Genomic DNA, 473,661 nt, shown 5'->3' on the forward strand with positions numbered 1-473,661 from the left:
CGTGTTCTGAATGAGCAGGACAGCACATTCCACTTTAATCTGGGGGATTTATTCAGGGGGGGAAATCTGTGTGGAAGCAGCCCTAGAAGGAATGCCACATCACCACTCACTCTTAGGGCCAAGCTAGAAGTGATGAATGACACTTGAACGGCAAGTGAACAGACTCACGTGTATTCCTCCCTGTTCACTTGCGCTCCACTTGTGCTCCACTTGATCAGAGAGACCCCCCTATCCTGCCACAGCGGGGGAGAGTCTCGCAAATTGGGCAAGAACCAATAGACTTTGCAGGGATTGTACCACTGGAAAGGGGGAAAGCGTTTTTAATGACTCCCGCGCAGTTCGTGGACGACCAAGTAGTTCCCTCAATTACTCAGGTTCCGGTAGTAGCAACAGGAATCAGCAACAGTATCATACCACCTTCCCCCCCTAGTGACTGCACCAAATATACCCTCCCGGGGAGTAGGGATGGGCCCATATGGGAGAGCACAATCGTTGTCCATTCCTGCGATCATGGGCAGTGCAGGAGCGCCAACTACCACAATGGGGATGGGAGTGCCAACGAACTTACCGAGTCAAACTCCCCTACCAGTACCAATGATTTCCACTTCACCACCCCAGGGGGGAGTGAGGACCCAACAAGGGGGGGGGCCAGTCAAGAGGGGCCCCACAGCCTTTGACCATACCTCCGAGTGTGAGCAGTGCAGGGGTGCCAAGTGCCGCAGCAGGGATGAGAGTGTCAAGGAGTCTACCAGTTCAAGTTCAAACAAGCACAGGGGCATTGGTTGCCGTCAGAGGGATGAGCATATTCCAACCAGGCAAACCACAAGAACCCCCATCATTGTCCAAGGAGTACAAATAGGACACCTGCAAGTGGGGGGGGGTCCTCAAATGAACGTCCCTCAAGGAGTACAAGTAGGACACCTGCAAGTGGGGGGTCCCCCAGTGAATTTCCCTCAGGGACCCCCAAGAATCCAAGCACAAGCCTTTCAACCACAGTGTGGACGGATACTGCAGGCTGCTCCAATGGGCTATGGAGCAAATGGAGCCTACCAGGTACCTTACATGGCGCCGGGACACGTTCAACCACCCCCCTTCAGAGCGGCCCCGATCCACCAGGCGGTGGGGTACCAGGGAGCAGGAGCTCTTGCAGCGGGATTGCCGCAAGGGTGGTTTAAATTGGAAGCCACATTTGATGGGAACCCCAGGGACCTCGGATTTTTTATAGTACAAGCCATGGAGTTTTTCCAAGATTGGGGACATTTGTTTCCTTTGGAACACAGTCGGGTGAGTCACCTGGGATCTCGAATGGAAGAGACAGCAGCCAAGTGATATGTGACCCTGCATAACATGGGAGCACCTGAGCTGCATGACTTAAATGCTTTTGTATATGTGCTCAAAGCCCAATTTGATGACCCACTGGAAGGGGAGAGAGCTAGAGCAAAGCTCAGAACCATCAGACAGGGGTCCAGAACTGTCAGAGAATACGCTGCCAAATTTTGACAACTAGCCACCAAAGTACAGGGCTACCATGAGGAAGTAAAAATTGAACTTTTCCGAAATGGATTAAATGCTGACTTGCTAGATAAAGCATTAATGCAGGATGACCCACAAACCCTGTTAAGGTTGGATCCAGTTGGCATGTGAGGTCAAAAATAGAACTCAAGTAGTAAAACTTGTTAGAAGGCAGCAGCACGCTAGGAGGCTAGGAGACCGACTGCTGCAGACAGAGGCCGTACTGCGCTGGGTCCAAAAGCTCTTATCTCCATGACTGGGAGAGAAGCATGATGGAGACAAGGACTATGCCTCAACTGTGGGGGCATGGGACATTTTGCAGCACAATGCCCCGTAGGGCCAGTGCAGGGGGGAAAGAGCCAAAGCGTACCCAAATCCACAGGCCCTCCTAAACTGCCGGGTCGGAAACTGGGCCCAAAACGGTTTCGATGCCGAGAAGATTCCCGAAAATACTGAGACACCCACACCAAACGAAGTGGAGGAGGATTTCACCCCACTGGCAGGAAATGAGACAGACCTGCCGTAAAAAGGTCCTGACAGCAGGTCTCTAAGGAACCCAAACCACAAAAGGTGAAAGAGGGGCCATACTGTTTATGACCGTGATATTACTAAATCTGAAAAAAGGAACTCATGTGCGGGTGCAAGCCTTTAATAGATTCTGGATGTTCCTGGAACTTAATATCGCCAGCCTTAGTTAATGGACTGGGCTTGGAACTAATAGAACTCAAAGACCCTATAGTATTTGAACAAATGAACGGGTCTAATATGCACCCTGCACCCTACAAAACTGCACCTACCCCTATGGGCATGGGAGATCATTAGGAGAATCGAACATATACAGTTAGTGATGTAGCCAAATACCCCATGGTACTGGGAAGTCGTTGGCTATGAGACCATGACCCATACATCAAATGGTCCACCGGAATGGTGGTCTTTAAGAGAGATCATTGTGCAAAACATGTATGGATTAAATTCTGAGGCAGGGAGGCACCCTCCCCATTAGCGACTGTGTTATTAACCACAGAAGAAGAAGAAGAAGAAGAAGAAGAAGAAGCCATTCCCTCCGAATACCGAGATTTAAAACAAGTGTTTGATGAAAAAGAAGCTGATGAGCTACCCCCTCATAGGGGCACGGACTGTGCTATTGAACTCATTCTAGGGGAAAAGTTACCTAAGGGAAAGTTGTACTTGATGAGCCCAGCCGAAAGAAAAGAACGAAGAGAGTTCATTGATAAAAACCTGGAATGGGGATTCATCTGCTCTGCTAGCTCTGCCCATGCGGTGCCTGTGTTATTTCGCAAAAAGAAAGATGGGGGGCTGAGATTGCGTACTGATTACCGAGGAATAAATGCTGTATCCATGTCAAATGCATACCCCCTTCCCTTAATTAGAGACTTGCTCAGTGTGGTGGCGCAAGGTAAAATTTTTTCGAAACTGGACTTAAAAGATGCTTACTTCCAAGTGAGGATAAGGGAGTGGGGTGAGTGGAAAACCGCATTCAACACCCCCTTAGGGCAGTTCGAGTACCTCGTCACTCCTTTTGGCCTACAGGGGGTGCCAGGTGTGTTTATTAACTTAATCAATGAAGTACTACATGAGTACCTGTACAAAGGTGTTGTTGTTTACCTAGATGACGTGCTGATTTATTCTGCTGATAAAGAATCCCATGTGGAATTGGTCAGGAAGGTGCTGACCGCTTTAAGGAAACACAAGCTGCCAGTGAAATTGTCTAAGTGTGAGTTCCATAAAGAGGAACTGGATATTTTGGGGTACCGAGACTCTCACCAAGGACTAAAAAATGAACCCGGCAAAAATCCAAGCCATGGTGGGGTGGGAGGCCCCCAAAACAAGGAGACAATTGCAGTCGTTTCTAGGGTTTGTTGACTTTTACAGACCCTTCATAAAGAACTTTGCTCAAATTGCCCTCCCCTTAACAGACTTGTTAAAAACGAAGGGGAAGGGGCTGCAAGGGGAAAAGCCTAGTGCCAAATTAAACTGGACAGCTGAATGCCAAGAGGCTTTTGAGAACCTCAAAAAACTGTTCACTTCTGAACCAGTGCTACAGCATCCAGATGAGAACCGGAAATTTATAGTCCAAGTATATGTGAGCAACACCGCAGAGGGAGGGGTGCTCTTACAACTCAATGACGCGGGGGAACTGCACCCCTGCGCATACATTTCCAAAAAATTCTCTGAGACTGAACGCAATTGGAGCCTATGGGAGAAATAATCTTTTGCAGAGAAATTATCACTGCAATTATCACCTGGCAGCATTGGCTAGAAGGGGCTAAGGTACTTTTTGAAGTATGGACTGATCACAAAAACTTAGAGGCCCTACGCACCCCCCGCAGACTGAATGCCAAACAATCAAGGTGGGCGGAATTCTTCTCTAAATTTATCTTCACATAGAAGTACCTCCCTGGGCGGTCGAATTTCTTAGCAGACGCCCTTTCACGCATGCCCCAACATGACAGCCAGAGGGAGGAGATAATTGATACAGTTTTCTCACCAGCTCAGTTGGGAGGAGCGGTGACGACAACACGTAGCCAAGCCGCAAAAACGCAAAGCAGCACAAAACCTGATCTCTCAGAACGGGGGGAGAGAGTAAAAGCGGAAACTGAAAAGGAGGGGGAAAATGTGCCCAAAGCTGAACTGAAACAGGAGAGGGATGGCCACTGGTACAAGGGGAGCAAACTTTACATCCCAACCAGCTTAAGAAAAGAAATCTTGCACCAATGCCAAGGTGCAAAAACCGCAGGACATTTTGGATATCTTAAAACCCTACACTTAGTACAAAGACAAGTTTGGTGGCCAGTAATGAGAAAATGTGTGTCTCAATACATATCATCCTGCCCAGTATATATAATGGGAAAATCATGGAAGGGGAAACCCCCTGGACTTTTACAACCATTGGAAACCCCTCCTAGACCATGGGCTGTGATTTCAATGGACTTTATTACTGATCTTCCCCCCTCAAAAGGACACCCAGTCATTTTAGTAGTGGTGGATCTCTTTTCAAAACAGCCTCATTTTATTCCTTGTACTGCATTTCCTACAGCTAAGAAGCTAGCCAGCCTCTTCCTGAAGCACATAGTAAAACCACACTCGTTTCCTAATAAGGTAATATCCGACTGAGGTCCACAATTCGCTGCCAACTTCTGGCGGGAGCTCCTTAAACTTGCAGGGATCGAACAAGGAATTACCTCCGCCTATCATCCTGAAAGCGACGGACAATCCGAATGCACGAATCAAGTGCTTGAAAAGTTTCTAAGATGCTACGTTTACTATCAACAAGATGATTGGTTTGATTTTCTTGATTTTGCCGAATATGCTTATAACAAGTCAGGGGTGGCTCAACAGGAGCCACCCCGTTTAAAGTAGTACATGGATATGAAGGAAATGCCTTGCCTTTCTCTGCAACCCCTAACTCCTCACAGGTGGGAGACCTAGAGGAATGGTGGACTAATTTAACTTCCCAATGGGAAATCATCCAAAAGACTTTGGACAAAGCAAAAGAGGACTACAAAAAAATTGTATTGTACAAAAAAATTGCTGACAAAAAAAAGCTCACAGCAATGGGAGCTGAAACCAGGAGATTTTGTATACATCTCCACCAAAAACATAAAAGGGGAGCAACCTAGCAAAAAACTGGGACGGAGATATCTAGGCCCTTTTCCTGTAAAGAAGTTAATCAATGATGTGATTGTAGAAATTGAACTCCCAAAGAATTTGAAACAAATTCACCCAGTGTTCCACTTCAGTCTTCCAAAAAAGGCTCCCCCACCTGATTGGTGGCATCCAGAAAGGGGACCCCCACATCCCATGCTGGTGGATGGACATATTCACTATGAAGTGGAGGAAATCCTAGACTCTAAAATTAAACACAACAAACTTTTCTACCTAGTCAGGTGGAAAGACTTTGATGAATCTTACCGAGAATGGGTGATTTCAAACTTCCATAAATGTTATCCTGACAGACCTGGCCCTTGAGGAAAGGGGCCATCTTTAGGGAGGCAGAATGTCATGTCAGCCCCATCCTTGCCAATTTTAATGATATTTTTGTTCTGAACCAATGTATCCCGCTGTAACTCGATGTCATTTTACCAATGCCATAACTATTTCTTTCACAGGCTTTCACAGGTGTTTATCTAACGAACTGCAACAGCTTCTAGTGTTTCTGACCTTGTATGCTACTCCCTCTCAGACTTTGCTATGTCTTGCTTTCTAGTGACTCAACTTGATATTACAAATATGTGAAATGTTCTCACACAAGAAAAGCGCCAAAATCTTGTTTATGATTGGGAGGGGGGAAAAGAGCAGACTTGAATGTTAAAAGAGAGGTCTCTCTCACATGATGTCATTCCTGTCAACTTTTACACTTGCTGCTTAGATGCTTACCTTGCTTCTGAGTAGTTCTATGGACATATATATGGAAATGATCTAATTTCTGAATAAAAACCATTTAACCAAGAACCTGTGTCTTGCTGCAATGGTCCAGGGCTCTGTCTACCGTATCCTGTCATCCATAGCCTGACACATCCTTACAATCTTCAACAAAACAGCATAATATTGCATGTTGCTTTTTTTTTTTTGCTTAAATCAAGCAGTGTGCAGTAGTCTACAGCAGCATTTTTCAGAACGGGAATTCATATATAACCCTGACTCACAGCAGGGGTCCCAAATTGTTATTATTATACTACATCTCTCTTTCTGTTTTTCTCTTTGGCTGGAGATTGGCAATAGCTTTTCAGAGGACCAACAATAGTCCGACAGAGAAGCATTGTTGCTCAAAAATGGGTACTCCCATCTCACTATCACCTTCTTAGAACTTCATCACATTTCAAAAATCTGCTTGAGCAGTTATAACAGCATGTCACAGCGATCGCCTGCATTAAAAAAGTGCCGAATAGCTAAGGCAAAAGGATCTCTATAGCTGATCTTCAGAGAGCAAATCTGAGCTGGAAGCTTCTATCTGGCTCTGGAAGAGAAATGTATGTACCTATGTTATAGTATGGAGGGGGGGAGGGGGATAATTCATGTTGTAGTTCACAGGTGGAGCCAGGAATTAAGGTAAAGGTAGTCCCCTGTGCAAGCACCGTGTCATTACTGACCCATGGGGGGACGTCACATCACAACATTTTCTTGGCAGACTTTTTGTTATGGGGTGGTTTGCCATTGCCTTCCCCAGTCATCTACACTTTACCCCCAGGAAACTGGGTACTCATTTTACCAACCTTGGAAGGATGGAAGGCTGAGTCAACCTTGAGCCGGTTACTTGAACCCAACTTCCACCAGGATTGAACTCAGGTCATGGGTAAATATTTGCTTTCTGTTTCTCTCAGGGCTAAGTAGACAATTCTGCGTCCCTGAGTCCACCGTGGAGAAATGGTACCAATACTGAGCCTTGATTTTTACTTTTAAAAATGCTGCAGGGATCCGATCCTGCTGGGGACTGAGGCACAGGGGATATGGTGCTACTCCCCCGGTGACATTTTCAGGAGTCAAAATGATAATAACAACATTCGATTTATATACTGCCCTTCAGGACAACTTAATGCCCACTCAGAGCGGTTTACAAAGTACGTCATTATTATCCTCAGGACAATCACCCTGTGAGGTGGTTGGGGCTGAGAGAGCTGTGACTGACCCAAGGTCACCTAGCTGGCTTCAAGCGGAAGAGTGGGAAAACAAACCTGGCTCTCCAGATTAGAGTCCTGCTGCTCTTAACCACTACACTAAACAGGTTATCAAGTTGATGTTAATGTCAAGGCTGTAAAATGATGCCATGTCCCTGTGGTGAACTTGGAGCAGTTGTAACAGCATGTCACTGTCTAGTTTAGCCCTTAATTGAGCCTGAGAAGAGTGAGAGAAGGCATAGATTGAGAAATCTCTGTGAGCAAGTTATTCTGATAAAGTTGGAAGTTTGCTTGAAGAGAGTCTATAAAGAGGGAGAGAATATACTTTGAAACAACCTACTCTGCTCTGGCCTATTGGTGCAGAGCAGCTTCCTCAGATGGCCTCCCTGCCATTCCCCTCTTTTGACTGGAGCCTGCTGGTGGTGAACAGGCTAAATCCTCACCTGAAATCAGCAGGCTCACTCTGAACACAGTGGGACAATGTGTGTCTTTCACCAGCCTTCTTTCTCCTTCCTCTTCTTCCCTAGAAGGAAGAAAGAAAATGATGGCACTGTATCATTCATGCAACCCATAATCAGGGTCGCAGGTTATGGGTCAGGTTATGACCCATTTTTTGGTCGTGACTAACCAGCTGATAGAATTAAATCCTTACCATTGTCCTGAAAGCCACTTCACTCACAGGCTCTTCAATACAAACAAGAAATGCTTGTTAGTATTCAGACAACCACATGTCTCTGTGGCGAGCATTCCATATTTTTTTCCTATTAAAGATAAATCTCTTCACACAAGATCAGCATGCCATTTCTTAGCATCAACACTTAACATGTTTGACAAAAGACTACCAGGAAGGAGATTATCTTACTATATAAAAGAGTAAGCGTGCTCTAGACAACTCACTTCCTACCCTGGTGCGCCACCAGAGGGCGGTGCCATGGAGGGAAACCCAGGCAAGGAAGCCTGACCCTCCAGAGAACGTGCGGTGGTGGGAAGCCCAGGACAGGATCAGGAGGGGATCAAGTGGCAATGCCTGCCCCCCTTCTTCATCCAGCTGGGATCAGGAGTGGAGCAGATGGCAATGCCCACCCCCTTCACCCAGCTGGGATCAGGAGTGGAGCAGGTGGCAATGCCCGCCCCCCCCATCTTCACCCAGGTGGAATGAGGCAAGGAGCAGGAGGCAAATGTGCCCCCCTTCACCCAGCTGGTATCTGACGCGAAGCAAGTGGCGATGCCCGCCCCCCCTTCAACCCGCCAGAATCAGGCACAGAGCAGGTGGCAATGCAAAACCACCTTCACCTACTCCCTACCCTGGTACGCCTCCAGAGGGTGCTGCTGTGGAGGGAAACACAGACGAGGCAGCCAGATCTCCAGAGAGTGTGCCACAGAGGGAAGCCCAGGCTGGGATCAGATGTGGAGCAGGCGGCAATGCCTGCCCCCCCCCACCTTCACTCAGCTGGGATCAGGAGTGGAGCAGATGGCAATACGGCTCTCCACCTTCACCCAGCTGGGATCAGGAGCGGAGCAGATGGCAATGCCTGCCTTTCACCTTCACCCAGCTGGGATCAGGAGTGGAGCAGGTGGCAATGCCCACTCCCCAAATACACCCTACTGGGATTAGGAGCAGAGAGGGGGCAATGTCAGCCCGCTGCCTTCACCCAGCTGGGATCAGGAGCAGAGCAGGTGGAAATGTCCGCCCCCTCGTTCACCCAGCTGGGATCAAAAGTGGAACAGGTGGCAATGCCTGCTCCCCCTTCACCCAGCCAGGATCAGGCGCAAAGCAGGCAGCAATGCTTACCCCTATTCACCTGGCCAGAATCAGGCACGGAGGAGGTGGCAATGCCCCCCCTCCACCTTCATCTGGCCAGGATCAGTGACAGAGGAGGACGAAATGCCCACCTACCTGCCCTCCTCTTTCTAGAACCCGTTATATTTTTCCCCACAATGGGCGCTAGTTGCTTATAATCAGACAGCCTATATCATGGTTGGTCTGTTTGCCCTTTAAGAGGAAGTCAGTGGAGAAAGGAAGGGAGCAGTTGCTGAAGCCAGGACGGGAACAGTAATAATAAGCAAGACAAATATCTTGAAGGTGACAACCAAATAATCATTAAGTTAGCTCAAATCCATGTGAAATTCAGTATCTCACCCCCATTACCGCTTCACCTTCACTTGACCCCTTCAGATTGCCAGGTCAAATGCTACGGTGACCACAGAAGCTGGAAAATTTACTACTTTGACACAGAATGTATTTGCTCCAATTATGCGTCCCGTTTCTCCCCAGCTGAGACTCAAAGCAGCTTATATTGTTCTCCTGTCTTCCATTTTATCCTCACAACAACCCTGTGAGGTAGGTGAGGCTAAGAGGGTGCAACTGGCCCAATGTCAGCCAGCAAACGTCCACAGCAGAGTGGGCATTGAGGGTGATGAGCTCCAGGCTGAGAGATTCCTGGAGATCACAGGAGTGCAGCCTGGAGAGGGAGGAGATTGGGACCTCTGTAGGATATAATGCCACAGAGTCCACCCTCCAAACCAGCCATTTCCTCCAAGAGAACTGATGTCTGTGGCCTGGAGAGCAGTTGTAATTCTGGGAGATCTCCAGCTACCACCTGGAGACTGGCAACCCTATGTGGATTTGAACCTGGTTCTCCCAGATCCTAATCAGTCAGTTTAGCCACTATACCAGAAAAATGCAAATGTAACAACCATTTAGTATTATTAACTTCATTTACACCCCACCTTTCTCCTAGCTTAGAACATTATCCTCTTCTGCATTTTATCCTCACAATAACCCGGTGAGGTAAATTAGGCTGAGAATGTCTGAGCGGCCCAAGGTCACTCAGTAAGCATTGACGGCAGAATGGGCATTTGAACCTGTCTCCCACATTCTAGACTGACACTCTAACCATTATGCAACATTGGCTCTGTATTTACTGTATTCTCTGGGTCTAGTTATGGAAACCTTATGCCCCCCCAGCTTCCTAGTCCATGGCTGAAAAATATTTCCTCAGAGCTTTTTTCTTTCTCATTTAATTTCCCCTTTCCTCAGCTTTATGTAGATTATTCACTACCCGCAAGACAGGCGTCTTTCTTTCTTGTTAGGCTTCTTTGCCTCTGGGGGTTCAGTATCTCACATTCCCCATTTTATGGGGGCTCTCCTCCGTCAATTTTCCAATCCACGCCACTCATTTTATTTGAATATATAACCTGTATGACGTTATAGCCAAACTAACCCCTTTCTTAGCATCAGTACTTTTTTTTTTTTTGCTGAAAGCTTTGATCTTCTGAGGTAGTGGAATGCTTGTGAACATTCCATGCCAACATAAGTCCAGTCAGTCACACCAGAAGCTTCACAGGGACTGTAGATAAAAGGACTGGTACTGGTGTAACTTCATGGTTTTATAGTGTTAAAAAGAGGGGTTAGTCTTCTCCAGTAGGCAGAATGATGCTGTTACTGAAGCAGAACTTGCAATGTCACAGAAGACTTGCAAATTGTCATGTTTTTACAATTTATTATATATATATATATTTATTATACATTTAGTAAGATTTAAGGACTGAGGTTGGAATCCACACGTCTCAAGTTTTCCGCTTTCCCCCCACCCATTATTCGCTTCTCAGAGGGCTGTTCACATACTCTTACCTCAATCCCGCCATTCTCTGCGTCTTTCGTGTTGCGCCTCAGACGAATTTGTCATGTGTTCAAACGCTTCTCTTGCACGGTTCTCACCGTGGATGTGGACAAATAGAAGCGTTTCACAAGGAGACCGCCCTCTTCAAACCACCCCGCTTCCGTGTTTGGAGCACCATCCGTGTCCGTGTCCGGAACACCATCCCTCTTTGCCATGCAATTATCAAGCTTTTCCACTCTCTCTGCAGCATGCCTGCCTGCCTGCCCGCCCTTTCCCTTTATTTTTTTTAAAAAGGGGACTTTCCCAGCATTGTTGCACAATCCCGGCCATAAATCTTAATCGGGGTGCTCCAAAATCCCTGCAGAGACATCAAGGGGTGGCGTCATTTCCATTTCCATGTCATTTTTAAGATGCCGAACAGTCGGAAATATCGGTGGCTGTTAAAATTAATTTTTTTAACTGTTGAAATTACCATTATAGCGGAAATCCGTCATTCTAACATTATATTCAAGCGTCAAATAATTAGTCTGCCCGTTTGGAGAGTCTGGATCACCCCCACCTTAAATATCAGTTCAAATTAGCCCACCAGAATAATGGTCCAATGGATTTCAAAGAAGAAGGCATAGAATAACATTAACCAATCACAGGCATCATAGGGGTGTGGCCACGCCATGGCAATTTAGCAAAAAAACGCTATAGCAGAAATCTGATGAAAAAATGAAAAAAAATTAACGTGATGTTGTCATCGGCGACATTGGATCTAAACCCGCCCCGTATTGCGCGATTCTACCAGGGATGTGGATGAAGTATAGCGCGAGGCAGAGGCAGTAAGAGAAGGGTTGTGGATACAGACTGGGACATTGCGGGATAGAATCCAGCATGATTAATGCACATGAAAAGCAGAAGGTAGGGAAGTGCGGATTAGGCCCAGGTTCAGACATGGTTAGTACTTGGACGGGAGACCACTAAGAAAGACAAGGGTTGCTACATGGAGGAAGGCAATGGCAAACTACCTCTGCTTATCTCTTGTTGCATGATCCTATGGTGGGTTGCCAACCTCCTGGTGGTAGCTGGAGATCACCCAGAATTACAACTGATCTCCAGGCCACAGAGATCAGTACCCTCAGAGCAAATGGCTTCTTTGGAAGGTGGACTCTATGGCATTATACCCTACTGAAATTCCTTGCCTTTCCAACTATGCCATCCCCAGGCTCTCCCCTCAAAATCTCCAGGAATTTCCCAACTCAGAGCTGGCAAACCTGTCCTAGAGTCACCACGAGTTGTTTCCAACTTGATAGCAGGGCCTTCGGCTAGTCACACACTCTCAACCTAACCTAATAGGGTTGTTGTTAGGGTTGCCAGGTCCCAGTATGCTCCTCATGTGTGTGGTCACTTCCAGGAAGTGATGTCATTGCACTGGCACCAGGAGCATGTCTGGGAGCCCATTCCATGGCTTTTCCCTTCTGCTAGCCAGGTAAGCTGTGGTGAGGGGCAAAAGGTGGGAGCGAGGGATCCCCTGCCCCTACCAGGGGAATGGGATCCCTAGTTATTGTGAGAATAAAATGGAGAAGGAAAGAATATTATAAGCAACTGTGGATCCCCGCTGAAGAGAAAAGAGGGTATAAATGAAGTTAATTATAATAACAAAATTATTATATTTACATTTTCTTACACTAATTACAGCATCTCAGACCTAACATCTGTACTGAACATTTGTGAATATGTATATTTATTCAAATGTAATTACCTGGCAATAATTAGCAATCTTTAATCAACTAAATATTTTGTAATTGATTGACAGGCATAAATCTGTGTGAGTATGAGTAGTGAGTGCGGTCTGAATTTCCCACCTCAGATAACAAAATATCTTGGATTGGCTCCATGGTACCCATGTTACAGAATGTTGCTCTGACAGCAGGGAAAGGCTGTCTAAACACACACACACACACACACACACACACACACACACACACACAGGGCTTTTTTTCAGCTGGAATGCAGGGGAATGGAGTTCCGGAACCTTTTGAAAATGGTCACATGGCTGGTGGCCACGCCCCCTGATCTCCAGAAGAGGGGAGTTGAGATTGCCCTCCACGCCGCTGAGCGGCGCGGAGGGCAATCTCAACTCCCCTCTCTCTGGAGATCAGGGGGCAGGGCCACCAGCCATGTGACCATTTTCTCCGCGGGCAACCCACTGAGTTCCACCACCTCTTTCCCTAGAAAAAAAGCCCTGCGCGCGCGCGCACACACACACACACACACACCCGCGGGAGCTTTTTGACAATGGAATAATTCTTCCATTATGCATGAGACTGGCAGTGCTTGCTTATAAATCTGTAACATTCCAGCTAGCAATTCAAATAGATGCCTTTTTATAGCTTCAATTTTAGATAAATGCTTTTAAACTTTTTTGATTCTCATTTTTCTCGGGTGATTCAAATTCTTTGTAGCTGAACAGGAACTAGCTCCGATTCTTGAATGCCTGCTTTGGCCTCTGTTGGGTTAGTCATCTCACCAGCAGTCTCCTTAGAGGGGTTCCAGCAGTGAAATCCTTATTCTCTGGAGAAATTGTGGTTGACAAAGAAAAATGTGCATTGGTGGTCTGATGAAACTCTTTCCTCTCTCTGCTGCCCCCAAGATCACTACAAGAGCAGGTAGTTCCTCAATGGAACTGGGGTGGGAGGCAGTAAAGAAACTACAATTACTTTCAGTAAATGGGAGAACTCTAGCAAATGAGGAGATCCTTGATAAATGAGCCTTTTCGAAAGCAGCGCAGCTGTCCAAACTGCTGGTATTTGCTCTGAAACAATAGCCTCCTCTCTGTTTGTGATTTTTCAGTTTTAAAGTGTCTCCTGTCATAGGCCCATTAACACTGTAGGCTCACTTTCCATGTTGGGGGGGCAGGCTCCATACAGCCTTTTTATTCAGGAACACAGCACCATCAGACAATTCTTATCAACTGAGCATTTTATACACTTTGCCTCTGTGATCCCTCAGATAGTTATAACTAAACGTTAAGGATAGTATCCTACTATATAAAAAGTGAAGCATATTCAAGACAACTCACTTCCTACCCTGGTGGGCCTCCAGAGGGCACTGCTGTGGAGGGAAGCCCAGATGAAGCAGCCAGACCTCCAGAGAGTGTGCCACGGTGGGAAGCCCAGGCTGGGAGCAGGCGAGGAGCAGGCAGCAATGCCCCTGCTGTCACCCAGCTGAGATCAGGAGCAGAGAGAGGCAATGCCCGCCCCCCACCGTAACCCAGCTGTGATCAAGAGCAGAGCATGTGGCAATCCCCGCCCCACACCTTCACACAGCTGAGATTGGGAGCAGAGAGAGGCAATGCCCACCCTCACCTTCTCCCAGCTGTGATCAGGAGTGCAGCAGGTGGCAATCCCCCCCCCCGCCTTCACCCAGCTGAGATCGGGAGCAGAGAGAGGCAATGCCCACCTCCTGCCTTCTCCCAGCTGGGATCAGGAGCAACAACAACCAAAGGGAACATAGCACAAATAAATACTGCACTATTCAATAACAAACAAATTCATCTATATTGTTATTAATTTAAGGTGCAAAGTGCATGATTACAATCATAAGTACAACAATCATAAGTACATCATACAGATACGTCAGTTGCTATCATTGGACCATACAAATTCCAGACAGTAAATATCAAATATCAAACACAAATAGTCCGACTGGTACAGTCCTCAATACATAAGTTATTTCTGTGTGTAGACCATCCTCCAAGTAGAAGGGAACTGCAAGTCGTTATTCAAGAGCAGCCTACGGGTTTACGCCAGCAAAATGTCCATCCCCGTTTCACGAGCAACGCTTCTTCACGGGCATATATCTGCAGCAAAGTAATATTTCATATTCTCAATTATATCCCTAGTGTACACATTCTATGGGACAATAAACATCATACTCACTGGTCACACCACACTTAGATCATGATACCAGTGGTAGTGGTCCAACGGGACAATGCCGCGCCGCCCATTAATCAGCATAAGCTTATAAATCCAGGCTCTTAAAGGTACAGTAACCCAGCATACAAATGCAATGGTGAGAACAAAGTGCAAAGTAATAGCTACATAGATTACTCTTAAAGAAAACAGGAGAGATCCATCTCATGATTCAAACCATCAGGTATCATACTCCTGAACTTGTAAATATATTCCATTTCAAGTTGCAACAGCTTGCGTGTGCAGTCCACGTGAGGTATAGGTTCCACTACATGCAACACGGACACCCTCATATCTCTAGCCTGGTGACGTTTTTCCACAAAGTGGGCCACTAACGGGGCCTCCAAAATTTCAGATTTAATCCGTGAAAGATGTTCCTGGACTATAGACTGGACTACAGACTGGAATATAGAAATAACAATTTATGTATTGAGGACTGTACCAGTTGGACTATTGGTGTTTGATATTTGATATTTACTGTCTGGAATTTGTATGGTCCAATGATAGCAACCGACGTATCTGTATGATGTACTTATGATTGTTGTACTTATGATTGTAATCATGCACTTTGCACTCTGCACCTTAAATTAATAACAATATAGATGAATTTGTCTGTTATTGAATAGTGCAGTATTTATTTGTGCTATCTTCCCTTTGGTTGTTGCTGCTCTTTGAGTGGGAGGAGACGCCCCTGGATTAGTAGGGATGAGGAGCAAAGCAGATGCCAATACCCGTCCCCCATCTTCACCCAGCTGAGATCAGGCGCAGAGCAGGTGGCAATGCCTGCCCACCCTTTACACAGCTGAGATCAGGCACAGAGCAGGTGGCAATGCCAACCCTCCTACTCCACCCAGCTGGGATCAGGAGTGGAGTAGGTGGCACTGCCCTCCCCCCTGCCATCACCCATGTGGGATCAGGAACGAAGAAGGTGGCAATACCCATTTCCTCTTCATCCAGCTCAAATCAGGAGCAAAGTAGGTGGCAATGCCCGCCCCCCCACCTTCACCCAGTTGGTATCAGGAGTAGAGCAGCTGACAATGCCCACCCCCTTTCACCCAGATGGGATCAGGAGTGCAGCAGGAGGCAATGCCTGCTCCCTGCTTCATCCAGCCGAGATCAGGAGCAGTACAGAGCAATAGAGGGGGAATGTCATGGAGAGTGCAGAACAAAGGAGAGATCAGGGGATCTCCCATGGCAAAGACTTACAGTGCTTCTAAGCCGTTAAAGTGCACCATGCAAAACCAATTGGTACTCAATAATTATATATTTAAATATAAAGTGCAAGGTGCACAGTGTTCAATAAATAACAATACAGAATTAATTATCAAATAACAGTATACAGTTCACAGCCATCAATAATTGCACATTCAATAATTTACAACGACAGCTCATAACAATTTACACAGATCATGTGGTTGGGTGGCACTCACCTACTGCCTGGCCAAAAGTGCTAATGATGTTAGATAAGAGACTTGGTGTCCTAAGATAAGTCCTTTATATCTTAATAGAATTCTCATGATGAAATAATACGTTCCCGCCATCTAGGAGACCGAGAAGGACAACCAAGTCAAGGAGGAGGACCAAAGCCAATGAGAATCGCTCAACAGGGGACTAGCTGTTCTCCTGTTTCGACAAGCTTTTTCAAGAGCGTTCAAAGACAGCAATATTCTCTGTCTCTGATTGGTCAAAAATAGCACCTTCAGCAGTAAACAACCATAATAGGTACCCAGATACACAATCTGTCCTCCTCCTCGACTTGGTTGTCCTTCTATATTCTCCCGCCCGGGAGCCCTCAGCCTCCGAGATGGCAAGGCTACACCTATAAAGGAAGAAGAAGGGACATATTATTTCATCATGAGAATTCTATTATGATATAAAGGACTTATCTTAAGACACCAAGTCTCTTATCTAATATCATTAGAACTTTCAGCCAGGCAGTAGAAGAGTACTACCCGACCACATGATCGGGTAGTATTGTTATTTGTATTGTTATTTATTGAACACTGCGCACCTTGCACTTTATATTTAAATATACGGTTATTGAGTACCATTTGGTTTTGCATGGTGCACTTTAATGGCGTAGAAGCACTGTAAGTCTTTGCCACAGGAGATCCCCTGATCTTTCCTTTGTTCCGAGATCAGGAGCAGAGCAGGTGGCAATGCCTGCCTCCCTTCACCTAGCTGGGATCAGGTACGAAGCAGGTGTCAATGCCAGCCCCAACTTCACCCAGCTGGGATCAGGCGTGGAGTAGGTGGCAATGCCTGCCCCCGCTTTCACCCAGCTGGGATCAGGAGAAAAGAGAGGGCAATGCTCGCCCCCTGACTTCAGCCAGCTAGAATCCGGAGTTAATGCCCGACCCCTGCCTTCAGCCTGCTGGGATCAGGAGTTGAGCAGGTAGCAATGCCCATTCACTCTTCACCCAGCTTGGATCAGGAGCAAAGCAGGTAGCAATGCCCACTCCCACTTCACCCAGCCAAGATCAGGAGCAGAATAGGTGGCAATACCCACACCCCGCCTTCAGCCAGGTGGAATCAGGAGTGGAGCAGGTGGCAATGCCCACCCCCATCTTCACACAGCTGGAATAAGGCATGGAAGAGGTGGCAATGTCCGTCTCCTGCCTTCACCCCGCTGGTATCAGGAGTTGAGCAAGTGGCAATGCCCGCCTCCCTTCACCTAGCCAGGATCAGGTGCAAAGCAGGCAGCAATGCCAGCCCCAATTTCACCCAGCTGGGATCAGGCGCGGAGTAGGTGGCAATGCCTGCCCCTGAGCCTTCACCCATCTGTGATCCAGAGCAGAGCAGGTGGCAATGCCCCCCTGCCTTCACCCACTTGTGTTGTAAGTTTTTATCAACCTTGGAGACTCCCACTTGAAAAGCTGTTCTCTTTAATGCAGAGGAAAAAGAGGTGAGGTGCAGCCAAAAAGATGAGAGGAGGAAGCTCAACTAGATATGGGGAGCTCCTCCCACTGAAAGCAATAGATTGATTCCAATGTAGCTTTCTCTTTTTATAGGTGAATTGCTGAAGAGGAGGGGGGCCCTGAGGAGCCCCCTGGCCCTACAAGTTAAGGTTGTTATCTGCCAAGTCTGCTTGCGGGGAGGACGGAATACAAATATGATATTAAATAAATAAATAAACAAGTTCCCAGTTCGATCTCTCAGCTTGTTTCATAACACACCACCACACCTCACCTCTTTTTCCTCTGCATCTAAGAGAACAGCTTTTCAAGTGGGAGTCTCCAAGGTTGATAAAAACTTACAACACAAGACATTTGGAATTTGACACTGAGAGACTCTTAAGGGACTCAGAGCAGAACTACAAGTGACAAAAGGTACAGGTTGGACACTTGTCAGCTTCCCTCAAGTTTTGATGGGAAATGTAGGCCGCTTGGCGGAATGTTGGACAAGTGACAGTTGAAAAGGCCATTGGACAGCAGGCGGAGAGCCAAGCTGCAAGACCAGGACGCCTACATTTCCCATCAAAACTTGAGGGAAGCAGACAAGTGTCCAATCTGTGCCTTTTGTCACTTGTAGTTCCGTTCTTAGTCCTTGTCTTGTAATCCTTCTCTGCATTGATTGGCAATAATGATTTTTGTATAATAATTTATTCATTGTACTAGCAAGATATTTTGCATTGAGCACTTCAAATAAGTTGTCACATTAACTATAATACTTTAATAGAATCAACTGAATTATTATATTGTGTTTACTCTTTTCCTCCCAAGTATTGTTGTTCTTCGTCCCACCTTGAGGTTGGCAACTCTAGAGTCTTTAAGCCCCTCCTGGGCTTTTATTTTGCTACAACAGACTAACGGGGCTACATCCCCTCTACGATTACTGTACTTGGATCATGCACTTGGGAGCAAGCAGCGAGGAGAAAGCCTTGCCCGTAGAAACACAGATACTACACGCCAAGGAAACGTGCGCTTAGCAGAGCTTTGTCCTGAACGTGCCAGTGTTAAATGCGCGTGGAATTGGTTTGTATGGAGAGGCAACGGCCCATAATGCGATTTGCTGTCTTGGACCGGCATTGGGAGGCTGCGAGGTGCGCCTCCCCTTGGACCTTGGCCGGGTCCCACAGCGCATGAGGACCCAAGGAGACAGTAACCTTGGCAACCTCTGCCTTCCATTTCGAAAAAGGGCAATTCTCCGGGCTGGGAAGCCGCCAGGGAGCGGCGCGGTGCCCTTCTCTAAGATGGCCGCCGACGTACTCGCCTCTTCCTCCTCCTCGCGGCGTAGTTTAGGGCGCCATCTTAACTCCGGGCAGGCGGGCTGCTGAGCTGTCCTTGCAAAGGCGGGTGTGGCCTCGAGAGAAGGAGCGGAGGCTGAGGAGGGACGCGAGTCTCTGAGGTAAAAAGGGGACCTCTCAAGGGGGCCGCGGGGAAGTGGCGTCGGGCTGCCCTTCGGTCGATCTCCCCCTTGTAGGGGCTGTGTGTGAGGGGAAGCTTTGGCTGAGGAGAATAAAAGGGGGCACATGGAAGGGGATGAGGAGGACCGGCTTTTGGGGCCTGGTTCTCACCCAGGTGGCTCACGAGGGAATTCTCTTCGCCTTTCCTGTCCGTAGAAAACTAGCATGTCAGGGGACAGGCTAGGACTCCTCTCAGCCCCGGCTCCCTAGCTCTGCTGTGGGGATAAGAACCACACTAAATGGGGTACTAACTTTGTCTAGAAGAGCCTAATATAATATTATAATATAATATAAAGTACACTGTTATTATGATTCCCTCTGACCTGCTAGATTTCTATGTTTGGGGGGGGCGTTAATCCTCTGAGGAGGAATATTCATTCATAGGAACCCTTTCCCTTCTCCCTAACAGCACTCAGAAATAGTACAACCTCAGACAGGTTAACTTTCGCAGTAAGAACTAGTGCTGTGCACTGGTTGGAGATCTGAGTTCAAATCTCAGCTTGCCGTGAAACGCCATTCTCTTGCGGTTGCACCTACCTCACAGGGTTGTTGTGAGGCTACAGCGTGAAGAACCATATCTGTTCCTGAAAGAAAGAATGGGATAAAAATAGGCTGGTTAATAAAGGGCATGAAAGGATAAGCTGTTTTGGCTGCTCTGATCCAACAGCATACAGTAAATTAGGAGCTGCTGTAGCACAGTGGTTAAGTGGTTTGGCTGTGAATCAGCATTGTGTTGGTTCAAATCCCATTACTGCCATGAGCTCAGTAGGGGGCCTTGGGTAAGCCACTCTTCTCAGCCCCAACTCCCCAGCTGTATTGTGGGGATAATAATAGCACTAACTTGTTCACAGCTCTGGGTGAGGCACTAATTTGTCTAGAAGAGCGGGATATAAGCAGTTATTATTATTAGACACAAGCTGCGCAGCAAAAGCTTGCTGATAAATAAACTAGGCCTTGGGGCTGATATTGGGAGAAGTCTTCACCCACCCCTCCCCATTTCATAATAACTTAGTTATCTTATCTGTCATAGGTTCAGAGCAGACTCAAAGATGCCCCCTCCCCCCCTTTTTTTTAACCGCACAATGCTTAAATAGCTTTTGAGATTCTCTGGCATTTTGCTAGCCTAGATGATAGTTTTTTTAAAAGAAAGTATTTGTCAGATAGAAGAGGAGGACTGCCTAGAGACATGCTAATGGACTATAAATATAAGAAAGAAAGAGACCTTCATGTTCAGTGGCAGTGTACCTGTAATAACAGATGTTGAGGACAGACAGCAGAGAAGACCAGCTGCCTTCTTGCCCTGCTTGCTGGTTTCTTATTAGGGTCTGGCTGGCTACTGTTGAAAATGGGATAATCTTTGGTCTGATCCAGCAAAGTAGTTGTGATGTAAAGCCAAGTCTCCCCATACATTGTCCAATCTGATCTTTGCTAACTCTGCAGTAAAAAGGGCTAGAGACTTTTTAAAACTTTGAATCAGAACATTGGTATAAGAGACCTTAATAACATTATGGTGATCTAGCAATTCCTAATTTTTTTTTAAAAAGCCCTCTGGTGTGTGTGTGTGTGTGTGCGGCAGCAGAGGGAGCTGAGGCAGGGAAAATGGTGCCAACATGAGTGGGACCTGCAAACATGCACCCCAGCCCTCCCACACATCATCCAAGGCTGCTTTGAACTGCAGTCTTTCCAAAACAATCATACCAAACCAGGTTAGAGAAAGATCACAATAAAGTAAAGGAAAACACAGAAGCCGGGGAATAACATTATGTGGATGCTTTCCACATGTGGCTGTAAGCAAAGTTAGAGCCAGACATCTGTGTAGAAACAGCCAGAGAGACAACATGAAACTGGGAAGCATCTGTTTTGCCTGCAACAAACAAATTTATTTTTATTTGTTTTTCTTACAAATGGAAGTCCTGGGTAAACAGCTAATGTAACCTTAATCAAAATTTAATAGAGCTGGCGGAGATGAGATTCAATTTATTTGTGAGCTGGATTTGGCATTCGTGTGCTGTAAGTTACACAGAATCACAGAGTTGGAAGGGGCCATACAGACCTTCTAGTCCAACCCCCTGCCCAATGCAGGATGAGCCTAAAACATCCCTGACAAATATTCATCCAGCCTCTTCTTGAAAACTGCCAGTGAAGGGGAGCTCACCACCTCCCTAGGCAGCTGATTCCACCTTTGAACTACTCTGACCGTGAAAAAGTTCTTTGTAATATCCAGCCGGTACCTTTCTGCCTGTAATTTAAGCCTGTTGCTTCGGGTCCTACCCTCTGCTGCCAACTGGAACAGCTCCCTGCCCTCCTCCAAATGATAGCCTTTCAAATATTTAAAGAGAGCAATCATGTCCCCCCCTCAATCTCCTCTTCTCCAAACTAAACATTCCCAAGCCCCTCAGCCTTTCCTCGTAGGGCTCAGTCTCCAGACCCCTGATCATTCTCGTCGCTCTCTTCTACACCCTCTCAATTTTGTCCACATCCTTTTTGAAGTGAGGCCTCCAGAACTACACACAGTGCTCCAGATGCGGCCTGACCAAGGCAGTATAGAGAGGCAGAGGAGTTAGCCGTGTTAGTCTGTAGTAGCAAAAACAAAAAGAGTCCAGTAGCACCTTTAAGACTAACCAACTTTATTGTAGCATAAGCTTTCGAGAATCACAGTTCTGACGAAGAGAACTGTGAGTATAGAGAGGGACTACGGCCTCCTGCGATTTCGATGCAATGGCCCTTTTGATATAACCCAAGACTGAGTTTGCCTTTTTTTTTGCCACCGCATCGCACTGACTGACTGCTCATATTTAGTTCACAGTCCACTCGTACTCCATGATCTCTTTTGCATACACTACTACCCAGAAGTGTATCCCCCATCCTATATTTGTGCTTCACATTTTTGTGGCCCAGATGTAATACTGTGCACTTATCTGTGTTGAATTGCATCCTGTTCAGAACCGCTCACTTCTCCAGAGTATTCAGGTCTTGTTGAATTTTCACTCTATCTTCTTGGGTGTTTGCCACTCCTCCCAATTTGGTATCGTCAGCAAATTTAATGAGTAGCCTGTTTACCCCTTCATCCAGATCATTGATAAAAATATTGAAAAGTACTGAGCCCAAAACCGAGCCCTGTGGCACCCCACTGGACAGCTCCCTCCAATCTGATGAAACTCCATTGACCACCACTCTTTGGGTGTGGTCCTCTAACCAGTTCCCTATCCACTGAACTGTCCTATAGTCCAGTCCACAGTTTTCCAGTTTACCCATTAGAATGTCATGGGGGACCTTATCAAAATCTTTACTGAAATCTAGGTAAATCACATTGACAGAGTTCCCACGATCCAGTAAGCTCATCACTCAATCAAAGAAGGAAACCAGGTTGGTCTGACAAGATCTGTTGGGACAAAACCATGCTGACTTCCCCAGATCACTAAGCAGTCCTTCAGATGCTTACAGATCAATCCCTTTAAAACCTGCTCTAATATCTTCCCAGCAACAGAAGTCAGACTGACCGGCCTGTAGTTTCCCAGGTCATCCTTCCTCCCTTTCTTAAAGATTGGGATAACATTCGCTCTTCTCCAGTCTTGTGGTACATCCCCAGTCCTCTAGGAGGCCTTGAAGATGATGGACAGGGGTTCTGCAAGTTCTCTAGAAAGTTCTTTCAGCACTCTTGGGTGCACCCCACCTGGCCCAGGGGATTTGTATTCATCCAGTGCAGCCAGATGCCTCTCCACAACCTCTCTGTCAATGTCAACTAGCCACTCAGGTGTCCTGTCACATTTTCTACTTTCTCTAGATGTGCCTGAGTTCTTCAGGGAGAAAACGGAGGCAAAAAAGTCATTAAGCTTGTCTGCTTTTTCTGTCCTTCATCAGAGTTTCTCCATCTACTCCCAACAGCGGTCCAATTGCCTCTTTTACCTTGCGTTTGCTTCTCACATATCTAGAAGTTTGTCTTATTGTAGCGAGCCCTCCTGGCCAGACTCAGCTCCCACTGAGCTTTGGCCTCTCTGATGGCTGATCTGCAGTACCTAGTAACCCTCATATACTCCTCTTTAGAGGTCTGTCCTTCTCTCCATTTCCTGAACATTTCCTTTTTCTCGCTTAGCTTATGCTGGAGTTCTCTGTTCATCCACATTGGTTTCTTGGAGACTTTACCATGTTTCCGTCTTGCTGGGATAGTGAGGGCTTGAGCTTGCAAAAGCTCATGTTTGAGAAGGGCCCACCCTTCACTTGCTCCTTTCCCTTCCAGCACACTCCCCCACAGAATGACTCTCATCAAGCCTCTGAATTCATCGAAGTTGGCCCTACGAAAATCTAACCTATGAGTCTGGCTACGAACTTCCTTGGCCCCCCACAGCAACTGGAATTCAAAGAGGACATGGTCACTTCCCCCAAAGGTCTCCACCTTAGCAGGACCTCACCTTCGGGGGATCTTAATCTTAGGCTAATGTACAAGATCCCACTGATTTATAAGCTTCTGTAATTTAAGCACTCTGCTTATTGATAAGAGCTAATATATTTTTAAATTCCGTCTTTAGACTTCCTGTTGCTAAGGCATGTTCCTCATGAACTCTTCCTTTTTCCTCAGGCATTGTAAAAATGCAGTACTGTAAGGGAGATGCTAAAATGTAGTTCATTGTCTTAGGTTTATTTTAGAAACTGAAAATAAGAGAGGCAAGTGTTTGATTGAAAAGTTTATTCTAGCAGGATAAAAAACTATTATGTTTTCAGTATTTTTCTGGCTGAAAATAAGCTTCAGAGGTAATGAGATCCATTACCATTTCAAAATAAAGAAAGATAATTCATTTGAGCACCTTCCTTGGAAGGATTGTTTTTGTTGGATACATATTCAGACTAAGGTACTCATTGTAATTCCAGGATATTGGATCACAGAAACTTTCTAAATGAGATAAAATGGGACATTATTCTACTAACTTTTCAGTCAAGTGTTAACTTGGAGCTTGCCTATCATCTTTTGATTTCCATTTTTAGTGCTCTCCACGTTTAACTGTGCTTATTTTTATAGCTAAAGCTTTGGTCACATCATGAGAAGACAAGATTCTCTGGAAAAGTCAATAATGCTAGGAAAAGTGGAAGGCAGTAGGAAAAGAGGAAGACCCAAAATGAGATGGCTTGATTCAATAAAAGAAGCCACATCCTCCAGTTTGCAGGATCTGAGCAAGTCTATTAATGTTAAGACATTCTGAAGGTCTTTCCTTCATAGGGTTGCCTTAGGTCGGAAGTGACTTGACAGCACGTAACACACACACATTTTTATAGGAAGTGGTGTGGACCTGATACTTAGGATTTAGGCCTTTTATTGTTCTTATTACATTTGAGAACCCAGAGTAGCTTGCATGTGGTTTGTAGGTGACTTCCATCTAGGTGAAGCTAGGGGCAGAACCACTTAACTTATAGATGAACTCAGGGCTTTTTTTCTGGGAAAAGAGGTGGTGGAACTCAGTCAGTTGCCCTCGGAGAAAATGGTCACATGGCTGGTGGCCCCGCCCCCTGATCTCCAGACAGAGGGGAGTTGAGATTGCCCTCCGCGCCACTCAGCGGTGTGGAGGGCCATCTAAACTCCCCTCTGTCTGGAGATCAGGGGGCGGGGCCACCAGCCATGTGACCATTTTCAAGAGGTTCCGGAACTCCGTTCCACTGAGTTCCTGCTGAAAAAAAGCCCTGGATGAACTATATAGAACATTATCTGAAACCACTTCATGTCAAGCCTCCCAAGGCGTCTGAATGTACTTGCAGCTTCCGAGTGCAATAGGGGGGAAATGAACTAGAACGGCTGCTGTAGGTTTGGGTCTTGATGATCCAAGTATTCATGCTCATGAGCACGTTTGTCATCTTCCCCTGCAGGAACGTTGGGCTTTTATGGCGACTTACCTGGAGTTCATTCAGCAAAATGAAGAGCGGGACGGAGTGCGATTCAGCTGGAATGTGTGGCCGTCCAGCAGACTGGAGGCCACAAGAATGGTGGTCCCATTGGCTTGTCTGCTGACTCCTTTGAAAGAACGTTTAGACCTGCCTCCTGTCCAGTATGAGCCAGTCCTCTGCAGTAGGCCAACTTGCAAAACTGTGCTTAATCCACTTTGGTATGAGTCTCTTTAATTTCCTATTTTTAGAGGAAAAGGGAGAACAATGAGGTTTTATTTTTGACTGGAGTCCTGTTTTGTTGGTGACTGTGATGTGACAAAAGGGCTTTTTACTCAAGTGGGAGGGCCGTATTGTAGGGATGGGGTCTCAGATGCTTCACTAACAAGTTGAGGATCATAGACTTCATCACCATTTTTGCCTTATATATTATCTGCTGCTTTAAATATGTTCAACCAGCGCTCCATGTTGTCTAATGTTAGTCCTAGAATTGGTTATGTTTTGCCTCAATATTTTCTACTATGTCTTGGATCCTTGCTAATGCTATGTCTTTAAACTTCTATATGTTTACCTTATGGTATTGTATTGAAATGTACTTACTTGATACTGATTGTATTAACCTCATACTGTGTAATCCACCTTGAGTCTCAGTGAGAAAGGTGGATTATAAATGACGTAAATAAAGAAGATTGTCAATTAAGTTTTGTTGATTAAAACATATGTTCTAATCCTCAATGCCTTTTAAAAATGCCCAAGTATTCCTACTGGGATAGCTTGTGTAATAGGTGAATGTTGAAGTATGTCCTGCTAGTACAACTAGAGTGACTGAAGAAGGGAAAGTCTGAAACAAAGGGAATGTTCAGGCAATTCCAGAGGGATAGCTGTGTTTGTCTGTTTGCAGCAAAACTAAACAGGAATCAATCAATCAGTCAATTAAAGGTTTATTACGGTCACAAGACCAGCCAAGTAAAGTACAGATAAAAAGAGCAGTTTTTAAATACTTAAAACAGGAATCTAGTTTATACATTTTTATTCCAGAACTAGCAACAAAGCCCATTGTGGGGAAAAATGCAACGGGCTCTAGACAGGGGAGGGTGGGTAGATGGGCATTTCATCCTCCCCTATCACTGATCCTGGCCAGATGAAAGCAGGAGAAGCGGGCATTGCCACCTGCTACACTCCTGATCCCGGCTGGATGAAGGGCGACAGGCATTGCCACCTGCTCCTGAACAGGGCCGGGTGAAAGGGGGGTGGGCATTGCCGCCTGCTCCGTGCCTGGTTCTGATCAGGTGAATAGGGACAGGCATTGCTGCCTGCTTCGCTCCTGATACTGGGTGGGTGAATGGGGGGGGGGCATGACATTTCCACTGGCTCCACTCCAGATCCAAGCTGGGTGAAGATGGAGGGCGGGCATTGCTACCTGCTCCGCTCCTGATCCCAGCTGGGTGAAGGCAGCGTGCTGACATTGTCCCCTCTCTGCTCCTAATCCCAGTAGGGTGTATTTGGGAGTGGGCATTGCCACCTGCTCCACTCCTGATCCCAGCTGGGTGAAAGCAAAGGGCAGGCATTGCCATCTGCTCTGCTTCTGATCCCAGCTGGGTGAAGGCGGCGGGCTGGCATTGCCCCCTCTCTGCTCCTGATCCCAGCTGGGTGAAGTAGGGGAGCAGGCATTGCCACCTGCTCCACTCTTGATCCCAACTGGGTGAAAGCAGGGGGCAGGCATTGCCGCCTGCTCTACACCTGATCCTGGCCTGGGCTTCCCGCTGTGGCACGTTCTCTGGAGGTCTGGCTGCCTCATCTGTGTTTCCCTCCACAGCAGCGCCCTCTGAAGGTGCACCAGGGTAGGAAGTGAGTAGATGAAGTTGGTGCTGCATTGCCACCTGCTCTGCGCCTGATTCTGGCGGGTTGAAGAGGGGGCAGGCATTGCTACCTGCTCTGCGCCAGATCCCGGCTCGGTGAAGGGGGGCATGCATTGCCACCTGCTCCACTCCTGATCCCAGCTGGGTGAAGGGGGGGCATTGTCACCCGCTCCACTCCTGATCCCAGCTGGGTCATGGTGGGGGGTGAGCATTGCCACCCACTCTGCTCTTGATCCCAGCTGAGTGAAGGGGGTTGGGCATTGCCACCTGCTCCGCTCCTGATCCCAGCTAGATAAAGAAGGGGGGCAGGCATTGCCACTCGCTCCCCTCCTGATCCTGTCCTGGACTTCCCGTCACTGCACGTTCTCTGGTGGGTCAGGCTGCCTCACCTGGGCTTCCCTCTGCGGCACCGCCCTCTGGTGGCGCACCAGGGCACGAAATGAGTCATCTAGAACATCGTTACTCTTTTATATAGTAAGATAAATGTTTGTGGACTAAGGACCCATCTGAAGAAGTGAGCTCTAGGTCAGAAAGGAAACTGGAGTCAAATGTAGTTAGTCATGAAGGTGCCATTAGACTCTTGCTTAGTTCAAGTCAGTAAGCCATGCAGTGGGCAGTAGAAGGGTCAAAATCTCGAAATCTGTTTTTAATATTAGTTCCTTGAGATTTGTGCCATTGTGTTACAGTCAACTCCAGATTGCAAAGTGAGTTGAGGTATGAAACTGAGCTGTAGGCCTTGAGCGATTTGCTATGTCTCACAGGGCTACTGTGAGGATCAATGCGATAAGAATTTTAAAAAAGAATTAAAAATAAAAAGGGGAGAGGTTTAGTCATAATTGCTGCAAAGGTCAGATATCAGATGGTTGGTCAGCCTTTCTACTAACCCAGAGAGTCTCTGTTGTCAGAATTAAGTTTCAGCTTGTTTACCCTCATCCAGCCCATTACTGATTTCAAGCACTGATTCAGAATATCAACAGCATTCATGCATATCCATGATTATGTGTCTATGGCTAAACTAACTTCTTATATGCATAACAGACCAACAATGGAATTTCTAGAAAAATGGAGAGATTTTTTTATTATGTTGTTGGAAATTAAGAAAAATCAAGAATAATGTGAACAGAAATTAATTATAACTTTAAGATTTCAAAAATGCAGAATATAGAATGTTAAGTATAATATTTTGGGTATAAGTAATTTAGGAGAGGGAGAAGAGTAGTATTTTGTAATTTAGTTGTGCTGTTATATATGTCTCGTTTATGCCTTTTTTGTTCTAGCCCAAATCTACTGCTTTGTATACTCTCAGAGCTTTTTTATGCACTCTATTGTCTTTTTCTTTTTAAATAAAATTCTAATTTTTCTAAAAAGAACATCAACAGCATTGTTGGAATTAGATGGGAAGGAATAGTAAAGCTGGGCATCATCTGCATGTTGGTGTCGCCACAGTCCAAACTTCTTAATGACTTCTTCCAGCAACTTCATGTAAATGTAAAATCAAGCCCTGTGGGGTTCTGTAGATCGGTAGCCAAGGAGCAGAAGAAGAATCCCCCAGTACTACCCTCTGAGACCAGTCACCCAGATAGGACTTGAACCGCTATAGCGCAGTGCCTCTGAGTCCCAGAGCCAAGAGGCTACTCAGAAGCATGCCATGGTTGATGGTATCGAAGCCGCTGAAAGATCCAGCAGAACTAGCAGGGCCATTCTTCCCCTCTCTGGTTCTCAGTAGAGGTCGTTGACTAAGGGGATCAGTGCAGTCTCTGTTCCAAATCCTGACCTGAAGCCAGATTTCAACAGATCCAGATCCCCTGCAGCCTAACGCAATGTAATCAAGCTATATGACTATTAGTCACAATTAAAGTGGACTTTTATGGAGCAGTAGCAAAAGTAGTAATTTTCTGTAATAATATGAAGCAGTCTGTCCATGCCGTAAACTTCAGTTGAAAATATCTCTCTAATAATGGAGCACTATGACTTCTTTCCTAAAAATGCAGCCTTTGACATTTCCAAATTTGAGCTTGGGCGCTTTTGTATGTTCCTTTTTTACAGTCAAGTTGATTATCGCGGCAAGCTTTGGGCCTGTAACTTCTGCTTTCAGAGAAACCAGGTGGGTGTGAAAAACGTATGGAAGGTAGAACTTGCTTTAGTTTTTTTTCCCTTTTGGTGCTGAACTGATATCAATAACGCTCTTTGATGCGTCACTGTGGTCTGCTGTGCTTGGTTAAATTTGTTTCATGTCTGGTAATAGGAAAAGGTAAGACATTTTTGAGTTGCCATAGATATTTGCCGTGATTTTCATTGTCATTATGGAGCAGGTATGTTATTTTAGGCTGCCTTTATTGATGAGAAGACTGGCTCAGTTCTAAGCCTCATGCCAGACTAGGGGTTGCACAGAGTTTGAGCTTCTAATCGTACAATAGATAGACAATATTTTAAAGCTACTAGTGGTTTTCTGTTTTCCATCTGCTCAGTGCTCCAGTCTCTATGGCCTCTGGGTGCCGAGTAATGGTAGCAATTGTGGTCTGTAAATTCAGACCTCATGCCAGCTAGAGTTGGAACTAATCATGCAAACCGTGCTTTCTGATTCTGGTTTGCTGGTTGATTGCAAACCATCATTTAGGAGTCGTGCCAGACCAAAGCGGGACTTCCTTATTCTTGGGTCCATGTGATATCCAAACTGAACCGACACGTGTGTTGGCAGAGCCTATAGCATGGCTTTCAGTTTAGTCATAAATATGTATGTTAAAATTGTAGTTAGGCACCATCATTAATGGATTGAAACTTGTTCCTGCTTTGTATTAAAACAACATCGTTTGCCAGAATTGACTTGATTGAGGATTAATGTCATTTTTCCATTTTGTGTGTTCTAATCCTTGGTATGTTTCTATAGTTTCCTCCAGCATATGCAGGCATATCTGAAACAAATCAACCAGCAGAACTTATGCCACAGTTTTCTACAATCGAGTACATAGTCCAGGTAACCGTTCTGTACCATATATGAAATCTACCATACATTTAATCCATGTGCTGTGTTTCTTACCATGATTTTCTTGACAATCTATGCCACATTCAAGCATTACAAATAACCTTTGTTCATCATAGGCATGAGGTGGGAACATGAGCAGGTGTTGTCCTGCACATGTTCCCCTCTCCCTCCTCTTCTCTCCCTCGTTCGCCTCCTCTTATGCACAGAGTATGATAGAATGCTTCCTAATTTGTGAAGTGCTGAATCAATCTCCAATTTACTATGATATCCGAATGCTGTCTGGGCAGGTTGAAGCTTGTCTCCTTCTCACAAACTGGGATTCTGAATCTCAGAAGTTGAGAATAAGAACATAAGAAGAGCCTGCTGGATTAGACCAGTGGTCCATCTAGGCCAGTATAGGTTTCACACAGCAGCCACCCAGTTGCTATGAAAGGCCAGACAAACAGGGCATAGAGGCTGAGGCCCTCCTCTGCTGTTGCTCTGGTATTCATAGTTTTGCTGCCTCTGTAGTCACCATGGCTAGTAGCCACTGATGAACCTCTCCTCCACCATGCATTTGGCTAGTCCCCTTTTAAAACTATGACACTGAATTCCTTCCCTCCTTTCTATGGCAGTGAATTCTATAATTTAAGTACTCATTAAATAAAAAGCTATTTCCTTTTGTCCGTCTTAAACCTATTTCCCGGCAAGGTCACTGGGGGGCCTTGAGTTTTAATATTATGGAGAGGGTGAAAAAGCTCCCTCTGTCTAGTTTCTCCATCCCATGAATAATTTTTATAAACTTCTGCCATGTTTTCCTTAGCTGTCTTTTTTTTCTAGACTGAAAAGTCCTAGATCTTTCCTCATAGGAAAGGTGCTTCGTCTTGGTTGCCTTCCTTTGTACTTTTCCAACTCTGCAATATCCCTTTTGAGATACAGAGACCAAAACAGCACACTATATTCCACATGAGGCCATGCTATAGCTTTACAATATTGGCTGTTGTGGTCACAGTCTCTTTGCTAACGAATCTTTGCATGGATTTTGCTTTTTTCACCACTTTGGCAAGGTGGGTTGTTATTTCAGCAATCTTTCTACTACAGCCTCAAGATCTCTTTCAATATCAGTCATTTCAGACCCCCTCAGCATATATCTTCACAGCATATGTCAAGATTTTTTGTTCCAGTCTGCATCACCTTACACTTACCCATGTTGCACTTGATTCGCTACGCCGTTGCCCACTCACTCAATTCAAAGAGATCCTCCTGTAGCTCTTCATAGTCTGCCTTTGTTTTCACCATCCTGAATCATTTGATATCATCTACAAACTTGGCTACTACAGTGCTCAGCTCCCATTCCAAATCCTTTATCAACAAATTAAATAGCTCCAGTCCCAATACCAATCCTTGTGGGATCTCACTGCTGACTTCTCTCCATGTCCATTTATTTCTGCTCTCTGCTTCATGCCATTCAGCCAGTTTTTAATCCATGAGAGGACCTGTCCTCTTATCCCATGATTGCTAAGCTTACTGAGGAGTCTTTGGAGAGGTAGCTTGTCAGAAGCCTTTTGGAAGTCCAAATATAGGCTGTCTGCTGGATCACTCATGTCCACATGCTTGTTAATCTGCTCAAAGAACTGCAGGAGATTGGTGAGGTAGGCCTTCCCTTTGCAGAAGCCCTGTTAATTTTTGGCAGACTTTGTTCCTCTGTGTGCTTAATAATTCTCTCTTTAAATAATAGTTTCTAATAATTTACCCAGAACAGATGTTAGGCTAACTGGCCTGTAATTTCCTAGACCCTGACTAGACCCCTTTTTAAAAATTGGAGTGACATCTACTCTTTTCCAGTCCTCTGGTACAGAGGCCAAATTTAGTAACAAGTTACATATACTTGTTAGTAGATCAGCAGTTTCATATTTGAGTTCTTTAAGAACCCTCAGGAGTATGCTATCTGGATCTGTAGACTTACTGGCTTTTGATTTGCCTAGTAATTCTAGACCTTCATGTTTTATCACCTTCGTTTGACTCAGTTTTGCAGACATGCTTCCTAAAAACAGTGGCATGTGCGCGTGCCCCACACTTTCCACAATGAAAACGGATACAGAGAATTTCAGTTTCTCTGCCATCTCCGCATCTTCCTTAAGCAATCTTTTTATTCCTTTGTCATTCCCGTTTTTGGGGAGGAAGCAACCCCCAATTTGTCCAAATGCTTCCATTCAGTGGTCATAGCAACTTGGAATTTGATTCAAGGTTTCCAAATCAGAAGCCTTCAAGATGCGCTCGAAGGTCTTTTATTGCAGTTTCTTTCCTATGATAAATATCTTTTCCTTCCCTTCCCTTTGAAGCGTGGACCTCGGACGCCACTGATCTTTCTTTATGTGGTGGATACATGTTTGGAAGAGGAGGACTTGCAGGCGCTGAAGGAGTCATTGCAGATGTCTCTGAGTTTACTGCCTCCAGATGCCTTGGTGGGGTTGATCACGTTTGGCAGGATGGTCCAGGTTCATGAACTGAGCTGCGAAGGGATCTCCAAGAGCTATGTGTTCAGAGGCACAAAGGATCTCACAGCAAAGCAAATACAGGTGTTTTTTTTCTTTTTGAACTGCTTTCTCAAAACAGCTTAACCTGGCCTTTTGGTTGTCTTTCTCCCCCTCCAGAATTATTTTTAATGTGCCTTTTTTCTGGGCTTTCTCAGTGTTGATGTCTCTCTTGATTGGCAGGATATGTTGGGCCTCACAAGGCCTGCTGCACCTGTTCAGCAAGGGAGACCTTTTCAGCCTCACGAGCAGCCTCTCGTATCCAGCAGGTATGTCACTCTGCAGGGCACAATGTGGCTGCAAGGCCGCCTTTAATGTACTTGCATGCAGCTTCTCAAAATCCAAGTTGTATGGATTTTGCAAAGGGGAAATTTTAATGTCGTTATTTGTTTTTAAAAGGTGACCGCTTCCTTCATGTATATTTAGGAGTTCCATTTAAGTGACATTTATTATGATCAAAATAGCTCTCCTACAGATTCTCTCGTTTTTCAGTTCAAAATGGTAAATGTCCAGAATCCTGTAATCCTGTTAATAAACTAGAAGTAAGAATTGAACAATTGGGGATTCACTTTGAATTATATAATGCATGAATTCTACTACCTCATTCCTATTATTGCACATCTCCATTTCCCAATTAATTATGTGTCTTGCTCTCATGGTAATAACAACAACAGCAACAACAACATTCGATTTATATACCGCCCTTCAGGACAACTTAATGCCCACTCAGAGCGGTTTACAAAGTATGTTATCATTATCCCCACAACAAAACACCCTATGAGGTGGGTGGGGCTGAGAGAGCTCCAGAGAACTGTGAGTAGCCCAAGGTCACCCAGCTGGCTTCAAGTGGAGGAGTGGGGAATCAAATCCAGCTCTCCAGATTAGAGTCCTGCGCTTTTAACCACTACACCAAACATGGTACATACTAAAATAATAGAATTCTCTTGGGGTCTTCCATTAACTAACTGATTATGGTATGAGCCATAGGCTAAAACCTTCCTCAGCCAATGTGCAAAGTGTATTTGGGTGACATGTGCTTTTTGTGTTTCGCATTGTTGAAGTTGCTTTGGTTTTACTTCTACTTAATGTGGCCCGTGCTAGCCCAATCTCATCAGATCTTGGAAGCTAAGCTGGGTCAGCCCTGCTTAATACTTGGCTGGGAGACCACCAAGGAACTCTAGGGTAACTACATAGAGGCAGGTAATGGGAAACCACCTCTGATTGTCTCTTGCTTTAAAAATCCTGTAGGGTCTCTCCTTAGAGAGAGCCAGTTTGGTGTAGTGTTTAAGAGCGTGGGACTCTAATCTGGAGAACCGGGTTTGATTCCCCATTCCTCCACTTGAAGCCAGCTGGGTGACCTTGGGTCAGTCACAGCCTCTCGAAGATCTCTCAGCCCCACCCACCTCACAGTGTGTTTGTTGTTGTGGGGATAATAATAACTTACTTTGTAAACCGCTCTGAGTGGGTGTTAAGTTGTCCTGAAGGACAGTATATAAATTGAATGTTATTATTATCAATGTTATTATTAGCGTCTTGACCGCATTTTACCTACATACAGACTTGAAAACTTTTGAGCAGTGACATTGTCCATTATCTGTGTATTTATTTACATAGACAGCGATGTAAGCAACCTGAGAATTTTATGCATTAAGTTGATTCTTTAAAATGTAAAAGGCTAAATTGCATACTTTTCTTTTGAATTCCTGTAGATTTCTTCAGCCTGTTCACAAGATTGACATGAACTTGACCGATCTCCTAGGGGAACTGCAAAGGGATCCCTGGCCAGTCACTCAGGGAAAGAGGCCCCTGCGATCCACTGGAGTAGCTTTGTCAATCGCTGTTGGGCTGTTGGAGGTATTTTTGTTACTGATAATGGCCACGTTCAGACATCACCACAGACAGACATAAACATAGTGTTTTGTGATTCTTGTACAGTCACCTCCCTTCTCCTCTTGCATGAAGGGTTCTATTGAAGGCTTCCTCTTCTGGGAAGCCCTGAATCAAATGCCAATTTGCTGTAGCATTTGAATGCAGGTCCCCTGTTCCCCACATACACACATACACACACACACAAACTGAACATCAGTCCCTGTTTAAAGACCTAATGAGTGGAGGGGTGGGGTCAGCAGCTCCAGTTCACCCAGACACCTACATTTGAGTATGATAAATTGAAGTTCAGTCCAAGGCTTCTCATACCTAGAAGCCTTCAGTCACAGGCTATGCATCGAGGAAGAGAGAAGGAAGTGTGTGAGCATGACAACAAACTGTATTCATGCCTGTCATGGACAAACCTCTCTTTGTCATGATGTCTGAATGCAGCCAATTTTAAATTGCAATGGGAATTAAATAATACTTTGGCAAATGTGCTCAGTATCTGAAAGAGGTATATTTTGATCAGTCCTGCATATCATAAAGCCTATCTTGTTTTGCATGAATAAATATTGTGCAGAATCCCCTAAACGTTAATTGTTGGGGAGATGAGATGTGCTAATTTTAAAGTAATCATGAATTATACATTGAAATTCTGCTTATCACACGTTCTTCACCATTAGAGACTAGGGTTGGTGGGCAATTGTTAAGCAGACAACAATTCTTACTTCTCCTCATTCAAGAGATGCACTTTGTGTGTTGTTTGTGTGCGTGTACTCTACCGGCCAGGTTATGCTGGCTCCTCCTTTCCTAATAAAGTGCCAAAATAAGGGGATAGAGATTGTCCACAGATGTTGATGTTCATCTGCCCCTAATGCTTATCAGGACTTTATCCACTTCCCCACCCTCTTCTCCCCCACACCAGGGAACATTTCCAAATACTGGGGCCAGAATAATGTTGTTCACAGGAGGTCCACCAACTCAAGGGCCAGGCATGGTGGTAGGAGATGAGCTGAAAACTCCCATCCGTTCATGGCATGACATAGAGAAAGACAACGCACGGTTTATGAAGAAGGCGATGAAGGTAGGGACTCTCTGGCATGCACATGCAGTCTTTCTGGGTGAAGGTAAGGAGTTTTTCTTGCATAGTCAGCTAAGCATTCTCTGGTTCCAAGCCAGTGTAGAGTAGCAAATCAAACTTGCACATGAACATACACGCACACGAGGCAACTTGTAAATATTGTGTGCACGTCCCTTTTGGATATGAGCTACATGGTTGTCCTTGAAACCATGTAGTATGAATTGTTTTTTGGGTCTCTGGCTTCCTACAAGTGTAAGGTCGTTCATGACTGATGAAGATTGGTGTGGGGACATTTGTTTTTTGAAGTTACAACATATCACATACCGTCTATTAGTCTTTGCTTATGACTGATGAAGATTTACACATTGAAACAGGAATGTAGCCGGCATCCTGTCTTTGTTGTATGTCCTTTGTAGCTTGTCACTTCTTCATTGTACATGTTCTATGGCAGTAATTTTGTTGTTGCTTGTCAATTCCTCATTGTATATATCTTTTTATAAATGTATAAATATGTCATTGTGCTATTTTGTATTACAGGCATATTCCTTTTCTGACCTCTGATACTCAGTACCTCCTTTTTTTCTGTTACTGCTTGTTCTCATGTGGTGCCTTCACTCCTCCGTGTGGGGTTTCATGTCTTGGACCTCTCTGCCTGAGGTTCTCTGTGCAGCTTTTTCGACTTAAGCTTTTTTGATTGCTATCCTGTATTTGTGGAAAGACCTCCCTGAACCGGTCGTGAGGATTCCTGCCCCCCTGGCTAGAGCCCTGGGAGCCACTTGAGGGTGGGCAAAAAGGCAGTGCTTTCTGGTTGCCATGCTGTTTCTGTTATTTTCATATGCTTTTAATATATTTGACGTTCATTGCATTTGTAATTCTCTGGTTCTTGTCTGCCTTGGGTCCTGCCATGAACATATGAAGCTGCCTTACACTGAATCACATCTTTGGTCCATCAAATTCAGTCTTGTCTACTCAGACCGGCAGTGGCTCTCCAGGGTCTCAGGCAGAGGTCTTCCAAGTCGCCTACTACCTGATCCTTTTAATTGGAGATGCCGGGGATTGAACCTGGGACCTTCTGCATGCCAACCAAATGCTCTTATCACTGAGCCATAGACCCTTTATCAGGGGAAAGGCACATTTATAAATGTTCTAAATACTTGACTACAGAGAGAGGGAAAGGGCAGCTGTAAAGTGTATATTAAGGCATTTGGGCAGCTGCTGACCAGGTTGCTGTTGCTGCCACCGGTGATGCAGGTTTTCTGGGAAAATTTCCTGATTCAAATTTAAATGACAAATTTAAATAATGTCAGCAAAATATAAATAACATTAGAAAAAGACAGCAAATACGCCGTGCGCAAGCCAGGATCATGTACATGCACTGTCTTATGCTTCAAAGCCCACATTTAGCCCATCTAACATGGATTTGTAGCACAATAGCCCTGACAACAATAGCTAAATAGACTATATTTACATATGTGGGATGAAAGAATGTAACAATGGAAAAAATTTTCACCCCGCATCACTGACTTTTGCCCCCTTGCTTTCTGGCCTCAGAGTTCCTCTTTCTGGAAGCCCTTGCAGCCAACCAGTCTTACTCTCTTTATGCCTGTGAAAGATGCATTGAGGGAAGGCATGAAAATGATGGAGAAGGGGCAGAATTCAGGCCTGTGGAGCAGGCAATGGGTGATCATCCCTTATAGTGTCATTTGCAGTGTTGCTCTGTGGATGTGACAGTGGCATGACCCTTTCTGGTTCCTGCCCGTGCCCTATAAAGCGTGGATGGGGGAAGGGGAATTTAAGTGCAGCATAGACAGCTAGCTGGAGGGAGCTGAAAGTTTTTTCTCTTCCCAGGCTTCTTCCAGAAGCTGATTCTTTAAAGAATCATCTTTCTCCCAGCAGGGCTTCAAGTGCAGATGAGTCTGGCTCAAAGAAAAATGGCTAAGAAAAAGCAAAATAGTAAAGAGTCCAGTAGCACCTTTAAGACTAACCAACTTTATTGAGGCATAAGTTTTTGATGCAGAGGAGTTAGCCGTGTTAGTCTGTAGTAGCAAAATCAGTTTCTTCTTGCCCTCCATGCATCTGACAAAGAGAACTGTGATTCTTGAAAGCTTACGCTACAATAAAGTTGGTTAGTCTTAAAGGTGCTACTGGACTTTTTTTGATAAGTTTTTGAGAATCACAGTTCTTTTAGAAAAAGCAGTTTCAGGAGGCAAAGTATGGCCAAGTGGGGCTCGGCTCTAAAGGTTTGACTGTGCTTCTTGTCAAACCCCCCCCCCCCCCGTTGCACACACACACTTTATAGGGATTCAGTGATGGACCTAGTCTGCCGCCGGGGTGTCTGCATTGAGAAACCAGAGGAGATGAGTCCAACTTAATCTGATTTCTGTAAAGGAAATAAGTGTCTGTGCACTAGGCAGACATGGGTCGTCTGGCTGGGCAAAGTCATAAGCTCCTAAGCTATGTCATGGGGGCTTTAGTTCATGGTTTAATAAATCATCTGGCTGTTTCTACTAGAAAGGATGAAACACACCAGGGTGAAAACTAGCTGAAAGATGCTGTTTTGGAAATATGTCATGCTTAGCCTTTAGAGGGCAGCTAGATGGGTTGAAGGTGGATTTATGAGTAGTATAAGAAAGGAGTCGGCATGTTGAACGCCAATGATTGAAAAGAGCTAGTGCACACACAATACTTGCATCTTATTAACATCTTATTAACAGCTGCTTTAAAAAAATCAAGTCAATCTCAATAACACGTATTCCCTCCCTGACAATTGGAAGTCAGTTTAAGAAGAACCCTGGTTAACCTTAACCCCCAGTTAGCACTGTTGCTGGTGAACTCTTTAACCATAGCTTGGGAGGAGGACACTTACATTTCCAAGACTTGTTCCCAAATTGTTAACCGTGGTTAACAGAAGAGCAGCATTCTAGTTCTCTTTTTACTTGGTAGCTTACTCAGAATTTTCATATTAAAGAAATAGATGTTTTTCCCTATTCACATGAGATGTGGAAGCTTTGCTTAAAAATTAAACCCAACATTTGCCACACCCATATCATTTCCACATACATTTATTTATTTTATTTTAATTAATTTATTTTATCGTATTTGTATTCCGCCCTCCCTGCGAGCAGGCTCAGGGCAGACAACAGCATTAAGAACATTTAAAACATTCCATATAAAACATTTAAAAGCATCATACAAAAATATAAAAAATAGCAGCATATGACAGACTCTTGAAGTTTAAATTTTTGTTATAAGATCAACACCCACTGAAATGGGTCTACACAGTTATGCATCTTATGGCATGGCTCCTTCTGTACTGAAAGACTTTTCTAAATGTGGTATTTAAATCCAGAGATATACAGGAAATTATCTGTCAGTTCCTGGCAGGCAGATCCCTCAGCCCCTCTGCAGTGAACACACATTGATTCCAGTAGAAAAGCTTTATTAGGATCTTTACAGTTCAGGTCTGAACTCCATCACAGAGCTTGGTAGAAGTGACAAGGCAAAGCAGATAAGCATTGTTATACTTGATTTTCCCGCTCTCAAACAACTGTTAGGCTATATTGTCGCAGGCTTTCATGGCCGGAGAATGATGGTTGTTGTGGATTTTCCGGGCTGTATAGCCGTGGTCTTGGCATTGTAGTTCCTGACATTTTGCCAGCAGCTGTGGCTGGCATCTACAGAGGTGTAGCACCAAAAGACAGAGATCTCTCAGTGTCACAGTGTGACACTGAGGGACACTGAGACACAGTGTGACACTGAGGGACACTGGGACACTGTGACACTGAGAGATCTCTGTCTTTTGGTGCTACACCTCTGAAGATGCCAGTCACAGCTGCTGGCGAAATGTCAGGAACTACAATGCCAAGACCACGGCTATACAGCCCGGAAAATCCACAACAACCAACTGTTATGGTTTTGGCGCGCAACTCTACACAGGTCCTGTGAGAACCCTTTTTAGTTACGGCTAAACGGTGAGTACACAATAATAGGTTCCCAGCATCTGGGCAAAGTAGCAGGCATCTGGAGTCTCCAAGGTCATCTCCAGCTTGGAGATGCATAGTTCTGTGAGCTAACATGAGAGGCCCCCTCTAGTTAGAAGGCCTGGAGAAATGACATAATATGGAAAGAACGTGGCTAAGGAGAGAATACCTCAGGTTAGCATTCAACATATTAAACATTCAATATACAGTGGCATCAGTGACATGACAACCAAACAATCATGGCATGGCTGTACACAGACATGACATTATCCGGCTGGTTAGTTCAAACCTGTATTTGAAATTCATGTCTTTGCCTTTGCTAATCCCCAACCTGCTTTGGCCTCATTCGCCTACAGTCTTCCAGCCTCCAAAGTCTGTCCTCTCCTTGATGCTAATAGCCCTTCCTGTCTCTAGACCCTGGGCAAGATCTTTTCATCAGCTTCTCTTTGTCTTTGCCCCCAGTCTCCTCTGTCATCCCTCTTTTCCTTAAGACTCTCAGTCCTTCACTGATCATTTCCTCAGGTCACTAATTTTTAGCCTGCGGTCTACTTTTGTGTCTCTTGGTCCTTTTCTCATTTAGTTTCCCAGTCTTGTGCCACCTGGTTTGCTCAGCACACTTTTCTACAAACACCAAATAACTTTTCTATGCTAAGGGCTAAGCTAAATGTGAAGGCATTTTGTGGCCACTATGGGGATGCCACCTTGGGCCTGCAGCACAGTGTCCCTTTTCAGCTGCCGAAACAGCTGTGCGCAGGGGCTCTGTGGCACTTGCTAAGGCACTGCAGGGGGATCGAGCACCTCAGCAGTGGTGCTGCAACCCCAGTCAGAATCAGACACGGCATTTTTAAAACACCTAAAAATGGCGAAGGCATCCCCATGGCGGCCACAAAGACACCGTCACATTTACTTTGGCCCTGAGTGACATTTATTCTCCCATTGCATTTTTCTTACTGGCCTCAGCTGCCTGTTGTCTTTGCTCCTTGGCTTTTACCTTCCCCTGTCACGTACATGTGTTAGTGCCTGTCCTGCCTCCTTCCCAGGGAGGCAGGACAGGTCCCAGGGAACCCAGTGGCCAATGGGCCACTGGGCTCCCTGGGACCTTTTCCAGCCTGGATTCCCAATTCTGAGCATTTTACCTGACCAATTCCTGACACACCTCCTACCACCTGCCCCTTCCCGTGGCAATATTCTTACAGGCACTCATTGTGCACTCTGCCTGTACCCGATCAAGCACATTAATCCTGAAAAACTGGAATGTTGTGGATATTCTGTAACAGCATAGCTCATTTACTAAGTACAAGGAAGCTCTTGGGTGGACAGTCTTTAGACTTGTCAACATTATGGCTTCTTCCTGTGTTTCTACAGCATTATGAGGCGTTGGCTAACCGGACAGCTGCCAATGGACACTGCATCGATATTTATGCCTGTGCTCTTGATCAGACAGGCCTTCTGGAGATGAAATGTTGTGCAAATCTAACTGGGTATGTTCTTTGTCATTAACAGAATAGTTTGTCCCTCTGTGATTTTCTTGATGGAGGAGGGATTAGTGGACTGCCTAGCATGCAACATTTAAGCTGTGTCCACCACCAGCCTGTTTCTTCCCATAACTAGGAAGGGTAGGTTTTCAGTGCATATATGGGAGGGAGAGTGAAATCTTTACTTAACAGTCATAATATTGGGTATATAGGTCTCTTCTCTTTGTCATGCTCTAACGTATTGGTCTTTGGCCTCTCCAGACCCAGGACCCACTCTGAACCCCCAGGCAGCAGCATAGGACCCAATGATCTGTAAACTCCTCACAATCACATGATGGGAAGAGGGAGAGCATGAATTCTGACTTCCATGGTCTGAAGACCAGAACTGTGGGGACAGGGAACTCTAGCTGAGCACCAGGTGGTTTATCATTGTGAGGGGCAGTCCCAGGATCAGAGCCATGGAAAAATCTATTCCGCTGCTGTGTTATTTAGCCTCATTCTCCTCTTGCTCTTCTGTGTACATGCAAAGAGGATGCTCATGTTCTTTACACATGCACACTAGCAGTACTTCCAATCAGCAGTGCAGAAAATAGAATAGGAGGCTTCAATAAGTGCTTGCCATACATCTGAGGGTCCTGGCCTGTGGGTTGAAAATTGCTGCTATACTATGCAATCCTAAACAGAGTTAAACAATCGAACTTTGATAAACTTAGAAGGGTGTAACTCTGCTTAGGATTGCTCTGCTAATGTAAGAAAGGCCACACTCTAATACGTGCTTCCTGGGGAAGAAGCCCCCATTGGATTGGGTAGGATTTGCTTCCTAGTCAGCCTGCATAAGTTTGGGCAGTTAAAGCTTGGTTCTCTGTGGTATCTGTTAGTTCCTACAGAACACGGAAAACAGGCTAGAGTTGGCAAGGCCATTGGAAGCCGCACTTTCCTCTCCCAAGAGGTTGGAGCAGGTCCAGCTCCCAGCATTCTGCTGTCCCTTAACCTCTTCTCTTAGGAAGGAGTTGTATGAGAGAAAGTGAGGTGTTACCAGGGTAGGCAAGGACTGCTTGAAAAGCAGCCTTCCACTTGCTATCGGGGAGACCTGACCTTCACTGCGAAGGGACTGTGTTCCGTATATCTTGCAATGTATTGGTGTGCATCTCCTTTGTCTCTCTCTCCCCTACCCCTGGTCAAAATGACAGGCATCATGCCCATCCATTAATGTTCCTGTCCTTTGTTTAAATGAGAAATGCCTTCACAGACTGTTCTTCTCTTCTGTGGAGCTGGCTCATTGCTTAACGAAGAGATTTTTCAGTCTCTGTAAAGCTTCCAGTGAGAGGGGAATGAGAAAGATCTTTCAGGTAGCAGCATCAGTCCAAAGCAAAATCCAAAACCGATAGTTGCATAGCACCAAAAGAACAAAACATAGCTTTCAAATCCTCCAGAACTCTTTGGCTGGATGTTAAATAACAAAAAGGTGGATGGGAGAAAGTAAAAGGCTGTGATCTGAAGGCCATATCTGTAAGCATTCTATGTGGAAATCTGAGCTGGTATGCCCATTTAAAATAGCACTGATGTCAGATGGCACCATTGGTCTTCTGGGAAGCAGCAGCAAAAAATTGGAAGGATCCTATTGGGGGAAAAAAACCCAGCTAGTGATCAAATGTGTCCGTATCCCCCGAAACACACATCCCTTGCATTTTGTAACTTACTCTCCTTCACTGTGATACTTCCTTTTCTCAGAGGTCACATGGTGATGGGGGACTCCTTCAACACCTCTCTCTTCAAGCAGACATTCCAGCGAGTATTTAGCAAAGATCTCAGTGGGGAATTCAGAATGGCTTTTGGAGCCACTGTAGAAGTGAAGGTGAGTCTGACTGGTACCTGCCGTTTTCAAAGAGGGATACAGTGTCAGGTACAGAACTACCTACCACTGTATCCTCTTTTCCTGAAGAGAATTAATATATATCCTACTGTTTGTAACTGCCAACATCAGAGTGTTTGCTATTAAATCAAGATCCCTTCCTTTTTCACCCAAGAAGTAATTCTTGGAAGTACTCTGTTTCGAGAGAGCTTTACACTTTGTTCATTAAATCTCAATTTTACGCAGACTGGATCTAATCTTTGGAGCTCACAGTCCTGAAATGAGTAGTGTCTGGAATTGGAAGGTTTCTGCCTGTCTGTCATTGGGGTGACTGCTAAGAACATGAAGGGCTCCAGTACAATACAGCTTTTTGCTTTTTTGACTGATGGAAACTTTTCTTTGTGTTAGACCTCTAGAGAACTGAAGATTGCTGGAGCGATTGGACCATGTGTATCCCTGAATGCCAAAGGGCCATGCGTTTCAGAAAATGTAAGGGAGTTTTGTTTTGTTTGTTTGTTTGTAAGTACAGCAAGTTGAGATTTATGTATTAGAACATTCCACCAGTAGGACAGGAACACAAAATGCGGTCGTAAATGAAGAAGCCTGGTGAGCCTCAGAGTTTAACTGTTCATTCTCCTTTGGGAGATCATGTGCAAGTTCACCAATAAAGTAAGGAATCCTAGGTACAAGGCCTGTATTCTTGGCATGCCATTGTTTTCACGTGCAGCATGGTAGGTTCTACTGAGAATTAATGGGAGTTTGACGTTATGGAATAAGAAGGCAGAAGGAGGATTTGGTTTCTTAAGTGTGCAACAATCTTTAAAGTTAATGGTGCAATCCTAAGAGGAATTACTCCAGTCTAAGCCCATTGAAAACAACTCTGTTTAAGATTGCGCTGTACTTTTATAGAAAGATGCGAGTTTTGCATGCATATACCAAGTGCTGTCCAGAGAGCGAGGTTTTTTCTTGTAAGGTTGTACTTCTACTTCATCTTGGGCTGCCTACCTGGTTAGAGGCTGCTATAGTTGCCAGTATTTGCTTCAGTTTCTTAACTTTTCAATCTTTCACTGGCATATGAATTTGCACAAACAAAAGCTGAGATGTGGACCATATCCTGCAGCTGTAATGCAATGGGCTTAACTAGTTAAGCTTTTGGAATAAAACTTGGATGCCTTTGGACTCTGTCATAGGAAATTGGAATTGGTGGAACGTCCCAATGGAAAATTTGTAGCCTTGATCCTACTACGACTCTTGCCATTTATTTTGAAGTAGTAAATCAGGTGAGTGTGCCTCCTTTCTATGCCTGTAAAGTTTGTTATACATGCTACGTAGCCATGCACATCACTTATCAAAAGATTATAGCTACTTTTTACAAGTAGAAAATGCAAACTTTACTCTTCTTAGATGCATCATTATGTTCTTTAGCATGTACTCCCTTCCCTGCTGGTCTTACTGTTTCTGATAACATATTTATGCTAACCCAATTCCATCTAGTTTTGATTATTCTGGCTCTGCACAATAGTATTTGTCTTTTTTAGTTGTTCCAAGAAGTCTGTTTGTTGACTCTTAACCTCCAGTGTAACACACTGTTTTTACTTTTTCTTATGTAACTTTGCATGACAATTTCACCCTGACTTTTGAGATGTAATCTCTGTCTTAAAGCAACCTTCTACCTATCTTTTCAGCACAATGCTCCAATTCCTCAGGGCGGCAGAGGCGCTGTTCAGTTTGTCACACACTATCAGCATTCCAGCACACAGAGGCGTATTCGGGTGACTACAGTGGCTAGAAAGTGAGAACAACCTGTGAAAACTGTGGGCTTTACACTTGTGCTGTAACTACTGCCTTGCTCTTCCATGGTGTGAGTGCAGGCATGGGCAGAAGCTTTTGTGTGCCTCTTTAAGTAGCTTTTCACCTCCCCAAATACTAGTTTATACTAATTCTTCCTCCATCCCCATTAGCTGGGCAGATGCACAGAGTCAACTGCAGCACATAGAAGCTGCCTTTGACCAGGAAGCGGCTGCAGTCTTGATGGCCCGACTAGGTGTCTACAGAGCTGAATCAGAGGAGGGGCCAGATGTTCTGCGATGGCTGGACAGGCAGCTCATCAGACTCGTGAGTATAATTGCTCTGTAGGCTAGCATTGTTACTGGCTCAAGCAAACCTTTAAGCTGATAGATCAACCAGTTGTCTACCCGTCCCGGTGTATTCTAAATCTGTAGAACCTATCTGAACTTGCTTAAGAATGTAAGCTTTCAATTTGGGGTTTTCTTATTTAATCTGAGTGAAATTCAGTACAAAATTTGAACAGCCCAGTTCGTCTCAGTGGGCTAAATCTGAACATTTTAGATAGAAAACTTTAACAAAGCATTAAGATCTAATTAAGTTACATAAGTCTGTGTTTGTATTCATCCCAATGCATGATTTTTCAAGTGTGTAAGGGAAGACAGTCCTATCTTTACAGGCTGTCAGTGCAAAAACGTAACATCTTAAACTGCAAAGTGAGTAGAAAAGAGCAAGAATCCAGTAGCACCTCTAAGTCTAACAAAATTTGTGGTAGGGTATGAGCTTTTGTGAGCCACAGCTCTCTTCTTCAGATACCACAGATTTTGTTAGTCTTAGAGGTGCTACTGGACTCTTGCTCTTTTCAACTGCTACAGACAGACTAACACAACCACCCATCTTCGGCAAAGTGAATGTCTTGCAAAATGGAATTGACTGGTTCCTGAAAGAGAGGGGCCACTATGTTCACGTTCAGGAGTTAGGGCTTATGTTGAATCATTTGCTTCTCTTCCTTTATGACAACAAATCATGATTTGGTGGTTTAGAGGGCTCCTATGAGAGAGGAGTCACAGCCGTAATACGGCTTGTTAATTGAGACACCATGGCAGTCCATAGTTGACAAAACCAGGTCAAACCATGGTTGCTAATTCTGATTGCAAACTAGGTTGTCATTTCAGACAGCACACTAGGTTTTCACAACAGTGCTGTGGTCTGATACTTGAACTGAGCATTCTGTTCTTGACAAATGCCTGACAGGTTTGTAAAGCTTGTCTAGAAAATCATGATGCATCCCAAATACAAATTTGAAATAAATAAATATGTTGTTTTTAATGAACATGAATTTTTAATTGTCTTTTAATTGTATTTTTAATATGTTGTTATCCGCCCTGAGCCTGCTTGCGGGGAGGGTGGAATACAAATTTGAAATAAATAAATAAACCCTAAATGTAATGCAACTGATTGTGAAAAACATTCCGGAGATCTTGGAAGCAATTTTCCCCTTGGTAATTTTGAAACCACATCCTGTATTACATATATCCAGTTTATCTGACAAAGTCTCTTCTCTTCTGCAATGAATATACATTTTAACTTCTGCTGCAGGTGATTTAATTATCTTCCTTGTTGTTCGTATTATATAAAAACTTAAGGAATTACTGAGATTTACACATTGCTTCAACAGTGTCAGAAGTTTGGACAGTACAACAAAGATGACCCCAATTCATTCCGACTGTCTGATTCGTTCTCTCTGTACCCTCAGGTAAGGTGATGGTTTTTCAGCAGCTTTTGGAGAGTTTGTGCAGCAACGGAGCCGCTTCTGTGACTCTCAGACGGACGCTTGCCACAGTGCAGCTTTCTGTGTTGTCGTTTGTTGTATGCCTTTCTCCTTGAATTGTGCATTTGTCACCAAGAGAAATGCCCACACAGGAAGAGGAGGGGGAAAGGTGTGGCGGGCACAATCGTTTTGATTAGGGTGTCAGTGACTGGGGTTTATAGTGAGACCGCTCTGCTGTTTGTTCTGCTTTCTGTGTAGTTCATGTTCCATCTGCGACGGTCTCCGTTCCTTCAAGTGTTCAATAACAGCCCAGACGAATCTTCCTTTTATCGCCACCACTTTGCCAGGCAGGACCTGACCCAGTCCCTCATCATGATCCAGCCAATACTCTATTCCTATTCATTCCATGGACCGCCTGAGGTGAGGCCCTCCTCTTTCAAAGACGCATTTTTGGAAACGTGGGTATTGTCCCTCGGAAGGGTGCTGGGAAAGAGAGTAGGCAACTCAGGTTCTAGAAAATGTTAGATTCGTAGTCAGTGGTACTGCGATGCATGCACCCTCCCCAAATCTGCACCTCAGCCAAACTTTGCCAAACAATGATTTCTTGAAATTTGATTGAAGGGAAGGGGGTTGTACCTTCAATTGTTTCAATAATATAAAAATCTAAGATGTAGACATTTAGCAAATAGTTTGTTTAATATGGGGGGAGTCGGGGGGCGTTTGCTGGCTCAGATTCTGATTTTTTTCTGTAACTTTCTATAGAATCATAGAATCAGAATCATAGGGTTGGAAGGGACCTACCTCTCCTCCCCCCTCCATATACATAGACGCATGATGAATAATAATAATAACTGCGCTTATATACCACTCTTCTAGACATGTGACATTTGGGGAGGTTTTTGCTTGAGAGGAACATCCAGCATTCCAAAACTGCTATGAATATATGACAGTTCAAGGCAGCATTTAAAAAACATTTTGGATCATTATTTGGATCATTATTTACCTTCGGGTAGGGCCTCAGTGGGTTTTTTTGGAGGGGGATTATGATTAACAACGTAATTTCCCACATAGTTTTGTGATTGTTTCTAAGGAGAGCTGCTCTGCCCCATACCCATTTGCTTGATAAGGCAGTCTGCTGTACGAGGGGTTAATGCTTCCACTTCTGCCTTCCCCAGCCTGTACTCTTGGACAGCAGCAGCATTCTTGCTGACAGGATACTGCTGATGGATACCTTCTTCCAGATTGTCATTTACCTTGGCGAGGTAATGTGCAAATAGCTGAATTCTGCCTGTGTTGTGTGAATGTGCGTGGAGCCCTTTGAAAAACCTTGCCTGGCATAGTTATGTATTTTAATCTCTCGGCTCCTAATTATAAGAGCTGGAAGGGGAAAGAACTTAATAATGATACACATGCCTATCGGGGTCTGTCCCCATGCTCTGAAGATTGTTGTCGTCCAAATTTTGGAAGCTTATGAGCTGGGAGAAAAGGCATTTAGCACAGGAAAGATCTGTGAGGAGAGCCACAGATCTCTGGTCCAGATGAATTGGCTAAGCTTTAATATTTGAGTATAGATGAACATCCCCACATTCCAATTCCCACGTCTGGGTCAGCAGTACTCCTGATTACATTGTCTCTTATATTTGTAGGTGATACAGATATTCTTTACTCTCCTGTCCAGTTTCAGGAAAGCTCCACTCCATGCATACTCCAAGGTGTTTTAAGGAGTGGCCCTTTTATGTATTGAAGTTCACATGGAAAGGGAGAAATACATGGTGAATTTCAGGTGTTTGAAGGTATTCAAGAACTGAAAGCTTGAGGCTTTGTGCTCTGAACCTCTGAAAGGTTCCTCCCCAGGGATACTTGCTAGGGGCATCTGGCTTCCCCCAGTCTCCTGTTTGTTAAATGGCCCATGTCTCATCTTTTTAAGCCACCTGAGGTTCTACTACTAACTATTCATGTATTAAAAATGTGCTGAGTATTGATTGATTTTTTCCCCATCCCTCTCTATAAGACTATTGCCCAGTGGCGCAAAGCTGGCTATCAAGATATGCCTGAATACGAAAACTTCAAGCATTTACTACAGGCTCCTTTAGACGATGCCCAGGAAATCCTGCAGACAAGGTTCCCAATGCCACGTTACGTTAACACGGAGCATGGGAGCAGTCAGGTAAACGCTACCTCTTTGCACGGAAACTTGTCTAAAGAAATGTCGGCATAGATGAGCAGCAGTGCTAGATCAAAACAGTGGTCATCTAGTTCAGCACCCTGCTCACACAGTGGCCCCCAGAGGCTCTACTAGCAGGACATGGAAGCTAGCCCCCCTCCCCAGCCCTGGTATTTAGAGGTCCCATTTAGTCATTGTAGCTCTCAGCTATCCAACTCGTAACTCCTCCTCCTCCAATGGAAGGTCCACTTGAGATGGGGGATGGCTTCAAACTTTGCTGAGCGGAAGGGCTGGATCTGCCCCACTGGTTGCCATTTGACAGTTGTTCTGGAGGAGTTCCTTTTTATTTGTATCATGCTGTTTCTCCAAGCACCTTGGAAAAGATTTGCGTAGGACTTGTCCTTAAGCCTCCTAGCTGAGCAGGGATTTGACCCATATTTCCCACTTCTAGATCAGAGCCACTATGGCACACAGAGTTACTCCAGTCTCTCTTCATTATAGCTCTCTTCATTTTTATGTAATATCAGTCTTCCATATTCATGTCAGTCTGTCTTAGAATTTTAGGCTCCCCACCTTAATTACAGTTCTCTAAATAGCAGCAAGAGATTCTCTTAGGGCAGTGGTGTTCTGTTGGCTTTCTCACTGGGATATATTGAAGATTTCACGTGCAGCATGGTAGGTTCTGCTGAGAATTAATGGGAGTTTGAAGTTATGGAATAAGAAGAAGGCAGTAAGGAGGATTTGGTTTCTTAAGTGTGCAACAATCTTTAAAGTTAATGGTGCAATCCTAAGCAGAATTACTCCAGTCTAAGCCCATTGAAAACAATGGTCTTAGACTCGAGTAACTCTGTTTAAGATTGCGCTGTACATTTATAGAAAGATGCGAGTTTTGCATGCATATACCAAGTGCTGTCCAGAGAGCGAGGCTTTTTCTTGTAAGGTTGTACTTCTACTTCATCTTGGGCTGCCTACATGGTTAGAGGCTGCTATAGTTGCCAGTATTTGCTTCAGTTTCTTAACTTTTCAGTCTTTCACTGCAGGGTGGCAAACAGCATAATTACTATAAAGACCAGCAATGTTGTAATGGTTTACTTAAGTTTTTAATGCTTTATTAACTTCTTGCCTTGGGACCTTTAAACCAGCTCTTCCTTCAGGAGGGCTCTGGTCACGACCAACGTTCATTTTATTTCCACTCAATCAGCACTTCAGGTGTTCTCACCTTTACCCAGGCTTTTACCTTGAGAACACCTTCCCTTTTGTGTGTGTGTGACCTGTATATTGCTGCCTTCTTGACTCCCTCAAAAGGGTTTTGCTGCCACCAAAGGCTTTCGCCTTAAGACTTCCAGCTTAACTGATACTATAGAAAGGCTTGTTTATAGATGGCAATTCAACAGAATGATCAGCGTGTGAGGGTAGTTGTGAGGAAAAAAGGAATTGCCCTTACTTAAAAATAGAATTATTTACAAGAGCGTAAGTGTGATAGTTGCAGAGTTTTGATAAGCATATCCATTTCAGAATAGTTCTTAAGCTTGGTGGTTTCAAAAATAATTATATCTTCTGAAAGGTATATTTACAGACTCAATCACATAGAATAATTTTCCACACAGGTCTTCACTAACAGACTAAACTCTCATCTCATCCACACAGACATAGATTCATCCAGGCCTTCCCATACAGCTTGCTTGGCCTAGACAGAATAAGCTCTCAAATATTACATAGACTGACCCAACTCACACACAGTTTGCCTGACAGACAGAATTTCTCACAGCTTCACACAGACAGCTCAGTTTCCACACAGTTCATTCTGACTGATTCAGAATGAACATTTTTCTCTCAGTTCTCTAAGAACTGCAGTTCTCCCATCCCCTATGGTTCAGCTACCATCCAATCAGATCACATTTCATTCACCTGTCCACCCTCCCTCCTTCTTTCCTCAGAGGCCTGCATTTAAACTCACAGCAACAAATATTAGAAACCCACCCGCCCCCGCATTAGCAAGCAGGAATAGAATCCAGATTTAAAACATTATATGCAACACATTAAAAATACGTTTAAAATTTCCTACACAAGCAGCAGATCAACACATTTGTAGCTGAATAAAAATCTGTTGGGCATATTCAAACTCAGATGGCTTCCCTTCCCAGCTGTGACAACAGCAAGGGTTGTGCTACCTGCTAAATGTGAAATGTAGACTGGTTTGGCAGGCCTCTTTTTTTGGGGAGAGAATTGCATAATAATTCACACCAAGCCTTGACTCTCTTACTCAACCTTCCCCATAAGATTTCCCAGTACAGTTGGTTTTTACAAATCTGTTGGAAATGTCAATGCATGGACGCAACATTTTATCATATGTGGTGCACATGTAAGAAAGCGTGAAAATATTGGATAAAGATATATGAAGAGATGCAGAAGATTTTTAAGCTCAGGTTTGAGGTAAATCCAAAAAACATGCTATTAAACATTACAAAAGAACAGGGAGACTCCATTACATGGTGACAGCTTTGACTCTAGTTCTTAGGCAAAAATTAAGATTAATTAAGGTAACTCAGTGCAAAGATAAAACACAGGGAAATGAGTAATTAAAATAGTTGAAATCAAAGTTTGGGTATAAGTAACCAAGGAGAGGGGAGGAGAGGTATTATATAATTAAGTTGTGTTGTTATATATTCTGATTGTATTTCTCTCTGTTTAATCTGATTTCAAATATAGTGCTTGTTTTAAGTTCTTTATGCACTTTTTGTTCTATCTTTTCTTTTTAAATAAAATGTCATATACTAAAATAAAATAAACTTGACATTGCCTGTTCTAGTATTTCTAAAGTGCTTTTTCATTTTTGTTTATACAGGCACGGTTTCTCTTGTCTAAAGTGAACCCTTCTCAGACTCATAACAACCTCTATGCATGGGGACAAGTAAGTGATTACTAATATTATTAATTAGTCAATGAACTAATTAACTTCATTCATACCCTGCCGTTCTCCCATCTCCCAAAGCAGCTTGCATTGTTCTTTTCTCCTCCATTTTACCATCACAAACCTGTGAAGCAGATTAGTCTGACAGTATGTGACTGGCACAGGTTCACCTAGTGGGCTTCCATGGCAGAGTGTGGATTTGAACCTGGTTCTCACATATCCTAATTGTACACTCTGACCACTGCAACACACTGGCTCTTTGATTAAGGATTGTATTCTTTCACTGTGCATGTGAAAGATTAATGAATTAATTTGTAATTTTAAGAGACACAGAAATATGGGTGAAAATGTGTCACTTGTTCTTTTACGCAGGAGGTTTGCAGTTTGCCCACTGAGAAACAGTTAGATAAGAGACTAGAATAAAAATCGTAGTATTGGCCAAAGGCAGAGTTAAATTTTCTAGTCCTCCATCTAACATGTAACAGGGTTTTAGCTTTTCGTACAAGCACTTTCTGTTTGGGTCTTGGTGTTTAAACTGTTAATTTCTTATTTCAGGAATCTGGTGCCCCAATCCTAACGGATGATGTTAGTCTGCAGGTATTTATGGACCACTTAAAGAAGCTGGCTGTGTCAAGTGCATCCTAATTTTGACTTGCCAAGGAAGTCTAAAAAATCAGTGAACTACTAGAATCATGCTTTTCACCAATCACATTCTGCCATGAAGCTGTTAACATTCCTTCCCTTTGTTTAAATCAAGTTTTTTAATGATTACTTATAACAAAGATGCAAGCGGAATTTTGTATTTTAGACTTAACTTATTGACGCAACCATTGTTAGTGCTCTGCCAGTTCTATTTTTTCCCCTTCATATAATTATTCCAAGACCAGGATTTATATCAAAATGCCCTGTGGAATAATTTGTCTTTCTGTACTTCTACTTAAAAAAATAAATCGAAGAACAGTGTTAATGTTTAGTGATATCACCAGTGTGATTGTGCACTCGTGTGTGATCTGCATTCAAGTTGCCAGCCTTTATTGTTGGCTTTGGATAGATGCAATGAAATTATAAGCATGAGTACATTAAAGCAGACTCGACTGAAATGTAAACTGTTCATGGGAAGCAATCCCAATGTCTCCAAATCATTGTCTGAGATATATTGCTTCTCTGAGCTGTTCAGTAAGCGGTAAAGTTTAGAGCAATGCACATTAATCTGGATGGGAGACTGCTTTTCAGAAAATGGGAATGTTATTGCTCTGCCTTGAGAATCAGTTAAAAGTTTATTTCAATCACAGCAACCTTCTGTACCAACTGAAGCTTCTGAGCTGACTGAAGAGAGACCTATGTAAAGAACATGACAGTAAGTCTAGTCTTGATGTTACTGTAGCACAAATCCAGGTGGCCAGATCTGCCGTGCTGAAGTAGCCCATCTTCTGGGCTAGACTGAGTTAGAAGAAGGCATTTTTTGTAGCTGCATTCACTTGGTTCTCAGCAGTCTTGGATCCAGTATAACTCCTGGCCTCTGAACCGACTCTGCCAGGGTCAACTGTACCCCATCAAAAGTGGGGGGTACAATGTCCTTCAAAGCCGCCGCCTTTTCTACCATCATCATCTTCTCTGCGTTCAGTTTGCTTTCAGCCATTTGACCAGAGTTTGTCAGTGACTTAAAACATCTACTGCATTGTATGCGTAAGGCAATTTAGTTACATGACAGGGGTCCATTTTATTTTATTTATGTCATTTATAGTCCACTTTTCGCACTCAAGGTGGATTACACAGTATGAGATTAGTACAATCAGTATCAAGTACATTTCAATACAGTATCAAGGACATTTCCATAAACAATGTATTAGCAAGAATCCAATACAGAGCAGAAAAAATACTGAAGCAGGACATAATAGATTCTAAGACTAACATTAGACAACATGGAGCACTGGTGGTACATAGGAGTACGTATATAAAGCAACAGATAATATGTAAGGCAATAATAGTGATGAAGTCTGTGGTCCCTAACTCATTAGCAAAGCATCTGAGACCCCATCCCTACAATACAGCCCTCCCATTTGAGTAAAAAGCCTTTTTGAATAGGGTTTGAATAGGTTATAGGGTTTCCTACATGGGGAGTGAAACAGGCCTAGTAGGAAGAAAGGGGGAGGAGAAAAAGTGTAAAAATATTCTGTATTAAAAACAAAACAGCTGTCCATGCAGCTTACTGGCTTAGCATTGTGAAGCCTCAATTACAACAAGGAAGAAAGGCCGTGGCTCACTGGAAGAGCCTCTGCTTTGCCCCAGATTCAATCCTCAGAATCTTCACGCAGTAGGTGATGTGAAAGACCTCCACCAGACTCCGGAGAACCACTGCCAGTCTGTGTACACTGTATTGGATGGGAGTGCAGGCCTTGATGGACCAATGGTCTGATTCAGTATAAGGCAGCTCATGTAGGTTCAAGGAGAAGACTGAGAATGTGCTCATAGGAAATCCTAAAATGTTCCCCCTTGGCTGTATTTCGGGACATCTTAGCATGTTAAATATGTGTGTGTGTTACGTTCCGTAAAGTTGCCTTCGACCTATGGCAGTCCTATAAATGAAAGACCTCCCAAATGTCCGGTCATTAACAGACTTGCTCAGATCCTGCAAACTGGAAGACATGGATTCTTTTATTGAGTCCAGCCATCTCATTTTCCTCTTTTTCTACTGCCTTCCACTTTTCCTAGCATTATTGACTTTTTCAAAGAATCTTGTCTTATCATGATGTGATCAAAGTACAATAGCCTCAGTTTTGTCATTTTAACTTCTAGGAAGAATTCAGGCTTGATTTGATTCAGTACCCACTTATTTGTCTTCTTGGCCATCCGTGGTATCCGCAAAACTCTCCTCCAGCACCACATTTCAAATGAAATCAATTTTCTTAGCACAGAACACTAAAAGTGTATTCTTGCCAGTGTAGGCTTTATGCTTGCTTTATGCTTAAGCTTTTGTGAAGGTGATCCAAACAAGTCCTGGTAGAAGCAGCTTTTCTGTTCTCTGCTCTTCTGTGCTAAAATATGTTTTATTACAATCCACATTCACTTGCAAGATCATTAGTGGGAAAGTCAGGAACTTACTCCCCCACCCCACCCCAGCACATGGGCGCACGCACGCACACACACTGTAAGAAAGTGATCTTTAAGCAGCATTCTTGATTATAGTTTTAGGCAGTTCATGGCAAGAAATGCATCAATGGCCAACCACGTGTCTAACAGACCTTTTTGGTCTGTCATTACCAGACATGCAATTTAGTAGTCCATCTTGTGTCAAGCAAAAGCTAGATCTTACATGTCTGGTTCGTACTCCACACAAAATGAGTGTCCTAGATTCCTCTGTGACATGCATGTGAAAAACGTTATTTGAAGGTAAAAAGGTGTTTAAAAAGTTGTGAGATATGGGTAAAGGGAAGAAATAGTTATTATTGCCATTTGGATTACTTGTCTCTGGTATCAAAAACATCTTGCGTGAAGAACAACTGAGCATCTCCTGTCCCCTCTGCAGCACTCAAGAAAAAAGTTTAACAAATGTTATTCCTGATGTCAATCAGGTGGCAAGTATGACAGGCCTCTTTTGCCTTTTGAAATTTACAATTGAGCATGTTATGTGTTCATAAAAATTTTTTTAATAAAAGCCAGTTTGGTGTGGTTAAGAGCACAGGACTCTAATCTGGAGAACCGGATTTGATTCCCCACTCCTCCACTTGAAGCCAGCTGGGTGACCTTGGGTCAGTCACAGCTTCTAGGAGCTCTCAGCCCCACCCACCTCACGTTTTGTTGTGGGGATAGTAATGGCATCCTTTATAAACCACTCTGAGTGGGTGTTAAGTCATCCTGAAGGCCGGTATATAAATCGAATGTTGTTATGATTCATTGGGAAGGGCAGTGGTGGTGCCCTGGCTATGGCACAACCTATGTACAGATGCGTAAGTCTCCTTTAGCTGACAAAAACTTCTTTCATGGCCACCTGGAAGCTTGTTGTGTTACATCTCGCCCTTTCTCCCTGGAACTCAAGGCACCGCATGTGGTTCTCCTCGCCTCAATTTTATCTTCACAACAGCTTTGTGAGATAGGATAGACTGAAAAAGGAGGAATGGCCAAGACCACCAAGCAAATTATATGGAAAGTGAGGATGTGAAGTTGGGTCTTCCAAAGCCTAGTCTAACCAACGCTAACTACACTGTCTACGGTGTTATGATTCCCGCCACTCTTTATTGGTCTGTTTCAATTATTGTTAATGCTATTGTAGGGCTGCCAACCCCCAGGTGGGTTTCAGACATCTCTGGGAATTAAAACTGATCTCTAGAGACAGAAATAGTTCCCTGAAGAAAATGATTACTTGGTCAGGTGGACTCTGTTGCATTATAACATAACATTCACTTCAATTTATATACCGCTTTTAAGGACAATTTAACGCCCACTCAGAGCCTTTACAAAATATGCTATTATCCCCACAACAAAACACCCTGTGAGGTGGATGAGGCTGAGAGAGCTCTGAGAGAGCTGTGACTGGCCCGAGGTCACCCAGTTGGCTTCAAGCGGAGGAGAGGGGAATCAAACCCGGCTTTCCAGATTAGAGTCCCGTCGTTCTTAACCACTACACAAAACTGCCATATTCCCCCTTCTCAAAACTCGACCCCCCGAAATTTCCCAAGAATCTCTTAACCAGGCGTTTGGTAACCTTTAAATGGAAATTTATAATTTCATACATCCTTTGCCTACATTTTTTTCATTTTGTTGCTTGAGAAATTCATTTTTTAAATGCGTTCTTCATAGTCTGCCTTTTGCGCTGAGACTTGGTGTAAGTCACTGGGACGCCCCATAAACAAAGCCATCGGGTTTCGAGACCGTTAAATTTGAAAACAAACCGATCGGATAATAGTCAAAGCGAAGCTGGAGCGGAGCACGCGCCGCCTCCCATCCACGCCTCCTTATCACGCATGTCCCGTGCGGCTTACGCCTCGCCTCTTCCCTTTCCTGCCGCCGAAGACGCCCAGCGATTGGTCGCGAGGCTGGGGAAGCCAGCCAATAAGGGAGGAGGCTTCTCTTTCTGCGCCTGCGCGGTCTGCCCCAAGCGCGGCCTGAAGGGCTCCGAGCGCGGTCGCTGGAAGGGCAGGATGAGCGCGGCGGTGACTTGGTACAGGCGGAGCGGCCTGCTCTACGCGGTGGGCGGGTGGTCCGCCTTCGGAGGCGTCCTCTACTGGTTCAGTTCCTATCCCGCGAAGAGCGACGAGCAGTTGCCCCCGAGGAGCCCCCCGCCAGGTGGGTTGGCGGCCCTCAGAGGTGGGCCCCCGGGCGCCTCGCCGCCTGGCTCGGTCAGGGCCCTGCCGCCCGTTCGTGCGCCGGTGCCCTTGAGCATGTGCAGAGTGCCTCTTTTCTATGCTGCCCCCAGACCACACCTTATTTTTTTAATTTTATTTATTTTAATTGTAATTCCAATTTAATTATTTTAATTTTTTTCCTTGAAGAGGAACTTGTTCCAGGTACAGCGCCTCATTTTTTTTCAGGTGCCCTGGAAATCATTCTTTAGTCTTAAGTTGTAAAAACCAGAGTCCATTAGTCCCTATAAGACTAACAAAATTTGTGGTAGAATATGAGCTTTCGTGAGCCACAGTAGCTGAAGTGAGCTGTGGCTCAGGAAAGCTCAAACCCTACCACAAATTTTGTTAGTCTTATAGGGACTAATGGACTCCTGCTCTTTTCTGCTGCTACAGACAGAGTAACACGGCAACTCATCTTGTAAAAACAAGATTTTTTTTTTTTAAAGGGCTTAACAAGACTCAAATGGTAAGACAGTGTGCACGGAGCCTTTTTCCATTTGGCAAGAAAGAAAAGCTGGAAGGGCAGAGAAGCCACAGGGGAGCAAGGGAAGCTTACCTGGCTTTCTGTTGGGCTGAATCACAATATAGCCAGTTTGGTGTAGTGGTTAAGAGCGTGGGACTCTAATCTGGAGAGCCGGGTTTGATTCCCTGCTCCTCCACTTGAAGCCAGCTGGGTGACCTTGGGCCAGTCACAGCTCTCTGGAGCTCTCTCAGCTCCACCCACCTCACAGGGTGTTTTGTTGTGGGGTAATAATAGCATACTTTGTAAATCGCTTTGAGTGGGCATTAAGTTGTCCTGAAGGGCAGTACATAAATCGAATGTTGTTGTTGTTGTTATTATTATTATATATAATGGTTCTCATTATATCCAGTTGGTCTTCAGAGAGCTCCCACTGTTTTCAGTGGGCATTCTTGTCATTCATTTTACTACATCTTGTGGAAAGATCTAATAGAATCTATAATTTGGACGATACTGTCCTTGAGAAATAGGCTTTCTTGAACTGATTTCCAAGTACAGCTGCTGGGCAACAGTTGCTTAGAGACCAAAATTCAGAAGGTATTGATCTCTGTCTTGATAAAGAAACAGAAAGCTTTTACTATAAAGGAGATAAGGAAATCTTGACTTGTTAACTTTCTGACTGTTGCACAACTTTGCCAGGCACAGAGTCTGGGTTTTGTTTTTTGAAGAGGGGAGCAGCAGGCTGAAGTTTTTTGTTCCCCAACATCTTTCAAGCTGCACAGAATTTCTGCATGCTGCTGTTTGGAATTATATACTCTTTGTAACCAATGTAATGACTTTTTGTACAAAGTACATTTTCTGTCCATGGCTGAAGGAATTATAACTTTGGAAGTACATGTGTATTGGTTTTCACACATGCAAGATTATCTTTTTAAAAGGCTTGCATTTGTATGCTGCCAGATCTGCTTAATAAGGGTCTGCTGTTTGTTCAGTGGTGTACAGTATCGTAAATATTTCTTTTAAATGATTGATGATGATGATGATGGGGAAGAATGATTGCAGTTGTATTTAAATCCAGCTCCTGTGGGCTGGAATGTTTACTTAACTGGAATGTTTAACTTCATTTTTATATTTAGGCAATGAAATGTGTTCTGTCACAACCGTTTCTGAAGATGGACTGAAAAAGATCACCACGTATTATTCACCGGACAGAAGCTGTTCTGCAGACGTAATAATGGTTTACAAACCCAATTTTGTGCCATATACAACTCGCTTGTATAATTATGTGCAATCATTTTTTGACAACAGTAGTGGCAAAGAAAAATAAACTGTTCTGGGAGTAGGAACTCTAATGCTTCTAAAAGTCAGCATCAAGATGCCTTCTCAAATCCAGCTTATTGTACTATGCTGTACAAAGTTCACATCTACAGTAACAGATCTCGGAAAATTCTAAAAACCATCAGCTCATAAAAGTCCATGACTTTCCTAAACTGCCGTGCTGAGAATGGTGATAGGCTCAAATTCTTGTTCTATTAAAACCTGATTTGTCTTGGGTGACATTTCTCTGTAGTTGGGAGACTGCTTGAAATGTTCTGATTGTATACAGTAAAGCAGTGGTCCCCAGTGTGGTGTCTGCCTGTGTGTTTTCTGGCGCCTACTTGTTTGTACTCTCAACCAAAGAGTCAGTCCAAGTTTTCCTCCATTTCAGTGGAATAGGAGGTGATTCAGAAGAGCCCAGGGAACAGCTTTTTTTTTCTGCAGGGAGCACCTCTTGAGAATCAGCTGCTCCACCATAGGAGGATGCTTGGATTGAAACTTTTCATTTTGTGGAAGCCCCCTCCATAGGAGCTGTTTTTCTATGGCACCTCTTGCCTGTTCTCAAATTTCCAAAAGGTTTAACAAGATTGAGGATTGCTGTATAGTCTTTCTGGATTCTGTGACTTGGACTGCAGATGTTTGTCTTCATGCTGACCCATTTATCGTACTCATCTCATTAGACACTCTGTTTTGAGTTACTGTAAGGAAGGAGAAAGCGTCATTCCTTTTCTGTCTTCTATGCTTTTACTATGTTGAAACCTGGTTAAAGTTCATGATGCTTTACAGTTTTGCTAAGTGAAAGTTTTAGACCATAGGCGCAATGACTTCAGGCATGGACAAAACTCAAGCTACACAACTCCTTTTTAGATGTGCTTGGATTTTGTTCTGTGTGCTCTCCACAGTTTATTTTTAACAAAATCTCATGTGTATATAGGCATTCTTTGCAGACACCTTTATATTGATCATAGAATTGTTAAAACAATAGAATTGCGTTTTATTGTTAAAACAATAAAAAAAATAACAGGAGATCAGTTCTTAAAAACTTGCTGCAACTGATCTAATCACATTCTGGGTAGTCTGTGCAGAGCACTCCCCCGTGATCATAATGGTGGCAGAGATGTGAGAGATTCTGTATGGTATGTGGATCCCAACCGTGAAGGGCTTTAAAGGTCAAAACCTTGAATTGAGCCTGGAAATAAAGTCTGTGTAAGTCAAGTGGATATGCTTCTGCCTTCCCACTCCATTTATGAGTTGGGTTGCAGTATTCTGTACCAGCTACCATTTAGGAGAGGTTACAGTGGTAGTTACCCAATTTTTGGGGGGGGGGGGGGGTCCTTGTGAGTTGCAGGAATTAGCATGCAAGGAGAGGAGGTAACTAGCAAGATCTTCACCAATGTATACCATGATTGTTCCCTTAGAGGACTCTGAATAACCAGGCAGGTGTGAACCAGAAAAGGATTTTATTAATGATTTCAAGGCATGGATCCTCACAGATCATCTGCATTTTTACTTGGGATCACCCCAAACTCACTATACAATCCCATATTATGCCCATAGCCACAGTTTGCAGCAAAAAATCATGCCTCCGCTGCTTCATGGCATTCCCACAATACAAAAGCATGGTTCAAAAGTACATCCTCATGGATCCTCTGGATTTTTATATGGGTCCACCAAAAACTCGCCTGGCAATTCCATATCCATTGCCACACGTTGCACCAAAAAAATCACACCCCACATTGTGGCACCATCACGGTGCAAAAATGTGTCTTCAAGGCACGGATCCTCACCAATCCTCTGGATTTTTACATGAGGTTACCCAAAACTCACCATACAATCCCATATCATGTCTATAGCCATAGACCGAACCACAAAAATCACGAACCCACTGCTTCATGGTTCCGCCACAGCACAAAAACGTGGTTCCAAGCCCGGAAAATCCACAACAACCAACGGATCCAACAGTTTGTGTTGAGGACTGTGTGAGGACCAGTTGGGATCACTGCCAACTTGGTTCCATGGAAGATGTATGAAGCAAGTGGAGGGCCACTTGATAGGAAAACACACGGGAGGGAGAAATCGGCCTGCAGGACCCCTGAACACCTTATAATCTATTGGCAGAAAAGTTATATGGGCAAATTCTAAGGCTGCCAGGAGATTTTGTAAAATGGAGTTACAACTGACGTCCAGACTACCGCGATCACTTCCCCAGGAGGAAATGTCAGCTTTGGGGGCTGGGTTCCATGGCATTCTACCCCACTGACGTCCCTCCCCTCCTCATATCCTGTCTTCCCACGGCTTCAACCTCAAATCTCCAGGAATTTCTCATAGAATCATGGGGTTGGAAGGGATATCTAGAGTCATCTAGTCCAACCCCCTGCACGGTGCAGGACATTCACAAACCCCCCCCCCCCCAACAACTGCCCCAGTGACCCCTGGTCAATGCCCAGAAGATGGCAAAATGCCTCCAGGATCCCTAGCCAAAGTGGCCTGTGGAAAATTGTTACCTGAACCCAAAGAAGGGCCATGAGAACTAAGCACTGATGTAACCCTTTGTGCCCTCCCCCTCACAATCTGCCCAAGTTCACAGAATCAGCATTGCTGTCATATGGCCATCTAGCCTCTGCTTAAAAACCTTCAAAGACGGAAAGCCACCTCCTGAGGAAGCCTGTTCCACTGAGGGACTGCTCTAACTGTCTAATGTTTAGCTGAAAACTCTTGATTTGATTTCAAGACATTGGTTCTGGTCCTACCTTCTGGGGCAGTGGAAAACAACTCTATGCCATCCTCTATATGGCAGCCCTTAAAGTACATGAAGATGGTTATATCACCTCTCGGTTGTCTCTTTTCCAGGATAAACATACCAAGCTCCTTCAGCCTTTCCTCAGAGGACTTGGTCTCCAGAACCCTCACCATCTTCGTTGCCCTCCTCTGGACATGTTCCAGCTTGTCTGTGTCATTCTTAAATTGTGGTGCCCAAAACTGAACATAACACTCTAGGAGAGGTTTAGAGTAGAGCGATAACATCACTTCTTGTGATCTGGACACTATGCTGCTGTTGATACAACCCAAAACTGCATTTGCCTCTTTAGCTACCACATCACACTGCTGACTCAATGTTCAGTGTATGGTCTACTAGGACCCCAGATCCTTTTTGCACATACTACTACCAAGCCAAGTCTCCCCCATCCTATAATTATGCATTTGATTTTTCGTTCCTAAATGCAGAACTTCGCATTTATCTCTGCTGAAATTCATTTTATTTGTTATAGCTCAGTTTTCCAGCCTGTCAAGGTCATCCTGTATCCTTACTCTGTCTTCAACTGTATTTGCCTCCCCTCCCAATTTAGTATCATCTGCAAATGTAATAAGCATTCCCTCTATTCCTTCATCCAAATCATTTGTAAAAATGTTGAACAGAACAGGTACCAGGACTGATCCCTCATCCCAGAGTGGGCAACCCTACCTATTCCTTGGTAACAACAGTCACAGGGCACATTGCCTGGAGTTGAGTGCTGGAAGCCATTTGCGATTGGGACCACACCATGCACATAAGGAGAGTGCCCCCCCCCCTATTTTCCTGACCTGAAAAACTCCCGGCAATTGCTATTTGCCCTGCCAGGGAAACTTGCTTTTAACCCATCAGCATTCAGTGGGGCAGTTATCAGACCTCCAGGGCCATTTCAGCTCAACAAAATGCACAAAGGTTGTGATCCAAACTGGTCCCACACACATGAAATTGAGTTCCAAGCATAGAACTGCAAGTGCATAGCGGAACCAAGTCCTCGGGATAGCCTCCTGTCTGCTGCAGGGACTTTGGCCACGTGTCAGCTCTAAGAGGCCCACAATCCAATCCTGCCATCTGTGAGTTGGGAAATTCCTGGAGATGTGGGGTGAAGCCTGGGGGGGGATGGCTTGGTTAATTTAAGGCTACCGTGGTTCCCCCCCCCCTTTCTTCCCAATTAGATGTCTAAGAAGTCGTCCAGTAAAATTTTTGTCTTCTCTTCCTTTCACATATTGGTCAGTTTGTTTCTGGCCTGAGAATGGGAAGACATCTGAATTCCATTGTAGGTGTTTACAGGTTTGGAGTTCGATGTTTACGGATTTAGAAGTGTATATATTAGATGACCAATTATGATTCCAATGATCCCTTAATAGTTTTCCCACAGTCCTAATGAGAACCTTTTTGCTTGAAAGCAGTATGTTTCTCATGGGCATGGAGTCGCTAAACAAATTATGTGGAGATCAAAAGAGTTATCAGGCAGAAAAAAACCCGTCCCACACAGTTCACAAACTTAGGGAATGGAAGGGGCTGCCTCAGCACCGAGATCTTTTCATCGGTGTAGTGAAGTGGTTAGTGTTGGGCAAAGATCCGGGAGACTCTAGTTTGGATCCCCACTGGGCCAAGGTTGCTGGGTGACCTCGGAATAGTCAAACGCTTTCTGCCTAACCTACCTTGCAGGGCTGCTGTTGTTAGGATAAAATGAACGGGAGACAGCAATCTAGTAAACTCTTTTGACACCTCATTGGGGACAGAAAACAGGGCATGAATGAATGAAACCATCTTATTCCCACCAGCCATAACATTATAACAGCTTGTTGTTTTAAGAATCATAATATTTTAATTTTTTTGGAGGTCCTAAGAGGTGACAGCCCTGACCTGGGTAGCCCAGGTGAGCCTGATCTCATCAAGATCTTAGAAGCTAAGCAGGGTCAGCCTTGGTTAGTAATTGAATGGGAGACCTCTAATGAAGACCAGGGTTGCAGAGGCAGGCAATGGCAAACCACCTCTGTTAGTCTCTTGCCCCATCAGGGGTTGCAATAAGTCAGCTATGATTTGAGAGCACGCTACCACAAGAGGTGACAAATCTTGGAAAGTTCATCAACTTCACTTTCCCTGGGAAATATGGGGTTTAACATATAAAATCCACCCATTACACAGCCAAAAGCCCATAAATCAATAGGGCTGCTATATGAAGAAGTCAGAGTTGACATATGGAGACACATGTCTCCGCTAGTAACAAAGCCCGTTGTCGGGGAAAAATACAATGCATTCTAGAAAGGGCAGGGCAGGCGGGCCAAGCATTTCCCTGTCCCCAGCGCCATGATGGGGGGGCAGACACCATGGTGGGTAGCTGTGACTGGCAGCAGCCCATTCTGGCCCCATTGGGGAAGGATCGGGCTGCCACAGGCAGGAAGCACTACCGGGCGGGTGGGGGGGAGGCTCTAGAAGCCCTGGAGGGCTCCTGTGCCAAGCAGCAGGCCTTTCCGGCCTTGTTGGCACCAGATCGGGCAGCTGCAGGCAGGGAGTGCCGGGGGGGGGGGGTGTCAGAATATAAACTCACTTGCACATGTGTAAAGGCTGTTGTGCCCTTTAACATAGAGCATAGGGTGAGTCAGCAATTTCTCTGACAGTTCACACCTGATCAATTAAGCTGGGATTGCGGCAAGATTGCATCAGCCGTGTGCTGGTTGGCTGACTCCAACTCACCCTATAGGCTAGTGGACACTTAAAAGTCCAGCCAAAGGTTTGTGCATTGCTGATCTGCTCAGCTTGATGCCTGGTGCAAACCTTTGTCGCTCAGAACAATCTTGGATAACTCTGGTAACTGACCTAAGGACTGGACTCTGGTTTTGCTCTCTCTGTATGTATGCTGAGCACTTTTGCACCTGTAATATATGGACTTGTAAAATACACCATCTGCACTTCATCACAACATCCTGGCTCCAGTGTTTTTGTTGTTGGGCAAAGCGGGTCACTTGGCAGCACTAATTACAGACGGTTATTCCGTCAGGGTTATGGGCCCAGCACGCTTCCGCTGCGCCAGTGTACCTGCCGCCTGCAACTGAACCTGTTGGTTTGCTGGAGCGTCGTCTGGATCGTTGTGTGGCAGCTCAAGGGTTGGAACAGACGCTGACTGGTTACAAGCCGGTGCCTGGACCCGTTAAGGCAGCTGTGAGTGTGGTGAGTGCGTGGGAGTCCTGCAGAGTGCAAGATAACAACCATGGCACAAATGGCTCTCATGCCGGCTGAAAGGCTGGGAGCCGATAACTATTTTACGTGGGCAGTATGGCTGGAACATTATCTAAAAAGGGAAGGGCTGTGGACTGCTGTAAGCAACCCTCCCGCTGCTCCCACACCTGCAGATCAGACTAACATTGAAAAAGCCCTGGCCACCATCGTTTTGAGTGTGGATAAGACTCAGCTTGTCCATGTGATGGGTGCTGCTTCTGCCAAAGCTGCATGGGACGCTTTGAGAAGGCTTCATGTGAGGCAAGGAGCGGGCTCACTCATTACTCTGACAAGAAGGCTTTACCGGTGCTATCTACAGCCGGGGGAGTCGATGTCTTTTCACTTGACTCGGATGGAGGGCTTTTTCCAACAGCTGGCTCAGAGAGGAAAAATCCTGCCTGAACAGGACAAAGTCTTCGCCCTGCTCAGCTCTCTGGATGCCAGGTTTGATAGCCTCATTACAGCCTTGGAGGCAAGAGACGTGGACAGTTTAACGATGGGTCTCGTCTCTGGGTTGCTGCTTGAGGAGGAATCAAGGCAGCAAGAAGCGAAAACTGCTATGACCTTAAAGAGCTCTGCAATCAACAAACAATGCGGAGGAGTGTCCCAGCACCTGCCGGAGATAGCTTCCAGCGAGGAAACTGCACTGCGTGTCCGTCATTGTTTTGCCTGTGGCTCTACACAGCATCTAAAGAATGCCTGCCCATCCAGCCGGAGGAAGAAAAAGCAGCAGAAGTCAGCAGGAGTCGCAAGCAGTGGTGTGACCCAGCGTACTCAAACAGCATTGGTGTCTGCTGGACCCTCTGTGTCTGGTGGGAGTATCTGGCTAGTCGATTCGGGTGCTACACAATCTTTTTGTTGTGAGCGTGACTTGTTGGTCACTGAAACAGAGCCCAGGCTCAGCCATGTCTCCCTTGCAGACGGCAAAGCTGCTTCAACGGTCTGTCAAGGGGAGATTTGTTTTCCTGCATTGAAGCACTCCCTGGAGGGGGTGCTTTGTGTCCCATCCCTGCAAAATAACTTACTCTCTGTGGCTGACCTTGACAAAGCAGGCTTTGCTGTTTGCTTTGCTAACGGAGAGTGTGCAATTTCCAGGGACGGAGTGGAGCTGCTGTCTGGACCACGAACTAACAATGTTTACATGGTTAAGAACTCTCCTACCATTAGCCATGTGAGTAACCGCCCTTACCACGATGGGTGTATACACTTTCTCCATCGCAGGTTTGGGCATGCTTCTTTTGGGGCTTTGGAGAAAACTTTGGGACTGCTAGGGGTAAAGGTGAAGCCTTGCAATGCTTTCCTAGACTGCAATATCTGCAAGGAAGTAAAAAGCAAGGCAGCCCCAGTAGCCAAACACAGCCAGAGGCAGTCAGCCAAGCCTCTTCAGCTGGTTCATATGGATGTGGCTGGCCCCTTTCCTCAAAGTGTGTCTAAGAACCAATATGTGCTTGTAATAGTGGATGACTGTACAAGGTTTTGTTGGGTGTATCCCATGAAACATAAATCAGAGGTTTTTAGTACACTCAAGTACTGGATGAGCAGAGTTCAGAGACAGCTGGACACTGCTGTGGTATCTATCCAGTCAGATAGGGGGGGCGAGTTCTGTTCAAACCAATTAAAGGCATGGTTGCAAAAGCAAGGGGTTGAACAGAGGCTTGCCAACACTATGTCTCCTCAGGAGAATGGTGTGGCTGAGAGGTGGATACAAACTCTCAAAACTAAAATGGAAGCCCTTTTGGCTGATAGCGGTCTGAAGAAACACTTCTGGGCTGAAGCTATGAAGGTTGCCTGCTATTTGGCCAACAGGACTTGGACTTCTTCAATACAGGACATTCCATATCATGCCCTGTATAAGAAGTACCCTAACATAAATCACCTCAGGGTCTTTGGGAGCAAAGCCTTTGTAAACGTCCCTTTGGGTAAGAGACGGACCCTGTCCAAGAAAGCCAGGGAGCTGGTTTTTCTTGGCTATCAGTCAGGTTCAAAAGCCTACAGGTTCCTGGGTGATAGAAATGAGGTGATCTTCAGCCGGTCCGCGGGGTTTAAGGAAAATTCTCGCTGGGAGAGGCTAGGTGATAGCAACCACTCACAATTGCTATTGCCTCTGGCCCCTCCACAGCAGGAGGAGAACGTCATCACTCCAAAAACTCCCAGCCCGAAGAAACGGCATGCTGTGAAGCAAGAGGAGGGTGAGTCGGCTGTCAGCCGATCTCCCCCTCCTGCAGAAACAAACAGTTCCTCTCCCTCCTCCAGCCCTGCTCAAATGCAGGCTGTGCCGAGGAGGTCACAGAGGGAAAACAAAGGTGTGCCGCCAGACCGGCTGGGCTATTCACAGGCCATAAATTATGTTTACACCTCTGAGCCAGAGGATTTTTGGCAGGTTCAACAACTGCCACAAAAAGAGCAAGAGGGCTGGAAGGCTGCTATGCAAGAAGAATACCAGTCCCTCATTACCCACAAGGTTGTGTCACCAAGGTGGCTACCCAAGGGTGAAAAGGTAATTGGGTGCCGGTGGATTTTCAAAAAGAAACCACTGGAGGATGGTTCTGTCAAATACAAAGCAAGACTGGTCGCTAGGGGATTCTCACAAGTAAATCAGATACACTATGACCAAGTCTTTTCCCCAACAGTAAAAACCGAGACTTTCAGAACTGCATTGGCTGTAGCAGGTTTCAAAGGGTGGAAAGCTTTCCACTTTGATGTAAAAACTGCCTACCTCAATGCAGATCTTGAAGACAGTCTATACCTGGATCAAATTCCAGGTTTCCCCATGGGAGAAAAAGGTATGCATTTAAAACTGCACAAGGCTTTGTATGGGCTGAAACAGAGTGCCCGGCAATGGAACCAATGCCTGGATCAGGCACTAAAAGCTCTGGGTTTCAAGCAGAGCAACGCTGACTCATGTCTGTATACCTTACAAAGGGCAGGTAAATGGGTGCATTTACTGGTTTATGTAGATGATCTATGTCTCATAACAGAGCATGAGAAGCACCTAACATGGTTCCAGTGCAAGCTGCAGGAAAGGTTCCAACTAAAGTACCTGGGCCCCTTAAGACACTACCTAGGGGTGGAAGTGACCAGGCACTCAAATGGAACCTATGTTTTGTCCCAAGAGGGAAAAATCCTGCAGCTCCTGGACAAATTTGGCATGGCAGAAGCCAAGCCAGTTAACACTCCCATAATTACAAATAGCTGTGATGAAGAAGGTGAGCTTTTTCCTCACACAACATTATATCAATCATTGGTGGGATCTCTCCTATATCTGTCCTCCTGGGTTCGGCCTGACATCGCTTATGCTGTACACCGTCTTTGCCAGAGGAATGCCAGTCCCAGGCAATCTGACTGGGTGGCAGCCAAGCGAGTCTTGAGGTTTCTCAAGGGCACTAGCAACAGGAAACTAACTCTGGCAGCCAGCCATACAAACCTGTTCGCTTTTTCAGACTCCAGTTGGGGGGACAGGGAGCAAAGGAAATCCACCACTGGTATAGCTATTTATTTGGGTGGTGCCCTGGTTCAGTGGAAGGCAGTAAAACAAACGTTTATATCCCTAAGTTCCGCAGAAGCAGAATTTGGTGCTTTAAGTTCCTGTGTCACAGAAGTGGAGTGGTTTACTTCGCTATGCCATGATTTTGGTATAGCCCAAAACAAGGTCATTATACACTGTGACAACACGGCTGCTATTCAGTTAGCTAGGGAGCAGAACTTTAAAAGTCGCTCCAAGCACATAGGGATCAGGTGTCAAAACGTAAAAGCAGCTGTTGAAAAAGGGTTGGTGGACCTGCAATACAGCAACACTGAACAAAACATAGCTGACATGTTTACCAAAGGGTTGGATGTGATAAAACATAACATATTCACTGAACGGTTGTTTGATGGTGTAAATATGTAAGGTCAGCTGTGTATAATATATATAAATGATATGTGACATGTGGCAAGGAGTTTAGCAGGAGTGTCAGAATATAAACTCACTTGCACATGTGTAAAGGCTGTTGTGCCCTTTAACATAGAGCATAGGGTGAGTCAGCAATTTCTCTGACAGTTCACACCTGATCAATTAAGCTGGGATTGCGGCAAGATTGCATCAGCCGTGTGCTGGTTGGCTGACTCCAACTCACCCTATAGGCTAGTGGACACTTAAAAGTCCAGCCAAAGGTTTGTGCATTGCTGATCTGCTCAGCTTGATGCCTGGTGCAAACCTTTGTCGCTCAGAACAATCTTGGATAACTCTGGTAACTGACCTAAGGACTGGACTCTGGTTTTGCTCTCTCTGTATGTATGCTGAGCACTTTTGCACCTGTAATATATGGACTTGTAAAATACACCATCTGCACTTCATCACAACATCCTGGCTCCAGTGTTTTTGTTGTTGGGCAAAGCGGGTCACTTGGCAGCACTAATTACAGACGGTTATTCCGTCAGGGGGCAGCGCCAGGTGCCCTTGTGGTCCCCTACTTCCAGCAGCAGCCTGTTCCAGCCCCATTGGGAATTAGAATGGACAGCTGCCCAGGCTGCTGCAGGCAGTGAGCGCTGCTGTGGAGGGGGGAGGTGCCAGGTGCCTTGATGGATAACTATGTCCAGCACTGGCCTGTTCTGGTCTACTGGGCCTGTAAAAGTATGGGAGATAGACTTGGTGTCCAGGAGTATGGAGGTCAGGTCTACTGGCCCAGCAAAGGAATGGGAAATAGACCTGGCCTCTGTGAGGCCAGAGGCCAGGTCTACCAGCCTGGGAAGGTTATGGGCAGTAGACATAGCTTCTGGCAGTACGGATACCAGGTCTACCCAACTAGCAGTGCTATGGTGGGTGGACCTGGCCTCCAGACCCACAGAGGCCAGGTCTACTGCACCAGCCAAGGAAGGGGAGGTAGATGTGATCTACTGGCCCAGCAAAGGGATGAGACACCTGTCCTCCCTTTGCTGAAGGGGGGCAGAATCTGGCTGCCTGAGCAGTAGGACTGATGGGGGGAAAGGAGGGTACCTGGCACGCTCATGTGCCTGGCGGCCGCCTGACTCAGCCACATTGGGCTGGCTGAACAGCGGGGAGTGATGCTGGGGTGGGAGAGAGGCGGGGCAGATGACAGGCTGGCGCCCTTCCCAATCCTAACTACGAAGGGAAGAGAAGTGCGCCCGTCCATCCTGCAGCCTGGCTGGCAGCTTGAGAAGTGGACGGGTTCTTCCTTGCTGCTGATCCCAGGGGTGAACAGAAGGGAAGCACCCACCCATTCTGCAGCCCGGCCGGCAGCTTGACAGGCAGGCGAGCTTTCCCCCACCGCCGATCCCAGCACAGAAGGAAAGCACCTGCTCGTCCTGCAGCCTGGCTGGCCCGATTCAGGCTGGCAGCTCGACAGGCGGGCCCTTTCCTTCCCCAGCCTATCAGGGCGGCAAAGGGAAGGGAGGCAAGCAGTCCTTCCCTCAGGGGCGCAAACTGTGCCTGCGCCACATAAAAGGGTGAGTCGTCTCGAACACGTTTACCCTTTTATGTAGTAAGATATGTCATGACATGTGGAGGGCTGCTATATGAAGAAGTTAGAGTTGATGAGACCCCTGGTGGGGTTTCAAAAGGCACATGATGGTCATGTTTAAAATGCTTACCACCTCATAGATACATAATTGGTATATGGAGGTCTACTCCTTAATTCCCTTACCTGTCCAAAATTGGCTAGTTTTTACAAGCTGAGTCCCCTTGCAGAGAATGTTTCAGTTTTCAAATTTCGAAGAAAAAAACCTGTCAATATATGTACAGTTGAGGGGAAATTGATTTTTTAAAAAAATCTGATTACTGTACCAAGAGCTACAGGGAATAAGGCTGAATGGCTAAAATATTGGGCTGGTAATCGGAACTCGGGGGGGGGGGAGTTTGTATATTTGTATTTTAATGAATGTGGAAATGGTTCTTGTTCAAGGATTTTTAGACCCCTTTTCATAAAATCTTGTGAGCATACATTCAAAGCCAACAAGCCACAGTGCGTGTAGTCACGTAAGACCGATCTTGTTCTAGTGTCACAATTCTTCCTCTGAGAAATCCTGCAGGTCAGATAAGTCTCTAGTGGGTGAAAAGGGTCACTGAGCAAAGTATAAACATTTTCTTGTTTTGGTAATTATCATTAAAGATAAGTAAAATGTTAAACTTAAATGCATTCCTTCCCAGGAAACATATCATCTTACTATATAATTGAGTAAGCGTGTTTCAGACAACTCACTTTATACCCTGGTGTACCACCAGAGGGTGCTGCCGCAGCAGAAAGCCCAGGTAACTCACCATATCCCTCCAGAAAAAATGCCATGGAGGGAAGCCCAGGCGGAGGAGCGGAGCAGGTGACAATGCCCACGTCCTGCCTTAACACAGCCCGTAATAGGAGTAGAGCCAGTAACAGGAGTGGAGCAGGTGGCACTGCCAACCCCCGCCTTAAACCAGCTGATATTAGGAGCAGAGAAAGTCACAATGCCAACCCCCACTTTAACCCAGGTAGTATTAGAAGCGGAGCAGGTGGCAATGCCCGCCTCCCTTCAGCCAGCTGGGATAAGCAGCAGAGTAGGTGGCAATGCCCACCCCTACCTTAACCCAGCTGGTATTAGGAGAGAAGATGGTGGCATGCCCACCCCATCTTATCACAGCTGGCATTAGGAGCAGAGCAGGTGGCAATGCCCACCGCCACCTTAACACAGCTGGTATTAGGAGCAGAAGAGGTGTCAATGCCCACCCCCACCTTGAATCAGGTAGTATTAATAACGGAGAAGGTGGCAATGCCCGCCCCTCTTAAGCCAGCTGGGATCAGGAGCGCAACAGGTGGTAATGGCCACCCCTGCCTTAACCCAGCTGGAATTAGGAGCAAAGTAGGTGGCAATGTCCACTTCCACTTTAGCCCAGGTGGTATTAGGAGTGGAGAAGGTGGCAATGCCCGTCTCTCTTAAGCCAGCTGGGATCAGGAGCAGAACAGGAGGTAATGCCCACCCCCACCTTGACCCAGGTGGTATTAGGAGCAGAGCAGCTGGCAATGCCCGTCCCTCTTAAGCCAGCTGGGATCAGGAGAGGAGCAGGTGACAATGCCCACCCCCTGCCTTAACCCAGCTGGTATTAGGAGCAGAGGAGGTGACAATGCCCACCCCACCTTAATTCAGGTGGTATTAGGAGCAGAGAAGTTGGCAATGCCCCCCCCCCCTTAATCCAGCTGGGATCAGGAGAGGCAACAAATAGAAGAGGGAAAAAAACAATCCACAGGGAATACTATACTAGTCTACAAAATTACAAAAATGTATTCAGAGTGCAAAGGCTACAAAATTTCATCACTGTGTTCAAATAAATACTCTTAATACAATTTCCAGGCACATACATGAACAATACAATACTTTTCACATAATCATATAGGGCACATTGCAGGATCAGGAGAGGAGCAGGTGGCAATGCACACACACACCAGGCTTAATTCCGCTGGTATTAGGAGCAGAGCAGGTGGCAATGCACACACACACACCTTAACTCAGCTGGTATTAGGAGTGGAGCAGGTGGCGATGCCTACCCCCACCTTAACCTAGCTGGTATTAGGAGCAAAGCAGGTGGAAAGGCCCACCCCCTCTTATCATAACTGGCATTAGGGGGCAATGCCAGCCCCACTTCAGCCAGCTGAGATCAGGAGCAGAGCAGGTGGCAATGCCCACCTCCTTCACCCAGCTGTGATCAGGAGCGGAGCAGGACGCAATTCCCTTCTTCCCTTCACCCAGCCGGGACAAGAAGTGGAGCAGGTGGCAATTCCCGCCCCCTTCAACCTACTGGAATAAGGCACTGAGCAGGTGGCAATGCCTACCCCATCTTCACCCTGTTGGAATCAAGTGCCAAGTAGGCAGCAATCTCCGCACCCCCCTTCAACCTGCTGGAATCAGGAGCAGAGAAGGTGACAATGGCCACAGCCCCTTCAGTCAGTTGGAATCAGGCGAGGAGCAGAAGGTAGTGCTTGCTCCTCCCTTCACCCAGCAGGGAGCAAGTGGCAATGCCTACCCCCCTTCACCCAGCTAAGGCTTGGGGCAGGCAGCAATGCCCCTTCACCCAACCGTAATCATGCGCAGAGCAGAAGACAATGCTGGTTTCCCCTTCACCCAGCAGGGATCAGGAGTGGAGCAGGTGGCAATGCCTGCCCCCCTTTCCCCTGCCTGTATCAGACATGCAAAGCCCACCTCCCCTTCATGTTGCTGAGATCAGGTGTGGAGCAGGTGGCAATGCCCACCCCCCTCCTGCCCGGGATCAGTGATGGAGAAAGAGGGAATGCCTTCCCGCTCTCCCCTTTCTAGAGCCTGTTGTATTTTTTCCCACAACAGGCTTTATTTCTACTCAGATCTCCAGACAGAGGGGAGTTGAGATTGCCCTCTGCTCCGCATGGCACGGAGGGCAATCTGAACTTCTCTCTGTCTGGAGATCAGGGGGCAGGGCCACCAGCCATGTGACCATTTTCAAGAGGTTCCGGAACTCCGTTCCACCATGTTCTAGCTGAAAAAAAGCCCTGGTAGTAGCCAAGTGGCCCTGATCTGTGGATAATTAAATCCAGAGACTAGAGCCATGAACAGACAAGACAGATCTTCCTACACACTTGAAAAGTGCTCAGGTTTGCAGAAAAATCTGAACCTAAAAGAAAAAAAAATCATTTGGTGGTTTACAAAACCCAAAATGATAAAAGGAGTGCCTGTAGCTTTAACCACACGCCCTCAGTGGCCCAAATCAACTACTAGACAACTTGATACAATGCAACTTGCACAACACATTCAGGCCTGGTTGCTTGCTACCTTTCAACAGCAGCCACCCCATGTAAGGCAGTGTAGTATAGCGGTTAAAGTTTCAGAAAAAGCGCTGGAGATTCAGGTTCAAATCACCACTCTGCTGTAGAAACTCTCTGACTGATCCAGTCACACACTCTCAGCCTAACCCACCTCTCAGGGTTGTTGTGAGGATAATATGAAGGCAAGGAGAATAATGCAAGTTGCTTTGGGTTCCCATTGTGGAGACAGGCAAATTATAAATGAAGTAAGTAATGAACATAAATGAAGATGGGAGGCAGATGAAAGGCAAGTTTTTAGTGAGTTTAAAAGAGAGAAGAATATAGGTCAAAGGTGAGCATAGGCTAGCAGAAACGGAAAGATTAAATAGTGTGGGAAAGGGGATACGGGGGAAAGTAAAGCAAACACACCCCACAAATTCTTGCAGGTTTGCTACGAAACAACTGGGTACAGCCCAGCTGGCATCACACAACTGGGCAAAGGGGAGAGGCTGCGGGTGGGAGAGGGGGAGACAAAGGGGGATGAGAAGGAAACAGGAAAGGGGGAAACGCTAAATCAGTGGGCATGGAACAGAAGAAGATAGGGTGGGGGAGGGGAAAATGAGATTCTCCCCCTTCCTGCAAATCATTGTAGTTCCCCCACTTGTGAGGGGATATTTAGAATGGTAACAATGGAGAAAAACCCGTCTCTGAGAATGGAGATAATGGAAGATTCTCAGTGCAACAGCTCTATAAGGATAGAGTCAGTGTACAGAGAAGAACTGTGTATGTGAACCACTGCTTTTTATCCTTGCTCCGTAAGAACCGTGCGTACTCTTTTTATTAAAATTTCTTCTATTCTGAATGCCCATAGCCTGATCTCTGTACCCACACCACACCTGCTTTGGTCTCACTTTCCAACAAGCAGTAAAGGGCAGCAGTCAAGCTAGCCATCCCTAAAAGCGATGGATTGCCCCCATGCTAACTGATACCAGCAAGCGGGAGACATGACAACATGGCAGAGCCTTGAAATGGCAATGATGTAAACAGCGCTAGAAGCAGGGTTGCTGTGAGGCCCCTGGGGTAAGAGCCCTGTCCCCCGAGGCGGTGGGGAGACATCTTTTCTGCATGTGGTCAGAGATAAGGCACTATACCAGATCTGCGAAGCTTGCACTTTAGTTGTGTGGTCCTTGTACATTGTCAGCTCCTGAAATCAACAACCACACTATGGCCCAGCCTGCGTGTGATGCCTCTCCTACACTTGGATGCATCTAGCTGTTAGGGCTGCTTTATCCATCTGGGTCCTTCTCCCAAGTCCTTAAACTCCTGTCCCCGCTGCTGCACCCTTCCCTCAGGGTTAAGCCAGGGAGTAACCCATCTGTCTGGGTCCATTGTGCCAAGTTTCTCTGGACTGTCCTTGTGGCTGAGGAGCACCACTCCCTGGGTCTTCAAGAGCTGTGGTCTGCAAAGCCCACCCCCCTCGCCCGTCCCAGCACCTATTTCCCCAGCAAGCCTTTCCTCTCAAGGAGGCCTTTACCCCAGAGGAGTCCTTTCTGCACAGGGGTCGTTTTAGGTGGTATTATATTGGGCTGCAGTAGAACAGCAGGATTTGAGTCCTGGGGCACCATAAGATCTTGTTGGCCTCTAAGATGCCCCTGGGCTCAAATCCTGCTTTTCTCCACAGGGAGCTAGTCTCCGCGGGCCCTCCTTCTGGCTGCTCCTCCCTTCTGTTGCCACCCCCTGAGTCTCTCCGCGCAGGAGCCCTCGCCGGGCAAAAAACGGAAACCCGCCGCCGCCTCCGGGGAAAGCGGCCGGCCTGGCAGTCCCACTTCCGCCCATCGTAGGCCGCAGCTCCCGACCGGCTTCAGCATAGGGAGATGACTTCCGGGTCATTCCCCAGAGCCGGAAGCTCTCTTTCTGCTTCCGGGAGTTGTCGCTCGCCGCCGCCGTGGTCCCCGGCTGCCTTGCCGGCATCATGAAGGCCATCATCCAGCGCGTCACCCGCGCCAGCGTGACAGGTGCGCGGGCCGCTTTTGCTCCCTGCTTCGCTCGGCTGCGGCCTGGCTGGGCTCTCCGGGCCGGCGTGGAGTGGGCTGGGCTGGGCTGGGCTGGGCTGCTGGCGGAGGACCAAGGAAGGCCCTGCGTGGCGAGCGCCCTGCGTGTGATGTGCCGTCAAGTCGCCTCCGACCTATTGCGACCCTAGGAATGAAAGACCTCCAAAACGTCCTATTATTAACAGACTTGCTCAGAGCCTGCAAATTGGAGGACGTGGCTTCCTTTATTGAGTCCAGCCATCTCATTTTAGGTCTTCCTCTTTTCCTACTGCCTTCCACTTTTCCCAGCATTATTGACTTTTTCAGAGAGTCTTGTCTTCTCACGATGTGACCAAAGTACAATAGCCTCAGTTTTGTCATTTTACCTTCTAGGGAGAATTCAGGCTTGATTTGATCTGGTAGCCACTTGTCTTTTTGGCTGTCCATGGTATCCGCAAAACTCTCCTCCAGCACCACATTTCAAATGACTCCATTCTCTTCCTGTCAGTTTTCTTCACTGTCCAATTTTCACATCCATACATAGCAACGAGGAATACCATACTTTAGATTATCTTGATCTTGTTTCCCAGAGAGACATCTTTATCTTTAAGGATCTTCTCTAGCTCCCTCACAGCTGTTCTTCCAAGTCCCAATCTTCTGATTTCTTCATTGCAGTCTCCCTTTTGGTTGATGATTGAGCCAAGGAATAGAAAATCTTGAACAATTTCAATTTCCTCATTGTCAGCTTTAAAATTGAGTAATTCCTCGGTAGTCATTACTTTTGTCTTCTTGATGTTCAGCTGTAATCCTGCTTTGGCGCTTTCTCCTTTAACCTTCCTCAGTAATTTCAGGTCTTCCGTATTTTGTGCTGGTATCATGGTATCATTTGCATATCTCAAATTGTTAACATTCCTTCCACCAATTATTATTCCAGTTTCTTCTAGATCTACTCCAACTTCCCTTGTGATATGCTCTGCATAGAGGTTGAACAGGAAGGGAGATAATATGCATTCTTGTTTGACACCTTTGCCAAATGGAAAGCATTCTGTTTCCTCATATTCTGTCCTAACAGTAACCTAGTCTCTTGTCCAGAGTACAGATTGCACATCAAAACAATCAGATGTTGTGGCACCCCCATTTCTTTTAACTCTATCCATAGCTTTTCATGATCCACACAATCAAAAGCTATGCTGTACTCTATAAAAACATGCTGATTTTCTTCTGAAATTCTCTGGTATATTCTATTAGCCATTGTAAATTTGCAATGTGATCTCTCGTGTGTCTTCCTTTTCTGAATTCAGCTTCAACATCTAGTTTTTTTTCTCCCCAAGTCTTCAAAATTTCCAGACATGTTACATTTTTTGTAAGAAGCGGGTGAATTAAATAATAACTGCTGTAACAGATAAAACACCAAGGTTGTACTATCAGGGACCCTTTGCTTGGCCTCTCAGCATGTACAGTGATTTCTGAAGGGGAAGGGAAGTTTAGTGTGGATGCAGAATCCCATGTCATGTCCTCTTGTTCAGGCAATATTTCCTGCCTTTTTGTCAATGTTTGTTGATCTATAACTGGGCAAATGGTGAGTGCCTGGCTGCATTGTTTTTGTTCAGCAAATATAGTACATAGGCAGCTCTAAAGGTGTTTGTTTTTTCTGTTGCGTAATTTGTGTCTGTATCATGATGTGCATTACTTTGTCTTGGAATGGGGCTGCCACCAGAAAGGTGCAGGCTTTGCCCTAGGGAAGTAGCAGAGAACCTTGCTCCTTCCCCTGCACCCCAAGAGTAAGGATTCATGAACTGATGTCTATGAGTTAGCAATACTGGTGTGGGGAGTAGATTTAATGAAGAAGATTTCATGTGCCTTTACTATTGCTATGCATTATTATTCTCAGGAGCTAGTATAGTATTTGTAATGCAACTTGCAAGAGAATGAGACTTGAAGCAAAATGACCAAAGCAGAATGTATGTTATGTATGCTAGTCACTGTGAAGATTCAGACCAGCCACTGTGAAGCTTGCTATAAGGTAGTTACATCTTCACCTGTACTCACTATTAGCTAGACACTGCCTATAGGTTGATACAGAAACTTCTTAGTAAAGCTGTTCTTGCCAAATGTAGCAATAGAAGGATGGGAAAGAAAATGTGTTACTGGAAGAAGGAAGCTTGCTATGAGTTAATCAGATTAGCAGTACCTTTCAGGGCTCAGAAGAAGCTCCAGAGCAAGGGGAATGGGTGCTAAATGCAACTGCAAGCACATTCCTCAGGAAGGGAGAATGCTCCCTTCCCACGGAACCCAGAGACACAATCCCTGCCTGTAGCATACAAGGTTGCCAAAAGCGACATTGGGGCGTCCTTGGTAAAATGTTACATGGGCCAGAGAAATGGATATAATGAAAAGCCTGTGAAAGAGATGTGTGGGAAAGGAAGAGAGATGTTCCTTCTGGAGATAAAACAAGCACTGATAAGCAATGGCAGTCGGGAAATATTGTAATTATGCTGTTGACCAAAGTATTTTCTTCCACTAAGAATACGCCTGGACTATTGTATCATTAGAGGTGGTAGCCCACTTGAGCCAAGGGGGACCACAGTAATATTTGAGCCAACAGAACAACAAGTATTGTAATTAATCAAAAGGTATAAAATGCTTTGCACAGCTATTGTAGCTTTGATGAGCTACACAAGGGAACCCTTTACTCTCTGTGTAATCTCTGCTCCTCCACGTTTAATAAACGTTGTAGACTTGCTTCATTCACAGGACTCTGCATCTGTCTCTTGTTTATGATTGGCTGAGGGACATTCAAACCACAGATTGTGTGGAACACTGGCAAATTTTCAGATTCAGTTATCTTTCTATCATGCTGTGGAAATGAGCAAAATCTGTTTCAAAATGGCTATTTCTTGAGACATGTATAAAAATTATACATGTGTATTCGTTTTTTAAATATGGGCTAACTTGTAAAGGATTTCATGTGTTTTGATCAGAATCAAATTGATGCTCAGCGGCCAAACTAATTTGTATTGGTTAAAATCTGTTACATAATGTTTTGAACAGTGCATTCCTAAACAGAAATACCCAGTCTAAGCCCATTGATTTATGTGGGCTTAGACTGGAATGACTCTGTTTAGGATTGCACTAGAAATCATCCTGTGTTAGTAAGCTGCTTAAGGGAAAGTCTGGAGATACTACTCACTTTGGCTGCCAGATTAATTCAATAAAGGTACAGGCTCCTGTTCGTTAAATAGATAGTGTAGGAGAAGAATGCAGGCAGGTGCAGTATAGCATTGTGGGAGAACCTTTGCCTGCAGATTGGCTTCCTTCTGTGCAGCTGTTAAATGATAGGAATACAGGAGTGCTTTACTGTATTTGACAGCACATGACATTCAGAGGGTCTGCTACAAACTGACCTGAGATGAAAGCAGAAAGTCACTTCAAAGAGCAAGTATGCACTTATCCTTTGGTGAAGAGACTGGCTCCTCTGTGTAATATTCCAAGACATTTTTTAAAAGAAGGTTATTGGAAAATACTCTTTTTTCCAGAAATAGGAGTATCCATAGGTATAAATTAAGAAAGACCCTTTTAAAACTCTGTACTCAACTGGGACTGCATCTTACTAGGGTTTTGCCTGTGACACAAAAGAAATTCTGCAAGTTTTAACGTCTTTCTAAAAAAAATTCCTTCTACAGTTGGTGGGGAACAAATAAGCTCCATTGGACGAGGCATTTGTGTACTACTCGGTCTCTCTGTGGAGGACACTCAGAAGGAGCTTGAACATATGTAAGTCAGGACAAAGCATTAAACTTTTGTTCCATGTTCATGTTAATTTAACAATTGTGTTAACTTTCCAGCTGTGGTGGTTGAATGACCAAAATGTGAATCTTTCAGGAACAATAGCTCCACTTATTAGATATCCTGTTTCCTATTTTCTGATTGTGTGTTTTCCCCATTTCTATGCAGAACTGCGTGAGTCCTTTTATTTCCATGCCTTTTTCTTTTGCGCGTAGGGTTCGAAAGATATTAAACCTCCGTGTGTTTGAAGATGAAAGTGGGAAGCACTGGTCTAAAAGCGTGATGGACAAGCAGTATGAGGTGCTGTGTGTCAGCCAGTTCACTCTCCAGTGTATTCTGAAAGGGAATAAGCCCGACTATCACATGGCGATGCCAACGGACCAAGCAGAAACTTTCTACAACAGCTTCCTGGAACAGCTTCGCAAAACGTACAAGCCAGAGCTCATTAAAGGTAATGCAAAATTCAAGTAGCCAAGGTAAATGAGGACGGTTTTCTCAAGGAGGGTTCTTCGCATGCCATAAAAGCAGACAACCTTTGGGGATTACTTGTTTCAGTTTGTAGCCACCTATCAATCGATGTAGCAGGTAGATCTTTGTTTCCTCAAGTAGGGAGAAACCAATCAGCGGTTTCAGAGCAAAATACGCAACTGTATTGTTCCATTTAAAAAAGCTTTCTTGGGGGCATTAAAACACCACTGTATTTAACGGGAAAGCAGGTGGCTCGTGTCAGGCATAAATGCAGGGAACCCTATTCCATGTACAAAGAAGGGGTGGGGCAATGCCTTTATAAATTAATAATAAGAGAAGCCTCCATTAGCCTGAGCGTGCTCCAGAAGGCACCTAATGTTGAGAGTGCTCAGTGGGGGATGAAGAAAATGGAGGAAGCAAACAAACTGGTCTGCTCGAGCCCCAGAGAGTTCATAGAATCCTGGATGGGAATATTTGGATGGGTATGGTGGGGGAACTGTTTTTCTCTTCTCCCTTCCTCTGCAGTTTCACACTGGCTTTCTGCTTGTTTCTCCTAATAACCAACTTGAGAGTCTGGTGCTTATAAAGGCAGCAAAATAGGGTCTCCCACTGTCAAGGTGTAGGGGTCTTCCCCAGAATGCAGAGATATGCTCGTCTGTAAATTTAAAAAAGAAGACCCCAAAACAGGACAATAAATGCGGAGCAGATGGGTTCCAGGGCCTTTCACAACATAGTATATTATGCTTATTTGAAGTCCATTAGACCTGGAAAGTGCTTCCTTCTATCTTGGCCTTTGGCCCCGTACCGCCTTCAGGTGCCCTTGTGAAAAGGAGTTCGGTGCAGATGAAGCGAAGCACAGTCTGCTGCTTTGTACTGTTGTCTAAGTTTCAGCTATAGGCTTGGAATTCTCTGAGTATCCCTCCTGCAGGAAAATGAGCATCCAAATTAATCTGATCCAGAGGGGTTGCCCATGTTGGTCTGTAGTAGTAAAATAGTAAAGAGTCCAGTAGCACCTTTAAGACTAACCAGCTTTATTGTAGCATAAGCTTTCGAGAACCACAGATCTATTTGTCAGATGCATCTGAAGAAAAGAGTTGTGGTTCTCGAAAGCTTATGCTACAATAAAGTTGCTTAGTCTTAAAGGTGCTACTGGACTCTTTACCAGATTAATCTGCTTACTAAATCAAGTGCTGAAACATGTATAAGCCGTAGTATAATGTGGTTTGACTATCTAACATTGTACTATCCTGCCCTCCTTCCTCCAGTTTTACTTTTATTTACTACATTTCCCAAGTGTCCTTAGTATCTAGACTCTATACCTGTTTCCCTAAGGCAGTTCACAAATACAGTTTAATACAAAATGATATAAAATCAGTAATCATTAAAACAATATAACTCCCCCCGCCCCCCAGCAGCACCAACATGTAGTACAGATCATTATAACAACATCTCAGTCTGAACTGAAACCTGTCCAAGTCCTCAAGCATGTTGGTCACTCTTGACTTTTTGGGGATGGCAGAAAAGGTCCTCCATCTAGTCCCAGCTAACAAAATTTCAGGTAAAAGCGGAAAGCCTCTTTGGCAAATCTCAGGGCAGAGAGACATACATGGTTTTCCCTTCCTCAGATTGAAGTCTAGGGGTTACAGGCCTTTAATGTCAATTACAATATCTATATATGGCAGAAGTATAAATCCATATCCACATTCCTGTACATCTTCTGGAGCCAGGAGACCAGAATCTGATGTGGCTAAAAGAAGCAAGAATTCCTTTCTTAGAAAGTTCTAAGGGGTAGGGGAGAGAAAGCACTGTCTTTTTGTTCTTCTGTGTTGGGAAGGGAAGGGTAGCTGTGTGGTTGGTGAAACATGGCCTTAGGAGGGGACTGAGTTCTGCCAGGAAACAAAGATACTTGAAGATTATTTCTTCTGCCTGTTAAATTACCATCAAAGGAATGTGTTTAGAACTGGATTCTTGTTTTATTCATTGTTTGTTCAGTGCCTGTTAGATTTTCATAGCAAAGCAGATCCAGATGACAGTGAGAATAATTTTGCTTGCGAAATGGATCCTTCCTGCCTCCTCTGCAGTCCCCTGTGCCATCCAAAAAAGTTGAGGCAGGGACAGAGAGAAGCTGGGGAGCCTCTGCCTGGTTTGCCCCAACATTCAGGATAAATTGAAATAGGTAGCCAGGGAAATGCCTGTTGTCTGTTATTTGCAGAAGAGTCTTTAAAGTGTCATGAGCTAAATAATTGAAATCTTACTACATAAAAGGGTGTGTTCGAGACGACTCTCCCTTTTATGGGGCGCAGGCGCAGTTTGCACACCAGAGGGAAGGACTGCCTGCCTCCCTTCCCTTCACCACCCTGATAGGCCAGGGAAGGAAAAGACCCGCCTGTCAAACCGCCAGCCTTAATTGGGCCAACCAGGCTGCAGGACGGGCGGGTGCCTCCCTTCCGTACTGGGATCGGTGGCGGGAAGAGTTCGCCTGCCTGTCAAGCTTGTAATCAGTTTTTTAAAATGATTTCCCCCTCATCTGTACTTATATTGACAGGTTTTTTCATCGCAGTTTGAAACCTGAAAACGTTCTCTACAGGGGGACTCAGTTTGCAAAAATAGCAGATTTTGGACAGGCAAAAGTATTAAGGAGTAGATCTCCATATACTGATTATATATCTATGAGGTGATAAGCATTTTAAATACGACCATCGTAGGCCTTTTGAAACCCCACCAGGGGTCTCGATATGTCAACTCTTTCTTCCATTAGCAGCCCTCTGTATGTCATGGCATATCTTACTACACAAAAGTGTAAGCGTGTTCAAGATGACTCACCCTTTCATGCGGTGCAGGCACAGTTTGTGCACTTCCCTTCGCCGCCCTGATAGGCTGGAGAAGGAAAGGGCCTGCCTGTCAAGCTGCCAGCCCGAATCGGGCCACCCAGGCTGCAGGACAGGTGGGCGCTTCCCTTCTGTGCTGGGATCGGCAGCGGGGAAAAGCCTGCCTGCCTGTCAAGCTGCCGGTCGGGTTGCAGGACGGGCAGGCGCTTCCCTTCCCTTTGCCCCTGGGATTGGCGACGGGAGAGAACCCGCTCGTTTGTCAAGCCGCTGGCTGGGCTGCAAGATAGGCAGGCACTTCCCTTCCATTTGCCTCCCCGGAGCAGCAGCAGCGATGAACCGACCCGCCTGTCAAGCCACCGCCCCAGCTGCAGGATGCACACTTCCCTTTGCACAGGATGCACACTTTGCTGCAGGATGCACACTTCCCTTTGCAGCTAGGATTGGGAAGGGCAACAGCCGGTCATCTGCCCCTGCCTCCTTCTCACCCCCCCCCCTCCCGACATCACTCCCTGCCACTCAGCCAGCCCAATTTGGTTCCAATGTGGCTGAGTTGGGTAGCTGCCAGGTGCATGGGCACTCCAGGCATCCTTCTTCCCCTCATCACTCCCGCCATTCATCTGGCCTGATTCTTCCCACCCCCAGGGAAGGGAAGCCAGGTGTCCCATTCCTTTGCTGTATCTGTAGACTTGGACTCCATTCCCTCAGAGACCAGGTCCTATTCCTTGGTTGGTGCGCTAGACCTGGCCTCTGTCTGAACCCATGGAGACCAGGTCTACCCACCATGGCTCTGCCAGCTTGGTAGACCTGGCCTTTGTACTACTGGAGGCCATGTCTACTGCTCATAGCCTTGCCAGGCTGGTAGACCTGGCCTCTGGACCTGTGGAGCCCAGGTCTACATCCTTTTCCTTTGCTGGGCCAATAGACCTAGCCTCCATACTCCTAGAGGCCTGACCTACCATTTCCCAGATACCAGGTCTACCTCCCATACATTTACAGGACTGGTAGACTTGGCCTCTGTTACCTCAGAGGCCAGAATGGGCCAGTGTTGGGTGCAGGTGCCCACCAGGCTGCCTGGCACCTTCCCCCCCAGCAGTGCTCACCACCTGCAGCAGTCCATTCTGACCCAAACAGGGCTGGAACAAGCTGCTGCCAGAAGCAGGGGACTACAAGGGCACCTGGCACTGCCCCCCCGGAGGCACTCTTCCGCCTGCAGCTGTCCGATCCGGCTCCAGTGGGTCCGGAACATCCCGCTGCTGGACACAGAAGCCCTCCAGGGTGCCTGGCGCCTCCCTCCCCTGGCAGTGTTTCCTGCCTGTGGCGGCCCAATCCCTCCTCAGTGGGGCCAGAATGGGCTGCTGCCAGTCACGGGTGCCCACCATGGCACCTGCCCCCCCCCCCCCATCACAGCACTGGGGACGGGGCAATGCCTGGCCTGCTCTGTCTAGAGCCGGTTGTATTTTTTCTCCACAACGGGCTATGTTACTAGTATAAATATAATATAACTAACAGTCCACACATATTTAAATTTATATTATAATCAACCAGTGTCCAAAATCTAGTATGTAAACTTTTTTTATCGTATCTCAGTAATTCAAAGAGAAAAATTCTAAACACTCTAGTATCTGTTGTTGCACTTCACTGTAAGAGTTACAATAATTCCAGTAATTTAGCAAACGGGTACCAGACATGTAGAAACTTGGAGGCTGACCATGACTTTCATGTCCAAACATATTTATAAGCTGTAATCTTATTCATAGTCCACACACACCAAACTTTATTTAAGCATTGCCTCAAAGATGGAGTAGATTGCTGTTTCCCCTTCTAAGGACAGCCTGACTACAATATCCAAATGATGTAAGAGGTTTCTCTGATTCTTCCTCATTCAGTCAGGGTGGAAAATGGTTTCTTTTTGTCGTGAGCAGGGGAATAAGATGAGAGAGGTAAGCTCATGAAGGTCTCATAACTTTGGACTTGAGCCAGCTAGGTAAATTTCCTGTCCCTCTGGTAGAAGAGAGGGTCTTGCAGGACTATTTTATTGCAACACATAGTTTGGTCTTAGCTAGAAAACCCACTCGTCCTTTTACTACGTTATATGTGCAGTCTGCCATTAAAAGGGCATCACTTAGCCCCCAGCAGTGTGCCGTGAGTCTCTTTAGAATCAACATGTCAAACCCACACAATGATGTGTACTTAAATAATCGGTTTAAACTTATTGCCATATGGCAGCCCTAAAAACAGGGCAGTCTGAAGCAATAAAAATAGCAAAAAGCAATTCTTATCTTGCTGTAGTGTAAAGAAATAAAATAACTAGAGAAGGATTGACATGTTGATTGGCAGCCCAAAGATATGGTCCTATCTTACCGTCTTTTGAAATGGATTGCACCTGATAATGCTTAAATCCATTTCTAAAATGTTAGACTCTTGTCAGCTGTGTCAAGGGTTTCAGTACAGCCCAATTTCCTTGTTGCAGATAATAATTTCTTTGAAAGACGGGTAATTTTTTTTTTACAAATTTTAAAATGCAAAGTCTCTTCAAAACAGTCACATAATATGGTATATATAATGCCTGAAAAACTGCTGAACCAAAATGACTTCTTTTTAGGGGGTGGGATGGGGGGGGTTGCATTAAGAGCCAGTCTCTCAAATCCAAATTCCTGATCTTTCTCAATTAAATAAAGTTGATTCTCCAAGATGTTTGCAAAGCCATGAGAAATCTTTATTCTTAGTTTCTAAAGTTTGTCACACTCATAGTTATGGCGAAAGTATCCAAAACTAACCAGAGGCTGTGAGAAAACAGCCTTTCTAAAACAAGAAACAAGGTAAACTAAAAGATCTCCCTGAATAAGGAAGCATCCCCCCTTTCTTCTTTATAGATGGCAAATTTGGTGCACACATGCAGGTACATATCCAAAATGATGGGCCTGTCACCATAGAACTGGAGTCTCCTACAGCCCCTATTGATTCTAAGCAGGTAAGATGTATCTTCTTTTTCCTGGCGTGTACAGAGATTGCTGATAAATAAATAGTGGGGCTGAAGTTTGTTTAACTTCTGCAAATGTAAGCCAATGGGTGCTATTATCTCTGGCTTCCTGAAATACAGTTTCTAAGGCATGTTCCCATTTTTTTCGTCAAAGACTCAGTGCAGAATGCTGTGATTGTACATGAAGGAACTCTCAATCCAAATTTCCTAAGTATTCAGCGTTGAGGGAACAGGCACAGAGAGACAGAGATGAATACCCTGTGAGCTGCGATGTATGGTCCATAAGGGCCAGAGAGTTTATGAATTCACACTCTCCGAAGGAGGAATGGGGGGTACCTATTCTAGTGACATTCTCATCAAATTTAAAGATACAAGGCTGAATCGAATTGAAGCACAAGTGGAGCTTTGTTTTCAGAATGGGATTTTCCCACCTCCCTCTGCTCCCCAAAATGCTTCCCCCTCTCTGGATAGTGCTGAGCAGATTGTAGGGTCTGCATTAGGGGTGGGGAATCAGCAAAAATCGCTACACTTTGTCAGTCGCAATGCATTTACAGTAGCAGAAATACTCTGTAGGCTCCAACCTTCAGCTCCAAATTATCCATATTTATATCCCAGTAGGGAAACACGACTGTATGCAGTGATATAAAGGCATGTTTCTCTTTTAAAACACGTATCTCGTGGGTTGTCATCTTAAACAAACAATGCCTTTGTCCTAGGAGGATTGGCTATCACAGTGAACAACCCAGGCAAAAGGCCCATGGTTATAGAACGTGGGTACAGATCATGCGTCACTGAAGCTTTTGCATGTTCATCATGACACCATATTACCTGGAAGTTTCGTCTCTAAAAATAAGCGAGGGGCCATGGCTCAGCATTTGCTCTGCTGCACTCAGACTCAATTCTCAACACTTGTAGAGAAAAGAATTGTGCAATATAGATATAGAGGTCTTTTCACATCTTGGAGAGCTGCTTCTGGTCACAGTACTGACCGGGATGGACCGGTGGTCTGACTGACTGTAAAGGGATTCCGTGTATGTGCTCGTAGAATCACAGAGTTGGAAGGGGCCATACAGACCTTCTAGCCCAACCTCCTGCCCAGGGCAGGATCAGCCTAAAGCATCCCTGACGAATATTCATCCGGCCTCTTCTTGAAAACTGCCAGTGAAGGGGAGCTCACCACCTCCCTAGGCAGCTGATTCCACCTTTGAACTACTCTGACCGTGAAAAAGTTCTTCCTAATATCCAGCCGGTACCTTTGTGCCTGTAATTTAAGCCCGTTGCTTCGCGTCCTATCCTCTGCTGCCAACTGGAACAGCTCTTTGCCCTCCTCCAAATGACAGCCTTTCAAATATTCAAAGAGAGCAATCATGTCCCCCCTCAACCTCCTCTTCTCCAAACTAAACATTCCCAAGGCCCTCAGCCTTTCCTCGTAGGGCTCAGTCTCCAGACCCCTGATCATCCTCATCGCACTCCTCTGGACCCTCTCGATTTTGTCCACATCCTTTTTGAAGTGAGGCCTCCAGAACTGCACACAATACTCCAGGTGTGGCCTGACCAAGGCAGTATAGAGAGGGGCTATGACCTCCTGCGATTTCGATGCTATGGCCCCTTTGATGCAACCCAGGATTGAATTGGCCTTTTTTGCCACCGCATCACACTGACTGCTCATATTTAGTTTACAATCCGCTCTTACCCCAGGATCCCTTTCACATATACTACTGCCCAGAAGTGTATCCCCCATCCAGTATTTGTGCTTCCCATTTTTGTGGCCCAGATGTAATACTGTGCACTTGTCTTTGTTGAATTGCATCCTATTCACAGCTGCCCACTTCTCCAGAGTATTCAGGTCTTGTTGAATTTTAATTCTATCTTCTTGGTGTTTGCCACTCCTCCCAATTTGGTATCGTCAGCAAATTTAACGAGTAGCCCGTTTACCCCTTCATCCAGATCACTGATAAAAATATTGAAAAGTACCAAGCCCAAAACTGGAACAGATTCTCAGAGCTGTTTTTCTCTTGTCACTTCTGCTGAGTCCAGAGCACTTTGCTTTCAGTTAAGCTACCCTTGGTGTTGATCATATGCCAAAGGTAGCTTAACTGAAAGTTAAGTATGGCACAAGCCGAGACCTGCAAGAATCTCAGAGTGGAGAGAGAATCCTGCGTACTCCAGCTAGTATCCTCCTCCTCTTCCCTCCGTTTGCTTTTTTGTTCCCTCTCCCCCTTGTTTCATTGATGCTCTTTTCCTCCTGGTTTGCTTGGGTCATTCTTCCTTTGCCACTTTACTCATTTGCTTGGCTGTTCACTCGTTGCTTCCTTCTTCCTCACCTCTCTTTTCCTCACGGGCTGACCTGCTGCATCTCTCCTGTTCGCTCGCGGCATCTGCTGCCATCTTGGTTTTCCTCCTCTGCCTCCCTCACGACACCTTCTTGTTCCCCTTCTCCTGGTGGCCACATGCAAGAATGCTTGTGAAGTGGCTTGGCAGCCAGTATCAGGGTTTTCCTGGTTTTGTTGAAACGTTAGGGTTTTAAAATAACTTGTTCACTTTTTTCCTTAGATTTTTCTGCAGACTTAGAATTCCCCCAGGTTTGTTGAAAAATCCCCCGTCTGTACACGGTAACATTGTGCAGATGTTTTAATCCACGTTCTGGGGCCATGTTCAGAATGAGATCTCTTAATTAATCTTGTCACATACTACAGGGAAAAGCTGAGAATTTATTTTAACGTATCTGATTATTTTAAAAACTTCAATTTATTAGCCAGCAAAATCGCAAGTAGAAACAGCTTGGCCTGAAATCAAAATGCCAAACACTTCAGTAGTCACGAGGGGCCCCAAGGGCTCTTCCTGCATTACTTGGGTTCAGATAAAGACCTGTGTTTGAGCTATAGGTTGTATCCTCAAGTGACATTTTCTAAGCCCTAGTTAGGACTGTTGCTTCACTCCAGCAGGCAACTGTAACTAGATAGATTAGTGCTTGCCTGAATGAAAACGAAACCAAACAAGCAGCTTTAAATCCTCATTCTTCAGTATGTTCGGAAGCTCAAACCATGTTCTTGTATGATGTCTGAATTGCCCTTCTGTGGGGGGGTTTAAAGTCATAGAAGACCTCCCTGACAACTTGTCATCTTTATGTTCAGACATAAATGCTATCTTTATGTTCAGACGTCAGAATACTTGCTAAATCCTCTTGATCAGTAATGTTTTTTGTCCCTATCTTGTGGTGAATCAGCGCATGATCAATGGGTACTGATAAGATTATTACCCAGAAGTAGCTGCATTTCTGGCAGCAGTGAAGACCTGCGTGGATTTTCTGAGGACAAATATTGCTGTTTGCTGTAACAGCAAACAGCGACTGTAATCCTGTTGTGTCTTCATTGCTGTTGCCCCATTTTATTTGTTGATATTATAAGTTATGACCACTGGTTGAAACTAAGGAGCCGGCATTTAGTCCTTGGCAAAGTATTTGATATTTTTCTGTGTGAGCCTGTGTACAAAATCCACTGGATAGATTAGAATGGGAACTGCATGAAAGGAAAAAGGTGGGGGAAGGCTTCTTTGGACTGAAAGATCAAGCCGGTAAACTGACAGGTTACTCTGAAGCTGTTTAATAAAAACCTGCCTGCTACATAACGGATGCCTCTGCTGCCTGTTGTTCATAATTATTCCAGTGGTGAACTATAAAGGTTTCAGAAATTGGTGACATTCCTGGCTGTTCCTGTGGCCTCAACTCAGAACCAAACTATGAGTCATGTAGTCAGTAGGGTTGCCAGGCCCCCTCAACCTCCCGGGGGGGGGTTGGGGCCTGGCATTTACCTTCACGGGTGGGGGGGGGTGCATGTGCAAAGCTCCTGCAAGTGCGAAGTGATGTTATCATGTGGCCCTGGGAGCACACCCGTGCTCCGCAGGAGCCCGGATTGGAGACATTGCGGAGCGCAGAAGTTCTCCTGGCCTCCACCGCGGCCCAAAATGTGCCCGTTTCGGCCCAGATTGGGCTCATTTCATGCCCATTTTGGTGCGGATCGGGCCCATTTTGAGCCACTGCGAAATAGGCCCGATCCAGGGGGAAACAGGCCCATTTCAGGCTGCTGCAGAGCGCAGGAGCGCTCCCGCCCTCCGCAGTGGCTCAAAATGGGCCAGAAATGAGCCCGATCTGGGCCAAAATGGGCGCTTTTTGGGCTGCTATAGAGGGCAGGAGTGCTCCACTCCACAGTGGCCCCAACCCAGGCCTGATCCAGGCCAAAACGGGCCCAATCCAGGCAGCTGCAGTGCATGGGAGCGCACAGCACCGCAGAGGAGCACGCATGGAAAGTGCGCTCCCCCCCGCTGGCCAGGTAAGCGGGAGGGGGGGCGGGGGATCCCCTGCCCCCGGCGGGGATCTGGCATCCCTAGTAGCCAGTGTTGCAAGGTACCTTACGTATTCTCCAGGTCATGATTCTGCAAATATTTCTGGAAAGGTGATGATTGAGCATCTCGTGCTTTTTCAAATGAAATATTTGTTCCAATAAAAGATCTGAGCGATTCGGGTGACGCTAGGTGTCAGTCAAGTTCCATTACATTCAGTCTTTCACTTTTGCCGGTCTTTCCCCATCAACTCTGGTTGTATCAACATCAAAGCACCTTTGCCTCTGTTCGGGTTTTTTTGTCCCATTTTTATTCATTCCTCATATTCTGTGCTGCTCTTTGAATATTTGTAATGCATGTGTACAGAGAGGAACTATGTGGTGAAAGAGCTCCGATGAAAGACGATTCTGTGGTGCAGGCATTTACGTGCAAGGAAGTTGACTCAATTTGCTTATTATTATTATTATTTTATTTTATTTAATGTATAGTCCGCTGTGCCTGCAAGCAGGCTCAGAGTGGATTCAGAACATATAAATACATATATTAAAAACACACGATAAAATATTGCTAATAATCACATAAACTGCACTAAAATACTGGACCAAAGCATCTGAGGCATTTGCATTGCACCCCACATCTCAAAACATCCTCCAGGTATACGGGGCAGGGTGGCTAGGGTTGACTAGGTGCAGCTCGGGGGTGTATCTCCCCTCGCTGTGAGGGGCCGGTTGGGCGATTCGTCTGTCTCAACCACCGCAATCCTGGTGGAACATCTCCGTCTTACAAGCCTGGCGAAACGATAGCAGATCTTGCTGTGGAGGCCCAGTCTTGCTCAGATCGAGCCTCCACGGACAGAGAGTTCCACCAGGTAGGTGCCGGGACCGAAAAAGCCCTGGCCCTGGTTGTAGTGGCACGTGGTCACTCTTAAGGATAGCTAGGGGACTGTTTTTTGGCCACGTCTTATGAAAGAGAACTGTTGTAGCCGTTGAGAAGCATGAACGATTTGCTTAATTTTTAAAGAGACTTCCACCTTGCCCTTTGGCACAACATATCCCCAGAGCATCTTACAATGTCTAAAACATCAGTACAAAAGACAACAAAAGTAGTAAGAATAATGGGGAGGAATAATTACTTACCAAGTCTCCACTTCAGATCTCAGCTTAGGTGTGGCCTTGCCCGGGTGAAGTTGTGCATGCTGCTGTTTCTATAATACGAGGCTAAAGATACTTGCAGAATGGGTTTGAAACACTTAGGGAAAGTCACTGCGTACCCTGGGACCCCCGTGTGGTGTTTGCCAGTGTGTTTCCTGATGTCCACTTGCTTCTTCCTCAAGGCAGGCAAAGAGCCAAGCTTGGCTTTCCTCCATTTTAGAGGAGTGGGTGGTGCTTCAGAAGACCCCAGGGGACCTTTGTGTCTTGTAGGGACTCTCATGAGGAAGAAATATTTTGTGGAAGCTTGAAGTATTTTAAGACTGGACTCAGCCTCCGTGGCAGCTGTTTGGTTGTGGTGCCCACGACAAATTCGCAAAATTCCAGACATAACCGTAGGTTCAACAGGGGTGTGTGTGTGTGTGTAGTGCCCTCAAGTCAAAGTTGACTTGTGGCAACTGCTGGTAGGGTTTTCATGGCAAGAGACGATCAGAGGTGGTTTGCCATTGCCTGCCTCTGCAACCCTGGTCTTCACTAGAGGTCTCACTTGGAACTTCTTATATGCAGAGTGGTCTCTTGGGAGTGTGCTGTGGGTCTCAATCTGTCCAGAATCCCCCTGTTTTCCGGTTCTGGTTTTGGGCAAGCTGAAGTCACCGAAACTTCCATTGTCATGGCAGACTCAGGTTACAGCGAATTAGGAAGTGCAGAAGAAAACGAACATTGGCGCGCGAGAGCGCAAGCCTGTAGCACACTCTCAAGGGGGCCAGGCTGTTACTTCTGAACTGTCTCGCTGAGGTTGGAAGCAGAGCTGCTAGGAACTTGGATCTGATGTATTCGGTGGGATTTATTTCCAAGAAAACATGCCACAAATTGTGTTGTAACTTAGTATGAGGACAAAACCCCCAAATGGAGCCCTTCTGGAAACCTTACACAGCATGAGGCAAAAATTTATTATTTTATTTTATTTTATTTTATTTATACCCTGCCCTCCCCACAAATGGTCTCAGGGTGGCTAACAACATTCATAAAATACATTAAAAATCACAAAACCATAAAATCAGTAATAATCTTAACAAGTCATTATAAGAGTCCAGGTGCAGGCTATTTAGACAAATATTTGGGAGTCCGTATATGGACATAACAGATGGCCAAGGGCAGCCCCAGAAAAAGTGGCGGTCTTAGATGGAAGAAGGAGGACACCCGCTGGCACTAAAGAGCCAGGCTACAAGTGACAAATGACACAGGTTGGACACTTGTCAGCTTCCCTCAAGTTTTGATGGGAAATGTAGGCGTCCTGGTTTTACAGCTTGGGTCTCCGACTTCTGTCCAATGAACTTTTCAACTGTCACTTGTCCAATATTCCACCAAGCTGCCTACATTTGCCATCAAAACTTGAGGGAAGCTGACAAGTGTCCAACTAGTGTCATTCGTCACTTGTAGCTTGGCCGTCAGCCAAAGGCCCGGTGGAACATCTCCGTTTTACAGGCCCTGCGGAACTGTAACAGGTCCCGCAGGGCCCGGATCTCCAGCAGGAGAGTGTTCCACCAGGCCGGGGCCAGGGCAGAAAAAGCCCTGGCCCTGGTTGAGGCCAGACGGATGTCCTTCGGGCCGGGGACCACCAGGAGTTGCTTGTCTGCAGAGTGCAACACCCTGCAGGGTACATAATGGAAGAGGCGGTCCCGCAGGTATGCAGGTCCCAGACCGTGAAGGGCTTTAAACACCAAGGTTAACACCTTGAACCGGATCCGGAACTCCACTGGGAACCAGTGCAGCTGGCACAGCACAGGATGAATGTGCGCTCGGATTGGCGTGCCGATAAGGACGCATGCCACTGGCATTCTGAACCAGCTGTAACTTCTGGGTCAGGCCCAAGGGCAGCCCAGCGTAGAGTGAATTGCAGTAGTCTAGCCTGGAGGTGACTGTTGCATGGATTACTGTGGCCAGGTCCCGGGGCGAAAGATAGGGCTCCAGGCCTGTCGAAGGTGAAAAAAGGCAGACCTGGCAACAGTTGCGACCTGGGCCTCCATTGAAAGTGTGGCATCCAAGGTCACACCTGTTCCGTGCATTGAAGTATGTTGTAGGACTGATCCTTTGACAGCCAAGTTGCTTTGGTGGGATTATATTTCTATTTTTTGGCTTTATTTGAATCATCATTGAGAGGAAGGCCATGGGAGACATATGGGTCAAGTTCAGACAAAAAGCTGCCCCGGGGGGCAGAGAGGGGTCTTGTTAAGGAAGGGGGGGGCATGGCTCAGTAGCAGAGCATCTGCTTGGCATGCAGCAAGTTCAGTCCTCGGCATCTCCAGTGAAAAGGATCATGCAGCAGGGGATGTGATAGACCTCTGCTTGAGAGCCACTGCCGTTCTTGATCGACAGTACTGTTCTTAATGGACGAGTGGTCTGATTCAGTCTAAGGCAGCTTCATGTGTGTTCATGTGTCATAGCCAGTTTGGTGTAGTGGTTAAGAGCAGCAGGACTCTAATCTGGAGAACCGGGTTTGATTCCCCACTCCTCCGCTTGAAGCCAGCTGAGCGGCCTTGGGTCAGTCACAGCTCTCTCAGGACTCTCTCAGCCCTACCCACCTCACAGGGTGTTTGTTGTGGGGATAATAATGACACACTTTGTAAACCGCTGTCAGTGGGCATTATATTGTCCTGAAGGGTGGTATATAAATTGAATGTTGTTGTTATTGTTATAGCACCCACACCAATCAAGTAGGGCCAGTTCCTTTATTTTTCAGTCTAAAATCCAAAGTGCAGCCCATGTTGGCCCCTATCCATTTATGTGGGCTGACCTTGGTAGTAGTATAACCAGCGCAGACATTAGAACATAGGAAGAGTCCTGCCGGATTGCACCAGCGGTCCACCTGGTTCAGCATCTCGTCTCACGCACTGGCCATCCGATAGCTCTAGAGGGCGAGCAACGGGGCGTGGAGGCCACCCACGGCCCTCCCCTGATGCTGCCTTCTGGCCCTGCTGTTCGGAGGTTTGCTGCTTATGAGGTTGTGATGTCACTGAATGCAACAGAAGCAAATGAGGAAGGCTTCTCGTGCGTGGACTAGACCTCCCTTGGCTGCTTTCATCCGTGTGTCGGTGCTTTCTGGGTGAATATGAAGTAACTTTCCACCACTGTTAACTCTTTCATATCCACTGTCTGTCCAATCACTGCCTGTCTCTTAGCAGTGGCTGCTGCAGCAAATATTCTACCTTTGAAGGCTTCCTTTCTCCTTGCAGGGGAGAAAATCTTTTACCTTTGAAGGTTTCCTTTCTCCTTACCGGGAAGAAAACTGATTTTTTTTTTAACGTGTACAGAAAATAACCCTTTCCTGTGGCACAGATGCTGTCAGGGTCTCTATATGATGAATTGTTGGATCCTGACGAATAGTTCATGAAGCCTTCTGAGTATAATGACCCTCCAGCTCTGCTTTGATTGCTGTTGCTATGAGAACACAAATAGCTGAGCCATTCTCCACAACAACATTTCAAACTTTGGTGCACACTTTATTACAACTCAGCACATAATTCGTCTCTGCCCCCATAAGCCCTGATTTGAAAATAATTGAAAATCTTCATGTTTCTTCCAGTGGGTTGAATCTCTGAACAGAATCCAAAGGATTGATAGAGGCCCTCATGGAGAGGTAGAAAAAAACCCTCTCTGAGGACTGCTTGTACTAGAAAATGTACCATACTCTTTTAATAGTCCAACTCGAAAAAGAATATTATGTTTAATTTTTAATGTCCAGTCTGTAATAGAAGTCATGAATTGATCCCTTTTGTTCAGTGAGTGTCCATAAAGAAATCAATTATCTGCTATTTTAGGCCTGTCTTTTGGAAGTGAATGCTCTGGCATGGGAGAGAAGGGAGAACGGTTATGGTGTCTTGTTGTCCTGTGAAGAGCTGTGCACCCTTGTATGACTAAACCTAAAGCAGTAATATAATTTTAATGATGCATGCACACTGCCCGTTAGCTGTGTTCCATAGAGATTAAAAGTTTGGATTACTCCCCTTACATTTACTAGTTGACAGAGGATCTCGATTAGAGCGAAATATTAAGGTTAACGCTTGCTACTTTGTCCTAGCATCCTTAGTTTCCTGCCATGGCACCTGGAATGGGTTTTTCTTCCAAGAACAAAGAGGGGCAAAGCTTTGGGTATAATTAGTGTTTCCTTGGTTCACTAGCATCGGTGCTAACTGATCTTTTTACAGCAGGTACTCCCAAGGTTTTTTAGGATTACAAGACTGTGTAGCAATTGTGCAATTCCAAGAGGCTCTAGCAGAAGGATGTGATGTCAGCACCACTCATTCTTCTTGTTTATCATGCATTGGTAGGCCCATATTCCTTCAAAATGTGGATTTCTGTCAATGATGGTGGTCTGGAAGGTTTGAGCTTGAAAAAAGATTGCTGGGAAATGGTGTATATATCAACAGGATTGTGAAGAGAAGCAGAATGATCGTGGTGGTGGTCGATAAACATGTGGTGGATCGGTAGCTGTCTTGGGGCAGCCTTGTAGAATGTTAGATTGATAATGGAAAGCACTCTAGAACATAATTTGGACCTTGATTACTGCAACTTCATAGAAATTTAGTAGGAATGGTGATTCTGTTCAGCAGGGATGATGAGGTTTGGTTGATCTCATTGGATTGGGTTTTTTTTCTAGGAAACAAAGTGATTTAGTAAAAGTCTCCCTAGCTTAGTGGTAGAGCATATACTTGGATAATACTCCTAACATCTCTGTTCCTGAAATGCTTTCCTGAGATGTCAGGGAGACGCAGCAGTTTGTTCTTCAGGACAGAAGGGAAGGCCTCTGCCTCAGGGCCTTGGAGAGCAGCAGTCAATCAATAGGTAATATTGGCCCGGATTGACTTTGCAAGGGCAGCTTTATTTCAGTCCCTAACATCTCCAGGTGAAAATATTTCAGGGCCTCTGTGAGATAATGTAAAGTCGCTGCCTGCTGGGGAAGACGGGTGCCGTAACAGTGGATGGCATCGTCACATGTTCTGTGGAACGCCAGTCTCTTGGGCTAATATCTCAGGCTAAGAGGGTTCACGCCTGAAGTCACGTGGGGACATTTGGGTTCTAGAACTCTTTCAAGAGTCCCCTGCACATCTACTCTGTTGACATTTAGATTGATAATGGATTGAGTAGTTTTGTCCTTTCCTGTCCCCTATCATAGATCTTTCTGGTTTACAAAGGATTGAACACCCTCTTGGGAAAGTGTCCTTAAGCAATTCAGAAACTGTCTTCTATCTGTAATTTGTGCTAACACATCAAACACACGTGGTGGCCTGCTTTTTGATGGGTATGACATTTTACACAACAAGGATGCTTCAGTCCCGTGAACAGTTCTATGAAGAGAGTACAGAAGATACTAAGTACGGAAAAGGGGAACTCCACCTATTTGAAAATGAAGTACTTGTGTCCAAGCCGTTCTCTTCTATGGGCTGGTTTTCTTCTACAGGGAGGAGATTGCCAGAGATCAGTTCCCCTGGAGAGAGTAGCTGCTAAGGTATCGCATCTCCCCAAACTCCACCTTCCCTGAGCTTTATCCCTAAATCTCCAGGAATTTCCAAACCTGGAGTTGGCAACTGTACCTCATGCTCATTGTCCATTTGAAGGAAGCATGAGAAAGCGCGCTGCTTAATAAAAGCTGCCCCTCATTGTGCAAAGGAAAGGCCATTTTGATTTTCTTCTGCACTGCGGGAAAGTCCACAAACCTGGTTGGAGAGTGCTGCATTGGTTGAAAGCAAAATCCCGCAAATAGAAGCCACTTCGTGTGTCTTTTTTTAGGATCAGCCAAAATAACACAACACATCGTGCAAGTTTTCAAGTTTTCCGGAGCTCTTTATCAGGCTGGATGTTGAAAACAAAAAGCAGGTGCGTCTTTCAGGACACGGTATAAAGGCCTTTTTACCTGTATCTTGAAGGATGACTTCATTGGGGGACAAGATATGGCTAGGTTGCATCAGATTGCTCCCCAGCATGCTGGGAAGAAGAAACAAAAAACCCAGAAGTATATAATTGTGAAATAAAACCAGTAGAAGGGTTCTAGTCTTATAATTATTCTTGATGAATTAGTTTTCTGTGTTCAAGGAGTCTCTGATGTGGGAGAAAATTCAGATCTGTGATTGTCACAACCCTTGATCCAGGCCTTTCTCTTGTTATGGTACTTTATGTCTTTTTACCACTAACAAGTTCCTCAGGATGAAGAACTGTGTACCTCCTCACCACCCACACCCTTCCCGTAGTTATTTAATACCAGGTTCACTGTCCACTTTAAGAGAGAGAGAGTCTCTCTACACGAGACCTCTTACACAAGGATACTCAAGTGTAGGGAGATGCAATGTTGGCCAGGAAGCATAGTTTAAAAAGACAGAGCCAAAGGCTCTGTCAATTTCACTTCTCTACAGGAGGGTAGTTTAAAAGGACAGAGCATGCAGAGATCACTCCTCAGAGGGTTTGTTAATTTCATCTTTGCCTCCCCAAGGGAAGGTGAAATTGACAGAGCCTTTGGGGAGGGGAAGATGAAATAAACTGAGGAGCGATCTCTGTGACTATTTTAAACTAGCTTTCCTGGCTAACACTGCCTCTCCCTATACTTGAGCATCTTCATGTAAGAGTTCTTGTGTAGAGAGACTCTAAGGTGAAGTGATTTGTTTGACTGAATGTGTCTGCTTTGATGCACACATAGGATTCTGTAATCCTGAACCAGAGAGCACATCAACTGTAATTTTTCCCTGGATCATACAGAGAGTGTAGAGGGAGGATCACTTGGTAAACAGATATAACAAATCAAACAAATGTATTCAGATGGTAAGCGTGACTTGTAATTCCTTCCTATGTCAGCTGGCTGGTTAACACTGTGCAGGAGCAGAGAGGTGCATATAATTAAGAATTACAGTGTTTATTCCTTCAGCAGCTTTTTAACATAAGTAAATGGACAGTTTAGCACTTTTCACTGTTTTTATATGAAACAGCACATTAAAGCTGATGAAAGGAGCTCTGACTCTCGGAAGCGAATATCCTGGAAATCTTTTTTAAAAAAAAAACAAGAAGAAGAATCTGTAATACTCCTAGATGTATCTGGTGGTGACCCATTTTTAGGGTTTTTTTGAAGGGTGAATCCAGCACCAGTGGAATTTTAAACATTTTGTATTTAACATTATATTCTATCTCACAATATTTGGTATTTAAATAGTTTCACTATTTAGCTTAACTGTTAGTCTGTTTTGATATTATTTGTACATTATAAATGTAATAGATTGTATAAATGTAATAATATGTAATATAAAAAAATTAATTCATGCAGAAGGAACACAGCAATAACAGCATAATAAAAATTATATTTTAAAAAAGAGAAAATTAGTAATTTCTATGGCCTGGTTATATAAATGATATTAATTATAAGTAAGAGAATATATAAGCTTCAGAATAAATTTTTCCCAACATCATCACTGAAATACATCTGAATAAGATATTTGAAAACCTATCTCTGAAGCTCGTCACAAAGTGAAACTCCAGACACTACACCAAACTCCTATTAGTTTGATGTAGTTGTTAAGAGTGCGGGACTCTAATCGGGAGAACCAGGCTTGATTCCCCACTTGAAGCCAGCAGGGTGACCTTAGGTCAGTCACAGCTTCTCGGAGCTCTCTCAGCCCCACCCACCTCACAGGGTGTTTGTTGTGAGGATAATAATGACATACTTTGTAAACCGCTCTGAGTGGAGTTAAGTTGTCCTGAAGGGCAGTATATAAATCGAATGTTGTTGTTGATGTATTTAATAAATTCGTCCAATCATATAAAAAGGAGAGGGAAAAATCCACAGAAATAAGAATGGTATTGAGGAGAGAAAGAGAATTCCATAACATAATTATATAAATCAACAATTATTGTAGGTAACAGAATGTATAAGCTCAAAGTATATCTTCGCCTCAATTTCCATTTGTGTTCCTTTTCCTCGTACCTTCTTCTAAGGCCTTTAAGGTGCTCCCCCTGACCCAGATCTAGCACCCTAACCGTGCCTGACACAGTCAATAACTATAGTCCCTGCAGGACTCCTTGCCTAGTCCAAGATACCTCCAATCCTTCCTGTCAGTTGGCTGTTGACAGTTAAACTGCTCCACTTCAGAGTTCCATTTGCCTTTTGAATATGATTGGTCTGCTCTGACAAGGGTGTCACAGAGATACGATTTCGATCATCTGTACTCTATTTATACATATGTATTTTGGTGAACGTTGCATGACCTTTAATGCATTTCATTAGCAGGGTGTGGGAAAATTCAGATGTTCTTTATCCCTGACAACTAATTAAAAATAGTTGGAAAAACAGTAGATAAAGTATTCTTAATTATTAGAAAAGCCAGGCAGTCCAATCCTAAGACCACGCTTGGCGTCCACGCTCGCATGTCAGCGGAAAAGCAGCACTGCTCCACTGCTCCCAGTGGACTTTCTCTGGAGAGCCACGCCGGTGCCCAAGCACAGCAAGGCAAGGCACAGCTGCTCCCAGGAGCATTCGCCCACCGTTCCCCTGACAGTCCCTCCCACAACAGCCAATGGCTGCACCACTCTCCTGACAGGCACGCGAGGGATGAGCAGCTATCCCCGCTGCCCACCATCACCCCCCCCCCCGGTCACGGAGCAGGCATCCTGGGGGGGGGGACAGAGGTAACTCAGAAAGTGCGGACAGGGCACCCACCCTCTTGCCCATCCAACCCCCATTTCCAATAAGGACCAGGCCGGTTGCTGAAGCACCATGCGCCTGCAAATCCCCCTCTTCTGCTGAGGGAGTCTGAACAGATCCCCCAGATGAATAGCTGGTGCTCCCTCCCAGTGGCTGCGTCAAGAGCTGTTTTCTGGGCAACTGTCTTCGTGGCAGGCAGGTGCTGCCATCACACACACCCTCCCCCGCAAACCTCACCAACAGAGGCTGGCATTCAGGAGGGTTCTGGTAGGGGGACAGCTGGTACAAATCAGCGAGCCAGGATAGCCGCCACCCCAGCTCCTTCTTACCTGTCAGTGCTCCCTTGCCCCTTCCCGTGCTGGGACCCTTTTTATTGCCTGCATATGTTCATTATTAATTGGACTTATTTGAATATGCATTTATATTCTTGTATCTTGCTTAATTTAAAAGATTTGGGTTTATTTTAATAAAGAATAAGGATTTAAACTCTAGGGAAGTCTCTATGTAACTAGATGGGAAAGAGCTAAACAAGAAGAACCCACATAAATAATTTGTAACGAGAAGTGGGGTTCTTTAAAGAGAGAGCTTTGTTGTCAAACTTTATCTGCGTCTGTCCAGAATTTGGAAAGTAAATTTCCATGCTGGGCAGTTCAGAAGCTCTGATGGATAAATCAGCCTGTTTCAAGGGATCACCCAGGATGGAACCTTCTGTCCATCATAGTGATTCATACCTTACACTCTCTGGTGTGCTGTAGTCTTGGGAGTTATTTCTGATTATGCAGCATGGGCTGAACCCTGGGAATTCCTTTTGGTAACGCCACCTTCATCTGGGACGAGAATCCTCGCTGCAGCCGAACGCGGTGCTTCTGCCATTGGCAGAACAGATTCCTCAGATCGACTGTAGGGCAAGATAAGCTCAGGCAAAGAAAAGGGCCAGGCTGTCTCTACCCTCCCTAATCCTCTGCATTGTGTTGTGTTCCCAAATCCTGCCACTCTGCACATTTGCCTCAAAACAGATCCAACTATGTCTCATTGCCTCCCATTACATCCTTATTTGCTTTTTCTGTGTTGTTGTGATTAACCCTCTTCTGTAGGATATGGGCTCACTTACGTTTTTTTTTTCCTTCACAGAGTTTGATGTTGTTGTTCAACGTGCATCACAACTGATGTATTCACATTCTTGATTACCGAGGCCTGCTGTAACATAGTTAGAAAATGTAGTTTCCAAAATAATCTTTTATACAGCAGTGATAAAAACCCATTAACCACACGCAGGGCTTTTTTTTCAGGGGGAACGCGGGGGAACGGAGTTCCGGCACCTCTTGAAAATGGTCACATGGCTGGTGGCCCCGCCCCCTGATCTCCAGACAGAGGGGAGCTGAGATTGCCCTCCGCGCCGCCGAGCGGCGCGGAGGGCAATCTCAACTCCCCTCTGTCTGGAGATCAGGGGGCGGGGCCACCAGCCATGTGACCATTTTCTCCGAGGGCAACCCACTGAGTTCCACCACCTCTTTCCCCAGAAAAAAAGCCCTGACCACATGATACCTTTTATCAAGACCAACTAAAATGATGTAAAACAGTGTGAAGGCTTTGGAATGATCCAAAACACTTCATCAGGCTGGATATCTTGGGAAGGGGGGAGTTATCTCATGCCATAATCTTAAGGCCTCATCTTCCCAACATCCTGTGTGATATGCCATGCAGGTATGCAGATTTGAAACGGTGGTGTTGCCAGGCTGCGTCCTTGGCTATCCGGGAAGTAATAGTAAAAACTGGAAGCGTCCTGCTGAAAGTACGAACACCAGCTGTGTGTTTTCTCTTTGCCTCCACCGAAGTTGGCGTAGTGACGCTTGGCAGACTGTGGCATGATTGAGGAGGTGAGGGAGGTCCCCACCATCTGTAGCTGTTCTCAGTTGCCAGCTCTGTAACCTGAATGTAGAAGCAGGAAGTAACATGTCTGCAAAATTAGAAGGATGTAGATGGGAAATATGGGAAGTGTATATATTGTGTATTATGTGCTGTCAGGTCACTTCTGACTTACAGCAACCCTTATGAATTAATAGCCTCCAAAACGCCCTATTATTTATAGCCTTGCTCAGGTCTTGCAAACTGAAGTCTGTGGCTTGTTTTATTGAGTCGAGCTGTCTCATTTTGGGTCTTCTCTTTTCCTACTGCCTTCAACTTTTCTTAGCATTATTGTCTTTCCCAGTGAATCTTCTCATGACGTGGCCAAAATACAATAGCCTCAGTTTAGTCATTTTATTTGCTAGGGAGAATTCAGGCTTGATTTGATCTAGGACCCCCTTATTTATCTTTTTGACAGTCCGTGTGTATATTTAATTCAGTTAAAATGTGTGCCATTAAGACAGGGTGTGGAGGGTTAAAATAAATAAGCCATATTTGCTTATGATTGTTATGATCTTCACTTTCTTTAGGGTGGATTTTGCTTTAATCTTTCCCTTCACACCCTCTGGGTAGTTAGCTGCCACCAGGAATATTAAATTCCAATATATTTTATTTAAGTTTTCCCTTTGGTATCGTATTTATGCGTCAGGCTCCTTCGTGGTTCTATGTGGCCCTGAGGATAGGAATGGGAGATAACAATGACTGCTACTCTGGGATATAACAAAACAAAACAAAAGTTTATTTTTTAAGAAGCGTATTGGTTACATAAAAGTCGTTCTTAGTTCTTCTAGTTGCTTCACCCAAACTCATTCACACAGATCTCTTGTAAGGCTTCACACGCAGTTAGCCTCTTTTTCTTGGCTCTATATTTCTCTCACAGAGAACTCCTCAGGCAGCACACAGCTAGCCTGCTTTCTTTTCACTCTCAATCCTTTCTCTCTCAGGCGCACACACAGTTTGCCTGCTTTGAATAGAGTGAATATATAGTCTCACAGACACACTCAGTTCAGGCTTCCCCTCAGGCTGCCTTTCCCTCACAAATACATGCACACACTCAGGCTGCACACAGCTCGCCTCTCTGGCCCTGACTGAACCTTTTTCTCTCTCTCAATAACTGAAAACTGCCTTCACTCCGCCCACTCTCTGTCATCAACCAATCATATCACTCACTCATCTCTCTCTTTCACCCCCCCCCCCACTCTTCACCTATCTCACCAAACATCTAAAGACGCATGCACCCATTTCTTGAAATCATTACAATGATCCTTAAAAATGTCGAGATAACAAGTGGTTTACGGAAGTATAGAGATTTCTTTCCCTTTATACTGTGTCATATTGGCAGTCTTAAGGCACAGCATTGCCAAAGCTAAGCACTCCTAACTTCCGTTGATTTCCATGGGAGCATTAAGCGTGGGCTTAAATCATTTACACATACCCCAGCAGGGATTTCCAGTGATTGATTTTTAGCTGGGGGCTGCTTTTCTTTTCTTTCTGCCTTTATTGTTAGGAGTATTCCTAAAGCTGCATGCAGTTTTGTTCCTTAAAATGAATGCAAACATTACTTAAAAAGGGGTTGCACATTTATGTTTTCTGGGAAAGGTGTGGCTTTGATGACACTCCAAGCATTAGTGGTGGTGTGAGATTCACAGCCGAAGAAAAGGCAGGCACGTAATTTGAAGGGCACAGAGGCCTGTGTGTGTGTTTGTGTTTGAGATAAAGCTGTCTGAGTATAATCATCAGCTGAAGATGTTTTGGGCAGTGCCTCTTCAGCCCTATTTCAGCTTCGCATTAGCATCCAGGATCTTGCTGTTGCTGTTGTACCTCTTCTGCATTCCTTTGTGAAACCGTTCTTTTCTCTCTTTCTTTGCAAACAGCTGGCAAAACTCGAGAAACAACAACAGAGGAAAGAGAAGACCAGGGTGAAGGTGCCCTCTGAATCTAGCAGAGAGAGGAATGTTCCTAGAAGTAAAAATGATCCCAGCGCCAGCAGTGGAGCAGAGGGGGACGTGTCTTCAGAAAGAGAACCTTAACTTGATCACAAACAGGGTTAGGTATGGACTCCTGGCCAGGGCTTTTTTTTCTGGGAAAAGAGGTGGTGGAACTCAGGACCGCGCAACGACATCACTTTGGGTCAGCTGGAACAAGGGGGGAGTTTTTTAAAGTTTAAATCGCCCTCGGAGAAAATGGTCACATGGCTGGTGGCCCTGCCCCCTGATCTCCAGACAGAGGGGAGTTTAGATTGCCCTCCGCGCCGCTCAGCGGCGCGGAGGGCAAACTAAACTCCCCTCTGTCTGGAGATCAGGGGGCGGGGCCACCGGCCATGTGACCATTTAAAAAAAAAATTTATTAAAGTATTTATATATAACAATAAAACATTTATAGCTTTCCAACAATACAAAATACCAACTCTCTCTTAATACAGAGATAACATGTTTATAAGAGAGTTCTGTCTTTTACAAAAACGTAAAATAATAATATTACCAGTAAAATAAAAGCATAATCGTCATAATAGAGTTCCACTAAAGAAGCTCACCAGAACCCCCACATTTCCATGTCAACAATATCATGATATTTTAACTTTGTTAATAAAAGTTTGTTTTTGGATAAAAATTCTAAGAAAGGTTCCCATTTAACGTAGAAGTTTGAAGTACCTGATGGGTTAGCCATGTGACCATTTTCAAGAGGTGCCGGAACTCCATTCCACCACGTTCCAGCTGAAAAAAATGCCCTGCTCCTGGCATTCAAGCCAATGGCTCGCACGTCAGTGCATGCTTCAGTACAGGGCAAAGAAAAAATTACAAATTTGTGCCTTTCTAGCCCTTTCCTTCCCTTGCCTACTGCTAAATCCTTCCCCTTTTCTCACGGTGGCAAAAGGGAGACTTGTGACCGACTGCTGTATTGCGAACCACTCTCTGTAGAGCACCGTGTGCCTATGGGAATTCTTGCAAGGAATGCTGGAAGAAGCGGACCTTGAGTTGATCTATTCTTTTGCATGAGTGCCTGTTCAGGATCACTTAACACAAATTAAGTATGCCGAGGACATCGAGATATCTGGAGTGCGTCCTCTTGTGAATTTAAAATATGCCGGTGGACCACTGGAATGTTTGGGGTGGGGGACAGGCATGCAAGATGGATGTTAACTAATACACACACACACACACCCCAGTTGGACTTGGCTATGACTGTCTCCCACTGGCCTCTCCTGCCGTCTCTTCTCTTTAGTTGATTTGCTATCCCTCTGCCAGATTATTTCCGGAGCAGTGAACCCCTCTTGTTCTCCCTGTCTCATTCAGGCTTCTGCCCCTTGCTGTGGGAAGCTCTCTACAGCCAACTGTTTCCCTGCTCTCCTTGTACCCACCTTGACTCAACGTTCAGTCGTTTCTTGCTCCCTGCCATGCCAATTCCTTGCTCTGCCTCTTCTCTCTCTAAAGACCAGGCTTTTTCTCCCCTGAACCACCCTGGGCTTGCCTCCCCAGCCACTGGACTCTCTTACATCCTGAGAGATGTGATGGAGTGGAGCTCCGCCTTTCTAAATTCTTGACAGAGGTGGGAGGTCCAGTCTGTGCACAAGACAGTCATCTCTCCTCCTCAATTAGTTTTTTTCCACCTCTAGACCAGTGAGTCTTAATTGAGGACATGTACCCCTCCCCCCAGGGTGCAACCTGCACATTGGGAGGCACTTTCAGAACTTTTTGATTTTAGCAGTCTCTGTCCGCCACTGGAGAAGAGTTGTTTTATGCTTTGTTTTATAGTATAATGTTTTTATGCTGCTTATTCCATTCCAGGGACCAAATCCTAGATATTTTTCCCCAGACCCTTTGCAACGTGGGTCAAGTGGTAATGCCCCCTCCCCGGGGGCATCCCACCCTTGGTACTCATAGCTCAAGAGGCATTTGATTAGCCCTTCAGCTTTCCCAGGGATGTCAAGGCACGCAGCATTCTGGCAAAAACCTAAACTGACTTGGATATGTGGTAAGCCTTGAGTGGAAGTCCTTCGGGTAGAGTTTTTGTGACGGTTTTGTTGTCAATAAATGTGGGTGTCATATGGCAACTCCGGCAATGTAGTGGCTGAAGGGTGGGGCCTGTGAGCCACCGGGTGTCCAGCTTGAATCTTGCCTCTGCCTTGATGTTACCAGGTAGCCCTACGCAGGGCAATGGCCTTGCATAATAGCCTCGCTTAGATGGTCGTAAGGTCAACAGACTTGATCCCCCCCCCCCTGCAGCAGAATGAGATTGTAGAGTCTCAGGGCGGCCGATCGGAATGTACCACTTCAGATGGCAGGTGGAGAAGAATCCCATTTTGAATCCGCTCCCATGTAAAAAAACCTCTGTAGATTGAAGTTTTATCATAGAAAGGTTCTAGCGTTGTTCATCACATGCTGTACTCGTTTTCCACTCACAAAGAATTGTTAACAGAGGGGATCTTTGAAAAATAATCATTCTTCCCCTGCAGTTTGAAGTGCCACAGTCCCTTTCTCTGCCGCTTCTGCAGTGCCTCCTTCCTGCTAAATATCTAGATCAGGCCCAAGAGCAGCTCGGTTCAGATGATCCTCCAAACAAAATGACTTGGAGACGCGGAAATGAGCAGCGTGTCCCCTCCCCCCCCCTTTCCATGCTGTTCCTCTTTCGGGTTTTTGTTCCTTGTTTGTACTGGTGCCCCAGATGTGCCAACTGTGGTTCTCGCTGGCCTTCAGAAACCTTGGGGCAGGGTCCCATAGATCTGTTTTGCAAATAATGGCGCTTTGCTCCAGCATAAGGAGCCTTCTGCTGCCCCGGGAGCCTCTTGTGCCCAGGGAAGGCTGTTAGTGCTGCAAGGAAGCGCCTCCATTAGTGGAACAGAACAATGGAGTTCAACATGTGGCTTCCATTGGGAGCCAACGACAAGCAGGCAACTGAAAAGGAAGCTGTGTATGAGGGGGGAGGGGGGAGCAGTGAGGCCCCCCCACCCCTCATTGTCATTCACAGTTGGGGGAGCTGTTTAAGCTGACCCCAAAGCATGCAAAATGCATGTATGTAAAGGCTTGGCTGCTGTTAAAAATATTATTGCCTGGCTCAGGAATAACGAGTGCTGTTTCTAACACTTGATTCTCATGACCAGAAATCCGCGCTGGCGCATGGCAAAGTTAGCAGACTTGGTAACGGGTCACTTTATAAATGGAGTTGTCCTCTGACTGCTCCATTGGGTTGCTGGATCGATACCGTTTCAGCAGTTGGTGCTGTCTGAAAGAGGAGGCAGGCGCGGAGAACGATTCCCCCTTTATTTTGTGGTCAGAAATATTGATCTGGCCATGGGGTGGCGCAATTGGGCAGCCCCTCATCTCTGTGTTGAACTGGCTGGTTGGGCAGAGGGACTATTTTTGGTTCTCTAGGGGGCGAAGCTGCTTTCTCCAAATGACTCACTGAACATTTTGTACAATTTTCCCAACTGAGTTCAACGATGGTTTCATACAGTTCTGTAAGGAAGTCATTCAATCAAGCTGCTTTCCAGGCTTTCATTTTGAAAATTGCTTTGACTCTCTTACCTCCTGCAAGGAAGGTATTTAAGACTCACATGCTGGGCAGCCATAATTTTTCCAACGGATTCGTTTTCAAGTTGTCCAGTAGAAGCTTTGGAACAAAGGCAGGGAAAGGGGGGGAAAGCAGGCACTCAGAAGACTGGCAAAGAGAAACTGCAAAATACAGATTCTCTTTTAAAACTGAGGTGTTCTTAAAGAGATGCTAATTCCTTACCAAAAAAAGTGGTTCTGAAGATCATACATTTAGTTCTTTTTTTTTTTTTACAATCAGGGATTTGAAGTCTTTTCCAAGTTTTGCTCTAACAGCAGAGTGCCAGTGTGGTACCTAAACAGAAGAGTTTTTCCCAATGCATAATTTACTTCTGGAACTTGTTGCCGTGGAGTGATTAACCACTGGATTAGATGGCTTCAAAAGACTGCTGGCCATGTGGCTATTAGCAACGATAGCTAAATGGAACCTCCAGATTTAGGGGCACTGTACCTTTAAATACCAGTTGCTGAGGTCTGTAGGAGGGGAAGATGGCTTTCACTTCTGGCTTGGGGCCTCCTGGAGACATTTCCTAGGTTGCTGCTTGAAAGGTGATGCTGGATTTGAAGGGCTCTTTGTGTGTTCTGAACCCTCATTGATAGCATTTCAGTCTTGTCCCCCAAAATTAGCATTGTGACTGAGAATGTGCAGTAGGTGTGGTTTAGTATTTTAAGGGCCTGAAAATCTAAACAATGAAAAAGTTAAGGTATGGACACCTTCTGGGCTCTACTTTGTTTTGTGGCACTGGAGAGGACTGAAGAAAACTTACTTTCTTAAAACACTTCTGTTGGGCTTCCCTCCCAAAAAAGGCCTTTGGCAGCTTTCTTTTTGAAATACTTGATATCTGCAATAGTATTCAAGATCACTTCTGTTCTCTTCCCCTCAGTGCCTTTCCCATTGACCAGCTTGGTTCCGCTTTTTGTGAAAATGAAACCTTCCTCTGTTTCTTTGGGGGGGTTTAAGGGATCTGCCCTGTGCGTCACGAGTGGCTGTACTTCGGTCTGCAGCAGCCTTTTAGTCAACGACTGATTATTGGCTCCACCTCCTCCCCAGACCCTGGACCTCCAGAGATCTTAATCCAGGTGAAAATTACCTGTGTGAAGTTGGCAGGCAGTTGGCTTGGTGAGCATTGCCTGTAAAATGGGAGACCTTCCACACCCACAGGAGATGTTTTCTGCTCACAGCTGGAGTCTGTTTTTATACCTTGGGCTAGGGCATTGGATGAGAAAAGTGAAACCAATTTTCATTGGAGTAGTTGTGTTAGTTTATTGCATCAAAAATGAAAAGGCACCTGAAATATTTGACAGATTCGGGGGAGCAATAAGCTTTTGTGAGTGGCCTGCTTCATCACATGCCTGCAGGCCAATCACGTCCTCCTGCTTGGGCCCAGGGGCATCACAGAAACTGCAGTTGAATCTACTTAGCACAATACTGGATGCATTTTTCTGCTAGTGCCGGTGTGTCTCCAGGCCGGTGTCCGTTCACCAGTGCAGAGCTAATAACTCAGACTGGACCTTTTCCTTTTCCCATAAAAATAGGTCAGCGTGGGAGAGTTTGGATAATCTCATCTGCTGTGCGTGTGTGTGAATTGTGCCTGCTGGCTCCACCCACTGAGAGTATCTGCCCTGCCCAGGGCTTTTTTTCAGACGGAACGCGGTGGAACGGAGTTCCGGAACCTCTTGAAAATGGTCACATGGCCGGTGGCCCTGCCCCCTGATCTCCAGACAGAGGGGAGTTGAGATTGCCCTCCGCGCTGCTCAGCGGTATGGAGGGCAATCTAAACTCCCCTCTGTCTGGAGATCAGGGGGCGGGGCCACCAGCCATGTGACCATTTTCTCTAAAGGCAACCCACTGAGTTCCACCACCTCTTTCCCCAAAAAAAAGCCCTGGTCCTGCCTACTGGTCTGCTAAATATAGACGTGAGCATCACGGTTGACTGGTGCCTGCATGTAAAACCTCCAGTGCACATAGCCCCAAGTTGTTATCTAGCATGGAACCAGGAAATGAGCCATCTGATTCAGGACTCAGCAGGGTTTTTTTTTTGGCAAACGTGACTCCACATGTACATATATGTGGCGTGCTTGTTGAAGTCAAGAAGACCGCCACTTTCCCGATATTTTACAAACTGTGCAAAACTGAATTATTCAGAAGGGCATTTTTAGCAAGGTAGTAGGGCCATGTAGATGACTGGGGAAGGCAATGGCAAACCACCCCGTTAAAAGCCTGCCAAGAAAACGTCGTGATGTGACGTCCCCCCTGGGTCAGTGATGACTCGGTGCTTGCTCAGGGGACCACCTTTACCTTTAATAGGGCCATTAGAATGGTTTAGATGCTTTATCGAAGGGAAAGGGACTGGGGACTATACAACTGTGTATAGTACACACTGTCTGTTGCTGTATGTATTACCCTATTTCTGCATCATTTAATGTGCCGTGATGATACTGAAGGCTTTGTTTCAGCTTTGTTCCAGATTTTTCCTTGATTTTAGTTTCCGCAATCCGAATCCTGTTGCTCAACTCTGCTCAGCTTTTTGAATGCCCCATCCTACGGGCTGCATTGACCGACACTCTGTAATCCACCTTAAGGCTCAGCCAGAAAGGCGAGCTATCAATAAATGCATCTGGCTACAGAGGCGTTCCTGCTGGGGGCAGTGAAGGTTTTCCAGGGCCACAAGCGCAGTCTGTAGCGCCAGGCCCAAGCAGAAGGTCCGGGAAGCATCTCCACGGGCCTGGAATCGGAGGCTCCTCCTCATCCAGCAGCCTTCCTGGACAGGGGGAGTTCATCGAAAGATGGGGACTCTGCCTCGTGTTGGTGCTTCTTTCCATCAGAGCAGGAACTGAGCAGCCGCCCCTCGGAGGGACTCTGTTTTTCCTGATCTGCTTTTAGGAGCTGAGAAAAGCAGAATTCAGATTTTTAAAGCGGGGGCTGGGAAACAAGTGCAGAACAATCGCAGCAATTTTTGTGGTTGTGGGGGATAAACTTTCCAAGGTAGACTCTGAAGTGCAGTGGCCGCAGCCAGCTTCTCTGTGTCCGACGGGCTGCTTTTAGGTGCAGAGTACCTAAAATGGACCCCTTACTGCCTCTGCCCCACTTCCCTCCTCCAGCCTCCCACAAGTCTTCCCCTCCCTTCCTCCTGCCTCTCCTGATGAGATGACTAGTCAGCTGTCCTCATCAGTGCTTTCCATCTGCTCCCTTGAGCCTTTTCCCTCCTGACTCCAGCTGCCAGATTCCCTGCCTTAACATGCTCCCCTCTTCTGGCTTCTTCCCCACTGAGTTCAAACACGCCGTTGCTTCTCCCACTGTATAAAAAGAACCGTCTCCTTCATCCATCCTTGCCTTCAAAGTCTTGTTTCTTCCCTTTGCCCTCCCTTCTGGCTTCTGCTGCTCTCTCCTGATGCCTTGCTTTTCTCCGTTCCAGCTCCACTCTCCATCCCCCACCATCTGGCTTCCTCATTCCACTGCTGCTAAAATCCCCCTTCCTAAAGTTGCAGAGAATTTTCTCGTCAAAAGGTTTCTACGTTTGTCCTCTTCCTCCGTGACTTCTCTGAGGCAGCAGGCCTCCCTTTTCTGCTGGGCTTGCTCTGTTGTTTAGGTTTCCAGGAACTCCCTGCTTCTCTGGTTCCACTTCCGTAGGTCAGCTCACTCATTTGTCCCCCTGCAAATGAAAGAGACTGTCCCTTTGCCTTCTCCTTCTTATTTGGCCCTGTTCTTGGTCTCCTGCTATTCAATCTCTCCCTGAAGAAAAAGATGGTACAAAGAAAGTTGGAAGGGCACTCTAGAACTGTGATTGCCAAAATGTGGGCCACATGTCATTGTGCCGTGAAAAATTAAGCATCCATTTGGAAACCTCCCGTGTTCTTTGGAGTGGGCAGGCCCCTTGCTGCATTGATCTCTTCCTTCCTCCTTTCTCCATAACATCCATGGCTGTACCCTAAAAGACACAGCAGGATTCCCTGACGACAGTCTACCTGTCGCTGACAGGCATGGGGGAATCCTAGGAGCGTCACAGTTCCCTCGGAAAACACAGTGTGATCCCTGGCTGACTAAGCGAAGAGTAAATCTTAGGCTGCCAGTAGGAAACATAACCTGAGCTACTGCACACAGCTTTGCCCCTTGCGCTGGGAAGTGACCAAGAAAATATACGCCTGCTTTTTTAAGTATAAAAAGGAGATGGTGCCTCCAGCCTGAATCCTGGAGAAAACAATGCGTGACGTGGGAAGTCCTGGGCTCGATCGTTCTTGATAAATAGGAGGTTATTTCTAAAGGTTAGCCAAGTTTTAAACTGGCATTCAAACGAGGCTATTCCTATGGAATTTTTAAAAGTACTTTCCGCTGTGACAGTTGAAATCAATAAGGATCTAAAATTATACTGTCTTTGGGAAAGGCAGACTTCTAGGTCATGCAGTTCCAGGTCGCGTGATTATTCTTTCCCCCTGTTTTGACAGGTAAAAGCTCCATAACAAGCTGCTGGTGACCTTCAGTACTCATTAGAGGATGACACCCGATTCCTATTCAGAAATATTTGAGGCAGAAAGCAAGAGAGAAACTGGAAGTTAAGGATCCGCATCATGCTGTCTTCGCAACCAACGGAATGTGGCCCGTGTCCTTTGCTAACGTATTTAAAAGTGGAGTTGGTAAATCACATTTTTCTGTTTCTTGGGGTCAATACTCACCTTGCTGCGGCGGTCAGTTCTGCAGGGTTGCTCCCCACATCAATGGGGAGGAACTGCACCCTCCACCCACACCACTCAGTCCCTTAAACACGCTCGTCCAAGTCGGTATCTGTTCCACCCCCTTCCCACACCTCAAGCATAACAGTCTTCCTGCTGAGCTGAGAGAGGGATGGGAACCTGCTTATGTCTCACCTTCCCTTGGAGCGGCTGTCAGTGCCTCAGGCATACCAAGGCGCCTGCGTCAGGTCACCTGTAGAGACAATCCCCTTCCCGGGTCCGAGGGCCAGAGGATTCTGGGACTCAGCTGTTGTCAGAGATACTTCATGCACCTTAGAAGTGCAGCGCGACCCAGATGAACGCCAGTCTTCCTTCTGATTTCGGAGTTGGGAAAGGGGGCGGGGGATTGTCCCAGAACCTCATGCTGATCTTTGGAGTCCCTTCTGAGTGCCTCAGAAAATCACTGTGACCTCAGAAATGGTGCACCACCCCTCGCTCCCCATTGGGGTTTCTGGCACACATGGATTCTGACTGGTAAGAAGGCCGTACAGAATTTGTGGATCCCTCATTTCTGGTTACAGATGTGATTGGGGTGGCAGGGACTTGACGTGGTGGGTTTTGGAAACCATGCCACAGCCATTTTTACGTAACAGCGAATCTTTTAGTTTCAGCCAGGCCCTACATTATTGTGGTGCCAAGGAAGGTGCTGCAGTCTGACTGCTCCACACCACCATGATAACGTAAGAAACCCCAGGCCCTGTGAGAAGAGCCATGTTTTAGATCCTCCCAGCATGTTGGAGGAACCCCCCCCCTCCCAGCCCCTCCCAGCACATGGGAGAGGAACCGTAGCCGAGGCATAGTGCTCCCCGCGTTGCCCGGATGATGCGTCAGCCCCCCAGCTGACAGTCCGTGATAGGAAGATACTGACTGGTAGTTTTTCTGTGCAGGTTGGAGCAGCTCTGGTACTACGGATCAGGCGATCCATTTTGATAAACTCGACTTTTCCCCTTGTGCTTTCACTTAAGCAAACTTTTATGTGTGCACATTGACTCTGTATTTTGTGTGTGCGTGTGTCTGGCTGTACAATTTTTATGGAAAATACATGGGCAAGGCGCATCTGCCAGTTATTTATTCTGTGAACTGTATGTAATTTGTGTGTGTGTGTGTCTTTTAAACTTTTTCAAGAAGGGGAAGAACTTTATTAATAAAGTGTTGCCACCTGAATCTCTCTTGTGTTGGATTTCTATAGGTGTTCCAGCAAATTCAGTCGTTTTTTTCATTGCTGACAATGTGAGATACCAGAATTACATAGAGAAAAGCATTGCAGTCAGCCTCCTCTCAAAGGAAGCTTTTTTTGCTTCATCTGTTCCGTGAGATCTGCCCAGCCTTGTCACAACATGTTGACCATTGGTAGTCAGTGTTTGATGTATGCAGGCGTGTGTCACATAGCCCTTTCGAGAGGCTGTTCCTCTTTAGAAGGGGCTGTTGAGCCACAATCGGGCCATAATCTGGCCCTGAGAGGCCACAAAAGCCACTGTTTCTCTTGCCTTGTGCATCTGCTGGCTTTTTTTGTCTAAGCTGGCAAAGCCAGTCTGGTCATTCCAAGTAGGCATGGTGTAAAGAGGGTAGCAGTTTGCAGGTCACTGTTGCTGGTTGGCAAGCTGAGGCATTTCAGCCCCTGCCAAAGAAGGAAAATGAGGTCTCCAGCTGCTTGGCTGATATCCTGAGAAAAGAATGGTAATTTTAAATTCCTTTCTGGTCACATGCAAAGATATGATACGGGACTTGAGTTTATGCTTTGCAAATGCTAAGTGTGAATTCTGTTCTTAAATGCTCTTGGAACCCAGTCTTCACTCCGGCTCATACTCAAGGGGCACGTCCAACACTTTTCATTGGCGTGCACCTGAAAAACAGAGCGCAGTCGAGACAAATGTGTTTGGAAACACGAGTCTCTGATATGCTTCCACCAGAGAGCCCGGACCCGCTTGCCGTTCCCTCTGGAATGTACACTTGGTGGCAAATGGGAGTGGGTGTGGTTGTCACATTTTAGACTGGATCATACTGATCTGTTCTTGTGGCAGCGTTTTCCTCCAGCAAACATAGCCTTTCCCCAAGACAAGTCTCTTGCATCAGAAGTCTTCCTACGCTACAGGAAGGTGCCTTTGCTAGATCCACTCCAGTGTGTGGAACTTTGCCTGTGTTACAAGCTTCTCCCTGCAAACTCCTCCTTACGCAAGGATCTGTATCCTGTCACTGATGGCAACTTGTGCTCCCTTTAATACCATGGGGGAACAGCCGGAGAGATGCATTGTGGAGAAGACACCAACAAGGAGATGCCGTCCACCCTGTTGCTGTGACCTGCTTGACATTTTGCAAACTTAGTTTTATACACAGTGGGGCCCATCACTTTCCTTGCGTCATCTACAAGGTTGTGAAATAATACTCTGTTGGAAATTCAAAAAAAATGTACAAACCAGAAGACTTTCCCCCCCTAGAATGGTCCTCCCCCTTGGGCTTCACTTTGAAAGCAAAAAGGTAAAGAATCCAGTAGCACCTTTAAGACTAACCAACTTTATAGTAGCATAAGCGTTCAAGAACCACAGCTCTCTTCATCAGATGCTACTGGACTCTTTACCATTTTGCAACTACAGACTTAACACGGCTAACTCCTCTGGATTTTGAAAGCAGTGCTTTAAATGATTCTCATATTATGTGGAGGGAGATGGAGATTTCAAACCTGGTCCTTGGAAATCTATCCCTTCCCCGGTCCATTCATTTGGACTAATTTTCACACCTTTATGGGTGCTGGTCTGGTTTGAAATTCACCAATGGAGTTACAGCATGCAACTTAATCAAAACTTGATGCTGACTGGCTGCTCCATCTGAGTTCACAATGTGGCCACCCAACAATGACTCACACTTCATTTGGGCAGAGTCATTGGTGCTTGTGATACCAGATCACTGCCAGAGAGATAAGGAGCCACTGGAACACGCACACATCTATTGTGTTTGTAATGAAAGAAATCAGAAGCCTGAAGTCTGAGTAGCTAATGGTCATCCCCTCCATCTAAGATCAAACATGTGGAAGGAAATAAAGAAAAAATGTCTTCCTGCTAAGATGAAAGCAGCAGAGGAAACGGCTGCCTCTGAATTCTACGTGGCTCTCACGGTGGCTGCTAAAAATTCTCCAGAAAATGCCCCTGGGCTTCAAAGTGAGATGGTGTTTGAAGAAATCGGCCGCCGCATCAGAGAAGTTGGCATTCAGCTTGTGAAAAATGTGAGTGCCATCTTTCAGTGGGACATCATGAGTGGAGAATTGATGGTGGCCCAGTGGACTCTGGATCTGAAGACTGGCTCTGGCGAGGTCTACCGAGGACCTTCCCGCCAGTCTGCCAACGCAGTGTTCACCCTCTCCGAGCACGACTTCATGGAGCTTGTTCTGGGCAAGGTCAAGCCACAGCGGGCTTTCTTGGTGGGCAAGATAAAGGTGAAAGGCGATATTCTGCTCGGTCATAGACTGCAGACAGTTCTCAAAGACTACATCAAATTATGAGAGGCTCAGCGGCAAGGAAGCAGAAGGGTCCCCTTATTCTGTTTAGTCAAGATGCTGGTCAGAGAGGAGAGTGAAAATATATAGTAGATTTGGAAACGTTGACAGTTTTGATTGCGCATTTAAGGTCAAGCTATTATAAATATATGTCTTGTTGACTGAGAACCCCTATCTGTTTTACTAGCTGCATCGAAGCATTGCCCAACCACCCATGTGACTGCTTAGGGCATCACTGTGAAGGTAGCCCCAAGGTACCCCAGAAGCTCAGTTTGGTCCCAGCCCTGGGCTAGGCAGGAGGTGACCGACTGGCCTCCCCCTCTTGGGCTTGCGCCCCTGTCAGCTGTGCCCAAGCCGAAGTCTGACACTAGTGCTGGCTTGGGAAGGGGGACACCCTGTGCTCGGCTTGGGCCAACAAAATGCCTTGCGTCTTGGTCAGGGCCCTCTGTCAAGCAGTCCTGTATATTCTGTTGCGCACGTTCGCATTAATTGTGAATTATCTGTTATATGTATATTTCATTGTACATGTTCATATCAATTGTGCATCATCTTTTACTCTATTGCAAATCAATCTGGTCATTTCACGTTTGAATATGTTATTGTTTTACAATAACAATATTGTTATTGGGTTATTGTTTTACTCATTCCTGCCTTTTGTGCATTTTTAATGGCTCTTGTCCAGCCTTAAGTTGTTGTTTTTTTAAATATAGCTGCATATTAACCTCCGGGAAATGCAGAAAGGGAATGGCAGGTGAGGGTTGCAGAATTTAAATCAAGGTGTGTCTTTTGCAGAAAGCTAATACACGGGGAAACACTCTGTTCAGCAGAGACGAATTTACCAGCATGTGAAACGTTGCTCCTTCCGTATAATGGAGATCTAGAGCTGATCATCTCCTAGAATAGCAAAGTAGATTTAACATTGGCAAGAAGAGTTTGAAGGCATGAGAATAAAAGCCAGAGAGCATATCCCTAATGGGATGTGTGTGTGTGTGTGTTAAGCCATATATGGTGCTTCCTTCTAAACAATAGGAAAACTATCTTCAATTGCTTACATAAAGCTTTTCTCGGAGGCAGGTGACTATCTCTCGTGATGCTTAGTAGTAGAATCCCGGTGAAGAATACACGTATGTAGGATCAGTTCAAAGGGCACAGGTTTGTATTGTTACACTAATTGTCCCTTTATAATGCATGGAAGTCCCAGTCCTTCCTTAGTCTCAATTTCTATGTATGCTAAAGGGGCAAACAGAAAAGAATAGGCACATTTCCTTCCAAACAGGTATGGAATGTCTATTTTATAACAGACCAGCTTGAAAAGCCAGTGTCTGTTTTTTATGACACTTTATGAAATGGGTCTGGGCTATTGTTATCCTGGCATAGTAACATTAGCTTCTCCCTCTAGAGTTATTTATTTACTTCCTTCATTTATATCCTGCTTTTCTTCCCAATGGACATCTGAAAGCAGCTTACGTTATTCTCTTCTCCATTTTATCCTCACAATGACCCTGTAAGGTAGGTTAGGCTGAGAGGAGCACGTGAGACTGACCCAAGGTTCCCTAACAAGCATCCATGGCAGAGTGAGAATTTGAACCTCGGTCTCCCAGATCCTGTTCTGACACTCTAACCATTATACTGCACTGGCTGCAGAGTGTTGCCAACTGAGCAGGAGAAACAGCCTTTAATAGTAGTTTGTTCTGCAGCAATCAGCGAGCGAAGCTTTTCATGCCTGGGAAACAAACACTCTCACCTACTTTCTACTCATTAAGCTTCTGCTTATCACACAACCCACACTACCACAAATGGAGAACCGTTTGGCGGAGGTCCGCTGGGTGGAGGAAAAGCCAGCGAGATCCTTCATGGGCCTCTCTCATTCTGCAGGCTGTGCAAAAGGGAAGGTCAGAGGAGCAGGGAGGGAGAGAGAGGCAGTCAAGCACAGGCAGGGCGAGAAAGCGTTTTATGGTGTTCTACAGTAGCCTGGATTTGAGTAGCCTGGTGTTTAGTGGCACCTGGATTCTTTTCATGTTATCTGATTTATATGATTATGAGGGTTTTTAAAAATATTTTAATTGTATATTCTTGTTGGAAGCCATCCTGAGCCTGCTTGCGGGAAGAGCAGGATATAAGCCAGAAGAAAAATAATAAAGTGGGGAATTTGATGTAATAATAGGAACCTGTGCTGCGAAGTTGACTTCATCAGACTCCGTGCAGATCATGGCCATAAGCACCAGAAAGGGGAGTCCTGAGCATTTTAACCTTAACTTTCCATTTATTTTATTTATTTATTTGTTTATTTGTGACTTTTATTCCGCCCTCCCCGCATTTCCAGCAGGCTCAGGGCGGATTACAAATACATAAAGGTTAAAATATATAAAACAGTTACTGTAAATTAACAATACTAAAACATCCAAATTTACACAGTTAAAATACAAGTAAAAATATAAACATCAGAACAGCAGCACAGAATTCCACTGATCAGATTTGAATCAACTTCAGAGCATCTTTGCAGTAAAAGAGTTTTTAAAACGGGTATTGGTGGTGGGGAGGGCCCAATCCATCATCAACCGGCCAGGGGGGCTCCGCCTAGCACCGCCCATATGCCTGGCAGAACAGCTTCATCTTGCAGGCCCAGCGAAAAGACAACAAATCTTGCCAGGCCTTGGTCTCTTCCGACAGAGCGTTCCACCAGGCTGGGGCCAGGACCGAGAAGGCCCTGGCCCTAGTCGATGCCAAGTGGGCCAGCCAGGTGGGCCTCCCTGGGGCCAGGGACCTTTAACAGATGCTTCTCACTAGAACGGAGGGTCCTCTGGGGTTCATATGGGGAGAGGCGGTCCCGCAGATATGCTGGTCCCAGTCCACGTAGGGCTTTATAGGTTAATACCAAAACCTTGAACCTGACTGCTTACTATTTTTACCAGTCCAATTGTATTCCCTTCAACAGTTGGTACAGTTTTTCTCACCTCATTCCCCTGCAGTTGAAAACCTCATCTGCTCGACGGGGGTTATTAAAGGCACAGGATGATGAGCAGCAAAAGGAAGATATTTCTAATTTCTGATCGAAACGGAATGATCAGTGGACACACCGACAAGCCGGCACAACCAAATGGGAATGGCAAGCAGAGGGACCTGAATGCAACTTGGAGCTCTGCACAGAAGAGTCTTGTGGCAGAAGCTTTTGCAAGCTACAGCCCAGTTTGTTAGTTGAGTGATCGTATTGATACAAAGACAAAAATGTAACACACACACAAACACACTCCAGGCTGCCTTGTTTTTCTCTCTGCACCCATGTCTATCTCCCAGCTGAAGGTAACCACCCATCAGATGAAGGGCCTCTAAGCCACAAAATATTTTTTATGCCACTGTGCGCTTAATTAAAGAACTTTGGGCTGCAGAAGTTTGATTCAAAATGTGATGTTGGAGTAACCAAGACTTCTGACTCTGGGAAAGAGCATTTAAACCAATGCAAAATCAAATTTTGCACACTGTCTGTTATTTTCCTACTTTGTCGCACTCCCCCCTCCCCCGGCCAAAGGCACCAGCTGGTGTCCTTGGCTTCTGATTCTTTGTGTGATTCAAAGCTAATAATATTTCATAGAAAAGGCAAACACCACTAGTTAAGCATTTCTAGTTCTATTATTGCAAGCAGCCGTGGAGATTTTCAGGAGAAAGTGGCATGGGGGGGGGGGCTGTTCCTTTAAATGCAGCATTTGGACATATGGTGCACCCAAACGGGAAGGCTTATTAATATCAGACAGGCAACTGAACAGTTTTCAAAAAGAGAAAGAAGAACCCTGCAACCATAAACAAAGGAAAGTGGTGAATGAAGAGAAGAGGAGGCCTCGTGGTCCTGAAGTGGATCCGTCCCCCAGTCTCTGCAGGCACGGCTGGTCTCCAGCCGAGTGACTACTGGGAGGGGCATAATGAGAAGGGGGTCAGTGCAGGGCAGGGATGCCCTAATTCCTTCTCTGAGATGGCCACCCCCTAGAGTCTCTTCAAGGGGCACCATTCTTGCTCTTCTCTGCATCTGGTCACCCCCAGTCCTCCTAGCCCGTGCTCTTGGCAGGCTCTGCACATTATGAAGTCAGAAAGCTGATCATAATGGAACATTCTGTTAATTCCAGAACAACTTCAAAGAGTTCTAGGAGAGGCCCTTGGGCCTAGTGACTGGGAGTGGAGACGATCCCAGGGTCACTCACCAGTTAAAAAGGAGGAGGGCTGGGAAGACGTCGGAGGCCCTGCCGAACTGCTAGAGGGACCAGTGGTCTTGTTCAGTATGAGGCACTCTCTTGAACAGATTGGTAGAGTATCCAGACATCAGAACCTAATAATTATGGGTGACTTCAACTTCCCTGATGTGTGCTGGGAGACAGGCTCAGCAAAGCGACAAGACTCACACAACTTCCTGACCTGCCTGGCTGATAACTTCCTTTTTCAAATGGTGGAGGAAGCTACAAGAGGCTCGGCCATACTAGACTTAGTATTAACCAACAGGGAAGAATTGGTAGATGGGGTGAAGGTGGTGGGGACCTTAGGGGGAAGTGACCATGTCCTCCAGTTGCTGTGGGGAGGGCCCAAGGAAATTTGTAGCCAGACTCGTACATTAGATTTTTGTAGGGCCAAATTCAATGAACTCAGAGGCTTGATGAGAGTCATTCTGTGGGGGAGTGTGCTGGAAGGGAAAGGAGCAAGTGAAGGGTGGGCCCTTCTCAAACATGAGCTTTTGCAAGCTCAGGCCCTCACTATTCCAGCAAGACGGAAACATGGTAAGGGCTCCAAGAAACTGATGTGGATGATGAACAGAGAGCTCCAGAATAAGCTAAGGGAGAAAAAGGAAATGTTCAGGAAATGGAGAGGACAGACCTCTGAAGAGGAATATATGAGGGTTACTAGGTACTGCAGATCAGCCATCAGAGAAGCCAAAGCTCAGTATGAGCTGGGTCTGGCCAGTGGGGCTCGCTACAATAAGTAAAACTTCTACAGATATGTGAGAAGCAAATATAAGGTAAAAGAGGCAATTGGACCGCTGTTGGTAGTGGAAGGAGAAACTCAGATGCAGGACAGAGAAAAAGCTGACAGGCTTAATGACTTTTTTTGCCTCTGTTTTCTCCCTGAAGAACTTGAGCCCATCTAGAGATGGTAGTAGACACGACAGGACACCTGGGGGGCTAATTGACATTGACAGAGAGGTTGTGGAGAGGCACCTGGCTGCACTAGACGAATACAAATCCCCTAGGCCGGATGTTATGCACCCAAGAATGCTTAAAGAACTTTCTAGAGAACTTGCAGAACCCCTGTCTATCATCTTCAAGGCCTCCTGGAGGTCTGGGGATGTGCCACAAGATTGGAGAAGAGCAAATGTAATCCCAATCTTTAAGAAAGGGAAGAAGAATGACCCGGGAGACTACAGGCCAGTCAGTCTGACTTCTGTTGCTGGGAAGATATTAGAGCAGATTTTAAAGGGATCGATCTGTAAGCATCTGAAGGACCGCTTAGTGATCCAGGGAAGTTAACATGATTTTGTCCCCAACAGATCTTGTCAGACCAACCTGATTTCCTTCTTTGATCAAGTGACGAGCTTACTGGATCGTGGGAACTCTGTCAATGTGATTTACCTGCATTTCAGCAAAGCTTTTGATAAGGTCCCCCGTGACATTCTAATGCAGACTGGACTATAGGACAGTTCGGTGGATAGGGAACTGGCTAGAGGACCGCACCCAAAGAGTGGTGGTCAATGGTGTTTCATCAGATTGGAGGGAGGTGTCCAGTGGGGTGTCACAGGGCTCGGTTTTGGGCCCAGTACTTTTCAATATTTTTATCAATGATCTGGATGAAGGAGTGGAAGGGCTGCTCATTAAATTTGCTGATGATACCAAATTGGGAGGGGTAGCAAACACCCAAGAAGATAGAATTAAAATTCAACAAGACCTGAATACTCTGGAGAAGAGGGAGGTTGTGAACAGAATGCAATTCAACATAGATAAGCGGACAGTATTACATCTGGGCCATAAAAATGTGAATCGCAAATACAGGATGGGGGATACACTTCTGGGTAGTAGTGTATGCGAAAGAGATCTTGGAATAAGAGTGGCCTGCAAACTAAATATGAGCAGTCAGTGTGATGCGGTGGCAAAAAAGGCAAACTTAGTCTTGGGTTGTATTGAAAGGGTCATTGCACCAAAATCGCCTTGGTCAGGCCGCATCTGGAGTACTGTGTTCAGTTCTGGAGGCCTCACTTCAAAAAGGATGCAGACAAAATCGAGAGGGTGCAGAGGAGAGCGACGAGGATGATCAGGGGTCTGGAGACTGAGCCCTACGAGGAAAGGCTGAGGGCCTTGGGAATGTTTAGTTTGGAGAAGAGGAGATTGAGGGGGGGACATGATTGCTCTCTTTAAATACTTGAAAGGCTGTCATTTGGAGGAGGGCAAAGAGCTGTTCCAGTTGGCAGCAGAGGGTAGGTCGCGAAGCAACGAGCTTAAATTACATGCAGAAAGGTATTGGCTGGATATTAGGAAACACTTTTTCCCCAGTCACAGTAGTTCAATCAGCTGCCTAGGGAGGTGGTGAGCTCCCCCTCACTGGCAGTTTTCAAGAGGAGGCTGGATGAATACTTGTCAGAGATGCTTTAGGCTGATCCTGCACTGGGCAGGGAGGTTGGATTAGAAGGTCTGTATGGCCCCTTCCAATTCTGTGATTCTGTGATGGCATTCATTTCCCTCCAAACTAGAGTTGCCAACCTCTCACCCTTTGTGGTTGACCTGAAGTGCTTAGCAGCACATCCATGCAGTGTACAACGTTGTCAGTTTTCTGCATTTGGGTAAAGGGAATCAGGTTCCCAAGCACAGGACAGAGAATGCCTGGCTTGGCAGGAATATGGATGAAGGGGACTTCAGGATTGTGATCACTCACAAGCCAGACAACCTAGCACACAGCATGGTTGTGAGGATGGAATGGAGTTGAGGAGAGCAATGTGAGCCTCTTTGCGCTCCCACCCAGGAGAAAAATGGGTTAAAAATGAAGTACAGTAAATTGTGATGCAGCTGCAAAAAAGGTGAATGTGGTTTTAGGCTCTGTTAACAGAAACCCTAGTATCCAAATCATGAAAAGTATTCTAGTAATTCCACTCTCGTCTGCACTAGTGGGGCCTCAACTGGAGTCCTGTGGCCTGTTCTGGATGTCGCACCTTTGGAAAAAACGGGACTGGTTCAGAGGAGGGCAGTAAAGATGCTCCCGTCTAGAAAAACAAGGCCCTCAGTGAACAGTCAGATACATTTAGCTTGGAAAATCAAAAAGAGTCCAGTAGCACCTTTAAGACTAACGAACTTTATTGTAGCATAACCTTTCGAGAATCACATGCATCTGATGAAGAGAACTGTGATTCTCGAAAGCTTATGCTACAGTAAAGTTGGTTAGTCTTAAAGGTGCTACTGGACTCTTTTTGATTTTGCTACTACAGACTAACATGGCTAACTCCTCTGGATTTAGCTTGGAGAAGACAGAGGGGAGACATGATCAGAAAACTGAAGGGATGTTCCATGGAAGAGGGTAAAGACCTCTTCTGCTCCACAGGGTAGGACAACGTCTCACAGGCTTCAATTACAGAAGGGCTGATTTTGGTGGAATATTGGGGGAAACTTCTGAACAGTAAGAGCAGTTTGACGAAGGAGACAGTTCTTGGGCACTGGCCCTGATGAGAAGTCTTCAAGGCTCAACAGTCATCAGTCATGGACAATCTAGCTTTGAATTCCCTGCTTTGAGCAGAGGGGTGGTGGTGGCCTAGATGGCCTTACAGCCCCTTACACTCACCTTTCTGACGTGTAGCTCATACCAAATATGTGCTGGTACGGATAGGCTATGCCATTCAGTGGGTTTAAGGATAGAACTGTCCAGAACACAGGTTGCGAACTTCGAATGGCCTTTTGTGGCTAGATCCTTCTTAGCCGCTGGCTCCTCCGTCATGGCTCTCACCATGCCGGGTAAGGTGGTCAGCTGGCCAGGAAAAATCCGGTCCCTTAAATAGGGCAATTTGTTTATTTACTTCATTTATATCCCCCCTTTCTCCCCATAGGGACCCATGGTAGCTTACATAATTCTCCTGTCCTCTACTTTATCCCCACAACAGCCCTGTGAGGTAAGTATGGCTGAGAGTGTGTGACTGGCCCAAGATCACCCAGCAAGCTTCCATGGCAGAGCGAGGAATTGAACCTGGGTCTCCCAGATCTTGGGCCAGCACTCTAACCACCATGCTGGAAATGAGCAATTGAAACTTTTCATGAGGTGAAGTAAAGCAACCTCACCTGATGCTATCCCTGCCTTTCTCCAAGGAGTGCGGGATGTCATCTTCTCATTTTTATCCTAACTGCCCTATGCGATAGATCAAGATGGGTAGCCTCAGCCTGGTACAGACAGATTGTCTGTCTGTAGCAGTAGAAACGGGCAAGAGTCCAATAGCACCTATAAGACTAAGGAAAAATTGTGGTAGGGTGTGGGCTTTTGTGAGCTCTGGCTCACGAAAGCCTATACTCTACCACAAATGTTTCTTAGTCTTCTTTTCTCCTGCCCTATGCGCTTAGTCAGGCAGAGCGCTGTTATTCCCCATCAACGTGACAATGTTAAACAGATGGCTAGAGGGATCACTCTAAAGGTTGGCAACCCTCACGCTGAGCAAAGTGTTGCCCGGTTTTTGCTGATCTTGTTGGTGCATGCCAGGCCAGCTTTTTTAATAGTTGGCCTTGCAAGCCCGGTCTCATCAGAACTCAGAAGCTAAGCAGGGTCAGCCTTGGTTAGTAATTGGATGGAAGACTTCCAAAGAAGACGAGGGTTGCGGAGGCAGGCTGTCATATATGCCTGTCTGCATATCTGCCATGAATGTATTCTGTGTTGTGTACTGGTCCCCTGAGGGCACGAGAAGTTTCTTATTGATGTAAAGGCAGTAGGTTATCTCACAAGTATTTACTTCCTCTTTCCTTGGTGCCTCCAGCAAGTGTCCTTGAAGGCTGGCCAGATCAAAATGTATCCTTCTTGGGAACAGATGATTTCATGCTTTGTTCTGTCTAGCCTAAACCTAGCTTCTCCCTTTCACCCCCCCCCCCCCGGCTCCTTCACCCCCAAAACTTTAACGGTCCCTATCCTGATGGCGGGAACCTCCCCTATAACTAACACTACCGATCCCATCTACGTCACTTCTGCCAGTTCAGTTGTCTGGGCACCTTGAACTTGGTGGATCTCTAATAAAGTTACTTCAACCAATACACTGGTGTGTTTGCTGTGGAGAACTTGGGGATTCTACCTGCCAAGGACTGACACAGGCAACGGCAAACCACCTTTGTTAATCTTTTGTCGTGAAAGCTTCAGCAGGGGGCGCTCTAAGTTGGCTATGACTTGAAAGCACTTTCTACCACCCTACATAGAGTAGAACTAAGAAGGGTGTAGTAGGAATTTGTTATGGACATCAGTACAGAATTGCAGGGCTTCTGATCTTCCACCCCAATAGCTTTCTACCCACTTTTTATCCCAACCTTTCTTCAAGGAGCACATGATGGCATCCATGGTTCCCACTTCCCCATTCTGTCCTAACAGCCCTATGAGGTAAGTCAGGCTAAGAGAGATTGACTGAGCCAGGGTCTCTCAGTGAGCCGCAGGGCTGGGGGCTGGAGATCTGAAACTGGCTCACCTAGATTCTAGCTGCAAAATAGTAAAGAGTCCAGGAGCACCTTTAAGACTAACTAACTTTATTGTAGCATAAGCTTTTGAGAACCACCGCTCTCTTCATCAGATGCATCGTCAGATGAAGAGATCTGTGGTTCTTGAAAGCTTATGCTACAATAAAGTTGGTTAGTCTTAAAGGTGCTCCTGGACTCTTTATTATTTTGCAATTACAGACTAACACGGCTAACTCCTCTGGATCTAGATTCTAGTCTGACACTCGGGCCTCTGATCCCAACCCTAACCTATTGCATTGGTTGCTTTTGCTTACCCCTTATTGGGATAAAAGGATTTGCCCCTTTGTGCAAAGTAGTGTGTGTGTGTGTGCTCCCTCAAGTGAGAGGAAAATCATTCTGCTGAGAAGTTTTGTGATGTTCCCATGCGAAGGCTTCCTATGTGGCATCCCCTGAGGTCAGGTGTGAACCGGAGGTTCCAGGCTGTTCTTTTTTGTATACGTTATTTCTAACCTGCCTCCTTACCCCCAACTTAATAAGGACTCTATCCTCTTAACCATGGTGCTGATTCTTACACAAGCCAAGCCTCTGCATAGTTACTTAGACGTAAATCCTATTTTGTTTGGTAGAACTTACTCACAGGTAAGCGCGTGCAGAATCCTAGCCTCAGAATTTTTAAGCTGAAGAAATGGCATTTTCTTATGTCTTACATTGTGATGGCTGTGGAATATGGAACAAGGGAATTGCTTGGCCAAGTTTCTGCTGTAGCAGCGGGAGTAAGAATTTCAGGAAAAGAGGAGCACAAAAATCAATTTTCTCTTTACATGCACAAAGCATTAACGTCCTAGGTGAATGTCATGCCGAGAGCAGGTTCCATGTTCAGATCTTGAGTGTTCTGGGTCTGGCCGAACTTCCTCGGTTCCAGGCTCTTTATAGCCCCGCCTGCAGAAGGCTGTAAACTGTCCTTCTGGTAGCTTGTTAATACGGACCATAAACTTTGAGCTGTGCTTTAGTGAGTTCCTGGCGGTTTGCAAGTGTTAATGAAACATGACTTTAATTACACGGCTGGGTTTTTAGTTTTATAAATATTGTGTTTCACAGATGCACACAAAGTTGATATTGTAGGAGCAATTTACAATTTGCTGTGATTAGGCAAGTCAGGGGTTTGGGTGTGTTGCAAATGGGGAAGGATTTCTCAGCAAAAGAATTTCCCCCGTGAAAAAGGCAATGCTCATTTTCTCTCTCTGCTGGAACCTAGTGGTGTAATGAGAAATTCACCAAGGTGCACAATGCTTTACATTTGGGTTAGCAGCAATCTGGTGGGTTAGCAATAGCCAGCTAACTGCACATAAATCGGGTACAGCCTCTGAAGACTGTTTATCTGACCCTTGGCGGCACTTGTTGTTTTCTAGTTGTATAAAAAAGAGAATCCACATCTTAATGTTGCATCTAAACCTGGATTTTGCAAGTACATACATGTACATACTTGCTATCCCTGGGAACCTCAGTTTAAAGCCCTCTCTGATAAGTGTCACCAACCTCTATTCTGAGGCTGCCTACGTTGAATGCTTGGATCCCTGTATGCCGAATCAATAGATTTCTACAAATCCAGAAGTTGGCATGTCTGAAGCGATTGTAATTTGTACAAGAGCACTCCAGTTCTCTTGTGCCCCTTCCATTTGTTGCAGTAGATAAGGTGCATGAGATTTGACAAGTGGGGTTTGTGCCCATGCGCTTAGGCTCAGCTACATGAATTGTGGTTGTGGGAGGGCCACAATGATCAGCCAGCTAATCTGCATTTGAAGGGCTCATAAATGTTCACACGCTCTAGTTGGCTGCAGTTAAGATTCTATTGCTCATGCTTTTGTGTGCAGGAAAGCATTTTGATAGGAGCACCCACTGTGTTCTGTCAACTAACGTTCGTATTATCTACCACCAGCGTATAATTGGGTGCACTAGGTGCCTTAGACTAACCAGGAACAAAGTCATTCAGGCATGCGTGTGTGGTTTTGTTTTTTCAGAGGCATTGCTTGACTCTCCAATCAGAGCTGAGGAGGGGGGTGGGCACTGAAGTGGACTCCAGGAGGCCTGCAATCGAATTTCTAGGTAGTCACAAGATTTACTGATTTTGGTCCAGTTCTATTAGCCTGGCCTACTTCTCAGGGTTGTTGTGAAGAGGAAAGCTGTGGAATGGAAGACACTGTTATTTAGTCAGGAGCTCCTTCAAGAAATAAAAATAAAATAATTTCCTCTCATTAATGAACACAGAAAAGGTGATTTTTTAAAAAAATGTCTTTTGCCAATTCTTGCTTAGTTCATTGACACATTCAGATCTTCCACGGTTACAACTCGAGTACATTTCTGCTTTCAGCTCGTATCATAAAAGCGAGAGGTTCTTTTTTCACTTTAAAAGGTGCATCTTTCCATTCTGCGAGGAGCTTATTTCTTGCAGTGTATAATTTCAGTTCCTCTTGAGAAACATTAGTGGTTTCTTTAGGCCATTTGCTACAGCTCTCTAGGAAGTGGTTTTAAGACTTCATACCTCCAAAAACATTGTCATGAGCTGGGGAAGAGTGCGCTATTTATGATAAAAAGTCCGCTGCTAGATAACTGAAAATGCCTTTTGCGCCAGTCCAGCAGTACCCGAGTCCCAATCTCCAGGGCGCTTGTTTGCAACAATGGGATTTTTTGGCTGTGTGTTCCACCCCCTGAAAGGCAAAGGATCTAATTGCCCTTCTTTGAGAAATGCAGTTCTCCAAACTAGTCCAAATCAGATGGCTTCCGTTGGAGAGAGGCTTTGTCCGGATTCTGGGCCGGAGGAAGGTCTGCCCGCCACCTGTTTCCCTCCAGCACTCTGACCTTACTCTTAAGCAACGTTCAGTCTTGAGGAAATGATTTTCACTGAATTTCACTGCTTGTCTAACTTTGCAAGAACCTAGCGCTGCTTCCTATGACTTCAGGGAAGTGGCCCGCAATGACTCACTCCAAGAAAAAGCTCTCTGACTTGTGACCCACTAAACGAAACCCTATCAGCCCAATCTTGCATGAGCATCAGGTGGCAAGTGCACTCTGTAGGGCCAGACTCCTCATGAGTAAGCCACTTGCTTGGCTGGCTGGCTGGGCTCCAAGGTGCACAGAACAGGAGTCTAGAGTGGGATGCTGGAGCTTGGCACACAGGGATTGCACCTAGAAGACCAGTTGATCCAGCAATGCAGGCCTCTCACTCCGCAGCCTAAACAGGCTGAGAGCTCATCTGGCTCTTCTGCAACCAGCAATAGGTGCAGAGCAGGGCTTTTTTCTGGGAAAAGAGGTGGTGGAACTCAGTGGTGGAGCTCAGGACTGCACAATGACGTCACTTTGGCTCAGTTGGAACAAGGGGGGAGTTTTTAAAAGTTTAAATCGCCCTTGGTGAAAATGGTCACATGGCCGGTGGCCCTGCCCCCTGATCTCCAGACAGAGGGGAGCGGCGTGGAGGGCAATCTCAACTCCCCTCTGTCTGGAGATCAGGGGGCGGGGCCACCAGCCATGTGACCATTTTCAAGAGGTGCCGGAACTCCATTCCCCCGCGTTCCAGCTGAAGAAAAGCCCTGGTGCAGAGGCTTTGGAGGTGGTGCTAGGTTTTAGGCCAGGAGTCTGCGAGGACTCACTACTCTCACCTACTCCGTGGGTTTTCATGGATGTTATGTGCAGCCTGTCACACTTCACCTCCTTTGCGCCACCTTGGCCTGGACCATCTGCTGCCACCGTTCCTGTGGAGTGACAGAGGGTCCTGGGGGGCTGCAGGCCCAGGCCTACTGATTGTCTTAGGAGCCGGTGGTGTGGGCTCATTAATAATAATAATAACAACAACAACATTCGATTTATATACTGCCTTTCAGGATGACTTAACACCCACTCAGAGCCGTACAAAGTATGTTGTTATCCCCACAACAAAACACCCTATGAGGTGGGTGGGGCTGAAAGAGCTCCGAGAGAGCTGTGACCGACCCAAGGTCACCCAGCTGGCTTCAAGTGGAGGAATGGGGAATCAAACCGGCTCTCCAGATTAGAGTCCCGTGCTCTTGGCAAGTTCTGGTAGGATCTGGTAATGCTGGGGTGTGGTCAGCACATCCTTCTGCGCCCTGTCAAGCCCTCCCTGCTCCTGGTTCCCTGTTCAAGCTTTTCAGGCCTTTCTTCTGCAGACTCTGAGTCAGGCCGCTCTGAGCCAGAATGGTCAGCGTCACTGGGCTGGTCAGAGGACCCGTTTGGTCATGACAAGTTTGACTTGTTGGATCTGCATTGTGGCTCAAAAACAAGCCCCACGTTCCTCAGCAGGAGGTGCTGGTGCCCGTTCCTATAATGTTCTGAGATAGCTCTGATGATCGGGCACAGCTCGGGTGCAGAATGTGGAAAGGCTGACTAGAGTAACACACCCTTCTTGGTTTCCAGTTTGATTTGGGAACGTCATCAGTTTCTGCCTGCTCAGTTTCTTACGGGCAGTACATGTGCACAAACGGTGCGTTGGATCCTGCCGTTCTGTTCCGTCAGGCAGAAAGAGCCTTCCACTAAAGCAAGATGCATCATGCTCTGGGTTGCATTTGGCAGGTCTGTTGCGCTAACAGAAGTGCTTCTGCCTAATGCAAGCTGCATTTTGCATCAGGTGAAAGTATCTGCTAGTAGAACAGATTTGCCAGGTCAGACTCGCTGTGGATGGGTCTCTCTACTCGTGCAGGTTTTTCAAGAGTTGGGAACCTAGACCCAACTCGGGTTTCTGCAGCCCTCCAGCAGTTAAATAGTAGATGGCTGTTTAAAAAATAAAGGAGAGCCCAAACAGTCTCAGAATGCCTGGGGAGGGTCTTCCCTCCCCCCTCAAGCCATGTCACCATAGCATGGGGGTCCCCCACCCCATTTTTACTGCTTCAAATGCACAGAATAGAATCATAGAATCACAGAGTTGGAAGGGGCCATACAGACCATCTAGTCCAACCCCTGCCCAGTGCAGGATCAGCCTAAAGCATCTCTTGACAAGTATTCATCCAGCCTCTTCTTGAAAGCTGCCAGTGAGGGGGAGCTCACCACCTCCCTAGGCAGCTGATTCCACTTTTGAACTACTCTGACTGGGGAAAAAGTGTTTCCTAATATCCAGCCGGTACCTTTGTGCATGTAATTTAAGCCCATTCCTACCCTCTGCTGCCAACTGGAACAGCTCTTTGCCCTCCTCCAAATGACAGCCTTTCAAATATTTAAAGAGAGCAATCATGTCCCCCCTCAACCTCCTCCAAACTAAACATTCCCAAGGCCCTCAGCCTTTCCTCGTAGGGCTCAGTCTCCAGACCCCTGATCATCCTCATCGCACTCCTCTGCACCCTCTCGATTTTGGCCACATCCTTTTTGAAGTGAGGCCTCCAGAACTGCACACAATACTCCAGGTGTGGCCTGACCAAGGCAGTATAGAGAGGGGCTATGACCTCCTGCGATTTCGACGCTATGGCCCCTTTGATACAACCCAAGATTGAATTAGCCTTTTTTGCCACCGCATCACACTGACTGCTCATATTTAGTTTACAGTCCACTCTTACCCCAAGATCTCTTTCACATATACTACTGCCCAGAAGTGTATCCCCCATCCAGTATTTGTGCATCTCATTTTTGTGGCCCAGATGTAATACTGTGCACTTGTCTTTGTTGAATTGCATCCTATTCACAGCTGCCCACTTCTCCAGAGTATTCAGGTCTTGTTGAATTTTAATTCTATCTTCTGCAGGTTTTCTGCAGAGTAGCTGCCAGGAGCTGTTGGATCACTTGTTTACCTCTGAGGAAACAGAAATCCAAGATACATCTAGAGCAGTTAGCCTTGATTAGAGGTATTAATTGCAGAGAGTTCGGTGGGGTTGGTTTGCTCCTGATTATCGCATTGACTTTCTAAGCTGCTTTTTAACCCACGCAGTTGTTTAATGACTTACAAATAATTCTCCGCTGCTCCAGCGCAAAAAACAGGGCGGGGGCCCTGGATCACTGGTGAGGCACATCTTGCATGTAGAATGGTGGTCTGCTACCTTTGTAGACTTGTAATAAATCTTTAAATCAAAAGTGGCAGTATAATGAGGTGCTGGAAGACCGAGGCCGAGATCCTACTGTGCCCTGGAAGCTTGCTGACCGACTTGGGGCCAGTCACCCACTCTCAGCAGTCACCCACTCTTAGCCTGACCTATCTGAATGAGGTTGTCTTGAGAATGAAATGGAGGAGAGGAGAATGATATAAGCTGCTTAGAGTCCCAACTGGAGAGAAAAGTGGATATGGTGGCAGATATGGCGGATAGACACCTCTCAAACACAGCCTTTTATACCCTTTGCCACACACCCCAAACCTCCCTTTACAGGTTTGAAGCTCCCCAGGCAGGTAGGGTTGCCAGGTCCCCTTACCCTCCCAGCAAGAGGGTGAGGACCCTACACTTACCTTTCTACTGCTCCATGGATGCAAGTGCGCAGCCCTGCACTGGCGCAATGATGTCACTTTCGAGAGGTGATATCATCACACAAGGCTGGGAGTGCATGCATGTGCTTTGCAGTGGGCCAATTTGGGCCCCAAATGGGCCCAATTTGGCCTGTTTGGGGCCTAGATCAGCCCACTGCAAAGCACAGGACAGGAGCACTCTCGGGGTGGCGCAATGACGTCAGTGACATTGTCGCACTGACTGTGTGAGCATGCCTGGGAGCCCTGTTCCCTGCCTTCCCCCCCCCACTGGCTAGGTAAGTGGTGGCGGGGGCGAAAGGTGGGAGCAGGGGGAATGGGATCCCTGCAGGCAGGAAAAGGCTGGGTCACCACATGCCACCTGTCTAGCCTCCAGTGTAGCAGGAAGAGAGCCCTGACCGAATCCTCACAGGATCCTCTCACCTGGCTTAAGCCCAGGCCTACTGGGGGAAAGGGAACTTGGAGGTTACTTTCCCTCAGTGTATGCTGCCACCATTTAAACTAGGCCCATTTAATGTGACCAGAGTGTTTGAGGCCTGTGTGGGGGATATTTTCCCTCATCATTTCAAGCCAGCCAGGGTTAAACAAAACAAAAATAAACTTTGTATTGTCGAAGGCTTTCACAGCCGGAGAACGATGGAGGTTGTTCCTAACCTCCAAGCAGTATTCAGACCCACCTGAAAAATACAACAGATGCTACGATCAGCAAAAGACAGTAGAGACCCCCTAACCTCTGCAGGAGTATACCGTATACCCTGCAGCTGTGGACAAGTTTACATCGGGACCACAAAGCGTAGCATCCAGACAAGAATAAAAGAACATGAAAGACACTGCAGACTTGGACAACCTGAAAAATCAGCAGTGGCTGAACATAGCCTAACTCAAACAGGGCACAGTATCTTATTCCAGGACACCAAAATACTGGACAACACTTCCAACTACTTTGTCAGACTGCACAGGGAAGCCATTGAAATTCACAAGCATAAGCAAAACTTCAACAGGAAAGAAGAAACCTTAAGAATGAACAGAGCATGGTTTCCAGTTCTGAAAAGCACCAGGCTAACAAAACACTCCACACCCGACAATAGCCCTGCAGAGAAGATTAGCACATCAAGCCCCAATCCATATGCAAAAGAACCTCCTCAGGATACAGTGAAGCCTCCCGCCATTAGCATTCCACACCCTGGGAAACTCTTACAGGATGACTCAGCTCAACCCCACCCCTCCTGAGTAGATACAAATGACCTGCCAACATCTTTTCCACACTGTGACACTGAGAGATCTCTGTCTTTTGGTGCTACACCTCTGAAGATGCCAGCCACAGCTGCTGGCGAAACGTCAGGAACTACAATGCCAAGACCACGGCAATACAGCCCGGAAAACCCACAACAACCAAAAATAAACTTTATTTACAAGATGGAACATAAAAGTGAAGGGATTTTGAACTAATAAATTGGAGTTACACAGGGGATGTTTCAATGTAATGGAACAGGTTTGGAATCAGCCTGCAACATCTCTGCTGCCTTCCCTCCTCAGAGTCAAAACCCTTTTCCCTCAGCAGTTCCCTACAGCCTTCTTTTCCCTCCAACGGACACTCACGCTCATCGGCCCTGCACTCTGCCCGCTCCCACTGGCTGTCTCTCAAGAGATGCGGAGCTGGAGACAGTCTTATCCATCACAGTGGGCAATAAATGAAGTAAATAGCTAAATAAAAATTGAGGTATCAGCACATGGCATCAGAAACATGAGAAAGGACCAGGGAGAGCCAGAGTTATGAGGTCACTGTTGTCAAGGCCAGGATTGTGGGCAGCAGACCACCAGGAGACAATCTGTAGCGAGGGGGCAAGTCAGGAGTCAAGATTAGAGTGGATTCTTCTGCATGGCCTTGCCATGTTGACTGACAACATGCATGCCAAGATAGGCAGGAGGTACGGCACCTTTGCTCTCTAAGCATGAACGATGGCAGCAGATCCAGCAAAGCAAAGCAAAGCAGCAAAACCAATGGCAGCTCTGTAAGTGCTCACAGCGACCCAGCTGGTAAGGTTTCTTATTCCATCAGGGTATCACGACCCATGGATGAAAGACTACTGATGTACAACCTCTCAGCTCAGCCTTTGGCATCTCTGATTTAGCAGGATCTCTGGAGCCAGATCTGGAAAGATCTCTGCCTTTGTTGAGCCTTAGAGCTGCTATTTGCTGGAAAGGCTAGTGCTGGGCTACCAGGCTACCAGGCACAGTAGCTTCACAAGTTCATTGATAGCCAGTGTCCTATAGTGGTTAGAGTATCGGATGACTCCTGGGGAGGCCATGAAACTCACTGGGTGGCCTTGGGCCAGCCATTCTAGCCTGCCTCATGCAATTGTTGGGAGGAGAAAATGAAGGAGGGGGAAACCGCGTTCAGGGAAGGACAGGGTAAAAATGTACTAAATAACTAACAGTCATGCAAAGTAATAAAAATAACCACAAGACAGTTTCAAACAACAGAAAGACAAGTATGAGACAACAGAATCCGCAGTATTACTTATTTATTTCAACTCCTCCAAGACTCTAATATTTGTTTTCAGTGCAAACACCGTAGGCTTGGAAGAGCAGGAATGAGCGTTTTTTTAAAGCAAATAGCAAAGGTAAGCTTGCAGAGTAATTCAGCCTGTTAGTCCACTCATACCAAAACACAGTTTTTATTTAAACAATAAATATATTTATTGGTCACGATACAGGAGAAAACAAATTAAAAAGAGGGCTGGGTCACGACACATTGGAGCCTGAGTTGAAAAAAATCTAAACGAGCCCCAAGCGAAAATCTAAATTAACGACAATTTGATGTCTCTTATTTTAATGGTGCCCCAGATCTTATTTATGGGGAGGCTGCTTCACTTTGCCTAATGGTCGGTCCAGTCCTGATTTATGGTTTTACAGAGAAGTAAAAGAAAAATGCTGACTTTTAGCTAGTTAAACTGCCTACGATGGCATTCAAGGCAGGAATGCCTCAATTGCAGAGGATCCATCATTCGTAATCACAAGTTGTTAGTTCTTGGAAGCTGCAGATCAGTTCCCATCTTTGACCTTCATTGCAAGGATAAAGTTCAAGTCAGAAGACAATCTGCAGGCAGCCAACCCTCCCTTGTAACTACAAGCAAGCCCTGGAACATTTCGATAGAACAAGGGACTTGAGAAGCTAGATAGCTTCATCCTCCATTGTTTAACACAGCAATGGAAAAGGGTGCTGTAGTGCCCACTGACAGGCTTCCTGACGCTAACTTGCTTCTTCAATCTTGGGGGTAAAATCCAAAGAAGTCTTGGTGGGGAACAGAGGCAGGTGCAGGTGGCTTTCTGCCAACCAGACTGACTAGCAAAGTGCCAAGCATGCCTCAGGCAAGCGAGTATACTCTTGGATTCGCTACAGATTGGCCACTCCCACAGCAACAATTTTGTGGACCCACCCACTTTGTCAAAATTCTAAATGTGTCTTCAGCTTGGTTGTGGACCCCCTGGTTTAACCTGTTGAAGGAAGGAAGGAACTGCCCATTAAAGTCTTACCTTGTGCTGAATCCTAAAAGCAGGGCTCATTTCGAGGGGGAACGCACAGGAACGCAGTTCCAGCAATTCCCCAAAGAGGTTACGTCAGGTGGCCCCGCCCACCTGACTCTCAGCCATTTTGGGCCTGTTTCAGCCTGGATTGGGGCCGAAACGGCCTGGATCAGGCCTCTGAGGGGTGGTGGATCACTCTCCCACTTAGCAGCTGCCCGATTCTGACCATTTTGGGCCCTGTTTCAGCCATTTTCAGCCCCTTTTTGCCATTTTGTGCCAAATTTCAGCCCTGAATGGCCAGGATTGGGTCCAAAACAGCCAGGACAGGTGATGTCAGGGGCTGTGGCATATGCAAATCAGTTATGCTAATGAGTTCCTCCAGCTTTTTTTCTACGAAATGACCCCTACCTAAAAGTATGTTATTAGATATTTTACCTAGTAGTATTATAGTATGAAAACTATAATACTACTATGTCCTACTACATAGTACAACAAACCATCTGAATGAGGTAAGAGGTGAGCTGGCACTTGAAGCTTTCTCCCTTGAGGCCAAGGTTGCTGACCTGGAAAAGCTGAGAGGAGTACAGGTGAGGTTTTCAGGGACTTTCTAGGGCTGCCCTCTCAAACTGGCAGCTCCTGGGCTGTTATGGAGAATAAGGGGTTAGGAAGGCATTCATTCATTCATTCATTCATTCATTCATTCACTTATTTACTTATTTATTTGGATTTATATCCCACCCTCCCCACAAGCAGGCTCAGGGCAGGTCACAAAAACCACAATTGAAAACACAATAAATAACAGTTTAACAACTGTTAACAATAACAATAATCAACAGATCTCTTTCAAAAGTGGAGCAGAACAAGCAAAACAGGCAAAGGGATCAGCAGGAGGGAAGCGACCCCACCCTGAAGGGACTCATTTCTCAGATTTGAAATAATATCTTCCCCTGTGGACAATACCCCTCCCGATTTGGGGGGATGGGGCTCATTGTCACGAGTGATTTGATCATAGGCGTGCAATGGGTGATTTGACCACATGGTGACTTGTCATTATGAATGTGACAGTTAAGGACATCATGCAAAAATAAATAAAGACTGGAAGATAGTAAGGGAGAGGAGTTGTGTGGAAATGTAATTTATGGTCCCAGATGATAATTTTAGGTTGTTAGGTAGAAAGCTATGGTCCAGAAATGCTAACTATTTCAGAGGCAGGGCCAGATAAACAGGTAGAGGATAGAAGTCTTAGTGCTGGAGTGCTGGGATGAGATCAAAGTGCTGGGAGAAAGGTTTGGATTTTTTAGGCACAAGCCAGCACTTTCCAAAAGTGATGGGCTCCACTTGAACTGAAACGGAACCAGGCTGCTGGTGTTTAATATCAAAAAGTTCACTGAGCTGTGGGAAAGTCAGTCTGATTCAAAGTCTGTTCTCTCCCAAGCAACCTATGCCCATTACTTCCTAGATCCACAGCGCTGCAACCTGGGTCCAAGTAATGATGGCAGCTCAGGAGGGGATGCTAGCTACCATCTGTTGGAAGAGAAGGATTTGACGCTATCTCTTTCCTCAGGTTTCAGAGGGGGACAAACCAAGAGTTAGAAAGATAGAGCAGTCAGGGCACTCTGTTTACTGCTCTGACTGTCTTTGATATGTAGATTGCTATTCTCAGGATTTCCTCCTCCTGACTTCCTCCCTCTCACTTCTTCTCGTCCTGGCTTTGTTCCAGGCAGGGCCTTTTTTCTGGGAAAAGAGGTGGTGGAACTCTCTATCACTACATGTGGGCACAAGAAGTGCGCGTGTGTTCCCGGAAATGTGTGATGATGTGACTTCCGGAAGTGACACTGCTCCCAGAAGTGCCACTGCTTCCCGGAAGTGATGCAGCTTCCTGGAACCCAGCACAATAATTACGACGAGATAAATATTAGTAAGCTTGAAAAATTACACTATTATGAGAAAGGGTTTTTTTCCTTTCTGTATCCTCTACAAAATGTGACATCTTCCATTCCCTTTCCCAAACATTTCATTTCTTTGGAATCATATTTTAAAATATGCAAGAAGGAGGGGGCCTCTCAAAATCCAAAACCCATCTCACAAATTCTAACAGATTCCCTCTGCCAGTGTAGAAAAAAAAAATCAAAAATCCTTTCTCAAAATTCCAGAGAGTCTGAAATTCCTATTCTAATGAATATTGAATTTTCAAATTTTCAGGGAGGGTTTTGCTTTACTGGAGCAATTCAAAAGAAGATACTCAACTCAGGGCCTGATCTAGAGGGGGGGCAGGGGGGGTAGTCTGCCCCCGGCGCCGCCAGGGAGGGGCCCCCGGAAGCAACTCCCAGAGCGTGCAGGCGGTGGTGTCATGGCCCAGTCTGAGAGTGAGGTCTCCGTGTAGCAAGCCAGGACTCCTCAGTAGAAGAGGAGCCCTGTGTAGCCAGCCCTAGCCCTGATTCAGCAGAAGCCGAATATCAGGAGCAGCAGCTGCCGGCTGATCAGAGCTTGCAGCCAGCAGCTGAGACACCAGCACCCTCTAGCTCCAATACTACAGGGGAAGCTCAGCCAGGGACTTCTACAGGTGTAGCGCAGCCAAGAGCCTCCACCCCCCCCCCCAGGTTCACCCACGTCCAAGGAACGCCACAGGCAGCGCCAGAGACTGGAACTGCAGGAGAGACGGCGCAGTGCTCGCCTCTTGAGCCAACGCCAGCTGCTGGAGAGTGACGATGAGTAGCGTCAGGATGGAGCCCCAGCAGCTGGCTGAAAACCATGCCTGGCTATAAGAGCCAGTTTGGAGGAACTGCTGGGTGTGGAAGCAACGTGTCAATTACCTGCAACCACTTCCTGGTACCTTGCATCTCACTCTTGCCTGCACCTTGCCTTGATACCCTCGTGCTCTGACCTACGGACTGGACTTGGCTTGGCTTTTTGGATCTTGGACACACCCCCGGCGTTTACCTTGGGCTCTGACTACAGACTGGACTCGGCTTGTGACTCTTGAACACTCCTTGGCTTCGTGTTAGTACCTGGGCTACCAGCTAGGGCGGGCCCAGCCCATGACAGATTGCTTCCACCACAAAACTTCCCAGCATGGACATGGCGATGCCCACCCTGGGGAGCCTGGCGCTGCTGCAGGACCAGGTACTGCAATTGACTCACGCACTGGTGACTTTGCAGCAGAAGATTGCCACCCTACTTGCTGCTCCTGCTGCACTGCCGCCTGCTAAATGCCCAGTGAAGCTTCCTGACAGTTTTGAGGGCGACGTGGAGGAATTCCCAGCGTTTCTTGCTGTATATTGAACTCCGGGCCAGAGACTTTCCCACAGATAAAAGCAAGGTTGGCTTTATCCTCAGCTTGTTAAAGGGGCAGGCGGCAAGATGGGCCACACCCTTGTTACTGGCCAAATCCCCACTGCTAGGGGATTTCCCAAACTTTGTGGCCCACATTTCTGCCACCTTTGCGAACCCCCTGAAGGCCATCAAAGCAAACCAAAGAATACGTGCCCTCACCCAGGGGAATGGGACTGTGGCCCAATACACCACTGAATTCCAGTTACTGGCCCAGGGCCTGGGCTGGAATGAAGCTGCCCTCGCCGACCAGTACCTGGAGGGCCTATCTGAGGAGGTATTGGATGAAGTGGCCCGATCCGAACGACCGAGAGAACTACAAGCGCTCATTCTCCTATGCTTGCGAATCGATGGGCGGCTAGAGAACCGGAGACAAGCCCGTGTGCTAAGCTGTCCTCCGCCCCAGGCCTCACCTGCCAAGGCAGCAGAACCAGCACCCTCGAGCATGCCTTGTACCCATTTGCCTTGGCAACACCTCTCTCCTTCTCCTCCCTCCATCTTGGAAGCATGGATGCAGGCCTTGCCCTGCTATCCATGCCCATCCTTAGACTAGATAGGTAGTTAGGATCTCTCTCTCCTCCTTTCCTATCAGACTTATTATTTTCTCTCCTGCACACACACATCAGCCAGCAGAACCAGCTCACAACCACCCATAAGCACACTTCCTGTACCAAACAATAGACTCTGCTAATGGCCCAAACATGGAATCCTTTAATTAGGTTTATGGGGCCTACGTAATGATTTATTTATCACCATCTCCCACACCTCTGATGGCTGAAAGTAAGCCAAACCCATGTAGAGATCAGCATTGTGTATCCAAAAAATTTTCTTAAGTGGCCCAGACAGAAAACCGACCTTGCTGAGTGTCCACTTTGGGGCAATTCATTGTTAAGTGATGATAGGGGAAATGTTCTGGGTCATCTGGATTGGTAATGAATCCCAAGGGCAGAAAGGTTTTAGTAATGGCAACTACGTTACAAACCGGATTACATGTTTTTCAGACATTACCATCAACTTAAGGCTGGATACTTCCGCAGATATCCCAGATTTCTGGATCAGGGTAAGAACTCAGGCTATAACAAAGAGCGGTTGTGAGGATAAAATGGAGGAGAAGGGAATGATGTAAGCCCCTCTTTATCCCCACTGGAAAGGAAACCAGAGTATAGACAAAATAAATACATTAATAAATCTAAATTGAGACTGACTAGAACTTGTCATGGCAGGAGATGACAGGCAACCAAAGGGTTGTAGTGGAACACATGCATGTCATGAACACCTGTAAGGGTAACCTAGGCAACAAACAAGCCATGGTGGGGAGCTGAAGTGTTTGATGCTAAATGGGAATGTGGATATATTATTTATTTCATTTATAGTCCACTTTTCTCACTGAGACTCAAGGCGGATTACGCAGTATGAAATTAGTACAATCAGTATCAAGGACATTTCCATAAACAATACCATAGAGCAAATAGATACAAGTTTACAAAGAATCCAATACAGAACTGAAGAAATGCTGAAACAGAACATAATTATTTCTAGGACTGACATTAGACAACATAAAGGACAGGTTGCTCATAGAAGCACATACTTAAGGCAACAGATAGGATGTAAGACAACATAATGGTGAAGTCTATGGTTCCCAACTCATTAGCAAAGCATCTGAGACCTCCTTCCCTACAATACAGCCCTCCTATCTGAGTAAAAAGCCTTTTTGACTAATTCACTTTTGCATCATTTGTGAAAAGCCAGGAGAGTGGGGGCTCTCCTGACCTCCTCAGGCAGGTCGTTCCACAGGGTAGGGGCCACCACAGAGAAGGCCCGTGTACGGGCTGCTGTTGGTTTCGCCCGTGTGCAGCCTGGCACCTGCAGGAAAACCTGTTCAGATGAGCGAGGCTGCTGAGGAGGAACATAGGGAGGGAGGTGGTCCCACAGGTAGTGGGTGTTTCCAAATAAACTCCACAGAAAGATCATTATGGATGGGGGTTCCCAGGCCTGGAAGATAGCTTCGTGTGGGTAGCCGTGTGGTTGCCTGCAATAGAACAGCAGGATTTGCTTCCAGTGGCACCTTAGAGACTCATAAGACCAGCAAAGCCTAGCAGGTAACTTAAAACTGGAGAAGTATAATTGTAGCCTTAAGCAGAACCCTGAAGGCGAGATCTTGAGATGGAAACAGAAACAAAAGATTAAAGAGTCCAGTAGCACCTTTAAGACTAACCAACTTATTTGTAGCATAAGTTTTCGAGAACCACAGCTCTCTTTGTCAGATGCAGATACATCTGACGAAGAGAGCTGTGGTTCTCGAAAGCTTATGCTACAAATAAGTTGGTTAGTCTTAAAGGTGCCACTGGACTCTACTATTTTGCAACTACAGACGAACACGGCTAACTCCTCTGGCTCTAGAAACAAAAGAGGTGACCACGTTGCAAGAACAGGCAGCTTCGACCACCCCTCATGGTGATCCTCACATAGACTGGATAAGTCCAGTGACAGAGTGACGAAACTTCAAGGTAACACGCAGGAATATGCCTTGGAATAGTTTGTCGTGAAACTGGCTGGAGGAAAAGCTACCCTGGACTTGGTCCCAGGTGGTGCTCAGAACACCGTGCAAGATGTTGAGTTTTGGAGCCATTCGGGAAGAGTGGGTTCAGTTTTAAGCGTGATCAGCACATGTCGCTGTCACACTTGCACCTGTCCCACCTTTATGCAGCAGCCCCCCCTCCCAGTGAATACCAAAAGGGTGACGCCAAAGGCTGATGGTCCCATCTGCAAAACACGCCATACAACAGGGGTGTCCTCTTAGGAAAATGCTGGACTAGATGGGCTGTTCCGCTGATTCGGCAGAGCTCTCCTTTTGTCCTATGCTGGTTGTTTGAGGCTCTTAGCATACCTGGTGCTTCTCTTGGCTCCACACAGGCATGCTGGGACAAAGCATAGCCCATTCGATGTTCCCTTGACGCCACGCCTCTTGTTCAGCATGTTTTGTCTGAAGTTCTTGGACTCCTAATTCATATTTCATTTTCATGACTGTTGTCCGTAGTCCTATAAAATGGAATGTGAAAACAGGGCTGCTGCGCCAGGCACACCGAGTGAATGTTAGAAAGAGCAAACCTATAAACCTGTCTGCGGCCGTCAAACTGTCTTCCCTCCTGATCCAGGTCAGGAGGCGTTGTGGGGAGCAGCTGCAACAGCTCAAACCAAAGCAGGCTTGGTACAGCGACCAGGGAACATCTTGGATTAGGCCTTTAGGCCTGTGCAGAGGACAATGTGGTCCCACCGAGTGGGGTCTGGTAATACTAATTATACTGAATGTTATGGGCATAGATCCTGTTAATTTTTCACGGGAGCTTGTTGCCAGCCCAAGTGGTTACAGGGCTGAAACTCCAAGGTCACAAAGGAACAAGCCAAGAGCCACATGGGGGCCAGTCGCATCCGTTACCTCATGTGGTCAGAAGACATGTGTGCCCTGGATAAGTGTCAGCGTCAGGGCTTTTTTTCTGGGAAAAGAAGTGGGGGAACTCAGTGGGTTGCCAGCACAGGGGGCAACTCTTGGTGGGAGGTGGTGCCCCTGGAACCACATGTGCATGCGCAAAGGGCACACATGCTCCCAGGGCCAATGACATCACTTTGGGTCAGCTGGAACAAGGGGGGAGTTTTTAAAAGTTGAAATCGCCCCCGGCAAAAATGGTCACATGGCCGGTGACCCCGCCCCCTGATCTCCAGACAGAGCGGCGTGGAGGGCGGTCTAAACTCCCCTCTGTCTGGAGATCAGGGGGCGGGGCCACCAGCCATGTGACCATTTTCAAGAAGTTCCGGAACTCCGTTCCACCGCGTTCCCGCTGAAAAAAAGCCCTGGTCAACGTGCTTGATTGTGGAACGTATCATTTTCCTCCACAGAGTATTTAGGTTACTCCAGGACTTGGGAGTGCTGACTAAGTAGGAAAGCACCATTGCAATTTTGGAAGGAACACACTGTCCCTTTCCACCACACCCCACACCAAAACAGCCAGGGTAAGGAAGTGACTTTTCTCTCCATGGCTGCTCACTCCTTGCCTAAGGTCAGAAAGCTGAGGAACAAGCAAAGCCGAGTGGACCCTGCAGTGCTGTCGGCCAGCACTGCAGTGGCCACTCAGCTGAGACCTGGTCTTTGGCCTGGGCTCAGGGTGGCTGACAACAAGAAAAACATTATACATTAAAATCATAAACAATTATCTAAAAACAATATTTTAAAGCTCAATACAATACAAAGTACAAAACTGGCGCCTTGGGCTGGGCCAGCCCAAGCAGAGTGGTCAAAGTCCAGTCCAAAGTCAAAGCACAAGTTCAAAGCCAGGGGGGAGTCCAAAAGCCAAAAGCCAACATCAGGAGTTCCGTAGGTCAGTTACCGGTAAGTTTGAGGGCTACACAAGAGCAGCATCGAGGCACAGTCCGACAGTCACAGAGCAAGGCAAGGTTCTGTGGCCTGGTCGCAGCAGGAACAGGATTCCAACATGTTGCTTCCACACCTCCTGGTCTTCTGTGGCTGGGTTTTATAGACAGGCTGGGCTTGCCGCCAGCTGCTTGGGAGCTATCCTGCGGTCACTCCTCATCGCTCTCCACAAGCACCTACCGTCTGGTCAGGAGGCGTGCACTTTGCCACACGTTGCTCCACACGCTGCCTTTGTCTGAGTTGCTCTCTGGGTGAGACTGAAGGTTTGGACGTCCTTGGCTGCGCTTCACCAGTGGTGTTGGTGCCTGTGGCTTGGCTGCTGGCTGAAGACTGTAGTCAAGTGGTGACTGAGCTTCACCAGTGGTGTTGGAGCTGGAGGGTGTCGGTGCCTCTGGCCCAGCTGCTGGCTGTGGACTCTGATCCTCCAGCAGCGGTTCCTCCTGATCACCAGCTTCTGCCGAGTTAGGGCTGGCTAGGCTGGCTACACGAGGCTCCTCTCCTCCAGAGGAGTCCTCGCTCTCACTGAGCCCCATTAAATTATCTAAAAAACAAGGACGAAATCAGAAATGAGGCTGAATAGGAATAACAGACTATCTGGGCAGGGGACGTAGCTTATCTACGCAATAAAAAGAATCCCATGTGCCCCATGCTCAGCACCGACTAGACAGCAGTTCACTCCACTTGGGAGGAGAGGAAGGAGAGCAGGAGGAGGAGCAAGGGGTGGGGGTGGGGGGTGAATGAGAGGTTCGTAGCTACCAATCCTGAAGTCCAGGGAGGTCTAACACCAAGGCAGGGGTCCAGGTGATCAAGCAGTGAATAATCCAAAGGGGAGAAAGAGCAGGGCAATATGCTGTGTGCCAGATGGGAACTCTACAGGCCGAAAGCACAGGTGGTAATAATATGTTTATTGCTTTTCCGGCCGAAGCCATAAGCCATAAGCCATACAAACACCAACAAAATAAGAACTGTACACTTGAACATACCCAATTCACATAGACATAACTCGTCATTATCACTTTAAACTATCTAAACTCATGAAAATCTTGTTTCTTTATCTTTATCACCGTGGCTAAAAAGGAAGCCACTATAGCAGAGGTTTGATTGTCAGGAAAGTTATCAGACAATAACACTGAGATTGCCCAAGGAAGGAAGGGAAGCTTTTCTTTTAACATAATAATAATAATAAATCTCTCTCTTTCCTGGTATATGTGCTAGCCCAGGGCTCTGATCCTAACTGCAGGACAAAAGAGTGGGTCGCTTGGGAATGCTAGGGGGTTGTGCCAGGTTATGTCAGGAAGGGCAGTTTGGGATCCCAAATAAAGTCACATTGGGGCAGCTTTTGTAGGGGAGGGGGGGTTGTAAGGCCTGGGAGACGGATTCAAACCTGGAAAATAGCAGGGAATGGAACTGAGGTAGCCAGCACAAATATGGGAAAGGAACTTGGGTATGGGAATAGCAACAAAGTCTGTTGTGGCAAAAAGCTTATTGATGAAATTTGAGTAGCCACCGAGATGAAGGTGACGTGGACAAGAGCCCAGGGATTGAGGATCTGCTTGTGCTTTATTTAGAAGTAAAAAACAGCCACCAGGAGTCCTTTTTCAAGATCTACTTCTCACTCAGTAATACGGAGGTTCCATTTAGGTATTGTAAGTTAATCACAGATTCTAGATTTGTCCTCCATGAATGTTTCAAATACATTTTAGAACCATCCGAGCTAGCAGCCTGCACTGTTTTCCATCACTGTGCGTGGTATAGGGGTCCCAACCTCCAGAAGCAGCGGGAGATCTCCTGGAATTACAAGTGATCTCCAAGTAACAGAGACCAGCTCCCCTGGAGAATATGGCCGCCTTAGAAGGTGGACACGATGCCATTATACCCCACGGAGGTCCCTCCTGTCCCCAAACCCTGCCCTTCCCAGGCTCCACCCTCCAAATCTCCAGGAATTTACTGACCTGGAGCTGGCAACCCTAGCAACTTATGAAGATGTTACGCCTTATATCTACCAAGCCATCAATTTCATTGGATGACCGTAACTTCAAGAACCAGTGGAGATAACCCAGTTATCCTGGGTGAACTATTGGCTGTAACAGGGTTTTACACACTTCAGCTGCAGATGTGTGGTCAAATGTTCGGTGAAAAGGTGTTCTGTGTGGGCTCCCTATGTTGTGTTTTTTGCATGAGTGCAAGAAAGATCTTTCCACATCGCTCATAATTTCATAACCTACAACTGTGTCATAGTCTCCATTTTATTCTTCTGTTTTCTATTAAAGATGTGAAACTGAAAATCTATCTTTTCTGATGTTAAAAATAAATCCAAACTTAACAGTAATAATATCACAGGAAAGTCACGTTTCTCTAAAAGCCTCTGGAGGGGGGGGGGGAGTCAATGTCATAGTGAGTCTCTGAACTTCTGCTGCAGCTCATAACACAAGAGTGGGATCCAATTTTCCTGTCTCAAAAATGCAAAGGGATTCTAGCCAGCCAAGCACATAAATCGTGGGCCGAATCCAGCCACAGCTAAGCATTTTTAAGTCCTGCGGCTTAGGCATGTCCTTAAATCCTGCCCATTGAAATAAAGGGGACTAAAACGTGCCTGGCTTTGGCGGCTTGTAATTTCATCTCAAATGCGGGTGTTTATAGGGGAAAGGGCTCAGGCAGCCCAGTCCCGTGCGTGTTTTTCTTCAAAAATAAGCCCTACTGAGTTCAGTGAGACTTACACCCAAGTACGTGTGCATTGCATGGCAGCCTTAATCTCCTCCTGAGCTGGAGGAATGCGGCTCGTTCCTTTACAGGGTATAAACATTTACACTGTCCTTCCAAACCCTATCACTTTGATCTCCTCCATAGAGTTTTCCAGCAATGCCTACTGGCGATGGAAAAACAAATTAGCTGAAGTTCATTTATTTTTCTTCCATATACAAGCACTTTAACTCTTGGGAAACAGAACGCCCAAAGCAAAGCGGAGGGGCCGGAGGCTGCAGCGTGCCAGAAAAGGTCTCTGACGGGGAGAGTCAGTTGGCAAAGGAGGGGTTAACAGCAAGGCCATGTTGCAGTCACCGTTCAAGCACAGAAAGGAAAGCTGTCATGGGCCCAGGCGTTACTCTTGCCAGCAGTGGACCACGGGAAGTTTGGGAGGGAAGGCGTAATCTGCTTCCAGACTGTGCAGTGTGTTCCTGGCCAAAGCAGTGGTGGACTGGCACTTTAAATGACCAGGAAACTGCCCATTTGGTTGCTTCCCTAGTGGTTAGTAAACGGTGTTTATGGGTGTTATGAGAAGTAAACACATAATCACCTCCGAAGCAGTGAGTCCAGAACCGTGAGCAACCTGAATGCAGATGGTTCAGCTTTGTGAGTTCAACGGGGAAAGGAGGGATGGCTTGAGCAGAGGGGCTCTGCAATCCATCCCTGGAACTGTAACAGAGATAGAAGCAGAACCTGCATCAGAAGTGCAGCAAGATGAAAATTCAGCTCTGTTGACCAGCTAAAGGCAGGAGGCAAGGTTACTGCCATTTATACCAGCTCAAAAATCTGGTGGCATACAATCCTAGGTAGCTTGCTAGGTTTTTAAGATTGTTTTTGCGCTGCTATGTGTAAGGATCTGCCGATTAGCTTTCCAAAAGACTCCACTGGGTTAATAGAGCTTTATTGAAAAGTTGCTAGTCTCAGGATCTTACAAGGTTCATTGTCAGGAATGAGGCACAACCAAATATCAAAAGCATATCTCATTCATAGGCGAACATTTCCCCCCACCCTTCCCAGAGGCTGGCTAATTCTGCTGGGAACTATCTGCACAGGGGAGGACACGGTTCAAGGTTACGTGGGCTCCTTTCACAGTGGCTAGGAGCAAGCATAATCTAAGAGGATCCCAGGAAGAATTCACATCCTGGGAGAGTGAAGAAACACAGCTGCAACAGATAATCATAACCTCATAACCTCCAGCCCAACCCTGCCCCCCCCCAGATGCTGCCAGCATCTTGACATCCTGCCTCCCTTAAAATCAATCTACTCCTAGTTTCCCCTGATATTTTTTGTGAAAGTTCTTTATCAGTTTGGGAGCTTGGGTGTCTGTTGATCTAACCCATTCAGCTTGGTTTTTGGGAAAATACTTCCATTGGACAAGATAATATAATACTCCCTGCTTTATTTTAGAGTCCAAAATCAGTTCGATTTTGTGGTGGGGCTATTGTTCCACCTTGATAGGAGGCAGAGCTGCTGGTTCAGGATGCCATTTATCTGGCCCTGCATCCTTTTTTAGAAGGCTGAAATGGAATACCGGGTGTACCGGTTTCGGGTTCTTAGGCAGCTCCAACTCCATAGTTACATCATTAATTAGACGGACGACCTTGAAGTGCCCTAGATATTTCCATCCCAACTTTTTGCTTGGTTGGGCCCCCTTGAGATTCTTTGTAGATACACACATTACTCCCACCTTCAACTCCCAAGAGGGGGATCTCTTTTTGTCCGCCTGCCGTTTATAGTCCATTTTAGCTTGTTCCAGAGTTTGCTTTATGATGTCCCATTGATTTATAATGTCAGTCTACCATTGCTTCAGTTCACCCCCCTTCCAGCTGGGCCAGGTTCTAACAGTGGAATGGGTTTTCCTTCAAATCCCTGTGTGACCTTAAAGGGGGTGGCTCCAATAGAACTGTGTACACTATTGTTATAGCAGTATCCTGCACAGGGGAGAAAGTCCATCCAATTATCTTGTTGATAGTTGATACAGCATTTCAGAAATTGTTCCAGTATCTGATTTGTGAGTTCACTTTGTCCATCTGACACGGGATGATGGGAGGAGTAATCCCAGTTACTTTTAGGAGATCCCTCCAAAAGTTGGCCATGAACTGGCTTCCCCGTCTGATATTATCTTGGTTGGGAAAGAATGCAAACGTACAATATGTTGCATGAACAGGCTGGCCAGTTTCTTTGCTGTGGGGATTTTAGAGCAGGGAATGAAGCGAGCTTGCTTAGAGAACAAATCCACTGCCACTATAATCACTGTCTTCCTTTTGCTAGGGGGAAGATCTGTGATGAAATCCATGGAAATGGTAGCCCAGGGTCTGGAGGGAGTCTCCAACGGTTGCAACAACCCCCCCACCCATTTTCCTTCCATCACACACACTTGACAAGTGGACGCATACTGAGAGATGTCTTATCTCATTCCTGGCCACCAAAATTGTCTTTGAGCTAGATGTAAGGTTTGGACAAACCCAAAGTGGCCAGCTCATTTGTCATCATGACATTTTAAAAATATTTCTCCCTGAGGTGTTCCAGGAATATACAAATGTCCTTGACAATACCAGCACCCATTCTCCCCTTTCACTAAAAGTTCTTGCAATGCTTGCTCCACCTCCTTTTTGATTTCTGCTTTCACTCTGTCCAATCATGAGTCAGTAGGGGTGGGGGAAAGTTTGTTCGTCTGAGATCATGTTACAACTACTCCTCCTAGTTGGCTGTATGTAAACATTGTGTCAATAGTCTCCTCCCTCTGGCTCTCATGTTGAGGGAGGCGGGACAGTGCATCTGCTAGGAAGTTTGATTTCCCTGGAAGATGCTTAAGGGTGAATCGATCTGTCCATAATCGAACGGTACTCTTGCACCTTCCAACCAATGTTTCCAAGTAGAGAGCAAATTGGACAAGATTCAATAAACCACAAATTAGACAAGATCCAATAAACCTTATAGGTATAGCGCTGCCAGAAAGGGAAAGAGTGCTTTCAACAACTCCTGCACAGTTCGGGGACAACCAAGTAGTTCCCTAAATTACACAGTTTCCAATAATAGCAACAGGGACAGAGGAAAGGGGTCTCATCCCGCCTTCCCCCGAGTTACTGCACCGAATATACCCTCCCGGGGAGTAGGGATGGGTCAGTATGGGAGAGCACAACTGTTGACCATTCCTCTGATCATGGCCGGTGCCACGACGCCAATTGCCACAATGGGGTTGAGAGTGCCAACGAACTTACAGTCTCAGACTCCCTTACCAGTGTTGGCAATTCCCACTTTACCACTCCAGAGGGAAGTGGGGGAACATGGCCATTAAGGTTCCTGCCTGCTACAGCAAGCACAGGGGCATCAGTTGCCACCATAGGAATGAGGGTGCCCCAAACCAGCCAACCACAGGGAACCCCTGTCATCGTTCCAACAGGGACAAGAGTGCAAATGGGTCATTTGCAACCGGGGGTCTCACAGTATACCCCCCTCAAAGAACATCGGGTCAACCACAAGGGACCCCTATCATTGCCCCAATAGGGGCAGGAGAACAGGCCACCAGCCGGGGGGGGGGTGTCTCACAATATACCCCCTCAGGGTACCCAGAGGGTTCAAGCACAAGTCTTTCCCCCCCAATATGGAGGGGTGCCTCAAGCCCCTCCAAGGGTATACAGAGTAAATGGAGCCTATAGAATACCCTTCATGGCGCAAGGACACGTTCAACCACCCCCCTTTGGAGCAGCCCCGATCCACCAGCCGACGGGGTACCAGGGAGCAGGGGCTCCCGCAGTGGGCTTGCCGCAAGGATGGCTCAGATTGGAAGCCACATTTGATGGGAACCCCAAGAACTTAGGATTCTTTATAGTACGAGCCACGGAATTTTTCCAAGACTGGGGACATTTGTTTCCTTCGGAACACAGTCGGGTGAATCACTTAGGATCTTGACTGGAAGGGGCGGCAGCCGAACGGTGTGTAACTTTGCATGACATGGGAGTGCCTGAGCTGTATGACTTAAATGCTTTTGTATATGCGTTAAGAGCCCAATTTGAAGACCCACTGGAGGGAGAAAGGGCTCGCACAAAGCTCAGAACGATAAAACAAGGGTCCAGACCTGCAAGAGAATATGCTGCCGAATTCAGGCAATTAGCCACCAAATGTCAGGACTATCATGAAGGAGTTAAAACTGAACTGTTCCGAAACAGATGGAATGCCGACCTGCTAGATCGTGAAAAATCACCCGAGTATTTAGAAAAATATTCAGTTGTTATTATTTAACAAAAGGACAATCACTATACCGAATATGTGTGAAAAATTCATACAATGTGCAAACAGTGCATTCATATACTCTAATTATCTCTAAGAATGTCCTTATCTCACAGTCCAAACCATGCAGGGAACTCCATGCCCCGCTCCGATCCTCTTAGGAACAAGGCAAGTACTCCGTGGGTAGAAGAGATGGTAAGTATGAATCACTTATGATCCTTAATATATTTGATGTCTTTTCTTCTCTTTTCTTTCCATACAGGTGTCTTCCCAGATGTTATTAGTAGTGTCCAACCAAAAAGCAGCCTTAACTGCAACCGGCTAAGCAGCAGATTTCGTCCTCATGACTTCCTCAGGGGCTGGTGGACCACCTGTACTCATAAACATATGTCTCACCACCCAAAGAGCAACACGTGTATCAGTACTCACGTGAAGTGATACACGTGTCTCTCCCCAGTCTATTTAATCCTAATAATAAAGCAAGAGCCAGCTCTGAAGAATAAAACTGAGTTAGAGTTGAATAGTTCAGCACCTTTCCATCCGATGCACAGCCTGAGGCAAAGCGAGGTTGCATGAGCCTGCAGTTTGCATTTTATGAGCAGGCTACACTGTGTGATTTTCGTTTTGTCTGTTCTAAAGCTCATTGAGCTTGTAAACCGGTGTCTGGGTTGTATCAAATGTTCATCTGTACAAAATATTCCCTAAACATAGCATGCCAGGCTAGAATCCTTCGCCCTGACATCTAGCTTTCTATGTGAAGGACACACATTCACCACCTCAGTAAGAACCTGGCTTAATTACATCAGGTCCAGTTTAGGCATTTACTGCTTTGCATAGTGGAAAAGCAGGGAAGACGTTCCGTCTCTCTGCACCTAAAGCACTTCATGCCTGTGCAAAAAAGATCATGTAATTTTGGTGGCCATAAGGTTGCAGAGGCAGACAATGGCAAACCACCTTTGTTAGTCTCTTCCCTGGAAAAACCCACCAGGGGTCGTCATAAGTCAGCTATGACTTAAGGGCAGGATTTCAATTTTTTTTGTGGGCTTCTGTGTGGGATGCCACTCTCACATCATACCTTATTTTAGGTGGCTGGAGGGGAGGGGCAGCCCTGCCATTCCTCCATTACATGAGGTCTGTAGCTGCCGAATATATGTCAGAATCGATCCACAGGATACCAGGATACATCCGTGTGTGCTTGTGGGGTTGGGGGAGCATCCCCTTTGCAGCTAACAGTATGCAAAAAAATGGGGATGTGGATGACTTATCTGACTCATCTGCCAGCAAGTGCTTGGGTAAACATTGTTTGCCAGAGTTGGCTGGGTGCAGCCGAGGAGTTATGTGAACACCCAGCACAGAACAAGATGTTTCCCACTTACTCAGAATGACCTGCTTTCAGTCAAATTTATTGCTAGTGAAGGAGGGCCCTTCAGAGGCAAGCAGAAGGCTAGTTACAGAGCCGATGAAATGAGGCTCCAGAGCAACAGACACAGTCTCTGCCCATCTTCTCCATTCCTGCTGATAACGAAGCTCAAGACAATGCACCCACCTGGACTGAATAGAGACGTAGGCTTCCTGTCTCATTACCAGCACTGATTTCTCCACACCCTCTGCATTCCCCACCCTATTCAATCACGCCTGCTATTGTCATTCACCGGCTATTATCATTCAGCTTCTGTAATCCCTCCACTCTCCAAGTTATAAGGATCGATGGACTCACATTCTAGCTATATCTGAAAAAGTGAGCTGAGACTCACGAAAGCTCATACCCTACCAAAAATTTGGTTAGTCTTATAAGTACTACTGGACTCTTGCTCTTTTCTACTGCTACAGACAGACTAACACGGCTACCCATCTTGATCTTTCTCCATTCCTGTGACGCATACCATTTCAGGAAGAGCACCAAAGACTGGCCAGGCCGCTCAGGGTCTCAGCTAAGGCTGCCAACTAAACGCAGGGAAAATGTCCTGTCTTGTCCCTTCTAGGTTGCCAGATTCGCCCAAGGTAAAAGCAGGGGGAGAGGTGCAGGGGCCATGGGGGCAACGGTTACTGATCTGTGCATGGGTACCATGGTCCCCAGATGATTATGTCATTTCCAGCACGACCTGGAAGCAACATAACATTTTTGAGCCAATTTTTATTGCATTGGCCAGTTGCAACCTGTTGCTTCCCAGTCATGCCAGAAATGATGTAATTAACCGGGGACACAGGAGTGCACATGCCAGCATCCCCAGTCAGGAGTGCACATGCCAGCATCCCCAGAAATGCCTCCATTTCTCCAAGCGGAGAAAAAAAATTTAAAACCTTGGTGTTGTGTGCACTGCTGTGCCACTTCTGGGAAAAAACCTGGAAGTGATGTAGAATAGCTCTAGGAATCACTGGAAACTCTGGTTTTACAATAGAGTTTCTGGCAATTCCTAGAACTACCTTACACCACTTCTGCAGTTTCTCCAGAAGTGATGTAGCAGCTTAAATTAATTAATGTCATCTGCAAATAGCTTGCAAATAAAAATGATATCAAGGGGACAGCTAGAGGGACCAGTTTAAAAGGTGGCAACTCTAGCCTCACCTCCCAAGCTCCTCTTTGCTCCCACATGCAAAACCAGTGACAAGAGGCCTAGTTCCTCTTGTGGTGAAAATGGCCTCTCAGGATTTAATAGACTGTAAAAAAAATCTGTGCTGTTTCTCCCCTCCTTCCGCTACCCAGCATCGGGAATGTTTTTCCAACCAGTTAATTGACATCCACAACGCAGGCCTCACTCTGGCCTCAAGAGATCACCACCGAGATCTACCACTACCACCGTGTGAGCTGCTAAGTAGAGAAGACCCTTGAGGCCAGGGCTTTTTTTCTGGGGAAAGAGGTGGTGGAACTCAGTGGGTTGCCCTCAGAGAAAATGGTCACATGGCTGGTGGCCCCGCCCCCTGATCTCCAGACAGAGGGGAGTTCAGATTGCCCTCCACACCGCTCAGCGGCGCAGAGGGCAATCTGAACTCCCCTCTGTCTGGAGATCAGGGGGCGGGGCCACCAGCCATGTGACCCTTTTCAAGAGGTTCCGGAACTCTGTTCCCCAGCGTTCCCCCTGAAAAAAAGCCCTGCTTCTAAGCAGCTTCTCTATCTCTTCCTCTTCCAGTGGCTGGGAAGCTTGATCCATTCCCCCCCTTTTTACAGACAAGCTCCAGTTGGAATCGTTGCCATCACCCTTTGAGGAGGAAAAGACTGGATGCTAATAGGTAGATGTCTAGCATGGAGCCAGAAATGCCACGGTCAATCTCAACTCCCCTCTGTCTGGAGATCAGGGGGCGGGGCCACCAGCCATGTGACCCTTTTCAAGAGGTTCTGGAACTCCGTTCCCCCGCGTTCCCCCTGAAAAAAAGCCCTGCTTGAGGCACAGTCGAGCAAGATCTGCTCCTGCCCCAACACTGCTAAAATGAACAGGAGCTGTGCAAGAGCTCTTTCCCAGCACACCTTCCTTTCACTAGATTTGGGAGAGGAGGTCTTCCTCTGGGATTGTACCCTGCAGTTATTTGGATTGCCGATCTGGCCCTAATGCCACATTTGCTCCAGTAGTACAACTGTGAATATTTTCATTCAAGTTCACATCATACTGGAAACGGTGTAAGAAAGAAAGCCTGAGTGAGGCATATGTGGGTGTTTTAATGGATTTTTCATTGGTTTTTAACTTGCAAGATCTTTGATTACAGCATCCAACTGAAGCAATCAAAAGCAAGTAATTTTTGTGCCATTTATTTTCAGTGGTATCCAGGGGAAATGTGAGAACAGCAAGGGTTGATTTTGAAAGAACTGAAGGTGTGTGTGTGGAGGGGGGGGGGGTGATCAACATAGTTTCCAGCAGAGTTCCTGTTAGTAAGCAGCTCTGCATTTCGAGTCTTTATGCATTTCACTAAAGCTTGCTGCTATTGACAGAGTATTTAAGTCATTAAATCGTTAACGTCATACCCGAAGCATTCTGCAAAGCGGTAGGCTTAAATAGAAACAAGCACGTCAATCAACATGAAAACCCCATCACATAGAACATGGCTCTGATTTGACTCCAGTGGGGCAACGGGCTTGTGCACATCATGTGTGCTGTTTGCAACCACCAGGGCTGCTTTGGCTATAGAGCAGCAGCTTAAGTTCGATACATGCCTGCTGTCCGGGTGACAGCAGCAGCTACTGGGGATTTTAAGCCTGGAGAAGAGATCTGGATGCAGAGTGTGGGAGCCAGCACAGACCATAGAATACCCCTTGGTTTTCAGTTTGATTGACAAATCTCTGCTTGCTGGGTAGAACTGGCCTTCTCCTGGCAGTACATGAACAAGCATGAACACAGAAATCTGCTTTAGACCGAATCAGACCATCAGTCTATCAAGGATCCAGAGGAGTTAGCCATGTTAGTCTGTAGTAGCAAAATCAAAAAGAGTCCAGTAGCACCTTTAAGACTAACCAATTTTATTGTAGCATAAGCTTTCGAGAATCAAGTTCTCTTCGTCAGATGCATGATACAAACTGGTCAAATACAGAAGAGGAGGAGGGAGAGGGGAGAGAAGGGGACATATATCAGAAGGGGACAAGATGCAATTAGTGGGGAGGCAACCAAAACATTCCTTTGCTAGTAAATGTAAACATCTCCTTTTGGTGTGCAGTCAGTTTGCCGTATTCATTTGTAGCAGTAAAAGCATCCAATTCCTATGTAGTATAAGCCTTCGATAACCACAGCTCTCCCTGCCAGATGCATCTGACAAAGAGAACTGTGGTCCCCAAAAGCCCATACCAGGCGCCACTGGGCTCCCCCAGACCATGCCGCTGTAAAGGAAATCTGTTACCTGTGATAATGTGATAACCATTCATAGTCTCTATTCAGTCCCAGCTTGACAGAGTCAAATTTGCATATGAATTCCAATTCAGCAGCCTCCCGTTGGATTTTGTTTTTGAAAGGTTTCTGTTGAACCACAGCGACCTTTAAGTCTTTGATGGAATGTCCTGGTAGATTGAAGTGTTCTCCCACTGGTTTCTGGACGTTTCCATTTCTAATGTCATATTTGTGTCCATTTATTCTTTTGCGTAGAGGTTGGCTGGTTTGTCCAATGTACAGAGCAGAAGGACATTGTTGGCACATGAGGGCATATATCAGATTGGAGGATGAGCAGCTGTAAGAGCCAGAGACAGTGTAGTTGACGCCATTGGGTCCTGTAATTGTATTTCCTGGGTAGATATAGGGGCAGAGCTGGCATCTGGGTCTGTTGCAGGGCCTGGTGACTCTGCTGGCCGATTCATGATTGTAAGTGAGAAGGAGGAAGGAGTCTTGTCTCCTCAGATTGGCAGCAGCACTCCAGGGCCTTAGACAAAAGCCTTTCCCATCATCTACTACCGGAGCCTTTGAAGTGGCAATGTTGGGGATTGAACCTGAGACCTTCTGTATGCCAAGCGGGTGCTCTTCCACGGTGCTACAGCCCCTCCCTAAGCAGAGTATGCTGGTGATGGCTGGCTAGGATTGGTGGTGCAGGCTGAAAACTTGGCAGTACAGGAGCACTGCTGTATCACAGTGGTGAAGTGGTTTGGCTGTGAATCAGCACTCTACTAGTTTGAATCCCACTACTGCCATGAGCTCAGTAGGTAGCTAGGGTAAGGCACTCCTCTTAGCCCTGGTTCCCCAGCTGTATTGTGGGGATAATAATAACACTAACATGCATCTGACAAAGAGAGCAGTGGTTCTTGAAAGCTTATGCTACAGTAAAGTTGGTTAGTCTTAAAGGTGCTACTGGACTCATTACTAACGTGTTCACTGCTCTGGGTGGGGCACTAATCTGTCTAGAAGAGTGGTATATAAGTGCAGTTATCATCATCATCATCATCATCATCATCATCATCATCACTGAGCTCTATTGCTGCTCTGCTGTTGGTGCAAAATCAAGTAATGTTTTTCATGTGCAATTGAATTGTCACAGAATTGTAATTTATTTATGATTGTAACCTGCCCTGAGCCTGCTAGCGGGGCGGGTGGGCTAAAAATCTAATCAATCAATCAATCAGAACACCACCGGTAGAACCTGAAAATCATTTCAAATCCAATGCATTTTAGCTGAGTTCAGATACTCTGCTGTCAGTCCCCATGTTTATGGAAATGAGGCATAATGAAGCCAGTGCCTACAATTGTGTGGATCTGCTCACTCTTTTAAGATCAACTCCTCTCGCCCTGTCAATGCCAGCTAATTTACATCAGTTAGATATTTGGCTTTCAGTCAACTTAAGGAGGTAATCCTGACTTTGGCTCAGCACAGGACTGTGGCAGAGATCTCGCTCATTTCCTTTCCCTGATTTTCACCTGTGCATTTGTACTGTTTGCAGGTCCTTTTGGTTCTGAACATCTTTGTTGGTTCATGGAAGCCGTCCGTCCGTCTTGCCTAGGCAGTGTGTTTGCTGCCCTTCTCTGGGTAACTCAGACCACCTCAGATTTAAGCTTCCTTTGGGGGCTAAAGAGAAAACAGGGTTGCCCTTACCTGTAACTGTTGTTCATTGATTGTTCCTCTGTGCAGACGCACAAGGGAACTGCGCATGCGCAGCCCAGCCTGTGCATGCACAGTTCCCATGTGTGCCTGCACAGAAGACACGACAATGAACAGCCCTAGACTTGCAGGAAGGGCTGCATGTAGCAAATAGTTAACCTGCAGCAGGTAGGTCATGAATCATGATCCACACTCTCTTTACTGCAGGGCTGGTTCAAGGCAGATTGTCTCCCCAAACACCCATGTGGCTTGTTGCCTTCACCCATGGGAAGGAGCCGAGTACTAGCACTTAGCAGCCCCAGAGGCCCTGGTCCCAGCAGGCCGTAGAGCTTGTGATGGCCCAACCAGCACCCCAGGTAGGGGCTATCCCTTCTCAGGCATCTTCTGACCCTCTTAGGGATCCTAAATCTGTGTACACACAAATGTGTACGTGTGGGAGGAAATAAGCAACAGTGTGTGTGAGAGAGAAAGACCTTTAACTGTTACGCCAATCTTTATTGGGACAGATGGGAAAAATGAGAAGGAAGAAGGGGTCTAAAAAGGCAATGCAGTGAAATCAAAGCTACACACAATCAGGGAATAGACCATTCCTAGTGGAATTCATTCTGGAAGTGTCCACCCATGGCTTGTCCAGTTGGAACCCACTTGTGAGTGTCCATGTGGCATCCCCAACAAAAAGGAGAGGGGAGAGGGGGTCTGGCAGACTGAGGAAGGGAGAAGTGGGCTCAGAGCAGAGGGTAAAATGGATTCAGAAAGGGGTTTCCACGCTTAGCTAAGTGAGGTTAGGAGAAAGGGGAGGGGCATGAAGCAACTCGATGTTCTGGAGCTGACTGAGAGCAGATGGGAAAGGGAGGGATTGGCTCATAGAATCATAGAGTTGGAAGGGGCCATACAGACCATCTGGTCCAACCCCCTGCCCAGTGCTCATGGACAGAGGGAAAGAGATGGGTCACTGGAGTCCCGTTTCAGGAGAACAGAGGGCAGGCAGAGATCCGGGAGGAAAGAATCGGCAGGCTGGGAGTGAGAACAGTTGAGGAAGGCAGAAAAAGAAAGATGGAGGGATGAGGAAAGTTCATATGTTGCCGGATCCTGACATGTGAGCGTTGTCAAGAAACGTGCCAGATCCTGAAATGTGAGCGTTGTCAAACCTAAAATGCCAGGCTAAAAAGGGAGGCCTTGTATACCCCAAGTTCACACCCATTTCTGCCTGTGGCAGGAACAAGGTTTTCCAGAATGCGGCGGGGGGGGGGCTCCTCTCTCCCCCTCAAGCCGTTTCTCCACCACAATAGCATGGGAGTCCCCCTGCCCCATTTTTACTGCTCCACATGCACAGTGTACTCCACATAGGGCAGAGAAAAAACCTCCCTGACATGTTTTTTGACATGGGGAAACCGCTTCAGGGGGAAAGGAGGAGCCCCTCCTCCCACCCCACGGAGGCATCCTGAGGCTCTTTGGGCTCTCCTTTATTCCCCAAAGCTGCTGTGTAGCTGCAGGGAACTCAGACCCAACTCTTTAAACACCCGCATGTCTAGCTTGATCCACACAGAAAGGGCACAGGAGGAGAAAGAAGCGGCCAGAATGAGAAATGCAGCCAAGAGCAGCCCTGTGAGTGTATCACTGGGAATTGTTATAGTTAGAGCAAGGACGTTCTACTGAAACCGATGCTATGGAGTATGGTTGCTGTTGACTGTGATAAGGGGAGCCTTGGGGAGAAGGACCTGAAACCTGCAAGGAATTCCTACCACTTCACTGGCAAACACTAAAAAGGTTAGTTAAAGATTCACCCCTTGGAACCAGTCATTCTCCCCGCCCCCTGCCCCTTCTTGAATGAATCTTCTCTGTTTACTAGGATTACCACTTGCCCACTCACAACTGGTGCACTGCTGCCCTTGTTCCCAATTTCCTGCCCTTGAGAAATTTGAGGAGCAGGAGGGGGGAAAGGCCTCCATAGTGGTGCTCTAGGAATTTCTCTATGTCTCTGTGGTCTTTACCATAGACATTAGGGGAAATTTCTAGACTATCTCCTGAAAGGGATGGCACATTCTCCCCATATTCCATCCTCCACAGGCATCAGATGCTTTAGGCTCCTCCTGCATCTGGCAGGGGGTTGGACTAGAAGGTCTGTATATGGCCCCTTCCAACTCTGTGATTCTGTGATCATCCTGGCACTCCCCACGCAGTGCTGGCAACCCTACCGCTTACCTATCTTACTAAAGAGCTTGTTGCTGCTAATTATGTTTCAGTGCAGTTGGTGGAAAGCAGCAAGTTGACTCATTCATTGCTAACCCTGAAGCGCCTTCAGCCCTCTCTTATGCACAATCAGGCTCTGAATGTGTATTGACATTACACCGAGTCCCAGCAGCACCACAGGGGCTCAACTCAGGCCCAGCCAGCCCTGGTGCTGGTCCAGGAAGTGATGACGGGTGTGGGCTATGCTTGCAACCTCCTCCCATGCGGATGGCAGCTGTAAGCACACCGAGGTCCCGTGGCATGTCAGCACCGTAAGTCATTTTGCCATCCAGACAGAGGGGCCTGGAGAACTCAAGGGAGCCATGTAACCATAGCCAGTAAGACTGGTCCTCTGCTTGTTGGTTGCTTGTTGTAGGCCAGTGAGGAGGGCCTGAGATAATGGATGTATCTTGCTTGGGATGAACCAGCCCTGATACTCAGGAAGCACTCATAGTTAGTCCAGAAGGAAGCAGGGACAACAATTCTGCCTTCAGCAGTTAATCGCAGAAGTAATCAATGTGATCCCAGCAGTTACACTCAGTCTTATTGTGGAGTCCTATTGAGGAGATTTCCCCAGAGTCAATGAGTCTCTCTACACGAAATGCCTTGGCGCATGTCCATGAAGTGTAGGGAGACGCAATGTTAGCCGGAAAGCATAGTTTGAAAAGTCAGCGCCAGCAGATATCACTCCTTAGGCGGTTTGTTAATTTCATCTTCACCTCCTCAAAGGTTCTGTCAGTTTCACCTCTCCAGTCCAAAACTGTGAGATCACCATCTGAGGGCAGCGAGGAACGGAGCTGCCTTCCAGAGCCGGGCTTGGACCTGGGGAGGTTATAAAGGGCTGAAGTTTCCCTTCTGGCATTTCACAGCCCCTTCACACAGCTCCAGTGTCTAGCAAAGCCTTTGCCTTGCTGCCCTCTCTGTCTTTTTAAACTACCCTTCCCGGCTTCCATTGCATCTCCCGACGTGTTCTCCACGTGTCAGATGTCTCGTGTAGAGAGATTCATGTTGCCAGGCCTCACCAGCATCATTTGCAAACATAAGCTGGCTTCAGTTCCTAGTCCTTGTAGATCACATTGGCAAGCAGTCTTCTATGGGCACTTCGTATGTCGGCTTTCTATCTGCTTTATGTCTCTTTAACTGACATGGCTTCATAGAACAATCCTGGGAATTGTAGTGTGATGCAGGTGTTGAGAATTCTTAGCACTTTAGCTTCCCTCAGAGAACTACAGGTGTAAGGATTCCCTGTGGAAAGAATGATTTTTAAAATCAATTAATGTTTCCAATACGATATACCTTTGCACGCATACACATGTACACATGCACACCATATTGGGCACTTCACAGGAAAATACTTGTGTTTGTTAATAATAATGATATTGTCAGCCCCTGGCAGGTAAACACCTCAAGCTCATCCACAGTGAATACACATTGGTTCCAGCAGAATCAGACCAGCAGAATCAGCTTCATTAGGTTCCATGCAGTTCAGGTCTGTTCTCCATCATGGAGCTTGACAGAAGTGGCAATTCAAATCAAGCAATCTATGTTATAGTTGATTTTTCCCACGCTCCAAATGACAGTTAGGTTTTGGCGCACAAGCCTACAAAAGTTCTGTGAGAACCTATTTACTTATGACTTTGTATTAAGTATACAATGCCTACTTCCCAGCATCTGGGAACAGGAGAGAAAACTGGAATATAGACACATCAAGGTCGCGGCTAGCCGAGACTCGCATATTTCTCTAAGATAACAGGAGAGGCCCTTTCTGCGTCCTAAGGAAGTAACGTCTGCAATATGGTTACAGATGATCAGAGAGAGCTACACATCAATTCAGTAATAATGCAGTGTAGCTTCAGCATATTGTGGTACAAGCAATATAATTAACATACAACCATGGCATGGCTGTACACAGACATGACAGATGTCATGTATGCCTGCATACCTGCCAATAATGTGTTTTGCATTTTGTGATGATCATTACTGTTTGATGAAGTTATCGTCTGTTCACTGTATTAATAATCTGAGAGTGTGTAAACTGCTAACAGGTAATATACTGGGCCAGTGGGGGTTGACTGTTATCTGTTGAAAGTATTTACTTTCACTTCTATGGTAGGTGTCCTTGGATGCAAGCTGCAGGCAGCGAGTGATGTATCTTTTCTTAGAGACTGTGTTGATTTCATTCTGTACTTTTTCTAGCCTAAACTAATCAGTTCCCATGTAACTCTTTGGGGTTTTCGCGCCAGAATGCCCAAAGGTCCATTGGCATAAGGTATAATTAGAAGCATCCACTTTTGAATAGTCACTTCTGCCAATTGCTACCTTTGTGTGAACACCTTGAACTGTATGGATCTCTAATAAAAGTTACTTCAACCAATGCACCTGAGTGCTTGCTGTGAGGGACTTGGGGATCTAACTGCCAAGGACTGACATTTTGGCAGAAGTCCTTTTTATTCCTCTGAACCCAAGACCTCTGATGTTCGACTACTGGTACCATGCTGTACGAGTTGGACCCAGGGACGACGGAGCCAGAGGAGCCTCAAAACATTCTAGAACCCCAGCTGGGTCCAAGCCTGCGGGATGGAGCAGCTGGGGAACCTTCTAAAGAACTAGTACCCAAACCCCAACCTAGGGTGGAGTACCTAATGGACATAACCATGGATAAAGTCCCCGCATGGATACGTGGGCTAGGGGCAGCAGGAGCTGCTTCAATAGATGAAGAGCTTGGAGCAATCCCCAGGAGGGGTGTTACTCATCTGAGCTGGACATTAGCTACTCCCCGAGAGTGGGCATCATGGTGGTTGATGACCCAAAGCACGAGGGAGGAAAAGCTATGTTGGTGTGGTGCAATCTTTTGCCACTGTTCTGTTGAACTGGAAGAGTTCTTCAAGCTAGAGGCAGCCAAAGAAGAAACTCCTGGTGAGATTATTGAACCCGTGGATTACAGAACCTTGCCACCAGCAGGGATCACTGTCGAAGACCCCACAGGAATATGTGGGTTCGGCACAGCAGGAGCTGTGCTGAGACCAAGAGTGGAATATTAGGACATTGATGATGAGGGGTGGTGGCACCCCTCTGGGAGAGGAACTACGTGACTCCCATAAAGCTCACCTAGGGTGTGACGAACCCACTGGGGTGGGGTCCCAGGCAAGCATTGTGGGAGGAGGCCCGGGAGCGACCAAATCCCAGGAATTGCGGGTTGTATGGGCCAAAATGGATGAGCTTTGGCGAGACATGGGGCAAATAGTGCAAGGACTGCTGGAGATGATGCGGGGGTTGCCTATTGCAGGGGTCCCAACGTGCCCAATACCTGATGCAAGTGGACTAACGTTAGAGCTGCAACAACTCTCACCAGCATGACCACCTGCTCCGCCGATTCCTCCACGGAGGAGACCAATTACCCTGCCACGAGATGGAATAACAGCGGGGATGTCACCCCAGAGAGATCCAGAGTCACCACCACCGCATGGATTGGTGATGGGATTACAGTTAATTCCTGCTGTGCAGCAGACTGCTGCACAGCCCCCAGGGGGGCGGCCGGCATCACCACCATGACAGCGGCTATTGACAGGATCTCAATCCTTGGGGGCTGCTGTGCCTATCTCAACATGGCCAGGAGCGAGGAGGGAAAAACCGGCGCAACCTCCCCTGCGAGGCCAATCAAGGGAGTACCAGTTAGAGTACAAGTCAACCCTCCACGAAATGGCGTACCCATGGGTCCACCTCTTCAGGGGACCCCCTTCATGCCACCACTTCGAGGAACAGCGGCGGGCCTGCTGCTGCTACCGCCAAGGGGGGAAAACCACTGCAATTTCTCCATCTTCCCGCTCCAAGCACCACTAGCAGGGATATTGGTTGCTCTGGCAGGGAATGGAATACAGTGGGGTCTGCCACATCAGGGGGCCTCTGCCATGCAACCACCCTCCGGAGTGCCAAGAGTGCAACCACCATTGTTCCAGCCACATGTGGCCCCTCCTCCCTACAGAGGCCCTGCCATACTGCTGCCACCCCCGGGAGGGTGCAGAGGACATCTACCACAGCCTCCCCCTGCGGCCCTTATCATCGGAATGCAAGCCGCTCCAGGGGGAGGGCCCCAGCAATGGACCCACACCAAGGGTGGCACAAGCTAGATGCAAGGTTCGATGGGAACCCAGAAGAATTGGGATTCTTCATTGTGCAAGCTCTAGAATTTTTCCAGGAATGGGGTCAAATGAACATGGCAGGGTGAGCCACCTAGGATCGCCATTAGGTTGACCCGCAGCCAAATGGTATGTGATCCTATATGAAGCTGGAGTGCCCAAACTATGGACCCTTGATGCGTTTGTGCATGCACTAGGAGCCCAATTTGAAGATCCTCTGGAGGAGGAACAGGCCAGAACAAAGTTGATAATGATGCGGCAAGGGCACAGACCCATGTGAGAATATGCCGCCGAATTCAGACAATATGCAGCCAAAGTTCGTGATTAAACAGAAGGGATTAAAATTGAATTCTTTCGATCAAAGCTAAATGTGGGCTTAGCAGCAAAAGCCCCAGTGCAAGACAACCCCAGAATCCTACTGGGATGGATCTAGTTAGCGTATGAAGTTGAGAATCGAGACCAAGTGGTGAAGCTCCTGAAGATACAGCAGCAGGTGGGAGCCAAGAAACCACATTCAGAAATGGGAGCAAAGGAACGAAAATGGCCCAAACCTCTCTCCTCGGAGACAGAGAGAGCCATGCGCTGGAGACAGGGCTTATGCATACAATGCGGAGGAGTGGGCCACTTTGTCGCTGACTGTCCAGGTAGGAAAGAACTCGTGGAGAGGAGTCACCCTGTGAGGAAAGTTGCACCACTGGCAAAAGCAGCACCCAAGATGGGACTCAAAGAAACGGAGCAGACCAGAGACTGGCCTCGAAGCTGTGGAGATCCTGGATAGGGTGGGCGAGGACCACTCGGAGGGAGAGGAGGACCAGCCAACCCAATCAATGGGAAATGCTGGCGGCCTGCCGTGAAAAGGTCCCGAAAGAAGTGGCACCAGTGAAGGTGAGACCAAAAGGGGCCCTACTTTTACATGCCAGTGACTTTAGTTAACCCCAAAAGGGGGACTCACATGAGGATGCAAGCTCTAATTGACTCTGAATGCACTTGAGATTTAATAGCCCCGGCCCTAGTTACAGGATTGGGACTGAATGGAAATGAATCAGAACACCCCATTGTGTTCAAACAAATGAATGGGTCCCACATGAAAGGGGAACTTGCTAGCTATCAAACTGAACCGGTCCCACTGGGCATGGGAAATCATTGGGAGTCAAGAACTTTTATAATTAGTGCAACTACCAAGTTCCCACTGGTGTTGGCGGTCAGGTGGCTTTGGGACCATGACCCGTTGATCAAATGGAAAACAGGAGAACTGCACTTTGACAGGGGGAAATACCAAGGACATGTATGGGCCCAAGAGTGGGGCCGAAATGCACCCCCCCCCCCTTAGAGACTGTGTTGCTAACTAAACAAGAGATGGAACAAGTCCCAAATATCGGGATCTAAAACAAGTGTTTGATGAAAAGGAAGCTGATGAATTCCCCCCCACCCCAGGGCTACAGACTGCTATTGAACTGATCCCAGGGCAAAAGCTGCCAAAAGGGAAATTATATTCTATGAGCCAGGAGGAACAGGAGGAGCTGAGGGAATTCATTGATAAGAACTTGGCGGAATGATTCATCTGTCCCGCCAGCTCTCCCCATGCCGCGCCTGTATTGTTTCATAAGAAGAAAGATGGGGGGCTACGACTGATTACTGGGGAATAAATGCTGTTTCGATGTCCAATGCCTACCCCCTTCCTCTCATTAAGGATTTGCTGAGCGTGGTGGCTCAAGGGAAGATTTTTTCTAAACTGGATTTAAAAGATGCATACTTTCAAGTACAGATAATGGAGGGGGATGAATGGAAAACTGCTTTCAACACCCCATTGGGACAATTAGAATACCACGTCATGCTGTTCAGATTACAAAGGGCTTCTGGTTTTTTTAATGAATTTAATTAATGGAATTTTGCATGAATACCTGTACAAAGGTGTGGTGGTTTATCTTGATGACGTGTTGATTTTTTTGCAAGATTATGAATCGCATGTAAAACTAGTCAGAAATGTACTGAAAACCTTAAAAGACAATCACTTACCAGTAAAACTGTCTATATGTGAATTTCACAAGGAGGAGTTGGATTTCTTGGTGTGTAGGTAGCAAGGTCTAAAAATGGGCCCGGCTAAATTACAAGCCGTGGTGGAGTGGGACCTCCCTAAAACTAGAAGGCAATTGCGATCCTTCCTGGGTTTCGCTAACTTCTACAGACAGTTCATAAAGAACTTTGCTCAAATCTCCTTACCCTTAACTGATCTGTTGAAAACAAAAGGAAGGGCCCTCAAGGGATGAAACCCAGTGCTAAATTAAACTGGACTAAAGAATGCCAGGCGCCAAACACTTGTGGTGGGCGGAATTCTTCTCCAAGTTCAATTTTACTCTGAAGCACCTCCCCGGCAAATCTAACTTTCTGGCAGACGTGCTCTCGCACATGCCCCAACATGAAAGCCAAAAGGAGGAGGTGATAGACACAGTGTTCTCTCCAACCCAATTGGGAGGGGCAGTGATTACCCGTAGCCAAACTACAAAGGCGAGGAGGGCACCTGACCTCCCCAACTGGTGGGAAAGAGTTAAAAAAGAGGTGGAAAAGGAGGGGGAAGCTGTACCAAAAACTGAACTGAAAGGAGGAGAAAATGGCTACTGGTACAGAAATGATAAATTGTACATTCCAGCCAGCCTAAGAAGGGAAGTGTTGAAACAATGTTATGATTCCAAATTGGCTGGTCATTTTGGATATTTGAAAACATTGCATCTAGTGCACAGATAATTTTGGTGGCCAACTATGAGAAAAGACATTTCTCAGTATGTATCCTCTTGTCAAGTGTATATAATGGGGAAACCAAGAGGAGGGAAACCCCCGGACTGTTACAACCACTAGAACCCCTCCCCCCAGACCATGGGCTGTGGTCTCGATGGACTTTATCACTGACCTTCCCCCCTCAAAGGGGAAAACTGTAATTCTAGTGGTGGTTGATTTGTTTTCTGAGCAAGCCCATTTTGTTCCCTGAGCTACTATTCCCATGGCAAAGGAACTGGCCGCCCTTTTTATGCAAAACGTGGTCAAGCTGCACTCTTTTCCAGAGAAGGTAATTTCCGACACGCAGGGGTCATTTTGTAGAAAAAGAGCTGGAGGAACTCATTAGCATATCTCATTAGCATATGCCATCACCAGAAATGTGTCATTAGCACAACTGATTTGCGTATGCCACACCCCCTGACATCACCTATCCTGGCTGTTTTGGACCCAATCCTGGCCATTCAGGGCTGAAATTGGGCCCAAAATGGCAAAAGGGGGCTGAAAATGGCCAAAAAGGGGCCCAAAATGGTCAGGATCGGGCTGCTGCTGAGCAGGAGAGTGATCCACCACCTATCAGAGGCCCAATCCAGGCTGTTTTGGTCCCAATCCAGGACAAAACGGGCCCCAAATGGCCAAGAGTCAGGTGGGTGGGGCCACTTGACATGTGACCTCTTTGGGGAACTGCCAGAACTGCGTTCCTGCGCGTTCCCCCTCGAAATGAGCCCTGCCAACAGGGGAGTCCAGTTCATTGCCAACTTCTGGCGGGAGCTACTAAAAGTAGCAAGGATTGAACAAGGACTTAGCTGCGCCCATTGTCCGGAGACCGATGGGCAAACAGAAAGAACTAACCAAGTGTTAGAACAATTCCTAAGGTGCTACATCAATTATCAACAAGATAATTGGACTGTTTTCTTGGTTTTTGCCGAATATTGTTATAACAATTCAATACATAGTTCCACACGTGCTTCTCCATTTATGGTAGCCCAAGGCTACGAAGGCACAGCAATGCCATTTGCCCAAACCCCAAAATCTCAGCAACCCGGAGACCTGGGGGAGTGGTGGGCTAAGTTAACAACCCAATGGGAAGTCATCAAAAAGACTGGAAAAAGCCAAAGAGGATTATAAAAAGTTTGATGACAGAAGATGATCTGCTCCAAACAGGAGGTTACGTGTACATCTCTACCAACACTTGTGAGGGGATTAACCTAGTAAAAAACTTGGATGGAAATTTTTGGGACCATTCCAGGTGAAAAAATTAATTAATGAAGTGACTGTAGAGGTGGATTTGCCAAAGAACTTGTAAAAGATCCATCCAGTATTTCACTTTAGCCTCCTGAAGAAGGCTTCCCACCCCCCAACAGATGGCATCCAGAGCGTGGTCGTCTCCGCCCCATCCTGGTGGATGGACAAGTGCACCGTGAAATACAAGACATTCTAGACTCTAAACTGAAACATGGAAAACTTTTTTACTTAGTTTGTTGGAAATATTTTGCTGAAAGTCACAGGTAGAGAGCCAGTTTGGTGTAGTGGTTAAGAGCGCAGGACTCTAACCTGGAGAACCGGGTTTGATTCCCTACTCCTCCACTTGAAGCCAGCTGGGTGACCTTGGGCTAGTCATGGCTCTCTGGAGCTCTCTCAGCCCTACCCACCTCACAGGGTGTTTTGTTGTGCGGATAATAGTAGCATACTTTGTAAACCACTCTGGGTGGGTGTTAAGTCATCCTGAAGGGCAGTATATAAATCGAATGTTATTATTGTTGTTGTTGTTACTATTATTATAGAGAGCTCAAACATGAATGCTCCAAGGCTTATAAGCAAATTTCATAGACTACCCTGACAAACCAGGCCCGATGTGAGGGGGGCCGATCTTGGGGGAGGCAGTATGTCATGTATGCCTGCATGTTTTGCATTTTGTGATGATCATAACTGATGAAGTTATAGCCTGTTCACTGTATTAATCATCTGAGAGTGTGTAAACTGCTAACATGTAATGTACTAGGCCAGTGGGGGTTGACTGTTATCTGTTGAAAGTATTTACTTTCACTTCTATGGTAAGTGTCCTTGGATGCAAGCTGCAGGCAGCAAGTCATGTATCTTTTCTCAGAGACTGTGATGATTTCATTCTGTACTTTGTCTAGCCTAAACTAATCAGTTCCCATGTAACTCTTTGGGGGTTTTGCGCCAGAATGCCAACAGACCCAAAGGGTGGGAAGTTTCCCTATAATTAGAAGCGTCCACTTTGGAATAGTCACTTCTGTCAATTGCTACCTTTGTGTGAACACCTTGAACTGTATGGATTTCCAATAAAAGTTACTTCACCCAATGCACCTGAGGGCTTTCTGTGAGGGACTTGGGGATTTAACTGCCAAGGACTGACCTTGGAATTCCTCACACACGCACTTTCCAAGGCCTTGTATGATGACATCACTTTTGGAAGTGACATCCATTGCGTCCACAACCTCCCGCCCAATTGTTTAGGTTAATTTGGTCATTAACATTTAGCTGACATCATTAATCTGTCTTTGGGCTCCGGGGTCTTCCCGAACTCATTGAAGGAGGCAGTGGTGTGGCCCTTACTTTTTTTAAAAAAACATCAATTGGATCCAGTTGATCCAGCCAATTACCACCCAGTTTCAAATCTTCAATTCCTGGGCAAGGTAATCAAGAGGGCAGTGGCGGAACGGATTCAGGTATTCCTAGATGATTCCTCTTCCCTGGACCCATTCCAGTCACTCTTCCAGCCTGGCCATGGTACAGAGACAGCTCCAGTCGCCCTGACAGATGATTTGCGGCGACACCTGGATCGAGGCTGGTCGACACTGCTGATACTTTTGGATCTTACAGCACGTTTGACACAGTCAACCACGATCTTTTGACTCACTGCCTCGCCGCTGTGGGGATCCGTGGGACAGCCCTGCAATGGCCGATCTCCTTTCTCCATGGTCGGGGACAGAGGGTGGTGCTAGGGGAACAGATGTTCACCCACCATCCTTTGGTGTGCGGCATCCCTCAGGGGGCGATTCTTTCCCCAATGCTATTTAACATCTATATGTGCCCCCTTGCCCAAGTGGTCTGTAGCTTTGGGCTGGGTTGTCACCAGTATGCTGGTGACACCCAGCTCTATCTGTTAATAGATGACCAGTTAGATGCTGCCCCAGACTCTTTAGCCTGGTGTTTGAATGCCGTGGTGGAATGGTTAAGTTAGAGTCACCTGAAGTTGAATCCCCAGAAGACGGAGGTTCTGTAATTTGGTCGGTTGGGAATCCGGCTCCCAGCCCTCGACGGAGTGCAGTGACAGCCTTTGTCAATGGTGAAGAGTCTGAGTGTGCTTCTGGATGCCAAGATTTCTAGGGAGGCCTAGGTTGCAGCCATTGCCAGATCTGCATTTTTTCATCTTCGGCAGGTCAGGCAACTGGCACCCTATCTCTCTTCCCAGGACCTGGCTACAGTAATCCATGCAACAGTCACCTCTAGATTGGACTACTGCAACACGGTCTATGCTGGGCTGCCTGTGGACTTGACCCAGACATTACAGCTGCTCCAGAATGTAGTGGCGCAGGTCCTTGCGGGGACGCCGTTTAGGGCTCACATCCTCCCTGTACTATGCCAGCTGCACTGGCTCCCGGTTGAGTTCTGAGTCTAGTTCAAGGTACTAGTCTCAGTGTTTAAAGCCCTTCATGGACTGGGACTTGCATACCTACGGGACCGCCTCTTCCACTACGCCCCCCGCACGGCCTTGTGCTCTGTGGATAAACAGCTTGTGGTAGTCCCTGGACCAAGGGACATTTGGCTGGCCTCGGCTAGGGCCAGAGCCTTGTCTGCCCTGGCCTCGGCCTGGTGGAACGCTCTCCCAATGGAGATCTGGGCCCTGAGGGAACTTTTACAGTTCCGCAGAGCCTACAAGATGGAGCTGTTCTGCCAGGCCTTTGACTAAGGGCCAGCATCCCTTCTTCTGACCGCCCCTCCTCCTTTTGCAGCCAGTACCTGTGGTTGTGGTGACTATGTAGTGGCCAGATTTGTTTGGTGGCACCTGGATTTTTATGCTGCTGATATAAATTTTGTATCAATTTTGGGTTTTTATATTATTTATAATGTTTTATTGTATTTTTAATAATATATTTGTTGGAAGTCACCCTGAGCCCACTCGCAGGAAGGGCACGGTATAAGTTGAATAAAATCAATCAATCATCAGTGGCATTCCCCAGCGCAGGAGGGGGGAGAGGGAGGGGGGAGAGATGGCGCGGGAAGACCTGCTGGTGCTGCCACCAGTTTCTAGATGCCGGTGGCCAGCAACCCCTCCACCCCCACAAAAATACAAGACAATTATATGTCTGGTATTTTAACAGAGTTTCCCCTGGACAGTCCCAGAAAAAAAACAGACTGTCTGGGGGAAACTGGACACCTGGCAACCCTAAAGAATGCTAAACCTGTGTCTACCTGTACTTTGGCTCCAAAGAGCGTTAGATGTCAGGGAGAAATGTAGGCTAGAACCTTTCTTCCTAGTTTTCTGTGTTCAGGGAATTATTTTGCTTATGGGCATTTATCCATGTGAGCTCTCATCAGCTGTCAAAAGGGTACAACCCAGTTATAGCTTTACCACCTCTGTGAAAACAAGGCCTCTTTCTCCCCCCCCCCCCCCACACACACATGCATAGGTCACACACCTACTGTGTGCAGCTGAAATATTCTGGAATTCTGGAATTCTTTCCACAGCAACTCCCCTATGAGTAGCCATTGGTTCAGGAAGATACAAGACAATTAGCACAGACTCCACCCTTACTATGCTGCTGAACATGTGTGGAGACAGAACATCTCAGGGTTTTTTTCCTTTTCACCCTCATTTTGCTCAGCACCAGCCAGGGATTTTCCTAGTGCCGCCTATGGTAATACCAGATGACAGCTGCCTGACCTACTTGCTCCCAGCCATTTCCCTCCTTCAGTTCAAGCTTGTTGTTCACAAAGTATTTTCCAGATTTCAAAATGGAGTGGGAAGTTGCATGGAAATTTGACAGGGAAAGCCCAGGACAAGGGTAAAAACGCTCCCTGCCGCTGCAAACGCACCTTGGAGAATGCATAGAACATGCCTACCCCCAGCCTACTTGATTACAGAATTGGGACTGAGGGGATGGTTCTGCTGTCTGTGATGCCTGGTTTCTAATGCATGGCCCTTCTCAGTAGCAGCCAGAAGTTGCACCTTCGACAAACACCAGAGTGCAAAGTGAAGGTGTGAATGTGTTACTTAGGGGTTGCCTGAAAGGGGGGAGAGTGTTATTATGTCTTACTTAAAAGCAACAATTAAAAAATAGCACCCAAATTTATGTCCAACAAATTTTAGACTATTTCCTGAGCTTATATTAAATATTGACTGTGGTTTTAATCTTGGCCCTAAAAAATCCAGAGTCACCCACCATCTTAAGACAAACTAATATTTTAGATTTGTAACCACCCTCAAATACACTAGAACGCTAGCAAATGACCTCCCCAGGAACAGGTTTTTTGAGGGAAATTGGTCAATAGCTCCTAAAGTGTTAGAGAATTTGTTTGGCGGGACTGCACAAATGCTGAAGGAATTGTCACAAACTTAAATGAATAGTTGCTAACGCTGACAGCTGTATAAATTCAAAGAACTACTGAGCCCAGATTCCAGATGCTCTGTAGAAATTATGTATACATGCATATATGACTTACTTGTCATATCTGGATCACATACAGCGACAAGCTGGGAATCATGAGGAATTCTGGAATGGAAAAAAAGAATATGGAAATCCTACCATGAGTTTTTTGGGGGGAGGGTTATACTTGCTCACATGGAATCCTACTTACTCCTTTTTTAATGCTCCCTGACATATATGTACTTCCAGCTAGTCAGCAAGAGATCTAGGGTGATATCTGCGTGACTGTCAGGCTATGGATGACAAGATATAGCCGACAGATCTCTGTCCCATTTGCAGTAAGACACAAGTACTTAGCCAAATGGATTTTATCCAGAAATCAGATCATTTCCATATTCAGGTCCATAGGTCTACTTAGGGAGTAAGACAAGCATCTAAGCAGCTCGACTAGAGAGTGACAGGAATGACATGTGAGAGATACATCTCTTTTCTAGTTCACTTTTTCCACCCCCTCCCAATTATAAACAATATTTTGCCGCTCTTTCTTTGTGAGAACATTTTACATATTTGTGATATCACGATGTGTTGCTAGAAAGAAAGACATATCATGGTTTGAGAGGAAATCCAAGGTCATAAACACTGGAGTCCAACAGATGACCACCTGTGAAAGCCTGAGAAACAGTTAGGACACTAGCAAAAGGAAATTGAGTGGCATCAAGCTCATGTTTACAAATACTGGACTAAGCATCAGAATTAGAATCAAAATGGGCATGGATGGATGGGTACAGTGACCTTGCCCTTCACCTCCCCATTGTTTCTGTGGATGCTCTCCCCACACCAAATCTCTCCCTCCAGGATTCTATAAACTCTAAGAAGTGATAGTAGGGTTGCGAGCTTCATGTTGTGAAATTCCTGGAAATTTTGAGGGTGAGACTTGGGAAGGGCAGAGTTTAAGATGAGTGGGACTTCAGCAGGGTATAATGCCATAAAGTGCACCCTCTCAGGGAGCCATGTTCACCAGGGGAACCGACCTCGGTTGTCTGGAAATTAGTTGTAATTCTGGGAGATCTCCTGCCACCAGCTGGAGGTTGGCAACCCTAGGTGACAGTAGGCTGATTTCTTCTTTCTCCCCTTTAATGACTCTTCATTTGTTCTTAGCATTCTGTCCTTTCAGGAGGAATTTATTCTTCATCAGGTTGATTGAGGGGTGGTGGTGGTCTTTTTATTCTGGCCAGTTTACAAAGTCAGATTTTTCCACATATTTGTGGAGTCCCCAAGGTAGGTAGAAAGACTCCTACCTTACCTGTGTGTTGCCCCATTCTGTTGCTTTCATCATCTGCACAGGAGCCAGCCTGTTTACTATTGGACACAGCGATAAGTGGGTTGTTCTAAATTTGCTCCTCCTTAAATTCTGCTCCGTATGGAACCCATACCACGATGAGTAGATCTTGGAGCTGAGAAGCCAGCAACATTTTGCTGCATCTTCCCATGTCAGCTGAATTTCTGAATGCTGACCTTTAAAGAACCCTGTTGCTGCTTCTGAAACCTGAAAACAAGCAAGATGGTTCTCGTAATGCTAACCTTTCCTAATCCAACCCCATTGGGAAACTGTGGTGGTCACTGTAGTCCTCCGAGTACATAGAGACCCCAACTTTTCCTGGAGCTGACCCAGTTTTACAGCTTTCCTCATCCACTCAGGGGCCAGCCAGTTTTGCATTAGAGACATGAATAAAATAATACAAAGGAAGAGGATGTGCTTTGAATAAATATGTTTTGGAAGGTTCAGTATCTTCTCTTTATCAAGAGATAGCCGATCAGTATTGGAGTAAACATTTAGCACCAAAATTAGAACGTCTCTTTCTGGTTCATTCACTGGGTGCAGCTGCTGCAGCTGTCACAAAATGACCCTCCAAAGGAAGCATTGCCTGTTTCTACAGTCCTTTGAAGGGCTGGCTGTGGTTTTGGAAGTATGTGATGGTAAGAGTCCAGCTGAAAACAAACCAATGCAGATTAGAATTTATAATACAGCAGGTTTTTCCCCCCAGTTTAATAGATATGTTTAAAGTAAATAATGTATCTGCTCCATAAAATTAATGAAAGTACAGTTCATTATTCAGAAAAGCATTGTTAGCTGCAATAATTCACAAGGCTTAATGGCATAGTAATGAGCTGGATAGACCATCATTCATAATCATACACTCATAAGAGTAAAAAAGGGGGGGGAAAAGCCCGGTTAATCAGTCATAATACATTGATCCCATTCATCTCCCTTAAAATGACTATGAATTTGAGTGCTGCATGTCCAGATGTCACCCCAATGCCCGGACAGCTGAAAACCCAGTAAATTACTCAGATGGTTTTGCATGCTTTCACATACACTAATAACTGCAAATCTTGTGCACTATAAACGGGATAAACCCTGTAAGGATTTAACTCAACCTAATGTTCTTCCCCAGTGGTTGAAGATGCAATCCAGTGAAAAGTTTCATCTACTGAAATGTACAGGATAGAGCATAATCATAGTTGTTATACAGATATCTACCGCCTCACTTTTATTCGGATCACTTTCCAAGCTCTTGGGGATGAGCAGGATGACAGAGGAGTTCCTGTCATGTACATATGCTATGCTGTGAACACTGACTTGATTGTGCAAGTAACATTGGTAAGTTCTGTGGGCAACTGTCAGAGCTGTGGCTAGATAATGTCCCTACTCCAGACTACCTTCTGCAATTAGACAACAGTCCATTGTTTCCAAAAGGTTTTTACTGAAGAATTAGTTCATTATAGTCCACTGGCCTGAATACAATATTCAGGATGGTACATATGCATTGTTACCAATGACAGGCAAAGCATGAGGTACAAAGTAACAGATCCCAGCAGGCCCAACCTCCCCCCATAGTTCTCAAAACAATCCCTTTGAAGCTCGGAAAGCGAAAGTCCTTCAAGGCTGGTTCTTGGTGGAACAGCAGTAGCCAAAACAATCCTTCTCTGGGAGATAGCTGCTTGGGAACCTTGGCACCTGTGAAGAAAGCACTTAAACACTGAAAAGATTAAAAATGGAGTCGGTTAGGCAAGAACGTACATGAGAGCATTCTGAACCTGACATTCTGCCCCCTCTAAGATGCTCCCCCCCCCAGGTTTATGTGGGTAACGAGAATGGAACGCTTTGACTAATCTAGGAGCATGAACATGTACAGAATTTACCCACTCATCAAACCCAGAGTCAAAGTCCTTCCATCGGATGAGGTAAAAAAGCTGGTTTCGTTTTATTTTAGAGTCCAAAATTTGTTGCACTTCGTAATGGGTCTGATCATCAATTAAAGTTGGAATGGGAGGGGCACGGGTGTGCCATTGGTTTGCTGGAGGAGCTCGTTTCAGCAAGCTGACATGGAAAGTATCATGAACGTAGCGAAGATTTTTTGGCAAATTCAGGGCAACAGTCACTTTGTTGATTACTTTACGAACAGGAAAAGGTCCTAAAAATTTAAGAGCTAATTTGCGGCTGGTTTGGGCTACTTTTAGGTTCTTTGTGGAAAGATAGACAAGATCACCAGGTTGTAAATCCCACTCGGGCGCACGGTGGCGGTCGGCGTATTTTTTGTAATCCTGTTTGGCTTTGTCGAGGTGTTTTTTAATTTGAGTCCATTGTTGAGCTGCTTCCCCCCACCATTCTGTGACGTCTTGGGATGCTGTAGTCGGAGGAGGGAGCGCATCAAACGGGAAGGGTTTGAAATGAAAGCCATAGATGACTTTGAAAGGAGTCTCCCCTGTGGAGGTGTGTACACTGTTATTGTAGGAGAATTCTGCTAGTGGGAGTAAGTCGACCCAGTTGTCTTGCTGGAAATTGATATAACAGCGGAGGAATTGTTCTAGTATTTGATTAGTTTTTGCTGACTGTCCGTCGGTTTGCGGATGATGGCTTGAACTTAAACTTTGTTCAATACCCAGCATTTGTAAAAGCTCCCGCCAGAAGTTGGCAACGAATTGTCCGCCGTGATCCGAAATCACCTTTGATGGAAAAGAATGTATTTTTACAATGTGCTTTAGAAAGATATCAGCTAGTTTTCTAGCAGAAGGTATAGTGGTGCAAGGTATAAAATGAGCTTGCTTGGAGAATAAATCCACTACGACTAAAATACAGTTGTGTCCCTTGGAGGGAGGTAAATCAGTAATGAAGTCCATAGATATTATCTCCCACGGTCTGCTTGGCGTTTCTAGAGGCTGTAATAGTCCCAGTGGTTTGCCTTTGCGGGATTTGGCACTGAGACAAATGGGGCAAGACGCTACATATTGGGAAATGTCTTTGCGCATGCCCGGCCACCAAAATTGACGTTGTACTAAATCAAGTGTTTTTAAGTACCCATAGTGTCCTGCCGTAGGGGCATCGTGACAGCGTTGTAAAACCTCCTTTCTTAAACTTTTGGGTACATAGAAGCGGTCTCCCCAAAGCCATTCCCCTTGATTGGATTGTTGCAGTTTGTCTTTGGGCACGTCCCCCCCCCCACTCTTTTTCCACTTCAGCTTTCAGTTTTTATCTCCACCCCTGATCGGGTTGAGGCGGTTGGGTTGTGCGGCTGCGTGTGGTTACCACACCCCCTAATTGCGTAGGCGAGAAGACGGTGTCAATTGTCTCCTCCCTTTTGCTTTTGTGTTGGGGCATGCGTGATAGAGCATCGGCCAGAAAGTTAGTTTTGCCCGGTAGAAAGTTTAACGTGAAGTTGAATTTGGAAAAGTATTCCGCCCACCGCAGTTTCTTAGCATTCAGCCTGCGGGGGCTGCGTAGGGCCTCTAAATTCTTATGATCCGTCCAAACTTCGAAAGGATGACGGGCTCCTTCTAACCAATGTCTCCAAGTGGTGAGAGCGGCTTTTACAGCAAAAGCCTCCTTTTCCCAAACATTCCAGTTCCTTTCCGCTTCAGAAAACTTTCTGGAAAGGAAGGCACAGGGCTTGAGCTTCCCGTCCTCCCCCCGCTGCAATAGTATGCCTCCAACTGCGGTGTCGCTGGCGTCGACCTGCACTACAAAGGGGCGGTTTTCATCGGGGTGTTGCAGGACTGGTTCCGAAACAAACTGTGTTTTGAGGTGGTTGAATGCTGTTTGGCATTCTTGTGTCCAAGGCAATTTTGCACTTGGTTTTTTGGCTTGGTCTCCCTTGTGTTTGGTTTTTAACAGTTCGGTTAGAGGGAGTGTTATTTGAGCAAAGTTTGCAATGAATTCTCTATAAAAGTTGGCAAAGCCCAAAAAGGATTGTAGTTCTTTGCGGGTAGCGGGGGTTTGCCAATTTTGCACTGCTTGTATTTTGCCTGGATCCATTTTCAAGCCATCTTGGGAGATGCAGTAGCCTAAGTAAGTGAGTTCTGTTTTGTGGAACTCACATTTAGACAGCTTGATGGGCAATCTATTACACATTAGGGTGGTTAAGACTTTTTTCACTAGTTCCACGTGTTCCTCTTTGGTTTCTGAATAGATTAAAACATCATCTAGGTACACCACTACGCCTTTGTATAGAAATTCGTGTAAGACTTCATTGATCATGGACATGAAAACCGAGGGGGCCCCAGCCAGGCCAAATGGCATAACTAAGTACTCATACTGGCCAAGGGGCGTATTAAAAGCGGTTTTCCATTCATCCCCTGCTTTGATACGAACATGGAAATAAGCATCTTTCAAGTCCAATTTCGTAAAGGTCTTACCTTGAGCCACGACGTTGAGTAGATCTCTGATGAGCGGGATGGGATAGGTATTACTGGAAGATACAGCGTTAAGTCCCCGAAAGTCCGTGCACAGTCTTAAGCCCCCGTCTTTCTTTTTGACGAAGAGTACTGGCGCAGCATACGGACTGTTGGCAGGTCGAATAAATCCTCTTTGAAGATTGGTGTCGATGAACTTGCGGAGTTCTTCCCTTTCGTTAGGGCTCATGGGATATAGGCGACCCTTAGGCAGGGAGGCACCCGGCAAAATTTCTACAGCACAGTCCGTCCTCCTATGAGGAGGTAGAGCGTTCGCTTCTTCTTCTGTGAAAGCTTGAGTGTAAGCTCTGTATTGCTTGGGTATTTGGTTGATTTCTTCCTGGGTGAGGAGAGCAGGCTCAGTGACGGTAGGGTTGTGGTCCCAATTTTGATCCCAACGATGACTTTTGCAAGCCTCATGGGTGAACGTGATGCTTCCCTCTGCCCAGTTGATGTAGGGGTTGTGATCGCACAACCATCGGCTTCCCAGGATCAAGGGGTATTTAGCAGTGGCATTAATAACGAATGATCTTACTTCCCAGTGTTGTCCCATGCTGGTTACGACCGGGGTGGTTTCGGTAGTGACTGGATTCATGTTAGTGCCATCCATTTGCTCAAAAATGACGGGCGTTTCCAATTCTTTCACTGGAAGTACTAATCCATTCACTAGGGCTGGTGCAATAATGTCTCTGGAGCAGCCCGAGTCTATTAGCGCTTGCACGCGGATGTGCATTTTCCTGTCAGGATTCACTAAAGTTACTGGTATGAAGAGTATGGACCCTTGGGGTCTGTTTGAAATAGGAACTGACTGATGTTTGATCTGCCGTTTGGGTCCTTTTACGACAGATCCATTTCGTTTCCCGAGGTGGGACTCTCTGGATTCTCCTCCCCGGTTAGGGCTGTTGGATCATATTCCATAATTTCTTCCAGCTCCAGTCCTCTTTCGGTAGGGTTTCTCCGGGGAGCTCCTCTACCTCTCGCTGTTCTGGGAGCTGGAGTTGGGCGCTGTGGCGCCGGGTAGGCTGCAGGGGCTGGGCGTCTTAGTTGGAGCGGAGGTCTTTGCACAGGCCGGTACGGGCATTGCGCCGCAAAATGACCACTTTGGCCACACTGTAAGCACAACCCTTGTTGCCATCTAGCATCTCTCGCTCCGCGGGTAGCATATCCAGCCCCTCTGCCTCCTCTGACCAGGACTGAGGAGCGCCTTTGTCCTGTATGTTGTTGTTGTTCCACTAAACGAACTTCTAGCATGCAGTTTTCTACTTCACAAGTTAATTGGATCCATCCTAGTAGAGTGGGAGGATTATCTTGCATTAGGGCTCTATCCAACAGTCTAGGGTTTAAGCCCTGCTTGAACAAAATTATCTTGGTCGATTCCTCACACCTTGGGCATTTAGCGGCCAGTTGTCGGAATTTTGTAACATAGTCTCTAGCCGACATACTGCCTTGCTTAATCGACTGTAATTCGGTCCGAGCTCTAGTTTCTTCTAGAGGGTCTTCGTATTGGGCTCGGAGTGCATCCTCCAGCCCTTGAAGAGTATTTAATTCGGGGACCCCAATATCATAAAGTCCTACATACCAGTCGGCAGCTTTGCCTTGGAGTCTCGATCCAAGGTGTTTGATCTGGCTGGCCTCACTCCCGAAAAGATGTCCCCATCGATTAAAGAATTGTACTGCTTGGACAAGGAAAAATCCCAGTTTGGAGGGATCTCCATCAAACGTAGCTTCCAGCTTGACCCAACCCATGGGAAGTTCTTGCCTGGGAGCTGGTGCTGGCATCAGGTAGACGTCGAGCGGGGCGAGTTGTAAAGGAGGCTGTCACGGTGTTGGCGGTAGCGGCGGCGGGGGTTGCTGAGGATAAGGTTGAGGTTGTTGTGGGGGAGGCCCTCCCGGGATCGGCTGGGGAGGCCCTCCAGGTATGGGTTGTAGCGGCGCTGGCCATAGGGGTGTCGGCTGAACCGGCGGTGGGCCTCGAGGCGTCGGTAATCTGGGTGCTGGTAACAGAGGAGCAGGAATCGGCCCTTGGGGTGCTGGTTGGAGCAGGGATGGGTGAGGAGAACTAGGTTGGAGAGGCACCATGGCCCCCCGCAGCCCTGGCGTTTGGTGTGGCCTGGGAGTAGTACCTCTTCCAATTCTGCTCGTCCCAGGGATGACTCGCGGTGTATCTCCTCTCGGGAGGCTTGGTGGCTGATTCGTGTGGGTTGTGGGTGGAGGCACTATAGGGGAAGTGGGCCTCAGAGGTTGTCCCGGTTCCCCACCTCCTCCTCCGTTCCCACCGTCAGCAGGAATGATTGGACGATTGGGACGGGGGTCTTCTGGACACGGTTCTCCACCTCCTCCGCCGGCTCCGTTGTCATCCGGTATGATCGGCTGTTCGGGACGGGGTTCTTCTGGACACGGGTCTTCAGGACAAGGTCTTTCCCCGGTTTCAGACCCAGAATCCCCCGTTTCCGGTGGCTGTTGCGGCCACGGTTGGATTGGGCCCTCCGGACGGGGCAAAAGATTTTGTAGGTTTGACAAACTTTGACTGATGTCTGGTAGGCCAGTTGGCGGTTCACGTCCACCGTCCCCCACTACGAGTACGGATAGTAGGTGGACGGCGTGAGCTAAACTTTCTTCCATGCTTCCCAGTCTGGTCTCCAAAACTTGCACTCTGTCTGGATTCCCCTCCTCCTGTTCGGTATAACCAGTAGCTTGCGAGGTGGGCACATATTCAGTATGTGGCTTCGGTAGACCAGGTATGATTTCTTCCACACCTTGTTCTTCTTGAGATCTAGCGGCTAAGATCCCTTTCGCCAAACCAGTGATTGCTGATATCCCAGAGTCAATTGCAATCGTTCTGCTTTGAAGCTGCACCCATTGGTGCTCACTTACTTCTTGTTGCCCCGACCACGGGGTGACTTCCGAATAATCCCAGCTCAGGGCGCCACGGCGGGACGTCTCCCACTCCGTTTGTTCGGTTGTCCTGTTCCAGTAAAGCCACGGTTGGCTGCTGGCATGCTTGGGTATCGACTCCAAACTGCGCCGACTATCCACCTGTGTTTGCGTGAACATCGTGCTGGCCCTCCTTTCCCTTGTCTCCCTTGGTCTCGTGCCCCACTGCGTCGGGGTGGGTACGGAAAACAGTGGTTCGGCTGTAGCTCTAGGCCGGGTATCTGCACTGCTGGGAGCGAGAGTGTAGAGCGTAATAACAGAGGAGCTGTTTCCTCTTGGTACAGGTCCTTGAGGTTCCAATCCTTGGGAGCCGGGGGAGGCATACGTGTCAAACAAAGGATCCCTGAGCGGGACAGCTTTGGAGTCCGTTTGATCCGGCTTAGGCATTGGAAAAAGATGATTGGTAACAAAATGTCAGAGCTGTGGCTAGATAATGTCCCTACTCCAGACTACCTTCTGCAATTAGACAACAGTCCATTGTTTCCAAAAGGTTTTTACTGAAGAATTAGTTCATTATAGTCCACTGGCCTGAATACAATATTCAGGATGGTACATATGCATTGTTACCAATGACAGGCAAAGCATGAGGTACAAAGTAACAGATCCCAGCAGGTCCAACCTCCCCCCATAGTTCTCAAAACAATCCCTTTGAAGCTAGGAAAGCGAAAGTCCTTCAAGGCTGGTTCTTGGTGGAACAGCAGTAGCCAAAACAATCCTTCTCTGGGAGATAGCTGCTTGGGAACCTTGGCACCTGTGAAGAAAGCACTTAAACACTGAAAAGATTAAAAATGGAGTCGGTTAGGCAAGAACGTACATGAGAGTATTCTGAACCTGACAGGCAACCATGATCTATGTGCAGGTTGCTCCCAGAAACTCTTCTGATTAGCCACATGGATGGTATTTGTCTTTTTTATAGTGTACAGCACAAAGATCTCCCTCGGTATCTCCTTTGGAATGAGCCCACCCAGGGCTTTTTTTCTGGGAAAAGAGGTGGCGGAACTCAGTGGGTTGCCCTCAGAGAAAATGGTCACATGGCTGGTGGCCCCGCCCCCTGATCTCCAGACAGAGGGGAGTTGAGATTGCCCTCCACGGAGGGCAATCTCAACTCCCCTCTGTCTGGAGATCAGGGGGCGGGGCCACCAGACATGTGACCATTTTCAAGAGGTTCCAGAATTCCGTTCCCCCGCGTTCCCCCTGAAAAAAAGCCCTGAACCCACCTATGTACCAGATGTTCTCTAGAGTCTTTTCTTTAGGCAACAGAAGTTTGTTGGATGATGACTAGCAACAGACCTTTTTTTGGTGGCAAGATGTGACTCTGAAATACCCTTAAAAGCATAAGAAAATCTGTTCTGGATCAATCCATTCTAGTCCAGCATCCTGTTTCACACAGTGGCCAACTAACAGCTCTGAAAGTCTTACAAGCCGATAATGTATCAGAATTTTTCAGACTCTCCATTGCTTTTTAAGAGAAGGGAGAGGAGAGAGTTTTTCACGGGAGGTTTTTTAAAATAGTGCCCCCACCCCAGATTTCCCAGTTTGTCCGCTGGAAAAATTATTTGAAAGCCCTCAAGAAGAAGATGCCCCTCTGAATTTTCTGTCCCCCACCCCCACCCCAGCCTTTGCATCTCTATATCAGACACAGGAAACCAGCAAAGGGAGCAATAGGGGACTTGGATGAGACGGAAGTGGGAAGATTGCAAAAGGGAGAAAGGGAAAATGCAGAAAACTGAATTCATTCTTTGGATAGATGTTCATGGTGGAAAGTATGGGGCAATTAACGCATGCCAGAGCTGCCATTTTCAGGAAGAGAATAAGAGATGATGTTCAAGGACTGATGGACAACATAAAAACTAACAAGTCACCTGGTCCAAATGGCATATACCTGATGATTCTTAAGGCACTCAAATGCCAAATTGTTGGATCTCCTAACACTCTAATCTACTTTACAGGATTGTTGCTGAGAGGATAACTTGGAGGAGGGGAGAACAATGACATAAGCTGCTTTGGGCCCTAATCAAGCAGAGTATAAATAAATACATAAGCTGTGTTCTGAGTTCTGTTCTGGTTTTTATTTGAGTTATGGTTTTGGTGATGATTTTGATTGGTTTATTTGTTCCACTGCGATGGTGAGATTATTTCCTGCTGTTGCCATCATGTTGCCGCCATGATTTGTTTGTTTCAACATTGTGCTGTTGTTGTTCTCATTCTCATGCTGCTATCAGTGTAATTTATTGTCTTTGTTGTAGTTTTTGATTGTGAGTCACTTTGAGGAGTTATATAACTGGAACAGTAGGGTATAAATACTTTAAATAAATGAATAAAACCAATGTTTTCGATCATTCTCTACTAGTCATAAAAATGACTTCATCTACCACCACTTATGAGACTTTTTAGGTTCTTCTAACTTCTGACAATAGATTTCTGGCCAGTATCATTTAAACCTGAGACCCCTATATTTGAGTGATTGTTGGTGATTGCAAATGAGTAGCTGTGTTACTGTGTCTAAGCAAAATAAAGCAGAAGTCCAGTGGCATCTTAAAAACTAACAGTATTTATTACAATAATGAACTTTCATGAGACTCTGCTTACTTCTTCAGATGTGTGAACTGAAAATCGTACTTGGAATTCTTATGGTGAAGATTATGGTGGGGGCGGGGGGAGCTGAGGCAGAGAGGAATAGTGTAACTTCTGCCATGAATCTTTCAAGTGTATATTCCTAATGTAAGGGAGGGAAGGGAGGGAAGATTAGTAAGTTTAGGTGTGGATCCCATCATAAAACAACAGAATTAGCAATTACACAGAATAGATGATGAGAGACGTCAGAAGTTCAAACAAATAAGCGAAGCTATGAAATGGGATCGATTCCATAAAACTAATTGATACAAGTACAAGATTAGAGTCTGATAAAATAACAGCCAATTAAATTTTCTAAAAAGTGGTTCCTATGGAGCTATTAGAGATTTTAGTGACTGAGGAAATCCAAGTTTCTGTTTAAGCCAGGACGACATACAGTGTTTATTTGGTAAGTCATAGCAAGATTTTTAGCGTTTTGAATTTTTAAAGTGAACTTTGGTGCTTTTCTTGTTGCTTTCTCTCTCTGGGGTCCCCATGAAAAAGCATTTTCTGGTGTTGAGCTGGATGTTCCTGGTGAATTTTGTGCAGCAATGTGCAGCTTCTGAAACATTTTTTAGGATAATTGAGAACACACACTTTTCTGACTGTACTCAACGGCACAGCATGGGCACACAAATTGGTTTCATGGTGATTGTTCCATAGCAGTGAACTCCACACTCTTAGGACAGCCACTAGAATCTAAGGACAAATGTATACAACTCAAAAAGATGTCTGCAAAGTGTGTGCATTATACCTATGCTGGACTGCGACTGTTCAGATCTTAATCTTTCAGTGTGTTTGACCATTATTACAAAATCTTCTGAGGGTTGTCCAGCAGTGAGAAAGTGAAATATCAGAGGACATTTTTGGTAGGAACTATTTACCATTGATCTCAATAAGACACAGTCCAAAGTTTCCTAGGTAGCGGAGACATCATTAGAGTATCCTCACATCACACCACCCTTTATTCTATAGTCGTCATTCCAATTCATGCCTCATGTCTCATGTGGTGCAAGAGAGACATTAGACTTTGACACAGAACAGACATTCCCAATGAGGCGCGAGCATGTGTGTGTGTGCATGTGTGAAGAATGACCAAGATGGTTGTTGTGGGTTTTCCGGGCTGTACTGCCGTGGTCTTGGCATTGTAGTTCCTGACGTTTCGCCAGCAGCTGTGACTGGCATCTTCAGAGGTGTAGCACCAAAAGACAGAGATCTCTCAGTGTCACAGTCCAATGACCAAAATCATGCTGCCTCTTTACCCTTCATCCAAGTTTTGGGGCAGATGAGAGGGAAAATCAGAACCATGGACAGTGCTCCAGCTGCAGTTCCCCCTTTGCCCCCTCTCTAAACTCTTTCCCACGGAGACCATGCATAAGAGGGCAACCAGACTCCGCATTCTCTCTTGGAAATTACCACTTACTATCTTCTGGGCCTCTGAAGGCAGATGTTGAAAATGCCAAGCATCACTTGTGAGGTCAGCCGGCTCCGTGGTCCGCCACCCTCGCCTGACCCACTTCTTTTTGTGCAAGGACAAGAACAACTGCTTTTGGTTGTTGCTTCCAACTTCCAAACTTTATTTTAGATTTTTGTTTTGTACTGATAATAGTACCAAGAAAGAACAACCCGTCCAAAAAGACCATATAGTACGCACAATCATATGAATTCTATTGGCAATCAATGTACAACTTGAGAATCTAATCCACCAAACAATTGGTTACAGCATTTACAATTACATTATTTTTCCACAGGCACAGAACCTTCATAATTGCAAAGATGCTCATATGCGGCAAACGATGTTTTTAACTGCTGAGCTGCTCCCCCAGGGAGGCTCCCGGCGGGAGAATAGCAACGGGTATGCCGGCCTTGGAGGTACCCCATTTCGCTGTACCTTGCTTCTTCACCAGCCTCTATAGTATGTCTGAGAGATATATAATCCTCATAAGCGTTCTTGAACAATCAGGGTGGCAAAACTTGTACTTAATAAAGTTCAACTTTATTAAGTACAAGTTTTGCCACCATGATTGTTTTGTTTTGTCACCATCTTAAACTCATACTGATATAATGCCAAAGTTCAATACTGTAGCTTATGCATTTTACATAAGTCACCTGAGCGTGGCTAGACTGCTAATACTAATTTCCAAAGGAACCAGTGGCCCCTTTGTTATCTCTAAGAAATATGCGCTTTCACTTCTGAGTGGCCTTGGGCTGAAGCTGCAGCTGTGTACTGAAATGTATCTTTTCACAGGAGAGAATGATTCCACTCTGTATTTTGTCTAGACTAAACTACATTGTTCCCATGTAACTTTTTGGGTTTTCGCTCCTGAATGCAAACGGGCCAGTGGGCAGGAGAACATCCCCTTAATTAGTAGTCCTATTGTTTGAATAATCACTTCTGCCAACTTCTACCTATGAGTGCATACCTGAACTGAATAGATCTCTAAATAAAGTTTCTTCAACCAATGCACCTGCCTGCTTCCTGTGAGGGACTTGGGGATCTAACTGCCAGGGACTGCCACCCTAGGACTGACACAGTTCCATTTCTTTCTCCAAATTTTATTTTTGATTCTAAGATTTACAACACATCATATTGACACTCCATATGAGTTACAATATAACTGAGAATGAATTACAGATATCAGGTCATATTATCAGAACCAATTAAACATATTAAGTTTAAGTTAACACTACAAGAGGGATGAGCAGTAACATTCTATTAATAATGTCAGTAAGTATGCCATGGTTGAACATTGCACTCGACAGAGAGTAACCTTAGATATCTTCTACTGTTGAGATAGATAAATTTTATGGATATAAGAATTTCAGATAGACTGGGTTTGGGGGTAGGATATCCTCTTTGGTAAAGTGCTCAAGAAATGGGAGCCATTTCTCGATGAATCCAGTTGTTTTTGAGTAAATTTCAGATTGTAGAAGACCATCTGAAATCTCTTCCATTATCAGATGATCCCATAGCTAGCAGAATAGTTCTATTGGATCCAACCACATGCTTCCAGAATCACTGCATTAAAACTGTAGTTTCCTAACTGCCTTCCAACATCCCTTCAAAAGATAGGAAAACTCTCAGAGGCATGGCAACAAAAGTGTTACCACTTTAAGAAAATCAATGCACCGTGGTCAGGGATGACAGGTGTTAGAAGAAGCTTAATTAACCACCAGCATGCCTCAGACTTTTTCTTATAGTGACCCATCATCTCCCTGTAAGCAGCTCCATGTGACAGTATGGCGAAACAGCAAAATCCTGTGTGGAAGATGATCAAATAGTGTAAATAACAGTTCTGAATAAAAAGGGCAATATTTGCTATTAAGAAGTGGTGAAGTCATGAGGTAAATGTGAGGACACTTTACTTCAGCGAGAAAAGTAAAACTGCAAAGTATGTAGGCCTCTGGCAGCCTGACAAACACTGGAGCGGATGCCTGTTGATATGGGATTGGTTTGTCTCCCTGAGGTGTTCATATTTCATTGGCCTTAAGTTTACAACCAATGGAACAAGAGCCTGAGGCATATTAAATTTTAATTGGTCGAAGGGTCTAGTGGGAGAGAATAAAAGGCCAACATCAGCTTGGTCTGTTAGAGTCAGGGTGTGTGTGTGAGTGTGAAGAGTAATGCTTCACCAGTTGTACATGGAAGCAACCAAAAAACAACCGGAGAAGAAATGTCTGAAGGAAGAAACTTGTGATCTGGGTCGAATCCACATTACTCATTCTAAGTCGCATGTTCCCTGCATTCCCCACGCAATCCCGAGTGCCGGTCACATTACCTCATTAAACAGATGCATTTCATTCGCATTTCTCCCGAATATGTGGTCACAGGTTTTCAACGGGAGTTTCACGGTGGCCGTGAACGGGCCAATGCGCAATTTACGTGTTTTTTTTAAACCCCCCCCCTTCCTGTCTCTCCGGCCATTCCGAGAGTTCCTATTGGCTGATTCAACTTGCAAGTGCTCTGTAGTCTGCAAAAGACTGTTTTTGACTTCATAGCATTGGATTTATTGATTATGCTGTTTCTGAATCAAATCTGGTAGTTTGAAAAATCATTTTGGGGTGAATCCATCCTCAGAACGGACTCGCGAAACTTCCTTTTTAACTGTTTTTTATTTTTTTAATTTTATATTACTGTAATATCGAAATTATGAAATATCAAAATAATGACACTCCAAGGAAGTGAAACTTCAGTAAAATTCAGGCACTGAACTGTCCTACATAGGAAATGCCCACGAAAGCTTCCCACATGCTTCCAAATTTCCAAAAAAGAAACAGGAGAGAGCCATCAGTGCTGTCATTGGGGGAAAGAGAGGCATCATTATCTTCAATGATGTTTCTTTATAAGGCAAGAGCGAAATAACGGAAAAGTGCACTAAAAATTTTTTAAAAAATGGGCGGGGGAAAAAAGGTCCCGCCCAAAACAGGCGGTGTGACCGGAGGGACACGCGAGAAAGACGGATTGGAAGCAGGAATGTGAACGAAGAGGAAAAAATCGTGGATTGGAGGCAACCGGAAGATATCCGATAAACATGCGGGTAATGGGTGAATGTGGATTCGACCCTGGTGAGGGAAAAGAGAGAAAGATGGAGGGTGGGAAAAGAGGAGACTGAGAGCGTGGGCTGAAGAAGATGTGAAATCTTCCATGAGCAGTGCCTTGATGTTGTCATTCTAGCATTTTCAGTGAGCTGACCAGGGGAAATCAGTAGCTTCATATAAATCAGGCCAATCAGTGCTAGTTTGGGGTGGAGGCTAGAGAAAAGGAAATTAGCTGTCTCAATGCATTAGAGAAGAGAGCCAGCAGAAGGAGCAGCTCTTCATTTAGTTGTAGTAATGCCAAAGGAAACAATCAGAACATGTACCTGCATAAGAAATGTCCATATCTTCCTTTTACATATTCAGTTTGTTAACAACCATTTTTAGATTTGGTTATGCCTCGGCCTTAATGTCTGTCTCTCTTACTCCTAGCATAAGCCAAGCTAACATGGTATAACTAAAAAGTGTGTCTTACCTTTAAGGGTAAATGGTGGCAGCGGAAAATAAGTCTACCTATACCAATATATTATACCCCATAGTGATATTGTGGCGAAGGGGTGAGACAAGTAAAAGATAAGGATAAACCCCATGCCTTGCCTCTTCCTCTGCAGCCACCACAGAACTTTGGAATGCAAAGGTACTGAGAGCGTGAACTAATGGTTATAAATTGGCCATTACTGAAGTTAGACTGAAGTCCTATGCATATTACTTAATTTAGGCAGGTTCCATTAGTTTAATGAGACTTATGTGTGCAGTGCTGTATTTCTTTTATTTATTTATGCCTTGTTTTTCTCTGTACTGGCCACCCAAATCAGCTCACAACACCATTCTCCCCTCCTGTATTTTATCTTCACAACAACAACCTTGTCAGGTAAAATAGGCTGACAGTGAATGGCCCGAGGCCATTCAGTGAGCTTCTTTAGCAGAGATGGAGTCCATACTGGGTTCTGCCAGATCCTAGCTCAGCACTTGAATTGCTACATCACATCGGCTCGACTACATATATGGCATTCAAGATGGCTGACAGAATGAAAAAAATATCAAACACACGCTGAATAAAATCAACAGTGAAAAAAAATTACAAATAATCTAACAATGTCTAAATACAGCAAAGAACAACCATATATTAAGAACTGCAGAATTGTACAAAAGTAACTGATAACTGTAAATGTATGGAATAGATCATCTAGAACAATTGTGAAAGCAAAGAATTTCACACGTCTGAATATAGAATTCAGTACCATTGTGAAGATTATCCAGAAGATTATCCAGATTATCCACAACATCTTCCCACAGCACTTCAACAACTGTCCCAACTACAGAGGATGTAGTATGGAGCCCTTTGGAGTATATTCCATTAGAGCGATTTTGCTTGTACAGGTTGATTGCCATAATCAGAAAGGAATCTTGCCCCAAGTCATATTTACCAGCATCTTTGAAAGACGGTAATAGCAGGGCTTTTTTTCAGCTGGAACGTGGTGGAACGGAGTTCTGGCAGCTCTTGAAAATGGTCACATGGCGGTTGGCCCCACCCCCTGATCTCCAGACAAAGGGGAGTTCAGATTGCAATCTCAACTCCCCTCTGTCTGGAGATCAGGGGGCGGGGCCACCAGCCATGTGACCATTTTCTCTGAGGGCAACCCACTGAGTTCCCCCACCTCTTTTCCCAGAAAAAAAGCCCTGGGAAATAGTATTTTTTATACTCAACTTCTCCCAGATAGAAAGCTAGCCTGTCAGGGAGATGACTGTCTAATTCCTTTCTCCTGGCATGCTGTTTTTCTACATACGTAGAGTTTTGTTCAAGGAGATGTATTTGAGCGTGTAATCATCACCTCCACCCTCAAATGGTGCTGTTCGGGGAAAACTCTAGCATTTGGTATAGCTAATGTGTATGAAGAAATCCTATCTGAAGCATTGTAAAGAGGATTAGCAACTTTTTGTATTTATTTATTTGAATTATACATGACTTTTTCATGAGGATACTCAAGCTGATTAACCAATCAAAATTATACAAATGAATTGCATTAAATCAACATCGTGGAAAATTGAGAACAGACTCCTCCTGTTGCTGACGGAAACTGATGGCTTGAATTGATACCTAGGGATGCAAACAGGCACTCCTTGGCTCCATTCAGCTGTTCGAGCTCTCGATGTTATCATCCCCCATGCAGACAATGGCCCTTCCCTCTGCTCCTGGCTGCCCCAGGTGTGGTGCATGGAAAGATCCCAGGTATAACATTATTTTTTAAAAATCAATATTTTATCAGCTTTTAATGCTGTGTGCTTGGCCATGTATCCACAGTATTATAAGCACCTCTCTGGAAGTTCAGTGGTTAAATTTTACTAGCGCAGGAAGCTCTAGTGTTCAGAGATAGCTGTTGCTGAATCATTTTTGTTTCTCACAACTTTCTCATGTTTTTGCATGTGTATGCATGCACTCAAATTCCAAGAACACACACACACGCAAACACAAAACAAATGAGCAGTAGATGATGCTGAGGACAACAGGCAGCTGGAAACCATCGCATTTCCTGCAGCAGTATGTTTTGTGTTGCTAGTTTTAGCTTCTCGTGTTTGCCCTTGTGAGATATGAATAGGCAGTAGAATTTATGCCTGCTCGTGGCCTGATTCATGCTGCCTTTTCTCTGAAGGTTAAAGGGATACTGTGTACCTGCTCTTTTCTTCCCTGCCTCCCTCCGTTGAGCTTGGCGGTATATTCTTACCTTCTCTGACATCCCTCTCTCCTCCTCGGATCTGCACTGGTTAACCATAATGGGTCAGCAAACTTCTGAAAAGGGGTGAGGAAATGGGCAAAAAGAATTCCAGAAGATCCAACAGAAGTCCAATACCTCCTGGGAAAATCCTGCCTGTATCTACCCATCACCATGCATTAACCCATCAGCAGAAAGCAGACTGAATCCGACATGTCAGCACTAAAGTTTCACCTTGTCTACTGTGGGTTCTTTTCAGGCGGCATCATTTTCAGAACTTTGGTATTGCAAGATTCCTGCCCACAGAGCTTCAACCTTCAGGGACTACTTAATTTAAGGCCTGCTAATTGCTTTTTGCATGTTAATTGCTCTCTTTATGGGGTAACTGTTTTTCAGAAGAGGCCCCTGGCATCAGAGCCAGGCGGAGGCTGAGGATTCCATGCTGACAATTCTCAGTTGGGATGATTTTCTTTGATCTAGTCCTTTCTCTCTCTGTTGGACTAATCTACCCATGGGGCATTCATTTGCAAAGTCTTTCTGCAAGTTCAAGACAAGAACCAAGAGCAGGTTTGGTTGTTGGAAGCAAGAAGTGTTGTGGTTCTAATTGCAGTGGCTTGCTTTCCTCCCCTTAGCATGAATAATCCCGAGAAAGTTAAACATCCTAAAGGCTGTTATTCGATGCGTAGTTACCTAGCAGTAAGCAACTTCTTCTGAATGCATATGTAGAAGTTCCATTTAAAGGCCTCATTTACATTAATGGTATTCAAGTGAGTCATAACTAGTTTATTTTCATTGCTTTCAGTAAGGTAGGCACAAGCTGCAGCTGAATACTATCTGCATTTTATGCATTCAGTGTGCATAGGATCCATTTCTCTGGATAGAATTCATAGTTTTGCTAATGTGATGCTGACATAATTCAGTCCTTACAAAGGCATGATAAATGGGGGTGGGGGTGGAGCCAGGCTGCTGCCTTCTTCAAGGTGTTTATACAGACCATGGGCCTGAAACCCTTCCAATGGAAAAGAACCATGGTGCGCATTTCAAAGAAAAATGTGTTTACAAGGAAAGGCTTGCAGAACCCTGACCTTCTCTGTTGGCCATTGTTCCCTTCTGAAGATACTAAATAAGGGGACACAGCTATTAGATTGTTAACATAACATGCAGGTTTCTAGTTTGCAGTTTGGTCGCTGTATCGGGTTGCTACCTTTGAGTTAGCATTTTCCTGAAGGTTTGGGAGGTGGAGTCTAGAGAGTGTGGGCACTTTCAACAGAGGATAATGACTGAGAGTGCCTCTTCCAAAGTGGCCATTTTTTCAGGGGAACAGACCTCTGTAACCTGGAGATCAGTTCTAATTCCAGGGGTCTCATGCCCCAGCTGTAGGATGGCAACCCTAATACTGCATCTGAACTTATATTTGGAAGAACAAGTGGGTTCCTAAGGAGAAAGTCAGTCTCCCAATCCTTTTAAAAACTGCTAATTCCTCAAGGAGAGAGCCAAGTCAAACATTAAAGCTGATTAACTTCAGCCAGTGAAAATGGTTCCAAAGGACTGTGGTTCCAAGCAGGGACCGTACCATTGGAAAGCTGCATGCCACGTGGTTTGCCCTAACTGGACAAAGAGTTTCCCCATCACTGGTGCAGAGAGTCTCCACAGGATCAGGGCCAGTTTAATCGTCATCATCATCATCATCATCATCATCATCATCAGTATTTATTACAATTCAAAACCAGCACATATCAAGCTAAATAGGTTTACAGAAATGCCTATAAAAACATTATAAATTTAAAACGAGGCTCAGAATAGATATATAAAACATAAGCCTTGAGGATCTTTCACTTCATGCCTCCATGTGTCAACTCAAGTAGGTTTGCAGGAATAAATACAGGAGTTGCATAAAATTTTAGACATTTATGTTCTGCCTCTTCTGTGACCAGCTTGAGAGTGGCTCACAAAATAACAAAAACCATGACAACATACAATCATTAAAGCTGGCAACCATTAATCACAACGTTTTTAGCTGCAGCAAAAAACTTAATAGCACTAAATTGGAATAAACCTATACAACCACCAGTTAAGCCATGGTATCTAAAAATTCAGGACTATGCCATTATAGAAAAGATAACTAACAATCTACACAACCTAAACAATCCCTCCAATAGATCACAGTTTTACGAAAAATGGCTTCCATTTTATGAATACATCACTGAGAAAGAATGGCAAGCCCCCGCCCAGCTATACCAAGCTATATTTGATACATAGCCCAACTCCCAAAGAAGAGAAATTCCATATAGCTACATCACTATTGGCATTCTCATATCTGTTATTGCTATGATACAACTCAATAAGAAAGAAATCTAACAGAATATACTAATTATTTACTTCAGTATATCTTTATATTGACAGTTATATACAGCTCTTACAATGTTCTTGCTAAGTTTCATGTGTACAATAATTCAATGTTATTGTTACTATGATTGTTACCCTACTCGTTTTGTATTGATGATATTCATGCGATAAAATGTTTTTAAAAAGCTGGCAACCATTGAAAATCAGCCAGTAAAACCCAGAAGCATAACATATTTGGTAGCTTAAATTATCCTCATAACAGTTCTCAAACTAAAAGCAAATTGTAAGAACAACTAAAAAGATCAACCCCTTAATTAAAAGTTTGGGTAAAAAAAATATCTATCACTTAAAAGACTGTCTAGTAGGCCCCAGGTAGGCCTCAAGGGGGAGAGCATTCCACAGGTAAAGCGCTGCCACTGAAAAAGCCTGTCTCTCCCTTTTTTTCAATTTTATTTTATTTTACAAATTACTTTTATAATATAAACAATCAAACTTATAACTGCAACTTCAACTAACATTCTTTAACAATAAACACTAAATAATAATAAATAATCATGATAGACCCAATCATAGTAAACATTTTGGCATCACATTTCACAAGGCTATTAATATGTGCTAGGTTGGTAGCTTCAGTAAGATATTAATGCTTTATAGTAGTCCACATTTGGAACTGATAGGTTCATTGGTTCATTATCAATAAGGAATTCGAGTACTGGTAACCATTGTTTGTAAAAGATGTTGTTGTATCTTGCCGTTTCTATTAGCATTATGTGGTTTCTAGCTTTTCCAGTGTAAAATACTCCCATAAACGGCTATAGCACATCGTGATCACCGATTGGGTGAAGCCAGCGAAGGGTGTTTGAATGTCGCAGCCTTCTCCTGTTGCTTGCAACCAGCAGGGGAAGGCTGTCAGTTTCAAAACACCCCACGCTGGCTTCATCCGATCAGGTGAAGCCAGCGCGGGGCGTTTGAAAGTCGCAGCCTTCCCCTGTCACAGAAGGCTGTCACTTTCAAAACACCCCACGCCGGCTTCATCTGATCGTGGGTGGCAGGAGAACGGGGCTGTCACTTTCACACACCTCGCATCACCTTCAGCCGATTGGCTGAACCCAGCACGGGGTGTTTGAAACAGACCCCATGTGGGAATTAATGGATCGGTGGCACCAGCCTGTCTGGCTTCACAAACCGCTCACGACTTTCATGAACCTGGCAAAAAAGTCATGGAGTTCATGGAAAACGTGGCCCCACGAACCGTGTTTTCACAAACCACAAATCAACTCAGTTCATGCATTTTTTTATTAGTATTTCGATTTGTGCCCACCTCTAATAAACAATACTGAATATAATTGAATGTTGTTGTTATTATTAAAATTAGGTTTTTATTATTATTATTTTGGGATTGGTGAGCCCTTCCAATAATTCAGTAGCACTATTTCCAGCGTCATTGGTACCTCATAACCAGTAATAAGTTTTATAATATATGTGGTTTATGTGGTGTAATTTGAGGGGAGTCATATACCAGCAGGACTTTTTTTCAGTTGGAACGTAGCGGAACGGAGTTCCGGAACCTCTTGAAAATGGTCACATGGCTGGTGGCCCCGCCCCCTGATCTCCAGACAGAGGGGAGTTGAGATTGCCCTCTGCGCCGCCGAGCGGCGCGGAGGGCAATCTCAACTCCCCTCTGTCTGGAGATCAGGGGGCGGGGCCACCAGCCATGTGACCATTTTCTCCGAGGGCAACCCACTGAGTTCCACCACCTCTTTTCCCAGAAAAAAAGCCCTGTATACCAGTGAGTTAAAATCTTTATTGTTTAAAACGCCGATCTCTGATATTTACCTCTGCAGGCAGGGCTGAAGAGCACTGCTTGTTAAGAGAATCTCAACTGGTAGGCTGGATTATACAAGGGAAGGAGGCAGTAGTATCTGATATCCATTGGGGCTGGTGGGGCAGAGGACACGGCAGTCAACAGTACGTGGAGCCAAGTTATTTGGGTTTTGTCCCTATCATCCTCCATTGCAATAATGCTAGAAAACATGTAAGCCCTGGTCCTTCTGCAGGAGCCAACCTAATGCAACCTACCCTCTTTCCTTTTGCGACTGTTTGCAACAACAGTAGAAATACCCAATGCAGGAAAGAAGTGCTGTCACATGCCTCCCGTGCTGTTTATTTATGAATTGCATTTATAGCACACTTTTCTTGCTGAGGATATATTTTTGTTTAAATGTCAGTAATATTGTCAACAATGAATATGCTATAATGTATAGAATTATAATACAGTTCAATGGTTTTCAGTGTCAAAAACTTTAAGTTGCTATCCAACTATGCTTGTAGATAGAGCTTGTAACTCTATCTGTTATGGCTGTTTCAGAGGGTTTTTCCAAATAAAACACTTTCTACCATTGACTACAGAACTTGTTTTTTACTTTCTATTTTTTCCAACCTTTCCGCTTAAGATCCATGTGCTAAGATAACATAAAGTGCAGCAGTTTGCAGCTGTCTCGTAAATATTGTGTATATTTGCAGTTTTGTTTGTAGAAATCTAAGCCATTTTTATTTTCAAATTCCATAAATGCCAAGTAGCACAGTTCTATATTCTGACCAAGTTTATGTTGTTCAGCAGTAAAATAAGTTTAGGTCTAATAGGAAAGTAAGTGCTGCATACATTTCCACCACCCCCTCCCACATTTGCATTTTCCTCCAGGGAAAAAACCTTCTACCCCCTTTGGCTTCAAAATGTACCCACCATGCTTCAGATAATACTACTCTAGGTAAAAGGAAACTATTCTTTTGAGGCGCTACAATACAGGAAGGTGTAGTTTCTAATGACTTCTGCAGTGGTTTTTCACTAAGAAGGTAATAAGAGTGGATTCTATTGACCAGTCCCTCGCGACCCTGGGCTCACCATTAAGTAATAGTGTCATTAGGTGTCTTGAGGCTTGGGGCAGAATTTAGCAGAAAATTGGTGGACAGAGAGCAGAGCCTGATACCACTTGAGGGCATATATAATGCGGGATCATTGCCTTATTTCCTGTCCGTTCTCTGAGTATACTTTTGTGAATATGATGTCTGCCTATCAATCAATATCTCCTACAGAAAGACAAAACAATGATGAGATTAGGAGAACATGTTGGGAAAATTGAGCAATTTAATGTTTAGAACTAGAGAGAAAGGTGGCTGCCCCCCGTAGCCTCTGTCTTTTCACTGCAAGGTTAACCCATCCTTGCCCTGGCGAACATGGGAAGGAAGCTAAAACCCTGTAACTTCAGAGAAATCACAAGATCTGGCAATTATGGTTGCCAGATAGGTTCTGGAGAAATGCTGGACCCTGGGGAGGGGAGGGACTCACACCAGGACAGACCTGCACGTGCCATGCACTCTCCTGGCTCCGGTGTGATGATGTCACTTCTGGAAGTGATGTCATTGTGCCACCATCACCAGCAGTCCCCCTCGCTGCCCCAGCTGGCAGCCTCCACTTCTTCCCCTTCCTTCCTTCCATCTCCTTCCTCTGCTGCGCTGCCCTCAGGGCTGCCCCTGCCTGGCCAGGGCTCCAGCCCGGCTGCTGCTTCTTGCTGGGGTGAGAGGGAGTAGAGGGTAATGGTGCCTCAGAGTTTCCTGCTTATTCTCTCCCCTCTGCTGTGGCAAAAATGAAGGCATGTCAACGGGCTCGCCTTCCTCTGCCAGGGCTCTTTCTGGGCTCTCCCTCCTCTTTCACCTTCCTTGCCTTTCCTTTCCTCCTCTTCTCCCTCACCTCCAGTATTTTCTGGACATTTCCTCCAGACAGCCCAAGGAAATACCGGACTGTCTGGGTGAAAACCGGACACCTGGTAACTCTAAGGGCTGCCAACTCTGTGTTGGGAAATTCCTGGAGATTTGAGGGTGGAGGGCAGGGTTTGAGGCATGGAGGGACCCACCTCAGTGGGATATAATGGCATAGAGTCCACCCTCCAAAGCAGCCATTTTCTCCAGGGGATATGATTTCTGTTGTCTGGAAATCAGTTGTAATTTCTGCAATATCTAAATTGGCAACTCTAGCTGGCAGCCCTGTTATACTGAGTGAAATAAGAGAGGCCTATTTATTTATTTGGTGTATCAGAATGACTTGGCCCCAAAGTGTTGGGAAAATAGCCTTTGTTCCCTCCCCCACCCCCACCTTTAAGGCCAGATCTGTGTGTGTCGTGAGGGATAAATTTCATAATAACTTTTTTACCCAGTTGGATCTGTACTTGTGTGGGAGAATATGTTTGTTTACTCCGCAAGAACGGCCACACTGAACATGACTCTTGGAAACTCCATGTTGCCGATGCATACCTTTTGGGGTGGTGAGAAGCATAAATGCCTTAACACACCAGAATGGACTTGTGTGTTCAAAGTGTAATGGGAAAAAAATAATTGAACCTTTAGTCAACATCACTTTACTGCCTCTCAAGGTCTCCTGTGGGCATCCATGAAGAAACGTGCCATGGGCTCTATTGCGTGCTGTGGCCGCATGTCATTTCTAATCATTGTTTCCTGATGGGAGCCTACACAGCGGCAAAGGGCACAAGAGACATTGACATGAGTAGGCCTGGTGCTCCCTGTTGGGCTATTGGTCTCTGGTGACGTGGTTCAGCGCACTTGGGCACACTGGTCCTCCTCCCACATTCAGAGTGTGATGGGGCTTGTCACACATTGGACTGGTACATAGCATAAGAAGGGAATGTTTACACCTCAGTGTCTGAAGAAACATAAGTAGACATCTCTGTGGGGGCTTGAGATGTAGGAAATGGTAAGATGCGTTGGCCTGGAGAGTAGAAAGGGAACAGGAACCCAGAGATTTTCCTTGTAAGGTGTATAGGAAACTGAACAGTAAATTCTTCAAAAAGAAACTGTAATATATATTAGCAGGGCTTTTTTTTCTGGGAAAAGAGGTGGTGGAACTCAGTGGGTTGACCTCGGAGAAAATGTTCACGTGACCGGTGGCCCCCCCCCCTGATCTCCAGACAGAGGGGAGTTGAGATTGCCCTCCGCGCTGCTCAGCAGAGCTCTTTCACGTCACTTGTTGCTAGAGTTGCCAGGTCCCCTTCCTCTCCTGGCGGTGGGGGGGGGGCGTGGCACTTACCTGTAGGACGTCCTCATATGTGTGCATCTGGTAGCGACGTCATTGCACAGGCCCTAGGTGTGCTCCTGGGCTTCACGTGGAGCCGATTTGGGCCGCAAACGTGCCGATTCTTTTAAGAATCGGCCAAGTGCAAAGCCCAGGAGCACTCCCAGGGCCTGGGTGATGATGTCACTCCTGAGAGTGATGTCTTTGCGCTCAGGGCTTTTTTCTGGGAAAAAAGGTGGTGGAACTCAGTGGGTTGCCCTTGGAGAAAATGGTCACATGGCTGGTGGCCCCGCCCCCTGATCTCCAGACAGAGGGGAGTTTAGGACAATCTAAACTCCCCTCTGTCTATCGGGGGGGGGGGCACCAGCCATGTGACCATTTTCAAGAGGTTCCTGAACTCCATTCCACCACATTCCAGCTGAAAAAAAGCCCTGATTGCGCTGCATCAGGAGGGCGCCCCAGGATACCTGTCCCCATGCCTTTTCCCCTGCCGGCCAGGTGAGTGGTGGCTGAGAGTGGGGGATCCTCCGCTCCCATCAGGGGACCGGCAACCCTGCCTTCTAGCTGGTCCTTTTAACTGGAGATGCTGGGGATTGAAACTGGGACCGTCTACCTGCCAAGCTGATGATCTACCATTGAGTCACAAGCCCCTTCCCAGGTGGTACCAGCCCGGATTGTCGCCTGGCTCCCCACCGCCCCAAGCTCTCAGCATATGATCACACATGTGCAGAGCTAAAAAAAAAAATTGAAAGGGAGATGGGCGATGCTGATGAAAGTGCCCGACTTCCCTCCAAACCCACTTTTTCTAGGAGCTGCTTAGGCTGCCTGTGCTTTGGGGGAACGTGTGCGTGTGAATTGCTGACTTCTCAGAGCGACTCAGGTAAACACACGCAGTAACTGGGACCAGGGTGGGAAAGAGCGGCTGTGTGGAAACCGCCGAGGTCACTCAGTGGTGGAGAGGGTTCCTCCAAGGCTCTGACCTTAAACTGTATCTTATTATGGTATGTCTCCTGGTGCTTGGCTTGTGCTTCCTCTGTGCTCTGCTGCCAACAAACCTGGATTTGATACCCATGTGTTCATAGCTCTAGCACCCCCTCTTCCTGTCACATGGCTCTGATGTCACATTTTTGGAGCTCAGTGGACCCTTCATTTGGGAAGGTTGAAGACCACTCTTCAGTCACACAGTGCAGCTTCCAAAGGAGGAGGACAGAGGCACAGAGACCATATAAAGAAATGGCACTGCCCTTTATCTCTAGAGATGATCAGTATAGCTTAGTACACATAATGCATTTTATTGGGTTTTATGTAAAATGTGACAGGGACCGGTGGATGAGAAGAGCTGTATACTTTTATTGATTAATCACTGTTCTTGGCGAGATGCCATCAAACTGGAGTGCATATGGAAAAGAGAGGCTGTCGTTGAGTGGGTAACACGCAGGAAGCTGCCTTATACTGAAGCAGACAGTGGGTTCATCAAGGTCAGTATTGTCTACTCTGACTGGCAGCGGCTTTCTAGAGTCTCAGGCAGAGCTCTTTCACGTCACTTGTTGCTAGAGTTGCCAGGTCCCCTTCCTCTCCTGGTGGGGGGGGGCGTGGCACTTACCTGTAGGACGTCCTCATATGTGTGCATCTGGAAGCGACGTCATTGCACAGGCCCTAGGTGTGCTCCTGGGCTTCACGTGGAGCCGATTTGGGCCCCAAACGTGCCGATTCTTTTAAGAATTGGCCAAGTGCAAAGCCCAGGAGCACTCCCAGGGCCTGGGTGATGATGTCACTCCTGAGAGTGATGTCATTGCGCTCAGGGCTTTTTTTCTGGGAAAAGAGGTGGTGGAACTCAGTGGGTTGCCCTTGGAGAAAATGGCCACATGGCTGGTGGCCCTGCCCCCTGATCGGCGCGGAGGACAATCTCAACTCCCCTCTGTCTGGAGATCAGGGGGCGGGACCACCAGCCATGTGGCCATTTTCAAGAGGTTCCGGAACTCCATTCCCCCGTGTTCCCCCTGAAAAAAAGCCCTGGTTGCGCTGCATCAGGAGGGCGCCCCAGGATACCCGTCCCCATGCTTTTTCCCCTGCCGGCCAGGTGAGTGGTGGCTGAGAGCGGGGGATCCTCCGCTCCCATCAGGGGACCGGCAACCCTGCCTTCTAGCTGGTCCTTTTAACTGGAGATGCTGGGGATTGAAACTGGGACCGTCTACCTGCCAAGCTGATGATCTACCATTGAGTCACAAGCCCCTTCCCAGGTGGTACCAGCCCTGCAAATCTCTTCCCCGCTGCCTCTGTCTACCTACTTTTCCTTCAGCCTTTCCCATGCTTTGGGGACTGGATTTCAGCAGTTCCTTTCCTTCCATGCTCTTCAGTGGTTGCAGCCCATCCCTGTTAGCAAGATCAAGGTGTGTGAGTGTGTAGAAAAATATGCCATTGAGGTTCAGGTGTCCTTACCTATCAAACAAAGGTTTTTTGATTTGGGTTAGGCCCGCATTTTTCTGAGGCTTTGTCCCCTGCTTTTTCAAAGCCAGCATGTTGTGTTTAGTTGCATTTCTAGGACGGTAATTGTTCTGACTGTTATTCCCCTCTGTATGTCTATGTTTACTGAGTCTTTGCTGTTTCCTTAGTGCCAGATATTGCTAAATCTGGAATTAGGCAGAGCATTGGAAGAAATGATGCTGATGTCACTAGCAGGGATGTAGGTTTTCTGGGAAATTTTCCGATACAAATTTATTTAAATAATTTAAGTATTTAAATGTTAGCAAAAGAAGGCTAATGCCTGGGCCATGTACAAGCCCTGGGGTTTGTCCAGGTTTCATATTCGGCATTTAGCCCATCATAGCATGCTTGGTGATGTCGTGCCAAACTCGCGTGAGAAAATGCGATATTTCACGTTTTCCCCATCACGATCCGGAACATGGCGGCATGCAGCGCCTTCAGGTTAGTCATCTGGAATCGGCCCTTCTGCTCTTTCAGATTTCAGGGGCCTCCACTCCCAGTTGTGTCATCAAACTGGTTCAAAAAGAGAAGGAAAGCAAAGAGACAGTTGGACTCACATAGGTGTGGGAGGGTATGATTACAGAGGATTTTATTATGATTTATTTTCGCATGCTAAGGTTCTGTACGCAGAAGGCCTTTACTCAAATGAATGGAACGGGCTGGTGTTAGAGCTGTGACCTCAGAATTTAATGAAGTTGCTGACTTACAGGCTGGGGATGTAGATAATAAGCTTTGTGTGGTTATCATTTCAAAGGAGCAGTCGTTTAAAGGCCAGGCTGTTTGCTTTAAGGAATTCATGCTTCTCGTGGCCTTACTAGGAAGAGTGGCAAAGCAGTTGTAACCTTACCTAATTTAGCAGCATTGCCTGCAATTATCGTGGTACATCATCACAAACCGCCTTACAAGCCCTGAGTCTGGGCTAAATCGCCTGGATCAGCTCCTCCAGTGGAAGGAGCCTCCAGCCATGAACCAGATCTGTGGGATTCTACCCACTGACTCTAAGAAGTGAATGGGCTTTATGGGACTTCCCTCTGTCTAATTTTGGAGATTTCTGCTACAGGCCAAGCTACTGTGTGGGTGGAGAATTCATGGCGAAAAACCTCTTCATGGATATGAAGCCCCGACTGTACTTAATTCCGATGTCTTCTGTGGACAAAGGCTCTTTGGTGATGCTATTAAACATTATGATTACCATTCTCGGCTTTATGCAAATGAGGCTGCTTTTAAAAGAATTTCTCTGTATTTAGACTGTTGAATTATCAAGGTATGTTTCTTAGGGCAACACCTGATTGTGACCACAGCAGTTTTGCAAGTGCAGAAAGAGGAGATTTTTTAATTATGTTTTTATTATAAAAGAGTGATAATATGGGGGGGGGAATGTCATGTCTGAGCCCCATTCATGCCAATTTAAATGATCCTTTTGTTCTGAACCAATGTAACCTGCTGTAACTCGATGTCATTTTACCAATGTCATAACTATTTCTTTCACAGACGTTTACCTAACTAACTGCAACAGCTTCCAGTGTTTCTGACCTTGTATGCTACTCCCTCTCAGACTTTGCTATGTCTTGCTTTCTAGTGACTCAACTTGATATTACAAATATGTGAAACGTTCTCACACAAGAAAAGCACCAAAATCTTGTTTATGATTGGGAGGGGGGAAAGGAGCAGACTTGAATGTTAAAAGAGAGGTCTCTCCCACATTATGTCATTCCTGTCAACTTTTACTCTTGCTACTTAGATGCTTACCTTGCTTCTGAGTAGTTCTATGGACATATATATGGAAATGATCTGATTTCTGAATAAAAACCATTTAACCAAGAACCTGCGTCTTGCTGCAATGCTCCAGGGATCTGTCTGCCGTATCCTGTCATCCATAGCCTGACAGAGGACGTGCTGGTGCTGATCCAGTTTCTGGTTCCGGAGATGAGGCCTCCTATGTCACCTTTCTCCCAGAACCTTGCATTAGACATTGCTGTGAATAAGGAACTGGGAAATATAAGAGGCCTCTGCACCCCCAAATAATCTTTGGATCACCCCAAATCACACAGCCCTGAACTCCAGAGACTGTCCCCTACAAGCGGACATGTGCTGGTGTTGATCCAGTCTCTGGTTCTGGAGGTGAGGCCTCCTATTTCACCTTTCTCCCAGAACCTTCTATCAGACATTGCTGTGAATAAGGAACTGGGGAAAATAAAAGCCCTCTCCGTAGGCTTGCTAGCTCCAAGTTGGGAAATTTCTGGAGATTTGGGGAGTGAAGCCTGGAGAATACTAGTTTTAGTGAGGGAAAAGACCTCAACATATGGTTGCCAGCCCCCCTCAACCTCCCGGCAGGGGACAGGGGCCTGGCACTTAGGAGAGGGGGGTGCTGACTAGGGTTGCCAGCCTCCAGGTAGTGGCTGGAGATCCCCCAGAATTACAATTGATCTCCAGGCCACAGAGATCAGTTCACCTGGAGAAAATGGCTACTTTGGGGAGTGGACTGTATGGAATTATGCCATGCCAAGGTCCTTTCCCTCCCCAAACTCCACTTTCTCCAGGTTTCACTCCCCAGATCTCCAGGAATTTCCCAAGTTGGAGCTGGCAACCCTAGTGCTGATGTCACTTCAGGAGTGACGTTATTGCACATCCCCTGGGCAGGCCCATTTTCAGGTGCTACAGAGCACTCCTGCGCTTTGCAGCGCCTCAAAAACAGGCCCAATCCGCGGTGCAGAGGCCTCTTATATTTCCCAATTCCTTATTCACAGCAATGTCTAATACAAGGTTCTGGGAGAAAGGTGAAATAGGAGGCCTCAGCTCCGGAACCAGAGACTGGATCAGAACCAGCACATGTCCTCTTGTAGGGGACAGTCTCTGGAGTTCAGGGCTGTGTGATTTGGGGTGATCCAAAGTATTTTTCTGCTGCAGTTGCCGCCCCTTTCTTCTTATTGAATTGTTCTTGGGTCATCCTATTTTGAAGTTGTTAACTCAAGATCTGGGTTTTGTAGGATGACCCAGTATAGGTCCACTTAGAGGGCTGAGTCTGCTGAATGTGGAAGTGTATAATATGTGCCCCTGTAAACTTCATTTTGGGGTTCAGAGCTTTTCAATTTTCCCACAATATTTTTCTTTGTCTTTGCAAATAAGGAACTGGGAACTGTGAATAAGGAACTGGGAACTGGGAACCAACTTCAGCTTCGTCTTGAAGTGTGGAATGAAAAGACCTTTAAATAACACCCAAGGAAACTATACTAGAGGCTGTCCAGCCACAGCAAGCAATCTTGACTGTTTTAGAGGTGAAATCTGCTTCTCAGTGGGGGAATGAGTGGGGGTTATGTCATAGAGGGTAAAATGGATGTAAAATGTATGCTACCCTGGCTTCCTTCAACGGCAGGAGGGATAAAAATGGAAAAGGTAAAGAAGAGGTTGCAAGTCGAGAGCTACAGGAGCAGTCGTGGCTCAGCACCCCTCCTTCACATACCCACTTTGACTTCAGATTATGAGGCACCCCCAGCAGCCAACCGTTGGGGCGGTCTTGTGCAGTGGACACGTGGGAAACCCTTCCAAGAATGAACACATGAAACTGGTCCCTCAAGGTCAGTCTTGTCTACTCAGACTGGTAGTGGCTCTTCAGGGTCTCAGGCGGAGGCCTTTCGCATCACCTCCTACACAATCCTTTTAGCTGGAGATGCCGGGGATTGAACCTGGAACCTTCTACCTGCCAAGCAGACGCTTGACCACTGACCCGCTGCCCCTCCAATGTGAGGTGGGATTTCCGGGAACATTTGAATCAGAAAATGTTCCAGTTCAAATTTAAACAAGTAATCTAAATGTTTAAATGAAGGTAGCACAATTTAAATAATGTTAGCAAAAGAAAGCAGCTACACCATGAACAAGCCTGGCTCGTGTCCAAGTCCGGGGGTTTGTCCATGATCCATATCCCACCTCTCTACATGATTGATTTGCAGCACAGCAGCCATCATGACAACTGTAGATTAACCGTTATGGGGTAGAAGTTTTTCCATGGAAATTTTCCCAGAAGTTTTTCTGTTTTGGAAAATCCGCCACCCTATATTAATTGGTTCCATGTTTAAACACCCTTGTCATGTTTGGTTTGAACATGAGGAAACAGTCAAAGAAGAATCTGTGTTGCACTGTCTCATTCTATTCCCCCCCCCGTCAGAATATAAACTCACTTGCACATGTGTAAAGGCTGTTGTGCCCTTTAACATAGGGTGAGTCAGCAGTTTTTCTGACAGGTTCACACCTGATCAATTAAGCTGGTGTTGCAGCAAGATTGCATCAGCCGTGTGCTGATTGGCTGACTCCACTTCACCCTATAGGCTAGTGGGCAATTAAAGGTCCAGCAAAAGGTCTGTACTTCGCTGATCTGCTCAGCTTGGTGCCTGGTGCAAACCTTTGTCGCTCTATACGAACTTGGATACTTCTGGATATTGACCTAAGGACTGGACTCTGGTTTTTGCTCTTTCATTCTGTTTTGTATATATGCTGAGCACTTTTTGCACCTGTAATATATGGACTTGTAAATACACCATCTGCACTTTATCACAACGTCTTGGCCCCAGTGTTTTTGTTGTTGGGCTAAGCGGGTCGCTTGGAAGCACTAATTACAGACGGCTATTCCGTCACCCCCACCATTAATTTCTTGCTGCTTTCATTCCCAAAGATCAGGTTCTTGAGGCATTGTGGGACTGGTGTGCTTTCTTGGCAGTTCAGTCCTAGCAGAGTTACTCCTGTCTGGTTTTGAATGGGCTTAGTAACTCCATGCAGGTTTGCACTATTGATGATGGCTAAGTGATCGAGTGGAGCGCAAGTGAACAGGGAGGAATACATGTGAGTCTGTTCACTTGCCATTCAAGTGTCATTCGTCACTTCTAGCTTGGCCCTCACAGACGAAACCTGTTGACAAGCAGGGCTTTTTTTCAACTGGAACGCGGTGGAACGGAGTTCCGGAACTTCTTGAAAATGGTCACATGGCTGGTGGCCCCGCCCCCTGATCTCCAGACAGAGGGGAGTTGAGATTGCCCTCCATGCCGCCGAGCGGGGCCACCAGCCATGTGACCATTTTCTCCGAGGTCAACCCACTGAGTTCCACCACCTCTTTTCCCAGAAAAAAAGCCCTATCGACAAGCATTCCTTCAGTGATCTCATGAGGTGCCCTGAAAAGACCATCTGGGTGTTTGATCAGCGGTGGCGGGCCAAGTGATGAACTTGCGTATGTTTGGTTGTCTCAAGTTCTTTTGTTTTGCAAGGAAATTCAAGCCCACGGGATGGAACTCTCTGGGGATTCTAATAAATGTGTGCTGTGAACCAACTCAGGCCCTGAGAGATTTAAAAATAACCGAGTGATGAAGGTTTTCGACTGGAGAACCTCGCTAATCGGCAGGGCCGTGGGTATTGCTTCTCTCATAAGAAACGGCTCCATTTTTTTCATCCTCCGGTCCTCTTGCGCCCTTTGGCGCTGTTATGTGAAATCTCTTGCCCACTGGGATGCAGGCTTCCTTTTCAGTTTCAAGTTTGCCGTGCCCGTTGCTCCGATACTAGAGAACATCCCCTCAACAGAAACGCAGGCCAGGTTTACTCTCCAGTGCTTTGTCGACAAAGTCATGCATGTAAGCTAATTTAATTACAGGTCATGCATACCCATGTGTTTATTGTTCATCAAAACTGAATCATGTGTGTGCCTATTTGGAGAAGGTGGCAGTGGACAGGGGAGTCTGAAACAAATTTATGGGCGTGATTTTCAGAGGAGGAGAGAGCTGGAAACCTCATTTACCCACTTTTGGCCCAGGACAAAAACTACTGATCTGCCTTTGTCTCTGCCGAATACAGAGAGATGCCCCAATCGGCACCCACTCAGAAGCAAACTTCTGGGCTTGCTGCTGGTGTGAATGTGAATCAGGATTCTTATCTAGTCCTCGATGAACTTGGCCTCTTTATCCTGATGCATTTTCCCATCCCAGGCCACTAGCTGGGCGTGGCTGTACCTGAATCAGGGATAGAGTGCACCACTTCAAAGCGATCAGTGAAACTCCCGTCAGCTTCTCAAGCACAGCAGTGGCTTTTCTCTTATTATATGATCTGATGCACAATTAATGCATGCCAAGTAAGAGTCCAATATTCCACAATGCACTGAGGGACAGTCGGGACAGTCTATCTGTTACAAGTGCCGGGTGACATCAGTTGCAGGCAGGGCTTTTTTTCTGGGAAAAGAGGTGGTGGAACTCAGTGGGTTGCCCTCGGAGAAAATGGTCACATGGCTGGTGGCCCCGCCCCCTGATCTCGAGACAGAGGGGAGTTTAGATATATTTCCATATATATGTCCATAGAATTACTCAGAGGCAAGAAAGCATCTAAGCAGTACATGATTCCTTGATAGGAATAGAAACTTGAAGAAAGTACAGCTCTAAATACTCAAAACATTTCCCCCTTCCCACTTAGACCACAGGTTTGCACAGGAAAGGGTTTGGGAATTTCCTCTAGGGTTTATTCCTCAGCCTAGACAGGACAAAAGGCATAAGAGTAAATTGTAACATTTCAGACAGTGCAAGGTTACTTCTGTGAGCTACAAAGGAAAGAGATAAGACAACTGTGTTCTCAGGCTGCTTGAGAAACGAAAGTGATGGTTAGAGCATTTGCAAAATGACATGGTTAGAGCACTTGCAAGATGACATTAAGGTACAGCATTAGCAATATAAATATATGCAAAAAGCAGCAATGTAATATTTCTCCATCAAGATACAATCCAGAAGTCTTCCAGACAAACTGGTGAGTATAAAACAGTACGTTAATTAAACCACCACTTGGAACCTCAAGAAATATAGAGTCCAGAGACTGTAGGTAAGTAAGCATTTATTAGGCTTTAAGTGTAAGCTGTTGTCTTTTCAAAAGGAATTACCTTTCATCAGGGCTCTTTTTCTAGGAAAAGAAGTGGTGGAACTCAGTGGGTTGCCCTCGGTGAAAATGGTCACATGGCTGGTGGCCCCACCCCCTGATCTCCAGACAGAGGGGAGTTTAGATTGCCCTCTGCAAAAAAATAAAATTAAAAAAAAATAAACTCCCCTCTGTCTGGAGATCGGGGGCGGGGCCACCGGCCATGTTACCATTTTTAAGAGGTGCCGGAACTCTGTTCCCCCGCATTCCAGCTGAAAAAAAGCCCTGGTAAAGATCAATCTCTGGATAAATCTGTTTTTGTCCACGTTAAAAAAATATGGCTCAGAGCCTGGCTAGCCCTGACTCTGTCCAAGAAATTCTGAGAGTAACCTTTCCGGTGTACAAGATGCAAATATGTGCATATAGAAGTATGTTTTAATCAGCTCTGTCAGTCCTGGAAGTGGCTGTTGCTGCTGTTTTCCTCGCTTCCTACTCAGATTGACCACATCCTGGAGAGCTGAAAGTCTAACAGATATCCAAGAGCGTATCATGATGAAGCTGAACTTGAGAAGGATCCAAGTCTCTTGTATAAGAGTCTGCATTGCATATTCTGTTACCCTCGCTTTTGGCCAGCATTTCATTCTGCTCGTGCATTGGCTCATATCTGAGGAAAAGCAACCGTGCCACCTGCTACGGATATTATCAGTGACTTTATAGAAGATTTTCTGTAGGAGTCTTCAGATCAGTGAGGCTCACTCCCAGCATCAATTTTCCGTGTCTTGGAATAGTGGGCCTTGAAGGCTTTTGCTATCATGGTGGTCTTTTGAGGTGATCTATTCTGCAGTTGCTTTGTATTTGCCCTCGTAAAAGCAAGAACTTCTGCCTGGTGAAACTGTCGCTTGGACTGCGGAAGAGCTGTATTCACTAGGTCCAAATGGCCAAACACAGACAGCACTAATTGGCAGGAAAACATGTAAAGGGGAGAAGAGAAAACAGCAAAGGAGAAAAGAGTGCTGGGCTAGGGGAAGAAAAGACAGTGCAAACTACTTGAACCCCCTTGAATTATTGAACTTTTATGTACCTCCCAAGTGTGTTGATGTGTACATCCTATTTATTATCATGGCTGGACATTATACCTTGCCTTTACACACATCCCTCCCCAGTCTGCACACCAGGCATATTACCAAGATGGAAAGGCCTAGGTCCTTATTTTCCTCTCGTCTTTGCAACCTTGCCTACCTGCCAGCAAGCGCAAGCAAATCTTTGCCTCTTTTTCCTCATATAGGCAGCTTCCTATATTATGGACAGGGGGAATATAGCATGAGACCAACCATCAGTTTTCCTAGTGATTACAAGCAAAGCCTCTTGTTGTGCCTAACAGGCACAGCACCAGAGAACAAAACAGTTTATTCTAATAGAACCTGTGCTTATAAAGGGTCAAAGCTCTCCCAAAGCCAATGCACAGAAACTCCAGTGAGAATGATTTTCTTTGGTGGGAAGATTAATTTATTCTTCTGGTTGGACAACATCTCTATCAGGCACATATCTGCTGAATCTCTCTTTCCCTTTGCTGCCCTTCCCTTCTAGGAAAATGAAACCAGATCAAAATGCCAGAATATCTGTCTCATCAAAAGGCTCTTGATGATTCGCAAATGCCAGAAATAATTCTGTGTTTGGAGTATTTATTATACTTATGAACAGGCAGATTAGAACATGATGTGTGAATTTCTAACGGCATATCCCTGGAGTTTAGTATATGTTCACGAGCAAACTATGGTGAGTTATCACTTTGTAAAATGCTTCTTTGTATTCACCTTAATAGTGACTTTGGCTAAGGCCAACTTCTGAGTATGCTTTGCATCAGAGATGAAAGTTGAACACAGATTGTACAAGTGATTAGAGGTGGCACTTGGCCAGCTCATGATGATAAACTCTGTAAGAATTGCCATTATGGAACAATTCTAGAGCGACTTTCCTAATCCTATACATTTACAGCAAGCTCCTTGGCTAATACTACTGACTGTAAAGCTTCATAAAGATGCTTTTAAAAAAAATGCTCCTGTGTAAAAGTGCTGTGACTCTCAAGATTATGGAGTGAAAAACTGACCAGGAGAGCATGAAACCCAGCTGCCAAAAGTTGGTTCCTGCCCCAGCATTACCTTTATGAATCAGCCTACACACACAAGACCATAACGCTTATGCTTTGTTTCAGCTCTGTTATCACTGTTGCGTTGTCTGCTGGATGTCCCATTCCTGTTGATTTCAATTGTCTCACTCTCTGTAATCTGCCTTGAATCTCAGTGAGAAAGGTGCACTATAAATGTCATAAATAATTTATCATTTATGGTGGACGCGTATTAAAGCCCAAAAATTTGGATACAAATACATTCATTAATCCAGAGGATTTTAAAGACTAATGTTCAAATGAAATCAGATGTTTTTTCTTTTGGGACGACTGGATAGACAGCTAGAAAAAAGTCACAGAACATTATTTGTATATATGACAACGGCAGCAAGATTATTATATGCACACTACCGACTACAGAGGAATGGTTGGCGAAGATGATGGAACTTGCAGAGATGGCTAAATTTACTGCTTTAATTAGAGAAAAGACATTATCTACATTTATTGCTAGCTGGAAACCCCTTACAGACAGAAAAAAATGAATTGATTTGTGGATTTGATGATTAAAGGGGTAAAAAAGAAATTGAATAGAAAAAGGAGAGCCTTATTTTTTGCAATTATAGAGTAAGTGTTAAGCTTGTGATTTTACATGTGTTTGTCATAGAGAAAACTGAAAGTCCTTTATATTTTGTACAGTGTTTATATTTTTTTCTTTTCTCTTCAGCTTTGTATTTTTATCTTTTTTCTTTTAAAATTTTGTTAGCTTTTATCTTTTGGTTTAGAAAAATCGTAATAAACTTTAATAAAACATTTAAAAATATATAAATGTCATAAATAATTAATACAGAAAAAGCAGGAACCAAGATGGCGCCCTGGCCGGCTTGCTCTTCCTGACACCAGACGGCAATCGTGTGTGCCCGCTACTGGAGAAAGCCAACAGCTGCCAACATCTTTATCCGGTCACCATTCCCTTTGGTGTCCAGCAGACTCCTCATCCTTCCCATCAGTGATCTTCTCTTCAGCTGCTCTATGATCTCTGCCAATTCTTGAATGATTTTGACCACTTTTTCTTGCTGTTTTTTAGGCATGAAGTTCTGTATAACGTCACCTCACTTTCCTGGCAACTCCTGCCTTAAGATCTGCCCCTTCCATGAAGTTTTGGGCTTAATTCCTCCATTTGTATCCTAAACTGACAAAACGTATGATGACATTGCATTCTTCTCTCACTCCCCTTGACTCTCACATTCCTCTCCTCTGTCTTTCTTCCCTTTCATTAAAAAAGATGTAGACTGTAAGCTTGTTGGAGCAGGGGCCTGCCTTTTTGGCTCATTGTTATGAACAGTGCTATGCATCTGACGAAGAGACCTGTGGTTCTCGAAACTTATGCAACAATAAAGTTGGTTAGTCTTAAAGGTGCTACTGGACTCTTTGCTATTTTGCTACTGCAGACTAACACAGCTAACTCCTCTGGATGTATAGAGATGGGCAGAGTATAGACCACAGGCCAGCAGTGAATGACTGACCAATTTCCAGTGGACCAGTTGAGCATCTGCTGGTTGCTAAGACTGCAGGTGGCCATCGTTCTAACCTTCTCAGAAACTTCGGGTGTTCCAAAGCCAATGTGCATAATAGATTTGTTGACCGTCAAAGGTTAAAAGATCTGGAATATGCACTCCTTTGTTGTACATTGGCAGACCATAGCTATTGTAGGAAGGAAAAAAGTTGGCTATGCAAGGCTAGCAGCAGTCTACCCAGTTGTATAATTTCCACCACCAAGGAAAGCCTGTTTTATGGAGTCTCTAAAGGGAGGCGAGAGGGGAAGAAGAGTGAAAAAGGAGGAAACTTCCCACATCTTAATGGTTGCTGCTATATCACTGGGTAAGAATTGCGAAATGTTATTCTTCGTAAGTGTATCTAGTCCTTTCTGAAAGCCTACCATTAGTCTTACAGTGCTATTTCCATTAGTTAACCTATCTAATATAGTTTCACACACACATACTCTGCACGCACCAATTATTAATAGATCATTTATAACTGGGTTGGCTTTTAGCCTTCCTGCATCCTCAGTGAAAAAGGAAGCAAAGCCATTTGACCAAAACCATAAAGACTGGATTATGAATGCGAGGAACGTGACACAAACTCTCTCCTGCCCAAGATGGGCCTTAGCTTTGAGAAAGGAATAGAGTTCTGGTGTTGTTGTCATGGTTTCCCTGGAAGTAACATTTTGATGAAGGGACCCTGTGGAGACCAGGCTCCAATAGAAAGACTGCTTCAGAAAACTCTTATGACAAATTCCTTTTTGATTTTTTTTAAAAAAGAAAATGTTTTTCATTATGGCTGGAAACAAGTTGTATTGTTCTCTGATTACATGACTCACAACCTACTGTATGTTGATTATAAACTATTATAAGTTAATGGACATAGCTTTGAAAAGAATGGTATTATTTCCAAAGTGCTTTTAGGGAAAGCTAAAATTCTGCTGTATAACACATATAAAAAAGCAGGCACAAATAAAAATAAAATGAACAGACTGAAAAGACTGGTGGGGGCTATATGAGGCATTTAAAAAGGGAAAGGGGGTCAATTAAACAAATATCAGCCAGTAAAGATTTTTTTTCCAGGTAGAGAGTTTCACAGATAAGGAAGAGAGAAAGGGTTTAACAAGCCACAAAAGAACCAGAAGAAAGTGAAGGCTGGTGATAAGAAGAAAGGGAGATCAGAGAGGAAAGGCAAGTGAGAGAAAAAACAGTAGAAGTAACTAAATCCTAAGTAGGATGTGAAAAGGAAAATGTAGACAGTAAGAGAGAGGGGAGGAAATGGGAAACATGATATTTGCATATAAAAAAACTCCTAAGTGCGTGGCAGAGGACACCATGAGAACAAGAGGCTTAAGACAGAAATAGGGAGGGTTGGCTAAAAGAATATTAGAATGGCACAATCGAAACAAAGTAGGGCAACTCTGGTATGTTCAATTGCCAGCAAGGATAAGACTTGGTTATATAAGAAGAAAAAGAATTAAAAACACACACACACACTAAAATCTTTAGGGAAAAGGTATCATAGATGGGGAAAAAAAGAATTGGGAAAAGTATGGAGGAAAAATAAGTTCTAGGTTGGAGTCCAAAGGCCTTTGTGAGAGAGACACCATCGGTGTAGATTTTCTTACACAAGTTGGTCTCCCTGCCCCCAGAAGCAGCCCAGCTGTGGCTGTGGGGAGGCAATCCGTGAGGAAGCATGGATGGATGTGCTAGGGGCTGCAGAAGACGAGAGGTGGCGAGAAGGGTCAGTTCTGCCAGTGGAGCTTCAGCTGTCGTTTTCTGAATCCAACCTTCTTCTGCCTTGGGAAAACGAGTTTGAAAGGCAGCCAGGAGGAAATAGCAAGAAGCCAAGATGAAAGATGAACAAAATATGGCAAATCAGATGAGGAGAGAGAGAGAGAGAGAACAATTAAATATTCTCAGCATAGACATGCTAATTAATGTCAAATGGCTGGTTATGAGAATCTTAAACAAAGGCCCTAAACCAAAACCTTGAGAAATCCCAATGGACTGAAGAAACAGAAGAGACAACCATTACCGGAAGCATAACAGTTTGAAAGACAGAAAAGTTCATATAAAGAAGGAGGAAGTTCATATAAAGGAGGAGGAAGAGAATAATCAGCAGTATAAGGAAGCAGATGATAGAAGAAGAACAGACTGCTGGAGGTGCGGTTCAGATAGATAAAGAAAATTAGTTCAGGAAAGTAGGATTGATGAAGTTAACGATAACGATATCAGGTCAACTTTGTTGAATTAGCTGTTTACTAAAGTTCCCGGAATAACTTTATATGTTAGAAAGAAAAACTTTAAAGATATTCTTTACTGGCATGGATAGAAAATATGGGTTACTGCTGCATGTTTCATTGTGAAGGGCCCCGGGAGAAAATCTGTTACTGAAAAATGGTGGGGAACTGTATTTAGAAACCTCTGATGGAAAACAAAGAAATGTAAATAAAAAGCAACTTAGAATGGCTGCCTTTTCCTTTATTCATCGAGAAAAGCTGCCTCCTGCCCTTTGATATCCTTTTGAACTCCAACACACACCAGAACGGCAGAATTTCCGTTGGGCCCCCACAAATTTATGCCCCATCCATTTTCCCGAGAGGCTCCAGCTAGGTCTCCCTTCCCCGACCTTCTTCTTTGGAACTAGTCCACTTCAAGCCACTTAAAACTGCTCCACAGGGGCTCTCTGGCAACCCTTCCCGGATCCTCCGGCAACAACACACGGTATGGTTGTTGTGGGTTTTCCGGGCTGTATTGCCGTGGTCTTGGCATTGTAGTTCCTGACGTTTCGCCAGCAGCTGTGGCTGGCATCTTCAGAGGTGTAGCACCAAAAAACAGAGATCTCTCAGTGTCACAGTGTGGAAAAGATGTAGGTCATTTGTATCTACTCAGGAGGGGTGGGGTTGAGCTGAGTCATTCTGTAAGAGTTTCCCAGGGTGTGGAATGCTAATGGCGGGAGGCTTCACTGTATCCTGAGGAGGTTCTTTTGCATATGGATTGGGGCTTGATGTGCTAATCTTCTCTGCAGGGCTATTGTCGGGTGTGGAGTGTTTTGTTGGCCTTGTGTTTTTCAGAAATGGAGCCCATGCTCTGTTCATTCTTAAGGTTTCTTCTTTCCTGTTGAAGTTTTGCTTATGCTTGTGAATTTTAATGGCTTCCCTGTGCAGTCTGACAAAGTAGTTGGAAGTGTTGTCCAGTATTTTGGTGTCCTGGAATAAGTTACTGTGCCCTGTTTGAGTTAGGCTATGTTCAGCCACTGCTGATTTTTCAGGCTGTCCAAGTCTGCAGTGTCTTTCATGTTCTTTTATTCTTGTCTGGATGCTACGCTTTGTGGTCCTGATGTAAACTTGTCCACAGCTGCAGGGTATACGGTATACTCCTGCAGAGGTTAGGGGGTCTCTACTGTCTTTTGCTGATCGTAGCATCTGTTGTATTTTTCGGGTGGGTCTGAATACTGCTTGAAGGTTATGCTTTTTCATAAGCTTTCCCATCTGATCAGTAATTCCTTTGATATATGGCAAAAACACTTTTCCTGTAGGTGACTGTTTTTCCTTGGTTGTTTGATTCATCCTGGGTTTGATTGCTCTTCGGATTTCATTTCTGGAGTAGCCATTTGCCTGAAGTGCGTGGTTTAGATGATTAATTTCCTCATTGAGAAAGCGCGGCTCACATATCCGTCTTGCACGATCCACTAATGTTTTCATTATGCCTCTTTTCTGTCGGGGGTGGTGATTGGAGTTTTTGTGTAAGTACCGATCAGTGTGAGTTGGTTTCCTGTAGACCTTGTGACCTAACTGAAAGTTTGCTTTGCGGATGACCAAGGTATCCAGGAATGAGAGTTTTCCCTCACTTTCTTTCTCCATTGTGAATTGTATGTTCAGGTGGATGTTGTTGAGATGATTCAAAAACTCCCTCAATTCTTCCTCCCCATGGCTCCAAATGATGAATGTATCATCCACAAACCGGAACCATACACTGGGTTTGTGGGGTGCTGATTCTAGAGCTGTTTTTTCAAGATGTTCCATGTAGAAGTTTGCTATAACTGGGCTGAGTGGGCTCCCCATGGCCACCCCATCCATCTGTTCATAGAATTCGTTGTCCCATTGGAAGTAACTGGTTGTCAGACAATGATGGAATAAGGCTGTTACATCCTCTGGGAAAATCTGATTAATCAGTGCAATAGTGTCTTTTACTGGAACCTTGGTAAACAGGGATACAACATCAAAACTGACAAGTATGTCTTGTGGATTGAGTTTCAGAGAACTGATTTTGTTGATGAAATCTGCTGAATCTTTGATGTAAGACGAGGTTTTCCCGATGTGGTCCTGCAGGAGATCTGCCAGATGTCTAGCTAATTCATATGTCGGTGAACCAATGGCACTCACAATGGGTCGGAGTGGGACTGAATCTTTATGTATTTTGGGGAGTCCATATAGTCTAGGTGGCTGTGCTTCAGTCTTGCATAGTTTTCTGTGCGTGTCGGGATGTAGTGAGGAATTCTTGATCAGCGCATTTGTTAGCCTGGTGATTTTGCAAGTGGGATCTCGTTTTAGTTTTTTGTAGGTGGAGGGGTCCAGGAGTTCCTTAATCTTCGTTTTGTATTCCTCCGTTTTCATGATCACTGTAGCATTGCCTTTATCAGCTGGTAGAATGATGATGTCTGGATCTGCATTGAGGGTCTTGATGGCATTTCTCTCCTTGCGTGTTATATTGCTGGTGGGAAGCTTTGCCTTTCGTAGAATCCTGGCTGTCTCTCCTCTTATTTCCTCAGCTTCCTCTTCAGGTAGATGACGGATGGCAGCTTCTACATTTGCAATGATGTCTTCCACAGGAATTCTGGTGGGGGTGACTGCAAAGTTTCCTCCCTTTGCCAAGATGGAGGTTTCATCTGGTGAGAGTTGACGGTCTGTCAGATTGATGACAATGCGTGCATTGTCGAGCATTGGGCTTGTCTGTCTTTTTTCCTGTAGTTTGTTAAACTTCTGCTTCTGTCTGGATGTGTGGTTGGTAAACACTTGTTCCATCTTCCTGTAGGTGAGATTATCGACCTTGTCCCAATCCTGACTTCTCATTTTATGGCTGGTGTTGATATGCAAGCAAAATAGCTCCTTGTCTGTGGCAGCAAGTTCTCTGCGGGTAGTGTGGATTCTCTCACGTAAGAGGGCCTGTTCTAGACGGTCATAAATGCGGTTCGCCTGTGTGGTTTTGAAGATTCTTTTAGTTGTGAGAAAAGATGGAATGGTTCTTGTGTCCCTGCAGCGTAGAAGAAAGGTCAAAGAACAGAGTAGATGTGCTTTCTTGTTCCGAAGTGTTTCCAATCTTCGGGTCTGTTGGAATGTTTCCTCCCCGTAGAGGTGTTCGATGTATTGTCGAAGGCTTTCACAGCCGGAGAACGATGGTTGTTGGGGGTTTTCCGGGCTGTATTGCCGTGGTCTTGGCATTGTAGTTCCTGACGTTTCGCCAGCAGCTGTGGCTGGCATCTTCAGAGGTGTAGCACCAAAAGACAGAGATCTCTCAGTGTCACAGTGTGGAAAAGATGTAGGTCATTTGTATCTACTCAGGAGGGGTGGGGTTGAGCTGAGTCATTCTGTAAGAGTTTCCCAGGGTGTGGAATGCTAATGGCAGGAGGCTTCACTGTATCCTGAGGAGGTTCTTTTGCATATGGATTGGTGCTTGATGTGCTAATCTTCTCTGCAGGGCTATTGTCGGGTGTGGAGTGTTTTGTTGGCCTGGTGTTTTTCAGAACTGGAGCCCATGCTCTGTTCATTCTTAAGGTTTCTTCTTTCCTGTTGAAGTTTTGCTTATGCTTGTGAATTTCAATGGCTTCCCTGTGCAGTCTGACAAAGTAGTTGGAAGTGTTGTCAGGAACTACAATGCCAAGACCACGGCAATACAGCCCGGAAAACCCCCAACAACCATCGTTCTCCGGCCGTGAAAGCCTTCGACAATACAACACACGGTATCTTCCTAAGAAGCCATGCTCAAGCGCCACAGGCAGTCCCCATCATCTTCTTGCCATTGCAAAGGATTCTGGGCCACGTGCTGATTCGTGTGGCACTTCTAAACGGCAACCCTGGGGCAGGGTCACTGCTTGGGCAGTGGGAAGGAAAACCTTCTCCTTTCAAAGCTCTTCCCTCGGCTTTCTTGCCAGCCAGCACAACATTCCTGCAATGAAAACCGCTAAGCACTTCCCTGCCTGGAATCCGTAAGGATATGCAGGGCTTTTTTTCTGGGAAAAGACGTGGTGGAACTCAGTGGGTTGCCCTCGGAGAAAATGGTCACATGGCTGGTGGCCCTGGATTGTGGCACGGAGGGCAATCTCAACTCCCCTCTGTCTGGAGATCAGGGGGCAGGGCCACCAGCTATGTGACCATTTTCAAGAGGTGCCGGAACGCTGTTCCACCGCGTTCCCGCTGAAAAAAAGCCCTGAAGATATGACAGGCCTTGCTGGATGAGATCAGGCCAACCTCCTGCTTCAACCAGTGGCCAACCAGTTGCCCTGGAAGGCCATAAGCAGGGCATAAGAGGCCACTAATTTGCCTCCCAGCACTGGGATCGCTTCCCTTAAAAGTGGAGGTTCCTTTTGCTCATCTGGCCGAGTAGTAACCATTGACGGACCTCTCTGTATAATGCCACTGGACAGATTCTAACAGCGAACCACCTCTGTTAGTCTCTTGCCATGAAAACGCTGCCGCAGGTCACCCTAAGTCATCTCTGACTTGAGGGCACTCTCCACCACCAGATCAGGGGCAGGCGAGCACCTGAGGGCTGGCCGAAGCCTGCAGCCCCTCCCGTGAGGAGTGCAACATCAAACCATAAGCTCCCCTCCCCCAGGTGTAAAGTGAGCCGCTGCCCTTGCAGCCAACTCTTGCTCTCTCTCTCTCTCTGTGTGTGTGTGTGTGTGTGTGTGTGTGTGTGTGTGAGAGAGCGCCGACCTCGGCGAGGGGGCGTCAAAGCAAGTGAGAAGCGGGGTGGGGTGGGGGGTTGCCGGTGCCTTCCCCTGCAGAGCCTGCCCATCCAACTTCCGACCCTGCTTAGCTTCCCGGCTCTGACGAGAGCCCGCCCCAACGCGTGCCAGTCAGCGCCCCCGTTGCTGCGAATCCTGCGCGGGGGGCATCATTCTGCCGCATGCACGTGTGAATCCGCGGCGGCCGCGGCGGGGCGGGGCGGGGTGGAGGGGCTGTCCAAGGGAGCCCTGCCAGGCTCCGCCGCCCCCGGTCCCCTCCGCGGGCGGGAGGCGGGGGGCAGCCCGTGCAGCCGCGGCGGTGGGTGGGTGGCTGGAGGCGGAGCCGAGCCGGAGCCGAGCGCGCTGGGCTGCGGGGCGGCGGGGCTGGCCAGTGCCGGGCGGGCTGGAGCGCCGAGCCCGAGGCGCCGCGGCGGAGCGAGCGGGAGCCCAGCCCAGCCCATGGCGCAGCGCCTCGCCCCCGCCGCGCCGCCTCGCGCCCTGCCCGCTCTCCAGGCAGCAACAGCGGCGGCGGCGCGGCTCGGCGGCGCGGCGTGAGGAGCTGCCCGAGAGGCCGGCGCGGACGGCCGGGGCTGCGCGGCGCTGCGCTCGTCTGGCCCGGGGGGCTGGCGCCGGGCGGCTGCTTGCGGGCGCTGCGGCCGTCCGTGGCGATGCTGCCCGCGCCGAGCAGGGGCCGGGCGGGCCGGCGGAGGAAGGAGCGGCTGCTGGGCCAGCTGTGCGCCCTGGCCTCGCTGCTGCTGCTCTGGCTGCTCGCCTGCGCCCGGGCGGGCCAGCGGGCGGGCCGCGCCGACGCCACCGCCACCGCCGGTGAGTCCAAGGGGCCGGGCAAGGGGCTCGCCGGGACCCGCGCGGCGAGGAGGGCGGCGGGGAAGGGACGCGACGCGGACAGCAGAAACGACGCCCCCCGCTGGACCCCGGAGGCGCGACTGGAAGGAGCGGGGCTGTCCTGCTGGCGGCTCCCTGCCCTGCCGGTCCCTGCGCGCTCCCGGCCGCCCGCGGGGCTGTGCGCTGGTGCTGCGCGGAGAAGGGAGCGGGGCCGAGCGGGGCAGCCCCGAGCCGCGCGGTGCAGGAGAGACCGGACGGGGCGCGCTTGGCGCAGCTCCCGTTGCGTCGCCCTGCGGGGCTGCCCGGGGATCGGGCCCTTCGGTGCCCTTCGGCGCTCCCCCTGCGGGGCAGGTCCTGCCGTGGCCGCAGCTGACCTTCCTTCCCGCATGTTTGAGCCTTCCTGACTTCTGTCTAGTACAGCTGTATATAAGCACAGCTATTGTTGTTGTTATTGTTACTATTATTGTAGTTGTAGTAGTAGTAGAAAAGTGCAAGAGTTCAAAAGCACCCATGAGACACAAAATTTGGGGTAGTGTATCAACCTTAGTGAATCACAGCTCACTTCTTCAGATACTGCTAGAATGTGAGCCCATCTCACATTACTTCACTCTCCAAGGTATAAGGACAGGCGGACTCACATTCTAGGGTATCTTAAGAATTGAGCTGTATCTTATGAAAGCTCATGCCCTACCACAAATCTTAAGAAGTGAGCTGTGACTCATGAAAGCCCATACCCTACCCTAAATTTTGTTAGTCTCGTAGTTGCTACTGGACTCTAGCTCTTTTCTACTGCTGCAGATAGACTAACACGGCTACCCATCTTGAATAATACTACTACTAATTAATCAACCTTACCAAATAAATAATGGTGTAGAAAAAAGTCCTGGTTGCCCCGTACCTGTACCGGGACTCCCGTGGTTTCTGTGCTTTTCAGTGCCCCCTAGTCTGGCTTGAACTGGGGCCTGCAGACACGTGCCCCCATTTCAGCAAGCACCTCGGTCAATGTTCCTACTATTGTGAATGGATTATTGAATTGGTTAGTAGACAAGGGACCTTTCAAATTATGTTAAAGGTACCCTTGATGAATTGCATCCGGCCAGTAGTACCTGAAAGGCCAACTAGATTGCCAAGGTCTGGCCTTTGCGGAGTCCAAGCGCCCTTCTGTGCTGCTTTCTGTCCCGTCACCTAAACTGGCATCTGCCCCACTGCCTGTTGGCTTCTACTTGGGTGCTGAGAGGGAGAGTTCAGGTGGCGTTGCTGAAATGTGCTTCACCTCTTGGAGGCCTGGCAGTGCTGGGGAGGAGAAAGGTGATCGGCCTGGCTCAGCATCCCAAGTGGGCGCCTTCCAGCGAGCTGTCACTTTGCCGACTCTCTTGGGAGCAAGTCCCATTGAAATCATTTGCTTGGTTTAAGGCATATGGAGATTTTATGCAAATAGAATAGACCAGCCAACAAGCTCATCAGCTAAGATGGGGGAAAAAAATCAGATGAGAGTCTGGCTTTTAGTTATGAGGCTTGGGGCCACCTTGTAATCATATTCAATGCATTTATTTAACAGGTCCCATTGTTGTAATTCTAACAACCGCCTTGTAATCAAGGACAGTATTATTATCTCCACATTGCATATCAGAGGCCTGAGGGAGAGTTGGCTGGCCAAGGAAGGGCCACCCAGGGAACTGATGGCAGAGGTGAGACTCAGACCAGGGCAGCCTGGTTGGTAGAGCTCTTAGCCGTACTCCATGCCCGCTGTCACATTTCAGTCCCCCTCTGTTGGCTGGCTTCAGTTTGAGCCACATTTCTCTTTTCTATGTGATGCAACTGCCAGCCAGTTTCAGGCAGCAGCACGGGAGAATGCAAGCTTGCTTAGAAGCTTTGTGTAAGCATTTTCAGGAGTTGCGAGTATCACTGAGTTAGGTTTAGTTACCACTGTATAACTCCAATGGAAGAGCCATTCATTAGATTTCTTTTGTAATCCCCTGTATGCCGTTGGACTTCATGAATGGAAAGCCTTTATACAATGCATCACCCACCTTTCACACAAAGGAAAATCTCTTTGAATTTACCTATTGTCTTTCTTCATACAGTCGGAGCCATTGAGTCACACAGCCCAGTGCACTGTTCCAGATTTTTGTATGGAGATAATGAATTGCTTGGCTTTGGGAAAGTGAACTGTGTGACACAGTTTTCATATCTCTGCTGCAGCGAAATACAGTGGAGCGGTTCTGAGAATATGCTAGAGGATTTTTCCTTTTTAGAAACGAGAATAGCTTCAGGGTAGCAATTTGATGACCTGATTAGTTTCAGTCTTAATTCGTCTTCTTTCTAGGCGCAGCCACAAAGCGTATAGAACAAGAAATGCAGGCAAATTCTGGCATGGATTTGCGTTTAACGTTTGAAAGAGTAAAACTAAATGTACAACCGTGCAAACCACAACTGCAGAGTAATATAACGGAACACTCTGTGAACTTGTTATTGATTTATGTACATACTAGAAAAGTAGATAGAACGTGCCTATTCCTGAATGCTGTTGGAAGGGCTCTCTCCTCTAAATACCAAAGTGGTACCAGAATGTGTGAAGAGGCAAGCAAACTATCAGAGCCACACATCCTATCCCATGTATGGTTTGATATGAGCAGGGCTTTTTTTCTGGGAAAAGAGGTGGTGGAACTCAGGACCACACAATGACATCACTTTGGGTCAGCTGCAACAAGAGGGGAGTTTTTTAAAGTTTAAATCGCCCTTGGTGAAAATGGTCACATGGCCGGTGGCCCCGCCCCCTGATCGCCAGACAGAGGGGAGTTGAGATTGCCCTCTGCGCCGGTGGCGCAGAGGGCATCTAAACTCCCCTCTGTCTGGAGATCAGGGGGTGGGGCCACCGGCCATGTGACCATTTTCAAGAGGTGCCGGAACTCCATTCCACCGCGTTCCAGCTGAAAAAAAGCCCTGGATATGAGCTGCAGCGCTGGCTACGGGAGGGAAGGAGCCATGGCTCATTGGTGGAGCCTCTGTTTTGCATGTGGAAGGTCCCGATCCTGGCATCCCCAGTGAAAAGAGCCAGGCAGCAGGTGATGTGAAACAGCAGCAGCTGAAGCGTTTCAGCAGCACTTGAAATGCTGCTCCCAGAAGACAATCCTGACCGCGGTGGACTTTGGTATAAGGCAGATTGATGTGTTTAGATGTTCGATACATCAGTCATAATTTGAAAGAAGGAAGTCAGGCTATGCATGACCAGTAGAAGGCCCTTTTACATAATCAGTGGACTAGGAGGAAAAAAATATGAGGACTGAGCGTTCTCCAGGAGGCATGGAAAAATAAGAGCAGTTGAGAGAGATTGAACATTGTTCTACCTGAGCCTGAGACTTTAGAGAATCCTGGATATTGAGATTTGGGGCTGCAGGTGGGAGATTTCCATATAATTTATCCTCTCCTACCATAATTCCCTGTGGATCCCCAGCTTCTTCCCTCTTATACTGAAGTTCAGTACAAACAGTACCAATTCCTCTTTAAACTGCATGTACACGATTTAGCAGTAATACTTTAGTTGATGTTTCATGGGAGGAACATGCCGATATCTCCCAGTCTTTTGTAGGGCTGATTCCGCACACGTTGGATAATGCACTTTCAATGCACTTTATCAATCGTTTGAGGTGGATTATTTGTTCTGCACATAAAAAAATTCATTCCAAATGATCTATAAGGAGGATTGGACGTGCATTATCCAACATGTGCAGAATCACTCTAGGTATCAGGTGTTTTAGAATGTGTGTGTCAAATCTCAGATTTCTATTTTAATAGGCAGTATCTTACCATTTACCTTCCTCTGTTTAACCTAAAATTCACTTCCATGGGTCATGTGTATGCCACATTTTCTTTCCCTTGCTTGAAAGTGTTTAAACTATTTTGGAGTATATTTTGAGTTAATGTGAGGGTGAACTTGCCTCTAAATTCATACGGAACTGATTCTGAATTCAGCAGTGGTAAGTTCACCCCAGCATTAACTCAACGTATACTCCCAGTTTTCTGGGATAATTCTTGGAATAAAGTTTACCTTTCCCTTCGAGTAGTGTTCTCACAGAGAAAGGTCAGCACATACGTATTAATAATGCAGCCTAGTCAATACTTCTTCTGAGGAAGCTATTTTAAAACACTAGTTCTGTTTTTCTTGCTATGCAGTGATGTTCTAGTTGCACTATCGTGTTGTTCTAGAAAGTGAAAAAAATACCCCATAAGAGTCTTTCTTTTTTGTTCTTCTTTTGCAACTGTATAACAAGCAGAATTAAAAATTTAAAAACAAAACAAAAAGTAATTAAATGCTTCCTCATAAGAACTCTTGCACTGCCTCCATAAAGTTTCTAGTTACAGCTCATGAATCACAAGAGTTGGTGAGAGTTTCGACTCGTGTTCCGTGGGGAGCAAGCAATTTCTTTAGCCCAAATGATACTACCAGTTTCCCATTGCAGATGAGCAGTACAAACAGTACCAATTCCTCTTCAAACCAGGCAGGGCTTTTTTTCAGCTGGAACGCGGTGGAACGGAGTTCCGGCACCTCTTGAAAATGGTCACATGGCTGGTGGCCCCGCCCCCTGATCTCCAGACAGAGGGGAGTTGAGATTGCCCGCTGTGCCGCTAGCAGCGCAGAGGGCAATCAAAACTCCCCTCTGTCTGGAGATCAAGGGGCGGGGCCACCAGCCATGTGACCATTTTCTCTGAGGGCAACCCACTGAGTTCCACCACCTCTTCTCCCAGAAAAAAAGCCCTGAAACCAGGTAATTACAGATGTTGATGTCATTCCTTCTCTGTCACCCATTTCAAAAGACAGATTTATAAATGTTCTATTTTTGGAGTCTTAATAATTAAGGTGTCTCGGATTATACATGTTCCAAATGTAAATCCTTTAAATCATGAGAACTGCCCTAACAATAATGTGACCCAGCATAGTTTTATTTATGAACTTACTTACTTCATATATGCCCCACTTTTCTCCCCTTCTAAAGTGGCTTACAACATTTTCCCCCTTCTCTACTTTATCATCACAACAGCCCTGTGAGGTGAGTTAGGCAGAGATTGTGCAACTGGGCCAAGGTCACTGAGGGAGCATTGTGAGTTAGTTAGTGGGCTCCTACTTGGTTGAGTTTTGGAACTAAGGCTGGCTTGTTTAGAAGGCCATTTTGTAAGAGTTTTGATGGCAATTTTAAAGCATCAATGTTGGATTGTTTTGCATTTACTTGGTTTGTTCCACACCTTTCTCCCTATTGGAGACCCAAAACAGTTTACATTGTTCTGCTGTATTACATTTTATCCTTGCAACAACCTTGTGAGGTCGGTTAGGCAGCAAGCAACTGGAGCAGCCAGGACCTGACAATTTAAAGAATACATAAATTAACGCTCCCCTCTGTTGTTATTAGCAGTGAGATCTCCTAGCTGATTGAAATAAGCAGTTTCTAGCTGTTCGCTCTGTTAGTGAAGTGTTATGGAATATTTATGAAAATTCCAAATTCTCAGAAGTTTAGAATAGGTAACCAGAAGAGTTGAAATCAGACCATCAGTCCAGCTTGATCAGGATTGTTTTCTCTGACTGGCAGTGGCTTTCCATGGTCTCTGGTGCAGGTTTTCATATACCACCTACTGATTAAACCCTTTAGTTGAAGATGCTGGTGATGAATGGACATGTATGAGAGTGGTATGTAAATGGCTTGTGTGAGTAGTGTATGCAGGGCTTTTTTTCAGTGGGAACACGGTGGAACGGAGTTCCAGCACCTCTTCAAAATGGTCACATGGTCGGTGGCCCCGCCCCCTGATCTCGCTGGCATGGAGGGCAATCTAAACTCCCCTCTGTCTGGAGATCAGGGGCGGGGCCACCGACCATGTGACCATTTTGGCCAAGGGCAATTTAAACTTTAAAAAACTCCCTCCTTGTTCCAGCTGACCAAAAGTGACATCGTTTGCGGTCCTGAGTTCCACCACTGAGTTCCACCACCTCTTTTCCCAGAAAAAAAGCCCTGAGTGTATGTATAAATATTGCAAGTGAGTCGCATGTGCGGGTTTGAGGAAATGTTTTAGGGAAATGGAACTTTACGGACGCAGAGGTAGTGTAGACACACAGAAATGATATTCATGAATTTATGTGGATCACTACTTCTGAAATCCTTTTTTGTGTGTCAAAATATGTTCAGAAACGTTCTTTCCATTTCAAATATGTGATTCAGGCATTTCTAAACTTCACTGAATTCATTTGGAGAGATTTGAGCATATTCTTACTTCTCATATTGGAATCAATTTGATTTAAAAGAACTTAGCTTTCTTTCTTTCTTTCTTTCTTTCTTTCTTTCTTTCTTTCTTTCTTTCTTTCTTTCTTTCTTTCTTTCTTTCTTTCTTTCTTTCTGCCTTCAGAACGTCCCCGTTCCTTTCAACCTGATGGAAGATTCTCTAGGTAAAAAAGACAGAGATAAATTATGGCTATAAATACCCACAGATCATTTGGTATTCAGGTATTTTCCCTTTCGGTTACTTACTTGAACACCACTGAATTGCAGCAGTCTCTGGGGAGGGCTACAGAGCATTTTCTAGCTCAGGAAGCAAAGAAGAACATCCACAGATCTTCCGGGGACTGTGTGGGGCAACGGTGTCTCTGCTCCCAAAAGTGGGTGTTCTTTACGCTGGCTGCTGACAGTTTTCCCATCTGATGTCAAGGGAAGCTTTAGATATGAAACAGAGGCAGGCAACACTTTTGATGCAGGCCATGCACGTTTTCTTCTCTGATCCTCTCTGCTACGGCTTTTGGTAGTTTTTGAAAAACGTCTGCGGCCGGTCTTTGCTCAGTCCTGGTTTCTAAAGGTCTTCTCTTGTATTATAATGTTTAAGTTGTAAAAGTGCCCCTGTGCCAAATGCTGGAGTCTCATGCCTTGTCTTTGTATCTCTAAGCTGAATGACTACAGCCAGGGCTTTTTTTCTGGGAGAAGAAGTGGTGGAACTCAGTGGGTTGCCCTCGGAGAAAATGGTCACATGGCTGGTGGCCCCGCCCCCTGATCTCCAGACAGAGGAGAGTTGAGATTGCCCTCCGCGCCGCTCAGCAATCTCAACTCCCCTCTGTCTGGAGATCAGGGGGCGGGGCCACCAGCCATGTGACCATTTTCTCCGAGGGCAACCCACTGAGTTCCATCACCTCTTTTCCCAGAAAAAAAGCCCTGGGAAGGAGCATAACAGAGTAGCACCAATGGCTATCCCGTAGCCATCTCTCCTCCTCAGCAAACATCAGAGTGTGTTGCCAACAGCAACCAGACCACAAAGCTCTGCCATGCAAAAATTTCTAAGGCCTCATCAGGGGCATTTTATAAGAACACTTGTGCCCACTTTTAAATACTTTGTCGTAACGAGAGAAATTAGTCTTTCCAAAACACAAGCAAAGAGAACCCTCCCATGACGCCCACTATTTTATTTACATATTTATTGGGAAGTAGCAGCCTAGTAGACCAGACTAGCCTGATCAGAATCGGAATATTTATTTATTGCATATGGCCAAAGGCCATCACAGTCAAGTGAATAAGACTAAGTAAAACACATAAGCCAAACATAAACACCAAACAATAAAACCATTATCACAAGAAATATAAATATTACTTAAAACCAGGCCTTTTTTTCTGGGAAAAGAGTTGGTGGAACTCAGTGGGTTGCCCTCGGAGAAAATGGTCACATGGCTGGTGGCCCCGCCCCCTGATCTCCAGACAGAGGGGAGTTGAGATTGCCCTCCGCGCCGCTCAGCAATCTCAACTCCCCTCTGCCTGGAGATCAGGGGGCGGGGCCACCAGCCATGTGACCATTTTCAAGGGGTTCCGGAACTCCATTCCACCGCGTTCCCCCTGAAAAAAAGCCCTGACTACAGCCCATCACTCATCTTCCTAAAATGGCAAAAACTGGAGTGTGCCTGGCTGCTGGGCTTCTGATGCAGACAGAACACAATCCGCACCGGAGATGCATGAAATACCTCCGATTAGGCCCAACTAGAGCCGGGGTCTGCAACATGAAGCCCATGGGCGCCATGATGTCCCCAACACCTTTCTTGGCCCCTGGTGGGTCCAGGTATGTCTTTCCTCCCACACTTGGATTTGCTCTGTGAGGGTGGCTCTGCCTCCTGTGGTAGGCATTTTGTGGTTGCGCCCCCCTCCGTGTGTTGGAATTCTAACAGTGTCGATGGGCCAAAACCGGTGGGAACCCTTGAACCAAAATAACAAAATTCTTCATCTAGTTGGATGTTCGAAAGGGGTTGTGGGAGAAAAGATGTTTCAGATAGGGTTGCCAGCCTCCAGGTGCGGCCTGGAGAGCTCCTGGAATTACAACTGATTTCCTGGCCACGGAGATCCGTTCCCCTGGAGAAAATGGCTGCTTTGGAAGGTGGACTCTACGAATTACACCCTACTGAGATCCCTTCCTTTCCCCAGCTCCATCCTCAAATCTCCAGGGAGTTCTCAGTCGGGAATTGGCAACCTGTTTCAGGTCCTGCCCTTTTAAAGCCCTTGTTGACATCTGGGGTACAAGACCAGGCAGAGATAACGAGCAAAAGTGGTGCTGGGCGGAGCTGGTATCAGGCTGAATGTTGGCCTTTTGGGAAGAAGAAGATGGGAATGGCAGTCTCCAAGATGAAAATGTAGACGCTAGAGGATAATAAAAAGTGTCACTAATATCGCAGTGGAAAGTGAGGGTTCCTTAAAAGGCTGCCCACAGAAAGAGATCCTTGCTTGTAAAGCCCTGCGTAGCCTGGGACCCCTGTGCTCAAAGGCCGGCAGCTCCCACCCTCGGAACCCCCCCTCCTTGATGTTTCTTGGCCGCTGCTTGTGGGCTTGTCAGGAGGGCTTAAGGTTGCCAGGCCTCCTTACCCTCCTGGGGGAGGGTGGGGACCCAGCGCTTACCTTCCTGATGCTCTGTGAATGAGTCACCAGTGTGATGATGTCACTTCCGGGAAGTGACATCATCGCACTAGGCTGGGGAGTGTGGGCATGCGCTCTTCACGGCGGCCCGATTTGGGCCCAAATCAGCCTGCTGTGAAGTGGGGGAGCACTCTCAGGGCGGCACGATGACATCAGTGACATTGCACCAGCCGCCGGCCAGATAAGCGGCAGCAAGGGGTGGGTGGGAACAGGGAGGTTGCCAACCTCCAGGTGGTGGCTGGAGATCTCTCAGAATTACAACTGATCTCCAGGCGACAGAAATCATTTCTTGTGGAGAAAATGGCTGCCTTGGAAAGTGGACTTTATGGCATTATACCCAGCTGAGGTCCCTCCCCTCTCCAAAGCATGCCCCCTCCAGGCTCCACCCCCAAATCTCCAAGAATTTCCCAACCAGGAGCTGGCAACCCTAGGGATTCCCCCACCCGCACTGGGGGAGGGGATCCCTAGAGGGCTCCTACTTAGTTGAGTTTAGGAAATTGTGTAAGGCTGGGCTTGTTAGAAGGCAATTTGCTTAGAATTTTAATACTGGCTTTAATAATCTTATTTATTCATTTACTTCATTTATACCCCTGTAAGCCCATACTAAAAAAAAAGGGGGTTGGGGCCTTGGTCTGATGAGCAGACTACAGATACTTAGATAGAGGCCAGACCAGACTAACAGATAGCTGATGTGTACATAGGCTTGTGTTAATTTGCATGTTTAGCAAAGGCTTATGGGAAATGCGTTTGAAAGGGCCACCATAATTTGAGAGGTAGTATAAAGCAGGACTGGGCTAGATGAAAGGACCAAGAAAGGAGAGGCACCGAAGAGACCAGCTGTGGCTAGAAAGAGCTGAAGAAGCTGGGAAGAGCAAAGAGCAGGATTTGCTGACTGCTGAACTTTTCATTGAGTGCTTGAGGTCAACTCCCGGTACAGACAGGGTTCCCAAGTGCCTGCTGGCTGATCTGCCAGCGATTGGTGGGAGGTGGCAAGCCCCTGGAGGCTGCCCATCACCAGCAGGCACCCCAGGAGCACAGATACGCACACTCCCAATGGGCACGATGACATTACTTCTGGAAGTGACATCGTTGCGCCCGCCATGGGAGTCCTCCTGCACTTTGTTTGGGGGCGGTTTGGGAGGGGTACGCTGCTGGCATGAGGTAAGTGTCAGGCCCCTCCCCCTCCCACTGAGAGGGTATCGGGACCTGGCAGCCCTAAGTACAGAGCTGCCACACTTTATCTTGCCAGGAGGAAGGGGGAACTGCTCCTGGGGCCATGAACAAGCTTGAGGATTCGTCTGGCATCTCCAAGAGAAGAAGTCCTGCTGTTGCCAGGAGGCCTACTCTGTTCCAGGCGTAGCCTCTGGACGAACTCACAGCGCTATCTGTGCCCTCTCAAAGTGGATTGTGAATAGGACTCTGCTCTGGGGACACTGGTTAGGGGACCACTATTGATAGCTTTGGGAACGTTTTTCACAGTTGCATTCTGTTATATTTGAATGAATGGGATTTACATTTTGAAGTTGTGAACATTGCTGTAGAATTTGAACCTGGCTCTCGGGACTCTGGGGGTTACACCCACCTTTCTCCCCAAAGCAGCTTTCCTTCTCCTCCTCTCCCCCATTTTAGCTTCACAACAACTCTGTGAGGTTGGTTGTTGTGGATTTTCCGGGCTATATCGCCGTGGTCTTGGCATTGTAGCACACCTCTGAAGATGCCAGTCACAGCTGCTGGCGAAACGTCAGGAACTACAATGCCAAGACCACGGCGATACAGCCCGGAAAATCCACAACAACCATCGTTCTCCGGCCGTGAAAAACTTCGACAATATATCTGTGAGGTAGATTAGGCTGAGCATGTGCGACGTGCCCAAGAACTTCCAACAAATTCCCATGGTAGAGTGGGAATTTGAACCTCCTCCTTCCAGATCGGAGTCTGACGCTCTGTTACATCACAATGGCTTAATGTGTTTGTACTTGGCTGTTACTGTAAAGTATTTGTGGGGTTTTAAAGGTGATTGTGTTCATTCTATTGACTCTTGCATTTGGAGAAAGGCAGCTTAGAAATGCCCTAAATATCTGCATACACACTAAGGAAGCAGTAATCTGAAGTGGAAAATATTTCCCAGAGGCAGGGAGAACCCAATAAACACATTTTCTGCCCAAGTCATTTTCTCGGGCAAGTCACACACTGCAATAATGAGTGATCTCTTCTGCATCAGTTGCGACTTTGCAGCAGAGCCTCACCAAGGTGGTCTTTTTGAAACGTGCGGCCCCAAGACCTTTATCAAGGGGACTCAAAAAACCCATTTGCAGGGGGGTGTTTACTGTACATTGTGCTCCGGGAGTGGTTTGCATTATGCACTCGCTCACTGCTGGATGCTTTGTCTCCTTTGTGTCCACTGTTGAAAGCTGTTATGCAATAATGCTTCTGTTATTTTAGATAAACGGATGTGAAAACAGTTCTTCTAACTCTGTGCATTTAAGATCAAGATAAGCCCTGTGAACTTGCTTACTCCGGTCATTTTCAAATTGCAGGGTGTGTGGAACACTTGCAAAGGGGCTGTACGTTTCCAGAAACAGATGGAATCTTCAGGCATGTGTAAACCCCCTCCCCTCCAGCTTGGAACCTATAGCTTGGACCCTATAGCAGAAGATTCTCTTTATGGTTGTTATTGTGTTTGTCCCCAGCTTTAACTGAGAAGAGCTGCAGCTTTGCTTCCTTGTGTGTAGTTTGAAGAGGGGCTGGAGATGTCTTGCTGTCTTCCCTTTTCTAATGATGGCGTTGGATAAGAACGGAGAGCCAAGTTCTAGGATCTTTAGCCTTAAAAACATGAGAAACACTGGCTCGTTCACAAGAACCATACTGCTATGCTGAGATACCAGCTACTTCGGTTTGCCACAATGCTGTCTTTCTGATGGCTTGAAGTACATAATCCAGGCCTCGACAAATTTAATCCTTTACTCTACCCTGTTTCTTACGACTTTTTTAAAAGCTATAACAAAAAGCGTAGTGCATAAATAAAAAGGGGTAACCTTGGTTGTCGTCACAACAAAAAGCCAACCTCTCTTTCTCACTTAAGTAAGCTTTGTACTTCTACTGAGAATCACCAAGAGGCACTTTTAATAAATGACTGCGGAAAATGCGAGGCGCCACAATGAAGATTCTATAAGCGCCTTGGCACCTGGGATTTGTCAAGCCCTGACATGGGTAAGGATGAGAGGAAATCTCCTTACTGAGATCTGGTAATTTGAAGCCTTGGTTGGTCTACTATTTTCTCCACCTGAAGTCTGTAGCACCCGCTTTATCACAATCTTTTACAAATACTTAAAATGTGTCAACATTGTTTTCCTTAACCTCTTTTCCTGGAGACTAAATTTGCCCCATCTTGATAAATTTTCCCCCACTTCCTTGCTAGTTCTGAATAGTTTGGTCCCGTTACTTCCTGAGTCTGGAAATGATGCTCCAGTGGACGTGGTCTGTGCTCTCCCCTCCCCAAACTATTACATTGTGTTGTTGGCATCTGGTCTAATTCCTGGATCTTTGATCCAGAGGAGTTAGCTGTGTTAGTCTGTAGTCACAAAATAGTAAAGAGTCCAGTAGTAGCTTTAAGACTAACCAACTTTATTGTAGCATAAGCTTTCGAGAACCCCAGCTCTCTTCGTCAGATGTATCTGACGAAGAGAGCTGTGGTTCTCAAAAGCTTATGCTACAATAAAGTTGGTTAGTCTTAAAGATGCTACTGGACGCTTTACTATTCCTGGATCTTGGAAGAGCTCTTGTCCCTGTCTTATGTGTTGCTTATGTCTTGCTGATTTCTATCTTATCTAAGACATTTATATGCCACCCTTCTAAGGAACTTGAGAATGAATTCCCATTTTCACCTCCTGACAACGCTCTAAGACAGGTTAGGACAAGAAGTTGTGGCTCACTGGCCAAAGCTCCTTGTGGCTCCTTGGAGATTTAAACTCACTGTTAAAATTGCACTTGCTCTCATTGTTTGCCCACTGTTTAAGTCTCTTGTTTATTGATCTCATCTTGAGTTTTTAGACTGTCTCCCAAGAAGCTTATCTTCTCTCCCAGTTTTCTGTCTGTGCTGTATACTGTCCACTCCTTCACCAAAAGGCTCATAAACACATGGCTTCCAGGTTGTGCTTGCCACTACTCTTGGCACTTGTCAAAACCCATGTTTCTAAAATCTGGTTTCTGCACTCTGTTGCCTTTTGTCTTGACTGGTTCTGATTTTTCATAGCAGAGCTTTTAAAATCTCAGTTATTGTCAGAGATAAGAGCCGTCGGTTGGAATCTTTGATGTCTGAATAGCCAGCCATTGTTCATGTTGCACCTTTGCTGTGTTTTATTTCCTTTTCTTACCCCCACAAAGAGAGAGAAATGTGAGCAGGCAGGTGTATTCAGTCCTTTCCCCATACTCTGCAGTGATGTTCTCCAGGGAATCAAAAACAAAGCTGTATTGTGGTGATGCTCTAGTTTTATTTTATTTGCATTCAGTGTTAGTTGACTAGTGCACAAGTACCACAAATTGTATGCCCTATCATCAGAAGAACCATGTCTTTGGAGGCCAAGGCTATCAGCTAGGAGTCACAAACTTCAGCAGGGCTTGATGTTGGAACAACAGGTGACTCTGGATGTGAGAGGCAGTGTTGTATAGCAAGTAGATTTTGACCATCGAAATCTGTGTTCCAGTCCTGAGTCCTAAAGCTCAGTGGAAGGTCTTGGAAAAGTCATTGTTTCTCAGCCTATTTCACTTGCCAAGGGGACAGCTCTGTCTGCTTCCACAGACTACTTATTGGAAATGATGGATATCAAAGGGGTGAATATGGAAATCGTAAGAGTAAAAAAGCAAAAAGTAACAGGGATTTTAAAAAAAATTCAGTGGGTTTGATGCAGCCAGATTTCCTAACCAATCTCACTTAAATCCTCTCTTTACTCTAGCCTCTGAGTCTCTGTACATGAGACACCTCGGCATGTGTTCGTCAAGTGTAGGGAGATGCAACGTTAGCTGGGAAACGTAGTTTAAAAAGACAGCTGGCAGAGATCGCTCCTCAAAGGGTTGGTTAATTTCATCTTCACCTCCCCAAGGCTCTGTCAATTTCACTTCTCCAGTCTAAAACTGTGTTGGATCCCAACCAGAGGACAGCGAGGAATGGAAATGGGCTGGAGCTGCCTTCCAAAGCCGGGCTTGGATCTGGAGAATAGGCTGACGTTTCCCTTCCGGCATTTCACAGCCCCTTCACATAGCTTTAGTGTATAGCAAAGCCTTTGCCCTGCTGCCAGCTCTTGCCTTTTTAAACTACCCTTCCCGGCTACCATTGAATCTCCTGGCATGTGTTCATCATGCATCAGACGTCTCGTGTGGAAAGACTCTGTCTCACACAGCTCTTATCCATGCGGGTCCCATGATTTGCAGCATAACTTTCTTGTGGTCAAAGGGAACCCGTCCTTCTGTTTTTAACCAGTGGGAAAACTGGTTGGATCCAAACCAACGAGACGTTTCGCTTGGTTTTCTTTGAATAGGCAGTTTCCACCAGTGCGAAATTAAAACTGTTTCGTAAAATATTCTGCTTCAAAAGTGCTCAGCATTTGGGGGAGGGTGGGGGGGGATAGGAGAAGGGGAGTGTCCGCTGATCCTGTAGCACGCACAAACCTCCTCCTGTGGTTTGTTAGGAGTAGGGTTTTTTTATGCTCGGGAGATGCGTATTGCGGAGCATTCCCGAAAGGGACGTTCCAGGGTGAAACTCTGAATCTAGAATTTATTTGCATACTTGATTATATGCAGTTAATGGGCTTGTGGGTTTCTTTCATACTACAGGTGTTAAATTAGCATAGCATAGCTAGAAAGATAATTTTATCACTAATTACTGATATTGTGAATCTGTTAGTCTTCTTATACATTCGGGCTCTGCAGTCCTTCTGCTGCTTCTTATATTTCACTGTTCACATTTTTTTCCCTTCTATTTCCATGGTTTGTGTAATCAAAAAGAGTCCCGTAGCACCTTTAAGACTAACCAAGTTTATTGTAGCATAAGCTTTCGAGAATCAAGTTCTCTTCGTCAGATGCCTGATACAGATACTGGCCAAATACAGAAGATACAGTATCTGTATCAGGCATCTGACGAAGAGAACTTGATTCTCGAAAGCTTATGCTACAATAAAATTGGTTAGTCTTAAAGGTGCTACGGGACTCTTTGATTTTGCTACCACAGACTAACACGGCTAACTCCTCTGCATCTATGACCATGGGTGTGTGTGTGTGTGTGTGTGTGTGTGTGTGTGTGTGTGTGTGTGTGTGTGTGTGTGTGTGTGTGTGTGTGTGTGTGTGTGTGTGTGTGTGTGTGTGTGTGTGTGTGTGTGTTCAACCAAAGATACCACTTCATACGTTTGATGAAGTGGGCTCTAGTCCAAAAAACTTTTCCATTTTAGTCTGTATTATGGTGTGCTGCACAACTTCTTGTCTTTATCTGTAAAGCTTGTTGTTCTTTTTATTTATTTTAAAGAATGTATGTAGCCTACCTTTCCATCCCATGAGTTGTCAAAGGCAGGGCACAACAGATTTAAAAACAAAAGTGTTTACAAGCTTGAGAAGCAAGCAGACTTCTGCACGTTATTGTGCAATAGCACACATTAAAAACAATAACCAACAAATAACACCCCCCAAATCCAATATCAGGAGTTCCGTAACTCTCGAGTGTATTTTTATTATTGTTATTTTATCTATCTTGAAAACTACCTTGAGTTCCTGCGTGGATGAAAGGTAGCTAACAAATGTTTTAAATAAATCACTAAAATTTCCTGTCATGAATCATGCAACAACATTCATGAAGAATCCAGGTTAGGATGGATCTTAATATCTTTTTAAGATTCTTTGGAGTTGTTGCGCTCCCCCCCCCCAAACTTCTTATCTAGAAACAGGATAATGAACGTTTATTATTATATTATTTAGTTTGGTTATAGTTATCCCATGCTCTAACCTGGAAGGATCATGATGTGGCTTGTAATCAATTTAAAAATACAGTTAAAGGTGATTTAAATAATAATTTTAAAAGATTTGTTTATTGATTGACAGCGCTGCAGTTTCTTGGGAGTTAGGCCTACTGAATAGACCTCAGTAGGGTTCTGAATAGTTCTCCTGTTTTTTAAAAAAATATTTTAATTTGTTTTAGATCCGTCTTATTCTAATAACAAAATTCATCAAAAGTCTTACATTCTTTGGATACCTGCAGGTGGGAGAATATCCACACTTATGACCAGCTACTGGGGGAGAATGGCAAGCTAAAGTCAACAGGAGAACTAAAAGAACAGAACATAGAGACAGGATGGTGGCTAAGAGCGCAAATAGAATCCAGATTTGCCAAAGACAAAACACAGGGATTCTACATTAAACGATGCCCTTTCGATAAGTTGCTGTTAGAAAGATGGAAAACTGATAGGAAAATTATATGCCTTCATGATACAATTGAAGACAGAAGAGGAGGCTTTAAAAGTCCATATGGTAAAGTGGGAACAAAATCTGGGGCACAGCATAGATCTGCAGCAATGGCTACAGTCAAGGAGAGTAAACATCAAAATAACAAAATCAACCACCTTTAAAGAAAACCTATATAAAATGTTCTATAGGTGGTATGTGGCACCAGAAAAATTAGCAAAGATGTGCACTGAAATACCCAATAAATGCTGGAAGTGCAAAGGAAAAGTGGACACCTTTTTCCATATATGGTGGCTATGTAAAAAAGCAAAGATATTGGAAAGGGATACATGAGCTGTTGCAAGAGGTGCTAGAAATAAACATACCCTATAAACCGGAAATGCTCCTGTTAAATATAATACTGGAGGAGCTAAATAGGGAAAATAGATATTTGATAATACATATAATAACAGCAGCAAGAATAGTATATGCCAGATACTGGAAAAACACAGATATACCAACAAAAGAAGAATTAATAGAGAAAATCTTAGAGACAGCAGAAATGGACACACTGACAGAATTAATAAAAGAAATAAAGGGACATGATAGAAAACAAAAATGGATGGTTTAAACGGAAGTATAAAATAGAGACATAACTATATGTTAGCGGAATACTATCAAATGAATGAGCAGAGTAAAGAAGTACTAGAATTAAAGAATGCAGACTTACAGTGATAATAGTGTACTGAAAATAGTATAATTATGATGGAACTGTAGAGATGAAATGGAGTGTTATGATTTATAACATGTATCCAATGAATAGATCTCTTTAGGATGGCACTGTTAAATCCATAGTGAATTGCTATCCTAAGCAGATTTACATCCTTGTAAAGCCGTGGACTTCAATGGATTCAGAAGCGCAATCCAAAGCAGAGTGCATACAAATTGTTGTAACATTTAAAACATTGCAGCCTCTATCCCTTTTGCACTATACGGTTGCATCTGCTTAGATGGGAAATTAATGAATTCCCAACTGGCTTTCTGTACATGTGCAAGGACGCTAAGCGAGACCATCTACTTAAAGACAGTATCCAGACTGCAGAGTAGAGTGAGGCATACTGGAATGTGGAATATAAGAGCCTAGAAGTTTGCAGAAGCAAGGCCAGCAGTTAACTGGGCCAAACGATGTTTTTGCAGGAGGTGGACAGAAAAAATCCATGTTGCTTTGGCCGATAGTCATAAGCATCCCTAACTTATTGCAGTTTATTTATAAAAATTATATTGCACGCTCTCAACACTTAAAGCTTCACAAAATACTTGAGACCAACAAAATATATAAAATACAATAGATGAAATATTATAATTGTATCTTTGCACCATCTTAGCTTTCAAGTTATTGGTTGTAGTCACTTCACAGAGATCATGGTGGCCCAACAGCAAGATTTCAGACGTTTGCAACACATTGGCTGATTGTTGTAATGACCGGTCAGTGTATTGAATAGCATTACTGGCACTCTTATCAGGGTTGTGAATTTTAATTGCCAAATATGTCACTGCAAGACACTGCACAGATTTCCTTTTTAAGGCATGAACCTAGACAGTGGAGGGGCACAGATATGTTAGCTGCTCGTAATCTGTTAGTGAATTTGCAGTGTGACATATATTGACATTTTGGAGGAATTTACCTTGAAAAATAACACATTCAGAGTAATCAGAAGCAGAAAGAATTTAGCATCATCAGTACTCGGGGCTGGGTGAACTCTGGACTAAAAATGAAAGAAAATCGTTCTGCATCTAGGCAACCTAAATTGCATGCCAAGAAAAACAGAATTCTGTGAAAATGAAAATGAAAAGGCTGTATCCTCTGATCGGTAGGGGCTCTCCAGTATCTCCAGCACAGACATTTCCTGGCCTAGCATCATTCCGTCTTCTTAACTGGAGCTGCCTGTGATTGAACCCAGGATTTTTGGCATGCAAAGCTTGTGCTCTACCCTTTTGATCCCGATATGATTAAGGAAGTGAAGCTGATTTGCACATGCGTGATTATCACACACAATTCATTCTGATTCTGCAAGCCAAGAGGGAGAGGCAAGACGTTATTTGGGTTTGGGGGTACTAACTTTCTGCTTCTGTTCAGTGGAAATTTTATCATATTGTTTTCATCCCGTTTCTGAGATGACATCAGGTATTGCTGTACACACATTCAAACCTGTTTCAGCAACTGCAAGGAATATAAATATGTGTGCAGATCATATTGCCATAACCTTTAAACCCTGATCTGTTTGCTGGGACAATCAACGTGTGCTGCTAGAGGGAAATAATATGTGAACAATTAAGACACATAATAGATGCATCCATCACTCTTTGCGTCTCAGAATGGGGAGACTCCCCAGATACTTGGCTGGGGGCTGGGGTTTGCCTCCCTGAAGGAGGGGGAGGCAGCCAGGGCTTTCTGGGACATCTGGGCATGCTTGAGGGGCAGAGACAGAGGCCTTATAAGGCTTCCCCTCCCCTAAGCAGCCAGTTGCGCCTCGTACTGGGGGGGGGCAATGAGCCCTCCTTCTCTTTGTCAATATGTGAGCAGTTAGGATGGAGTAAAGACATAGCAAGAATCCCTGATAATCTGTGCTGCAACTGACAAATACATGGATCAGGGTGAGATGGGGAAGATATGGTCCTGGAACACTGGCTAGGCAAAGAGAAGAGAAACCACCTGGAGGCATCCAGACCTGGGCTGTCCAGAAGTTGCAAGGAGAATGACTATTCTCAGAACTGATTGAGAAAAAAAAATTCCTCTTCGGAGTGTGAGAATGAAACATGGCTCCAATTGAGAAAAAAATACAGCCAAGCTATTAGACATTTGGGGCCCATTGCACTCCGTTCTGGTTTCTGCTTCCAGCAGACAGTCTGCCATCCTAAAACGATGGTGACTTTGGCTAGCAAAGAAACCCAAGGCGTGCAAGACAAAGTCTTGTGGGAAATTGTTTCCTGCCGCTTCAAGGATATCAATCTGAATAATTTGCAACTGGTTTCATTTTTGGCATGCAGTGAGCCACAAAGTGTCACATGCCACTGTCATGAATAGGTACAGGTGTACACTCACAAGGAAGCGAGGAAATCGTACGTGCCATTGTACCCCTGAGGGCTGACCGTTGTAATGGGACTGACACGAACCCTAAAGACCATTTAAAAGAGATGGGAGCCCCCTCCGCTAGTGCAGCCCAGTTAACTGTCCATTCCAGGGCGCCATTCACAGAATCCCACCTGCCCATTATGTAACATTATGTGAGATCAAGAGTGCAGCCCTAAACAGATTTACACCCTTCAAAGTCCACTGAAGTCAATATGCTTGGAATGATGTGGCTCCACTTAGGATCGTACTGTCAGTTCCTGAATTTTCTGCTTTTGTTTTTCCCTGCCAATCTTTTTTTCCTTTATGTCTATTAGATTTTAAGACACTCTTAAAACTGTAAGCGACCAGTGGTGCTGGCAGAACAGCAGTACGTAAATGTAGATGTTAAGCGAGAGCCTTCTCTTGTTATAACTTCTCCCCTCCCAGTTGCCTGCTGTCTCTCAAGTATTCCCTGAAGTATTTCTCAGTTGCGGGGCTCTGTGAATCCAACCATTGGGATTCCATTGGGCATTCTCTGCAAAACTTGGGTGTTAATCCACCTTGCAGTAGACAGCTGCTTTAAATTCTTGTGTTTCTGTTCTATTTACAAGGAGCTTATCTTGATGGTTCTTTAAATTAGCTTAATTTTTCTGTTTACAACCAAGACGTTTTCTGAGGAATAGTATGAAAATGATGCTACAGCCTGTCGAAACAGTCTCAGGGGCCAGCCAAAGCCATTTCAAAGGTATAGTAAAGCTGAGGTTAATGAATATGTTAAACTAATTACCCTGCAGCTAGGGTTGATGTTGCTACTCGGTTCCCTGGAAGAGACCTTCATTTAGCGGTTATACGTAACTGGTGTTCAAGAAAACGGGGGCCAAGAAAATCTCAAGGGTGGCTCTGATGCTATATACTACGTATGGCTCAAACAGCAAGCAAGGGATCTTGCTGCCTCGAGATGGGGCCAGGTACACCCATGAGGGTGGCTTTGAAAGGCGATGAGATGCATCCATGGAGGATAACTCCATCAGCCGCAGTTAGACAGGACTGCTAAATATAGCTCTGACATTCAGAGTCGGTAAGCCTCAGGTACAAACTAGACCATACTGAGTCCCTGAGTATAGCATTTTACAACTTGATCCTGCTGGAGAAAGCAGCACAAGAGGATAAGGGGCCTCTGTCTCCCCCTGTAAAGAAGAAAACCCTGCAGAATTGAAGTTCCCGGCTGCTGTATAATAGCGCAGTGTCCCTGTGGTGGACTCAGGGGTGTGGCATTGTCTAGCTTGACCCATGCCAGTTGCTGGGAACCAAACTGGAAGGGGCTGGTCTCATCAGGAGCTTGTGACTGGCCACTGTTGAAAACAGAATTCTGGATAAGATGGAAGTTTGATCCCGCAAGGCTGTTTTTATGTTCTTTGGAGCTTGGGAGGGAGGGAGCAAGCAAGGAGTCTTGCGGTCTGAGTGGGCTGTAATGTTATCCATTTAGAAATTTATTATCCCACGCTTTTACTCCAGAAGGAGTCCCAGGACAGCTTGCAATGAAATGAGTGGAACACCGTTGCTATAAAAATTACAATATGACATATCTATTAAACCCTAAAACTACAAGCAGCAGATACAAGAACATTCTAGTTAAATTCACACAGCAGAATCAAGTATAAAATCAAATAAGATTGCCCTCTGTCTTGACAAGAAATGCTGAATTCTAAGACTGACATATTAAACAACATAGGAGCTACCCTGTAGGATCATGCTTACAGCAGTAATTGTAAAGTATGTGACCATTCTCTGTCCCTTTACTAATGCAACTCTTTTGAGACTGTGAGTAAAAGAAAGCCTTCTTGAGTAATTCAGTTGTTAATAGTTTGTGTGGAAAGCTGCGAGAGTGGGAACTCCCAGTAATCACTGAACGGCAGCATTCCGCACCAACAGGCATCTCCAAGTTAACTTAGAAGAGAGATCTAGGTACAGAGCATTACAGTAGTCAAGCAAGGTGGCTAGATCAGCTGTGTTGGGGTAGGAGGCCATCTTCGAGGATAGTCTGGGTTTGTGGAAAGCATGATATGGCCTCCTGGATCCATGCCAAGGTCATATCAATACTGTAGTGCACTCTGCATAGGTCTCCTCAAAAGTCAAACCAGAGACTCCAGTTGGTGCAGAATGCCGCAGCACAGTTATTATCAGCAGCTAGACAAAGCATGCGTATTCGTCCCATTCATCGCATTGGTTACCCATCAGTTACTCAATTCAAGGTTTTTGTTATCACATACAAATCCCTTCATGGCCCCTGTTCCCTCTTATCTACAGAACTGCCTCTCCTCCCTATGCTTCACCATGGCAGCTTCGTTCGTCTGAACAGATCGTTCATCCATTTGTAAGTATCTGAAGGACCGCTTAGTGATCCGGGGAAGTCAACATGGTTTTGTCCCCAACAGATCTTGCCAGACCAACCTGGTTTCCTTCTTTGATCGAGTGACCAGCGTACTGGATCGTGGGAACTCTGTCGGCATGATTTACCCGGATTTCAGTAAAGCTTTTGATAAGGTTCCCCATGACATTCTGATGGGTAAACTGGAAGACTGCGGCCTGGACTATAGGACAGTTCAGTGGATAGGGAACTGGTTAGAGGACCACACCCAAAGAGTGGTGGTCAATGGCGTTTCATCAGATTGGAGGGAGGTGTCCAGTGGGGTGCCACAGGGCTCGGTTTTGGGCCCAGTACCTTTCAATATTTTTATCTATGATATGGATGAAGGGATAAATGGGCTACTTATTAAATTTGCTGATGATACCAAATTGGGAGGAGTGGCAAACACCCAAGAAGATAAAAGTTAAAATTCCACAAGAACTGAATACTCTGGAGAAGTGGGTGGTTGTGAATAGGATGCAATTCAACAAAGACAAGTGCACAGTATTACATCTGGGCCACAGAAATGTGAAGCACAAATACAGGATGAGGAATACACTTCTGGGTAGTAGTGTATGCGAAAGAGATTTTGGAGTAAGAGTGGACTGTAAATTAAATATGAGCCGTCAGAATGATGCGGTGGCAAAAAAGGCAAACTTAGTCTCGGGTTGTATCAAAAGGGCCATTGCATCGAAATCGCAGGAGGTCATAGTCCCTCTCTATACTGCCCTGGTCAGGCTGCACCTGGAGTATTGTGTGCAGTTCTGGAGGCCTCACTTCAAAAAGGATGTGGACAAAATCGAGAGGGTGCAGAGGAGAGCGACAAGAATGATCAGGGGTCTGGAGACTGAGCCCTACGAGGAAAGGCTGAGGGCCTTGGGGATGTTTAGTTTGGAGAAGAGGAGATTGAGGGGGGACATGATTGCTCTCTTTAAATATTTGAAAGGCTGTCATTTGGAGGAGGGCAAGGAGCTGTTAAAGCAACGGGTTTAAATTACAGACAGAAAGGTACCGGCTGGATATGAGGAAGAACTTTTTCACGGTCAGAGTAGTTCAAAAGTGGAATCAGCTGCCTAGGGAGGTGGTGAGCTCCCCCTCTCTGGCAGTTTTCAAGAAGAGGCTGGATGAATATTTGTCAGGGATGCTTTAGGCTGATCCTGCATTGGACAGCGGGTTGGACTAGAAGGTCTGTGTGGCCCCTCCCAGCTCTGTGATTCTGAACGGGGCCTTCTGCAGGTTCCATCCTGCAAACTGGCAAAATCAGTAGTGGCCCTTCCATTCACCTTCTCTGTTGTGGCTCCCACTTTATGGAGCAGCCTGCCTGATGAGGTTTCTGAAAACTATGCAAAACTGAATTATTCAGGAGGGCTGTACTGTAAAGTAATTTCAAAGAGATGCACCGGTAAAGGGTTAGGGGCTGTATAATGTAAGTATGGCCCTACTAGGTAGTTTCTGCTTTCCTCCCCCCCTTTTTAAATTTGGGTTTTCAATAAATGGTTTTATTTAAAAGGAGAAATAACGATGGACAGTATTACAGTAACAATAAGGATAGTAAACTGTGCACAATTTAACATTGTTATGAATAGTAAACAACAAAAGAGTGATAAACAGTGCATAGAATAGTGTAAACAAAATAGAGATAAATAGTGAAAGGTATAACACACGACTGCAGATCTCTCCATGTCATTACTTGCATATACTCAGCATTTTCTATTCAACATTCTAAAATTTTAACTTTTACAGTTGATCCTTGTCGACATTAGCCACTCTTCATTTTTCTTAAATTTCTGCCATTTTCTATCCAACATTCCAGAATGTGGCATTACAACATTTGCAGTGTTTGTTGGCTGTCCCTGCTGTTGAATGTAGTGACTTAACACTGTGTAATCTGACTTCATACTCAGTGAGAAAGGCAGGCAGTAAATAATGTAAATAAAATACAAAATAAAAGCAACATCAGAATACAAGTGTGATGTAAAACATCCAGCGCAGTCTCCTAAAAATCTTTATAGCAAGCTGGTACTCTTCCAGAGAGAAACCTTCAAATTCTATCTAGAGGCCAGCAAAGAGATACACCTCTAAAGGGAGGGCCTTTCATAGTCTGGGGCCGCACTAACCTGTCTCACCTCTGGCATAGCTGGATCAAGGACCCATTGGCCAGTCTCAGGTCCTGGGCTGAAGCAATGCTTTGGACTGAAATCCTTTACGGCTTTTAAACCTCAACATCAATACTTTGAACTGAGCCTGGAAACAAATTGGTAGCCAGCGTAGTTGATCCGCTATTGGTGAGACATGTTCAGACCAATGGCCACTTGTTAATATTCTGGCTGCTGTGTTTTGTTTGCACTCGATGATGTTTCCATATTCAGTGGTAGATCATGTACAGCGTTTTGCAGTAGCCCAGTCTGGAGATCAGTAAGGCAAGTGTGATTGTAGCTGCTTTTTCCAGGAATGGTTGTAGTTGACATACCAGCATAGGTTGATAAAATCTCTGTTGGTAAAATCTAACCATCTCTGTCACCCGCCAAGGCAGTAATGAGTCCAGAAGTGCCCCCAGACTGTATACCTAGTCTTTTTGGCAGAGTGCTGCCCCATCCAGAACAGGCTGTTTATAACTGCGTCTCAATCCACAGCAGTTCTATCGGGATTAAATTTCACCTTCATGTGCCTTTCTCTGTTTCCAAATGTGGGTTCACAGTGTCCATTGCCTCTTTCGAACTAGAGAGAAAGGAAAGACAGAGCTGGGTATCATCACACATTGACGAAACCTCATGTCAAATCTCTAGACTACTGATTCTTTCATGTAGGTGTTAGAAAACACGGGAGAATTGTTGGGATTTTAGCAAGTGTCCTACATTCAGTCATGAAAGAGCTAAATTGTTGTTCCGTTTAGTCAGATAGCTAGTTAGCATAGAACCTCTTAGGCCTCGAGTAAAAGTCCCCACCGTAGAAAGGAGAGTCTTTAGTCTTAATGAAGGAATCTAGGATTATCTATTGGATGAACCGGTTTATTGGAGGGCAATTAACTAGCAGCATATACTAAGGTTTTATTTCTCTTTGTTCAGTCTCAGTCTTTGTCCAGTCTCTCTTAAACACCAAGATGTAGAGATGTCGGAGTTAGTTAGCTGTTCATTTATTTTCTCACCAAATGTACTCTTTTCCCTGATATGTAGTAAAAGTATTTTCTAGAGCTAAACAACACAGAAGACTGTGTTCTTATTTCCACTGTGCTAATATTAAACTCTGCAACTTTATCCATCAACAAGAATAGAGTCCTCTTGTACTCCATAGGCTGGAATCCGAGGGACAGACTATCCCAGTATCACCTGCAGAGACTTGTCGAGTGGAAGAGTTGTAAGATGCTTCGCTCCTTACCCATCTCCTCCATTTAGGCCAGAAGGATTCCATGGTGAATGAAAGCAAGAGAGAGGTCCCTGGGAGCCAACACAGATATCCTTATCCTGTCAGCAGACCAGCATAGATCATCCATCAGAGCAACCAGGTTGAGTTCTGTCCCATAACCAAGTTAGAAACCAGATTAGAAATGACTGAGATAATGAGTGTAATCCAGAAACACCTGGAGCTGAGATGCCACCACTTTATTAAATAATAACTTGTCTGAAATGGCAAATTTGAGACAGCCTATAGTTTTAGATCCGTAAGAATGAGGATTGGTTTTGTGTGTGTGTGTGTGTGTGTAAAAAACCATTCAACAACCACCTTCAGGATCAGAGGCCCACTTCCTTCTTTGCCCATCTGTTGGACCAGTTCACCTTTGGCAGATTTAACTAGCCAAACTGGGCAAATACTGAGCAAACAGAGTCATAGATCGAATGCTTCCAGGTGCTGTGTTTACATCCTCTACTTGCACCAAATGAAAGGTACAGATATGATATCCAGACTCGTCAGCTGCTGTCATCCCATCTTTCATTAATATGGTGTCCAAGTGGGACTGGATGCAATTGATTTTATCTGTAAAGTGCTTTGCAAATTGGCCATGGTGAGTTAGGGAGAAATCGGCTATTTTCTCCTGGGGGCCCAAATGTAAAAGGCCTTTTATGACTGGAAATAGCATCACTGGGTGGCATTTAGCAGATGTAATAATGGCGGAGGGTTATAATTTCTTTACTGCCATCTCTGCCACAGAACAAAAATGAACACACACACACACAAACAGCCTTTATACTGAATCAGGTAAATCTTTTCTACTCAAGCTGGCAGCACCTCTCCAGGGTCTCACGTAAAGGCCTTAGATTGGCTACCATCTGATCTGTTTATCTGGAGATGCTGGGAATTGAACCTAGGACAATCTGCATGCCAAGCAGATACTTTGCCACTGAGCGACAGCCTCATAAGGCCATGAAGTAGACTCTGATATGTGTCCTGAAGGTTTCAGCATAAGATTTTTTCCACCATTTGAGGTGGAGGGAAGGTTCATGGCTCTCAGCTCCTACAAGTATGAAGGAACAGGTCAAACTCTTACATCCGGGAAGGGCTGTTCATCAACAGTAGCCTCTACTGCTCAAGTTGCCTCCTGATTCCAGAGGCCTATTAGGACGCTGACAAGATTGCTGCCATCTCATGAGGAAAATCCTTTAGAGCTGTCTGTCAAGAACTTGTATTCGTCAGCCTTTGGAGTGGACCTCAGTTCACCGAGAAGCATAGAAGAGAGGCCAAATCACCAACAAGAAGAGAATAGCTGGTCAGGCTGTGGGAAAGAGGAGATGGAAGTTTGCGAGGGGATTCAGAGGCATACTGATGCTGTAGGTTGGTAACCGATTCTGTGCTCTGGTTGGAGGAGAGAACTGAAACCAGGGCACAAATCTTGTGGGTAGAACTTCTCCTGGACCTTGGAATCCGGAGGTCCTGAAGAGCTGGTTCCATGTCGCTGCTCTCAGATCTCATAGACTCCCGTCGTTTGGACAGATGGCTTCTATCTGAGTACTGAACTGAGCCCAGGAGCCTTCCTGCTAAGCAAGTGGATACTGGACTTTGTGGGAGGAAAACTCTTTGGGCCAAAAGAAGTCTTCAGACTTGGCTGAGCAGAATAGTAGGATACAAGCTGGCATCTCAACGTGGCCTTTTTGCATGCTTACTTGCCTGTTACCTTCTGATCAGTTTCCTAGCAATGCTTCGCTGTGCTCTTCAGCCCTAAGAACTGAAGGGTTTACCTGGCTCGTGCTTCATCTTCAGCCTCTTGCCGTCTTGCCTCCTCTGCTTCTCGGTACTGGCAATTTCTCCAAGGGCTGAGGCCTGATTTTGCTGGCATGAGCATATGGCAGCAACACTTGGCCAGGCAGGATGGTTGTGGAGGCACCACAAGGCAAGAAACCTCTGAGATTAATTGGAAGAAACATTTGCAGAAATTTCACTAAAGGCATTAAAATGTCCGTGGTGCCCCTCTAGGTAACACACATTATGCCCCACTTTTCTTTTTCCAAACCAGAGCGGTTTACATAAAATAGTTGCTTGAAAATGGCTAAGATGAGTCTGGTAAAATCACAGCACGAAATGGAAAAGATTATTAAAAAAAACTGCAATCAACCAATCCTTATTAAAGTCTCACAAGCCTTTTTGAAAGCCTGTGAAGTTCAGCATCAATGAGCAACGTCTGACTGTTCATACCGCAGGGCAGCAGCTGTGAAAGCGCCATTTCTGCCAGTTTCTTTTGTCTTTTGATTATGGAGCCTTGAGCAAAAATTCTTTGCTAGAGTTTCATGGGGATCTCTGTGGCTCTGGGCCAGCTGCTGTAGCGTAGTGGTGAAGTGGTTGGGCTGTGAATCAGCGCTCTGCTGGTTCAAAACCTACTACTGCTAGGAGCTCAGCAGGGGCCTTGAGTCAGCCACTCCTCTCAGCCCCAGCTGTATTGTGGGGATAATAACAACACTGACCTTGTTCACTGCTCTAAGTGGGGCACTAATCTGTCTAGAAGAGCAGTATATAAGAATAGTTGTTTAATAATAATAATTGTAGTAGTAGTAGTAGTAGTAGTAGTAGTAGTAGTAATAAAATTTCTGGAAACAGTTCCTTAGTGAGGAACCAGAGTAGCTTATTTATGTCATTGTCTTCTCCATTTTATCCTCTCAACAACCCTGTGAGGTAGGTTAGGCAGAGAGTATGTGACTGACCCAAGGTTCACCCATCAAGCTTGTATGGCAGAATGGAGATTTGAACTGGGGTCTCCCAGTCTGACACTGTAACCATGAAGCTGCACTGGCTCTCGCAGCAATGATGATAGGGGGCTACTGGTAGTGGACTGTCCAGAGGTTAACAAAACCTGGAGTTGGCCTTCTCCCCCCTGTTTCCAGATAGTCTGCAAAGACCAGTCTCTTAGCACCACGTATCCAAATTTGCTTGTGAGGGTATATGTCTCTTGGGCAGGGCTTTTTTTCTGGGAAAAGAGGTGGTGGAACTCAGTGGTGGAACTCAAGACCGCACAATGATGTCACTTTGGGTCAGCTGGAACAAAGGGGGAGTTTTTTGAAGTTTAAATCGCCCTAGGTGAAAATGGTCACATGGCTGGTGGCCCCGCCCCCTGATCTACAAACAGTTTAGATTGCCCTCCGACCGCTGAGCAGTGCGGAGGGCAATCTCAACTCCCCTCTGTCTGGAGATCAGGGGGCGGAGCCACTGGCCATGTGACCATTTTTAAGAGGTGCCAGAACTCCGTTCCATCGTTTTCCTGCTGAAAAAATGCCCTGCCCTTGGGTGAGAAGAGTGGCCTTTAAATGCTGCAAACAAATAAACAAAATACATTTTGGTAGTATTCCTCAACTTTGAAACTTTCTTCAGAAGTTTAACTAAGGCTTGGCTTTCCCAGTTGAGCTGCAAACTTTAAAAAAAAATTATTCAGGTAAGCGGTTATGAGCTGCAAGTTATTAGAAATTTTTTGTAAAAAATAATTATTTTAAAATAATTTAAGTGTTTTTTTAAATTTTAAATTGTATAGTAAATGTTTTTATATTCAGGCAATCTGGCACAATTTGCTCTTTCACCCAGGAAGGAGGGAGCAGTGAGAAGAGATTTGTGTTCTATCAAAATGTAGCCCAAAACATCTTAAAAGTGCAATGAATATACTTGGAAGAAAAGCCTAGGCACTCGTGCTCTGCAGCTGAAGCAGACACAATCCAGATTGTCCCAGTCAAACAAACTCACAAAAAAGGACCTGGTGCTTACAATCAAGGCAGCTGGCAAACTTAAATGCCAAGAAGCAGATGGCCAGATTTTTCTAATCTCAGCATGGCACCAAAACAGCAACCAAAGAGCCAGTGAGTTCAGATGAGTCCACAGAAACTGAGCAAGGGAGGCCAGAAACGCTGCCAACCTTGAATGTTTTTCTGGAAGTGCAAAGGACAGAAGCTCTTCCTCCCAAAGAGAGAAGCTGGTCAGAGGAGGCACTCGGCCGGCCTCAGAAGGCCATGTTTGGAAATCACTTGTTGCAAAAGCAGATTCTCCAGCTGAGCCGCCCGAGCGAGGGGTTGGGCACCAGAGTGGAGAGGGTGCCAGTACCCCACAGGGGTATTCCTGGAAGGTGACTGGCATTTGCCACCTGGGTCTGTGCCACTGACAGCCGGGTCCAAACCAACCATCTGCAATTTTTTTGGCAGGGGCTTGGCTCGGACTCAGCCGGTGGCACCATGAGCCCCAGCTAGTTTGGGTGCAACTTGCACGGGGAAGACAAGCTGCCTTGTACATGCCCTGAGAAGCGCTGTGTGTGGCTGTCCATCATTAAATGCTAGAAGGTAGGAAAGCTCCGCCTTCTTAATTTCTTGTCTGCTTAGTGCTCTTATTTCTTTTTCTTCTGCTGTTGCAGCTGTATTAGTGTGTTTGCTTTAATTTTATTGTTTTTATTTTATTTATTTTTTGTATATAATCCTTCTCTCTGGGGCTCAAAGATGATTACACAGAGTTAGTCAATGCAGTCGACAGCATGGGACATCTAAACGAACAAAGCAATGGAGTTTGGATTGTAGAATTGTTATGCTTCTATTTGTCAATTTAATTTTTTTTAATCTTTAAGTGACCAGGCCTAAGCAGGTCTTCTCAGAAGTAAGTCTCATTCAGTGGGGCATATTCCCAGAAAAAATTCTTAGGATTAGCTTCTTACCATGCAATCCCCAATAGTGTCACAACCTTCTAAACATTGACTTAAATGAGAACCTAAACTAGGCATAGTTTCAGGTGGGTAGCGGTTAGGGTTGCCAGGTCCCTCTTTCCTCCCAGCAGGCGGGTTGGGACCTGCACTTTCCTTTTGCCTCCCAGGTTTGAATCATCACACGCATGAAGCGCTCGCACGTGCTTCAGCCGCAGCGTGATGACGTCACTTCCATAAGTGATGTCACCACGCCAACTGTGTGGCAATGTCACTTCTGTAAGTGATGTCGTTGTGCCAGCTGCGGGAGCACTCCTGTGCTCCGCACAGCTCAGATTTGGTCGGGTTGAGGCCTAAATTGGCCCCAAAGTGAGTGCAGGGACACTCCCGTGGCTGGCGCGATGGGTGGGAGTGCGCGCATGGCACGTGCTCCTGAGGTGCTTGCTGGTGGCAGACAAGCTCCAGGAGTTTGCCCCCTCCCGCTGATTGCAGGGTGCTCGGCGGACAAGGGGGCAAATCCCCGCGAGTTTACCCACCTCTGGCAGGCACCTGCGAACCCTAGTAGCAATGTTGGTTTGCAGTCCAAAGACGGAGGGAGGGAGGGAGGGGAAGAAAGACATGGAAATAAGGAAAGGGAAAGGGAGGAAGGAAGGAAAAGAAAGAAAGACATGGAAAGAAGGAAAGAGAAAGGAAGGGAAAGAAAGAAGGAAAGACAGAAAGACATGGAAAGAAGGAAAGAGAAAGGAAGGATGGAAGGCTTCAGTTGGGAGGGGGGAATTCTCCTCCTCTCAGTTGAAATTTGAAGTCCTTTTGGGGCCTCCCCGGCTTCAGCTGGCCAGTGAGGAAGTCTTGGGCTGCAGGGAGAGGTACCGGAACACTGTTCCACCACGTTCTGGCTGGGAAAAAAGTCCTGGCAAACGTAACCAAGATGGTTATGAGTTACAAAACAAGTTACATTTTAAAAAAGTTAATTCTGAGATTTCACAATAAACCTGTGACCATAGGCATACTGTCAGTCATTCATGACAGCGACCTTGCCTTGCCAAGTCTCCAGTATATGTCACCAAACAAGCAACCAAGCAACATCTCTAGACCAAGTAACTTTTTGTTCTGCAGCTGGGAGCAGATCAGACGAAGATCAATGGATTTCCTGGACCAAACAGGAAACCAAAGGGTATGTGTCTCCCTGCGACTTCTATCTCTAGGATCATTCCCACACTCTGCATCTGAATAGGGTTGCCAGCACTTGATGGAGTTTGGGGAAAATGTGACTTTTCTGAATGACACTCTAGGAAGTTCCCCTAATCTTGATGGTAAGGACCATAGAGACATGGGGAGATGCATAAGGGTGTCACTGTGGAGGCCATTTCCCAGCCATTTTTTTCTTTTCAGTTTCTTGAGGGTGGGGGACTGGGGCTGAGGGTGGAGTTTATTCACTGTGAGCAATCAAATGGCAAGCCTCCAGCCAAACCCTGCCTCAGCTATCATGGGTGGTAACTAAGTCAGTAGGCATGAGTGATACGTCTGCTAAGGACGTGTGCATCCGATTTTTATTTTTCAGCTTTGATGCTGCAGAATTTTGTGGCGCACTGCCGGTTTATGCAGTCACCTTACTCCCATGCAGTTAACTAGTTTGTTTTTATTATTATCATAAGTATCAAACCTGTGGATAATTAAAAAATCTTTTTCAGTGTCTCAAAAAAAACCCATCTACTTTAAAAATCGTTGACCATAGTTTGACAATGTTCGAATCATATTTGACAGGTCAGTTGACCAAATCTTTTCTTAGACTCAAGAATAGGTTCTTCAATGGCCGCTAGTTGGAGTGACTAAAGGGAACTTCCACATTCAGCAGCAGTTTTCCTGAATACCAGAGCCAGGAGGAAACATCAGGGGAAGGCCTCGGCCTCTATGACCTGTCGTTGGCCCGCCGCAGCAACTGGCCTGCCACTGTCTGGGACAGGATGCTGGAATGGAGGGACCACTGCTTTGATCCAGCAGGGCTCTTATGTTCTTGTGTTCTTTGCTGTCTTAATCAGGGCTTTTTTTCAGCTGGAATGCGGGGGAACGGAGTTCCGGAACCTCTTGAAAATGGTCACATGGCTGGTGGCCCCGCCCCCTGATCTCCAGACAGAGGGGAGTTGAGATGGCCCTCCATGCCGCTCAGCTGAGCGGCGCGGAGGGCAATCTCAACTCCCCTCTGTCTGGAGATCAGGGGGCGGGGCCACTAGCCATGTGACATTTTTCTCCGAGGGCAACCCACTGAGTTCCACCACCTCTTTTCCCAGAAAAAAAAGCCCTGGTCTTAATCCCAAGCCTGTTTTGTGACATTAAACGAAGTTTCCCACCCACATTCCTGGTCTTCTGTAAGCAATATAGATCTGCAGATATGCCAGGCATACGAGACAACCTTCCCAAGCCATCCCCCCATATGAGCTTTTAACCTCACGCGTCTGGATCAGCTTAAAAAGACATGAGTGCTCAAAGAAAGGAAATTTTAAAGTAAGCATAAATAGAGATGTGGAGGTAATGGGGGGGGTGGAAAAAATGGGGGGTTTTCTCCCCATTTTTTCCTCAGGACCTTCATCCCAGTTTTTATAATGTAAAATTAGGAATTTGGGGGAGCAGTGAATTTGGGGATACTTGAAATGGTTTTTAAGACTTTCAAAATGTGTAGTATGACGATTTTATGTCAGACTAGAACAAAAAGTGGGAACCTTAACTTACTAGAGCACTTGCCACTTTACTATTCATTAAATTCTATTTTTTTTTCTTATTGGGTTATTTATATTTTCCCTCCAATTGTGGGTTTCCTACTTTTTGTTCTAGTTTAACTATGGCGGGTTTTCTGTTTGTGTATCTGATTTTATGTTGGACAGCATTAAGTAATGATAATTCCTGTGTATTTCGTTTTCGTCGTTCGTCGGTATATATAGACAGTGGCTTGGAGTCAGATTCGATGTTTCTATGTGAGCAAGGATTTCCACTCAGGTTGCCAGTCCCCCAGTGGGGGCAGGGGGATCCCCCGCTCCCAGGCTGCACCCCCTGCCACCACTCACCTGGCTGATGGAGGAAGAAAGTGTGGGAACAGGCCTTCTGGGGCACGCTCCCAGTGCGGAGAGATCACTTCCAGGAGTGACGTCATTGTGCAGGCTGTGGGAGTGCTCCTGCGCTTTGTGCTGGGTCAGTTTGGACCCCAAACGGGCCAATTCTTTAAAAATCAGCCCGGCATTAAGCCACAGGAACACTCCCGTGACTTAGTAAAGGTGAGTGGCAGGCCGCCCCCTGCCCCCCGCCAGGAGGGTAAGGGGACTTGGCAACCCTACGAATGAAGTGTGATTTTTCCACCTCCCCCATCCCGCAGTAACCTTAAATGTCCCCCCAAAGTCCTATTCTTGAGGGAGAGGGGAGACCCAGAAAAAGATGTTGGGGTCATTTTATTATTTATTTACTATATTTATACTCAAAGCAGCTCACATCATTCTCCTCCATTTTATCCTCACAACAGCCCTGTGAGGTAGGTTAGGCTGAGAGAATATGACTGGCCCAAAGCTACTAAGCAGGCTTCCGTGGCAGAGTGGAGATTTGAAGTTGGGCCTCCCAGTCTAACAACTATGCAACGCTGACTCTTTTGGGGTGCTGTGGAAGGGGAGGAAGTGGGGAAACCACATTCTGTGTACAGAAATCCTTGCTGCTGCGGAAAAGTTAGTTTGGATCCAACACAGATGATTTTCCTAAGATATATTCCATGTTTAAACATGATTAATTTTGACCAAAATTAATTTGCAGTAATGTGTGTGATGATAATATAACACTAATGTAGTGTTATAAAGTCTTGCCCTGTTATGACTATAGGAGACTGTTTCTGTAAAAATAACAAATTTCCTTTTGTTTTCTAAAAAAATTGTGTTTTCTGTTTTCAGCTTTTATTTTTTTCCTACCTCTCAGAATGCAAAATGTAAGATATATCTGCTAATGCAGCACAGGGTACAGCAATGTGCAGTTTGGGTTGTAGGAAATGAATGTATTTGTACTTTTAAATTCCATAAATATGCCAAATAGCACAATATTGTGTGGTAACTAATATATAAATGTATTATGTCAAAGCAGTAAAGTATCCACACACAATCAGCATGCTTCATCTTTAACTGTGGATTTCATTTATATGATGCCTCTGTGTACTACTTCTATAAAATAAAAAAGGAAAATATCCCCCAAAATGTTCACTTTATATATGAAAATCACCCCATCAGCCACCTCACTACATAATGTGTGACAAGAATAAACTTCAAGGTGATCGGGGTACAGTTTCTCAATATAATTTCTTAAAATTACCAGTACATAAATTTAGTAAAAACAACACTTGAAAACTTCTGCTTAAACTTTTCAAAGGGAGCTTTGACTCTCGAAAGCTCATACCTGGGACATCTAGTTGGTCCTTAAGGTACTGCTGGACCCAAATCTTGCTCGTCTATTACAGACCAACATGGCTACCCACCTGAGACACTTGGTACTGTGAAGGCTGGAGGCTGTTGCTGAACAGCAAAGAAGATAAAGACTTCCCTACAATAAATAAAAGCCTAGCCGTGAAACACAACCACTGGGAAGAGGGTAGCAGGACCATCAGCAATGGCTTATTCAGACAGGCATGGAAAATGTGGGGAAGCCTTAGTACAGTACTTGGTAAAGACCTCAGCCTTTATCATGCGAGAATATGGCAGGGGGGAAAAATCAAACCACATTTGTAATAACGTCACACATTGCTTTTTCTGTAACAAAAAGGGTGCTGGCATGGCTTTTTTCCGGCAGGAACGTGGGGGAACGGAGTTCCGGAACCTCTTGAAAACGGTCACATGGCTGGTGGTGCGGAGGGCAATCTCAACTCCCCTCTGTCTGGAGATCAGGGGGCGGGGCCACCAGCCATGTGACCATTTTCTCCAAGGGCAACCCACTGAGTTCCACCACCTCTTTTCCCAGAAAAAAAGCCCTGGGTGCTGGTATTCTTATAATGTTGCACCAATTCCCTCCAATACCTGGCTCAAGACTTGGGAGAGCCCCCCCCCCACCAAAGGTGCCAGTGCGTACCACAAAAAAAGTCCTGACGACTAAATAGCTCCACAGCAGATAACTCTAGTATATTGCAAGTGTGAATTCACTACCAGTTCCTTTTGGTTTTTCTGAAAACCCTGATTCAAATCCTGAATAAAGTGGGACCTGGCTATCATCACTAAAGAGTGTGTGGAACTTAACACCTGAGACAGGACATCTGGGGAATCCTGCAGACCATCTTGAATTCTTTAAAAGGATGGAATAGGTCTTGACAAGGTCCGCTGGTGGGCAACTTGTCCAAAAGCCTGAATTCAGCTGTGTGAAATGAAAGTGGCTAAAGGGAGATAACTGTGTGATGAACTGTTTCTCCTCGGAGCCTGTAGTTTGCACCATTTTTGGGAAAGAACAACTCTGATATAACTCCAACCTTGGAGAGACAGAAGCCCGTCTGACTCTCTGCAGCTGCCAAATGCCAGAAATAATATCAACAGCATCCAGATTTTGTGTTTCTAGAATGTAAATCATTAAAGAAACAAATGTTCTGGTGGGAGAGTTACGATTCCTCTGAGCAGTGGAGGAACGGTCAATAACTAAAAATACTTGGAGGCTGATCTTTAAATGAATAATGCCCCTTCCTTCAATGAAGGTGATCTTTTCAGTCTTGTTTCAGACACGAGCAGCACGCTGCAAAGAACATTAATGGTTTGGGTGAAGGACAGTGAGGGACCTCAGATACGACTGCAAAGGAATAGGGTATAGAAACATACAAAGCGGGAAAACAAGGATAAATTCTACATTTCTATGTTGCAGGGTACTAAATATTGACATGCACTTAATGGAAGAAGCATCTGAAGTTTTCACATACTCAGAACTCTGCTTTATATGCTGGAGTTTTTAAACAAGGAAAGATGGAAATTTTAAGACCATTTTATACATCACATTGTCTAGAAATACAACAAAGTTGTACACCTAAAAATATAAACTGAATGAGAGAAAGTTTTGCAGACTCCTGAATATATTCATTTAGTCACCATTCATTCTGTTTACAGCGCACCACAAGCTTAAATTTGAAGAAAAGCCTCAGATTGGCATTGAAAGCTTTAAAATCCAATTAAAGTAACACCTGCCTTGGTTTAAAAAATGGTGGCCTCTTTGCAGATGTAAGATGTAACTTAAGATGTAACTGCTCCTTTGCATGCAAGTGAACACATTGATTTCCCCAGTAGGCCAAGTGGGACCCTCGCCTCAAAACTCTTTCTGGTTTGGAAAAAGATGTAGGGGGAAGATTGAAACGCCTCCATGTGGATTGCTGGCACAATCCTAACCGCAAACACAGGAGCTAAGGAATTTATGTCTGACTTTTATGCAGGAGACAGGGTGGGGAGACCCCGGACCCAACCGCACATGTTCCATAATGTGTCAGGCTTTTAGCTGAAAAAGCTGCCCAAAGCTGCTTTTAGTCCTGCTGGGGAAGGGATGTGGAATAGAAACAATGCAGGAAGTTTTCACCAGTAAGAGAATGGCAGGGTAGGAATGGGTTCGATTCCCAGTCCCGTCCTCTTCCTTGACAGAACAATCCTGGAGGCTGCGTTTGTGAAAGAAAAAAGGAAGGAGTACTTGAGGCCCGAACCGTATTGCAAACCCGCGCATGACAGTGACAGAAATGTGAAATGTGCTGCTCATCCAGTTAGGTTCTCCGATGTTGCAGGAATATGTAAATACATCAGAGCAAAATTGCGTTTCAGTGACCTTTGAACTGGGGGATTCTGAATGGCTGACCCCAGCCGTGAAGGGAAGAAGGATCAGGTTGAGTAAAGCTTCCCTGCTTGGAGGGAATTTTTTTACCACAACGGGGGAAATTTATAAGCCTGACCAATATGTTGATCCTGTCTGTGTGGCATGTGCAGATTTCAAAGAGTGCTTGCACCATGAAAATTTATTTTGTCTGTTGAACTGGAAATTCACTTTGAACTTTTGCTTTCAACCTTAACCCAGATTCCTGCTGTGTTTTCTTCTCGTTTGCATCTCCTTCCATCCTCATCTACTTTCCAATGACGTTTAGATTTATCTGGGATGATCACATATTAAGCAATTCATTCTGGAAATCTTGTGGTCATTGGGAGACAGTTCACAGCCTGTTTATTTATTTATTTTTTTAAAGCATATACGGTTCGTACTGCTGACGTCTATGGAAGGAGCTGTTCTCCATGTCAGGCTATAAAGAAAGATAAACAGGGAGGGTTGTGCAATTCTGATCTTGGATTGCCCTCTGAAAAAATGATGTACTGGAGAATGTGAAGGAAGCCTTCTGGGTTTTCCAGAGTCACCTAGGTTTCCTAAGAGACATTCCAGACCCCGTAGATGGAATGGGGAACCACAGTGGCGACGGTGTCCCTTCTACAGGGCTATGGCCCTTCAAGCTGCTGATGGAGTTATGCAGGTTTGCATGCTCTTCCATCGGTGGTGCAAGAGAGGAACTTTTCCTACATACACGAAACCTCATTTATCAAGAAGAAGAATAAGCTGAACTCTGTTGAGCTGGGAAAGCAGCAAGTGGTCTGGAGCCGAGTTGGTTTAGGTTAACCATTTGCCTACCAAATACATTCCCATCTGTTCTGCCTGTGGCCTTTTCTCCCTGGATCCAATGCATCTGTCTTCTTTGTTTCTTCTTTAATGACCTCTGTGGCAAGCAAGGCAGAACATTGGGCAGATTTGTACTGTTTAGAGTTGCCACCTCTGCTTGTGGAGGGATATTGGCCTCAGAAATCGATGGAGCCCTGGGAGGTGGAAGCAGGAGCAGCAGTAAGAATGTCCAGTTTAACTTTGCCCTGGCTCTGGCTTTAATCATTAATTGCAAACTGTCTATAACTTGGCCGTGTCAGAAGAATGCATGCCTCTGAGCATGTTTTTACCTACAAATGAAAAAAAAATACTGTTAAGATCCTGCCTTCTGCCCACCAGAAAAAAATCTGAGATTTGGGCTGAAGAACTGAAGAGGCATACCATAGATCCTGAACAGAGTTACTTGCTTCTAAGCCCATTGATTTAAAAGGGTGTCACTGTGCTCAAATCCCTGATCTGGATAGCCCAGGCAAGCCCGATCTTGTCAGATCTCAGAAGCCAAGCAGGGTTGGCCTTGGTTAGTAATTGGATGGGAGACCTCCAGCGAAGACCAGGGTTGCAGAGGCAGGCAATGGCATACCACCTCTGTTAGTCTCTTGCCCTGAACACCCCACCAGGGGTCACCATAAGTCAGCTATGACTTGACAGCACTCTCTACCAGGGCTTTTTTTCTGGGAAAAGAGGTGGTGGAACTCAGTGGGTTGCCCTTGGAGAAAATGGTCACATGGCCGGTGGCCCCACCCCCTGACCTCCAGACAGAGGGGAGTTTAGATTGCCCTCCACACCGCCGAGCAATCTAAACTCCCCTCTGTCTGGAGATCAGGGGGCGGGGCCACCGGCCATGTGACCATTTTCAAGAGGTTCCAGAACTCCGTTCCACCGCGTTCCCGCTGAAAAAAAGCCCTGCTCTCTACCACCAACTCTGCTTAGGATTGCACTGAGAATTCTTAAGCAGGTTTAAATCCCAGAATCATTCACAACAGAAATAGTACTTTACAAGAGAAGGGCTGAGGGCTGGGGGGGGGGGCATCATATCCAGGCAGTCTTAAGCCCCATCAGGTCCTGGGGAGGTTCTGAGTAACTCTGTGCCAAGGATAATAATCTCTTTGACTGCTGAGACGGCAAATTCTCTGCCGGTGGGGAGAGTGATTTTTCCCTCTCTGTGTAATAATCTCTCACATCTATCTATGTGGCATTGTGAGATAATTTCTAGTTTGGAGGAAGTGATTTGCAGGCAGGTGTAATTTAGGAATCTCCCATTTTGGTAATTAAGACACTGATTAATTCCCATCGCCCTCACCCACCACATTTTTCCAATACAGTTTTGAATCATACCTCACAGTCTGACTTCCTTCTTGGTTAAATCTGCAAAGGATTCATAATATGCTCATAAGCAAATCCCTTTCCCATGGATAGCTGACGGTGTGCCATATTGTAGATAAATGGCTTCTTCTATCCATGCCTGTTTATGAAACTGCTGCACGTGTTGGTTAGAAATTGGGGCAATGATTGTTTTACATCTAGCACATCCTTAATTTCCATGTTATTTTTATTTTTTTTTAGTTATGTAGCCCATCACGGATACCATGCGGTACATACCTCGTGGTGTGTGGAAGTACTACTATTAATACAACTATTCAATGTAGCATTATACTGAATCAGACAATTGGTCTTTCAAGGTCAGTCTTCTCTAACTAGTAGCAGCTCTCCAGATAGAGGTCTTTGACATCATCTATTTCTTTATACTTTTTAATGCTAGAGATGTGTGAGGTTGAACCTGGTGCCTTCTGTATACGAAGCTAATGCTCTACCAGAGAGCCCTCATTTTCAGTGAAATCCCAGCAGCGTTCCTTAGGATTTCACTGTTTGACTGTTAGGTGTCAGGTTAAGACTTTTTTCTTTGCTCAGGGATTTAGCTGAGCTTGTTACAGTCTCCTTGTCCTCCTTTTAGTGGTTTGGGCATGTTAATATTTTATTTTCTGTTTCTATGGCTGTATACCATTTTGGATTGTTTTAATTTGACTGATTGTTAATGTTTTGTGCTGATCGTGCTTATGTTTTCCTATTTGGGTTCTGATTGCTATTTCTCATCTACTGAATGATTCACTTAACAATGGAAGCGGAGGAGTATTTAAGACTGTATTTTGCTGTGTTCTGATTGTGTTTTTCCTATATGGCTGGCCTACATATTATGGTTAATATGGCATTTGAGTGTTTACTGACAATGGGGTCATTTGCCATCTCTAAAACACTTAGTTAATTCTGTTTTGTTAGTCACAAAGATTTACAAGAAAAGGAAAACATAAATTTCCAGCAGGGTGAATATTTATCCAAATTATACCATGATAGCATGGCATCAATAAAGATCATAAAATCAGTTGAGATTTTATAAAATCAAACCAGATATTTTAACAATAAAATCAATAACACTGCCATCATAAGTAGAAATATGCCCTTCAAGGATGGCACTGTAAATCAATTAAAAACATGCTTTTGGGGATGTCTGCTTTGTCATTGTGGCCAGTGGGTATAATTCTGTTCATGATCGTCTTGCCAGCAATCCGTCTCTTAAGAACACAAGGTTGGTGTTTCGTTTAAATATTTAAATATTTTAGCAGCTGCTAATCAGTTACAAATCAGCCCCAAGTGCTCAATGTGTACTGCATTGTCCAGTAATCCAAGCAACGTAGTCAGTGGATTTAAAGGCAAATTACATAACAAACGTTTTTAATCACTGCCTGCTGTGGGAGATGTGATTGACTAGACTGGATCCTAATAAGTTTCTGTTTGTATCGATTTCATCTCCTAAAGGAAACACTGCCTTTTAATTTTTTTTAAATACATATGATTATGTGCACATTCTTTGCATGCTTCTAGATGGGGTGATATCTAAGCGGGGATGCATTTCTTCCCAGGGTCAGACCTAGTTGATCCTCAGGTGCGGGGAAAAGAAGAAAGATCTCTATGGATATTATTTATTTATTTATTTATTTGTGTGTGTGTTATGTGCTGTCAAGTTGCCTCCAACCTATGGCACCCTTATGACTGAAGGGCCTCCAAAACATCCTGTCATTAACAGATTTGCTCAGATCCTGCAAACTGGAGAACGTTGCTTTTATTGAGTCCAGCCATCTCGTTTTAGGTCTTCCTCTTTTCCTACTGCCTTCTACTTTTCCTAGCATTATTGACTTTTCCAGAGAATCTTCTCTTCTCATAATGTGCCCAAAGTACGATAGCCTTATTCATTTATTTATAGTCCACCTTTCTCACTGAGACGCAAGGCGTGTTACATAGTATAAGTTGTAGTTCTTTTTTGAATATTGAAAGTATGTATATAATTACTGTCCATTCTTCAAGAAACTCCAGACAGCTTATATGGTTCTACTGTCTCCTATTTTATCTTCACAATAAGCCTGCGAGGGAGAATAAGTTCAGAGAGAGAGAGAGAGAGAGAGAGAGAGAGAGAGAGAGAGAGAGCCTGGCCCAAGATTACCCAGTGAACTTTATGACCAAGTCGGGATTTGACCATCGGTGTCCACTGACTTAGTTCAGTGCTCTGACCACTACAGCATTAGAGCCCCCTCTCCCAATCTCCCCCCTAAGGAGGGTCATTAAAGGAAACATTTACACACAATCAGCTTTCCCACTCTGAGGAAGAGTGAACAGTAGGGCTGGATCCCAGTTTCATGTTTATTGCTCAGTTCAAGTTATTGGTTACTACATGCAAAGCTCTTCATGGCCTTGGTGTGGCATGCCTGCGGGACCGCCTGCTCCGCTCATCTGAACAGGTGCCAGGTGCCTGCAGGCGCCAGGCTGCACTTGGGTGAAATCAACCACAATCTGTACACGGGCTTTCTCTGTGGTGGCCCCTACCCTGTGGAACGCCCTGCCCAAGGAGGTCAGCCCCCACTCTCCTGGCTTTCTGCAAACGATGCAGAACTGAATTATTCAAAAAGGCTTTTTACTCGAATGGGAGGGCTGTATTGTAGGGAGGGGGGTCTCAGATGCTTCACTAATGAGTTAGGGACCATAGACTTCACCACTGTGTTGCTTTACATATTATCTGTTGCTTTAAATATGTACTCCTATGTACTGCCCGTGCTTTAGGTTGTCTAATGTCAATCCTAGAAGTGATTATGTTCTGTTCCAGTATTTTCTTCTACTTGTATAGGAGTCTTGCTAAAGCTACGTCTTTTTAAACTTGTATCTCTTTACCCTATGGCATTGTTTATGGAAATGTCCTTGACACTGTATGGAAATGTACTTGATACTGACTATACCAAGCTCGTACTGTGTAATCCGCCTTGAGTCTCAGTGAGAAAGGCGGACTATAAATGACATAAATAAATAAATAAAATAAAGTAACAGTGAATGGATGTATATATCTGCTTGCTTATTTCATTTATTGTCCGCCTTTTCAGTGAAGCTATGGTAGTCTGTACCCTGACCAGGATAGCTCAGGTGTGTCTGATCTTGTCAGATCTCAGAAGCTAAGCAGGGTCAGCCTTGGTTAGTAATCAGATGGGAGACCTCCAACAAAGACCAGGGCTGCAATGGCAAACCACCTGTTAGTCTCTTGTCTTGAAAACTCCAGCATGGATCACCATAAATCAGCTATGACTTGAAGTCATTCTCCCAGATATTTGTGGACTGTTCTTATTTTATCTATTTTCTGCCAAATCATTTCGCTACTGTGAATTTTATGCTGTGAATTGGATGGTGTGTTTTATCTTGTTATGGTTTAAAAATTCTGAGGGCATGGGATATAACTTTAATTAATTATTTGATATCTCGCAGATACAATGCTTTTCACAATTTAGTGCTATCTGCCAAATACTCAGTAATTAAGTACAGAGACATCAAGGGATGGGCACTGTGTGCCTGAACTTGGCAACACAAAAGTGTCATGTGCCTTGGCAGAATTTCATTTAAATATCTGACCAGAAATCTCTAAGTATAATTCCTGTCATTTAGATGCAATGTGATATACATACCCAGAATGTTCCAGGCAGCATGAAGGTAAACCCCATAACCAGTGTAACATTGTATGTTGAATTTTGAGGGCATGTCTTTCTTTTTATCTTCTGAGGCTGTTCTTGCTCTAGATCAGTGTCTCTGAGCTTGGGAACCTTATCCTGTAACCATGCTGGGAACAAACCATGCAACTTCGCATGTACAGGCCAGCTGCTCAAAGAGAAGGGCTTTTTTTCAGCTGGAACTCAGTGGAACGGAGTTCCAGAACCTCTTGAAAATGGTCACATGGCTGGCGGCCCCGCCCCCTGATCTCCAGACAGAGGGGAATTTAGATTGCCCTCCGCGCCACATGGCGCGGAGGGCAATCTCAACTCCCCTCTGTCTGGAGATCAGGGGGTGGGGCCACCAGCCATGTGACCATTTTCTCCGAGAGCAGCCCACTGAGTTCCACCACCTCTTTTCCCAGAAAAAAGCCCCGTCAAAGGGTCTGTATAGCTTTAAAAGGGGGCCTTGAAGGGGGCACACACACACCCCGAAGTGCACGCATGGTGCTGTTTTCCCTCCTAAACAGCCTGTGCTTCAGGGAAGTCATGCCCCATTTCCCTCAGTCCCTCTTTTGCCTCCAAACAACAAAACAGGATACTGGATGTAGATGCTGGAGCACCCAGCTTATGTTTTCCAAGCGACTAGCCCTAGGCAAAAACCTGGCTGTTGCATTTTGTATCAGATGAAGCCTCCAGTTCATCTTCACAGATTGGCCCACATAGAACACATTTCATAGCAGCTACAAGAACTTTCCCTACTCACAGGTAAGCCTCCTCCTTACATGTTCATATAGGTTTGGGAGCGGAGCCTCAGCAAGTCCTGACTCGGCTTAAGCTCATTTTGAAGACACACTCCAATAACTTTTGTTCTGGCTTGAGACTCCAGAGATTCTTTCCTTGCTCTGTGAACTCCCCGAGGACACTTCTGCAAAAAAGAAAAAAGAAAAAACAGAGATTTTGTGTCTCCCATAGAAGTAGCAAGTGCAAGCCTGCAGAAACGTAGCCGGAGTTGGTCAGAGTTCCACAAACTAATGAGAACAAGTTCTGTTTCCTCTTAGTGAGAAAAATTCAGAGGTTGTGTTTATTGCATACCTTGCAGCTTTTTCTGGCCCTTCCAAGAAGCAGGGTTTTTTCCCCTACTTGTTTGATCTGAAAAGTTCCTGATGGTGATTACTGCACATTGTCATAATTAGTCATGTCTTTGCCTGGAGCCTATTACCTTCCCCAACAACAGAGATGTCTAGAAGAGTCTTTTGTAGATAAAGAAGTTGACTTCTGCTGCTCATGTGTGGGGGGATGACTGCTGAAATCACTGCTTCTGCTCTTCTGTAGCAAGTCTTTTCTTAAACACACAAGAAGAGCCCTGCTGGATTGCACCCACGGGCCTTCTTACTTCAGCACTCTGATTCCAAAAGTGCCTGAACAGCTTCCCCAAAGGCCCACAGGCAGGGGCACAGAGGTCTACTGTTTTGACCCCATGCATAAACCCTTTTTTTAAAGCTGAAAAGCCCTAAACTCTTTAGGCTTTCCTTGTAAGAAAGTGCTCTATCCCCTTACTCATTTCAGTGTCTCTTTTCTGCCCCTTTCCCAGCTTTAGAATATCCTTTTTAAAGCAGGGCAACAAGAACTATACTCCGTTTTCCTAACATGACCGTGCCATAGATCTGTTCTGCTCTCACTGAGGCCGTTTCCACACATCCTAAAAAGAGCGCCCCACTCACCAAGCACTGGCAGCTTTTTTGCAGGATTTCTGATGTGTCTGTTTGCAAAACGGATGCAGGCAGTCTTTGCAGCGCCATGAAAACAGAAGCGAAACTGCCTGCATCCGTTTTAAAAACGGAGGTGTCAGAAATCCCGCAAAAAAGCCGCCGGTGTTCTGTGAATGGGGCACTCTTTTTAGAATGTGTGGAGACAGCCTAAAGCTCTGTTCACAAGTTACAGTGAACACATGTGCAATTTCAAAAAAATGTTCAGGGTGTGTGCAGCTGAATGTGTGGTTCCAAGCCTTCATTTATTCAGGTACTGGTCCCTGATTTCAGTTGCAAAGTGAATGCCTGTTGGCTTTTTCCTACAAATAAGATGTAAGATGTGAAAGAGCTTGTGCCTTGGAGCAAACTGATTGTTTGTGTGGGTAACTCTGAACCAAACTACACAAGACACCAGACACGTGTTCTGCATCGCACAAAAAGCCACCCTGGATTTCCTGCTTCCTGTTATGTCTCTTCCCCTCGAGCTCCCGGAGGGAAAACCAAGCGGAGGCTTTTTGAAAGTGAGAGAGAATCCCTCCCATCTCTCAATCTGCTTTCTCCACTGCTTGTCTCATTTGATAAACCTTGACCATGCCTCCCCTTTAGTTGTCTTTTTTTTTTCTAAACTGAAAGATTTAGAGCCAAGCTACAAGTGACGCCTGACATAGGTTGGACACTTGTCAGCTTCCCTCAAGTTTTGATGGGAAATGTAGGCATCCTGGTTTTACAGCTTGGCTCTCCATTACGGCTGCAAGACCAGGATGCCTACATTTCCCATCAAAACTTGAGGGAAGCTGACAAGTGTCCAACCTGTGTCAGGCGTCACTTGTAGCTTAGCTCTTAGACTAGTTGGACAAATTGTCCATAGGATTGAGTCTCACTGTACCCCACCCACTCCTAGCATTTAACAAGAGCAGGAACAAAAGAAACCAAATAGCATGAGTCTGTAAGAGTCTGTAAGAGCTCCATAAGAAAAAAAAGAGCTAGGTTCGGCTCCAATAGTGCCTTAAAGACCAACTAGGAAGTGCTGACTCTAGAAAGCTCATACCCTGGAAACCTAGTTGGTCTTTAAGGCACTATTGGAGCCGAACCTAGCTCTTCTACTACAGACCAACACAGCTACCCATCTGAAAAAAAAGAGTCAGTGTAAGTTTTTCCCTTTTCTGCTTGGAAAATAATCTGTTTAATGGTTGAGTTGGTGCCAGGCTAGTTCTGAACTCCCCTGATGGGGCTGTTGCATTCTTTTAAACTATACCACTGATAAGAGAGAAGAAGCGAGAAGCAGGTCTTGCAGCAGATAGAATGATAGTTCAATTTAGACTAAATCAGTTCATGAGGAGGAGCCCACACAGAATGTGCCGAAGGTGGATAGCTTTACGATAATCACAGAGGTGTAACAGGAAGAAACCTTGAACTGAGTTGGCTTCTAGTAAGACATAAAGTGAAATAGAAGGGGAACGTGAACCCCAGCATTTCCTAGTATGGCAAAGCAATAATGCTTTATGTTTTGGTATGATGGATAAATTAACCAACCACAGTTTGTGATCATCAGCAAAGTTTGAAGTGGGTTGCAAGCCGTGTTTTGGCATCTGGTGTGACTTAACAAACCCAGGTTAAGGTTTTTTCTACACCTCTTGTGCATGTGGGGACTGGAGTGTTGAAGAAGTAGAAGAGGAAAGCAAACTAACAGCACAAACCCTAGTTTTTGCCTGTTGTTTCTTTGAAGTTCAAGCCACAACTTCTAAATTATGGATTGGCACAAGCCAACACTTAACCGTGTGGTTTCTGAATTATGTTGGTACCTTCTCCATATAAAATCATCACCTTTGAATGCAAGGTCTGTGTTGGGTTTTGTTTGTGAAAACATTTGGTTATGATGAAGTATGAAATTGGGTCATGTTCTCTTATTGTGTCGGTAGTTGCAAGACTAGCGTGAATTATACTGTTAATAAACTTGAGGGATTGTTTGTGTACACTTCACTTCTGGATAAGCAACTGAGATTGTCCAAACTGAAATGGCGAATGATACCTTTGGAAAACTAACAAATGAAATATGTCACATTAGTGCAGTTAGGCATGAATGTCTTATGATGGATTTCTTTTCTCTCGCTCTCTGATGTGTTTTTAGTTTACCTCGTACCTTTTCACTGAAGAAGTCTGGGAGTTGTTTCCTAAGGTGTTTAGTGAATACCAGCCTGCAATGATTATTTGCAGATATTTAAATAACATTTGCTAGAATTTCAGTACTTTGCACTGAAATGCCAAAAAGCAAAATTTAAATATGGCATTTTATTGCCATTAGAGTGCTTTAATGTGTTAGCATCTCTTTATTTGTTTTCATTTGGGCAGGTGTCAAATATGAAATCTCATAAACTCGTCAGACATTAAATACACAGAACAGCTAGAGTCCCTTCAAATACACAATAAATATGAAATACTTCATGAAAGTCGTCGCTGTCAGCTGTCAAATTCTATTGTGTAGCAAATGTCAAACATTTGAAATAAAATACCAAATGTTGATATGAATCATGACTGGATATTATAGATTCTAAGTATTTGGATGCACTTAAATATTCAAAGAGTATCTCCCAAATGTTGGGCAACCATTTTGATGTCAGACTATGGCATTCCGATAGGCTAGAGTCTGCCTTCCTCCCTTCTGCAAGAAGACAAGGTCCCTTGGTTTCAAAAGGCTTTATTAGAAAGACAGCATTCAGGCTCAGGTGGCCACATTCCAGGTCCAAGCAGATCCTGGCTGAGCAAAGCTTTATTAGGAATGAGGTACAGAACGAAAGTTGTTACACATCAAGCCCTCAGAGCCCAGCCTCCCCCCAGAGTTCACATAGCAGGAAACTTCTCGGTGGGAACGCTGGCCAGCCAAGGTCAGCTGAGAAGAGAAAAGATAAGACGCAGCATCCTCTCCCATGGACTCGGCTCCTGGCATCCCACGGGCCTAGAGAGAGAGGAAGACTAAACAACTACAGAAATAAGTATGGCGTTACTCAGGTTGCATTTCCCTAGAATAACAGACTCTGACAGTCGAGAGAAGAGAGTTTGAGAACTTTTGTGAGCAAACTCGGTTTACAGTTTGAGGTTTTTTGGCACAGTCATTAACAAAGGTGAGGAAGTAGAAAAGAGCAAGATTCCAGTAGCACCTATAGACTATTAGTGGTAGGGTATGAGCTTTTGTGAGCCACAGCTCACTTCTTCAGATACAGCTAGAATGTGAGTCCATCCGTCCTTATGTCTTGGAGAGTGGAGGGACTACCGAAGCCGAATGATAATAGCTGGTAAATGACAATGGCAGTTGTGATTGAAGTGGGTGGGGTATGCAGAGGGGTAGTGGGTGTGAAGAAATCAGCATTGGTAATGAGACAGGAAGTCAGTGTCTCGATTTAGTCCAGGTGGATGCATCATCCAGCGCTTCATGAGGAAATGTCTGGTGTGAATGTCGACTCTGCCATGAACTCACTGGGTATATTTAGGTGAGCCGTTTTCTCTCAGCCTCAAAATCTTCATCTGCAATACAGGGATTGTAATATTGATTTAACTTGCAAGGATCGCTGACCCGGGCTTTTTTTCAGCTGGAATGTGGGGGAACGGAGTTCCGGAACCTCTTGAAAATGGTCACATGGCTGGTGGCCCCACCCCCTGATCTCCAGACAGAGGGGAGTTGAGATTGCCCTCCACCGGAGGGCAATCTCAACTCCCCTCTGTCTGGAGATCAGGGGCGGGGCCACCAGCCATGTGACCATTTTCTCCGAGGGCAACCCACTGAGTTCTACCACCTCTTTTCCCAGAAAAAAAAGCCCTGTCGCTGACTGAAATGCTTGGAAAATGACAAAAGCGCTGTATAAATGCAAAGTGTTGTTCTTAATTCTGAGGTCTAGCTGGGGTCCAGCCGTGATTACTTTCAGCCGACTGCTTCATGATGGCCATACAAGTGTATAAAACGTCCTGGGAATTTTAGAGTTGCTGATACACTTTCTTGATTTAGCATATTTATATACTGTTTTTTTTCCTGGAACACAGGACAAAGCCACTTACAGATACTTTTGCCTTTTCCAAAATAATCTGCTCTAAGCTGTTATGGTTTTGGATTGCTACCTAAACTATAGAGGAGGGGCTGTGGCTCACTGGAAGAGTCTCTGCATTGTCCCAGGTTCAATCCTCGGCATTTCTAGTTAAAAAGATCAGGCAGTATATGATGTGAAAGACCTTGGAGAGCTGCTGCCTGTCTGAAGAGGCAATGCTGATCTTGATCGATCCCAGGGTCTGATTCAGTATAAGGCAGCTTTGTGTGTGTGTGTGTGTGTGCATGTGTGTACCTGTTTCCCTGGCAACAGGCCTTCCCTTCAACATGTGCATGTAGGGTGGGGTAATGTAGAAAAGTGGCACCTGTTGAACTTCTGCCTGTATTGCAACAATTAAAGACATAAAGTCTTTGTGTTGGCTGGGGAGGGAAGTAGGAGGTGGCAGCTACATTATTGTACACATCCTAGCCTGTTCGGAGTACCTGTTGCTGAGGCAGGATTGGAGCCCGGTTTGTCAAGGGGCACAGACCATACTCTGTTCTCTAGTTTGCATTGACAAACAGCGACATTTTAGACCTCACGTTTTGATCCAGCATGAATCGGACGGATCCAGACCCTTTCTTTTTTTGTCAGCACCACTCCTGTGTTTCCATCAGCAGAGGGACATGCAAACATTTAGCAGATGAAGGATTTCCTGGCATGGAGATACATTTGGGGGGAAGGTTTTACAGCTGGATTTCCGTGTACTGGTGGCTCTGAAAAGCCCAAGAGCGAGGCCAAGTGAAAGCAGCAGAGGCTTGAAATGTGTCTCCTTCTCCTCTGAAAAGCAAATAGTTGTTTTAAGTATCAGGTTGGATTGGAAGTTGTGTGGCCAGACCAGTCTAGCAGCTCCATATATGCCCTATTATGTGAGCCTCCCCCATCATCGGAGAAGGCAAAAGCCCCCTGAGAAAGGAGAACGACGGGGAGGGCAGCACTGCAACATGTTTAACTGCAGCAAGAGAGAGTGTGATTTTTGTAATGGAAACTTGGCTCAGAACTGCCTCACCCTTTGCTGAGAGGGGTTTGCCATGAGCTGTGCAGCTCACAATGGGCACCCTGCTGTTTCCTCAGTGTTTGCAGCCATGCCAGATGTTATTGGCGCATGAACATGCGCACTCTCCTTAATCAGAGCAACATGCAATTTTCCAGGATGCACAGGCTCTCATCAGAAAATACTTTGGACAGGTGCCATATGTTTGTAGTGATGCTGCCAGCTCACAGCAGCTCTAGCAGCTCCTCCAAAGCAAAGCAAGGAAGAAGGGAGCGCACCATCTGCAAGGCCCATAACAGAACCTCGCCGTGCATGTCTGGTCGCCTCTTCTGACCTTCCAAAGTCCGAGAGGCCGCTTCTTGCAATCCACAAGGAAAGAAAATGCGGCGCAACAGAATTTAACAGCCTCCAAATGCTTCACTGGCCTAGACCTCCCTCATCCCTCGTGCTTCTCACCACCAGATTCCTCTTCCGTTTTTGCTTTTGGAAAAGTCATGTTACTTTGATTGATGTTACAGCTTCATACGTAGGCGGAGTGGTTGCATTTGGCGCAGAGCGCATACACGTGCTTCGTTCATAAGGCTGCATGTTGGGTCCCTGTTATCTCTAGGATTTTGGATAGCCAAGTTGGGAGGGAGACCCTTCTGGAAAGGTGAACTGGCTCATTCAAACTCGGCTTGATTTCCCCCCACCCATCAGTTTGCTGCTTTTCATGTCCAAAATGGAAATGACCCAAAACTTGTTTCTAAAAGATTAAAAGCCTCTGCAGGAGGGTCTGATTTTGGGTTGAGGTTTGTGGGGGAGGGGGTGTTATTTTTTGCTGTTTTTTAACTCTTATGGAAGTGCTGTTTACCCTGGGATTGCCAACTCTTGGGAGCCACAGATCTGGGAAGGGGTGAAAGTTCCCTGGCCCAGGGACCACCCACTCTAGGGTGGGACCAGAAGGGTCAAGGGGTGGAGCCCGTATGTCAGGGGTCAGAGACAAGGCAGAAAGGGTGGAGCCAAGAGCAGAAGGTCAGAGCTAGTACAAAAATGAGAACAGTTATTCCATGTGTTTACTAATCCCATCAAGCAATACAGCCATTCATGATAGCAGGCCAACCCGGAGAAACCATCTATACTCTTGATTCTTATTCTGCCATGAGCTGAAAGCAGGATTTACAAGGGAGTAAAAGTCAAGCAGAGAGCACTATAGTTTGCATATTTAGTAAAAATATAACACACATATATGTAGCATATTGTTATGGAATGAAGTATTTCAGAACATGTTCTGGAAAACAATGTGCCCATTTTACAGATGGGGAAAACTGAGGCTGAGAGTGTTTAGTTGAAAAAAATAATTGGTGAATACCTATGCAATGCTGCATGTCACTCAGGAGTCAGGAGAGAGAGCCAGACAGCAGAACAAGTGGATCTGCAAGATGGAGAACTCAAAACATGCACACACTTATACCCAAAGTCATTTTCTCTGCCCTCGGCCATAGCTCTTTTTATTTTATTTTATTCAATTTATATTCCTCTCTCCCCACAAGTGGGCTCAGAGCAGATCACTAGCGGTAACAAATACAATAAAAACAGATAACATAAATTAGATTAAAACATATCAATACAATAAAATCTTAATCAGACAGTTGCTTCCATATTGCACATCCACCAAGCATTAGGACAAATCCGTGGGGTAGGGTGGGCAGCTACCAGATGACAATAATCTGGGGGGCAACACTTCTCCCCCACATACACACACCAGTAGGAGGCCAGTTTTTTGGCCATCTGCCTCAACATATGCCTTGTGGAATATCTCTGTCTTGCAGGCCCAGAGGAAAGATAATAAATCTGGCTGGGCCCGGGTTTCCACAGACAGCGAGTTCCACCAGGTTGGGGCCAGAACCGAGAAGGCCCTGGCCTGGGTTGAGGCAAGGCCAACCTCTCTAGGGCCAAGGACCAGCAGTAGATGTTTATCTGCCAAACGGGGCAGTCTCCAGGGAACATCCAGTGAGAGGCGGTCCCGCAGGTACGCTGGTCCCAGTCTGCTAAAGGCTTTAGAGGTTAAAACCAAGACCTTGAACTTGATCCGGAATTCCACTGGGAGCCAGTGCAGCTGGTGCAAAACTGGTGCTAGATGTGACCGGAATGTGCCACTGGTCTCCTTCTGGAGGAGTCTAGGTTGCCTACTTTCTTCATCCAGGAGTTGGGAGGGAGGAGAGAAGAGTGGAAGAAAGCATGCATGGAGCAGGAAAACACTAAGGGTTATAGAGAAGGGATGGGGAGGGGAGCCAGAAGACTAATACGGAGAAAGGAATGTGGGCAGGAAAAATAGACCAAAGGGTGGGAAGGACCCCAGCTTGTTCCGCCTCTTTAAGAACAATGCATTCCTCTCTACACATGCTCTGTGGATGTTGTGTGAATCCATCTCCTCCCCAGAGTTCTGGGAGAAAGTGAATGAATAAGTTTGGGCAGGGCTTTTTTTCTGGGAATAGAAGTGGTGGAACTCAATGGGTTGCCCTTGGAGAAAATGGTCACATGGCTGGTGGCCCCACCCCCTGATATGCAGACAGAGGGGAGTTGAGATTGCCCTCGCATAGGGCAATCTCAGCTCCCCTCTGTCTGGAGATCAGGGGGCGGGGCCACCAGCCATGTGACCATTTTCAAGAGGTTCCGGAACTCCGTTCCCCCGCATTCCAGCTGAATAAAAGCCCTGAGTTTGGGCGGTTACATAGGGAAGCAAGCGGGAGGGAAACTGCTGGGGAATTCCAAACCAGCTTTCCCGTGGGCACATCCACATTTGACATGATTCGGCAGCTGGTCTGGCCACCCAGATCCTGGCCTGGTGGCTACCTTAGGAGACGGAGGGAACTGAGATTGGAAAAACAAGAGAGAGAGGAAAGATTCACCTCCCAGCTTCCAGACCTGAGCCCAAACTGGGGCCTCTTTAGTGGCTTTTAATCTCGCTCTGTCTGTCTCTCTTTGGTGGGAAATCATCATGGATTTCTCGGGTCCTAACTAGATTAGCCCTCAACTTTCCTTGCCCATCTGGATTTTGTTCATGTCTGTTAGTTTCATTGTTTCATCCCCTTTTTTCTTGTAACTTAATTGTTGCGATTTCTTGCAGAGCAGTTTCTGGTTTGGCTGAGCCACCATTTCTTTATACCTTACCCCCTGCCTCCCATTTCACCGGTGCTTCCACCTAAGAGATGTGGAAAGACCCCAGCCTGCACTGCCCACCTGGCTACAGGTGGGCACAGTTTACATAGATTTTCCTAGCCAACAATTCTCATTTCTTCTATTTGTATTGGCCTTATATATAAGCTAAGTTGTGTGCTGGGGTTATGTTGGCGATGTTTGTGAATTGCCTTCCTGCAGTGGAATGTACTTGTTGAAAGAGGTACTGCCTATTGTGGGACATTACAATTGTAGTACAAATACCAAAGCTAGCAGCCCCTGCCTGCCTGCCTGCCATGGAGATCACTCCATGCAACCTGCATCTAGAACAGTTCTTACTTTACTTGAAATACTTCTTCACAGAATGCGGGGTGACTCTATCTTTGCCATAATAAGTAATGAGAGCCCTTGGCTTAAATGATCTTAAAAAGGATGAAACAAAATCACTAAGGGTGAGTCCAGCAATGGCTATTGGCCACAATGGTTAAAGGACCCTCTGTGTTCAGATAGAGGCAGGGCTTTTTTTCAGGGGGAACGTGGGGGAACGGAGTTCCGGAACCTCTTGAAAATGGTCACATGGCTGGTGGCCCCGCCCCCTGATCTCCAGACAGAGGGGAGTTGAGATTGACCTCCGTGCCGCTTGGTTTGGCGGCGCGGAGGGCAATCTCAACTCCCCTCTGTCTGGAGATCAGGGGGCGGGGCCACCGGCCATGTGACCATTTTCTCTGAGGGCAACCCACTGAGTTCCACCACCTCTTTTCCCAGAAAAAAAGCCCTGGGCAGAGGCAATATACCCCTGAATGGCTGTTGCTGGGTTCTTTTGCCTGCTCCCACGCTGCCCACTGGGTTATTATGGTCTGCATAGATCTTCTTAGCCAGCAATTCCTGTTTCCTCTGTTTGTTATATTTAGCTAGATTGTGTGCTGGGGTTATATTGGTAATATTGGAGGATCACCTTCCAGCAGTGGAATGTCTCAGCTGAAAGAAAAATTGAGCATTGCAGGACTTCCCAGTTGTAGTACAAATTCACCTCCTACCTCTGAATGTAGTTCTTCTTCTGGACCAGTGTAACAAACAGATAGTTAGACCATCAGTTTGATGCGGTGGGGCTTAATCAATCCTCAGTCCATTTCCTTCCTCAGCCTATGATATCCCCAAGCCCGATGGTATAGCCAGGGGTCATTTCGTAGAAAAAGAGCTGGAGGAACTCATTAGCATAACTCATTAGCATATGCCACACCCCTTGACATCACTGGAAGTGTGTCATTAGCATTTGCGTATGCCACACCCTCTGATATCACCTATCCTGGCTGTTTTGGACCCAATCCTGGCCATTCAGGGCCGAAATTGGGCCCAAAATGGCAAAAGGGCTGAAAATGGTCAAAAGGGGGCCCCAAATGGTCAGGATCAGGCCTCTGCTGAGTGGGAGAGTGATCGACCACCCATCAGAGGCCCGTTTCGGCCCTAATCCAGACTGAAACGGGCTCAAAATGGCCGAGAGTCAGGTGGGCGAGGCCACCTGACATGAGACCTCTTTGGGGAACTGCCGGAACTACATTCCTGTGCGTTCCCCCTCGAAATGAGCCCTGGGTATAGCCTACTGGTGAAAACAAGAGTGCTGTGATAGGACCAGAAAAATTTCTGCTTCAATCCTTCTCTTGGTAGATGCTGTTCTCAGATATTGGATGGAACATTTGGCTACGGCTAATGTGATTTAGACATACAATTTCCATGAATGCAATCCATACCATAATACTGAAATAACATGTCTTGTCATGGAAAGAAGCTGGGTGGTCTCTGTAAAAGGACCACCAGAGCAAGTGGGTACCTTTGACCTTGTGCAGCATGTCTATGCTGCCCCTGCTGCATTCCAACTGCCACACCGTGCCACCTTTCCTCCTGGTTTTATTCTTGCATTTGTCCTACAGTAAATATGTACTATAAAAGCATTGCACCAGTACAGCTCCTCTTCCATGCAGCTGTGGGAACGTGATGGTGCCCCCCCCTGCCCAAATTCAACACTCATCTAGTATTTTTCTTGTCTAGGTTACAACATTCTGAACTCTGCTTTGGAAACTCATGACAAGTGGATTGGGCGACGGCTACTGCAGGAAGCTGAAGAGAATGTCACGGATAAACCTGAGGAGACCGAATTTCTCTATCTCAAAAACTGCACTGAACCAGGTAGGACTAGCTTTGCCTCGCCCCCTGCACCATTTCTGCTGGCTTGTTGTGCTTGAGGTACCTTGCTGCCGAGCTGCAGATACATGGCCGTTGTGCATCTGTACCTATTCAGGTTTATAATCCTGTATATATGAAATGAAAATCTTGATTAAACCCCTCTTAATGTCACCTCAAGAGGAGGAGGCTGGTAGAATGTCAGAAGTCTGTACAGCTGTCTCAGAGCTGAGCATATTGAGGTGTCCAGTGGGGCTAAAAAGTGTTTTTCTGGGTTCTCAGATAACAATTTATTCATGTAACAAAGGAATTCATCAACTATATTATCTGTGATATGAACGCTCTTGCATAAGATAAAGTATATGTAGACTTTAAGTGGAGGGCTTGCTTGGGAATAGTTTCTATTCTAGTTTATTTTTTAATTTGTACTTATTTTTATTTTACCCTAGTCAGGTTTTCTATTCTGACTGTTTAAAATACAGTTGTTTCTCCTTTATCTTAATTAAAAGATAAAATCTCTGCAGCTCAGCACAGAATTATCAAAGTCCCCCTTGTGTGTAAAAGCGGGTGAGGCGCCTTTCCTATTTCAAATGCATGTGAGGTTTCTTTTATATTTCAAATGCCTGATTATGAATAATGTTTGGCCGTTTCCACACGTTTTATCTGCCTGTGGAATATCATGCGAAAGACCCAGATAACAGCGTCTTCCTGGCGCAATTTCGCATGAGAAAACTGTGTCTTCCGGGTCTTTCGCACGATGTTCCGCAGGCAGGTAAGACGTGTGGAAACAGCCTTTGTTTTGCCTGAACGCAAAACGTGACAATGAAACCAAAGGTCAAGACTTGTATCAAAAATTCTCCTGATAAAATAATTAAAACAAAAACAAAAACCAGAAGTCTTTCTCACAGCCACAGAGGCAGCAAAGGGTTTTCTGTAGTCATCGCAGGATTATAAAGGTTAAGAGCCCCAGGGAAGTCTTGTTAAGTACAGTTCATACTCTGGCGTTGTGCATCTAATTTCTTGTTTAATCCTTAATAACATTGCTGAGGCAGTCGGATGAGCATGCTTTTCAGCTCAGGGAAGGGGTGTCATTAAAAAAAAACTCCCCTTGAAGATGATCTCCTTCTGCCTTCTTAATCATAATATGAATAAAAATGCAATAATCTTTTTCTTCTTTCTGGGATCTGAATCTGCTGTTCCGTCATATTTCTTCGTTCTCAAGGCTGCTTGGAATAATTTTGATTAGTTGAAAAACAGTTTTGTTGTGAGGTGTAAAAAAATCTTTACCATAACATATTTTCATAAAAGGGTTATCCATCCATCCATCCATCCATCCATCCATCCATCCATCCATCCATCCATCCATCCATCCATTTATTTATTTATTTATTTATTTATTTATTTATTTATTTATTTAATAGTCTGCCTTTCTCACTGAGATCCAAGGCAGATTACACACTGGAAGTGAAAACGTAACTACAGCAGCTTGCATCATACATCTCTGTTTGGCAGGATTGCAGACTCTGGGTCAAGATCAAGCCAGGGCCCTAGTTAAACAAAGGACGCTAGATATCGAATGGCAGACCTCAAAAACATCCTATAATTAACAGACTTGCTCAGATCCTGCAAACTGGAGGACATGGCTGTCAGGGCTTGTTGCTGCTGCTGCTGGGTGGGGCCCCAGCTGGGCCGGCCCTGACATCAGAGGGGCACCAGGGATACTGCAGGAACCTGCTCTGTGGAAGGAGGGGCGGTGTACATCACCCAGACTCCCTCTCAGTCCACTCGCTGGCCTGCTCAACCTGGCCTGCTTACCCTCTGCGTCCTCCATCATCTCCTCCTCCCAGAACTCTCCTCCAAGCCTCCACTCTCGCACTGCTCTGCTCTCACTCCACACCATCACTCCTTACTCACACCCACCACCTCAGAGCTTTTCCTAGCTACCTTATATAGGGCTTCCTTACCCCCCTGGGCTGCTGACCCCGGACAATGGCTTCTTTTATTGAGTCAAGCCATCTCCTTTTAGGTCTTCCTCTTTTCCTACTGCCTTTCACTTTTCCTAGCATTATTGAGTTTTCCAGAGAATCTTGTCTTCTTATGATATGACCAAAGTACGAAAGCCTAAGTTTTGTCATTTTAACTTCTAGAGAGAATGCAGGCTTGATTTGATTCAGTACCCACTTATTTGTCTTTTTGGCCAACTATGGTAACCACAAAACTCTCCTCCAGCACCACATTTCAAATAAATCAATTTTCTTCCTGTCAGCTTTCTTCACTGTCCAACTTTCATATTCATACATCGTAATGGGGAATACCATTATCTTGACCTTGGTCCCCATCTTTATCTTTAAGGATCTTCTCTAGCTCTCTCACAGCTGCTCTTCCAAGTCTCAATCTCCTTCTGATTTCCTCATTGCAGTCTCCCTTTTGGTTGATGATTGAGCCAAGGAATAGAAAATCTTGAACTATTTTAATTTCCTCATTGTCAGCTTTGAAATTGTGTAACTCCTCAGTAGTCATTGCTTTTGTCTTCTTGAATGGTAGGATACGAGCCAGTAATTTAGGGTGATCATGAAATGAAGCAAAGATACAGTCTAGTGGGTAGTTCTTCAGGGAGCACGCCCTTTGAAATGAATGGCAGTCATAGAAATCCATTTGCGCATCATTATTCATTCAATGGGGTTTGTGCTGGAAAGATTCCCATTGGATTATGCTAACTTCTGGTTTGGCAGACTCTGTATGGTTTTTGTGCACCTAACAGTTATGTGAAAAGGCAAATTTTGGTGGGTGCAGCCTCCCACCTCCCACCTCCCACCCCCCACCACTGTGGTACTTGGATGGGAAAAGATGGAATCCCTGATAGGCAATTACTGTAGGCAGCCTTGTTAGGGTTTAGATGGGAATGCTTCTGAACCACTCTGTCAGGCTTCTATTTTCTGTGAATCTGCAAACAATGACATATCACAAGAGAAAGGGAGTAAAATCATGAGAAAGCCAAAATACTTATACATTCATCCAGGAACTAGGAAAATATTTTGTTCCTGATTTTTAAAAACATGTGATAACGTGTGAACATTTGCAGGAGTATTTAGCTGCCGAGCATAGTTTTGCCAAGAGTATGGCAATGCAACTTTTATTTGCCTGCCCATCTCCATAATTATTATGAATAGTTGCTTCCCGGCTGTTCCCTTTGCACAGTAAAGATTCTTTTTTAAGTGTAGTCATGATATATTTAGCTGTTATTATCCCTGAAAAGGTTGAATTTCAAATTAGTATTTTGTATTTGTAGAGGTTAAGAAAATTGTAACTTTGAATTGGACCAATGTGGGAGGCGATATATGAATAGGCGAGGCTTGGAACGCTTGGAACTTTTTCATTCGGTGAAAGGCAATTTAGAGCTGTTTAACCCTTTCTCTTGAAAGTCGGGCATGGGGGAGTGATGGGCAGGGAACAGGCCTCCATCTGTGCTCCTTGCACATGTGCGCACTGCACAGACCCCTTTACTATGTTTGGGGCTGATTTGGCCGCACTGAGACCCTGTAGCTTCCAGTTTTAGACTGGATATGACGTTATTGGGCCTCCAGAGCACAGATGCACACTGTATCACCATGTACCTCTGGGCTCCTGACCTGCGTCCTCCATTCCCCGCCCCCCTGCAATGAGAAATGTGGGCTGGCATCCCTATGTTTTTATACTTTTGTACTAAACAAATATGAAACTATTGCCTTATCCTTTGTTGTTTTATATTGCTTTGATTTCCCCGTTGTAAGCAATGGTGGGGACTGCCTGTGACTTTGTGATTGCGTCTTGGTAGCTGTCTAATAATATAGATCATCATCATCATCGCATTTGATTTATATACTGCCCTTCAGGACGACTTAACAAACTTTCAGAGCGGTTTACAAAATACGTTATTATTATCCCTACAACAATCACCCTGTGAGGTGGGTGGGACTGAGAGAGCTCCTAGAAGCTGTGACTGACCCAAGGTCTCCTAGCTGGCTTCAAGCGGAGGAGTGGGGAATCAAACCTGGTTCTCCAGATTAGAGTCCCTCACTCTTAACCGCTACACCAAACTGGCTTTCATGATTCTGTCCTCTACATGGAAGCTTCCTCCATAATTCAGGAGAACCCGACAAGCCTCCATGTCAGCAATAGGGTTGCCAACCTCCAGGTGGAGCCTGGAGACCTCCCAGGGTTCTAACTCTTTTCCAGACCACAGAAATAAGTTCCCCTGGAGAAAATGGCTGCTTTGGAGGGCAGATTATACTCTGCTCAGGTCCCTCTCTTCTCCAAATCCCACCCCTTCACTCCAGATCGCCAGGAATTTCCCACCCCTTGTGTCGGCAATCCCTGTCAGCAACCACATTTACAACAAATTAGGGTTGCCAGGTTCCCCGGGCTCTAAACAGGGGGATGGGGGGATGTCTTGGGGGCACACTTGGGGGGGGGGGTACTCACTGTATGTGTGTGCAAAGTGTGGTGTTCTCCAGACCCTTCATTGTCATGACAACAAAGAGCTCATGGGCCGATTCTCCTCACCTTTCTCCCCGCCAACTGGGTAAGAGGCAGAGGCGGGGAGAGGCTGGAAGCGAGGGATCTTCTCCCACTGGGAACCCTCTATAGAATGGTCCGTGGCGGGAGGTGGATTCAGGGTGATGATGTAATTGACTGGTTATATTTCACTAGTGACCTTGTTTAGTTTGTGCTGTTTGGGTAGGTTTTTGGAGGGATGCATGACTCTCAGTTCTCTGTCAGCTCTGTGGCATGACTGTTATAAGACAAAAGAGGCACCCCCGGGTAAGCAAGCTGTCAGGTATATATTAAATGAACCCAAACAGGATTAACACGTTCCAATGATATTCAGTGTAAACTTTTATGAAAGCTGCGTAGAAAGATGCATAACTATTAAAGTGACAAGTGCTGATTATAGTATATACCTCCGGTTGTGGGGTTTATCCGTAGTGTTTGGCAGCAGTGTCATGGCTGGCCCAGCCAGAAGTGACCATGGCCGTTTCCACACTGCTCCCCGCTGCTCGTAACAACCCAGAATATCACAAAAAACAGCGGAAGATCGCGTTTTCTTGCGTGAGATTTGCGCGATGTCACATGATGTCGCGCAAATCTCGTGTGAGAAAACGCAATCTTCTGCGTTTTCTTCACGATATTCCGGGTTGTTACGAGCAGTGGGGAGCCGTGTGGAAACGGCCGATCTTTGGGGCAGAAGAGACATGGCTGGTCACTCCTTCTCAGCCTAACTTCCCTCACAGGCTTGTGAGGATAAAATGAAGGAGAGGAGAAGGCTCCCAACTGGGGAGAAAAGTGGGTTATAAGTGAAGTAAACAAACAAGCAAACGACATGGCTCTCATGGGGATAAACTCCTAGCACATTGCCTCAGGAAACCGTAAGAGCTTTCCGGAGGGTGAATGGAATTGTGGAGGGAGGGATGGAGTGATATCAAGAGAGCTAGGACTGGAGGTGCAGCAAACAGGGGTGTATTCTTCTTTTTAAAAGTTAGATTCAGGTTTGGGTCAGTTTTAAAAACTGGATTCTTTAATATCAGAACCAAATCTATTTGTATTAGGAAATCAGTCCAATATGGGAGGGGCTATGGCTAGGGTTGCCAGGTCTAGGTTGGGAAATTCCTGGAGATTTGGGGGGTGGAGCCTGGAGAGGGCGGGGTTTGTGGAGAGGAGGGGCCTCAGTGGGGTATAATACCATAGAGTTCACCTTTCAAAGCAACCATTTTCTCCAGGGGAACTGATCTCTGTTGCCTGGTGATCAGTTGTAATTCTGGGAGATCTGAAGCTACCAACTGGAGGCTGGCAACCCTAGCTGTGCCTCAGTAGAAGAGCAGTTGCTTAGCATGCAGACGGCCCCAGAGTCAGTCTCTGATGTTTTCAGTTAAAAGGACCAGGTCATCAGGGCTCTATTATTCCTAAGGCTGACTAGGCCAAAGCCTAGGGGCCTTCAGGTACTAGGGGCCCGTCAAATTTTTTTCTGAGGTGCACCCCCACATATATTACAATTAATTGATTCTCTTACATAACCTCTATTAATAAAATAATTAATTGCTTCCTTATTGAAGAGAAACAAATTGTCTCTTATATTAAAACAATTATCTATAAATTATATGTGTATTTTATATGCCGTCAAGTCACCTCCAACCTATGGCGACCCTATGAAGGAAAGACCTCCAAAACATCCTATCATTAACAGACTTGCTCAGATCCTGCAAACTGGAGGACGTGGCTTCTTTTATTGAGTCAAGTCATCTCATTTTAGGTCTTCCTCTTTTCTTACTGCCCTCCACTTTTCCTAGCATTATTCTAGAGAATTTTTTCTTCTTGTGATGTGACCAAAGTATGATAGCCTTAGTTTTGTCAAATTATATATATTTTAATAAATAATAATTGTATTCACTTCAAAATATTACATCATTGAACAATTATATCCCTAAAATGTGATTTCCCTGAAGAGTTCTACTCTTGCAATAAAAATATTTTAAAAATCGTGATTAGAATTCTTCAGGAGACCCTCAAAATGGATATAGGGCTATGTACTGCGGTCTTGTACCTACCGTCCCAGGGTCAGGCTGTCAGCTGTAGTGGGGTGAAAGACTGAAGTGCCCGAGGGGGCCTGTCAGGATGTCAATTCTCTAGCCAGAGTATCGCCATATTAGCTTGTGTTATAATCAGTAGTTGTCTAGTTTTCCTCCCTCCAGGCCCAGGTGTCGACCAGGCTGCTCATATCCATGGGAGCGAAGAGCCTTATCTATCCAGTCCAGCCAATGACCTTGATGTCCTCGTCTTCTCATGCCTTCGCAGACAGGACTAGGGGGGAGGCTGGGAATGGGTGTTTGAAGTATTGTAACTTTCCTTTTACATGCCATTCTCAACAAAGCTTTCATTCAGCCAAAGCCTCATCAGCCTTTGGAGTATGGATACCTGTATCCTGAGCATAGTCTTTCAATAAACCTTTTGGAATCGAGAAATCTTGTGCTTCTTGCAAGAGCGGGGGAGACGAACTCTGGATAACTGGGATTCCATAGTCTGACGGGGCCCGAAATACCTGAAAGACTAAATGCCCAGCCGTGGGTTAATACAGCCCTGCAGGTCATGCAAAAGACCTTAGACTGTGGTGAGCTGCTGCCGATATGAGTAGGCAGTACTGATTTTGATGGACCAAGGGTATAATTCAGTATAGGGCAGCTACATGTGTGTTCATGTGTTCAATGGTTGTTTCCATCAGTTTCAATGGGTAACACCACTTGCAAATATCATTCCTTCCCAAATTGAGATTACATTCTTAAGGGTTATTTTCCTCATCTCAGGACTACTCTTCTGTGCCATATTTTAAGAAGGTGAGGCAGAGTATCATTATCCCATAGATAATGGGGCATAGCACATGCACACACACACACCCCCCCGCCCCCATGGATGGCACAAAACTTTTGCTGCAAGATCTTGGCTGCCATTTTGGGGCCTGCACGTTCACAAGGCCCCTCTACTTTATGTACGGTATATTTTGGATTTTACTGACCGATCCATGTCAGGGCATCCAGTGAATGTTGTTTCCTACAAGGCATTGAAAATGGGCATCAGCACATTCAACATTACACTCTGTCTGAGGCTGAGGAGGACCCCAGCAATGTTGTATGGGATTGCCTAGCAACCCTAAAATGGTGGACGAGATTTCCTGATGCAGTCCTGTGAGAGTATGGCAGCCATTTTAGGCTTGCTAGGCAACCCTGAATGCTGAAAGGGGAATGGGAAGGAAGTGGTGGTGGTGGTGAGGAGAAAGGTAGCATGCAGAATCAGTGTGTGGAGATAAGCTAGTGGGGGAAATTGGATTTTTCCTCCCCTGTGAGTGCTCTCATATCCCCCTCCTGTTTATTATATTTCCAAACAGGGCTATGAATTCATTCCATAGAATCAGAGTCAAGAACCTCTCTGGATAATCATTGTGACTGCTGTTCACTGAAGGCTGAAACAGATGTGATGGCAGAGCGCCCATGTGTCAGAACTGGGTCTGCAGCTCAGCTGTTATAAAGCAGGGGTGGGTGATTTTAAAATAAATTAAAAACATATTGAAATGGGTAGGAGGTGGGTGCTGAACCTTTCCATGTGCCTCTGATTCCCCATAAAACTGCTTTGTGAAACTGTTTTTCTCTAGGTAGTTTTCCACATGGCAGCATGTGGAGATGGAAGGGGAAAGGTGTATGTCAGCAATGAGGTCTCTATTTTTTTTAAGGAAAGCTGGGAATTCAGAGGACCTACTAGAGAGACCTCTGTTTAGAGCAGAACCACAAGTGACAAAAGGCACAGATTGGACACTTGTCAGCTTCCCTCAAGTTTTGATGGGAAATGTAGGCATCCTGGTCTTGCAGCTTGGCTCTCTGACTGCTGTCCAATGGACTTTTCAACTGTCACTTGTCCAACATTCCGCCAAGCTGCCTACATTTCCCATCAAAACCTGAGGGAAGCTGACAAGTGTCCAACCTGTGTCAGGCGTCACTTGTGGTCCCACTCTCAGTCTCTTGCCATGAAAACCCTGCCAGAGGTCGCCATGAGTCAGCTATGATTTGAGGGCACCTCACACACACACACACACTAGAGAGACCATTGTAATATTACAATCCTATAGGAATCTAGGTATTGCCGCTTTTTTTTAAAAAAAAGTCTGTGGCATGGGGGGAGGAAATGGGGGACGTGGCTGGGAATATAGCACCGAAATGGGTGGCACCTTTTGAAGTATAGTATTCCTCCCACATAGAAGGCATATAGATTTCAGCTATTTATCAGCAGGAAACAGGAGATCAAAAGTGATTTGAAAAAGCAACAGATAGGCAACAATGCTGTGTGGAAGCCTAAAAATAATCCACTGCAGTTGGGAGCCAAAAATGGAACAAAAAGTCTACGTGCAGGTTACCTATGTGGGTGGTGTTATTGCTCTTCATCATGAGAAAAATGACTTAAAATCAGGTTCAAGGGGAATGCATAGGGGTAGGATTCAGCAGCACTCCTCTCTTTCCTATACCAAATGTACTTTAAATTTTCTTCAGCCATACATACAGATCTGTCATCACCAGGGCGTTTTTTCTGGGAAAAGTGGGTTGCCCTCAGAGAAAATGGTCACATGGCTGGTGGCCCCGCCCCCTGATCTCCAGATGGAGGGGAGTTTCGATTGCCCTCGGCGCAGAGAGCAATCTAAACTCCCCTCCGTCTGGAGATCAGGGGGAGGGGTCACCAGCCATGTGACCATTTTCAAGAGGTTCCAGAACTCCGTTCCACCGCGTTCCTGCTGGAAAAAAGCCCTGGTCATCACATCTAATAAAGACTTAAATATGCAGTTCTCTCTTGCAGTGTTTCAGATAGGACTATACCACTTTTTTGTCCATGTTCATACTTCCAATATGGAAGTTCCACTTTTGAATGGCCTGAATGTTTAGTGCTTTTTCAAAAAAGCCATGTTTGTGGCAAAAATGGCTTGTTCTTCTGATGGCTTTATCTTCCCCATCTATCTAACAGCAGACCACATGCTGTGTGGTGTATGTTGTTGCATCTTTCCTGTGCGGAATATCAATGCAGCTGAGGACTTTGCACAGTTGATGTCAGCTCTGAGGTGTGAACTGTTTACATCCATGTCCATGGATAAAGTCATGGGATATTGTGCAGGACACAAGGGTGCATCTTGGAAAATGATAACATTACATGCTTCAGTGAACAGAAGTCCTTCTAGCTAAAATGGCAAATCTGGGAATATGTTGGCAATGCGTAAATAACTAATGAATTATAATTTCACACCACCTGATTAAATCTCGGAATTGCACATTGGGTGCACTGTTGGGACCTCTGCAGCTTGAAAAAGACGAGGAAAGCACAACTTTTCATAATCGGAAAAAGTTTCAGCACATCCCAAATTCCATACAGGAAGTGTCATTTTGACCGAAAGTAGAATGATATTTTAGCTGAAGTAATTAAGCAATTCCAGTCTGTCCCATAGTTTTATTTATGGTGTTCAATACTGACACTGATTTATAAATGGCAAGGGCTAGAGCAGGCTTTCTTTCAGCTCGCTCCCTGCATAAATTGTTGCAGATTTTTGGAAGCGATTTTGCTTTTAGCATTTTTTTCCCTTCTTCCCAGCAGGAGTCCTTGAGTTTCAGCCCGGCTTAAGTGGAGTTACAGTGTTGATTTGAAAAGAATGAGTACATTCATCTTGTTCACCTGTAATTATGTTCAGCTTAAAGCCCTTGGCAGCTTTCATGTACATTTGGAGCCAAATTCAGGTTCAGCTGAAATTGGGGCACCTGAGACACAAACATACATTATATTTTGGCTCATCTTGAATATTTACAGGGTTCCCACATCCTGAATTACCTTCAGACAGGTCACTGAGTGTTATGTAAGAAGTGGGAGGTCACACTGTGATTTACATATGCTACAGGATCAGAAGAAATGACATATTAGGTAAAACACTGTAAACTGCTTGGCAGAGATTTCCCATAAGGGTGAAGACAGACGTAGCATTTTAGCAATGATCTGTCCGGGTTCTTCACCCGCATTGTGCACTCACATTCGCAGCTTGTGTTACAAATGTACATGTCAGCAACACAAACTCTGAACGGGCAAGCTGCCTCTTAGACCAATGGTGTGCGTCCACTCTCGGCTTTATTTCATGTGCACATCCAGTGAATTGTCAGCTTTTTATTCTTTAAATATTTTACTTCTCCCATTGTTTGTCTTCATTTACAACATAAGCATGTAAAAACAGTGGCAAAACTGTTTTAGAGATTTTGGTCTGTATGCATATATAAGGAATGAAACAGGTGCCATCTGAGGGCTTGCAGGTTTTTTTTTTTCAGTGTTTGCCCCCAGCACAGGAAATATGCACATAAAACCAACTCGGGCATTCTTAAAATATTATCTCTTTACTCTTTCAACAATGTGTGCTGGTGAGATATTCTTAAAAAGCTTGTTACATTTTGTTTTTCAAGGGTAATTACCAGGGCTTTTTTTCAGGGGGAACGCAGGGGAACAGAGTTCCGGAACCTCTTGAAAATGGTCACATGGCTGGTGGCCCCGCCCCCTGATCTCCAGACAGAGGGGAGATGAGATTGCCCTCCACGCCGCTGAGCGGCGTGGAGGGCAATCTCAACTCTCCTCTGTCTGGAGATCAGGGGGCGGGGCCACCGGCCATGTGACCATTTTCTCCGAGGGCAACCCACTGAGTTCCACCACCTCTTTTCCCAGAAAAAAAGCCCTGAAGTTTCTTTGGATTCAAACACCTGCGGATTTAGATCCTTTCTACCAGTTTTCTGTCTGCCTTCTTTTCAGTTCAGTTCAGGCTGCAACTTGAAATAGTTCACACTGGTAATGTTTTTCTGCAGAATAATTTTTAAACCTCCATGTTGACAGGTGAGTTTGGTTGCGTTTTGAATGTTCTATGTGGAGTGTTTTAAGGTTCATTCAATTATACACCACTTTTTTCCCCAACGGGGACCCAAAGTGACATATAATATACCCCCCGTTTTATCTTCACATGACAACCGTGTGAGACAGATTATGCTGAGAATGTGTGACTGGCCCAAGGTTCATACAATCATGGAGTCGGAAGGGGCTTTACAGACCATCTAGTCCAACCCTCTGCCCGTGTTGGTTAGCTTGGATCGGGCAAATACTGTGTTTTGTACATACAGCAAAATGAGGTGGTAAAATGGGTTCTATTGCAGATGAAGAAGAGATGCTGTCCTATATTAAAAAGAACTCACTGCAAATAGAAAACTAGCATTTGGCTACCTCTACCAAGCTCATTTTTCTCTCTGTGTAGAACAAGTCTAGGAATAACCTCACTTTGACCGCTGTGTTAAAGAAACAACATGAGTATCTAAGCACAGCACGTATTTATATCAGATTTATGCCAGTTTTAGTGTCATGGCTTCCTCCCAACCATGCTGGGAATTATACTCTGGCAAGGGAGCTAAGGGTTTCCTATTAGATTCTTAGTTACACCTTTTTAGAATTTTCAGCAGTCTCTGTTTTTAAGCCTCTATTGTACATACGCTCCTAGAGTAGGGTTGTTCCTGGCATAGTGCTTGCAGTATGCAGCGGAGCCCAAAGTTATGTTTGTCAACTGTAAAACACCAAAGAGAGTATTTTTAAAAGGAGTTGCTGTTAGGAAGATTGTGATCCATGATCTGCTCTGCCTGGGTCTCTAAGCCCAAAGAGGACGTGCCGCTTCCTTGGCTGTCTGTTCTTGAAACATAGAGGACTGTCTTTTGTTACCCTTCCTTTAAAAAACGATGATACTTCAGCAGAATCGAGCAGAAGCAGCAGTGATGTTTACATGTTGTAGTGGACACATGTAGAATGTGTGTACAGTGCACTCTTCAGTATGCTTGGTACATGTGCACCCTTCAGTATGCTTGGTACACAGGCATGATGCCAGATTGTCCAGAAGAAATTAAAATGGTGGAATGATGCTGCTTGTAAAGATTGTTATGTTTTGCCTGTGAAGAAACCTTTTTGTGCAAAACGGGACTGGACTCCTTACATGCCAGCGAAACCCGTAGGCAGCATGAATTACTTATGAGGAGGCATTTACCAATTTGAAGTCTACATTATTGCTGCAAAACTATGCTGTTATGGACTTTTCCCCAAGCACTTTAACTGTATTCATTGAATGTATGAACTTTTGTATTCTTTGTATTTGTCTGACCACCATTGAACTCTGATGTATATGAAATGTAGTTATATATTTTTATGTTTGAATTTACTTCATTGAGCACATTAGCACTTTAAATATATGAATTATTGTTCATTAGTGATGGCTGTATACTTCAGGGGTTTACTATATTTGTGGTATATGTATGCTATGGGCTGCTGAGCATGTGCTATAAACCCTTCATATATGTGCGCATCCCCAGTTTTATATTTAAAGTGTATACACATTGGTTGTTTCTTACAAACAGATGTGCACATGTACCTGCAGGATGTGTGTTCATTCACTGTAACGTGTGACCCAAGCTAGGGATTTGCTACGGTTACCTCTGGGATGAGGCTTCGGATTGGGGGGTGTCATGCCTTGCTCATGGCTCTACATTTGCTCTTGATCTAGTCTTAGCTTGCAGGGTTTGAGACATCATGGGGGCTTGGCCCATTCCTAGACATCGCTAGTGTCCCTTCCTGGGTCCACATTGCTGGCAGCAATCTCTCTGTAGGGTAGCTACAAAAGGAATATTCACTGACTAGAAACAAAGCCCGTTGTGGGGGAAAATACAACGGACTCTAGAAAGGGGAGAGTGGGCAGCCAGGCATTCCCTCTTCCTCCATCATTGGTCCTGGGTAGTGAAAAAGGGGGGTGGGCATTGCCACCTGATCCAGACCTGATCTCAGCAACATGAAGGGGTGGTGGGCTTTGCTACCTGCTGCACATCTGATACAGGCTGTGTAAAGAGGGGCAGGCATTGTCACCTGCTCCACTCCTGATCCCAGCTGAGTGAAAAGAAAACGGGCATTGCCTTCTGCTCTGCACCTGATTACGGCTAGGTGAAGGGGGGCAGGAATTGCTGCCTGCTCCTGATCCCAGCTGGGTGAAGTGGGGGTGGGCATTGCCATCTGTTCCATGCTGGGTGAAGGGAGGAGTGAGCACTACCTCCTTCTCCTTCCCTGATCCTGACAGGCGAAGGCAGGAGGTAGGCTTTGCTATATGCTCCGCTCCTGATCTCAGCTGGGTGAAGGGGGTGTGGGCATTGCCATCTTCTCTGCTCCTGATTCTGGCAGGTTGAAGGGGGTGGAGATTGTTGCCTGCTTGGCGCCTGATTCCAACAGGGTGAAGATGGGGTGGGCATTGCCTCCTGCTCCGTTCCTTATTCCAGAAGGTTGAAGGAGGCGGGCATTGCGAACTGCTCCAATTCTTGTCCCGGCTGGGGGAAAGGAAGAAGGGAATTGCCTCCTGCTCTGTGCCTGATCCCACCCAGGTGTAGGTGCTGGGCAGGCATTGGCACCTGCCAATGCCTGATCCGAGCTGGGTGAAGAAGGCGGGCATTGCCATCTGCTCTGCTCCTGATCCCAGCTGAGTGAAGGGGAGTGGGCATTGCCACCTGCTCTGCTCCTAATACCAGCTTGTTTAAGGCAGGGGGTGGGCATTTCCACCTGCTCCACTCCTAATATCAGCTGTGTTAAAGCAGGGGGGCGGCATTGCCTCCTGCTCCACTCCTAATACCAGATGCTTGAAGGGGGTGGCCATTGCCACCTGCTCTGGTACTAATACCAGCTGGGTTAAGGTGGTAGTGGGCATTGCCACCTGTTCCACTTCTAATACCAGCTGGGTTAAGGTGGGAGGTGGGCATTGCCACCTGCTCCTCCCCTAATACCAGCTGGGTAAAGACTCTGCTCCTGTTCCCTGCCTGGGCTTCCTACCGCAGCATGTTTTCTGGAGAGATATGGTGAGTTACCTGGGCTTTCCTCTGCAGCAGCACCCTCTGGTCATGCACCAGGGTATAAAGTGTGTTGTCTGAAACAAGCTTATTCAGTTATATAGTAAGATTAACCTTGGGGAAAGCAGTGTCGATCTTGACACAGGTGGCTGCATTTATGTCCTCCCAAGAATAGAACCTTCCATAATAATAACACATAGGCCCTGTCCCTTGCCTCCACGCCACAGCTGTGGCAGTCATAGAGACCCTCTGGACATCCCCTTGGGCTATCCCATGCTGCCCAAGGCTCTTTACCGCATGGAGCTTTCTCCTGCCATGAGTAGCATGCATAGAGTGGCCTGGTAAAGAGTGCTGGGACAGGGTTGCCATCTTCCAGCTGGGACCTGGAGTTCTGCTTTTACTACAGTGAACTACAGACTACAGAGATCAGTTCCTCCGGAGGAAATGGCTACTTTGGGGGGTGGACTCTGTGGAACCAAATATCCTTTGAGCTCCTGCCCCAGACTCTGCCCTCTCTAAGTTCCACTCCTGAATTTCCAGGAATTTCCCAAGCCAGAATTGGCAGCCCTAGGACATCAGTTGCTGCTCCTCATTTGGGAGCCCATAGTTGTGTGCCATTGTTAGAAGCCCTTTGTAATATTCTGTGTATTTTCAGTTTCCCTTGCCAGAATGTTCTGAGCTTTTTGTAGCTGTGAGATCCCATTCCTCAACACATATCCACTGTGCCTCTTCCCCTCCTCTCAAGACTTGTGACATTCCAGTACCTTTCTGTGCTGCTTTTTTGGTGCGCATCCTGGATCCTGGCTGCTTGTCCCTGAGGAAATTACATGGACACCGTCGTCTGGGAATTTGGACCATAAGGAAGAATAGTGTCTATTTAGGACTAGAGCACTAGGGACAGCAGAGTAGTGAAGCGTGTTTGTCCCAGCCTGTGGCAGAAGAAGGTAGGGTGTTAGAAAGTGGGGCTCCTTTTCCTTATATGGGGGGAACTGATGTAGAGAGGCCAGAAGAGTGACTGGACCTTTATTGTTCTGCTTCTTGAGGTCAATGGCAGCTCCTTTTCTGTCCTCTGTTCCAAACCGTCATCTAACCCCTGGATTTGCTCTCCTCATCTGACTCTGTAAACAAGTTGCAAGGCCGTGGGCAATGACAGAGGAACCACATGTGCTACTTAGCTAAAAATCCTTGTTGTCCTTCTGCTTGGACAACCTTCAGTGTGTTAGAGCCTCAAAGGAGTGCTTCCCGACTATCGAGGGGAAGTGGATAGATCCTTCCGCAACCCTGGCTGACTATAATGAAATGAGGAAATTACAGTGGCAGGACGGGTGTGATGGCGGCTGTCAGCGTTAAATAGAGTCTGATAATGGTGCTTGAAATGGGAATGCCAGCTTCTGTGGAGCCGTGAGGGTAACCTTGCTGCGCCGTAGCTTGCTCTTCTTTCTGAGTCAGCCATGCGCGCACACATTATGCTCATTCGCTGTTATGTCATAAAGATTATCCTCAGGCAGGCAGGAACTTGGCGAGGTTTTCACTCACAGTTATTCTCTGCACTCTGTTCTGTTTCTTATAAATATGTTTGGCTATTCTTAAATCAGAGCTAGGCAAGAAAGTGATGGTGTTTTTTAACGGCTGTGGATGGTTCTGCTTTGTAAACTGGAGTATTGGCTGAGAGACTGAGCTGCAAATTGAGAAAACCCTAAGTATGAATCTCTCTTCTATCATGAGGGCACTATATTGGCCATAGGCGGACCATTTTCTTTCAGCCTCAGTTCTCCATCTGTCATAAGACTGACCTATTTCACAGGAACATTGTCAGGATTAAAATGAAGTAATGATCTGAAACACTTTGAACTCTCAGTGCTGATTTGTAAATTAATATTATTTATTTAGATATTTATTCCCTTATTTCTCTCCAGTCGAGATCCAAAGTGTCATTTTATTCTCACAGCAACAACCATATAAGGTAGATTAGACTGAGAGAGAGTGGGTGGTCTATGGACACCAGTGAGTTTCCATGACAGAGCAGGGATTCGAACTTGGGTCTACTGGATTCTAGTATAACATGGTCACTACTGCATCTCTGATGGGACTGGTGTGCTTGAACTAAGTTTACGTCTGTTGACATCCCAATCTTGTGCATAGTTGCCCAGGAATGAGTTTCACTACATTTAATGGGTTTTCTCCCTACTATAAGAACACATACAGTAGTCACCTGAGGATTCTCTGGAGTGTTTGGTATTGTAAATTGCTTTGTGCAGGGGTCTGCCTGATTTCGTAGAATACCTATTTAAGTACTGTGATGAAGATCGACCCCAAAGTGGATATTGGTCAAAATACTGTATTCTTGAAACAAAAAGCTGGGTTCTCTTGAGACTTCTGATGCAGTTTTGTATATCAAACTCTAGAAACTGGTGGTCCTGATTCTTAAAAATTGAGTTTCGTGGTCCACTTTCAAATAGTTTCTGAGCCCACAATGAAAATTACAGTGATGATAACAACAAAGGAAAAGAAAACCTTTTCCAGGACAATGCTGAATACAGAATTAAAATTGCTTCTGCACTTTAATACAGCCGTAGTGAACATGTGAATTGAAAGCAAAGGGAAACATCTGTCACTCAAAGAGATTTCCATTTAGGACAAGTTCTTTATGGCTACCTTGTGGGAAATCCAAAAATGAGAACACAGTCCCCATAATACCTTTTATTGGGACCAACTAAATGACACATAACAGCAGGCAAGTTTTCAAGTAGGGGTTTGCAAAACAGAATTCTCAAGCTGAAGATGTACATGGAAATCACTGTTTCAAATAATTAACCTTGATTTTCCAGAACAGTAACATAAATCCAAGATGCTTGCAATAACAAAATGCTCTACCTGAAAAAATATTTTTTTCCAGGTTATGATCCTTATCAGCCTCGTAGCATGAGCAGTACATATTTTTTTCCCTACTGATTTCCTGGGCAATGACACCCACTCCCTTCCAATCGGACTCTTACAGTGGGAACCCTAGTTAGTGTAAGAATGGGAAAATGAAAGGAATGCAGGCGGGGTGGGGTGGGTTATGGCAGTCTGAGATCTCCCGCTAAGTTCTTACTATTTTAGAAATCAGTAGAGATGTGTGGCTCCTCAGAGAGGGACCTACTTTAGGGTCTGTAAAATTGATCCCCGCCCTTTGTTCAATCTGCTTGAAAATTAGAAGGCTTTTCGATTAGATGGAGGACTGTGTTCTATGCAAATTTGGTGCCGTTATCTTTATAAATGGCTGCTCCAGACCCTTGAATAGATTTTTCATTGAAAATAATGGTTCTGAAGAAAAAACACATGGATTTAACTTCCAAACTGTTAATACCCAACCCCGAAATAAGCAATCATGACTAAAAATTCCCCCCTGGAGTCTGGATCAGAAATTATAATGAAAATTTTCTCAGTGCACACCCCTACTTTCAAGGTCACTAGTACCCTTCGTCAGGCTGGATATTTCAAGTTCTAGAGAACTTGAAAGTTTGCACAATGTTATGTGACATTTGATTGGTCCCAATAAAAGGTATTACGGGGATCCTGTTTAGTTTGGGACCCACACGGATGGTAACCAGTTCTTTCTACATTTATGATACCTCAGAGGAAGCCTCTTGAAAGTTTTCCACTAGACAATCACTCTAAGAGCTGTCCCTAAATAATAGTATCTTGCCCAACAAAAACCTCAAACACAAGGAGCATGGGGTGGGTAGGCAGTAGTAATGTCTACCAGTTACAAAGCTATACTTTCCCTTTATTTTGTACATTGTTTGGGTTGAAGTCATTTTCTCCAGGGAAAGTGATCTCTCTAATCTGGAGATCAGCTCTAAGGACATTGCCAGGCTCCACCCTAGCTTGCAGAAGGAGTTGAGTTGACATGGGGGATCTTGTCAAGTGACCTTCCACATGGTAGATGCAGCATAATCAAATGTATGACTGATATAAAAACGCACCATAAGAGAACCAAGTTTAAGAACTTTTTTTTTTAATGTGCCTTCTGTTCATGACCTTTAATGACATTTCTGACTGCCTTTTTATATGACAGCTAGGGCTTTTTTTCAGCTGGAACGCGGTGGAACGGAGTTCCGGAACCTTTTGAAAATGGTCACATGGCTGGTGGCCCCACCCCCTGATCTCCAGACAGAGGGGAGTTGAGATTGCCTCAATCTCAACTCCCCTCTGTCTGGAGATCAGGGGGTGGGGCCACCAGCCATGTGACCATTTTCTCCAAGGGCAACCCACTGAGTTCCACCACCTCTTTTCCCAGAAAAAAAGCCCTGACAACAGCCACGTGTTATGGTCCACCAGCTACTTTGTGTGACACGTGCCAAATTACAGCGGCCATGCCCGAAAGAAAAATACTCATGGACGTGATCAATTCCAAGTCAGTTCCTAATTCATAATGTTAACTTAACCGTTGTGAATCATTTCTCATCAATCCACCATGGTCTTCTGCCATTGTAAGCTAGTTGTTGCTTTTCTCCTACTTCTAATGTTCCATCAGTTCCTTTTTAGATACTGTTTCTGATTTGTTCAGTTGCATAATTGCTCAAATTAAAAGCGAAATCTGCGTGCCCTCAAGCAACCCCAAGTGCATCTGGGGAAACTTGTCTTTCTTTAAAGAGATTATATCCAGCATGTGTGAACTGTGCTGAATCTGAGTAAAAATAATGTGTGTATCACCTGGAGTGGGGTTTGTGTTAACAAAATGCAACAACATGTATTTTTGACTGAGTTTTTAGTTAGAAACTAAGGTTAATGGGAACAGTGGTTTTAATGGGGATTTTGAAGGGTGGCCTCATTAAGGTTAAATCAGATTTGTGACATTACAGTTTCAAGCATGGGGTAGCAAAGAGGGGTGTAATTCTTGGAGACCAGGATACCGTTAAAATAACTCCTGCTGGACAAAAACTGTTGGAAGAGATTTAAGGAGCAGAGACTGGTTAGTTTATAAAAAGAAATAAAACAAGGTTTGATGTAAGCTCCATGTAGTTTGCCACTCAGGGTGTTTGCACTGGAGAAACCATTAGTTAGTCCCAGCTGAATTGATAAACTGCAAATGGCAAGGCTGGGTTTAGAAATTACCTGAATATAATCACCACCACCACTCCCCCCTCAGATATGAAGTATTTTTGATATATTTTTGGCACTGAAGGTTAGACAAATGCAAATTGCTTTTGAGGCACAGACCTTTTGCAGGGACTAAGGTTAATCGCTGGCAGAGCGGAGGATTCTTTGTCTCTGGAACCTGAAAATCTTGATTATATACCCTTATGAAATATATACACTGTACAGCCAGACACAGTTGTTGGACTTGCTCAAGTAATCGCTGAGTGGAATTACTCAGTGAGCTGTGCTGGGCAGACTGTCGCAACGTATAAAGTCAAGGCAATCACTGGTTCATGCGAACTGGGATTTCTCTCCCGTCTGTCACAAACTGTGATGCCCCTTAGAGGAGACGGGGATGTTGCTGTAGCCTCTTACAGTGTTTAAGGTATGATGTTCAGAATTAGTGTTAAAATTTCACATTTTTGTTTCATTGTGCAGCTAACGCTCAAGGGGCTGGTCTTATACTTACATGCTCATGGATGGTTCCTCATATTAATAAACCCTACCAGGGCTTTTTTTCTGGGAAAAGAGGTGGTGGAACTCAGTGGGTTGTTCTCGGAGAAAATGGTCACATGGCTGGTGGCCCCGCCCCCTGATCTCCAGACAGAGGGGAGTTGAGATTGCCCTCCACGCCGCCAAGCGGCGCGGAAGGCAATCTCAACTCCCCTCTGTCTGGAGATCAGGGGGCAGGGCCACCGGCCACGTGACCATTTTCAAGAGGTTCCGGAACTCCGTTCCACCGCGTTCCTGCTGAGAAAAAGCCCTGTCTACAACCATTTATTTCAGGAGAAGAATTCCTGAGTCAGAACTTACTTCTTCAGATGCTTGAAGCCTACAACCATTTGGCCTGGTTATAAATACAGCGGGGGGACTGTTACAAAGAAGGGCCAGTGTAAAACAAGATCCAACCAAAGGAGCAATCTGTTCATTCAGGGTGAGTGTGAGACAGTCTTCACTTACTCTGCTGTATTTATACCCTGGCTTTCTCCCCAGTAAGCTTCTCATAGCTTTCTCCCCAACGAGCAGCGTTCTTTTCTCCTCTATATTATTCTCACAACAACCCTGTGAGCTAGCTTAGACTGAAAGTGTTTGACTGGCTCAAGGCCACCCAGCAAGCTTCCACGGCAGAGTGGGCATTCGAACCTGGGTCTCCCAGATCCTAGTCCAGCAGTCCAACCAGCGCATCGTTCCGGCACACAAATCTCATGCAGGGTGAAATGAGCGAGTGGTGAATGTCTGTAAGGATGAAATATGCAAGTTCTTAGCACCTGTAGAAAGTTTGGAATCCAAGCCATGTCTTGGATTTGTTAATGATCTCTAATGCAGCCCATTCATGTTGAATCCTCCTGATGAAGAACTCCCTTCATTCATCAGACCTGCCACAATGCGATTAGGTGTCTTGTGCTGTGTATGCTAATTGACGTGAAGCTGCAAATTGAAACCACTATTGTTAGTTTCCCTGCCTCTTGTCATTTGGGGGTTGACAAATGGCAGTACAGCGTTAGGTGGAAGGAGGCCTTAATCTCATAATGCTCAATTGCTCATTCTGACAGGAAGCGACCTAATTCTTTTCAGTCTTTGAAATATGTCTGGAATTGGACAGGCGTCAGGGTCTTTAAGGAATGGGCTCTCCTTGTCCTCTTATGCCCTGCCATAATTTTCTTTGTAAAGTTATTTCCCGAAAATGGCCGTTTCCACATGTCTTACCTGCCTGCGGAACATCGCATGAAAGACCCGGAAGACAGTGTCTTGTCGCGCGAAATTGCGCCAGGAAGACGCTGTTATCCGGGAGTTTTGCGTGATTCGCGCAAAACTCCTGGATAACAGCATCTTCCTGGCGCAATTTCGTGCGACAAGATACTGTCTTCGGGTCTTTTGTGCAATGTTCCGCAGGCAGGTAAGACGTGTGGAAACGGCCAATATTATCAGAAACTGTAATTTTAGAAGTCTGTTGTGCTTTTGTTTATGGTTGTGACTTGCGACACACGTAGGATGTGCCAGTGAACTGATAAAATTTGTAGATCATCCCCACTTACTGAGAGTAGTTACCGAATTGGTGACCAGCTTTCGAATAGTGGTGCTTCTTTCCTTTGGAAATGGTTATGTTACCACTCACTAGCAAATTTATAATATCATTTATATAGCAGTTCTGAGTGTTCACTGACTGGGAGCTGCTAGACGTACAGATTGCCTGCTGTGGTGGAGAATCTCTCACACCCAACTTCCACCCGCCTCCACCAGTCTTCACTCCAGTAGGAGCAAAAATTGAGGGTGGGAAGCAACGTTGTGCAGTATCACTTGCAGATTCACCTGAAAGTGATGTTGTGACACTCTAGGAATCCTCCAAATCTCTATGGTTTTACCATAGAGATCGGGGAATTCTTAGAGCATCACAACATCTCTCCATCTCCCATTTTTGTTCCTGCTGGAGTGAAAAGCCTTGCTGGCAACCCTAAGCTGCTTTGATATTAGTTCTGTGATCTGGCACCTGTGTGGTACATTTTTTCCCAACATGTGCTTGTCTCATGCACACATGACCTTTTTTGGTATCCAAGCATAATGTGCAAAGACTAGCTTTCAGTGTTGCGCTAAACTGCCGTGTCAGCTGCTATAAATGCAAGTGATCCTGGTTTTCTGTTTGTAAGATTTTAAAAGCGTTTCCGCACAACCCATGAAACCTAACCACAATCTAGTCTTCTCATGCTATTCTTGTCAGTCTTTCAAAATGTATTTGTTTAAACCATTTTATTATTGTTTCATTGATCTGAAAGCCATTAAGAAATCTCATTTTTGTGAGACTTATCTCTGTGTGTAATCTCAAGCACTCATTTTGGTGCTTCATACCACATATATTAAACCAACATTTATGGAGTAGAATTCCATAAATGTAGGAAATGTGGATATCTCTCACCAGAATATTCACATATATAGTGATTGTTGTCTCCAAAGGTACAGAATCTTGGCAAAAAGTTATCAGATGAATTAACTGCATGAGTGATCTTTAATGTTATTGCCAAGAATCCAAAGGTTATTTTGCTTGGTCGTCTCTGTCAGTTTGCGTTGAAGGAACAGAGGCCGATAGGTTCAGACCTTCTTAGTGCTGCAAAACTGTTGATAGCAAAAAATTGGAAACAAGCTGAGAAATTGACTGTTAAATGTTGGGCAATTAAAGTCTGGCAAGTAGCCAGACTCTCTAGGTTAAGTGAAATGGTTCATTTTAAGAGATGGAAGGCAGCAAAGACCAACATTTATAACCAGTTGGAAACCTTTTATTGAGTATAGCCAGCAAGAGTGGGTTTTGAGCATTAGTGTGTGTAATCATTTTGCTTTGCAATGAATAATTTATATTAGTTTTCTAAAATATAAAGCAGAAAAAAAGTTTTCTTATCAACTTTTCTCCAATATGAACCCAGTGTGGATGGCCCAGGCAGGCCCATCTTGTCAGGTCTTGGAATGTAAGCACAGTCAGCCATGGTTAGTATGGCGTAGCAGATATAATGTTGGACTAGGATCTGGGAGACCCAGGTTTGAATCCCCTCCTCTCTGGGTCACCTTGGGCCAATTACAACCTCTTCGCCTAACCTACCTCATAGGATTGTTGTGAAGATAAAATGGAGGAGAGGAGAAGAATTATGCCCTGCTTTGGGTCCTCACTGGGGCAAAAGGCAGGCTATTAAGAAAGTAAGTAAGTAAATAAAATAGTATGTGGATGAGAGACTACCAGGCAAGTTCTGGGTCACTACACAGAGGCAGCCAATGACCATCTCTGTCCATCTCCTGCCTTGCAAACTCTGTGAGGAGTCACCATAAGTTGGATGGGACTTGATGGCACTTTCCACCATAATTCTACGTTTGGTTACCACTTGTTCCTCATTAACCCCTATTTACGTTCGGTTTTCTACATTAAACCCTATCTGTGGTGGTGGAGAGTGCCCTCAAGTCATAGCTGACTTATGGCGAGCCCTGGTGGGGTTTTCATGGCAAGAGAGTAACAGAGGTGGTTTCCCATTGCCTGCCTCTGCAGCCCTGGTCTTTGTTGGAGGTCTCCCATCCAATTACTAACCAGAGCTAACCCTCCTTAGCTTCTGAGATCTGATGAGATCAGGCTCACCTGGGCTATCCAGTTTAGGGCTATGTCTATGATCAATGTAATCAAAAGAAAGCTTTTTTTTTTTACAATTGGAATCTGTCCAAATTTATTGCTGCCAGAAATTATTTTTCATAAGATACAAAATACTGGCGAAGAGCACCATATTTTGCATGACTGCGAAGATGAAAATATACTTGCCTATTGGAACAATTAAGTCAGCTGGCAGGTCCTTTTATCACTGTGAAGGCAGGCTGCTTCACCTCATGGGCTTGGACATGATGTTGGCAGGTGACAGTTTCCTTCCATTCTTAATAACTGAAATAACTGAAAATAATGTGACCGTGGCTATGGTATGGTTGAAATTAGATTTCTGCTGTACTCTCTGTTTTGCATTGTTGAGCCAGTGAATGGCTGGACAATCTGTAGTTAACCAAGTTCAAAATGGCAATCCCAGGGCTTTTTTTCTGGGAAAAGAGGTGGTGGAACTCAGTGGGGTTGCCCTCAGAGAAAATGGTCACATGGCTGGTGGCCCCGCCCCCTGATCTCCAGACAGAGGGGAGTTGAGATTGCCCTCTGCGCTGCTTAGCCATGTGACCATTTTCAAGAGGTTCCGGAACTCTGTTCCAACGTGTTCCTGCTGAAAAAAAGCCCTGGGCAATCCTATTCCCACTTTTCTGTCCCGCCAGCAGACTCTCTCAGAAGCATGTGATAACATCTTTTTAAAAAAATCAAATCAAATAAACTTAAGAATGAATAGACAGAACAAATAACAAAGTTAGTTGAAACAGAAGCTAATTCAAGAGATCAAAACGAGTCTGTGCTCTCCAAAGGAACAGAAGAACAAATTACTCTTAGAGCTGACCTATACGAGTTGAATGGCACACAAAAGACACCTGAACGGACTTACACATGTCTCCCTCTTGCTTTCCTGTACACTCACCAGCACGGTCAGACTGCACTTGACCCCATCTCCATGCTGACACGGGTTTCTTCTGTGGTCCTCCAAGATGTGGGAATAGTATCCCATCAAGTATCCCGCATGCAAAAACCGTCCCCTGTCACCATCCCCTGTCCCTTATTGACTTTCTATGCATGAAGAGGGAAGCAGAAGCAAAACAGAATTGCCACTCTGCAACGGCGACTCAATGATATGGTCCATGGACACTTGCCAATGCAACTACACATAAACTGCTTTTTTGCCGACACGTGCACAGAGCAGAGCAATGGATACGAGTTCACCGGGGGTGAAAGAGATACGGAAAGGTAAGGAAAAATAGAATCTGGCCACTCTCATAGACTTGTGTAATTCGTCTCATCTAGTTTGGCTCTTAGACAACCTCTCAAAGCCTTTGGGGGCTTCTTTGAGGCGTATTCCTTAGTTGTTGGGCCACCACAGAAAAGGCCCAGTCCTGTGCTTCTTTACAGCTTTCTTCCTAAAGCAGATTTAATTTCTTCTGCGTGGCATTTCCCATTTGAGGTGCACAGCTTTTAGGCTAAAACTTCATGATACAATATTACAGAGAGGTTTTTTGCACCAGCTGTTGCTGTAAGGAAATAGTGCAAGCATATGCACATTGTTATTCATGCGTTGGTGTACTGGAAACACCTGCAGCTGGGAAACCTAACCCAAGGGTGGTTCATGGGTGTTTAAATATGCATATACATGTATGTGTCTCTTCCACTCTTAATGCATAAGCTGCAAAAAAAAGCACTTATGTAGGTATCAAAAGTAATACACAGTGCTTGTCTTTGTACAATACCATTGGTCCCAGGTGTTGGCTGTTTCAGGTGGAGGCAGATACCTGCTGCTGGTTGTCTTTCCCTTAGTGTGGCTTTATTTAGAATGATGAGCTTGGAGGCAGTGCCTCTCTTTCAGCGTTGAGCTCTTGAAGACTGTGAGCAGAAACACAAAAGGCACAGATTGGACACTTGTCTGCTTCCCTCAAGTTTTGATGGGAAATGTAGGCATCCTGGTCTTGCAGCTTGGCTCTCCGACTGCTGTCCAATGGACTTTTCAACTGTCACTTGTCCAACATTCCGCCAAGCTGCCTACATTTCCCATCAAAACTTGAGGGAAGCTGACAAGTGTCCAACCTGTGCCTTTTGTCACTTGTGGTTCTGCTCTGTGTTACTCTAAGCATTTTTCTGACCCCCAAACCTACATAGTCGTGAGAAGGAAACCAACCATGTTGGTTTTCTTTGTTGCCTGCAAGCAACCAGGAGGAAAGGCACGTGCATTTATTCTGCAAGCGGGGGCTGAATAAGGGCTTCAGGTATAAGCCAGCAAGTTAACGTCTGCCAATCAAACCCTGTCCATCAAGATCAATCCTGAGCTTTCCATTTTGTGAATTTTTGCTCTGTTCAATTGTATTGTTTTTCCTAAGGGCGGAAAGAGATCTGTTTGCAACTGCTAGTACTTGGATTCCTATGGGGGAAGGGAATTGCTGTAGTTTAAAGTAAGTCTCCTGAACCGTAGATCATCATTCTGGGAAGCCGGTCTTCTAACAAACTGTTTTCAATTAATCTAAATGTTTCCAGAGCCAGCAATTATGCCTTCCCTGCTGTGTTCCTGGTGAGAGTTTATTGGGTAACAGTTAAAAATTCTGATAATCATTTCTCTTTTCCTGCACTTGTGTTTTCGTAATATTGCAAGATTTGTTTTACATGTGCTTCCTGAAGCATTTGTGAGTCTGTCTCTACAGATAGGCATGTTTCGTAAAGATTCCTAAAGGGCTGGCTTATTTTGCATCCTGAATTCGCCTTACTGTGTCCTTATCTTGAACTGTGTGTATCTTGCATTTCTGGCTTCCACTGTATGCTACAAAGCTAGAAATATGTATACCTCCTCACGGTGGCCAGGTTTTAAGCTTCAAAGTATCCCTCATTGAAAGGAGGGGGTTCTAATAACTCCATTTTGGTTTGGTATATCTGTGGTCAGAATTGATCCGGTTACTATGTCACTTTGATTTTCCTTCTTTATCAATAAAGATTTTTTTTAAAAAATACATTTGCCAGAGTAGGGGACCTCCAATTTTTTTCAATAGTGGCCCACATGATCTACAGGGCTGTGCAGTGTGCCTCTATCCCCAGTCTCGGCCACTCAATAAGTATGACATGGCAACAGTGTCATTGAATGGCAGAGTTGAGAGGGCACGGGCTTGACCCTTGTCTACTGGACATTGCCGACATGTAAGCTGTTTTGTGAATTGTTGTCCAATGGCTGAGAGCAAACAAATTGAAATCGAACCCAGACAAGATGGAAGTGATGTTGTCTGAGAAAAGAGAGAACTTGAAGGACGTTGTGCTTCCAACCTTTGATGGGATTCTGTTGACCCTGGCTGACTCAGTGAAGATCCTAAGGGTTATATTGGATCCAAGTAAATGCAGCGGCATTTATGCTGGAAGATGGCCCCCTACCTTAATACGGCTGATCTGGCCAGCAAGATTCATGTCACAGTGACATCGAGACTAGACTACTGTAATTCCTTCTGTGCGCCTCCCCCTACACCAGGCTCACACAGGCAACACTCCAAGTCCCACCCCACTGCCTGCAGTGAATTTGAGGAGGAGAAGGGGGGAGGGAATCTAAGTGGGCAGCAGAGCTGCACGAGGGCCCGGAGGCATTTGGAGCCTCTTCAGGGCCACCCCATCCCCTCCCAGGCCTGAACCAGAGCCCGTTCACAGGGAAGTGTGAAACGGCAGCCCTGTGAGGGAGTGGAAGGGGGCAAGCAAACAGATAGGGAGGGAGTTGTTGTTCAACACAAACTATATTAAACAGCCAAACTTTATTAAACAGTCCCAGTTGCCAACTTCATTTGCCCAGGTCAGGAGCTGTGCCTGCCTGCGCAGCGGTTGGAACCGGGAGAGGCATGCCTCATACTGCTTACTCGGGAGTAGGGGAGAGTCTCAGGCTAGCCAGGGAACAGCTCTGTTGGTGGGTCTTGGATGGGGGCTGAGGAGGATCTCTGGGGGCTGGAACAGCCACACTTCCTGGCCTCCCTGACAGGTCGCTACCTGCCTGGAAGGGAAACAGACACATGTGTGGCGGGGGGCGGGGCGGGGGGGCTCATGCAGGCCACGGCAGAGTCTGCCACATCCGGTGAGGTTGTCCATGGCTGGGGGCACCAGCGGCTCTGTCATCACAGTGCTGTTAACACCCAGCCAAGGGATGCTCCTTCAGTGGCAAAGCGCTCCTTGCCCACACTTGTCTGTTCTATTCCCGTAGCAGCTTGGAGTTCAGGTCCTGCGAGGGAGACGGTCATGGGGTTGCGCTGCCACCAGTGTGGGGGAGGGTTACAGAAGCAGCCACCCAGTCGCCCCAACCCGCAGCTGCCTGAGGTGGGAACCTGGCTGAGGGAGTCTGAAGGGGGCTCCAGCATAGGCTGAGAGAAGACCCCCCCCCCCGTAAGAGCTGTGTCAGGCACGGCTCCCTGGGCGACTGCCCTCTTTGCAGGCACAAGTCATGCCGGCTCGCTGGAGGGGCCACCCCCCAACTAGAAAGCCTCAACTGCAGAGGCCAGTGTTGAGGGGGTGCCGGTGAGGGGGGAGGTGGGGCCAGTGTGAACGAGTGAGCCGGGGCAACCGGCTCCCCAGCTCCTTTTTATCTGTCAGTGTGCCCTCACCCCTCCCTGAGCTGGGAATCAGGCGCCGGGTAGCCTGCAAAAGTTACTTGGGTGGTAGTTGGGCATGCCCAGGCCCAAAATGGCTTAGGGAGCTGAATAACTCACACCCTGCCTGCTGGCCTACCTTCCTGGATGCCATTGCAGGGACTTATGCTGTCCTTATGCCTGTGCATGCAGGGGGCTGCAGTGGAGTGGTGCTGCGGCTGGGCACCGGTGGGGTGTGTGTGCGTTATGCTAGTGTAAGTGCGGGATACAACGGCGTAACCCTTCGTCGATTCCCTGAGCGCTTTCCGACACACACACACACCCAGTTCAGGATTGGGCTGTAAGGCCATCAAGTGGCTGTAAGTGGCCATCATTTTCTTATCCTCCATTTTATCATCACAACAACCTTGTAAGGTAGATTAGGCTGAGAGTGTGTGACCTGCTCAGGATCACCCAGCAAGCTTCTACAACAGAGTGGAGTTTTGAACCTCAGTCTCGCAGATCACTTGAACCATTATACAACACTGGCTTAATAAGTATGAATAGTGACTTAATAACTATGAGTAAAACTCAGTTAGACATAAAGTAGATGATGAATATGTCTGCGGTTCATCGCATAATATTTGGCTTCCATTAGCATGCATTTATGGTAACTAGTCTACACAACAGCTAGAACAGTTGAGTAATACATACATTTCCATTAGCGAATTCTTGCTGGGGAGAATGTGCGATCTTTGGGGTTGCTCTAAAGTGGTTTTTGTTGCGTCTGTGAGAGCTTTCACATGTGGGAGGGGGGAACCGTTCATTTCACCTTTGAGACTTTCTTTGTGTACTCATCTCATAGAGTCTCCATTCCTTTTCAGGATGTACATGAATCCATTAGGTGAGACTGTGAGAACCTTTGGTGCCATAAATATGTTGCCAAGTAGACACGTATGCCGGAAAGCTGCCACTGCTTTCATTGATGGAAGATTTGGGAAATGGAGACGTGGGCCGTCTGGGTGGGAATATTTTTTAATCCTTAGATCTAATTACAACAAATAGACTTTTGCGCTTTGGGAAAGCACACCGCAAATCTCTCTGGATGGGAGGCTGTCATTGAGGGCGTCCACTTTGCATTTCACATTGCCTAAATAATTCAGCCCCCCCCCCACCACCACGTGATAAGAAGGCTGCTGTTAGGAATTCTGCCAACCTGAAATGTAAAGTATATAAGTATGCAAATCCTGGTATAAAACTAGCATTGCTCAAGGCAATGACGTGTAGTTCATACATAAAGTGGGTGGTGAACAGTGCCGTCCTAGGCAGAATGACATTCTTCTAAGTCCATTTAAGCCAGTGGTCTTAGATGGATGCCGGCCCGATAAACCTCACGCTGAATGGAGCAAGGAAACTGTTTTCAATAACCTTCTCTACGGCATACAGGTTTTTAGATTCACATTTTAATGTGCCCAGGAGTTTGGTGTTGGGAATGATGGTGCTGGAGGCTTCGGCACAGTTGCCTGCCTGTTTCAAAGGCTTAGTTTGATGGCTAGTGGTGGCTGATCTGATTTGATCCCGTACAGGGTTAGGATAAGGCAAAGGATCCAGGGAATGGAGGGTACTAAAGGAGCCTAGGCAAGCAAAGCTGGAAGAGGAGAAGGGTCAGTAATCTGAAGGAGGGAGGGAAATTGGAAGAGAGAATGGGTACATACAGAGGAGAGACCCATGTGTTTAAGTGGGGTCTCAGAGGGTGTTGCCAGGGCAAAGTATAGTCTTGGGGTCTTCCTATATCCCCTCCAAATGCTGTCCATAGCTAATGTAGTATACTTAAGGGCGTGGAATATAAATAAATGTATCATATAGTAAGAATGTGAGATTTGCCTGGTTTGATCTTTCAAGACCTTCCCTGAAGGTCAAAGGTCAGATGGGCACACACTTGTTTGTTTGTTTATAATACTTCTGTGCTGCCTTTTCACCAAAGTCATGGTCCCCAATGTGCTGAACATTAAAACAAAATATTAAAGTGTTTCAGATGTTAAAAAGCATTTAAAATACAAAAATATGAAATATTAATTAAAAATAATGTAAAGACATCCTACTATATAAAAGGCTAACTGTGTTCCAGACAACTCACTTTGCTACTCTAGTGCACCTCCAGAGGGCGCTGCTGTGAAGGGAAGCCCAGATAAGGCAGCCAGATCTCCAGAGAGCGCACCACGGCAGGAAGCCCAGGCCAGGATCAGGCGTGGAGCAGGCAGAAAGGCCTGACGCCACCTTCACCCAGCTGGGATCAGGAGTGGAGCAGGTGGCAATGCCTGCCCGCCCGCCCTCCTTCACCTTGCTGGGATCATTGCTGCCAGCTGTTTATCCAACAGGAGTCCCGAGTCTGCCATCAACCACAAGTCACATATGTGCTCCTTTATGGGGAGTGCAACCATCCAGAACAGAAGACATCCCATCCTGGGTCAGGACCCCCACCCCCAATACCTCCATTTTGTTAGGATTAAGTTTCAGCTTGTTAGTCCTCAACCATCCCAAAACTGCCTCTAGGTTCCGGTTCATGGTTTCCATAGCCTTCCTGGAATCTGCTGGAAGGACAAGATAGAGGTGAGTGCCATCTTAAAAACCTCCAAAGAAAAAGAGCCCCCCACCTTCTGAGGAAGCCTGTTCCACTGAGGGACCGCTCTGACTGTCAGGAAGTTCTTCCTAATATTTAGCCGAAAACTCTTTTGATTTAATTTCAACCCATTGGTTCTGGTCCGACCTTCTGGGACAGCGGAAAACAACTCTGTGCCATCCTCTATGTAACAGCCCTTCAAGTACTTGAAGATGGTTACCAATATCACCTCAGTCATCTCCTCTCCAGGCTAAACATACCGAGCTCCTTCCGCCTTTCCTCACAGGACTTGGTCTCCAGACCCTTCACCATCTTCGTTGCCCTGCTCTGGACACGTTCCAGCTTGTCAGTGGTAGATTCTTTTGGTGCTCTTGTGCTCTGACCTAAGGCATTTGAATTCCATTCTGTCCGCATATTCTTCTGTTTTGTTTTCATATGACTGAATTTATGTTTGAGTGTGGACAGACACTTCATTTCAACAAAAAAGCTGTTGTGTGAGTTGAACTTCTCATTGTATTGGTCACTGTAAAGATGCCTTCCACCTTTCAAGGTGCGCAGAAAGTTTGGGAGAGTGGCAGCTGCCAGGATTAAATCTGGCTGGGTAAACCTTGTTCTTGAGAATTAAAATTTATTTATTTACTTCATTTATAGCCCGCCTTTCTCCCCAGTGGGGTCCAATCTCCTGTCCTCCTTTTTATCCTCACAACAACCTTGTGAGGTAGGTTCTTATTCTGTATGAACCTACCTCGCAAGGTAGGTTCTTTACCTGACAAGGTAGGTACTTTACTTCATTTCACTTCATTTTACTTACTTCACTTCACTGTATTTATACTTCGCCTTTTCCCTCAGTGGGCTCCCCAAGGGGCTCACATAATTCTCCTCTTCCCCATGTTATCCCCACAACAAACCTATGAGGTAGGTTAGGCTGAGAGTGTTTGACTGGCCCAAGGTCACCTGGTGAGCTTCCGTGGCAGAGCAGGGAATCAAACCAGAGTCACCCAGATCCTAGTCTGAGACTCTAACCACTGTACAACACTGCCCCTCGGTGTGAACCGATAAAATAGTCTCTAGGACACAGCATTATAATTGTGCGTTTATTACTGTTTGTGGTTTTGTGCCGCACACTCATTTTAAATACTATCCTTTTGGTTCTGATGGCAGCATCTTTTAAATTGCTGTGTGACTGGTTTGTAGCATCCAGTGCCTTCCTGGAGCTAAATTGCCATGCAGTGACCAGTGGCGGGAGGGGGGAGGGTGTGTGTGTTGACCTGGTGGTTCTGCACAACTTTTATGGAACTCTGCCAAAGCAAATATTCGGAGGCTGATGCTCAGGGTTCCGCTTCCTCCCCTCCCAAAACAGCATTCTTGGAAAAACTCCGGGCAAAGCTGAGAAGGGAGATAAAAGACCAAGATCTGAGAGAAGCCATTTCTGTTGCTGAATGATGTTAGTCCCAGTGGAGTCTGTGATGTAACAGGTTCCCTGCAAAGAGCGGCGTCAGGGACCACAGATTAAATTGATTAAGAAAAGATTCAAAAGAGTGTGGGGGTGGGGGAGAGAAAGTTGGCAGGATAAGAGGGAACCTTATTTGAGGCTGCGAGAAAGAATAATATTTATTAGGAACTAGTGAAACCCCCGACATGAGAGGCCCAGCAGGGAACAGAGGGAAGACTCATCTATTACTGGGATTCTTTGTCTGCTTTCATGAAGGCTGAGGCCACACAGAGGCCTCGAATGCACGGTCACCCTTTCTGTTCTCTGCAGCAGCATCCCTGAGTGGACATCTTTAATACATCCCTGGGCACTGAAAGGTGGCCAAGTGCAAGCCTAGACCTGAATATGACCCCCAAAACCCCACGAACCAGCCTGGTTTGTGGTTCGCGAACCAGTGGTTCGTGGAAGCTTGTTTCCATTAACTTCACGAACTGGTCTACTGGTTTGTTTGGTTCGTATTAAAAGCAGTTTAAATGGCCATTTCCCCAAGGAAACAGCCATTTAAACTTTTCCTACCCCTTGCAAGTGGCAGGTGCCTTTAAACTATCAGGTGACAGTCAGCAGGGGGGAATCCCCCCCAGCCGCCTGCCAGCTGATAGTTTAAAGGGCCCTGCCGCTTGCAAGCGGCAGGGCCCTTTAAATACCCAAACTGCACAAAACCCAGCCCCAGCCCCAGCCCCCACCCCCCACTGCAGGCCCCCCAGCCCCAGCCCCACACTTACCTTGTCTGGTGGCTCCACGGCCTCCACCCCTTCCTCCCGCAAGGGGTGGGAAGGCTGTTTTCGGCCTCTGCCACCACTGCGTGGGCCCGCAGAGTGGTGAAGTAGGCCGAAAATGGCCTTCCTGCCCCTCAAATGGCCTTCCCGCCCCTGCTTAAACAGCCGCCCCTCAAACAGCTGGGGTTTGTGGGCCATTTAAAGGGCCCTGCCACTTGCAAGCTGCATTCACCCCGCCTGCCAGCTGATAGTTTAAGGAAATGGCCCTAAGCAGCCAGAAAGGAGCATGTAAACCCCATGAACCACGGACCACAAACTGGTTTGTGAACTTGCCCCAGTTCGTGGGAATTCCTGGTTCCCGGTTCATGGAAACCCATGAACCACAGACTGCATGGTTTGGGTTTTTTGTGGTTCGTGCCCATCTCTATGCAAGCCTAAGAGAAAGTTAGGGACCTTACTGGTATGTGAACAAAATTTTAGGGTTCTTTTGGCTAGTGGTGGCAGACCCACAACTGGTCACATCACAACCTGAAGTATGTTGCATGACACTAGGGTTCCCAACACTGTGTTGGGAAATTCCTGAAGATTGGGGGGGAGGGGTGTTATGCCTGAGGAGGGCAGAGTTTGGGGAGGGGCTTCAGCATATGATGCCATAGAGTCCATCCTCCAAAGTGCTCATTTTCTCCATGAGAACTGATCCTTGTAAGCTAGAGATCAGTTGTTATACCAGGAGATCCCACCTGATGCTTGCTGCTATTTCGGGGGTGGGGTGTTTTACAGAGGAAAAAGGACTGCAGGAAAGAGAATATACACTGAAAAAAGTGGATTCTCTGCAGCCGGTTGGGTTAAAATGTTGTGGTAAATAAAGAAACATGATCAATGTAGTGTACTGATCAAAGTATTGGACTAGGTCTTGGGAACCCTGTGTTCAAATCCCCGCTCTGCCACTGTGTTAACTAGGTGACCTTGAGACAGTCAGTCTCAGCCTGCTCTACCTTGTAGGCTTGTTGTGGTATTTAACTGGAGGAGGGAGAACTGTTTATGGCATCTTCACCTTGTTAGACGGAAGTCAGCAGGAGAAGTATAAAGATAGTGTGCATTAACACTTTCTCTATCCAAATTTTGTGCAGGAAAAGATAGCAACTGTCTTGATGCAGGTCATGTCTGTTTTCCTTACATCTTTTTAAGTACTTCGGTTTTTAAATCCATACAGAACATGCTACGGCAGAGGAAATGAATATCGCATGCACCACTCAGAATAGTATGGCAGAGGCAACTTTACCATTCTGGCTTATTGCTATGAAAACAGGTCTGTCTCTGTTCTGATCTGCATCTTACATAGAGCTTAATTTCCCCCCATAAGTGGCTCTGCCCCCCTCCTTAAACCTTTATCTTTTCTTCCACAGAAATACAAAATTAAATGTACAAAATATACAAAAATAAAAGTACGAAAATAAATGCCGTACATTATACTGCACTAGTAAGATAATATAAAGTAATAAAAATAACATAATTAAATCTCAGCTACTGCAGAATCTTCTGACTACATTGGAGCTAACTACACATCATGCATTAATGGTGCAGTTGTGGACAAGAGAACCACAGGAGCTTAGTGGTTGAGAGCATGAGTTCTGTGTCCAAGTCTTACAGCAAGTCACTGTTTGCTTAGCTGTCCCATCTGTAACACAGGGCCAGTGACATTGGCTGATATTATAGGGTTGTAAGGATTAGTGAGGTAATATATGAAAAGTGCTTTAAGTATTCTTACCTCAGGAGCTTCTGGGGTTTAGGCCCCATGCACAGTGTGATGGACAAGTAAGGAGATAATTTGCTAATCTCTCATCATGATTATTTTTTTTAGGAAGGGGAATGGAAAGGATTTTGTAGCCAGAAGTCAGTTTTGCAAGATCAGATTTCTCCTAAGAATGTCAGAAAAATTGTCAAAGTCATACGGTATGGTTATCTTCTTCCCTTTTGTCTTCTGTGACAATAAAGATGGTGTGTCTTGATGTTACCCTGGAGAGCTTTGATTCCTGTATGGAAACACCAGTGGCAGCAACATTTCTGAAATATCACATTCATCTTTACCAGTGTCCATCGGGGATGAATCTTAGATCTAATGAGCAATCAAGACTCTAGCAGAATTCAAATTAAGGATAAAAGTTTCATGAACTTTTCATTCACAGCACCTTAAATCCTCTCTCCCCTTCCATGGAGACTAGCTGGGAGACCAGCAACCTGCAGCAAGAGAGAAGCTTTGGGAAACCACTTTCTCTTTTAAGCATTGCGTTGATACAGCAAGTCTTATTCTGTTTGTGTTTTGGAACTTCTGCCTGCAGGAAAACCCATCCACAGTGGTTTATTTATTTATTTTATTTGACTTATATCCCGCCCTCCCCACGAATGGGCTCAGGGTGGCTCACATCATTAATAAAATACAATAAGTTAATAATCAACTTTAAAAACACACTTAAAACTTATACTAAAATACTCCAGGCACCATTATTCATAGGCTACTTTAGATCTTTATCTGCTAGGAATCCCACCATCACCACATATATGCTATAAAACTTGTCTTTTCAAAATCTGGAGAAATTCTCCCTTTAGAATGGGTAGATTATGGATCAATTTCACCCATAATCGATTTTTTTCCTGTTGTGGACAGGGGTCTCAAAACTGTAAAAAACTCTGCAAGGCTGTAATGTTAACTGAGACTGCAGATTAGCATAGTGCCTATTTTTCCCTGCAGCAGACTCCATTCCATGTAATTCATATACTATGTATTTTCACTCCTGCCAGGGGCTTTCAAGGCAAGGGAGGAGCAGAAGTGGTTTGCCAGGGACTTCCTCTGCAGAGTCTTCCTTGGTGGTCCCCATCCAAGTACACACCCACTGAGATCTGATGAGATTAGGCTATACCATGTTGCCTTCCCTCCCCCCAGGTCATGTACTGGGGTCTGTTTATAACAATAGGCATGTTAAACTCTTGCAGCCCTATTCAACCCTGTCCATTCGCACATTGCCTGCATTTTCTTCTGATCTTCATGCCTCCATTTCTCCAGGTTTCCCACTCTTTTTTATGTGCATCGCTCCCTTTTAGGTTTCCATATCCCTGTCCCTGAGCTTTATCTCCAAAGCCTTTTTAGTCTTAGTGGGGTATTGAATCAGGATGTTCCTCCGCATTTGGAATCATGCTCTTGAGACCTTTCCTTTGATTTACTCAAACCAAATACTGCCTTATTCATCTTCAAATACATCTTCAAGTCCACCTTACCTTGTTCTGTCTCTACTCCAATCAACTCCAAAATTTATTAGCAATGCCATGATCAGACCACTTTGTCTTGAAGGCTTGTCTGGCTGTACCCCCCACCCCCGCTGCTTTATGCTTGCCTGCGGAGACTGATGGCTCCAGTTGGTTTCCAGGATGTTCATCGACGGTCTTCCTGTGCAGTCCCACATGGGACTGCGCATGAGCAGGCCTGTCGATTTCGGAGATTTCCATAGCTCAAAAACTCCAGGGGGCGCTGTTGCCTTTCGGTGTGCAAGCGCAGCCGCTTTTCCCGCCGAAAGTGGCTCCTAAGAGGCCGAGCACCCCCGGCATACCCTCAGTCCTCTTTTACCGCTGATGGTGAAAGGTTTCCAGCTCTTCCTTCATCGGCATTCTCTGAACATGTCGGATACTTCTCTTTTCAAATATTGTGTCCTGTAACAGGAAAATGACAAAGTCGGATGGCCATTCGAGTTGTCTATATTGCCTGGGTGAGACATGTAAATATTGCCGAGCCTTCACTTTGTAGGCCAGGGCAGAGTAGGAGGGCAGGCTGCAAGCGTCCCTATGGAAGTGGGCTATGGCAGCTACGGATCCACTGGCTGCAGCAAAACCATCTGCCCCATCCGGTTCTGCAACCCAAGCTGGCCCAGGATCGTCCGGATCGAAGACGCCCCACTCCCAAGTCAGTCCAGGATCATCAGGCTCGAAGACACCCCATTCCCGTCCACCACCGAGTCACTCGGAACCCAGACCACCTCGACTACCGCCGTGATCCGAAGCTCCTCGGAACTGACTCTGGCCCTTTCGGATCCAAGCCGTGCCACATCCACACCTCAGGGTCGGACTCCCTGTGTTGACGGCATTTCCACAGTCTCCTAAGAAGACCTCGGATCCGCATTCTTGGAGCCGGACGTCTTCGGCCCTAACTGGCTCTGCCCTTCCCTCGGATCTGAAGACTTCGGGTCTGACATCATGTCCGGAGTCGATGGCTACTGGCATGGAGAAAAAGAAGAAGAAGCTTAAGCATTCTTCAAAACAAGACAAGGCTATTTTGGAATCTCTGCTGTCGGAACTGTTGCCAGAGCGTCCTGGAGAATCAGGTTCCAAGCCCATTAGGAAAAAGCACAGTGGCTCAGGGGACCATTCATCATCCCATAGTACTCCTCACTCCAAGGCAGCACAGGATGAAGATGTGATCTTGGGCGAAAAACCCCTCACTCCATTGGGGAGACCTAGATCTACTTTGCACGGCTCATGGTCCTCACGGTCGTCTTGGGAACGACGTGATCGCTCCAGACACAGACAAAGCCCCTGCTCCTATATAAGCTGCTTTAGGGATGATCGATTGGTGGATGACCCACTCTCACCCAACCGTTATAGAGAGGGCTCCTACTTGTCTGAGCCTCATTATCTAAGGGACTCCAGATCCCCCTCGCTACGCGCTTACTCGTATGCAGGTTCAAGACGGACCCGGCAACTTTCAGAAGAGGGACCTGTGAGGTCTGAACAGTTTCTGTCCAGTGTGTCACCACCATCTGAGTCACCGGAGAGGGAGATTGGTCCTGCTGATGGAGCATCTCCTACGGATTACTTCAGAGCATATAATGAGCTTCTCCAGCGCTTGGCCAAAGCCCTGGACATTGATGTAACGTCCACAGAGCCAAAGTTTACAGATAAGATCTTACAACATATCTACCTGGGTTCCACTCCTACCATTGCTTTTCCTGTTATAGATGGCTTTGTGGACTTGTTTAAAGGTTTACTCCTTAAACCAGCATCCACTCCGATGATGAATAGGAAGGTTGAGAACCTATGTAGGATGAAGGACGACCTTTGCCCCGTTCTCTTTGCGCACCCGCCTCCATCGTCATTGATGACCGAGGAAATGCAATCTAAACCAAAGCAAGGCTCACTGTCGGTTCCCTCTGATAAAGACAGCAGGAGATTGGATGCCATGGGACGTAAGTTGTACACCTCAGCTGCATTCGGTGTGAAAATCACCAACTATGCGGCGAAGATGGCCGCTTATCAACTTTTGTTGTGGAATAAGGTGGCTACCTTCATCCCAAAATTGCCAGAGGATCCGAAGATCTTCTTGCGTGTCATCCAGGAGGAGGCGGTTCACTTATCCCGCCACCAGATTAACGCTGGCAGAAATATGGCGGATACCTCGGCTAGGTCTCTGCTTTCTGCTGTGGTCCTGCATTGATTTGCATGGCTGCGAACAACAGCGTTACCGGCAGATACCAGGAGCAAGGTGGAGGATCTCCCTTTTGAAGGTCACACTGTTTTTTCTGAAAAAAAAGATGAATATCTGTATAAGAAGAGAAAAGACCAACTCACCACTTGCTCCTATGGCATCCTTCCACAACACCAACACCAAGCCCTGTCTAGATCCCAGTATAGATCTTTCCAGAGGGGTCGTCAACAACGTTATCAACCATACCAAGGGTATGCTTACCAGGTTCACAGGCCTTACCAGAGCCCACAGTCCTTGTTTTCCAGACGGAGGCAAAATCAGAAGGGCAAGCCAGGCGCGCACCAACAACATCCTAAAGAGCAGCCACAAGCGCATAAACAATTTTGACAATTACTGGGCCTTGATCCACTGTTTGGAGTTAGGATGAGTGCTTACGTTACTGAACAGTGTTCAATCACATCTGATGTTTGGGTTAAAAACATAGTTGAGTTTGGTTATAAAACTGAATTTTTGCAGTTACCTTACTCATGACTCCCTGTGTTTACTTCTGAACCATCTCAACCGGAAGTACTGGTGGAGCTCTCTGTGCTCTTGGATAAGGGGGCCATTGAGGAGGTTACTGACCACTCTTCGTGGTTGGGTTTCTACTCTAAATTATTTGTGGTAGAAAAGAAAGATGGAGGTCTTAGACCTATTCTAGATCTCCGAAACTTAAACAAGTTTATCAGAGTGTGTAAATTTAAAATAGGCACTCTACAGGCAGTCTTGACACTATTACCTTCAAATTCGTGGTTTGCAGTGTTAGATTTAAAAGATACCTACTTTCATTTTTCCATATTCCTGGAACACAAACGGTTCCTCCGTTTTACCTATGGTTCCTGTGTCTTCCAGTACAGGGTTTTGCCCTTCGAATTGGCTACAGCCCCTAGGGTATTTACCAAATGCATGGCTGTTGTAGTGGCCTATTTGAGAGTTCAGGGATGCTGTATTTTTCCCTGTTTGGAGAATTGGTTGATTGTCAGGCGTTCAGCGGCTGACGTCGATAGACAGGTTTATATTACTCTGTCCCTTTGCCTATGTTTAGGGTTGTTTGTCAACCAGAAGAAGTCTAAGCTTACTCCTTCTAGATCTATCCAACTCATAGGAATTATTCTGGATGGTGTCAGGGACACGGGTTTCTTACCTCCAGAAAGAGCCCTGAAAATCAAGTAACTCATTAAAAAAATTAAGAAATGTCATTTTCAGCCTGCTCGACTCCTGCAAACACTATTGGGGTGCATGGCTTTCACCACTGCGGTAGTCTCTCTAGCCAGATTGCATATGCGCCCATTACAATTATGGTTTATCTCTGTATTCTCCATGGAGATGGATTCTCAGAATGGGAGGTTTCATGTCCTTAGAAGAGTTGTTGGCTCTTTAGATTGGTAGTTAGTGGATTCTAACCTATTTGGGGGGATTGGCTTTGGCTGTAGGCAGCTGCAAGTGTCAGTTACTTCAGATGCTTCTCCCTCAGGTTGGGGAGCCCATTGTGTGGGTTCCTACGCCCATGGTATGTGAGGTCATTCAGAGAGTGGAGAGCACATTAACTTGCTGGAGTTGAGAGCTGTGTTATATGCATTGAATCTCCTTTTCAGATACCATCACAAAAAAGACTGTCCAGATCCTTACAGACAGTACTACTACAATGTTTTATATAAACAAACAGGGGCACGGCATCAGTGACTCTGTACAACGAGGCAGTGAAAATCTGGAAATGGGCAGTAGATCACTCGGTATAGCTACAAGCCGTTCATATCCCTGGTATAGAAAACTCAGTAGCAAACCATCTGAGCAGGTTACAAGGGGACAATCATGAATGGTCCCTCCAGGATGTGTACTTACACCCTGTCTTCTCCAGGTGGGGTGTTCCAAACGTAGATCTCTTCGCTTCGGGAGAGAATCACAAAGCTCACGAGTTTTGTTCCAGAGGCGGCTTAGGCCAAGAGTCTCTGGGGGATGCGCTTCAACTCAGGTGCTTCAACTCTTCTACGCATTTCCCCCATTTCTGCTTCTAGCCAGGGTCATCAGCAAATGTCAGAGGGCCGGGATGTCAGTCATCTTGATAGCCCCGTTTTGGCCACGCCAACCTTGGTTTCATGCCCTCCTCCAACTACAGCCTCAAATGTACACTTTCCCAGTGGTACCGGACCTTCTGGCCTGTAGAGGGGATCTCCACCACGGGATAGAGAAACTCAAACTGATGGCCTGGCTAATCAGACAGGATTTACCTTCTCCACAGGAGTGACTCATGCATTACAGAATGCTAGATGGCTGTCTACCCGCCAGTCTTATGCGCTTAAGTGGGATAAGTTCATGACTTGGTGTTGCGATAAGATCTCTGACCCTTTCCTTTCCACCCCGCCCAAAATTCTTGAATTTCTGTGAGAACTTAAACAAAAGGGACTGGCTAATTCCGCAATAAAGGTTTATTTGGCGGCTATTTCTGCTTTTCATCCCCTGATAGACCGTTAAACGGTTTTCTCTCACTGTACGGCAAAATTATTTCTAAAAGGTTTAAACAATTTATTTCCCCGTTAGGACTATTGTCCCTTAATGGTCCTTGCCCTCTTGACTCGATTGATGTCTAAACCGTTTGAACCCCTGGCTACATACTGTTTGCGTTTCCTCTCACTGAAGGTGGCCTTCCTAGTAGCTGTTACTTTGACAAGAAGGGTGGGAGAGTTAGCCACACTGTCTTGTGAACCCCCTTTTCTAAAAGTTCATTCGGAAAAGGTAGACCTTAGGACTAAAGTTGAGTTTTTGCCTAAAGTGGTTTCCAGTTTTCATCTTTCTCAGGACATATCCCTTCCAGTGTTTTTCCGCACCCAAAATTTGGAAGCAGAGAAAGCCCTCCATTCATTAGATGTACAAAGGGCGATCCTTTTCTATCTGGATCTGATGAAACCTTTTTGGATAGACTCTAATTTGTTCTTGTGTTTTTCGGGACAGAAAAAGGGCAGAAAAGTGACCTCTCAGACTTTGGCCCGATGGGTGGTACAGATGATATTAATGTGTTATAAAACTGCTAACTTACCTTGTCCTTTGGAAGAGCATGCCCATTCTACCAGGTCCCAAGTGTCATCAGCGGCTGTCATGAAAGGTGTCCCTCTTCAAGACATCTGCAAGGCGGCGACGTGGGCTTCAGCCAATACGTTTATCAGGTACTACGCGTTAGACGTCCTAGACAGAAAAGAGACGGCAGTGGGCACTGCAGTCCTTCAATCGATCTTCCTATGACAACTCTACAGTACCTCCACCCAGGGATTTATGCTTTGTAATCTCCCATGTGGGACTGCACAGGAAGACTGTTGATGAAAAACAGGTTTCACTTACCGTAACTGTTGTTCATTTGGTCTTCCGTGCAGGCACACATGCCCTCCCTCCTTCCCCGCTAACACTCTTGGTACTTGCCTTGCTGTAGGGCGGCGAAAGAGGACTGAGGGTATACCGGGGGCGCTCCACCTCTTAGGAGCCACTTTCGGCGGGAAAAGTGGCTGCGCTTGTGCACTGAGAGGTGACAGTGCCCCCTGGCGTTTTCGAGCTATGGAAATCTCCGAAATCGGCAGGCCTGCACATGCACAGTCCCATGTGGGCCTGCACAGAAGACCTAGATGAACATCAGTTACGGTAAGTGAAACCTGTTTTTCTGTGGGAGCTGATGCCCCCTGGCGGTTCACTGAATGAGCTGTTGGAGGATTGGCATGTCCATCTCTCCGAAGCCATTGATGACATCGCCCCCTTTCACCCTCTCTGCCCCTGTACCAGGTTAGCTCCTTGATATATGGAGGAGCTACGATGGATGAAGCGGCAGTTGGGACAGCTTGAGCAAGTGTGGCGGTGGGGTTGGTACAAAGAGGCCAGAACATCTTATAGGATGTTTATGAAAGCCTGTGAAGTGACAGTGAAGGTGGCAAAGAAGGAATTCTTCACTGACTCCATTGCATCCGCAAACTCATGGCCAGCACAATTGTTTAGAGTGGTTTGGTCTTTGGTATCCCTTTTGCAGGGAGATCACCTAACTGCAAATTTGGTTATTAGTTGTGGGGCTTTGGGGAGTTATTTTGGGGTAAAATCTTGTCTCTCCACTGTGATCTGCCGGCCATGGTTGACACAGTACATGAACTGGAGGCCCTTGGCCGTCTTCTGGGCTGGTGTTGGATCATTTCAGTCCACTCTCCCAGGATGAGGTTGACAGGAGCCTGTGGGTGGTGAGGCCCACCATATGGACCCCTGCCCATCTTGGCTGGTGAAGGCCAGCGTTGATGGTCCACAGGCCCCTTTGGAGGCCGTTGTTAATCTGTCCTTGAGCTCCAGAGTTTTTCCTGGAGTGTTAAAGGAAGCCGTGGTGAGGCCTCTCCTGAAGAAATCATCTTTGGATCCCACCAATCTGGCCAGTTACCACCCAGTTTCGAACCTCCCGTTTCTGGGTAAGGGGATTGAGCAGGTGGTTGTAGAATAGCTGCAGGTTTTCCTGAAGGATTCCTCTTTCCTGGATTCATTTCAGTTCAGTTTTTGCCAAGGCTATAGGACAGAGATGTCACTGGTCTCCCTCAAAGACGATCTTTGTAGGCATCTGGATTGGGATAGGTCGGCACTGCTGGTGTTATGAGACCTTACAGCAGTGTTCGATCCAGTTGACCCCACCGCCTCACCAATATGGGGATACAAGGGACTGCTTCTTTTCTCCATGGTCCTGGACAGAGAGTGGCACTGGGGAAGAAGCTGTCAACTCGCCACCCATTGGTGTGCAGTGTCCTACAGAGGGCAATACTCTCCCCGATGTTATTTAACATCTATATGTATCCCCTCACCCAGCTGGTATGAGGTTTCAGACTGGAGTGTCATCAATATTTGGATGACACCCAGTTGTATCTTTTGATGGCGGCTGGCCTGACTCCACCCCAGATGCCTTGACAAGAGCTTTGGAGGACATGACTGGGTAGTTAAAACAGAGTGGACTGAAATTGAACCCCACAAAAACAGAGGTCCTGTACTTTGGTCGTGGGCTGCTGGGCTCGGGGATCCAGCTCCCATCCTTCAATGGGGTGCTGCTTGCATCTGTTCCGATGGTTAGGAGTCTGGGGGTGATCCTGGATGCCTCCTTGTCAATAGAGGCCCAGGTCACAGCAGTTGCCAGTTCTGTCTTTTTCCGTCTACATCAGGCCAGGCGGCTTTTCCCTTACTTTTCGACTCATTACCTAACAACCATGATCTAAGCGTCACCTCCAGATTAGATTACTGCGACTTGCTCTACGCAGGGCTTCCCTTGGGTCTGGTCTAGAAGTTACAACTGGTCCACAATGCAGCTGCATGTGTCCTTATAGGGACTCCATATAGGGCAGATATAACACCGGCTCTGCGCCAGCTGCACTAGCTTCCGGAGGAGTTCCGGATCAGGTTGAAGGTTTGGGCGTTAACCTATAAAGCCCTTAGTGGACTGGGACCAGCATATCTGTGGGACCGCCTCTCTGCATATGTTCCCTGTAGGGCTTTCTGTTTGGCTGAAAAACAGCTGCTACTGGTCCCTAGCAAACCCGAACACATCAGAGGCCAGGTACAGGTTGTAGTTAAATAAGGAATAAGAAGTGGGATCCTAAGAGCTCAGCTCTAGTTCACGGCACCTAGATTTTTCAAAGCCCACACAGGTTTTGGTTCTGCTTTTCAGAAATTACATTTTTTGTTTGCCAGTTACATAAGCATGACCTTTTACTAGATGATCTCTAACCTCCCTCCTCCCCCTTACCATAGAGGGTTTGCTTTCTGGGATACTGCTGGATTCAGATTTTCAAGCCAGGTAGGGAACGTTGGAGCCGTTGGATGGAGCCTCTCTTTCAGGCAGCATCTGCATTGCCATCTCTAAGCAGTCCCTCTGTAAGGTGGGGTCCAGCTGTGTTCTGAAATGTCACATGGCTGCTGCTTCCTCGTACAATCGAGCTTGATTTTCACCTTCCGCCTCCTGAAAAATTCTGCCTGTTTCATCCCAAAATCATTCCACTTTATTTTACTTGGAGATTCATTTAAAGGGGATGGCAGGTGCTATAAAAATTCTCATGGTGGTGATGAAATTAGGGATGCAGCTCATGATGGTTTTACTTAATGCAGACTGTTCTTGAATAAACAAATAGTGAGCGTTGGAAAATGGCTTTTAGAGCGAGTGGGTCTATAGTGGAGTTTGGAGAGTTTTAGATTGATAAACAGTTCAAAGCACCTGTTTAGCCGAAAACTCTTAAATCAAAAGAGTTTTCTGCTAAACATTAGGAAGAACTTCCTGACAGTTAGAGCGGTCCCTCGGTGGAACAGGCTTCCTCAGGAGGTGGAGCGCTCTCCTCCTTTGGAGGTTTTTAAGCAGAGGCTAGATGGCCATCGGACAGCAATGCTGATTCTGTGAACCTGGGCAGATCATGAGAGGGAGGGAGTGAGGGAAGGGTTACAGCAGTGCTTAGTTCTTGTGGCCCCTTTCTACATGCCCAGGGTAAGCCTGATTGCCATATTGGGGTCAGGTTTTCCCAGGCCAGTTTGACTAGGGATTTTCCCCAGGCCAGTTTGACTAGGTATCCTGATGGTGTTTTGCCATCTTTTAGGCATGGAGCAAGGGTCACTGGGTGTGGGGGGGGGGGAGGGGGTGGTATTTGTGAATTCCCTGCATTGTGCAGGGGGTTGGACTAGATGATCCTGGCGGTACCTTCCAATCCTATGATTCTGTGATTTTATAGAGCAGTTTCTGGTGCAAAGGAACTGGGGTCAGTAGAAGATCTGAGTGTTTAAACACAGGTTTTCTCTAGTCACTTTGGAAGTGGGGGTTGGAGCTCCAGTTTTTAAGGTGAAAGAGGCATGTGGGTGAGGGTTCCGCAGCCCTTCCTGTACTGTTTCTTGTAGCCCTTCTTTTTTGCCTAGCCAAGATCACTTCTAGTGGTGGAGCTTAGCTGAGATAGTGTGGTATATTGGCTAGATTGTTGGATGCGGAGAACACCAGGGTACACATTCTCACTCTGCCATAAATCGATCTCATTCAGCTCATCAAACAGGGTTGTTGGGAAGATAACATGGAGGAGCACAGAACAAAGAATACCACTCTCAGCATCCTTGGAGGAAGGATAAAGATGTACTAAATAAGGTAATGTGTTTAAATAGGAAAGCTACATCTGTTTCCGTTTAAACCTGCAGGATCGGGGTGCCGTTTGAACTGGAAAGATGTAGGCAGCCTAGAAAAGATTTCTGAGGCTAAGCTGTCTGATGTTTGTATTGCCTGACATGGAGCAGAAGCATATCTGCATGCCATGGAAATTTCCATTTAGATGACTGGAGACTTTTAAGGACTTTACAGTGATTTTGATTGGCAGTTCCTGCCTTGTCCCATTGTTTGGTATTGAATAGTGTATCATTTGGCGGTGGAACAATATACTCTGTTCTACGGGCTCAAATAGGGAGAGGAAGATCATGCATTTTGTTCTATCCACCAAATGCAAATTACAGACTGTGTTGCCTCCATTTGCCTGGGGGTTGTGCGGGGAAGGAAGAGAGGTTTTGCTATTTAAAACCAAACTTGCTGCTTTGCATTTTAAGGGAGGAAATACATGTTCTTTAATAACACACATTCCCCCTTATTCTTTAAAAGGGTAATAATGAAGCAAGGATCCCAGTTTATATGGTGAAATGCAGTGGAGGTTGAAGGGTTAAATACCATCTGCCTTCTATGCATCGTCCCAAGGCAAATTGAGGCTGTGCAAACCTGCAGGTTTGCATTGACATAATCTTTGTCTCTTTGAGCTCTGGGTTCACCTTTCTTGAAAAATGTGAGGCGTTTGGTGCAGCACTCCTGAAGCTTATTGATAGTTAAGTGACTGGAAGTGAGCTTTAGACTCTCTTATTCCACCCACACTTACCCAATTCCTATTCCTTCCTTCTGGATTTTCCTTCACCTGTTGGCTTTAACCATTCTTTTGCATTATAGGTCCCCGTTCACCATGAATTAAACCTCCTGTGCTCTCCCATGCACACCTTACAGACGCAGACCCCTCATGGCAAGGTTCCCCACATAAGCAGAGATTCTGATGTCAGCCATTTGTAGCATGCGCTGCTTTGTTGCTTAGGAAAACCACTGCCATCTTCCCAGACGCTTTTCTTCTGAACAGTGTTGGGAATGGCTATGTCTTCTGAAGGGACACTAAAGGAGACTGGAGCTATGATTAATGTGATTTGTATCACTTATGCTCCTTCTAGTGGATCTCCAGGCTTGGTTCTACATTGTTATGATCCCTGAATCATTTATGGCCTTTAAACAGCCTTAGTTCTTGTGAGAAGGTGAAGAAGAAGGACAAGGGGGAGCATCTGTGGCTCAGTGGTAAAGTACCTGCTTGGCATGCAGAAGTTCCCTGGTTCAATTCCTGACTTCCTCAGTTAAAGGATCCGTTAATAAGTGCTGTGAAAGACCCCTGACTGAGACCCTGGGAAGCTGCTGTCAGTTTGAGTAGACAGCACTTATTGAATTTGATGGACCAAAGTCTTGTTTTGTAGAAGGCAACCTCATATGAACACAAATCTCACAGCAACCCACAAAATTAGTTGAAGATCTGGAGGTTCAATTAGCCCACCTGTTAACTGACAGAAAGCACTCTTTCGATATATTCAATTTGTTAAATTTTTAAAATTTTACTTCATTTATAGCCAACTTTCTCCCACTGGGGAACCAAAGTGGCTTACAACAGCCCCCTCTTGATTTTATCCTCAAAACAACGCTGTGAGGTAGGTGAGGCTGAGTGTGTGTGACTGGCCAAAGATCACCTGGTGAGCTAGCTAGTTAGCTTTCTTTCTTGCTTGCTTTCCTTCTTGCTTGCTTGCTTTTATGTCATTTATAGTCTGCCTTTCTCACTGAGACTCAAGGCAGATTACATAGTGTGAGATTAGTACAGTCAGTATCAAGGACATTTCCATAAACAATGCCATAGGGTAAATAAATACAAGTTTACAAAGACAGAGCATTAGCAAGAATCCAATACAGAGCTGAAGAAATGCTGAAACAGAACATAATCACTTCTAGGACTGACATCAGACAACATGAAGCACAGGCAGCACATAGGAGCACGTATTTAAAGCAACAGATAATATGTAAGGCAATTACAGTGATGAAGTCTGTGGTCTCTAACTCATTAGTGAAGCATCTGAGACCCCTCCCTACAATACAGCACCCCCATTTGAGTCAAAAGCCTTTTTGAATAATTCAGTTTTCCATTGTTTGCGGAAAGCCAGGAGAGTGGGGGTTCTCCTGACCTCCTCGGGCAGGTCGTTCCACAGGATAGGGGCCACCACAGAGAATGACTGTGTACGGGCTGCTGTCGATTTCGTCCATGTGTAGCCTGGCACCTGCAGGAGACCCTGTTCAGAAGAGCAAAGCTGCCGTGGAGGAGCATAGGGAGGGAGGCGGTCCTGTAGGTAGGCCAGACCAAGGCTACGAAGAGCTTTGTAAGTGATAACCAATGCTTTGAATTGAGCACAGTAACTGATAGGTAGCCAAAGCAGGGATTTGAACTTGCATCTCCAGGCCTCGTCTGTCGCTTTAACCACTGCACTAAGATGCCTGCCCGCCCCCCTCTGTACACATCAGCACAAGTTTATCCCTTGCCTAGTCATAGGGACAACCCTTGTAGATTGTTTATTGTGCCTGCTCAGCATCCTGCTTATGGCATAAATACATCCCAGAAGGAAATTTTCTCTCCTCTTTTTTGGCAGCAATGCTGAAAAGCTCCATGACTCAGGCTGTAAACATTCTGAACTGGGGCTGAACGCTCCCATATGCTGCATACTTTTTTGTGATGCCACCCAGCTGTGGATCATCTGGCCCTCCACACTCAGCAGGAACTCTTGACTTGTTTAAATCAGGATGTAAAAGAGAGGGGGGAGAGCAGGCCTGGGGGAGCTGCAAGGGGGACCAACAGGAGAGCAGAAGCAGCTGTGGATACCGAGGCAAGCCCATCTCAGTTTTCCAACCTGAACTGTCTGGCCTGTTGTCTTAGAATCATAGGGTTGGAAGGGTCCTCCAGGGTCATCTAGTCCCACCCCCTGCACAACGCAGGAAATTCACTACTACCCCACACACACACACGCGCGCACCTCCAGTGACCCCATCTCCATGCCCAGAAGATGGCAAAACACTGTCAGGATCCCTAGCTGAACTGGCCTGGGGAAAATTGCTACCTGACCCCAAGGGGGCGATCAGCCTTACCTTGGGTGTGTAAGAAGGGGCCATGAGAACTAAGCACTGATGTAACCCTTCCTGTCCTCCCCTCATGATCTGCCCAGGTTCACAGAATCCGCATTGATGCCAGATGGCCCTCTAGCCTCTGCTTAAAAACCTCCAAAGAAGGAGAGCCCACCACCTCCCGAGGAAGCCTGTTCCACCGAGGGACCACTCTAACTGTCAGGAAGTTCTTCCTAATGTCTTGAGGGGAGTCCTCTGTTGGACTGGACACACAACTATATATATACCTACTGTAGGGTTGCCAACTCCATCTTGGGAAATTCCTGGAGATTTGGGGACGGTGGCTGGGGAGGGCAGAGTGTGGAGAGGGAGAATTGCTCAGCAGAGATGTGATGCTGTAGATTCTGCCTCCTGAAGCTGCTATTTCCCCTAGGAGAAGTGATCTATGAAGTCTGGAGAATAGCTCTAATTCTGGGAGAACACCATGCTCCTCCAGGAGGTTGGTAACCCTAACCCACTTGCAATGATGTTTGTGTTTGAGTTAATTGAGTTTCTTCTCCTCACCACCAATACAAAGAATTTTCACCAAGATTTCTTGGGTTTTTTTTCATCCTTAATGTACTTATAATTGTGCACACACAATGGCACCACGAGAGACAAACTGATAAATTAAATCCCCTCTTTCTGTACCCCAGTTTCATCACTTGTATACATACATTTTCCAGCACTGAAAAATTGTAGGTATTTGAAACCTCAGTCCTCTTTGAAGGAAAAAAAAAAAGAATGAATAAGCAAGGCTGAGATTCTAGAGAAAAATTCTTGGTGTCTTACGGACAGTGGGTTGATCGAGACTGTAACTGTTGTCTCTTCTTGACCTATATAATTCTATGATTTTAAAGGAGGAAAGCTTCTTTTTCATGTAATCAGGAGTCTGCACTGTCATTGCAAAATGTAGAAACAGCTATCAGAATCAATCCATTCTTTGCAGCAGCAGTTTTAATTCTTCCAGAGTGACAAATTTTCCTACCGTGTGGATTTCCCACCATAAACCCCCCCACCACCACCACCATCATGGCCTGAGCTAAACCGGGGCAACTTTGCTTACAATATCATGCCATTCAAATGGGAAATTCTGTCACATAAGCAGATTAAGATGCCTATAGTTGGATTCTTGCAATATTTGGAGCAAACACCACTCAGAAGCTTTGTGGCCCCAGGGCCCGTGAAATAAAGATGTGCCGCCTCTTCTCTAATTCAGTTCACTATTCCCCCCCCCCTTTGGAAATGCTTTCCTCCTCTTTGGTGGGTAGCCTGGTCTCGTGATTGATGGGTATTCTGCAGGCTGTCGAGTGGGAAGGAAACCACTCTTAATATGCTTTGTCCTTCAGTTTATTGTTCCTGGATTCTTAATCTAATGTGATGCAGTTGTTGTGACTGTGTCATTTCTTCAGGCCATCCATTTGAATGGTGTCTTGTTCACCTTCTGCTAAGTGCCACATCTACCTTTAAAAAGCCTCTACCTCACCAGCCAGCTGGTTTCTCCAGTGGGTGAAGGGATGGGTTGGAGCAAGTCCTGATCTGGTCTTTCACTGACCTGTCAATACTCCACCCCAAGTGTTGTGTCAGAAGGTGGTGTGCATGAGCACAGAAGCCGTTCGCTCATATCTAACTCTGCCACAGACTGCCAAGACTTTTTTAAGCTTGAGGGCACCATTGGAATTCTGACCACAGGGTGGTAGGCTCAACTACAAAATGGCTGCCGCGGGGGATGAAGCCAACCACAAAATGGCTGCTGCAAGAGGCGGAGCCAACCATAAAATGTCAGAGTGTGAGGTCATGCATAACTCTAGAAAGTAACTCTTCAACATTTCAGGCAGAATCTCTATTTAACAGGATGCCTTTTAAAATAGACATGTTGTTTAAAAATATTTTCTTGCATGCACACTGCTTTCCTTCAGTCATGTAGTGAAGATCCTTGTGCGTAGTGGCAGTTAATAGTGAAGCAATTTTTAAAAAAAATCTGCACAGCCAATCAGAATCAGAAGCTCTGCTGGACAAAAGCCCCAACTAGCTCTGCCCACTTAACCCGTAACCTGGAATTAGCTCTTCCTGAGCAGACTCCCTTAGATCAGTGCATTTGAAATTTTACCTTAAGCCTGATCTGTCATTTGGATCAGAACAGTAATATGGATTATCTATTTAAAAAATCTGAGCGAGATAAGCACAGATGGCCAAGTTTATCTGGTAGAGTAAGGCAATGGGGCTCATGCGGTGGGTTGCACGGGATACCTCAGCTTCAGTGGCGTTGGAGTCTACACTCGCTCAGGTCCTACCTGTCTGTTAGATTATCCTGATGGCTACATATAGATTTGCACAAGCTGACAAATATCAGTTCCAAAGGCTCTGAAACATATTTTGGTTTCTTTACGCAATTAAGATAATGTCAGTTCTCATTACTCTGTCCCTGGATTTTCTGGTCATTTTCTATTTCCTGTTTAAAGGTGTATATATTCTGGTATATTAGTTTTCACCAGGGCTTTTTTGGGGGGGAAAGAGGTGGTGGAACTCAGTGGGTTGCCTTTGGAGAAAATGGTCACATGGCTGGTGGCCCCGCCCCCTGATCTCCAGACAGAGGGGAGTTGAGATTGCCCTCCGCGCAGCAGTGCGGAGGGCAATCTCAACTCCCCTCTGTCTGGAGATTAGGGGGCGGGGCCACCAGCCATGTGACCATTTTCAAGAGGTTCTGGAACTCTGTTCCACCACGTTCCAGCTGAAAAAAAGCCCTGGTTTTCACTTGATTACAAATGTTTAGTGAATTAATAAACAGATTTTAAAAATAATATTTCTTATATTTTAAAATAATAGACCAGGTTTTTTATTTTTACAGTTAAAAATATAAAATGAAGTACCACATGCGTTTGTGAGTTGCACACAAAATTGGTTAATGTTTCTGTTCTGGCATTCTGCTGCTTCAGAGTCCCCCATTCATCAGTTTGTTACCATTTACAGAGGTAAATGGCATTGGGCTACATGTTCCCCATGTCATGTGAAAAGCTGACACATTTCAGGTAGACTCTGCTTGAGAATTCTGAAGGATGTTCTGCAGACCGAGAGCCAAACCAGATGTGTGCTCCAGATGTGTGCTGGGAGGTCTGCCTCTGGACCACTCAGCATTTTTAAATCTCCCAATTAAGGCAAAGAATCAGTCTGTCCCGCAGTCAGATATTTAAGGAAGCGCATTAATTCCTCTGTCCCCTCAGCTGAAATCTTGGGTCTAGGATTGCCAGCAGAGTGGGGGAGGAAATGGTGTTTTGTGATGATGCCACAAAGTAATTTCTGGCTGAAAAGCCAGAAGTGATGCCACTGTGTCATTTGACGCTCTGGAAGTCCCTCTCAGTCTCTATAGTTTTTGCCATAGAGATCCGGAGAATTCCTAGAGTATCACGTGACATAGTGACACCACTATTTTTTCTGCTAGAAATGATTGTGCGTGAAGCCTCCCCCCACACCATTTCCTCCTTGCCATCCCATTGGATGCCAGTGGGAGTGGGGGTTCCCCCACCTGTGGCAGGACAGTGGTAACTATGCATGGGCCTACTTAACTGCAATCTTTCCCAGAACTTTAACATAAAGCAGGTTAGACAGCAGGTTGGAACCAACCAGTTTTTCTCCAGGAGACAAAGCAAGGAAAAGTCTCCTTCAGCCCCTAAAAAGATTATGCTGCCAAGCCCGTGGTTGGGGTGGGGGATATCCCATCCTGAGCTCCTGTTGCCTGCTGGTACTTGGGAATATAGTAAAGAAATGCACCAGTGCATTGAACGTGATGACATCACTTCTGGGGGGAAACCCAGAAGCAATGGCAGTAGCTCTAGAAATTGCCAGAAAGTCTATGGTTTTATATCATCTTCTTCATGTCCTACATTGACAAAAGCCAAGCAGGAAGAGGGTTGTAATAAGGAGAGAATTAGGTGATATTATGTGAAAAAGCTGCCTGGATCCATCTCATATCTCCTAGCTATGTCTCCACTTCATACCTTTTCCTGTCCCACCCATGGTCTTTGGCTGAGAACAAGAGACTGTACAGTATCAGAAGTACAACATGACCAACACACATCAGCCACAGAATGGCATAGGGTACACCTAGAGCTGCAGCAGGCAGGCCTCGTCTGGTTCTTCTCATTGGGGCTTTTTCTCACAGAGAATTTCCTCCTCGGTCTCTTTGACTACTTTGCATTATCATTCTTGGATCCCTTTTGCAAAACCTCAGGTCAGTTTGGTTCCATGGCCTTGCAGCACTTAAGAGTTCTCCATAAAAAGATATTTTTTAATACCTTTTTTGTTTGCTCGCTGTTTGAGACTGAAACTGGATCAAGAAGTCTTACCAAGTCATGACAGGCTGCTACTATTCAAGCATCTATAGATTTACTCTGGAATTAGGCCTATTTTTTTAACTTTTGTGGCACTGCTGTTGCTGCTGGGATGCTTCCATTGTTGCCATTTTCTCACCTCTCTGTAGCATTTGATCCCCTGTCCTTCTTCTATCTCTTGTTGGTGAACAGATGAAGCTGCAAAATTCTGCATCTGACCCTGGTTTTCCAACCACCAGGTAGGGCCTGGAATTCTCCAAGAATTACAACTGATCTCGAGACCACATAGATCAGTTCCTCTGGAGAAAATAGCAGCTTTAGAGCATGGATTCTATGGCATCATCTACCCACTGAGCTCCTTCCCCTCCCTAACCCCACCTTCTTCAGGGATTCCCGCCCCCCCAAAAAAAACCTTCCAGGAATTTTTCCTGCAGCTGGGAAATGGATCCAATCAGCCCAGTCTTGCCTTCTTTGGACAGGCAGTGACAATCACTTTAAAAGTTACTTCTGTCACAAGTTCTCCACAGAGCCAATCCAGGCTTGCGCAGATGCACAGCAGCTCTGGGGAATGGCTTAAGGGCAGAGTCCAGATAGCCTTGGAAAGCTCCCCCTGGAGAAGGAAAGCTGCCTTTCTACCAAGCTTTTAAAATAACAACATTCAATTTATATACCGCCCTTCAGGACAACTTAACATCCACTCAGAGCGATTTACAAAGTATGTTAATATTATCTCCACAACAATCACCCTGTGAGGGGTAGAGAGAGCTCTGAGAGAGCTGTGACTGACCCAAGGTCACCCAGCAGGCTTCAAGCGGAGGAATGGGGAATCTAACCTGGTTCTCCAGATTACAGTCCTGCTACTACTCCAAACTGGCTCTCCCCCCGTGCATAAACAGTGAGAGGGAGGACAGCTTTCCCATTTCTGCTGCCTCCTGTGCACAAAATACCTCCCTGTGGAGACGATGAAATGATAAACTCTCTCCCCCTCACTGTTTTTGCACGGTGGGGGGAGGCTTGGGAGAAAGGCAGGGGCTCTCCCTCCCCCGGTGGCAGCTTTCTGAGCCCATTTGGGCTCTCTCTTTTTTTTATGCAAGCCATTCCCTAAAGCTGCTGTGTGTCTTCATGAGCCCAGGTTGACTCCATGGAGGACTCTGAAGGAAGTAACATTTCGAGTGACCCTGAGTCTTTAAGGGCTCCGTAAGTAGTCTTTCCAGTAGAGATTTTCAGGATTGACCCTGTGGATTCTGGACCACTGACCTCCAGGCCTTCCCATTAGTCTTGCCTGCACGAAGTACGACTGCTAAGGCCAGCCCTCTTAATATGTTGATCTCTCCCTGCTCTGTTCTACCGAAGACCTGCTAATGAAGGGCAGAGTAAACACACCTCACTTGCTTGCTTCGTCTTCAAGAATAATTCATTTGCTATGCTTCTAATTTTGTGAGCCGGGGTTAAATTGCTACTCAGATTGCTTTTCTAGATATTGAACTTCCAAAATAACATGTTAGGTTCCTCACATATTACAGATACAGCTGTCAGCCCAACAAACAGAATTTTAATTAATGTACCTTTTAATGGATTAATCAGTTAATTAATTGAATATTTAAAGAGAAATGGACTTCACTAGAGATGTCTGTTTGGTATTGAATAAATGTGTCACTGCTCAAGGCAAGATCAGCCTTTAAAATTTGTCTTTTTAAACTTTCTGTTATACTAACAGAAAGAAGCAATGTAGCCTCCACACTGAAAAAGTATACCCTTAACTTTCAAACCTAATAATTAAAATTTTGTCTCACGGGTTGGTTCCCACACTTAAATCAACTGAAGCATTAGGGTGCAATTCACTGAGATATTTTCCCAGTGCGAACTCCATTGAAATGAATGGGAACACAATTATACTTGCAGCTCTGAAGAATGTATGTTTGAGAATCTGTTTCTTGCCACTCACAAAACACCAATTCCAGATTTAAAATTGGGTGAGTAGACAATGATGAGTTTCTTTGCAGACCTCAGCAGTTCCATCTCAAAACAGCGAAGGTATGCCAATTAATGAAATGTTTGTCATCTGCTTTTCCTGGGTTCACAGCAGCTTCCACTGAAACATATTAAAATGACAAAAACTAGAGAGCTTTAAATTATTAAAACAATGCAATCAGAGAATTAAAGCCATCTTATCAAGTTTATAAGTACTGAGAGATTACTCGGCTTGGCATGTATTTGGAAGGTATACAGGAAATAGTATATTATTTTCTATGATTGTATTAATTAGCTATTTGGTCCAGTAATGGAAAATTACATAGTGGCCATCAGAAGGGCTAAGTTTTGGCTAATTCTTAAAGGCATAAAACCAGTGCTGAATATTGAAGGGAAATGTGGAGAACATCGCTCTTTTGCTCACAGTTGTTTGGCAAATTAGGGACCATCTGTGTCTTGCCAGTTTGTGTAATTGGTCCAATCTGTCTTTTCTGAGCTATGCCACCCATTCTGTCATTCCCAAGTTGGGAGCACCTCACTTTTTTCAGATTCTCTGCATGAAATCCAGTTCTTAAGTACATAATTGAAAACATAAAAGAATTGTGTAAGTCTCTAACAAAACCTGTTGAGAAGTTGTTCCTTCTTGCCCAAAATAAGAAAAATGAAGTTCTTGGGAAAATCCCAAACAAACTAATGCTCCTTGAATATCAATTCACTGTTTTGATATTCAGCCCAATCCTATATATGTTTTCTTGGAAATAAGTCCAGTTTAATTTTCAGTGAGTCAACCCGTGTTTGGGCTGTACCACTTCAGACTGCAGGTGGGGGCTTCTTCTTTCAGTGTTCTCCCAGACAGACAATCCCACTAGACATCACAGAGAAGCCTTTTTCTGGATCAATATGGAGAGGATGTTTTTGCATAGAGAAGCATTCAGTCATAGGAATCCCTACCTGCAGTCTGAAATGGTACAGTCCAAACATTTAATGGACATGTCACGTGAGACTTAATTAATGGCCCATGGGACATTTTCAAAGAGGATCGAAGCATTACGTTAACTTCTTATATACTTCATTCTCTCACCTGAACTCAAAAAGAGTCCAGTAGCACCTTTAAGACTAACCAATTTTATTGTAGCATAAGCTTTTGAGAATCAAGTTCTCTTCGTCAGATGCATGATACGAAGAGAACTTGGCCGTCGTCACACGGGCATCTCTTCCGTTAAATTTACAGCATATAGCGTCCTACCTGTTATCGGCACAGTAACGTTTCTTTGGGTCACCTAACGGCTCTTCGCGCCACCAGCTGTCCACACCGAAGCACTCTGTTCTGTTCTCTCTAACCGCGCGGAAGCAGCTCCTCCCCCCCTTTTTTTTAATTATTATTCTGGCGTTTAATTCCGCCATAACGGAATAACAGCATATAAACATTCCGTTAGAGCAAAACATTATGACCCTTTTGTTTTTCCAACTTTGAAATTATATAAATAGCCCTTTGCCCGCAGAAAACTCCCTGTCTGACGTGATCCCCATCGCTGAAGACTCTGCCATGGCGATTGAGTCATTTTTACTTCAGCAGAAAGTTTGCATTGTGTTATGTCGTTATGGTGTTATAAGGACATAATAAAATAAAAAAAAGGGGAGTCGCAGGAAGAAATGGATTCTGGGATTGAAGGGAGGGCATAGGGCGTTGCGAGGCGAAATACATCGATGTGAGGCATTCACACTGAGGCACAAAATAGCGCGACTATCAAGCACAAAGCAGAAGAGAGAAAATCACTACAGTGTTGGAATAAGGTGGGTGTTTGCCAGGAAATAGCACCATTTTAGCGCTAAATAAAAGCCCGTGTGACGACGGCCCTTGATTCTCGAAAGCTTATGCTACAATAAAATTGGTTAGTCTTAAAGGTGCTACTGGACTCTTTTTGATTTTGCTACCACAGACTAACACGGCTAACTCATCTGCATCTATCACCTGAACTCGTATCCTTACTACTGTATACAAGGCAAGACGTATTGGTGATGACTCATTTTTTATCCTTGCACAGGCGCATTGCCGATGACACTGGCCTTTAGGCTGCTGCGAAGTGCCTGCTTGCCGCAGTGAGGAGGCCGCCAAATTGACGGCCTAAGCACTCCCCCCCACGCCTTCCCTCAGCGCCCTCCCACTCTAGCCTCCACTGCCTCTGTGAAGCACCTGCTTGCCACTGGGAGGGGGCCCGCCGAATTGGTTTTCTAGAGCCCGTTGTATTTTTTCACTCAACAGGCGTTGTTTCTTGTATGTTAATATACTGCATAGATTATTATTAGTCTGTGCAGGCTGCCACCAATTGTCTGCCACAACCCCACTACATTCCTGCCTGTTCCTGAAGATTGTAAAGGGGTCGCCATGTTAGTCTGTTGTGGCAACAAAAAACAAATAAAAATATAAGCAAAGATCTAGTGCTCCTGCCCCACCGTGGTTATGTTGATGGCCTCAGTTTTCTTCTTTCTGTAACCATCATTCCTTTATTACTTGAACAGCTTTCATGGTTTACCCCAACAATTGTAGAAGTGAACAGGACTAAGCTCTGTGTTTCTGTAGGGCTGCCCCATATGTGGCTCATATCACTGCATAAAGCAATTTGTGGGGAATTAGAAAAGTGTTCTAAGAAATGGAAATACGGCTCATCTTAATGATTGCCTTCATGGGTGGCTGCTGGTGTGTGTGGTAATTAATTTATATCCCAATAGAATGGCTATATTTTGTACCTTTATAATCTTTGGTTGGAGCTCTCGTTTGCATTCCCCCTGACCCCCCAGCTGCGGTGCTTTTAATTTTGCCTTCCATATGATCCTGCTGAGCTTCCATGGACCTTTTGTGTTTTCGCCAGGTGCGCTGTGGGTTTCCCCAGACTTGCTTTGGTACGATCTGTCCAGAAAGATGGTACCAAAAGTGGGTGTGAGGAAAGTGTGAAAGGGAAGGTGTGGATTTTCACACCTCCATGGATACATTCAATGTCATTTTGCCTTGCTTCTGCCACCCTACCCCCCGCCCCCCCACCCCACCCAATAATGGATATATTGCTATAGAGCATTATAGCAGTATTGCTGCTATCAATGATTTTTCAAAAAGCCTGCCAGTGGTGAGGAGGGGAGAATGGCAGATGGGAGAGGAAAGTTTGGGGGAAATTCCCATGTGGAGGCTGTGTGTGCTGATGACAGTCCGAGGGAAACAGGGATTTGACGCTGTATGGAAGCATCCTGGGGTCAGGGGTAGCACGAGGGGCTGAAATAGGTTTTTTACAGAAGACACTGAGAAATTTGTCCTCTGTTCTGAAAAAAAGGTAAAGATAGACCCCTGTGCAAGCACCGAGTCATTACTGACCAATAGGGGGACACACAACATTTTCTTGGCAGACTTTTTACGGGGTGGTTTGCCATTTCCTTCCCCAGTCATCTGCACTTCTGATACAGGACAAAGGAGCTCTGAAAACTCCTTTGAAATTTCTCCACGTTCTTTTGTACCTTCATTTCTGGGTTGCTTTCTTTGTTTTGATGTCCGAATCAGGCACTGTGGTTAGTGTTATCCTCCTAAGTATGTTTCCTTTATATATAGTTCACCTTCCTTTCTGAGACTCAAAGCAGATATTTGCAAATCCACTCAAGCCATGGTTTCATTGGGCGTGGCTTGGAGGATTGGAATACGTTTGGGGACAACGAGCCAGACTGGCATCATAATAAAGCACAAGATCTTTTTTCAAAATATCTCCTTGAATGTACAGAGACATATGCAGGGCTTTTTTTCAGTTGGAACATGGTGGAACGGAGTTCCGGAAGCTCTTGAAAATGGTCACATGGCTGGTGGCCCCGCCCCCTGATCTCCAAACAGAGGGAAGTTTAGATTGCCCTCTGCGCCGCTGGAGCAGCGCGGAGGGCAATCTAAACTCCCCTCTGTCTGGAGATCAGGGGGCGGGGCCACCAGCCATGTGACCATTTTCTCCGAGGGCAACCCACTGAGTTCCACCACCTCTTTTCCCAGAAAAAAGCTTCATTCCTGCAACCTTGTCTTCATAGGCAGAAGGTCCCGGTAGAGGGCATATTGACTGTGGAGATCTTTTTGTACTCTTATTGATCTCTGATTCTCGGTACAAATGAAGATGATGTCTCGACAGGTCTTGTCAGGACACAGTTTCCTAAGAGCTGCCAGACTATTGGTAGATGCCTGGAAAAGTCACTGAGGACATCTCAGCTTGCCTCTGTGTTTAGCTGCCATTGACGTGAACGCAGGTCTGATTCTCTCTTGCAAGAATTCAGAAAGGCAAGCTGCTTTCATTCTCCCTTTGCAAGCAGGAAATTATTTCAGAGAGAGGGTGAGAATCCAGCACTCCTCTCCATTTTATCTGCATTCTCTGGTGAATCCTTGACAGAGATCAGATTTATCTCTGAGGATCCTAGAGCCAACACATTTCTCTGTCCATTTGTCCAAGTCACTATGAGATCTCCTTGGAAACCACTAAAGTATCTGAGAAGAGGAGGAACTATCATAAACAGAGCGTGGAGTATAATCTGTTGCTGTCAGAATTTGTTCCTAATGATAGCTGCAGCCCACCACAGTTTGGCTGACTGCTAATCAGGAGGGTGAGAATAATTTCGGAGAGATGCAAATAACATAGAAACACAGAGCTGGAAGGTATCCCAAGGATCATCTAGTCCAGCCCCTGCACATTCACAGCTAACTCCCCCCCCCCCCTCAACTCCCCCAGTGGCCCCTGCTCTGTGCCCAGAGGAAGGCAAAAAACCTCCAGGATTCCTGGCCAATTTGACCTGGAGGAAAATTCCTTCCTTACCCCAAAGTGGCGATCGGAATTACCCTGGTCATAGAAGAAAGGGCCATGAGAGCCAAGCGCTGGCTATCTCTTCATGCACTCTCTCTCCTGATATTAAGTCAGAGAATGATCACGGTTGTCAGGTGACCATCTAGCCTCTTCTCCAAGGAAGGAGACCCCACCACCTCCCGAGGAAGCCTGTTCCACTGAGGAACTGCTCTGACTGTCAGAAACTTGTTCCTAAGGTATAGCCAAAACCCCTTTTGCTTTCATTGTAACCCGCTGTTTCTGGTCCAGCCCTTTGGGGAACAAGAAACAACTCTGCTCCATCCTCTATGTGACAGCCCTTCAAATACTTGAAGAGGGCTCTCATATCACCTCTCAGTCGTCTCCTTTTCAGGCTAAACATCCCAAACTCCTTCAACCTTTCCTCATAGGACTTGGTCTCCAGACCCCTCACCGTCTTCGTTGCCCTCCTCTGGACATGTTCCAGCTTGTCTATATCCTTCTTAAATTGTGGTGCCCAAAACTGAACACATTACTCCAAGTGAGGTCTAACCAGAGCAGAGTAAAGCGATACCATTACTTTAAATGATTTGGGCACTATATTTCTGTTGATACAGCCCAAAATCGCATTTGCCTTTTTAGCTACCACATCACACTGCTGACTCATGTTCAGAGTATGATCTGTGGAGACCTCTAGATCTTTCTCACATGTACCTAGACAAATCTCCCCCATCCTATAATTAAGCCTTTGATTTTTCCGACCCAAATCTCTGTTGAAATTTATTTTGCTGGTTTTAGCCCAGTTTTCCAACCTGTTAAGATCACCTTGGATCTTGCTACTGCCTTCTTTTGTGTTTGCAACCCCTCCCAATTTAGTATCATCTGCAAATTTAATCCCATTTATTCCTTCATCCAAGTCATTTATAAAGATGTTGAACCACACAGGGCCCAGGACAGATCCCTGAGGCACGCCACTTGCCACTCCTATCCAAGAGGATGAGGAACCATTGACAAGCAATCTGTCAGTTACAAATCCACCTAACAGTAATAGGATCCAAACGACATCTTACCAATTTGTCAACAAGAATATCATGCGGAGCTTTTTCAAAAACCTTACAGAAATCAAGATAAACTATGTCCACAGCATTTCCCTGATCCACCAAAGTAGTAACTTTCTCAAAAAAAGAGATAAGGTTAGCCTGACATGACGTTCTTGAGGAACCCGTGCTGGTTCTTAGTCATCACAGCTGTCTTTTCTAAATGCTCCAGGACTCATTGACTGATGATTTGTTCCAAAACCTTTCCAGGTATTGACATCAGATGGGTCAGTAGTTCCCTGGCTCCTCCTTTCCCCCCTTGGAAGATGGAGACAACATTTGCCCACCTCCAGTCTTCTGGTGCCTCATTTGTTCTCCAAGAATTCTCCAAGATGATAGACAGAGGCTCTGCAATTACTTCAGCAAGTTCCTTTAGTACCCTAGGGTACAATTCATCTGGCCCTGATGAATTTAAAGAAGCTAGGTGTTTACATACCACTCCATGTCTATCCTAAGCTGTAGTTCCTTTCATTCTTCATGTGTTTTCTTTTTGCCAGAGTGAACACAGTTCCCCTTGCAAGTGAAGACCAAAGGCAAGGCCATCTCTTTACCACTTGTCCTCTCTCTGAAGTGGGCCTGTCACTTCATTATTCTTTTTCCTGCTCCGAATATAACCAAAGAACCCCTTTTTGTTGAGTTTAGCATCTCGTGCTAACCTAAGCTTATATTGAGCTTTAGCCTTTCTAACACTCTCAACAAGCAGTGGCAATTTGTTTATATTCAGTGTTGCTTATCCAGCCCTCCTTCCATTTCTTAAAAGAAAACAATCCAGATCAAGACCTCCTATTGAGCTCTTCCTTCATCCCCTTTCCTTAATTTCAGAGGAGTTAGTCGTGTTAGTCTATAGTAGCAAAATAATAAAGAGTCCAGTAGCACCTTTAAGACTAATCAACTTTACTGTAGCATAAGCTTTTGAGAACCTCTGTGTCAGATGCTGCAGTCTTTCATTGTGTCCGGGGATGAGCTGTCCACACCCCCGAACTTATCACAGCCATGGCACCCGGCGCCTGCCACAGCAGGCAGAGAGCGGTGGGACACCGGTGCCTGGGGGAGCCACAGACAGGCAAGAAGGCAGCCTGCAGATGCCAGGAGACCTGGGAGTCACCGCAGACAAGCTCCAGACCTCTCCCCGGACACAAGGCACCAAAGGGCAAAACACCAGCTTGAACAACCAAGTAGACAGGCAGGAAATCCCCCCACCCAGGCACACATTGGGTGGAGCTGGCAAGCCCGGCATCAGGCACACAGAAACGCCACCTGCCCAGGGGACCTGTATAGCTGCACAGATGCCCCTGGAGAGGCAGCTACCAGGTTGCCTTGCCTGGAAAGGCCCTGCCAGCCCCATCTTCCAAGTAGGGAATAAGGGGGAAAGGAGACGCTGGAGCTGGGGAGAGATGCCTGGGAGCCTCCCCAGCTGGCCCAGATCAGAAGCAATCAGCCCAGGAGAAGAAGGGTGGAGATCAGAGCAGGGAGGGACACCTGGAAGCCTCCCCAGCCGGCCAAGACCAGAGACAATCAGCCCAGGAGAGGAAGGGTGGAGAGCAGAGCAGGAAGCCCCATATAAGCAGGCTCCATAGGGAGCCAAGGGGGAAGTGTTGAGGAGTGGATAGAGAGAGAAGTGAGTGCATGGCGTTGAGAGCAAGCAGGAGAAAGAGAGATGGAGAACGGGAGTGAAAAAGGAGGCAGCAGGCAGTCAAGGTGATGGAGTGACGAGAGAGTGCGTGGGTGATGTATACCCCCCCCCCCGGCCACAAATCCAACACCGGTGACAGGGCAGCCTCCCCAAAGCACCCGCCAGATGCCAGAGGACCCTGTGTAGCGGTGCCCCAGCCAAGATGGGACAAGGGCACTTACCTGAAGCCCCAGCAAGATGCCAAGGGGCCAAGTGCAGCTACGCCCCAGCTGAGGTGGGGCGAGGCCGCTTACCTGAAGCCCCCGACAGGCAGCAGGGCGCCAAGCGTAGCCACGCCCAGATAGGGGCCTGATACAGCGTGAGCTGAGTGAGTGAAGCAGAGACTTCTAAAAGAAAATGCAGCAATAGTGTCATCATCAGAATGGGAGAGAACGTCTCAGTTTGACAGTCAACAACAGAAAACTGGCAAAGTGTGCAGCTTCTGTGAGGGAAGTCAAAGGTCCCTTTGCATGTATATAACCTTACACAGTTCCTGGGGGTTCGAGTGGTTCTATTGGAAGGAAGAGTCAAAGAAACATTTACTTGGAGAGGAAGTCATATGTCATCAAGGTCAACCCCTTGCCATAAGCGGACATGCTGTCTAAACCTGTTCTTACCAAACCAAAGGATATGTGACTAGAAGTGACCTTAAGAGGTTTCTGGTTAAGCCTCCTGCCCCAGAGATAGAATCCATTTAAGTTATCCCAATGAAACGCTTGTCTGAATTTCTCTAAAGACCATCAGATTCCGTCAGGCCTTTAGGAAACCTATTCCAGTCCTCACCACAGTTAATGTTTCCCCCCCTAAACTATGGTCCTTTTCTGTGCTGCTCTGTGGTGATTTCCCCCTTTGCTTGTTCTTCCTCAGGCAGGGCTTTTTTTCAGCAGGAACGTGGTGGAACGGAGTTCCGGAACCTCTTGAAAATGGTCACATGGCTGGTGGCCCCCCCCCTGATCTCCAGACAGAGGGGAGTTGAGATTGCCCTCTGCGCCGCCGAGCGGCGCGGAGGGCAATCTCAACTCCCCTCTGTCTGGAGATCAGGGGGTGGGGCCACCAGCCATGTGACCATTTTCTCCGAGGGCAACCCACTGAGTTCCACCACCTCTTTCCCCAGAAAAAAGCCCTGTCCTCAGGTATAAAATCAAGTATTTTTGTAGCAGCAGGTTGTTGGGCAGAGTGGCAAAGGGGAACTGTGAACGGGGAAGATGGTCGAGATGGTGGCCAAAGAGGGAGGCAGAGGAGGCAGTGGTCTGAGGAAGGACTGAAAACGATGTACTGAGACAAGAGCAAAGCCGGGGAAGAAGTACAGGGGGGAAAAGGATAAAGAAGAGCTTGGGAGAAGCCTCACACAGAATCTATATATGCAGGAGGAAGATTTTGTCGGGAAGGGAAGGGTGAAGGAACTGGAGCGGAAGCAAAGGAACTGTGGGCTGAAGAACCGCAAGATTTAAGCACCAGTGAAAGGCAAAGCTCTCATCTAGGCCAGTTGTATGTGCGATCCCATTTATTCTGAGGGAAAATTAAACCTCAGTACTTTTCATGTTTTATAGCATACAAATTATAGTTTTAGAAATGTGCCAGCCTGATGAATGTATCTATTTCCAGTGTTACAGCTGCTGAAATCATGAATTGTTAATACAAGCTCTCCATTAAGGTGTCTTCTGGCAAATGAGAGAAGAAATTTTTTTTCTGGACCTCCACATCTCTAGTCTTACACGGCAACTTCCTTATTCAAAGAAGCTGGTTTTAAACAAGAATTTTAAAAGTGGAAATCAGCAAGAGTCTGGGGGGACACATTAGGGGGCGGGGACTGTCAGCACAATGACATTATGTCAGTTCTGGGGAAAACCTCTAGGAATCACCAGAAATTCTATGGTAAAACTATAGAGTTTCTGTTGATTCCTAGAGAGGCATTACATCCTAGAGAGGAGAAGAAAACCCAGACGTGATATGATGCTATCACATTGATGGGGATTTTAAATTTATTTTGCTCCCACCAGCCAACAGAGCATTGGCAGGCAGTGGGTGTTACTGGTGGGAGATTTCCTGTCATATCAGAAGGCCTGGCAACCTTACCTTTGTATTTTCTGCTCTGCTTGCCTGGAATGGCCTCCACTATCCACCATTAAATTCACTCTCAGTCCCTCATTAATGCCTTTTAGTTCCATAAAGCCTTTTCAACTCTACAAGATCTCCATGTTTTTCTCTGCTGCCAGTTAATGCTTCCTCCCTGCACTTTCTTGCCATTATTTTAATGCAGCTTGTTGTCCTTTCTTTTCATCTTGGCTTTGCATACCTCAGTCGGATAGTCAAGAAAGGGCCTCTGTGTTTTAATATGATGTGCTGCATACCTTTGACTCCTGTGATAATAACTGCATACTCGGGAACCTTGAGAGACAATTCCACTAAGTCATTAAAAAGCTGATTAATAGGATGTGAAAGCTATTTTTAAATGGTCGTATAAAAATAGACAGAGAATCTTTGTAAGCTAATCGTTAGCTGATGAGGACAAATCAGTAGGTGAAATGCATAATGAAAGCTACAAGAATTATTATTTTTTAATGCAATGCTGACCCTACAGCCAGGATGTGGTGTAGCCCCACTGACTTGCGGAGGTCAGCTTCAGAGGAGCCTTGCCCCCTTGCTAAGCAAAAGTTCCCTCATCTTGCAAGATAAGCAGTTGTGTGGGATTTGGGGAGGAAATGGGAAAATTGGCAGGGAGGCGACATATAATGGTTAGAAGCAGCTGAGCCAAGGAAGATCCCCTCAAGCTTGATTTGCATGCCAGGAAGAGCTGAGGAGGAAGCTGGTTGATGATTCCTCATCCCTGAACACAGAACCCCACACTACGTATCAAGCACCTGCATGATTTCCCACAGTAATAATGGCCAATAGGGCGGAGAAGGAACTTTTTCAATGTAGTAGAGCAACTTTCTCAATCAGCAGCTTCCTGTACTTTTCTCCCGAGTCACTTGTAAGCACAGGGAAGAAAGGAGAAAGCCTAACTGCGGAGGTGCAATTCTGACACATGTGTAAGGAAGCTCACCAGATTGCAGATGAGGGGTGAAAGAAAGCTACAATGGGCTGGTACAAAGTACCAGTAAGAAAATGACCAGAGTTGGTACTTTGCATCTTTTTGTTTTGTGCATTTGTTTTGAGCATTTCATCTTTTGTGTTGAGCATTTGTCTTCTCCCCACTCCCTATGGAGAGTAAGACAATAAGGAATATCTGTTATTTTCACTCTTATTGGGCTGCTGCCCCTTGTTCTTTGCACTTGCCAGACTTAACACAAGGATTTATTTCTTGGAAACTTGTGTTAAGCAGAAAGGCATTGCTTTCCAGTTTGCTGTCCTAGAGCCAAGCCGCCTGTGAAATGTGGCCACATGTAAGCCAGGCTGACTCTTGAGAATTGTCAAGAAAATTCCAAGAAGCAGGCAAATGTCAGTCTGACTTCTGCTGTTGGGAAGATATTAGAGCAGATTTTAAAGGGATCAATCTGTAAGCATCTGAAGGACCGCTCAGTGATCTGCGGAAGTCAGCTTGGTTTTGTTCCTAACAGATCTTGCCAGACCAACCTGGTTTCCTTCTTTGATCGAGTGACAAGCTTACTGGATTGTGGGAACTCTGTCGACGTGATTTACCTGGATTTCAGTAAAGCTTTTGATAAGGTCCCCCATGACATTCTAATGGGTAAACTGGAAGACTGTGGACTGGAGTATAGGACAGTTCGGTGGACAGGGAACTGGTTAGAGGACCGCATCTGAAGAGGTCAATAGCGTTTCATCAGATTGGAGGGAGGTGTCCAGTGGGATGTCATAGGGCTCGGTTTGGGGCTCGGTACTTTTCAATATTTTTATCAATGATCTGGATGAAGGAGTGGAAGGGCTGCTCATTAAATTTGCTGATGATACCAAATTGGGAGGAGTGGCAAACACCCAAGAAGATAGAGTGAAAATTCAACAAGACCTGAATACTCTAGAGAAGTGGGCAGCTGTGAATAGGATGCAATTCAAGAAAGACAAGTGCACAGTATTACATCGGGGCCACAAAAATGGGAAGCACAAATACTGGATGGGGGATACACTTCTGGGTAGTAGTGTATGTGAAAGAGATCTTGGAGTAAGAGTGGACTGTAAACTAAATATGAGCAGTCAGTGTGATGCGGTGGGAAAAAAGGCAAACTCAGTCTTGGGTTGTATCAAAAGGGCCATTGCATTGAAGTCACAGGAGGTCATAGCCCCTCTCTATACTGCCTTGGTCAGGCCACACCTGGAGTATTGTGTGCAGTTCTGGAGGCCTCACTTCAAAAAGGATGTGGACAAAATCGAGAGGGTGCAGAGGAGAGCGACGAGGAAGATCAGGGGTCTGGAGACTGAGCCCTAGGAGGAAAGGCTGAGGGCCTTGGGAATGCTTAGTTTGGAGAAGAGGAGATTAAGGGGGGACATGATTGCTCTCTTTAAATATTTGAAAGGCTGTCATTTGGAGGAGGGCAAGGAGCTGTTCCAGTTGGCAGCAGAGGGTAGGACCCGAAACAATGGGCTTCAATTACGTGCAGAAAGGTACCGGCTGGATATGAGGAAAATCTTTTTCACTGTCAGAGTAGTTCAACGGTGGAATCAGCTGCCTAGGGAGGTGGTGAGCTCCCCTTCACTGGCAGTTTTCAAGAAGAGGCTGGATGAATATTCGTCAGGGATGCTTTAGGCTCCTCCTACATTGGGCAGGGGGTTGGACTAGAAGGTCTGTACGGCCCCTTCCAACTCTGTGATTCTATGTTAGAGCTGCTTGCTGACTTCTTCTCTGGATTGCCTACCTGGGCTTATCTTGTTTAGCAACTTACTGGGATGTTCTGTATAGTAACACTTTCCTTTGGAAGCCCCTTTATTGCTGCGGCTCCTGATGCAGCACAGCAGCAACAGGGCTTCCGGGCGGCTGCCAGGTGTCCCTGCCTTCTCCATCCACCATCCAACCACCAGGGGGCTTTGGGGGGATGTTTTAAAACGAGTAGCATGAACATCACTCCTGCAGTCACTCCATGGGCAACCCATTACTTACTGTGCTCGGTTCAAGGTATTGGTTATCACTTACAAAGTTCTTCATGGCCTTGGTCTGGCCTACCCACGGGACCCCCTCCCTCCCTATGCTCCTCCACGGCAGCTTCACTCTTCCGAACAGGGTCTCCTGCAGTGCCACCCTGCACAGGGGAGAAATCAACAGCAGCCCATACATGGGCTTTCTCTGTGGTGGCCCCCCACCCTGTGGAATAGCCTGCCTGAGGAGGTTAGGAGAGCCCCCACTCTCCTGGCTTTCTGCAAACAGCAAAACTGAATTATTCAAGAAGGTTTTCTACTCAGATAGGAGGGCTGTATTGTAGGGAGGTGGTCTCAGATGATCCACTAATAATGAGTTAGGAACCATAGACTTCACCACTATGTTGTCCTGCTAATGCTGTGTCTTTGGAGCAGATACCCTATGGCAGTGATGGCGAACCTTTTTGAGCCCGTGTGCCCAAACTGCAACACAAAACCAACTTATTTATTTCAAAGTCCCAACACTGCAATTAGACCTGAATACTGAGGTTTTAGTTAAGAAAAAACAACTCATACAGTTGTCCGAACTAATTAACATCTCTCTCTCTCTCTCTCTCTCTCACTCACTCACTCACTCACTCACTCACTCACTCACTCAGGAGGCACGAATGAAAGTAAAGCAAGTTAAATCAAAGCAGTTAGCCCTTCTTTACACCAACAGCCCTGCTTGCAAGCGCTCTCTCTCTCTCTCTCTCTCTCTCTCTCTCTGTCTCTCTCTCTCTCTCTCTCACTCACTCACTCACTCACTCACTCACTCACTCAGGAGGCACAAATGAAAGTAAAGCAAGTTAAATCAAAGCAGTTGGCCCTTCTTTACACCAGCAGCCCTGCTTGCAAGTGCTCTCTCTCTCTCTCTCTCTCTCTCTCTCTCTCTCTCTCTCTCTCTCTCTCTCAGGAGCCACGAATGAAAGTAAAGCAAGTTAAATCAAAGCACTTTGCCCTTCTTTACACCAGCAGCCCTGCTTGCAAGCACTCTCTCTCTCTCTCTCTCTCTCTCTCTCTCACTCTCACTCAAGAGCCACGACTGAAAGTAAAGCAAGTTAAATCAAAGCAGCTTACCCTTCTTTAGAAAGCCAGCCCCAGCAGCCCAGCTGCTGCCTCTGCTTCCTGCTGCTAAAGAGATGGGAGGCAGCCTTGAGGAAAAGGAATCATGTGGGCAGGGCCAAAACCCATGTGATCTCTGCTCAGAGCCACTGGAACGCCATTCCCGGCGTTCCCCCTCCAAATGAGCCCTGGACCTAGCAATCGGCGACTTGGCTCGCGTGCCCACAGAAAGGGCTCTGCGTGCCAGCTGTGGCACGCGTGCCATAGGTTCGCCATTGCTTCCCTATGGCATTGTTTACAGAAACTTTCTTGATATTGACTGTACTAAGCTCACACTGTAATTCGCCTTGAGTCTCAATGAGAAAGGTGGACTATAAATAAATAACCCATATGTTGGTATATTGATATGTCATTTCCCAATTTTAAAAAACTCAACAAAATCTCCCTCCCTGGGATGTGTGCGTGGTCACCAGAGGGACCAGGGAAAGGAAAATGTAACCGGGAAAATCTGGACTTTCCAGTCCACATGGGACCATCCTGGCTTTGCTATGATCTTTCCCAAAACTTCACAGCAGAGCAAGTTTGGGAAAGGTCAGGAAAAAATGGGGAGGTGTATGAATGCATCGAAGTGTGGGGAGGCAGGAAAAACCCTACTTCTCAACACAGTTGAACCTGGGACAAATCGCCCATGTGGAAAAGTTCATCACTTCAGCAAGTTTGAGATGGGAGGAGCAGAAAGGATATTAGTTCTTTTTATCTTCTTTTATGCTACTGAGGCAGAGTGGCCATTAAAAATATGTGTGTCCTAGTCAGTTTTCTGTGGACTTTTTTTGAAGGCTCAGCTCAAGGTGGAACAAACTCTAATGATGTATTTGGGGGATGTGTACAGATGTAGCATAAATCATGGTTTGCTTTTCTTTCAAAATCTGCCATGAATTCACATTTGGGTTAAATAAGGGCAGTATATCAGCGATCATTTGAACTGCTTTGTTTGGCTGCTTTTTCTCTTTAATTAACAGCATCAGCTAGGCAATGGTTTTGTAACTCGGCCTACCAGGGCTTTTTTTCTCGGAAAAGAGGTGGTGGAACTCAGTGAGTTGCCCTCAGAGAAAATGGTCACATGGCCGGTGACCCCGCCCCCTGATCTCCAGACAGAGGGGAGTTTGGATTGCCCTCTGCACCGCTCCAGTGGCGCGGAGGGCAATCTCAACTCCCCTCTGTCTGGAGATCAGGGGGTGGGGCCACCGGCCATGTGACCATTTTCAAGAGGTGCTGGAACTCCGTTCCCCCGCATTCACGCTGAAAAAAAAGCCCTGCTGCCTACACGTCTTTCTTTACAACTCAATTAAGTAAGCCTTCCCTCATCGGTCCAGGGGCTCCCATCTCAGTAATAGAGAGAAGGAAAGTTCAATTAGAGCCTAGTGGCAAATACACTTCTGCTGGATAAGACTGATTACACAAGAGGCTCCCTTGTCAGGGACATATGGTCAAAGAGGCAGGTTTATGGGATCCAATCTAGTGTTTCCAACTTGTATCTTTTTAAAGCATCCCTGAAACCCTTTTGTCCCCTTTGAGCAAATCCACCACCAGCGACATATTGTACAGAAAGCTGGACAGGAGAAATATGATCCAAGGGCAGGGCTTTTTTTCAGCTGGAACGTGGTGGAACGGAGTTCCGGAACCTCTTGAAAATGGTCACATGGCTGGTGGCCCCGCCCCCTGATCTCCAGACAGAGGGGAGTTGAGATTGCCCTCCAGGAGTTTGAACCACCACATTTCCCATGGCAGGAGAAAGGGACACCACAGAATGATAGCCCTCCCCCAGAAAAATAGCCACAACTCCCTTGAAGTGAACGCTTGGGTGTGAATTTATATCTGATGAGGATACTCAGTTTTCAGTGTGGCTAATGCATGGTCTAGATTAGTGCAATGTGAGAAGGATCCCTTTCAGTAAAATATTTTTAAACAGCTTTTGCAGACACTGTGGGGCGACTACATTTCCCCTGAAGCCATGCAACAATGTTCTTGAGCAAAATGGTTAGGATCCAGACAATTTGACAGCTGTTGAGTGAGATTAAGGCTTCTTTCACACACATTGGATTGTTTGCAAACAATTGCTAAGTGCAAGGTGTATCATCCAACGTGTTCGAAAGCAACTTAAGTGATGTTACGACAAGGTACATAGAGACACCTGAACTGTAAGCCATAATCTCACAATGGGAAACATTTTTTCCCTTTTAGCAATGTGACTGTTTAACAATTGGAGTAAGCAGCAGAAATGGGGGTGGGGGGTGGGGGGACAAGTATGCCAAAGCAATAGTGTGCAGTCACCCTTTTCCCCATCATTGAATGTAATTGAAATGTTATCACACAGACAAACAGTATGTGGAACATACACCTTCAGTGTTCACCGTCTGTGAGGCGATCGAGCCTCCCTGCTTCAGGTTTGGAATTCTTACTCATTTTATTCATCTTCGTAACTATCACCATTTACCTCATTATGAGTGTGTGTTATGTGCCGTCAAGTCACCTTGACGGCACATAACACACACATGGCGACCCACAGCGACCTTATGAATGAAAGACCTCCAAAACGTCCTATTATTAACAGACTTGCTCAGAGCCTGCAAATTGGAGGACGTGGCTTCCTTTATTGAGTCCAGCCATCTCATTTTAGGTCTTCCTCTTTTCCTACTACCTTCCAGTTTTCCTAGCATTATTGACTTTTCCAGAGACTCTTGTCTTCTCATGATGTGACCAAAGTATGATAGCTTCAGTCTTGTCATTTTAGCTTCTGGGGAGGATTCAGGCTTGATTTGATCTAGAACCAACTTGTCTTTTTGGTTGTCCATGGTATCCACAGAACTCTCCTCCAGCACCACATTGTTAATGAATCAATTCTCTTCCTGTTATCTTTCTTCACCGTCTAGCTTTCACATCCGTACATAGTAATGGGGAATACCATAGTTGGGATTATCTTGATCTTGCTCCCCAGAGAAACATCTTTATCTTTGTAGATCCAGAGGAGTTAGCCATGTTAGTCTGTAGTAGCAACATCGAAAAGAGTCCAGTAACACCTTTAAGACTAACCAACTTTACTGTACCATAAGCTTTCGAGAATCACAGTTTTCTTTGTCAGATGTGCATCTGATGAAGAGAACTGTGATTCTCGAAAGCTTATGCTACAGTAAAGTTAGTTAGTCTTAAAGGTGCTACTGGACTCTTTTCGATCTTTATCTTGAAGGATCTTCTCTAGCTCCCTCACAGCTGCTCTTCCAAGTCTCAGTCTTCTTGATTTCTTCATTGCAGTTTTCCTTTTGGTTGATGATTGAGCCAAGGAACAGAAAACCTTGAACAATTTCAATTTCCTCATTGTCAACTCTGAAATTGTGTAATTCCTCAGTAGTCATTATTTTTGTCTTCCTGAAGTTCAGCTGTAATCCTGCTTTGGTTTAACCTTCTTCAGCAGTTAACCTTCTTTCTGCCAGTTTCGTGGTATCATCTGCATATCTCAGATTGTTAATGTTCCTTCCACCAATTTTCATTCCACCTTCTTCTAGATCAAATCCAGCTTTCCTTATGATATGCTCTGCATATCATGACCTGCGGGATGAATGGATGAGGCTATCAGTTTCTTGAATCGCCTAAGAATAGGAAAGTGGTTAAGGGGAGATCAAGAGAGTGTGTTGCATTGATTAATTCAGGAACGTTGGGAAGACCCTATTGTATCAGGATCCTTAGCATGCCTCCGGGGCGTGGGAGGGGGTGAGCTGGCCTTGCCTGTCTTTCCCCATGTTTGCACGTTCCATCTCCTGGACGGGATCTGGCTTCCATGCTTCGGCCTGCTTGGGCAGTAGCTTCCATGTTTCTTGCCTGTCTGGGCAGAAGTTAAGTGCTGGAAGCACATTCAGAGAAGGGGCTTATGGCATTATCATAAGCCTTCTAATGTTATGGAGGCAAGTCTGACCGCTAACACTGTATGAATACAAAAGATTTTAAAAGATGGGACATAATTTGCCTCCTTGATGGTAAAGGGTTACCTTTGCAAAAACTCATAGATTCCAGTCCTAGCCATGAACTGTAACAGACGTCTCTCTTTATTCTGAAGTAATCCCTTTTAAATGTGTTGAGTGACTCCAGATTTATACTAAAAGTTGTGCCCTCTGACCTCCTTAATAACAAGGAAGAATGACACACTTTGATCAGTTGCAGTGCTGGAGAGGTAATATTTATTCAGCTCTTTCTGTTCAGACATGTCTGTTTTTATATCCTAAATTCGGATTGGTTGGCAGGGAGCATGGAAACCTTGGATCATGTTTCTGGATTCCCTTCCTTGTCACGAAGCCAGGATAGTTATTCCAGTCCAAGTGTCTATCTAGCCAACATAAATGCAAGCAAATATAGGCATGCTGGAATGTGTTGTAGTATTTACTCTGACAATTTACCCATTTTATGTGTGTTGAAAAAGTGCAGGATTTAAGTTACTTCAAGAGAAAATGGAATTGAACAGAGAGAAGCCGTTTTCACACTGCTTACCAGCCATGGAACATCGCGCCGAACTCCCGGAACGACAGCATCTTCCTGGCATCATTTTGCACGAGAAATCCCGTTCTCGTGCGAAATCGCACCAGGAAGATGCTGTCGTTCTGGGAGTTCGGCGCGATGTTTCGTGGCTGGTAAGCAGTGTGAAAACGGCCAGAGTCACGAGGAACAGTGAACCATTATTTGTGATGCTTCAGCTTTGGTTCTGGCAAACACATTTAATTTCTAAAACCTCATTACTGTGGACTTCTTTTAATTACTAAATCACTTCTCCTATTTCAGTGTATCTGTGTTGCAGTGTTAGTTTAATGTTAAAAAGCTGCTAGTGCTGGTGGTGAGTGGTGACCATCTCCTTCAGAAATGTTTACCAATCAATTTTCTTAAAGCGGTACAGCCAACGTTGGGACTGATTGGAGAACATACAGTGTATACTTATTGCCTTCTAAGGAATTATCCTCTAATGACTCCTTAGTTGTTATGATCTTCCTGAATAAATTGAGAAACTTGAGCAGTTGAGTTTTGCCTCCTGGGTGCCTAATTAGCAGTCCTTGAAGCATGAGATTTGCATTTTATTTAAGAAGTAATCTCTTTCTTAAAAGAAACTGTGGGAGATTTGCTCAGATCATATGCCTAAGCAGATCCCCAAACATGAGGAAAACAGTACTGGGGTGGGTGGGCAGGCTACTATTTTTTTCTGTGCCATTGTTATTAGTTTCTTAACCAGAGCCGGCATAAAAGCAAAGAAGCTGAATTAGAATTAGAAAGTCTCTGATTTAAATTTTTGCATCTTTCCTGAAATCGCGAACAGTGCCATCCTAAGCAGAGTTACACCCTTTTAAATACACAGAAGACAATGGTCTCAGAAGGATATAACTCTATTTAGGATTGCCCTGTGAATGACTTTTGGCAAGTGCCATGAGTACAGAAAGATAATGTGTGTGAAGTAGTTGGAAAAGCAATTAGTTTTATATGTTATTATCCCTGTTTATCTTTTGCATTGCTGTTTTTAATATTGCTGTCCTCTGTTTTGAACAAATCCAGCATAGCATAATAAAAAGGTAATCTGGATCAGGTAATATCTGTCATGCGAATGTGTGATGCAAAAATCAAGGGTGACTATTACTGTCTTTTTATATACACACACCAGCTGACTATTAGAAGGCAAGCAAATTTTCCCCGTGTGAGGATCCTCCCTCACTGGCACCCTCTCCTGATGGCCTGCCATCCTACCAACTCTCCAGGCAGGTGTCCTCCGGCCTCAGATGGGCAGGGAAGGGGGTTGCACCACCTTGTTCCTTCTCCTGCCCTGGGAGTAGCAGCACGCTCCAGCTGTCTCTCCCTGCAAAATCCTCCTCGGCCTTCACAGGAACCTGAATTTAAAGGCCTCCCCTGGCCCCACCTCCCTGGCTCTGGCCCCAATCATCACCCCGTCTCCCTGACTGGCCCTGCTCCCAGCCTATCTGATAGGAGGGCTGGGTAGACTCTGTAGTCTCCTGGCTCCACCCCCTCCATCCCCACCTAGGGTGTGGCATTTGGTCTGCTCTCTGCCTGGCTCGCCCCTGCTGCTTCTGAACCTTCCCCAGTGGCTCCCTTGGCATCTTGGAGCCTGCGCCTGCCTGCCTTGTGCTGATGGCAACCTTCTGTGAGCTTGGATGAAATGTAGCCATCTGGGCAACTGCAGGAGACAGGTGAGTCTGCTGAGTGGCTGCAGGCTGTTCCCCAGAGTTGTGCCTGGGCGTCGGCTGCAACTGGCCTAAGGGTGGGAGAGGCCTGGAGGCCTGTAGGGGCTCCTGCAACTGAGGTACTGCCAGAGGCTGTGCTGCAGGACCTAAAGGGGGTGCCTGCTGCTGCAGGGCTGGTGGTGAGGGTGGACAAAAGGCCGGCGTCGCCGGACACACCCCCTCCGGTGGGGTTGCTGGACCTGGTCCAGGTAGGTCTTCAAACATCCGGGACATGAAGTCAGCATTGGCATGTAGCCGGCCAGGGCGATGCTGGATTGAATAGCTGAATGGTAGTAGTGAGAGATACCATCTCAGGACCCTGTTGTTATGGTTTTTCATGCGAGCCATCCATTGCAATGGAGCATGATCGGTCACTAAGATAAAGGGGTTGTTAGAGAGGTAGTATTGTAAGGCCCCAACAGCCCATTTCACCGCCAAGGCCTCCTTTTCTATTGTTGCATACTTCTGCTCTGCCTGTTGCAGTTTCCGGCTAATAAACAGGATGGGGTGTTCCTGTCCGTCGACCTCCTGAGACAGGACAGCTCCCAGCCCTGTTCCCGAGGCATCAGTGTGGACTGTGAATGGTCTCTCAAAGTCTGGATTCCGAAGGACGGGGGCCTGGGACAGGGCGGTTTTCAGGGTGTCAAAGGCCCTCTGCCGGATGGGGTCCCACTGGATGGTGTTGGGCTGATCCTTTCGAAGGCAGTCGGATAAAGGACTCGCCTGGCTCGCAAACTGGGGGATAAATTTACTGTAATATCCCACCAGGCCCAGAAAGCGTCTCATCTGCTTCTTGGTCGTGGGAGGAGGAGTTTGTTCCAATGTAGCCACTTTTTCTGGCAGTGGCTTTAGCTGTCCCCGGCCAACGAGGAACCCCAGGTACTTGAGCTCCCGAAACCCCACTCGGCTTTTCTTGGGGTTGACTTTCAGGCCCGTTACCTGCAGTGCCTGGAGAACAGCCTGTAGATGCTGTAGGTGTGATGGCCAGTCCGGGCTGAAAATTATTATGTCATCAATATATGCCAGGGCAAAGCCCTGACATTGAGCTAATGCCCGATCAACCAACCTCTGAAACGTAGCGGCAGCCCCATGGAGCCCAAATGGCATCACTTTAAATTGGAACAGGCCTTGTGGAGTGGCAAAGGCTGTCTTCTCCTTATCGGATGCCTTCATGGGGATCTGCCAGTAGCCCTTAGTAAGATCCAGGGCAGACAGGTATTGGGCTGTGCCCAACTGGTCAATCAAGAGATCAGCCCTAGGCATAGGATAGGCGTCAAATTGTGCCACCTTGTTCACCTCTCTGTAGTCCACACAGAACCTGGTGCTTCCATCCGGTTTAGGCACTAAAACTATTGGGCTGCGCCAGGCGCTGTTGGAGGGTTCTATTATGTCCATGCGCAACATATCGTCAACTTCCCGGGCTACCGTTTCCCATTGCTTCCGGGGGATAGGGCGCCAGACAGCTCGGGCTGCTTGCCCTGGGGGAGTGGTAACTGCATGTGTCACCCAGGACGTTCGTCCTGGCTTGCAGGAGAAGATGCCAGGCACCTGCTCCACCAGCTGAAGAACTTGCTGCTGCTGGGCCGACGTCAGGTCCTTGTCCAGTTGGGGCATAGTGTCAGTGGATTCATGACTTCCCCATGGGAGATCTCCTTCAGGGAGGGCATGAGGATCATCAGCCAACTGGCATGTGGCAGGCTCCCGCTCCCTCCATTCCCTAAGGTCATTGATGTGCAGCCTCTTTTTATGCTGGCGATGGGGTCCACACTGTACCTCATATGACAAGGGGCTCACAACCCGGGTAATTAGAAACGGTCCCTGCCAGGGGTCACTGTGGCCTTGCGGTAAAACCCGTCGGCTTACCAGAACTTTGCTGCCAACAGTCAGAGTCCGTAGCCGGGTTCCCCGGTCATACTGCTCCTTCTGCGCCTGTTGGGCCGCCTGGAGGTTCTGCCGAGCTGCTTCCTGAGCCCGGTCCAACTGGTCCCGTAGTCGTCTTACATACTCAGGCGGATCTATACCCTCCACTGGAACGGGGTCGACCCATCGGGACTCCACTAGGTCCAGGATCCCTCGGGGCTTCCGGCCGTACAGCAGTTCAAAGGGAGCGAACCCCGTTGAGGCCTGTGGGGTCTCCCGCACAGCAAACAGCAAGGGATCCACATACAAGTCCCACTGGCTTGGCCTGTCATGTGCTAGTTTACGCAGCATGGACTTCAAGGTCTGGTTGAAACGTTCAACTAGCCCATCTGTTTGTGGATGGTAGGCAGACGTGTGGATCTGTTGGATGCCCAGAGTCTGGCACAGTTGCTTCATCAGGGCAGATGTGAATGGGGTGCCCCGGTCTGTCAAAATCTCCCTGGGTAGCCCCACATGAGCGAAGAACCGGAGTAGTGCCCGAGCTACCCCTGCAGTTTTCATGTTGCGGAGGGGAATGGCTTCCGGGTATCGAGTGGAGTAGTCCATGAGAACCAGGAGGTAGCGGCAACCCCTTGGTGTCCGTGGCAAGGGCCCCACAAAGTCCATGGCCACCCTCTCAAAGGGTGTTTGAATGATTGGTAAGGGAGCCAAGGGTGCTCGGGGAGGAGGTCGAGTCGAGGTCCGCTGGCACACTGCACATGTCTTGCAGAATTCTTTCACATCTCCTGCCATCGAGGGCCAAAAGAAATGGTCCAATAGACGTGCCAGAGTGTTCTTGACACCTTGGTGGCCTGCCCAGGCATGGTCATGAGCAAAGGCTAGAACTTCCTTCCGGAACTGCTGGGGAACTAGCAACTGCTGTACTTCCTTCCCCCGTCCCTGAGCTATCCTATACCACACACCTCTCTGCTGCACAATTCGGGGGAGCCGGCGTGCCCGGCGCTCATCCTGGATCTCGCCTTCCCTCACTGCCACTGCAAGGCGCAGAGCCTCCAGGGTTTCATCATTCCCTTGAGCTGCCAGGAATCCAGGGTCAGTGTCCCATGTCGGGGGACATTGAGGGGGCTGGTCCAACTGGGGCTCCGTTGATGGGCCAGGATGCCCTGCCACCTCCTCACCAGCCATTGCCTCCTGCGAAGCCGTCAATGAGTGCAGGATCTGGAGAAATCCCGGGGCATCCCGCCCGAGGAGGACTGGGTAGGGGAGCTCTGCCACCCGGGCCAACTCTACCTCTCGGGTTGTGCCCTGGCATTTCATTGGCACCCGGACCACCGGGTACTCTTCGGTGTGCCGGTGAAGGCAGGTGATCACCACAGTCCGGATTATAGGCAACCGAGGTGGCAGCAGTCGGGTGCGAATCATTGATACAGAGCTCCCACTGTCTACCATAGCCTTCAGCTTGCGCCCCGCAACTGTCACCATTGCTAACAAGGGAAGAGGACGTGGAGGGCTTGTGGTAAGGTGTATTTTGGCCCCCTCTCTGGTACCCCCTCCAGTCAGCATGTGTTCAGGCTGCATGTGGCCCTCCGGGTTGCAGGTGAAAAGGGAGCTTTGTGAACTGGGCCCCAACTCCTCCAGGCCAGAACGTAGAGGCCTGGGCAGTTGTGAGCACGTTCTTATCTGTTGGGGTGTCCTCTTTGGGGCTGGCCTAGGTAGGGGCCCTTGAGGCTGCTTACTTGCCCAGCCATTTGTGGGCCTTCTAGCCTTTCTCTTCTGGAGGTTTGGCTCTTCCCTCCTCTCGGGCCGTCCTCCCTCCCAGGGGCCATCCCTGACCTCAGCTGCTAGGAAGTTTTCTAGCAGCTTCGTGGCCTCTGGCAGGCCCCCTGGCTTGTTACAAGCCAGCCAATGCTGGGCCTGGGGTGGAATGATCACCATCAGTTGCTCCAACACAACCTGGTCCACAATCGTTTTCTCACTTTCCGTAGCTGGCTGTAGCCACCGAGTCGCAGCATCTCGCAAGGCAGTGACTAAGGCCCGTGGCCGGTCCCCCTTTTGGTAAGTCATGGACCTGAATTTCTGCCTGTATGTTTCCGGTGAGACCTCGTACCGGTCCAAAATGGCAGCTTTCAAGGTTTCATAATTGCCCCCCTCTGCTTTTGGGAGAGCCTTGAGGGCTGCCTGAGCATGCCCTGTCAAATAGGGTCCTATGATAAAGGCCCACTGCTCTTTGGGCCATTGGGCTGCGTCCGCTGTTCTCTCGAATATTTCCAGGTAGGCATCAATGTCATCATCAGGTCCTAGCTTTCTCAAGGAGAACCAGGGGGTTCCAGCTGCCCTAATTGCAGCCCCTATTGTGGTGAGCCCAACTGTTCCAGACTTGAAGACTTGCCAAAGGTCCTGGACCAGGGCAGCTTGGGTCCCCATAATCTGCTGGGTAACATCCCGGAGGAACTGGTTCTGGTGCTCCACCAGCCACTGGCCAAACTGTGTAAATGTTGCCGCCGAAAGACCGCCAGTTGCAGTCTCCTCGCGAGTCATGGTCTCCTCGTGAGTTGCGGTCTCCTCGTGAGTCGCGGTCTCCTCATGAGTCGCGGTCTCCTCATGAGTCGTGGTCTCCTCATGAGTTGCAGCCTCCTCGTGAGTTGCAGTCTCCTCGTGAGTCAGGGTTGTCAAGGCACGAGTAGGCACCGGCACAGGCCTGCCGTGGAGTGGATGCCTCATAACAGGATCAGTGCCCACATTCTCCACCACTGTGTGAGGATCCTCCCTCACTGGCACCCTCTCCTGATGGCCTGCCATCCTACCAACTCTCCAGGCAGGTGTCCTCCGGCCTCAGATGGGCAGGGAAGGGGGTTGCACCACCTTGTTCCTTCTCCTGCCCTGGGAGTAGCAGCACGCTCCAGCTGTCTCTCCCTGCAAAATCCTCCTCGGCCTTCACAGGAACCTGAATTTAAAGGCCTCCCCTGGCCCCACCTCCCTGGCTCTGGCCCCAATCATCACCCCGTCTCCCTGACTGGCCCTGCTCCCAGCCTATCTGATAGGAGGGCTGGGTAGACTCTGTAGTCTCCTGGCTCCACCCCCTCCATCCCCACCTAGGGTGTGGCATTTGGTCTGCTCTCTGCCTGGCTCGCCCCTGCTGCTTCTGAACCTTCCCCAGTGGCTCCCTTGGCATCTTGGAGCCTGCGCCTGCCTGCCTTGTGCTGATGGCAACCTTCTGTGAGCTTGGATGAAATGTAGCCATCTGGGCAACTGCAGGAGACAGGTGAGTCTGCTGAGTGGCTGCAGGCTGTTCCCCAGAGTTGTGCCTGGGCGTCGGCTGCAACTGGCCTAAGGGTGGGAGAGGCCTGGAGGCCTGTAGGGGCTCCTGCAACTGAGGTACTGCCAGAGGCTGTGCTGCAGGACCTAAAGGGGGTGCCTGCTGCTGCAGGGCTGGTGGTGAGGGTGGACAAAAGGCCGGCGTCGCCGGACACCCCGCATCCCCCTGCTCGTAGTAGTCTCTTTTGACTCGTGAAAAAAATTATTCCTGATGTCTTGAGACCCCCAAGTGCAACTCCACTGAGGGAGGAGGGGCAATTTTATCCTCTTCCTCTCCTCCCTCCAGCCCCCTGACCCACATGGCTTAAATATCTTATGTCCCAGCAGATAGACCGACTCATTTATCTATCTGTCTGCCCGTCTGTGTCTGCCTATCTTCTGATAGTACTAGTATATACAAATTTTTAATTAAATTCCATAAATCAATCTAAACTGGAATGCTAAAACTGTCCTTACAATCTCAAGGCATTGGAATAGTTTTTCTCAGTACCTTCTAAATATGATCTGCAGTTTGGTAATGCAACATGGGTATTCAGAAAGGACTCAATTAATGTGTTGGATATTGGTGTGTCTTATAGCATCTGGTCTAGTGCGCTAGTCTACACTGAAGCATTTGCCTTGTGGTATTGACATATACAGGGCTTTTTTTCAGCTGGAACGCGGTGGAAAGGAGTTCCGGAACCTCTTGAAAATGGTCACATGGCCAGTGGCCCCGCCTCCTGATCTCCAGACAGAGGGGAGTTGAGATCGCCTTCCGTGCCACGGTGTGGAGGGCGATCTAAACTCCCCTCTGTCTGGAGCTCAGGGGGTGGGGCCACTGGCCATGTGACCATTTTCACTGAGGGCGATTTAAACTTTAAAAAACTCCCCCTTGTTCCAGCTGACCCAAAGTGACGTCATTGCACGGTCCTGGAAGCGTGCACGCATTTTGCACGTGTGCATATGGTACCAGGGGCACCACCTCCCACCAGGAGTTGCCCCCTCTGCTAGCAGCCCGCTGAGTTCCACCACCTCTTTTCCCAGAAAAAAAGCCCTGGACATATACAGACCTCTAGTTTAGCATACATTTTGGTGTACAGTCTGTTTATAAATGAAAAAAGAGGCCTGAGATTGTCATCAGGGAGGGTTGATTGCCTCAAACTCTAGATGTTTATCTAAAGAATACCTTTTGCAGGACCTGTCATCTGTGTGCCTCCTGTTCGGCTCTAGGCTGTTTCTTATTAGTTGGTGGGCCAGTAACTCATAAGTGGAGCTCTCTTTACATTTCCTCAGGACCTTCTCCCTGATCTGTTTTCCTTCCTTATTTGCGTTCTGTGGGGCAGCCAGTTTCAGTTCCAGGTTCTCCACTGTTTAGACTAAAATGTACAAGTAATCCATGGATTATTTGTAAAAATACAAGTGATCTTTGGAGCACAGACAGGATCGGCTAAGAATGCAAAGGCAAAAGTACCCCTCAGAAATCGGGGTTTCTTTCCCCCTGATTGGATATGCAGAAATCACTGCCTAGAATAAGATGCTGTTTAAATCCCTGATGCCCTTATAAGTGAATGTAGATGCAGTTGTTCTACATATATGACTTTTAAAGGCAACTTCAGGAAATGACCGTCAGCACTGAGCCAGGCTGTAGAAATTAGAACAATGTGCCTGGTTAAAACTTGGGCAAATTGCTTTTTAAAAATTCCATATGTATGCCTGTAAAGCAGGGACAAACAATTGAAACCACCCCCTTGCTTGTATTTGAAAACCAAGATTCCACACAAATCATATCGCTCACTTTATTGGAGAGGGATACTTTCAAACCTGCAGGGCTTTTTTTCAGCGGGAACATGGTGGAACAGAGTTCTGGCACCTCTTGAAAAGGGTCACATGGCTGGTGGCCCCGCCCCCTGATCTCCAGACAGAGGGGAGTTGAGGTTGCCTTCCGTGTCGCTGGTGTGGAGGGCAATCTAAACTCCCCTCTGTCTGGAGATCAGGGGGCGGGGCCACCAGCCATGTGACCATTTTCACCAAGGGCGATTTAAACTTTTAAAAACTCCCCCTTTGTTCCAGCTGACCCAAAGTGATGTCATTGTGCAGTCCTGAGTTCCACCACTGAGTTCCACCCCCTCTTTTCCCAGAAAAAAAGCTCTGCGTCCCTGCATGTTTACCTTGGAAAGCATAAATTCTTGAATAAGGGGCTGCAAACATATGGTCCTATATCTGTTTATTTAAAACATGCCTGTCTTACTTCTCAACAAAGTTATTAATGTGCCTTCTAAAATGTCTATAAAACCCAACATGTCAATAATAATAAAATAGATTTAAAAATAACAACAAAGAACAACAAAGAAAACTGCAGCATTAAAATCTACAGATACAGCAAAGGTGGTTCAGAGGATTAAAAACCCAAACAACGATTACCGTGCTCTAAAAGTCTGGGAAAGTATAATATATAGTCTGCTGGCACCTAAAAATCACAAACGTAGGTGCCAGGCAGATGGAAAGAAATTCACAGAAGAAATGCCATGGCAGGAAAAGTCCTGGCTCTGGTGGCCAGCCAGCTCAGCTCAGAAGAACGGGGCACACAAAGCGGGCAGGACTTCTGAAGACAGTCTCATTGGCTGAGCTATTTCACATGGGATCAGAGAGTCCTTGCTTCCAAACTGCTGAGGATTAGAAAAACCAGCACTTGAAGTTTTGATCTCCAATGAATGGGCAGCCAATGGTGTTCTTTTCAAACTGGTGAGGTAAGTCCCCATGGATATGTATCAGTCAGCATCATGTATCAATCAGCGGGCATTCTGAACCCATTGACATTTCTGAGTAGTCTTTAAAGTCAGCCCCACGGAGAACACGTTGAAGTCATTTAAACTGTATGCGATCACAACAGGCGTAACTGTAGCCAAATACTGATTTTGTTTCCAGGAAGGAACACAGCTGGTGAACCCAGCAAACTTGGTTAAAGGTGTTGCATGACACAGAGGAAACCTGAGCATCCATTGGGAAGCACGGATAGCATACCAGCCGCCAAGCTGAGCGCTTGTACCTTTAGGAGGAGGGCAACCCCATCTTGAGCAGATTTTCCTTGGTTTCTTGTTGGCAATACTATTAACCCAATAGCCCATCCGTTTTAGCTGGATTGTTTCAGTTTATTGGCCTACTGCTTCCCATAATCTGTTCAGAGCATCTACTGCCTGAACCAAGGAAGTTAAAAAGGCATGTAGAGTTGATTGTCATCCACATATTGATAACACTTATCTCCAAATCCCCAAATTCTTCCAGCGGTTACACATAAATGGGGCTTTTTGTCTGGGAAAAGAGATGGTGGAACTCAGTGGGTTGCCCTCGGAGAAAATGGTCTCATAGCTGGTGGCCCCGCCCCCTGATCTCCAGACAGAGGGGAGCTGAGATTGCCCTCTGTGCAGCTCCAGTGGCGCAGAGGGCAATCTAAACTCCCCTCTGTCTGGAGAGCAGGGGGCGGGGCCACCGGCCATGTGACCATTTTCAAGAGGTTCCGGAACTCCTTTCCACCGCGTTCCCGCTGAAAAAAAGCCCTGCACATACATGTTGAGTGACGTGGAAGACAAGTTGGATTCCTGTGTAGCACAAATGCCAAGGGGTCAGGATATAGTAGTACTCTAGCACCATTTTCTGTCACCACTAGCTGAACAGGAACAAAACGAACAGAACTCACCGTCCCTGACACCAATTTCAACTCTCTGGGGGAGAAGGAAGCCATGGTTGATGGGACTGAAAGCCATCGAGAGGTCCCGGAGAATCTTCTGGGTGATGCTACCCCAGTCCTTCTCTTGGTAAGATCATTGGTCACCGTGTCTCCCAGCCTAAACAAAGTCACCTCTCATCCAACCGTTCTTCACTTTGCCTCTTGCCCAGGACAAGGTCATGCTTTATAGGGTTGAGCCAGTGCCTGGGTTCAGGTATCCCCGTTTCTATACTTACCTTCCCCTCTGTGGACACGTAGCCAGCGCCAGCCCCTTCGACACCTGTGGCATCACCAGCTCCCCTCGTGCCTGAAGTCTGATCAAGGGGGGGTGGCAGAAAGAGCCAGGTTGTTGGAGGGGGCAGCAGCACAGCTTCCTCAGCCAGCCACACCCCTCCTCCAGCCTTACAAGGGTGTGGGGCCTTGCTGCCGAGCTGCAAGAGTTAGAAAGGAAGGAACTCATCACGTGGGGCTTGCCTGGATCAAATTGGAGCCATTCTGAGGCTTTGTAGGCCCCCTGTCCATTAGCGCTGCTCTGGGCACACCGAGCCTAGCCCCAGTTACCCAAGATGTCATCCGGCAACATTTTAAATTGGCCTGGTTGCCATCGTTCTGCACCATTGGCTTTTTTTGGTAGGTGCTGCATCCGGTTCTTCTTTCCACACTCCTCAGATAGCCAGGTTTTGGGGGTGGGGGCCAAGCAGGACTGTTGCCATTGGTGGCATTGCGGTGCTGCACCTATCAGTTTTTGTGTGTGCATGCACACACAATGCAATGCTGGGACACTGGCAATTGGCTCCTGGCTGCAACGTGTGTATTTTTTAATCATTTCGGCAGGCAGATTTCTGTGCAGCTCGCGGTGGAATGGACAAGGGGCAGGCGAGTTGCCTGAGTGGTCATTGTGCGCAGCCCTATGCTTGTACTCCTGCCGCATGGCTTTGGTCTTTGTCCTGCATTCAAGTGACAACTGCTTGTGCCCCCTCAAAGCCAACTGCGCAGCTATCCTCTCCAAAATGTAAATGTTGTGCTGAGAGGCACGCAACACTTGCTGAACCTTCTCCTCACTTCAGCTAGATAGGAAACCAAGTGACCCCATGATGATGATGATGATGATGATGATTAATGGAGGAAAAGATGCCCTAAATCAGGAAAAGAAATCAGAAAGCTCCCCTCCACACACACACACACACACACTTTTAAAGATCTCCAATTTATTCAAGGCTGCATTGCTGCAAGGGAAGGTTCAGCCACTCCAGCGATTCAACAACGCCACCTTTAAAAAAAATAAATAATAATAATGTCAGAAAAAGGAAGGAGGGGAAAAAGAGAACGGCCGGTGAAATCAGAACTGGCCAGTCATGGAGACCTGGGATGGAAAGATGGGGCAGAAGAGAGTGCAACAGAAAAAACCACGAAGAGAATGATCCCCACAGAAAAATGCCAACTGGATAGCGGGTTAAAAAATAAATCGGGGAATACATGCTGCCAAAAAACCTGGCGGAAAATCATCGAAATGCGGGAATCCCTGCTGATGGTTAGAAAACACATGGGGAAGAACATGGACCAGTTGGTGTACTATTGGCTACAGCCCACTGAAATTAGCCCTTGTGGGGAAAAGCCTCTTGTCTAGCTGGAGGCTTGATCTGCTCCTCTCTGTACAAAGGGCCATACGTCAATATTAAACCCCATTTGCCATATAGCATATTAGGCAAAATAATGTAAGGGGGAAGGCACATAGTTTCAGGGAGAACCTCTCTCCCAGTGCCGGGCCCTAAGGAGAAAAGATAGCGGGGGTCATAATGAATGCACGTCAAATGTTCAGATATGTCAGGTGCCCAGGAGCATTCCAGGAGCTTAGAGATGCCTTTGGAAGGTAGATCTACCCACATTTTGTATGACACAAGCCAATAGTCATTTAGGGGTGAATCGCTGAATTGAAAGGATATAAAAACTATGACATACTACCTAGAGAGAAAGAAAGCTCTCTGTTTCCAATGCAAGCATGACCTTTGAACCCCAAAATGTTAGCCAACGATTTGGGTAAGATTTCTCCATGTGTGTGCTGTGGTCAGTATGGCTGAACCCTGCAGTAAAACTTCAGGATAAGAGTACAGGTTTCTTGGAAGTAGGGAATGGTCTGTGTATGCATTCTGTCTATGGCCATTTCTACATGTTGTTAGAGGTGTGATTTACCCACGGAACTCTGGCGGCTTTTTTCCAAGCATGCACACGTTATCATTTGCCAGCACATGCACAGTGGGTTTTTTCTGGGTTTTCAGCGGATTTACTGGGACTGCACTTTGACTGCCATTGACTGATCTGTTAAAAACTAAGGGGAAGGTGCCAGACAGGGTGAAGCCTGTCAGGATTTGTCCCGGGCGTTGCTGTGCCAGATGCTGGGGTGCCTGACTCTGACTCTGGGGTGTTGTCAGGGATACTGCAGGGTCCCGCTTTGTGGAAGGAAGGGAAGTACACCTCACCCTTACTCCCTCTCAGCTCACTCACAGGCCCACTCAACCTGACCCCGACCCCGACCCCGACCCCGACCCCGACCCCGACCCCGCTCCTTCCTTCCTTCCTTCCTTCCTTCCTTCCTTCCTTCCTTCCTTCCTTCCTTCCTTCCTTCCTTCCTTTCCTTCCTTCCTTCCTTCCTTCCTTCCTCCTTCACCAACCTTCCTTTCCCTCCTTGCTCGCTCATATTCCTCCTTGCCCTCCCACCTACTCCACTCCACCACTCCTACACAACCCACTCCAATCTCTCTCCTAAGCCAGCCTTTATAGGGTTTCCTCCAACTTCCCCCGCCCTTCCTCCCAGGCTCCTTCCCATTCCAGATGCTGTCCAGCTGTGTATGCCCTCAAGTGTTTCTTCCCTCATCCTAGTTTCTCCTTGCGTTCCTCTCTTCTCTTGCAGGGCGGGGCTGGATGTATCCCAGCTGGGGCTTTCCTCAGGTGTGCCTCCTTTCTCTCTTCCCTTCAAGACAGGGCTGGCAGGGCCCTTCCAGGTGATGCGGTGCAGCCTCCTCTGTCTCTGCTCACAAGGTGCTGCGCCGGTCTGCTGGGGTCCAGCTGGCTCTTCCAGGTGGCTGTTGCTGCTGGTTCCTCCTAGGGCTTGTGCAGGGGCTTCCAGTACCTCCGTCCCGGTGTTGGCGTCTCTAGCTGGCTTGTGTGCCTCTTGCCCTTTGGGTCCAAGAAGGCTTGGAGAGGAAGCTGCACCCCTGTGCTTATGTCTCCTGGAAATTCTCAGAGGCAGAGAGGCACTGGTCAGCGTGGGACAAAGAGGCAGCAGCCATCAAACCGGCACTCTCCACCTGGCGACATTGGCTAGAAGGGACAAAGGTGCCTTTTGAGGTGTGGACTGGTCAAAGAAGGCTTTGGGTGAGAGTTAACCCCCTCCTCTCCAACGACTGAGGCAGCCAAAGTCCTGTCTTGGAAAGGACATTGGAGGGTGCAGCAGCCCCAACCGGTGGCTGGAGATCACCCAGAATTACGACTAATCTCCAGACAGCAGAGATCATTTCTCCTGGTTAAAATGGCTGCCTTGGAATGAGGCGTTGTACCACACTGAGGTCCCTCCCCTCCCTTAACTCCGCCTTCTCCAGGCTCCACCCCCCAAAGTCTCCAGGAATTTCCCAACCTGGAGCTGGCAGCCCTACTCCAACCCCAGACCTTGACAGCCAGAATGAGAAACATTTAACTCTACAAATGGCTGGCAATATAATAAGAGGCCTTTGCTCGTGATACCCTGCAGGGGTGCCCCTGTGCAGCCACCTTCACCAGCAGGAACAGGCCCTGGAGAAAAGCCCAAATTGCTCAACATTGCATGCTTAAAAACTTTCAAGTGGGCTCTGAATTCCTGGCCCATATGAGAAGGGGTCATGTGAGACACCAGGGAGGGAAGAGTGACAGAGGAAGAGACTTCTGCCACCACCACACCTCCAGATGACCCTGACCCTGCAGTAGCATTCCCGTGAAGGTGGCAGCTTGCAGCTCCCTGGAGAATAGTAGTCTCTCAGAGAGCTTCGTTTGGCCCCATCCAGGACCTCTTGAAAGGCAACCTGGTTTGGGTGGCTCTCTGGGGTCGCAGTAGCCAGTTTTGCAGCCAGAGTCAGCCAGCTAGCCCTCCCCACCAGATAGGCGAGAGAAGCGGGAATTAAGTTATGCAAGATCCCACAGCTATTTCACATTGTGTGGAGGAGACCCTAAACTTGCCTTGATAAATCGTCAGTCAATCCTTTGGTCTATGTAGGAAGAGCTTTGCTATGTATCTGCAGGCTACATTCTTCTAGCGAGTCAATGACAGTCCCCTGTTCTCCCTGTGCAGAGAAGGTGACCCTTTCAACATTGCATTAGCGCAAGGGGAGAGACTTTTGCTGGAAGTTTGTTCCATGGTGTCAACATAGAATTTGAAGGCCTGCATCGCTGTGGGTAGGAGCAATCCCATAGTCTTTCCCCTGGAGCGAAAACCCTGGGTCAGCTGCTTGTCTGCTAGCATATTCCAAATGCCAGTGGACCTGCCTGCATGTTTGAATTACGGCAAGGTGACTTCATGGGAATACTAACAATATATGCTTCCACTCTATTTCAGGGTGGGGGAACAGGGACCTGTGCTGCCCATCAAAGGAATAGAGCCAATCCATTTGATTCCTTAAAAAAAAATGGAAATTCTATTCCGTTAAGTGGCATCCTGCCTGCAGTCTTGACAGTTGGACCTTAATAAGGCAGCGTAACTTGGGGTGCTTTAAAAGAAAATAGCTGACTGCAGTTGTGGTTGTTCATATTGATTGAAAAACAGGACAAACAGCAGCCCAAGAGACAAGAAGTTGACGGCTGATTGATATGAATACACTGTTTTTGAACTGCCCTTCTGTTCCCCTTTAATTAAATGGCTGTGTTTTGAAAGCGCAGCTGTGGAACACGCAGAACAAACAGCTCTTCTAACATCCTTTCTCCCTTAAAGAACACTTTCTAAGAGCAGTCTATGTTGCTGAGATCATTGGGATTATTTGGAATCTGGAGCTGCAGCAGCCGCAGCCGAAACAAACAAAAAATCCTCTTCGCTAGCCCTGGGGCAAACCCTCTCAGTTCACAAATACAGGCTGAGAGTGCAGGTGCCATTGGTGTAGTAGTTAAGAGCGGCAGGACTCTAATCTGGAAAGCCAGGTTTGATTCCCCACTCCTCTGCTTGAAGCCAGCTGGGAGACCTTGGGTCAGTCACAGCTTCTTGGAGCTCTCTCAGCCCCACCCACCTCACAGGGTGATTGTTGTGAGGATAATAATCAAGATCAATACTTAGAGCCTAAGCTCAAGGAGGTACAACCAGGGTTACAATAGAACACCTATTACCATTCACAAAGAATTTTTACAACATTCCATTCACAAAATTAATTCCGTTTGTACTCTTGTTGTACAGATTGCCTTGCATGGAGCAAACAGGGACCTTCGGCGTACCGCCTAGCACAGCCGCTTGTACCAGTAAATTAAAACAGAGGCGGCATTTTCAAGAGGTTGAGGATAATAATGAGACACATTGTAAACTGCTCTGAGGGGGCGTTAAGTTGTCCTGAGGGGTGGAATATAAATTGAATGTTGTTGTTGTTGTATATCCCATGCTAGGGATGTCAAAAAGTCCACAAGCCAGATCTGGCAATCAAAACTGTAAATATATAATTATTAAAACATTTTTTTTTAAAGCAAATAACTTCCAGCCTGGGCCCTGTTGACCATCAGGAGTTCTCCCCTTTGAATCTGTCTGTTCCTGTGGAAAGTCGATTATCTGACCTGAAGTCTTTCCTTGCACGAAGTTAACTCTCCCGAGGGTGCCAGGCTCAGTCTTCTCAGTTGTGGCATCCAACGATGGAACAGTATCCCAGCAACATGCACCGTATGTTGGCTGCCCTATAGAGGTAGGGCAGCCAACATGCACTCCTTTGAAATACCCATGTCTTTAACAACAGCATGGATTGTTCACTTTTACTGTTTTTATAATGTTTGCTGTAGTGTCTTCTGGGGAAGGAGATCAAGTTTCTCTTTAAGGCCTTTATTTTTATTTATTTTATGTTATTTATGTCATTTATAGTCCGCCTTTCTCACTGAGACTCAAGGCGGATTACACAGTACGAAATTAGTACAATCAGTATCAAGTACATTTCCATACAGTATCAAGGACATTTCCATAAATAATGCCATAGGGTAAATAGATACAAGTTTAAAAGATATAGTATTATCAAGAATCCAATATAGACTAGAAAAAATACTGAAGAGGAACATAATCAATTTTAGGACTAACTTTAGACAACATGGAGCACTGATGGTACATAGGAATCATAGAATCATAGAATCATAGAGTTGGAAGGGGCCATACAGACCATCTAGTCCAACCCCCTGCCCAGTGCAGGATCAGCCTAAAGCATCTCTGACAAGTATTCATCCAGCCTCTTCTTGAAAACTGCCAGTGAGGGGGAGCTCACCACCTCCCTAGGCAGCTGATTCCACTTTTGAACTACTCTGACCATGAAAAAGATTTTCCTAATATCCAGTCGGTACCTTTGTGCATGTAGTTTTAGCCCATTGCTTCGCGTCCTACCCTCTGCTGCCAACTGGAACAGCTCCCTGCCCTCCTCCAAATGACAGCCTTTCAAATATTTAAAGAGAGCAATCATGTCCCCCCTCAACCTCCTCTTCTCCGAACTAAACATTCCCAAGGCCCTCAGCCTTTCCTCGTAGGGCTCAGTCTCCAGACCCCTGATCATCCTCGTCGCTCTCCTCTGCACCCTCTCGATTTTGTCCACATCCTTTTTGAAGTGAGGCCTCCAGAACTGCGCACAATACTCCAGGTGTGGCCTGACCAAGGCAGTATAGAGAGAGGCTATGACCTCCTGCGATTTCGACGCTATGGCCCCTTTGATACAACCCAGGATTGAATTGACCTTTTTTGCCACCGCATCACACTGACTGCTCATATTTAGTTTACAGTCCACTCTTACCCCAAGATCCCTTTCACATATACTACTGCCCAGAAGTGTATCCCCCATCCAGTATTTGTGCTTCTCATTTTTGTGGCCCAGATGTAATACTGTGCACTTGTCTTTGTTGAATTGCATCCTATTCACAGCTGCCCACTTCTCCAGAGTATTCAGGTCTTGTTGAATTTTAATTCTATCTTCTTGGGTGTTTGCTACCCCTCCCAATTTGGTATCATCAGCAAATTTAATGAGCAGCCCTTCCACTCCTTCATCCAGATCATTGATAAAAATATTGAAAAGTACCGGGCCCAAAACCGAGCCCTGCGGCACCCCACTGGACACCTCCGTCCAATCTACATATTTAAAGCAGCAGATAATATGTAAGGCAATATTATGATGAAGTCTGTGGTCCCTTACTCATTAGCAAAGCAGCTGAGACCCCTTCCCTACAATACAGCCCTCCCATTTGAGTAAAAAGCCTTTTCGAATAGTTAGGTTTTGCATCGTTTATGAAAAGCCAGGAGAGTGGGGGCTCTTCTGACTTCCTCAGGCAGGTCATTCCACAGGATAGGAGCCACCACAGAGAAAGCCCGTGTATAGGGGCTGTTGCTGACTTCACCTGTGTGCAGCCTGGCACCTGCAGGATTCCTGTTCAGATGAGCGAAGCTGCTGTGGAGGAACATAGGGAGAGAGGGGATCCCCTAGGTCCTGGACCAAAGCCGTGAATAACTTTGTATGTAATAACTAATGCCTTGAATTAATGCTTACCTTTCACCATTGTGCCCTGCTTCAGCTGAGAGCTCCCCCACTCCAGTTTCCAACTTCTGTCAATGAAACCCTCAGAGGGAGAGCAACCAGCTGAGTGCCCCCCCCCCCCAAAACAAATGATACCTCTAGATTTGGAGGCAGAACACCTCTGATTGTCAGGTGCTGGCTATTGCCCACAAGTCCTCTTGTGGGTTCCCCTGTGCCATGCTGGGCTTGCTAGATGACCTGTGGGTCTGATCCAACATGGCTAATCCTTTTCTCATGCTCTGCAAAGGGATTTTTAAAATAAAAATCTGCCTTTCAAGTAGACCTGTCCTACACATTTTTCCTTACAAACAATTACCAGAACTCCTTGGGGCTTATTTCATAGGAATATAGCCTGTTCACCTTCTGAGATTGACATTTTCTGGACTAATAGCTTTTAAATAACAGGGACCTGATGATTACTAGATTGTCCCATTTTGAACAGTGATCCCATTAATTCACTGTATTGTTATTGGTTACATTTTGAAAATGTATCATTTTATATTGTATGATATGTGTATGGATTCTGCATCTAAAGTGTTTTGTTTCATTTTTAAAAGATGTATAAACTTGGTTTGGTTATTAACCAAACCATTTCTCACAAATCTCTGGTTCAGCGGAGGAATGCATCAAGTTTTTATTGGCTGATGCCTTCCCAGTTGTTACTCTTAAGGTGGCCACTTTTATCTTTCTATCAACAAACATAAGGAAGAGACTAATCCCAGCTGCCCCTACAAGACTTTTAGTTTCCACAAGAATTTTAGCCAAATTAAAAATATATTTTATTTTATTCTGAGGGTTTTATTGTACCATTTATTTGTACAGATATTTTAAATCCTATAAACTTGTATTTTGTTATGATGGACTGTCTAAATGTACTGAAATGAATTCTGTTATGGGGTTAGGATGTTATGGCCAATGCCCAACAGCTATAACAATAAATGTTTAATTTGATTTGTATTGTTACTGGTTGTATTTTGGAAGTGTATCATTTTATACTATATGATACTTGCACGGATTCTGCATGTAAAGTGTTTTGTTTCATTTTAAAAAGATGCATACCCTTGGTTTGGTTATTAATCAACTTTAATGAGTGAATCAAATAAGTCAAAGGTGGTGTGGTAAATCAGATAGCCATCCATCCATCCATTAATCCATCCATTTACTTATTTACTTCATACCCCACTTTTCTCCTCGTGCAGCTAATTTGACACTTGAAAAGACACAGGGGTGGGGGAAACGAGCACCTCTGCCCAACATTCTGCAGCCTAATCAGAAGTGGGCCTTCACAATATTTTATTGCACTTTAAAATGATGTTGGTGACCCCCAGGGCTTTTTTTCTGGGAAAAGAGGTGGTGGAACTCAGTGGGTTGCCCTCAGAGAAAATGGTCACATGGCTGGTGACCTGATTCGCTGAGCGGTGCGGAGGGCAATCTCAACTCCCCTCTGTCTGGAGATCAGGGGGCGGGGCCACCAGCCATGTGACCATTTTCAAGAGGTTCCGGAACTCCGTTCCCCCGTGTTCCAGCTGAAAAAAAGCCCTGGTGACCCCATGTTAGATATGAGGATGCTATCCCTTCTAGTTTGGCTCTGAGTGTAAAGCAAGAAAACTGGCAAGCAAGTTCATGTGTAAAGCAAGCAAACTGGGATTCTTTTTTGGGGGGGAGGGGTCTTTTTTTAAATAAGAATGGATCGAGCAGGCAGACAAGTTGAAGTCTGTCCCTACCTCTGCTTTACCTTTCTACACTCCATTGATTTACATCAGCGCCCCCCCCCCCGCCCCCAACAAACCTGGCGCTCATACCAAAAGTCAACTGAGTGAACTAAGGTAAAGCAAGGATAGAGGAGGGCTTCATTCCTCTTGTCCTCATGTTCTGCTTTAAAAATCGATTCCCCCTGTGCTTGGTGATCCTGGGAACAGAGGAAAAATTCTCACACCAATATTGTCTCACCTTCCCCATGCTGATGTGACAAGGGAAACTATTAAAAGCCTGTCAAGCAGAGGTTCTTTCTCTCTCTTTTTTTCCCCACCTTGTACAGGCAGGGATCCTTTCTCCTTTCTGTCTGTGATGTGGCAGGGAGGATCCCACAGGTGAGAATTTCAGTCCCTGCAAATGTCATCTCCCTTGGATTATGGGGGAGAGCCAGAATATGATTCCTACTGAAAACAATGAAAACAAATAACTAATGAAGAAATGGTGTAAAAAATGCCTTAAATGTCTATTTTTTATTCTTATTTACGGTGTTAATAGTAATAGTAATAGTAATAGTAATAGTAATAGTAATAGTAATAGTAATAGTAATAGTAATAGTAGTGTGCTTATATACAGCCATTCTGAACAAATTAATCCCCACTTATTGATAAACAGTCAGTGTTATTATCCCCACGATACAGCTGGGGAGCTGGGGCTGAGGGGAGTGGCTTACTCAGGGTCACCTGCAGAGCTCAGGGCAGTAGTAGGAGTCAAACTAACTGATTCACAGGTCAACCACTTAACCATAGGGTTGCCAGCCTCCAGTTAGTGGCTGGAGATCCGCCGGAATTTCAACTGGTCTCCAGGCCTCAGAGATCAGTTCACCTGGAGAAAATGGCTACTTTGGGGGGTGGACTTTATGGAATTATGCCATGCCAAGGTCCTTTCCCTCCCCAAACCCCACTTTCTCCAGGTTTCTCCAAGTTTCACCCTCCCCTCCAGATCTCCAAGAATTTCCCAAGTTGGAGCTGGCAACCCTAAACCAGTATGCTGCAGCAGCTCTCTGTGTAGTCTACCTTGCTCACTGAGAATCAAGGCAGATGACACAGTGTAAGTCAAGTACAATAAAAAGGATGAGGAATCTCATAAGCAATGTAATAGGACTAGGAGTACAGAAATTTTAAACAATGCATAAATATTAGATGTGATAGGTTAAACTATGCAGAATGGTGATTCAGGCCACAGGAACACTGTCGGGGTGGTGCAACAGGCCCTGGAGTGCTCCTGCACTCTGCAGTGGCCTGATTTAGCCTGAAACAGGCCTGTTTCAGCCCATATTTGGCACTTTGGAGTGCAGGAGCACTGCCGGGGTGATGTGACAGGCCCTGGAGTGCTTCTGTGCTCTGCAGTGACCTGATTCGGACAGAAACGGGCCCGATTAAACCCAAATCAGGCCAATTTGGGGCCAAATTTGGCCACTGCAGAGCACAGGAGTGCTGCTGGGGTGGCACAATGGACCCTGGAGTGTTCCTGCGTTCTCAGTGGCCCGATTTGGCCTGAAGGGCCCAATTCTGCCCCAAATGGGCCTGGTTCAGGCCACTGCGGAGCACAGGAGCGCTGCTGGGGCAGTGCGAGAGCTCCTGGAGTGCTCCTGCACTCCACAGCAGGCCAAATTGGGCCCGTTCGGGGATGAATCAAGCCCATTTCAGGCCAAAATCGGCCTACTGCGGCACGTGGGAGTCAGCGGCACTACCTGGGAGTGCGCCTCGGGAGGAGTGTTCCCCAAGCTTTCCCCCCGCCTGCAAGGTAAGCAGGGGTCGGGGTTGGGGGTGGGAGCGGGGGATCCCCCGCCCCCAGTGGGGGACTGGCAACCCCAGCCCTCAGTATTACTCACAAAAGGGCCCCCGATCAGGCAGGTCTTAATTTCCTGTCCCTTTTCTAAAGTGCTATGAGAACACTTATTCTGATGCTAAATAGCTTCTCTGCAGAAAGAGCTGTAGAATAAAGCTGTATATTAAAACCTGATTAACAAGAAAGGCTGCTAAATCCCTTCATATGAATCCCATGGAAGATTTTCATCCCAGTTGATTAAAAATTAGATACCTTGTTTTTAATCCTGAAAGTTGGGCTTACAGAATGGCAAAGTGCTTTGGTTTAAAAAAAATTCAGAGGAGGCATGGCTGAAACAAGGGGGAGATGTCGGGAGATGTGGTTAATACTGTTTAATGTAATAAAATTCAGCAGCAATATCTATATGCCATTGCATATAGGGAAGAAAAACAAAATACCAATAGGACAAAAACAGAAAGCACGTAACCTAACAATCAGCTGTATCTTTTCACTCTCTCTGGAGTGACATCTCTAAATATTCCAACCCCCTCGCAAAAGTTCACTAACAGTTATTTTAGCCCAGGATCCCAGCATGGTTCCTGTGGGTGCCGTTGTGCCTGCTGCCACCTTTCCTGGCGCCCAGCAAGTGTTTTTAGAAAGTGGGTGAGGGCAAGTGGGGGTTTTGCCCAACAAGGCTTCTGATTAGCCATTGGAAATTTAGCTGTGCAGATTTTTTTTTAAATGTCCTGTCACAGTAGCTGCCACCACAGCACAACATTTTCACAGTGTGACTAAAGGTAAGTGGTGGCATTGCATGGCAGGTGTACCTCTTGTGGCAGCTATTTGGCAGCAGCCATTTTGTGGCTGCACACACCATGCTGTGTCAGAATTCCAAAAGTTGGGCAGGCTGAAAAAGGGTTTGAGATTCCTGTTTTTGCTAGGGTTGCAGGGTCCCCTTGCCCTCCGGGGTGGGGGGAGGGAGACCCGGCACTCACCTTCTCTCTGTTCCTTCTGGGTGACTACCAAAGACTGCCAGCTTAGATCTCAAATAAATTCACTGCATGAGTCCAAAGATGCATGAGTTAAAGCTTTTAATAACCTAAGAGTTCAGTACAGAAAGACTTTCTTGATAGGAATAACTTGTACCTCCCCCTACTAGGCAGGGCTTTTTTTCAATGGGAACGCGGTGGAACGGAGTTCCGACACGTCTTGAAAATGGCCACATGGGTGGTGGCCCCGCCCCCTGATCTCCAGACAGAGGCAAGTTTAGATTGCCCTCCGCGCCGCTGGAGCAGTCCGGAGGGCAATCTAAACTCCCCTCTGTCTGGAGATCAGGGGGCGGGGCCACCACCCATGTGGCCATTTTCACCGAGGGCAGTTTAAACTTTAAAAAACTCCCCCCTTGTTCCAGGTGACCCAAAGTGACGTCATTGTGCGGTCTTGAGTTCCACCACTGAGTTCCACCCCCTCTTTTCCCAGAAAAAAAAGCCCTGCCACTAGGTATATTAAACTCTTCAAGCACCACCCACTCTACTCTACCCCCCCCTCCCTTTTTGCTAGGTTTCTATCTATGCAGAGAAAGAAAGCGCGGTGAGAGAAAGTAGAACTGTTATGATCAAAAATCCTTGGCCATGTGGATAACTGCATTCTTTCTTAGCATCTCACACAACTTCTCAAGCTGCATCTCCAGTACTCCCAAAATATGTCAAAGATCCTAATAGCGCTCCCAAAGAAGCCCAAAAGAAGATCAGGCCTGCAGCACACCAGCGAACCCCAAACTCCCAGAGTATGGCAGGGGCCACGACCCTGACAGTGAAGTTTTTGCACTGCCCTGGCAGCACACCTGAGAGGCCTGTTCCCGAGCCTGTCCTCCCTGCTGGCCAGGTGAGTGGAGGTGGGACTTGAGATTCCTAGTTTTAGCCCATTCTTCTTCATCCTGGAAATGCTGCGAAGAGCTTGGTATGCAGGGGCGGAGCAAGGGTTTACCTCGCTCGCGGCCAGCCGGCAGGGCGCCCCCACGCGCGCACGAGCGCGCGCGCGCACCGGCCTGCGTGATGACGTCACGTGTGACGTTATCACGGGAGCGCACGCGCCGCCGCCGGCCCGATTGCTGCGGTGGGCAGCCTCCGAGCTCTCCCGCTCGGTTGCGTGCGCCGCTGCAGATGCCTGCCCGCGGTGGCTGCACCTGGCCAGGGGCTTGTGCTGGCGGCAGCAGCGGCGCGGGGTGGGAGGGATAGGAGGCTGGTGCTTTGTGGCGCGCACTCCCGCCCGCCAAGCCTCCTCCAGCGCTCCCTCCGGCACCCCGCACCTGCGGCCACCGCCTACCTGGCCTCTATAGGCCCGCCGCCCCTGTTGGTATGTAATAACCAATACCTTGAACTGAGCATAGTAACTGATAGGCAGTGTATGGCACTGTTGCTGGCAATGGCATGGCTAAGGTTGATTGTGTGGCCTATGGGCTCTTAGGGTACTGAGCCACTACCAGACAGTGGCTGTTGTCTTGCATCACAGGAACTGTCTTTAGCTGACATGTTTGAGCAGGTTGTGGCTGAAGACATTTAGGTGCTCTGGAGTGAAATAGAAGGAGGCTCCTTCGCCTTACCACTAAGGCCCATGGGACACATGGACCTTCAAGATTGGAAATGGCAGTGGAAAGGACCAGAGCCCAATCAGTGAGAGATTTAGAATGATTCTGAATGGATGCAGCATGCTTTTGAAGCATCTTTTCTCAGTGTTGATTGCCGCGAAGAAATCTTACTTTTCTGCCATTAGTAAATCCTCTCAGTTTAATCCTGTTAAGCTTTTCCAGGTGCCTTAAAGCTGTTTATGACTTTATTTCTTCCGCCTTTCATTTCAGAGGGGTCAGAGAACCCTGGGTGGTCCATTACGATAATTTTAGCATGGTGCATTGCAAATAAAATTGCACCTACCCCTCCCACCTCAATCCCATGATTAGATCAGAAGCAAAGAAAGAATTGTCTCTGTCCTTTTCTTGTCCTGTACTAGTGGATGAATTTCAGTGTCCAAAGTGGACAAGATACTTGCATCAGTATGACAAGTGCCGATGTTGTCAGGAAAGGAGAAATTGATGGTCTAGGCCTTAATTATAATTACTGTTTCTTTGATGGATGAAATGATGCCATATTTGTGGTTTTTTGTGAACTATAGACTTCTTTAGCTGACATGTTTGAGCAGGTTGTGGCTGAAGACATTTAGGTGCTCTGGAGTTAAATAGATTATCTAGATCTATTACAGCCTGCCTTCGGGCTCAAGATTTGATTATTTGGTCACCCTGGTTGATGACCTTCATCAGGAGCTACATGGAGAAGTGTGATACTCTCGATTCTAGTAGACTGGTCAGCCAGGGATGCTCAAACACCCCTCAGCTTGGCTAATTTCCTGCCTGCCAATTGCAAACAAGGAGCTGACTTCTCAACAGGCTGCCTGCCTAGGGGCCCACCCTTGCTTGTTGGGTCATCTGTCATGTGTAGAAGGGTGCAACACAGTGACAAGAAGGGGAAGATATGGGGGAGCCTTCTGAGGGGCAACAGGGGAGAACCTGGCAAGCAGGGGTGGGAGAGGCGTGTGGGGTCTGCTGAGTGGGGAGAGGAAGGGAAGACACGGGGCCTGCTGCCACTCATTTAGCCCTCCTGTGTCTCCACGTACCACTGCTCATTGTTTAGCAGCTGCTTGAGGTAGAAAGCTGCAATGAAGAAAGATGCAATACTCCATCAGCAGAGGGTCACAGCAGTCAAGCACAGCACACTCACCTGCCAAACCAGCTTGTGGTGCGTTTCAAGGCATCCCTGATGTCAACAACTTTTGACACCACGAACCATGATATCGGTTGAAGAATGCAGGAATTGGAGGCACTACGATGCTTCGGCTGGAAGGACCCAGAAAGTAATTTTTCATATTCTTCTAGGTGGGAACTCACTTGTGGGGGTTTCTAGTCTCTATACCCCCATCCCCATGCTTAGGATCTGGAAGAAGAAGAAGAAGAGTTGGTTTTATACCCTTCCCGTCACTATCCGAAGGAGTCTTTGGAGCGGCTTACAATCCTCTCCCCACAACAGACACCCTGTGAGAGAGGAGTGGCTGAGAGAGCTCTGAAAGAGCTGTGACTGACCCAAGGGCACCCAGCTGGCTTCAAGTGGAGGGGAATCAAACCCAGTTCTCCAGAGCAGTCCTGGTGCTCTTAACCACTACACCAAACTAGCTCCCCCTCGGCAATGTCATCCAGAATTTTGGAGTGAGTTGTCATCAGCGTTGAAATGACATTCCGCTCCTGTTTCAGTCATGGCCAGGTGAGGTGGTGACATTTATGTACAACTGTCTGAAGTCAGGTATGACTGGAGGAAGGTGAATAAATTAAACTTCATTCAGACAAATTGCTCATGGTGTGTCCTACAACCAGTGAAGAGGTGGAAATGTCTACACTTGATGGAGTCATGCCTCCCCAAAATATTTGGAAGAGCGTTTGAATCTGGGCCTCCTCCAGAAAGGATAAGCACCTTTGGTCGCTGCAGTTGATATTCCAAGCATGATATTCCAAGGGGTTTAGTCACTATCATCCGTGACCTTGGCTGAATCCACACATCCCGGCATAGCGCTAAGTACGATAGCGTCTTCCTGGTGCAATTTCTGATGTTATCGCACCACGATTCCGCTCTCGGGGCGCGATGACGTCAGAAATTGCACCAGGAAGACGCTATCGTTCCAACAGTTTAGCGCTATGCCGGGACGTGTGGAGTCAACCCTTGATAAACTCCTTGTTGGATTAGCACAGCGTTCTCTATGTGGGGCTGTCTTAAAGGCATTAAAACTGTGGTTAGTCCAGAATGCAACAGCCAAAGCACTTCTTGGCATTAACTGCATAGGAAAGCAGTTCTGTTGGTTACCAATGTGATTCCAAGCAAAATTCTGGGTGCTGGTAATTTCCTGCTTGCTGAGATCAGCAGCAGTGAACTTCCTAGTGATACGAGTATTAAGTTGACGGCCACAGCTGAGCAAGCATATTCTGTTGCTGTTCTTAGATTGTGGAACCAACTTCCAGGGGTGATTTGTGAAACTCGGGACTTATACATCTTCAAGAAGATCTTCAACTGTGTTGTTTGTGCAGAACTTTGGTGGCTGGTTAAGTTTAGATGAAAATTGGATGGCTGATTTTAACAGAGATTTGTGCTAGAGATTTTGAGTCTAGATTTTATTAACAAGATACAAGATGCTTTATTTTGATTATGTATTATATTTTGGCTTATTTTAGTGATAACGAGCAGTGGACTTTCAAGGACTTACAAGGGCATCGCATTTTCCCAGCCTTCACTGTTTCCTCTTTTTCCTTCTCTGAAAGTCCCTCAAATATCTCCCCTTTCCCTACTTTCTTGTCTCCTTCCCACCCAGCAGCCGACCTACCATACTCTCCCTTTGTCTTTAGTTTTCCCTCTTCTCTATCCCTGGCAGCTTGTCCCTGCGGAAAGTGTGGCCAAGTTGTGTAGTGGCAACTGCCAGGTCAGGCTGAGTGGTGCAGTGGAGAACCTGCAAGCGCTTGTGAGGGGCACCTCAGTTTCCGCTGTACCCCCCTCCCCACATATCCTCTTCCAATTTGCTGCAAAAACTACTCTTGCCTCAGTCACCATAGTTCACTATGTATTTTTGTAATATTACTTGGTAAAATATTTACTAACATTTTTGGGGTCATCACAAACTTAAACTTTATTATCTTTGTGTATTTCTATCCAATTTTTCCTTGCTTTCTTGCATGTCCACCCTATGTGATAAAATGTTGCACCCGTGTTTGGCATTTCCAGCCCTTTCCAGTATAGTCCTTGTTAGCTTCTGCGATGTCCTTGGGAGGAATATACCATCTGAAGAACATTTTATGTCAGTTCTCTCTTAAGATTTGACATTCTGTAAATTTGATTTCTTTGGTCCATAAATTTTCCCACTAGCTCATACATATATTTTCTCCAAAGTTTTGCATCCATTTCATCATACAATTTGTTACTTGCTCTGATTCTGTACCATGGTGTAGTGATTAAGAGCGCGGGACTCTAATCTGGAGAACCGGGTTTCATTCCTCACTCCTCCACTTGGCCAGCTGGGTGTCCTTGGGTCAGTCACAGCTTCTAGGGCCTCACAGGGTGTTTTGTTGTGGAGAAAATAATGACATACTTTGTAAACTATTCTGAGTGGGTGTTAAATCATCCTGAAGGACGGTATATAAATCGGATGTTGTTATTATTATAGAATTTTATTAATATTTTATGTACTTTTTATGTACTTATGTGCTCTTCACGGCCTTGGTCCGGCATACCTATGGGATCTCCTCCCTCTCTATGTTCCTCCAGAGCAGCTTCACTCTTGGTGCCAGCCTGCACATGGGTGAAATCAACAGCAGCCCGTACATGGGCTTTCTGTGGTGGCCCCTACCCTGTGGAATGACCTGTCTGAAGAAATCAGGAGAGCCCCCACTCTCCTGGCTTTCTGCAAATGATGCAAAACTGAATTATTCAAAAAGGCTTTTTACTCAAATGGGAGGGCTGTATTGTAGGGAGGGGTCTCACATGTTTCGTGAATGAAATAGGGACCATAGACTTCACCGCTATATGGCCTCACATATTATCTGTTGCTTTAATTATGTACTCCTATGTACTATTTGTGCTTCATGTTGTCTAATGTCAGTCCTAGAACTGATTATGTTCTGTTTCAGTATTTCTTCTACTCTGTGGCCGTCGTCACACGGGCTTTTTTTTAGCGCTAAAATGGCTCTATTTCCCGGCAAACACCCACCTTATTCCAACACTGATGCGATTTCCTCATTGCTGTTTTTTGCTTGATAGTTGCGATATTTTGCGCCTCAGTGTGAATGCCTCACATCGATGTATTTCACCTCGCAACGTCCTATGCCCTCCCTTCAATCCCAGAATCCATTTCTTCCTGCGACTCCCCTTTTTTTAAATTTTATTATGTCCTTATAACGCCATAACGACATAACACAATGCAAACTTTCTGCTGAAGTAAAAATGACTCAATCGCCATGGCAGAGTCTTCAGCGAGGGGGATCACGTCGGACAGGGAGTTTTCTGCGGGCAAAGGGCTATTTATATAATTTCAAAGTTGGAAAAACAAAAGGGTCGTAATGTTTATATGCGGTTATTCCGTTATAGCGGAATTAAACGCCAGAAAAATAAAAAAAGGGGGGAGGAGCTGCTTCTGCGCGGTTAGAGAGAACAGAACAGAGTGCTTCAGTGTGGACAGCTGGTGGCGCGAAGAGCCGTTAGGTGACCCAAAGAAACGTTACTGTGCCGATAACAGGTAGGACGCTATATGCTGTAAATTTAACGGAAGAGATGCCCGTGTGACGACGGCCTGTATTGGATTCTTGCTAATGCTATGTCTTTATAAACTTGTATTTATTTACCCTATGGCATTGTTTATGGAAATGTCAATACTGTATTGAAATGTACCTGATACTGATTGTACTAATCTCATATTGTGTAATCCGCCTTGAGTCTCAGTGAGAAAGGCAGACTATAAATGACATAACTAACCAAATAAATAAATAAATAAATTCTTTTCATAATAGGTATTTTGAATCTCCAGCAATTAATTGTTCAAAAACCGGTTTTTTTCTTAACAGGCCTCCTTCTTTGATTATTTATTCTATGAATTTAGACACTATTTGATAATACAACCATGGAATTTTTTCCCCTTCAGCTTGAATTTCATGTCATGTTTTTATTGTCCCTTGTTTATCTATCATATATTCATAATTTATATAATCAATTTTATTTCTTATAGTAATGTCACAATAGACATCAATTGGAGATGTCAGTGGCAAAATCGGCGGATTTATTCTATTTATGCAATGAAACCATATTCTTAGTAGTCCATCCCTCAAAAAATGTGGGCCATCTTGTCTTTCAATAGTTTTTAACAATTTCTTAATCCATAAATAGTGTGTGACTGGCCAAGGGTTACCCAGCAAGATTCCATGGCAGAGTGGGAATTTGAACCTGGGTCTTTGGCGCCTAGTCTGAAACTCTAACCACTGTGTAACAATGGCTATTATGGGGTGACTGCTGATGAACAGGAGCCAGTCCTTGGTGAGTCATGCAAGTCACGTGGTAGTAAGTTGTTTGGTGGCTGCTGCCAGTCTGGCCCAGATTCCTCTCTCAAAGGCCAAAAGAGTACTGGAAAGGACCCTGCCTTTTACTCACAGCAACCAAGGCTTGAAGGCTGGTAATACTGTTGTTGTTGCCTTGCAACCCCTACAACAACAGTGACATGGAATTCATGTTTTAAAATGTCAGGTGTTGCTTCTGTTATTTGGGGTTTTTAGCCCCCAGTGTATTTTTTTTTCAGATTTCAGATTTTTCTGCATTTCTCAAGATTGTAGAAAGATCTGTCTTGTCTGTTTATGGCTCCAATCTCTGGATTTAAGTATCCACGTATCTGGCCATGTTGTAGGGTTGCTAGTTCCAAGTTGCAAAATTCCTGGAGATTTGGGGGTAGAGCCTGGGGAGGGAAGGGACTTCAATAAGGCAATATATCCCACCCTCCAAAACAGCCATTTTCTCAAGGGGAACTGATCTCTGTAACCTGGAGATCAGTTGTAATTCCGGGAGATCTCCACCCACCACCTGGAAGGTGGCAACCCTACCATGTTGACAATTAGACATATTGATTGCTCCAGCTTTGAGAAATTTTAAAAAACTGAAAATGAGTTGTATATTTCCCAGTAAATAAAGTAAGTAAAGTGCACTGTTGAGTCACTCATAACCAGCTCATGACAGCTGGTTTTCAAGGCAATAGGTAAGCAGAGGTGGCATGCCATTGCCTTCATCTGCATAGCAGCCTCAGTCTTCCCTAAGGGTCTCGTAGTCAGGTACCAACCCTGCTTTTCTTTCGAACTGTGACAAGATCAGGGTAGTTGAGACTCTTTCCACCCATGTATAACAAAGGTGCTTATGTATTTTAAGCAGGGCTTTTTTTCAGGTGGAACGTGGTGGAACAGAGTGCTGGAATTTCTTGAAAATAGTCACATGGCTGGTGGCCCCACCCCCTGATCTCCAGACAGAGGGCAATCTCAACTCCCCTCTGTCTGGAGATCCGGGGGCGGGGCCACCAGCCATGTGACCATCTTCTCTGAGGGCAACCCACTGAGTTCCACCAACTCTTTTCCCAGAAAAAAAAGGCCTGGTTTTAAGTAATATTTATATTTCTTGTGATAATGGTTTTATTGTTTGGTGTTTATGTTTGGCTTATGTGTTTTACTTAGTCTTATTCACTTGACTGTGATGGCCTTTGGCCATATGCAATAAATAAATATTCCGATTCTGATCAGGCTAGTCTGGTCTACTAGGCTGCTACTTCCCAATAAATATGTAAATAAAATAGTGGGCGTCATGGGAGGGTTCTCTTTGCTTGTGTTTTGGAAAGACTAATTTCTCTCGTTACGACAAAGTATTTAAAAGTGGGCACAAGTGTTCTTATAAAATGCCCCTGATGAGGCCTTAGAAATTTTTGCATGGCAGAGCTTTGTGGTCTGGTTGCTGTTGGCAACACACTCTGATGTTTGCTGAGGAGGAGAGATGGCTACTGGATAGCCATTGGTGCTACTCTGTTATGCTCCTTCCCAGGGCTTTTTTTCTGGGAAAAGAGGTGATGGAACTCAGTGGGTTGCCCTCGGAGAAAATGGTCACATGGCTGGTGGCCCCGCCCCCTGATCTCCAGACAGAGGGGAGTTGAGATTGCCCTCCGCGCTGCTCAGCGGCATGGAGGGCAATCTAAACTCCCCTCTATCTGGAGATCGGGGGTGGGGCCACCAGCCATGTGACCATTTTCAAGAGGTTCCGGAACTCCGTTCCACCGCGTTCCAGCTGAAAAAAAGCCCTGCTTCTTCCCACATCCATTGCTGATGTTCCTTGTCCTTGTAAAGATATACTTCCTAGTAAGTAATCTACTCTCTGGATGCAGAAGTCTACTCTGTTGCTCAGAAGGTGCTCTAGCTGGTAATATGGAGTAGAAGATTATATTTTCTGAGAACTTCCAGCACAAGCCTGATTGTCATTCACCAGCCATTTTAGCTTCTGTAATCACTCCACTGCCCAAGATGGACTCACATTCTAGGTGTATCTGCAGAAGTGAGCTGTGACTCACAAAAGCTCCTACCCTGCCACAAATTTTGTTAGTTTTACAGGTGCTACTGGACTGTTGCTGTTTTGTACAGACAAACACGGCTACCCATCTTTATCGTAGGCTAAATCTAGATACCTTGGTATTCTTTATCAGTAAAGAGGCTGTTTCATAATCCATTAAACATTTGAGCCCATGTAAATATTATCTTGAGCACAGCCTGAATCCTTCTGTACCCTTTGTGGGACTGCTACCCATGGCAAAATGCTCAGGAGACAAATGCAGGCACTGGGTTGAACACATTAAGTGTCCTTATACTGAGTCAAGTGATTGATCTATCAAGGTCAGAATTGCCTACTCGGACTGGCAGCAGCTCTCCAGGTTCTCCGTCTGAGGTCCTTTGCATCACCTACTGCCCTGTTCTTTTTCACTGGAGAAGCCGAGGATTGAACCTGGGGCCTTCTGCAAGCCAAGCAGATGCTCATCACTGACTCACAGCCCCAGACTACATTTTCCAGTGGGAGAATGAACTTCCCTGTGCTCTTCCTATTGCAGTCCATTGACTTCTCCTAAATGCTACTTGAAGGAGATATGGGCCCCTGAGGAATGGCACGAGCAGTAAGGGAGTGGTAAAGGAAAATTGGTGGAAACTACAGATTTAGTCTGGATCCAACTCATTTTTTAGAAACAGTTTGTGCTGTTTCAAGAGGCAGTCCTTTGCAACTGTCACTTCTTGAACACCAGAAAAGATGTCCAGCCTATCTGCGTTCAAGGCCATGGAATGAGATCCATAATATTGTTTCTGATCAATGTTGATAATTTCAGCATTGTGCAAGTAACATTAATGACTAACAGAAATAGCTGAAATTCTGATGCCAGTGATAATGCAGTTAAAACCAAGCTGGTAAATAGTACAAATCCTATTGTATCTTAATCAAAAAGAGTCCAGTAGCACCTTTAACCAACTTCATTGTAGCATAAGCTTCCGAGAATCACAGTTCTCTTCGTCAGATGCATGGAGGGCAAGAAGAAACTGGTCAGATATATAGGTGGAGAGGGGAGGGGGGAGTAGATACAAACAGTAGCTTCCATCACCAAAGTAATTTCAGCATATTTGGACTGCCAAGTAGGGTTGCCAGCTCCAAGTTGGGAAATTCTTGGAGATCTGGGGGGTGAAACCTGGAGAAACCTGGAGAAAGTGGGGTTTGGGGAGGGAAAGGACCATGGCATGGCATAATTCCATAGAGTCCACCCCGCAAAGTAGCCATTTTCTCCAGGTGAACTGATCTCTGTGGCCTGGAGACCAGTTGTAATTCCGGGAGATCTCCAGCCACTACCTGGAGGCTGGTAACCCTACTGCCGAGTGTGTTTTGGCACATGGTCGCCAGAACCCTGAATAGGATTGAGCAGGCAGGATGAAATCTCATCCAAAGAGGGGATCTTTCTGCACTGCTTTCAGAATCTGCCAGATCCGTTTCTCACTTCTTGGCAACCTGAGAATTCATAAACCATCTCATTTCATAGAGCTGGGAAACAAATGGCATAAAAGTAACTGTTTACAAGTTCATCCCTTGGCCATGGACTAATGAACTGGGAATGTCCCAGATGCCAGGAACACTGAGATATGTAGTTTCACCAAACTGTGAAGTGCTTAACGCTGGAAACTACCTGCCTTGGGCTTCTCATGCCTGGAAAACTGCCTTAAGCATGTGAAGCAGTGTCCTGGGTGCAAACAGACCTGCAATATGTATTTTTTAGGGTAACTGACATGTCCCTGGCATTTGGAAGGCTACTATTCAGCAACCTTTCTCCCAGGAGATGATGGGCTCTTCCACTCAGGCTTCTCATGAGGCTTGTTTAGGGCCCCAGTGGTTACCAGATGTGTGTGAGAGAAAGGCTCAGATGCTTGGTGGATACTTGGGGGAGGGGGAGTCCATAGTCCATGCTATGGAATGAGCTCAGAACTTTGTAAGATATTTTCCAGTTTTTCAACATACCTCAGCCCTTTTCAGACATCACGATTACACATACCAGGAGCTCACCAACCCCCGTAATGGGAGTGGATGCTACCACTGGCCTTCTGGATATGTACAGCCGCTCAATTCTCAGTGCTTCTCATTGATTCCTCTGTGATAAAGCAAACAGGCTGCAATCTAGGCAGAACCTGTTTTGAGGCGGGTGGGGAGACAGAGTCTGCACTCACAGCAAGGCACTCCAAAAGCACCCCCTTAGGGAAAACAGACCCTTCTGTTGTAATGGATTAATAATATACCTATTATGTTTTTTACTGTTTTTACTTTGTAGACTTATTTGTAGACCATTCTTGGCCCTTTGCAGTTGTCTTTTTGTTATGTTTTACCTTCTTTCTTTTGTTCTATCTTTTAAATTTTCCACAATAAAAATAAAATAATTTTTTTAAAAAGGAAAACAGACCCTTCCCTCTGTCGTGTCTAGTTAGGCCCTCCTCCTCACTGGGAAAAGAAAAACATGGTGGCACCCTTGTGTTCGTACCCAAACCCTCACCCCGGCAGTTGCCAGTCTGGCTTCCACTAAAACAAAAATTCTCCATGACAGAGACTCCCAGTGCTCTGGCCTTTTCTTCTCCCTTCTGCCTGTCATAATTAGGTATTATCAGGGCTTTTTTTCTGGGGAAAGAGGTGGTGGAACTCAGTGGGTTGCCCTCGGAGAAAATGGTCACATGGCTGGTGGCCCCGCCCCCTGATCTCCAGACAGAGGGGAGTTGAGATTGCCCTCTGCGCCACTTGGCGGCGCAGAGGGCAATCTCAACTCCCCTCTGGCTGGAGATCAGGGGGCGGGGCCACCAGCCATGTGACCACTTTCAAGAGGTTCTGGAAGTCCGTTCCCCCGCGTTCCCGCTGAAAAAAAGCCCTGGGTATTATAATAATACAATAGTATTTGACTAGTTCAAGTGGAATTGTTACTATTTTTATCTGTTTCTCTGAAGAGCTGAGATGTGTTCTATTATTTATATTATTTACTTCTTTGGTCCAGTGGGGACCAAAGCAGCTTAAATCGTTTCCCTCTCCTCCACGTTATTCTCACCACAACCCTGTGAGGTAGGTGAGGCTGAGTGTGTTTGACTGGCCGAAGGTCACTGGAAGAGTGAGGATTTGAACCTGTGGATCCTAATCTGACACTCTGCACTACACCACACTGGCTCTACTAGTCTTTTCGATTTTTTTAACAATACTTTTAGCAAATTGTATTTCCATATGTAACAGCTGATAATGCCAATACAAAAAACCTGGACAGCTGCAGCTTGACTTGCTTTTCAATGACGCCTCAGGAGGGCTGGGGTCCAGCTAGACCTGATTCTTGTTTTGAAACTCGGTGGAATCCAGCCCAGTGTGGGACAATCCACTTCCCCGGTGCCTGGTGTGGCAGTCAATTTGCAGCGCAGGCCACGCTCACCACATAAACAGCTGTCAACCTGGATGTGCTTCCGAGCCCACTTAACGTATCTGGGTAACGGAGTCTGATTGAATGAATGCCATTGGATGTCATTTGATTAACCAACAGATTTCTCTCAGGCTCGTCGTTGCGTAATCCAGGAAGCCCGCCTGACATGCTCGTTCATCATATAGATTACTACCTGAAGGCAAGCAGTATAGGTAGCCTTGCGTAAATGCCCACTCCACAGGCTTTGTAATTTTGCTAATGAGCTGTTCACTAGAGTGCAGGCCAGTGTCTCATTTGATCTGATGGGTAAATTGTATTGTGCTCCCTAGCAATCAGAGAGCCCTTTCTTTGCTGCAGAAATGGGCACGATCAACAGTCACCATACGTGGGCGTTCTCTTTTGTGGCCCCCGTCTTATGTAATGACCTTGCCTGAGGAGAGTCTCCCGTGCTTCTGTCGTTCCTCAAATGATGCAAAACTGAATTATTCAAGAGAACATTTCTGTAAAGGTGACGGGGCTCTGCTTTAACAGAATTGTTCAAATGAGTGCTTATAATCTCAGCATAACCAACCTTACAGGGTTGTCATGAGGATGAAAAGGAGGAGAGGAGAAATACTTTGGGTCCCTTAGGGTTGCCAGCTCCAGGTCGGGTAATTCGAGGAGATTTCAGGGGTTGAGCCTGAGGAGGGTGAGGTTTGGGGAGGAGAGGGGCCTCAGATGGGTATAATGCCATAGAGTCCACCTTCCAAAGCAGCCAATTCCTCCAGGGGAACTGATCTCTCATGTCTGGAGATGAGTTGTAATTCCAGGAGATCTCCAGATCCCACCTGGAGGATGGCAACCCTAGTTACAAATAATACATGTTCCCGTGAAGAGTAAAGGATCCACTCAAAACGCGTGTGGACTGCTCCCAGGTATTGTTGAATTGGCAAAGTAGGATGCATCTGACTAGAATACATATGCCTGTAACAAGGAACAATTTTTGTAGAGCGCTAGTCATCCAAAGTCCCTGTTGAGTCAGTGTCTCAGTATGTCAGATCAGTGTACAAGCTCAGTCTCAGCATCTTCTCCCTGGAGTCTCCCTCTGAAAGTTTTTTGCAACCTTTAAGTCTCTTATTTAATGTCCAGAGAGGTTGAAATGCCCCATTCTCGTTTCTGAATGTTTCCATTTTTAATATCTGATTGGTGGCCATTTCATAGAGGCGGTCTAGTCTGGCCAATGTACATGGTGGAGGAGGGCATCCACAGCCCATTGCCTATAGTCAAGCCCTGAGATACAGACCCACTTGTACTGCTGTTTCAGATCGGGACAGATACCTGCAGGATTTACACCAAGTATTTCTAAAAACCCAAGTTCTTACCTGGAGAGGTGGAGGGACAGATCGGCAGGACTAGACAGGTAACCCAGAGTCACCTACTGCAGCCTAGGCCCAGCAGGGAAAGCAGCAAAAGGCTCTCAAGCGTGCACAGCTAAAACCTCCCCGACACATGATCAGGAATCAGCAGGTTCTCCTGGAGGATGTTGCAGCCAGGTCGAGGGTTGCCAACTTCATGTTGAGAAATTCCTGGAGATTTGGGGGTGCAGCCTGGGGGGGGGGGACTCATTAGGGTATAATGCCATAGATTCCACCTCGCAAAGCAGCCATTTTCTCCCAGGAAACGGATCTCTGTCATCCGGAGATTGGTTGTAATTCTGGGAGATCTCCCTGCTCCAGCTGGAGGTTGGCAACCTTATCTGTGGGGGTATGCCAGCCCCTGTTTACAGCCAGTCCCCTCCTCAACCTGAAGCAGCTACTCAGCAATAACCAGGGCCATTTCCACACGGCTTACCTTCCCTCGGAATGACCCAGAACATCACGCAAAAAACGCGGAAGATCGCGTTTTCTCGTGTGAGAAAACGCAATCTTCTGTGTTTTTTGCGCGATGTTCCTGGTCGTTCCAAGGGAAGGTAAGCCATGTGGAAACGGCCAAGGAACCATCCAATGGAAATACAAATCCAGGGGCTAGTGCCAGCAACAACCTCCCAATACCAGCTCTGTCCTCACACCCATTGAAGTGGCACTATTTTTATTTATTTATTTACTTACTTACCTACTTACTTACTCTCATATTTCATTTATACTCCTTCCTTTCCCCTCCAAAGCAAATGACATCATTCTCCTCATGTCCATTTTATCCTTGCGACAACCCTGTGAGGTAGGCAAGGCTGAGAGTATGTGACTGGCCCAAGATTATCCAGCTAGTTTCTTTGCCAGAGTGGGGATGGGAACCTGGGTCTCCCAGATCCTAGCTTGGCACTCTAACCGCTACACCACACTGGCTTTCACCGGCTCCCTATCACAGAACTCAGGAAAGACCTCATCCACTGAGACATCCTCTAATCCTACTATATAAAAAGCAAGCCATATTGGCGACAACTCACTTTTTATCCTCGTGCCAGGTTCATTGCTGACGACTCTGGCCTTGAGGCTGTTGCGAAGCATCCGCTTGCCGCCAGGAGGGGGCCCGCCGAATCGAGGGCCTAAGCACTCCTCCCCGCGCCTCCCCTCAGTGCCCCCCCACTCTGATCTCCAAGCTACTGAGAAGCACCTGCTTGCCACTGGGAGGGGGTCCACCGATCAGTTTGAGGGAGCCTGTTGTATTTTTTCACACAATGGACATTGTTGCTAGCATGATATAATCTATCGTGTACGAACAGTGTACTTCTGCCGTTAAATGTACACTCTCTGCATCTGATCAAGTGGTCTCTGGCTCACAAAAGCTTTTGCCATGATAAATTTGTTAATCTTTACAGTGCCACAAGAATTATTTTATTAGTATGGGTGGAGGGCAGGGCTTTTTTCTGGGAAAAGAGGTGGTGGAACTCAGTGGGTTGCCCTCGGAGAAAGTGGTCACATGGCTGGTGGCCCCGCCCCCTGATCTCCAGACAGAGGGGAGTTTAGATTGCTGGCGCGGAGGGCAATCTAATCTCCCCTCTGTCTGGAGATCAGGGGGCGGGGCCACCAGCCATGTGACCATTTTCAAGAGGTGCCGGAACTCCGTTCCACCGCGTTCCTGCCGAAAAAAAGCCCTGGTGGAGGGGAAAATGACCTCTCAGTTGTGTCCAGGATCACAGAATGGAACACTCTGAATGGAATTTGTTTGCTGTACCCAGGGCAATTTTACACTGCCACATGTTGCAGTTACTGTTGCAATCAAATACTGCTGCATTCATCGTAAGATTTACCATAAAAGGGGCTTAAAATGGCCAGAGGGCAGATGAAGCAATTTAAAGGTAACATGAAACCGTAGGATGGTTTCCATGGCAAGGGAAATGCAAGCATTGCTGAACTCTAGGAGCACCTGACTCATTTCATTAATGCATTTTTACTATGAAGAAAACGTTTCCAGTACCTTGATTCTTTTCTTATTCTTTCTCAGCTCTCCATGAATTCCCAAGCGACATCTTTACAAATGAGGATCGGCGGCATGGAGCAGTATTCTTGCACGCCTTCTGTGTGAGTCGCCGTTTTCCTATATATAGATCTATGCATATTTATTTATTGCTTCGATTGTTAAGGACTGTCTTCATTTTCCCACAATGATTTCCAGGGCAGATGAGGACGTTGTACAAGTGAAAATATGAAGCAGTATATAAAATTAATCAAACAATTTAAAAAGTAATCAACAAATTGGTAACCTGGACTGGAAATAACTGCAAATTTTTTTAAAGAAGTATTAGCTTCCTTTGAGGGTCTGAATCCATTTTGAATTGATCGTGTGAGTCAGAGCTGTGTTGAAGCTGATTTAACTGGCATTATTTTCTGGGTGTCTGGGCCAATTCAGCCTTTAAATTCCTAGGAGAATTCTCAGGCCACATGTGCACCCCCTTCTCCTTCCCAGAGAGAGAGAGAGGAACAGAGTTGCACTGCATTTATTTGTGCCCAGGAGGTGCCTGGCTCTCTAACAGGATCATCTGGGCTTTGTATTAGTGCCCCTGGGGGTGAGCTGCCCAGTGGAGTAAGAGTTTCTTCTCTGATTTCAGAGCGTGGGTTTTCCACCTTACTTGACAGCCTGTTCATTTCTTGGTTGGAAGCAGCTTGTCATCTCCTCTTCCGCACATTCCTATTGCATACATAAGAAGCTCCCAGTTGACGATCTCCCAGCTTCCTGAGGGGTGATATGCCAAGGGATTCTTGAGCACAGCTGTGCTCATCTTTAGTCCAGACAGGGAAAAGGCACAGAACATTCAGCCATATAATTATCCATTAACCTAAGTGTAGGTTTTCAAGTCTTAAGATGTAACACTCCACTTCCGCCAGCAATGATGTTACAAAAGACGATGCATTACCCCCCCTAACCTCCGCAGCACTGGCCCTCTGGATGTCCTCTTGGGCTGCCAGGTGCCTCCTCTCAAAAGACAGTTCTTCTTTTATCAAAGTGCTCCTTATTTCATAAGGCAGGGTCCACCTGTGTCTTGTGTTCAAACGCACCTCACTTTAGAAGATGTGATGCCTTCTGCATGCTCCTTCTCTTTTGAGCACCAATCCAGAATCCACTATTGCTCCAATTTTAAATGGTTATAAGTCTTAGAAAGTGAATAGCAGTGTGCTCTTGTGGAAATTGGAAGTCCTCAGTGTGATCTTTGAGCAGTAATACTGATACACAGGCCTTCTTGCCTCTTTCTGGGATTTGTTTCTTTCTTCCAAAGGGCTCTTCCACTTAGCCCAAATTCCATTTGAAGGGGGGTGCCCTCTCTGAGACTGCCGACTACACAAAGAGACAAGACAGTTTTATTATACAGTCTGCAGATCTTTCAGTAACACGGTCAGTAAAATATAGCAATTGTACATGTTTGATTAACAGAGTTCTTTTGATATCCAGGATCTAGACTCAGTGGTTTCATTGAAAAAGAGGGAAATTTGTTCAGCGATATGTAGGTTCTCCTCAGCAAGAAAAAAGGGGAATCAACTGTTTTGCTGAATAGCCGGGTACCGTAGCCAAGAGTAGAGCAATTACATCATCTCTCACTCCTTTCTAATAATTACAAAACAACAGCACATGTGTGATATAGTCTCTGTCGAGGACAAAGTAGATCTTTGGAAGGAATGTGCTTGTAAAGAGCATCAAGCATTGCTGATGGCAAAATGTTACAGTGTTGGTGTGCTAACGTGAAAGTTCTCCTTTGTTTTGGTACAGGGGAGATTTTAAAATAGCTTGCACAAATACATTGCTAATGGTCAGCATTCAAGACTGCACATAACACAGCTAACATAGTGAACAGCGGTAAAATCTCTTTTGTGAAGACAAGGAATTCCCATAGTGTTTAGATCTGGGACACCATTGGTCTCAGATTTCTAAAGACCGACCGGTCTGGCTTGGTTTTGGCTGTAGGCGAGCCTGACTTCCTTTCAGTTTGTAACTCAGGTGACAGACATGCACAGCCATCAGTCGTCCTCCCCACCAATGCTTTAGGTGTGTGAGTGCCTTTTTCTTTAATTTTTAAAAGTGTCGCATCCACTTTCCTTCACAATTAATAGCATTTCAATTATTTGTTACAGTTTTATTAATTGTTTTTTTTAATTGCCTTTTTAAAAGGAAGCTTTGTTGAAGTGCAAAGCTGCTCTGGGGGGTTGTGATAATACTTTCTTGAGGACATCACAGTGGCCCCACCAATCAGTACTGTGCATGGATGACTTCTGCTTCAAAGTTGGGAACTCAAGAGTCTCTCTACACGAGACATCTTACATGAGGATGCTCAAGTGTAGGGAGACGCAATGTTAGCTGGGAAGCGTTTTTTAAAAATTTCACCTCTCTCCACGAAGATAGTTTAAAGACAGAGCCGGCGGAGACTGCATCTCAGAGGATTTGTTAATTGACAGAGCCTTGAAGGAGGTGAAGATGAAATTAACAAACCCTCTGAGGAGCAATCTCCGCCTACTCTATCTTTTTAAACTACCCTAGTGTAGAGAGGTGAAATTGACAGAGCCTTCAGGGAGATGAAGATGAAATTAACAAACCCTCTGAGGAGCAATCTCCGCCTGCTCTGTCTTTTTAAACTACTTTAGTGTAGAGAGGTGAAATTGACAGAGCCTTCAGGGAGGCAAAGATGAAATTAACAAACCCTCTAAGGAGCGATCTCCACCAGCTCTGTCTTTTAAAACTATGCTTCCTGGCGAACATTGCATCTCCCTACACTTGAGTGTCCTTGTGTAAGATTTCTTGTGTAGAGAGAGACTCAGTCATAGAGATAGGCTTGCCAACTCACCCACTATGGTGAGCAATCTTCTGTTACCCCCTTCCGTCCCCCACCGCACCTCTAATGAGTGGCAAGGGGAAACGGGGGCGGGGGGAGAGATTGCATATGTGTCAACAGAATTGACATCTCCAATGCACTAGGATTTTGCTGATCTCTAGAAGTTGGTGAAATTTTTGAGTGTCCTTGATAACACTTCTGGGTTTAAACCAGAAGAGATGGTGATACATACCCAAGAATCCTTTTTCCCCCATGCCCTGCCCCCAAAGTCTCCCAAGGGTTGCAGGCATTGACCTGGCAATCCTACCTAGAAAGGAAAGATTCATTGGGACTCAGTGATGTGCAGCTGGATCCAGAGTGGTTCCACTGCTTTAAAAACACGCTTGTCTTCAGGCTGGCACTTCAACCAGTGTTCCCTCTTTTCTGAAAAACCTTGCCTGGAGCTACTGTTTGGATCTGATAGTGGAACAGTAAACTCATTCACATGACACTATTAATCAGAGCAGCACCTCACCCAAGTGCTCCAGTTCCAATTCCAGCGATTAACTGCGTTTGCAGCCATAGCCTACGACCAGAGTGGCATGCTGCCTCAGCAGATGCTTATTCCCTGTGCATGCTGAGATAATGTGAATGCATGGAAACTAGCTAACTAAATATAAATAAAATGCGGGAGCAGGCACTTGCAGAGGAGAACTTGTGGGTGGACAGGAGTACTTAGCCCTACAGGAACTCACTCATTCTTCCCAGCTGCTTCCCCGCTGCGTTCATTTGGCTTGGATCCCAAAGCTCCAGCTGTGGGGGGGGACAAGTTTAAAACATCTGGGGAGGCATTTACAGGGGAGGGGAAAGGTGAAGTGCTTCTGTCACCCATCAGTTCTGTGCTGCAGTGCCTTCCCCACACTTGCATGAGCTTTACAAGCAGTCATTGAGTTGGGAACCCAATCTTTGTCTTCTAATATATAATTCCATCCTCGCTCAAAAAGTGCCCGCACAAAGACCACATGTTGTACATGAATATGCACGTAAGAAATCTTTGACCAAGCATCAGGGGGAGGTGATTTGAAGCAGAGAAGTAGGGGGAGGGGTGTTTAACCCTTTCCCCAGTAACTGCTTTCCTCCTTGAAGCACCCCCTCAGCTGCTTTCCCATGCGTACCCCTCAATGGATTTTCAGAGTGAATGATTCACACTGGGGGAATTTCTCCCTTCTGGAAACCTTTTGTTTTGATTCACTGGGGAGTTTAAACCCACCCTCGTATGCTCCACACTCCTCTTTCTTCAGAAAGTGCATACTTAAACAGAGAACCTGCACGTTGTGTTTCCTTGCAGTAATAATAGCAGTTGGGGACTAATAACACGTAACTTTTAAATCCACATCTGTCACAGGAATTGAAAAGTTATATTCATCAGTTTATTGCAATTGACTAAACCCCCATTTAGTTTAATTAACAGCCACCTTTGAGAGATTATCAATGCAGTCTTAAACAGAGTTACTCCTTTCTAGGCCCATTGAAATAAATTGGCTTAGACTGGAGTTACTTTGCTTAGGATTGCCCTGTATCACTTAAGAAGGAAATGGTTGCCATACATCATATTCACAGTGCACTAGAGATTTTAAAAAGGCACCTCGTGTGTCACTTGTGAAGGTGGCCCTAAGGTACGAATTGCCACGTAGGGACCTCTTTCGCCTTGAGCGTGCTTGTTAGGAAACGGATACATGTGACTGAGTGTTTTATAGCCCTCCATGCCACTCCATCTAAATTGAAATCAGTTTTAAAATACAAGTGGGAGAAGTGGGCTTTCTTGCAATTCGTCTTTCTTTTTGAATTGCAGAAGGAAAACAACCTGAATTTTTGTGAGACAGTGCATTGAGAGAGGGAGATTGTTTCCCCTCATCTAGGCGATGATGAAACTGAAATTATGAGGGTTCAGTCTCAACCGAACTGGCCATTAATTAAGTCATGCCTGGCTTATCTTGCCTGCCTTTTTGTGTTGGGCTGTTTGATTTTCTGGAATACAAGGTCGTGTTCCAGGCCTGTCCTTACCTGCCATTTCCCTGGCTGGCTGCTTGAATTAGCATTAGTGTAGCAGTGAAGCTCTACATTAAAGACAGAAAACAAAATGAAATATTAACAGCAATAAAATGCTACTCTGAAAAGGCTCAGGAAATCTATGTGTCCCGGAATGACACTTCCTCCGCAAGAAAGCTCTGAGCTGCTGCTCCACACTCAGAGATGTTTTTGCCATACCGTGATGTCTGCACACTCCAACTGTCCCTATTCACCAGAGATTGTCCCTATTTTCAGGTGCCTCTTCCTGGTATTTTTTTTTAAATGCTGTCCCAGTTTTTCTATATGGGGAGATACTGGAGCTGCCTTTTATGATGTTGTTTGCGTATACCCCCAAAGTGTCCCTTCTTCTGAACCTCTAGAGGTTACATCTCCAAACAATAGGTAGAATCAGCCTGCCAATTCATATAAAAACAGACATTGGGACACAACATCAACCTGTTGTTTTCCTTCACTCGCCCTCATTAACTGTGTATCCAAATAATAAATATTCAGTACATTTCAGCCACAGTAATTCTAGCATCAACAGGTCTGTTGTGAGAGTACGTTATCAAATGAAATTAAAATATTATGGTGTCATAGCAAGCAAGGACCAGGGAAGCTCTCTGCAGGCTGCCACCACTCTGGTACAGGTTTCCTCGGAAGGGCTTAGAGCACCCAACCAACCCCTTTTGTTAACTCTTTCCCAGTAGGATTTATTTATTATCTGACTGAATGAGGCATGAGAACCCAGACAGAATAATAAACAACTTTATTTAAGAGGTTTAGTAATAACTGGTGTTTAGAATTTTGTAGATTAAAAAGAACAGTAAACGTTGGTGAACAAACAAAACCAAAACACCCTAACGAGTCTCACTAGACTGTTCCTAGCTGCCTCCTGGTGACCGACTTCAAAATGCCTCCTCCCTTCTGGATGAGGGATGCTTCTGTCTGCAGCAGCCCCTCCCCAGCACTGCTACCTAGGAGTGACCCCCCCTCTTCGCACTGTGGGCGAGGCCTTTTATCCCTTCTCTCAGGTACCACCTCCTACTTCTCTATTGGTGCAATTTCCCCCTCTAAATCCCCTGTTAACCAATCACAGGGTCCAAAGGCAACCTGAGAGATGTAGGCCCTGCAGTCACTCTTGTACAGGCTTCTCTGGAGCCACTAGGCCTCACTATGTAGGCCTTTTATCCCTTCTCTCAGGCACCAGCCTCCTACTTCTCTATTGATATAATTTCCCCCTCCAAATCCCGTTAATCAGCCACAGAGTCCAAAGGGAACCTGCGAGATGTAGTCCCTGTAATCACTCTAGTACAGGCTTCCCTGGAGCCACTAGGCCTCTCTGTGTAGGCCTCACTATATAGGCCTTTTATCCCTTCTCTCAGGCACCACCACCCTACTTCTCTATTGGTCCAATTTCCCCCTCCAAATCCCCTGTTAACCAATCACAGGGTCCAAAGGGGACCTGGGAAATGTAGGCCCTGTAGTCACTTTAATACAGGTTTCCCCAGAGCCACTAGGCCCAGGCCCATAACACGCACGCACGCACGCACGCACGCACGCACGCGCACCCACCCCCGGCTAGACCAAATCATGGGGTCTGGCTATGTGGACCCCATCAATGAGGTCTACAACTAAGCCGTGGGTTGCTCTTTTATAATAAGGGTGCCAGGTGTAGGCTGGGAAATTCCTGGAGATTTTGGGGGTGGAGCTTGGAGAGGGTGGAGTTTGGGGAGGGGAGGGGCCTCAGAATGGTATAATGCCTTATATCCCACCCTCCAAAGCAGTCATTTTCTCCAGGGGAAGTGGTGTCTGTCACCTGGAGATCAGTTGTAATTCCGGGAGATCTCCAGCCACCACCTGGAGGCTGGCAACCTATCTTTTAACCATCTAAAGCTTAATATACAAGCTCTGTAACGCATTAAGATAGAACCAAGTGGGAAACATGGATAAACACCGTAGTGGTGAAACAATGGAGAACATCTATATACAGCAACATAACTAATCATCACAGGCTCTGCAGGATAGAGCATCAGCCACAGTTATTCTAGCATCACCAGGTCTGTTGCAAGATTAAAAGTTATCAAATGAAATTAAAATATGATGGTTGTAAGCAGTACTTCTGAAAATAATGCAGAATAGACATTACAGAATAAATATATGCAACATGTAGCCGGGGGTGAGGGGGGTGAGTGAAGGGTTCTGTCAAAAGTGGTCACAACTTCAGGATATCAAGGTTGTAGATCAGCCTTTTCCCTGGCATGCTAGCTTTCTGAGTGCCATGGCGAAGCACGGTTTGCCACCTGTGCTCTGGATGGACTGCCCCAGAGGATACCAGATCAGCTCAGAATGTTCTGTGTACCTATTGGTCCCCCCCCCCCCGCTTGTTTGCATTGTAGTTTGTTTATGTAAATGGTTTGAAATTATATTGGCCTTTGCTATAAACTGTTTTGGATCCCCGTTGAGAAAAGCAGGATAAGAAATGCTTTACATAAACCACAATAAGTAAATATTCAGCCGCCTCCCAGCTGCAGTACAATGGTCAAGGAAGGACTGTACCACATTCCTTTTTTTGGCCCTAGATTTGTGTCTCTAGAGAGATCAGCATTTCTTCTCAGTCGCAAACTCTGTGCCAGTGAGAGAAGAATTCCAAGCGGATGACCTCCTCTGGTATGAGAGAACTGGAAACTCATCATAATAGACTGCAAACATGATCAAGTTCAGTGGTTATTAAGTGCCAGGGCTTTTTTTCTGGGAAAAGAGGTGGTGGAACTCAGGACCGCACAATGATGTCACTTCGAGTCAGCTGAAACAAGGGGGGAGTTTTTTAGTTTAAATCGCCCTTGGTGAAAATGGTCACATGGCCGGTGGCCCCGCCCCCTGATCTCCAGACAGAGGGGAGTTTAGATTGCTGCGGAGGGCAATCTCAACTCCCCTCTGTCTGGAGATCAGGGGGCGGGGCCACCGGCCATGTGACCATTTTCAAGAGGTGCCAGAACTCTGTTCCACCGCGTTCCTGCTGAAAAAAAGCCCTGTTAAGTGCTAGATTTTGTAATGGAACATTCAAAGCTATAACGAGGCAACCAGGCATGATTGCTTGGCTTCTTGCACAGGGAAGAGAAGTTTAGTAGTCAGATATCATAGTATCTAGACTCCCAAATGAAGGCAAACGGATATCAGGGTTTCATTTGAAGTTTTAGGACTTTAACCACTTCTCAGCATCTTGAAGGGAAGGAATGAAATCTTAGGGCAAGCAGCCAGAACCAAGGCTGTTTGGCTTAACTGGAGGTTTTTACAGTTACCTCCCATGGTGAAGTCAGACCCTTGATCTACTCAGATTGGTCTTGTCTCCTCTAACTGGCAGTGGTTCTGCCAGACCTCAAACAGAGGTCTTTCACATCACCTGACTGTTTTAGCTGGAGATGCCGGGGATTGAACCTGGAACCTTCTACTTGTAAAGTAGATGTTCTACCACTTAGCCATCACCTTTTCCTTTTGGGGCTAGCTCCATCAGCAAGGCTCTTCCTGTGACCTGTGACCAGTTCAAAGGGCGGTATGTGGGAGAGACGCTGATAAGCTCAATTACAAAGCTCCCTTTGTAGGTTTTTACACCACCACTCTATGAAAACTATTAGAAGATATATTTACATACATAAAGTGCAAAAGTGCTCTTAGTGCACAAGGAATACAATCATAAATAGTCAACAATAGTTACAAAATACAATAATCATACAATAGTCATAGGTCATAATCAATCATCATTAATCAATAAATACAATATAGTCAATAAATAAATACTAAAGCTGATTGAAATCAGTAGATGGAAAAGCTCTGGGTCAATAATACAGGATACTGTCAAATTAAGTACTTGTGCATAGTTCAAACATGCAATGAGAATAATAGTCATAAATAGGCTAATGGCACAGGAGTCAGGTCCAAATCCTTTCCAACAATCATAACAAGGATGTGATATTCTTGTCGAAGGTCAGTTTGCTGGTGGAGTTCACTTCAGGGGAAGGCTTGATGGATTCCACCTCACAGCAATGGCTACGCCCTACAGGCTGTTGGCCACATCTGTTTCGCACGCTTGTGCTTTATCAAGGGCAGTCAATTAATCCTACATCCAAAAAACATTTAAAATATTTTATCAACATTCCTACAGACAAAAGAATTGAATTTAGATGCTCATTAAATTTAAACACTCACAGTTATCATAGTCCTTCTGACATATTCCCCAACGGCTCGTTCTGGCAATAACCACTTCCGTGAAGGGGCTGATCACTACGCTATCTTATATTAGTCTCAAAGGGCCATCCCTACAAATAACATGATAAGTCCCAATCCTGATTTAAGCCGATAGGACAGTGTCGGCAGTTCAAAAATCCATTTTGACTCCCGTTGTAATAAACCTTTCTGTAACAGTCTACCTCCTTTACATGTGGCTACCTCCATCACCATGTATCTAAGGTCTTCTTCTGTATGGTTGTGAGCCTCCCAGTGCGCTACCAACGAGGCATCCTTAACATGTCTCCTAATCTTCGATAGATGTTCCTGTATTCTTACTCGGACTGGCCGTACGGTGCTCCCTACATATAAGGCAGGTCATGGACATTGAATGATGTAAATGACTCCTGCCATGCTACAGGTGGAAAAATGTTTCAAAATCATAGTTCTCTTCTCTGCCAATTTCATTTTGTTGCCTTCTAACACACACTTGCAAGCAGTTACTAGTGATCCCTAGCCCAGGGAGGCTCGCATGGCCTCGTCTAGGGCCAGGGCCTTTTTGGTCCTGGTCCCAACCTGGTGAAACTCTCCGTCTGAAGACACCTGGACCCACCAAGATCTTGCATCATTTCGGTGGCCCTGCAGACAGAGATGTTCTGCCAGGCATATGGTTGAGGCCAGCATTAGGATATCATTGAGCCTCCCACCGTTCTCCTGTAAAGCGTGGGGCTGATTAGTGTTGTTGTGATTGCTCACATATGTATCCGGTAGTGTCTCATCTGTTTGTTTTCCTCCCTTTCTGTATGTTGTGGGGCAGGAATGTCTAAGCGACCATGTTACGATTCTGTGTATATACTGATTTTAATTGGTGAATTTTATTGTAGGTAATGCTTGATTGTGAAATTGTATTTTATGATTGTTGTACCCCGCCCTGAGCCCACTTGTGGGGAGGGCAGGTTAAACACTGAACAAACAACTAAACTAAACTAAACTAGCCCCCTGCCGACAGAGACATGCGGATAGAGTAGAGGCTGTAGGACTGGGACATGCCAGCAGTCTCCGAAGAGGAATGAGATCGGGTTGCTAGGTCGCCCTAACAACCATCAGGAGATTGGGAGGAGGGCACACGGGGTTGCTGCACTCATTGTGTCCTCCCTCATGCATGCGTTCCTCCATGCCCTGCCATGATAATATCACTTGCAGAAATGACATTGTTGGGGGGTGGGGGTGGGGCATGGATGCACTTCTACCTTAAGAATTAGCTCAAAATGCTTAATTCCTTAATTCTTAAGGAACTGGCCGTAGCACAAAGTGTACAAGCACTCCTGATCCCGGTGATATGATGTCACTTCTAGAAATGATGTCATCACAGCAGGGCATGGAGACATGTGCACCCGTTTATCTGGGATGCCTGCTTGTGGTGAGAGATTGCCGGGCTGAGAATTTGCCTGTATTAATGGCACATGGCAACTCTAGCCTTGCTGCCATCCGCTCCTGAGAACAGACATCCCATCACACTTGTTGAAAAGAGCTACCTACACTTCCAGGTCATGCCCAGGGTATCAACTGAACCACAGCCTTTCTTCTGGTATTCCTGCCTATCTCCTCTCCTTCCTATCTATCAGCTTCCTTTCTGCTCACCTTTTCTTCCAATTACCTGCTTGGCAATTAGTTTTGCCTTCAACTGACCCCCTGATCCATTTGGAAATTACGTGATATTGACCATGATAATATGGACATAAAGTAGGTTTTCATCTTCCTGAAAACTCATCAGATACACTGAAGCTCTTGATTCACAATGGGTTCAAAACCAGCTCATTTTTAAGAAACAGAAATACTGAAACCACTCTCCGAAGTCTTTAAACTTTTTGTTTGGAGAGGCGAAAAGGAGATGAAATCACGCCATATCCAGGGCTTGTTAGACTCTAAGAAAGAAAAAATTCCAGGGAGATAGTGAATATCTTTGCGGAGTACTATGGAAAGTTATTTTGATCCTCGAGGCCCAAAGAACAAGCAATTGAGGATTTTTTCCCCCTCTAACACTTTCTTCTTCACCTTATCAGATTCGGATAGAAGCCTTATGGACAATCCCATAACCTCGCAGGAAATTTTAGATTCTGTTAAAAATCTGAAGGCCAGTTCAGCCCCGGGAACTGACGGCTTTAGGGCCGAATTTTACAAAGCATTTTCTGCCTGTTCCTCCCTCATGGAGAATAACTTCTACTGTTCCCATTCCAAAAGAAAGTAAAGACACCTTGGATCCGGCATCATACCGCCCAATAGCGTTGTTAAATATTGATTATAAAATTTTTACCTCGATATTGGCTAGTCGTTTAAAGAAAATTGTTAAGAAGCTAATCAAACCAGATCAAACGGGTTTTATACCCAATAGAAATTTAACAGCTAATGTTAGGAGGGCAATGAATATTATAAACTTTTGTAAAACTCAGCAAACAGAGGCATTTGTACTGAGCCTCGATATGGCCAAAGCTTTTGATTCTGTGGAAAAGTCCTATTTTCTCTCCCTTTTTTGTCATCTGAGATTTGGCCGTAGGTTTCTCTGTACTCTCTAGGCTCTTTACTCTTCTACTCAAGCCCAAGTCAAGGCTAACAATCTGAAATCTGGTTTATTTAATATAAATAGAGGTACACGTCAAGGTTATCCGCTCTCTCCTCTCCTTTTTGCACTTGCCGTGGAGCTGCTGGCGAAAGCCCCTAGGCAGAATCCTCAGATCCATGGCATTCAAGTGGGGAATTATGAACATAAGGTTTCGCTTTATGCCAATGACATTTTGATTTTACCTTCTTACCAGTTGACTCTCTAGAATCAATCTTGCATACCCTATGCTTGTTTAGTTTGATTTCAAGTTTAGCAGTTAATCAATCAAAATTGGAGTTGTTTCCCATTAACTTGACCCCTAGTTCAGTAGCCACGTTACGAGCATGATTTGCATTCAAATGGGTTACTAAGAAGATGAGATATCTAGGAGTTTATATGCCTGTACTTATGAATGACATCATCTGGGTAAACTTTGATGAATTTGAAAATTATATGTTGATCCTTTTTTCTAAATGGAAAAAAACAAGGTTATTCATGGTTTGATAAGATCTCACTGGTTAAATCTTTCATTCTCCTTAAGTTTATGTTTCTGTTCCAATCCCTCCAAGTTAAAATACCCCTAAAGAAAATACAACTTTGGCAAAGGGTTCTCAATGAATTTATTTAGTCTTGTAGCAAACCGAGAGTTGAGTTTCAGACATGTCGGCCCTCCAGTTTAGGTGGTCTGAACGTCCCAGACTTATCTTTATATTATGCTGCCTCTTCTTTGACTCCATTAATCCAGGCTTTAAAATTGAACCCAATGGAAGCTTGGAAGCTCTACAGAAAGTTTCTTTTCTTCCCCATTTTCCTTACCATCTGGTCCTTTGCTAAAAACAGGCCAGTTAAGATTTCCTCCATCTTTCTATTAGACAACATACTTAAAACCTGGGACAAATATAGGAAAATCTTAGCTCTGGGTATTTCCCGTAATGTCCTTCATTAATCAAGACTGGTTTCTCCCAGGAAAGGATTTAAGTGAATTTAGGGAATGGAGAAATTCTGGGTTGTCGATGATTATTAATTGGATTAAAAATGGGGCAATCTTGGAGAAATCCATAGTGGAAGAAAGATTTGGAATTAGGATATCCTGGTTTAGATATCTTCAGTTGAAGCATCTGATCTGGAACCTAATCAGGTCCAAAGATTTGCTTTGGCCACTAACTCCTTTTGAGGAAATAATTTGGAATGGGAATGATGGTAAACAGGGCATGATTTCCACCCTTTATAAATTATTACTAATGGTAACACATAAAGACCCTTTACCATATTAAAAAAAATGGTCTAACTCTTTAAAACTGGTCTTCTTGGAATCTGATTGGAAAGAGATACAGAACTCTCCCTCCAACAAATCTAGTTGTTTGAATTATTGGAATATTAAACTCCAATTTTACAAGTTCTTGTCCAACTGGTATTTAACACCACATAAATTGAATCGGATGAACAGGTCTTTGAGCCCATTATATTGGAGATCTTGTAAGCAGGAAAGCATAGCCCTACATATGTGATGGGAATGCTGTCTTGTTCAGGAATTTTGGAGGGCGGTTCATAAAGAGATATCCAACATGGTGGGTCTTTCATTGCCATACTCCCTGGAATTTTTGTTATTGGATTTCTGGGTTGATTCATTGATGGATAGAAATACAAAATCTCTTGTTTCAATGTTGGTTGCCTCTGTTCGCTTGGGTATTTGATGGGTAGGATTATGCATAATCCGGTTTTGGGGACTTACGTATGGTAGTTCCTTTATTTGAATATGCTAAAATATGGAAACTAGTTCTGGATTTTTTATTTGCTAAAGATGTCATCCCCTCAATGCAACGTTTATATGCTTGTTTATTGTGATTCTTGGGTTTGTAACAGATTGCTAAGTGTTGTTTCGTTTACTCCTTTTTATGGTTTAATTTTATGATTTCTTCCTATCTGTATTTCATGGTTTTACGGTTTCTTCTACTTTGTATCATTGTTTATATGAGTGAAATAAAGGGGGAAAAATAATTGGGGGAAAAAAAAGATACCCTGAAGCCCCATAATTTAAGAGAGTTTTCACCAACCTGCACAACATGATGAACATCAAAAGATCTATATAATGTTACCAGGGCTTTTTTTCAGTGGTAACGTGGTGGAACGGAGTTCCGGCACCTCTTGAAAATGGTCACATGGCTGGTGGCCCCGCCCCCTGATCTCCAGACAGAGGGGAGTTTAGATTGCCCTCTGCACCGCTGCACGGAGGGCAATCTCAACTCCCCTCTGTTTGGAGATCAGGGGGCGGGGCCACCAGCCATGTGACCATTTTCTCCGAGAACAACCCACTGAGTTCCACCACCGTGCACCGCTGCACGGAGGGCAATCTCAACTCCCCTCTGTTTGGAGATCAGGGGGTGGGGCCACCGGCCCTGTGACCATTTTCTCCAAGGGCAATTTAAACTTTTAAAAACTCCCCCCTTGTTCCAGCTGGCCCAAAGTGATGTAATTGTGCAGTCCTGAGTTCCACCACTGAGTTCCACCACCTCTTTTCCCAGAAAAAAAGGCCTGAATATTACTAACACTATTAACGTCTTTTGAAACAGCTGATTTTACTCCTGTATTTGTATATGACAAAAGCTGAAAATGTTTTAAAAAAATTTTAAAAACCACCCTGACTCTCTGCTGGACCTCAGCTTGCTTTCCAGTTAACTCCAAGCCCCCATCATTTAGGGGCTTGGTCTTTAGTTCCCAGACATTCAGCTGCCTCCCCAGCCAGGTTCCTTTGCATTCACAGGGCCTTTCAGGATTTGAAACCAAGCAAGGCAAAGGTAGCTGAGATGGTGACACGTTTCTCCTGTGAGGAGGAACTGGCATAATCCAGATGGACATCGCGACAATGGGAAAGTGGCTAATAATGAGTGTTAACTCTGTTGTCAACCAAGCCTTGAGCAAGAGTTTCCCAGCACCAAACAATGATGCCATTTCACTTGACATTCCACTTAGCAATGTTTGCAGCCTCGGTTTTTTGCTCACTACTGATTTGTTCCTTAGTGACACACATTTTTCCAGATGCCTCTTTTTATGGCATTTCATGTAACTGCATACTGCTTGTCGTCGTAGCTAATTATCTTGTGGGTAGTGTCAGAGTTACAGGTACTTAAATACCTCTCGGAGCCAGCTGGCATCCAGATCCCATCTTTCAACTGCTTCTAGAGAATCCTTGCTCAGGACACACAAAATTGTGTTGCCTCATTGTGGCTTCTGTAGTCATCAGTGGATACCTTCTGAATGAAGGATCCATCAGCATGGCAGCTTTCTTTGCATGGAGTTGAACTAAGGATACAGGAAGCTCATATGAAGAGTCCCCAAATGTCAGACCCAATTCCTGTGCAGCTGAGAAGTGAGGCAGAGATGGAGAATGATCCAGGCAGGGCACATATCATGGTTGCTCTGACCAGCAAGCTAGTCCAATAAGAAAGTTTTGATAGGGGTCAGGAAATGTCATCTGAGTTGTGGTGGTGGAGAGTGCCCTCAAGTAATAGCTGACTTGTGGCGACCCCTGGTGGGCTTTTCATGGCAAGAGACTAACAGAGGTGACTTGCCATTGCCTGCCTCTGCAAGCCTGGTCTTTTTTGGAGGTCTCCCATCCAAATACTAACCAAAGCCGACCCTGTTTAACTTCTCAGTCAGATGAAATCAGGCTCACCTGGGCTCATGTGATCTAGCCCAGCAGAATAAGAAGGCTTCCTGCTCTTGTGTGATGGGTCTTCTAGTTGTTCTTTCATTTAGCCAGACCTGGCTGGTGGCGTGCAGGTTGTTTCTGCGACTCACTGATTTAAGAGTTGCTGGTGGTGGGCTTGAGTCCTAACACTAAAAGACACATGTACTGTTTCTCCTACTACACTAATGCCAATAAGTCAGATTGCTGGGCCTCTCCATGGTGTGAAATGTCAGCTGAATATGGGTTGCCAGTGGAGTGCCAGTGGTATTTCCATGCATATTGTACTGCAAGTCTTTGGAAGTGCATCAGATGCACACACGACGAACAAGTATTAATTTGGTGTCCTTTCAAAACTGACCTGTAGAGGAGTCTTGATTCTTTTGATACAGTTACATTAAATCAGGGCTTTTTTCCTGGGAAAAGAGGTGGTGGAACTCAGTGGGTTGCCCTCGGAGAAAATGGTCACATGGCTGGTGGCCCCGCCCCCTGATCTCCAGACAGAGGGGAGTTTTCAGCGGCACGGAGGGCAAGCTAAACTCCCCTCTGTCTGGAGATCAGGGGGCGGGGCCACCAGCCATGTGACCATTTTCAAGAGGTTCCGGAACTCCATTCCACCACGTTCCAGCTGAAAAAAAGCCCTGCATTAAATAACTTGAAATAATTGAATGAGAATAGTATCCTGTTTAAATTGACTTTTCTACATTGAATGCTTTCTGTTTTCCAGGCTGTCTACATGTTCTATGCTTTGGCGATTGTCTGTGATGATTTCTTTGTCCCTTCGTTGGAAAAGATTTGTGAAGTAAGTATCTGCTGTCACTTCTTTCCCATACTGATCACTAGATTGTAGGGAAACAGAATTATAATCTTTTCTTGGCAATGGCAAACGACCCCTGTTAGTCTCTTGCCGTGAAAACCCCACCAGGGGCCGCCATAAGTCAGCTATGACTTGATGGCACTCTCTTCCACCATAGTTCCCCCAGCGCTGTCAGAAGTGAATTAAGAAGTTCATTAATTACATGTGCTACCATTGGGGGTGTGAATTTTGAAATTTGAAACAATTTATTATAAAACTATATACATACATTACATGACCTCTGTATACAGAGGAATCACATAGCATTATTCCATCTCCCTCCGTCTGCCTCCAAATACACATCGTTATTCCATCTTGGTGTGGCTGGAGGAGAGTGCCCTCAAGTCTTAGCTAACTTATGGCAACCCCTGGCAGGGTTTTCATGGCAAGGGAGTAACAGAGGTGGTTTGCCATTGTCTGCCTCCGCAACCCTGGTCTTTGTTGGAGGTCTCTCATCCAAATACTAACCAAGGCTGACCCTGATCAGCTTCTGAGATCTGATGAGATCAGGCTTACCTGGGCTATCCGGGTGTGTTTACCAGCAGCCAAATAGATATGTATAATAAAAATAATATTTTCCCCAAATTCAGGGTAGCACTAACAGCTAATACTGTTTTGACTTCTAGCAATAAACCACCAAAGAGGCAGGTTTGGATCCTGTAGATTCGTTCCACTAACAGAGGTGCCCTAATGAGCCTTTCCATGGTACAGTAGGCTCTTCTGGTAGCAAAAGAAACAAAAGAAGGCATAACCATTCGCAGAAAAGATCCATGGGATCTATCCTATGGTGTGCTGCTAATGCCTTAACCAAAGCACAGGAGAAAAGTAAAGCTTTAAAAACTTAAGTGAAAGAATGATAAACAAGAACCTGGAATATACAGGAACAAACTCCTAACAAAGCCCACTTCCTAGAAGATGAATGGAGCCTGTTCCTGCTCTCTTTAGGGAGAATATATTTGCTAAATTCTGAGCATTTTGGGATAAATGTAAGCACTAAACTCATGTATCATTCTTAACCATGGAAAAACACATTATTATTCCATCGACAAAAAGATTATCTGTGCCACAGAGGCATGCCTCAAGTTCATAGATAGAAATTTGGGTCTGTGGGCCTCATTGACACGTCCTGGAACTTGAGACACCATCTGGGAGGGCTGCATCTTTCCAGATGGGCTCCACCATCGGCTCAGCCAGCCTTCTTCTTGGTGCCTTCTGTTCTGCAGCTTCACACAGCTTCTGCCAGGGCTTGAGCTGAGCCACAAGTAACATGGCCCACTCCTGGGTACAATGACATCATGTTATTGGCCAGTTCTGAACTTCCTGTATACAGGGTGTTGCTAGATGGTATGAGATGGGGCTGTTCAGGAACAGCTGCAAAATGCCACTGTGATGTCAAAAAGTGTTCTGAATTCAGAGGGGGTCACTATTTTAGTCTATTACAGAGACATTGATGAAGCTCTTACGCTGCACCCTCCAGACGTCTCTCCTCCAAATATCCTCCTGCTTTGGGATGACGTTGCAATACCTGGGGGAGGGGGTAGAGAGAGGGTTTTGCTGCAGCCCCCAATGCCACACACATCCTCTGATTCTGAGATCCATTCGTAGATTGGAGGCCTGGTCTGTTTTGCTTCCACTAAAGACACTCTCCCTCTTGTCCTCCACAGCGTTTGCACCTCAGCGAAGATGTTGCAGGGGCGACGTTCATGGCAGCCGGCAGCTCTGCTCCAGAACTGTTTACTTCTGTTATAGGTAACTAAAAATCACTCGCGTCTTGATGCCATTTGGAAAAGCTTTAAGTGCAAGTATATCTATTTGTACAGTTACTCTCCAGCAAAGACTCAACAGAGGAGTCGCCTTGATATATAAATTTAGAAAGCTGACTAATAGACACTTTGGAAAATACAATGTAAACTATAAGAGACTAACACACAATGAAAACAAGCTAAAAAATTCCTAAGGCCAGGGAGAGATCTGCTAAACGTCCAGCGATGTCAGTGCCAGGTGGATGGGCGCGGGGGAAAGGCTTCCCAAGGTAGAATGCTGTGTTTTCTGGTAAGCAGTTGCCTTGCCTCTGAGGGTGGGATCACCAGAGCTGCCTTCTGAAGAATTTCTTAACAATCGGGCAGATTTATAAAGGTAGCAGAAGAGTTTTGGACACTCCTGCAAGCAAGGATACTGTCATCCATTGGGACTGGAATTTGGCAAGACCCGTGGCCCAAATCATGAACGTGGGAGAATCAACCACACAGTGAGCTCTCATTAGACACAGGGATGAAGTTCCTGGATTTCAGGAAGCCAGGCTTAGAAGGGCCTCTGCGTGAGGTCTTGAGGAGCCATCACAAGTCACAGTAGCAGAGGGATTTCATTGCAGTGGCAAGCCATCCACCCTGTGCAAAGCTGAGTTGAAATCCCTTGGAGGATGCTGCCTTGTGACTCTGGAGCTAAAGGATGAGAGCCCCAAGCTAGATGTAATGCTGGGATTTTCACATTAGGAGCCCCCAAGAATTCTGACTTTAGTAGGGCCTGATTATCATCAGGAATGCTGTTTTCCCAACCTGAAAATACCATGCCCCAAGAGGATAGACATGCAGGCAACATACAGAGTACTATTATTGACACTGTAAATCTGCGTGACAATAGTCACTCGCAGCATCTCACCTAAGGCCAAAGTATACAACACAGTTGGCCTTGGGTCAGGTCAAGGTTCTCCAGACCCAAAACACATGCCCTGCAGGCAGATAACAGCTGTGGGCAAAGGCAGGGCTTTTTTTCAGCAGGAAGGCGGGGGAACGGCGTTCCGGAACTTCTTGAAAATGGTCACATGGCCGGTGGCCCCGCCCCCTGATCTCCAGACAGAGGGGAGTTGAGATTGCCCTCCGCGCCGCTGAGCGGCGCGGAGGGCAATCTCAACTCCCCTCTGTCTGGAGATCAGGGGGCGGGGCCACCGGCCATGTGACCATTTTCTTTGAGGGCAACCCACTGGAGTTCCACCACTTCTATTCCCAGAAAAAAAGCCTTGGGCAAAGGTATTTTCCAAGCGCTGCAGGACCAGTTTGGATTGGGACCATGGCATAGGACAAGGAAGAGCACCTGGCTTCCCCTCCCCCTATGCTGTTTTCCTTTAAATTTGCTTGTCTGTTTTTTGCTTTTTAAAATTTTATTTGAGGGAAAAAAGTAGAAATAACAATAGAACATGCATAGAATCTTTTACAAAATGGATTAAACTACAACAAAAAGAATATAAAGAATATATAATAATAGAGGTTGCATAAGTGTAAGCAGAATATATAACATAGCTGAATATCATACTATTACTCCTCTCCCTCAATTAATCCATTATTATTTTTTTTAAGGGAAAAAAACCCTGTAATATTTCTAGATGGAGTATCCAGTAACATATTTTAAGGATTTTTTTTTCGCGGGGGTGGTGGGGATTCAGAACAAGGTGGGACTTTAAACATTTTGTATTCAGCATTATATTCAACCTCACAGTATCTGATATATTAACTTATTAGTTTAACTATTTAGCTTAGATTAGTCTATTTTGAGGTGCGGGAAAACAACATGAGGAAGAGAGAAGCCCCTCCTGCCCCTGTAGAATCATAGAATCATGGGGTTGGAAGGGACCTCTAGGCTTATCTAGTCCAACCCACCGCGCAATGCAGGAAATTCACAAATAACTCCCCCCCCCAAACACAATGACCCTTACTCCATGCCCAGAAGATGGCAAAACACCATCAGAATCCCTAGCCAAACTGGCCTGAGGAAAATTGCTACCTGACCCCAAGGTTGCAATTGGCCTAACCCTGGGCATGTAAGAAGGAGCCACAAGAACTAAGCACTGATGCAGCCCCTTCTGCCCTCCCTCTCGTGATCTGCCCGGGTTCACAGAATCAGCATTGCTGCCAGATGGCCATCTAGCCTCTGCTTAGAAACCTCCCAAGAAGGAGAGACCACCACCTCCCGAGGAAGCCTGCTCCACTGAGGGACCACTCTAACTGTCCAAAGCAGGCCCTGCTGTGCTTGGAAAATAAGTTTTCCCTGCAGCTGCCATCTAGCTGTAGGGAATGTGAGTCAAGTCAGAAGACCCCAGACCCGCCTCACGGCTGTGTGCTTTGGCTCCTAGAATGGCCTTCTCTTGATGTGGCTTCAGTTGGTGAGCATTACTTCTGGCTGTGAGACAAAAGGGGCCAGGAGCCTATGGCAGCGCTCACAGCTGCTAGGCTTTTGCTGTGGCCAGAGCTCCAGGCGTTTGCGAAGGGCTCTTTGCCAGCCCAACCTTCCAGGGTGAGGTAGCGCCAATGTTTCACAGGCTGTGGTGAAATCTGTAGTTGGGTCAATGTACCCAGTAATGATTGACCGAGTCACGGGAACGGTCAGCGGCACCAAACCCTGACACGTGTGCTTAGATCCATGCCAGATCAGGACCTCTGTTCCTGGGAAATGAATTTTCTGTGGAGAATGCGAAATGCATGTTTGTGTCATTCAGATTAGTTACACCATTCGTGATTTTTAACAAGTGTCTTCTGTCTGCAGTTTCATTTTCATGCCCTCTTTTATGCGCACAGGGAAGTAGAGGTCATTGCAGGTGAATCTGGATTGGGAGTGCGATCCTGTTTAACGTGACCTGAAACTACCAGATGCCGCAACATTATGAGGAACATTCTGGCCGGTGTGATGTAGGGGTTAGAGTGTCAGGCTGGGATCTGGGGGAACCAGGCAACCTGGGGCCAGTCACCACTGTCTGTCTAACCTACCTCACAGGGTTGTTGTGAGGATAAAAGGGAAGAGAGGAGGGTGATGTAAGCATTTTGGGTCCCCATTGAAGGACAAAGTACAAATGAATAAATAAGTAAATAAATACAAAATAAATTTGTTAATAATGCTGCAGAGTCCTCCGTTGGTAAAATGAACAGAAACACTTGAAGCTGATGTTCAGTCCTTTCCTAAGTTTAAAAAAAAAATCTCCCTGCAAGTGGAAAATTAACACTGTAGCAAACAGGCTGGCCTAAGACGTTTCTTTCTGATGTGCTATTTTTTATTATTTGCCATGATTATTTTTTTAAAACGTGAAGGAGCATTAAAATTAACACCCCCCCAGCCTTCCTTTTGAAATAAAATGAACACCCACCGCCTTCCTGTTCTACGAGCTCTGGATTCCGCCATCACATCTGATGTCTTGGTAGACCAATGTGTGTGGCAAAGAGGTGATGAAAGATCTTGGAGTACATTTCTTCTTCTATGCCTTTCTGTTATGCCTCCTGCCATAAGGTATATGGTTATATTCCTTTCTTTGCCCACACAGAGGTCACCTGGGTGTTTGCTTCCTTTTAGGCACATTACATTTCCTCTGCTTCCATCGTTACAGACCCACTGTGGTATAATGTCATAGGACCTGGTCCAGCAGCCCCATTGAAGGGGGCCAACAGTTATGGCTTGCAGTCAGATATCCCGCCAGTCTTTGGCTAACGCCTTCGGCCCGTTCTGTGGGATCTGAATGCCTGTTTTCCCCCTTCTCAGGTGTGTTTATCACAAAGGGAGATGTTGGTGTCGGAACCATAGTCGGCTCAGCTGTATTCAACATTCTCTGCATAATTGGGGTGTGCGGCCTCTTTGCGGGACAGGTAAGATCAAGAATAGCTCTGGTAGTGATGAATTTAGGATGTTTGGTTGTCTCGCAATGATGAGATGGGTCATTATTATTATACCCGCATAGTTGAGTTTTAGTACGCCCCTCCCTTGCCTAATTTAAAACAATCTTGTAAATGAGCACAATATTATCGAGAGCCAGTTTGGTGTAGTGGTTAAAAGTGACTCTGATCTGGAGAACCGGGTTTGATTCCCCACTCCTCCACTTGAAGCCGGCTGGGTGACCTTGGGTCAATCACAGCTCTCTCAGAGCTCTCTCAGCCCGACCCACCTCATAGGGTGATTGTTGTGGGGATAATAATAACATACTTCGTAAACCACTGAGTGGTTGTTAAGTTGTCCTGAATAATAATAATAATAATAATAAGTATTATTAGTATTATTAGTATTATTAGTATTATTAGTTTAATGCTGAGAGAAAAGTGGCTTGCTTAAGGCCATTTTGTGAGTTCCTGGCAAAATTTTAAGCTCAGCTGGCCTGGCCGTGTGGATGCATGGTTTTGTAACCTCACAGCTGGATTACTGTAACATGCGATGCATTTGGCGGTCCTTGAAGACATCCCAGAAACTGCAGGGGGTTCAGAATGTGGCTGCCTGATTAATGTCAGGGGCTTGCTGATGAGAACAAACCTTGCCTATTTTAAAACACCTACATCAGTTGTCAGTTTGTTCCTGAGCTCAATTCAAAGTGTGAGTTATGATGTTTAAAGCCCTTCGCAGCCATTGTTTCTCAAATTTTTATTTTTTATTGTATTCAATTTATATTCCGCTCTCCCCGCAAGTGGGCTCAGAGTGAATCACAGACAGTCATAAATACAGTAAACACAAGGCAGCATAAATCAGTCAGTTCACAGTTCAGCACATAGCAGTCAGTTCAATAAAATCTATATAAGACAGTTGCGCTCATATTGCATGTCCACCAAACATGAAAACAGATCCATGGGGCAGGGTGGCCAGCTGCCAGATGAAACCAGTCTGGGGGGGCAGTTTTTTGGCTCACCCACCTCAACCCCCATATGCCTGGTGGAACATCTCTTGTCTTGCAGGCCCAGTGGAAAGAGAGTAAATCCAGCTGGGCCCAGGTTTCCACAGACAGTGAGTGCCACCAGGGTTGGGGCCAGGACCAAAAAGGCCCTGGCCCTGGCTGAGGCAAGGCAAATCTCCTCAGGGCCAGGAATCACCAGTAGATGTTTATCTGCGGAACGGAGCAGCCTCCAGGGAACATATGGTGAGAGGCTGTCTTGCAGGTACGCTGGTCCCAGTCCACTAAGGGCTTTAAAGGTTAAAACCAAGACCTTGAACCTGATCCGTAATTCCCCTGGGAGCCAGTGCAGCTGGCACAGAACTGGTGTTACATGTGACCAGAATGGAGTCCCGGTCAGAATACACGCCGCTGCATTCTGGACCAGTTATAACGTCTGGAGCAGACCCAAGGGCAACCCCGTGTAGAGCAAGTTGCAGTAGTCCAACCTGGACGTGCATGGATTACCATAGCTCGGTTGTGGGCTGAGAGGTAAGGAGCAGGTTGCCTAATTTGATAAAGATGGAAGAATGCAGGTTTGCAACTGTGGTGACCTGAGCTTCCAACCCAAACTCCTTGCCACTGGCACAGGCACCAGCGCTGCCCCATCAAGAGTTGGAAGTCAGATCTCAGAACTTGTCAGCCCATGGCCCAGGTAAAGGACCTCTGTCTTCATAGGACTCAGTCTCAGTCTGCTCTGTTTCAACCAGCTGGTCACAGCCTCCAAAGCCCTGCCTCTCCCTGTGTTCCAAGTTCAGTGCTCTACTGTGTGGTCCATTCCTTCCCTTGGAGTGGCTCCCGCTTTGGCCACCCTGAGGAGGTAAGGGGGGTACCAGCCATAGAAGCTTTTAGGAAGCCCTGTGAGGCTGTCTTATTTGGGGAATTTTCAGTGGGGTTTAAGCTGTATGAATTTTCTTGAGGGGGGTGATCATGAAGTTGTACTGTATTTTGTATGTTTGTAATATTTGGGGAATTTTCAGTGGGTTTAAGCTGTATGAATTTTCTTGAGGGGGGTGATCATGAAGTTGTACTGTATTTTGTATGTTTGTAATTTTGGAGACCACATGCCATCTTTGTTTCAGTCAGGGCTTTTTTTCTGGGAAAAGAGGTAGTGGAACTCAAGACCGCACAATGATGTCACTTTGGGTCAGCTGGAACAAGGGAGGAGTATTTTTAAGTTTAAATCGCCCTCGGCGAAAATGGTCACATGGCCGGTGGCCCCGCCCCCTGATCTCCAGACAGAGGGGAGTTTAGATTGCCCTCCGTGCCGCTCCAGCAGAGAGCAATCTAAACTCCCCTCTGTCTGGAGATCAGGGGGCGGGGCCACCGGCCATGTGACCATTTTCAAGAGGCGCCGGAACTCCGTTCCACCGCATTCCAGCTGAAAAAAAGCTCTTGTTTCAGTGCCGAGTTTGCTCATTCTCTGCATCAAACCAAGATCGGTAATGTCATTGTTAAAAAGCTCTATGCGCTTTTATGCATTGTTAGAAATAAAAAGCAGTTCAGAGAAGTTGCCACAAGACAGAGACCTGAAGCCCCACCACAGTGCCACCTCAAGCACACTTATGTCCTTCTAAGCCCATTCACTGCAGCGGACTTAGAAAGACGTAACTCTGTTTAGGATCTATTTAGGATTAGATCCCCTGAGGATGGGCGGTTTATAAATCGAAATAGTAACAGTAATAATAACAGTAACAACAACGACAATAATAATAATGCTGTTGATGTCTTGCAAAAAAAGTTGGACAGTGAACGTAATATGTTCAGCTTAAGGCTGTTCCAGCTGTGGAACTGGGCTCACAATATTTGTGACATGCTCAAGATCTTCTCCGTAGGGCGGGGTTCAGGGGGAATCTATTTCTGTGCCTGAAGAAGGTGCCATTTGGGCACAGGGCAGATTGGCCAGTCCTGGTATCCATTGCCACGCTTCATTACACTTTCTCCTTTTTTAAAAAAGGAATTTTATTTAAAAGAAAAAATATAGTAAGCGCATAGTATAAAGGTTATGCAAATTCTAAATTAGCCATTAAACTGAAACTTACACAATCTTGTACAACCAATAAGTATATAAACAGTACAGTTATAATAGTTTTGAGAGTAAAACAAGCAATGCATTTAAGCTTCTTTGACCCGATAAACAAAACATTGCGTATTTGACTTCCCTAAGCCTAGATACATGGCATTTCTCCTTCTCACTCTTTCCCTCCTTCCCTCTAAGCTTCTATATCAGTTAGTTTTGCCTAAGTAATCAGAGAGATCCCTCATTTTTTTCCAGAACTCAGTTATCGGTCTGTTATGTAAGTAGGTAGTCAATTTGGCCATTGAGGCGTATTCATTAATCTTAACCTCTCCACTTTAGGAGGGATACCCTTCCTCAAAGTATGCCTGTGCCCAGTGCTGCAAGGCCCACCCTTCCGTCGGTCATGAAGTCCTTTCCCCTTCCTTTCAGATTTTCAAAGTGCTCAGACAACAGGGGGGAAAGAGCCCTTTAAAAGAATAATGTCTCTAGGAACCTTTTAATGGGAGATAAGCATGTGAACTCTTTCAGAGAGAACAGTAAACCAGGCAGACAGCTCACCTGCAGTGAGAGGAAAAGGCAACACTCAGTTGTCACCCTGGAGCCAGGTACTCGTGTTAGAGGAGGCAGTAGACGCAGAGCTCATCAGTATGCGGTTTAAATTGCCTTGCCTTGCTCTCTCTGCAGCCAAGCACTGAAAAGGCTGGTTCTACAACTCTGCAGCAAAAACTGGCCATGACAGCTCAGACTTCCGGCATCCTCGGGGTTTCCGTCTCCTCTCCAAACCCAAGAACAGCATTGCATGCATTTTGCATTTCTGTTGTTTTAATGAGGGGATGAAGGAATGCATACTTGAATAGAGAGGAATGTGGAGCTTCAACAAAGGAGGGGGCGATAGATGGGTGGCACAGGGAGGGACAAGCATGTGACCCAGCCTTTGAGGGGAACGAATGGACACCTGTTGTGCCGATTGCAAAGCTAGGGAAAATGCTGTGGGTCAAGAACCTCCTAATGACTTCTCTTTAAATATGATGCGTGTTTCCACCTCTAAACTGAGGCTTTGTTTCCCCTGAAGCCATCTCTCTGGCTTGGCCCTGTTTGGTGTGTGTGTGTGAAGAGTCACATAACCGGTTAATAAAGCAGCCGCATTGCCAATGGCATTGGAATTCTTACATAAAACTCACAGGGACGGTAATCGGGCCGCACAGAAAGGAAAAGAGCTCAAGGAAGCCGGCTTTTGATCTCATACAGGCCATCTGTCCGCTGATCTGTTATGACCAAACAGTCATAATCACAGGAATTACACAAGACCAGTTTTCCAGTCAGCATGCCCTAATCTCAGAGACGGGTGATTTATTTTGGGCATGGAAATAGACAGTTAATTACACCAGGGCTTTTTTTCTGGGGAAAGAGGTGGTAGAACTCGGTGGGTTGCCCTCGGAGAAAACGGTCACATGGCCCCGCCCTCTGATCTCCAGACAGAGGGGGGTTCAGATTGCCCTCTGCGCTGCTCGGAGGCGCAGAGGGCAATCTCAACTCCCCTCTGTCTGGAGATCAGGGGGCGGGGCCACCAGCCATGTGACCATTTTCAAGAGGTTCCGGAACTCCGTTCCCCTGCGTTCCCCCTGAAAAAAAGCCCTGAATTACACTAACCTGACTTCTTCTCAAAGGCAGGTCTATGCATTGTCCTCAGAGGGCAATCTCAACTCCCCTCTGTCTGGAGATCAGGGGGCGGGGCCACCAGCCATGTGACCATTTTCTCCGAGGGCAACCCACTGAGTTCCACCAGCCCTTTTCCCAGAAAAAAAGCCCTGTGCGTGAGCATCTGTACCCTCAAGATGAAGCTACCAGCCACCAGTCTTCCCTCTTGCAGTCCCCATTTGGGAAAAGAAAATCCCCTTGTGCTGCTCCATCAGAGAATTCTCAACAGCCCCCTGCAGTGGCTCGTAGAATGCTCAGAACGGCAGAGATCATCCACCACACACGAAACTTTCAAGATGTCACTTAATATTAAAAAATACTCAGAATCTACTAGGGCTTTCTCCTTCAGAGAGCTTGAGGGCTTCGCACCCTTCCCCTCCTCCCAGATACTGTGGGGGCTGTCAGTGGTGCCTCTGAACGTGTGAGGTTCCTTCTGCTCAAGACAGGACTCTTTTACACCTTATACTACAGCGTAAAACCATGGAGTTTCTAGAAATTACTACAGCTACCTTATGTCTCTTCTGGGTTTTTTTTACTAGCAGTGACGTGATGCAGCACATGACACTGTAGGGATCCCCAGCATTTTAAAGCCTGTCGGTACCTTTGGAATTCTGGCAGAGGATGTTAGGCGCAACCACAGAATGGCCACCATGGTAAGCAGAGCCAGCCGCAGATACAGAGGAAGCCCAAGTGCAGGGGACACAAGAAGGATAATTTTTAAAAATACACTGGGAAAGAAGACGGAGAATAAAGCCAGGCCAACACTGTGGCAGCAGCTACTGTTAAAACAATATTATTTTAATCTGCACAGCCTATCATATCTTCAGTGACTGATCAGAATCCATGCTGGGCAAGAGGCACACCTGATCCCACTCACCCTCAAAAAACAGTTGTTGGGTGCCAGGAAAGGTTTTGGCAGAGGCCATATTGCCCACCTGGACCATGCTAGGGACCTCTGCTCTAGAGCTTTGTATGAGGAAAGTGGAACTTAAGCAAATGGAGCTGTTATGTTGTTTGTTTGCATTATTACAGCAAGAGACAGCACGCAGTAGTATAGCCTACAGCTCCTATCCCTTTCCAATGCATCCTTCAGAACCATTTCCTTTCAGCACAGTATTATTACCTGTAAAAAAGCCTTCCTGAATAATTCAGTTTTGAATAGTTTGCCGAAAGCCCGAAGAGCAGGAGCTTTCTTGACCTCTTCAGGTAGGCCATTCCGTGAAGTGGGGGCTACCACAGAGAGTGGCTGTGTATAGGCAGCTGTTGATTTTGCTCATGTGTATGGTGGCACCTGCAGAAGGCCCTGTTCAGGTAAGTAAAGCTGCTGAGGCAGGGCACAGGGAGAGAGGCAGTCCTGTGGGTATGAGGGACCAAGGAGAAACTTTGTGTGACAGGCGAAACTTTGAGACGAAACTTTGAACTGAGCTCAATAGCTGATGGGAGCCCAATTGACTACATAATGGAAATAATATGCATGTTTCGCCTAGCTCCTGATCAGGGTTTTTTTTCTGGGAAAAGAGGTGGTGGAACTCAGCGGTGGAACTCAGGACCGCACAGTGACATCACTTTGAGTCAGCTGGAACAAGGAGGGAGTTTTTTAAAGTTTAAATCACCCTCTTGAAAATGGTCACATAGCCAGTGGCTCTGCCCCCTGATCTCCAGACAGAGGGGAGTTGAGATTGCTCTCCGCGCAGCGGCGCAGAGGGTAATCTCAACTCCCCTCTGTCCAGAGATCAGGGGGCGGGGCCACCAGCCATGTGACCATTTTCAAGAGGTGCCGGAACTCCGTTCCCCCGCATTCCCCCTGAAAAAAAGCCCTGCTCCTGATAATAATCAAGCTGTGGCATCCTGTACTAGCTGAAGTCTCCAAGTTTATTTCGAGGGAAGGCTCGTGTAGAGTGCATTACAGTAGTTTAGTCTCAGTGCTACTGGGGCATGGATCCAGGTGGCCAGATCAGCCGCATTAAGGTAGGGGACCATCTTCCAGCTTAAACTAAGTTTGGAGAAGGCGTTTTTTGAAGCTGCATTAACTTGCTTCTCTAGCAGCAGTGCTGGATCCAGTATTAAAACGGAACAAGTTTGGTGTAGTGGTTAAGAGCGTGGGACTCTAATCTGGAGAACTGGGTTTGATTCCCCACTCCTCCACCTGAAGCCAGCTGGGTGACCTTGAGTCAGTCACAGCTCTCTCGGAGCTCTCTCAGCCCCACCCACCTCACAGGGTGGTTGTTGTTGTAGGGATAATAATGACTACTTTGTAACTGCTCTGAGTGGGTGTTAAGTCATCCTGAAGGGCAGCATATAAATTGAATGTTGTTGTTGTTGTTACTACTACCACCACCACCACCCCTGGATTCTTGACAGGATCAACAGAATCCCTATGAAAGTGGAAAGCCCAATGTCCTTCCATATTTTCACCTTCCCAACCAGCATCACTGCCATCTTGTCTGTAGGAGACTTGGTGGCTACACAAACCAAGAACGGAGAACACTTCTGTGGCCCCATCCTGACAACTGCTGAAGCAGTGCTCAAAGAGCACAGCACACAGTTGCCGGAGCAGGAGGACGGTCCATCAACAACCCTGCCTCTACCACAACTTATGGTGCTCCGTTTTCACGTTTGGAGCTTTTCTGAAACTAAATGTGCAGAAGAGAAGTGCCCACTTTTCAACCAGCTGGTTCCTTTTTTCTAATTCACTCCGTATACAGGAGTCAGATTTCCTAACAGCCTTTATTTCAGGTAACAGGCTGATGCTACAAAGCAGTTGGTCTTTAAAATATGTCACCATCTTAAGATGCTTGTAGCAGAAGGAACGGGAGGGGAAACTCCTCCAGGGCCTTAACTGGGCCGTTTCCAGACGGCTTACCGGCCCCCGGAACATCGCGCCACGGTGCGGGGAAAACGCGATTCCAGACGGTAAGCCGTCTGGAAATGGCCCTGGACAGCATCGCCTGGCAGCTTGTCCTCTCCCCCCCCCCCCCCCGGAGCTGTTAAAGAGGAAACGGCCAAGAAAACGGGCACGGGCTGCCACCACCTAAGTGGACAAGGAAAGCGTTCTATGCTGCAAACTGTGTCCGGCCCCATTTCAAGGGGGAGGCGGTCTAACAATTTGAAGACTAAAAAATAAATTTACAAGGAGAATAGCTTCCACTTATTGGCTGTTTCCACATGGCTTACCTTTGCTCGTAACAACCCGTAAGATTGTGCAAAAAACGTGGAAGATCGTGTTTTCTCGATCTTCCACGTTTTTTGCGCAATCTTACGGGTCGTTACGAGCAAAGGTAAGCCGTGTGGAAACGGCCATTCTATGATCACAAACTTTAAGTCTCTCCCTTTTTTTTAATCCACTTTCTCCTCCCCCCTTAATCATCAAATCCACAAGTCATTCGTTCATTCCCCCCCCCCCCCCAATTTCCTGCAAAAAATCTATGAAGGGTTTCCAGGTAACAATAAATGTAGACAATGTCTTTTCTCTAATCAAAGAAGTAAGCTTAGCTGTCGCTGCCAATTCCATCATCTTCATCGACCATTCCTCTGTTGTGAGTAGTGTTGAACTTTTTCGTTCCTGTGCATACACAGACTGGTGACAAAAAGTAATCCCAGTTGGCCCTGCTTTTGCCCTCTGTTAGTTCATATGAGATTCCACCCTTGTAAATGGCTTTGGATGTGTTAGCTATTGTCCATAACACTAGTTGAACAAGCTTACACGTAGCCTCTGGTACAGTATGAGATGTTGTGCCGTTGCTGATTTTTCTGTAATAAAACAAGTGGTAAAAGTAGCCTTGGACCTGGCTGTCCCGGGCTGGCAGCAAGTGACCAGTCTGGACTCGACTCTCTGTGCCAGGAGTCCACATCCCCACCTTGCTGGGACTCAGGAGTCAACAAGGGGTCAACAAGGAACATGCTGCCCCACGCTCACCTAACCAGGGGCCAGCTGGCATCAAGAGGCCAGAGTCGGGGCAGAAGAGTCTCGCTTAATGTTGCTGGCCTCAGCAAAGCCCAGCAGTGCACCAGTCAATGACATCACTGGCTGGCCTTGACAGCAGCCACAGCAATGGTAGCCTCAGCCATGCTGACGACAACCATGCAGGCTGGCAAGGCCGACTCGCCGAGGCAGGCACGGTGTCCCACGCCTGCCCTAGCAACGGTGACCTGCTACCAGCAGTGTGAGCCTTTCTTAGCCAGTGACGGAAGGCCAAGGGTGGCCTCCGCAGCCAAAGTCTCTCCTACTGGCTATGTTTTCGGAGACCGTGGGCGGGGATCCAGGGTCAACCTCACCGTCACGGGAGTTAGTGAAGTGATGGAATGCCATCAACCAAAGGCCTTTCCTGGAGGATTATTGCCAAAGGCAGGGTTTCTGTGACATCTGTGAATCTGATTGGAATGATCTAGATCAGGGAGGGAAAAGCTTTATGGCAACTAGTACCTTTACGATAGTACGTGGAAGAAGGGGAAAGAAGGCTGGAGGGCAAGCGGGAGCTGTTCAGTGCATGGGAAAGCGAGAGGAGAAGAGAAAGAGGGCGTGCAAGTGCGGGCTGTGTCTTGGTACTGCTTCTTCAGCAGCCCAACCCTTTTCCTAGCCCCCTGCGGTGCCTCACCGCCCTCTACCTACTGGGAGAGGTACTACACTGAGCCACCACCTCTTTGCCAAAAGCAAGGAGGAGAGAATCACGGAAAGCAACAGCAAACCGAAGAATATGCCGTAAATAACTTGCTAGGACAGCAAAATTAAACCATGTATAACAATAAAGAGTTGATGCAATTAATCTGAGAGTGTGTGTTTATAATCAATCATTTCCAAAAACGCGCACAACCATAACACACTGAGAGCAAATAGTCCTTCAGGCATCAACGGAGTATTTGAGAGCATTTATCAATCTTTTAACTGAACCCAACCAGCAATGCAAAGAGGATACAAAGATGAATTTCTAAAGTGCGAAATGCTAGTGGTTAAATTTCTCAAACACAAGATTTGTATACAACTGCAATAGTAATTTTAAAGTGCTAGTGCCCGTATAAAGTGACAAAGCTTACCCAGAGTTGATACAGTAAACAATATACAAATGCAGCAGTGTATTTTTTTACACATAAAGGTACAATTCAATGCTGACAACTGTCATCTTCCTGCATCTCCTCAATGCTGCAGCCACCTCTGCACTTTCTCAGTTTCTTGGGCCATCCCTGTATGGGTCACCATATAAAGTAAATGTGGACTTGTGGATCACCATATCGAAAAGCTTGGGAACCGTTGATTTAGATAACCTTGCGCAAGTGAGAAAGCTGCATCCCTGCTCAGAAGCTAGGACAGAAGTCCTCTTTCGGTGAGGGGCACCTGCTTCTCCAAGCTGACTTCCCTTGCAACTCCCTGCCCTTCTGTTAAGCGGGGATTGGAGTCTTTCCCTTCACTAGCCACCTCCACTTCCTTTTCCCTGCCCCTTCCCTATTTTGGCAGTTAAGAGGAGCTGTCAAAACAAGGTGATGTTCATAGTGTGAGCCAGAAGCAAGACATGGGGGCAGGAATCGAGGCAATGCAGGGCTTTTTTTCAGCGGGAACACAGTGGAACGGAGTTCTGGCACCTCTTGAAAACGGTCACATGGCTGGTGGCCCCGCAGAGGGCAATCTAAACTCCCCTCTGTTCAGAGATCAGGGGGCGGGGCCACCAGCCATGTGACCATTTTCACCGAGGGCAATTTAAACTTTAAAAAACTCCCCCCTTGTTCTGGCTGACTCAAAGTGACATCATTGTGCGGTTCTGAGTTCCACCACTGAGTTCCACCACCTCTTTTCCCAGAAAAAAGCCCTGAGGCAATGTATTCTTTTAATTAATACAGCTTTATTTCTTCAGGCTCAACTCTAGAGTAAATAGACTAAGAAAGAAATGAGACATGGAAAGGTTGCTAACCTACTTGAGACTTATGGATTCTGAGCATCTGATCTCCACTCCCGGCTGGGGAAATCCAGAAGAGGATAAAGAGGACGCTCTCCTTTGTATGGTCGCACATACGCATCTGCACACGAGGGAATCGCTCCTTTGCAGGTCTCCCTCCTGTGTGTCAAAAAGGCCTTCATAAATCTGGGCTTCAGGTTCTGGAACACAAAACCTTCCAGAACCTGCTTGGCCAATGTAAAAGAGTTAGCACATCAGAGAATGGCCATGTTTTCACTCCAGGCTGTAGAACTATGTCTATCTGCAGATTCTTTCCCCCAGGTTCTTTTTTCAGTTCTCTACTATGCACTGCTAAAGATTCCCCCTGACAAAGATGCCTGCGAAACGCGTAACAGTTGTGAAATTATTAAAGAGTCTTCCCTTTGCAGCAATTGCCTCTCTCCTTCTACCCAGACCATGTATCATGTCAAGCCTATTGGATTTTCCTTGTGACTTGAGATGCATATAAATCTCGATACGGAACCGGGCCTGCTCATCTGCTTCTGGTTTGTTTCCGCAGGTGGTTGTGCTTTCATCGTGGTGTCTCATGAGGGATTCCGTCTACTATACCTTCTCTGTCATTGCACTAATTTTGGTAAGTGCCCAGAATTTGCTTTCCTGTGAAAAACCCTTTATAGAGTACATGAAAGGCGGGAGTTTCACAACAGAGTACTGTTTTTGCTTTACTTCTTTTATCCTGACTTTCCTCTATCAACTGCTGTTTTCCCTGCATTTTTTCCCCCTCTGCATCATTAGAAGGCCTTTTGAGGGCTTTTTCTGTTTCTTGGTAAATTGTATTGTGTGACAGCATTTAGCATTATAGAAATGGCTGTTTTTTAAAACAGCCTTCTAGTGGCTCCGCAGAGAAAATGGTGGCCATGAGGGCTGATGCCAATGGGTGCCCTTTGAAAATGCACATCTACTCCACATGGCATGATTTACAGGCTGGGACGGGGCTCTTCCCTTAGCAAAGTATGTCTGGGACAGAGCATAACACGGATAGGGAAAGGGTGATTGGAACACAAATAGAGCACAATGTTGTATGGATGCACCCAGGGGTCATTTCGTAGAAAAAGAGCTGCAGAGACTCATTAGCATAACTCATTAGCATATGCCATGCCCCTTGTCATCACTGGAAGTGTGTAATTAGCATAATTGATTTGATTGGGCCTGAAATGGCCAGGATTCGGCTGCTGCCAGACGAGGGAGTGTTTCCCCACCTGGCAGTGGCCCGATCAGGGCCGTTTTGGCCCCAATCCAGGCTGAAAAGGGCCCAAAACGGCCATTTTGGGCACGTTTTGTCCTGGATCGGGCCGAAAATGGCCCAGATTGGGTCAGTGCTGGGCAGGGGAGGGGTCCCCCACCAGGCATCGACCCAATCCTGACGGTTTTGGCCCTGAGCAAATGGAAACACTAGTAGGTTATCAGAACTAATCCTTGTACTAAGTTAACTGGACTGTGTCCAGACTTGCATTTCTGCTTGCCCAGGGTATATTTCACTGCCCCCATCATTTGTCACGTCTTATCAAATCAAACTGCACTTCCAGATTAGACTGTAATGTCTTAATTTTTTTAAAAAACTTGATTTTTGTGCATGGTATACAATAATATTGCTCGGAAATGAAAAAAAATGGTGTTTGATGTTATAGTCGCTCTTATGCAATTGGAACTGCAGTAAATTAATTCTCTCTTCCACTCTCACATGGTGGCCTCTAAGCCTACACTTGGATCCTGCATCGTTCCCCTCACGCCTCTCTCGAGCCGCTGCATAGACTTTCCTCTACTGCCCCGTTCACTTCCTCTGCTGGTAGCCCTTCTGCATGCACGGGGTCAGCGTTTTTCAAGAGGCAGAAGGGCTAGCAGCAGAAGAAAGCCCCCACAGTGGGAACAACGTCATTCGGTTCCAAGGCATAATGTTTCAGGCTCTCAAAAGATGAGGCATTCATTTCTTAGGACAAACTTTGAGCTGTGCTGGGGTGGTTCTGGGGCATGTTTAATACCACGTCTGTTCAGTCCGCAAATATATAAATAGCTGAGTGATGAGGCACAGAGCACTAGTTGTTAGTTACCTCAGACTTGAAAAACGAAGCACTTGCTGATCTCCTTTGTCTGGTCAGACAGCCTACACAGGGAAAACAAGAGGCGCCACAGGGTAATCTGCTGGAATCGACTCAGTCAGAATCCCCTTCTGATCTGGAAGCCAGCATCATGGCCGCTACAGGATCACCACCACCTGTCCCCGGCGCACAGACAGTTGATCCCCAGTGCTGTGATGAATATGGAGGCTCTGGTTCAGAAGTTTCTTCGACCCCACAGGATTCCTTGGGGCATGGCTGGTTCCCCATCCATGCCATCCAAGTGACACAGTGAGGCCGGTTCCCATGCTGGGCCAGGGCTTGGCCCACTCCTGGTCATCAGCAACAGCAGAGGGGGGTTGGCATTCCCCTCCTGGGCCTGCACTGCTTCTGGCTGGATACGAGGCCAGTGGGGGCACAGGCTCAGGAGGGAATGGGTTGTTTTGCTGGGGGGCAGGACCCTGGACTGGTCCTGGCTTGTGGTACGGCATGGCAGTACAGGGAATTTTGCCATCTAGATGGGACTAGAGCTTTGGGGAGTGTTGTGCGGCTTTTTACCACTTAGTTGTCTCACTCAGTTTTTATTGTTACCTGGTGATGTTTATGTGTAGCTTATTGTAAGCTGTTATGCACGCAGGAGATAAAACTTTTTAAATACCAAGGGAATAAATAAACAAATGCAGAGGCTCCAGTTTCTACAGCCAGGCCATCCGCAGAGTCCTGCCTGGATTATGAACCTGCTGGTGACCCCTTGCCCTCCCTTGTTTGGGGACTGAGGAATGTCTGAACTTACCAAGGGAAAATGCTGAAAGCCAAAGGCTGTGCTGAATTCCTTAGGACAACGAGTTCCAGAGGAAAGAGGCTCTCCTTGGTTACTGTAGAAGCCTTCTGCCCACCAACCCCCCCACTGCAGCTCCCCCCCCCCCACCTTGTGCGCATCCCTTCTTTTGCTTTTTAACTGCTGCTCTTGATGCATGCAGAGGCACCAGGTGATCAGCAGCTGTACAGCAACGTGATGGCTGTGTATTCAATTCATGTCCCGAGGGGGGGGGGGAATACAATAATAATAAAAAAGCAAACATGCTAGGATTGGCTTCCCGAAAAATTTGAGAGCACCTAGTTATGCAGGTTACTAGTAGTGTCCTGTCTCGCTAAATGCAGTGCAGGAAGGATTCCATTTTCTCCCCTCCTTTGCCCCCAAATGTCCTGTGGCATGTCATGTTCTGTGAACTGCTAATTCACAGGGGTGCAGGAACCCCAAAAAAGAATGGCGTTCTTTCTGCCTGACTTGGCATTGTTACGTTGAAACCTTGGCCGTTTCCAGACGGCTTACCTGCCTCCGGAACGTTGCGCCATGTTGCAAGGATAACGCGAAATATCGCGTTTTCCCCGCAACATGGTGTGACGTTCCGGAGGCAGATAAGCCGTCTGGAAACGGCCCTTGTTGTAGCACAAACTCACGGCTGAGGACTGTGCAATTGTGGGGATTAACCAAGAGGGGGCAGAGAAGCTAGTTACAGTGTAGATGGCTGGACTTTTTTTCTGTCTGTAAAAGAAGTGAAAGGCTGAAAGAGTGACAGAGCAGATCGGCCCAGCACAGCATTTGCGGCCATGGAGCAGCTTGGTTTGGGGGGGCGGGGGCGGGAAGTGGAAAGAAAAGCAGAGGCACAGAATGTGAGCTCCGCCTAGTGGTGACTTTGGTGTGCTGCAGCTGAGCTCGACAATGACACTGAATGAGGTGGTAGAGTTACGGACTTTACCATTTCAGATGGCAAGTGGGGGAAACCTCTGTTGAATGCTCCTCCACATTAAAAAAAATGCGAATTTAAAATAAACACAGTCCATTCGGGAGACAGCGTAGCTTTCATCCTGCTGTGCTAAGCCACAACTTGTTTTTCTTAGAGGAGCATTAAAAAAATTAACTCCCTGTCTTGATTGGGAAGTAGACATTTACTAGGATTGCCAACTCCAGGTTAGGGAATTCCGGGGGAGGGCAAGATTTGGGGAGGGGAGGGACCTCGGCAAGGTATAATGCCATAGATCTACCCTCCAAAGTAGCCCTTTTCACCAGGGGAGCTGATCTCTGTAGTCTGGAAATCACCTGTAATTCTGGGAGCTCTCCAGGCCACATCTGGAGGTTGGTAGGACTGGGTATTGTGTGTTGCAGAACGTGCATGAGTTGTGACTATTTTGTAATAACCAAATCAATTCCAGGATTAAACAGAATAGCATTACAATCATTTTACTAACACAGTGAACACTGGTGGAAGAGTGGGGTGGTGTGTGGCAGGTGTCTCTAAAACCCTCTATAAAACAGCAGAAGGTCTGTGAGTAGGAGGCCCAAGTTCAAATCCTACCCTATTACAGACAGAGACTATTTTCCAGGAAAATTAATGAGAAGACCCACCATGAAATGGAAGAGATTGTCTCTTCCTCGTGCCACTTGCTAGCTCAGCAGCTGCGGGTTTAGCAAAGATGCCAGAGCTTAAGAGACACTGTGTCAGGTCTTGCCAGGTGAATCCCTAAGCACTTCACTGCATCACTCAGGTGTATGAGTTAAAGTTACTTTATTGAAGAGAAATACCAATATCAAGATGGTCAGACAGGATCATTGGCTGGAATGGCTCAGGATGGTAAAGCAAGGTTAATTATAGGCAAAGTCCCCACCCCACCCCCCAATTCCTAGTAAAGAAGAAAGGATTTTGGCTCGCAGAGCCTGGGAAGAAGGAGGAGGGAAAGGATGAGCATTGCTCAGTCTATTAGAAGTTTAGTGCAGTCTCTGCTATACTTCAAGGTCACTTTCTCAGGCCTGCCAGGAAACCAAACCATTACCAAAACACCTGCAAGATTCCATTTTCTCGCCTCCTTTGACCCCAAATGTCCTATGGCATGGCATGTTCTGTGAACTGCTAATTCACAGAGGTGCAGGAACCCCAAAAAAGAATTAGATTTGCCCAGGAGGTGTTTGAGTACAAAATTGAATCGAGAGAACGCTGCCCACCTAAGTTGCTTGGTGCCCAGTTTGCGCGGGGTACGTAACGCCTCTAAGTTCTTATGATCAGTTCACACTTCAAAGGGCATCTTGGCCCCTTCTAACCAATGCCGCCAAGTGTACAGCGCTAATTTAACTGCTGCTGCCTCTTTATTCCACACGGCCCAATGGCGTTCAGTGTTCAAGAATTTCTTTGATACATTGGCACAGGGGTGCAGGTTCCCTTCATCCTCCTCCTGGAGGATCACCTCTCCCATCGCCACACCCCTAGCATCCACCTGAACGATAAACTTGCGATTCTCATCGGGGTGGCTCAGGACGGGTTCAGACGTGAACAATCATTTTAATTTTTTTAATGCCTCCTGACACTCCCCAGTCCAGTTCAGTTTAGCACTAGGGCCGTTTCCAGACGGCTTACCTGGCTCCGGAACATTGCGCCATCTTGCGGGGAAAACGCGAAATATCGCGTTTTCTCGTGCGAGTTTTGCGCGACGTCATGCGACGTCGCGCAAAACTCGCGCGAGAAAACGCGATATTTTGCGTTTTCCCTGCAAGATGGCGCAACGTTCTGGAGCCAGGTAAGCCGTCTGGAAACGGCCCAGGTTTCGTTCAGCATTGGCTGAAGCTGAGACAGCACATTCTGGAATGAATAGAAGTCAGGTCTCAGGTGCATGTGTTTTTATCTTTACTGAACAGTAGAAGTATTTGGGTGGTTCTTTTCATTTAAAAAGGCCTCCTGGTTTACTGGGAGCAAGTGTCTCGTATTCCCAAACCTGTGGTGGCTTCTACGCAGGGATGGGCTTACAGGGTCTCACCGTTGCTGGAGTGGCTACTGATGAAGCATAGCAGCAATGGAGCTTCTCCATGACAGGTTTCCCCGCAGTTTTCCGGCCTCAGTCTCCCAGCAGCAGCCCCCACCCTCGGACACTGGGGCCTTTGCAATGTTTTAAAAAGTGGCACTAGAATATCGTTATACCAGGAAGGGGGACACCAGTGCTCAGTTCTCGTGGCCCCTTCTTATGTGCCCAGGGTAATGCCGATTGTCACCTTGGGGTCAGGTAGTAATTTTCCCCAGGCCAGGTTGGTCAGGGATCCTGATGGTGTTTTGCCATCTTCTGGGCAAGGAGCAAAGGTCACTGTGTGTGTGTAGGGGCGGGGGGTAGTTGTGAATTTCCTGCATTGTTGGGGTTGGGCTAGATGACCCTAGAGGTCCCTTCCAACCCTATATCGATAAAACATTATACCAATATGTGTACTATCTTTGAATTCCCAGTTTTCATTTTTAAAAAGCGAAGCCTCTAGCCTTTCCATTGCCTTTCTTTCTCTGACCCACAGCCTCTTTCCCTTTCTCTGCTGCAGTTTAACTCCTCTTTCCCTCTCTCAAGCTCATATTTCCTCCCCCAGAGCTCATACCTCACTATCATACCTTGCATTCAAAGTCAGGGTAGTTACTAATATTGAGGTACACAAAATTGGCATTTCTGCTTGTAATTGGGACCCTAGGAGGCTGAATACCACGTAAATTAATATACCAGGGCCAGCCATGATGGTGCCAGGGGCTTAGAGTACACATGAATACTTGATGGATAAGGCTTATAGAATTGCCAGGTCCCTGGAGGGCCAAAACAGGGGGTGGAGGGAGTCGCGCAGGGGGCACTTACAGGTGCTCTGTGGAAGTAATGGGTTATGCCACAGGCCAACTGAGTAAAAATCGGCCCCAGACAGTGAACTGGAGGGTGATTTTGACTCAAATTAGCCCCTGGTGCAACTCATTACTTCTGCATCACTCCAGGAATGGCGCCATTCCTGGAGCAATGCAGGGCAAATGGGGGCACTCTGGAATGTGAGTGGGCACAGTTCACTCCCACCACCACATTCCTGACCAACCCCCTGCCCTGCCAGCAAGGTGAGAGGAGGTGGGGGCAGAAGCAGGGACTGGCAAGCCTAATAGAGCTACAGCTTAGTACCAAGGTGTAAGTGTTGCAGGCTCAAAGTGTTGCAGTTCACGTATTGGGATGGGCCCTGGCTCAGTGGCAGAGCATCTGCCCTGCATGCATTGTTTCAGTCCCTGGAATTTCTAATGAAAAGGGGCATCTCGGGTAGTAAGGGTTGGGGAAAGCCCTTGTCTTGCTGAGATCCCCTAAAGCCCCCACCAGTCAATATAGGGGAAACTGAACTAGGAGGACCAATAATCTGAGTTCGGAGAAGGCAGATTCAGAGATTTATCCCCTGCAGTTGGAGGGAGAGGTTTCTCAGATGGGGAGGCTGAGCAATGTAAAGTGAGTCAGTGCCAGGGCTTTTTTTCAGGGGGAACGTAGGGGAACGGAGTTCCGGAACCTCTTGAAAATGGTCACGTGGCTGGTGGCCCTGTCCCCTGATCTCCAGACAGAGAGGAGTTTAGATGGCCCTCCGCGCCGCTGAGCAGCGCGGAGGGCAATCTCAACTCCCCTCTGTCTGGAGATCAGGGGGCGGGGCCACAAGCCATGTGACCATTTTCTCCGAGGGCAACCCTCTGAGTTCCACCACCTCTTTTCCCAGAAAAAAAGCCCTGGAGTCAGTGAATGAAAGCCGTTTTAGAGCAGGAACCTGTACCTGAGACCCTGTACAACTGCTGCCACTTGGGAATGTATGGACTGACTCAGTGTAAAGCAGATAATAAGAGTGTATTGCTTCCTTTGCCCTGACCAATGAATTGGGCAGCCAGTTGTTTTTAGGTCCCTAAGACACAACGATTTAATATTTCATATGGACGATTCTTCACATATGCCGTATACCAAGTCAGAGGGAGAAAGCCATGTTATGAGAGAGAGTGCGTAATAAGCAAGTGTGTTGGCTGAAAGTTAATGTCAAACTCATGTATTTGCTTCTCTGCCCAATGTTTGTTGTTACTTGCTTTCAGTGAACTTTCTGTATTTGTAACTGGGGTGGGGGGGAATCTCGTACTTACAATAAAAGGAGCTATACATCATCTATATATTATCTGTGTCAAAAAAAGGGACCTGGGATATCATGGAAAATGTGAAATACATACTGTGATGCGAGTAGAGATTCTGTATGAACAATCCCACATGATAATGTTTCTTTCTAAATTTCCTCCACAGTTTATTTATGACGAAAAGGTTTCTTGGTAAGTGTAAGCACTGCTGTTGGGAAACGGCCGTACACGGTTCAATTTATTTCTCTGTGGGGATCTCTGATGAGGAGGGGAGGGCATTTATATCGCTTTTGGGAAGGGAAGTAGACTTTTCCAGCACTTCCTGGCCAGCTGGTTCTTCGCCCCCAGACAGGCTTCTGCTGAAAGCGCCAGGCTTATAAAAGCAAGCTGAGTGTGTGAATGGGGCAGCCCTTGATGAACAAGAGTGCTTCTACGCAGGGCTTTTTTCCTGGGAAAAGAGGTGGTGGAACTCAGAGGGTTGCCCTCAGAGAAATGGTCACATGGCTGGTGGGCCCCCTGATCTCCAGACAGAGGAGAGTTGAGATTGCCCTCCACGCCGCTGAGCAGCGCGGAGGGCAATCTCAACTCCCCTCTGTCTGGAGATCAGGGGGCGGGGCCACCGGCCATGTGACCATTTTCAAGAGGTGCCGGAACTCCGTTCCACCGCGTTCCCGCTGAAAAAAAGCCCTGCTTCTGCAACACAAGCAGCAAAAAAGGAGGAGGTAGAAATGAAAAGAAAAGGCTGTTATTGTGACAGTGGAAAAGAGCAAGAGTCCAGTGGCACCTATAAGACTAACAAAATTAGTGGTAGGTTTTTGTGAGCCACAGCTCACTTCTTCAGATACTAATCTGAAGAAGTGAGCTGTGGCTCATGAAAGCTCATACCCTACCACAAAATTAGTGGTAGGTTTTTGTGAGCCACAGCTCACTTCTTCAGATACTAATCTGAAGAAGTGAGCTGTGGCTTATGAAAGCTCATACCCTACCACTAATTTTATTAGTCTTATAGGTGCTACTGGACTCTTGCTCTTTTCCATTGCTATAGACAGACTAACACGACTACCCATCTTGATCTGTTATTGTGGGTTTAACAGCCTGACAGCATGTTATGGTCACCCTAGGTATGGTCACTGAAAATGGCCTCCCCACGCTAAGTTAGGCAGGTTTTTTAAACACCACAGCATCCTGCAAAACCCTGTTCAAGCAGAGATAACAGAGGAACAGGGGAAAGCAAGGATACCCATGCAATGCTGGGATAGCTGTAGTGTAGTTTGGTGTAGCAGTTAAGAGCATGGGACTCTAATCTGGAGAACCAGGTTTGATTCCCCGCTCCTCCACTTGAAGCCAGCTGGGTGACCTTGGGTCAGTCACAGCCCTCTCAGAGCTCTCTCAGCTCCACCCACCTCACAGGGTGATTGTTGTGGGGATAATAATGACATACTTTGTAAACTGCTCTGAGTGGATGTTAAATCATCCTGAAGGGTGGTATATAAATCGAATGTTATTATTATTGTTATTATGCTACCATTGTCACTACAGCACAATCTTCAGTCTCTGAAAAGCTATTGGCTTGCATCCTAAAAATGCCTCCTGAAATGTTGCTCCTGAGGGAAGAGGGACTCCCAGGAAATGCATGGGGGGGGGGGAATTGGAGGCTTGCATTGGGAAGGGATAATCAGCAAAGGCCCCTCCTCCAGGTGGTGGTTGGAGATCTCCTGGAATTACAACTGATCTGCAGCCGACAGACATCAGTTCCCCTGGAGAAAATGGCTGCTTTGGAGGATGGACTCTATGGCATTATACACTACTGAAGCCCCGCCCTCTCCAAGCTCCGCCCCCCTCCCCAAAATCTCCAGGAATTTCCCAACCAAGAGCTGGCCATCCTACCTCCCCTTTCTGCCGACGGAAATCTTCCTTAGGATCCAGGCCATGAGCTGTACTCAAGTCTCATTTAGAAAGGAGTAGCAGAGAGAAGAACAGGACTTGTGGAAGAGAATGGGAGAATGGGAGGAGTTTCTCTAGTGTGAGGGAGGTGACTGTTAGATGCCTTGTTTGGGGAAAAAACAGGTGTGTTCTTCGTCCCGTGGGACCAACTTTCTACTGCAAGGTGAGGGGAACTTCTATCCAGACAGAAGGTCAGAGAGATTTCCCCTCCTGCCACAGATGCCTTCACATTAAATCAGAGATGGGAGATCCAATCACAGACCTCTCTCATCTCATCTATTTAGACTCTTAGTGTTCTTTATTCTGTTGAATTTAAGAATATATATATAATAGAGGGCTTAGATCAATCTAGAAAGAGTGGTGAGCTTAGCGCAGAAAGGGGCCTGGATGGTGCCTGCGTCAGAAGCACTAACTGAATTTGGGTGTTTTCTCCATAGACTCTCACTAAGCCGTGCGGTGGGCTTGATGCTTCCATTGGGATTAACTGCATGCAGGAAGTATAGGAGGGTCGCGCGAGACCTCAGAGTCACACCTCAGGTTTCAGCTCCCTTCTAAGGTCTGCAGGGGAAGTCTACACAGTCAGGCTTCTCTGGCCCAGTGGGTGCCAGCCCCCACCCCATGTTGCTACCACTGCAGTTTGTTCTATCCAGGGCTTTTTTTCTGGGAAAAGAGGGGGTGGAACTCAGTGGGTTGCCCTCGGAGAAAATGGTCACATGTCCGGTGGCCCCACCCCCTGATCTCCAGACAGAGGGGAGTTGAGATTGCCCTCACGGCGCGGAGGGCAATCTCAACTCCCCTCTGTCTGGAGATCAGGGGGCGGGGCCACCAGCCATGTGACCATTTTCAAGAGGTTCCGGAACTCCGTTCCACCGCGTTCCAGCTGAAAAAAAGCCCTGTCTCTCCAGTTTAAAACTGTGTGGGATGGCAACCAGAGGGCAGCAAGGAATAGAAATGGGCTGGAGCCGCCTTCCAGAGCTGGGCTTGGACCTGGAGAGGTTACAAAAGAGCTGGACTTTCCCTTCTGGCGTTTCACAGCCCCTTCACACAGCTCCAGTGTATAACAAAGCCTTTGCCCTGCCGCCAGCTCTGTCTTTGTAAGCTTCCCTTCCCGGTTAACATTGCATCTCCCGAAACATGTTTTTCATGTGTCAGATGTCTCGTGTAGAGAGTCTCAGGGCCACATTTGAGAACCAGTCACCCTACCAGGCACCGCCCCTTGGGTTTCAGGCTTCTCTTCTTGAATCTCAGTCCGGGCCTCAGGAAAGTGAGGAACCCTGCTTGGGCAAAGGTCACCGGGGGAGGAGGGATCCTTTTCAGTTTTGTGGAGTCTGCCCCTCACTTGACTTTGTTTTCTTCCTCTTTTGGTTGCAGGTGGGAATCCTTAGTTCTAGTGATGATGTACGCCATCTACATTATCATCATGAAGTGAGTACAAATATGTCTTCTTCTGTTTGCCATTCAAAGTTTTAATTCCAGTGGAATAAGGAAAAAGGATCAAGCAAAGGTCTACTACCTGTAGTTGTCTGGGTTTTTAAATGAATAAAGCCAAACCCATTGTCCCTTCTGTTAATCAAAATGAACAGTGTTTGGCTATGATATTCCAATGAAACCAGAAATCCCTTTTTTTTAAATCAACGGCATTCTTATGCTCTTCCTCCAGTCAGGCAAGAACTAATTGAAACACTTCTTGTGGCAGCAAAAACAGCAGTAGCAACTAAATGGAAGTCCTTGACTACTTGGTACACCAAACTATGGGATCAATTCATAATAGAGAAAATAACAGGCAGACTCCAGATGGCAGATATTTACCCCCAAACAACTAACTTTATTGAAAAACGGTTCCTATTCTTTTATTTTCTCTCAAACAGCAATACACTCCCAATGAAACCATCGTTTCTGTCAACTCTAGTTTGAAAACTAGGTCAGTTCACTAAAAAATAGGTCATTTGGTTTGCCCTCCTATTTACAATGCCAGATAATTACCTAAACACTTGTTATAAATGTCTAAACGTTTAAAATTTTATTTGTTCTTTGTAACGTATACTAACGCTTTGAAATAAAATATGAATGAAAAAAATTAAGTGTTGCTGTACTCACGTGACTTAGGATGCCATGGGAATTCGACTCTGCATTTCTTTAAAACAAGTACGAACCTCTAATTTTTGTAAGTTTTATACGTTTTTTGTAAAAAAAATTTGTAATTTTTTTTAATAAGTTTTTTGTAATTTTTTTAAGTTTTATGAGGCACTCTGCAGCGTCCAGCACAGCAGCTAAATTGCTTTGGCTCCTGGTTTGGCTGTGAGTGGCTCTAGGCACTAGGAGATGCCCGCCTGGCCCCGGCCTTTTCTAGTGTGGTGCTTCCCCCTTTTGACCCTCTTCCACTGCAGCTGTTGTGAGCAGTGGGGCAAAGTGATGGAGCGAGGAATGCAACTGGGAATTCTCAGCTTAGATGGGCAAATAGAAATAAGGCTCCATCATCTTGAGGAGGGATTCTGGGCTGTTAGGATCCTATATTGTACCTGTTTTCCACCAAGGCAGTATGTCTACCAAAGGAAAACAGGGTTGAACTTGCCTGTAACTGTTGTTCATTGAGTGTTCTTCTGTGCAGGTGCACATGGGAACTGTGTGTGCTGAGGCTGTCAGGATACCAGTGAGTTAAAGTCAGTGATGTGCTGGCATCCAGGGCTTCAAGTGGCACTGCCCAAAGAGTATGGCTGTAATCCTGTACAGTTAGGTTGCTTACTTGCTGCTGAAGCGCTTGCTTATACCCGATTCTTTTAAGTGGAGATACAGGGATGGAACCGGGGACCTTCCACATGCCAAGCAGATGGATGCTTGCTCACTGAGCCACAGCGCCTGAGTCCTGGCTCAGTATGCCTGAAGTCCTTGGTTCAAACCCACATAGTGCCAGCCATCCCTGGAAAGAATCTCGGGCACAGCTGAGATTTTACACCATCAGTCCTAATCACTGAAGAAGTGCTGCTCAGGCTGACTCATTTGCTTACGCCTTCCTGTACAGCCATCCGTCCGCTGGGTTCCTGAGGTCTATTAATGCTCCCTCCTGCTGTCCATGCCCGCTACACTTGTTCACCATCTCTCCCTTCTCCAGTCACGGAGGCTGGATGGTTTATAATATAACTGCGGTTTCTGGTAGAATGGGAGTTGGTAATGACACAAATCCTAGCCAGTAGATACCTTTGATAGTTGACTTTCCTCCTGGATGTGGAAAACTTGCCGAACTCTTTGTTTTTCTTCTAGCACTTCTTTCCATTAAAAGATACTATGTTTTCAGAGCAGTGAAGTTGCTTTCAGAGTACCTCTACCACCCTTTAGAATGTGAGGTCTTTCTTTGCACTGAGATGATTGTTAAACAATATTATGTTACACACATTTTGAAGGGCCAGGGATAGGCTTATATGTTGTTGTTATTATTGTTATTATTGCTCTTAATGGTAGGTTTCTTTAAGTCATCAAGCATTAACTTGGTGAAGGAAAGTCTGTAAAGAATACTCTGGAGGCAGCAGTTCAGACGAAATCTGTTTTCTTTGCATAGGTTTAATGCCTGCCTACAGCACGTCTTCGAAAGAACGACAAAGAATGCTACGAACATGGTGAATGGATTAGCAAATAATACAGAGATTGATGACAACAGTAATTGTGATGCTACCGTGGTTTTACTAAAGAAAGGTAACTGTTCCAGTAAGTCATGCTGCTTGCTTGCAGAACTCTGATTGTCGGACCAATAACTAATTGGCAGGGAACATATCAGCCTCATACAGCTTTAAGGGAAGGGAAGTGGCATCTTCTATGTGAAAGAAAATTAAACATGGGGACCTTGTCCTAGTAAGCACTAGAAGCACTCCCATGTGGTAGCAGATATGCTACCTTGCATCAGATCCCCAGAGAGAGAGAGAAAGAGAGAGAGGGAGAGATCCTGCACCTGAGTGTGCTTCAAGCAGCCCACAGCTGTGAGACTAGAAATGGGCATGAACTGAAATACGAACCAAAATTAAGCATGAACCAGGCTAGTTCATGGTTCACAAACCACGGTTCATCAGATCCCATTTCTGACGAACTGCCATGAACTTTTAGGCTGGTTCGTTTGGTTCATTTTTTGGTTTGTCATTGCAGACAGGCTGGTGCCAATCAATCAGTTTCCTAGGCAACAGAGGATGGACTTCCTGCAGACCTTCTGCTGACCCGGGAGTGACCTTCTGCTGACCCGGAAGTGACGCTTTTCTGACCTGGGTGTGACATTTTCACGAACCAAACGAACCGATTCATGAACCAGGGGCAGGTTCATGAAAGTTCGTGGTTCGTGAAATTTGACGAACCACGAACAATATGGTTCGGTTTTTTTCCGGTTCGTGCCCATCTCTATGTGTGACTATCTGTGCTCTAGGTCTCTTAATATCTTTTTTTCACACAGAGACACTCCTCCTTTTTCCACTGAGAGGCCTCTAATCTCTGACAAGTGCCATTCTTAACAATCCATTCTTAACAATTCTTAACAAACGTTCTTGACAATCATTAAGAAACATTACCATCCTTATCTTGCCTGAGGGCTCTGTCTACCATCAGGTATGATGCTTTAGGCCAAGGCCATAGGATAAAATCCCAATGCAAGCAACCATATTCCAAACTCACACCAATATATGATTTATATGTGTATAAAATAACAACAACAACAACATTCAATTTATATACTGCCCTTCAGGATGACTTAACACCCACTCAGAGCGGTTTCCAAAGTATGTCATTATTATCCCCACAACAAAACACCCTGTGAGGTGGGTGGGGCTGAGAGAGCTCTGAGAGAGCTGTGACTGACCCAAGGCCACCCAGCTGGCTTCAAGAGGAGGAGTGGGGAATGAAACCCGGCTCTGCAGATTAGAGTCTCATCACTCCTAATCACTACACCAAAATGCCATCAAGTCGCAATCGACTTAAGGCAACCCCTCGTGGGGTTTTCAAGCCAAGAGAAGAACAGAGCTGGTTTGCCGTTGCTTGCCTCTGCATTGCTTGACTTTGCATAGTGACCCTGGTCTTCCTCAGTGTTATCCCATCCACATACTAACCAGGGCCACCCCTACTTACCTTCCAAGATGAGATCTGGCAAGATCAGGCTAGCCTGGGCCATCCAGGTCAGGGCTATAATTAAGTTCCATCAAATCACAAACAACTTATGTGAGTTTTCAAGGCAAAAGGTGAGCAGAGGTGGTTTGCCATTGCCTTCTTTTGCACAGGAACCCTGTTTTTCCTTGGTGGTCTCCCATCCAAGTACTAACCAGGGCTGACCTTGCTTAGCTTTCAGACTCTAACGATAGTGCCATATAGATTGTCATTAATGTACACGGCACTGAGATGGACAGAAGAGTTAAAACCACCCAGCAACACAGGAGCCAATGAGAAAAGAGCTCAGTCAAGCAATAGGAGCTGAATGCTGGGAAGCAGAGAATGAGATTAGATTTGACAGTTGGGTTTTGACAGCTTGGAAGTGGTCAGATGGAGAGGAGAATTGTTAGTTGAACCGGTTACCCTGACAGGAAAGTGTATCCCTGTATAGGGATCCGATTGTCCCTTAAGCCAGGTGCAGTCTCCGTGAAAAAAGCAGTCTCCACAAACATCCATAAATAAATCAGTGAGGCGCTGTGATCACATCTCACAAAGCCTGTCTGGAAAAATGCTTTCTTACCTGTTAATATCTCCTTCACTTTATGCTATAATAAATAAATCTGGTTCTGGTTCATTTCACCTCTGTCAAGTTTACCTCACCCATCAGTTTTCAGCCACGGGCTGCAGTGGGTTTTCTCTCAAGCCCAAATTACTATCCCATAATATTATTCCCGAGGGATCTCCACAGTGGGGTGGGGAAGGTGGAAAAGTGACGAATCCTGGGGTAGTGCCTGGTGAGGTAATGTTTTAAAAGTGACTCTTCCATCACAGACACTTTACAGAGTAACATGCAAGCAAGAAAGCTTTCTGTCCCGAGAAGCTTAAAATTTAGACTTGGGTGGCATTGCGGGGCTGGGGGAGGGGAGAAGAGGAGAAGCAGAAGAAGAGGGGGAGGGATAATGGGATAAAATATTTGCAAATGCAGTTAAACTATCAATCCACGAGGACCTGAAAACGGAAAGAACCAGGGCTTTTTTCTGGGGAAAGAGGTGGTGGAACTCTGTGGGTTGCCCTCGGAGAAAATGATCACATGGCCAGTGGCCCCGCCCCCTGATCTCCAGACAGAGGGGAGTTGAGATTGCCCTCCGCGCCGCTGAGCGGCGCAGAGGGCAATCTCAACTCCCCTCTGTCTGGAGATCAGGGGGCGGGGCCACCGGCCATGTGACCATTTTCAAGACGTTCCGGAACTCCGTTCCACCGCGTTCCTGCTGAAAAAAAGCCCTGGAAAGAACATCATAATACAGTGGACAACTAAAGAGATATGTAACAATATCATTGTGCTTTAATACGTTTGATTTTATTGTTGTATCTGTTATTGTAAAATTGATAAAGTATAAAAATGCAGTTTGACTTTTCAGCTGCTGGTGACTAAAACTGCAGACAGTATGTTCAGAGAGGTAGGAGCAGTTTGAGGGAGAAGGTGGCATGGTATAGCCCAGTCTCATCAGCTCTCAGGAACTAAGTGGGCTTTGTTCATGAATGGGGATCCACCAAGGAAGACAGGGGTTGCTATGCAGAGGAAAGCAAGGCTAAACCACCTTTGCTCATCTCTTGCCTCAGAAAACCCTTGAGGGGTTTGCAACTTGACAGCACACTCATACGTAGAAGCAGTTTGAAACAGGGGTCGTTGTTAATGGTGTGTAAACTTATCCCACTTTTAACAGGGACAGACGGGTCTGTCGGGGTTTTGCATTGTTTCAAAAAACGTATGAGGTCTTTTTGACCAGATGTGGTCATGAGACTGTGAGTTCATGCCATGGAGAGTGAAGCCTCTTTCAAGCCCTTTTCAGCTGTGTGTGTGTGTGTTTTTTTTAAAAGACCTAGTATTTCATCTGGTGTCAGCTGTGTGCCATCCAACCCAGCAGAAAATTCTTGCTGATACCATTAAGGGCCTCATTACATCTCTGACATTCTCCTAGACTGCAGTGAGCAGACTGACAAAAATAATGTAGCTCAGAAATTCCATCATTACAGCCAATCTGTGAGCTTATGTGGAAGCAAAGTAGCAGGCAACTAATTCCAGCTGCCTGTAAGGGTGAAGTCAGGTAAGGCACAGACGAAGGAAAAATCACAGCTGTTGCTAGGATGAGTAAGTAGTTTAATCAGTGTTACTTTTGTGAGTGCAGCACGCTAGAGTCTGCCTTTTTCTGCAGATTTTTGCAGTCTTTATCTTTCCTGTCTGAGGAAGTACTCTAAAATCTGGTGCAAAAGGCATAGTTCCATTACACAAACTGGCCAAGAAAAGTTCTGCTTTATATATCTCGTATCCTGTCTAGAATTTGGCATGGTACAGCTCGACAAGGGTCCGACTTGCATATGGAAGTATATCACTGTCACATTGCATGTTGATTTTTTCTTGAGTTATTTAAGTTGTTTGGAATCCCTTCCGATAAAACACAAGAATGGCTGCTGAAGAAGTCAGCTAGGGTGAGCGTAGCTTCACACTGAAGAAGGAAAACAGTCACTACATATACACTTGCTGTGGTACTAGTATTTCCTTCGGCATACATGTAAAGGGTGGATAATGTATGTCCAACATACGTAGGGTTCCCAGAAATTAGTATTTAAAGATATTGATATGTCATCCTCATTTCACATGCTGCAAAAAGCACCAAAGCACATATACCTTCTTTTCCTGTCCAGATGGAGAAGAGAAGTTGGTTCATTGTCTATCTTCAGTGCACTCCCCCATGGGACTGCGCATGCACAGGCCTGCCGGTTGGTAGGTTTTAAAGCTAAAATCCGCTAGGGGGCGTACATCCATCTAGTGCATCTGTGCGGCATTTCCCACCTAATGGTACTGGGTGGTGATGCCCCCAACCCTCCAGTTCCTTTTTCGCCACCAACCGGGAAGGTATTACATCAGTCCACTCGTGCCTAGAAGAGGAATAGAGTGTGAGAGAGAGATGTGAGGGAGTTTTCTTGTTAGACATGGCTGAAAAAGCTCTTTTTAAGAGGTGTGGGACTTGTTCCACGAAAATGACCATAACAGACGGATATTCCATCTGCCGTGAGTGTTTGGGGGAAGGGCATAATGTGTGAGCTTGCCAGCATTGACGGAATTTTATCCCCAAAGCCAGAGCGAAGAGGGCAAAGAGGCTTAAGCTCTGTTGTGGGAGCGGGCTATGCAGGCATCTGATGTGCCACGCTCAGAGTCGAAGGGGCGTGAGCTGAAAAGATCAGTTCCGAAAGAGACTAAGTACTCAGATCCGAGAGCTTCGGATCCAAGGGATTCAGACTTGAGAGCATCACAGTCAAAGGCTGCAGTGCCTAGGCAAGGATCTACTGCTGTGGTGGAGTCCGAGTTTGTACAGCCACCTTGTAAGAAGGCTAAACATAAAACCAAACACCTGCAGCCTTGTGAGGACGCCGCTCAGACCCCTTCGAGGGACAGACTGCAAACTCCATCCCTTCTTTCTAGAACTCCATCCCTTCATATCACTCCTTGGCGGAGGAGGGAGAACTGCAGGGAGCAGAGGCAGCCAACCTGGCTTGGCATTCTGGCTCGGAGGAGCAGCTGTACTACTCACAGTCCAGGCAAATGGACTCTTATCATCATTCGAAGTAGGGTCTGGACTTTGGAGAGCCTTACCATACCCTATCTATAGCATGAGGGTTTCATACCTTCGAGGAGCATAGGGGGTCCAGGTCACCTTATGAGATCCCAGAGTCTGCCTTATGATACCATTTGTCAGAGAAGGATCGAGGACGGAGCCCCAGCTCTGTATCGGACCCCTCACTCGATGAACCAGTGCTGGGATCTGTGCGCATCTCCCTCAACGAAGATGACTGGTTGTACACTGAACAACCGGTCCATATGGCTCGCTCCTTGGAGATTGAAGTCACTGCAATAGACCCCAAACCGAAGGACAAGATCCTTCAGCATATTTATTCAGGGAACCCATCTACTGTGACATTCCCTATTATAGAGGGTTTGGTCAACCTCATTAATACCATGTGTGAGAAACCAACCTCGACCCACCCAACATCCAAGAAATCGGAGGGGTTGTATAAAACCAGAGATGACATTTGCTCCTTTCTGTTCCACCATCCTCCTCTGTCATCCCTTGTAACTGAGGAGATACAGACATGCCAGAGACAGGGCTCTCATAACATTCCAGCTGACAAAGAGAGCCGAAAATTGGATGCTTTGGGCAAGAAATTGTATGCTTCTGCAGTTCTAAATCTGTAAATAGCAAATTATTCTGCTATTATGGGGGCTTACCAAATATTCCTATGGAATCGGCTGGCATCCTTCCTAGATAAGCTCCTGGGTGATCAGAAGTTGCTGGCCAAGGTGATTCAGGAGGAAGCATTGAAATTGTCCAAGCAGCAAATTTATGCTGGCCGCAACTCTGCAGACACTTTGGCCAGGGCTCTGGTGTCCTCGGTGTTTTTGAGATGCCATGCCTGGATGCGGACCACAGCTTTGCCACTGGAGATGAGGAATAGGATTGAAGATCTCCCATTTGAAGGGGCAACCTTGTTCTCCAGAAAAACTGACAACTATCTTTCTCAGAAGAGGAAGGATCGTCAAACAGCCCGCTCTTATGGAGTCCTTCCGCCCAAGCAACTGTCAACCCAATGTAACCAATACAGGCCACAACAACCCTGTAAAGGAAGATCATATAGATACCAACCCTATCGTCAATACTCTTATCAGCAAGCCCAACCCCATCAGAACCAATATCAGTGGCGAAGATCTAATAATCGCACCTGGCAGAGTCAGCAAATGACCTCAACCAAGAAAAGGACAGGGTCAAAAGCAATTCTAACTTGACCCGGACCAGCCAGTGATGTTTGGAAGTAGACTGGCTGAATTTACCTGGGCTTGGGAGAACATTACCTCCGATAAATGGGTTTTGCAGATTGTTAAAATTGGTTATAAAGTTGAGTTTTCTTCTTACCTTGTTCTTAGTAGATAAGAAGGATGGTGGTGTCAGGCCCATCTTAGATATGAGGGGACTGAACAGATATGTACAACCAAAGAAGTTCAAGATGGTGACTCTTAATATGGTTTTACAACTGCTACCACATCACACATGGTCTGCAGTTTTAGATTTAAAGGATGCCAATGTTCACATTTCCAAATACCCATCACACAGACGCTTACTGCGTTTTATCTGTAATAATATAATTTTCAATATCAAGTCCTACCCTTTGGCCTCTCCACAGCCCCATGGGTGTTCTCTAAGTGTATGGCCATTGCAGTGGCTTATCTGAGGAAGCAGAGTTGCACCAGTTGATTGTAAATTTTAAGAAATCATCCCTTACTCCCTCGAGGAGGGTACAGTTTATTGGGGCTGTTCTAGATAGTAATGAAAACAGAGGATACTTACCACAAGAGAGAGCCCGGAGGATTAAGATGATGGTCCAACAGTTTGTCAGATGCAGATTCCAATCTGCTTTGAACATTCAAAGCTTACTAGGTTTAATGGCATCTACAACGTCAGTCATCCCCTTAGCTAGATTTCATATGTGCAGTCTACAATTATGGTTTTTATCGGTACATAATTTTGAATTGCAGAGTCTGAAGAAGAAGTATTCTATTCCTAGAACAGTAATCAGTTCACTGAAATGATGGGGGGATGACGTTAACTTGCTAGAGGGAGAGGAGTTTGGTTCACCTCAGATAGATGTTACTATCTCCACAGATGCTTCCATGATGGGTTGGGGAGTTCATTGTGGCACACTCAGCACCTATGGGAAATGGCTGAAACATGAGAAAACAGTTACATATTAATATTTTAGAATTAAGAGCGATTCATTATGCCCTTGGTTGTTGTGGATTTTCCGGGCTGTATAGCCGTGGTCTTGGCATTGTAGTTCCTGACGTTTCACCAGCAGCTGTGACTGGCATCTTCAGAGGTGTAGCACCAAAAGACAGAGATCTCTCAGTGTCACAGCGTGGAAAAGAAGTTGGCAGGTAATTTATATCTACTTAGTTGGGTAGGGTTGGGCTGAGTCATCCTGTAAGAGTTTCCCAGGGTGTAGAATGCTAATGGCGGGAGGCTTCACTGTATCCTGAGGAGGTTCTTTTGCATATGGATTGGTGCTTGATATGCTAATCTTCTCTGCAGGGCTATTGTCGGGTATAGAGTATTTTGTTAGCCTGGTGTTTTTCAGGACTGGAAACCATGTCCTATTCATTCTTAAGGTCTCTTCTTTCCTGTTGAAATTGTGCTTGTGCTTATGAATTTCAATGGCTTCCCTGTGCAATCTGACAAAGTAGTTGGAAGTGTTGTCCAGTATTTGAGTGTCCTGGAATAGGATACTGTGTCCTGTTTGAGTTAGGCTATGTTCAGCCACTGCTGATTTTTCCGGATGGCCAAGTCTGCAGTGTCTTTCATGTTCTTTTATTCTTGTCTGGATGCTACGCTGTGTGGTCCCGATGTAAACTTGTCCACAGCTGCAGGGTATGCAGTATACTCCTGCAGAGGTGAGGGGGCCTCTACTGTCTTTTGCTGATCGTAGCATCTGTTGTATTTGTGAACAGACGGATGGGGTGGCCATGGGAAGCTCTCTCAGCCCAGTTATAGCAAACTTCTACATGGAACATTTTGAAAAAACAGCTCTAAAATCAGCACCCCACAAACCTACAGTCTGGCCATTATTTATTTCCTAGTCCATCTACAGACTCAGAGAGAGCTCTACATTCCCTAGATGTTCGTAGGGCCATACTTTTTAATTTACAACGTGCAGCAGTGTTTAGGAAGGATAAACCCTAGTTTGTGTGTTATGCTGGGCCCAAGAAAGGAGAGAGGGCGTCGGCTCAGACCATAGTTATATGGGTAAAATCTACCATTTGACAATGCTATATTATGGCCAAATTACCATGTCCTTTAGAAATAAGAGCTCATTCCACAAGAGCTCAAGCTTCATCCGCAGCATTCCTGAAGGGACTACCGTTGCATGAGATCTGCAGAGCAGCTACGTGGTCTTCATCGGACACGTTTGTGAAGCATTATGTCCTGGATGTGAGAGAACAAAGAGAATCAGCTGTTGGTCAGGCTGCGCTTCAATCACTCTTCCTATGAAGAACACGCCCACCTCCAGGTAAGGAGCTTTGGAGTCTCCCATGTGGGGCTGCACAAAAGACAGACAATGAAAACAGAGTTGCACTTACTGTAACTGCTGTTCATTGACGTCTTCTGTGCAGGCACACAGACCCTGCCTCCTACCCTGCTGTGCTTCTTCAGTATTTACCTGTGGAGGTCGGTGGCTCAAGAGAAACTGGAGGGTTGGGGGTGTCGCCACCCAATACTGTTAGGCGAGAAATGCCGCGCAGACCCACTGGGTGGATGTATACTCCTTAGCGGATTTTAGCTTTAAAACCTACCGATTGGCAGGCCTGCGCATGCACAGTCCCATGTGTGCCTGCACAGAAGACGTCAATGAACAGCAGTTATGGTAAGTGCAACTCTGTTTTCAGGCAAGGAAAACATGAAATATTCTTCTGCTAATAAGCTGGCATGTAAATAGGTCAGAGTGCTGGATTACGATCTGGGAGACCCAGGTTTGAATCTCCACTCTGCCGTGGAAGCCCGCTGGGTGACTGTGGGCCAGTCACGCACTCTCAGTCTAACCCTGGCAGTTTTCACACTACTAACCTGCTTCTGTAACATTGCGAAACGTCACACAAAAAACGCGGAAGAGAGCGTCTTCTCACGAGAGTTTTGCGCGACATCGCTCAAAACTCTTGTGAGAAGATGCTCTCTTCCAAGTTTTTTGCGTGACGTTTCGCAACGTTACAGAAGCAGGTTAGTTGTGTGAAAACGGCCCCTACCTCACAGAGTTGTTGTTGTGAGGATGGAACAGAGTGAGGGAGAGTGATGCTGTAAGCCACTTTGAGTCCTCATTGGGGAGGAAAGAAGGATATAAATAAATAACCCATCCACACATCAGTTAATCATTGGAGTAAGCCAGCATGAATCCCGAACTCAAGTATCACCATCAAAGTACTTCCTAGCATATCCTTCACCACTTTGCTTAGTGGTTAAGTGGTTGGAATCAGTGCTCTGCTGGTTTGACTTCCACTCCTGCCATGAGCTCAGTAGGTGGCCTTGAGTCGCCACTTCTCTCAGCCCCAGCTCCCCAGCTGCATTGTGGGGATAATAACAACACTGACTTTGGTCCCTCTTAGTGGGGCACTAAGTGGTTAGGCTGCAAATCAGCACTATGCTGGTTCGACTCCCACTACTGCCATGAGCCTTGAGTCAGCCACTCTTCTCAGCCCCAGCTCCCCAGCTGCATTGTGGGGATAATAATAACACTGTTCCTTCTTAGTGGGGCACTAAGTGGTGAGGCTGTAAATCAGCAGTCTGCTGGTTCATCTCCCACTTCTGTCATGAGCTCAGCAGGTGGCCTTGGGTAAGCCCCTCCTTTCAGCTCCAGTTTCGAGCGGCTGTAGCATAGTGGTGAAGTGGTCGGGCTGTGAATCAGCACTCTGCTGGTTTGACTCCCACTATTGCCATGAGCTTAGCAGATGGCCTTGAGTCAGCCACTCCTCTCAGTCCCAGCTTTATTGTGGGGATAGTAACAACACGGATTATGTTCACTGCTCTGAGTGGGCACTAATCTGTCTATAAAGGTGGTATACAGGCACACTGTTATTATTATATTATGTACACATAGGCAACATCCGTAAAACTGTTAAATGTCACTAAGAGAAGGTGTGAGAAAAATAGTATGAAGCTTCTTCGCATTTTGAACATTGAACTGTTGTTTAAATTGAATGCTATTCAGTATATTTTCAGGTTGGTTTTCAGGTGTTGGTCTGTAGTAGAAGAGCAGCAGAACAGCAAGATTTGAGTCCAGTAGCACCTTAAAGACTAACATTGAATGCTATGGCCATTACTGTTAGAAAAAATGTAGCTAATAAATCTTTTATGAGTTTTAACTACAACAAAGAGCACAACTTTGGTGCTCAGTTTGCCCAAACTTGTAAAGAGATTCTTCAGCAACCGCTCGCACCAGTCTTAGCTTTTAAGATACCTGTCTTAGGTGGCATGAGGGAGACAGCATTGCTTTCAGATGTATGTTTTCATATTTCCTTTCCTGGTGCGGTCTAGAGTTAAATGGATTTTCACATTTTTACTGGATGCTTCAAAAATGTGCAAAACTCGTTTGGCCAGAGACCATAAAAAATGAGTAAAATTTATGTCGTTAATAAACGGAGGAAAAAAGCAATAATGGAAGAGTATATTGAAGTGGGTATTTCAGATCTAGCAAGCCTTAAGATGTTTCTAGGAAGAAATTATTGGAATTGGCTTTTAAGGGGAAGTAATTTTAGGGAGCGTCACCGTAAAGGCAAAGAGATGCAAGTTAGACCCTGCTAGTAAAGGGGAAATGTTCTGTGATGCACACTTCCCCTCTTTCTCTGCTGATTCTTTACAGGAAATTTCCACCGTAAAGCCTCCGTAATCATGGTAGATGAATTGCTGTCTGCCTATCCACACCAGCTTTCCTTTTCGGAGGCTGGTCTTCGGATAATGATAACAAGTCACTTTCCTCCCAGGACCCGGCTCTCCATGGCCAGCCGAATGTTGATCAATGAGGTATGTTCCGTGTTTTTGTTTCGGACGGTGCGCTCTGCCCCTTCACTTGCTCGGAGAATGACCTGTAAACCGAAAGCAGTTTGTTGTCATTCCTTGTGGACCGAGTGAACTTTTTCTTCCTCTTCCAAAATACAAGAACTCAACAGCATCCAAAGAAGCTGGGACTTCCAAAGGAGATGACACAGATTTATAGAGGATAGATCTGTCAGTGGCTACCCACGAGGGTGACTAAGGAGAACCTCTACATTCAGAGGCAATAAACTTCTGAATACCAGTGCCAGGAGGCAACATAAGAGAAGGCCTCAACCTCTATGCCCTGTTTTTGGCCCTCCAGAGTAATTGTTTGGCCACTGTTACCCAGGTTGATGTTGGACTCTGCCACTGGCATTCCTTGATTGACGTATAACAGACAGCACATTGCTTGAAGTCTCTAAAGGTGGAACTGCATACCGAGATTGGATACTGTGTGGTTGTGATACTGACTGGAAATTATTTATTGTAGTATTTATTGTACCATTCCTATCATTTATGCTTGAATTTGCACTTTATGCACTTTATGCACAGTTGCACTTCTAGGCACTTGTATGAATATAGGAATTTTGTATAAGAACTGGTTGTATCTGTTGACTGCATTCCCTCGGGGGATTCTGTTGCCCAGGCTTTATCAGGTTTCTTCCCATGGGAGCCTCGTTTCTGTTTGTCCATTGTGTGAGACAGGATGCTGGGCTGGGTGGATCACTGCTGTGATCCAGCAGGGTTCTCCTTGTCTGCTCTAGGTCAGGGGGATGGTGGGCAATGGGGCCAGTCACTGTGCTACAGGTATGAGTGTTGACAGGGGCGGCGCAAGGGTTTGTCACGCTCCCGGCCGGCCGGCTGGGCACCCCCGCGCGCGCACGAGCGTGCACGCGCACTGGCCTGCGTGATGACATCACGCGTGACATCATCACGGGAGCGTGCACACCGCCACCGGCCCAATTGCTGCGGCGGGCGGCCTCCGAGCTCTCCCACTTGGTTGCCTGCACCGCCACAGATGCCTGCCCGCGGTGGCTGCGCCTGGCCGGGGGCTTGTGCTGGCGGCGGCAGCGGCGCAGGGTGGGAGGGATAGGAGGCTGGTGCTTTGTGGCGCGCGCTCCCGCCCGCCACGCCTCCTCCGGCGCTCCCTCTGGCACCCCACGCCTGCGGCCACCGCCTACCTGGCCTCAATAGGCGCGCCGGCCCTGAGTGTTGATCTTGTTGCGCCCCAGACACTGATTATGCCTCATACCCTCTTTCATCCATTCTTCTCAGGGTTACTGAGTACCTAGAGATGCTCAAGTGAACCTTATTTCATGTGTCCCCCCTCAAACTTTCCATGCACTCGCTTGCACAGTCACACTTCAGTTTGCTCCACATGAATACATTCACACATTCGATATCAGTTCCTCCTCAACTGCTAGAAATATCCGTTTCCCCAACATCCATTCATTGAAATGCAGATCTTGACACTTTTTCATACCTTAGAGAAATGCAAATTGGCAAGTCAGAGGAGCCTACAGTACTTGTTCTTGAAGTGAAAACTGAGCCGCCGTCAATGGCCTGCTAGCCCCGCTATCCGCCTCCCACTGTCCCTGGTGGGCGTGGCTCACACTCTTTGTCGCTGCCACCACTCACTGATTTGTACACCGCCTGACTGAGGGGCAGTGAGACCCCTCTGGCTGAATTTCCCCACTGGAAAGTGAATTACCCGATCTTTGGTTGGGCCCTGGAGAATTGGCAACCCACCCAGGTCTGGCCTGATCAGTTTCTCCTGGGCTCCCTCCTTTCTTGTAGCATGCCAAGTGGGGGAGGTTATGTAGTCAGAGCACCACAAGGTTCTTTATATTCAAAAAAGTATAATTTAATAACTATATACAGAGCACTACATACAAAGCAGGTAAAGGCACAACACATAGGGGTAGACCCCCCCCCCCCCCCGTTCAGAACTCATAGGGCAGAAAATCAAACTGAGGAGAACCGCCGTCTGCTTTCCCTACCACACTGTTCCCTACTCTACCTTAAGGGGGTGGGGGTCTGAGGGAAGGTTTACCCTTTATTTCCTTTCTGCTGCCTCCCAGGCCCTCCACATTTAGGGCCCAGGCACCCGGGTTTCATGCAGCAGCAGGAGCCTCTCCTTCTGCAACCAAGAAGGAGACTAACTTTTTCTGCTCAGGATCGGCTGGGTATCTCTATTCAGGCTCCACCCCTTATTTTTCCAGCACTTTCCTGGCCCGGGGCCGCTGGGAGCTGTAGTCCAGGAAGAAGGGCGTCCCCTACCAAAACTCCTGCAGGCCCCTCCCTGGCCCCACAGCCCACCAAACCTCATGGGGAACATTCCCCTTTTCTTAAGACAGATCAACTGCAACCAGCACTCATATCATCCTTTTCATATCATCCCATTTCGTTACATAGGGTATGAGCTTTCATAAACCACAGCTCACTTCTTCAGATACAGCTAGAATGTGAGTCCATCTGTCCTTATATCTTGGAGAGTGGAGTGATTGCAGAAGCCAAATAATAATAGCCACGCACACGACCTGTCTGCATACCCCACCCTATTCAATCATGCCTGCCATTGTCATTCACCAGCGATTTGTCAGTTTTGTTAGTCTTATAGGTGCTGCTGGACTCTTGCTCTTTTCTACCGCTACAGACAGACTAACATGGCTGCCCATCTTGACCTAGGTACTTAGTGACTTGTATCTCCACCCTCATATGAGGTGGAAAGAATCCTTATCATGACAGTTTGATGCAAGGCAGAAGAGGAGGGACATAGCAATGTCCTGAGTACAGTGATTGGTACACTAATCAAGTCCTAGAATGTAGTGGCAATTAATTAGGACATTTGATTGTACACATCCTTTTTGTAATCTATTATTATCATTTTAAAAACAGCACCCTTTTTGCATGGCACTTAGCTGCTTGTTTTCCCTCCTCCAGAGACAAAGATTGATAAACAGCCGAGTATACACCAATGGGGAGTCAGAGGTGGCCATCAAAGTTCCCATCAGCATCAAGCATACTGTGGAGAATGGATCCGGGCCCAGCAATTCTGCCGAGAGAGGTGCGAGTGGAACCAGAAGAAATGAGGATGCTGCTGACGCTGGGAACGAAACAGAGAACGAGAATGAAGACAATGAAAACAATGAGAACGATGAAGAGGAGGAGGAAGAGGAGGAAGACAGTGGCCCTTACACACCCTTTGATCCACCAGGTAAGATGCACATTTTATTTAAATGCTTTAAATCACACTCTTTCAAACTTTCTTGAAACTTCCCCTCCAAACCAGGTTTGCAAACCACAGTTGGAAGCTCGCTTGCAGCCATGGTTGAAGGGCAAGCGCAATAGCCTCCTGGTTCAGACACAGTGGCACCCTTTGGCTCTAAAAGATTGTGTTAAATGCTTTACGAAATGTGTAGAAATGTATAATGTCACCTCCTGAGGTTGTATAAAGAGTTCTGTTCGCTTCTAAATCCTGTGTTTTATCAACAGAACAACCAATTAGTCTGCACTTTTGTTTAGGGATACCTAAATAATAAATGGGAAGAATATATAAATTGTTTATTAAGAGCCCCGTGGCACAGAGTGGTAAGTGGCAGTACTGCAGCCCAAGCTCTGCTCACAACCTGAGTTTGATCTTGGCGGAAGCCGGGTTCAGGTAGCCGGTTCGGGTTGACTCAGCCTTCCATCCTTCCGAGGTCAGTAAAATGAGTACCCAGTTTCCTGGGGGTAAAGTGTAGATGACTGGGGAAGGCAATGGCAAACCACCCCATAACAAAAGTCTGCCAAGAAAACGTCGTGATGCAACGACCCCCCCCCCCATGGGTCAGTAATGACTCGGAGCCTGCACCTTTACCTTACCTTTACCTTTTTAAATTTAAATTGGCCTTTTTTCTTAATGACAATTTATTTACTTCACTTATACTCTTTCTTTCTCCCTTCTGGTGACCCAGAGCAGCTTACATTGTTCTCCTCTCCTCCATTTTATCCTCACAACAACCCTTGAGGTAGGTTAGGCTGAGTAGGAGAGACTGGCCCGAGGTCATCCAGCAGACTTCTATGGCAGAGTGGGAAGATTTGAACCTGGGTCTCCCAGATCCTGGTCCAACACTTCAACCTCTACACCACACTGGCTCTCATGATTGAAATCATGATTCTTAAACTGCCTTGTGGGGAGTGAGGGAATGAGAGCAAGGCAGGACTTGCTGACGCATCGTTTGGTGAACTACCACACAGAACAACAAATGAATGCTATTTGGGTCATCACATGAGAATAACATCCCAGCATTCTATTCTGCTTTTACCAGGATGTGACATCATAGTCAGAATGACAATGAGAATCCCTTTGACCAAGAGAAGGTTTCCCAGTATAAGGACCTTGGTCTGTGCTATTGTGGCGCTTGGCTGCAACAAGAAGCAAATGGTTGTCCAGCGTTACGATTGTGGGCTCTGGTCCCATCTGTGAATCATCGGTAGGGCTCTTCCGGGGACAAACAGAAACAGCTGTAGAGCTGCTGGCCTGCTTCGTCTATGATCTCTCCTGTTTTCTTGTCTCTCCGTTAGTTGCTAATTTTCCCCAAGGGGTTGGGGGGAGCATAAACAAATAGCCAAGAGAAACACAGATACACTGTCCCCAGGGCACTCTTCTGGATGTACAGGAGCCCAAGCCTGGCTTTCACTTCACTGGTTTTCCCATCAGGAATGTAATGCTGTCAGCTGGATTTAGATAACCCTCGGAATTAGAGAATGCCTGAGAAACATCAAGATAAAAAGCATGTTTCATTCAGCTATAATCCAAGGAAACAGTATTTGGGGGCGGGATCCAGGAGTGAGAACTTAGAAGAAAATGTCCAACTCTGTCTTTTAAAGCTGTTTTTATGATCTGCCTGAGGACTGTTTTGTGAATGTCCTTCTAGGCTGTAGAATGTGTGATGCTGTTTTTATCCCTGGTTTGTTTTAATGGTTTGTTTTATCATTCGTAATTCCTTTCTTTTTTTATATATTACTAGCAACAAAGCCCGTTGTGGGAAAAATACAATGTGCTCTGGAAAGGGGAGGGCGAGCAAGTGGGCATTCCCTCCTCCTCTGTCACTGATCCCGGATGGATGAAGGCGGGAGGGTGGGGGCAGGCATGGCCACCTCCACTGAGCCCGATCCTGGCTGTGTGAAGAAAGAGCAGGCATTGCCTCCTGTTCCGTGCCTGATTCCAGCCAGGTGAAGGAGGGGGGAGCATCGCTGCCCGCTCTGTGCCTGATTCCAGGAAGTTGAATGGGGGTCAGGCATTGCCTCCTGCTCCGTACCTGATCCTGGCAGGGTGAAGGGGGGGTGGGCATTGCCACCTGCTCCACTCTTGATCCTGGCTGGGTGAAGAAGGGATGAGCATTGCCTCCTACTCTGTGCCTGATTCTGTCTGGGTGAAGTTGGGGGGCATTGCCACCTGCTCTGCACCTGATCTAGGCTAGGTGAAGGGAGGTGGGCACTGCCTCATACTCTGCTTCTAATCCTGGTCGGGTGAATGGGGCGGGCATTGTCACCTTCCCCTTGCCTGATCCTGGCTGGGTGAAGGGGGGCAGGCATTGCCACCTGCTCCACTCCTGATCTCTGCTGGGTAAAGTTGGGGGCGGGCATTACCTTCTGCTCTGCACTTGATCCAGGCCGGGGGATGGGGATTGCCTCATGCTCTGTTCTTGATCCCAGCTGGGTGAAGGGGGTGGGCATTGCTGCCTGCTCCCCTTCTGATCCTGGCTGGGTGAGGGGGGGACGGGCATTTCCTCCTGCTCCATGGCTGATCCCATCTGGGTGAAGGGGGCAGGCATTGCAATCTGCTCTGTTCCTGATACCAACTGGGTGAAGGCGGGGGTTTGGCATTGCCACCTGCTCTGCGCCTGATCCCAGCTGGGTGAAGGCGGGGTGGGCATTGCCACCTGCTCTACTCCTGAATGTCAGCTGGGTGAACGAGGCGGGCAGACATTGGTACCTCTTCTGCGCCTGATCCCGGCTTGGGCTTCCCACCGTAGCACGCTCTCTGGAGGTCCAGCTGCCTCATCTGGGCTTCCCTCCACAGCAGCACCCTCTGGTGGTGCACCAGGGTAGGAAGTGAGTTGTCTTGAATACGCTTAGCCTTTTATATAGTAGGATTGTTTTTCTCTCACTTTGTGAGCTACTTCAAGCTGGTTTTGGGATAGGTGGTGTATACATTTCCCAGATAAGCAAAGATCGGTTTGACTATATGTATGTGTATGCTATGAAGTGGCAACCTACTTACGGCGACCCTAGTGAGGGGCTTTCAAGGCAAGTGAACAGAGGTGGTTTGCCATTGCTTTCCTCTGCAGAGCCACCCCAGCCTGCCTTGGTGGTTTCCCATCCAAGTACTGGCCAGGGCTGACCCTGCTTAGCTTCTGAGATATGACAAGATCAAGCTATACCGTGCCACCTTGCCTCCCGCCTGTTCTACTAAACGTGGAGTTTAATCATGGTGTTCTGTTGGCTAGGGCGAGCACAGTAGTTAAGTGGTCCAGCTGCGAATCAGCACTGTACTGGTTCAAATCCCACTCCTGCCATGAGCTCAGCAGGTAGCCTTGGGCCAGCCACCCCTCTCAGCCTTAGCTTCCCAGCTATAATGTGGGGATAATAATAATACTGACTTGTTCACTGCTCTGGGTGAGGCACTAATCTGTTTAGAAGAACAATATATAAGTGCAGTTATCATCATCTTTCATCATCATCATTATTTATTGCCTCATGGTTCTGTTTAGAGCTGAGGGTTACTGGCCCAGGAGGGCAGCAGTCACTCAGGTTTGTCATATCTGTGCTGTTTAGCATTTAGGCATTCCTCTCATTGCGTCTTCTTAACTCTGCACCATGAACTAAAGCTGGGCATAAGGAATCCTAGCTTATCTTCTTCCTGTGTTGTTTTTGTAGCAGGGAAGATGGAAGCTGCCAAGTGGGTGTTCACCTGGCCCTTGTCTCTCCTTCTGTACTTCACGGTACCCAACTGTAATAAGCCCAACTGGGAGAAATGGTTCTTGGTCACCTTCGCTGCTTCGACACTTTGGATTGCAGCCTTTTCCTATGTGATGGTGTGGATGGTACGTATTGGACCTGGTGGATGCGGGAGAGCTTTGAACTTCATGGGTATCCTGTCATTCCTTCTCAAATATACTAGTCCAGCATCCTTTTCCCCACAGTGGCCAGGCCAGGTGCCTCCAGAAGCCACAAATCCTCCCCCATTGTTTTCTCCTCGGCCGTTAGTATTCAGTGGCAGAGTGCCTCGGAACATGAAGATTCTGTGTAGACGTCATAGCCAATAGCAATTGATCGACCCATCTTCAATGAATTGGTCTAACCCCCCCCACCCACCCCCATTTGAAAGCAGCAGCTGCTTTTGTCGGTTAATTATGCTGGATACATAGAAGCACTTTCCAAATTTGCTGCCTCTGTTGAGCCTCTGCATTTGGGCCTACGTAGACAAGTCTTGAAACTGAAGCTCCAGCACTGAATTGGCTTTGCTTCGCTTTGGAACCAGTTCCACTTTTACCTAAGCCCATGCATCCTATGTGCTAGAAAAATCAAAAGTTTGCAACAGAGTAGTCCAAGTATTGTAGCCAGAGATGCTCAACTCTGCCAGCACATGTGTTCATTAATCAGTTTGCAACCTTCGTTTGCCAGTTAAGCTGCTGTGTTTGATTTATTTGCTTCTAATCACAAAAAGCAACGAGGTGCTCTGCCGCTGTGTGGGTGAGCAAGAGGCAGCTCCATCCGTGTCCAAAGTGCAGGACAGTGAGAGGGCTGGAAGGGGGAGCCATGAAGTGCTCTGCTCCGTAGCTGCTCCGAGGACTGGCAGTCACTACTGGCGCTGGGAGGCTTCTTTTCATATGACTTGTTGTTAGTTAGCAGGTGAATATATAAACCTGGATTCTGGGGCTTTTCAGTTGGTCCAGGGCACTTATGTTCCTCCTAGTACTCTCTCATAATAAATCTTTCACTGCACTTCCTGCTAATAAGCAGTAGCAGGAGGCCCTCCTCTCCATTTCCCCCCAGGCAACACATTGGAGCAGCACAGTCTTCTTTTTGTAGCTTCACCTGGTAACTTCTGCTGCTAGAGATAAAAAAGTTAGGGGTTGAAGGACGAAGGGAAGACCAGTTAGAGTGAAGCAGGAGCAGGACAGTTATAGGGGGAAAGTTCTCAGAGGCAGGGGGCTGGCAAGGCCCTCGCTCACACTTCCAATGGTCTTCGGTGTAGTGGTTAAGAGCGCAGAACTCTAATCTGGAGAGCCAGGTCTGATTCCCCACTCCTCCACTTGAAGCCAGCTGGGTGACCTGGGCTAGTCACGGCTCTCTGGAGCTCTCTCAGCCCCACCCACCTGTTGTGGAGATAATAATGACATACTTTGGTTGTTGTGGGTTTTCCGGGCTGTATTGCCGTGGTCTTGGCATTGTAGTTCCTGACGTTTCACCAGCACATCAAGCACCAATCCGTATGCAAAAGAACCTCCTCAGGATACAGTGAAGCCTCCCGCCATTAGCATTCCACACCCTGGGAAACTCTTACAGGATGACTCAGCTCAACCCCACCCCTCCTGAGTAGATATAAATGACCTGCCAACATCTTTTCCACACTGTGACACTGAGAGATCTCTGTCTTTTGGTGCCACACCTCTGAAGATGCCAGCCACAGCTGCTGGCGAAACGTCAGGAACTACAATGCCAAGACCACGGCAATACAGCCCGGAAACCCCACAACAACCATCGTTCTCCGGCCGTGAAAGCCTTCGACAATACATCAATGACATACTTTGTAAACCACTCTGAGTGGGTGTTAAGTCACCCTGAAGGGCGGTATATAAATTGAATGTTGTCGTTGTTATGATTATTATGATTATTATTATGTATTCATTATTTATTAATTAATAAAACTTGAACCAGAACAAAGTTTATTTTTAAAAAGAAACACAAATTGAAGTAAATATGAATATGGAAAAGAGGGATGTGGGATGGCAGTTTTTAAATGGTACATGCTAAGGTGGAAAAGAAGTCTTTTCAGACAGAATTGGGGTGGGGGAGAAGCAAAGAGGTTCAGTGCTGGATTTGAAGGGAAGTAGGTGTATAATTAGCTGAATGCAGACGGTTGGGGTGGGGGGGTAAGTTAGGGTTATTCGCTTCCTGGTGGGATCTGGAGCTCTCCTGGAATTACAGCTGATTTCCAGACTGCAGAGATCAGTTGCCGTGGAGGCAATGGGAGATTCTGCTGAGCTCCTTCCCCTCGCCAAGCACTGCCCCCAGAATTTCAGGAATTTCCCAAGATGGTGTTGCCAACCCTAGGGTAAGTAAAGCCAGCCCCCCCTGCCCCCACCACCACAGCAGAAATCCTATACTAGATATTGTAAGAGATGCTTCAGTCTGCCTCCTTAATGAGCTTAAGCATCCTGATGGTACATTTCATTCCTTAGGTCACCATCATTGGTTACACTTTGGGTATCCCAGATGTGATCATGGGAATCACCTTTCTGGCTGCTGGAACCAGCGTACCGGACTGTATGGCAAGCCTTATTGTAGCAAGACAAGGTAGGTTGGTTGCACGTGAAAACAAGCATTCTCATCTGCTTGTCCTTTGACCTGAGATTCTGTTTGGGCTGAGAGTGAGCGACAGGCTTATTTTTCTCTCCCATGACCTGCTCTCTGGACCGTGGATGGAAAGTTATATGAATGAATCAGAAGATATTTGCTGCTGGCTTATATATGCAAAGAACCCATATCGTAGGTATGCTGAATATGTGTAGAAAACGATCTGCAGCTCATGCTTATCATCTTTGATAATGGGTCAAAAAAATAAAAAAGATCTGGGCAGAGTAACTATTGTTCAGTTCCCTGTTCCATCCTCTCTCTCTCTCTCTCTCTCTCCCTCCCTCTCCCTCTCTCTCTCTCTCTCTCTCTCTCTCTCTCCTTCTCTCTCCTTCTCCCTCTCCCTCTCCCTCTCCCTCTCTCTCTCCCTCTCCCTCTCCCTCTCCCTCTCCCTCTCCCTCTCCCTCTCCCTCTCCCTCTCCCTCTCCCTCTCTCTCTTGCTTTTTATTAAGTTTTGTGGCCCAGATTGGATTTGATACATTTTGGTCCTTTCCAGCTGGGTCTGTAATCCAGTGTTACTTGGAATCTGTCTATCTCTTTGGTGATATTTTCAAAATCCTTAGCCGTAAATATGATGCACCAATATAGATAAAAGCACATGACAATAATCAATACTGAGCAATACTAGGCCAAGCACTTGTATTCTAGACGAACTTTCAAACTTTGCATGAACCGTCTGTGTGTTGTTTTTCTAAGTGTTAGGTAATTCTAACAGGTGTGCCTTAATCTTTTGACAGTTAATTAAAATAGTGGACTCTATCGAGATTAATGTTCCTCTATCAGAGATTCAACCAATAGTGATCTCTCAGCTTAACTTTTTCTGACACTTCTCAGAGATTTATAGTTTTGTTTTGCAAGTTTGAGTATAATGTCATTTTTTTACTAGTTGGAAAGTTATACAATAGAAACTATGAATATTCAATGAAGCATCAGACCAATTATCTATTGCCTTTGACAATAGACCAATTATCGTTTGTGCTATCATGTGAATAGACCTTAAACATTTGCATATGATGACTTATAAAACTGCAAACTCAGATAGAACGGAAGAAATCTCTTGAGAGAATTTAGGTGAGAACTTATCTTTACCCATGCATTTCATAGAAACTTTGATTATGTTAAACTTGGTATTTATTAAGAAATGTTAGCAAACTTATTTCTTATTGCCTTTCTGTGTTCTGTTTTTATAGGATTTATATTAATAACCATTTATATTTTAATTACTTGCTTCATTAAAAAACTAGGGTGGATTTTCACTAAAGTAAAATAAACTCTAGGCAGGTGTCTGTGTGTTTGATAAAGAGTTGCAAAGCAATATTGAACCCTATATAAATAAATGTACTCATAAACAGGTGGTTCAAAGAACTTATCTGTTTGACAGGTCTGAGAACTAATTGCTGAAAGCTTTCCAAGAGAAAAGATACATCTTTCTTTTGGCTAGTAGAAGCTTAGTTTCAGACACGGGCAAAAGCTCGTTACAGATAGACTGGCCTGAAATGTTTTGCCCATAATACTTGTGCATACCAAGGGGCTGTATTGTGGATGTCACAAATATTATGTGACTATTAAACTTAATCTGAATGGGTGGTCATCATGTGCCACCAAAGTAGGAGGATAGACAGGGCAAGGAAAGTGAGATAGAGAGCCCACAAATTTAAAAAGAAAACGTTGGTAGTAACTCTGACCAGAACAATGTTGCTTAAGAGGGTGCTTGCTGCCTTTGGAAATAATTCTGACTGCTTTTCTTGTTTCGGCAGGCATGGGGGACATGGCTGTGTCGAACTCCATCGGAAGCAATGTTTTTGACATTCTGATTGGCCTTGGCCTTCCCTGGTCTCTACAGACCCTAGCAGTAGACTGTGGCTCCTATGTAAGTTCTATGTTTACAGGGACTTTTCTTTCTCAGTTTTCCTTTAAGGCCTTTTTCATGCTTATTGCCAATTGCTTTTCCTTCAGTTGCTTTTGAGTGATGTACCTATTGAACAGGGCTTTTTTTCTGCGGAAAGAGGTGGTGGAACGCAAGACTGCACAATGTCATCACTTTGGGTCAGCTGGAACAAGGGGGGAGTTTTTTTAAGTTTAAATTGCCCTCGGCGAAAATGGTCACATGGCCGGTGGCCCCGCCCCCTGATCTCCAGCGGAGGGGAGTTTAAGTTGTCCTCTGCACTGCTGGAGTGGCACAGAAGGCAATCTAAACTCTCCTCTGTCTGGAGATCAGGGGGTGGAGCCACCAACCATGTGACCATTTTTAAGAGGTTCCGGAACTCCGTTCCCCCGCGTTCCCGCTGAAAAAAAGCCCTGCTGTTGAAGATGTCCAGGACATTTTGAGTTCTTTTCTGTGAATATTCTCAGGGTTACTTGTAAGGGTATCCATTCCAGTTCAAGGCAGTGTCCTGCAGGGCTTTTTTTCAGCTGGAACGTGGTGGAAGGGAGTTCTGGCATGTCTTGAAAATGGTCACATGGCTGGTGGCCCCGCCCCCTGATCGCCAGACAGAGGGGAGTTGAGATTGCCCTCCGCGCCACTGGCGCGGAGGGCAATCTCAACTCCCCTCTGTCTGGAGATCAGGGGGCGGGGCCACCAGCCATGTGACCATTTTCGCCAAGGGTGATTTAAGCCCTGGTGTCCTGTGTCTTCCACTCCACTCTAGGAGCTGAAGAACGGCTTAAGTTGGTGGAAGGCTCCTTAGCCTGATCTCTTCAGACATTGCTGAGCAGAGTAGAAAGATACAGGCCAGTAAGCAAGTAAGAAATATCAAATAGGTAAGATTGAGTCAATTAATGGGGCTGGTGTCCATAAAAGTGGAAACGGTAGGTGGTCCTCTGAAATAGACAGAATGTTGAGTAGGCAACATTGAATATTTTAACTACTGTTTATTTAAAATATAGTCACCTTTTCTGCTCAGCCCATGGCATCTTATAAAATAAGACTAAGAGGCCAACAGATATTCATTAAACAGGTACAAAGAATCACAGGCTGAGGAACGACAGGTTCCAAAACTACAGTCACATTTTATTACCCATCAGAGAAAAAAGTCAATTCCACATCCTGACTTTGGATCTGCCCCCTTCAAGAGAAAGCCTGATGGAACGGAACAGGCTGACTCAGCATTGCCCCCTTCTGGACCAAATCCAGAAGACAGGTTCCCAGAGCAGAGGCAGCAACTGAAAAATCCTGGGAGTGAAACGAAGCTGGGACAAAATAGTAAAGAGTCCAATAGCACCTTTATGACTACCCAACTTTATTGTAGCATAAGCTTTCGAGAACCACAGCTCTCTTTGTCAGATGCATGGAGGGTTTGAAGAAACTGGCCAGAGATATATAGGTGGTGAATGTAAATCAGTTGCAAAAGTCATGAAAGAGGTGGATAGGAGCGTGCAGGGATGGAAAGATTCTGTTTTCCCGCTTTGGAATTTCAGAAGTGGGAAAAAGAATCGGAAGTAAGCAATTCGGAAATAAGCCGCGCAAGCAGGGAAAAGGGCCCTTTAAACTCCAGCTGGCCCACAGGGAGCCATCTGGCCATCCCAGTGGGCCATCCCAGTGGGCCATCTGAAGCCCAGAAAGGGCCTTTCCCTGCCATTAAAGGGGCAGAAAAAGGGCTGTTTAAACTCCAGCTGGCCTGTGAGGGGGATTTCCCGCCCCCCACGGACCAACTGAAGCCCGGAAAGGGCCCTTTCTGCTTGCAAGTGGCAGGGAAATGGGCCCTTTAAACTCCAGCTGGCTGGCAGGGGATCCTACTCCACCAGTCAGCTGGAGCTAGCCGGGGTTTAAAAGTACCCCGAAGCTTCCCGAAGTGACCCAGATCACTTTGGGAAGCTTTGATTCGCCATTTCTAAATCAGGGCCAGCATGCTGGGCCCGATTTGGAAATCCTGAATCTTTGCAAATTGGGTCTGATTTGGGTATTTATCCCGAATCAGAAACCCGAATTGCACACCCCTAGAGGTGGAGTGAGCAATCCAGGCTGGATGTTACCTCTTCCCTCCATTGCTGAATCTGAATGGAATGCCTGGAGGCAGTTACTTCTGGTGATGAGATAACTGAGTTACTGGGGCAGTAACTAGAAGAAAACCCTTGTCCTCCTATAGCATCTTACGCCACCTCTATTTTGCTTTTCTCTGGGTCCAAATAGAAACAGCCAAGTCCAGAGGCTGTCATACCATCTTCATCTCGGTTTGTTCAATGTGTTTGATTGACAGTTGATGAAAGTTGTATTTTTTTTACTAATCGTCAAAAAGGGGATGGGGCAAATAGTAGCTTCCCAGGTCCATTTCAGTCTTAGACAGTGGTGGAGATGGGAAGGCTTAAACCTTCCCCCAAGCACTGTGGTCACGATCCACATAAGGACCACGCATACCTGATTGGTTGGGAGCTCCAGACGTGGAACTCCTGTTGCCAAGCTGGTTTGGCTCAAAACCAAGCACGGGCCGACTGGGGGAGATGTCACGTCCTGACTTGTGCCAGGGAGATATTCTGACAGTTGGTCCTGCAGAATGTATTTTTTTTTCCTGTCTCAGGAAGGATCCGGATTGGTCAGTTTCGAATAGAAATTCCTAACTATGGGCAGTGAAGTTGTCTGATGAGAAGGAGGAAGTTTCTCTCTTGCAACGCTTTCCCATAAAAGGCTACACAACCATATTGCGTGGCAACCAAATAGGCATGGAATGAATTGTATCAGCTGAAAGCTGCCTGAATGTCAATTTATTCTGTGTATAATGGAATGAGTTAATAATGACGTGGGCAGAGTTGACACTTTCCAGCATGTCCAGCAAAGGGGGTACAATTAATAGCAATGCCTCTGAATGTGTCGTGCTGGGAAATGAATAGTATCATTAAAAGCACGACACGGGATCATGCTTGGTATTTTAAAGCAGTGTGTGCTCATTGGTAATTACATGAAACTATGCGTAGGCGCAATAAGTTAAAAATTACAGCAAGGAAAGGTTAGCAGTAATTCATAATTAGCCCACTGGGCGTAGGTCGCTTCACGTGCCCTCCCTGCCTCCAACACCCTGCCCCTTCCTGGCTGGTTACCCAAGGCCTCAGCAGGAGGTTGTAGATCCAGAGGAGTTAGCCGTGTTAGTCTGTAGTTGCAAAATAGTAAAGAGTCCAGTGGCACCTTTAAGACTAACCAACTTTATTGTAGCATAAGCTTTCAAGAACCACAGCTCTCTTCTGATGAGAGAAGAGAGCTGTGGTTCTCGAAAGCTTATGCTACAATAAAGTTGGTTAGTTTTAAAGGTGCTACTGGACTCTTTACTGTTTAGCAGGAGGTTGGTAATCTTCCTCTTCCTCACCCCCTCGCTTCCTTTGACTCTCGGAGCACCTCTGGGAATCCATTCTGTTTGGCCTCTCCCTCCTTCTGACTCTTACAGGTGGCACTATTCCCTCTATCAGCCGCAAACTCCATACTCTCTAATTAGCCCCTGCTGATCATGGCTCCTGCTGTGCTTCATTAATTAAAGCTATATTCTGATATATTTCTGCACAGGGTAAGATTGGTTTATTTGAGGGCTCCTGATGTATGAGCACAGCAGAAGCACCCACCCTCTGAGAAAGCTGCCCGCCGAGCCTGTATGACTCAAAAGCTCCAGTCTTTCTGTTTTTCCCCAGTCAGAACTATGATTCACACAGGAACACCAAGCCTGGAAGCTTTTTCAGATGTTATGATGTGTGGCGCACGCCTCCAATTTTAATTCCCCTTGGCCAAAGTAGAAGAGCCTGCCTCAGTTATCCGAAGTTTGATAAACGCTGCAGTGGTGGGTTCTTTCTGTCTCGTCCTGGCTTTCTTTTACTTCAGCATTTCTGCAGCTCTGAGAGCCAAGCTACAAGTGACGAATGACACTTGCCTGGCAAGTGAACAGACTCCTGTGTATTCCTCCCTGTTCACTTGCCATTCACTTGCTCTCCACTTGATCAAGTGGAGCGCCAAGCTACAAGTGACGGAGAGCCAAGCTACAAGTGACAAATGACACTTGCCTGGCAAGTGAACAGACTCACGTGTATTCCTCCCTGTTCACTTGCCATTCACTTGCTCTCCACTTGATCAAGTGGAGCGCAAGTGAACAGGGAGGAATACACGTGAGTCTGTTCACTTGCCAGGCAAGTGTCATTTGTCACTTGTAGCTTGGCTCTCCGTCTGACTTTCAGGACTCAGGTCTGCAGTCTGCCTCTGAGGCAGCAAATGAGGATCCATCCTCTGTATTTCCAGGCTCTGATAGGTGCAGGGGGGAGGGACTGCAAAGAGGTCAGCCCCACCAATTGAGAAAGTCGCCCTGCATCAATAGGCCGGAGTAGATCAGGCGGTGCCTCTGATCCCTACTGAAGCTTCCAGATCACTCTTGCTCACTGATGGGAGCAGCCAGAAGACCGGCTTATTAGAGTTCAGCCTTCAGTACTGAACCTGTTCTGTTCTTTGGTTCCCCCTGCCTTTGCCTGCACAGAAGCCGGGGCTGATGCGCTTTCCCTACACCCAGTCTTGGGCAGGATCTTGGTTGGCACCAGAATGCCTCGGCTGTAGCTGTATTGAGGAAGGGGATTGGGCAAGATTGAGTGGAAAACCTCAAGAGTGTTGTCAGTACAAGTGAGAGACCTGGGGAACTTTGGCATTAGACAAGAATCCTGAAATGCAAAGACACAAGGAGGTTTTTCTTCAACAGATGGACGAGGTTCCCACACTCACCAGGCTGGCACTGCTCTGTGCATGAGGGGGGAGCAAATGCCTGTATTTATGGTTCTTTGTCCCGCAAAAAAGGGTGAAGTTTGTTCAATCAGATGTCTTGGATGGCTGCTGCCAATCAGAATAGATAATACTGAATTACATGGACCAATGGTCTGATGTATTATAAGACATATTATAAGATATAAGACATATTCATTTTCAAAGGTGGCAGAGAAAGGCCTTTCCCACATTTTCTGTCTGAGAGCAGAACCACAAGTGACAAAAGGCACAGATTGGACACTTGTCAGCTTCCCTCAAGTTTTGATGGGAAATGTAGGCATCCTGGTCTTGCAGCTTGGCTCTCTGACGGCTGTCCAATGGACTTTTCAACTGTCACTTGTCCAACATTCCGCCAAGCTGCCTACATTTCCCATCAAAACCTGAGGGAAGCTGACAAGTGTCCAACCTGTGCCTTTTGTCACTTGTGGTTCTGCTCTGCTTAGATTCCATGTCTGTTGGAAGCCTACCAAATGGGGGGAGCTGATAATTGTGAGTTGCTCCCTAGCCTGTAATTTTCGCAGTGGAGTGTGTTATGACCAGCAGGGGGAGTTATTACTGTGTTATTTTATTGTCAGATTTTCTTTGTCTCTGTTTTCCTGGTTCCTCGTCCGGTCTTCGGCTGTGGCTTGGGCTGTTCTGTTTCATTTTTCTGCCTCTGTCGGCAACGTGGCACAAATGACACCTGAACCAAGGAGAATTGTCTCTCTTGTTTGTCAGCTGGATGAAAGCTGTGTGGTGTTTGCCAACAAAAACTTTTGCCCGATGAAATTTGGTCTTTGTTCCAGGAAATACAGCTGTGATGTCTATTGCAGGCCTTTCCGCTTCAGAGTGCATACCAGAGATTCAAATCTGTTGTTGCCAACTGTCCCACCGAATTTTCTCCTCAGAGAATTTTCCTCAGGGAAATTAGCCCTTTTGTTTATTATTTGAATTCTTCTCATTTATTTAAACTATTTTAACATGTGCGTGGTCTCTCTGTTAAAAATGCTCAAGGGATGCTCATGACTTAACTTTAATAATCTAAGAAAATCAACAAAAAGACTTCCTAGAACTACATTGGCCTGCAGTTTACTTTGTACTTTTAGGTCTGACATCTAGCAGTGGTACGAAAGAGCAAGATTGCTCTCTCATTGTCTTGTCAGTTCTTCATTTTCTCTCCTTTACATCTGCGTCTAAGGGCCAAACCCAATGTTACATCTAACATGAGTTGGAACATGGGTTCCCTCATGAAGAAAAGGGTATTTTACTTGAACAGTGCGCCATTTGGCTTTGAAGTGCTGCAAGGGGAGAGGAGGGCTTTCCAATTGCCTGTCCAAAAAGTTTTTAACAGCTGGACCCCCTGTGGGAGAGTCCTGCTTGCCCTTTTCTCTGGTTCCATGCGATTTTCCTAGGATAGGGGGACCCAGAAAAAGGCAAACGGGTGCCAGCCATGGCCTGCTTCCATTGGTTTTTTTTCTGGGCTTTTTTTCTGGGAAAAGAGGTGGTAGAACTCAGTGGTGGAACTCAGGACTGCGCAATGACGTCAGTTGGGGTCAGCAGGAACAAGGGGGGAGTTTTTTTAAGTTTAAATCGCCCTCTGCAAAAATGTTCACGTGGCCGGTGGCCCCGCCCCCTGATCTCCAGACAGAGGGGAGTTGAGATTGCCCTCCGCGCCGCTGAGCGGTGTGGAGGGCAATCTCAACTCTCCTCTGTCTGGAGATCAGGGGGCGGGGCCACCGGCCATGTGACCATTTTCAAGAGGTTCCGGAACTCCGTTCCACCGCATTCCCGCTGAAAAAAAGCCCTGGTGATAACTGCTTGGGCAGAAGTCAGAGAGGACCCTGTCACGGTGCTCTGGAGCTGAATAAAACAAGGGAGCACTGAGAGTAAGAGTCCCTCTACACAAGACATCTTACACAAAGACACTGAAGTGTAGGCAGATGCAATGTTAGCCGGGAAGTAATTTCACCTCTCTACACAGAGCCCGCAGAGATCCTTCTCAGAGGGTTTGTTAATTTAAAAAACTTCTGAGGAGCAATCTCTGCTGACTCTGTGTAGAGAGGTGTCTTTTTAAACTACGCTTCCCGGATAACATTGCATTTCCCTGCACTTGAGCATCCTCATGTAAGACGTCTCATGCAGAGAGACTCTCAGATATCCTGTTCTTCTGTGTGACAGTGAGTCAGGGTGGGCGCTCATGACTCAACTCAAGTTGGAGGTCACTTTTAGCTGGGCCCTAAGTCTTCTCCGTGTGTATGTCTCTTAAAGAAAAAAACCTAACATAAATATAGAGGCTGATAGTACAATCGCCTTATGCTAGGTCATGACCCACTATTAAGGACAAATGTGGTTGCTGGCTAAATTTTTGTGTGTGAAGCAAAAAATGTTTTGTTTTGCCCATCGTATCTGTCCTCTAACTTTGCTGTTTTTTAAAGTCGGCTGAGAAATGAGTAACACTGTGGCTGGTGTACTGTGTGTGGTGCATTATTTCCTGAGCTGGCAACTCTGTGCATTTGCTTTGATGCATAAAAATCTGATTTGAATTGCTCATTAAGTTAAGGACAAATTTACTAAACAGTTAAACAGCCCAGCTGTTGGACAAACAAGGACTGCATTGTTGACGGGGTGCTTGAACTTTTATCCTCACAGTTATTTTCTAGTGATGGACGAATGCTTTTTCTTTCTTCTGTCTGTACATCTGTCAAGCCAGCTGAGCAAGCAAGCCCTGGAAACCATCCCATCACCTTTGGAAGAAAAACAGTGCAGTGCTAGTTCTTCTCTGAGCCCCCTGAACAAATGGCACCTTGCCATTAAAAATATTCTTGTACTCTTAAAAAAAAGTCAACCAACGTTAGATTATGTCCTTATAAAAATGTCTTAGAAGAATGTTTGTATTTCGTATCAATTGACTTGCTGGTTAGAGTACTTGCTGGCAAGAATTCAATAAATAGAATAATTCCACTGTCATGTCAGGTCAAATAGGGCTTGCAGGATTTTAAAACAGTACAAAACCCTGCTGCACATATTTATCAGAGGCAACAGTAGGATGTGTTTACACACCAAAAGGAGCAACCCTTTTTTCAAAACACCTTCAGCTCTTTGGGGAGACAAAAACCTGTTCTCTGTCTCCAGCCTAAATGGCTGTTCATTGCTATGTCTTCTGCACAGAAGATCACTCAATGAACAACAGTTACAGGTAAGCGCAGCCCTGTTTTTCAGCTGCCTCTGTTTCAAACTGAACATAATCAAAATCTGCTCCCCCGCCCCCCCCCCCACACATCAATGCCCAAAATAGCTATATTCTTTCAATCATGAAAATTTGGTCCCACGGGTTTGTTGTGCTAATGGCAGCCCCTTCCTCTGACAGAAGGAGCTATCCTTGCCTCATGGGATGGTATCTTCCACCAGGAGAAGGCACTCCTTTGAGCACCATGGATCTGTGGGATTCCACTCTATGCCTACTCGAATGGAGCTGTTCCAAGTAACGTGGCCTAGTCCACTGTATCCTTAATGGTTCCTAGCTGTCAGTTCTTTCAGCCGTGTACAAATGTGTCACCAGGGCTTTTTTTCAGCTGGAACACTGTGGAACGGAGTTCCAGCACCTCTTGAAAATGGTCACATGTCCAGTGGCCCCGCCCCCTGATCTCCAGACAGAGGGGAGTTTAGATTGCCCTCCGCGCCAGTGGTGCGGAGGGCAATCTAAACTCCCCTCTGTCTGGAGATCAGGGAGCGGGGCCACTGGCCATGTGACCATTTTCACCTAGGGCGATTTAAACTTTAACCCCCCCCCCTTGTTCCAGCTGACCCAAAGTGACGTCATTGTGCGGTCCTGAGTTCCACCACCTCTTTTCCCAGAAAAAAAGCCCTGCGTGTCACCCTTTGCACTCAGGATCCAAGACATACAATCTCATGGGACAAGGCTGCTCAGAGACTGCAGTGTTTAAAACGGTGGACTTGAGCCAGCCTGCTTGTACAAGAAAACATGAAGGTTTACTGTGTATTTCTTCCACATAAACAGGGAGAGATGGAATTTCCCTCTTCTTGTTGGTATTGCGCAGGGTAAAAACAGAGTGCTATCACAGAGAGAACCGGGGGGGGGGGCACTCGCACGCCGTGGGTAAAAGGGCACAGGCACGGCTCTGAATATAATATTCTCTTTGATCAAAAAGGATATGATGCCTTGCTTCCTGCATCATTTTAAACTTTGCAGTAACAGATTTCTACAGATTACAAGATTCTACAAGATTGCAAGTCAATTAGAAACAAGCCTGTAACTCAGAAACTATTTACATGAATTTTTCAGATCCGATTGAACAGTCGGGGACTTATCTATTCTGTGGGTTTGCTGCTGGCGTCTGTCTTTGTCACTGTAAGTAGATCGCTCCTTCTGTAGCTTCGAAGAGAGGAACAAGCAGCCAATCAAATGTTGGATATCTGTGGAAGTGAGCTGTGGCTTGCAAAAGATCATATCGTTGTTACTGTTTAAGATGCCACAGGATGTTAATTTTACTTTCCTACGACAAACTAACAGATCTCCACCACAGCGACAAATCACAGGTTGTCTTCATTTGATTTGATTTGTGTATATAAATTGGCGCTGTTGTGGAATGTGGCATCCTGTTTGCAGCAGGGTTGAGATCCCAGCTCGAAAAGAAGGTAGAGGATAGGAGGTCCCCTACTTTCAGTCACCCATAATCCTGACCCACTCAATCAGCCACAGGCAGCAGAAAGCAAGAACTAGAAATATATGGAGAGCCAATAACTTTATTGTCTACATAAATATAATACAATTAACAAGTCAACTGAAATTTGATTTTCTAAACGTTTCAGTTGCTTTCTGTTAACCAGGGATTTTTTTCTGGGAAAAGAGGTGGTGGAACTCAGTGGGTTGCCCTCGGAGAAAATGGTCACATGGCTGGTGGCCCCGCCCCCTGATCTCCAGACAGAGGGGAGTTGAGATTGACGGAGGGCAATCTAAACTCCCCTCTGTCTGGAGATCGGGGTGGGGCCACCAGCCATGTGACCATTTTCAAGAGTTCCCGGAACTCCGTTCCACTGCGTTCCAGCTGAAAAAAAGCCCTGCTGTTAACCAAACACAAGTAAAAAATTAAATAAGACCTGAAGTTAATAGGTCGGCAGGCGCTGCCCTGTGTTCCACCCCTCTGCAGAAAATGTATTGAGTGATTCGTAGACACTCTCCAGTGAATGCCTCCAGGATATCTGCTTGGGCTGAAAGGTGAGTGGACCTTGCTGTGAGGGAACTGGTGAAGAGAAGACGACACAGGATGGTCCCCAGACAGTTTTAGGTCAGTGTGTGCTCTCAGTCTAGATGTATCCCGCTTCTTGACCCACATTTCTTCTTGTCTGTTTGTAGGTATTTGGTGTTCACTTGAACAAGTGGAAGCTGGATAAGAAGCTGGGAGGGGTGTGCCTTTTCCTCTATGGCATCTTTTTGTGTATCTCCATCTTGACAGAATTTAATGTCTTCACTTTTGTGAACTTGCCTATGTGCAGAGATCACTGATCGTGTGGACGGCAGGACTGCCGAGAGGTATCTTCCTCCTTTTCCTGTGCAATATGAAACGTGGTTGGCATCTCCAAGCTGTGTGTGGTGCCCCAGGAAGGCCGTGAAGGACACCCTCCTTGCTGTTCATCAAGCCCTTTTCGTATCTGGGTTTGGCCTAAATCTAAACCAGCCCCTTCACACACACAAAAACTCCTGCATTGATGTGAAGATTTACAAATGCAGGCATTGTGAACAGTGACTTGGAGTCTAAGGGAACTTGCTTCTAACTGGCACTCAGCCAGAGAAACAGAACTGCTACCATTTCTTCTTCTTTTTAACTTATTTGATGGAAGATTAATCTAATTTATGAACTGAGACTATTGCTAGGGTACAAAGAAGAGGCTACATTGTGTTGGGTGCTTTTTTGAGGAAAATGGAAGCATCTGTTTTAATCTCTTCCTCCCAGAGGTCAACAAACTCCTTTGCAGCTTCCTTTATCCTTCTGAGAGCCCAATTTCTGTGGACGATTCAAAAGACAGAAATGGTGATGTAGGAGCTCAATTCCAGGTTTATTGAACAAAAACATGGAAGATAGGAGTACAAAATAGCTTCCTTACAGGAAACAAGGTCTCACTGAGAGGGATTCGGGAGAAACCCTAAGTGAAGGCAGTCTATAGATTGTGAACACTGCTGCTGTTTTAATCCTAAAATCAGAATTTGATTGCTAAGTTGTTTGTTGTATTTCCAAGCAATAGTTTTCTGCTTACCAGCCCTGGAAGTCTAAGGAGGTGGAGCCCTGGGCCGATTCCAGACGGCCCTCCGCATTGCGAAATGTCGTGCGTCGTCGCGCAGAAAACACGAAATATTGCATTTTCTCGTGCGAGTTTTGCGCGACGTCGCGTTTTCTGCGCGACGACGCGCAACGATTCACGATGCAGAGGGCCGTCTGGAATCGACCCTCGTTTTTAACTTTCACTACTTTGAAATGCAAGGTCAGAAGCAAAGCCTCTTGTGGTTTCTGTAGCACTTTTAGTTTGAAAAGTGCTTTACAGCCCTTACCTTCTTTGCCCTAAGAACAATCTTGTGAGGTAAGTCACTAATATTCCCATGTTTCCGATGGGGGAACTGAGGCTGAGAGAAAATGGTACGCACAAGAACAATGAGAAAGCGAGTCTGCGACTGAGCTAGGCTTTGAATCAAAGTGGTCTAGGTCCAATTACTGAAACTCCATCCACTGGACCACACCACCTCTCATTGTACGAGGGATTGAGGGTCAGGGGAAGGGCACATAAAGTTACTTTATTTGTAAAACATTAGTTGTAGACACTGGTTTCTGAAAGGCATATTTTGCACAGATGTTATTGCTGATGTTATCATTTGCCACTCTGCAAAAGATACACTGGACTTGGGCAGGGATTTTTCCCCCCCTCGTACAGCTGAGTGTGGGCATAATCCACTAAGATGGTCTTCTTCACATGCCTCATTTCAGAAGATCTTCCTGCTGGATTTTGCTATCTGTCTGTTACAAAATTACTTAGCGTTTATCCCATGTTCTCCTGGAGATTGGGGCAGTGGGGAGAAATGGCACTTTGTGAATACAGGCTATTGAGTAGCTGAGGTGGTTGTGAAAGATCAGCCGTTCAGTGTCCTGCGCCTCCACGGTTGTTATAGTCTGACCCTGTTCATATTACAGACACAAGTCACCTCAGGAGAGTCACCTGTCGGTATCCCATTTCTACAGTTATCACACCTGTTGCATTCATGACTGTCTCCATTACATTTAAGCACTGGGCATTTCCACTTTACTTGTATGCACATTTTGTTTGGAAGTGTAATAAGGAATTTTCAACAAGGCAAAAGTCTGAGGTATTTTTTTTTTAAATCTAGGTTACCTTCAAAGGTCTTTACTAGTAAAGAGGTACAAGCCTGAAGTGCTGGGGATAAAAGCAGATTTCTGAGTGAAAAATCTATCTACCCACCAGTTTGCACTTTTAAATCTGATTGTTTTAAAATTAATTTCCTTTGGATAATTAGTGTGAAATAAAATTTTCCAATCTGTGACCTCCCTCTGTCACAGCACCTTGATTACAACGTCCACAGTGATTACTTGATAGTTTCTGAAGTTCTTGCATCATAGGTGAGACACACACATGGGCTGGTCTGTGGCCATCTTGCTAAAATACAAGCATTTATAGTTGAATCGACAAAGGAAGAGTTGGTTTATTGCTCTGTATGTGTCTCATACACTCAGGTGTTTATGTTACCATTTCTGTGTCAAGCAAATACAGTAACCTCTTCAAACACCGTTCTTAGACTTTGGCCGTTTCCAGACGGCTTACCTGCACCCGGGACGTCGCGCCACGTTTCGGATCGTGCCGGGGAAAACGCGATATTTCGCGTTTTCCCCGGCACGATCCGAAATATGGCGCGACGTCCCGGATGCAGGTAAGCCGTCTGGAAATGGCCTTTTTCCAGGCTCTATGCTCTTGTACTGTTTTATGAACATAATTCTAATGTGTCTATCCCATTGCTTTAGACCAGTGGTTCTCAAATGTTCTACCTTCAGAGAACCCTTTTCCACATCCATTTATATGTTGATATCCCTTGAGCATCTGCCCTGCTACCTCTCGTGAGCTGCAGAATTCATGTGGAAACCAGCTGATTTGTGGCCTCATCTGAAAAGCTACTCGAGAACACCCCCAGCCTTCCTCTGCGGCTCTGTGGAGTAGGGGAAGACTGGTTGCCGTGGAGAAGGGAAGCCCGTCCACCCGTACTGAACTTTGCATTGAATAATAATCTGTGATTAGCTTCTAAAGAATCTCAAGGTTCCATGGAACCCGGTTTGAAAACCGCTGGTTTTGACACCATTGTCGTATCTTCTGAGTGGTGTTTTCATTCCTATCGATATTATTCAGAACACTTTGTTTAATTAAATCACTTCAGCCCCTTGAATACATTTAATTTTTTTTTTTTTAAGTATGAGTTAATGTTTCCTTGGCTGCACAAGAGGTTGTCTTTGGAAAACGGGTTCACCTCAGAACCTGAAGTGCTACTTTTTCAAGTATTTGTAGGGCAGCTCCAATGGAGCCAGTTGGATCTATTTCTACGAAATAGCCTTTATCTACCCCATGGTACAACACGGGATTAACTGCGTTGAAAGGGATCTTTCATGTTGGAGGGAATCAAATATTTTAGGAATATTGTACTTGAGCATTGAATGTGCATTGCTAGAACAATAGGTGTGCGGTGTCAAAGCCAGTCACGAAAGTGAACCCACTTGATCTGAATGCTGATAATGTAGATTGCCTAGGTCAGGACTGGGCTGTGGCCATCGCTAACGGTACTCAAATTCAAACCTGGGCTATGCAGTCTCCATCCCAGGTCTCTTTGAGGTCAGTTGTGGGAGTGGAGGTGGAGCCTGAAGTGCAGCTAGCAGAAAGTTCTGCCCTACAGACTGAGCCACAGGCTCCGTATTTTCTTCCAGTCACAGAGGCCAGTGTTCCACAGCCATATTCCTTTCTGTGCCCACAGAGCACATACAGGAATATGCAGCTTAGTCAGTAGTCTTAAGTGTGTGTATGTATGTGTGGGAGAGATTGTTTGGTCATGTATCACCCACTTTTGCTTTATGCTAGAATCAATGTGCATTTGAGTCACAAACTAGGTACATGGAGATGCATTCACACCACGAATGTTCCTTACTGCATGGGTCTAACCAGTCTACCTGCTGTATAGACACTTCCAGTTGGGCTGTGTGAATTGACCCTTGCAGTTGGTATGGACAGACTGTACTAAGACTTATACTGTACTAATACAAACAGTGGTTAAGAGCGGCAGGACTCTAATCTGGAGAGCTGGGTTTGATTCCCCACTCCTCTGCTTGAAGCCAGCTGGGGGACCTTGGGTCAGTCACAGCTCTCTCAGAGTTCTCTCAGCTCTGCCCACCTCACAGAGTGTTTTGTTGTGAAGATAATAACAACACACTTTGTTAACTGCTCTGGTCGTTAAGTTGTCCTGAAGGGTGGTATATAAATTGAATGTTATTATTATATCCTTACCCACAGCTCATCAAAATTCCAGACTCTGAGAGTATACAAGTAATCAGTTGCCAGTTTTCACCATGGTGTCAGAGTTGCTGAGAGCTAGCCATGAAGATTCCCTTTAAGCCCCCCCCCCCCAAATCTGGATACAACCCCTAAATCATGTGAAAACAAGTATCGAGATTTTCTCAACTCTGGGGAAGTCCAGGATAACCAGGGCCATTTCCACATGGCTTACCTTTTGCCGGAACACAGCGTGTTCTCGCACGAAATTGCGCAATAACAGCATCTTCCTGGCACGATTTCGCGCATGAAGATGCTGTGTTCCGGCAAAAGGTAAGCCATGTGGAAACGGCCCAGGACTCCTGGCATTTTGTCTGCCTAGACCCCAGCCTCTCTTGGCCTGTCTGTGACTATTTGATAAGCTGGCCTTGTACTTTCAACTGGTGAGAAGAATTTTATCACTCCCCCTGTTAAAATTCTCTCTCCATGGCAGAAATATAAAAATGTTCAGCCTCCTAAGTGGTTGCATGCCACTATGGAACCTTACCTTAATGGTTTTATTCATCCACTGTTTGGGGCACAATCCTTAGATTGTTTCAGGTGGGTAGCCATTGTTCGTGTGTAGAAGAAGAGCGCCTTAAAGACCAACTAGATTTCCAGGGTGTGAGCTTTTATCAGGTACCTGTATTTGATGAAAGGAGCTCGGACTCTCGAGAGGTCATACCCTGGAAAACTAATTAGTCTTTAAGGAGCTACTAGACCTAAATCTTAATTCTCAGATGGTTACTGATGTATAATTCCTATTTAAATGAATGGGATTTATGTAGCCAAGACTATCTATCTAACTTTATTTCCACTGTTAAGGGGAAATACTTCTGATTTGTTGTTCTTTCAATACCCCCTTGACGTTTTCATTATTTTTCACTCAAAATAACCATAACACCAAAGATATAACTGGGACTTCAGTTTTTCTTTCATGGGCACATTTCCTTTCTTTCCAAGTTAAAATTCAAAGAATGATTTTCCCAACAGGTGATCAGCATTTTTTGTAGCAAAAAAAGAACCAAAAAATGAATAACTATTAACCACTAAATGGCCTTGTGCATAGTTACAGCCGTGGAATCATTGAACACAGAAGAAGGCACATAAAAATAATCCCCATGCACACGTAAAAGACTTTTTACAGTTTTTAAGTTGGTTCTGATTTCAAACGGTTACAGGAAATTAAGGAACTCTGCAATCAGATGTTTTCTGTTGCCTTTTCCCCGTTTAATGGATTCCCATGCAGAATCCAGTTTGGAACTGCTTTTTGTGTAGGTTGGGCAGCCGTGTTTGTTCCGTTCGCCCTGCATGCATGTTCAAGATGTCAGAAGAGGTGAGAAGGCTGAGTTTGCTCATACCAAAGAGAATGCTTTCCTTGCTGGGCATTGGAGCGGGGGGGGGGGGCAGGCAGGAGAGCTGAGTTGCCGAGCAGGGCTGTGGAGTTTGGCTAGCTAAATGAAACAGTTAAACTGTTGTGCATTGCACTTCTTATTTGATGGAATAGTTACCTCCCCCCCCACACACACACAAGCTCCCCTGAACAAGCTTCATTGAAGTAAGCAGAAGATCTGTGCAGGAAAACTTCCTGGTAGACCCTTATTAAACACGGGGAGCAGAGGTGCCATTTTCACTTTCCACTTCGGACAATGCAGTGTGTACTATACTCTGTTAAGGGCAGTGTAGATTTACCCATAAATTGCAGGGGGGGGAAGTCAATCTGTAATGGTTTGGCACCGAGTGAATGAGTCTCAAAAGAATTTCAGATTGACCCACACTCTACTTGGCAAACTAACTAGTTACTTTACCATTGATGGAGCCAGGGCTTTTTTCCTGGGAAAAGAGGTGGTGGAGCTCAGTGGGTTGCCCTAGGAGAAAATGGTCACATGGCTGGTGGCCCCGCCCCCTGATTTCCAGACAGAGGGGAGTTGAGATTGCCCTCAGTGCCGCTCAGCGCCGCGGAGGGCAATCTCAACTCCCCTCTGTCTGGAGATCAGGGGGCGGGGCCATAAGCCACGTGACCATTTTCAAGAGGTTCCGGAACTCCATTCTACCGCATTCCCGCTGAAAAAAAGCCCTGGATGGAGCTATTGTTTGCCCATACATACAGCAAATCAGGTTACTCTTGCCTGGCAAACACAGATTTCCAACAGTTTGGAATCTTCGGCAGGCTGTGGGTGCCGTGAAATCAGAAGAGTTCATTCACCAAGGTATAGGTGTGAACCAAGGTAAATCTTGCAGATTTACAGAACTGGTTGGCAGTTGTTTAAAACCTCTATAGCCCTCTTCATCCTGAATTTCCTCTGGTTTGTTGTTGTGGGCATTTGGGGGGAAATGGTCTGTACTCTCCCATTTGCACGCTGCATTAGAGGAAGACCCTTTGGCAAAAGGAAGGCTTCGGGATGGTAGGCTACAAGCCAATGTATTGTTGCTATTTGTCTTGGTTATTACACAGGTTTCTCGGGAGCAGTCTGTTTCATACGTCTAATAGCCTTTGAGTTTTTCATGTCTTTGTTTTCATTAGGAAGAAGGAACTCGCTTTATAATATTAGTGGACACCTACTTCTCTGGGCCCAATCCCCAAAATTGTAAAAAGGATTCGTTTAATTTCTGCTTCATACAAAGAACATAAGAAGAGCCCTGCTGGATTAGACCAATGACCACTCCTGTCTCCCTCTCTGGCTAACCAGTTACTCTGGAGGGCCAACCACAGGGCAGGGTCACCGGTGGTGTCCTTGCATAGATTCTTCTTCAGCCTTGACATTTCCGTTGTATTTTAGTGTATCAATATTCAAGCACCAGCTTTAGCTGCCTCCATCCGTTTAGCTTTGGTCTGCCTGCCGCCCTGACAAATGCGCGGTCTTGTGGTGACACAGGGTGCTAGGGCAGGGTATCGCTTTCGGATTTATGGAAAAGTGCCGGACACATAACAAGTAATGGTTTCTGCTGTGTTGCTAAAAGGAATGTTTGTCCGCTAAGGTCTAAGACAACGGGAGTTTGTATTTTTCACATTGTGAAAGTGACGTTGTTTAAGTGCTAAGCATAGGTAAGAGCAGGGCTTTTTTTCTAGGAAAACAGGTGGTGGAACTCAGGGCCATACAATGAAGTCACTTTGGGTCAGCTGGAACAAGGGGGGAGTTTTTTAAAGTTTAAATCGCCCTCGGTGAAAATGGTCACATGGCCGGCGGCCCCGCCCCCTGATCTCCAGACAGAGGGGAGTTTAGATTGCCCTCCGCGCCGCTCAGCGGCGCGGAGGGCAAACTAAACTCCCCTCTGTCTGGAGATCGGGGGGCAGGGCCACCAGCCATGTGACCATTTTGAAGAGGTGCCGGAACTCCGTTCCACCGCATTCCAGCTGAAAAAAAGTCCTGGGTAAGATCACATTTATGTAATTCATATTCGGCTTGTTTACTGGGTGAAAACAGCACTGGCAGATGGCATGTTTTGCTGATACAATTGGGTGATGCGAACTTGACCTGGACCCCCCAGATTACACTATCGTCACTAAAGGAAATAGTTTGCACGTGTAAATTGTTGGATACGTTTCTGACCTTATTTTTTTAAAATTGAGAGGTAGATTTTTATTCGGATTTGCACCTTGCCTGCTTTGTAGTATAGGAAGTCCCATCCTATGGTAGCTGGCTGCCATTAGAATAAGAAAATAAATTAGTTATGGCTGCTGATGAGTCACTAACTGCTGTCATTAAAGTAAGATATAATTGCTGATATTTATAAGCATAAAAGAGGATAGCTTTCATATTTGTATCAGGAAATAAATAATAATGCAGTGTGACAGTTGTGTATAATGTATAGATCAAACACATCTTTGTAACATTTTTATCATTAGTTTTATTGCTGAACTGAAATTTCTTTTTCTGAATGTAAAGGAAGTTTTAAACCGTGTAGAGTGGCCTCAAACTATATATTTATTTTTATTTATTTGTAGCTGCAAATGTAAGTTTTGTATCAGGGAAATCGTCCTTCTTCTGGCTGGAGTTGTAAGCTGATACTTACCTTTGAAAGTATGTTGCCGCTCCTTAAAAACACAGCTCTGAATAAGCCATCAGTTGACAGGCTTTCCTGAATCAAAGCCTAGCATTTGAGGCATTTCAGCACTTCAGGCATAACCTGCCAGAGCCTTCTCCAGTGCAGCCACCACCGCTGAACAGGAGGTGGATCAGAGTACAAAGCTATGAGCCCTGTAGGAGAACTTCTTGGTGTATTGGACTCTTGCGTCATCTATAGGGTTGCCAAGCTGAGCTTGACAGCTGGAGGGGAGGGTTGGGGGAAGGGAAATTGGGGAGCGAGCAATTTCAGCCGACTTTGGCTACGTCACAATGTCATTTCTGGGGGAAACCAGGAAGTGACATAAAGTAGCTCTAGGAACGACTGGACTACAGGATGTTGTAGGAAACTACTGTTTCCTAGAACATCCCGTTTTCCCCCAGAAGTGACATCACAACGTAGCCAACGTCACTGGGTTTTTTCAGTTTTATTTTTATGCCGTTGCTACTCAGAGTGGCAGCAGGCAATTGAGGCTGCCAGCTGAAGGCCTGCTGCTACGGCAGGAGGCCTGGCAGCTCTAATTGTCCATGCCGTCTTCCAAACTGGTCCAAATTCATTGATTATCCTATACATTAAAACACTGACATACACAGGCAGAGCCTAGAGCAGGCACACCTCTCTATGGTATACATTGTCTGCACTTTTGCCCATTTGTATGAGCAGCACTAGTTGCTCAGGGCTTCCTAGCAGGCCTCTTGTTTCTACAAGATACCAAAAGGCTCTCGCAGCTCCAATTTCAGAGCCCTTTCTTGATTCAATAAAGGCAGAACAATCAGAGTAGTGATGTGTTTTTCTAACAATTGTTTCCCTGCGTTTTCTGCAGCTCGTTCAGTCTACCCTCTCTACCCAAATATAGTTTCAAGTAGGTGGCTGTGTTGGTGTGCAGCAGAGCAGGAGGAGATGAGTCCAGTGACACCTCAGAGCCAAGCTACAAGTGACGCCTGACACAGGTTGGACACTTGTCAGCTTCCCTCAAGTTTTGATGGGAAATGTAGGCGTCCCGGTTTTACAGCTTGGCTCTCCATTACAACTGCAAGACCAGGATGCCTACATTTCTCATCAAAACTTGAGGGAAGCTGACACGTGTCCAACCTGTGTCAGGCGTCACTTGTAGTTTGGCTCTCAGAGACCACCAGGATTTTCAGGGTATAAGCTTTCAGGAGTGTTTGAAGAAGGGAGCTCTGACTTTTGAAAGCTTACACCCTGAAAATCGTGTTGGTCTCTTAAGGTGCCACTAGGCTCAAATCCTGCTTTCTCCCAAAAGTGGCTTGCCTCATTCTCCTCTCCTCCATATTGTCCTCACAATAACCCTGTGATGTAAGGTAGGCTGGGTATCCCCAACTGGCTCCAGGTCACCTGGCAAGCTTCCATGGCAGAGTGAGGATTCAAACCTGGGTCACCCAGATCGTAATCCAACACTCTACCCATTATATCACACTGGCTCTAAGTGCATACATTTAATAGAGGCTTCAAACCACTCTACATATTTGTGACTGGCTGATATATACCTTTAAAAGCAAACAAAAAAGAAAGGTGGAAGACATTTTACAATGTACATTCAGGCTATGCCTGCTGATCCCACCTCTCTCTAGCTCAGGGGTCCTCGACCTTTTTGAACCTGCAGATACCTTTGGAATTCTGGCACAGGGTGGTGGGTAGGGTTGCCGTCCCCTTACCTTCCGGGTGAGAGGTGGGAGACCTGGCACTTACCTAGGTGGTTCCATCGTGCAATGCTCCTGGTCTGCATGATGACATCACTTCCAGGAAGTGACGTTATTGTGCAGGCCACGTGCCGCCGCTGGGAGCGCTCCTGTGCTCCATAGCACCCTGATTTGCCCCAAATCCAGCCCAATTTGAGCCTGATTCAGGCCAATTTAAGCTGCTACAGCACGTGGGAGTGCTCCGCCTGGGAGCACGCCCCAGGAGACACGTTCCCTCGCCTTTTCCCCCTGCCAGCCAGGTAAGCGGAGCAGGGGCTGGAGGGTGGGAATGGAGGATCCCCCACCCCCAGTGGGGGACTGGCAACCCTA

The 473,661-nt window shown here is 46.0% G+C and overlaps 4 protein-coding genes across 4 annotated transcripts; all 4 read left to right on the forward strand.

Moving 5' to 3' along the window:
* Positions 1-18,987: 18,987 nt before the first annotated feature.
* On the forward strand, positions 18,988-52,209 carry SEC23B (SEC23 homolog B, COPII coat complex component). Its single transcript, XM_054985245.1, has 20 exons — positions 18,988-19,077; positions 24,989-25,224; positions 28,909-28,966; positions 29,750-29,836; positions 32,167-32,403; positions 32,542-32,627; positions 34,068-34,212; positions 35,153-35,311; positions 40,654-40,769; positions 42,495-42,618; positions 43,024-43,104; positions 43,806-43,895; positions 44,301-44,407; positions 44,577-44,730; positions 46,079-46,156; positions 46,430-46,591; positions 47,347-47,433; positions 48,183-48,338; positions 51,181-51,246; positions 51,802-52,209. The coding sequence occupies exons 2-20, from the start codon at positions 25,004-25,006 to the stop codon at positions 51,889-51,891; spliced, it is 2,304 nt and encodes a 767-aa protein (XP_054841220.1). The 5' UTR covers positions 18,988-19,077; positions 24,989-25,003; the 3' UTR covers positions 51,892-52,209.
* A 22,839-nt stretch (positions 52,210-75,048) lies between these two features.
* DTD1 (D-aminoacyl-tRNA deacylase 1) lies at positions 75,049-112,709 on the forward strand. Its single transcript, XM_054984359.1, has 6 exons — positions 75,049-75,131; positions 78,830-78,920; positions 79,148-79,383; positions 85,102-85,199; positions 103,154-103,330; positions 111,269-112,709. The coding sequence occupies exons 1-5, from the start codon at positions 75,089-75,091 to the stop codon at positions 103,307-103,309; spliced, it is 624 nt and encodes a 207-aa protein (XP_054840334.1). The 5' UTR covers positions 75,049-75,088; the 3' UTR covers positions 103,310-103,330; positions 111,269-112,709.
* Positions 112,710-114,611: 1,902 nt separating this feature from the next.
* On the forward strand, positions 114,612-115,046 carry SCP2D1 (SCP2 sterol binding domain containing 1). The gene has a single exon (XM_054984869.1). It carries the CDS (start codon positions 114,612-114,614, stop codon positions 115,044-115,046), a length of 435 nt encoding a protein of 144 aa, XP_054840844.1.
* Positions 115,047-217,158: 102,112 nt separating this feature from the next.
* Positions 217,159-465,776, forward strand: SLC24A3 (solute carrier family 24 member 3). Its single transcript, XM_054985808.1, has 17 exons — positions 217,159-217,394; positions 272,076-272,213; positions 384,428-384,504; positions 400,527-400,601; positions 402,320-402,404; positions 406,176-406,279; positions 417,488-417,562; positions 425,136-425,161; positions 428,285-428,338; positions 430,467-430,600; positions 441,485-441,645; positions 444,601-444,874; positions 448,582-448,748; positions 451,110-451,224; positions 453,039-453,151; positions 462,282-462,347; positions 463,353-465,776. Exons 1-17 carry the CDS (start codon positions 217,238-217,240, stop codon positions 463,500-463,502), a joined length of 1,971 nt encoding a protein of 656 aa, XP_054841783.1. The 5' UTR covers positions 217,159-217,237; the 3' UTR covers positions 463,503-465,776.
* Positions 465,777-473,661: the final 7,885 nt, after the last annotated feature.

Source organism: Eublepharis macularius, chromosome 7 (assembly GCF_028583425.1).
Source record: "Eublepharis macularius isolate TG4126 chromosome 7, MPM_Emac_v1.0, whole genome shotgun sequence".
In the NCBI taxonomy this organism is placed as follows: domain Eukaryota; kingdom Metazoa; phylum Chordata; class Lepidosauria; order Squamata; family Eublepharidae; genus Eublepharis; species Eublepharis macularius.

Bases quoted from the DNA above. Each gene is read 5' to 3' on its own strand.
- SEC23B (XM_054985245.1), top strand. From the start codon at position 25,004: ATGGCGACTTACCTGGAGTTCATTCAGCAAAATGAAGAGCGGGACGGA. The intron at 44,408-44,576 runs GTGAGAACAACC...CATCCCCATTAG, and splicing joins GTGACTACAGTGGCTAGAAA to CTGGGCAGATGCACAGAGTC. The intron at 47,434-48,182 runs GTAATGTGCAAA...CCTCTCTATAAG, and splicing joins TTGTCATTTACCTTGGCGAG to ACTATTGCCCAGTGGCGCAA.
- SCP2D1 (XM_054984869.1), top strand. From the start codon at position 114,612: ATGAAAGCAGCAGAGGAAACGGCTGCCTCTGAATTCTACGTGGCTCTC.
- SLC24A3 (XM_054985808.1), top strand. From the start codon at position 217,238: ATGCTGCCCGCGCCGAGCAGGGGCCGGGCGGGCCGGCGGAGGAAGGAG. The intron at 406,280-417,487 runs GTAAGATCAAGA...TTGTTTCCGCAG, and splicing joins GCGGCCTCTTTGCGGGACAG to GTGGTTGTGCTTTCATCGTG. The intron at 430,601-441,484 runs GTAACTGTTCCA...GATTCTTTACAG, and splicing joins CGTGGTTTTACTAAAGAAAG to GAAATTTCCACCGTAAAGCC.
- DTD1 (XM_054984359.1), top strand. From the start codon at position 75,089: ATGAAGGCCATCATCCAGCGCGTCACCCGCGCCAGCGTGACAG. The intron at 79,384-85,101 runs GTAATGCAAAAT...TCTTCTTTATAG, and splicing joins CAAGCCAGAGCTCATTAAAG to ATGGCAAATTTGGTGCACAC. The intron at 85,200-103,153 runs GTAAGATGTATC...CTTTGCAAACAG, and splicing joins CCCCTATTGATTCTAAGCAG to CTGGCAAAACTCGAGAAACA.